Source organism: Synchiropus splendidus, chromosome 3 (genome assembly GCF_027744825.2).
Source record: "Synchiropus splendidus isolate RoL2022-P1 chromosome 3, RoL_Sspl_1.0, whole genome shotgun sequence".
NCBI lineage: Eukaryota > Metazoa > Chordata > Actinopteri > Syngnathiformes > Callionymidae > Synchiropus > Synchiropus splendidus.
In genome coordinates, this window is record NC_071336.1 from 26,763,262 (window position 1) to 27,228,580 (window position 465,319).

The window sequence follows — 465,319 nt, forward strand, 5'->3', positions numbered from 1 at the left end:
AGATCACAAAGACGCCGAGCACAGAGGAAGCCTGTTCACTCTCCGCTGCATCCTCCTTGTTTATGTCCAGGAGATGTGGCAGCCAGGAGGGAATCCTCCACTGCCGTGTAATCTGGGCTTCATGCTTAGACGCAGCACATGAAGGACGGGCTTATCTCTGGAGGTCTTGCTGTGAAGCAGCTTCTGGGAGGAGAAAGAGGATCTATTCTACTAAATAGATCTTTTGTGGAAACATGCCTTTCCTTCGATGTGTTGGCGCGCCGATGTTGCAGCGCGATAAAACTCTGTGGCTCTTGATATGAGTTTGTTTCACTTTTTAAGTCAGAGCTGGGACTCAGAAGAACCAGGTGGATTTTCTTAGCCACCTCTAAATGGCCTGGCTGTTAGAGAGTGAGCAGATTGTCAGTTTAATTCTAATGAGAGTACATACTTGGGAATATAGATTTAGTTTCATGCTGTAATTCCCTTCACAGGACTGAAGGTGCGCACCTTATTGTAGATAGATGGAGCAGGTAGTGGAGGACACCCTGCACTGGAAACCAAATAACTGGAAACAGGAGGCTAAATAGAACATGATGTGTGGCACCATCTCTGTGGTTCACCACTGACTAAAAACGAAAGACATTGAATCCGATTCCAGCTGTTTTATTTTGGGAAGTTTCCGCACCATTTGTTGACGTGTGATCTCTCTTTGCTCAAAAAGGAGTCTGTCAGATGGCGCAGTCGGAACACGGCGATCTTCAATTGCTTTAAATCAAAACAGCGTTTAATTTGGAGCCACGTGGTTAAAGCTTTTACAGGCCACTTAAATGAGTGGGCGGGACGAATTTGGGCCCCAGGCCTTGAGTTTGTGACATGTGATCTACTTTCACGGCAGCAAATCTAACTCCATTAGGTGCGAGTCTGTGAACGATCCTCGCTGTTCTCTCTTCAAAGTCAGAGCGAATTAAGCCCAGAACCCAACTGTTCCCCTGATAATGTTGTTAGCCACATCATAGCCCTCCTTCACAGACACCTCACTCGCAGCATGAAGACGCCACAGCTAAAGAGCTGGACGGCCTAAAGTTGAGTGGCTTGGTGAGTGGTGAAACGTCCTGTGACAGAGACAAGCAGGGACAGTTTTGTTGACATCACTCGCATTGGTGTATACTTGTAGCAGTGTAAATACTCTGGCAACTCTCTCGACCTCCACCACCTCCCTTAACAAAAAGTAGCATACTTGAAGTTTATTTTATTTATTAAGTATGCTTGAGTATGTAAGTACACCAAGTGTACTACTGACCACATACTTCTAGTTTTCCACAAGTAAACCAATTTAATACTTACATTAAATTGGAACCTTTTAAGTTTACAAAAGTACTCTTAAAAGTATGCTCCAAACCATATATTCTAGTAGTGTTAGAAAGTATACTAGCCTTATGCTTCTTCAAACTAAATTGGAACATTTTTAGTTTACTTAAGTATACGTTCAAGTATTCAATAAGTATACAAGAGGGACACCACTATTGTACTCAGCATATTCTTCACATCCATATTTCAAATAATCTATGTATATTTTATGGTCACACTAATGATCTCTGTACATCATGTCCACAATCCCAAGGAGTACAGATGATAATGTGCATATCACCCTAGTGCATCAGCAACTATTGACTAAAGCGCACAATACATGCCACCTATGGTTGATGGCAGAGGGTCACACTCACAGTGACCAACAAATATTTAGTCCGTTTCAGGAGGGTTTCCTTAGCCACCTCTAAATGGCCTGTCAAATGAGAACAAAACAACAGAGCAAAAGTATGTTTTCTGCCCCCGTCATCCACTCCCATGATCCTTTGCACAGTTTGTTTCTGGGTCGCCTCAATAATATACTTAAAAAAGCAGTATATTTGAAGTTTACTTTATTAAGTATACTTGGGTATATGTATAAATATACTTCACTGTACTACTGTTAAGTATTTCAAATGTAGTATGTCAAAAGTAAACTCATGTATACTTCCTTAGTCTTAATATAAAAGTAGTACTTGAACAACTCCCTTTTGCGAATGGCTGATTTTGTCCTAACATAGTGCACATATAAAGGCATTTTCCATCTGCAGCTGGAGACGCTGTGAAGACTACATGATCTCTTAATGCCTGCGTGGGTGTCCTCCTACATTCTAAAAACGCTGTTAAATGTTTGAATCTGAACTGGCCAGAGGTTGTAATGGGTGGAATTCATCAGTGATGTATGTGCAGAGCTTTTTCTTTGCCGGCTTGTGCAACATTTAAAGGTTTTTCTCTCTCTCTTTTTTTTGCCTCTGCAGCAAACCAGTGTGATGTGGAGAACCAGATTAATCTTGATGCTTAGACGTTCGTCTTTAACTGTTTATCCTGGAAAGCCAGGGGTGCTTCAGCCGATTCTGATGTCATCAGGCAAATGACAGGAGACATCTTGTTCAAACCACTTAAGATCCTTTTCTTTATCCGGAGAAGCTGCGTCTGAACAACCGTTCCCTTATAGCTGACCGAGCTCATCCATCTCTGAGAGGGATGCGCCCGGCACAGTTGCTGTTGTTTCTATCTGAGGTCTTCTCTTCTCTTGGTGACCTTAAAGGTTTTGCCTCCACATTGTTGAAGTCATATGCCATGCATTTGATGTGTGATGATAGCTATTAAATTGAACAATGCAGCTAATGGGTGCGAGTGAAAGGTGACAGACCGCTCTCTATCGAATGTTGGGCAGAACTGAAAACAATCTACACATTTTTTACATTTTGGGACATATTAAAGTCAAAGTTTAGGCCCAGATTTCTCTTGGTTGTAGCCACCAGTGCAATGTGTCGTCATTGCTTAAGCATTGTTTGCCTCCTCAAGTTGTATTTTTTAAATTAATAAATGTAGTTTTTGTAAGGTTTTGAGGGGTCGCTTCCATGATCAATATCATCTTTTGCTTTCAGTGTTTTGTATTCCATCAGCCTTGTCTCGACTTCACAAAGTTGGCATTCACTCTACAGATAATTATGATGCATAGTTACACTGCAAAGCGTCTAAGATCATCAGTCTCACTTTATCACCCAACACATTCTCTGGCTGCACTGGGTCATTGAGTTTGATGGCGAGTACACAGGGAGACTCCCACAGGTGAATGCGATATCCTTCAGGAGTCGAATTCTGGCACCAAGCATCTTAGTGGTTAGTTTCAAAATACACGACTTGTATTTGATCAACTCCATGTTGTAACACAAATCCCATAGCGTAACATGTTGACGTTGGAGAGGACGTTTGAGGGACTTTGAAGAGCACGTTGTTGTGTGAAGAATCCCATGACTTACCGAACTCCATCTTTCATTGACGGTACATGACACGCTGACCCATGGCGTCAGCATTTTTGTATGCAACACTGAAGGCGGCCTACGGCGTCAACATGGGTTGCAAAAGTCCACTTTTCCCAATATATATATACATATATGTATATGTATTTCACCATGGGAGTGAGGATGTGTGGCTCATGTGTGCTCTTGAAACACCTACCGACATCTGTTTTCCCATCTTGCATCGAACGCCCTTCATCTCTTGGATGTTCCTGGATTGAATGTGCGAAGTATCCACCCCGTTAAACAGTATTTGGTCAGCTCGAAATACATTGTGGATGAAAATTCTCACTCCTAACCTGGACCATATTGTCAATTGTCATTTGGACTTAAGCATCTGTTGCGACATGGTAGAGTGGTCAGCCTGTGACTGAAAGGTTGCTGGCTTTATCCCAGCTCCTGATGTGTTCCTGAGCAACACACTCAACCCCAGCTTGCTCCTGGTGGGTCAGATGGAGCGCTGCATTGCAGCCTACTACCAACAGTGTGTGAATGTGTGTGTGAATGGGTGACTTCGGCTTCGGTGGCAGGATAAGCATGGACAACACTATGCAAGTTTCTATTTACATAAGGAGAGTGGTTGGGGTAAGGGCTATGCCATGAGTATTGGTTGCCAAATGAGGTTTTATGAAACAGTGCCTTCAATTTCAGAGGCTACCTTTTCATGAAACCCTCTTTGTGGTGGCAGAATGCATTCTGGATGCACTGCTTCATGTCATTTGGCATCTATATACCTTGTGATCACGGTGCCCACAACTTTGGTACTGTGAGTCAAGCCCAGCGTCACATAAGGTACCACATATTCCAAGTAAGACTGCAAGCATTGTTGAAATATCAGCATACAATGTGTCACTCCTTCACTTTAGTGCATATGGTTGAAGATGATAAAACCACTCTTGGATGGCATTTTTGATTTGTGTTCAATTCTGACTTTGAATAGAGAAAAATGTCACTGGACTGTAATTCAACACGCAACTGTTATCAACCTGCTTCAGGTGAAGACACATGTTGCCACATGCCATTGTTGTTCCTTCCTTTCCTGGCAGTTGCGATGAGTAATGACAACTGTCATGAGTGTATGGCAGAAGAAATTAATTGCTTCAACTTAACGTGGGACTGACTCTCTCACTGTCTGCCTTGGAGCACACGCTGCTTCACGATGTTGTACGAGGACGGTGAGCTGAGTTACATCAGTGTTTGTCCTCATCTGTTTTATCGTGGCGCTTCACTGTACTCGTCTGAGCTTGTTTAAGTTTCACCTCTCTTCCCCAAGGACATCTCTCCAACCTGGCGTAACCTCCCTGTCACGTCACCCCACGCCCGCAGAATGGAATATTCCCTCTCCGACGCAGTTTAAGTTACTATTTGATTCCCTCGTACACCATCCACAAATCCCAGCTCAGGGGCGGATCCCGACACGACAAAGAGCCCAGCCACTATCTATATTTTAACTGGCTCTCGCTGGAGGAACTCTCTGGATTGCGGCCAAAACAATTCATTCACACAGTGTTCCTCACACGCCCATGTTATTTCATTCCTTTATTTTGGAAACTTAACAGAGAGGCTACATTCATCACCGCTGGAAGTGGTGCAAATATTTTCTTGTCCTTGTTAAGAAGCGCTACTGAATGCATCTCATGAATAATTTTAGCTGCCGCTTTCACTGGGATAATAACTGTCGTTGTGAAATTAGTGGTTTATATTTAGACCGGTTTTGTCCACCTATAGAATGTGTTCATTCTCCAGCAAAAGTTTGGGAGTTCAAAACTTCAACATGGCATCCGTCTTAACGGTTATTTGCTTTTTCTTTCAACGCCTGCCTGTTATAAACCTGCTTATTGTTCGGATTTTCTAAATCAAGTTTCTCAGTGTTTGTTTTGCTGACTTCATCCGTGAGTCACACACTGTCTAGCCCTGGTTGCAAAAAAAAAAAGACAAATAAAGGAGTGCGTGGGAGAGTTTGCTTCTCACCACACCTGAGCAAAAGTCACATGACTACCAGACATGGGTGTGTCGCCCACCGATGGACAATTTGTCAAACAGTGAAAGACAAATGATGTAAACTGTCTTTTTTAAAAAGTCACAAAGGGAACGTTAGTTCATCCCTGCTGCTCGTCTGCATGCATCAGTGCACATCATGCACGGCACACGAGGGTGTGACTGTCTATCCAAATATCACGAGATATGATCTCATGAGATAAAATGTAGCCAGTCAGGGCCCCGATATTTAATCTGGAGAGGCAGATTAATGAGTCCAAGATGTTCTCAAGCAAAGGTTCTCGAAGGCTCTCAAATTTCCCAACGACTTCCAACTGGACTGGTGCCAATTTAAAAAAAAAAAAAGATTGGTGTGTAGGTGGATCAAACGTAATATTAGACCTTCAGCATATTCTGACTACAACCACTCCCTTTTGTTGAGATGGGAAGTTGCTATGGTGTGCTAGTTCCACAGGGCTCCAATAATCTCACCACCACACAAGACACTATCACAAACCAGCTGGTTTTGTTTTGTTTTGTTTTTTTACATCATATTCAAGCACTGCACGTACACTCTTCCTGGGGTCATCGGCAGAATATCCACTCATTACTTTGCTTTTTTTTTGCAAAACATTTTACTACATTAAATCCTATATAGCTATACATATCAAATTGGAGCTGTTCGTGAGGGAGCTCAGTTTTCCGAGTCATCAAACAACAAGAAGGACTAAATAAGGCCAGTTTATCGCAGAAAAAAAGCTGTTTATATTTGCATGTGTTGAGGTTTTATTTTGGTACTCTATATGTCTGAAGAAAGATAAGAATGATGCGTTTTTTTTTAATATGACAAGCATGCAGCAACTCATTTAGGGGTGCGACGCACTACATCTTTAACAATGAAGTCATTTGTGTGTGATGATCATGTTTCATCTCCTTATTGGATGACAGGAACCAGCCCTCATGATCCCAGTAGAAGAAACAGGTCTGACTTGTTAACCACAGCAGCTGTGGAGAAGCTCTGTGCTACATCTGCAGATGAGTCCTGTGTGTTAGCCTTATCTTTAGCCAATATCTCTGACACCGGAAAGTACAGAATCTAATGTAATACAACTTTACTCGCTCGCAGAGGCTTCGACATGTTCCACCAGTCAGAGGAGACCCACACATTAGTGGGTGATAACTGCTTTTCCAAATACTCAAAGTTTAAAACTTGTTTTAAACTTGCCCTTTTTTTGCATGAAGCCGCTTGTAGGTTGCTGTGGGAACTTGTAGGGGAACAGACTACAAATAGAAAAAGGTTGGGAAACACCCAGAGTTTTGACAGCTGGTACAGATAGTGACTGCAGCATTCAACACGTTCAGCAGTTTGATGCCAAGCACAATTACTGTCTTTTGTTCGTGTTAGAGCCAGTTCATCTTCTGACCCTGTTGAGTTTGATGCACCGTAAACAGCCTCTCCTTTGACTTTTTTGTTGAAGCTTGTTTATAGGGTTAAATATAACTTTGGAGACAGGCAGAAGCAATAAGAAGAAGATGATGAAGATGAAGAAGAAATTGATAGATTCACAACAATTCCATTCGTATCATGGTGTGAGGTTGCTGAAGCCATTCAAGGTCGATGTTGGTTCATCTTGAACGGTACTTTTTGAAATGGCTCAGTGACTTGAAATCAATTCAGCAGCATCTAAGCCAAAATAATGATATGGATTCTGCTTGTTTCTTCTAAATATAAATTAATTCTGGACACGAACAAGCACTCAAATACATTCACATTTCATTTGAAAACAACACCTGAATTTACCACTAAAATACATAAACACGTTGAATTTAGTTCAATATGTACAAATGTAGCTTGCACCTTTGTTTTTTAATCATAATGCAATAATTCTACCCTGAAAGAAAAAACAAACTGAACTTCAGCTATTGTTTTTTTGCAAGTAAATATAAACCATTGGAATATCCAAAATGTTTTTGGACAAGCTGGAATTCTCATTTCAATCATGGGAGTGAGTGGTGACTGTTCTCACACAACTTTATCAGCAACTCCACATCACAGTCGCCCACTGTCTGGATGTCAGTGTCCTCCTTTTACGCCCCAGGTCCTCACACTCAGCAGTCTGTATCACTGTAAAGTCCCGTGTCTGAAGGTGAACTGTCCCATCAACAGTATGGTGGACACTAGTCACCCAAAGTTTTAAACACAGTCCTAGTCCCAGGCCAAGCAAAATACATATGTTTTTGTAACTCTCCAAAACAGGTGGCGACATCACTCTGCCTTTTGATCATTGGAGGGTTATTTTAAGCAAAAGCCACTCTGTGGTTAGTGACAATCACCGAAATTGTTCACCTTCAGCTCTGACTCTGCCTCACAACACATCTTTTTTTTTTAGACTCGAAAATATGCTTTCATCTAATTCACTTCCACCTGCATCAAGTCAGAATCAGAATCAGAATCAAATTTATTGCCATGGTCAGTGGGGAGCCCACTAACTGGAAAGTGCTTTGGAATAACGTGCAGTCAAAAAGTAAATAAATAATAAAATAAAATAAAATAAAATAAAATAAAATAAAATAAAATAAATAAAATAACAACAAGGCTGTTCTCGAATTCAACAGTCTGATGGCCGAGGGGAAGAAGCTGTTCCTGTGACGGGAGGTTCTGATCTGGATGGACCGTAGCCTCCTGCCAGAGAGAAGAGGAACAGTCCATGTCCAGGGTGAGAAGGGTCGGCTCTGATCCGACCTGGTGTAGTATAGAACTTAATTCCGACATGTAGAATTACTGTGGTCCAGAATGTCCATGTCTTCGCCGAAGAGTTGACGCGACTTGCGGCTCAGAATTGCCATGCGACTGCGGGAAAATAAACAAGCTGTGAAAGAGAAAGTAGCGCTCTCATAAATCCCCCTGTCACTGCCCTTGTTTAGACTTGCATACCACTATTGTTTAAGGACAGAGATTTGATCAAAACGGAGGCGTAAACCTCCAGTGTTGATGAGATTTTAGCAGAACGTGACCTTTCGGAGAAGCCAACAATAAGTTGGATGGCTCATTTAAACAGACTTCATTTCAAAGAAGCCCTGGGTTGCACCAGTGAACGCGGCTCACCATGGGAGGATGAGGATCTCATTATTCTGAGATGCACAGAGTTGCAAACGGCTGAAGCAGTGAGTTCTGTTGCAGAGGGGGATGGAGAGGGGGGGAAAAAAAAAAAAAACAGGCGCACAAGAAAGATTTTAAATGATCAAAATTCCAGTCACCCGGCATTAAGACTTACGCCGTGTGTTTTACTCGCAGCAGACGTAGCGCTGCATCTCTGCCAGCTGCCAAGCATGTTGCATCATGAAAACACTGAAGCCTCAGAGGGAAGTGTAGAACAGCAGGAGGCATCTGAGCAGCATCAAACCCTGCGTCCCACTGTTCGCTATAGTGTACTCTGATTTCTTGCACAATGAGCTACACATGCACGTCACTGCGCCGCAGGTCCTCTGCCTCAAAGCTCCCAGGCATTAATGAGGTATACCGGCAGCCAAGAATGCTAATAATATCACAGGTTATAGCGTATAAATCACAGCAACGCTGGTGTGCATACCACCGCCTTGCAAGCGGGGATGCTAATTCTCCCCTGCATCGACCGTTGTATTGCAAATGCTCCTGAGTAAGGGTTAAAATAACCGACCGCTCCATCTTCAGCGCGAGTGTACACAAGAAACCGGTGGATGCCAATCCATGAGGTTTCATTTTCTGAGTGTGTGGATGAAACAGTGGCGGGGATGAGCGTATGCACGGCCCGTATACTGGAGGGTTAGCTCATGAAGCTGACCATGAAAGTGCTGACACTGCATTCTCTGACTGGCTTTGATGTCACTGCTCATGCTATATGTGTAGAGTTAAAAGGACCAGAGTTGTCAACAAGAGCTGTGAGGCAGTTCCTTTTTAAAATCTTGTGCTTCATATCGAAAGAAAGAGATGGAACAGCCTGCGCTTGCTTTATCCTTGTTGTAAATAGGTTCTTTTTTAAATTATTTTCATTTTTAGGGTGACACCAACATCATTCCTAGCCAACTGTCATCCCTGGAGCTGTGGTTCCACCGGGACATGCTTGGAAAACCGGACTAGGGCACCATTTTAGAAGCATCTGCAAAGCATTTCTACTTCAATTTGAAATCAGACCTCATTGCCCAATTTCCATTCATGGCTCACCTTGCGTAGAAAACGTAAATCTTGTTAGTATGATTGACAAAGCTCAACTACCACTCATCATGTTGTGGTAGTTTGTTTGTTGTACTTTGGCTACTTGTCATGAGTCACTTCCTGTCTTCTCTAATTTTCTACTTCCTGCCAAGAATCTGAGGTGTGGAGTCAGTCTCAACCTTACTCAACCTTTGTTGATCATTGATTTTAGACCAGACAGCAAAGCGTCATCTGCTGCCTCCCGTTGCTAATCCTTACGCTGTGGGCGGGGCATCATGTGAAGAGACAGAGGTTGGGGTTAGTGTGAAGCCATGGGGTGTTGTTCCTTTCCATCTAAATAGAGACAAGCGCCGTTTGGCATACAGAGCATGTCCAGGGACCATGCCTACTTTATAGCTTTGCATGGAACGTCACGCGGGAAGGCGGATTCCTATACATCAAAATGCAGTGAGGAAGACTGACTTTGGTGTAAAGATTGGACGCACGAGTCCACTTCAAAACAATCACAGTTTGATTCCTTGGGAATCAAGGTATAGTGCCCAGTTCTGTTCATTCGTCCGTTTGGGTTTCTCTAGCCATTACGCTTTATACCTTGGACTTCTGAGACTTGACTCCGTCCTTGGATGCATATTTCCTTGCTGATCTTGCCTTTGTTGATTTTGTTGTGGAGGTTATTTATTTGAATGCTGTGACAGCTCTTTATCGATAACTTGTTTGCATAAAAGACAAATTGATTGAACCATGCCTTCCGTAAACATCCTTTTTTGTCCCTGTCAGGAAAGTCCATAGGTGTAGTATTAGTAGTATTAATCTGAAACTCCTATCACGTTCATGCTGTCCTGAGCAGTTATTGTTAGGTGGCAATAGTAAAGAATATCAAAGCAAAAAAAGAGTTCTACTTTCTTTTCGGGCATCTCGTATTAGGGGTTACCACAGCAGACCTTGTCCTCTCTAGTCACCCCCAATGTAGAGCGTCTTCAACATGGAACTGTATTTACAGCTTCTCAAGGTCTGTGCTTCAACGTTGTAATAGTTTTCCCCCCTCATCTGTTGTACTTCTACTAACTTGAATAGGTTTTAAGCGATGATGACTAGTATTAGCGCATTCAGAGCAAAAATGCCGCCGTGAGACCCAAACTACTGACGTCTCTTTTCCATTCATCCTATCAGGATTTTAACATATTGTCAGGAACTTCTCATTTTGAATATGTATATGCTCACTTTCCTGGAAGCAGGTTGGAAGTGCTACGAGAAAGGCAAGTCTCCAAACTCAGTGAGAGGAGTATCTTGTTGTAGGAAGTTTAGATTGGCTGCTAAAATATGATAACAGAGGCAGAGCGGCGAGTAAATAGTCTGGAATTGAATCGGGTAATTACGCTAATTCGGATATTGCTCCTCCATAAGCACAATGTGTCAGCCTTCCAGATATCCTGCTTTCTGGGAAATTAGAGCAGAAATCACACCCAATGACTCATCCTCGCAGCTATTGACTGATTTAGTGTGACCTCCTCTGTCTGGAGTCGCTGCGGGATTGTGCACTTAAATGATTTAACATTTTACGGACTGACATCACAGCTATTCGATTGAGCCGTAAATGTCAGAACCGCGCGTCTGCGTGTTCTCTGTATGAGACTTTTTTAGCATCTTGAATGATGACACCAGTCGGCGCGGCGTCTATATACGTCCTGCTATTTACACAGATCCAGTTACCTCAGTCTCGAAAGTTACGTAACCGAGCAGACGAACAGAAGATTCCGCGGTTTGATCCGGTGTCAGTTAAGAGCAAATAATTCTGTAGCCACAGCCTGGGATTACATATGTTGCTGGGTATACCAGAATGTAAAGATATTTGATCCTTAGTGGGTTTATCTGGCTCTTTGATTATCTTCTGTGGTTCAGGGTGGAAGGATTCGTGTCTCTGATGTTCTGCTGCATTAACATATCACCTGCCAGAAGCCAAGAGGCTTCTTTCTTATATACACATACACGTGGATGAAATGAGAATTAGACTTCTTTTACGTGTTCCAGAGCTTGTATATTCAGTCGCCTTTTATTTGACTGGAGGTATATCAAAGAAAAGACAAGTCATAATGGCCAGAATCAAGAGGCACGTCTCCAGGATTCTCTTTTCACTGTATTTACTCCCATACAAAAAGAGAGTTTTCTTTTTTTCAAGTGCCAAACGGAAGCCAAAGGTTTTACTCTTCAGGCTGGTCAACATCCAACACCGATCGCTGGTGAGGTCTTGGCGTTCAGAAGGCCAGCTCTGCCAGAGTGCTCATTCACATCGCATCACAAAACACTGCAGTCAAATCATGAAAACAATAAGTCTAGAATTGTGTTGACTTGTGGCAACAAAGTGCAGTACAGAGTTCTACTGAGCAAACATTAGCTTTGCATTTTTCCTTATAGCAATCTCCTCCAAAGTTATGTGGAATAATAGCTCAGTTCACAGACCACACTTCATATACTTATACTTATGCACTGTTTTTTTGTGTTTTTTTTTTAAATAGAAATCTGGAACGGTTTATAATGGGACAAGGAACAGATGATGGGTTGTGTTCCTGAGTTCCATATGGATTCAGGGAAGTTTTAATGTATGGTTTCAAGCAGTTGCTGGTGCACCCTGTTACTGTTCACAAAAAGAAAAAGAAACTTGCCTTTATAAACCCAGTATACAATCGAGTGTCATTTCAATCTGAACTGAAAAGGCAAAATATGTTGTTTTTCAATTTCAACTCTTTCAATTCAAAGTCTTAAAGACAAACAATGCATTTGCCTTAACAGTTTCACCAAAGTTGAGCTATTTAAATAACTCTCATCAAGTTTATTTATGTATTTATTTATTTTTTTAGATGAAATTTCACATGGTCAAATGTATTCACATGTTATATCCAGAACTCTTTGCTAACAGACAGCTAAACTGAAAGTAGTAGGCGTTCTGACAGCCTTCCAAGCTTCACACCAACTCTGTTGCTGCTGTTTTCATCATGCATTTCTGGATATCAGGTAGGACCAACCAAGTCCCAGGTTCAAGTCTGGCTTGAGGCAACTTTGGAGGGTGAACACTGGTCCTTCCCTCCCACAGTCAAACCATGGATATGTTTATAACTTCTATGTGCATATTTAGCCGCCAGTCAAGAGTGTCCTCTAGGTGCAAAAGGGTTGTTTACGCACTGCTCCTGGTTGTGTATATGTTTACCACTTATTCTACCTCATCGGCTGAATACTACTCATGATACTGACTTGAGTACTTCATACTTCACATTATATTTTCTGACTGAACAGGTGAGCCAGTGAGATCTGCATAGAGAGTATGCAAAACAAGTCGACTCCTATATTAAAAATGGAAAGCGGAGCTCATGAGCTGGAGGGAAAAGTGCTGATCTTGATGGCAAATTCCAGTTACAATTATTAAAGTCATAAAAAGTCCTGCCGCCACATTAAGGAAAGCCGGCTCATTCCTCAAGTAAATTCTCAATCTTTTGTATCTGAAGGATATTATTTTATGTCCACACCCTCTTGGACTTATCTGATGGTTTGATTCGTCACCCTTTCATAACTTTCCTCCCACGCGCTCAATATTGTTTCCTTCAGTTGCTGGAGCAGCCGTGCAACTCGAGCAGATGACCTGCACCACCGGGAAGAAATGTGACCTTTCTTTAAAAGAAACAATTAGCCACATATCTGGATTACATAAGATGATGGCAGCTTTTCGTATGAGCATGCAAAATGCCTCGGTGGGCAAACATGAGGATGGATAAGGAGGAGACTGATAAGATAAAGGAGAAGGTGTGGGCGTGATAAGAAAGACCTTTGATTTACGACACGTTCCCAGAGGCAGAAATTAGATAAATGAGGGAGATAGTTTTACTGACACGGAGATGAAATTCAAAAGAATGCGTCATGGCAAACGTTAGCGTTGATGTTGACTTCTTTAAGCATTGTTTCGGTCAAACAGTTGAGACTTTGTTGTATTAAAAGCTCATGGCATGGACCGATTTTCTGGCTCCTCAGTGAGTTCCTTGTTTTAAAAAAGTGAATAGACCATTGTGGAGATAAAAAGTTCTTTTTTTTTTTTGTGCTCAATAAAGTCGACGTTTCACATTTCCAGAAAAAGAATGGGTGATATGCTGCTTTTTGAAGTGGTCTGTCAGGTTTCACACTTCCTCCAAGCTCAGCATTGTCAAGACAGATTGGTCAGCGATATCAAAGAAAGGTGTCAAAGTTATCTCACTCAGGATGCCTCGGGATTCAGAAGAGTTCTACTCCTAGACTAAGTTCTGTGGTTTACGACTCGTTTCGTGGCTATCACTTATACCGATCAATTTTATGTGGTGTTATCTGATCGGCACGGCACCATCGGCTCCTCTCTGAAGTCACCGGCAATGCAGCATGATAATTATCAACCGAACGCTTTCTGCTTCTGCTGATGGCATGTTTTTATATGAAGCGCTCGATTTAAAATGCACATTTTAAAGCGGTAGAAGCAAACATGCAAATGTTCAGGCGTTCAGTGCACTAGTTGTCAGTAAGTTGTTTATTAGTGAATATTAAATACATTTTTACAATGGAACAGTCAACTTTTCTGGGACCTGATGCCCACAAAAATGTTGCCCCAAGATACCTGTATTATCTTTATGCATTCATTTAAAAATATTGCCATTTTCTGTGGATGTTTTTTGCCCATAATTTTATTGATTCACCTACATTTGTACAATATTTTATGTCCGGTTCATTTATTTTAGTGTTGTTACTTCCCAAACCCTCTAACCCAAAAATGAATTTTATCTTCTATTACGCTGTCACGCCGATCATATTGTAGACTTGTTTTCCTTTCAGATGACGTTATTCTGTTGATAAATACTACCCTCAGTGAACCTATCAGAGTTCCGTTGTTCAGTTTACTTGGCAACACACCTGAGCAGGCTGCCAGTAACTGAGTAAACAAGATATTTCCAAAGTTATTACCCAAGAATGATGTGACTTTTGCCCATGGTATTGATCAGCGAACATGTGCGGGTGAATCTAAAACCCAACCACACTTCAAGGCATGAGTAAAGTATGTGAAAGTAAAGCCAAACTTAGTGGCAGCAGGGGAACACGATCGCAGAAAAAGACCAGAAAACACTCCCTTTTACCGCAGCAGAGGTTATTAACTGATTCCATGTGATATTGCTGTGTGAAGTGCAATTCAAATCCTGATCATCAAGTCCCTGATACCAACACGAGTCCTCTGGCCCGATAAGGAGGAAATATTTTCCATATAAAACACAAAGATGAAATGAAAGGAAGCAAGAGGCAGCGACATTAACTCGGAGATGTCCCTTCGCCGGCACCGGGGAATACAGGCTGGTATCAAACCTCGCCTGAGGCTATAACCTTTGTTCTCTGATATCAAACTCATACAACAGTGCTGTGAAGGATCCAAATCTAAGAGCAACATTGATATTCAGCCAAAATAGCAGCATTGGCCTTTGAAATAATGTTTCCTATGCAAGACCATCTCTTTTCATTCCAAATGCACTGTATTAGAACACACTATATCGCAGAGGAAAACAGTGGGGAATTCAATCGATGTTCACTTTGAAATCCAACCCAGTGAATTTTCTGCTATGCCTCAACACACCAGGCATGGTGGTGATCCGGCATCAGTGTGTGCGTGTGCGTGTGTGTGTGTGTGTGTGCATATTGCATGGCGAACGTAGAGCATGCTGTGTGTTGCAGTACGTCCTGGCAGATTCTTCCCTGGAGGACATGTGGATGAACCGACGAGAGAGTGAAGTAGAATTGGGAAGGGAGAGAAGAGGGAGGGCGGCTGACAGAAAGATTATTCAAATGATGGTCTTCTGCATTCATTTGACTTTTTTCTCTCACAGCTACACGCTAAAAACCTGACATTTAGTAGCAGCAAGAGAGCGAGAGGCGAGACAATTCCTCAGGATTTTCTGCCATGGAAGGACCTCGAGTCCTCTGGCGGAATTACACGCACCCCGGTCCTTTTTGACACTTGGGCTCTGGTGTTTATGAATCAAATATTTGATTTGGAAGGACTCCTGTGCTGCCTACTGCCAACTGTCAGAGCAACAATAGAAAGGTCACGGTGAATCCGGCTTATCAGTGTAGCTGCGCCGCCTGTCCACTTGCAGCCCGCTGGGCTCGGTCGCTGCTCCTGCTGCTTCACTGCTGAGAGAAAGAAAGTGGAGAATAGGGGGACACGGGAGAAGCATGAAGGAGGGAAAAAGATGGGGAGAGAGTGAAGGTATGAGCGGGGGGGGGGATGGGACGGGAGCATCCGACAAAGCAGTTGCCTGGACACATTGTGCTTTGATGGTTCGACTTTCATTTTTACTGCTGCTTTGCTTTGCTGTGGCGGAGCTGTATTAAAGTCTTCAATCTTGCGCTGGTATTACAGGATGCGCTGCAGATTGTGATAAACAGCGCAGCGCCTTCCTGTGTACTTCCTCTCTGAACATCTGTTGGAACATCACATGGTGACAAAAGCAATGTAATTATAACGTAGCACCAAAACCTACATACCACACGGATCACAGACGGGGTCTTTGCAGTAGGTGTCACTTTGGCAGAAGAACACTCGAGCTGGAAGGGAGTTCTGCATTTCTCCGTTTGCTCAGTGTTCATCATGTTGCGGAGACATCTGGTCGCAGTCACGTTATTGGCACTTGCGGGGACGAATATAGCCCGCATTTCACGGCGATAAGTGGACTCCAAGTGGGGAAAACATTTGAATGAAATACCAACAAGCATATTTTCTCTCCGCTTTGAATCCTGATGGGCAGGCTTCACACTCAATAACTCTTCTAAGAGGCCAATCCGGACTTAAGTTGACAAGCACTTATTATGGTCAGAGTCTGGGAGCTCACCAAAATGATGAAAGCCTGTGCAATGCCCTCATAGGTGGAGTAAAGCTGTCAAAATCAGCTCGGGTTTTACATGTTGCACCACGGAATTACCGCCTTCCACATTGGAGTGGGCCGGACTGTCGCTGTCAACACACCTCGACATCTGGTAATATTAGGTGTCAGGATTGTTATACGAGTCAAATTGTACCCCGGTGTGGTTATTACCTGATAACTAGCACATTCTGTGTTTATCACCCCTCACACAGTATCGCACATTACACTGAATCATAGGGAAGCAACAGTAACATTCCCGTGTCGGTGATCTGTTTTATCTAGGACAGGTGGCAATCGTTCACGCTTTACGATTCAATTTTTCATACAGAGATAATTTTTTTTCCTTTTAAATCCAACGGGGGGCAGCAACATTTTACGATTAATACTTCTTTCTCATTAGGACGTTTAAAAGTCCACGGACAGCCTTGTGTTTTTAAACTGGTGTTCAGATGTCACTCAGTACAGCTGCAGTATCAAGTCAGGTCCTGCGTACAATGTCTTCTCCACTGAACCTTGTTTAAGGTGGCAGCTGTACTGTACATAAGTGGATAAAGATGCTGCTTGTCATATCTTTTTGAGGAAAGTGCAAGTTTTTCATCTACTATTCTTGCTTTTGTTCGCATCATTCCATAATGCATGTCTTCAAGCTAGCTGAGTTGATCCCAACAGATGTTTCCCCGCACCAACTCTTCATTTGAATTACGAGTTGAACCACACATTAATCCGTTGAGAACCATGAGTTCTTACAGATATATAGAAAGAGCCAGCCAATGAAGAGCAAGCTTTAAATGAAGGAGAGAAAATCATGTAATGGTGGGAGGTGAGCTGCTTGCCAGAGGTCTGCGCTCTCTGGGTGCTTTGTTTGGCAAATAATTTTGACATCTTTATGGACCCTCAAGAGTCATGTACCGATGGCTTGACTTAAGACTACTATTGATCCCAGGGGAGCAACTCTGTTCACCCTGAGAAAACAAGAAGGGGACAAGGGTTGATACTGGTAAACTTCTCCGTACCCTTCAATTGGTGCCTTTATCCAACCTGTTTTTGAATTTGTCCAGTCCATTTCACCACAATCACAGGGAGTGTATCCAATTGTTGCAAACAGACAACTCAATCCTGTCGACCACAGATGTGAAGGGAGTTGTTTATTTCTCTTTCCAGTCCCGTGGAGAATTGGCACTGGTACTGGCTGCCTCGAGCCTTCAGTTTTCACTCCATGTTTCGACCGAACAGAAAGACAACTTACAAAAACGTCTTCTGACCAACACTTGAAGCATCATTGGCAAATGATTTTGCTGACATGAAAACTGTCAAATGCTTGGTGCGAGTAGCCCGTCACAATCCATTCAGGCTCAGCAAACCTCAGCTCCATCTCTGGTTTCAGCAAATCCAAGTAAGAAGATTCATACTCAGAATTTAATGTGGATCAATATAGTGTATACTAAGTTTTAAAATACCAATATTTGTATGATTGTTATTAAAAAAAAAAAACGTTATGTTACATTTAAGTGGCAGATAAATCAGAGAGACACCACTGTGTCATTCGGCCCCAGGTGCGTGAAGCAACTAACTTCCTGTCTTGTGACTCCATATATGGTCGTGTAAGGTGTACAGCCTTTTGCACAACGCTACAATAGATTACACAACCCAGGCCTGACAGGTTTGACTGAGAGTGGATGTGGCAATCGAGGACACTAATTCCATACATCGCTCCAACGAGACGGGAAGAGGGTGTGGTCTTGCGTTTACAGTCCCAGGTAGGTGATAAGCCCATTCCCAGACTCCAAATCCTTCACAGTTCGTAGGTCACTATGTTAATGCGGAAGCTTATCTGCAGACAATATTTACCTTGGTGCTGTCACCAAGGTAAACAGTGTCTTAGAGATCATCCGGTAATGTATTGCATCAACGCAGATGGTTATGGACTGTTATGGCGGCAGTTATTGCTCCGTAACATCTCTGGACAAATTGTTTGCCAGGAAAACATTCACGATGATTAATCCAGTCACATATTGAGCTTGGTGGACGATAAGGCAGAGCTGGAATGAAGGTTCGGTGGCTGCAGGTCGAGCGTGACGACGGTCGACTGGCGGAGGAGCAGATAGAGGAGATGAGAGAGAAAGTAGGACTTGCGGGACCCCTGATACACATGAGACTTCCTACTTATCAGCTGTGAGCGCCGTGTGCAAACAGAGGCCTTTCAGGGCGACCAGGCACACAATAGCTTTGTTTGCTGTGCAATAGAAACCAGTTGTTCACTGCTGAGTCAATATTTACTGCCTAATGGAATGTGTGCTCTCGCTACTAGTCCCGCTCAACAACACCAGAGAGAAAGGGGGACAAAATGCCTCCCATTTCTGCCTTTCACCTGCTATCAGGTTCCATCCCTGGTCTTTATCCCACCCACTCTTCATTTCCACAACATTTTGCTTACACTCGGTTTCACCACTTAGCTAATTTCATGGCTCGCACCTTCAAAAAGAACGCACGGCCTTTTAACTGCCCTTTAGCGCCACTCTGATGCTTTCAAACCAAAGAAAGTGCAGAATAAGGTGTTTATGTTGTGCGCCTCATTATTGAGGATGATATGCTAACTGCTAGCAAGCAACAGAAATTGAAATTGTATTGTTATAAGTCAATAAAGGCACCTGTGACCTCGAAGGAATATGGCGACATTGGTCGAGGCAATGTAAAATATTGGCAGCGAGGAGGAGAGGGGGAGACAAAAATGTGTGTTTTCTGGCTTCCAGGTCTCCGACAGCCAACATTCTACCAAGGCCACGGCTCCAACAGCAAGAGAGAGAGAGAGAGAGGGAGAGAGAGATAGCTTTGCGATGAGATCACTGCGCTGACAGAATGATTCCTTTGTGCCCGAGACTGTTGGTAGGCAGTGAATGTATTATGTGTGGTATTTAAACTGCGGCTGCTGATACACTGCGCCTAATCGGGGACAGTTTTATGAAAGGTTCACAGGGTCCAGCGCGAACCCTCCTGACTTGGCGCTGCTCGGCATCTGCCGTGCATACGAATCGAACCTCCTGCCCAGGTGTGCGGGGATAACACCACTCCTCCTCCCTTTAAAGGTTTTCCAGCAGCCATGTGGACAATCCATTCCGTTCAGTCATGCTTCAGTATCGTTTCCTTACAGCCCAAGGATTACTGAGGACAGGACAGTTATGGAGTGACGGCGGTGCGGGGGGTTTCCATAGTGACACCGAGGCAATGAAAAGATTGGGCCAGCCAAGTGTATAGTGCGCGTTTGTGCGCTCGTGTGTGTGTGTGTGTGATCAAGGTTGAGACACAGTGGAACCATTCATGATCTACTACTTGGCCTCCATTGGCCTTCACTCCTAAATCAGCTGGCAGAGCTCGACTCGGCTTTGTGTTTGCACCCAACCCAGAATAACACAGCAGTTAAGGGGCAATTATCATTCAAACATCGCTGCCATTTCTTGCCTCCCTGTTATTAGGCCCTTTTCATCTCCGTCCAACAAGCTCCCCGAGTGTCGAGGCCCTATTTTAATATCGTTGTCATAAAGAGGAGAAATTGATGGCTGTGAGTTGCGTTTGCTAATGGTTTTTACGCTGGCCGAGGGACAAACAATTAGGCGGAGACGTATTCGCTGTCGCTAATTATCCTTTGCGAGCGCAGATTAAATGTTTTCATATGTTTGGCTCCCAACGAGCCGAATCCCCCTCCGTATACGGGCATCTGCATCTGTCCACATTCAGAACCACTATCTCTAAACTGCTCTTGGTATCGGCTGGCATGGCGCAGGGGGCGGGAGCCATCAATATTGCTTAACCAGGGCAGTTAGTGCCTTCTCTAATCGCCTTTTACTCTCATTTTCCCGTGAACTTGACCCCGGCGCCGGCCGCCCACCGATTGTGCTTCTGTGCGGTCAAAGTGCATTTAACAGTCATTTGTCAATAAGGTTGGGCCAAAACGTGTGTGGCTTGGCTAAAGATCCCCTCGCTTCCCCGCAGCTTGAATGGCAAGGGAAAGCATTCTCCGAAAGATCGTGCGAGACTAGACCTAATGGAATGTTAGCGCTTTCACGCCACAATATTGACGTCCGCGTTAACCACCTCAGCACCGACGGCATCAAATTATCGCTGAATTTATTATGAATCTGCTGCTCTACCTTGAAGAGCAATTTAAAGATAAGCTGATTCTCATTTGTCCTGGATATAATGAATTATATCTCTTAACCAGGCTACTTAGTATGCATTTAAATTCTGCAAATCATCAAGTAAAATGAACATTATTAGCTTACATTGTGGCAGATTACATCTCTTTCACAAGGTCCTGCACGGTGGAATTGATAATTAAGTAATGAAATGAGATTGTGTGATCTAATATCATTCCATGTTTCCATATTAGCTCAGCAGTCCTTTATTAGGTTAGTGGCTGCGTGGATCTTTCTGTCTCTTGAAAGAATTGAGTTACAATGGTGATTTATTAGCATGGAACTTTATGCTAATGGGCTCGAGCAGCTACGGCGAATGACGACGTCGACGCCTCTTCTTCTCTCTGATCGTGGCTTTGCTTTGAAAGGAGATCTGAATCCCTTTCAGGTTGAAGGAACTGCCACGTCTAACTGAGGTGATGGAAACAGCAGCAATTCGCTGGTGTTCATGTTGCCTTGTTTAGCACGCAAACTGACTGTTTGGCACCAAACAAAAGCAACGCTATAGTTATAGGGGTGCAGTTTCAATCAAAAACACACCTCTGTCGTGTAACTGGTGTTACTAGTTCGCCATACTTAACATGTCTTACAATCACGTGACCAGTTTTACCATCACATGGCAGTACATAACCACAATTCCATCTATTCATAGTTGATAAGAAGCTGGGATGCAGTGCAACTGCCATGAAATAGGTACCTTGATTTTCCCTTTCCCAGGAAGCTTGGCGCTTTTGAGGAATACAGCGACACACCTAGGTTTACTTTCAGATCCCTCTGTGGCCCCAGTTGGGCCCCTGTGCGTCATGCACAAACGTCTTGCCAGGGAGGTTTTGAGGATGGCTGACTCCACTCCAGTGGTAACTCTTAACTTGAATGGCCCAGACTCACATTTGGCCCCCTGCATTTATGATGATGTCATCCGGAATGTACAATCCGTCCCTCGCTTCAAGAAATCTCCGATGCTCCCGACTTCTTCTAGCAGTACCACACTTCCTCTCTCTGAATTCTGTCAGGGAGATCAACAACTCAAGGACAATGATGTGTGATGATGAAGTGGTGATGGCTGAATGTCTCAATATTTTACATATTTTTATAACAGAAGGGTGAATTTTACCAATATTTCATTAACATTTGTGAAATTGATGCTGAATTGTCAACATACTCCAAATGTCATATACCACTGGACCTTAACAGATTAAATAATAGAGTCATTAATATTGTGTTTTATGTCATTTGTTTTGTTATTTGTTATTCCTATTGCCAATTTAAAGAACTGACAAAACACTTCTCTGATGTTTAGATGACTCACTGAATGTCATGCTTTTGAAATAAATCCAACAGGAAAGGCAATTTGTTTTAAAGTAGCTGATTCAAAAACATTTAAGAAACATCAGACGCACTGGGCAAAAAAAAGGCATTAAAAATTGATGATTCAAATTCATATATTTTTCTTTATACGCACTCATACAATTCGTCCCTCACTTCTGAACTAGAAAACTCCCCCGGCTGGTTGCTGGGATTCATTCCTAATATCATGTGGGTCTGTGGTTGTGCATCAAATTCTGCTGCTCCGTTGATGTCCGGATGAAGATCATCACTCCACTGAAACCTTTTCTGTCCATACACATCATAAACAGAGACTGTCCTGTCATTTTTTTGCAAGCGCAAGTCAAGGCTGTTATTGTTGTGATGTGACAACTTTCGAGGAGCGAGCCGCGACAGATGGGATAGTGATGTTAGCGTTTCAGTTACGTTACTGATCAGCTGTCCGATATCGGACATAGTGACTCAGGATCCAGTGAACAATGCATCTACACAGAACCTGTGTGGATATGGCCGACTCTGTCTCCATAAGGACAGGAACCAATTTGTTACGCCACTGACTTATCTGGACGTGTCTTGTGAAGTCTGATAACCTTGACATGGTCAATGGAGAAATTTTGATTTGGCAGTCGCTGACGTTGCAGTTGGCCACTCTGTTATTCGCCCCAATAGTTGCTATCACCAAACAAAGGGCACCGCAGCAGCCGGTTGCACAGCCTCTGTTTTTTTGTTGGGTGGACGGCTGCTGGCTTCGCATGACGGTCAGGGAAACAGTGTTCATCAGGCAGGAGATCAGAATGGAAACAAAAAAAAAAACTGCATCCGAGTCTAGTCTCTTTGCCCTTGAGAACAAGTGAATTATCAAGTCACTGATAGGTGAAACTTAAGTGCCACTCGAGTGACAGATTTGAGTCCCCATCTCTGTTAACACTGGCACTGGGTCAACCATACTACAAGCAAAGGAACCACACACTGGCTAGATAAAGAGCAATATGGTTGAACACATAAGTCCACAAACTACAAGTGCATGATGGTGAAACTAAGGGATCCCAGTATATTTATGGGTCCAGAAGGACCTCTTTCCTCCTGCTCTACCTGGTTTCCTTCTGGTCCACGAAATTAGAAACCCAACAGACCCTGTATCAGCCTATGACACCGTCCCAGGCTGACAGCAGGTGAGGTTTAACAATGCCCCAAAAAAAAGGATGGTTTTCAGAGACGGACCCTCAGGTTCGTCACTGACCTGATTCTGTTAGCTGTTTGAAGGTGATGTAACATTAAATTGGCTGTTGGTGTATGAAAATAAGAACGAGAACAAAGCCTGTTTAATCGAATCCTTCAAATAATATTAGCCAAATGCTTCGTTTTCAGAGCAGACTGGCAAAACCATGTCCTGAGTTACTCCTTGTTCGACTAAAGAAAATGTGAACCAAAGAGCGTGCACCTAACAATGTTGCTCCAGTTTGCCCTTGTGGTTCAGCGATGACAGCCCGTTCCCATCCAGCCTCGAACTCCCCAAGGATTTTGAGTGAATTTATTCACCCTGTGCTTCTTATCCGTGACCTTGCAATCATTTCCTACAAGTACGACTTGGTGCGGTAAAAATCCCAGACTGACAGCATTTCAAATATCCGTTCGTCATCTTCACTAGAGAACGCTAGACTTCCATTTCCGCAGCCTACAAAGTTTACTGAAACCGAAGCATCCAGAGATGCTCCTGAGCCACCGAGGCAGAGTCTGTTTGATGGCACCAAGAGCGTGTGATAAACTGCTGACCTGTCCATGTGTCTTCAAAGAATGACCCTGAAAAAGCCGCTTTCTCACAGTTGTAATTTCGACCCCAGTAACTGTTTCCAGACTGAACAAGATAAGGTGGGTCAGATATCCAACACCCAACACCCGATCAAAGCCATAAAAAGCCAGACTACCTGATGTTACAATGATTATTGACAGGTTCTCTGGTGATGTGATGTGAGACTGTTGGAGCTGACACAATGATGCTTGCAAGATAAAATGTGTAACCATGATTATTGATCATGTTGTGCCAGGAGTTGCACACTCAAAGGCCAAGCGCACACAGTGGCTTGTCAAAAACAGCCAAACACAGAGGAGAGAAGTGCTGATACAACCATGAATAAGGTAGATATAACTGCTGTACTAGTTTTGTGGTTGTTTATTAAAAAACACAAAACTTCGTTCATGTCTTTTTGCATTTCCCATCTGACGTTGCCACTGCTAGTCAGCCTCCTCCACCATAACCTATCTTGATCATCCTTCCTAGTCATGTCTTTCCCTCCATTTTTCCATGCATTCAATCCGTCACAGGAACAACTTCTTCCCCTCGGCCGTCAGACTGTTGAATTTGTGTTTTTCTGTGTCAGTTTAAAGCAGTTCACATCTATACATATCATTAACAAATTTTTAAGTGACAAATACTGTAGAAGGTATCGGATCGTAACTCTTTAAGGCTGCAGCATCAGTATTGGATACGAAAAAGTGGTGTCATACCGCCAGTCGTCCCAAACCAACACAAGCTGATACACTTGTTTTCTTATCTTTTCCTTCATAGTCAACCCCAATGAAACCCAGGGCATCTTCAGCTCTGCCACTTCTCCATCTACTTGTGTCAGAGCCACTGTCTTTCAACCCAATAACACAGCAAATCTGACTCGTGCCCTTTGAAGCTTCCCTTTGACACTAGCTCACGGTGATGGTTCGTGAGGCTTCATGATCCTTATGACAATGTCTGCATAACAATTATTTTTAAACTAAGAGTGCCACCTACTGAGCATTGAAAACGGATAAAGTGTTTCATGAAGTCTTGTCAGCCCATCACTACCACTGGTACCCGTCTGTCACAGATCACCCCTGACAGTCGTCTCCACCCCTTCCATCCTGCCTGCACTCTGCTGTCTCAATCTCTGTCCGTTACACATTCACCGGTAATCACTATATTGGTGGCAAACATCATGATCCATGGAGACTCGAGCCACATCTGTCAGTCTGTCCATCACTAAAGCAAACAAGCAGGCGCTGAGAGCTGTTGAATCCCTCCGTCATCCATCGCAAACATCTCCGATGCTCCCGACTTCCTCTGCAAGTACCACACTTCCTCTCTCAAATTCTGTCAGGGAGATCAACAACTCAAGGATGATGATGTGTGGGTCTTTGGGACCAAGACAGAGTTCTGATGGCTGAATGTCTCAATATTTTCACATATTTCACACATATAACTACATTCTGCATGACAACAGAAGGGTGAATTTTACCAATACTTCATTGACATTTGTGAAATTGATGCTGAATTGTCAACACTGGATGTTAACAGAATAAATAGTAGAGTCATTAATATTGTGTTTAATGTCATTTCTTTTGAACCAAACAAATTTGTGTTATTCCTATTGCCAATTAAAGAACTGACAAAACGCTTCTCTGATGTTAAGATGACTCACAGACCGTGATGCTTTTGAAATAAATCCAACAGGAAAGGCAATTTGTTTTAATGTAGCTGATTCGAAAACATTTAAGAAACATCAGACGCAATGGGCAAAAAAAAGGCATTAAAAATTGATGATTCAAAAATTCAGAGATTTTTCTTTATACGCACTTATTTTACTGCTGTGCTGGTTTGTTTCCGGCCTGATGTGAGGAGACACAATGTCATAAAAAAAAAAGCTTCAGCTCCATTGCCTCATAGCAGGTTAAATGGAGCGGAGGGCGATGAGCAATTCTCCCACAATCCCTCTCCTTGACGCTGCCTCAGGTTGCCTCCCCCCCCTCTCCTCGCACCATCTACCCCCACCCTTCTAAACTCATCGCTTCCTGGTGTTTTCGGCTTAAAGCTCTTCCCTGTGGGGTCCCAACAGGCTGGAATAAAACACAAGTGGATGCGGCAAGTTGCCATGGAAACTTAATAAGCCAGCAGTTGTAGTGAGAGAGGGAGTCTACTCCAGTACCCAGTGAAGCGTGTGTCTGAAGGAAATAAATTGAAAGCTGTGGAGGGGAAGAAGGCAAAGTGAAAAGAGGCAAGGGGGACTGTGTGTTATTGTGAGGTAACCTTTTAAGTCGGAATTAAATATTTTGTCTGCCATGTGGTTGGCGCTGCACCGCCTCCCCGCACTATTCTCCAGCGCGCCTGAAGGGGGCTGCAGGTTAAACGGCTGTCTGCGTTGTCACGAGGAGGCTCTCGCCGCCGTCTGCTGTGTGTCACCACCGGTGGCCAAGGGACGTCTCGCTTCTCTTTGGTCCCCCCCCCCCCACCTCGCCCTCCACCCCCCTCATTTTAACCTCGACGACAACTGTCATTGCTTTGGCTGCCGGGCCGTCGCGTCTCAGGGGCGACATTGATGTGCCTTCGGCTGTAAAAGCTCAAACGCCCGATTGCGAGCATCTGAATCTTTCATTAACAACCAATCTATCATTAATTATCAGCTCTTGGCATTTATGGAGAGGAGCAGAGATTGATGGTGGAGGGGTGGGAGGGGCGGGGGGGTGGTCTTTCTGTTTATTGAGCACATCTATAATGAGCCACAACAAGGAGGATCCGTCTTAACTTGTATTTATAAGACGTGGGGAGTCCTGCCTCGGCACTCACCTGAGGTGTTCTTCATCTGTCAAGCTCGCCCGACAGCATTAGTGCTCACCGTGGTGGGAAAACAGCTTTATCTTCATTCGCCGCGTCTCTCCGGGTCCGTCTCCATGTTTTTTTGGACAGCTCAATGATCATCTCTCTTTAACTCCACAGGCTTCGCCTCTGCTCTCAGAGCCTTTAAAAGAAGGAAATTAATTCCCCTCTGAGGTGGAAAGCCCTTAACCATGGACGTGTTTGTGTGCGCGGTCCCCGTCGGTTTTAAAGGTGAAGTCATGTGTTTGCTTTTGATTCAGGGGCAGCCGACAGCTCTGTTGGCCCGAAAGCCTTCTATTATCTGGCTTTACATAAGATTAGCTGTCAGCTACCTGCTGCACTAAAACAAACAAACAGGATGAGTCCAATTATAACGGCTGTGTCCTCCGCATCCTTAAATTACGGCGGCACTTAATAACACCGCCGCCTGTGACGGACTGTAAATCAGAGACGATCCTTGGCTGAAATGTTCCTCCAGCTAGAGAACTATAGCTTTCACCTCTCTTAAGCGACCTTTGTTTATTCACAAGGTAATTCTCGTCCTCTCCTCCCTGCTTTTAAAGCTTTTAGGCGGTGCAGCCAGAGAACGGCAGCATTGTTTCTAATCTTTAGTCCAGTCAATAAGGCAGCATGTTGGTTGTCTAAAAGCTACAGATTGTGCCGCTTTTATTGACTCTTCGGTCGGCCGATTCAGGCTTCAGCCAGAGGAGACACAAACAACTTCACCAGGAGAAATACAACAGCAGAATAAGGCTTCTTTAAATAAGGGCATGTGATACAAAGCCATTTTCTTTAACGCTTTCACCGCATACATACACTGGAATGTCTAACGTGAAGTGTCTACCGTTGTCAATACTCACTCCGGCCAGCTGGTGGCAGTATGAGAAGAACTGTTGTTTGACAGCGACTTATTCAACGCCAGTGGTGATGCAGTCCCAACTGGTGTTGTTCAGTGAAAATATTTCTCCGTCGAAAGCTGTGACTGAAGACCTCAGTGTGATGTTGCCTTTTGTTTTGTTGTTTCCTTCTAAAATCTTGATTATTTAATAGCTGTTTCCACCAGTAATATCATTTCCTGTGTCTCAGGCTGGAGGTGGCAAGAGTACGGTTCGCTTGGATTCAAACCTTGGATTTCCGAGCCAAATGGACCGGAGACAAAGAAATCCATCCGAACACATTGGCTGCTTTGACCCTTCTCCTGTTATAGCATTTCGAACTGTTGCAGTACATTATGGGACTGATCAGTATTGGGGGTAACTACATAGAGAATGATCGGAAAGTATGCATCAGAGTGGCAGCTCCTGTGGAGAAATGTGGAGGCATATTTGGAGAGGAGACTCAGATGTGGAGAGGTAAAACAGTGGACATGTTGGATGAAGACCGTTGGAGATGAAAATCACAGGTAAAAGAAGAAGAGCAAGGTAATTCCGAATAAACAGATGAAGACAGGACAATAATGATGGTTTAAGATGGGAGAGACTTGCAGTGGCAACCTCTGATGGGAAATGAAGGAAGATCTTCAACAACATGACGACGAGGATTAAGTCAGACCAGGTGAAGATAATGTTCTGGCGAAAGGTGAAGCCACTGTCACCACACATATCAATCCCAAGATCACCTATCATTACGAGCTTAGTGTTGTGACTGGAAGATCACCAGAGTTCTCCACACACTGTCTGGACTGTCCTTCAAGATACGGAGAGAGAGGCTCAGTCACACTGGAGAGGCTTAGTGCCAAAGTGCCGCTCCTCCACCCGCCAGGATGCCTCCCAAGTGAAGTGATCCAGACATGTCCCACTGGGAGGAGGCCCTGGGGCACACCCAGGACACACGAGTGAGATTATGTCTCTCGGTTGTCCTGGAAACGAGTCTGTAGTGCCCCAGAAGAGCAGGAGGAGGCTTCTCAGGAGAGTTTATTCTGCTGCCAGCAAGACTCAATATCCTTCGGATCTTCATATGTCAGACAAATTAAACTGTCCCCAACACAACCAGATCCTTTGTCTCTTTATATATACATTACAGTCTAAGGCATCTAAAAATCCCATCCAACAAGACAGAAAGGCAACAAGAAGATAACAATGTGAGCTGATGACACACACACTACAGACACAAGACGGTTGACGAAATAAACATGTCGGACACGAAACAAAGAAGAGTTTTGACAGTTGCATAATAAAAGCATCAAGCTGACAATAAAAGCGGAGTTTGCGCTGCAGATGTATTCTGAGAAGGCTCAATAAAAAAATAGAACTTTTTTCTTCATTTTTCCAAATCCTTTCTCACAAATGTTTCCCCAAACAGCAACATTTTCAGGATATCATCTATTGCAGTATATTCCTCACATATTGTAAAACAAAGTGTAATATGTGTAATATGTTTGTGTCAAATCCCAGCTGGTGCAGTCTCCAAAGTTCTGTAACTGTTTTGAGCTTTTTAGATGATGTTGATTGTCCGCTTCCACTCACTGTGATATTTATTTATTTATTTGTCATTTCAGCATCTCTGAAAAATAAACAACTATATTAGTGTCAAAAACAGAAAAAAAAAACAGTTGAGATGCTCAAGATAATGTAGAGACATCACCTGGCATCATGTTTCACATCAAGCAGTTTGTCTTCAAAATAATGGCATCAGTCAGCTTTGCCTGATTTTCTTCAAGAATTTTAATCTAAAATGCAGCCAGTAGTTACAGAGCAACTACAAAGAGAACAATCCATGTATGTTTTGTTCTTCCTTTCATTTTTTTTTGTTTTTTTTTTCAAAAAATTTAAGAATTTAAATTGTTTTTGGGGGGGGTCAGGGTCGCGTTTTCCATTTTGAAACATCTCCAAACAAAAATAATAATATAATAAATAAATAAAGAACATAATAAAAAATAACCTTTTTCTTTTTTGGAAATAAAAAAATAAAAAAGTACTGCAAGATTTGGTTTGTTTCTTTTAATAATTCAATCTTGTCCTATTTGAGGGCTGGAAATGTGACGGTAGAAAAGGCACTTACACTTGAGCCATACTGTGATTCCATAAATGATCTTTGTAAAGGCTGAAATCCCAGACCGACATCAGCGCTACACTTCAATGTGTGTAATTCCGCTCTTTCAAATAGTACGTAGATGGAATGAAACGTGTACAGATGAAGCTGTAATCTTTCAGAATTTCTCTTCCCTTTTTTTTCTGTGACATTTGTGACAAGTGTGTCGCTGATGACTGACGTTTTATATTTGTTTCCAACCGAGAACCAAATCCTCTGAAGTTCCACATGACTTAAAAATGCATATGACTTCACTGGAACAAAGGACAAAGAAAATCACCTTTTATTCCCAGTTAATTCTTCTTTGTCTATTCATTTCACTAGGCAATCACGCCTTTTCATAAATAAGCAAATGCAATCTATTGCCTTGGAAAATACTTGCCCACGCCAGAGTCCTTGGTTTGGCCGCGATGCTTCATCAGTCAGCTTCACCCTGCCCACAGAAGGACATTAAAACAAACCCTGTGATCAGACCTTGAGTGACAGACAAAGGAGCAGCGCAGTTATGAAAATACAGCAGGGAGAAGGTAACAGACGTCAGACCCCCGGAAAGATTCTATCAGACTGAGCTATCCCAGCAGTCTGCTTGATATTAAATGACAATAACAAGATCAGGTCTGCTGCACCCTGTCTCAACCCTGTCAACCCCGGGACACTCTGGCAAGAAACAGGAATCTTACACTGGAGCTGATGAAAGTGAGACACATCAGGTGAAATTCACCTCTGCTGGCGGTTTCAAAGGGGCCAAAGTCACGGTTGGAGGAGCCGGGACGGGACATTTACAAGCCTCCAGACAGGAACATGTGTATATTATTCCTCTCATGTCACAGTGGAGAGTGAAACTCAGCAGGTTTCATTAAAACTCCGGTTGGCCGAGCAATTGTACAAGCGGCTAGTTCATCCGCGGACTCCAGGAAGTGAAGAATAGCAGGTTATCTGAGGCGGTTGACAGAAAATGACCTTGGTGTGGTGTCACCCGCCGAGGTTATTATATGCTGTTGCATCACTGTGGCGCTCACAAAGGGAGAGACTGAGCTGCAGCTTTCTCTTTCAGAAATGAAAGGAGTAAACAGATTAAAAGGTTGAAGAGACGCTCGGGAAACTGCCAGTCAGAGCAACAAGCAACAACATTTTGACAATGAATATTCAGCTACAAACAAGTTCAATTCATTTTCAATTAAAGCAACTTTTAAAAACACAGCCTGTCGAGTTATTTTAAACACGTGCAATTGCTCAAAATAAACCTAAAGTGCAACAAAAAGTAGGCCGATATACTCCTGTGTTATGAGCGAAAGACAGTGATGCAGATTTCCTGGCATGAACTACTCAAGTCTTGGTCTGAAAATTTGGATTCACTCTCAAAATGTATATGGATTATAGAAAAAAATGTCACTTCACTTGAAGGAGATTATGCTGAGCATCACAGTGATACTCCATTGCTACAGTGAGCTCATCATTTCTCACATCCGAAGCTTCCTGTTTGGAAGTGAAACAGTTAATTCAGATCCTCCGACATTGCCAAGCCTGCGAACGATCTGTTTATGTGCTCATCATTCAACCGCAAAGTCTCCTTTCTGCAGAGCGACCTCCTGAAACGAAAGAAATCCGGTACCTTATTATGAGCACAAACCACTGATTTCTATGAGATGAAGCTTCCACTCATCTCAAGAAACCAACCACCATACTAAATCTGAACGGCAGCGTTGTTCGGAATGTTCTGTCTGTTGAATTGTATTTTTTTTTTCCCTGTGAATCATCATTTTAAATGCTAAAAAGCAGATGAAACCACCCCAAGCAGACAACGGTGCTGCTCAAAAACAGCAATGGTGTGCTACTGTACATCTCATTGTCAGTTTTACAATCATCCATGTGTCTGCAGGAAAAGGCTGCAGGACTGTCATGCATTTCATTTCCCACGAAAGCTTTTACATGAATATTTTACAAGTGCTTCCCCAGGACAACTCGAAAAAAATAGTTCTCCCATATCTTTCTAGCTTTCTGTCCAGGTTCTCGGTTACATCTTGAGATCACTCAGTTATTGCCGATCACAGAAGATGGTTGAATGATCTTTGAGCTCTAAGTGTCTACATGGTTGCCTTTTTTTTCTGTTTTGATTTCTATGTTTGTAAAGCAATTTACTGTTGCTTTTGGAGTAGTTTTTTTTAGGATTTGTTTTTCAGTGCAATACATTTAACCAGAATTATTTCATTTTTGGTTGTGTGGTTCTGTGGGGTGGGAGGATCATGTAGCATTTGGACCACACAGTAAAAGCTTTGTTCCCAAAACATGTTGGAAACTTACACAAATTGCACAGAAAAAAAGAAATAATTAATCCTAAGAAAATTATTGCCTTGAAAGTATTTTTTTTCAAAGTGAAATTTATGTAATTTAGTTATGAATGCCTTTTACACAAAAAATAAGAACATATTTGTATATTTTATTTCATTTTATTTGTCTTAATATGACGCATTTCTGTATTTTCAGCTCTGCTCCTGCATCGAGACTTTCCTCCAAAATGATCCAATGACTTGACGTGATGTGAGTCTGCAGGAAGCAACAACTCCCACTGCGGAATATTCTTCTGATATCCGGGGCAGGATAAGTGATGAGCTCTCAGCAGTGAGGCACAATAGCAGAATTAGGATTCATGTAACATGGCTTAACAGGTACTCTTCCAAATGACTCCATGGAGGCCTCCGGGCGACAGTCAGCTGAACCCCTTGCGGTGCTAATATGCACTCGGTGTCGCGGCGCTCTGAAGCAGATGGTTATGATATGGATTAAACTGACAGCAAGTCAATAAGAGCCAGATTCTGGGTTTGCACCGGATTAGTCATCTCTACTGATCACAGATCCTGATGCAGACCACATCAAGATGTGAGTATCAGTTGTGACTCTCTGTCAAAAGTTCTTCTCAACTTTATTCACAAGAACTCAATAAATGCCATGCAGATCATTATTGTAAAACCCAATTCGTGTGACGCATTTTAGTGGCGCAAAAGAGAACAAAGCAGAACATTGTCATTTGTCTTTACTAGCGAAGCTTGATGTAAACAATAGCATTGACAGCAATGCATTGATGCTGTAGAAACGGCTTGATGAAGAGAAGCAATTAAGTTGTTTGTGAGCTGTTGGAATGGTCCACCCTCCTCTCTTTACTCAGAGCTGATTATTAACCCTCAGAGCTTTGTCCAGAACTCTGGCATGACACGTCTTTTGTTGGTGTAGGATTGGTGGAAAAACAACTTATGACAATATTTTCCATCCGTTTACATCTCCCACAATTCCGGCTGAAAGTTGTTCAAAGCGGATGATCATCGGAGACAAAGTTGAAAAGTGGAGGAAATGGTCCAACAATCAATCCACAGATCAATCTGCCTGTAGAATCGCTGTTTTCTGGGCGCCAAACACATTCTCGCTCAAAATATCGACTGCTGTCAGGTGGACTTTTGCATCTGAGAATGACGCCTTTGCACGTTGTCACACTATGCTTTCAATTGAGTCATATGTTTCGTCTTCCACTGTAGCGACGCATCGCATGAAAAAAATCCAGTGATTGGCATTAAGAGTAGAGGGTGACCTTTATATCGGTTTGGCCGATATAACAGCCGTTTTGGGCAATTTTTCATTTATTAGTCCACACCGGTATCAGCCTCCATCATATTGGAACGTTAAGAATACAGTCATTTGCTCATTCGTGCCTTAGGCAAAGTGAAATCTACTGTCGTTTTTAATGTTTTGGTTGATTCATGTTTTCATCAGTGATAGGTTCATTTCTGCTTTTCTCCCTTAACCTGTTGGATAAGTCACTGACTGCGTTACATGTTCTTAGTAAGGGTTACTGAACCATTTTTGCATGTTAGTCAACATATTTGTGTTCAACTGAAGCGATAAAACTATTCTGTATAAGTATGTAAACTGCTGAGTTTTCTCTCGTTGAAGGTTAGCACACAAATTTCATCTCTAATGTGTGATTTTCTTTTCAAATGCGTCCAGAATATCGGCCTAATATCGGTTATCGGTATTCCAAAGGCACCAGATATCAGTATCAGCCCCCTAAAAAAGGCATATTGGTCGACCCTCAATTAGTATCACACCATTTGGTGGCGCTCTTTAGAGTTTTATTTCATGTTACAGGGATATTGTACCTAGCATAATCCAGTGGGTGCTCGTCGGCTCTGTGAGTGAACCATACCCAAGGTTGGTGGAGTGGTTGGAGTCCCATACGTGTCATCCAACCTACTCTGGAAATCACAAGCTTTTGGTTGCTTTTCAACAGAACTTCAATGAATTAGATGGTAATTATATAGTCATTATGTTAAAGTTGACATGCAAATGAGTTGGGCCCATCCGTGCTAGCCATAGCACTAGCAAGGCAGGCGCGCCTCTCTCTGTGGGTGAGCAGAGGATGCTGGTTCCTCCCTCGCATGGAGCATCCTGCGCAAATCTTGTTTATTGCTCTCATGCCATATGCTCCGCGTCGACTTGCTTTTACTCTGATCTATGCCCATAAACCCACCTCACACACCAGCTCCAGATACAATTAACCAATTCTTCATCCAACCAGAGCAAACCAATTAAACACCATCCAATCACATTTTTGTGACAAGCGGACGCCTTTCATCCCAGCAGGACTCCAGACGGCTCCTTGCAGCCCACCTGCCCCGAGCGCCGTCTCAGAGATGGTCTGGAATAACTAATTAGGCAGAGCCACTGCTGCACATCCAGCTTGGGACACTCACGCCAAAGTGATGCGGAGGAAAACACGCCGCTTGATCTTGTCACGGAGCTCTGCTGCTTTATTTTTCACTTGTCAGCATTTTGCCGTCTGATCCCTTATCACCGCGGCTGCAAGAGAGAAACAGTTTAGGTTTGTTAAACAGACTTCCAGTGCAGTTTGCGGGCGCCTGCTGCGCTGCTTCGCACCGCATGCTTTTCAACAACAGCCCCACCGCGGGAGGAGGGGGTGCGGTTTGGGACAACAGGAAGTGTTTTATTTCTTTTTTGTAAATGCCGGCCTCAACTCTGCTCATCTGTTTAAATCAGCTGTCATGTTGTTGAGAGAGTATTTGGGAGGTGATCGACAGAGCGCAGACACAGCTTTGAGCTGCAGGAAGTGCACTTCAAACAACATGTCTCGGCAGCGAGGTGCTTTGGTTCCACTTTTGTTGAAAGAATTCCATTTTTAGCTCAGCTTTTTTTTTTTTTTTTTTTTTTTTTTATAAATGCAAAACAGGTGAGATCGGTGGCGTATAACGTAAAATAATCCCAAAAGCTTAACTCTTATGAAAACTCGTCAGTTGTGATGCGTCTGCAGCAGGAAGAGCGCGAGAGTACTCTCACAGCTGGAAAACAATAACACTACAAATAATGTATGAGGGGCCAGCAGAGGGGGAGCGCGCCGCAGCCAACACAAATAGGAATTATTCATTATACATTCACTCTTCGCCGCATGTGTGTGAGTGAGTGGGCAAGTTAATGTGCTCTGGGTTTTCCTCGAGTCCAGCAGGGCACCTCACCTTTGGTGCTGCAGTGAAACACTTTACCTTTGTCTTCCCTTTAAAAAAAAAAGCACTCACAGCCTGACATAAGAAATAAATAACAATATCAGAGTCTAACCTGCTGTGACGGAAACAGATATTCCACCACCGAGTCAAAAACTTGACATCACACTGAAGACCTCTCCAGTCAAGGCGGACCATTAGCGATCAAAAGGCCAATTACGAATATCTACAATGCACTCAGAGGGACTAAACGGCGGACTTCGATTAGAGGTTGACCTCACCGCGATTTGCCTGCGCAGCTAAGCACCAAATAATAGATAGCAGATCTTTAACATAATTACGGAGCTAATGGATGGCGATGCGACGCTGTCAAAAATTGATATGCGGGACTGCGCAGCGTTGAGAAAGGGACGGCGGCGAACATTTATCTCCATGTCATGGAGGCTGAAAGAGAGAGGACAGATGGGGCTGTGACATGCGGGGATATGGCCGCCGCCGCCGCCGCCCTCCGTAAGATCATCTCCCATCAAGCAATTCTCTTGCAAAGTGCCATTTGGAATAATTGCTGTGAAAGTATCCCCCCCGATCTTTTTATACTCAATCACATCGCCGCTTCTGTGTTGACAGACCCGGATCCCGTTTTAGCTGAACTAGCCACAATGTTGACCAACTCCTTGCCGGGTGACCTCCAGTAAACACGGTCAGCAGTTGACGGTCAAGATGGTCTGGTCCGCCCTTTAGATGGGGGAAAAATTGCCACGGTGAATATTTGATCCAGTGTTTGCCCTTTGCTGGCCACACAACGCAGAATAATGGTTTTCTTTTAGCGGAGCGGGACAAAGCCTTGGGTTGCCCCAACCCAGTAAGTGGCCAGTCCAAATTACTCTATCAATTATTAATTCTTCATAAAGGTCGCCCCCTCCTTGCTCCATTAGCGCCGCCTTTCTGAGCATGCCAATGTCATGAGTGTGAACAAGCCCTTCTGGTCAGAGACACAGGAAGACGCCCTGAACTTTCTGAGGACAAAACCTTCTTGTTGCAGTCAGAAAGTATGAGTAGAACAGATCAATGGTGATCTGTTCTGGGGGAAAAAGATCCTTTCTGATGTGTCTCCGTTGTCATTTGTCTTAATCTTATCAAGTGCAACTCATCAGCTCCTTTCCTGTTTAATGTGCTTTTGGAATTCTCTGAACACCAGTTGGTTCTTCAGACTTGTACATCTCCAACCCTAAGGGTTCTGCCTCTACAATCGCCTCTGTTTCCATCCATCTGTCCTCCACTCATGGACTGCCTCCGTTTTTAACGTCCTTGAAAAGCCACTGACAAAATGTTGAAGTCATGTTTTCAGATATTGTCAGATGCTTGGACACCATCCAGCTGAATTTGCTTTCCTCCCACTCTACATGCTCATCCATCCCTAGATTAAAGAGAGGAAGAGCTTTGAGAGGGATTCCGAAACATTCCTCCACCAGACAGGTTGAAGTATATTCATCTGTTTTCATGATCATTTGATGGTGTGAAATGGAATATCAGTTTTTAGAGGATTGAATTTTCATATGACTGATGTTGCTTGAAAAGGGAGTGTGTTGAAAATGGTTGGACATATGAACCAACTGATTCCAGTCACTGTCTCCAATTTTCCTCCCAGAACTTCAAACCTTGCTCCTGACAAATTCCATCTTGAAGGGGTGTGGTCAGGAAGAGTGGCTCAACCGCAGCACAGTGAAAAATGTCAGGCTATATGTGGAGTTTTTTTGTTGTGTATTATCGTGATACACCAGGAGCCAAAGTCAGTTTGAAATAGCCACAGAAATTAGCATGACAAAAATGGTGGATGACTTATTTGTCTGTGTTTTGAATTTCACTGGCTGACAAAGTATCTTAACTGACTGTTTGGATTATATGGTTTCACGCTGCTAAATATCTACATTTTCTACCAAACAGAATGTGTACATTCTCCCTTTGGATTGGTGTCCTCCATGCCATAAAAACCCGACTTGAAACGGAAGATGAACAAACTAACCCAGAAACAACACTTGTTTGAGTCTCCAGTGAAGAAACGTGTTCTTGATTTTATCTCTAAACACAACAGCAGTTCCCAAAAAAAAAAAAACAGTTCTACAGTACATTGGCTTCTGATTTCATTCTTTCAGTGATGACCTTGAGTTCACGGTCACGATAAATAAAAACCAAGTCGAAAAAAGTGAACCGCGGCTTCTGGATGCGCTCCACAGAGGTGATTCTCCAATTGTCTTCCCTCTCTGCTCATGTTTTAAGGACACTGTGAACTTCACGCCATGTTTTTAATGCAGTTTCCCTCCTTTTTTTGGCCTTTGCTATCTTATTGCTATCCCATGACTGAAGGCGTCCTCGCCAGAGTCTTGCTAACATTAGTCCCAAACGGCGGCGCAGCTCCTTCAGTGTGACGCTCTAATGCGATGGCGTCCGAGCAGAACCGTCCATCACGCTCTTCCAGCTGATCAATCATCTTGTACCATGTTCGGCAGCCGGCCCTGTGAGGTTGCATGTCAACACTCATGGAACTGTGGCTAATGTTGACTGCCGCGTCTGTTTTGACCTTTAGCTAATGGTGCTGCCACTGCTTAGCAAAGGTCACTCTCCGCGTTTTAACTTATTGCGGCTCAGTGGATTGTTCAATTCCGTTGACCAAGTGGAACAAACCTTCCTGGACAATCTAAAAATGGTGAATCAGGCTGATCCAGGAATAGCAGCGGATGTGTTGTTTATAATCAGTTTGCCGGGGGTTTTAATAGCGTGACCTTTCTTCAGAGCCTTTAGCGTGCGTGCGCGGGGTCAAGGTCAGCTCAATTTAAAGCTCTTACCTATTGCGTGAGGAGAGAGGCTCTGCCATGGTTTTAGTCCAGGCTTGCACACAGACATTTTAATTTTGTTGTTGCTGTTTTGTTGCTGAAATACACAACATCAATGTGTCTTTTGTGATGACATTATGTTATGGATGTCAGCTGCTTTGCATAAGTCTTAATGGTGGCATTCTGGTGACTGCATACTATATATATATATATATATATATATATATATATATATATATATATATATATATATATATATAGTATGCAGTCACCAGAATATAGATAGAATATATATATATATATATATATATATATATATATATATATATATATATATATATATATTCTTTACTTTTCAATACATTGCATTGTTAAATAACATACAATCATGAAATAATTTACAGTTTTTGTTTTTTTCCTTATATTACATACATATATTATATACATTTTTTGTGTATTTTTTCTCTGACACACCTGTACTTTTACTGTATAAGCATGGCATTCTCCTATTTATTTATTTTACTTTATTTTTTAATTATTATTATTATTATTATTATTGTTTTTTTATATTTAAATATGGGTTGAATTTTTTCCTTTTCATGATTCTCCTCATCTCATTCTGGTTGGCCACATGTTAGCTTTTCGCAATACTTCTGCAGAGTGGCGACAATATACAGTATGTCAGAGGTGGCCAGGATATATATTGTGACCATTGAGAAGGGCTGTCAAACCCAAAGAAAGGAGGGTAAGACAAAATTGAAAACATGAATCTTGTGATGACATAAAGCGTGATTATGAAATTACACTTTAAAAATGCACAGAAAACGTTGGCTTGGTTGGTGACATTCCATTTAAAGACCCTCAATGTGTCTCATACATTTCAAAATGTACTTTCAATTCTGATGTATTTTAAGGGACAACAAATACTCGGAACGGAAAAGACGAACGATTAAAAGAAATAACCAAACCAGAAACAATGTGCATGGCTAAAATGTCAGAGACAATGTCTGAATTATGGTTTTACTCTGACTCCAGGAGGGCCACATAAATACAGTCAAAGGGCCACATTTGGCCCCCGGGCCTCACTTTGCCCTGGTCTGCTGTGTGTGATCTCTTCGGCTGACTCCCAAGGAAGGCTAATGGGTGAGATTCAACAGATACTTGAACCACCTCAATGAGTTTTCTTTTTTTTTTTTCTCTCTATCAGTGCAGGCGCGGTAAGTTGGATGAAAACACTCTTATCTTCGAGAGACACCAGCCATCCAATTAAGGAAACACATTTTAATGACTTGCATCCGTGATCTTGTCCTCGGAGCCATCACCCAGAGTTCATGACTGTTGGAGTGCACCACATCGAGGGCGAGGGAGAGTCTCCATGGTCCCCTCAGGTGTCCCAGGCAGACCGTGGCGCCGCATCAGTGCAACATCGCTCGAGCAGCTGGTGCACTGTTAACAACTCAAATCCTTCACTTTTACACAGCGATTATTTTTCTTTAATTAAAAAGCCAAGCCTTTACTCGTCTCCAAATTGCCAAGCCAGTCGACATAAAATTATATTATTAGTCATATTAGCATTAGGTGCATAATTGAATGTGATTATCAGTAATTATTCACATAAATTACATTTAGGCCTCTGATCACCCAAGGAGAGCGAATCTCAGGGAAGTGTGCGTCGGCTGTTTTTGCTGCTTTATAAATGCACCGTCCCCATTTGAAAAACAACCCCTCAAAACAAATTAGTCATTCATTTTGTTTTCTCACATTTCCCTTCAGCAGCAGAGTTTTTTTTGTTTTGTTTTGTTTTGTTTTGTTTTTGAAGCGAACTTGACAGTGGAATATATTATGACACCGCAGTGTCATGACACTGATGCTGAGCAGCAGAATTTTGGGCAATTATGAAAAACGGTGAAGGCGTTGAGACTTGACAGCTCCAATATAAAATGTTATTATTATTATTATTATCGATGTGGTGTAAAACAGAAGGAAGACATTTTTGAGGACTCATCAAAATATTGTCATTTTTTTCAAACTCAAACTTTTAACTTTGCACTGTAGCCTTTGACTGATGTGCGCTGTCTTGAAGATTTGAATCAGCGCTGAAACCTTTAAAGCTTTAATTTGGACTCATTCATTGCTGGAAAAAGAGAATATATGATCCAAATCAAAGATTGTAGACTTTTTTGCGGGATTCTTTTTTTTTTTAATGGGCTTTATTTGATATTAGAGCTTTGAATTCAACACTGTTTTACAACAGTAAGTTGTATACTAAGGTCACTGTGTGACCCAAACGGCTACCACGATAGTGACCAGAATCATTGTCAAAAAATCCAAAATAAAATCATGCTAGATAAAAGAACCTGAAATAGTTTGATATTAAAAATAGATTAAAAGAATTTATAAGAAAATATGCTTTCAAAATACATGTTCTGGCCTGCCTCAAAAAATCCTAAATAAAATCATGCTAGATAAAAGAACTTGAAATAGTTTGATACCAAAAATAGATTAAAGGAATTTATAAGTAAATATGCTTTCAAACAACATGTTCTGACCTTCCTCAAAAAATCCTAAATAAAATCATGCGAGATAAAAGAACCTGAAATAATCTGATAGTAAAAATAGATTAAAAGGATGTATAAGAAAATTGGCTTTCAAAACACATGTTCTCATTGCCTCATGAGGAGGCATCTATTCTGAGCCTTGAGTTTAGGGAGTGCACTCTCTGAGTATGTCTGACCTAAACATGCTTTTAGAAGTCGTCTTGCTGCTCTGTGCTATACATTTCTGATGAAAATACCACTTTATCTGACAACTGCTTATCTTCGGCGTCTCTGCCGAGTTATTTAGGAAACAATTGGCACTGAGGAATCTGAATGCGGATCGTCATGGCAACGTGGAAAACATGTCTCAAATAGATTCTTTTGGTCGGCGAACAAGTGGAATTCTTTAAAAGATGGAAGGAGTGCTGCTGCATATGTCTGTGAGCAAGAGCATTCAAGTGTTGCCGCGTGTGTATGTGTGCGTGATGATGCGTGTGTGTAACTGAAAAAAAAAAAAAAAAAAGTGGGCTTCTTTCTTTCAGCTCACAAAGCTGGAAAAGTATGTGATGACAGAGACTGTTGAACACACTCCATCACTTTTGTGGGCGCACACACACACACACACATAGTGGTGCCCTATCATTCTGGCTGTGCAGCACAGTTTCTTAGCTAATGTGGACGTTTTGTGGTATTTTGTTTTGACAGAGTTTATTACAGTTATTATTGAAATGCTTTCCAAATGAGTTGGTTTTACACATGAATTGAAATGATCTCCCAAGGAGCTCATTTTTCCCCCCCTCTCTCTCTCTTCTCTGCCTTATTTGCTTAGTCTGATGAAATTCTCCCGTAGCCTTTGTAACCGTTCCTAATTTAGACCAAAAGAAAACAAGAATAAAGTGGCGTGTTTATATTTAGACACGGTGAGCTGTCGAGTGTCTGTGATGGGTGGGCTAAGAGTCTCGCTTTACATAAAAGCCCTGAGAATCCAGTGAGTGGCACGCTGCGGCGCAAGAACCATTTTTAATAATCCAATTCCCCCGTGGCTCCGGTAAGAGAAATGTGTATCTTGTGCGCGGGCCTGTGTGTTCATGTTTCTGCTGGTTCCTGTTCTCATTAGGATCTACAGCACATCGGCCGGCTTCAATGTTGTTTCCTGTATAGCCCATTACTGCTGCCTGCCCCGGGGTTGGGAGTTGAAGCCCGAGACAAACAGCAAACCTTGTGCTGCAAAATGCACCCGGGAGATTAGCGCGGCAAGGAAACCGGGGTGTGTAAGAGGGGTGAACTTAAGGTTGAGTCAACCTGGGGCCACACTTGTGAGGAGATGACTTCTCGCCAGGCTGCTAGAGGGTAAAGAGGAGGGCGGGGAAGCTTGATGTCATTTAGTTTAAATAATACACTGCTTTATGTTTTTGTCAAAGCCTTCTCTCGGGAGAGACGGGAAAAATATCGCTGCTATTGTCCTTGTCATTTCTTGCCTTGAGAGCAACAAAAAGTTCATTACTTTTTGTTTTAAAAGCACAGCTGACTTGTGCGTTCTTCACTTTGTCTGCACCCATTTAATGAGTGAAGTCCACGGTCCATATTCTCTGGAGCATTCGTGTATTACTGTTTGTTAATCCCATGATTAAATATAGAATGGATATAGTGTTGGAGATTTGCCTGATATCCAGTACAGCTGACTCACTGTTGCAGAAAATGCACAGACTGATGAGCTCCCAAGTGAGTATCCACTTTACTGTTGCAAAGGCTCTTCGCTTTGATGATCTTCGTGTCCAATACAGTTTATTGAAATTGAAAGTTCCCCAACCAAACTCATGAAAAGAGCGCTATTAATGACCTGAGATGGGATTAAAATATTGTATGACTTTTCATTTCAATTTCAAACTTTTCATGTCAAAAGCAACAAAACTAGGCCTGTCAATAGACTTTTATATTTTTTTTTTTCCTCCACATCGCATTAAAGATGAGTTCACTCGCGATTAATGGCAAACACACTAGCACGCATTTTGAAAGGAAGATTTTATGTAACTCAAATGAAGATTTTAACAACACAAGAGTGGCCAATGATCACAATATTATACTTTCAGCAGGCCTTTTCTGAGCCTCTGAGGTGAGTTAAATCAGCTTCATTGCGATTGAGATTTTAAAAATAAACAAAACTACATCAAAGTGCATGCAGTTTATCAGTGAAGGATGTTTGCTAGATACTTTCTAGCTCAGCTAAGTGTTTAGAAGGTTTACATTGACAGAAACTAGTTCAGTTTAACACTGCATGACTAAGGGCCATGGAGAATATTCTCAGGGCCAAAACTTGGACATCCCTGAACAGCAGGACTTGACAGACCAACCTGATCCCATTTGCATGACGTGAAAAAGTGTAAAGAGGTTTCTGAAGAGGTTTCTAAATATAACTATTACACCTTTGGCTGAGATTTGGCTGAAGTATTTTAGATTTTGCAACTAATTCAGTTGGAAAATGTGTAAATAAGAACGATAACATTCTGCATTAAATGAATTTAAAAGTTGTGATGAAGGCAAATTCATTTTATTTTTGTGAAACATGGTACTGCAGGGCAATTTTGCTTGTTGATTCACTCATTTTATTGCTTGGCAATGAAGTGCGCACCAACGGCTGAAGGGAAGACTTCTGACACGATTATGAAACAAACTCTACTTAACTGTAGTCGGTGTGAAAGACAGTATGAATATTTCGCATCACATTGAAATCCACTCGGTTTGCTGTGCAGCTTCGTGAACTGGAGGAATTTGTTCATAAATATATTCTTTAATGAAATGAATGATGATGTTTTGATGAGCGACCAACCCAAAAAGATGACCTGACCAAAGGCACATGTCTGTTTTACTTCCTCTGGTCAGATCGACACAGTAAAACCAGCAGTCGTTCAAGTGAGATTTGAACCTGTATGTTCCTGAGGTTCACTTACAACCTCTGTTCCTCAGCAACTTCCTGTTTCGTGTCATGTGATGAACCTGCATCCTCAGTTTTCTCATATTTTCCACATCATGACTTCAGAAAGAAACAAAGAGTATGGCCAGAAGTGGGAGACATAACAGTGACTGTTTATGAACCCAATGGCATCTGCCCATAGCCTTGCTTGCTGCTGCTACAGCCAATGACAGTCACAGCTTCCAAGTGGTTTTTCCCCCAACTCTCTCTTTTAAAAATGAACTCATAAATCACCATGTTAACCCTCAGAAACTGATTTATCTCCTCTGACTTTTGCCAACATGCCACAAAACACAAAGCTACCTGGTGCTCTGGAGGAAACAGCATGTGTTCTGCTTGTTGTTTGGAGCATATTGGATTAAAAACAAAGCTTCTGAGATGTTTCCGCCGACCAAATACGAAATGAGCAATGTGTCGGATTCAGTTTTTTTCTGAAGAGACTGTGACATGGATTGATGACTTTGCTTTATGGGGTTTGTTTACCAATGATAGGGGTGCAGGGGTAGGTGTTTTATTTGTGCAAAAGAAAGGCAATGATGGACTTGACCATAAATCAAAGAAAAATAGGAAAATTCTGCCTTACAAAAACGTGCCTTTAGGCAATGTTGTGATTTACATTTGTCCAGTAAGAGTGGTGTTATTGCTTGGTTTTTGATGTTGAAATTCCTTGGCTGTGTTCGATGTTGTGGTTTTTGGAGTATCGGAAACTCTGCGTCTGTTTGTGCCTTTCCCTCGTACTTGTCAAGACCAGATGCTTCAGTTTCTGAACCTTTAGGGAGTCAAGTTTGAGCAGTCACTCATGATCATTTCAAGGGTTTCATCTGTGCATCGCTTTCTTCTGTTCCGTTTAAGTCTTTTATATATTATCTTCTGAAGCAGATTTTATTGGACAAAACAGTCCACCAGAGCTTTTGATACAACTTACAATTCAACTTCACACTAAAATCTTTTGTGTTTTATTGTATTAAAATGAATGACTTGCAATACATGCATTATTGATCATCGTCATAGAGAGCGAAGAAACGTAGATAGAAACAATTCAATCCAAAATGGCGGCTGTTTTGGTCTGCAGTGATGAAGAGTTTTATTGTTTGATTTCTTCTAAAAATGATTTAAGCTTGAGCCTATTCAGCGAATAAATGTAGCATTTATGTTTCGCATCGGTTGATCGAAGATGTTCTAAACGCTCATAAAATGGAGGAGCGCATTCTTAGCTTCATTAACAGCTACGGTCATCATCATCAACGCTGCCGCTGACTTTAGTAACGCTTCATTTTGTCGCGGCGGATTCAGCGTGTTTCTGACTCACGAGCTTTAGTTCCGCACAAGTTCCTTCCTCACTTTCTCTGTTGTGATGACGGGAGAAGGCCAGTGCGTCCGTCGACGCGACTCCCCAAAATACGACCGTCTCTTGTTGTGCCAACTGCTCTTCGGCTGGTGTCACTCATGTGTTTTCCAATTACCGCGGCCCGCCCGCCGCCATGATTGTCTGATTGGCAGCGTTATTTCCGCCGCAATTATTATGATTCTGATTATGTCAATCATTTCAAATATCACTCGCCTGTTTGCTCTTTCATGTCAGTGCCAGGACTCTTTTCTACAGTAGAAAAACGTGTAAAAAATTCATGCCCTTCACGCCTCCAGTGCTATTACCTGTGAGTTCATTCTAAATGACTAAAAGCCTGTATATGGTCCCCGTAATGATCATTTTTCGCTCTCTGCCGGTCATAATTGCGAGGCTCCTTCTATTTTAGTGCAAGCTCAGGGCTTCTGGTTTTATCTCGCCACTCTTTGTATTATTCATAACATCCTCATGTCTTTGACTTTTCCGACAGCGCCCTCCATTTAAAGCACAATTATTACCATTACCTCTTCCACGCGCCGCCCACATAACATGACGATAGAAGCCATTTTCTTCATTATCAGCGCCACCGTCATCATCTATTTACTGCATGATTTAATTAGCGAGGCATCAGATAAAAGGTCACAGCTGTAATCAGTCCTTAGAGAAGATGTTTTTTTCCCCCATCGCACCTTTTCAACATGTCTGGCGTTGCATTTACGAAGAGTTAATGATGTTGCTGTTTGCGTATAGAAACACAAGTGTCTGTTTTTGTCACCGTCCATTCACTTGTGATAGAATTCACAGGTGGGAAAATTCCGCTTCATCTTGAACAGCTCACTAGGTTATCCGTGTGAAGATATTCCTTCCTTGGGCCATTTGGCTTCATCTGAGGCATCATGAGATGTTGTCGCACCGGTTTTACACTCTCATTTGCTGGCGGATAGATCCCTATTATCCTAACATCTATCCATTTGCTAGTTTAAGAACGGGTCGTGGGGGCATCAGTCCATGCAAAGTGACCCAGATTTCTCCTTTGTGCTGGCTTTGGAGAACACCGAGACGTTCCTAAAAAAAAACAAAGAACTCGCTGGTAGCTCATCGCGGTACATTTAAACAGTCTCACCACTATGCAAATATGTTGGTGAATAATACCCCCAGAGCCACAAGCCAAAATGTAAGACCATTTGGAAGAGTAGTGACACCGTATAGGTGGATAAAAGAGGCCATCATGAAAACTACAGAAGAAATTGTACTTTGTTTTTCACTCATTTCTACTTAAATATCAAAAATATGGTGATTTTTTTTGTCTGTCTGTTAAGTTGAATAATAAATATAAAAACAATCTAATAAAACTATATTTCTTGACTTTCAAAAACAGTTCTTTTTATTTTTTCCTCCTTGTTTCATATTCTGTAGTCACAAAACTGGAGTGGAGGACGACTGCATGTAATCTGACCCTTAGAAAAATTATACTGCCCCCCACTGGTCCAGTGAATCATGAAATTGTTCTGCAATTCATATTGATGAAAAAAAAAACATGCTGTTAATTTCAAATAGTTTCTGACGACACATGTATTTTTAGGTTAAATTGTCGATTATAACTCATTGGTTTTATAAAAGTGTGCATACTTATACAAGTAAATATGTTCAAATCCCGATGGAACTTTACATCACATCACATAGATGTGCTTGACTGTTCTGCTTTATTTTTTATTTATTTATTTGTTTTATACATGAAAGGAATTCTCATTTGCAGGAAATGGTCCATCAGGGTCTTTTGTGCAGAGTAATTAAACATATTTAGTGATAGAAAAGAAAAGAAAAAAAAAAAAAAAAAAAAAAAAAAATATATATATATATATATATATATATATATAAATATATATATATATATATATATATATATATATATATATATATATATTTATATATATATATATATGTGTATATATATATATATATATATATATATATATATATATATATATATATATATATATATATATATATATATATATATATATATATATGATACTCAACTTAAAACAAAACATATTTTGAGAATGGATGTGTGATGTGCAATGAATCCACCAATTTAAAATAAATGGATCATAAACTCCATCTGTCTAGCAGGAGAGATTAATATTTAAGATCCTAATTTATTCTCAAATAATTCACTGATAATTGGGCAAAGGTTCATGATGCTCATTTGCAGATTTTTTTTTTTTTTTTTTTTTTTTTTTTTGGTCAAGCCCTAAATATTTTATCATCTTGAGAATTTAAGAACCACAGCGTATGGAAGTGAAAATTGCAATAGAAGCAAACTCTATTTCTTTCAAAGGGAATTTTATACCACCACACGGATCAAACCAGGTCAATTGATTTGGAGCCTTTCATGAAAAACCAGCGCCGACTTCCAAAAACAGCTGTTAAAGTTGGGTGGGTTTTTACACTCCCCTTAAAGGCTACGCACATTCAGCGGCCTGCGCACAACTGAAACCAAACACTCTGTTGAAATAAAGCCCTTCACACATTACACGTTCGCGTCTGTGTTAAGCTCTCTGGATGTGACCTCATCCAACCACAACTTCCTCCCAACATTCCATGCATCTAACAATCCTGAAGGGATGTTTGAGTTCTGGTCCAGTTCCTGTTCACACTGAGTTTATTTGGACTGGGAGCTGTAATTACAGGTGTCATGTTCCTGCTTGGACTCTCAGTTGCTTCCTGTTTTATTTTGGAGCCTTTTCCCATGCGTGTTGATTTGACTTCCTGTCTTTGTCTCGGTTTCCCGCCATCTTTGCTCACACCTGTGCTGTGTTTGTAATTACGGCGTTGTGTACACGCAGACCCTCCCAGGTCCCTCCCTGGATTCAGATTTGTTCTTTAGTGCCCAGTCTTAGTCTTCCTCCTCGTGAGTGTTTTTTTCCGACGCCATTGTTGTACGTCTAGTTTACGAGGCTGCCTTCAGTGCAGTCAGCGGCTCAACGTGTAAATCATAGAAACCCTGAGCTCATGCTAAAACAAGTGAATACATGTCTCAAATAATCCCCTAGTGCTTCTGAGCAAGTGCATATTACACTATAACATCTGCTCCCTCATTTCCTTAATGCATATTGTTTGGAGTAACTAGCCAACATTAGCCTCCTCGAAAACCGGTTTCCTTCATTGTAAGACTTCAGATTATGTTGTATGAATGAGTGAGATCTTTGTGGTCTGTGTCCCGGGTTTCCCTGCAGAATACTTTGCTTTTAGACCTGGTGTTCTGCACTGTACAAGGAGGACTGCATGAAGAACAACCGAGTACATGAAGTACAAAGGTACCATTTGCCGTTGCCTGTTGAAGCTGCTTCACTTTCTTAACTCCAGATGACCAGGCCAAGTTTGGCGACTTGAAATGCAGGTTCTCTACTCACTCAAACAGTACACACATACAGAGATATTCTTGGCAACAGGTCAAGTTTTTTTCCTTCTCTTTACATAGTTATTTTCATTTTCTGTATGCAAATAAGACATATTTATTTGGCTTATTTGTCAAGCTGACCTCTTACTGTGAGGCCACCTTCACACTGGATCTGAAATAACTGCCTTTATTTTTGTGTACTTTAATAGTCCTCTGATCTCTATAGTAGTAGGTACAAACTATTTCTTTCTGTTCTGCAGCTCAACATGTACAATGCGTCTGAGATTATAATCTGTTTACCCATTCATCCACCCAACCTACTTCCTCAAACTCAGGCAGCTGGCACTAAGAGGCCCAGTGGCCCTTCATCTCCCCAGGAACCTCCTCTTCCAAGACTTTGTCTTTCGATCATGTCTGTCCTGTGGTCTCCCTGCAGTTCAGGCTTTTAGCTAGGAGGACATCTGGGCGTCGCAAACATGGGCGCAAAACATAATAAAATGGAAGCCCGATTCTCGACCGTAGCTTGTGCCGTCAGATGCCGCAATATACCAGCGTATTCTGGCGGCCAGGCTACGGTCGAGAATCGGGTGTCCATTTTTTCATGTTTTGCAGACGCCCAGACGCCCTCCTAGCCAAAAGCTTCTCACCAGGACACCATATATGAGGCATCTTAAAAAGATGCCAGAGCTACATCCACTGGCTTCTCTCCATGTGGTGGAGCAGCAGCTGTCCCTCCTGAATTGACCGGTAAATTTAGAGCCCTGCTTTTGGCTCATGAAGAGTCTTGTGAGGACACTGTAGATCAGGCTTTTAGCTATGAGGGTGTCTGCAAAACATGAAAAAATGGAAGCCCGTTTCTCGACCGCGGTTTTGCCGCCAGATGCCACCATATTCCAGCGTAATCTGGCTGCCAAGATACAGTCAAGAATTGAATTGGAGTCGATTTTTTCATGTTTTGCAGACGCCCGGACGCCCTCCTAGCTAAAAGCCTGCTGTAGATCTTTAACGCACTCATGAACAAGACCCCAAGAACTCCTCCACCTGGGGATGATCCCTCCTCCAGTACCTAGACAATACCTCCCACACTTTTCTGCCTGAAGACCATATGCCTCGGAATTAGAGGAGCTGATGCAACTGATCTCATGACGATCAAACAGCTCGAGTTGAAATGAATGAAACAGACTGCAGAATCTAATCCATTCTTTCTATGGCAAGAGAAGCCATGTTCAGCTCCTCGAACAGAAGGACTTCACTCGCTATGTTAATGAGTGAGATGTTCTGGCACATGTGCTCACAGAACATACGAATCCCTTCCTCAGGCAACGTCTGTTTTTTTCTTGTACAAGATGAGATCAAAACGGACAAGTCACTTATCCTCTGCAGTTCTTCCTTAGTCATCATCACTCACATTTATTATTGTTTTTCATAAAGAATTTGAAAGTTCTTTATCTTACAATTCAGTTTATAGAAGTGAACCCTCACAACAGCCTGGGCATCAAGGTCATTCATGCTTTGATGTACATTGCAGGTAATACACTGTAAGTTATACGTTGTATTTGGCACCGACTGAAACTTGTGACCCACTTTTCGCTCGGTGGATGATCATACAAAACGTGTTTGTTAAATTGAACTCTGTGTTATAGTTTAGCTGTCAGCTTTCACACAAGCCCAAACAAGTCGCACCAGAGTCGAAAGTAACAGTTTAGGTGTGAAAGCACCCGGAGTCCTTTTCGGGGGTGGATGACATGTATCCTTGATGATAGTTTAAAAACAATATTTTACAGTCCACAGGTTACAAGATCGTGTTTTGGAACGTCTCGCACTTTTGACGCCTCGAACCTTAAGGCTGGTGTTGTCAGCCTAATATACTTATTTGAAGGCGAATGCAACTGACAGACTCACCGGTGGTGACCTATATGTGAATGAAAGCCGACAGACTGCTCTCCCTCTCACACCCCCTCCGATGCACGCGTACGCTCCTAATCACCTTAAACATCGTCTGATCTCCCTTGAACTCGCATACTGTACGCTCGCCTGATCAAAGAGCAAAACAGCAGACATCAGTATATGTGTGTGCGTGCGCGGGTGTGAGTCCATCTCCAGCAGCTGCTCCGTCAGCATACTCCCAGTCTGAAGGAGAGGTAGAGGAGGGCGCACAGCGTGGCTGAAGAACTCATCAACAACCCCCGGCACTCTCCGAGGTGTGTGGGATGAGGTGTTGCGGAGTCAGCCTCTCAACTAAGAAACCCCTTCAATGCATCACACCGCCGTCTGCAGTCACCCCGCCAATATAATTAACATTAACCGGGGTTAGCTTCTACAGTGTGGGAGCTTGTTACTGGAAACTAGACTTTGATTTGTTGTGAATGCAAAGCACACGGTGAAAAAAAAAAAAAAAAAAAAAGCTCTTGGGGTATTTTGTCTCTGGCTATAGGCTTAATGAGTTTTCGAGTGTGTGCTGCTTTGGTGTGCAAGTGGGTGCGTCAGCGTTTATGCAAGTTTGTTTATTTTGCACTTGTCAAAGCAGGCAACGGCTCTCGAAGCGCAACACACTCGTGCGATGGCTGGAGGCGATGGCTCTAAATACACTCTCAGAGGCTAATTCTGCGCTAACAAGTTAGCCACGCCACATGCTCGTCCTTGCCCGGAGCCCGGCGGGCCGAAGCAAAGCAATTAGCTACTGTCTCTGGGACTCTGTCATCCATCCTGAAGAGTCATTCTCATTTTTCCTCTGCCTCTTCCCCGAGGCTTTGGAACCAAGAAACACCGCGAGAAGTGTTATGAGGCATTAATACGGCTGTGTGGCTGACATGAAAGACGTCGAGACATGAACCCTAAGCCGCCTTGTCAATTAGCTAAAATAGCTATTTAGCGACAAATCTCATCACGAATCCCTGTCAGCTGCGGTTTTAATTGCGGCATTAGCATGCTCAAGCGTATTCTTTGTCAACTGGGTCTTTGCGCCACCGCGGCAAGTTTGGGGAAAGCTGCAAACGTGAAGGCGTCAAGCCTGGCTAAGTGAACTGGTTTGACACGGCGCGGGTTTTCGCCGCAGTTCCACTCAGGGAGCAGCTAATTGGATGGTAATTAATGGAATGCTTGGCCGATAAATACCTTTGTGAGCTGCTTGTCAAGGACACGGAGGTGACTCGGAAAAGTTGGAGGGAGCCAGAGCAGACAGACGGAGAGAAAGGGACGGACACCTTTTCTTCATTGTGACAGCTAATCCTCGTCCCTTCATCCCTCGCTTCAATTCCTAAATGAAACTACTCCTCCTCTTTCACTCCCTGCCCCCCTCCACCCACCCCTTATCAGGCCCCCTGCCTATTCCTCCGTGCCCTAACTTCACTTGTTTCCATGGAAACGCTGGATAAAAAGAGTTACTTCGAGATTAAATCAAAGATTCTCAAGTGCCGAAAATATTACAAGCTCTTTAGAATCATGTTCCTGGAGTTCAGGATGATCCTGTATTTTCAGTGCCCCTCTCTTCGCCGAGAGAAAGACAGCGGCGCTCTTTTCAGGCGCGGACGAGCGAACCTGCCTGTCTCAGAGGAACGCTGAACGCTTTCTCAGTCCACACTACTTTCTTCCTCTTCCTTTTTATCACTGCATGCCACATCAGTTTCATTGTGCGCGACCTTCCGAAGCACTATTTGCTAGGAATAAATGATATTCAACATCGCCATCGTGGGTGTGAGGCGAAGCTATTGTCTCCCATCAAAATCTTTTCGTCAGTGCGCCGTGATGTTGACAGACTCCAAACAAGAGCTCACTTCAGCCTAAACCAACACTAGCTTGTTGCTTCAGAGCCACATTTACAAGCCAGAAGGCAAATAAGAGACGCCACTGACCAAATGTGCATCTTTCTAAAAACAGCAGTGTCTGATTCTCAGTGAGCAAATGCTGGTGCCGGTGAATTCGTTCCACAACATCTTCAGAATAAAGTGAGTGTTGGGCTTCAATTGAGGCTGAGGAAAAAGCCCATCATGCTGATGACAATCTAGTTATCTGGTTTGTAAAAGCACAAACCTTCGTGTTAAGCCTCATTAGTCATGTGTTTCAATATGTGGTATATATAGGGACATTTTCTAAGAAGCATGTTTTGCAACAGTTGTGTGTCGGAGGCCAGGAAATTCACACATTTCTTCATGGAATAGCACGTGTCCAGACAAGCCTGGATCATGAAGGGTCTACTCATGTGATTTCAGTCCCGGACTTTTCCAGCTTGTCTCAGTAGGTTTGACACGTTTGCGAAAATAATTTTTTGACAGTAATATACACTGTCTACCACTGAATTATAGAAAAAAAAAACAACCAAAATCGTATCACTGTTTTGAATGTCTGTTCTTATATGTGTTTTTCATTCATTTGAATTTGACTTTTTAGACCTATGTCATAGGGCCTGACGTGAATGATAACCAAGTGATCAAAATGTTTAAGTGTCGACCAGATCTGGGCTTTCATCACAGTGGATCAATAGACGTCGCAATTTGCAAGTGTGCTTCAGAACCTCGTCCTCTCTGGTTTGTGCTTCATTTGTAACTCACACAATGTCTATTATCTGTCTATTATCACTCTGCCTTTTGTGTTTTGTCGCTTCATATTGTACCTCTAACATCATTAGAGCGCAGTCTGGCCAACTAGATTAAACTTGAGATCTTCAATTTACACTATTAAAAAGAGTGAATTGGAACTCTAGAGCTGCCGAGCTTCAAACTGAATCACCTTCATCACCTCCACCTTCATCGCCTTCTGTTTGATACTGCCTAGCTACTTGAGATTTCCCTTTTGGTCTCCATATGAAGAGTCCTCTCCAGGGGCTGCTACTATCTCCCGGGCACAAACCATCTTTTGTCACTGGGTTTTAAAGTCCACGATATTGACCAGAATAAATGTTAATGTGTATAAGTATTGATGTGTGGTATGAGAACAGACCATGCAGTTTCTGCCCTCTACTGTCTGGGATGGTGCGCCCCCTGTGTTCAGCAGTGCCAGTAACGGTTTGACTCCTGAATCTGATCAATGATGTTACTGCTTCTGTCTTAGTACTCCATGCCCATACTTTCTGGCCATCACAAATATAGTATATATATTATAAAAATATAACCAGACATCTTTGTGTTTCAACTTTCCATTACGGTTTTTGGAAGAAACAAAGCCCAGATCTAGTTTTTGTTTGTGGGTGTGAAGGAATCTGAAGCTATTATTGCCGTATTGTTTACAGTTATTTAAACAGTTTTGCTGGTGCTGCGACTTGTACTCAGGTGTGACTTATATATAAAATATATACAATTTATCTAAATGTTATTTCAGACTGACCGACATGACCGAGGAGTAAACATTACATAATGTCTGTGATGCACATCGATAATCTTGATTCGGTCCCACCACCTATTGAGGTTGTTCTTCAAGCTGAAATCACATGAGATGACATGTGAGTAAGTGCCACAACAGAAAAACAGAACATGTATCATCGGAAAGGACAAGCTGATGGTGTTTTGTGTGTTTTTATGGGGAAAAAAATCCAAGGAGAAACACCATAATAAAGCAATTGGCAGGAACCACAGCTTGCGGAACTGAAGTTTGCATGTGGCAATGAATGAGACGGTCACAGTGGCTGTAAATGAATATTTTTTTTATTTACCTCTAATGATTAAAAGCAAGTATTTCTACTGTGTTCAGTGTGAAAAATGTCTAAATTCTCCCTTTGCTTCCTTGTTTGTCAGTCAGCTGGCTTCTTGGCTATATTCCGTTTCTGTCACAGTTCTGACTTCTGACGGATCATTCGTGGTGTTACTGCTTCATACAACAGATTGGGTGAAATAAATTCCCCCAAAAAATGAGAATTATATGCTTTTCTTCTTCATGATGCATTTTTTGACTGGAGCCACTTAAAATCTGAAAAATATGGTGCTATTGTTCCACTACAGTTTCCAAAGGTTTCATCCTCCGGGCCCATCACCTTCCTTCTCTCGCTCTCTTGTTTGTTCTTGACGATGACATCTCTCCATAAACATGCCCAACTATTTAAAGCAGTAGCACTCTAGTTGTACCTTTAGTACAATGTAATGAAGTCAAAATATTCTTCACACGAATACTGTAGCTCATCCAAATAGAACTTATAGAAGCGTCACTCTGTCAAGGACACTATTTCACTTGTGTGGGTGCTTTATTGACTGTACATGTGGCTCTTAACACTGAAAATGAGCACTAAAAATGTCCGGTCTTAGATACGTGCCTTGAGCATGAGCAGAATATCTGTGAGCTGCAAAGAATGTGTGGTATCTTTCTCTGCTAGTATCTGCTTCATGACAGACATGCTGGACATGTCCCCATGAGGAATTCCAGATGCATGCAACATCCCATGCAAACTCAGGGCTTTCTAAGTGACCCTGGACTGCTGCATGATGAACTGCCTGAAGCCCACAGGCTCTCAGCAGCAGCAGCTTCATGCCTATGTAAGGACACTTTCGAGAGCCGAAGCAGACGAGTTCAAGTGCTGACACCGTTCAAAAACTCTCCAGGTGAAAAATGGGAGGAGGCAGTGATAGAACGCTCGGAATCTCTGACTCTTCGGAATAAAAAGAAGAGCTCACATCTATCAACTCAAAGCAGCAAAGTCTGATTAATAACCTGAACAAGTGCCACCCATTTGAAGATGAAATTCTTTATGATCCAGCACTCGGGACATGAGCAAGTGGCCTTCAAATCCTGACTTATATGGCAACGAGTCAAATGTGACAACACTCGAGGCGATTCAATCTTTGTGAACGAGGAGGGACAAGCATGAGGGATTTCACAGCAGGGCCCACGCAGGAAGTCTGTGATCCTGAGATTATCTCCAGCATGCAAAGGCCGACTGGAACCGTTTAAATAAGACACATTGAGGTGACTCAATATTTTTCTCCTTATTCGAATATGGTTCAAGATTAAGTAAGACGGATCATGGTTCATACATCAACCACTTCATCTCCTTTTTGGGCAGATGATAAAAGAGTCACACACGGAACACTACTGCACGATAGTGATACTAGTAATGCTGATAATCAAAGTAAGAATTTAACATGACTCACAAAGCCCACAGCTTTCCATTCAAAGCACAGCATCCATTTAACCTTGCGCATGTCGCGTGCTCCTAAAGGAGACCATTGTTTCCTATTCAGCGTTTTAATTAAATACACCATTGACACACCTCGAATTTTAGACTGTGAGAAATACATTTCTGTTGTTTAGTCAACCCTTTTAGTGTGCTTTTGTACATATCAGAACCTTCGCCAAAAGAAGGCGTTTTATAACCTCAATGTGACAGTCAAAAAAATAATCAAATCAAGAGCCGACAGAGAAAAATGTTTTTGTATTGATCTTACAAAGATGTGTGAAACAAACAGTCCAAGTGGCAAAAAACATTTGGCTTCTAAATTAAAGTGGTTTGTTTTCCTGGTTTAGAGACAGTTCCCTTTTTTTTTAATCTATTTCCATCGCATCCCTTCCTTTATCTCAATTATCTTCACTTCACATGTTGATTTTTGGAAATGTTTTCACTATTTGTGATCAGACAAAACAGATTTAACACAAATGAGCTGAGCTTTTGGTGTCAGTTTGACCAAATACAAGCAGCTGATGCTGTGCTTCATGACACATACAGAATGATATCTACACATTTCCCAGCCACAGTTGCGTCGCAGGGACAGCAGGTGGAGCAAAGAGGCCCAGACTTCCCCGGACTGAGATATTCTCAGGTGAACTGAGTGACATAGTCTATTCAACTATCCACATGCCGAAAAGTAGTTCATCTCGGAGGCGCCGAAAGAAACTGTCAACTGGCTTCCTTGAGGTGGAAAAGCAATGGTTCTGTTTTGAGTCTCCCTTTGATGTCTGCACTCCTCTCCGTAACTCTATCCCCGGATTTCCACCAGGTATGGTGCGGAAGAAATGGCGAGTCGATGCGGAACTGCAGAAATTGAGTTTTGAATTTCCACCAGGAACAAGGGAGTGGAGTAGTTGTTGTCCACTTGGTCACCTGAGAATCATGATCACACGAGATCCAGCGGTACTCCGCGGATTGAAAGAGCCGAGTTTATGACATGAAGAATGGGCCAACGCTCAACCTCCAAAATGGATGACTCATCATCCACGTCACAAAAGAAGTGCTCCGTCGACTGCTTTGGAGTCACATTTGCTGGTTATGTTTACCCTGCACTTAACGTTTTCACCTTGTGAAAATTTCCTGGATTCACATCGCTTTTCACTGACTGATTTCCTGTCTGAATGATTCTCTCCATTGCGGCGCTGTATAGACCTCTGCAAAACTAGAACTGTCTCGGAATTGAAGCAGAGCTTTTGAAGCTTTTTGAAAAACATTGAAACTGCTTCAGGACCAGCCTGCAGCACAGATCCGCCAAGGAATGAAGAGCTTTGCCTTTTAGCTCAGCTCATTTTCCAACACATACCAACACAAGGTCCTCAACATTGAGGACGCTGCACCAATCCAGTCTGTTTTTCTTTCAACCGTGAAGAAAACCTCACTATACTTGCACTCCTCTTCCAGTGGAAGGACCTACACAAACAACCCATGTGGACAAGACATTCCACCGTGGTCCAATGGAGAACCATGATATCTGATATAGCAGTAACTGTTGAATGGTAGATGTACTTTACTGATCCCAAAATGGTCCTAAAAGGTCCTGTATTCAATGACTATTTTAAATACAGTGATGATTTATGTCATTATGCCTTACAGTTTCAGTATTTTGGAAGTCATGTCTTAAAGCTCTCATTCAGTATTTGCTTCATGTTAAGATATCACGTTTATTGGTGTTGCTCTGGGTGGAGAACCCCATTTGTCCTTCGTTTGTGCGGATAAAACTGTCTCCCTTATTAAACATTATGTGATGAAATAACGGTGCAACACAAGGCTGAGTCATATTTATTGTCGGGCTAATTCCCACTTTGGTGCGGGACACCAGACATGAGGACACTCTGGACAGGATGTGGGTCTGACATGGGGCACACGAGGATAGACTGCCACTTGTCTTCGCGCCTTTTAAAAGCTAAAGGGAGATAAAAAAAAATACAGATATCAGGGGCGAAGGACTGGCACTGAAGCACGTTGCATCAGAGCTGGTTACTAATAATAGTAATAATACTAGCTAATAATACTGGGGCACACCTGAAGGCTCTCACAAATGATAAGTATATTGGCATAACATCAATTTGACACAAGGTTACTAATGTAACACTGTGTGTTGAGCATGAATGGAATAATGTGGATTGTTGTCGCAGAAAGATTGAGTTTATTTACAGATGTATTTCAAACGCTCGATTGAATAAGTATGGGGTGACCTCTAGAATGAGTGCAGTGCGTCCCCTCGCCACCTCGCCATGGAAACGGGCGTCATCATGCCTGGTGCAGATGAGTGACAGAGATCCACAGTGACACCGATGGCACGGAAAGCTTTTACCAGCAGCAGACTGTGAGCAGCAGAGTGTGTCTCTCCTTCACACATGGCCGAGTCCTGAAGGGGATGAAAGTTACCTGACTGGCGGCAGGCGTGTCCACGTGCACGGGGGCACACATGTGCGTCAACACACACACACACATATATACAGGCGTTTAAAAAAAAAAAAAAAAAAGGCCCATCCCGGAGGAGAGGCTGCAGTCTGGACATCGGACTTTACAGGAGAAAACATGCTCCATCAGGCCACGCGGGGACCATCTGAGCAAAAGCAATCTACTTCGCTGGCCGTCAAACTTGTCAGACGACCCTGCTGGAATTTTCCTTCCCTGAACAATAAGTTTAATGGTCCTACCATTCTATCTCCTAGCGCTGGGTCTCTTATAACTTCTATGTGCCATGGAGTTATATGAATTACACTGAAAGAAACGCTCATTGTTTTGAGCGTCAGTTCGCCACAGAGCTTTCGAACAGACAAACATTTTAAAAGGGAGCCAAGGTCGTTTTTAAAAGCTTTTTCATGTCTGCTTCTTTCTCTTATAATGTGTTTCACATTAGCCCATCTGGCCGGCTTCACACTTGCTCCTCTGACCTCCGTCTTGCTTCCAATCAGGAAAGGTGAGCGAGGGGAAGGCCCTGTTGCATGAATGAGCACAATTAAGCACTTGACAGACCCAGGAAGCTTCCTGCGTCTGCGCTTCCTCCGCTAATGTCTTCTTGTATTCAGCTGGAAATCACCGACTGGATTTATATCAGAGCTCTTCTCTGTGCCGCTTGGGGGCAAATGCTACCATTTGACAGCCCCATTCAGCCCACAAACACAATGGGAAAATATAAATGGCGTCAAAATAAGTGTTCACGTTCACATTTTCTTTCTTTTTCTCTATTTACTTGATTTGTATTTTATAGATCATATTTTTTTCATCATTATATGGGTTTTATTTGCTCTGTTTTCCATGTTGTCGCAGGAGGTTTCATTTTATTGAGCTTTCACATTATCTCCTGATAAACTGCGATATTCTTACATTTCTTATAATATTGCTTTTCCTTCAACGCGTTCACCATGTCACCAAGTCACTCATATTCAGCCTTCACTCGGTTGTGTGGCATCACTTATTTTCTTCTAGATAAAATAGCTCTCATTCAAGACTGTTTTATTTTTAAATCCCGCAAGCGATGAGTACTCCCATCAAAATGTTTTGACTGAGCCAGCAGCCACATTGTTGCTATAAATAATGGTTTTCTGTGTGAAAATATCTGGAGGTGGAGATCGCCGACATGTGCACACCTCTTAATCATACTTTGGGGACGGCATAAATATGAGCCAAAAGGGGGAGTAGATTTTGCCGGGGTGAAAGCTCCCACCCGATATTTTGGTAATTCACTCAGTTTTGTCGTTCAAATTGGACAATACTTTAATCTGGGTGGAGTATTACAAACTTTACAAACATCACTTTTCTAACAGCAAGACTAGTGAGCAGCGAACAAAGTCTTGTAAAGCAGTAGCTTCACGCAAGAGTCCAGTGGACGGAGCAGGCGTCTCACTTGTCTTGGGCTTTGAATTTGTAAACGGCAATATTTTGCTCTCTGCACTGGTAAACGTACAGAAATGCCAATATGTCGAGTCATGATCAGTGAGTCTCTTTTCAATGCACGCAATAGCAATAGCTTGATTCAATTCTCGCCTAATGTGTATCCATGCAGTTGAATCATTCCGAGAGTCATGTCACTTAATAATCTATTGGTTGCGTTGAGCACACATTCACTCCATTGCCTTGTCAGTCACTTCTGGGTGATAGAGTCGCTGAAAACAAATGACTCGGAAAGTCTGTGACCGGCACGTTCACAATGCTAAAGGCCCCATTGATGCTCAGCGCTGCATATGGATCCAGGTCCAGACGGAGCCTTCTGTCTGTGTGCCACAAGTCTCCATAAATCTTATGGATGGATATAGATAGGGACCAAATGGAGAAGTACCACCAGAAACTGTGGGGGCAGTGTTGCTGTTACGACCCGATACGTAGCTCTAATGAGACACAAAGAAGACAAATTCTCTCTCTCCTCCAAACGCGATATATTTAACGGCCTGTTGCCTCTCTTTTTGTCTTTTGTACAAGGTACATTATAAATACTTCCTCCACAGTCACCGTTTTGTTTTGGAGTTTGTTGTTGTCTAACTTTTATTAATTATTAAAGTAATACTAGAGGCGATATTCTGAAGTAAAAACAGAAAACACACTTGTTTTTTTAAGGAGTAATTATTCCACACAACTCGACCTTCATAGCAGACATTATTTCCACATATATATTCACAATCTTCAGAAAATAGTTGAACTCTTAGTTTTAGACACATTATTTCTGAGTGTAAAACTGTGTCCAGAAACACTTAATAAACAAACCATGAGGTGAAAACTAGAAGACAAGCAGCCGCTCACCCTCGTGTCTTCAATTCCCCTGCAACTTGCTGGCGTCTCCGCTGTTTGGTAGGTTTGAAGGATGAACACAATAGGCGGACTCCCATCCTCCTCCAGTTATGGCGATACCTGACAATTATAAATCAGACAGGTAGAGACAGATATGATGGTTCTTTAGCACGAGAGATACAAAGCTGACTAAATAAATAACAAATCATTCCAGTACAAGTAACATCCGACTTACAACCGGGATCTCCAACCAATAGGTCGTAAGTCAGATTGGACGGGATGCCATTCAAAATAGCCGACATGTGGGTTATAGCTACTACTGTAGTGGTAGATCACTGTGTGAGAGTGAGATGCTGCCGTAACTGTTGTACGAGTTTCCGGGCTGCTACGTGCTGCGGTGCCAGACATTGAATAAAAAAATAAATAAATAAGCATCTGCTGGCCGTGTTCGTAAGTACGGGTGGACGCAAGTCGAGCAGGTCATAAGTCGGATGTTACTTGTATTAGTTTACTAAAGAACACTACATGCGATACATGCGATAATACAGTTTTCTCAGCTGTTGGAGCAAATAACAATGGAGAACTGTTGACGCCACTGGTGTACCTCTATTCCTAATTGCTCTTTTACAGTCTTCATAATATTTGCTTTACAAGGATGTCATGCATGCAGGTGATCAATGACCGGCGATATGGGCCACTTCGGCATATGAGCCTGTTTGCGTTAATATCACAATAAAGATTGATTTTCCTGCCCGGCTAACAGGGGAGATGATTTCTGTCCTTTTTTTGTGGGTTGTTTTATGGTGCAGTTGCTGACCTCACACAACACATTGGTGCTAACTTGATTTACGACGTATACACAAACCAAATTAAACCTAATGAATTGTCTCGCTCCTGAGCGAATTCCACGCCAATTCTTTTTACTGTCTTTGTCTGACTTTACCGGTTTACCGTGGCCGGGGTGGCGATCGATGCTGACGCGGTTAATGAGCCGACGGCGGGAGAATATGAAGAGGCGATCAGCTGCTGCTTCAAGAGGGATTTATTGTGTGTGTTCTCACGCCGGGCTTTAAGATTAACCTCGGGCTCAGCACTGAGGCAAGAACCTTGAGTCTGTGGTCTCGCACATCTGTCTCTCTGATCAGCCTCCTCGACTGACTAGGGGAAATAAATTTTACCTTCAGCACGCATCTGCATCAAACTGGCAAATTGAGCCGCGACGGAGGTCAGCGTTCCGTAAATATCCTCAGCCTTGTTAACGTGTCACAGCTTTTAAATGGGTCGACAAACAGCCCACCTGGGACTCCACAGAGGAAGGAGGGGATTTAAAAAAAAAAAAAGAAGAGGGGAAAAAAAAACACGGAGCACAGCATGGCGTTATTTTTACAAGTCTTTACGACTCAATTTAGCGGGTGGGAAATAAAACAAGCAGGGTGTCAGCGCTCCAGGGGCTGAGATGAGTTAGCAGGGCTTCACCGCAGCTGCATGGGGCCAGAATCACACCACGCCGCGTGAGATGAGACGCCATCATCAAGCACTGCCTTCCACTGACACGACTTTGAAAAACACTTTAGAAGACCAAGGTCATGTCGAACTGCTAAGACGGCAAGTTTCACATGAAATTATAGTGCCGATCAAACAGAGCAGCGATGAGACATTTTATCGGTGCCCAGCAAGGCAACACGACGTGATGCATTTCAGCGTGAAGTCTTGAGCCATCTTGGGCTGAATGGGATGTATATTAATGGTCTTTCTATTTTGGGAGAGAAGGGACTGATGCTCAGGGTTCCTCATGCTGGGCCTGAACCACATGACCCTTACTTGATACAGGGCTGCATCGCGAACCCCTTATTAAACACAGGACCTCTAATTGTATTTAATACATACAAACCATGTTCTGACACCATGACACCGGTTCATCACTATTCAGAGACTCACCGCGACATGCTGACCACAGCAAACTTGGGAACGTCTTGCAAGAGGAGCAGTTTTGGCTGCAAAAAGCGGGGGAGGGGATGTTACTATTTATGAAGTCATAATCGTACGGCTGTGTATATTGCAGATATAAACTAATAAATGTGTGGAGGGTAGAGCTCAGAGGTCAACACAAGGACGATATGCAGTGCATTTGAAGGCATCTCTGTTGTTCGCTGCTTGATAAGGTCATTGAGAGCTCTACATCATTTTTGAAATCACAGTTTTGTCCAAAATGAGACTGTGAAGGCTGATAGCAGCTCTGCTGCTGTTCATCGCCACTGTGAGCAAGTTGGCCAGGTAACTACAGAAACACATGAGGCACTTATGGCATCATAGCACATTTTTCCCCCCATTTGCTGTATGGATTTATGGGACACGTTATGATTTGTTTCCACCCCAGGCAAACACTATGATGCAGGTATTTTTATTGCAGATTTGTCACGTCTTGTGTTCTACTTCCTTTGTATGAGGTGGTCAAACCAGTTCTGAGACTCAGTGTTGATTCAAAATGTTCAAAATATTGGCGTATCACAATGACAGAAAACTTTTAATGCGAACTTGACCCACTCATTCTTTTAGGAGAGAATAATTTAGCTTTTATGTATTTAAGATGTATATTAGCTTCAACTCTGTGCATGTATATATATATATATATATATATATATATATATATATATATTTTTTTTTTTTTTTTTTTTTTTCCTCTCTCTTTCTTTCAGCTTCTCCCTTCAGGGGTCACAGATCATCTTCCTCCATCTCGCCCACAGTGGATCACATATATATAAATAAATAAAATAAATCACAGTTTAATGGTATAAGAATATTTGCCACAAGCAGCCACATTTTTCAATTTGAATGAATTTGGTATATTACTGAATCAAATGATGGGCCCATACATACATTAAAACAACAAAATATTGTTTATTTTGCATCAGTTTGATAACAGCTCAATAAATCACGATGGTGGCTATATTCAAGTTTTTATATCACCTTATTTAAAGTAAAGCTCTTTTAATGTCTTGATAATATTTGTATAAGAATTTCAATTTTATAAGAATTTCAAATACATTCAGAGTAGTAGAAACCCTAGCCATTGTATAGTGAAAAACATCCCTGAACAAAAGCAAACAGACGCTTTTTTGTTTGCTTTTGTTCAGGGATTCCTCCATGTTTGTTGTTGTTGTTATAATTCTAGCTGCCAGAGAGAGAGAGAGAGACTCTCCGTGACATGCTGACCACAGCAAACTTGGGATATATATATATATATATATTCATCACTTTGAAAGGTAGTGAAGAAGACATGAAAGTGGATCTGGTTTTAAGGGCTGCATTGTCCAGAGTGGTGGACAGAGGGTTGGCAAAGAAGTCATACAGGGTGGAACAGCTGCCGATGACTGATGGGACTGATCTGTGACAAAAGAGCAGCACCAAGAGAGCAAAGGAAGCTTTTTAGGAAAGTACTGGGCAGTGCATTGAGATTTGGTTTAGAGACTGACACAAAGACAGGGAGCAGCGTTAGTAGTGGCGGTGATGAAGACAGATTGAAAGGTTTGGAGACAAAGTGAGGAAGGGCAGATGGTTTGAACATGTGGAGAGGAGAGGCAGTGGACCTGTTGGGCAAGAATGATGGCGATGGAGAGACCTGGAAGAAGAAGACAATCTACAAGCTTCTTCAGATAAATGATGAGGATAGGTATATAAGTAGCATCACAAATGACGCATGAATGAAAGCTAACAGTCTTCTCTCCCCGTCCTCAATCTAACCGTGAGAGGAGAACATCTGATTCCATGGAATACTGGAAGATCGGCAGTCTGAACTTCACCATGAACGTGCTGATGCATTTGGAGTCTTGAAAGTTTTGGGTTTTAATGCAAATCCCCAGGTCAACACGGAGCTCCTTCCCCAAGATTGTTTAATCCTTCATCCGTGACTTGTCGGGCAGCCAGTGAATGAAGAGTCCACAAATAGCCTGACAGTAATGTGCGCTGCAGGTCATCATCGTAATTTTGCTCCGTTTAATGAGAGTGAAAGTCTGAACCGTTCGCTTTCTGAACTCTCCGCACAGCTTCTCCTTTTTACAAAGTGCAGTCGAAACTTTAAAACTCCTCAAAGACTGCACGTGGAGGTTGTTCCATTCAGAGCCAGAGAGACCTGAACTCCACCTGCGCAAGTCGCTCCTTTTGTCTGCGAAAATTAACAGCAGGCGGAATCCACCAGCAGGCTCTATTTTTGCAAATGATTGACAGCTCTTTCTTTTTCGGTTAGCATTCAGGTGGCGCTGCTGATATTCTCCTCATGCTGTTAATATTGAGCGCTGATATTGGCTTTCTGCAGCAACGCTCTGATAGTGGCGCGTCTTAATGGCTCTGTCTCAGAAAAGGGCCTCCTCGCCTTCCATTGCTTTCTCTCTTTTTTTTTCTTCCTCCCTGTTATTTCAGACCAATTGGGAGCGCGCGGGAAAGGAAGGGAGGGTCGGGTCGGTAATTAAAATTCTGTTCAGCATGACAACGCTGTTTCATGGCTCATTTTTTTTTTCGCAACACGTGCCACGAATGCGGGATGAGAGCGGAGACTTTAACAGGTAAATACTCCGGAGCCGCAGCGGAGGGGGCTGCAGATGTGAGCTTATCAACAACACATATGTTCAGTTCGGCTGTTTGAACGCTTTAAAACGCTTTCATTCACTTGCTGACAAGTGTGTTTTTCGGCGCCCGGGTGTGTGTGTGTATGTGTGTGTGTGTTTGACATGCGAGCACACTTGCGATGCTTTCATACGCTGATTCTGTGATGTGTTTACTCATTGAACAGTGGTGGCAGCAACACAGAGCCTCCTGGGATCCCGTCCATAGGGCTTGTCAACTACTGTCACTCATTCGTCATCCCCCCTCTCTCTCTCCCTCTCTCTCTGTGTATACCATACTCCCTTGCTCCGACCTCCTCCCCCCCTGCAAAACAAAGACAACCTCAGCAGCTGCAATGGGACCATCACTCCACCAGTATTTAACCTCATCTCCAGCTTCTCTCTCTCTCTCTCCCCTCGTCCTCCTTCATCAAAGCCTTTCTGGCTATTTTGTTTCGCAGCACTACAGAGAGTTATTGCTCATGACAACGATCACGGTCGTTTATTTTCCCTCCGCAGAGCCGGCCTCTGCACGCACGCCGGGCTAGTATTACCCTATGATATTCAAGCGCTCTCTATTAAATATGCATGAACCCTGGAGATGAAAATTAATTTTGGGAATGTTCTATCCCCCCTTCCCGCTATCGCTCTCTCCTCCTCTTCCCTCGCTTTGAATGTTCAAATATGCCTTCATCTGCCTTTTGTGTCAAGCCGCGAATTCATTATTTCATTTTGCCGCCGATGGTGTAACACAACACAACGTGCGCAGCAATATTGATCTTGCTAAAGCAAGAGGAGGACAATGAAAACAACCGCAACAACCCCATCCGAAAACACAAGTTTCGCACATTAGCTAAGTTTTTGCGCAACTTTGCCTTGAGCTCTTGCTATTCATGAATATTTACAGGCATAAAATAAGAAGAAAAAAAAAGTAATTATTCATGTATGAAAGCGATGTGAATCCACAGGAGAGGACACTGCAGTTCTTCTGGTCTTATTCTGCAACATGATCTTGGCGGCTCATCTCTTATTCCACTCATGATACATGGCACTGCGACCTCCAGACTCCAGACTGGAGCGAGCATGTGGGTGCTGATGCACTGCTGTCCATGCTGCTGCACAGATAAATCACAGCATCCCTCGATAAATACAGAGGAAACATCAAACACACTGCAGACCAAACCAGCGTGGCTGAGCAGGTTGTGTAGGAGGTGAAGCCGACAGAAGGATAAAACAAGAGCCGCTTCAAGTGATAGACAACAGCAGCGAGGAGGAGAACTTTTCTTTTGGCCACATTAAAACTCGGATCCAGACAGACATGCGAGAACTCTATCGCCCCAAATTGAATTTTCAGTTCACAACATACTTATTCGATCTTAAAGAATAATGAATACAGTTATGATATACACCATTAAATCATTTTAGGCTATTCACCTACAAGTACGTACTTTTCATCCAGAATTGCTGGCTGCTATATAAGTGAAATCTCTCTCCTGCAGACTGTTTTCCCATCAGGCTCCCCTGCACTTGAATAACCTTCTCCCTGATGTCCAGACTGAAACTCAAAACATGACTTTAAACACTGACTTTTGCTTCGCTTGGTGACTTAAATGTCATGGATTCGAGCTGATATTTTATTACTGACGTTCTTTAAGCTGCACTTTTATCGTCTTTCCATTTTGACATTGCATGCTGCAGGATGGAGTCAGGAACAAATCTAACTATTTGATTTTTTATCTCTAGATAAAATGGAAGCGAACAGCGCGGCGAATTTCCACACTGACCTTTTCGTGGTTACAAACTATTTTCTGATTTTGCTCTCATACCATGGGTCATTTTATTAGACCCAGTTAATGATGAATTCATTTTAAATATGACTTAACCTCAGAGATGTAGTGACAACAGAATGTCCCATTTGAGCCAAATGGTCAAGTCAAGTCAAAAATGTATGCCTCCTTTTTATGTCGAGGGCTGAAGCCTGCTCCAACCCATCCTCACTCCAATGGCGTGTAGACATTGGGAAAGTGGACTTCTGTGTCCTAAAATGACAAAGGCAGTCTTCAGCGTCGCATGCTGACACATGCATGGGGGGTGTAGCATGTGTGGAGGTGGACACAAGGATCATCGCATGCATCGTGTCCCATATATACATTCTTTCGTGATGGTACAGAACGTCACTCTGACTAGAACGCACAGCTGTTTCATGGGCTGTAAGTGGCATTTGACACTCTGTTATGCATAGAATGAAAGGAACGCCATCCCATGGCTTACCTGACCCCGACCTCCATCTTTTTTTTTTTTATGTGTTGTGCTGCCAGTGCACCAACATGCAGTGCTGAAAGCTGCCTTTGTGGTCATTATAGGACGCAAAATGTCAATATATTACACCATGGGAGTGCGGCTCTGTTGCCTGCTCATCCTCTGCTATTCCAAATACTTCTTCTTGGTTCATTTGTTTCCATTAGTCTCTGTGCCACCGAAGGGTGCACCCTATACGGACGCAGTCATCCCATTGAATGGGTGGTTTTCAGAGTACGCTCATTCATATGGACCATCTCAGGATGAGGAGGCTGTTCAAAGCTGTCTGACTGTTTTTCATGCCATCATATCAAGTTCATCTCACTGGTTATGACTTTGGATAGTTGGTTATATATGCTACCTCATTCGGCCATAAGATTCAGTCAACGTGGCCAAAGTGTTTGTGCTACATCATCATATTTGACCAGACACCACCAATCCGACAATGTATGTTGTATGACATTCCCTAGCTTGTTATTAGGGGACCAGGCTTTTAGCTAGGAGGGCGTCTGGGCATCTGCAAAACATGAAAAAATGGCGCCCTATTCTTGACCATAGCTTGGCCACCAGATTACACCGATACATGGCATCATCTTTTGCAGATGCCCAGAAGCCCCCCGAGCTAAAAGCCCGTATGCGACCCATAATTCATTGCAGCCAAACAGAACTCAGCCCTCCCTCATTGAATGGTGTGGTCGCTGCCGATTCTACAAACCAGGAGGCACAGCAGGAGCCAACTGCCTCATTTGAATGGGTGATGTGTAAAAACTCCCATTGAATGGGGTGTTTTTGTCTGTATCAGGTGCAGTGATGCACCTCAGTATAACCTTTGGACTTGTCACTTAGCAAGTACACCAAGGTATCAGTGATGGAATAATCGTGCTCCAGTTTTGAGTTGCAGTTTATTTTAGTCTTTTAAAAAGACGTGTTGCTTCCTCAGGGAAATACAATGAACTGCCGTTGGTCGTAATGTTTTGGCTTATTGATATGCAAGGCTGCAGTGATTCCATGTAAACCATCAGTAACCACACTAGCGGCGATGTGGTCGATGCTCAGGGCTGGAAGGCTCTGTGGCCGTTCAGTCTTCTTCATGGAGCTCCAGCCTGGTGTCTTTGGCTCGGTCATAGCTCCCTCTGCTGAGATGCACGACACTGAAACAACCCAAACCACAATAAGAAAGCTGCGTGTCTAAAACATCATGCTTCACTTTAGCTTCACAACTCTCACCCTCAACAATGCTCAAAACACATAACTGTCACCTTATTCTTGTGGGACAAATTCAGTTTTCGGGTGTTTCCCTCATCTGTCTGACGCAGGTTTGGATAATAAATCTGTTTTCCTTCGCCTCTGGCCACTCAAGTTGAGCCCCTAAATGTTTTATGATAACTCGTGATAGGTCATAACATTTCTGCCACAATATGATTTTGATATATGGAGAATATATTTAGGGGCTCACTTCCTTCCTTTCCATCCTGTATGATGGAGATGCTCACAGAGTGTTTGCTGTCCACTGGTGTCATAGGAGCTGCCATAACATGACCATCCCATGCCTGAACTATAAGGCAGCTCAAAGCAGAGTTAAGTCTGGCTCAGCTGTTGAGGTCGCGCCGCCACACGGATGCTGTAGATTACCCCTGTTCTCTACTAAAAGCACAGACACTGAGCAAATCATCCTCAGCAGACCACTCTTAATTGCTCCCCGGTGTAGGTCATGGGGCCATTTTTGGCTCCGGAGGAAATGGAAGAAGGTCAGCATGGGCTCCCCTTTCGCTACACTACTGCACAGCCAGATGAATGACACATTCTAATGCGCTGTATGGACTCAACTGTCTCATTACCAACCAATGTGACTGTGGGTTTACGCTGCACTTGCTGCTCTGCATGATGCAACTGCACTGCTGCTCCAAAGCCTTTGTGGTTCTAGTTATCTCAATAGACATAGGTTTCACCACTGAGCCACACACCTACCTGCACAATATTTGCCAAGGGAGCGTTGGTCGCAGATGACTTGGACTACATAGACATACAAATTCATAGCCTTCTAGGATACTATTTTGAAGTCAGTGGGGCAGTCATTATATGTGGTTTTGGTATCTTCTAGCACAGTGGTTCTCAACCTATTCTCCTTGTAAAATACTATTTTCAACCAAGAACACCTGGAAAAAAAAGCATTTTTGGTTGGAAAAATGAGGCGAAGACTATTGTTTTAACACTGATTTTTTTTCTTTTTGTAACTTTGACACACCAATACATTGTGTTATCTTGCTTACGTTTTTCTTATAATAATTATGAGCTACTAACACATGTATTACATTAAAATCACATGCTAAACTTAATCATAAACAAACAATTGTGCAAGTCTAACTTGTGTCCTGAGCCACTTCAGAGGAGGCCATTGTGATTGTGGAGGCACGAGTTGTCAACATCACATGAACAAGGGCGACAATATTTTGGACTGTTCATAAACCATTCATAAGAAAACTAGGACATAGAGAACCAGAACTTAGCTAGGCTTATATGAATTGCAAACCTATTCATGCAAGTCCACGAAACTTGTAATAGCTAGGGATACGAAGCCGTGTCACTCAGAATGTTCATCTGTTTTCCGAAAATTGAGGATTTGGTTCAAACGATTCACCACCTTAAAATCCATAAAAACCTGAGTGGAATTGATCTGCACAGCTGTTCACTGGGGGGTTTTTTTCAGCTGTTTTGCTGAAAGTTGATCTTCAAGGGACGTGAATCTTTGACCCACATGTGAGAGAACAAGAAAGCTGAAAGGCTTGTTTCACCGTTTTTATTGCACCGCTACAACTGCTCAGGTTTCTGGGGCGACCATGGGGTTCGTGCATGGAGCAAACCGGTCACAGAAGTGAGAGATTACCTCTAATTTCCCAAATGTTTATATATGACATTTGATCAGATGAGCATTGCTGCTGCTTGGTTTCATGTCAGATTGAAAATTGCGTGTTCATTTCCACGCAGTGAGCAGCAGTTGGTGTAGGTGACATGACGGGTGTGTGTTGGAGTGTGACAGCACCGTGTGTGTCCTGGCAAAGCTGCTGGCTGATCAGAGCCAGTTGCTTTCCGGCCTTGTGGCCTGAGTTCACTCACCCTGAGCTCATCTGCATAACTGCATCTTTCATGAGATACAGTCAATGTCCAATCCATACTGTATAACCAGCCTGCGTGTGCGTCGGTGCAGTTCTGCGTGTGTGTGTGTGACAGATCACAGTGCTGTGTATTCAGTCTCTCACACAGTGCCTTGAATCTGAATTAGGAGGAATCCGTTCCAAGATATTGTCGCGTCACCAGCTCTGCACCGCTCTCATCTCTGCCTCACCTTCATCACCTCCGTCATCTTCATCACCTCAGCACGTCCCCGCAGAGGCGCCTCAGATCAGTATTTGCAAAGAAGGATGTGGCTTGTGCTGGTTGGTAGACGACCCCTGCAGTTCTTATCAGTTAAAGTGGTTTTTGATTAGTGTTAATGGCTGCAGCCAAATAGCCTCCATGATACTCCGGCAAGTATCTACAGGCTGCGGTGTTTCCTGCTCAAGGGCAAGCAAGTCATCTATCATGTTGAAAAACCTCCATCCAGACGAAATTTCAACACACTCCAGTAGCTTCTTTTGTATAAATAGGAGAGCATGTGACTACTGCGTCTCGCCTTCTGCTCATATCAAGATACCAGCTTGGGTTTATAACTGCAAACTATCATCCACCACTCAGTTATATAACTCAGATATATATCAATGCAACCGCCGATTTCAGGTCAGGTCGAGGGGGCAGCAGCCCAACTAAAGAGCCCCAGATTTTATACCTGAATCCTTCTGGAGGATTGCTGAGATAATCCCAGGTCAACTGAGAGACATAAGCTCTCCAGCATCTCCTCAGTCTCCCTTCCAGGCGTCCTTCCAGTCGGGCAGAATAACTCAGTTGGGACTTCATGACCAAAATAGTGGTGCTGGAAAAAATATTTTTCCTATTTGTTTTTAAGCTACTTTCAAACTAGCATGGTGTAACCCAGAAATGACACAATAAAAGAGGTTAACAATAATAACAATAATAGATAAAAGAAGTTACGTTTTCCACATTTTTTTTTGGTTTGCATCAGCAAAGTTTTGATATTCCAATAGCACTTGAATGTACCACTTAATCCACATTGTTAACAGCAGCAAATCAGAGGCGGCGCAAGCCACGGTCGGAAGGAAAGAGCAGCCACACAGTTCTCTCGGCCATTTGCTATCGCAACCTGAGATGCGAGAGGAGCTCTTGCTAACACAAGGAAAAAAAAACATACCTGTTCAATACAGAGAAAAGGAGACGTACAGTACCTGGGCTTTTAGGTAGGAGGGTGTCAGGGCGTCTGCAAAACATGAAAAAATGGACGCCCAATTCTTGACCGTAGCTTGCCAGTGAAGCTACGGTGGAGAGTCGGGCGTCCATTTTTTCATGTTTTGCAGACGCCCTGACGCCCTCCTAGCTAAAAGCCTGACTGTTCCTATAGGAGAATCCAGAAACCAAGCTAGCAAAGGAGGGTTTCGCCGGCTAACCACATCTCCCTCTGGGAGCTGCTGAGAGGTCGCCGTGCTTCAGTTGAACATTGAAAACAACGCTTGTTTTTTACCGGATTAATAGATCGGGACAGGATTGATCAGCACAAAGGAAAACACCGGTGTCATCATTTTTTTGGGCGCACACTATTTTGTGCTAATTTATGTCCTTATTTTGTCCATTTGTGACATTTTGTATATTTCTCAAACATAAGAGTGACTACTGGATGGTCATCTGACTCATGGTTGTTCACTCCAGTGTCTCCTCTTGAATCTAGCATCTTTCCATTCTAGTTTTACTAAGTTGTTTTAGCGTAATTCACTTTTAGATCTGTGAAATTAGCTTCAAATGGGGTTTGAGAAATCTGATGTTATGATATTGAAGTGGTGTGTACTACTGTGACTAGCGTGGATGGTTTTGGTGGTCCATATGTGGCCCTAGCTTCAATGCACAGACCTTGCAAAAGACAATGGTACTTCATACACAAACTCAAATCATTTCAGCTCCAACCAAAACCATTTTTCAGCGTTTTGTTTGGATGCTCTTCTTTGCAACAACACGGCGGGACTCAGCACCCGCTCCACAAAAAGGCGCCTGGCGTCTGGTGCAACAGACAGTCTTGCATGTTAATGCTGAGTTAATATTATTCTTATGAACTGCGAGTGACTTCGCATGTTAGTGAGCGCTCTGTCAAATTAACGCCACTTCCATTAATGCCGCCGTCCATTCCGTGTCAGGAGGGCGCTCACGCCAGACTTCTGGGCCGGGCGGCAACATCTGCCACGCTACACATGTGGCTCACGCCACAGCGTCGCCCCCCCCACACACACACACACACACATGCGCGCAGCGCGGAGAGAATGAACGTCCTGACTCATTCATCACGCAGCCCCCAAAAAGTACAGACGACTCCAGTGATGAAAATCTGTCCTGAGAAATGTCAGGAAGATATTAACTCCAATGCATCAAAGCGAAGCTGCAGACTCGGCGCTGATGCCGGCTGCCTTTAAAACAAGGATGTGAACGCGGCCACGAGACCATTTGTCACACAGGAAGGAGTAAATAAAGACACAAGTCACTTGACTTCCTCAGATTAACATCCGAAATGATGCAGAGCAAATTTCATTAGCGCGCAAATGCCATTCTTTACATCTGTCTGATGTCAATGAAGTGTAGGCGAGCATGAGGGGTGTTGGGGGGGCAGGAGGAAATTGCCTTTTCATGTAGATTTCACTAATCGCTTCCCTAACAAAATACTGCCGACTTGTACTAATAAGTAAGTTAAGGCTCAGTGGACAGATAGAGTGAGGCAGCGCGCAGGCTAATGGAATTGAGAGCTTTCCATGCCTCCATGGGTGTCTTAATTGTCAAAAGGAGATTCTCAGATGAGCCTAAATTGGAGAGCGACTCACTGGACTTGTTTAAAGCCAGAGCTCCTCTCGTGTGCGCCAGCTGCATCAAATCCCTCATCCAAGCATGTCTGCTAACACTTCGTGTTTATATGGCAACCAGCAGCAGCAAGGGACCACAGTCCATCCAAAATCTGTAACCGCTGAAGGAAGTCGTGCCCAACCCTCCGTTCAGCTGAATCTGAGTTTAACGTTGAGACGACCAGGAGAAGGATTGGGCCGATGCTTTGAAATGATGGCTTCAAATCGGCTGAGGCAAACATCTGCTGCAAACGTCTTCATTTATGGACCCATCATTTCCTCTGTCTGATGAGTCAAAGAAAGCAACGCATCTGAACAAACATTCACACATTGATTATTTTTATGAAGAGCTTCAATGCTGTGTTTGAATTGGACATCAAACCCCGGAAGCCTCCAGTGCTGCTATTCTTATTCAACTCAAATGATTTTGAATATTTTTATCAGGAATTTTGGGTTGCACCAAATGGATTTTTGAGCATCTCCAGATGTCACCTTCATGGCACTGAACCTCTCACCTGCAGAGCATGTTCACCCTCCCTGCTCATGTTCATCTATAAATATGACTATAATGTTGACTCCTGAGTCTGAGATATGCAAGACTGTTGTGGTCTTAATCTAATCCAGTAATGTCAGTTACGGTATCCAAGTGTTGACTGAAGATGCTGCATCAGCCTTTTAAGTGCTGATCGACATGAAACAGTGTCCTCATTCCCACTAGATGGCGCTCTCTGCTGTAAAATCATTGGACTTGAGCAAACATTTCAATGAAACCTCACATGTTTAAACCAAGAGCGCCACCTGCTGAACTGAAAATGAGGACACTGTTTCATGAAGCCTCAAAAGCCCATCACTATACTAAACAGTCATGTCCCTTTAAACGTTTGCTTTAATGTGATGGTAAATGAGGGACGCCTTTAACGTCCAAACAAAAGATGCTAACCTTGGATTGCAGGCTTTGTAGTGCCATTTTTTGGGGGAGTTTGTTGAGTGAGTTTGACCAATATTTGACTGTCAAGAAGGAAACATCTTAACAACGCTCTCTTAAACGTCTTGTGCAACCTCAGGAATTGACATTAGCCTGATGGACGCTAGTTCAAAAACCAGAGCAAGCAGGGAAGGAGATGGACGTGAAGAATGTTTTCCCTTCCATCTAAGGAAAAGTTTCACCAATTTCAGTTTAACTAGGAAAAATACCCAGGAAATTTAAGGTTAAGTTACATTAGAGAACATTTATTTGTGGGTTTAAGCGAGGCACTGTTCTCTATTTACAATGACCTGAGTAAAGAAGGGTAGAGAGTACAATGAAAAATTCTCATCTGTTCATCTCCATTTTACATACCGAATGTAATTTTGATCAAATAGAAAGCTTTTGCTCATTTTGAGGATTTTAACCCTCAAATTTATTTCTTTTTTTTGGCTAGTGCTGTGGCCAAAGAGCGTCAGTATTCCATATCTGAAGAAACCAATCCCAGGTCAAGCAAGGCGTTGGTTTGAGTTAACGAAGCTTCGCAAAGCAGTGGCTTCCTCTTCAGCATTTAGCAGGTGGCACTTTCAAGTTTCAATAAAGTGGACGTTGTCAGAATGCAGAGCAGAGAGAGGCACCTAGTGGGCTCGGAAATGGGTACGATGCTTCATGAAGCTCCACAGAGAAGACACATTTCGAGCCAACCTTGCTCTTTGGTGAAAACAGAACGTCTCTATTTTGAAGGAACAATGTCTTTCGGGTACGTTGTCTTGTGTTTGCAGGTTGTTATGCGTTACGACGCTCTTATTTTAAGCATCCAACCACTTGAACGGTTCTCCTCAAAAGACCTGTCACGAGTCACAAAGTCATGTTAGCCTGAAGGTCATTGGTTGAAAACCAGACTTTCTGGTTGAGCTATTTTATCTCCAGACCAAAAGTGGCATCTAATTTTGGAGGCGGTTGAGTCTCGGAATGAAATGTAAGCTAAGGACCATAACAAAGAACCAGTGATACAAAATCAATAAGCATGATGGCACGGCTGCATCTGAGGTAGCTGCAGATCCTTTTTGTCATGAAGCAAACTGAATACCTCGATGGAAGTTAGTCATATTAATCGCTTACTGTTCAGGTTTCCTCTCGCAGCACGCACCTTTTGTGGCATTAACATTGGCTAAAATGGCCAAGTGAAGGCAGCAAAAAAAAAAAAAAAACAGTGGATGTGTGGGAGCCTTCGACTCTTTCTCTCTGCACCTTATTTTAACATTTCGGCTCCAGGAGTTCGACCACTGCGCTTCATTAGTAAAGAAACTCGGCTGCGGGGGGGATGGAGAATGTGCTTTTAATCTAGAAAGGTCAATGTGCGCCGGCTATTTTGGAGATTCACTGCCGGCTTTCTAATTGGGGGCCTTGTCTTGCAGACAATGTGGAATTAAATGAAGACAAAGTTAGCGGGCGGGCGGCGGGGGCTTTGATGAGAGTCGCCGAAGTGAGGACCCTTCATTTGCAACCTTTAATTCCAGTCCAATGAGATCAGCGGAGAATGTTGGGGGTGCGGTGGCGGAAATGCTAATCAGTATTGATTATCAATCTGCATATGACCCTTCGTCTCCCGGCGCATTCTTAAACCAAGCCAGATCATGGGCCCGGCTGAGTCCATGTTGCCCGTCCACCTGGGTCAGAGCCAGTGATGGCGCCTCCTCGTGCAGCGGTGTAGGCGTGAAGCCGAATGAAAGACTGGGGTTTAAGTTAAGGACAATTATTCCAGGAGGGTCTTTGGGGAGGAGCGGTGATTCAGGTCGCTTCTCCTTCAAATGACGGCTCACACCACGCTGAATATGGATGTAATTACCGGCAGCTAAGGAATAAAAATGGGAGTCTTTAGGTGAAAAAGCAGCCCAATTACACGTATGCACAATTAATACACCCGTGGGAAATTGAATTTTTCTTTTTGAAATGATAAGATTAATTCCTAATTGTGGCCACACACTCGCTCAGACGGCTAATCTGCTTTAGTAATAAGGCAGGAATTGTCAAGAACAAAACTGGACAGCAAGTGATGGAGGGAATCCATGTCACTGTGGACTCGATGAACCCACGCAGGCAGACTGCCGCGGTGCTCTGGCGCCATCTGCCGGGCGCCAGGTTAGGAAGTCGTTTCTGGATGTACTTCTGATGGACCGCTGCTGGATATATATCTCCCTTTACTCCAGACACAGCCAGTGACTCATCATTTGGAGGGCTGCAAATAAAGACAGAAACCGAGTGATGCTCATACTTCAAGTTTAATTCGGTGGAAACACTTGGTGACAGACAGCTACTTGTTACAGCAGCGACTACAGTTATGCATTTTACTTATGTTCACAAGCAAAAAAAAAAGGTTAAAAAGATAAATATTTGAGTGTAGTTCTCTCGACTGGCAGCAGGAGGACTCTATTGCATCGCAAATGTGCTGAACTGACTCACAGCAGGTCCAGTGTCTAATCTGACTGGAGACAAAAGTGCAAAGTTTGGACCACATGAGGACACGCAGATACACAGCAGGAGTGCGAATACAAACGGTGTGTGTGTTGATATTAGGTGCACTGCTGAGGCTGGGTTACAGCACTGGCGTCCGTCAAGACAAACCAAACAGGAGTGGCGTTGAAGGTAAAGACAGGTCGTGTCCTCGCGGCTCTAGCACAACACCTTCGTTCTGACTCACACAAACACACATGAACAAACACGTCACACGTGGGTCGACATGTAGCTCCGTTGTCTACATGGCTGCAGAAGCGTCTTCTTTGGGCCGGTTGCGCATGACGTGCTCGAGTTGGCCCGAGTCGGAGACGTCGTAGCTGGTCTTATATTTGGCGAGGATCTTCATGAGGGGGCGGAGCTTCAGCCACCACTGCTCCTGTGGGATGCGGTGACTGCGGACACAAGGAGTGAGACGGGATGGTTATAAAACAGCTAACCACCCAGAGTTAAACTGTATGACACTAAAATGAAAGTGCAATTGAGTAGACGTGGGAAGCAGCGTGTCCACTACGATGATCGGTCCTTTCTGTTCCCACTTCCCTCACTTCCCTTCAGCATAAGAGTGTAGTTTCTGTTTCTGACAGGTTATTTTGAATTCCTGCAGGCGTTTCATGATGCACTCATTTGACTCTCGGCTCTCTGAGCATGATGGAAGTGTCTGTGATCTTCATCATTAAAATAGAATCAATTTACAACCTTCCTATTCAACAACAAATTCTGTTGCTTTTAATAATTAAAAAAATGTTTTAAAGACAAGGTATAATTTAAAAAGTTTTCTCCTTTTAAAACCATGAGCAAGAGCTGCAATACAATGCAATACAATACAAGATCTATGTAGTGAGGCATAATGACCGGGTCAGTTCTTTTGTCCTTACATCACATTTTTGCATATTATTCAATAGAATTGATCATTTTTTAAATGGCTTAGTTCACCTTTCATCTTCAGGTTATCCTATTGTTTAAATATAGCATGTTATTTTTTGATAATGGAGAAAAAACAACAGTGATTCTTACATAAAATCGGTCTCTGACTTGAGCTGGACGACGGGCTGGAAGACCAGGACTCTGCGGCGCATCCCCAGCAAGCAGCAAGAATCCTCAGCGTTTGCAAAGACACGTCCTGTGGGCCAAAATCACAGCGGTCAGATTCTGGAACCTTCTTTGGCCAGACTGCTGCTGACTGTCGAAGAGATGCTGATGAAGGTGACGTTCACTGTGCTAGCTAGCAAGTGGCTAACGTGATGGTGGGAAAGGTGGTTCTGGAATGAGGGGGAAACAGCGAAGCAACACCGAGACATGTGAGGCAAAGCAGAAGATGAAACCTCCTGAGGTGAGAGAGCACTGTGCTCCACATGTTCGACAGGATGAAACTCTACAGTGGGGATCTAAACACAAAGATGGAGATGGTCATGGAGCCAGCATGAAATGAAATATAGATTTACCTTCTTCTTACGATGTCCATGTGTTAAGGAAACACAGCATAAAAAAAGACAGAGAGGTATTTGAACTTCAAGCAAACTTTTTTAATCAAAACTTTTAAGGACTACTGCTGGTATTTCTATTTATTTTCACTGTTTTATCCGACAATATGTTGGATAACTCGACTGCCAACTGATGACACATCATCTACTGTAGTATATGAGTGAATACATATATCATTAGCAAGTTTACATGATGGCGTGAGCGATCAATATATAATTTCCTTTTCCAGAGTGAGAATGCATCAGCGGCTCCAGCGACTCCATGACAGTTGTGGGTAATGTCCACGCCTCAGTGGGGAGGGAGGGTCCACTACCACCAGCGTTTCACTGACCAACAGCTAAAGGATGATGCTTACCTTGTCTGAAGGTCTCCACCAGTTTCCTGGACACCCAGTGCATAGCTTTGGCTGAGATCTTGGTCCCGAAGTTGCGGTCAAATGGAGACGGCGCTCCTCCCTTTTAACAAGAAAACCTGACTTGAGCATGATTTCCAGTGAAATCCACAGACACACATGCCTTTATCTCGGCTCCTGAATTAACGCAGCGAATTGTGTTCATTAAGTTCCAGCAGGACGCCAAACCCCTAAAACCGCCGTATATTTATAACTTGCTCGCTTGCCTAGAAAAACAATTTCCCCCTGGAGGACGATCAAAGTTTTGCTTTGATCAAGTTTTATCCGAGCTAATCTCCAGACACACAATTCCCTAAACACAACAAAGCAGTGTAGAATGAGGCTAAATATTAACACAAATTACTGTCCCGCCTGGAAAGTAAAAAAAAAAAGAACTGTGAATCTAATTTGGCAGGCGAAGATATTGGGTTTTTATTTAGCATGTGCACCTGCTGCATGTGTCCCAGGACGTTCTTCCTGCAGTCAAACACCCCCTTCCCTTCCTCAGTGTAGAGCTGGTAGATGAAGTCTGTGGTGTAGTTGTCGTTGCAGTTTTCGTTCCTGCACACAGCGTGGAAAAGATCACAGCAGGAGTCTCCTCCCTCCTCATCTGAGGATGGCGCACATTATTCATGTCGTGTAACAAACAGAGCAGGACGGCTGTTGTTTAACGGCCCAGGCAGAAAAGACATCAACCGCTTCCTTCGATTCGGGTCAATAATTGAAAAGCCTGAGGTGATTGTCCGTCACGGAAAGTTTTCCTAGTGGAGTAAAGCTCCACTTGTTCACATGCTAGTTTAACGTCAGCTAACTTTTAATCCTGTGACGTGCCCAACTGAGGGCGAGGGTGTAATTGTTCTGAGCCGGCTCTTGGGCCATCCATTTCATTTGCTCTGTTCATGCACATGGACCACTTGTAGTTGAAATAAACATCTGGTCTGAATCAAAATGCTGAGGACACAACATGATGTAGTGAACATGCCAGTCCTGTGAGTGTTGCTGTAGCTCCCGCAAGCCACACTGCTGCATTCGGAACCGTCACACACCGTGTTCTGACAGTTTTATTTTGGGGGTTCGGTCGTGGGTGTGTGAGATGGTGAGTGAGAATGATGTTTGAAGCTTCATTTCAGCTTTACTAGCAGTGCAGCAACTAGGGTGAATCAAGACAGCAAGAGCGCTTGATACATGACTGAATTCAACTTTATTTAGTCAGAGGACGACGAAAGATGTTTTTACATCTGTTCCGTGGAACCCAACTTAAAAAATGATGGCTCCAGGTATGACTTTTTTTAGTCAATAATTCTTAATATATTTGTTTTTGGACAAAAGTACATCACTTGCAGCCAAAATCCAACCAAGAATAAACTGGACATTCAAAAGGAGTGTGTGTGTGTGTGAAGTGTTACCTGAGCACGAGGCCTCTCTGAATGCTGGTCTTCATTTTCTCAGTCAAATGTTCAACATTAGCCTGCAGAAGCAAGAAGAGCAGGTTTTGTTTGGATTTAAAAATCACAGACGATGAATGCCATCTAGTGGGCGTATCTAAACATAGACGCACGGAGAGTAGCGCGGAGCAGGGAGTCAAGAAAGAGATGATGAATGACCTGCAGGTCCCGGATGTCGAACGGCTCCTCGTAGATGTAAGCTGCGTCAGCGCCGCTGGCCAGGCCGGCCACGGTGGCCAGGTAGCCGCAGTAGCCCCCCATGGTCTCGATGATGAACACGCGCCTCTTCGTCCCGCTGGCAGACTGCTTGATGCGATCGCAAGTCTGACAGACGCAGGGAAGGAGAGGACGTCAGAATGTCGACATGTCAAACTGGGATCTGAGTTTTTGAAACTAGGTGTGAGTCAAAGTCAAACCCTACTAGGTGGCAGCTGAGAATTCTCTACAGCCTTGAAGTGAATAGATATTTGAGGGAGAAAAAGACAAGTAGAACATGTGTGGCACACAGAACAACTACACCACCACCTCAACGCCACCACACTTTCAAGGCCGACATGCTCCACAAGCTATTTTCATGCTAAAATGTGTTTGGACAGAGTCCAGATTCAGGCAAATCCGATAATCTATTCAAATATGACTGTAATATACAGAAAATAATATACATGGAGTTATATTTGAACATCTGCTCCAACATACAGCATATACCTCTTTGCAATTTATGCACATGAATATTACTTGAGCTGCATTTTCATTTCATTTTCTGAATGCGAACCAAACTCCATTTGGGAATCGTGTATAGAAGAAGAAGGGCTTCACTCAGTGGTCCTCTGTATATGGTGTGTTTGTCTGGAGAGTTTAACTATCTTACCTCCACAATGGCATTGAGGGCAGTGTCTGCCCCGATACTTAGATCAGTGCCAGGCACATTGTTACTTATGGTGGCAGGCAGCATACACATCGGGATGCAAAACTCCTCATAGGTAGCGCGAGCCTCATACAGCTGCAGCAGACTCTCAAGCGCCTGAATCGTCAGTATACGGAAACACGTTAGAGAGGCAGAAAAGCCAACCACTGAGAGAGAGAGAGAGAGGGACGGGTAAAGTCTCTCTCAGTGTGCTGGAGCGTTTCCTGCCATTCTGGCTCTTTCCGTGTGATAGCAGCTATGGCTTCCCTTTGGCACAAAGGACAATGCAGAGATGGAAGAGACAGCTGAGAGCAGCGGGGGAGTGAGAGGCCAGAGCAGGAGTCTGACTGAGAGAGACCCAGAAAAGAGGGAGACAGACAAGTGAAGACAGAGCGAGGAGGGATGAAAACAGTCCGAGAGAAGGGATTCTGTGAGCGTGAATAACCTTCAGATGGATGCGCACTCATCCGCTTGCAGTGATATGGAGTGTTAATTCCCAAGGTAGGGACTGTAAAACTAGTGTGGTGTTCAGAAAAGTAGTCTAGTCTGCTACTTTGGTGCGTGTTGCGAGTGAACGGGGAATCACATCGGCATGCCGCGTCTCATCCGGAGAGCATGAAGTAACAGGAGGAGAGAAGAGCAGGCAGAGCAAATATGGCAGTACGACACTTGTGCATCATGCCTCTGTTGTCACTGACTTACCTGAGGAAGGAGGGAAGTGAAGGAAGAGACTTTACTCTGGAACTTTGTTTAACAGCCAAGACGTCAGACCCTAAAACTCTAGTTTTGACTAGCTGGCGTGTCGATAGAATCAGTATGTATAAATTATGAGGATTTATTGTGCCAAATCTGTGTAAAAGAGGGATTAAGAACTTCAGTAATCCGGCTGGTAAACACAGTGAGGCCAGTCTCCCCTCGGACATGCCTGTGCAGGGATGCATGCAGGTGTGCACTTCTACATTAGGACCGCAGGAACGGACTATCCAGCTGGCCAGCCCCATCACTTACAGTAGTGATGGCATTCAGAGCTGTGTCAGCGCCAATGCTGAGGTCTGAGCCCGGCACATTGTTGGAAACGGTGGCTGGCACCATGATCATAGGCACACAGAACTCGTCATATTTCCCACGCGCCGTTAACAACTCCAGCAGTGACAGGAAGGCCTGCAGGTCAGAGCCCAGGGCTTTAGTGTCTGATGGGGTCCAAGGTGCTAGAAAGGAGGTGCTACTTGACCACAGGGGCGGAAAAGACAAAGGTTGCCAAGGGAGAGGGAAGGAGCCAGGTCTATCACAGCGGGCAGCAGCGAGAACAGACAGGATCCACTCCAAGTACACTTCCTCTCACACAGGCACAGGTCATTTACTTTCACAGATGAATAAAGCTGGTGAGCTTCTACACAGGGTTGCGTGAAATGAGCACAAATAAATAGCTTATATCATTATATTAGCATTACCTCAATTCTACTACTGCCGTCAATATTTATTTCTCTTTTTTTTTCATGGCAGTAAAACAATTTCAAGCAAAAGTGAACAGGAGAGCTATGAGCGTGACAATGTAAGGAATCATGGGAAATGGGAGAAGTCTAACTTCATTGACATTGTGCTTAGTGATACACCAGCAGACACTGATTATGAATTTCTAAGATCCAGATTTAGCAACTGTGCGCTGTTGTAAAGCAGGTTCATTAGAGTCACATGACCAGGCAGATGAGCTCGGATACGTACCTCGAATCCACCGATAATCAGCAGAGCATTAATGTTGTGCTTTCGCATCTGCTCAGCGATTTTGTCAACATGCTTAGCAGGAAGCGTTCTGAGGAAAACAAAATGACTCCTGGTTAAAACCCTCATACATTTGCAGCTGACAGACGCATACAGGTCATTTCAGCAAAACAGAATCTGACAATATTTAGCATGATTTGTTCAATCTGTGTTATTAAAGCACCATAGATTTACCTTTTAGTGCCTAGCAGGGATCCACCTTGACCCGTCCATCCTCCGACGTCAGCCCATTTGATCTCCTTAATCTTGAAGAAGGCAAGAAACAACTGTTTGCAGTCTGACTATCCAAGGTCTAATAGTATTTCATACTGATCCAGAGGAGTGAGGATACCCATCATGTGACTTTTAACATCATTTTTTTTCCTCCAAGGGCAAGAGTCTGATCTGCCATTGACTAGGGCTGTGAATTGATGCAGGTGTGTTAGGATACGATATGTATCCTGATACAGGAGTGATGATCCAATACATAGCGACACAGTGAGATACTGTAATTTCACCAATATATCTTCATAAAAGCCATCATCTAAAAGGGGGATATCAGATAATGCAGTCCAATATTATGTGCATGAAAACAAGTAACAGGTAGACTCAGTTACATTTCACACTCCAACAGAGGAATGAATCGCTAATAGAAATAAATGAAGTGTAAAGAAAGTCAGCACTAGCATTAAACACATACAGCAGCACATAAGTCTATCTCTGTATTTCAATATTGATATAGCTGACATAAAATATCAAGACAATATCATCCAATCAAATACTGCGTCATTTCAGCAAAAAATATTGATCAAATATCACAATATTTGAGTGTATCAATATTTTTACACTCCTACAACTGACAAACCTCAGGTTCTATTACAAATAAAACAATATGTGGGGAGCAGAAAATGGAAATGTTCCGTTTACAACTCTAATCAATTTGCTAAAATACGAGTAGGAATGACGTGGTACCGACTCCTGACTGCAGACAGACGTGGCTCTTAAAAAGAGTGTTGACGGGTCCCTGGGTGCTTAAGCACAGAGAGCCATTACTCCCGCCGGTCTAATCTCCTTAGGGTCAGTTGGTGCCGTCTGATTTCTTCTGGCTACGACACAATGGCTGTTTAACTAACCAATAATACTCGAGGACACTTTAACAGAGACAAATGGGCCATTTGTTCACTATAAACTGCGCTTGGAATGAGACGCTTTTAAATTGAGATAAACTGAGGTACCTTTTAGTCAGGAGTTCAAATGAGGATAGTGCTTTTGAAAACCCGTTTTTCCACTTCAGATTAGAGAGAAAATACCGCTCTAGGGTTACAGGTAGGGTTCCACTGAAAGCTTCTCACATCATTTTCTTTTACTGTTATCTTGCCGCTTGAAGTTCTGCCCGAGGTTCATCAACTGAATTGACTCATGACTAAGCATAGCAACAAACATGTTGCCAGAGAGGGGACTCGCTTGCTGACACGTGGCTTGTCACGCAGAATCAATACTTTGATGTGGTTAGATGGTGCTTACATTAAAGTACAGACTGGATGCACAACAATAGATAACGGCAATAGTGTGATCGCGTACTCACTTCTACATTCAGAGTCATAATACTCAACAGGATAAAGCAGCCTTACTTTTGGCGACTAGTTTTAAGAGTAGTTTTATTCAATGTCGCCCTCTGTTGGTTAGTTACTTTAGTACAATGTGATTTGCAAAATGCCGGAAGAAAACAACAGGCCTTAAAGGACCAAAAATGTGACTTGCTCGTCGTCATCCTACTCTGTTAATGGTGGCTATGAATGAAGATGAATCCCACTGCACTTGAAATGAGAAGAACTCCGTCCGGAAATAGCACTGTCAGGCGATTTATCTTTTAATTTTCCATGACTTTATCTTCCCAGCGCTAATGACATGACATCTAAAATGTTGGAGTCGCACTAAATGATGGCGACATTAACTCACCTGCCCTTTGTAGAATCCCTCAAACCCGTCGCTGACTGCAAACATCTTGTGTCCCTCCGAAATGCCAACCCTGACAGCTGAGCGCACGGCGGCGTTCATTCCTGCAGCAGGCGCGCCGACGTTTAACACCGCCACGTTGAAGTTGCTCTGGTCAAGAAAATGAACCAAAGGGTGATTCAAAATTGGAATCTTTGTGACAGCAATGTTTGAAGCAGCTGGTGAAAAGTCACGGTGAGCTACACTGGGGTACATGCAGGGTCTGCACTGGGCATTATCAAAGACCCAGCAGGGGTCAGATGAGTGTCTCTCAGCATGATGCCTGCTATATTGGCTGAACAGACCTAAACAGCCAGCAGAGCGAACCTGGGAGGGTTTATTTTGAAGTAATTACGCCTCAAAAAGAAAACCCGCATCCAAATACAACAAGGTGTGTGTCCAGCATGTATTTGAAATGCTGGTGCTTGCTGCATGTTGAATGTGTTCCCTGCAGCTGGTTGCTAAGAAACTAAGAACATGGACTTATAAGGATGAGTGGGAGACTTCTTTGGAAGGGCCGAGTGCTTCTTCAAAGAAAGAGTTGCAGCCAACGCTGAAACATTCTCTTTTAATTGGCTTCATCACTCACTCAAACACTGAGCTCACGGTCCTTAAGAAAATTCGACTAAAAAGGAAACTTGCGCCCGCTCGACGTGTATTACTCTCGTTGCTTCAAGCCGTGCAGTCACTGCAGATAGTTTCTCTCTCTCTCTGAAGAGAGCCAAGGACAGGAACATTCTGAATTTCGCATTCAGAGCCAGCATTTAATAAAAAGTTTTCAGGGATTTGCAAACACAATACTTGCGGCGCAGCTGATCCACAGGGAGATTCCTTGAAAGAGGCAAGAGATAACTGAACCCAAAAGATAAACAGATGACAACCATATATGGTGTCTTTCCAAGCCTCGGTAAGGTAATGAAAAGGAGCCAATGGTGTTTCGACAAGGTTGCGACGGAACAACACGACAGCAGGAGCTGAGTCAGGAAGTGCTGGCAGATTCGCAACACCATGTTATGAAATATTAAGCACTTCTGCAGCTCAGGAGAGTTTATTCGAGGCTGCCCTAAAAATGAACCGCAGCTGTGGATCTGTTGCACATGCTGCGTCAGAGTGAGATGACAAAGCTCTTACGGTCGGCAGCTCCGATTCTGGTTTGCGATGAGCCAGCAGTTTGTAGGTCTTCAGGTTGTTTTGGAAACTCCTGGAATGGAGCAAAATAAAAGCAGAGGCTCAGTAGAATTCAGTATTTTTAAATATTGTCACTTTATACAGGGGAACATTTATTACCCAAAAAGACTACTTATTCATATGTGTATTGGCAGCATATTATTCACTGTAAAAATAATTCATTTATTGATGGCTAATATGTGTCCCCCAATCTAAAGTGCTATCACAAATATTAGTTATTATATATAGTTAAATTGTAACAATGTTTTTACCTGCCCCGAAGCTTGACAGCCTCCTCAAATCGTTTCTCATCCATCGCCTTTTGAACTTCTTGGGTCTGAAAGAAAGAAGAAAATCTGGATAAAATTCAAATACACTTTAAAGGCTTATGTAATATTGCTCTCAAATTTATACTAGCACACCAAAACCAGATTATGACTGGTTTATGCCTTCAATTATGGTTGTTGGTTAGTTTGTTCATTTGTAAACATCCTAACTCCAAAACAGACATGATCGCCTCCTTAATAGTGAGTACAAGCCGAATGCCTAACTTTAGAAACACAAAATCAAATTGAACCACTGAAATACTTCAATTTCTCTTCAATGTCTCTTAGGGGTCAAGACCCAGATCAACCAACGTTTTGAAGGTTTTCTCATTCGTCATTCTATAGTGCCATCTGCTGTCCGATTGAGTACATTGCACTCAGGTATCATTTTCTTCTGGTTGCCACAGCAAGCCATTAAAGGTTTCTATAAAACCTGTGCCTTTGACATAATCGTTTCTAAAACATTCTGGATTGGAAGAGGAAAAAACTCAGAAAACCATTTCACGCTGTTCGTGGAGTAAAAACAAGTGGGTGACTGACACGTGTTACCAACGAGATGGACAGAGTGAACTCATGTTGGAATAAAATTCCTCCTCCGCTGTTCATCATTGGAGCAATAACACAGCAAATGCTACAAAAAAGTAGCTTTCATCACCATTATTCCGCAAGAGGCCATCACTAAGTGACAGATTCAGATGATCATTAACTAGACTCTGTGATTCCAACGATTTAACTCCCATAAACATTATGGCGTCCCTGGAGTCAAATCGAGAGTGTTGTTTGTAGTGAAGATGGAATCTTTCTCAATCACATCACAAGTGGATTAACAAGACTCTTTTTCCGAACCCGTCGTACAGGCGTTTGTGTGGCCAAGTGGCAGTTCTGGCAAGTGTCCAGCCAAGTCCGAAACTCACCATCTGCACGCACTCCATCAGAGGAAGACGAACAGATTGGTTCCCGCAGAGGGAGACCACACAGGCTGGAGTGTTTGCTGTTGTCTCCAGCAGGGCGAGCACGGCCTCCACGCCCATACGGCTCGCCTGCGCAATCACAAACATGCATATACTTGTTTACTTTCCAATCATGGACTGTCTTACACTTCTCCACCAGCTCAACTGACTAATCCTACTTTCACTGCCTCTCTATGTCCTCTGTGGCTGACTAGCTGAGAAGGAGACAAGTCAGTTTCCTAACTAAGTGGGAACACTTTCACTGAGATATTGAGTTTATGGGCAGATTTAATATCATTTGTTAGCCAGCCACGTGATCCATTCATGTAAAGACGTCTTCATTTCGGCTAAATCTGAATCACCTGCTATCAGGAGTTGCACAACACAACTGACCTTGGTTATTGTTTTATACGACGTCTTCACAGACAATATTAGCCTTTGATCAAGTCATAATGACTTTATTTTTTTACTAGTTCCCAGATTATTCAGCAGAACAGTAAAAACTGAGAGAACAACCACAACCTGACATCTTATCAGTGATGGACAGTGATGAGGCTACACAAAGCTGTGGCCTCATTTTCAGGCCACTCGATGGTGCCCCAGATTTACAAACAATGGGAGGTTTGGTTGTTTGAGACCAATTATTCTACAGCAGAGAGTGTTATCTTGTTGCCTCTGAATATGAGGAGAACTGTTTCATGAAACATCATCAGTCCATCATAACATATCAAGTATATCTTGTTGTTTCTTATCCTGTATAATATTTGGTAGCCTAAACTACCTTTGTCCATATTCCTTTCATCTCAGTAGTTCTGAACAAATTATTAGGGTAATAATTTAGAGAATATAAAAGTATATTCTATAATGCATTATCACATTCATATGACATCATAATGCATTCATAAGGATTTATAGAAGATGTCATGAACGTTCACGATCATGTACAACAAGTTATAACAGTGTTTATTGAGTATTATAAGGGCAAGGGTTTTGACTATTCATAACAACATTAAGTTAAGACCGCAACTTATAAACACGGTCATAAGGTACCACACATGATTATGAACATTTATCATGATGTCTTATTGATGTACTAATAATACATTATAGAAGAGTGCTTAAAGTACTGTAAAGTGTTACCAAGTGATGGGCGTATGAGGCTTCATGAAACAGTGTCCTATAACATCCTATAGCTACAGTCTAAAATGTTCCTATTTCATTAAATATCTTGTGTGAGAAATGAATGATAAAAAAATGTGACCTATAATAAGTTTGACATTTGTGCAACTAAACAGAAAGGGAAAGAAGAACATTGTATTCCAACACACCAAGATGCGGTCGAAGGCCGAGGGCGTCCCTCCTCTTTGCACATGACCCAGGATTGTCACTCGTGTGTCGAAGCCCAGACATTTGACAACAAGCTAGGAAGAAAGGCACAGGTCTTAACAGATGCAAGTGAAGTTCGAACAATTAAAGGAATGGAAAGATTATACCGTATGTGTAACAGTTATCAAATGTTGGGATGAATATACGAAACATGACATTGAATAGAAAAAGCTGAATAGAAGGGGAAACATCAAAGCACAAGCAAGCCATCTAATTTTTCAGTCATGTTAGCAGGGAGTGGGGTTTGAGGGCGGATGGATGGTCGGGTCTCTAAGCTTCAAGTTGAAAAAGACACCAAAGTAAAGCGATACACGATGCTTCAAAAGAAAAAAAAAATACGTAAAGCTTGACATTTTTGCCCTTGAAAAGGAGACAGGAAGTGCAGGGGTACACGATACTGGGCGTCTACGTTGCACTGGGAAAGTAGGCAACACCAAATGTACTTCACCAAAAAGAAAATGACAGGCATTCAAATTGACAAATGCCTACTGTGAGTTTTAGTATGGTCTAAATGCAGTCTTAGTAGTCTTGGTGGAAGCAGTCTTACCAAAATAGAGTGTGTCTGACAGAGCATTCCAGAAACACAGCAAGCCACACCAGGGCAGCAGTACAGGAGTCCAAGTAGTTTAAAAGGTGGCGCTTGCCACGCTGTACTTACATCCTTAACATAGTCAGTGGTAATGGACTTGTTGTTACGATCAATCGCACCCTCTGCTACTATTATGATATTCAGCCTTTTCATCCCTGCTCGGTTCTATAAGGGGGCGGGGTGGAGACACAGCATGACAGAAAAACTTAGACTCTGGCTATGACATGGGCTTTCAGAAGCACGGGGGTCTGACAGCGATGACAGTCTAGAAGAGAAACTTCATTTAATGACATGGAGAAAATAAAAAATAAAAAACATCACTTTCTGTTAGGACCATTACCTTTTTGTCCATCCTTATGCTGGCAGACTTGTCAACAAGTGTTAATGTTTTCATGTTAATTCCCATCATTACCAAAGGGAAAAAGAGAATATTGCTGTTGAGTATGTGACTGCTTTCCATCAGTCAGGACTCCATGCTTCTGGCTCCCCCTTTCTTCACGCACAAGTACTCACATCCTTGACATAACTAGAGGTTATCGGCTTCCCGTGCCGGTCAATGGCTCCTTCTGCAACTATGATAATGTTCAGCCGTGTGCCCCTGGAGCGGGTCTGAATCATAGAACAATAACATTTTCCAAAGAAGAACAAAAATAGGCGGGATAAAAAATAAAATAAAAAAAAACAATCCAGCAACACGTTTTGGAATCTGGACACATTTTACCTGGTTCTAACTTCTAACTTCCATACCTGATATTTCCAGGAAACCATACTGATGAAACAGAAATATCATTTGCTGAAGTATGATTTGAGGCAACTCCTCTATAACTTAAATAAATGCATCCATTTCTGCTCATTCATAGAGGATTTTTGGTTCAACAGACAACATGAAAGTCACCAGTTTATAGTCGTAAACAGCAGGTTTTTTTAGCAGTCTTCCGAAATAAATCCAAATAGCATCAGAGTAGACTTTGCTCATGATCATGTTCAATTGCCAGGTGCAAAGATGGCGTTACCGCAGACAGTTTTTGACACATCTTGTCCTCCCAGCCGTCCTCAGGGGGCATCTCAGGTATCAGTACCCAGTCCGCACCACAAGCCAGGGCACTGACTAAGGCCAGGTAGCTGGCGAAACACAAAGACAAGGAGAACAATGTCTTCACTGGGATGTCACAGAAGTTCTCCGACGTGTGTTCCAGCTCCACTTATCTTACCCACAGTGTCTGCCCATGACCTCCAAAACGAACGTCCTCTGGTGGCTGAATGAATGGAGAAAATTAACGGTTGAGTGTATTTAAATTGCTAAGGCTTCGCTGCATTTAAATGTTTGACTCTTTATTGTTTCTTTTGATGTTTATTTGGATGAAATAATAAATTATCATTCACTGTGAATAAATTCTCTACAATTGTGTTTCATAAATAATAAAATGTACTTATGTACCAAATGAGTAAATTTGAGTAATATCCATTAATTGGCATATAAATGTATATAATTTAAGGACCTCCATCATTGAAAACCACACACTGGTGAGTAAAATGATTGTTTGGATTTGGCATATCGGACTAGATCAAGGTTGCGACACAGTACATTTCCTTTCACATTTCTATCCTCCTCACCTTTGTGCAGTTGTCATGATGGCATCCACGACCTCAATGATTCTATGTAGCGCAGAGTCAGTACCGATTGTCATGTCAGTTCCACAAAAGTCATTGTCGATGGAGCCAACCATCCCCACGATGTGAAGGGCTGAATACTTCTGGACAGAGTCGGCTTCAATAGAACCTGGAAACATTCAGGTCATGCTTACACTTCAGCTCGGGATAAACCATGTCCACAAAACAGACTTTTTCTCAGCTTGTTGTCATAATACAGAAGACAGGTGTGTGCCAATACAGAGCCCTGGAACTAGGCAGAGGGAGTTGTTCATAAAAATACATTTTTAAAATTCCATTTAATATTGAGAGATCAATGAAAATGATGATTAATGTCAGCGTCACACCTGCTTGTGTCACAAGCTGTAATTCCCACTACCTTGCTCCACAAGTTCAGCCAGCAGTCCGCTCCACTCCTCTCTGAAAAGGTTGGCACCTGTCAAGCTGCCGTCTCCACCAATTACACAAAGGTTGGTGATGCCTCGCTGCACAAGGTTCAGCGCGGCCTTCAGGCGGCCCTCGTGAGAGCGGAATTCTTTGCAGCGGGCGCTACCTATAACAGTTCCACCCTTTCGTGAATGACAGAAATTCCATGTTAGAAACATCTCTTAAACACAAAGCGATATAAAGAATAAAGAAGTGTGGAGAAACAGGATAAACAAGCGATTTGCTTGTCCACCTGGATGACTCACCACTTGCAGCATGCTGGAAACACTTTCCCATGTGGCTTCCTTTATGTTATCTCCACCGTCCACCATACCCTGATACCCCTAAATGAGCGAGAGATAAATCAGTGATCGCATGCAGTACATGCATTTTCCTGTAAAATGTGGTTTTAAATACGCTCTGCCTCCAGTTTGTTTGTTTTCAAAGAAATCATTTTCAATACTAATTTGCTTCTTGTGACAAGTTCGTGAGTGGAATGATTCCACATACACGTAAAACCTGGATGGGAGGGGTGGTCGAAATGAGGGATCTGCAGGAAGCATGCAATCTGTTACGTAACAACACTAAGCGAAGAGGATCATCATATACACAGATGTGCTGGCAGCAGTCCCCCGAGCAGGAATGACGCTGCAGTTAAGACTTCCGTAAAAATAACTATGCATGAATACAGAGCAGGAGAGCGATGATAATATTCCACTGACGTAATATTCCTGGGCTGCAGCATCTCATAGCTTGGCCTACTACTTCTACACAGAAATAATATATGGATATAATATGATATGAAATATATGATATGAAAACTCTGGAACCATAACCCAGAAAAAATGTCTCAATGGATTCTTATTTCAACCAGTAGCAATTCAACTTACAGTAACCTGAGGGTGGAAAAAACAGTATTATGTATTACTGTCACATATTTTGCAATGAAACCCAGACGTCTGACCCGAACTTGTTAACAATGCTGTCCTCACTGAAGGTACCACATTGCATCTGTGTTGACAAATGATAAAACTGACTTCCTGTAGGACAGGAAATGAAAGGAAGGAAAGCACGGGAACTGTTTTCCCAGCCAAGTTTGCTTGGCAGTCAGTAGAGCACACGTTTCTATTCTATTTAAGGGAAAATAGGTTTGAAAATTCTGACATGTTATGGCATAGAATGGCCACACTGAATGTCGAAACTTAGTCAGGGACAAGGCAAAGGACCAAAGATTGACCATTTGCCTATGTTAAAAAAGTAATTTCATATGAATATTTTGATCAAGAAAATAAAAATAAATATAATAATCACAAATGCATTATTATCAGCAAAACAGTGTTTTAAATGATCTAGTTTCAAAAGAGATGCTCAGATTTACCTTGGCGGACTTCCAGGAAAGAACGAGACAGCATCTGACTGGTAAGAAAATAGCGTGGATTTTTTTTGGAAAGCCAACTGCAGTTACATGAGGCAGTATTTCAGGGTATGGAAAATACCATAGAAATGGTTTCTAAATAGTTTCTGCTGTGAAACAATGGCGCGCAGGAATAGAACACAGGAGTTAAATTACTAGGTGAGCTATTACACCTCTGGCGGTCTCACTCTTAATATCACTCAGAACAGGATATTGCTCCATGAGGAGTCAATATCGGTGATGGCTGATCATAACGTCCTGTTGATTTACAAGGATAGCTGTTTGCTAGAGTTAATATGATTGTTATCATTGTCATTTGCTGTGAATGGTTTCATATTTAATTTTCTGAAAGGCTACAGTTGGCCTGAATACCAACCCCAATAAAAGAAAAAAAACCCACACATTTCAAGATCAACCTTGAATCATCCAACTTTAAATTATGCAACTATTACTTGCAAATACAGTTTACACAAAACAGTCAGCCTCGTTGTGGACACCCAGTAACTCACCTCATGAATAAAATAAACTTTAGCTCCAACGTATAATCCCATTCGGACCACAGCCCGCACAGCAGCATTCATACCTGAAATAAGAAAAAAATGAAAACAATATAAACAAGTCAGCTGGATGGAAGATTTGGATAAAATGCAGTTGATGTTTAACAGACAAGATTTACAAATATTATAGGTCCAAGTATTATATGACTGGGCTGGATTTACAGTCACTTTCCCATCATTGTTTATTTATTTATATTTACATACTTGCTTGTAGGCGTCACGTGATCTTGTACAGTACTTGCAAAAATTGTTTGTAATAAAAATAAATGAATAAATAAGCATTGGTGTTTTAGGGAATGAAACTATCCTATTAATCTATGTAGAAAGAGTTCCCATATTGATTGGTTAGTCCAGAAAATAAATACATAATTCCCAAGCCCTTTTGAGCTGCATGTGTGAGGGTGTAATTCGAAAAATAAAAAAGAAAGAAAAAAGCATAGCACATATTCTCAGGGGTTTCTTACTTGACAACATGCGTATGATTGTATAAGCAGAGGCCACTCTTTTCTCATGACTATTTTCAGTCGGTTACTTAGTGGTGAGACCCAGTGAACTCCTCTACTGAGTAATATACTGCTGCGCGACTTGCATGTCAAAGTCAGGTTAGGTACACAGTTCCTCCAGAAACTTGGCTCGCTGGTATAAGAAAGGAGAAAGTCACATTTAGCTCCACAAACACCACACATCTTGAAGTAGCCAGGCAGCGTGGTTACCAGGCAACAGATAGAACCAAAGAAGAGAGGGTGACTTTCCTGAGAACGTTGAGTCAGAGAACAGACCAGGAGCAACCATTAACATTGCTGCATGGAACAACAGCCTGTGAGCTCTCAGTCTGGTTACATAACACCCGTGAAACAAAGCGTCTCATTGACTTCTATTCAGTGATGAATTCAGATTTTGAACAATTCCATGAAGTATCTTTCATCTCTGCCGCCGCAGTGATCCAGTTTGCATGACTGACATTTTGACATGCGGCGGGTGAAAGGGCTCGGACAAGTGTTCACAATGCCCCTGGACGCTCTTGTCATGCATGTCTCACTCTGATTGGTTGAAGCAGTCTGGCGAGCGAGGGGAGTTGCCCGATGCTTTGTTTATGTGTGTGTTTGTTGGTATGCCAGCAGTAAATTCTTCCGCCCAAGAGTAAGCCAACTCTCCTGAGGACGGTATAGCTGTTAATAAAGCCACGTGTCGAAGATGGACTTCATTCATCATGTACCAGGGAAACGCAGACATTTACTGTGCAGACAAGGTGTTGAAAAGGTGTTGAAACATCAGTCCTCATAAACCCTTTGAACAGGAAAATGTAACTTCTGGGTGTGAAATTTTGGGCCTGCTATGTCGCTAATGCATATTTCATATCTCATATGACATCTCCATGGTGACAGAAACAACGCTCTGTTACCTGAATTCCAAGCGTATTACCATGTAACCCGAGAAATGTGTGCACTTAACCTTTTTTTTATTTATGGCACCACTTTAGACCAAAGTAAACACCAGCAAAAAAGGGCATGTTTAAAGTCAACAAATGGGTTGAAATGTGGACGATCCACAGTTTTGAGGTTCATGAACTGCACAAGCGCCTGGTAGTTGTTGAGACAAGTTGTATCGTTTTATCAGGGGAGCTATGCATACTACTCATTTAACAAATGATTGTGTGCTGATACTACACACGAAGGAAGATGAAAACATGTATGAGCCTTAATATCGGCAGCAGAGCCTGTTTCTACATGTTTATGTCAGAGACACTCACTGTTGACTGTTGCCAAAATGTACATGTGCTGCTTTCAATAGCTGTGCCAAGCATCCAAGTCGGTTTTTGTAACTTCAAAGTTCACACACTAGTACAAATATCTTGATTATGCTGTTGAGTTTTTGTGTCATGACCTAACATTCATCCATTTTACATTGCATATCAAGGTCAGGCATCCGGGTTGCATCCTAAAAACATGCACTAGCGCCTCAACTAGCTTCTCTACATGTGGAGGGGCATTGGATCAAGAGACTCCCCCAGATGCCTGTGCTCCTCACCCGAAGGGTGACGTCTCAAGGGAAACCCTGCGGAGAAAACTCTGCTGCTTGTATCCGCAATCTTGGTCTTTTGGTCACAACCATCACTGCGAGCAGGAATGTAAATCAACAGCTTGGGTCAGCACTAGTTTTCCGCCGACGACTCATAATGTCGGTTTGTTTTTTCTTCCATTTACAGTAAAAAAAAAGGCATCTGCGGCAACTGATAATGCACACACAAAAAAATAAATAAAACATTCTGAAGTTTGCTCACAGCATTTCAGTTGAACGCTGACTCAAGTCATTTTAACAAAAGTTATTCATGCTTTTAGATACAGCATGTGAAGTGCTCAAATGTTTTGAAAGTCTTTGATAAACTAAAAGGGAAAAAAATAGTGCTGTGAACATAGAATATATATATACACTGCCTGGCCAAAGAAAAGTCACCACCAAAAAAAGGGTCATACACGCTAATATTTCATATATATATATATATATATATATATATATATATATATATATATATATATATATATATATATATATATACTTCTCTATGATGTCACTGAAAAAGTAGCACGCTGTGAGAAAATGTTTAGTTTACATTTTTATGTATATATGACACCTCAAACATCAGCAGTGAGTTGACTGTAAATGAAATATATTAATAACAATAAACCTAGTCGGCGGTGGAGATGCCTTGAAGGGTATTTCCCAAAATACATGCTATTTCTATTTTTTGTCTTCCTACAATAGGCGATTGTATGTCATGCGTTTACATGACTGTAGAAGGACAAAACTCTACGGGCTGTCCGATCAAGTCTTCCTGTCAAGGAAATTAAAGAAGTCTCACTTCGATGTTATCAATAATGCAACAGGACAGCAATCAGCAAAGAGCCCTGGCACACATGGAACCGACTATTTGAATGACACCTGTCCGCAAACCTCGCATGTCTCAGCTACACACGGGATTCTCTGTTTTCAATAGCGCAGATTAGAAGGTGATGGTGACACGGTGAGGATTTCCTCCAGTGCGCAGACTCAGTGCGACTAATGCAGGGATGTATGCTGCTCATCACGTACACACAGATGACACACACACACACATTCCTCCACTGACACACACACTGCATAGGCGACCAACAAGATGATGCTTGAAACCTGGTTGAAACCCCGCGTGACGGTGTGAACCTGCTTGCTCGTTAGCATGCTAACAACCGGTGTCATACCACAACAATGCACCGGCCTATAGTTTAGTCGCACATTCTACGGCGACATATGTACATCACAGCGGTGACTATTTTACTGCTCAACACTGTGGGGGAATAGACACGTCAGAGAGGTCAGTTCAACCACGTTGTTATCCGTTTTCGAGATTCGACCTTGGGAGTTCTCAGTTTCCTGTCAAGGCAGAAATGTCAGCAAACTAGTGGCTAAGATGAGCAATGCTAACTGGCGAGCTTCCAGCCCGGACCCAACGTTCCACACGATGTGTCTGTTCTGTTTTTATAAAGCGTCGGTTTAGGCACTCGCAGAAATAAAGCATCATGTAGTGGGAGTTGTGTATTTCCGCCCTCTATGGGCCCGTCCAGCACCGCTACAATCCGCCGAACTGCCCCTTTTACCTTGAGCATCTCCGCCGCTGGTCAGCACGGCGATGGCTTTCCCCGCCCCGGACAGGTTCTCAAAGAAGATCTTCTTTGACTCCGGCGTCGCCATTTTCACCTGGTGTCCAAGTCACAAGTGAAGTCACAGGTGATGAGTGAAATCAGACGGATGAAGGGCAGCAGCTTCGCTCTCGCCAGTCTGTGTTCCGCATTTATCTGCCGAATGGCAGCGACGGACCGGGAGTGCGATCGACGCCTGGAACAGCCAATCAGGTCTCGTCTTATGTAGCGTTTCTAGATTTCAGCCAATTGAAACGTAAGGTGATGGCGCTGCTGGGCGGGCTATAAATAGCCGGTATGTCCTGCTGTGCAGAAAGATGCTGCAGTAGTTAGTCTCCTCGTCGTCTACCACCAACTTTCAGATAACTTATCAGATCTAACCTCGATTTGTGTGTCACACTTTAACAAAACATTGTATTCACCAGATAAATATATTTAGAACTACCATAGATAGCAAAGTAGAACAGCCTGTCCCCAAACGTAAGACTGAAACGGATGAAAGAATAAATGTATAAAATTCTAAAATAAAATTCTTCTGTAATGCGATGTAAGAAGAATTATTGACTAAATTGCAAGCAATGTAACATTTATGAAGCCATACAACAGAGTTTTATTGCCTAACACATGCAGATTGACACCTCTTTAGTATTTGTTACGTCATTTATAGCAATGCAGTCAATGGAACAGCAGGTGGCACCAGTGTTTCTGGAACCCAGTTTGAAAACACGCAGCAACAAAGCAAGAATGGGAAACAGAATGTGAAATCAAATCATATTTAATACTATTATGGGTGATTGAATATTATTGTTACATGTAATATATATATATATATATATATATATATATATATATATATATATATATATATATATATATATATATATATATATATATATATATATGATTGATGAACAACAGCTATATCCACAGAAAAATGTATTATTTTGAAAAATAATTTATTATATCTATTTGTGTCACAAGTGCGTGGGATGGACGGCAGAAAGTGAAATTAGGTATTGAGTGCTCCCTTACAGTCCCCAAAGCATCTGCCCTTCTGCATTACATTCAAATTCTTACCACCCTAAATCATGTTTTATAAGCTTCATCTTGGATATATTTGCTTCCATTTCAACCATATTTTAACAAACCTTCCTGGAAAATGAATATAGTATATTCTACTATTATGCCCGATTATTTATTTTTTTTACCACAAATTTGGACAATTGTCGTATTCTATAATGTCAAACCAAATAGTTTGGTAAAATATTAAATCCCTGCCAATTATGGTTATTAATTATTTAAGAGGAGAAAAGAAACGTATTCAAAACACAATTAAATAAATGACTCCGTATCAGCAGCGTCAATAAACATGTTCACAAGCATGTTCTTTGCTCGTTGTCGTCATCTAGTGGCCAAACCGAACCTTGCGTAATTCTTTCCAAAGCCCTGCAGGCTGCTGTGGGTGGGAAATGGAAATGAAATGCTGAATCATTCATGGTTTTTAACTTACTGGAGCGATTTTTTTTACTACCCGTCTTTTTCTCCAGACCGGATTGTTTCAATCACATTAGCAAACCTTCTCTCCTTGAGGCGTTTTGCTCCCAGATGGGCGGACTCCATGGGGTTGCTGAGGAGATGGCTGACTCTGCAGGAATCTGGAATCTCAAGTTTTATTCTCAGTTGTTTATTCTCAATGCAGAACTTTGTAAGGACTACCAAGTTCTTGTGAGAAAGAGGCTCACCATCTAAGGCTGACATGCGACTTCATGTTTGATCTCTGATGTCAGAAGAAGCACCTTGTTACGCCAAACATGCAGCATCTCCGATTGATGCCAAGAGAGAGTGCCACGTATCTGTGGTTGGGGCCCGAGTCTTGGGCGTACTGAAGCGAAGAGAAGAGTGCAGCAAGGTGAACCCTGGTGTTGACTGGCTGGGGTGATGTGTGACTGAAGAGAAGCAGCTCGATACAAAGGGAGGCTCTGCAGAAGCGTAGTGAGACCAGCCATGATGCATGGTCAGGAGATGGAAATAAGGATATGGGATGTAGAGTCAGAAGTGGCAGCTTCCTCTGTAGCCATGCCGTGTTCAGGGCAATTTACAGCAACCGTCCAAGAATGACCCTTAAATGAAGGACAATAACAACCAGGTGATAATCAGGGCATGGTTGGAAATGAACTGCCAGGCAGAGGTCTGCACTCTCTGAGTGCTATTCTTGTTATTTTAATTAAATGGAACCATTTAATCACAAGAAATGAACCTCATTTCCTGCGAGATGAGGTTGTAATGGCTCTATTTTATACAGCACATTAATCATCAGCATCACTTGTCGCGACAGGCGCAGAACAATCACATCAACGGCGCATTTGTCTGAGAAAACTCAGAAGTGTTTACTGCGATGTGTGTTTTCATGCATGTGACGGCTCAAAATGAGTTTGAAATGTATAAACCCGGGGCAACGGGAGACTTCGATGTGTTGCCATTAGTGGCGAATTCTAGGCCTCTCAGTTTTCATTTGAAAGACAATGAGCGTGATGCAAAGATGACGCAGCACTTGTTACATGTGTGTTGCTTTCACAGCATTATAACATGTTCCAGCATATTATAATATTAGCCAATATGAAGTATTACATTATATAAAGTCAGTTTTTTATTCACATTGCACATATTTTGTGGTGTTGCTTAACATTTAAGACAAAATATTATTTGCTTTACATCTCCTAAACATGTTTTATTTTGTCTATTATTATTACATTTTACATTTATACAACGTTACATTCATGAACGAAACCAGCGCAGCTTCAGTACCCGCTTATAACCAGCAGAGGTCACTGTCCCTCATACCTCATATCCCATCAGCCGTTTTTCCCTGAAGGATTTTTCCCCAAATTGCATTTCCTGTTTGCTATTTCGCATCACAGGGCTCGTGTGTTATTGCATTTCCCACTTGTTACCTTTAGCACTCCGGGGAAATCATTTCCCAATTTGAGGCAGAGTCCCCAATTGTCACATTGATTGTTTGTTTATTGGTTCTATGTTGTCATTCAGATACCTCAATGCTGTCGGCATCATTTGTATGAGGTCGTGACCTGAGTCTCTTCGGTCCCAAGTTGTCTGAATCTATTGAGAAGCTTGATAGCAATGGCCAGTATTACCAGTGAATACTACTGCTAATAATAATAATAATAATAATAATAATGTAATAATAATATTATTACCAAGTTCTTTTAAACCAAAAATCATTGGTAATGTTCTTCATCTTAAAAATCCTGTGTGGAATGAGTTCAGACAGCACATCTAGCACATCAGCTAGCTTCACAGAGCGTCTATAACTCACAGAGCACAGAACTTACAGCGGAAAACGTTTCACGTGAAAGACAATTTAGTACGTGTAAGTTTGAGGCTTATCATGTGACCAACTTTTCACATCACCACCAATATCGAATCACTGCTGAATAACGCTATTTCCAACCAACCTTGAAAGTTTTATTGAAACATGACTGTCCATTTTGCAGTTAATATCTTTACAAACAAAGGAATGATAAGCACAATATGATTCACAACAGCAACTACACAAAGAGAACACAAAATAACACAAACTCCTATAGTTATTGATATTGAAAGTGTAAAGGTTGCTCTTTTTCTACACACTATTCACGACTGTGTATCGATTTTTGCACTGTACTTGCATCTGATCATTCCACTTCCTTCCCTCCATCGGGATCACGTGACGGCGCACGCCGAGACATAATGATGTGTACAACTCGCACAGCCGTGCACATTACCCTCCACGAGGAGAATATTAGTACGCCTGTCATGTCTGCTGACGGGATGCATCATTTGAGTTGAAACATGAGCGTCGTCACATGTGAGGAGGCTCTTCTCCGTTGCCATTTTGCAGTTGCTTTTCATTTAAAAAGAGAAGTTGTAATCCACATGTTTCAAATACACATTAGTATTGTGATTAGTTTCCTCCGGAGACTGATGAAATTGCAGTGTACGACCTGAAATTACCTTGTATAAATGTTAATAGAGGTCAACTTTGCTTTTTTTGGTGGCAAAACAAATCCTATGGTAATGAAATGAATACTAACAAATGAGTGAGCTGCCAATCTGTTGCGCTGAATTCATAGGCCTCAGGTTGCTGTTTAACCAAAGGAAAAAAGATGAACGTTTGGCGTGGCCGACGTCAAATCCCTCTCTGCTTTATTTCTTGATGGAGCTAAGCACCCTATTGTCCTGCAGCTCTGTGGATTTGCAGTGAAAAAAGCTTGAACGGAAAAAAACGGCCTCCTGTGACGGCGTCCCCCAGCTCTCCAGCGCCATCTTTTCCCATCGAATCTTGCACCATTAACTCCATTTTTCCCCATCGTATCATCCATCTAGGTCACTTTAATGTCGGCCTCGTAATTATTTAGATGATTATGTGTTGCAAGCCATTTAGCATGCTCAATGACACATGTTTAATTTATTTGCCGGTGGAGCTTCTTATAGGAAGGAGCGCCGTGGCGCGGCTGCAAGTCAAGCAAATCGTCGGCAAAATTGTTTGATGAATTGCTGCTACGCTCGTATGATATTCCATGCCACATCGAGGAGCTAATGTGATACAAATAAGGAGTTCTTTGTGTTGCTTTGCAAAGCAACGTTTGCTCGGGCTAATGGTGTGTGTCTTGGTTGACCGGTGGAGCCACATAAAGGGGCTGGACCATTGAGCAAGCTATTAGATGATAATGGTTGAAGCAGTCTGATGCCGAATATAGCTCGGCTTCTTTTGCAGATATGTGACACGACAGTGGCAAACAAGCCTGAAAACTTTCCAACTGCCGACTGGAGTCATTGTCATTTTAATTCAGCATTGGTTTCCTTCAGCACAACTGGGTTTGATTCTACAATATTTTCATATTTCCCAGGTTTTAGCCAGTGGATGGTGATGCAATGACAGGATTAATCCGCTAGAGAGCAGTATAAGCTCACTATAAGTCGTGTGAGACGGTTTTATTCAAAGGTTGTTTTTTTATTAGATTATTTTCCTTGTTTGTGGATAAATGGTCATTATTTATATATAAAAGTAATTAGTAAAAACTTTTGCGACGTATTACAATAATAAAATAAAAGCAAATACTTTGGGGTCGTTGTAAAAAACAAACAAAATACATTAAATGTCTGTAATTTATCTGAAATAATCTTTTTAAAAACATTGAAAGTTTCTTTAACTATTTAGTGACTGATTTCTATAAATATTTTATTGAAACTGTGTTTTACAGTGTGCAATTACCTTAAAAATACTGTAAATAATAATGATAATAATACTAATAATAATAGTTTCATTAAATGACGAAAGTAGTTAATATTCTTTTGCCCAAGGGAACTTTACATACGAGTTTTCCCTTAAATGGCCCAAGTAAATAATTAATATATACGTAATAATACATATAACTATGTGTTTCACGTTTCCTGCTCACTCATTATATTATTCTATTGAGGACATGAGTTTCTCCTTATCACTCTGTGAGGGCCAGTCTTTATTTTTTCTATCTTGTTTCCAAAAGCTGTTATTTCCTGGCTTTTTAACTTAACCCCCAAAATCACAGCTATTTTCCCTCACTTGTGCACGGGGATGCTCTCAGTCCAAATTTAAGGATATGCGGCGCACAGCTTGCTACATGCCGAGCGCAGCACTCTGCAGCTGGGTCTTGACGTGTGCTGAAGTCTGTCACGGCGCTTCAGAACTGCTCTGTCATCTCCAGCATCTGCTCTGACTTCTTGGCGTTGGAGAAGTTTCTGCAATAATCACAGAGTTGTCAGACAAAATCCCTTAAGACTCTTCATTTCAGAGACACGTTTGGTTTAGAAGTAAACAAGACAGAATTAGTGATAAGTGTTGAACACACATACAGAGAAAGCCAGTCGGCAATGTTCTATTTCAGTTATGTAATATTACGTTTTGATGGTAGTGGTACACTTAAATTTTTGAAGTTTGACGGCACCCTCCTTATTTAAGGGGCTGAATTTTGGGGAGTGGGGAGACGAATCAGCCAACAGATCAGTAGTGGTCCAACAGTTCAGTGTTCTGAGGATAAAGGCTCAAAATGTTGGCATTGAAGTTCATCCATTTCATGCAGGTTTTTCAACACCACTATCACCGTCTGGCACCCTGCTGCAACTATCGCAAACAGAGAAAAGCAAATAGCTTTCTTTTCTAGAACAGCTGGCTCTGGAGGAATTTGGTGGCTTCTTTTTCGTGTGCGTTAAACACCTTTTAGGGCCACGTATAAGCCCACTTCATTTTTGTTTTTGACTTAGTCCTTTCGGTTTTCTTTTCCTTTCCTTCTTCTGCCGCTTATCGGGGGTCGGGTTGTGGAGGCAACATTCGGAGCAAGGAAGCCCAAACTTCCCGATCCACACAAACCTCCTCCAGCTCCTCCCGGCGTTCCCAGGCCAGACCGGAGACATAATCTCTCCAGCGAGTCCTGGGTCTTCCCCGGGGTCTCCTCCCGCTAGGACGTGCCCGGAACACCTCCCCAGGGAGGCGTCCAGGGGGCATCCGGATCAGATGCCCGAGCCACCTCAGCTGGTTCCTCTCGATGTGGAGGAGCAGCGGCTCCACCCCGAGCTCCTCCCGGATGACCGAACTCCTCACCCCATCTTTAAGGGTGCGCCCAGCCACCCTGCGGAGGAAACTCATCTCAGCCACTTGTATCCGCGATCTCATCCTTTCGGTCATTTCCCAAAGCTCGTGACCATAGGTGGGAACGTAGATCGATCGGTAAATCGATCGACTCAGCTCCCTCTTCAGCACAACGGTCCGATACAGCGACCGCATCACTGCTGCCGCTGCACCAACCCGTCTATCAATCTCATGCTCCCCTTTTCCCTCACTCGAGAACAAGACCCCGAGATACTTAAACTCCACCACTTGGGGCAAGAACTCTCCACCGACCTGGAGAGAGCAAACCACCTTATTCCGGTCCAGAACCATGGCCTCAGACTTGAAGGTGCTGAGCCTCATCCCTTCGGTTTCCAGTTATTTTAAGCAACTAAACTCCACAGCTGCTGATTTCTGAGTGCAATCATGCCTGGTTTAAATTGAGAGCAAAAAAAGTACGAACACAAACATTTCGCTCATAATTTCTAGCCTTTCACACAGCTGAACATTTGTCTCCTGGACGCAGTGCACATTTTTTCAAATTGCTTAGACATCTTTTGTTTGAACAAAGGTTAATATCTTCAAAAAAAAAAAAAAGCAATATGAATCCTCACTTATGGAAAGTGGCACACACAGCCATCTGTCTGGGTCAAACTGACCCAGAAAACACCACAAGCGTTTCCCCAGCGGGAGCTTTGTTTCATGGTTAAACAAATAAAGGCTAATGAAAAACGACTGCTGCTGCTACTAACAGAACAGCACCAACTCTGAGCAGACGGCAACCAACTAAGGCAAAGTTCAGCGCTGACTGTTGACTGAAGCGAAGGTCTAAATCCTGCAGTTCCTTCACCACAGCTCCGTCGAGAGTCTTCCTCATCACCGTTCATTAATGAATTAACGATGATTGAAGGTTCCTCGCGCTGACTTCTCCTGAAGACACAAGCCTCTCAATCAGCAGCGACACCCGCAATCAAAACCTGATTATGACACCATCCTGTTAACCCCTCAAACACCCCTCCGCTTGTGTCAGCAAATCAGCTGACAGCGTCTCTGAACAAGCTCAGAGTTACATTTTAAATGTAACTTCCCGCGGCATGAATATAGATACTTATTTATTTATTTATTTATTATGTTGGTGCTAATCTTCTTCTTTGTGTTTTAAAAAAGTACATTTATATATTTTATATTTCATTTTCTGCTGTTTTGATTGAACCTTTTAAGTTGTGGTGAAGGTCAAGTACAAATTCATCAGAGTGTAAAACATTAATGGTGTCATGTAGAGGATGGCAGGTAGCTCCATAGGTCATATGCTAGGTTTAAAAATAAAGTGAGGTGTCATAGAAATGGCTTCTCAAATCCAAATTGAGAGTGCCATCTAGTGGGCTGTGCAAATGGGGACACTGTTTCATGAAGCCTCATAGGGCATCACTAACTGCAAACTGCTGCTTTAAATTATTATTATTATTATTATTATTATTATTATTATTATTATTATTATTATTATTATTATTATTATTATTATTATTATTATTATTATTATTATTATTATTATTATCATTATTATTATTATTATTATTATTATGTGGTTAAATCAAATAGCTTAGAGATAACATAGCACCAAAGCTCCAGTAGTTCTGTTGCATTCAAGGTCATCGATGGAGATGGGAATTGTAACATTAGAACATTTTAACAGCGGCTTGCTTCGTTTCTTTTATATTTGTGACCAGTTTGGTCGAACGTAGTCTGTCAATGAGTGTAGAGTGCATATGTCCTCATGCTTCTTGTAACGTTTACATCAATAGTGTACATGTTTTGATTTCTGAAATCCGTGCTGAACACATCACCTCCTGGTTCATATCATGACACAAGCTACTGAACAAGCTCACATTTATTTTTACAGATTCAAAACATTTTATGAGTCAACTCATCATTTAAAGAGTCCAAACTTATGACCTTGACTTAGCTCCATACTGCACATCATATTGCTAAAGGGATGTTTCACATTGAAACTGCTTTATAGTCGCTTTTATTTCATTACTTCAGTTAAGAACCCAAGTTTGATTCCATGTCAAACACAATTGCCTTATGCTCAGGCTTAGATCTGTCTGGCATGACCCCCGCTTGTAACTACATAATTACATGGTACTTAATTCAACCTCACCGTTCTCAAAATAAAGCCCTAACATTGGGTCCAATCTATGTTCATTAAAACAACGTCCATACCAAGAAACCATCCTACCAAACTGAGGAACAAAGATGACCCCATTTCATTTCCTTTACACTTCATAAGAATGATTTGATAAATGTTCCAAGGACACATTTCATTCATTTGCACGTCAAACATCCGTCAAGTTTCCCAAAAATGTGCAGAGATGAAACTGTGAGGAAAAAAACTCTAGCTGGCAACAAAGTGCTGGAGCGATCTGATTTGAGGGGAGGAGGAAGAAACCAAACATACAAGACTTGTTTTGTACTTAGGAAAGCGGCAAAATTCACTCAGGAGTTGAGTGATCAGATAGAAGCGTCGACACAAAACTAAATCTAACTCCTGATTCTCTCAATGCTTCTGCTCTCGGCTCTGTGTTCACATCACCAAACACGAGATATGTCCTATAATAGATACGAGCAGTCAACCACAGAAACTGGAATGAGCAGGAATTTCAAGAAGCCGGGAAAACGGGTCAGAAGAATATTTCACCTTTGAAGAAACACGTTTGTTTGCGTCGACCTTCTGTCAAAAAGATTTTGATGGTGATCAAAATTTGAGAACTGAACAAGGATTTTTCACCTTCACTTTCGATTATGATTAAGGGTCACGATTGAAAGAACAGATTTTTGGAAACAAGTGAAATAAGTTTCCCTTGTGCTGACGTCTCACCGCCCAGAGTTGTCGCCTTTACTTCAGAACCAGTTAAGGAAAACTGTGATTCACACCGTCATCTGGTTAGTGAGCAACCAAGAGTTTAACTGTTGTCCATTAAATGTAATGATTCAAGCGGAGCGGGACCCAGGAGACCAGAGTAGCAAACAATAGTATTTGATCAAAACTAAGACTTCATAATAATCAAACAAAAAGTCGCAGAATCCAAACAGAAAGTGGCACCAAACCGGCGATCAAAAGAAAGTAGAAAGTCAAAAAAACTAAGGCCGTGTCCGAACCGGGAGAAGTACACAAACAAAAATAAGTCCAACCAAAAGTGTCACCAAACGACAAATCTGAAAATACAAAAACACGATAGTCGTCAGAACAAACTTACGAGGGTTAAAAGACAAAAGAGGAAATAGGAAACACGCAGAGATCGGAAACAAACAAAGATTAGAAACAACACAACAAACTCAGGCATCAGGGAAAAAAACCAAGGGATCAGAAAACACAAGAGCAAGCGGACGGGGAATAGGATACGTGGAAGCCAATTGTCAAAGAATAAGTATATTCGATCTCCATTGATGGAACCATGGTGCTTTAAAAAGGGGCGGATGATGATCTGTAGATCAGTTCCAGCTGTGTGCCATATCCAAGGCGAAGCTCCAATAAAACAGGGAAGAGGAAGGAGGCGAAAACAGAAGTGGTGAAAAACAAAAGCGAATCATGGCAATCATTTTATTTATCCATTTTCTTCTACTTGTAGAGATCTCAGGATGTTGGAGTTGCAGCCAATAGCGGGACATTCAGGACAGGTCTCCAGTCAGTCATAGGGCACCGGACTGTGGGAGTAATCCGGAGTGCTTGAAGGGGGAATGTAGCAGTCCAGTCGTTTGGGTTTTATGATCTCTTAAACAAAAGGACAGTTCCCCTTCTAGCGTTCGCAATGATTGTGACCTAAAATCTCGCTGCTTGAAGGTGGCCCAGAGTCTCCAACAGGTCATTGTAATTTCCCTGCGGAAAGAGATTACAGAGAAATACTGATTACCTGACAGAAGGAAATGAGAGCAGGGCCGGCGTCAGTGGGCCTTTTTTTTTTCCGAATGTGAATTGACAGGGCGGAGGTGGGTGGTTAAGTTCAATCCACTATCGCTGATGAGCAGGCTGATTTCTATTAACCCGCAGCCCCACGGATCAAACACGGCTCGGTCCCGGTGCGGAGACGGAAAGAGAGCGAGAGGAGAGGGAGCGAGGGGGCTTCCGTGGCACCAAACTTTTATGACAGTGAAAGTCTGCTTAATGGCCCGAAAGATTCTTCCCATTCTGCGAGGAGGAAAAATTGCTGCCTCCAGTTAAGGCTCTCGGTGGACTAGAAATTAGAAAATTCCAGGCAGAGTGATCAATCATTGAGTGAGTTGCGTCCCTGCATGAATTTGCTGAGATGGGTTTTGTGTAATTGAACACCAAACGTGGTGCATGGAGTTATCAAAGGAGCATCGCTTCTTGTCTCATTAGTTAAAAGCACGCCTGGCGGAGCATATACTCGCCGTCCCCGTTAGACTTGAGAGCTGGAGACAAAACTCTGCGGTGCTTGTGTTGATGGTGATTCACGCGCCGTGGTGTCCACCCAGACACAAAGCCTACCAGCGACACAGACAAGTCCACAATGAATGTTAAACGTAATTGGCGTGCATCTGTCATCTTTCCTTTAGCTGACATCCGAATCCAAGCTGAGAGCGTCAGCAGGGCGAGAGCAGCGAGTCCCGGCAGCGGACCTCACAGGGTCATGGGTGCAATATTGATGTTGATAAATAGTGACAGACAAGATGTAGTTTGTCAACATAAACACTCAATCAGTTCACACTGTTGGAATTGTTTCACGTGACAAGACAAGCACAGTATTTTATCTAGTTAGCATCTACATAGAAAAAAATGAATCAAATGACTGTTTAACTCAATGAGTGCTTAAAAGCCCATTTATGCTGCCTTTACCCGCAGGTTTCAAACAACCATCCATGCATTCTTTACGTTGTCAGTCCCTAAAAGTCAAAAGTTTATGACAACATACTTCAAAACACCCATGGCGGCTGTGGAAGACGTATGGATAATGTATCCCTCGCTCTAAAGACGCAACACAGGCAGCGTTGTAGGAGGTAGGGGTCAGTGAATCCGTTAAATGTATCGTAAGGGGAGGATGGTCCCTATTGTCATGTCTTCTTCGTGTCTCATTCAAGCTACGTATCAGATAGTAACAGCAACACTGCCCCCATGGTTTCTGATGGTACTGCTCCATTTGGTCCATATCCATAGGCTTTGTGGAAATGTGCAGAAATACGGATGAAATGAACGCAAAGCACGGACAGAAGGCTCTGTCTGTAATCGGATCTGTACGTAACGTTGAGCATAAATAGGTCTTCATGGTACTAGTTGGGGTCCTCATGTTCCAAAGCATGGGGTCTGCAGACCCGATCGCCCGGACAATGATGTAATACGTCCCATACTACATGGTAAACTTTCAACAACCATCCTCATCAATTTCCATGAGTATAAAGGCTCAAAATAGTATTACAAGTAACATCCGACTTACGACCTGCTCGACTTACGTCCACCCGTTCTTACGACTACCTGGTACCGGAGCATGTAGCAGCCCGGTAACGCGTACGACAGTTATGGCAGCACAGCATCCCAGCATCTCACTCTCACACAGTGATCTACCACTACAGTAGTACCTATAACCCACATGTTGGCTGTTTTGAATGGCATTCGATTTACGTCCAATCTGACTCACAACCGGTTAGTCAGACCCAATCCTGATTGTAAGTCGGATGTGAGTATTATTTGGTGCCGATGGAGTGAGAATGTGTTGGGGGACAGAGGGCGGACCTGATGCAGTCTGGTGGCCTATATATGCTGAACACTGCTGCTCACAGAACGTCTTTACATAGCAGGGCTTGCAGCTCCAGTGCCACATCTTTAACAGTTGAATTACACACCAGCATGAATTAAGTTACATAAAAATTGAGTAGTGCTGCGGAGGTCCTTGGCGCCGAGTGTCATGCAGACACCGGTGCCGGCCATCCTCTCTCCAGCTGCCGACAACTGAAGTAGGAAATAGACTCAACGCTCTGCTTCTTCCTCACTCATGCGTCACGCATCGCTAATGACTTGCAAGGCCGAGCACAGAAGCCAGCCGTCCGTCACACGAGCCTGGATTACTTCAACCTTGAGAGGCGTCCGTGTCCTTCCGATTCCTTTTCTTCATTACTTGTCAGATTTTGAACTCACTAATGATCAGTTTATGAACCACCAGAGATGAGCTGAGAAAGTTTAGTCAATATTTGTTTTCAGTATTTCTGTGAAATCCACCTTCTAAGCCTGATAAATGGCCCCTCAAGAGTAGTTAGTGACTAATGTTCAGATGGTTTTGGTAAAGGACAGAGTATTAATGTTCGGGAATACGCCTGGTGATGAAACTGCTCTCTGTGATGGAATGTGTGGGCTGGATTTTTTTTTTTTTTATAAATTGTCTGCAGCGGGTGGAGATGAGAGGTGAGGAAGACACAGAGGAAGTAATGGCCAGAGAGCAAGGAGGTGTCTGGGTTGGCTGCAGGATCACAGCGTGTGTGTGTGTGTGCACTGGGAGCTGCAGTGGCGGCTGCACGCTGATCACTCATGATGGCACCTTAGAGGCCGTCCTGTAAGGAAGAAAAATGAAAACTATTAAAGGCTCGCTGGGCTATGTTGGCTTTGGTGTGTCAGCAATTATTAGCTCGGGACAGCAGTCTTTGGGATATCGAAGAGGAGGGAAGGACACCGTGATCCTGTTTTATACTCACAACTATGCAGCACAGCTTTCTGCACCGTTAGGTTTTCCTGCAGACAAGGATTCTCTCCCAAATTTACAAAAAAACATCCTCACAGAGGACAGATGAGGTCAAGACTTAACTATGGACTCCTCGCTTTAATTCTATTATCATTTATCCATTCATTTCAACAGCTTTTACAATGGCAAGTTGCAGAGTAGAAAGAATATTTCTGCACACAACTTTTCTTCACACAATGTTCTTGCATTCTTATCATTCAATGATTTCAATAGTACTGTACTCACAAGGAATGGGCTTATGAGGCTTCGTGAAACATTGTACTCATTTTCAGAGCATCCTAGGTGGCGCTCTTGGTTTAAAAAATGATGTGAGGTTTCATTGAAATGGTTGCTCAAATCCAAATATTTTAGAGAGCTAGTGGGCACAGAAAATGAAGGCACGGTTTCATGAAGCTTCAATAGCCCATCGCTATTTGCAACAGTCCCTGTTGTAATGTCTTATTACCATCAAAGGTTACCAAGCAAGTCCGCCTCCTCCACCTGAACCTATTTTGATCATCCTCCCTGGTCACATTTAAGACAACCTTGGCTGTCTTCCCCTGCTTCCATATCTCTTAGCTCACCCAAACTGTCTGTCCTGTAACTTTTCACTAACATTGTCCAATGACAAGCGAGGAGTCTTCAACATTGCCACTTCTTCCTGTTCTTCCTGTCTTTGTTTCGACTGTCTCTGAGCATATGGCAAGTCTCACGACCTCTGTACCCCTTGCTGATGTCAGTTGTCTCCACCTGTTCCACCACGCTGGTGTAGGTATTAGTATGAATGGGATATTGACTTGTAAGTGACTAGTAACAGACAGTATCTGGATGGTTGTGCGATGTCATCATCAGTTCCGTTTTTGAACATTCTGTTTTTGATTTTGTTTATTTTTATTTCCTTGTCAGTCTATTTGTGTCTTTTTGGGGAAGGGTACCTGAACGTGATGCAGCATGTCAGACAGTACCATAACATGTTTGTTTTTACCCATGTTTCGTGGCACAGATGGTTTGAAAAAATGAGTCCCTGAAGTGATACGCTGTCACTGATCTACTGTTGGTTGTGAACGAACATTTGCGCTGTGGTAGCTCCTCACAGCGTGACACTCTGTTAACAGTCTGTTTGCAATGTCGAAAAGACCAGTCTCATCCAATCCACAATGGTAAAAACAATCATTGCTAAAAGCAAAAAAAATGACCTGCATGGGTTTCGCATTTTATATCAGTATGATGTGGATAGGTGGCTAGTCAAACTTGTCATTTTTATCTCTTCTTTAACACATATTTCGTAATATCCTGTTTATAGAGTGACTTTGGCATCATCTCAGTTACACTGACTATTTGGAAGGTCTTTGTTGGCCAACATGTCAATTTAATATTTCAGTCCTTCCAGTCAGTCGCTCTTGAATAATGTAGAATGACACAGTTATTGATCAAATTGTCTTTTAATGACTCAAAATAACTGTCACCATGTGCAACATTCAAGTTCCCTCTTTCTTGATCGTGTGGAAATGGCCACCCAACCATGACCGGTAATGCATCACCTCCCTATTTCTGTCTCAATTAAAACAATATTATTATTATTTTTTTTTTTTCAGTCCCTGACCCCTGAGTTCAACATGTCTACTGAACTCTGCCAGACACATTTATCACCACAGTCGAGAAAAATAACTTCTTGTTGCACATGTGATTCTGGGTCAAAGGATCAATGTGACAGGGAAATAAGGATGCAGAGGTTGGAGGCCTCCAGCCAAACTGGAGGAGCGGTTCATGGGCTAGATCCCAGTAGCCAAACTCCAACTGGAACGAAGGGCGCTCTTGCTGGGGTCGTGTAGTTCAGACCCTGTGAGGAATGTGCATTAGTCAAAGGCAGAGGCCTTTGTTGACCTGCGACACTCCACATTCTGAAAATGGATGAAAGGAAAGAAAACATTTAAGCGAAATAACATCTCTTTAAAGTCATCTTAGCTTTCAAGCGGATTCATATAGCCTCACAAACTAACAGCTGAGTTAAGGTTTAAGATTAAAAAAAAAAAAAAGTGACTCTACCATTTTTTATCATGAATAACACTTGTGCATTATCAACTAGCTGCTCATGAGACTGATGTTATGGTTTGGTATTCATCAGGTTTTCATTCATTCATTGGTTTTCATTTATGATCCTCAACAAAGTTATTTAAATTATACAGGTCATTTCATAATTGACTGTGTGAGTGCAGAGGTCAGGATGCTAAAAGTCAAGTTCACGCGAGAGGTCATCATCAGTCAGTGATTTATATGAAAATGCAGCGTATATTTATTTTCCATTGTCAATAACTTTATTAAAAAAAACAACCCCGGGCTCAAACGCATTATAAATCACATAAATGAAGGTCACAGCGCCTATTAATGCGCAGCCTGCTGGACATATTCACATATTGCATTATCCAACTCCTACCTGCTCCTGAATTTGGTGTCCTTGCGTCGGCCGCTCCTGCTGGAAGAGTGATCCTCGAAGGACCAGCCCTCATTACTCATTACAGTGTTTGTGGGCGCCGGGGACCTCCTGCGACACGTACAAATGACTTGCTTGTAGAGTTTGCCTCTGGCAGAGCTGTTGCCGGACCTGACCAGATGGACTGTGATCGACTCATGCGGCGCAGTACACAGGCAGCATGTCTGCGGCCCATGGCCCCGCTTATTTTGTGAACAGCGGTAGGAAACATGTTAAAAAAAAAACTAAGTGGAGTATTTTGCTTGCATAAGCGTTTATGATCTGGAAGCTTCAGAAAGCTGCTCACTGTGGGCACTTAAAAAGGTATAGATCTGCCCGTCAAACCGAGTCGTAGGCTCAACAAAATATATGTAGCGATAAGTTTATGACTAGCACTTGTTAGCATTAGCTACAAGTCAAAATGAGACTGCTTTATCAGCCTGGCTATTAATGATTGGAAGCTATTTGACTGGCAGAGTTTTATTTTGAAGAACAAAGAAAACATCTTTGATGTATTTCTGCTCCATTTCTAACATTTGATCAAATTTTTGTTTGTATTTTAAAATATAGACACACTACACTTATTCCATTTACTCCGAAAGTCGGAGTTGGGAATGACATCAGTTCAGATTGTTCAGGTTATCTGCTTATAGTCGGAAGACAAACCATTGCAACCATTCTCACGCTTGCTTCAGAAAATATGGCACATGAAGACAATGACTAACAGAGGAGAGAAAAATATTTGTTTCTTTAGGTGTAATTCAATTTTTACCAAACAAAGGGCATACAACGGGATGGCTCGCACAAAACACGTACGATAAAATAGAGTATTACAGGAGCGACCACCAACTGCTAACACTCCGGGAAGCCATCTTTAAAAGTGAACTTGGGGGCAGTGAGGGTTCATTGGCTTTCCACCTGGAAAACTATTTGGAATTTCTGAGTACAGAGCACAACTTGAAATCTATTATGCTTGAATTTGGCATCAAAAGTTCTCAGTTGCTCGTATAAAAGAAGGGCGTCTATCATCTGCATATACATCAGTCGCCTATGCCAACTGGAGGCATGCGCCCAAATTTTAGCTTAAAGAAATATGAAAATGAAGTGTATGTGTTGTAGGTAGTGTGATGTTGTTCTCTGACTTACTATTATTTATTTAATTATTTATCTTTATTAAAAATGCACTCGTCTATTGCTCAAATGTGGGTTGAACGTCGGCATTGCAGCTCTGCTTCCAGCCAGATTGAGACAATTTGGGTTCACTTGGTCGTGTGATTTTGTGGTTTTAGGACATAATTCATTTTGCAGGGACCTTGCAGGGTGTCATGTGCAACTCGCATTATTTCATCTTTGCGTTATGCTGCTTGGGAAATAAGCCAATTGAAACATAACAGTATAGATCCCGAAGTTACTATGGACCCAGTGTAGATTTTGAATTTTGAATATGTGGTGAGGGTGCATCGTTCAAGTGCGCGATCCTCCAAAACTGGACTGCAAATACACCGAATCAACTTTAAAACACAACTGGTTTTCTACTCCCTCACCTGCTATTCCACCTCAACTAATCCGTACGAGGAAATACTCATGGAAACGTTTGTGACGGTAATCCATGCCGAAGAGGGAAGGTGATGCAAGAGGTCAGCGAATGTAAACGTTGCCGTTATATGGATAGTGTTAATCCCTCAAGCACTGCGACGGGGCATGCATCAATCACAGCCGTGTGTGTGTAGAGGTGAGCCAACAGGCATTAACCTTGAACCAGAAGTCAAAGTCTGGCTGTTGCTGCAGCTCCCCAAGGCCACATGCCGACCACTACAGAGTCCACGAGCTGGAATGAAAGCTGGAACTTGGTCGGAGTTGATGCGCTGACCTGCGCTGCAGAGGCTGAAGTGTGAGGAACAAGAGGAAAGAAGAAGAAATCTCTTTTGACAGTCTAGGCTGAGGGTAGCTGTCAAGGGTTTGACTGTTTGGACATGCATCATTGTAGCCAGGGCTTCACCTGCAGCCATCCTTGATGTGTTCTCAGTCTCCTTAACATACAACTTATTTGAACAGCTTACATGTTTATCTTCAATGGTAATTGAATTCGGCTAGGAAAAGTATGTACGGCCATTGGATTGAAAACCTTTCTTAATCCTTTCAGTTCTATCATGCTGCCAGCAAGTCATTCATTATCCTCTGCTTATTTTCTTAACTGAGTCTCTTTCCTAACTTCCAATTTCTGAACAATTTAGAGGCATCTTCAATGTCATCTTTTACCTCTGTATGTTTTTGGACTGAGGCAGGAAACCAATGTGCTGGAAGCAAAGCCAGACAGGCACAGGGAGAACAACAATTGGCGTCTTTTACAATTCAAGCCAAGAAACCTCATAAAACTCAGGTGCAACTCCAATTTCTTTGTGATGCACTGCATCATGGGGTGAGCAAACAAAGCTATGAAGCAGCAGGGAAGGTGAAAGTTGACTTCTTTTAAAACTGCAGCACATTGAATTCTGAATTCTGATTCAAAGGAACAAATGAAATACAGTTTCAGAGTGTGATTTGTGACTGATTTTTTTTAGGTCGACATAAAACCTCATAAGGATTTTTCCCATTTTTTGCTCATACAACTAGCATCCGACTTACGACTGGGATCAGATTTGACCAACGGGTGGTAAGTCGGATTGGACATAAGTCAAATGCCATTCAAAATAGCTAACACAAGGGTTATAGCTACTACTGTAGTGGTAGATCATTGTGTGAGAGTGAGATGCTGGGACACTGTGCTGCCGTAACTATTGTACGCGGTGCCAGACATTGAATAAAAAAAATTAATAAATAAAATAAAAGCATCTGCTGGCCGTGGTCGTAAGTACAGGTCGACCTAAGTCGCAAATTAAAAAATGACATTGTTTGGAAACAGGCCAACATGTTCAGAGGGGGCAAAAATGTTCGGAAAGTGAAAAGAAGGTTTCACTGCTGGAACCAACCCATCCTCACTACCATGGCGTAGTATACTGACGTTGGGAAAGTGAAGTTTTGTGTCATATACGGACGACAAAGGCAGCCTGCGTTGCATGTTGATGCATACACATAGGCGTTTCAATGGATAAAAAAAACGTTTTCAGGCAGTGGGTGTGGTTCACGCGTTGCATGTGCGTGGGAGCGAGGGAGGGCGTGACACTAGCAGTTGCTATTTATAACCCATTACTTAGCACTCGGTATGAGTCACCGTGACTAAAAAACAAACTAAATAGCAATTGACACATTGTTACACATAGAATGAAAGGAGTGCCATTCCATACCGAACCCTGACATCCATCTCTTTTCACGTGTCGTGCTGCCGCGGAAGGCAGAGCATATGTTCCATGTAAACATGCAACGCTGAAGGCTGCCTTCTTTGTCAGCTTTCCCAACGTCACTATATTATGGGAGTTAGGAAGTGTTTCCGGAACCCGAAAAGTTGGTTTGAGCTCACCAGCTGTGATAAGTCAGGTTTCCAAAACACACACGGTTATCACACACCAGATGTCTTCTATGTCTCTTCACAATCAAAAGTGGTTGCACTTATGATTGTCGATTGAAAACAACAGGCCTTCAGAACACCAGTGCAACTTGTCATTTAGTGCCCTCCAACTTAAGCTACGCTTAAACTTGCATGAATGCGGGCTAGTTTAAGCATCAAGGTCCTGAGAATCCAGAAGAGCATCGGCAGCAGAACCAGAAACCGGTGTGAAAAGCCTCATCGATGTTTCCTAGGATAAAACTGATCACTAACTTTATAGAAAATATCAAGTGGGATTTACATTAATGACTTCTTTGAAGTGTTATTCCGCACTTATTCTTATTTTTTTTTACCTCATGGTCTCATGTTTTCTCGTCACCAGACTGAGGTTGGAGGCGTCACAACATTAAAAGCAGTCAGTGTTTAAAGATAAAGGAACATTTCAGTGATCATGGCTGAGCTAACATTGTTTGACCGTTTCGTCCTGCAGATTACACTTTTTCTACGGTGAGGAAGTTTTGCCTGCGGCCCATTTTACAAAAAGACTAAAGTGACTTTTACGGCTCGGATCTAATCATGCTTCCGCGGCAAGCAGCATCAGATAGACTCCCACGCGTTATCAACGCAGGCAGGCAGAGCAATCGTTTCAAGAATCTACAACCCGGACGGAGGGTGAGGCGCGATTCGTGTACGTGATGTGGCTGCCACAACAATTAGAGGGAAAAGACTAGTGAGCCTCGAAGGCATTCACGATTAGGAAACTGGTGAAAATACAGATGAGACTATAATAATATTTCAAGAGCAGATCGAGACGATAAATCTCTTTGATTCTTTCAAGCGGTGATTTCCTGCTAAAATATATAAATTGCTCTCATAGGGAAAAGCTGTATTTTATCAGATATGAGTCACAGTTCTTCTTCTTTAGTTAACTGGCAAAAAAATGAGCAGCTTCTGAAAGGGAACCGATTCAGACCTGAAGATGAGTGTCTTTCTTGTTTCTTTGCCTTGAACTTCCACACCAGAGCACAGTGGCCTGTGGCCAGAAGAGAAGAGGGTAGCAAACCCCTTCTCTTTAGATGCCCTTCTGAAGATCCAGCTGGCTGCATGTCCTTGTGGAGCATCAAAAAGGAAATGCATGTTACAAAAGAAAGCTTGAACTAGACCAGGCGACAAAGATACAGGACTGAATTCCGCCAAGAAGTCGACTGATGGAGCCATGAAGAGAGGAAAGGGGGAAGAGTTATTTCTTCTCGACTACTGAACAACTGAACCATCAGACTTAACTTAAAGCAGAATAGCCGCCGTTGAGTCAGCCAAGCTTTCTGTTTGGCCCATGAACAGAAGTACAGCAGTACTTCTTCCTCCACTTTTCACTGTTGAGTCATACGTCAATAATGCTTCAGAATACAAGAGACATTTTTTTAAACTCATTTAATGCTGTTCGCCATCAAAATTCAGCTACAGTTTCATGAGTTTAATACAGTATTTTGCCCATGTCCACGGGCCTCTTGAAACCATGACATCTCTCACAGCTTGCGGTGTCTTACACTGTGGCGACGAAGCAGATGCGACCTTCTCCTTACGCCCCTCTGCAGCCCACCCAAAAATACCACAATGGATATTCTGAAGAAAAATACACTATATATGAAAATACACACAAAGAGCTCTTTTCCAAAATAAGAAAATCAATTTAAAAGTTTTCAGATTTATTTTTATTTTATTCTTTTATGCTACCATTCAAACTATGAATTCCAGCGATTTGAAAATAAACCTTGATGAACGTATTAATACCTTCACGCCTGAATAAAATTGCATTTCTTTTATCTTTTTTGACTTTAACAAATAACTTTATTTGTGTTTTGGTGTTTATCTTGAATGTAAAATATGTGCCTATATAAGTTCATTTCCTCACATAAGGTTGTTGTTAAATGAACGAAATGATGAAGTGAGTATCCACACACGTCCTACATTTTCAGAGAATCTAGTGGTATTTAATAGGATCAATTATTATTGAATAAATGAATGGAACTTTATTGATATGACATGTATAGGTTGTTGTGCTCATAGAAGATAACATGATGTTTAAAAATGCACACGTACATACGCTCATGAAACACACACAGAAACATGAGGACACATAGGTGTCATTGCGAGTCCATGTCAGAAACCTGGCGCAGGTCAATCGAGGTCTGTAGCTCTGACCCCACCACCAGATGGGGCCTGAGACACAATGGCAGGATGTCGCTTGTCCATATCTGCATGGTTTCATATTTTTCAGGTAAACAAATACTTTTGTTTAAAGGTTAGAAGTGGTAATTGACCCACATGGGATATTGAGAAATTGCAAATAACTGACAGACGCTTTGGTTTCAAAACTCAAATGTCAAATAAGCCATTATGAAGGAGGCTGAGTTGACTATGGATGATATGCTAATCTGTCCAAAAGTCAAGTGATTTCAGTTTGGATGAGTTACACCAACCTGAGTGTCTTACCTTCACATGCACAATAAGCGTTGCTCAAATGTGTCACACACAGCAGAGAATATTGCGTCCGAAATCGGAGACATCTAATAAGCTGCTGGGAAACGATTTTCCAGGTGGAAATTCTAAACGGCGTGGCGCTACGAATCAGCTTGGAAACGTCTGCCGCATGTAATTAAAGGCCCCGATGAATTCCAATAATCAAATTGGCCATCTTCAGAGAAAAGTATTACAGGAGGATGATTAGTGTCGCGGGTTCGACTAATCACTCCCTCACAGACAGAGCCATCTGTGAGGCTGTTGCTGTCGCACACATGGAAGCCATCACATCATGCACACTCTAAACATGGCCGTCTGTGAGTGGACTCACACAGAGGCCGAGGCACAGTCACTCCTATTGATGTCAACCTTTTGCTCCCAGTTATCGTCGCCACACAGGCAGGCTTCATATTGAATCAGAGGACGAGGGTTAAATAAAACTGGAAAGCTTTCACTTTCAATCTCATCCGGCTTCCAACTTGCATGCGCCGGCCGCAAGATTCAGAAGATAGAGCAGCTTTGGATGTCGACGGGAGCAGATACCAGCATTTCTTCTCAACCTCGGGGAGCAGCGTTTGCAACCAGTCTGTAACAAGTTTGTTTATGAGAAAGCTCTGACTTCAGCCACCAGGATTCCTCACCATGCAAACAAAATATAGATCTGTAGAGCTTCAGCTCGATTCAATATCCTTATGAGCATCGCATAGTGCTTTCTTAAGTCTTGTCCAAATTAACTGACATGATGAATAGGGATGTTGAAACATGCCACTTCAAGATGAACATTCACTTAACAGTGCTAAGCTAGTAAGTACGACTCACACTAGCGATAGTGAAGTCTTTCCGAACTTTGATGGTTCTGATGATGTGGTTGCTTCCAGTTATTCTGTTTATGACAATGCAAATTAAAACAATAGCCTTAATGCACTTCAAGTCTGTGATGATTTACATACCGTATTTTCCTTTTTTCTCACAGTCTGAACCCTGCAGCTTATACAACAATGCAATGCAAATATATGGATTTTTATTGCGGATGCTCCAATCACCGATTATGAAAGGCTGATCTCTGCGTGATCTGTGAAAGGAGATCACTGTTGGCATTGCCGATCACAAAATCCGATCACATGTGACACTCTGATGAAGCACCGCCTGTGGTTTGTGATGCGTCCACTCCTCCGTCCCTCCCTGCCGACTCGCCTTGCTTGGCAACAGCGTGTCTACTGCGGAGGATTTTTTCAGTCTGTCATGTAAACTTTGCATCCTGCAGCACATGCACATTAAAAGGCGTCATCGCCACAAATTAAATATGACATTTAAAACACCAGCACTTGACGGAGAACAGAGAGTTTCCATGCTCATGAAGGTAACACTGCAGGAACCAGCAGTCACTCGCAGACACTCGCCAGTCTGTGCATGACATTCGGAATGCTATTTATTTCACCGAGCCAGATGACCTGCCTTTCTTGGGTGTCACTTTAAGACGGAATCAACCGAGACCGAATTCGCTGCTGTTTTGTGTGTGTCAGATGCAGCGTTCTTCAGCTCGCAAACGCCCAGAGTGGGAACTTTCATATAAGAGGTTGAAGACAGCTGCTTCCGCTGAGTGCTCTCCCTGTCTCTCGGAGCATCCCTCATTTTTACAGTTTAAAGAGCGTCATGCTGGCAATAGTGTTGAGCCTCATTCCCACATCAAACTGATAACATCACGGCCGTTTCATTTACCTTTAAAGCGCTCAAATTGCGCTGTTTTCGCCCGCGTGTCTGCAGCTCTGCCAACACAGACGATCTACTGGAGGGTGAAAACAGCGCTTTTTGAACACTTTAAATCTAAATAAGATGTGAGGAGTTCAGTTCAGAACATTGCAGAGATTGTTTCATGAGTCAGTCTGCTGGACCCCGTTTAAAAACTCGAACTAGATGATCACAAGAAGTGACCCTCGTGCATTTTCTGTGGCGCAGACAGCACCAGTGCACCCGCGGCCTATTGACCAGTGTGGCTTATGTATGAAAAAGATCTATTTTCCTTCTTAAATTTCGTGGGTGCGGCTAATTTTCTGGTGCGCTCTATAGTCCGGAAAATACAGTATTTCTGAGTGACAGACACACCTCTTCTGACCCGCCTTTTCAATTTTATTTATAAATTCCAAACCTTTGGCAGCAGCATGTGAAGCCACTCCATGTGCTATAATGTGATAAACTGATGATTTAACCAATGACGTTCACAGCAGTGGAATATTCACCACGTCTGATTCCCCCACACTCAAAGCAGGCGTGTCCATAGAGCAGCAGGACCAGAGTCAAATTAATAACTGACGCTAAAATCGGGTCACGTTTTTATGAAACCGAATGTGTTTATTGATTAATAAACCATCATTGGATTTCATTCCGCAGATATATTGTCTCTGCGGGCCGCCGCGCTCTCCGCTGCTGAAGCAGCTTTTTATCCTCCTCAGGACAAATGTGTTTCAGCTGAGCTGATCCAATTCCCTCGCCATTGTTTTTATGTACTTCTGTTTAGCACTCCCCGGGCCCCACTGACTACCTGTCTGTTTAGACGCCTATAAACATAAATCAGACTTGTTAGGGACTTTTTCATAAATTTTACTCAGCAGGCGAAAAAGCTGCTCCAAATAGCATCAGGGTGTTTTATTCTTTGCCTTCTCTGGCGGCGCAAAGATTATTGGCATCGTTAAAGCTTAAATGAAAAGCTGTGGTAGTAAACCAGAGGTGGCACAATTACAGATCCATATACAGAACGGAGCCAAGTTATGGGCTGAAGGAGTCGTCAATTATGTTTTTCCTGATTCTGCGTTGCTAAGAACTCGGGAACGGTTAGTCAAAACTGCCCACGGTTCCATTGAACTATGAAGTATTTCCCCTGCTGTGTGTCCCATTTTTGATTTTCTATTCTAATAGAATAAATCATTAAATATCCAGACTGGTGAAACCCTTGTTGAGGACAACGTGGTAGCTAAGAGCTGAGCCTAGATGACCAACCGTCATGTCAACAGTAGATTGAAACACAATTTAGTGAAACATTCGTAATTTGTTTTACCAGTATCTTTGAATTAAATTGTCAACATGGATGAAAATTGCAACGTCCTCAAAAAAAAACTCCAAACGAATTTGAAATCGGGCAATTGCCCAAACCCTTTTGGCGACTTTTTTTGCAGCTGCATCCTCCTGCAGAGAAAAACTTAATCTAACTGTCGAGTTGCAGTGATTTGTCCAGGTTTACATGCAGCTGAGAGAGAACCGAATTATTGAGAAATGTAACCTCCAAGACTACAGGTGGCGCAGTGAGTCCTTCCAGTTCATCTGAAGTTGACCTGACAGTATAACGCAGTGCTAATGGTTAGTGAGAAGCAGGCTGTTAGCTAGGAGGGCGTCTGGGCATCTGCAAAAGATGAAAAAATGGACATCCAATTGACCATATCTTGGCCGCCAGATTACGCTGGTATATGGCGGCATAACTACGGTCGAGAATTTTTTCAGACGCCCACCTAGCTAAAAGCCTTGTGAGAAGCCGATCAGAGGCAGCAATATTGGACACAACAAACCGGACGAAAAAGAGGTCCTGAATTAGCACATCAGAGCGGCAGCTCAACGGAGTCACCATCCTGGAGCCGCTGCCATTGTTCATTGTCAGAATTAAGTAGCTTCCTTTCATGAGTTGCAATATTGACAGAAATATGTTTGTTTAGGTATAGAATTAAATATTCAGAGAGGTTAATGTTGGCGCCTTTTCTGTCTGTTTTCTTTGTATTGCATGAATGATTGAATGTGTATATGCATAATTTTGACTGAGAAACCATGAAACAGGACTTTTAATGTCAACATCGATTGACGTGTGACAGCCCCAACATGATTGGCAACTTTGCCAATGGTTGTTACTTGAATACTCGATAGTCGGGCATGACCTGCAAGCGTCAGTCCAATCTTCTTATGGAACTAACTCTCAAAAGTTGACTTAAGAGGCGGTAGTTAGACACAAATTTACACAACAGCAGATCGGCGTCATCGCAGGTCACAACATAGTTGGCATAAGATTTGTCATGTATTCACCACAGACATCAAAACAAATATCTGAGGACCAATTCAGAGCTGAGTTCACATACACGTCTCTTTTGTAAATTATGTTCCTAGATCATCTTCACTTCCTCCGGAGAAGCTGACACTTCTGTGGCACCACAGGGTAGTGCCATGCGGTTACATCCAGGAATCACTTGAGCAAAACTTGCATTATACAGGTAGCATAGTCAGACTAAGAGAAATTCAGTCATAGTCGGAGGAAGCTGTTGACAATCGTTTTAAAAGTCCAAACCAAGGCAGTTGTTTAGTTCTCTGGGTCGCAATGTAACCGTGGTTATTAAACAGCGCCTTTTGCAGTCAGAGAGCGGAAGTGCGACCAGCTGCCTATAAATCCCAGATGTGCAAAACCAGTATGCAAATGAGGCAACAGCATTATTTAGATTCTTCTACATAGCATCATGTAGGACAGCCAATAGCCACTTTCATTATTGAGGCAGCACAGCTACCACTTGCCTCAGGTTATAGCAACTGATGGGCAAACAGGTTCTTAAATTGAAGGACTCAAATGATGATGCTGTGTTGAATTATCTTGGGCTTGTCTACAATGGATTTTAATTACACTGTAACATTTTCTCACCCCTCTGCTGGCACAAGTGCCTCAGAGCGATGAAACCAAGGGGTGAATCTAATGGTCAACTGAAAAAAAAAACCCAAATGAAGCAGCATAAAGCAACCTTCGGCATAGGTGAGCTAACTTAGACGTGATTTTTGTGGCGTTCTGTCGAGTCATCTGGTCATGAGAAAACATTTTTGTTTTTTTCTATAGTAGCGGCAGCAAGGGCCGTCGTCCGTGACAGAGTTTGATACGCAATTTATCCAGTAAAGTCAAAATCATTGGCAGTAAATATATATAAAAATATAAATATATATAAATATGTAAAGCTAATTTCGACCACTTGAGCTGTAAAGGTCGTTTTGGCCCTGCCGACTGACCCCAGCCTTTTCTCTTCCGCCGCCCCCCAGCAGGCATCAATATTCCTATATTGTGAGCGTCTTTGATTTCCGTCTCAATTTCATTTGTTAGTCATCATAACTCTCCATTTTCCCCCCAGGCTGGTTACTTGGCTCTGAGGTTTGACCTTTGTGGTCCAGCGGCAGAGAATCGTTGCCACCTCCGACGCTCCCATTTGTCCCTTCACTGCACTTCACTGCGAAAGATAATTACGCTTCAAATGAAGCTTTGTGTGTCGGTTCCTCTTTCAAGCTCTCGCTTGCTCTCTCGCTCTTGTCTGGCAGAGCTAGGGGGGAGGGTCACTGGTTCTGCGCTCACCTCTTATTTACAAGATTCATGTTTAGCTAATGTAAAATCAATGGCTTGGCTCCCAAGAGACGCCAGGGCTCTGCTAACAATCGTTAAGAGCTACTTAACAGCATCAGCCGGGGCTTTAGAGGGCTGTAAAACCAGAGGAACGGCCTTGAGGGGGCACCTGCGCATTCATCTGTATGTTACACCCCTTAACGTCATCAATATGTGACCCGTCGGATGAATCAGAGACCCAGCATAAGCGTTAAATCCTCAAACACCTGGCTCCACAGAGGAATCTGAAGGCCGTCTTCTTGTTTCGCGATGAAGAGCGATCACTTTAAAAGCGCAGTGGGTGTGAGAGCTGTGGATGAGGCGTGGAGGAGTGTGTCAACCTGAGAGTCAGACATGCCAGCGATCATCACAGCCAAGGTTGAACAGAGCAAGAGGAGAGGAAACCAGAGCCAGGCAAGCTGAGGGACGGAGGAGGCAGGATCAGCAGGTGCGGCCTGAGAGCTGTGTCTGGAAAGGGAGTTCTGGGTGACTGGCGACAGCATGGGACAGCATTGAGTGGCAGGCATCGCGAGGAATGTCTCCCAGTGGAAAACAATTTGACTGTCCCTGGGTATGTTGGGGCAGGATGCCGACAGTGGCTCAGTCATGACGCAGACAGCGGCACGGTCAAGATGCCACAGAGTTCACACTCCCCGTCAATAACACTTCTTAAAGATAGACACAAATTGCAAAAGTCCTCATGCCCCATTCACCAGTTGCTGTAATCCAAATGAAAAATAGGTGCTTGCAAACTGAAGTACAACCTCTAAGGTGCTATTGTCCTGTTTCTGGTGATACCACTGTACTCCACATTTTACGTATTGGTACAGAAGAAAATATTTTAATATGATAATTTCATTCAGAATTGCACTAACACATTTTTGTTTTTGAAATAGATGGCTTGAATCATTGGCTCCGAACTCAGAAACATCAAAGTTCGTGTGATATTTTTTCCTCTTGTAAACTGGCCATTAATACTTTTAATACTTTTAAATTTTTTAATACTTCACTTTAAATGTGACATGAAATAAAATTTCAAGAGCAAAACCTCATGGAACTGCACCCTGTGGCTTAACCTTAATCCTAACCACTTTGTTATTCGGCACGCTTCCTACAGCGTCAGGAAAGGCCAAAGGAAGGTGAATCATGTGATTCAATTGAAAGTCTATAATGCATCAACATGCGACACAAAAGTCTTAGTACTTGAAGGGAGTTAAAATGTGACGCCTCAAGAGTGAGAGTATGTAGCACAAACACACATGGGGCCAAAATATTCAACAAAACAAAAGGAGAAGCTGCCCCAACTCACTCTACATGAAGAACCTAAATCAATGTCTTTTCCTTCTAGATTTATTTTTTACATTTTGTTTTCCCTCTCATTGCTAGCATTCATTATTTCTGATCCGTAGCTTACTTTAAACTTTTATTTTTTTATATGTCAGGACTCCAGCATGAACATTTATGTGCATTGACTGTGCCACAAAAAATGACTCGGCGGGCCAGATGTGGCCCCCGTTCCTCGAGTTTGACACGTGCTACTTACAGGACTGATGGCTGGTCAGTCTATTTAAAAGCGTATTATGTTCTCCAGTGTGAGAAAGGGCACTTAACCGAACGAATAACAGAATAGACTAGCAGCGATGGTCACAGTGAAATTACGTCTCTTCATCATGCAAAACTCTCTTGACATAGCAATATAATATCCTCCAGACCTGTGGAGGCACCGCTACCTTATTTCCTGCTTCCTTGCACTTTGAATAGATCAGCACTTAGAAATATGCCTCAGTGACTCTGCTCGTGGATGTGTATCATTTGGCCCTACAATTCACTTTTCCCCATCAGTAAGCACTATCTGTCGCGTCCCCCTGTGAACCCTGACAAAGACCTGGCCATCTGTCAGTGTCGCTCGCCGAAAAGTGGCTGCGATTAATTGAAAAACAATTCCGGGGCCAAGTGGGAGGGTCAGAGCAATATGCGTCGTGGCCTCGCCGGGTCACCCCCTCATTTCCTCGCTGTTGAGCCGCTTCTTTCTGACATTAGCCGGAGAGACATCCCAGCACATTGTGCCTGTTCAGTTTAACATCTTTCCTGCTTTTGGCAGCAGGGATTATCAGGGGGACAGATCCAGGAGACTCCATCCGTCTCTGTCCGTGTCAGCGGAACATGGTGCTAATCAATGCTGAGGGGCAGAACATGGAGTTGATCCCGTAGGACAAGAGGCTTCGACTACGACAAAACTGTTTGTGAGTTATGACCACAGCAATGAACTGCTGAGAGTGATGGACAGTGAAGCACAGCAGAGAGAATAAACTCGCCACGGGAGAGCCAACAGTCCATCTGAGCACCCAGCATGACATGATACCTGTGCACAGCTGCTTGCCAACTTAGTTCTTTCAATCCCTGCTGGATGAGTAAATGTGGTGGTTTCACATCGGTTACTTTCACATGTGTTTCAAACGTGTTTTTCTGGGTCAACTCCAACTTTGTACTTCACCAATTTGAAATGCTTTGTAATGGTCCACTATAGCAAATCACATTATCCCAATCCCAACAATATATAAAACATTAGGGGTTGTGAAATGTGTTTATTTATTTTTTTATATATATATTTTTCCAAAACTGTTGACTGTTTTTTGTATCTTCTTATGTCATTGTTTTCTTTATTTTATTAGGCAACTATTGTTCAAAGTATGGAAATCATTCAACATTCAAAGTTTTTAATCATACAAAAAATGTTCTTCTTCCTCTTGTGATTATTATTGTTACCAATATAGCATCTATATTTACTGAAACTAAAACTAACTAAATTTTACATCTTAATATTAAAATGAATTCCAAATCAAGATCATCCTGGCAGGTATTTCTATCAAAAGAAAAATAGGTAAAATGCAATGCAAGTTTTGGGGTTTTTCGTTTTGGACTTTTCAGCATTTTGAGTGAAATCCCCGCTCATGTGATGAGCTTTCGCTCGTCTGCAGCTTCAGCAGATCGAAGCGTCCTCTTCCCCTCTCATGCTTTCAGGGTTGACTGCACCGCATCTCGGCCTCAGTGGCCAAGTGAAGTGACCCTGTCTATATGCAGACTTACAGCCCGACACTGCCGTTTACAGCCGTCCACTCCATTTCACTGACACCAGATTGCAAGCCGGCGCATCAAAGCGCTGGAGCGTCTCCATCACTGCCAGCCCGGAGTTGGTCATCTTTATGTCGCCTGGTAGACACCAGCATCCATCATGCAGTGATGGATGGCTGCTGCTGCTAAACCAAGGCAAAGAGGAAGAATCTGCAACTTCTGAACGATAACGCTTCACATGGCAGCAAAAGCCTTTAAATTCCGTTGAATCACGAATGATAGTTAGATCCATATGACAATGGCTGAGACAGCACTAGTTATCACACTTTCTGATGAAACTTTATTGACAAAACGCATTTTGCAGATGATCTGGAAGATGTGCAGATGTCATTTGGTATATATTGCATGGCGTGTGGCCATGATCAAAGGATGTGCCGTATATAGAACTCCTGCAGAGTCTCATGTTGACTCTCTGCTCCACTGAATTAAACAGATGTCATGGCGACGATCATTGATGGAGTGATAAATGAAATACATAAAACAAGCTAAGGTCATGATGACGTGAAACACTGAGCTAGCTAACTTGATAACGTGTTGGTTGTGGACCTCGAACTGTCGACTTTGTTGCGGGAGGGGAAATGCATAGTTGCCTTTATCTTCTCTACTAGTACGTAAATAGCAAAAAACATATTTGGACATTGGCGTCTCTCAGATCAGCAACCACTGCTATTAGCTTTACCACCATGTCACTTTGGCTATTTGTTGGCGAACTTACCCGTCACTGGAAAATCTGGGCTGTAATTGGTTGAAACGTCGCAACATTGTTCAGTCCCTTGAAATGCACAGATGTTGTGTGACCTTTGTCGCATATATCTTGTTTGATGTGAACATACTGAAAAGAGTGTGACCATGGTTTTTAAATCCAGTTCTGTTTGGATTTCTCTTACTTGAGGTGAAGTAAAATGAAAGATTCCCAAGGATATTGTGTGAAGGTCCGGGAAATTTCCTCCAGTTTTCCACTGTGAATCGACCATTTGTCAGAAACGGGTCAGAGTGAAACTAAATTCCTGCCTGTGCTGGCCAGGTATCACAGAGTCTGGGTTGTGAATGAGAGAAGCATGTGTCAGATCTACAGACTGCTCTCCACTCATGTCTGACCTGTGCACCTTGACACAGCTATGATCTTTGTTTTCGGGACCAAAAGAAGGTGGATCCAATTGGCCGTGATCAGCTGCCCAAGTGGATTCCTGCACTCTTCATCAGACAAAGGGTGAAGTGCTGGGCTGTATGGACAAGGCAGAAAGTAAAGGTACACTACAGTGTATAGTGCACAGTAGCAAAGTATAAAGTGACCACATTCGCATTTGAAGATGGAATGTGTTGGTATTTCCCCAAAATTGAGGATTAAAAACTGTTTCCTCAAATAGAGTTTCCAACAATTCTTGTACAATGAGTTGGATAAACCATAGAAACATGCTTGAAATACCTCTTAACAAGTGATTGTTCACAGGTCATTGTTAACAAGTCAATCTTCATTGGCACAAATTCTTTAAGTTTAAGTTTGTTGTGCTGCGCCAAACCCTTGATCACAAGGTTGAAGTCGACTGCATCTCTTGCAACTATTGGTGAGGCTTGGCTCATCTGAGGTTCAAAAAGTATCACCCGACGATACTGTAAATGGCTGACTATATCTGTAACTGTTTCACAAAGTATCTCTTTCTAAATGAGAACCATGCTTCACAGCTCATGTTGAAGATGTCACAGAACAAAACCAAAATAGGAAATCTGGCAAAGTCAGGAACATCTCCATTCATGGTGAGTGTGGAGACTTTGTGAAGCGTATTCTTTTGCCTTTGACTTCAACTTAAAAAATATAACTCACAGTACTGCACTGAAAACCCCTTTGATTGCTTGTCATGTTTTTTTTTCCCTCACAATATTCCTGCTAACATGTAATTTACATTAAAATGATTCATTTGAAGATTTTCTGACAACCAGTGGTTATGTCAGAGAACTTGGAAATAAAAAAATAGAGGAGCTCAATTAACCCCAGATGAACAAAACCTCTATCTCCTGAACTGCGTGCGTGTCCTTGCTCCGCGTGATTTGATTTTCTGCGCAGGCAAACACATGCAAATCACATTTCACTTTTAAGTTGTTCATTTTCTAAGCAGGTTGATTACGTTAATGGATATGTCAGTTATGAGAGCAGGTTTGCATCTGGCAGTGAAATCGCTGAAGGCAGATGACACTTTAAATAGACCCGTCGAGGTAGTGGTGGGAAAGTAGAGTGGAAATGTAAATTTGTAGGCTCAAAGAAGAGATGCATATTTCATCACTTTAGAGGCTGCATATTTACACTGCTTTTCTCATCGTTGTTCTTATTCATCATTGTTGTATGGTGCTGTAGTGGGAACAGACAACAACATAGACGTGTCTTAACATTTTTGAGATAGATGGCGCTCTTGGTTAAGAAATGATTCAAGGTTTCAGTGAATTAGTTGTTCAAGTCCAAACATTTTGGAGCAGACAGTGCCATCTGGTGGCCTCTGGAAATTGAGACGCTGCATCATGAAACCTCATCAACCCCTCAATGCTTTGTCATGAAACTACATATACCCATCACTGTGTGGCACTACACTGTACTTCTGAGTTTCAAATGGTTAAAAGTATTGATGGGTTAGTGATGGACTTATGAGGCTTCATGAAACACTGTCCTATTCTGACTTCAGCAGGTGGCGCTCTTGGTTTAACAATGATGTGAGAATCATGAAGCATCTCTTTCACAGAGCAGGAGGCCATGCTCTCAGTTTAGAATCAAGGTTTTTTTTTTTATGTTTAATGTTTTAATGTTTTTAATGCAAAGACTGGCCTCAGTGATGAAGAAGTTTCTGTAAAAAGAGAAAAATCTGGGTTTCTTTGCTTGGGCTGCTGCCCAGGCGACTTGACTCTGGACAAAAATAACTGCTTCCAAAGAAATGATAAAGTGATACATATGTATATATATATATATATATATATATATATATATATATATATATATATATATATATATATATATATATATATATATATATATATATATATATATATATATATATGTTTTTTTTGTTTTGGTTTTTTTCAATCTCAAAACTTTGGTGAATAATTTTAGATCAGTTCATGTCATTTTTTTTTTTGTACTACAACAACTTGTTTGAACATTTAGATTATATGAGTTGCATTTAGCTGAATATTAATATTATGTATTTGTTACATTTCAAGACATGTCTTTATTTGTTTACCTATTTTAGTATCCAGAAAGTTAATAGCGGCAATCCAACTAAAGCGTGGCGGTCGAGACAGAATTACTAAGTAGGAAGGATAAAACATGGCGCGACCCGGTTGTTCACTCTGCCATCCAGGCCTTTGTTTTTCTCAGCGTGTGGATCAGTGCGAACCATCTGTCAACCTTTTTCTCCAAAGAGCCAATGATTTGGGCTCGCCTGAGTGAACATCCAGCAAAGCAATATTTCACGTGTTAGCGTTGAAAAAAAAAGACCCGTCTCGGGGGATTTTTGCTTACTGGAGTGATGTGGTGGTGCCGTACATCAGGAGTGATGTTAGCGCTTTGGGCTCGGTTCTGGAGCTGCATCGGGTCCAAGTTCAACACAACGTTGAGCCAGAGATTTGATGTAGAGCTAACTGTGAATGATGGGGTCGTCACAAGTTGTTTAGTTAATATCAAATATGGATGAAGGTGAAAGGAATAAAAATTAAATCATGTTATGCAAAGCAGCATTTTTAGCTGCCGCCCTTGGCCATATGTTCACCATGATCACTGTTTATCAGGCCCTCGAGGTCAGTGACATGCTGAATTCTTTGTTTTAAGTTTTTAAAGGTGCTCATTTTGAAAAGCTGTTGATGTGAATTCAAGTATTTTATTGAACTGGGGGTGTTTTTTCTTCAACATTTGAGAGCAACATTTATATTACAGATTTTTTAAATGAAATTTGGTAATTTATCACTGTACATCATAACAATGTACCACATCTGTTTTTAATCATCATTTTTCAAACTCGGTTCTTTATAAAATGCTAGTTTCTTTACAACATTTGTTAAACTGAATCAAGTATAGTCACATATTTGAATTTACTGAAGCGCTAATGCTTGTGTGGCACATACACCATGCTTGTCTATGTTTCCTCCCACTGTTGAAACATACAAGCTGAATTGAGGAATTGTCTGTATGACTTTGTGAGTAGTTTTATGTCAATACATACCCTGTGACGGACTGGCTACCTTTCCAGGGTGTCCTTCACCCTGGTAACAGGGAAAGAGGAAATGCTGAATAGATGAATGGGCTAATGGTCTGAATGGTTTACTCCTCTCCTGTAAATAAATACATTAAAAGGAGCAAATATTATTGAGAGAGTAAACTTTAAGTAAACAAAAATTAAAGGACAGCGGGAAAAAAAAACAATTTTCAGGTAACACAATCTTGAGGTCCAACCCCATCACTGCACCCATCACACGCATCAAAACTTCATAAGTGAGACATATCTGTTTTATGGGAATAAAACACTATGAAATCTGAAATTGTTTTCATGCGACCATCGATTGTATTAAGCAAAAAACATTCCCAGCTAATTGTTGCCAACAAGCAGAACAACAATGTTCATTAACAAGATTTAAAATAATACTGCAATAATACCAATAATAAAAAAACAACATTTCTATTTCTTACTCGACTGACTGCTTTGTAACGTTTATTTTAGCTCAGTATAATAATCAGCCAATTTGAGCTCTAAGTTCCTAAATTACTCACCAGTCTATTTGTATCCTTTCAGCTTATGGCTCATCACTTTGTAAAGTGTTCTGCGCGGCACTAATACGTTCTGACGTCGGCATTTTCTCTACTTCATTACTTCTTTCAAATGATCACTGGCCGCCTTAATTACATGATCGTTGAATTATGGCCTCGACCTTGAGAGGAAGTTGAGCTCTGACAAATGATGCCGCTGGCTTGGACACTAATGGCAGGGTAAAGACCACACTTATTGTTTTTGGTGGCTGCTGCTGTTCGGTGGGTGCTGGGTGAAGACTGAGCAGGACGGCGTGACATAATGTCAGCGACACATGGCTTCATGTTTCTCCTTTGGGACGTGCACTATCCCTTTAAGGCTTGAACGTCTGACCACAACTGTGAAGCTTTAAACTAGTGAGCAGTTTATTTAGTACTCATTACCTGGAGTTAAATATGTGCCGCCTTTTCTTTAGAAATACTGTCAGCCTTCATTAAACTAGTGATTCTTCTTCTCTTGTGTTTCAAATAATCATGAAACACCTCTAAAAGTGAAGTTATCGTGTCAGTAAACGCAGTCATCGATAGACAAGGTGTACATTGCAACAGTGACACATGGCTATTCTGCACAAAAAAAACAACACAACAAATAATCCAAGAAAAAAATGGGGATATGAAATACAATTGCTATTAAAATAAAAAAATTAAAAAATTGAAAATAGACCAAAAATAACTGCAGAATGTAACCAGACCTTACCTGCACCATTGTTGTGATATAACAATATTAAAGCTACTCCAAAAGGTTAAGAACATCTATCCACATTTTCAGGGAAAAAGAAAAGTATACGCAAATTCTCCAGTGTCATGATATATTAATGGGCCTACTGATGAGTATGAGGTCATCTTAATAAATAAATAAAACCTGGACTTCGTTTTACTAATAACTACATAGACTAATAATGGAACTCAACACTACAATTTTTATTTTTATTTTTATTTTTATTTTTATTTTTATTTTTATTTTTATTTTTATTTTTATTTTTATTTTTATTTTTATTTTTATTTTTATTTTTATGCTTGATATATTTGAGATTTGCATAAGATTTAATAAATAAATGTACAAAAAAGAACAAAGAAAAGAGTAGTATATATACAGTATAATAGTATAAAGATAGGGAATCAGAAGTATGTCTGCTTGCTGTGATGCCATTTTGGACCTTGGATGGTTGGGTTCAACAACCCTAAATTTGTGGCCAGTAAAGAGAAATAGAAAACTGTCTTCAAGTTATTTTCTCCGCCAATCTCGAGAACATGATTCTCAGAAGAATACAACAGTGGTTGACTCTGTGTTCTAATGGTACTATATGGACAGGGTAGTACAATACAATACAAGTATAATACAATATCACAATGGGTTGCAGTCTGAAAAAAAGACAAAAAAAACATTTTTATTAAGTGTCCATGATTCTTTATAACAACGACTCGAAAGCTGTGTTCAAAAAGCAGGTAAATTAAAAATATCTGCAGAAAAAAAAGCAAGAATAATGAGATGCTTTCTGAGGCGCAAATGAAGCTGAGAATTCTTTATCTAATTTATGCATCGAGTGATTTTACTGGCATGAGGCTAATGGCATTCATTAACCTTTGCAACAGTGGAATGTTTGATTGGAATATGGCATTTCCTCCTTCAAAGATGCCTTTCCTTCCCTTTGCAAATGCTTCAAATAAGTCACTAAATAGAATTTGACTTCAAAGGTCCAGTTTATGGACGGCAGTAATGGCACTCTGTTGCTCTGGCCGGCGGACGACGGACACGCGTCGTTCACACCAGCAAACAGCATGAGTTGAGTGTGAGGCAGGTCGCCGGCACTGGAGCGGCTTCTGCTGACAGACAGCTGTTGGAATATCGGGTCTTGATTAGAAACAATGCATCTGCAGATATAATTGTGTCTTATCATTCGCTGGCATCGCTGACTAATTATAGACTGTAATTAATGAGCTGCGATTATGAGACTAATTATGAGTTTCTCCTCAAAAGTTTGAACGGTGTAAAGGAAATCAATTCGACCTGACTTTTAGAGAGAATCCTCGGGATTTCTTTTGGCTCCGAAGGGCGTCTTGAAATACATAGTGAGATGATATTTGAATGTGTGATCTGTGGAATTTATATGCACATTGAGGGTTAAAGTGCACCTGGAAGACACCTGGGAATGTTTTTGTCTTTGTTCTTGTGGGGTAGAAAACCACCACCAGACGGGTCAGTTCTTTTCTCTGGCTGGGGAAGATCTTCTGTCGTGGCTCGCACTGTCGGCTCTGTCAAGGAGCAACAAAAGGATCTAATCCCAATATGAGTTTTCATGGACTCAAGCCATTGAAAAAGTGAGACCCAGACAGAAAAACTATTGAATCAATATGAGAAGACGTAGAGGTGGAGGGTCTTTGTTTAATGTATTATACTGTTGTATAAATCTTTCCGAGCTCCATGGGGATTAACAAGGTGTTCCACAGAGACTTGGGTGCTGCTCAGACAGCGGCGGTAATGATAGACTGCACTGCTGTGAGGGCCAGATGAACTTTCAGCGACGATGCCAGCTTCGACGCTGTGTGAACCCTCTGCTGGAAACGATACTGGCACCACAGAATTTGGAACGTCAACTAGGCCTTTTCTTTTGAGTAATTACGAATGAGAGAAAATGGTCCTGTAACACCACATTTACAGTTTGCACTGGTCTTTTTGGCTAAGGATCTCATCCCAAAGATTTCCACTCAGTTACCGAAATTGTCTTCATAGAAAGTTGGATGAGGTGAATGTTGTATGTAGATCATGCGTCTAACTGTCCACATGCCAAGACGCCAAAAAATCCGTACAAGTACATCTGAGCCAACATGAACTCATCCATTCATTCAAATAAATTTCCTACCTACTTACTACTTCAGCTATTAGAACCATTCTAAAGGACATATTTGACAGATGGAGTTTTGTTGATATTGGTATTTTTTCAAATATAAAATAAATACAAAAATTGAGTAAATCCAGTAGTCATATATGTCAACATTTATTTACGTGTACTTTGGGTTCCAACTGGCTCATACAGGGGTTGGACAAAATAATGAAACACCTTAAATGAAACACCTTTTCTTAGCTATATACCATAAATATCACACATCCCTGGAATGAAGTTGTCTTAACCCCATCTTCTTTCTTCTAAGTGCTCACATGCTAAATGCTAAACTGTTGAGAAAATAGGAAAAACTGTAGATCGTGAATAAAATTTGAATAAAATAATGTAATAAAACATCTAAATATCATCAATTTTTTTTCATAAATATACTCTAAAGAAAATAATGAAGGTGTAAATGAAAGTATTGTCATAAAATGTTCTAATTAAAAAACTGCTTTAAAAACAGTGTTTATTGTTGGGGTCACCATTACTTTCTTAATATGTTTTTTTTGTTTCAAGAACTTCTTCATAGCTGGTGACTATCACAGATTTGCAGTTGTCAAGTCAATTCAATGACACATTACTAGTATTTTAAAACTAGAGATCTGAAACAAAAACCATCTCGCGGCCAGAGTCACTGGTCTAGACCATTGTTTATCATGAGCATTTGTTGACTTACAGTCCTTTAAATAACCAAGTGAAATACGGTAGGTGCTGACCACTGCAAGGCCCAACAATCCCCATTAAGAGCTAAATGAAGGAGTTGTGTAGTGTCATGGTCATCTGTCGCTCTGCACGTCGTAGTAATGGTGGCTGCTTGGTAAGTTGGAATTTTTTTTTGAGCACGTCGCAGGTGTTCCCTCGTGGCTTTAAAGTTCTCCAAAACGTCCGTCCCCACGTAACGATTTCGATTCCAGACAGTTGACTGGCCACGTCACTCCCTGATTTGGCTCTGATAATACGCTTAGACACAGTGGCTGGTCACATTCACTCGACCTTGCTGCACCCGCGAACACGGCAGCCAAAACAAACCTCTTTGCTTATCTCGTCCATTTCCTCAGACGCCGCGCTGCGACTCCTTTTCACTTTGATCTCCAGCAAAGCCACGGAACAATGGCGCCCCGGACGCAATTACCCAACGTGCCACTAGTAAACATGGACTCTCAATATTGTCATTTTTTTGTCGCTTCAATTGCGTTTGCCAACTAAACAGACAATTTCAGCACATAATGAGTCGCTCATTAGAGATTCTGAAATTCTCCGGCTGCTGATTCGGTGTCATTTCAGCATCCGAATTGGGATAATTCCGTGTGTCACGTGACAAGTTAATTACTCAGTAATTGCCTTAACTAGGTGTTAAAGAAAAGTCCAAGGCAAATATCAGCTCACATTTTTTTTTTTACAGAGCAGTGTCGACACACAACAGTCCCAGACAGTTTCACTTGACACGCATTTAATAAAAGGAGTGGGCAAATTCAAATCCGGCCACGTTAGGTTGCACGTGCGGCGGATAACAATGAGTGGCGACTCCAAATCATAAATGTTATCGTGTAAGGACAAACCTGTTGATAATGTTTAGGTTTAATTCACAAACGTGGACTGACAGGCAACAGCACATTGGAACAAAAACATCAGAAGGTCTCTCAAGGATGTGTTATTGATGCCCAGAGCTTCCTGTGGAGCCCACTATTGGTTCATCTCATAGCGTGTAATTTCTCTATGATTGAAAGCAAACAGCAGAGATGAACAAATGTTACAGCGTGAGGTATCAGAGTGGGAGCCGCACCAGACCCATGCTGATCTAGAACAAGGCTAGAAGGTGCCTCCGTGCTGCTTTTTATCTCCCCTGTTGCCTTGGCTGTAATTTCTCTTCTTCAATCGCTATGGAAACTCTGAGGTTTTTCTTCGGAAGCATGGCTGCAGGCCCTTAACCCTCAAATCTGCTGATTTTGAGAGAAAGGCTGAGACAATAACAGCATGATTGTTCCCTCCTTCATAACTGTGAAGAGATTTACCAGACCATTCTCAGGTCTACGTGGAAATATAAATTAGATTTCCACTGTTTTGTTGTGTTTTTGCTGCCAAAACCATAGTTGTTCTTTCTTGAAAAACACAGAATCAGCGTTACATCTAATTTCACTGTTATAGTGAACATTCTTCCCTCTTCAGTCTTTTCCATTTGTCACTGGTCTGAGCACTTCAAGAGTATTTTTTTTTTTGTTATTTGAAACATGTCAACGATTAAATCCACTCCAGCTGTTGCACCAGACCTGATAGAGTTGGATGCTCCACCTGAAATTATCTGTCATTTGGGAATCAAAAATGATAAATGATTATAACACTATTAAAACACATGATGGTCATTGTTCTCTTGGATATTTTCACTCTCAAAAGTAACTCCAGAAGGCCTCCGGTTCAGAGCACTCAAAGTCCTGAGTCTTGTGGCTCCTCATGCACGCAGACTCCAAGCGGACACAGCAGCTTCTCAATGTTCCTGTTGATGCTTTACTCTGTTGTCCTTGCTGGTGAGGCTCCGTCGATACAGGGTTAGGGTTCTGTACCCCTCGTCGTACACATTCGTCATCACCGGGCTGTGGCTGTGAGTGCTGACCTCGGCTCACTGGTGCTGACAGGAGCTGTCCATGGTCCTACCTTGGTGCCTTCTGTCCAGACGCAACCTCTTACTGGCTCACATGCTAACATGTTGGATAATGCTTGCACTGCTCATACCACAGTGATGCGGGACACAAATGGATATTGTTCAAAAAGGTGGCACTTTGTCCAAGGTTTCGTCTGCTCTATGGAGTAGCAAACAAGGGAGGATCGTGCCTCCCGGCTGTGCTGTCTAGAGAGATTCTACTGACAATCCTATACTCCTTGTTGCCTAGGAGGACAGAGGGTGGTGAGCCATTCAGGATCTGAATTACGTTCCTTTTATCTCCGAAGAACAATGCAGCCAGATGGGGAGTAGATCCTTACTCGTCTGGATCATTGCTTGCCCCAGGTTGTTCCTCAGGCTCATGATGGATCGGGCAGTGTTGTGAGACTCAGTGGTCCCCCAGGCCTTCACCAAGTGTACTCGGAGCTGGGACCCTGCCGTTATGGGACGACTGGTTGGTTCTCAAAGAATTCCATGATACCACACCAGCTGCTTGTGTAGACTTGAGTCCTTGGTAGAACGGTTCGTCTCACATCCAGTCAAAAACCAGGGTGCCTTACAGCTACCCAGAGTGTCCAAATTTGATGCCCACTGATTCATTTGGAAAGGATGCTCAAGTGGAGGTAGTTGCCTTTCATTAGGGGCAAGTCTTCGCTGCCGCCTACTGGGTTGCAATGTGTCAATGTTTCTCAGTGCCAAGGCAAAGCCTTGAGGAACACATAGCCTTACCTTGCACGCAATTGTAGAACCACTGAGACTGTATATATAACTACGGGTTTTTATTTCTGTGAAATATTTATTTAAACATTATTCTCAAACACCTCTCTCATAAGTCTTTATGTTTTCAGACATTTTTACATGACAGTGTTTGAGGTTCACCCAGAGGTCCGAGTCATTTTTCTGTCCTTCTTCCATGGACATCATGCAGAGCTGTGTGTTTGCAATGTCACTGGACTGTTGTGACCGATCTGTCGCACTGGTGTTGATGCTAACAATAACTTCAACAGAATCGCCTGTCACCGGCCTGGATTTTGCCCTCGGACCTGTCTAGCCTACTTTCACAAGTCCAAAGTCCGTCTGTCACAATGTGTTACCATGAATGATGCCTTCTCCTCTTTTATAACTGCATTATTAAGTTTTCTATCTTTAACTCACTGGGGGGGGAAAAGCATGTCGTTGATGTTCACTGGCTAATCTTCACTCATTTATGCAGTTTAATCTCTATTTATCTCAACTGTAAATAAGCTTAAATACCCCCTAATGGAGTAATTTGCACGGGCGCTCCCAGAAGCCATCGACAGGACTCTCTCTACTGGCAAATGTCTGGCATTTAGCAAATCGATAGCATGAGTTGCGCGGAGGAGCTGCCTCTCCATTCTTCTCAGTAACAAAAGAGCAAGTGCATTAGATACCGGGATTGATGAGTTGTTGGGTGTTGCAGTCAATGAGATTTGAGTTTAAAATTAAAAGGCTCATTGAGTGAGAATTGTTTTCTGGCCATCAGTCATGTCAGAGAGGATCTTTTCCCACGCTGATTAATTGGGAACTAAAAGGGTAAGAAGGAGGAGGATGGACTGGGGGTGAAATCCAGTTGTTGTCAAATCCCGGTGTACTTATCTTGCCCAGTTGTGATTCAATGACACCAGCTGTCGCCTTGACTAAGTGTTATTGCTGCACTCCATAATTTCATCTCGAAAACGGCCGAGGGAGTGGATCTTCCTTATAGTAATTGAGTATTGATTCGAAAATAAACAGCGGCTGGACTCCCAACCGACTCGCAGACACATCCTCCGAATGGAATCGACAATAAATGGGCTCCCAGTTTGGGGGAAAGTTATGGATCAGGATGATACAGTCAAGCGTGCCTTTCCCCTCACGATCCCTCTTCCAATATATATTGGATTTCAGATAACCCATTTATGTGCCCTGTCATCTAAAACCTATAGTTTGGAGCAGGCAGGCGATGCGTTAAGGGCAGCAGGGCCTCTGCTGCTCACTTTTATTCAGCCAAGATGAAAAAAGCTAGGGAAACTTTCTGTCTTGAGTATGTTTGAAGAGGTCAGTGACAAACATGATGGAATATAAACAAACCTGAAAGACAGATGAACTACATTGAAACTCAAAACAATCTAAATACACTCATTATTCAGGAGGCTACAATACTTGTGCTTGTGCTCACAAGTTCTGTCCAAACATGAGATGGCGGAAAGCTTTTATTCCACTACACTTGAAGCTGTAAAGAAAAAAAAAGTTTAAGCTTAAAAAAAGTAAATTTCAGTGATAATGACAAGTGAGTGATAATGAATGTTGTGCACCAAAATTACGACGAAATAATTGCCGCAAGAAATTTATGGCAGCCTTCGTTTATTCTTTATCAGTGAGTTGAAATCAACTGAAAAACAACGTGGGGATGGCAACGCCACAAAGTACACAAAACAAGACAGTACGGCTGATTCTGAGTCCCAAAGGCTTCTTTCTTTTCACTTTTTTCAGGCAAACCCTTTACAAAACCTCATCCTCTTCCCCTCCGAACCCTGAATGGCGACGGGCCTGTATATAGTTGTCTGCAAAAGCAGATAATTGCAGACTAAAGGGCTGCACATTGATTTTAATAATGAAAGCAAAATAAGACATAATCCCTCCACCTGGTCCTGGATCGACCCCTTGGCCTCCTGGCCATGCCTGCCTTTTGGCTTAGCTCTCTCACACACAGCAGCACAGAAGAGAGAGACTGCAATACCGCACATACGGCAGCGATTTGTCGACCAATCTCTCTCTCTCTCCTCTATATATATATATATATATATATATATATATATATATATATATATATATATATATATATATATATATATATATATATGCAACTGTCATCCCCACAGATGTTTGACGGTGTCACAAACATTCAACATGTTTGCCCAATAGGTAAGTCATGGCCTTCCACATGATAATAGCTCCAGTAGATTTTTATAAAATAAGAGGATAAACTCTTCGGTCTGGTAGAGGACGAACGCCTGCTATCTGAAAGGCTGAGAGCTTGCGAATCAACATCACAGGAGTAATCCAGCACTCGTGTCAGACGGAGCCATTAACCTCGGCATAATCACTGTTGAACTCCCATCACACTCCATGCAAACAGCCGACCCCTCCGGAGCCCCCCCACTCGCCGCTAATGACATACAAATGCACGATTCGTTTTCATTAACCGCCACTTCACTTTTGATTCAGGAGGAAACGGCTGAGTTGTGTCGGTGGGAGGAGTAACACGCTGCTCTGCCAAGTGACCTGGTGTAGACCTGAGCGCCGGGGAGATGAACCGCAAGATATTGGCTCACTTGTTTCAGCGGCCGCCCTCCGCGCGTCGGAGGCGCCGCCACCCTGCTATTGTTCTGTCATTCACACCTGCTTAATGGCGCCTGCTTATCATTCGCATGCGCAACGCTTCAATTGTTGCCGCCGTGACCCGCACCCGCAGCTTTATCAAACTTATCTATATTTATCTTGTCCATTATTGATTGCTTTTCCCCAACACACGTCATTATTAATTTGACGTGCTGCGTCAGGCTCACTGTTAATCATATTTAAACAGATATGGGGGAGATAAAAATCAATTTTCCATTATCCTTGAGGATTCTCATATCCACGCGGGCCCAGCGGAGGCGACTTGAGAGATATTCCATGCATGACTGAGCAGATACAGAAGCATGCAGGGAAAATAATCATCTCGTTTTGCTTAAATGGAGGAAGAAGTGGAAAGATGGTGGGGCTTGTTTTTCTTTACAAGGTTAAATAGTTTGAATTATCCTTTTAGAAAATGACTGACAAGCATGATAGAGAGCAGCTTCTGAATAGGATTTTGGGGTTCACTGTCGTCAAAATTGGTGAGAACGTTTTATGTAGCTGGGTGAACAAGACCCCAGGTCTTTTCTCTTACACTGCTTTGCAAAGGGGTGACAACATGGTCCCATAAGGGCATTGCCTTGGAGCAACGCTGATCAGATGGGCTAGCGAACAATATCTGAGTTGTGATGGCAGCCATAACCGTTTTGGCCATTTATCGAAAACAACAATAATTTACCACAAGTGAAACAAAACTGCGGACGAATTAGTATCTGCAAGCATTTCTTGCACTTAGTAAAAAGGATCATGAGTTGCGCATCTGCCGAGTCGGCGTATGGGACACGTTCTAGAAGTCTGAATTTGTGAATAAATACCAAAACTTTCCTTGCCTTGTTGGTCAGTTGGAACCCATGTATACAATGATTAAGAATTCGTTTTGTTTTTTATTAGTTTGTTTTTATACAAAGCTCTGTGGCCCACTGACATATGCATGGACGAGGCAGAGCTCTCCTGCATCACCGCAAAAAGCATAGGCTTCAGTTTAGGTGGCTCATGGGGCATGTGTCGCCCCCACTTTTTGCCAAGTTTAAATTTGTCCCCACCACTCACAAATCCTGTAAGCCATCGTAGCCCCAGTTTTTTCCAGCAGTGTAGAAAATTACGATACTGCTGAATGAGTCCGCAATAAAAGAAAAGCTCCCATGAACCGACGTGTATTATTTCAGCCTGATCAGCTCAAGCACGTAATGCAAGTAACTTGATCTACGGTGGCCTGAGGTGGAGAAAAAGTCTCACTAAAGAGGCATTTGTGAAGATGGATAAATATGAGTGTAATTTATATTTCACTTAAAACATGTAATAAGCCTTTGTTGTGGTACTTTTATAGTAGCCTAATCTAAAATAAAGTGACAATCCGTCTCTTCTCAAAATAAAGTGACGCCCTTCGTGGATAGTAATAGCTACGCGAAGGTTTTTGGGTTTTTTTTTCTTATTTCTTTTTTTCCCCAATTTTGTTTCATCCTTTATTCGGCATAAAGTTTCTTGCTCGGGTCATTGAGCCGACTAGCTCACCTCTTATCTGCATGAACTAAGTGCTTCTAAATATGAACTGTGCAGAGAAACTCAGGAGTCAAATGTGCAGAAGAATGTAATCCAGACTTCCGCCATATCATTTATAGTGTTGCAAAAGTGCAATCACAATCAGCAGTCACAATCCACATTGTGTTGATTCCTTATTTGCATTGCTACTGCTGACCTACAGTCAGCACTTACACCTGTATAAATAGCACCTTATCAGAAAATCCAGACACATATTGAACCTGTTTTAGAACCTCTGCAGCGCAGTATGTATTCACATGAATTAAACAAAGAGTAAAACTTCACTATAGATGTTGGACATCAGCTCACCCTTTCTGTTTAACATGAGGGAAGCACATTCGAAGTTGAGCTCCTCTTTCTTGCTGCAAAGCAGGACAGACGAGAGGAAGCCTGGAGAGCTATTACGCAGTGAAGGTAATGGTGCGAGTCGTGGGAGGATACAAATAGCTGAGAAAGGGCACTTCGCCCAGATAATGGGGTTGAAAGATTCTGGTATGGGGAGATTCATGTGCAGACATGGTTCCTTTGATGCAGTGACATTGGGAAGGCCCAAAAAAGCCCCCCACCTCCTTTTTTTAAAATATATAAGACTGTGGTGCCACTGCCATCGAATAGGATCTGGGGGTTTTTGGAGGTAGGTTTAGCATAGCCAGACTTGAGAGGCAGAGGCAGTAATTGGTGACTGCAGTTGGGCTGGATTTTTGAGTTAGACTTGACTTGACTTAGTAGGTTTAAACATTCTCAATCCAAAGTTCTCACATATTGACTACGGTGAAGTGAAACAACATGCAATGTAGAAGGCTGGTGAGAATTGGATGAGAACTTATCAGTTTAAAAGAAAAGCAGTCAGTGCTGCTATTCTATTTACATTTTCATTATATGATAAACTGTTCTTTTGCTCACTCTTTACTTCCACATCAACCATGAAAGTATTTACTGTTACTGTCAGAGAAGAATCTCCTTAGACAGGATAATACGACTGGCCCACTGACAGCTGTGTCCTCTTCCAAAAATGAACACAGATTCCCTAAGACCATCGCCTCCTCCGGCTCAGATCAATAAGGCTGTGATAAGGTAGGACACCTTGAATGTGCTGCGGGGCAAGAGGACGGACCCTGACATATCATGATTCTGGCTTTAATTACATGGCACAACCAGAATCCATGCATGAATGTGGCTTTAAGTGAGTGTTCCGAATGAATGGAGCCCATCTACCACCAAATCTTCACTGGAGGACATTCGATTGTGACAAAACTTGGTGATATTTTTCATTTTCTTTGCAATTTAGATATCTGAACTCCACAACACTCCTCAGCTGAATCCTCGTTTTTTGCAGAATAAGCATAACTTGCTGCTGTGTGATGAGACGGCTGAAGAAGATCGCGTCTAGAGTATGGTACGTAGTCCATTGAACACATCTCAAATGTTATTCTTGTGATGTAGATATGTGGTTCTCTTCAACCAGAGTCATGGAATACCTCTTTTTGATTCAGGAACCATAGAAGAAGACTTCCAGGTGGTCAGTCCAATTTCCAGCTGTAAGGAGAGGTTGGCAGATGTGAAGCACTCATTGCAGGTGCTCTATGTGAACCTTCCGGGCCCTAACATTAATGTCACTGGCTCTTCAGGCCGTTTTTGGTTTCAACAGCTTGTATCGCACCTGCCTTTTTTTTTTTTTAGACTGAAGTGAATTGGGAGCCATTGGGATGGTCTGACTGAAGAGTTCATCAATGGTGTTCATGCTCTTCCAATCCTGATATGACTGAAGTTATTCAGCGATTCTTTGGTGGTTTTCACATTAGTGTTCTTCCTCTTGGTTTTTGGAATCTCGCTCTTGCTCCTACCATGAGGATGATGTTGGAGATGGAGCAACTGGGTTGAAGAAGAAGTGGAGGTCAATGAACATAGTACAGGAGGACATGAAGAAGATAGGAGTAAGGAGGAGTCATGTAATAGGTTATGGCAGAGGGAAGTGACACGCGGGGACAACTCCAGGAATTGCCGAAAAATAAGGAAGAAAAATCTCCCAGAGTCCCCATTGGCGCCACAATTCACTTGTTAATCACAGAGGCCTTTCTAACAGAACCTTGATCATCAAACCAAATCTTCACTTTCAAGCCTGTGAGGACAGACTGACTCATCCTGCAGGCGCATTGCTTCATTTGAAGAGAGATGACAAAGATTCACTTTTGATCAGGGTTTGTCATTTTTAAAAGCAATGTCTTTGAGGGCCTGGTCCGTCTTGTCTGATCTGCTGTCGACATCTCAGAAAAAATCAACTGAGTCAGTGTGAATCAGCTCAGCAAATCTTATATTTGGCAACTGAAACAGAACCAAACTGAGACTCATGAGGCTGAGTTGTAGCCTTCCAATAGGTGGTGCTGCCTTGAGAAGAACTCACTTTCATGAGGTCTAATTTGCCAACAAAATAATAGGCAAATGACACTATATTCAAAAGTAGACAAGTGCATGCTTTCCATAAAATCATACAAATCTCTGTCTGCTGTGATAAATGAAGTGTTTTTCAATAAGCAACTTGTGCTTCAACTTTCAAGGCCACAGAAATCCCAAAATAGCTCTAATCTGAGTCGAAAGTGAAGAGGAACAGACAGACAGAGAAGTTTTCTCAGATGAAGGTTGTTGAGCTGATAAGTGGCAGATAGAGGTTTTACACTTGGCCGGAGCATGTCGGTAATAGCTCCAGGAGCAGCAGTGTATTGACTTGAGTTGAGGAGAGAAGGATGAGGCGGCGACGCCCAGATCTGGAAGAGCGCTCGTCTGCGGGGACCAGTATCTGCCAGGGAACAGATGTCCCAGTCCAGACTCACTTTTTACAGTGGCTACACTGAGCTGACTTCATCTTTTTCAGCACATATATATATAAGGGAAGTTAGTCTAAGTAGATCAGGAAATTAAAAAAAAAAAAAAAAAATGAGGTTCAGCATTTCGGTTGGGAAGGTGGAATGGCAACCCATTTCTGGTTGCTATGAATTACATTTGCCTTTCATTTGTGATGGTAATTTTCAGTTTTAGGCCACATGTTTCGCAGATTTTCTTTGCAATGGAAGAATTGTAGAGAAGCATTTTCAACTGCATATGTTCTGAGAAACAAGTCCCGTTCTTCACAAGTCCTTCATCATATCTGTTTCTGTTTAAAATAAAAAAAAAACAAGAATCCAACCAATCTGAGGTCTCGAGTGGCTGTCATGTTGACCCAGAGCATGTCTTTGTCTTTATCACAATCTTTTACAAAGTCACTGAGTGAGTACTTTATACATGTGGGATATGCTTTTAACAACATTAAATACTCAATTCTTCTTTAATATTTATGCATATTATAATTATTATACACTGAGAAAGAGCGCCACCCCATGGCAAACCCTAACCCAAACCTCTGTATTTCATTTACGCAACACCATTGCTAGAAACTTCCATATTCTGGAACTCTATATATACAATACAGTGGTACCTTGGTTCTCGACCACAATCCATTCCAGAGGGCCGTTCAAGAAGAATTTTTTTATAATGGAAAAAGAAATAATGCGTTCGAAGCCTTAAAATAGGCTTTTGTAGGAGTGAATGTAGAGTGTCTGCTGCAGGCGCGCTGTTCCTCTATTTGTGTGGCCGCTGCATGTGGGAGGGGTTGCCGAGTGAGTGACGTCTCTCCAAAAGTGAAGAGGTGCCCGGTGCGTGTCCAGCTCTGAATGTGCGCTTCTGTGCAGTTTGGCTGTGACAAAGTCATAAACCAAGTCACGCTCTGTCCCAGACTCGCCTCATCCCTGTCCCAGCTCCAGCCCACAACAGGACATCAAACCCTGGAGTGAGCGCTCCAGCCTCAGAGGTGTGGAGAGCGAGCACCTCCCCTGTGACACTCTACCACGGTCCAGTGTGGAGACAGGAAAGGTTTTACACCTCAGTATGAAGAAGAAACGGTCAGTAAATGTAGCTAACGGGACACGTCTGCACACAAAGGCAGCGTTATACACAATAACAGAGCGTGTCGTGGGTCAACTCATCGGTCCGCGCACATGTTTTTTCCGGCTTTTTTGGGGGGCGTTCGAGTCCTGGATTTTCATTTGAAATCTGAAGCAAAAAAATCTCGAAATTTTTTGTTTGATTTGTTCAAAGTCCGGGACGTTCGAAAACCGAGGTACCACTGTAGCACCAGTGTTGCTGCAATGGAATATTACAATTAAATAAATCACACATTAATTTCATACGTCAACCTCAGTCCACTGTTGTAATACAGCGACGTTGGGAAGACAGACTTTTGCCTCCAAAACTGGCAACCAAGGCAGCTTCCCTGTCGTATGTTGGCGCTGTGCAAACCGTTTGCCTTCCTGTAGCGTTCCAGGCTGGGGGCGTCATGGTCACATGTTCGAAGGCTCTCTTTACTATAAATCAATGGATGTCAGTTGCTATTTACAACCTCTTACGTGAACCCCAGAAATTATGGACGGAAAGATGGAGATGAAAAAGTTTCCCGGTTTGACTCTCTCATGTGTGAAGTACCCAATCTATGCCTTTTAACCCACTCAGCTGTTTTCAGAGATCACAACACTAACTCTCTTGATCTACGTATCTTAAACATATTATCTTTATTATTTAAACTAATCCCATAAATACATCACATCAGTAGAAGAGGCAAAAGCTATTACCACAGTATTTCAGGTCACACAAACACAAGTTCATTGCAAAAATCTTTCCACGCTTGTTTTCTGTCCCTCTAAGTATCAACATTCCACTCAGCACATTTTGCTGCCTTTAGCTTCACCCAAAAGTGCAGCCGTTTGCACTTTTCTAAGCTTTATCCCCACCTCGTCATTCTAACATCAGCGACTAACTTGGTCCGTCCTTCCCTCTCTCTAAGCTTAATCTGTCGGCCCAGTAAATTGGCACGTGTCAGAGCCATTTATTTATTTATTAGTTTGCATGTCTGCTTTTGATTTATGAGGCCCACTATGGTTGAAAGTGTGAGCCAAGCAGATGGGAATAACGTGGCACAGGTCCCTAGATCATAGCACCTGCAACACTAATGTAAGGAGAGTTTTATTCTGAGGCCTGAAGAGTAATGTGTGGACGAGAGCGCCGAGGTGATATTTGGGTATCTGCAGGCTGCGAGGTGCAGTGCCAGATTGCACCACAGGGCCTCGGGACAGTGGCGGGGAGGAACGTCCTGATGTGTCAGCTAACATCTTATCACATCTGGCTCGCAGCGCAGCGGAGGTCTCTGGACACATGGGTTTATATAATAGACAAGGCAAACAGGGATGAAGTCTGTGACACGGTGGGGGTTACATGTGTGATATTTTATTGTCAGGTGATTCTCGGTGCAAACAAGACTCTGGAGACATTTGCAGGCAAGAAGTAGATCATGCAGCGATGTTTCAAGGTGTAGCATTTTTTTTCTGTCTGTCTTCTATTTTTATGAAGTGTATGCTTTTGTTTTGTATATGAATGAGCAGACTTGGATAAAGCTGATTCCCACTCATGTTGCCATTTTCACCCCACGTTATTGTCCACATTTTGTCTGAGATGTTCTCCATTATTACACGGTTTATTGCAGTTGAAATCTCCTTGACATTGTGTGCTGTCTAGTTCAAACTAGTTGATTTGGACAGCTGGTGGCAGCAGTGTTTCAGAGCTCAGACAGGGATTGACTAATACTTCAAGGGATTCCTACATCCAAAATGTCCAACATTTTAATTTTAATTTTAATTTAAATTTTTTTAATGTTCTGTTGGAATATAATATTGTTGAAATTCTCGCTGACTGAAGGCCCAGTCTCGTATTAGAAACTGGCAATGGAGAATACCAAAAGGTATGGAGGCACCAAAAGGGACTTAGATTGAAAGGAAAAGCTGCAGACCTGTTCTACTATTATCTTCTATTGTCTGCAACTCCCCATCATCATCATTAGTTCAAGACACTTTTCAAATGAAGCCAGGGGTCATTTGGGGTCATTACCTCTGCCGATAACGTTACACGACGGTCGCCATTCAGATCTTGTCTATATGATCGGAAAATACATCATTCGGATGGAATTTCCTGGAAGCTATAATAATGGGACAATAAACAGATAGTTACATTTTGAGTTTGTTCCAGTCATGTTGATCCAAAAACAATTAGATTTATTAGGACAGGACTGGACGGTCACGATAGAGATCTGCACTCTCTGAGCACTCTTCTAGTTGGTGATGGAAACCAATACAATGGAGTAACCCACACAATCGCTATGAATTTGGCTATAGATATAAAGAAAAGCATTTTGTTTCTCCATAGTTTCACAGGTAGATGTTTCTTCTTGGGCAGAAATGTGGCCAAAATGTGTTGACAGAACACAACACATTTCGCTGTTGTTCCATTATGATCGCCTGTATTGAATTCAGTTCACCCTTTCTTTGCCTTTTGTTCTCCACACAAAGAGACAAATGAAAAGGACTGTGTAATGATCGTCACAAAACACCAAATGAGTTACGATGGGACGTTAAACACGTTTGTGGGGCTCTGACTCACACGTGACAAACGGACATCCAGGCTCGCCGAAGCAACAATGCGGTCAATGGCGTGATTCAGCTGGAGGGAGGAAGTGATCAGGCTCCAGTCTGAGGGAGTTCTGGCGCCTCGCGGGGGCCAAGCATCAGCCGTTTGTGTCAGCGATGATTCTGAAAGTGCCACTCTGTGGGATGACTTTCAAGTGATTGAGGGGGCAATGAGATTTGTGTTTATTCAGGAGCCAGGTGCAGATAACAGGCCCAGTCATGATTGGAGCTGATTACAAGTCGCTTCTGCGCGGCGCAGCCCGCTGCTTCACACTTTAATCAAGAACAAAAAGTTCACCGCTGCACTTTCACATTTGTTTATGCTAAATATAGAAACATCGCTCTCGGAACTCGGTGCTGCGGCGCTCTAAAATAGCTCGAGTGCATTGTTTTGTTTATGGTATGTTCTAAAGATAATACCAGCCATTTCCCAGCCACAACTCTAAAGATATTGATCTGACAAAGATCACTTTTTTTAGAACGTATTTAATTTATCTGAGGCGTTTGTGGACATATAACCACTTTGGAAGGACAAACTGTGGCCCACGGTCCAAATAAAGCCCTGTTTACAGATCAACATGTTTCACCAATAGATGGCACCGTCCAGACGCACTGACCATGTTGTGTTGTGGCTCTTAGCTCACTTTTTCCCTCAGTTCATGAAATTCAGTACTGCTTGTATTAATATAGAAGAAATTATTATTTATGTATTTATTTTCTTGTTGTTATTATTATGCATCCACCGCTCATTGAGATTTTCCGTTTATATTTACGGAAGAAAATTTTCATCACGTTCGTATGAACATGAAAAACCATAACAAGATGACAAATTCATTAAAAAAAATAAAAAAAGAAGAAGAAAATCCTGCTCTTGTCTATGCAGACTCAGGCTGGCATACAAACCCACCCAGTTTAGACTCCATTGAATCAAACCCAGTGCATGTGGCATCTCCTGTGGAGTGATCATAAATTCAGCCGGAGTTCGGGGCTCCCCTGCATCACCGTTGAGAGAGGAGTGAAGGGAAGGGAGGGAGCGCGAGAGCGCTAAACTAAATGGTTCACTTTCGCTTCCAGAGAATGACACGAGTGCTGAGGACATTAATTTAGTTCTGCTCGCTTTATCTCTCACTTAAAATACTCATAAATAAACATGTTGCTTTTGATAATTGTGATGTTGCAATTTGTAAGCAGCAGATTCACCCATCACAAGAGGGACGCGCCGACACATGCTGGCTCTCAAACACACTCAGTAAAATAATAGCCATTCAAGCGACACAGAGTTAATCGGAAGATGAACTGATCATCTTGGCAGAGTGAGTGATTCAGCGCAGAGAAGGACAAACCTGTGACATAAAGGAGGATGAATAATGAAGCGGGAGGACGACCGAGGGAGACTAAAAATGTTCATCTGCGGCTGCAGCTGTAACAAGAAAAGTGACACCAAAACCTTTACGACAAATGTTATGCTCCTAATGAAGCTTCGTGTTGTGACTAAACCAGGCCAGGGGAGATTTATCTAAACAAAAAAGTGATACGCAAGGCGCCTTCAGTGTTGGCCAAATTTACATAAGGTATTTGAGGAACAGCGGAGACAAATCGATGGAATGTTTTTCGTTTTTTTATAAAGTCGGAATATGCCTGCAAGTGCTACACCCCCAGGTAGCTTTACTGAAATTATTTCAATGACAATATTTCAATGTTACTTTTTGTAATCTTCACTTTTACAATATGGTAACATGGCTGCTGTGCTAAATAGGGTGCTGCTCCTACTTTATATTCATTTTCCATAAGTTTCTAAAAGTTTTGCTGGTCCTGCAACTTATACTGAATATATAGGAAAATATATAATTTCACACTTTAATGTTATGTCACACTGACTGACATGACCAAGGAACACACATGACGTTATGTCTGTGATGTGCCCGAATAATTTTTGATTCCGTTCCATCACCAATCGGGATTGTCCGGATAAGTTGCATGATCACACCTGATTAACCGTCACAGCAACAGGAAAACATTGAAGTGGTCAAGCTTATGATGTTTTTTTGGGTGTTTTTAAATGGAGACAAATTCCAAAAGAAGCATCATTAACAATAACAAAATGACAGGAACTCTATGTGTTGCGGAACTATAGCTTGTGTGTGTTGTGTGTGTAGCCCGGACAGTCAATAAATGTTTGAAACAGTTTGTTTCGGCAACAATGAATACAAATGTTTTTTTTTGTTTATAAATGTCCGCTGAAAATGTGACATATTAGCCAGTGACTCATGTTTCTTTCTTCGTCATGAGCCATTTCATGACAATTTGTACTTGCCTTATAGATATATAATATAATGTAATATAATATAGATATATTATAGAAATATAGAAAAGTATGATATATGGTGTTTTCTAGCATATTTCTTGCTCAAAAACTGTAATATTTGAGCGATACATGTTCTTATATGCTAGTATATCTAAAATGGTGGCGATGATGTTCACCAGTTTTGTATGGAACCATCATGCTCTCATAGCTACGTGGTGGATTACACCTGTGCTATCATGATAATGGTAGAAGTACAACGCATGCAGATTGAGGTTCGGTGCTAATTTAATAGCATCTGCAAAAGGTTAAGGCTAAGTTGCAATAGGGATTGTTGCCCTGGTATCACTGTTTTGCTTATGCTACAGTCGCGGCGTCCATACAGGTGTTGCATGGCATCAACTTGCTGGAAAGTAAATGAAGAAATAAAGTTGATGTAGCACTAGCATAACCCTGACGTGACCTGCAATGCAACACAAATTGTCACTAAGAAACCTTGTGAATTTGGCTGAACCAAAAAGAGTCACTTATTTGAAATTTTGTTGTTAAGTGTGACAGAATTTCATGTTCTTATTGTGAGGAGGTGAAACAAAACGCTTGCTTTAGCCAATGGGCTAACTATGTTGACTTTCTCTGGAACAACACAAACAGGTTTGTCAGCGTTGAAACTGAGCGTATCGATTTTAAAATAACGGACGCATCTACATTCCATAGCTGACGATGTCGAACGAATTACCATTTTATGAGTCGCTCACTAGAAGCGAAAGCTAGCATTATGAAGCGATGTTGGACTTTTTTATTCATGTTTATTTCTTTACTGTAATGGCTGAGATTTTAAAAACATATTTCTTCTTTTTAACCGTTATATGTCGGCAAATGCTTTTGGTTCAAAGGGTAACCCCCATTGAACACCAGCAAATGTAGCCAACCTGTGTCACCGCACTACTCCACCACCACATTCATGCGTTTGCTGTCGTCATATGGATCGATGAACACTTTCCCCATTGACCTCGTGGACTGCACTACAGTAACTATGTCTTAGTGTGTACAGTTTACACGCGGATCTATCACCGCACTAAGGGGCGGTGACAGCCACAGCTGGGATGCTGCGCCAATGTGCATGGCGTAAGCACCAAGGCTATGATTAGGGCCATTATGTCTCGCCCGCCTCTTCTGCATGGTGAGCGCTTCCATGCAGGTAGTCAATACAGACACCCGTAATCATGGGGAACCATTCCCGCTGGTGTGAAAGGTGCGAGAAGCCGTGCGCGGCTTGCTGTTTAACAGAAGGCCTGCTTCGGCCTTGCTCAATTTATTGACTGCTGCAAGAAATCAACAGTGGCAAGCAGCTTAGCGTCGCTCTCACTCTCCTCATAATCGACTCCTTTCAAAGAGGCTTTTTATTCTTCGAGCTGTTCAGGTGACAAATGGATGTAATGTCTGCCAGCCTGCCTCTGAATTTATTCCACTTTTTATCCTCCCTTCTTGCTGTCGTCTCCTCACCGCTGATGCTCGCTGATATATCTTGACGCTCTGAAGTATCCAGAGTAAATTCACTCTGCCTCTATTGCTGTTTGTACCCGTCAGGCTGCCAGCAGCGATCTGTGTATGCACACCATCAACAGACACTGTCACCTTTGAATAAGTGGAGCAGACAAGAAAGGAACAGGGACAAGTCTAATACACAGAGAGTGGAAAAAAATGTTTTATTGAATGAACTGTAAAGGTATCATTGCTGTTGTTATGTTACTACACTGCAGAGGCATGAGAACAGCCCTTCGCTTTTACTGGGAATTGGGTTTTCATCAGTTAAAAAATGGAAAAGCAGAAGTGGTAACTACACATTTACCGGATCAAAAGAAAGCGTCGTTTGTTCTTTTTGTTTAGTTGACAGCGACATTATCTTTAAAGATCCAACCAGTCATTTACACACGACCAAAACCTGCTCTGTTATGCGTTTAATATATATTATTATAACAAATGACACCTGCCCAAGCCAGTACATTTTCTTTACCCCTTTTGAGGAAAAATCATATTGTGGGCCTCATTTACAAACAAAAACAAAAAAAAAAATACATTTATGAATAGCAGTAGAATAACAGCAACAAAACTGGAACATGAATGAGCAAATTTATATACTATTTACATAACCATCACCTCAATTTTATGGGTAATTTGTTTTTCCTTCTTTGGATAAAGCAGTGTAAAGTAGTGCAATGCTCTATTGCAATACAACTACAATTATATCTGCCAAAAACAATGTGCAAAGAAGCTAAATCTGTCTAAAACTGTGTATGAATATAGGTTAAGAATCTATCTTCATAACTACTGGTTTTCATACACAATAATGAAATGCAAAGGAATTCACCTAACACGATGATGCGTTCATGTTTGATCCAAAAGTTGGAATGTCACGCTGACTTCTTCCTCAGACTGTTTGTTGAGCATGATCTCTGTCTCTATGTGCTCTACTGTGGGCTCCAGTCTGTCGAGTGTAGATCAGCCAGTTCCCCATCACCCACTCACAGAGTGTAAAGTGAGGTTCACACATAACAATAATCGAGCAGTTTTTGATTCAATTTTGCTCCTTCTTGACATCAGGTGGTCAACGCCCAATGTCACTGGACACTCTTATAAGTCGTACCAGAGGATCCTCGTGTTTGGGGTGCGTTCAGAGTCCTGATATTCATGTTCACTATAAATGTGTGTGGTGAGAGCGGATCAACCTCGAACTCAAGTGTCACGTGGAATAGAATGTAAGTGGTCCACCGGAGAAACACAAAGATACTTTGTGTTCTTCTTTTCCTCCCGTTTTGGTTACTACATAATATAAACAAGATATATTAAGCTGCTTCTGTTTCAACTGAAGTTCGCCCATTAAACTATACAGTCCGTCTTTGCTCTGTCTCCAGGTTTTTTTCCACAGACTTTTCTTTACACCCATGATAATACTCTGTCCGTCATCATCTTGTCTTCTTCCATGTTGTTTTTTTTTCCTGGTTTCAGCAATCTTCATGTGTACCATGAAATTAACAGAGACATAACGGTAAACTACAGTCTTTATGTGTTGGTTCTCTCACAGAAAAAAAGACCATCTAATCCGAGACTGGAGAATGTGGAGACCAAGACTAGACAAAGGCTTTTTGAGAATGAGACTTAAACCAAGGCAGTAAAATTTCAGTCCCTCCATTACATCCATGGGTTTTAGAATGTTAACTTCACATCCCCCCTCATGAAAAGTCTTGTCTCAATGTCGATCAGAGAAGGTTCCAGGGGAAGGTTTAACCACTATTTTATAGAAGAAACCAGCCTCACTTGGCTTGCTAATAGATGCTACCAGAATAAAGCATCACTGAACTTTGGGATGCTTTACTTTAAAATGTGCATCATTTACTGGAGTTTTAATAAACAGTAATGGAGTCGTGTGAGTCACAGCGATGCATCATCTCTGAAACCACAGATGGTAAACTGATGCAGATGATTGTTCTTATAAATCAGGTGGTGATTCATGTTTTCTGGACTCAGCCCATAAGAAATGCATCTCTTCCGGCTGACATCATCTTATTACATCCCAACAAATACATATTTTTTTTTTATTTGAGCAAAACACCATCAAACACTGAAATTGTTATCCAGTTAAAATAAATAAATAAACAAACTGGCGATGATTGTAATTTCATGTAGCGAGGCACAGCATTAATATCGGGGAGGCTTTACTGGAGTCGTAAATAAAGATCAGCGCCTCCGAAGTCCAATGTTGTTAATCTATCACCTTCATGCCAAAAGATGAGCTGCTCCCTGCTGGAGTATAATTCACCAGTTGTGCATCTACGGCGGTGGATGATCCATACAGTCCAGGAAAAGGTTATTTATCGCTTTCATAATTAAATTTGTTATCTTGCTGAAGGAGCCGCCATGAAGGGATTAATCAAAGTCTAACTGGGTTCAGAGCCGGAGGCGTCCGAGTAGCAGGTGTGACCTCGAACACCGCTGCGATCTGACACGATGCTCGAGAATGAAACTAAATATGTCTCAGGCCTTGAGGCTATAACCTATGGAGTTTGGACACAGATTTGAACTCGTGGTGAGGCGAGGGGGGAGCAGGAGGCATGATCTTTTGCTTGTGGTGTGGACTTGGTTACAACAAGCGGGGATGAAGTCCTGTCTGGGCTTTTATCCACCGCTGTCATAATGCTGAGGGATGCCATGATGATCCACATCTGTCTGCCTAGTGGAGATCAGCCACTTTGAGAAACTTAAGTTTGGATTCTATTTGTTTGTAGTCAGTGTCTATCCACCCACCCATCCATGCATTCATTCATCCATCCATCTATCCATCCATCCATCCATCCACCCATCTATCCAGCATCCATCCATCCACCCACCCACCCATCCATCCATCCATCCATCTATCATCCATCCATCCATCCATCCATCTATCCATCCATCCATCCACCCATTTATCCACCATCCATCCATCCATCCGTCCATCCATCCACCCACCCATCCATCCATTCATCCATCATCTATCCATCCACCATCCACCCATCTATCCACCATCCATCCATCCATCCACCAATTTATCCACCATCCATCCACCCACCCGTTCATCCATCCATCCATTCATCCATCCATCTATCCATCCATCCATCCACCCATCCATCCATCTATCCATCCATCCATCCACCCATCTATCCACCATCCATCCATCTATCCATCTATCCATCCACCCACCCATCCATCCATTCATCCATCATCTATCCATCCATCCATCCACCCATCTATCCACCATCCATCCATCCATCCATCCATCCACCAATTTATCCACCATCCATCCACCCACCCGTTCATCCATCCATCCATCCATTTATCCACGATCCATCCATCCATCCATCCACCCACCCATCCATCCATCCATCCACCCATGATCCATCCATCATCCGTCCACCCGTCTATCCATTCATCTATCCACCATCCATCCATCATGCATCCATCCATCCATCCATCCACCCATGATCCATCCATCATCCATCCACTCATCTATCCACCATCCATCCATCCATCAATCCATCCACCCACCCACCCGTTCATCCATCCATCCATTTATCCACCATCCATCCATCCACCCACCCACCCATCCATCATCCATCCACTCATCTATCCACCATCCATCATCCATCAATCCATCCACCCACCCACCCGTTCATCCATCCATCCATTTATCCACCATTCATCCATCCACCCATTCATCCATCCATCCATCCATCCATTTATCCACCATCCATCCATCCATCCATCCACCCAGTCATCCACCCATCCATCCATCCATCCACCCACCGACCCGTTCATCCATCCATCCATCCATCCATTTATCCACCATTCATCCATCCACCCATCCATCCATCCATCCATCCATTTATCCACCATCCATCCATCCACCCAGTCATCCACCCACCCATCCATCCATCCACCCATCCATCCATCCATCCATCCACCCATCTATCCCTCAACATCCACCCACTGTCCATCCATCCATCCATCCACCCATTTATCCACATCCATCCACCCACCCGTTCATCCATCCATCCATCCACCCATTTATCCACCATCCATTCATCCATCCATCCACCCATCCACCCATCCATCATCCATCCATCCATCCACCCATCCATCCATTACGTTACTTGGCCTCCAGGCCTTACATTTGAGGGTCAGTGGATTTCCAATGGTTTTCAAAAAGGGGAATAGCCTTTTCAACCTCCTCAGACATGCATTCATGTGACCTACCAGCTACAGCGGCAATTCTCCTCCATGTGCCTGGCATATGACTGGAAGGAAATACATATTCATACGAGGCTCTTACAGTTATGACCCACCGTTTGTGGCCTACATTTGGTGCAATATGAAATATAAATTGAACAATGACTGACAAAGTAGAAACAGAAAGAGACAAGGATTTGACTTGCCACTACTTTGAATGCCTCATCTCTGGATGTTTTAAATAAATGACCAGTGTGTCTAAATAAATTACTTAAAGCTAAATTTGGAATCAGACAAAAATGGGACATGACAATTACGCAGGTAAAATGTTAACACTTTGATTTACAAAATGTTTCCTCTACAAATGAATGAAGTGGAGGAAATGCTCTGGAATATTCACTTAACTCCTTGCAGACCATTGTCTATTGAATTTAGCTGAAATAAAGCATATTGTTTTTCACCTTTGCTGGATGAGCCGTGCTTCAATTGACATTTCCATTTATTGATTTCATGCCAGATGCCGCTTTTCGAGGAACACAAAGAAAAGGACGACCAATGTTGTCATCAAGGAGCCGTTGAAACACAAATAAGTGTCTTTATTCAAATGGGTCTGATAATATGTTAGGAGGCCGAGCCGGAAGCCTTGCTCAGATCTCGTGGTGCCACATTAGTGTCACGGTGACGCTTAAAGCCTGTGGTCCCACGCTGACAGTGTGGAAAGGGGATGGACTGACTGTAGGACAACAGAAAGTCAATATCTGTGTGGAGCACAAAATGAACATCAAGCTTAATCCTTTGTCCACAGCACCAATTCACTCCATCTCACCGCTTCACCCGAGTTCAATTTCCCTTGCTCTGGCAGCCTGCGGCTGGAGGCAGGTTTGTGCGAGGCTTATTAGACACATGCGAGTGTTTGTGATCACAAGCTGTGTGGATTTGCGAGAGCTACACCTAAACGTGCTTTTGAAGGCGCTGAAATTGGCAGAAGCGGTTGAGGAAAGTGACAAGAGCCGGTGATGGTCTGATGATCGTCGCACTCCTCTTGACAAATGCGATTAAAAAGAACTGTTATGTAAAGTCGGGATTAGCCAGCTTTTGACAATCTTCCATAAAATGGGACGGATTGAGTCCTCGAGCCGTGTTTATGTTCGTGGAAAAGGTGAAGTTCATGATGAGGTGGTCTTTCATCCTTACATCCTCAGAGGGTAGAAATATTTAAGAAAAGAAACCTTTCAACTTCGGAATGGAGTACAAGCTACTCGAACAAAACTGCAACTTTCCTGTGAGTGTAACTGACAAAAGTGTTTCACACCAGTCTTGAGTAAAGAAAAACGGAAAAGATAGAGGTGATGGTGGTTCAATGAATATGTGATTCTTTAGTTGTTAAGCAAGAAAGATACTGAGAAGACCTTGACCTTGTTTGTATACTTCCACATTGCATCTCTACGTCATTCTTCAACTAAATGTTATTTTTTCACAGAGAAGTCTTCAAACCCAGCTGTATACCATGTAAGGACTTTCCAAACAATTTTTTCATCTGTTGAGGACTCCACACAAGATAAAAATCTGGTCGCCCAAAGCTAAAAACACAACCCTCAACGTGGAAATGGGTATGATAATGGTGGTTTTACACTTGAATTTATGAAAAAAATCCAGCAAGACAAATCCTGATAACTCAGTGACTAGTTCCACTGCTCACAGAAGTCCGGAGTGACACCCTGGATAGATGCAGTCATCCCTTTGAATGGGTGGTTTTCAAACTACATACTACCCATTCTATGAGTGCCTCCTAGTTGGTCTGGGGTTAGGATCGGTATTTTAAATAAGGTACACATGCTACCTGATTTAGCCTTTAGCTTCACTCAGGGTGGCCAAATAGTTTTGATACATTGACCAGGTAGTAGCCATGACTGTATGTCTGGGGACTATATGATATTCTGGAGGTGCGTTACTAAGGACAAAATGTGTTTTTCAAGCCATGGTATGTTGTGTTGGCTGCCTACTAGAGGGTGTAGTTGGAGCCCATTTGAATGGGTGATGTGTACTTTTTTGGGTACTTTTTTTCCTTTTTTCAAAAAAACCTGCACCAGCTCGCCACACACATATTGAGATGCTTGTTCGTGAATATTACACAACTCTCACGTTCATCATGGTGGGAAAGGGGCCACAGTGGGACAAGAGCAGCCAGATTATCCAAGTGTGTGATACCTTAAACCACCCTGGGCAAAGTGCGGCCCGGAGGCCACATGCGGCCCTTTGCCTGTGTTTTTGCAGCCCTCGTGAGGTCAGACTAAAACTATACAACAGATAAATTGTCATTTTCTGTGATTTAAAAAAAAATCCTGTTTCCGTTTTAGCCAGTACTGGTGGAACAGTAAATACAACACATTCATGACTACATTTTTGTTTCTTCTTTTCGTTTGTCATTTTAGTATTTTCCTCAAAATTCGTTGAATGAAAATTCAAAATATATTTTGAAATAAATTGCCTTTTTATCTTTGATGTTTGGTCTATAGTTTTATAACATTTTCGATTCCAATAAGTTGCATGTCATTTATTTTTATAAGTTTCATGGTGTAATGACACTTTGTAATATTCTTGGGTGCATCGATTTTTTCTGTCACTTTTCGTAGTCATCGGCGTCTTTCTTTTGACATGATGGCCTGTTACAACAGTCACAGTTTATAATGTGGTCCTTTAGGAAATTGAACTGCCCACCTCTGCCTTAAGAGCATGTGCGGCAAGAGAAGTGTGTGTCCAGGATGACACCTCCCGAATATGTTGCTACACACTTTCCTAAAATATATTTTCATTTTTAAATGACGCTTTAAATTTCTGTTTTAAAAACACTTTTTACACAGATGTCATCACATCACAGCAGCGATGCCTGTGCTATGGCAGTAAAGCTGTTTCCATGTTCCTGGATTGAATTGAACAGATTGATTCCTTAAGTGGAATGATAGGGTCACTGGGTCGCTCAAGTCGTCCAGTCACCATGGAGAACTGAGAACAACGTCAAGTGTGATCAGAACGGTTGGGTTCATTATGGTGTAAAATGACTCACAGAACGTGATGATGAAGATCATATTTCTGTTTATATAATTCACCACGTCTGATCCCTCCCTATTTATAGGTTCTATGGACCCTATGAGTAATCTTGCATTTCAACAAATCCTTTAAACATTTAACAGCACTGCGTGATTTTCAATGCAACAGTTCTCTCTCAGATTACATCATTACGCACTGACTCAACTGCTGGATGAGAGACCCCTGCTGGTCTGACCAAGGGTCTCCACCGCGACCGGATGCGTGTGTTGCAACACCGGAGGCTGCCGTGTCGGTCCAGTTTCCATCCCTCTCACCACCTCGTCTGGCCCGCAGGCTGCCTGCCTCAGATGGTTAATTATCTCTTGTCTGAGCTGTGATCACCTCCCCCGGGGTTTGGCACCACACCGCTGTATCAGAGGAAGCCTATCGAACATCCTCTTGGCCCAACAGGGCGTCCCACCAGCCGGCTAATAACGATTCATGCAGCTGCCAATCTGGCTGAGCTGCTGCATCGATATTCGTGTCAGGAGAAGAACATCAATTAAGACACAGAGGTGTGGATGTTAGCGCGAACACCAACAGATCACAGAGTCTGGAGAAAAGAAACTTGAGTGTGAAGACCAACGAGACACTTTTTTTTTATACACAACAACCCTGTTATTCTTTTTCAGTTTCATATGTTCTTAAGAATGATTCTGTGATTGAATCAATAGAATGTATTTATAAACAGACACCAGTAGATGATTCAAAACTTATTTGCATTTTAATTGATTCCCAAAAATTTTTGCAAAATTTTGGTGACCTTTGTGATGGTCCTGTTTCTTTCAGAGAGCACCACGACATTCATGTATTTAGCACAGGAATGGTGACAGATTTTATTCTCGTAGTCCAATTCTTTTTTTAACATAGAGTCCAGTCTATTGAACACTGAAGCTACCACTTCTTCACGAAGCTTTCAAAATCTGGCAGTCGATGATACTCATATGTTGAACTCAACAAAGCGCCAGTCAATGAAGGTCTGGACCAGACATAGGGAGCACTTGTACACAACTTTGCAGGGTCGCCCCTTTTTAAATACATGCTTAGAATGACATTTATAGTAAAAGATTAGTGATTGAAAATGTAAAAATTTATATGAGGTAGTGAATTTCAAGAAAACCTTTTGCCTGAGACAAAATTGGTGTGATAAGATGGACGGCAATTTCCAGACTATAAGCTTCCACTTTTTTCTCAGCATATACAACATCGTTGCTAATACATGGATTTTTGCAGGCTAAAGAGTGTCATGCTGCCAAAACATTGAGCCATGTCACATCAAACTGATGAAATCACAGGTGTTTCATTGACCTTAAAGCGCTCAAAATGCACTGTTTTTGACAGCGTGTCTGCAGCTCCGCCAACAGAGCTGATCTCCCGAAGGACCTGAGACGAGAAGCAGCAGCTGAGACCAGCTGTGGTGCCAGAACTTCGGACACGCGAGCGCAAACAACACATTTTTAGCGCTTTAATGTCAATAAAAGATGTGATGAGTTCATGATTCAGGTTCAGTTTGTTTCAGTCAATCTCTGTTTGAGTCAGTCTGGATGCTGGACCCCTTTTTCTCAACTAGCTTAGATGCGATCCCATGCGTTTTTAAACAGAGTGCACCACTGACCTTTCTACGGCGCAAACAGCACCACTGCAACTTATGGTTGAAGTGAGGTGTATATGTATACCGGTTGGGTGCAGATAATAATCTGGTGTACGCTATAGTCATGTACGTTTTTTGGTTGCAAAGAAATCATGTTTTTGTGAGAATTCAGGTTTTGGTGGAAGAGGCTGGATGAGAGGTAATAACATTTATTAATTATCAGTTTCAAACAACGGCATTTCTGAGGTCACTCCGAAACCAAAAGCAGGATGTAGGTACAATTGATGAAACCACCGCCAGCATAAGAACCAATGGTGTCTGTTACTATAGGCTCTGTTTCCCCTGCTAAAATTCCTTAGATGTGTCATTCATAACCAGGTGCTAAAGGAAACACACATCAAACATCAACATTGAGGAAAAAAAAATCGGAAGAACTAAGAAAAGGCTTGGCAGCATTAGTGAATAGTGTCAATGAAAAGGAGCAAAAATATCGTTTGCTTCACCTGAATGAAAATGATTGTGTTTGTAACAAAAAATCACTTTATAACAAAAGTATTTTAGATAAACGTCAAACTCCCTTGAGTTGCTCTATAGGAAACAGCTGCAGTTAGAGCAGCGGCCTGATGAGCGCGAGCGTGTCTTAATCATGCCAAACAGCGGGGTTCGCCCGCGAGCTCTGCGGTGTTAATGGCGGCAGCACCGGCGGCGAGGAGTGTGACAGGAGGTGCCGCCTTCACACCCGAGGCCCGACAGTGAAGGCCGGGGTTATTATCTGCAATTACCCTGATTACCGAGCCCTTCATTTCAATGACTAAGGTGAAATTCATTTATTCCTGACATGAACAACCGCCGCAACCGAGGAGCTTGTTAAGCAGCCGGCGAGTAAAGTCGCGATTGAATCTGCCAGGGGAAGAATCAGGCTAACAAATGAAGAATCGTCTGTTTCTGATGAAAGAAGTTCACGGCGGTTCCTTTTAGTCTTCGTGAGCAATTTCATTAGAACACAGCGAAGCTTCGTCGTGTTTCATAAAGGCACATTCATCGTCCTAGTTATGCCATCTGTGAAAGTCAAATTCCCAAATAGCTAGTTATGGCTAATGCTCCCTGCGTGCTCAGACAAATATTGCTGCTCGGGAACACCATATCTCGTGATCAATCATATCACCTCTGTGAACCTGCGCTGCAATTTATTAAGCGCTGAACAAATGGGCCGGAGCAGGCGAGCGGCTGTTCCCGGCGTCGGGGAATGCAAATCTAAGTAGAGTAACAAATTAGTTGGACTTCTCGCTCCTTTATTTATTTATTTATTTATTTTACCTGCGTTCCAGAATGGCTGCTGAAAAATGCAGCATACCCCAAACAAGACTCTGAACTCACTCAAATGTCGGACATTACTAAAGCAAAGTCATTACTCGGCTTTCAACTGGAAGGTTCTAAAACGTTATAATGTAATTGTGATTCAACTCGGACATCAACTGTCAAACCTCCTTCAGTCTATCAAAATACAAAAGATTTGTTTTGAATTTAATGAATTGCAATGACGGTGAATAAAGGTTGCCCGGTGGATAAACGTGGGTTTAAAACTGAAGATTTAGCTGATTATTTTCATGGAGGGTGACATGTTTTACATTTGTGGGTCAGACTGTGTTTTTCTACTTCAGGTGTTCAGGCTGTTTCTGCCTGTCCTATTGTCGCATGACTGTACGACTGAATCTCCACATTTACGTTCCTCGCTCACATAACTGAACATAACAACCTCAAGGTTCCCTCTGTGCCCCACCATACTGAGGTGTTTAGGCTTGCGATGGTAGATGAGGTTTCATGACACAGTACTGAAGATTTGATGAGGTTTCATGAAACAGTGTCCTAATTTCAAGAGGCCACCAGATGGCACTGTCTGCTGTAAAATGCCATTTAGTGGCCTCTGAAAATTAGGACACTGTTTCATCAACCCTTTAGCACTGTTTCATGATACCTCATCTTGCGATCACTAGTTCCAGCGATGTAGCACAAAGTAGAACCCATGGACAGGTCAAGGAAATGCTGCAGAACTGGAGTGTTTCTGAGCCACTCTGGGAAAACCTCATTATTCCTCTGGAAGTAAGGATGAGCATATGAGACTGCATGAAACAGCGTCCTAATTTTCAGAGCCCACCAGATGGCACTCCTTGCTCTAAAAACTTTGATTTGATCGAATAATTCACTGAAATTATTTTTAAACCGTTCATCACTGTTTCATGTAGCCTCACCAGCCCAGATAAGGTGAGGAGCCTGCCGCTCTTTGCGTTGGCTGCTGCCCCTTGACACAACTTTGGACATGTCTATTTTGTGAGTATAAATAAATAAAATTTAATTTTATTTAATTTTTAAATTTTCTTGTTTGGCTATCGCAAGTTTTGATAGTGTATCCCTTAAACATGTTTGCCTACTTTAATTGACATCCACTGCATGTTTGTCCTCCAAGTTTTATATTTGTCACAGTAACATCGACTGAAAATGAGTAGTAGGTTTTCAGACATTTTGCATTTCATGCTACTCAAGACTTCAACAAGAGAAAAAACAACATTTGAGCAGCATGGAATTATGGGTAATGATATTAACAGAAATGTGTTGATAAGAGGATAAATGTTCAAGCTTCAAGCAGAAGTGAAGGAGGAGGATTTTAATATTTTGATACGAACCACAAGGAAATATTATGCTAAAATTAGCCAACGTGGAGTGTGTTTAAAGTGTTTTTCCGGTCAAAATTCCAAGCTTGAAGTTTTGTGTATAAGTATAGAGCTTCCTACGTACATTATGTACACTACTACTCCACCAGCTTTCCAAAAAATGTGAACAATTTCTCTTTTTTAAATGAGGATGCTTCCCCTGCTTTCATGCAAATAACCTGTGTCAACTTTATTTAGCCACAATAAACTGCACTATTATTGCCTGGGATGCAATTTTGGACATAATCTAGGAACAAAGGAGGGTGTGTGTTCGTCAGCTGTGTGTGTCCGTGTGTGTGACCAATAAGAAAATAGCCCGTCTTATTTCTTCCCCACTCCTCATCCTGGGTGGAAATGGCATCACAAGTCTCTTTCAACATGAATAGCGGCTTCATGCCGGAGCTCCGACCGGGTCGTGAACTTCTCGCTATCTTTGGCAAACAGATGTCCTTCTGAAAATGGCAAAATGTTTGAAATCTCCACACACGCCTTGCTGTGTGTCATATGAGAAGAGCACAATATTATCCACCCCTCCCTCCCGGCATTAACAGTCCCCAAACCTCCTCTTTTATCTGCTTATTTAAAATTCATAATGTGCGACTCAGTGATTACTTTTACAAATACTGTCTTTGACCTCCTGTCGCTTAATTATCATAAAGCGTCCGCCTCTTTTATGCCTCTATAATTGCATTCCTAATTTTCTGTAGGTGAGGAAGAGATAGGTCTGCGAGAGCCATCGTCATATTGTTGTGGGTCTGTGGCGGTGTTACGTTGAAAACGTGGGAATTTAAGAGGAAGGAATCAGAAATCTCAAACATCAACGCCAATATACAATACAATGGGAACGTTGAAGATGATTTAAGCTTGCGAACCTCAGTGTGTTTCACTTCACTGGTTCGGTCCGGGGTCCAGCTGCTATTCCTTTTCATTCGCCAGGGTAGCACCAAGGGTCCTGAGATTGGCCTTCATACTTGCTTGCTGCTTTGACCTTGCTCTTCTAGCGCAGTGATAAACTCTGCATTCGTTTTTCCAAAGAACATTGGGTGGTTCTTATGTTGGTGATGATTCATAAAAAGGTCTGTTAATGTTTGTTTGGGGGTTGGAAATCAGAATTTGAGACATAAAATTAAAATGATTCAGTTGAGGATTATCAGATGGTTGCTAAACGGTTGTTTGTTATTTAAAAATCTGCTTGTTTTTGTGTTTACTTAAACTTTGTCATCGTCTACATCAACACATTTTTTTTCCACGATTTCATCGTTGTCATTTCTGCAGGTGCAGCTTTGGACAAGTGAGCTGCCAGCAGTTCTCATCCACACAGGGTGGTGTCTCTTCCAAACAAGGACAAAACCCTGCTGCTTCTGAGGCCTTACCACCTGGTGCACAGTTTTGTTTTTTTTCCATCACTCGCTCAACTGATTCCATAAGACGAATGATGCGTTTGAGAAGCAATAACATCCAAAGCATATACTTAAAACCACAGCTGTGGTCTGTGGCTTATTTATCGGCATCACTTCACAGATCAGTATCCTCTTGTTGTCATAACTTACATATTCACACAACAATCTGAACGCATGTTGCAGTATTATTCATTTGGCTTCTCTTCTGTCCCACTGGAGAGCTACCAGCTCTGAATGCAGTTTCAAACCGAGACAGTCCCAAACTTCCCTCCATTTCAGAAAGGTACCTCTGACGGAAGTGTAGGCTCATTTCTTGTCCTATTTGTGGCCTTTCTGTTCAGGTTCAGTCTTCTTCCACATTGACTGCTCCCAACGCTGAAATTGTTGTTTTTCTGAAGCTGGTTACAAACTGAGGTTATTCTAAAGAACGTTGTCGACAATATCTGTTATGTTGGGTTGTTGTAGTAAACAAATGTTTGCGTGAAGAGTGTATTAATGGCCCCACTTGTGTTTTTCTTTTTTTTTCCTTTAAGTTACGTAGAGAACAGATACAAAATGTGTGAGTAATTTTGCATTAATTGCATGTTAACTCATCTCTGGTGCGATGAATTAAGATTAAAATCTTAATCTGTTGACAGCCATGTCTTAAATCTTAGAAGAATATTGAATATTTTTGTTTAATAATGTGCCTAAGAAGTTAACAGCATAGAAGAACTTGTCAAGAAAAAAAATTCTCAGGTTGTTCTTGATCGGAATCGTGATAAAAGTGAACACAGCAACCTCACCTTTGCTCAGTCAACTTCTGTTTTTCCTTCATGACAAAGAGTTTGAAATACCAAAGAGTCCAGTACATTTCCATATATACCAGTCTTGGGTTTCATATGGGCTGAAAGCTGGGGTGAGTTCTAATTTGCTTAAAGCTACAGGTCAGTGAGGCAGCAAACTTTGAACGGCTTATCTCAACAATCGCTGTCAAATGAATATATTGAACTCTCTGGTTCCCCCGACAATCCGGTTCTTCTTAAACAGTCCATCTTCCAGTGGCCATCAGTAAATCCCATGTGACCTTGTCAAGGTTGCAAAGATAACAGCGCCCAGATAAGAAATAAACATTTTATAATCAAATATTGATTTTTGTCCATTCTTGTTCTTCTCTTCAGATTGACTGCTGGACAGCAAATCTCATATTTCTCTGAGACTCTGCAGCAGCAGCAGCAGCAGCAGCAGAGGGGTTGTCAACAGCTCAAACACTAAATCATTGTTTCCAATTGAAAAATAATGATTACTAATAGCATTGCTTGTGATAATTAAGTCTGAGTCTTATCCTGAAGCGCATTGTGTTCTCAACCGACCCGATCAATGCTCTGTCCTGGAGATGCATATTGATCAGTATAGCTTTTACATATATGAATGAATCAAGCGGCATTGGTTTCCCATGAAGGCTTTTAATGCAGCCAAACATCAGTTGCCAACTTCGATAAGATCTGGTGTGAATACATTATGCATTCAAGCTGCAGGGAACAATTGACCCTGTCTCGTGCTTGTTTTTTCTGATGGACTGAAATCATTTGTTTACATGCGTCCTGGCTAGGTCTGGTACTTTTTTATTTTTATTTTGTTGAAACAATTAATGGCATATGGAAAAAAATTAATGCAAATAACTTAAACATGCTTTGGATGGGAACAATTTCAGCTGCACCACAGCATAAACATCCAGACAAGATGACATTACACTGGTGGTGGGCTACACTTGTTCTAAGTCCATGGTTGGAGCACTGCCACCCTGATGCCGACGCTTGTGTGTACAGATACTAGAATTTGATATATCACCTTGAACTTTGAAGTATTTTCTTGATACAAATTTTACTAATCTAATATTTATTTTTTGAACCATGAATCAGCCTTTTGTATTGGACATTATTTCACTGTAATATTTCCAAGCCTGTTGATTCAATATGTTTGGATCTCTTAAAACATGGTGAATTATTGGGGTGAAAACAGGTCATTATGGCATCAGCCCATCAAAGCGTGTGGGGCAGAGGTATATACCATAATTTCCAGGACTATAGAGAGCACCGAATTATGATTAAATTTAAGAAGGAAAATAGATCTTGTTCATAAATAAGCCGCACCGCTCTATGAGCCACAGGTTAAGTGGTGCTGTCTGCGCTGTGGACAGGTCAGTGATGCACCGGCTTAAAAACGCTTTTCAAAACTAGTTTTGAAAATGGGGTCCAGCATCAAGAGTGACAAAATAGCAGAAACAAGCTGTGTAATACGGAGCGTCTTGATTTATCCACGCCGCTCTCACAATAGACACGGTGCAGCTCTCCAGCCGGGATCAAGTCAGTGGCCAAAACCCGACTCGCTTGTGTTCACGTCATACTTTTGAGCCGAACACACTTTGTCTTGAGACAACGTCTCACAACTTTTATTCACATTAAAGCCCTCAAAATGCGTTGTTTTCACTCGCGTGCCCAAAGTTCCGACACCACTGCCGGTCTCAGCGGCTTCTTCTCGATTCCAGACCTCCAGGAGATTGACTCTGTTGACGGAGCAGTGGACATGTGGGCATTTTGAGTGCTTTAAGTGCTTTAAATAAAAAGCCACTGATTTCATTGATTTCATGGCCTCTGATTTAATCTGATTCCAGCGTGTAAGCGTGCCTTATATTAGCTGCACTGTTGTATAAGCCACATGGCTCAGGCCGCGAGAAAAAACTAGTGGCTTATAGTCCGGAAATTACAGTAATCTGATTGGATGGTTTGTTGAATAGTTGGACTGACTCATTATATTCACTTTTAAACTGATGGACAAAGGTGTCTGTTCCAGGTTTATACAATAATTGTATGTCTGTATTTATCTTTAAAAAATATATCTATCTTAAAAAAACAGAATTTCTCTTCTGAGATTAATAAAGTATTTACAGTATCTATCTATCTATCTAATTGAGACATAGTGGAATTTTTGTGGAATTAAATTCTCTCAAACCCATGATATGAGTGACAGACATCCGAATTTCACTTAAACTTTTGTTGGGACATGATTTTGGTTTAACCTTAACTTCTTCAGTCAAATCACATCTTTCTTCAATGGTGACAAACGTATTCCATAAAGTCTCCATCATGTTTTTTTTTTTTTCCCAGTGAGTGTCACTACTTTTGAAACAAAGACAACAAAAGGATCTTGTGCCACACATTTCAACGTCCTGTTTTGTGTTTGTTAGCAAGTTGTGTCGGTCCTCGCTCAGTATTTTGAATGTTGTGCTAAACTAAAAGAATAACTCTTCTTAAGGTCAATGGATCAACGCGTGAACATCTGCAGCCTAATTCCATTTCTCTACGTGAACAAAAAATAATAAAACAAAAACAGGGCCACAACGCATCTGTGGTGCTTTTCTTACTGCGTGAAGGATTAAATAAAATGCGTTTCAGAAAGTAGATACTTTCACAGCAACACACTCGCACTCTTGGGTGAGCAGCATTTGACATTACACTGAGCAACATATGATTATGCAAAACAGCAAAGTAAAAGTACAAGCATAACATTTTGCTGGATGAAGGTGGGAAAAATCCGTCTTATTCATCTATGATTTTTGGCATTTCCCATTAGGGGTTGCCACAGCAAGCCTCCACCTCAGCCCATCTTGATTCTCCTCCCTGGTCACACCTATCCTTTTCATATGCATGTTTACTCCATCCATCATTGGTTATTTTCCTCTTCTCCCCTTAAGGATCTAAGAGTGTCAAACATTCTTCGTCCAACATGGCTGTTGTCTCTCATCTCATCAGATGCGTCATTGTTATAATATTTTTCTTTATTTTATTTATCCAGTTTGTGATGTCTTATTGACTAATACTATTTATATGAATTTAATCTGTCACTCAGAAGCACCTTTTTTTTTTTTTTTTTTTTTTTTTTTTTTTTAACAAGAGCTCAAAATACATGTGGTACTTTTAGGTCGAGTAGTCACTCTGAAGTTTATGTCATACCATTTTTTTTCATCATAAACAGTAAGTGAATATCGGTCATCTGCAGCCACTCTCACCTGGTCTGTCTCTTCTGGAGTCTGACTACAAGCAAACTTTGTGTTACTATGATATTTCTCTCAGGATTTTCAAGTTAAAAACTTCACCATTGTGGACAGAAGCAAAATTATAGTGGCGCCTCACTGATATGATGTAATGTTTACTCTTGAATCTTTTTGGTCAATGTGAGATAACACTTAGGAACATGTGAAATTATATATTGTAATATATACAAGTTGCACCTGAGCATATGTTGCAGGATCAGTGGAAAAAAAGCTGCAACTTGTAGTCCGAAACAAACGGTAATAATCAAAAGTCTAAGTGCGCGATCTAAGAACTAGACCATGAGCAAAGTGTGCTGCTATCAAACTGGCAAAGGTTAATGTTGAAGGGGAAGGAAGTATAAATCGTAAATGTCAAGAAGGAATCTGGGGAATTTATTTTTAAAAAAATGGTGCAGGTAAAAATGAGAGACAGGAAAGCAAGTGACAAAAGACATAAAACCACAATATTCCGTGTTGTGCAGCAGTAGTGATAGAGGTGGACAGTTTATATGTTTGGAACCAAACCATTGTATTGTGTGAATAAACACGGCACTCGTGGTGTTTAAGCCACTTTTTCCCCACTTGGTCAGTGTTTTAATGTTGGCCCTTCAGTGGGGTAAGGGTTTGGTTCCAGAGTTCAAGAGGCAGAGGTAGTGGTGGACTGTCCCTCCACCAGGCCCTGGGTCTTTTGGGAGTCTGTGGGTAGACCATGAGGAAAGATTAAGAATAACTTTCTATTGATATAAGTTGTGTTTAACGTTCATAATAAGGTAAAAGTACCCCCCTACTGTTCCATCCGGCTCCCCCGCCACTTGGTTTGAGCGGTTCATATCCATATCAGTTCCAAGTGCAAATTGTGTCTGAAAGTGTTCATTTAAAGTGACACAACTAAGTAACAAGAATAATAAATGGTTCACCAGACGCCTTAATAGACATGAATATCATGAGCTGTCAAAGTAGAAGGGAAGTGCGGAGAGGAGCAGCTCTGGGTGGTTCAATGACACGAGCAGACCCTGCGGTGAGCAGCGTGGCATCCCTGGATAGACGCGGCGCTTGTCGAAACAAGACTGTAATCAGGCTGCAGGACAGCGTCTAATTACTCGCGTCGCTCTGTCTATTAGAGATCGCATCAGTGCACATGAATCCCAAGCTTCATGGTGACCCGTCTCTGTCAGGGCCGCTGCAGACGGCTGCATCACACCAATACGAATACATGCTTGTAACAGCTCTATATCACTGTATGTAACTGAATTCAAATGACTGTCAGAGTGAGAGTCCACTTCACAATGTTTATAGCTCAGACTGAAGTTTATAATTCACATTTACTGATCCGGTTGTAGTGATCTGGTTTCAACAGAAGCATTTTTGGTGTAACATTTTAGAATTTCAACTATTGTTGTGAATGTTTGCTGATGACTTTGCTTTGCCTTCCTTCTCTTCCAGAGTCGTGCTGTGCACTTGCTGCATATTTTAGGGAACCATCACGCTTATAAATAAAAGAACACTGTCATTGCCAAATAATTCATTTTGCTTCACAGACTTACACAGATGACAAGTTGGTTGATGCGTTATTGGGAACAACAGATTGAACAGCACCACTTTCTCTTTATTCCCAACCTGAAATGGCGCAGATGTGTTCATGCGCCGCTCCACAAATCCTTCGGTTCATGGTAATAAACTGATGAGGTAGGGAAGAAGCCGAAATGTCACCCAAAAATAGCTGCGATGTGGACTCTCCAAACCCAATAATCCTTTGTCGAAGGACTCCTCTGGGCATGGATTGCTGTTCTCTCTTCTGAGATGAAAGTGTGTTTGTTCATGTATGAAGCTTTAAATCTCTTATTTATATTTAAAAATAATGTTTTTTTCACAACATATGTTGAAGTCCCATGTTGCAGAGAAAGTAGGTCAACGTTTCACGGGACCATTATTGAAAAAAGCTGAGCATGTTTGTGATCACAAAATAGTAGGTGCAAGTAAACAGCTCTTAATAATGATAATAACAATGAGAAAAGTTTGGACAACACTGGTTTGCATGATCTACATAAGTTTTGGACCCTAAAGCCCATTGGGAATGTGCTGTACAATGTGTCCTCCCAGAAACCTCCACAGGCTGTCCAGAGGATTTACCAATACATTCCCCGGCCAGATGAGAAACGCACATTTCCTATCTTCATTGTGACATATCACCCGAGAATGACAGGCAGAGTCATGTGTACAAGAAGCCTGTTCAACATCATGACTGAGTCTCATAACCAAATTGCTCACTGGTTTACTCCAGAGTGCATGCATAAAAGAGCGCTGGAACAGAGATCCCACAATGACTGTGAGGATTCAACATACAACCTAAAACAGGAGCAACCTGTTGGAAACCATGCATGGTGCGCTTGATCCTGACAATATCATGTTTCGAAGTTGCATTAGTTGAAGTTCAATAAAGTACTGATATAAAATAAAATGCGGGTAGGTGAAGAAGCTGTTCCTGTGACGGGAGATTCTGGTCTGGATGGACCGTAGCCTCCTGCCAGAGGGAAGAGGAACAAACAGTCCATGTCCAGGGTGAGAAGGGTCGGCTCTGATCCGACCTACACATCTCTGGGTCCTGGAGACATGCAGGACCTGAAGACTTGGCAGGCTGCAACCGATCACCTTCTCAGCAGAATGTACGATGCGCTGCAGTCTGCTCTTGTCCATGGAGGTGGTGGTGTTGTACCAGGAGGAGGTGAGGATGGACTGAATGATGGCCGTGTCGAACTGCAACTCCATCGGCAGTCGTAGTTTTCGTAGCTGCCTCATGAAGAACATTCTCTGCTGGGCCTTCCTGATGAGGGACCTGATGGTCAGCTCCCATTTGAGGTCTTCAGTGATGGTGGTTCCCAGGAAGCAGAAAGAGTCTACTATATGAATGGATAAATCAGCCAACAAGAGGGGACAGAGAAACTGTTACTCTCCTGAAGTCTATGATCATCTCCAATGTCTTCTGGGCGTTGAGCCGTACTATATTTTCTCCTTCAAGAAAATGCCCCAAACTGCATTTTCATTGAAGCAAATGTACCACTGAGCTGCCTTGAAGGTTTGCACATCTGTTAACAGTGAGCAAATCATCCCGTTGATGGAGCCATCATAGTGATGGAACTTTTGCGTTTGCATAAACATATATGTCAAAGGTTACAGCGAAGATAAGTGAACAGTAAGATTCTCGTTCGACTGGATTAGGTACGGTTTGGTCACCTGTCCAAAACTGAGCTGTCATTTCCAAATATGGTACCTGCCCCTTTAAAGCTGCCATCTGAGTGCTCTGGTTCCATATCAACATCAATATCTCGTTGAGCATTAAAATATTAGCAGCAGCCTTTGTAACATTTCCATGAAGGCTGTTATCATGAATAAATACACACACACACGTCCGTTCCATATCCGAGATTGATTTACCTTTGTGTCCCAGGCCTGTCGTTATCACGGGCCTCTCAGACAGGCCTGCTATGATAGCTCAGGGAAAGTGGGACGGAGGTGGCAGCAGGCGCATGATGGAGAAGAGCTCCTTATCACCGATGGAGAGATCAATCATCCCTGCACTGGGAGAAAAGGAGGGAAACCGGCAGGAGTGGAGAGCTTTTTCTTGCTTCGGTAAACTGTGGTGCTGTTATGGTTAGGTTTCCAAGCTTTGAATTTATGACCGATAAAAGACAAACGCTCACGTTTCTTTCAGCTTTTCCCAAAATTTGCTTCGGCCTCGACATCTCTCACAACTCAGGTCTTTCTATAGCCTTCAAAAGGTTAAGCAAAATTAATCATGTTTTGGAGTCAGTGCTTTAGGATGGTAATTCTAACTGCAATCCCCATGATGCACCTGCTGTGCATTGAGCTGCTGGTACAAACGGAGCCTCAGGTTTTACAGATTTCCCTGTACAGCATGTTACTTCACATGTACCGCTGTACTGTTCAACTGTTCAGTTTCAAAGGCAAATCCTGACCTGACTTGACTCACGTCTCCCTTACAGCACGACATGAAAGGACAGTGCGTTCGAGAGTCCGACTGCTCTTTGTTTCACGCTACTTCAGGCAAAAGTGGCTTCATTCAGGAAAATGGTCATTTCCTGATCGACTTTCTCATTATACTCCAAACACTGGTATTTAAAGTTGACGCGGGAGTAATATCGATCCTGCCATCTCTGGGTGGCTGCTTTTAGACATAATTGCAGAGATTCATTGCAGGGAGGAAATTGGATGTGTATTGATGGAATCTTTTTAACCGGTTTGGCTGAGGTTATTTATTTATTTTTGTATAACAATGACGATTATCTGGCTTCCTCCCACTACACTGTTCTGCCCGAGCCATCTTCACCAACAAAGGAAGCTTCCTTCTCATTGAGCATCTTTGCTACTGTATATTCCACGTTTACTACCGCTGTGTTTTACATTTTGAATATATATATAATGTTACATAATTTTAATGAAAAACATTGTTACATCGTTGTTAGTACCACAGTGAATAATAAACAGGCATTTTTCCCACAAAAAAAACCCAAATGATCTATATCTATATCTATATCTATATCTATATATATATATATATATATATATATATATATATATATATATATATATATATATATATATATATATATATATATAGATATATATATATATATATATATATATATATATATATATATATATATATATATATATATATAATATATATATAGATATAGATATAGATATAGATATAGATATAGATATAGATCATTTGGGTTTTTTTTGTGGGAAAAATGCCTGTTTATTATTCACTGTGGTACTAACAACGATGTAACAATGTTTTTCATTCGTCCTTCAGAAGTCTCCACGATATTAACTTTTCTTAAAATATATTTATCCAAATCCTAAAAGTTGCTGCGTGTTCAGCTGATGAATGGGCATTTCATTGGAGAACTTGAAGCAAGAGCGTGTTTATGAAAAGCTGGTCCGCGGCAGATTGTCGAAGGACTGTTTGCATGTTTGTTTAAAAGTCCAAAGAGAAAAATAATGCTTTTGCTAATTTGTGAAAGTGATGTAGAACCCATTAAGAAGATGAAGCACAACCGACCAGCATTATTGTCCAGTGATGTTTCTCGGTGTTGGCGCCGGCCAGCGGTCGGTGCATCCACAAACCTTACTGTGCTGCGGGAGCCAAATGTGGACGGACACGAAGCCCGAGGGGTGATTTATTTAACTTTGAGAGGGTCGTTGCTTTGTGTTCAACTGGCTGAGAGCGAGAGAGTGGCGGCTCAAATGTCTGCCTTTCCTGTGTGGGGAGCTGCCAACACAGCCCGGCGGTGCACGTGTGTAGCGAGCGATAACCCCACTAGGGACTAAACAACAGTGCTCAACACCAGACTAAGCCAGTTTCATAGAAAAACAGCATGTTTTCAAATAATAATAATAATAATAAAACACTGCTGAAGTTTGTATAACTCGAATATCATCCACTGTATGCAGATAAACAAAGGAGCGATGGACTTGAAAACTTGAGATAGTGCTTGATGTAATTTCAGAATTCCATAAGAGAACGGTAAATCCTCTCAGGATCTTAGACCAGTGAGAAGAGGAACCAATTTAAGAAGTACAAGACAGGAAAAACGCGGGGAAAAAAAAGGTGTGCAGAGCCTCTCGTCTTCTCAGCAGGATGTCACCCAACCCATACAAGAAAAGAAGAAATAGGAATGCTTCCTTCATTGCACATCCGTCCCTCCTAATCCAGCCTAAGCACTTAGCCAAAGAGGTACGGTGAAGATCACTGGGGTCTGTGGGGATCAAAGCCATTTCAGCGAAAATAAGAGAAGGAAAAGCTGATGTAACAAGAAGCGGTAGATTAGTATTAAAGACTTGACAGATGCAAAAAATATATATAAAAAAATAAATAGGCCTGGGTGATAATCTTCAGTATAAATCACAGCACTTCAGGATGGAAGTTGAGCAGTACACCACCTGCATGTAAGTGCCCTTCAATGAAGGAATCTTTCAGCAGGGTGAAAAGAGACGTTTTGGAAAGATAACAAGGGCTCGCCATTTCTTCTACGCGGATAAAGCCTCCTGTCCATAATTTAGAGTAAGGCACTCGCCTGACTCATATTTCTCTGCACGCAGGGGTAATGTATTTTGACAAGCATTGCTGGCTGATAGCTGTTCACGTTAATAATGAATATGTACTAGTGTGGATGAAACTGTTGGACTGATGGAGGTGATGTAGATTGAAAACTATAATAAATCCTAACGTTGATAGGGGGCCTACTGCTTATTTTCATTTCATTTTGTTCTCACAGACCTGACGTCTTGCTTTGTGTCTTTTAAAACTCAGTGTTCATTGAGTAATGCCTGCCTTGCTGAAAAGTAAAATGGGCAGAGCGACAAAGGCTACAAAAATGGCAGATTCTGCTCATTCCTTATCCCACCATCCACTGGAAATTTGGAGCGACTCCCTGAATATTACATTTGCAACCAATCGAAAAGAGCATTTCGAGAAGCTTTGACTAAAACTGACACCCGCCATCTCACTAAGACGTTTTCCTCCACCCCTGTAACTACATTTGTCTTCACCTTTAATTGTGGGCAGTCATTTAAGTTCATAGACTTTCTGCTCCTAAACAAGACGTAGTTATACAAAGAAGAACAGATACGATGAACCAATGACGCCGGAACCAGAACACGGGCCGGGAAACACACACGAGGGCTGGGGAAAAACCTGGAACAGAAAAGAGGCGAATTATATTCAAGCTTGACTAATGGGGAGAACACAAATGACCTCGGAAATCAACTCGCAAGCCCCAATCGACAGAAAACACTCTTTGGTGGAAAACACACACAAGGAAATAACAATATCTATCTGACAGGTGAGATTTTTTATGCACTCACACACGGATCGACCGGAGAATAATCGTGGAACACAAACGAAGCGAGAAGAATGAAAACTAAGGAGGCGGCTGAAAAGGGAATCAAGTGCGCACACAATTTAGAATATGCAGAAATGCTAAACGAGAGAGAGGAGTCATGGGAGAGTTTACCGTAGGAACGCGAAGTAACCATCTGGCGACACAAGCTGGCATCGAGGTGTTGATATCCGTAGAAGCCTGACTGCCAAATGCACACTAGCTATGTCTCATAAAAAGCTGGGGATAAACAAGGAAACGAAAACGAGAACACAACGGGAATCACAAAAATAAAAGCATGAAAAACACGGAGATGACAATGACCTTTTATTGTGTTCCACTATTTTACAAAGTGATTGTTTTCTTGCTTCTTTATAGTGTTCTAGGCAGGAGTGTGGATCGCGCGTTGCAAAGCAGGGAGGGCGAGAGACGGAGAGGCATACTGAAGCTCTCTTCACTGAAGCATATTGGATTAGATATGTTGCTATTTATAACCCCTTACGTGGCCCTCCTCCTTAGTGACTGTACCAAAGGTCTCCGTGACTAAATCAAATGCTGTTTGATGAGTTTCAAATAGCAATTGACACGTTACTCATAGAATGAAAGGAGCACCATCCCATGGGTTGCCTAACCCCAACCTCTGTCTTTTTTATTGTGCCAATGCATCAACATGCAACGCTGAAGGCATTACAGGATGCAAAGGGCAACTTTCCCAAAGTCAATTTATTACGCCATGGGAGTGAGGATGTGTCGGATCAAGCTGGCTTCATCTTTACTCTTAGACGCAAGAGTCTGCTTGAAAATGATCACTATTTTATGGCTTGGGTGAATGTGTTGATAAGGCAGTAGTTGTCATTCCATGAAGTCAGTTAGGACAGCGATGGCTTTATTTCAGGCCATTCATCCCAAGATCTGTAGTGCCTGTGATGTTAATAGGACTGTAGTCTGTGCAGATTTAACTCCTGTTTTTTTTTTTTATTGACGTGTAATTCCTGCCAACTAGACTGGCAAATTCATTTAGTTTGTCACCTATGAACGTAGAGGTTCTGTTTTGGAGGTAGGATGCCTGTGCTGGCGTCCACGAAAAAGAAACAAAAATGTTGAAGTCGAAGAGCTGCCGCCCCTTAAAACATGACATGGGTCGACGGCCCCCTCGCAACAGTTCAAGGTCATACAGTGGTCTGGTCCCCTTGGAAATTGAAAATAATTGGAGAAGTTTCAGGTTGCTAACGCAGCCAAACCGATCCAAAGTCTTGCTAATTTACACACTGTTGACAGTTTTCTCTCAGAGTTACACATTGACCTCAATGCGTTAGGAGCTGTGGTCAGCCCGGGTGTTCAATCATATCTAGAGGTGAATCAAAACAGAATCTATCACCACAACATCCATTACCTTCACACAAAACCAGAGAAGTGAGGAAAGAGAGACGGGCGACAGGAAAGGACATTAATTCAGAAGTGCCTGCCACATCATGGCAAGGTTGTTTGTCTTCCGTTTAGCGAACCTGCGCTCCATCCGACTGGACAGCCTTCGGTGCTGGAAGCTGATAGTAAAGGGCATGCGGATACTGCTGCTGATAAGACAGATCATTATCTACAGTAACAGCTTATGATGGTCAGAATCAATGGCAGGAAAGAGAGGCGGTCGCCCGCGGGAACGATTAAATGTCTCGTAGCTTATGATAAAGTCTCCCTCATCACATGTTGTTTTTGAACGCTTTTCAAGAGCTTTTCTCCAGGCCTGGTGAAGAAGTGTCTCATTCAGTATTCAAGTCCAGAGATTTTTCTTTATCTCGATCTGTGCTGTGAATGTCCATGTGAGGAAATGAAATAAAAAATAATTTTAAAAAAACTTGTCTGTTAATTAAATAAATATAGCTTCTTGAATTTTCATCCCTGTTGGGATTAGAAAGCAATGAGTTAGTTTTGTGAATGACTGTTTAAAGTTTGGAAGTTATCCGCGGTTTCCTCCTGTTGTCAGCGTCAGACATCCCAGCTATAGCCGCTCCCAAGTGTCGTGACTCGCGAGATTACGGTGGTAAACACATATGGCGACCGAGATGGGCAAAATACGATTGTGAAAGGTTTGAGAATCTGCGAATTTGGATCATTTTCGGCCGAATTACCGGCGGATACACAATTTAATGTAAACCAGTCAGATCACACGACAAGATGGGCATTATACAGGCACTAATAATACATTTAGGGCGTCCAGCTGAGGAAACAGGGCGTCCGGTTTTGAGCGCCGGAGGGCGTCCATTTTTTCATGTTTTGCAGTTTAGGGCATCAGCGGACGCCCAAGACGCCCTCGAGCTAGAAGCCTGATCTGAACTCTACATGGTTATCTTCACACCATAATAATGTTCTTTCTGACGTGCAGGACAATTCCCAGCATCTCTCTAGAGGGCATCATGGCTGGCTTCTCTGACTGCTAGGATACAGTGGTTCTACTGTAAGCCTCCCATAGATAGCCACACTTCCTATCATCTCTAGTGGAGAGGCCATTTCTTTAGTTGTTTCGGTCACTTCCTAAAGATCATGGCCTCAAATGAGTGTAGTTGATCAATGATCAACTTATCAAAAGACAAAAGAGAAAAATAAATGCCAGAGTGGTGTTCCAGTTGTGTGGAGGGCAATGTCTGGTGAACAAAATGAACTGACTGGTGCCAGAGTAAACGTAAGAGATTTCACCACTCTGGCGTGGGGACATTTCGGATTTAGACACACCTCTGTGGAGATGGGAATATTGTACCTCAGAAATGACTCTCTTAAGACGATCCACCAGCATAATGTCAGGGACGTAACGGCCCAGCATCAACAGCAATTTTCTGCTGCGACCAATAGTCTTTGAAGACACAGGCGCAGCTTCAAAGATGGAGGAGTCTGAAAAGTGTATGAAATTGGTCTGAGGTGGGAAATTGTGGGATATTATCCAACATGAAACAAAAGGGCAGATCCAGCGACTCCATCCTGCTTTGACTGACAGCGCCGGGCCTCTCAAAACTGCCTCATTATGCCATGATGTGGATGATGGCGCTAATTTGTCAGCCCCAACGCTCGTTACGGAGTCACCTTAAAGTAAGATTGCATTAAACAACTTTTTGACTTTGGTTTTCTTCTCTGTGGCTTTGAGGAGGAAGTGCTGTGGGCTTGAATGTAGATTCAGACTTCAGGTAAAGGTCATATTTCCCTCTGAAGGCTACACTTGCTTAATTTAATTCCATTATTGCGAAAATGAAGCGAGATGTTTCAGCAATTATCAGCTGGAAACTAAACATCATAAATCATTTCTGCTACTCGTGGCGCTGATATCAGCTTTTATTTTGCGGTTTACTGTTTTCAATCCTGCGCCTGTTCCTTTAGGTGACATTTGTCGAGTCATGTAAGCTGCCTCACGCTCGCTGTGCTGTTAAGTCGACAGAGCGATGCTCAAGAGTTTCGGATTCTATCTGGTTGACACATCCTGTCCACTTGTCCAATTTCCATGTGTAAGCATAACTGAAGGGGCTAAAGGGCTCAGAGATCCACTGCATGCTGACGGCTCGTATTCTCAGTAAGGACCTTAGAAAGACAGGGAAATAAACCGGGACTGAATTATTTTCCTAATCTGACAACAAATGAATAAAATCACTTTTAACAAGCTCGGAGTCGCACTGGGTGTCAAATGGCACGCAATGCAAGAGCGGAAAGTCTTGTCCAGATAATATCACTCTGAAGTGAGGAACTATTGTTTCCTGCTGAAGTCATACTTTTGTGGCATGAAAAAACTGAGGAGGACTCATCAGGGCATTGACCGGTGCAGTCGTCCTGTACAATGATCCACCACGGCTCTGTTCGATTCAGGGAGAAAGTTTCAATGACCCTCAGTGGCTTCTCATCCTCCATGCCGTCGGAGCATCAGTCTTCATCCCAGTGGACAGGTAGTCAGTGTTGAGCCGGAGCGGCCGGCTCGGTGGGAACACAGGAGTGACTCATTAAAAGTGATTTTCTTGTCCAGTGCAGCCTGATCACTTCCAGCCCTGTTATCCCTGTTATCCCTCTGACTGGGCGGCTCTGATCTCAGGGCCTGGAACATCGGCAACGTCAACCTGGGTGACGGTGCTAATGAGAACTGGACCAGGAGGACGTTCACACCGTCGAGATGGGAACTCTGCTGGGAGCAATCCTCAGATTACAGTACAACAGTAATTGGTAGCTTTTGTTTTGGAATTGAATCTCCTTTTTGGGAACTATTACTCAATTATTCTATCTATGAGTCAGACAATTCATCTTTGTTTTTTGTTTGTTCCACCATCACAGTATTAATGCAGTGGTCCTCCTTGTCCGATCACAGTGTGAAATGGCCCCATGACCATGAACTGAAGTATGAAAAGAAAATGTCAATGACCAAAAAAAAAAAAAAAGAAGTTTCAAAAATAGTATTGCGACATCTCGCAATACTAGTTTGAAGTAACGGCGTAACTACTTCCTGATCAAACCACCATACCGATGTCTAGTCAGCATCCGTGGGAAAGTTGCATTGAATTTTATTTCGAAATTGGACTAAAATATGAGGACATACAGGCCGTGCTTCGTCGCAAGCATGGTTTTGAAATCAGAATCAGGTCATCCCCCACGACTCCTCTACTTCTCACAGCAGAATCAATACATTTGAACAGCGTGAGATCTTGCAAAAGTATTGTAGCCAGTAGTAAACAAAAACAGTTGTTTCGTAGTTTAGTTTCTTCTTTTTCACTTTTATTTCACTCAAATGCTATGTAGTGGTGTCCAGAAAACAAAAAATGCTACTCCTCGCTCTCCTCAACAACTCCCAAAAAACAGAACTCTCTCTCACTCCCAGCACAGCATCTTGCTCCACTCACTTGTCTCCATTGGACTATTAAAGGAACAGTAGCATACACCCAGAACGTCACAGTATTGCGAGATCTCGCAAAAATTTTGCGAGATCTTGCAAAACTTCTATTTTTTTGTTTTGTTTTTTTTTTGTCATGTCCCCTTCGGGGCTCCGTACATTTCAGTAGTCACTGATACCTAGTGTTTACAGCATTGTGTTACTTGTTACTTTTTTATTTTTATGTTGTTATTTGAACAGTCACAAGTTTCAGTGCTGTACAAACTGAAATTGAACAAAACTGTCATAAACTGATGTTTAAAATGTGTGCAATGCTGTAAATCGGAATCGGTATAAGGAGCAGCATGCACAAGGTAGTGGATGAGTGCGAGATACGAGGCATGTGGAGACGTACGGAAGCTCTCTTCACTGAATCATCACGTGTCACGCTGCCAGTGCGTCAACATGCAACGCTGAAGGCCTTTGTTGCCAGTATAGGATGCAAAAGTCAACTTTCCCTACGTCAATATACAGTATGACGCCCTGGGAGTGAGGATGTGTAGGCTAGAAAAAGGTGCATTGACTTTGGGAAAGGGTTCAGACTGGAGTTGCTGCTTCTTCTGCAGGAAATGTAGTCATCTTGTTTCAGATATTTAGTTTGGTAAACTGCAATCTCATATTGACATCATTCCTAAACGTTCCATGGAGTTTAAACTTCTCTCCAGGAGGATGTTTTCTTTATCTTGCTACAACCTTCTGTCCTACTTGCTTTTAAGTCAGGAAATAACCCATGTTTACCTTTTTATTTTTGCTACCTGTGAGGAAACTTCGGGGCTTGTCTTTACTTTTCCTTCACTCCCAGGCGAACCAAGTCACACAGTCCTGTGTCCTCAATGTTGCCTGTGTACAAAGCGGGAGCGCAGCACAAGTCACATCCCTGGGGGGAAACTGTGGGTGAAAAAGAAGCGAACCACAGAGGTGGGGAGGGATTAAAGCACGGAGTAATGATGTGTGGGTAAGTGGAGAATGATCTGAACTGAAAACAGAGAGCAGACATATGCATGAACACACCGAGTCTGGTTTCTTCATAGAGCCCAAATGCTGCCGGTGTCTATATGTAGATCACACAGACATGACGCTCCGGGATAACAAGGCCATGTCAGAATCACTTTCAGCAACAAACTGCAATCCAGGCGAAACAGGAACTCGGAAAGGAGTGGAGAGATGATCAGAGGCGTTTATTCTTGTCTGCTCTTGTTTCATTTACAAAAGAGGCACCGGGGGAACAAATGCAGGAGGAATATTGTGCAGAGGAAATCAAACTTGAGCTGAAACCTATCAGAGTGAGGAGCTGCCAAAGTAAGTACTTACTTACAGGTCTGAGGAAATGTAACCACTTCAAACGCAGCTTCCGCCTGGCTTAAATGTCGAACAAGTACAAAACTCGCCGGGACGGCTTTGCACTTTGATTAAAGCAAAGTGAGCACTCGCTGTAATCCTTGAATCCTTTTTAGTCTCGCCGGGATTTAGGCGAGAATGATTTCCTCTCAGCGGCGAGATTTGCAGCTTGCTTGTGCTTTGTTTGGGATGACATTTGAAAATCACTCTTCATGTGTCACGGGTGGTATTTCCAGGTATAACAAAGATCTTAAACCAGCGAACATGGCAACTTTCCCAAGTCATTCAAGTCAATTTATGACTCATTGGTGAGGTATAGCTTTGGCCTGGACTCAAAAGGTATTAGTTTTTGTCATCATTTGAGAGGCACTCTGGCATTTTTGCCAGTCGGCGTGAACCCAAAGTAAGGTTTAGAACCAATCATCCGCTTAACATTATTGCCTTTCTGTAGCTTTTATCAAAACCTCAATCAATCAAAACACTTGACAAAAAATCGGATACCTGTAATACCTGTCAACTTTTTCGTCACCCTTATCTTCATAAGAGTCCTACCTTGCACCGTCTCCATTAGTTTGGTTGGTTTCTTAGCTGTGGAGAAGTGACGTGCTGATGTTGTCACTTTCAGAAGCCACTAGATGCCAATTGCTGCTCTAAAATCTTTGGTTAAAGACTGAACTACTAGTGATGGGTAGATAAGGCATCATGAAACAGTATTGGTGGGTTAATGAAACAGTGTCGTAATTTTTAGAGACCACTAGATGGTGAATTTGTTGTTTAAGTCCAAATATTTTACACCAGACAGTGCCATCTGGTGGTCCCTGAAAATCATGACACTGTTTCATGAAACCTCATCAACAGTCACTTGTGCGGCTGCTTGGTAGTTCTACTACATCATGCAACAATGAGTTTGACTCAAGATGAATGAGGAGCTGCGATTGGAGTATACGATAGGAAACCTTACGGAGTGCCGTAACATGTTCGTCAGGAAATGCCAACAAGTTCTCATTCCCAAAACCACACCATGGCTGTACCCAAACCGCAACCTCTGTTATATTGCAATGTGCCGTCAGTCTACCTGTATGCTGTTGAAGGTGGAACATGTGACTAAGCTGAAACCATAATGTGTCAACATGCAACAAAAACAGATAAAGGATTAAGATGTCTACTCACAAAGAGTCGCCATTTTACATCTAAGGAGTGGTAAAATGTTGAATGCGTCGGTGGGAAAACCTTTGATTCGATTGACATCCAAAGTGGAAATGCTGACTTCAGAACCTGATGATCTGCTTTTATTTTGGTTTGCTTTCGAGCTTTACCTTTGGCACCCAGCTGGAACTAAGTCTGAATCACCTGCTTGAGGTGACAGCCCTTATATTGCACCTGGTTCCAGTCTCGTATGCCAGACCGTCACGTTTTTCAGATCCTGGTCATTCTCTGTGGCTACTAGGTCTGTGAAGTTTTTGCTTTCGTATTTTTGCCTTGGGGCCTGATCTTGCAGTTGCAGAAGCTAGTTGTGTTTTTTCCAGCGGGCGTTGTCCTGACATCCATGTGTGCTTGTGACTTCCAGGTATCTGGTTGCTTGCTTGTTTTCCTCCCTGGTTTGATGGACTTTTGGGATTTTGAACTATTGAGACTTTTGTACTCCTTACGCCAAGTGATTGTGTCTTTAATTTGTGTTACTGCATTAAATTATTTAACTGTTCCCTGCCGTGTTGTTGTGCCCTCAGCATTTTTCTGGCTTTTGGCTTCCACCCTGCTAGATAAACTATCACACGGCGTCAGTAACGGACACAAGAGACCTAGTTGGAACAAACTGTAAGGGCACTTTTTCCTGGAGCCTCATCAGCCCATCTCTACTATGGAGTTACCCACACTCCTTAGCGCATGTAGCGGTAAGATGAAGCATTTTGTTATCATTTGAAATTTGTTTTGCTACATGTTGACAGGGTGATGGCCCTATTTTTCCAGGGAATCACTTGTGTTTCTGTGGATGGGAATCTTTTCTTGTCGACACAAAGCCACATTCATACTAAGCCTAAACATGTAGCCCCCAAGAAGTGGATGGAGTTGTCCTTTTAGTTCAGCGGGTGAAGTCCAAATTAAGTCTGCTTGAGTCGAAGTTGAGTTGCTTGACCCGCTGATATTTCTGAATCAAGTCATACAGGCACAAGTCAGTGCCAAGAGATGTGACGCCAGTCCACCCAAAGTGATGTGACTTGGTTCCACACCATGGCAACCATCTGCAATGGAAATAATGGCCTTTTTGAGGGAAACGGTTTGCACATATTTCGCACTAAATAATAAATGCAACAAAGTCAGATTTTCATGTTGATCTTATAAGACTTTATGAAGAGGAAAACTTCTAAATTTATGTTGCTAAGATGTTAAACTCAAAGGACGGAAAGTGTGAACGTCATGACAACAGACAGATCATTTAAATGTCTCTGGTCACTGGTTCATCATTCAGTGGAGGCATTGCTTCACTGTTGACCTGTTTTTTAGAGACACAGCTCAGGTTGAGTCCAGGGGACTGCATGACAGCGCTACTCATCCCCCGGGCTGCGGGCTCTTGTGGGATCTCGTGTTTGTTAGCTGTTCACATTCTAATTAATCACATCGCTCTGGTTGCTCGGCTAAATGGCAGATGTTTAGAATGAAGTCAAGCTGACTTAAAACGTCACTCAACCACCCATCCCGCACACATTCACGCAGCTCCATTCAGCCATTATAAATCACCCTGGTGAGATATGCTTGTCCAAGTCTGAACCTTCTGAGCTTGCTGTTTGTCCTCTTGTCATGTTGGCGCTGTGGAGTAATTGGTACTGTCTGGAGTTTATCAGAAGCCCTTGTGCCTGCTCTGCCTCAGTGACGCTTGTTTTCCACTAAAGAGTTGCAATTCCTGAGCATTATTTTTAATACCCCAGTTGTTCATGTCTGTTGTTGAAGACAAATGAGCGACTAAACTTTCTACCTTCATTCGTCCAGGTCACAAACTCTTGATGAAAATAGGCTTTTGTAAGCTCTAACATGAGAAGCGAGAATCAGCTATCAGTTCATCTCCATTTCTGGATGAATAGTTGGCGAATTTCTGCATGACTTTATTATTATTTTGTGGCGAGAGAAATCCTTGATCCCTTCGTGTCCGTGAACCTGCATTCAGTCCAATACGTGCTGAATAATTGCTACTCTAGGCAGTGTGACTGAAGTGATGTAACAGCTTACTTAAATAGTTTTGAAATAGCATTTTTATTTAAGTATTAAATGGAAAGTAAAGTCACAATTTATGTTCTATCTGCTTAAAGCACTCGTGCTTAGAGCTCAGAGTGTTTTTATTGATAACATTTGCAATCTTTGTATTTTGCCGTCTCAAGTACCCTGACAAACAACTGCAATACACAATACTTCCGTTGTCAAAATGCATGCTAACCAACTTGTACATCATTATAAACTCTGAATGTGACTATTCAGAAGTGATTTAGTTTTGGTCATTTTCTGCAGGCTGGGTCGCTGCTGAAGCTCTCTTCCTAGACAGGGAGTCAAACTTCACCAATCACAGCATCAGGTAGTCAGGATGGTGGCAGTTCTGAGGGTCGTGGTGTGTTGTGCATTAGCGCTAACAGAAGCAGCTAATAAACTGCAACAACTACACTGGATCAACAGAAGATGTGCACAACATGTGCTACCACTATGGTGAAGCTTCACGGCTCACACACCTCGTCGGTCTGATCAGACTCAACACCTTCCCACTTGGTAAATAATTCATCATTCATTTCTCAACAATTGCTCCACTGTGTTGAAGTTACCCTGCGAAGTACGTCACCACAATGCAAGTGCAATGCACTTTCACACAATATGACTGCAGAGTGTGGAGTGGAAGCTTCCACATCCAAGCTGAGGTGTCAAAGTCTTTCCTGCGCCAGAAAGTGGCTTAATAAAAGCCATTTCTCTTGGAAGAAATGTGAAACTGCGCAGCGCTCTGCACACTTCCTCCAGATTGGATAAGGGATGAATAATTTAGGGACCAATGATTAATCCACTGGCAAAACGCCCAGCTAAAACACCGCGTCAGTGAAGGTAACTTTCGCCCTCAAGAAAGACGAATGTGGCGCTTCGTTGCATGATTTCCGACTGGAATTTCATCTGAGGATATAAATCTTTCCGTCAGGGTGGAGGTGAAATAAGTAGATCTTTGAAAGCAAAGCAAAAATAGCATTAAAAAAATAATAATCGTCGGTCTAAAAAAACGCAAGCTTCTTCCTAATAGTCGACGGCACTAAAAGGCGATAACGTATTGCTTTACATGGTGAAAAACACAACTGGAATCAATTTCACAATTAGCTTGTTCAGTGACTTTAATTAAAAAGCAACAGTCGCCTTTGAAGAAATCGATGGCAGCTAAAGAGGCAAAATAAAGAATTCCCCTGGCAGGTTAGCATCCCCCCGCTCCGTCGATTCAAAGACACGACGCTCGCGGGGCCCCTTCTCTTTGTACATCGCTGCATTTCATTTCTGTAACTATCTCAGCAGTGTTTCCAGACTATTTTGATATGAACTCCCACAAGACACAGGCTGCGTTTTCACACGTGTAGCTGAGCAAACCAGTTTCCAAGTCAAAACATTTTCAACATTTATTAGCTGATTTGCATGAGAAACTATTGGCGTGTGGCCTAGTTTGCTATTACTAAAAGCATCATTGCTGAAATGATGTTTTGTTTGTGACGCCACATTACAATGCTTTAGAGCTCAACTGCGAAAGTGGATTGGTATTTACCATGTATTGTACCCAGTTGAGCACTCGGGTTTCCTCCCACTGCTGCAATGTGCCCACAGGTTTATACATCCATCTAGCACTGTTAATATTGTCAATATTTTCTAAGGCAGGATTTGAACCCTCACATTCAGTTTCAGTGCCAGATCCCAGGACATCACCTCATTGAAACCAGAACTTTTGACCAGCGTCATAAATTGCAGGCGTCTTCTGTCCGTTTAAAGAGAAGCAGCCATGATGGTAATCATGATGAAGTGAGGATTTATTTCCTGGCTGCGGCTTCACTTTGATCTGGATTTACCTAATGAATTGTAAAGTGAGTGTAATTTACATGAAGGAGAGGAGGCTTTTGTTCCGGCTACATTCTCCGACACCGGCAGTGAACGCAATTTTTCTTCCTCCCCGAGTCTAACATGCTCCATTTTCACTGCAGATTACAGCGACAGTCTGGTGTTTGTCCTGGATTGTGTCTGACAGGCCTTTGGTTCACACACTTATTGATCTGCCAGCTCTCATTTCCATCGACAGCGCTTTTATCCCGCACACTTGAGGAACGAACACTCTCGTGGTTCAAGCACTCGCTTTATTTCAGCTGCTCGTGACTCTAATGGGGCGTTTGCTGCTCACCTGGAGGTGCGAGGAGGAGGCCTGAGATGTTTCCAGACAAATAGCGCCACATGGGACTCAGCACTTTTCATTATAATGTGATGGAAGTCAATGAAGGTGTGAAATGTATTCACAAAAGGGCCGTGCTGAAAACAGGATACGACATTCATGACTGGCAAAACTGTAACATCAAACATATCTTGAATTTTATGGGGATATTGTTTTATCATTTTCTTAGAGTCTACTGTCGAGGCTACAACCTGGCCCATCAGCTCACACAGTCTCATGGTTCTAGGGCTTCTCAGAACAATAACTCTGTGACGGTAGGAATTTTAACAGTTCCTGAAAACAGAAAATATGAGCGCTCCAATGATATATGATATCCACATGCAAATTGATGGTTAAAAGTAAATAAATAAATGCTAAACGCACACAGCTGCAGCAATGTGTTTACTGAGGAGGAGCGAGACAAACAAAGCAGCACTGGTTCGCGGTGTAATTTTTTGTTTATCATGTCAGAAAAGTAGTTGTATCTTTATGTGAAGGCAAGTGTGCAAGTGTTATTTCACTCATTCCACAGTCAGTCCTACCCGCGCTAGCTAAACGCACGTGCTCTCATCTATAAGCAAAAAAATTGGACATGACAGTGCTGCAGTGAGTCTATCGTGAATATGTCAGTGATATAGCATCTCAGTTTGCTTGTCGTTTCAGAGGAATATACAACAGCAAGCAGCTTCAATTCCTCCCACGATTTCCCAGCATCGGTCGCCACATCACGGTTTTCTCCCTCTTCTCCTTTTATTTTAGTCTCTCTGACTTCACCATTTGCCCAAATGTTTTCAAACAGGTATATGAATAAATTAATGTACAGTGGTAACCCCGGTTTTCAAACGTCCCGGAATTCGGAAAAAAATTTTGCTTCGCATTTTGAACGAAAATCCAGAACTCGAACGTCCTGCAAAAAAGCCGGAAAGAAACATAACATGCTCAGACAGATCAGCTGACCCACGACGCGCTCTGTTATTGTGTATAACGCAGCCTCTGTATGCAGACGTGTCCCGTTAGCTACATTTACTGACTGTTCATATTCTTCATATTGAGGTGTAAAACCTTTCCTGTCTCCACACTGGACCGTGGTAGAGTGTCACAGGGGAGGTGCTCGCTCTCCACACCTCCGAGGCTGGAGCGCTCACTCCAGGGTTTCATGTCCTGTTGGAGCTGGGACAGGGATGAGGCGAGTCTGGGACAGAGCGTTACTTGGTTTATGACTTTGTCACAGCCAAACTGCACAGATGCGCACATTCAGAGCTGGACACGCACCGGGCACCTCTTCACTTCTGGAGAGACGTCACTCACTCGGCAACCCCTCCCACATGCAGCGGCCACACACATAGAGGAACAGCGCACCTGCAGCAGACACTCTACATTCACTCCTACAAAAGACTATTTTAAGGCTTGGAACGCATCATTTCTTTTTCCATTCATTGTAATGGGATAAATCGATTCAGATTTAGAACAAATCGCTTCTGGAACGGCTGCCTGGAACGGATTGTGGTCGAGAACCGAGGTACCACTGTACATAAAAAATAGAAAAACAAATCCATGTGGAAGAAATATATCACTAAATATGCATAAACACCCATGAATTCAACATCATATGGTCTAATGTTTGGAAGAATGAAAATAATTTAGGAGAGAATTCAACAAACATCCGGAGAAGAATGTAAAATTACAATCTTGCCAGATTGTTGCTCAACTTCTTATTCAACTTCCTATTTTGTCTGCGCGGCCTGGTGTTTCATTTGGCAAGGTTTTCACAAGCTGCTCTACGTTTGTGACAGAAGGTGGTGGGGATTGTGTGAAACAAAGTCATCTGGAGGATCACTCACACATATGCTGTTAACTTTAACTCATTTGTAGTGAAATACTGGTGTGACGATTTGCCCTCTGCGCAAACTGTGAGCTTCACGTGTTAAATGTGAATATAGAAAGCCTTCCACGAGCAGAACATCAAAGTTTCTTGGTTTTTGAGGCTGATCCTTCCACTTTAGCGTTGGATTTTCATCTTGCTTAGTTCACTCTCAGGAAAGAGATTGGTCTTTATTTGGCTGGTTGAGAGTCAAAGTGAAATCAGAAATGTCAACTTTTGTCCTCCACATTCCTCATGTAGACGGGTTGGATTTCTCCACAGTGCACTAAACAATGGCAGATTTCTTTGTCGTAACCGTACTCTGGGGGGCGTTTTGACTATGGCCTCATCAGAGTCCCACAGAGTCTGGTTGGAGCAAAGATTGATTGCAACCCTGTCACGCAGCGCCCTCATTGGATGGCAGAAGCGCGTGCGGATCAGTGGAGCCCGGCAATCAGTAGCCTCACAACTGTTAAGCAAATTGCTCAGCTGGTTCAGAAACTGTTCCATAATTACTGTTTTTTCTTCTCAGTTTTTCACGATTTCTTCTGACTTCTCCGAGTCACTGTTGCCCTTCAGAAATCCGGTCTCTTATATGCCATTGAAAATGTAATTTTATCAATGAGAAAAGTTCAACTGAGCAGCTTTTTTTTCTGTTTACTGACAGCAAATGAGATTGCAGTGGTTTGAGGACACGCATGTGACTTGACAGGATAAAGCCTTCAAACGCTACCTCTGACCTCCGGGGCTGTCCATCATCCAAATTACAATCCTCCGCTATATGACTTAATCGCATGACAAAAATGGGTTTTGAGGATTTGGAGAACATATGCTGCCATTCTGTCCACACGTGAACAAAAGCAGGGGAATTCATTAAAGTGATGGTCCGCAAATATCATAGGAACGTCACCGCCGACCTGATCTCTCCATTGTCCTGTGAGTTATTAGAGCCAGAGGCAGTCAAGTTGTTACTGCTCAGACCCGTTGTAGCCAAGCTACCAGTTCAGCCCACATTGTGAGATTAACGCACTCAACTTCGCTGTGAATGTGAAGCAACACGAGCAAAGCAGCGATGTCGCTATTCCGAGCTTCCTGCCACTCACACAAGTGTGACTCTGTAATACTTCAAACGCCTGTGAGACTTAAAGTCATTCTGGATGTTGGCTTTAAAGTGCTAATGGGCTGGATATTAGAGATGTAGTCAAGCGTGTGTGTGTGTGTGTGTGGCCCATGGAGGACAACTTTCAACTCTGCGTTAGGCGCGTGTGTGTGTGTGTGTGTGTGTGTGTGTGTGTGTGTGTGTGTGAAGGCTGGCAGTGATGGTGTTTCACAGAGCAGAGGAAGTTTCAAGGATTACTGTCGGGGCGGAAAAGAGGCAATTAATCTCTGTCTTCAAAACTGGCTACAGCCGAGCATTCGAGGCCTTCAGGATCTCACAGAAAATGATAAGCTTCTGTTTACTAATTTCTCCATGTGCTTTCAATTGATGGTGGCATCTTTGTTGGTGAGGAAACTGCAAGAAATCATTTGTACATTACTGCAATTATACAGCGGGTGTAATGACTTCAGTTAGTTAAGTGACACCTGACTTATAGATGTTCCATTCTCAGACAAAAATGTTTCAGACAAGCTTGCATACATGGTGAGAGAACTGTGTCGAGCTGACTGAATTTTTGGTTATAATTTGGGGAGTGTTATTATTATTATTAATATTGAAATATATAAAAAAAAAATTGAGTTGAGCATTTATTTAGGGTTCCAAATTAGATTAGAATACTGCATTCATTTACAGCTGTATTATTTCATTCATTTTCATTATTTGTATCATACATAACCTCCTGTTTTGTCCACATTTTGTACCATTAACCATTGAAGTTCTGTTGGTTTTTGTCAAGGTTACGTCCAGTAACCTTTAGCCAAGCCAACTGTACGATAGGTAAACACTATGGTGCACTATGGTATCACATGTAAATAAATAAGAAATCACAGAATCGTGATCATGATGGTGCCATTATCAGAATCTAATGATGGTGGTTAACCAGGGTTCTTTCAAACATTTCAGGGATGCGCTCACGAAATATTGATACATCATTTAGTCCACTTCTGCAGACATTAATACTACACAGAGGGAGCTCTTTAAATATCTTCAAATGAGGCATTTTCTACAAACCCTCCTGAAACAGAACATCCATTTAAAATCATAAGAATTGGAGAATCTTATAAATCTCTTCAAAAACTAAGCCTTGAAATGCTCATTGTTTGTTTTTAATTGAGATATTTAGACAACCTGAAAACAGCTCTGCCTTGTTACAACTGCACACAAGAATTGTAACTACACTGAGTAGTAACTTTTTTAAAAGATGAATTTACTAAACAGAGATCCACAAGGTGCAACATCTGCTATGACAACAATATTCAATGGAACAAAAGGCATTTGTGTGCGACTGCAGAAAAACAACTTCAGCTTGGCACAGCTGCTTTAGCTGAGAATTTTTCACGTACTCTAACTTGCTACAGTTTTGCAATAGGTAATTCAACTACTGTTCTGGTCATTTTAAATTTACTGAAGCTATAAGCTACAAGATTGCACAGTTACACAGTAAAAGAACAACATACAATACTAACTGACTCTCATCATGAAAAATGGTCCTTGAACCATGAATATTGAAGTTTCAAATCAGTTCAAGCCAGTTTTACTCTCCACTATTATGCATTGAACATGACGCAACTGGCACTACAGTGGCCTCAGGAGGACTTTAGGCAAATCTCACAACATAATATATATATAATATATCATATAAAGTTACAAAGAGGAAACCGCTGGTGCTCAAATGGAACAGACATGGACAAGCCTTTCCATGGCTACAGTTTATCTGACCACAAACAAATATTTTTGCATGGTATTTTAGTTCACACTCTTCATAGGCAGCCTGTAAAATGGCTATAACAAGTAAAAGCAGTCGCTACAGCAACTTTTCAAGCTGGGTAGAAATGTAGTTTGAGCAGCATGTAGTTTTACTGGCTTCTCCTGACAGCATTTGTGCTGGAACTGCCGCTTAAAAATGTTTTAGATTATCGTGTCTCATTTTTTAGAATAGTTTCCTCCCCTCAACCCTGAGAATGAGAATGTTAGGTGACATTTTTGAACGTCGAATCTGCAATCACCCGTGTCAACACTGGAGAATAATTCAATTAAACAATGCAGTACATTAAAAACAACGATGAAACTGATGCAACTGATGGTTAGCTGGTTTTTTAATTACCACCGGCTCCTGACAGGTTTCCGCTATCTGTTTGAACAGAATGTTTGATCAGAACTAAGCTCCGCTGACATTTGTTTTATTTGTTTTTTTAGCGGCGTCCTTGTCCCTCCCTCTGTTGTCAGGTCGCTGACGCCCCAAATACCTGCAGCTAGAGAACAGCAAACACCGACAGGGGTGATGATGCGCTGCGTCCACACCAGGGATTCATTTTGCTACTTTCCATGATTTGTTCCTGAAATGTGTCGACAGAGAGGTCACGGGAGTTTGGGCGCTTCCCAGCTCTGTGGCAGACTCGCACAACAGAACCTCAACCTAGCCGAGCGTCGCACCCCTGCAGCCCCACAGATGCAGGAATCAGCTTGATCAAACCTGGCACTACTAGCTTCCCTTCCTTCAGGGACCTCCACAACTGTTTTCCTCCATCTGTCTGTGCGCATCTCAGTCCCCCTGAAAACACAAACTTAGAGAAGCAAACAAGTAGATATCACATTCTATGCTTCTTAAAAGTACAAATACCATTCCCAAAGTTCAGCTTCAGCTCATGCGTGTCCTTTTTCTTTCCTTCTGTTACACTAGAAATATGACATTTTGACTCACTTATCACATTCAGATTAGACCTGGAAAACTCAGTCATCACCCATTCGTTTTTAATTAAACACCTATGTTGCTTTCACTTCAGATTCTCAGCTCTCTTTAATCTTATTCATAGACTCGGTGTGGTGAGTTGTGTTGGTGTTTTGGTTACAAATTCACATTTTCTTCAGCAGCATGGTGTCTCGCCAGTGCTCTTGTATTGGGTTGTGAATGAATTTGTAGATTTTCTGGTTAATAGGGTCAGAGTGCAGTGTGAAGGTTTGAGGTGAGCATCTGCACCTTGAGGTTGGATGTGACGCTTCAGGTGACGTTATCGATCTGCACATGTTGACGTGTTGTTTGCAAGTGAAAGTAAAACAATGCTATATATATATATATATATATATATATATATATATATATATATATATATATATATATATATATATATATATATATTTAGACCTGTTTCATTAAAACTGTAATAAATTAGGAATACAGAAAAAATACAGAATTCAGAACTGTTTTTTATTTCAGATTTGTTCTTCATGATCTAATACAAGCATATAAATAAATACGGAACTGTTTTCTGTTTGAGTCTTCTTGTTTCCTGTAAAAGGAAGTGTCAGAACCATTGACGCAGTGTTTTGTTGACAGTTTAAATCAGACCTGGGCAAAGTGCGGCCCGGAGGCCATATGTGGCCCTTTGCCTGTGGTTTTTGCGGACCTCATCAGGTCAGATTTTTTGTCTCGTTTCTTTCTTAGCATTACTATTTCAACAGTAATTATAATATACACGGGACTAAAATTTATTTTCATCTGCCATTTTAGTGAGTATTTTTTGTTCCTCAAAATACATTGAAAGAAAATTGAAAATATATTTTGAGATTAATTTTTGTTTAAATATTTGTGCTATAGTTTTATTATTATTTATATTAACATTAAATTGCATATTAAATGGAATATCTTTATTGTTTTGAAGTCATATTTGCACTTCTTAATATCCTTGCTTCCATTGGATCTTTAATGGTTCACTTTGTCCTCGATTTTTTTCCGTCACATTTCTTCGTCATTTTGGCATGGCGGCCCCTCACAACGGTCTCAGTTTATAATATGGCCCTTTAGGAAATTTAACTGCCCCCCTCTGGTTTAAATGCACTTAATCTGGAGAAAATATAAAGGATCATAGTGGAGTAGTTCTATGTACCCACAAAATTATTTGCTCAAGCAAAGTGCAGAACACTGTACTGAAGTACAGCACCATGGACGAACAAACCAATGTCAATAGTCATCCAGAAAGACTGTTTAACTCCTGATGAAGAGGAGCACAGAAGGAGAGGGAACCATATGAGACAAATATACTCTGCAACAGAGGGAGTGAAATCCACTCACAAAGGAAATGAAAAACATAATCATGACGCTTTTCAAGAAAATGTATCTGACACAGACACTGCAAGATCTGAAGAAAAAAGTTCAATGATCAGAGAAATGACTAACAATAATACACACAACCCATTCTCGCTCTCATGGCGTAATATATTGATATCGTGAAAGTGGACTTCTGCACCTATGCTAACAGCATAGACAGCCTTCATCATTGAGCCATAGACATTCAATGGACATTACCTTCTCATGAAGCTGTGGATCGCATGCCGCACACGGGCAGGCAGGAGTCATGGGAGACAAGGCGACATTCTGAAACTCTCTTAACTGAATTACATTGGATGTCAGTTTCCATGGGAGTGAGGATGTGCTGCACCAATCCGACTTTTATGCTAAACTGTTTGACAGAAACCGACAGAACGAAAACTGGCTGTAACACAAAAATGGCTGAGGATAACACACAACACACACGACAAAGACCTCACGCAGTTGCACACATATACTGTTAGATGGGTGAATAAGGGGACGAAATCAATCTGCTCCTTTTCAGTCTCTGTATAATCTAACTATAGAATATTGACTGAGTTGTATCCAAGTCAAGATAATGAGCTATGTTATACAATGCTTATACAAATGCCGTGTAACTTGTCATGCAAGGCATTTACACTGTATTAGAGGAGACTGATTTAAGCATTCATTCATTCATAAGATGTCGGGCTTTATGCGAAATACAGTCCCAAAACATGTTGAAAGTGCTGAACACTTCCTTCCTTCTCTTCTCCACTGAGTATATTATTACAATAACAAGAGTTTTCTGACGTCGCCTATATAGGGAAGGAGCCGTGTGGAGTAATAGCAAATGATTCTATAAAGCCACGTTGTCGATGAAAAGTGAGCATCGTACGTATAGGGTCTAATTCCTTGTCAAGAATTTAATTTCACCTGACTTCTACAGGAAAAAAATGTCTGAATCAGTGTTGCTATTTTAAGGATCTTTACAAAACTGATCAAATGTACTTTTTCCTTTCATTTTCTCCTCTCCTTTCTCCTTTCCTGTCTTTCAGTGATAAGCCTCGCTCGCTGCCGAACACAAAAGCCCTATTCTACAAAACCACAGAGCTGATAATGTTTCCTGACATTAAGGGCAACGATGTTACTTTCTTTTCAGGGGGACATTTTCATTGGCACACGGGCACACAAAGAGCCTGTGATATTCAATGGCTCTCCAAATTACGGAATCCAACACACACCAGCCCTGCTTTTAATCTGCACAGATTCCTCATGTATTATGGTAATATTATTTCTGCAGTCGCATACGGTGGACACACTCAAACATGGGGGCGTCTATAGAGCCATTACAAGAAGACACGACGAAAACGCACAAAGTCACTCCACTTGTTTTTTCTTCTTTTAATATATAATTGTATTCATATCCTCCTAGACGCTGACCCGGGTAAAAAAAGGAGCTTTACAGTGCTGTCAGTGCAACGTCTTTATCTTCACGCTCCAAATGTTGGGGTCAGCCAAGACGGGCGCCCGGCCGACACCTCTCCCCAAGACTTAATGTGATTAATGGGTGTCAGTTAAGAAGGGCGGGGTGAGGTTAGGAAACAAAGATAGTTGTTGAGGAAGGTAAAAGGGTGCAGCGCTGGCACTTCGCTGCGGTAAAATGAAAGGTTTGATGTCAGCTTAAAAGTTAGACAATAACTTTGTTTTAAGAAGCTCGGTGTGTTAAAATTTCAACTCATATTTACACTAAATTAGATAGTGTCTACATGTTAATTCATCCCAGCACAGCGTGACTGTAAGTGTTTTTAATGCCAACGAACGAAGGAAATTTACAAAGATCCCTGTGTGTGCATCCTAATTAGCACAGACCATTTGTAATTTCATAAAACAGGACGAGCCACAGGTGGTAAGTGAAAGGCCAAAATAGCAAGCACTGTAAAGAGAAGTGCAAATTGTCGTGGACACACCTGGATGGCAACATAAGAAGTTTGGAGAGCTACAAAAGAAAGATGTTGGGATAAAGAACCGTCTCACGCTGCACAACGCAGCGGCCAGGACCTTGGAGAGCGCCGGCATTGTCCGGCGGCTGAGTCATGAAAAGTACTGACACACATATGATACTTTCACACACGTTTGTAAGTGCCATTTCAACTTCTTAGCAGTTTGGGATCCCCAAACCACATATTTATTGCACAAACTCAGACATGCACAAACACATAACACTTTCACACACAAACCAGTGTATGTACCACCATTTCTAGGCTATATGCCTTTTTTCTCGTGGTCTGAACCTTGCGGCTAAAAAATGACATGGCTAATGTATGGATTTGGTACGCCTACAGAGCCGATCCCCTGGAGGACCAGAGAGGAGAAGAAGCGGCTGTGGTTCATGATTCAAGTTCAGAAGATTGCCCAGTTTGTTTCATGACTCAGTCTCGATGCTGGGCCAAGTTTTCAAAACTAGTTTAGAATTTTAGATGCATTTTTAAGTCGGGTGCACCACTGACCTTTGAACAAGACCTATTTTCCTTCTTAAATTTAGTGGTTGTGGCCAATATTCCAGTGAGCTCAATAGTCCAGGTTTTACAGTAGTCTTCAGCGAACAGGCAAACCGTGTTCAGCATAGCTTCAATGTTAAAGTATCACGTGGGAGATTTGTTAAAAATGATTTTGTTTGTTTACTGTAGTTGCCAAAACTCAAACCCAACTTTACAATGATGTTTTCGAACATATTTCGAACAATGTGCCAACATACCCAAAATAAAAATGGTGCCACTGAAGAGTAGCATCACACCACCACAGATAAAATAACAAACTTATTTATTACAGAATTTAAACACACAAGAACCAAACATATTTATAGAGAATGAAAACATTTCCTCACTTACGCAATTTGGTTGTGTCCTAATTCTGATTTGTCTTTGAATAAATTCATTTATGTTATTCTAAGTTATGTTTTTGATCTTGTTCAACACACTACAGCGGAAACAGCTGTTAGGAAGGTGTATAAATATGACATGCCAAAAGTGACTACAAATATAAATTGTGACAACATGAACAGGCACATGTCATGTGGCACTCGTGAGGGAAACATATACCGTGTTCTTGCAATGTCACGGTTTAACATGCAAGTTTGTTCGGATGTCTTGAATTAATTATTGAGAGGACCACTTTAACTCAAACCACATCTCAGCGCATCTGCATCCACTCAGCACCTCAGTCCAACACGCAGCACTCACCACAGGAGACAGAAAAGCGTCCGTGGATTAAAGTCTGCTGAGCAAACCGGCTGTGCCAACGAGATGAAGGTGCATGCGAGTCTCCTCTCCCAGTCAGGCGATAAGACCACAGCCACCTAATCCTCGCCACCTCCCATGCACCCTTTAGAGAGGGGGAAAAATACATCAATACCCACCCGGAGTGATGAGGTGCCTCCATATCCCCCACGTTCACCTGGTCTGCTCAGGTGATAAGCAGATTGCTCTCAACCACAACATTTACTTCAAGCAAGAAATTATATGCTTTAAATGCAAGTTGGAATAAAAGAAGTTACATTTGACATAAAGAAAATCTGCAAGGCCATAAAGATTTAAGTTGTTGACTGAGGAATATTAATGCGATCTTGGAATGGAATTTGACCCAGAGATAGTTAGCGTTTACAAAATGACTCAAGACTTTATCAAATCGTTTGACAGTTTTTGTGGATGCAGATATTCTGTTGTAAAGGTTGTACGGTTGTTAAAGGTGAAATAAATAATCCAGTCATTCATAATAATTAGAAACAAATGGACACAGATTAATTTTTTTTATTCACAGTAGCATGAAACTGAAGATGCATTAAATCTAAATGCCTTATAATATAAGGGACAATGGGACACATGGGTCCCATATAATGCTAGTTTTGTTTTTGTTTTGTTTTTTTCAGTTTGCAGAAGAATTGAAATACTGTAACGTGAAGTAAGTGCCAAATGTCACTCTTGTAAATTGTTGGTTGCTAATCCATTTTGCACTAGTTCCATTTCTCTGTAATTTGTACTTGATAAATATCAAAAACCCCAAATACTCATCTTCCCGTGCCAGGATATCAACAAGCATTTGGAAGTGATCTAGTCTTTGGTGCACTTTAAATTTGTATTGAATTTCATTTTTGCACAAATCTAATGTAGCTCTTGTGGGCCTCATACAATTACTTGCCGGGCCTCATATGGCCCGTCGGCCCTGAGTTAAACACATACTTTACATTGATATTAGAGTGATGAGGAGCACTTCAGTTAACTTTGCTGCAGTAGATATGAATCAGTGTTTCCTTTCAGTGAGTTTGCCTCCAATGTGTTTCCTTCCACGCCCCCTTCGATTAGTCAAAGGTGGAAACAACATACGGTACGATACATCACCATCATCAGTGCGACGTGTGAGACTCAATGTCAAAGCGATCTCAATTATGAATCAGTTAGATTCGGTTTGAATGATTTTACCTCATATACCGCCAGATTACTGCAGTATATGGCAGCCAAGCTACGGTCAAGAATCGGGCGTCCATTTTTTCATGTTTTGCAGACACCCAGATGCCCCCCTTGCTAAAAGCCTGTGTGGCGAGGTTAGCCAGATTGATCGGACAAGCTCTACTTTGTGAAACTTGTGTATTACTCCAAGTGAGAAATACTGTGGCACCAAATACACAAAATAGCAGTAACGTTTCGTGTTGTGAAACAGTTTTAGCTTGTCTTTCATGCATCATTGTTGGTGTCTATACTGTGAGTTTCCACATTTAAAAAACATTTAAAATAACACCACACGGATTACTGAATTTTTGTTCATTCGTTCTTTATTCTATATTGAAAAATATATACGTTCAACCTGAAAAATCATTAAGTCATGCAGCTGTCCACAGACATAGTTGCTCTCCTCAGCACTTCTTCCAAACTTTTTCCAAATTAAACTCGATCAAAAACAAACCATAATTACTTCATCTCTCAGAAGCCATCGAATATTTAAATACGTGAAATCAAAAGTGCAGAAACGTCTGTGGAGCAGCATGTTGATTGGCCTCCTTATCTTAGATTGCAGGTGTCTGATTTGATGGTGGGGAAAAAAAAGAAGATGCCAAGTGTTTACTGTAATCTGAACCTCAATCTAACCCCTTTAATCCACAGATATGACATCAAACTAATGCAGATTCATTCCCCGCAGTAAACACACTGGGAAACAGTCAACAAACCTGCGGAGTGTTTTTCACTGCTCATGGGTTTGTAACACCTGACATGTAACAACCACATGTTCCTGTTTCCTCTCACGCACACACGTCTTCAGGACCCATTTCCATTTCACATCAAACAAGATTTCAACGGCAAACATGTCTGGTTGTTGTGCGGCCAGTTGTTTAGAAGCAATATTCTAACCTTGTTCTATTGAATCTGGTTGGATAAAGTTTGTGATCTTTTGTAGTTAGCCCTCTCACGGTACTTTGCACTGTACTCCGCCTTATTTCCATACCACCGATTCGTAAGTCATCAATAATAGGGTTTCTATCTGTTCTTAGCCGAATTTTCTCAAATAGCAAAACGCTACAAATTCAGGAAAAAGGCTATAAATTTGCAAAAAGAAAATTATGACTATTGTAACAACTTATGTGAATAAACAATGGCTGGACCGGATACCACGTTACACGTGCCACTGGATATCACGTCACGTGTTGTGGTCCAACATATGGCACATGATCATGAAGTGAGATATGTCGAAGAAACCGAAATTAGGAAACGGAAATCAGGGATCTGTCCATGGTCAGCTGAGTGCATTGTTTGTTTTGTGGCAGAGAGACTCTTTCTGATTAAAAATATAAGTTATAACAAATGGAAACAGGCATAAAATAGCATTTTCATTTTGCATATTTTCACTTAATTCGCTAAGAAAAAGTTGAAATATTCAGACGGAAACCTGACTACTGTTTACCAACTCTGAGCGGGTCTATTCTGTTTGGACTAAATGTGGAGGGTGAGGTGAGATTTTGGGTGTCTGTGCTCAGTGATGCCCCTGCACTGTCCAGAGTATCATGACTTCCTACCCAAATCTGACCTTCTCTGTTAGATGATGAATAATACAGGTCTTGTTGTTGTATGTTAAGCATCATCAAGAGCCCACCACTGATGATGGGCTGATGAGGCTTCGTGAAACGGGGCCCTCAGTTTCAGAACTCAGAAGGTGGCACTCTCAGTTTAAAAACAGAGTACGGTTTATTTAAAGCAGTTGTTGAAATCCAAAGATTTTAGAGCAGGGAGAGCCACATAGTGGACTCTGCATTAAGTGAAAATGACGATGCTGTTTCACGAAGTGTCATAAGCTCATCACTAGCCACATTTAAGATCAACTCTTTTTCCGAAAATTCGGATGAGTTTTGTTGGAGGCTGTAAAATCTCCACCTGTTATCATTGGTGCTTTTGTCTGATGTGAACGGACACTGTGTAAAAACACCAACAGGATGCTTCGATCTTGGCAACAATGTGTGATACAGATCTGCATCAGCACTAACAGAAGCTTCACAGAAAAATGTATGGCGAGAAATTTCCTCTCGGTGATGCGGCGGCTCCACCGCAGGGTAAACACTGTCGACACGCAAGCAGAGAATTTCAGCGTGAAAAAGCCAGTTACTTACAAAGTTACAGACTTTGAATTCTGATGACTTAATCACCTCTTCCGGCGGATTTGCCTCCCAGTCGGCAGACAGGAGGATAACTGCGGCTCCTGCTTGACGTGAGGACGCATGAGGGTTAAACATGGAGTCAACACGTTCTCCAGGAATGTTTCTAAGCTGCAAAATCCATTTCCTCTTTGACTGTCATGCAGCCTTTCATGCCGGTTAAAACTCAGCGACACCTTTTCGACCTGAAATGTGGGGAAATAACGTTAACTCCAACATTAGCAGCGGCTTTTGTTTATTTACTGCGGCACACGCGGTTCAGAGCCGTGAATACACAGATCATTACGTCTGTCAGCAATATTTATATATATTTTTTTCGACTGGATTATGTTTAGAAATCCGGAAAAACGTAAAAAAGATTTTCTGCTGATTCCTATAAATTGTGATCGGTTCTGAACAAAAACGGTGCTGTAAACAAAAGCATCTTTGTTGGAAGCAATAAATGTCACTCAGCGTGCTGCTGCACTTTTAGGCCGTAAAATCGCGTCAATCAAAGTGATTTCCAGCTTTTTGTGGCCTCTTAGTTCAATATAAAAAGCTGACCTTGCTTTGTGTGAGCATGTGTATGTGTGTGTGTGGCTGTATAAGACCTCCGGCCCACCCTGCCTGTGCTCTATTATCAGTACTACAGCCCCCCCACTAGCACACCTTCATTACTGCCCCAGATAGTGGCATCGGCAACTTGTCACTCGTATTGATTTCTCTTAAACTGCAATTTACATGGATATTTGTGGGTGTCCTGAGGGCAGATGACGGCCAGGCGGTCGGCCCCGGCAACCTTGCTCTCCTCTTATTATTTTCCCCTCCTCTGCCCTCGGGCCTCAGAGAAACATTTCCACTCAATGACAAAGGCTCAAAGTGACTTTTTAAAAACAGAAACGCAGTCAATTTTAAGTTGTGACTATTTTAATTGTCACAGTTTCAAAACACTGCGGTATCTAACAACGTAGTCAAACCTCTGCTATGTCCAACTCTTCTTCCTGGAGAAGTGATGGAAAATATTTCCAAACTTCTACTTTTGCTAAACTCAGCTATGCGACTGCTGACAAGCTGAAAAAGAGAATCCACATCATCCTCTTTTTTAATATCTGCCTCAGTGTTTCAGAGTCTATTGTAGAGTTCTTTTAATGCTTAATAAAGCTCTTGATGTTTTCTTTTGCTTTTAAGATATCAGCCCTCTCAGACTCCACCCTCGTCTGGTGGTAGAGTTTAATCTCTCCCACTGAAGAAAAACTGTAGGAGAAGCTTCTTGTAGCCGCTGTGGTGAATCCAAGAGGGCTGTATTGAAACACAAGGATGAAGATACATTCTTTCGGATTCGAGTCCAGTTTCTGTGAGCACAAGGTCTTCCACTTTATGACCTGGTTTTAACCACACTTCTGCTTTTATTCCTACTTGTTAGAGTAAAACAGGTTTCTTTATATGAATTAAATTACAGAAAAAAACTAAAAAAATTAATTGACACAAACCGTTTCTTTGGCACATTTTTCTGTTCACTCTGTCCTTGAATCAGTATTTTCTTGCACATTGTTTCTAAGCTCTTTTCTATTACTTTTTGTACTTTATAATATTATTGATTTTTCATTTTATTGTGATATGTTGTGTACAGAGCATGTGACAAACATAATTTCCCTTGGGATTAATGAGGTTTTCTGGTTCTGATTCTGATTCTGATTCAAATAATTTTTCTTTCACATTGAATATTTTTACCGCACCACATCATACAATATGATGTCATAACTAAAACATCTATGATTTAAGAGATCAGATAGACAGAAACATGAAGTTTAAAATAAAATCCCCAGGATGAGAAAAAATGCTGTTCTGTGCAAATGATACAGCAAAGAGTTCGCTCATCACTAGAGAACTTCCACCCTCACGTGTACATATTTAACTACGTCAGATCATTCTGATATCAAATATGTGAAATATGAAACATAATTCAAATGTGAATAATTCCCATTAATTTATTAGAAAACCTCTTATCAGTTAGAAACACCCATAATGTAATATCCATAATCCATAATGTCACATCCATATTTTTTTGTCCAGAATTATGACTTTATGACTGCCGAAATGTGACTTAGTCAATATGTAAATATGTTTTCTTTCCTCCATTCGAGCAGAACTGGGGCAGATCAGTGTGTCTGACAGCAGACTCCATAGTCTTGGCGCTGCCCTGTCTGAGCTGGTATGCCCCCAGCGCTGAGAAGTCCCTAGTCTTGTAGTATCATGAAACAGTATTGCAGGGTTGATGAAACAGTGTCCGAATCTTCACAGGGCATTAAATGGCGCCCTTGGTTAAGAAATGATGTCAGGTGTCATTGAATTAGTTGTTGTTTTTAAAGCAAACAGTGCCATCTGATGGCCTCTGAAAATCAGGACACTGTTTCATGAAACATCATTTACCTGTCACGAGTGCATACACATGAGTGGGGTGGTTTCATTCCATGATTTTATTTAGGTCAGCGGTCCAATTTTGGGAGCCACCACCATCATCTTATAATGACCCAACTCAACAAACAACTTTATTTATTTAAGCATAAAGAAGAAATGGGTAGTTAGAAGCACACATGACACAATATAGCAGTTTAATGCGCTAGAATTCAAAATATCAAATTTCATGGATGAATTAAATTATTTTCTTGTTGCCATCGCTTTGTTGTTTTTTGAATTCCAACATTTATATCCTGTCTGAGAGAGAGAGAGAGAGGAGGGAATCAAACACAGTTGAAGTCCTGTCTCTCTGCAGCCTGTCAGTGTGTCCCACGGTACAATAGCGCCTCCCTCCAAAGCTCACTTGACCTTCCACTGGAGCGAAAAAAACAACAACCTCCAGCCAGCACCAAATACTTCCTGAAAGCTGGTTTCAGACAGGAAAGACTAAATGTCACCGTGTTCAAAGTTTGTCACCACACACAGGTCTGCAAGGTCGACACGGTCACCCGCTCTGCTTCTGTTGTGTGAGATAGGAATCAAAGTATTTCTCCTGAAGTTTCTTCCTAAATGGACACCTGACGGTCCAGGTCAGTGTTGATGCACATTTCCCATGTTCATCCAGTCATATCAGCAGGATGAACTGATTTAGAAGACGCCTTGTTGGACTCACCGAACCAGCAGAGTTTCTTTTTTTTTTTTGGCTTCAAAAAAAGACAAACAAACTTTGCTTTGATTTTCTTGAGTCTTAGGCATGTGGAGCTGACCTGCAGTTATTTCATAAGTATATCTGGTGATGAGATGATGTAGAGAACTTGAATCCAAACAGAATGACAAACTGTGGAAACCACCTCAGCTCGACTCATCGACGTTTGGGACAACGATTCTAAGTCACTGTGTAATGCGAAAGAGCCCTCAATGGTTAGATTCGACAGTGGTTCCTTTATTGTCAGAACAGACACCAAACAGTCCATATTCAAAACTAAATTTCAATGCAGTGGCACAGAAAGCAATGGGATGCGGATGTATGAAAATATTAATAATGAAATAAAGCAACAGCTGCATCAAGAAGAAACACAAAATAAATAAATCTGTCCATGAACACTTGGTTTATGTATCAAACTCAAGGCTTGTGGGCCAAATCAGGCCCGGCCATTCATTTAGTGATGCCTGTACTGTAATATCATTGTCACTGCTTAACAGTTTTCTAGCAAGCAGAGGTTAGTAGAGGCGACAGTTCACCCTGAAACTTCTTGAAAGATGGATAAAACAGAGGTATGCTTGTACTCAGAGTTGGAAAACTATGATGTCGAGTTCTGGATGAACATGTCAGACGACAATTTTCAGATGAAACATTTATGCTAAAAATCTGACTCTATATATAACAATGTATAAAAATGTTATACTGTTCACAGCTCAAGTTTCAGCCACTTGCGTGACCGAGTTTAAACATACAGCTTACAGTAATTCACGGATGCACGCTTCTTTATAGTCAAATTTTAGCATCCTTTTAGTCCCCTATTGTGTCCTTCAAGTGCTCTGATGCTCTCGAACTGGCTAAATGGCATCTGAACTCAACTCCAAATGCATTGCATTGAATGAAAAGAATGAGAGAGTCCGTTTTAGGAAACCGTAACACATGCTTCTACCAAAATTGGTAGAAAATAAGTAGTCCGGGCTGACCTCTGACCTCGCTGGTGGACAGCACCAATGACCTCCATGAAACAGCGCAGTGAGTAACTAGTCACAGGAGGAAAAAAGAGTGACCAGGGAGAGTGAGCCGGTGATGTCACTCCTCCCAGACAAGCAGGAGTGGAGTCTAATTAGAATCCTCGGCGGCTAACAGACACACGTCCTGCATGATTGAGTCCAAAGTGGCTGACGCCGAAAAACGTGCTGGTGGATCTGCGGGAGCTCAATCTCGCAGTGACTCTCAGAGCAACAAGACGTTCTCTCCCCAGCTTTGGAGGGAGGCAGGACTTGAAATTAACGCCTACGTCAAAACTCGAGGACGTTATCAGAGAGACGGGGAGGCACGGGCGACGCAGAGCCAGAGTCGAGCCGCCGGGTCCAAGTTGCCACACGAGCCGCGCAGATGGCGTCGGTGCTCGGGAACAACAGCCGCGCGTCCGGAGCCCAAAGCGGACAGCTAAAATGTAAGCTGAAGAGGAGACGGAGGAGACGCTGCAAGAGAAAAGGTACAACTTTAGCAGACTTCTTTCATTCCGGTGGCGTTTTTTATTCCTCCCGCTGAGTGCCAGAGGTCGAGCGCACCTTGGCGGGGCTTCGAAGCGCTCAGGCGGGCGCGACTGCGCTGCCTCAGCCGACGCTCCCGACTCCTCCGCTGCGTTTGGAGTCAGAGAAAAATAAAGGAAATGTTATTTAACATAACTATTTGGCGTTGTGATAACTAAAGAAGGCATTTGGTGGTCACTGAACGGACAGCCTTTGGTATTTATAAATCGTTTTTTTCCCCACCTCAAAGTTTATTCTTCATTTAAATTGAAACAATCCTCGTTAAAAAATAGCAAATACACGAGTTTATCCGTGACAACGAGGTGGTATGATTTATTATGTTTGGGTTTATTAAAATACAAATTTTAAAAACTTTTTTTTCGCCCCACTTAAAACCAGCGATTTAGCAACTCCATATTAAATATAAACAATGTATGGATTGCAAATTTAATGGTGCTGCATTTTTATTTTTTGAGGAGGATGTGAATTGATACTAAACCACTTTCAGATGAATACACTTCAAAATTAAGTTGCTGGATTTTGATTTTTAAATCAAACCTTCTTTACAACTTTATTATTATTATTTTTTTGTGGTCGCTGCTTATGCATTCTGAAATGCTACTGTTTCAGAACTTCACTATTTATATAACAGCAGTCGAACTGGTGATGAAAGCAACTCCAAATCTCACTTGATCTTTTCTTACACCGACTCAGCTGAAACAAAACAACAACAAGGCAATTACAAATCCAGTCCATCAAAATATTCACTCAAGTTTGATATTTAAAAAATGGTATTTACTTGATAAATTGCCAAATCATTTCTCAGCAGCCACGTGCTGTTTCTGCTCTGAAAACAAATACAAAAATGACATTTAAGAGACTGGGAATGTCACTGAATGTTTTGTACTTCTAAATAAATCATCTTTAGAGGATTTATGTTGTGGCATTTTGGCTAATTCACAGAAAGATACTGAAAACAGTGTTTGGCACATCATCAGAAAGAACACTTTAATTATTGCCGCCGCCGCCGCCGTCAGAGTTTCAAATGACACGTTCACTTCTGCGTTTTTCACTTCTGAACGATCCCACTTGTGGGTTTTTTGTGGCTGGAACAGTAGCGCCTTCGCCCCGTCGCACGATGGCTGGCAGCACGTTGACACGTCCGACTGCAATTGAATGCATAACAAGCTTTCATAAACACTTTGCACTTGTCATCAAGTCTCAAACAGACAACCGCTCCTCATTTCCATAACCTCTTGATTTTTAATAGCCCAAGTAATTGAGACAAGGGAGACAATACATAAAATATTGTGCTGAGGCAAATGTATTTACATAATGGAAATGACAGAATTGGTTCCACAACATTAAGCTTTGCATATGAGTTTCACACAAGGCATGCACATTAGCTCGCGGCCCTTTGCGCTGGGCAGCTAATTTATCAGCAGTGTTGATTCATTTTGATAACACGGGACATTAGGGGCCAGGCTCTAGGGTCGGCTTTTTGATGCAGGCTGTGTTGGGCTCGTGGAAGGCTGCAGTAGGTGTCTTGTGTTGCCTCTCATTTGCTTTGTTTTTGAGGTTGAAATATCAACAAAATCCCATTTTCTTCTCATCAAATTGTATTGTTTTCTTGTGTCAGAGAGACACACACACTTTGGCAGGTGATATCATTAGAAGACGCTCGGATTTTTGATGCCGGAATTGAGAGCTGGTCTCCGCGGCGGGGAGGGTTGTCACCATGCAGAATTGGCGTAACACACCTCCAGCCTTCTTTTTTTGTTACTTCTCCTACATATCTGAGCTGTTGAAATCGTTCAGCAATTTCCTCGCGCGTTTTTCTGAAGCAAATTCTCGATTTCATTGTGCGATTGTGCGGACTTGAGCGCCCTCTCTCGGCCACCTGTCTTGGTCGTGTGCATGTGACTGCAGCCTTCTTGTGTCATGACGTATGTCGGCGCTTAATTAGCAGCGGGGTGACGTTTTACTGCTTTGTCCCTGAGTGATATTACCATGTCACCAAATTAAAACCGGACATCTGGACCAACGACAGTCGGCCGGTGCGCATAAATTTCTGCGACTCGTTCGATTAAACTTGTGTCGCTGAGGTATTCGCAGAAGGCTCGGCTTGACTTTTCACTGCTTTTTGAATGAACTCAAATAAGCAGTGCAGAGATTTATACACCGACATCATCATTTTTACAAGCACACTTATCACCCAGTGCTCTCAGCGTACGGCGCAGTATATCAGCGCATCATCACAAGTGCCCCGGGGGAAGGCGGAAGACACACAGTATCACATCATTTATGGAGTAATTACTTTCACGATCTTGTTCGTGGACGGCGAGGGGGTGGGGTGGTGTGCGGCAGAAGGATGAGGGTCATCATGCGTCAGTCTGTCAGCAGAGACGTGGGGTCAGCACCACACAAAAGCAGGGAGCTCATCATTGTCCTTCAGCCAAAAGCCCACACGTGGAAGCCAAGAGAAATTTTTATTTTGGAATGTAACATTAAAAAAATGTTTTTTTGCATGTTAAGATGGGTGATTTGTTTATTGAGGATGCATGTTGCTCATACAAAAGTAGTTAAACAGTTCAATAATAAAATATATATATATATCTGATCTAAGATAAGTACTGAAAAAGCTGGATAAAATAACTTAAATAAAAATAACGCAATTTTGTAAATTTGTGAAAAGGGTTGACAGTATTGACCCTTGAACTTCAATGCACGTGTAAAGAATCATGATTTAAATTGCTGTCATTTTCTTTTATTTCTCATTTGTCATTGCGTTCGCCGATAAAGTTAGGACCACTAATAAGTATTTTAAAAAATACTTGCATTTTCTGAGCAAGTGAAGTTCTATATGACAGACTGTGGTATCTGCAACTGATAAACATCAGCACTAGCTACTGACCACTGCAGCCAGGTCTGCACATCATAGGCGATGGCTTTGACCAGCCTGACCAGTGTATGGGTCGATTATTTTACCTGACAAGAAGCCTGTAGAAGGAATGTGCGTCCTGAAAGGTGTGAAAAAAATATTTACAGTGAACAAAACGCCAATATTGTTGAAGCTGCTTGATTTATGAGATGCAGCTGAATAGTTTCACACCTTGTCCTCCGTTTCTCCTATTATTCATGTGTGTCCTAAAGCTCCTTCAAAGGGAGTTTCCAAGGTCGAAAGGGGATGAAATAACCAAACTGACCCTGACCATTTTTGAGGTTTTCATGCCACTGATGGGGCGCACATTTTTTTAACCTCTTATGAGCAGCAAATAAAGGCAAGGATATTGAACAATCCTCATAGCTGGAGGTCATTAACACCTTCTCTGTCAGTGTTTTTTGAGGATGTTTTAATGAGATTTTTTTTTTCTCCACTAGTGGGAATCACATCTGAAAATGTTACATGTAACAACAATAATAACGGAAAGGGATTTTAAGTAATAGAGTTCCTCTGGTTGATGTAAGGTCAAGGCTGACTGAAGAGTTAAACACTGGCTTTCTACACAGTGATGTGTATGGCATTGTACTTTGTTTATGAGTGCAGGTGTTGATATGAATGAGACGATGACAAACAGTAATGGTGAGGGGAGGTTTTCCCTCTCATCTTGCCCAGTAGTTTCATGATTGCACGTCTGTATTCCTGATTCACACTTGTGTGTCTAGAGAGATGAAAAACTCCCCATTGTCCGTTCATGTAGTTTCTGTCTTTGGCAGATCTTTTTTTTCCTCATGAGCTGCCTTGTAGGAGGACAATGTTTCCACTCACTTTCATGATGGAGGTTGAATGAATCGATGAAACGGCGGGATAGAGGCGGGAAGAAAATGTGTGCAGAGTAGAAGGAAACTGTTGCTGCATTGGTACAAACAGTCCAAATATGTGGATTGGGCTGATGGAGCTCATTGTGCTGCGCTGGCCCGGGGACGAGGATGTCGCTTTGTCCCTGTGGATTTCTGTTTTTCCTTTTAGATCGGCGTTACAGCACCTGCACAATAACAGAACAGTGTATGAACATATGCAGCGGAGGAGATGCAACTATATCTGCTCGGGTTCATGTTGCATTGAAGTGTCATTTTAGTACTAAATTAATGTTGCACTTTAATGCTAAACTCCTCAGAATGAGACCATGTATATCACGTCTTTCTTTTCTGCTTCAAAGCGGTGATTTTGACGGCGATAGCAGAATATTTGCGGTTGTGTCCACACATTATCTGAACAGTGATTTACAGACTTTTTTTTTCCTCCGATGACATTTTCCCATAAGAGTTGGCTTAAAGCTTGTAAACCAAATATTTATTTCACTGTAGTTTAAATCTTGTTTTATGGCTCCATTATAGCAAATTATATTGCTTTATAGCTTGTCTTGAAAATTATTATTATAGGACTGTTTTTATTGATTCAGGACTTTGAGTTAATGTTCTAAATGTGCTATTTTCATGCGTTATTTCAACATATTTGCTTTTAAACTGTCCATAAATGACTTATAATTGTTTTTCTTTCTTAAACTTGTTGCCCATGAGAGTTCAGATACTAACAGCTTCGGACTCATTTGGTAGCTTTGGGTCTTAATCAGTGCATTTTCATCGGACACCCTGGATTCCAATTCAATTGTCAGAGAGGCACTTGATTTTATTTTATTATTATTCTTTTTTCATGTAACTGCTGTCGTGGAAAGAAAAATGATACCCCATGCATTCTACTTTGTGCACTTGGCAGAAGAATTTTATTTATTTCTCTGTTCATTTGATGACAATGTTGACACAATGAAGCTTTCATCATCATTTATCATTTATATTTGTCTCTGTCAATATAATGTAGTCACCCTTTTTTATCCAAGATTTTTCATGATAATGTCTGAGATTGTGCTGAATTTTGAGGGTGTTTGAAGACTTTTTTCCACCACTGTAAGTAAAAACATTTTTAGAAATATTGAATACTGTCTCCTTTTACATACTGCAGTATGTAGTATGATTTTTTTAATACTCTAACATACATATATAGTTGACACCATCTCAGTTATTGTCTCATAAGAGATACTTCTCCTGCAGCGTAACGCAGTATTCTCCACCTATACCTGTCTTCATCACCAGCCGTATCCAAAATTTCTGCCCTCCTACATGGTCTCCAAACTATCTATTGGGATATACGTATAAACAAAAGCTTTGTAAAAATAATGTGAGTTTAACAATATGAGAAAGGTTGCATGCAGAGAGTATTTTATTTCTGTGTCAAGGCTGCAGCATCATTAGATGTGTTACATTCCTCCACTATCGTGGTGTTATGGAGCTCTCTTGTCACTCACATGCCTCGGTTTCCATCGATTTTTCAATTTCTGTATCAGTTCAAATTGCCGTTTACGACCCACATTCGAGTTGGGAGGACATGAAACGGTCACCAGTGATGCGCTACAGACAGTAGCCTCGGTGCCAGGAGCTGAAAATGTTGCTCACCTCTATAGCAGAGGAAAACTGGCCCCTATCCAGTTCTCATGTCGGACACGGACCTGTAACCGCCTGCTTCAAGTCCCGAAGGGCCGCCTCAGAAACTGTTCCCCCATGTACTGCTTTTGGTTTTAAACCTCTGTTACATTTGTTTGTGTTTGTGCTGATAAATGCATTTAAGCTGCGGGCGAAAAACACTGCTGGCATTTATCAGGTTAATGAAGGTCAGCGTGGATGGAACAGTGCGGCGCGGCTTGCGTGGCTGCCAGAATTTACAGTCGCTGATTAAAGGTAGCGGCACTAGAAGGCAGCAGTTTAGGACATGCTGTCCTCTGAGTGAGGGAGTGTTTCGCTGAAGGCGGTGAGCGGGGTTGGGACTGGCTGTGGTCTCCGGAGGACGGCTAATGAAACGACCACCGAATAAAAAAGAACAACTTTAGCGTAATTAGCTGTTATCTCATTTGCCCCCCTGCTGACTTGGCTCTGGAATAGTCCCCTGGTCAGGGTCCCCTCCAAGTTCTATAAGAGTTAACTCCGCTTTAAGGTCACGACGAATAAATCCCGCGATATTTTGTCAACAATTAAGGCGCTGAAATGTCGAGGCTTGTCGTAGCAATGTTGTTCTTTGACAACCAAACACTGTGCGTGTGTTCCTGTCCGGTGACGGGCGTGTGAGATGATGCCGTCGCCTCAACGTAGCAGTGATGTTTCTGTTCCTGCTGGTGTGTCGGAGGCGCTCGCAGCTAACTGTCAGCCCCCATCAATGTACATGCGGCACGGCGAGTCAGCAGCATGATCACTTTCTATCAGCGTGTGTGTGTGCGAGTCCGCCGGCCACGCCACCGGCGCCAAAAAAAGATGGAAGTCGAAATGTGATTTGACATTTGATCGTATGAAGGAAAATATGCTTTTGTCTTTCTTGGCTTACTTGTCTAATTTTGAGATTTTCCCCTGAGTTTTGTCTGTAAGGATCTGTCACATGTGGGCGCCAGAGAGAGAACAGAAGGTGGCATATCACAGCAACATACTGACAAACCAACGGAACGTATGTTTGCATTATTCATGTGTGAATGGTGTGATATGCAATAGACACACTAATGTATGTGAGATGAGTACGGCATTGTAAAGAAAAAGTAGCTACTACTAGAGTGGTTTGTCACCATCTATATCTTTAATCTTCTGTGGATATTTACAAGCTTGCACAACCAAAGTAAAGACAAAGGCAATCAAAAAAAAGTCTGGATCTTGTCAAGTTAACACAGAAACTATTGCGCTGACTCGGATCAAATTGAGCTCTTAAAATTGTAAATATTGACATCATAGTGAGCAAACAAAACCAATGATGGACGTGGAGGAGGAAAACTCTCTCTCTCTCTCTCTCTCGCTATATATATATATATATATATATATATATATATATATATATATATATATATATATATATATATATATGCGCAGTGGCACTCAAAGTGCTAAGACTCAGTAGTCACAGAAGCTGAAACTGTTTGACAGTAGATGAGGTCTCTCTACAAGGATACAAGCAAAGCGTTCACATCCAACCTAGAAATGTGCTTGCTCAGTGAAAGCACTTTTCACATCTTGCAGGCAAAACATTTGTCCGTTTAATGATCCTAATTAGCTCTAACTGTTTCGTCGTCCCTGAGTCATCATACCCCGAGTCTGTAGCACGGGATTGTCTCGCTCTCTCCCCTCATCTGCTCTCGCTGTCCTCCTGCTTTGTTTCTCTGCATCCCTTTAGTTGCTAGCTCTCTCTGCTCCCAAGCTCTTCTTCATTGGTTTGCAGCCACTGGTGGGATATCGCTGAGTGTTGCACAAATATACGTGCTATGTCTCTAATGTTAAATCTGAAGTGTAGAACTGAGGTGACATTCGCCTCAGTTGTGTTTTCTTCTGTTGTGTCTGAGCTGAAGTCTGGCATGACACAAGCTCTCAATCACGTAAACAATAAGACCCAGAATTATGTATTTATTTTAATAATATGCTATTTCTATTTATCCATGATGTGTAATTTTATTACTCTTTACAAATTCACATCGCAGTGTAAAAATGAAAAACTGAGCAGGTATTTCTCTGGAAAATCGCACTGCATGTTGTGATGCTGCAGCCCCACCTGCACAGCAGACCTGCAGCTGCAGACATTAGCGCTATCCAGCCATGGTGGCGGTCATTTGGCAGGCAATTCTTCTCCGTACAGTAAAATGACAACCGAATTGCAGTTTGCAACGTGTGCACCCACAGACTCAGATGCCGCATTTAGACAAGACACTTTAAATCGGCCAAAATCGAGCACTACCAAGAGGCTAACAAAGGAATGCTAACCGGAGATAACTGTAGGCGAAACCAATGCTCATGGAGTTTATTTTGGATGAGAAGATGAGTTCTGTTGTTGAAGACCGGATGTGTACTGTCAGTTGCTAATAGTACATCTGGAGCTGTGATACTTTTGAGGTGAGTGGAGTTGACAAAAAGAGGAGCAGTCTGTCAGGTGATACGGCAACTTTCCAGTATTTAGCAAGTGAAGTTTACCTTGTGGATTTGATCTGTATATTCAAAAGGGAATACACTGTTTTTATTTCATATCAAGCACTTTGCCATTTGTATTGTTCATTTGCTTTAAAAGTTTTTGATAGATTTTGATTGATTGATGTTCAGTATTACTGTGATTTAGTAAGTTCGTGTAATTAGTCCGGCCAAAAAAAATGGTGACCAGTGCACCCCGAATAAATTGTATCGGAATGAAGTTGAATCGGGACTCAAGGATGTCGTCCTATCTCGCGGTAATTTCGTCAGACAAAGATGGCACCAATGTTACAATTACACTGACTAAAACTGTGTGGATTTGCGTTGTGGTTGACGAATAAAAACAAGACTAAAATATTTTCCAAGAAATACAAAATAAACAAAAACTCGCTCCTCATTTACTACACATGAAGAAATGCGAAACGTTTATCTCGGCAGCGGTATCCTCCAGTTATGTATCCTCTTGCTGCGCCCCTGTGCCTTCAAACCAAACTGCATGCAGGAGGACTATTGAAAACGCTGGAGCATTTTAGGACTGCAGTAGTTCTGCCCCAAGTTTTATTTATTTTATTTAAACCTGATGATGCTCAACTACAAAAATGTTGACTGAAATACAGTGAGTTTTCGATGGACTAAAACTGGACAATTTTAAAATATGTGGTTTGTCAGTGAAGATACAAAAAGACAATCCAGAGCCATGAATGAACCTTGTGACCTTGTGGTCCTGACATATTTTCTGTCAAAGGTGGATCATTTGAAACGCTGACCTTCAGCTGACGCGCCATCGAAAGTCATTGACTGCTGAATTAAATTTCCATCTCATGCACCCTGGCTATTAAATAAAAGGCTACATTCAGTTATTTGATTACAAACAGAAACATAAAAGTCAATAGGGGACATTCAACTTTTTCTGCTTTCATTGGTGAAGTGTTCAGGGACACTGTGTACTGAGCTGTTTCATGTAACCCCAATGGCTGAGAGGTGAAGGCCTGCTGATGAAGTATAATAACCAAGAAACAGTCAGCCAGTAGTTTCTCAATAAGTGACGTCTATTCAGTCAAAGAAAATGTGTCACAGTTGGGAGCCAAACCAGAGTCGGGAAAAGAAGCTGATTCTTATTGGTGCAGCGCCAAGAGGTTCAGGTCGAAATCAAAGTGAAAAATACACAAACCCAAAATGTTTGACTGAAGGACCATCAGTACAAAGTGTCTCCGCTGGGTGACTGGACCCGCACAACAGCAGCGCAGTCCATGCTGACGTGGCAAAGCTAACGGTGATACTCTGCCTCATATGGAATAATGAAATTGGATGAAGCAGCTTAGGCGTCCCTTCTTCCGCCATCACACTGGGTGCCTATTTGAGATAACGTTAATGAAGGAGACTTTAGCTAAGAACAGACGCGACTTATTGCCGAGGGGGGGGCGGCGGCGACTGGCAGTGTGGAGGGATGAGCTGCAAACTGCATTTATTACCATTAATAAGCTGGGATTGCTTTACAAGAGGGGCCCTCTCCAGTGTTTTCTCCAGAGGTCAGGGAGAAACCTACACCTTCGCAAGGCAGTGATGGGGAAACCAGGGGACCACAGCGGAACTTTCATGTACTGCATCATCATGATCGCTGCTGTCCATCCATTTAATATATAATATTCAGGTCTATTAGAGTTTGCAGCGTCAGCAGACACATTTCTTCTCTTGGCAGCACGGACAGTGTTCTCCAGCTCTGGTAGTTTTGACCCCTAATGTCAGATACAGTGTTAGAAGCGAAATAATATTGAGTTGTAAATTACAGTGGAGCTCAGAGGTGGGCCATGAAATTTCCTCAGGGGAGACATTATACTGCAACTATTGTGAAGGGCTGGGCGGCCAGAAACAGAAGGAACGACTAATATGAAACAGAGATCCGAAAACTTTGAAATGCTCTCTGAGTGAGCATGAGTTATAAATGAAATCATTTAAACGTTGAAATTCAGTTAGGATTGAAAATTATTACTGTGTTGAAACAGACATAAACATATCCAAAAAATAAATAAATAATACAAAACTAGCTATAGACAGTACATTCCATAACAACCCCCCAAAAAGAAACTCATTGCAGGCTGTATGACCAAGAATGATGACTCCGCTTTGCCCCGGAGAGCCAGTTGAATGACAAAAGTACAAAAGTGATGGAGCGGGTCCAGAGAGAAGGAGGGTGAAGGTGGATCAGGTTGGCTGCTAGCTTGGGCAACTAACCGGGCTCAGAAGGGCTAGTGAACCCCTCCAGTGCATATCAGTTTTGTGTGAATATCACTGTAAATGGATCATGGGCAAAATGTGAAAGTAGGTTTTTCAATGGTTATTTTTTTTAGTATTGGAAATACAAGCATTATTTCAGGTGGAGAAAGTACATCATCTACTAGCAAAACATGGGGAAAGACAAAAACACAAAAGGGGGAGAAAACTAACTTAGTGTGAGATCAAAATAATAGCTTCAATGTGACTTCATGGTGGCCACATTAATGCAGGTAAATAGCCTCACTGTGGTAGGTCCCATCCCTAGCTATTATACAACAGTCGATGATCAGTTGCTGAAGTGAATCTGAATATAATGCCGAATATATCTATTTTTGTTGGCTATTCATTGAGTCCATGGTTCAGCGACATTGGGGTACCCTACGCTATGGGATCTTATCCCTTACTCTAGGAACATCCCAGCATAGGGGAAGTTTTAGCTGTTTAGCACAGTTGCTGTCAGTTGAACGGGACTTAAGGTCGACCTTAAAAGCACTTTTAGGTGGAATGTGATGGAAGTACAACAGGCTGCCCCTAACGCTCCCACAACGGAGACACCCGTGCAACCCTGGAAAAAAAAAAAATCCTAGAGAGAACTGTGGATTCTGTCGTGACCTGAGAAAGTTCAAATTCAATTTGAATTATGGCTTCTCTCAATCATGAAATCCAGAAAATTGTGATCATGACGACAAGACTACAATAATGACTACATGACTACAATAAACATCATTGTGGAGGACTGCTATCTTTAAGGAGCCGACCCCCACGAGAAAAAAAGAGGCGTTTATATTTTGTCATTTTATTTAGATGCATTTTTGCCATTTTGCAGTTCAATAAAAAGCACATTGTATAAGTAGTATTATGGTGATGGACGCTTGAGCCGTGCCATGCAGTGGTCGCAGGGCTCAGTGTTCTTCAGCACTCGTGTGTGTGTGTGTGTGTGTGTGTAGCTGAGGGGTCATGAGCAGTGCTCCTCATACTAGAAATGATCTGATGGCATTTAATTCACAGCAAATGATGAACACCAGTTCCCCCAGCGTGTAATGGCTCAGTGTTTGTGTTGGAAGTGCTTAATGGCAGATTAGCCCATTGATAATGATGAGCACATCCATAATAACTGCCTCTTTACTTGATGATTCTACTCACATGTGAGCTTTAAATAACCGTTTTCCCTCGCCTTCGCCAGCACTACACTAAATCCTCTCTCATCCTCGGATTCCAGCAACCTTTCAGGGCTCCTACTCGCAGACTGGCAGGCTTATCTTGCAAATCCTTTAAAAGGTATTTTAAAAAATATCTTTGCCTGCATTTACTTGTGTCTGGCGTGGAGGATATCACCGCTGAGTTTCTCGTCTGTGGCCGAGTATGCATGAGCTGGAGTCGCCACGAGGCAAATCTGTAAGGTAAACTCGGTCCTGTTTTCTTAATAGCCTCAGCTGGTGTGCTTATTTTTGCTTTGCGGGGACACAGTTTTTGATTTGTGGTGAAGTAGCGAAGCTTAGTAAATGTGTTTGCATTGACAGGGAAACTGAGCGCTTTAATCACTCATCCATTCAGAGCTCAGCGTGTATTTGGTCCTGAGCAAATATGGCCTGAATATACATCGATTAAGAGCCGGTGGAATTGTTTGTTCATGCGTGGCGCTTTGGCTAGTCAGCTTTAATGGGTTGGCGCCTGATAATTCTGGTCTATCCGCAACCCCCCCCCCTGTCCGACCCTTCCTCGACATCCTCCCTGCCAACACCGGGTCTGTGGGGCTCAAGCTGGTGAAGGGTGTGTGGGACCCGAGGCTACCAGTGTTGTCTTGCGTAAAGGACAGAGACTAGGTTGCTGCGCACATCAACCTAAAACGCATTCTAAAATTAGGTACAAGGTCATGGGATATGGTTTCTGCATTTTTGGTTGAGAAAGAAAATGAAGGCATCACATGGCCTCACATAAAAATAACTGTAATGACCACAGATCAGTAGACGCCTCATTGGATATGTGGGTCACCTCAGAAGTTTGTTTCCCATAACTGAAAAGGAAGTTCAGACTCGTAATTTTTGGAAGCATGTGTTCATTCAAACTTTAGCTAAACAGAAAACCACTGACAGAAAACTTGTTGCACTGTGAACTGAAGTTTGTTTTGTAATACCAGAACATAGAAGAGGAGTCAGCATCGATCTTCATATTCCGAGTCACATGTTCAACACCACTATACAGAGTGAGATTGAGACTTGAAATGATGATTCAAACCTGAAGAGAGAAGAAACTGACTTTTGTTTTCTCTTGCACCGAAATGAAGAGGCATTGGAGAGCAGGCTGGTTACTCCTCGCTGATTCAGTGCTGCTGGTTAACAAGTCGATAAATGTAATGTAATCGTGGAAGCTTTTGTGGCATTGCTGAATGATATAGATCCATTACTGCTTTTCATCCCACTTTTTTTTTTTTTTTTTTACCAAAGCCCAAAAAAAAAAGATGTTTATTCTTGTGTGTAGAAATATACATTTCTGTTGATGTACATTCATCAGTCAGTTGAAAACGTGCCCCTGCAATGCTTCAAGGTTACCGTACTTGACACAGTCTTTTGAGTCGATCAGTCAGGTTCTCAGTGAGACTGATGTTTTTTGCACAATCGAACGTCCCTGGTGATGAGTGCGTAGTTAATGTACACTCTCAAGTGTGTTTTGTATTCTGTCTCACAAGTCTTTCATGGGGTCAGTAGAGTCCATAAGCAGAGGTGTCTGAGACATTCATTTGACGTAACACATTACATACGTGGGAATATCTCAAGAACGGCGACTTTCAAGACTCTTAACCGTCATCGTCATGTTCTACCAGGAATCTTACTTTTTTTAAACCCAGACTTGGCTGGTGAAGTGGCATGCTGAACGCAGCTGAGCTGGAACTCACTTTTTGTTGCTCTTCTCTCTCCATGGTGACAATATAACTGGACCCAAGGACCCCACTTTTGGTATCAATCCATTCATCTTAGCCGATGAACGTGCGTTAACTACACTGTTATTGTGCTGGTAATTTGACATCATCAAGTGGCGGCCCAGATATGCAGATTTACACTCAAGGTCAATATGTTTCGATATATGAATCATAAATGTTTAGTAAAATTGTCTCTACAATGTAAATTTGAAATGAAAACATTTAAGAAGGTGTCGCGCCGTTGTTGCCTTGCTAACCACACACAAGTCCTTGCACGTGTCCCTCACTCACTTCAAATTAAATGTGACTCATACATATTTTTTAGGGGATTCGGACTGAAATGCTGACTCATGAACACAGTGACGTACCCAGCCATTTCAACTGTGTCTGTGATAATTGCTGGAAAGTGTATCAAAGTAGGGATGACCTTTGAACTTTGCTAGTGGGGATTTTGGAGGTTTGTTTATTTATAGCTAAAAAGAAGCTTTTAAATAGCGATATACTGAAGATACAGAACACGTTTGACTCATGTTTTTACTTATTTATTATTTATTTTGTATTATTTTTATTTTATTATTATTTATTTGATGTTTTTTTTTTTCTTTTTCAGATTATTATTATTTTTGAATTTCACTAAAAAGCAATGCTTGAAACTTCAAACTTCCGAATTAAGAACACATTTTTGTTATTTGTTCTCTAGATCACAGACGACCGGTATTCATGTAGCGGAAAGAGGAATTGGAAACAGAGTGTAATGAAAATGACCCTCATAATTGCCAAGATAATCCTCCTGCTGACGGGGAAGATTTGAATGCGAGTGAGCCATCAGTCATACAAGCAATAGAAGTGAGAAGAATAACGTCCTTCATAAGTGCAGAGAAGAAAAGGGAAAAATGTTCCCGCAGGAGGAGGAGGATGTGCATGTTTGAACGCACACAAAGACATGACAGTAGAAGAGTGACCTCTAGTCTGCGCGGCGACCCCTCTGTGATGCAGCTATTATCTTGTTGGCATCTGATGCAGGAGGATTCCTTCCAACTGTCAGCTTCATCCGAGACATCAAACACCTGGACTCAAGAAAGAGGAATGGAGCATCAGAGAGAGGCAGCAGAGAGGAACTAGACGATTCTTCAGACGGTGACAGTGGAGCATTAGCACTATCCAGACAGGGCCTTTTTAATGAATGAAGTTTTCCTGTGATCATAATTATGCTGCTTATTTTACCCAAAAATCAAAGAGCAGCAGAGAACTTGATCTCAACATGGGGTCGGCGAAATTCACTCTCATAAATGGTTTATCGAGAGTTAATGGCGAGTTTCAAAACGCTTGTTACGTGCAATTTGAAACCACCAATCAACGCGCTTTTGAATATCGAGACAAGCTGGGAATGACTCAGCACTTTTATGTCAGCGCTTTTGAGGATGGATGAAAGGTATTCATGTGTTTTCAATCCAGAATATTTGCCAAACTACGAACGTGACCTTTGTTCCTCATCAAAATGGAAGGTAAAACAAAACTGAAAGTCAAGGTTGTGCTTGGAAACAAGCTCATTTCCTGACCCTCAAAGCCGTGATTTTTGTTCGCTCCTTGGTTCAGCATCCTGGTGTCTGCTCCGGTGTTAACGTCTAAAAAAAAAAGAAAACCAGAATAGAATTATAGTGATAAAGGAAGTGTTCTTATGCATCATCATGCCTGGTCTCTGATCCAAATGACTTTTTTTGGCTTGAATGTGTTTTTGTGTGTGCTGGAAAGTGACAGAAAAATACATTTTCTCTTTGTTTACTGACTTGGAAATTCGATTGAAGGCAGAAGTGACCTGTGGGTCATTTGGGAAGCTGTGCTACCTTGTGCCAAAGCAAATCCTCAAGTGAAAACGCCCAGAGCGAGCGAAAGAATTATCAGCAGACCAGGAACATGCCCAAACATTTTGAAATGTCTTTCATTTGTTAACACAAACTACAGAAGATGTATTAAATCTGCATAGTTATGGAGAGAAGGAGTAATTTGCAACAAGCTGTGCGTCTTGAAATGAAGTAATATTACAACAAATATTACAAACAAGAGTGCAGCATCCTTTTGGTCACTTTTTCCACATGGCTCAGTGTGAAGAAAGGTGTGGGACAAATGGCTCTTGAGTTTTACTACCACCCAATAACTTAGGATGTGCCGGGTAAAACAGTGATTTTACAGTACTGTACAGTCCTGGGTGACGAAAAAGATGTACTGTTGTGTTCGCAAATTTGAGTGTCGTAATTTCCGGACTATAAGCCGCGACTTTTTTCTTGTGTTCTAAACCCTGTGACTTATACGACGACGCTCCAAATGCAGGGATGCTGCCAAAATATTGAGCCTTGTCACATCAAACCGATGAAATCACATGCGTTTTATTTAACTTATAGCACTTAAAATGTGCTGTTTTCCCCCGCCTGTCGGCAGCTCCACCAACATAGCCGATGTTCAGGAGGATTGGAGACGAGAAGCAGCAGCTGAGACGGAACTTTCGGACACACTGGCGAAAACAGCACATTTTGAGCGCTTTTAAAGCTGTGATGAATTCATGATGCGAGTTCAGAACATTGCCAAGTTTGTTTCATGAGTCAGTGGCGATGCTGCAGCCCGTTTTCAAAACTTGTTTCGAAGCGATCCTCATGCATTTTTAAGCCGTATGCACCACTGACCTTTCTACGGTGCAGGCTTATGTAGGAACAATATCTATTTTCCTTCTTAAATTTGGTAGGTGCGGCTAATATAAAATATTCCGCACCAACTCACAGTATTCAGATTCTGAAATAAAATGATTGAGGAATTGTTATAATAACAGGAAGACTTCATGTAAGACATGCACACTCTTGTGGGCTGTGATTTGTGTCATTTGCACTGTTACAGGGACCATTGTGAAACAAGAGAGGAACCAGTAAAGTGCCCATCCACCCCAGCATTCACATTGAATCTATGGATTTAACCAAAAGTTGCAAACCACATGTTTTCTTTGCTCTTGAAGCTGCTGAGAGACCTGTCAATATGCCAGGTGATAAATATAAACCCTCCCTCTGATCCCTCTTGGTGGTTCCCTTCCAAAACATGAAGCCCACACAGTGTAAAAAGTGCCATCCTCACGCTCCATCAGAGAGCTTCACTCTTCATATAAGCCGCTGGAATTAACTCTGAAAGATAACATCCTCACCTTATCCTGTAGGGATACAGCAGCCTCTTGACTAAAGGGTTTGATTGCCATCTTGTCTCATGACCAAACCTCCACAATATATGGTTGATCTAAAGTCTGATGCAAAGCATACTATCCTCCTTTTTTTTCTTTTCCCCAGCGTCAAAACAAATACACTCAGACGGCTCCTCCAATCCAAGCCATTTGCATTTTCTGGCACACTTTCCGTCCAATTTGGGCTCATAATATCTTCTCTAAATAATGGTTCATTAGCAAACAATAACTCTTATTCACCCTCATAGGAAATTGCTTCAGTCGCATCATAATTAACCAGACTGCTGCCTCGCACAAACATCATCCGTCGAGGGGAGAGGTAGAACAGCTCTGATGTAAAATCGGTTGAACAACAGTGTTTGCTGTGTCGCAGGATCCGGATGTCTCTGAAGATAAATCAGCGGAACATCATGATCTTTTGTCACAGTTACTTCCCTTTTACAACTGTTGTCTCAGTCGTGTAAATATTGCATGGTAATATGACAAGAAGAAATATTGCAGTGCGACATGGAATTGGCTGGGAAGAGAGGAGAGACTCCACAGCTTGCAAGTTCATTATGAGGCAATTGGGAGCTAGGGTTAATTCAATGTCTGTATTGATATTTATTTATCAACAATTTACTCTTTTTATAATGTACTGGAGCCATTTTGAGGGCCAGCCAAATAAAATAAATAAATAAAATAAAATAATGAATAAAAAATAAAAATTAAAAAGTTATAGAAATATAGAAAATGTAAAAAGTCCAACAAAAAAATGGACAAAATATAATCATATATTCTTTAATATACTCAGTATAAATAATGTATATTATAATATAAATATATATGAGAACATTGCTACTTTAGTAGTACATGTCTGGACATTGATTTGAAATTGGACATTGGACTTTTGTTTTCAACATAACATGTTCTAGATTTTTGTTCATATTATTTTTTGTATTTTACAATACTTTTTCAAGTATTGTTTAATGTATTCTCAGTATTCAGCAATGAGACTAAAGACAGAAGCTAGATAATAGAGATAATAAAATCTGTTTGCTATTTTTTGAGTAGGTCTGTATTATTATTATTATTATTATTATTATTTAGTTATTTATTTATTTTCATTAGCCACAAATGTTTAGAAAAATTAGCTGAGTAACCTCCAGTGAAGTAATCCATTCTACAGTAGTTCCTCTAGTTAAATGGAAAGTGGGTATAAGCAGGGACCAGATCGGTGTGTGGGCAGTCTGTCATCTCTGTGACTTCAGGGCTATCTAAATAACAGCGGCCAGGCTCGTTCATCATCACATTCATGCTCACCGAGGTGAGGGATGGATACTCCATCTGTCCAGCAGGTCATGAGTTATCACACACCAGGGGCGGCCGGTTCACTCCGGGGTCAAAGGAACATTTATCTTCCGGCTTTGGTTTCAGGCGCTCATGCTTTGTGTGTATGAAATGTATTGGATTCATATGCGATGTACTCCCTATAATGTATGTTTTTCTTGCATTTAGTAGCAGAATGCTGTTATATGCAATAGCTTTGTCACCAGAATGGGATTGTTCCTTTGAGGGACAGTGATGATCTGACAACTAGGTCAACAATTTGGTTCAATATTTATGAGGCTTCAACATCCCTTTGAAAATAGCTCTAGCCTAAAGTTAGCTCTGTTGTCAGTGGTCCAACACAGAAAACTCATGATATGAAAATAAGCTTCAGATTTCAACAATTTCCCAGAGATCCTGAATCATATTATGTACATTATGGAGCACAAAAGAATGAATCGCTGGACTTTGTGAGGTCCACGAAAGATGACCAGACACTAAGGTTCACCTTATAACTGCATCCATTATGTCCAACATGAGGTGGCGCATGTAGAACAGAGATATGTGAAACCTAGTCCCAGAATCCCAACTTCTCTGTCCTCGATAAAAAGATGAATGCAAACCTTTTTATAGATATTACATTTGTCAGTGTTTCCCTTTGCTTTTTTCCTCTCAGACTTCATGATAGTGACACATGCAAGAGTGTTAAATGAGGCCTGGGTCTCTTTGTTCGACTGGAGAATGCATTATCATTAGTCTGGCTACAATAAAGAGCCAGCCAAGCCTGAATGGCAAATAGATTAATTGTCTTTCATTCCCACTCATTAGACTCCTGTAATGAAGACTGGTTTGCTCCAAGCACCTTTTTTTTTTTTCACCCCCCTTATAAGTGATACTTAAACGCAGCCCTGAATATTACCTACTCAGACAGTGTTATGAGAGAGAAGGTTGAAACCCAGATGATGCTGGATCATGGGATTCAAAAACTAGACTCCCTTAACTTGTGGTAACGTGCTGGTCAAGTCAATGATCTTTTGCTTTCCCAACCAACCACTTGGCAGTGTAGGTTAGGGACTAATACTGACTGAAATTGTTGCATTGACTTAACTTGTGCAGGTGAAGTAGGTGAATCGTACAGGAGAAGTTAACATCCACAGAACCAAGACCTTTGGAACTACGACATTGGATTGTCACAATACTATAATTCTAACTTGATATTGATACTATATGAATATAAACAGTAGTTGACGCCATGTTCAATACTGCTGGAATCAAAGGTTGTAAATACTTAGACACTAAAAAGTTGTTTTTTTAATCAATATTAAAAATATAACTGCTACTTAAATAAAAAAAAATAATGAAATAAAAAAATATTGATATTTCTATATTTTTTATCTTAATATTTATTTATATTTTAAAAGCTTGAGATCATTTGTTTTAACTGACTGTAATGTTTTAGGTTTGATCGCAGGTCAGAATGAATGGGGCGTTGCTGACGTGCACCAGTGCACCATAACATCACCACCATGACAAATCTCTATCACAGCGTTTACCACAATGTCTGGTGGTACTGTATTTGTTTCACACTGAGTTTCCTCTGGATGTCTGCCTGGACTCCCCCTGAGAGATCAGTGCTGTGTTCAATACATTTTTGATGCTTTAGTTAACAATAATTTGTAGTGAGCGAACCCACAAGTGGGGTCTTAAGCAATTAACATTAAGGATAAAAGATGAAATATTCAAGCGAGAAGAGTCATAACTCATGTAGGAGTCAGAATGCATGAAAAAGAACCAGCTTGTGATGTGGAGTCCTGAGAGAGGAACTGCTGAGTTCCATCCTCGTGCTGCAGAAGAATTGATGTATTTGGGTAAAGATGCTTATTGATGATCCGTGCATTGCTCATGGGTATATAAGGAAGTGTCCATTAGGTTAACTGACTCCTCAGTTAGCCGCTCTGCCTCATTTTCCTGGCTGCCGTCCTCCACACCTGCTTGTCGCCTCGCTCTCTTGCCAAGATGGTAATCGGATCCTTATTGGCTGAACTGTAGTGATGTCCATTATCGCGCGCTAGGCAGGTGCTGAGACGTATCGCGCCTTGATCACCACCAAGACTTTTTTACTGAGCGCACATCAAGCAATCCATTTTTCAATTTGGTTTCCCACCTGAGATAAATTAACAGATGTTGATTGATTTCCTTTCGTCTGCAACTGTGAGCCTTGTTTACACCTGACAGCCGGGATGTTATCCGCGGCGCCTGTTGCAGACGACGGCACGGTGTAATTATGGTTTTATTTGAATTATGGCGAGCGACTGTGTACGTAGTAAGTAACACAAGGCTACACTGTTGCTGGGACTCATCCCAGCTTCCACCTCTGCTTCAGAATTCTGAAAATGTGCTTGCTTCACAACTCCTTTGGGGTCTAGAGGTTAACACAATTCATCTTACAGGTCCCATATTATTTGCGGTGCTGTTTATAAAGAGGCTTTTTGGTGGTCTTCCACACTGGTGGACTGATTTCACAATGGTAAAAATAATAGCAGCCTAGTTGTGGCAGAGTCTTGTAAGTTAGTATGTGTTCAAGTGATATTTTATGCTACGCCCTTGAATGTATCGTTGGATTGTTTTCTCTGCATTCTCTCTATGCTACATCATTGTTCCTTAGTCCCATATGAATTACATTTTTTACAATAACAGTTGAGTTATTGACCCACAGCAGTTTAAATGGGGGAGATTAACTGCAATAAAATCTCTTTGACTCATTTTCTAGCTCAATAAATACTGTGACCCACTCTCTTGCTCTCTGTCAGTGAATGCATTACATTACTGCTGATCTGTGTTCTGAGCTGATTTTCACCGTTGTCAATTCAGTATTGGAAAAAAAAGTCCTCCTTTAAGCTTAAAAACATAGTTTTTAATCACCATAATAATTCAGAACTTATTGCCTTTGGGTGTGACCTGAACAACTATGTTTAGGGTTAATGATAAGTGTACTACATGTTCACAAGCGATACATACAATCACATACTGTCTAAATAAATCGCAACTTATTTGTTTTCCCAAAACCGTGCGCCAGCTAATGTCACGTATGAGCGAGGGGTTAATGATCTTCTGATGCCGTTTGAATTTTCAAGCTCGGAAAAAAAGCTGCATTGTAAGAATAACAAAGATCATTCTCTACAGGCAAAATCTCAAAATACTTACGACTAATGCTGAGTTACCTCCTCCTGATCTACAAGTCCCTAAATGCACAGTTCGAGATGAAGCCAGACTGACATTTATTATTATTCAAAAGTTTCAACATGATCCACTTTTGTCCCCAGTGAGGGTCTTATTTTTCGTTAAGGCCTCTCTGTTGTTGAGCTTGACCCTTTTGCTTTACAAACTGGATTCTTATCATTTGCATTTCACAGCTCCTGCAGAACCGCACCTCAAGGATGTGGTAAATGGACCGACTCTCTTCTCTCCATTCATTATTTCGGTCACACCAATGTAACAAAACTTTGTTAGCAAACTTACGCTTGAGCTTTTTTTTCCCCTCCTACCTCACACCTTTCCTCGTCACACTCCTCCGCTCAATAATATGTCTAAATATTCAAGTAAAGCTGGTGTAGCTGAGCACCATCACCCCCTAATGATGGGAGTCAAGTGGCGCGCGGCAGATATGCCCTCACTGGTGCGCTGTCACAAGCCATTTAATTGAGCTTGAGAAAATGGGAGCCAGCGTTGCTCGAAACCCGTCTTTCCCTCCTCCACCTCCGCACACCCTTTCAAGTCGTTATGTGCAATATGCAATTTTTATTGTCATTGTCTCAGTGAGCATGATAGTTCCCACATGATGCTGCGGTTTTATCTCCCCGTTGTCTGATTTTGGGTTGTTAGCGATGATGACTGTGATGTTTTTTTATTTAAAGGTTAGACGTGTAGCCCAGGATACTGACACAAATAGTAGTTTTCATGAATGAATGCTCTTGTTATGAAGAGACCGGAGATGTTATTTTGTCTCCCTCTGAGCCCTATTTTTAAGATTGGTGACTTTTTTAATTCCATCGTATTGAGTTGTGAATGTTCCGAGAACATTTTATTATCAGAATGGTGACTTAATTTGCTTGCAAAAAAACTTTTTAAAAATGCAATTCACAGTTATGGCAAGGTCATTGCTGGCTCCAAATGTTACTCCGACAACTTCCCCCCCAGCTTCATCCTATTCAGGTTGTCTAATGTCAAATGTCACCGACATTTGTGTGTCACTGCTGTTTGATTCTGAACCTGCTGCCTCCTCTCCTCTTTGCCAGAGGTCTGAAATATTTGTGCATGAAGAAACAAAAAGATTGGAGACTAGAGACAGGTCCAAAAACAAACCTAACCTTATTCAAAGCTGTGTGCAATGTAATTTCACTGAGGTCGTCTTGGAAGAACCTTTGACTGACCACACTAAAGGTCTTGGTTCACCTGAAGGTAGAATCAGCTTTGACAGGATCTGATGGCTGACAAAACTGGGGATACAGCAGACATGAGTGTGACTATGGAAATTCAGAAAAGTATTGTTGAATTTCCCGACTGTGGGAGTAGTGAAGGACATCTATTCTAATCTAAGTTCTGTGTTTCTTGGGGGCTGCAATGTGAAAACAAAATGCTTAGACTCATTAAATCGCTTGATCATGGAATCTGATACGATGATTCAGGGTGAACAGTTCAATAAACTCAAATTTGTACACTTTCATTCCACCAAATCAGAATTTAACATTATTAGTAAAAGTAAAAATGCTGTACAATGTTCAAATCAAGGAATTCAGTTAAAAAAAAAAAGTTTCAAGATGTACTTTTGCTGGGACTACACCTTGTAGTACATGTAGACATGTAAGTACACTGCAAAATTTGCCTGTCACTATGTCAACATGCACTTAAGGTTCTTGATGCACTTTATATTGTTGTTCCATTTTGTTTTGACTATATTTTATTTATTTATTTTTTGACATTTTATTATATATTTTAATTTTCAATATTTTATTTTTATTATATTAAAATCTCTTGTGGACCACCTAAGATGATTTGATGGACCAGATTCGGCCCCCAAGCCTTGAGTTTAAGGCATGTGCCAGTTCTGTACTATTGTTTTAGTAATTGTTTTAGTAATTAATCACTAACTCTTCTACTGTTATTATTTTACAAGCATGTATGTCTAAATTGTAGTGGAACTTTAGATCAGTCACCTTAAAGCTGCTTGCAGTTTCAAAGAGGTTGGTGGCATCAATTGTTGTGATAGATTCATCATGCATCTCAAGGCCCATAATGCACTGCGACGGTTGAAGTGAATGTAACGGTTAACATGATAAAACCAAAGGTTAAAATCCGAGATGTCTTCCTTATTAAACTGTTCAATTCTTTTATTTCTTTATTTGTTAATATGCTCTCTTTTTGTATTTTAACTATAGATCTCATTCTGATTTAGTTTGATGGAACTTTGATTTCACAATGGTAATTCAAGTGAAATGTAGTCACCATTCAGAAGCTTGAAAAGACGACAAAACACTTCTAATGTTTCAAGTCTTGCTGTTTAGTTTGTTATTGCTATTTAGTCACAGTTTTTGAAGACAGTCTCATTTGTTTGAAGACAGCTCCTCATATAAATTCTGTCTTGAAAAGCTGTTCTCTCCAAAATAAAACTGCTTCATAATAACACAACTCCTGCTCCAGGACAGCTGCCAACACGGCAAGTTTTAGTGTCTCTAATCTTCTCACTGTTTAGACTTCACCCTTTCTTTGGGCGTTCAGCCATCCATGTGAGTGGGATCCCCACACCGGTGCTCTGTGTTCAGGGCTTCACAGAAATCAGTTCACTTAGTGTCCACTGGGAGGTTAGAGGTAAGTGGAGCAGCACTAGGGTCGTAGATGTCAATTGCACGCAGAGACACTGGGACCAGATGACATTTGGAAATGAGGTGGAATCCCAAGGAAGTAGAAGTGGGAACCATATTCACGGTCAAGTTTGACACGACAACAAAAAAAAAAGTGAAAAACCTTTGATAAAAACACACAACTATGAGTGTGATGAATGAGCAGAAGAGGGAGCAGACTCTCTTTCTGTGACAGTGTATCATCAGTTCCATTTCTTTAGGTCCAGTGAGTGCAATTACGGAGAACAATGGTGCTAGCTAGCTGTGCTAAACACTGCCTTGCTGACACTGGAGGAGGCACGAGTCAGCTCAAGATGTGACGCCCTCTTTGTTTGTCCCTCATCAATGTGGAGGATGTTGGGTTGATTATGTTTAGCCGATTCCAACACCTGCAACTTGTGCAGGATCAAACAGAGGGAGGAAACGTGTATGTTCTGAGAGATGAGAGCGTCTTCTCAATAGTGTCTCTATGCAGGAATCTCAGCTTGAAGATGACAAGAGCGATCTCCCGCCGTCTGTGTGCATGGTGGCTGCCCTCCGAGTGGGTGTTCTGGATCTGTGCCTTAGGTCCCAGGGAAGCTGCGGTTCTGACAGTGTATCAGAGTGAACCGACGACTAAGTATAGTAATTACTGAATCCCAGTGGTGTGCGTTGTTGACAGTTGGGATCACTGCTGTTTGTAGTTTCACAACTTTCTCTTGAAAACTGATTAGCAAACTCAGTTTGAGTCATTTGAGTCTGCTACACTGTCGCAAATTCTGAGGAGGGGCTGTTGCTCTTTGGGCTGAACGTCGGGTGTCTGTGTGTGTACAGTGGCACGATCAACATTTCTGCTAATGTGAACGATAGAGCAAGGTTTTATGGCTGTGTCTTACTGTCAGGCAGCAGTGGATCATACTCAGGTGTTCTGTGGCGTGCAGTACGACTACCCTCTACCCTTCCTGATGTAAATGCCCGAAGGCTTCAATGGCAACCAGTGTTTTAATTACCATATTCAAGAGGATATAGCTGTGAAGTTCATGTGCGAACCTGACACCGGTTTGCCCTTCTCCCGCTATTGAAGTGAGCTGTTATATCAGTAAACACCTTGCCGTTCTTGTCAGCAACACGCTCGGCTTCCTAAAGAGGGGTTACGTCTCCTCTTCACAGCTTCACAAAACAAGGACGGCAACATATGCTGTATTTTTAATTCAACAAGGGCGTTTTGGAAGCGTTGTAGCATGCCATACAGCAGCCGCTCGATATGCCGTTCCCTAGACGCTGACAGAGAAATCAAATGTAAAAATGGAGCACCAGAGCGAGTGAGCAGCGAAACAGAGCATCTGTTAGACTATTTGTTTAGCCCTTATCTTTGACACGGTTATCGTGCGGTAACGTCAGTGACAGAAGAGGAAAGAATACAGAGCAGATGAGTGATAGGAAAAGACAATGATGGAACACGGCGCTGTTGGTTGAATTTAGGGGGAAAGAAGTTGGCAGGAAAAGTGGGCCAGCCCAACAGCTGTGGCGTTGAGGGACACCAAGGTTGCTGTCACTTTATCTTATTGTCAAAACCAAGTGAAATAGAGAGTCACTGGAGATGTCATGGTGTTCGCAGGGAGAAGATGCAACTGTGAGGGTGAAGTCAAGACCTCACAGCACCAGCTTTTGGTATCACCTGATGTTGCACTTCAAAGGACGGGACATTCATCTGAGCTGTAGTAGCAGTATTAGCATCACACCTGCTGCACCTTTACATGTGTCTGCTTAACAACAACAATCGCAACTGGCAATCCCTGCTAAGGGTGTTTTCTCACTATCCAGTAATACTAGTCTGTATTCTGTCGTCTGCCTCTAAAAGATGGACTGAGGCTGATTTCCAATTCCTTCCTTAATCCTCACCCTCAATTCTGTAACCCTCAACTTCATTCCTCAAAACCAATGGTTAAGAAAGATTTTGTTCCTCAGAAATGGGACACTCTTTAATGTAGGTACATCCTCAGCCTGTTGGGGGCTGCATTATGCCAAAGCGGCGTTCTGTCTGTCAATTCAGAAGAAGAAGAAGAAAACGAAGCGGGAGGAGGAAGAAGCATTTACTCTATGCATTTTTTTTGTCTTTTTTTTCCATTAACAAAGAAAATACTTAGATTTGCAGTTTGGTCTCTTTGTTTTCGACGGCAAGTTTGATACTAGGCAAAGGATTCTGGGTCTTCCTCAATTCCGAGGGGGGTCGCCGAGTTCCTCACGACTGAGGAAGCTATGTTCCTCGAGCTTGCTCAGTTTCACCTCCTAAGAATTGAGACTGTCCTTACTCACGACAACATGCATTTTTGAGGATTGAGGTTGAGGATTATGGAAGGGAATTGGAACGCACCCCGAGTCATCCACTGACATTTTCAGGTGTTAGAGCATTGTGAAGTGGCTGATTCATGGCAGACCCAGTTAACGTATGAATGCCTTCCTTGGTTCCACAAGCAGTGACAAATAAGCCAGACTTTATGGCGTGACGACGCCTGTTTTATCTAAAACCATCACCCTTTTTGAAGCAAGAGAGGTGCTCTGCTCTCACCCACCGAGTCAAAGAGCGACTTGCCCTCCTCAAATTAAAAAACAACACAGGAGACGAAAATAGAAAAGCATTGGTTTTCAGTCCACTGCTGGTAAAGGGCGTGTGAACAAGCAGGTTGCAATTTTGAACCTGGCTTTATTCTTGCATCGTTTATTTAAGCCCAAAATGGGCCCTGATGGAGCCATCAGCCCCCACTTGCCGGCTAATGGTTTAATTATGTCCATCTGGAGGAGGCTGGGAAGGGGAGGCTCGTGGTCCTCTCCAGTCATCTCCCAGGTAATTTGTCTTCTCTTGCACCCACTGACTGGTGCGAGGAGATGCACTGGAGCGTTGTGATGATCAGCCTTCTGCCTACCACTGCTCTCGTGCCGCCAGTTTTGCAGTGCTCAAAAGATGATGTTCTCCAAGACCTCGACTCATCACGAAAACTGGGGTTCAACATCATTGCAAGAAATGAACTGGGGTAATCATCCAAGACGTGTGTTGACCAGACTAGATCACCTTGGAAACAAATCAGCTGTTGTTTTCATTCCTCTCTTGTTCTTACATCTACAGTGTGACTGTTGTGAAATTGACTTTTTCTACCTCAGTTTGGCGCAGAAGTCTGACTTCCTTGGCTTTTCACACAACAGGCTTTTTATGGAACAAGATTTTTCCGCCTCTCATGCCGTAGGTAGCGCTGAAAAAGGTTGGGGCAAAGGTTAAGCCATTGGACTGCGCTCCTTAAGGTTCCAATCTTACAACAGCACTGTCTGGCCTCTGATGGTGTATATAGTGGCACACAGAGCCACAAAACTTAAACTTGCCTTCCACAACCTCTGTTGTCATCCTAAACACTACAGCAGTGGTCCCCAACCTTTTTATCACCGTGGACCACTCTACGTTTTACCATTTGAATGTGGCCCGGGGGGTATGAAGTTGCCACTTTGAACCGTCAGATAAGGAGTCTGCATGTTTGTGTGCTTGGCACGTGGGAATCATCAACCATGATAAATCCATATTTCTAGTACGACTCCTGCTCTGGCTGTTTAGTACTCTTTTTGCCAACTTGTGGGTTGCATTTTGGCTCTCAAGTAACCGAGGCTTAACCATGAGAATCTGGTCATTTTTCAAAATAAATCATGCATCATGGAATGCTGACTTGGGCATCACAATTGGACATAAAAGTCCATTTGATAGCCATCTATATGAGGCCTTTGGAATGGCAACATGTTGGCATGTCAGCATTGGATTCTCACATGTTGACAGTACTTTCCTTTTAACATCAGAATTACAAATAATTTAAGCCACATATTGAAATGCTGCAGGCGGTACAGCGACTCATACCAGAAACTTAAGTCAGTACATGTATAAATATTTCACATGACCCCTGAACAATCTTTCAATAGCAACTGTAATTGTCGGATTTTGTTGCACATTTAAACAGAACAATATCTGATGGTTTCGTATTGAAAAATGTGTTTCCTGGCTTGATAAATCTTAGTGAAGAGAGATTCTGTGGAGCTTGACTGGACTCCCTCCCGTATCATGTCATGTTGCTTTGTGGATCAGGAGTTTTAAGAATCCATTTCATGGCTGATTTGTACTCAACGATGTTGTCTTGTCTAAGAACTACGCCAAGTTAAAGGGCTTTGTTGGTTTGAGTCACGAACATCATTAGTTATTCTGAGTATTGTAACATGCAGACTAAGCTCTATTCCCCTGCCAGGAAATTGACATTGAATTACTTGTTGAAGAATTGGGTCAGTAAGCGTCTGCAGCAACAGCATGCTTTGTGTGTATCCTGTCTATCCTTCTCTCTCACCGTTTTTGTTTTCTTATCAAACAAAAAACAAATATGACGGGTAAAAATAGCCTTCTTTCTAAAATGTGCTGGCTGTGTTGAAGGTCCATTGTTCAAAGTGTTTCTTTTGGAAGGCAGATTTAAACCAAATATTATTACTGAGAACAATCTGGCAGAGAATACATGCTTTATTCAAAAATCACTTTCAACAACGGAGAGCACACAGTTAACATTGTGATATTGTCATGGTAAACAAGAAACCGAAGTAAAAATCTGTGACTTCACCGGGAGAGATTCTCTGTCTTGTGTTCAAATGGCTTTCTGTTTGTAATGAACTGTTAGATGTGTGATGCTAAAGCTTGCCAGTAGGCTCCATTACAACCAAACCACGTTGAAGACAGCTCCCAGAGTATTGCTGTGCTGGCTTTCATACTTCCATTGTGATACTGACAGGATGTAAGTTTGCCCTGTGACGTTTCTAAATGGCACACGTTTTGAGTTTTCCTGAGACTCGAGTTGAGCAGGACACTTCTCCATTTTAATACCAACTTTGAATGGATGTCACCAAAGTACATAATAAAATACAAAGTCCCCTGCTGGGGAGGATTCAGAAAAGTATGTCTTTCAAAAGGAATATGTGTCTCATTTATCACTGAGATGTGTTGTGATGCCCTGTTATTTGTGATGGGCAGTCTTTTTTAGTCTATCGGTTTCTATCCCTGCTGGTTTCAGTGCCCATTTTGGTTGTTGCAAGTTTACAATGGATATTGCTGGGGTCTAGTTCAGGACTGAAGGTCAGATGGAGCGCATCGCACATCTTGGTGCAGCATCTCGTATTAGTCTGCCAAAGCTGTCAATTTACAGGCCAGTCTACGCTCCTTATCTCACCAATGGTGGGTCGTGATGAGAAGAACAAGGACACAAGCGCATAAAATGTTTGAGGAGCTCACTCAACTGGAAGAAACTCAAACATCAACTGCTGCAAAGATAGTTCAAGTGGCTGTGGCTGGTGTTTAGGATGTGTCATGGATGTGTTCCTGGTGGGGTATTCAGGCCCATATCAGTCAGTGAAGGCTTCAGTATGATACCAGAAGAAGGGGCTTCTGATCGCATGAAAGTCTGGGCCTGTTTGCTTTGTTCCTAAGTAAAACGCCTTAGGAACATTTTAACTACTGTAGTTCCGTAGGCATGTCATGTTTATTTTAACGTATGTGGTTCGCCAATGTCCTTTCCTTTAGTGTTGTAGTTCTCTTTCTCTGTAGACTGTAGAGTTCTTAGCTCACATCTCTGTTTATTTTTCTGTGAAGCACTGGGACCTCTAAATTGTGAATGCAATTGTTAAAAAAAGAGTAGGACAGACAGACGGATGGATGAAAGGAAAGGTGTGTGTGATTGTGTTGGGCATTCGGGGTGGGGTCATGCTAAGATGGCAAGCAGGGAAACGCTATCGAGTTCAATTATGGCGAGCAGTGAAGCGCTGCTCAGAACCAGATGAGCCGGCCACAGTGGAAAAGTCAATGGCTGATAGCTGATAATCCCAAGATGAACCAGGACAAACCAGCCCCAGATGGTGCGCGCCGATGGTGCCGACCACTGGCTGAGCTCCTGTCACGTGGTGTGGTTTTACACAGTCATTTTAAGGTGCAAAATTCTTTTAGAAAGCCAGAATAATTAGATTTGTTCTCAGTGGCTATGATTCAGCGTAAGCAACTAGTGAACCCTGCGACACATTCCGCTTCAGAACAAATTCTGTGTCACACAGCCTTTGGCTCCAAACATTAAAATGTGTTCATTGATGTTTTTATTTACCCGACATGAATCACAAAGCTATACTTCTGAGGACAGACAAGTGCCAGACATCAGTGGGAAAAAAAATGTCGAGGATAAAACCCATTTCAACCCTATTCAAAGAGGCAAACCCCAGATGAAGCGGGAAAAGCCTTGCTGTCAAGTGCCGAAGCACGTGCCAAACTCCAGAGTTAGCGAGGCTAGAATAGGCGTGTGAGGGGACCTTGTTGTGGAGACTGAATGTTTTCAACCAACAGCTTGGAACGGGCTTTAAAACAATGTCAGGAATCACCCTGACGATATGAGCACATCTGTCGCATTTGCCCGCTGCAGCACATCAACCCCACCTACAGATCAGAGGTTACATTTCCGGGAACTTCCTGTGTACATGGGAAATGTGTTTGTGCATGTAGGTGCGTGAGAATGGGAATTATCATCGTGGTGAGCCGAGGCGCCTCATCAGAACACAGATGCGCCCCGATTAAGGGTGAGCGCGGCAATGACAGAACTGCATTAGTGTGATGTATGTGTTGTTAGCCAGCAAGCAGCTAATTCCAAATTTAACACCTGATTCACACAATGCAGTCACACCTGAGTGCAAGCCAAGATTTACTACCCTTGTCACACCACTGATGGCTTTTATGAGTAATTTTTCAGAGTCCCCGCTTCATTCTTTCTCACTGAGACTGATAATGAATTATGATTTTAGGTCAGGAGTCGGCTAACATGCTAAATTATACTCATTTCCCCACTTGGTTTCAGGGAGAGAGTGACTGTGCTGGTGGGAGTCATTCGTATTAGTACATTAGAATCCCCCCCCGAAAAAAGTTCAGAATAGATCAGTCTGTCCACCCTCTTAGTTTTATTGCGACAGACAAACTCAAGGCCTGGGGGCCAAATCTGGCCTGGCAGTTAATTTTATGTGGTCCACGGTAACTGGAAGGCAATTGGAAAATTTTTTTTCCATCATATCATATGATTCATTATTGGAAAGTAAATGTGGGAATGTTTTGAGATCCTTTTTCCTCTTGAAGACTCTTCAGTGTTTATAAGTATGAGTGTCTGATGACGAATGAAAAGTCTCACTTCGAATTACTCAATGGAATACCGGGCGGGACAAGTAGCGCATTATTCCGTTCACATATGTCACAGTCATTCTTAACACTTTGTATGTGCTGCATCTGTGAGTGTTTACCTGGGGTACAGAAATCACGCTCCATTAATTAACAGACACAAACTTGTTTCTCTCAATCTCTCACTTGTGCAAAGACAGAGCTGTACTTCCTGCGTACTGCTGTGCATGTTGGTAGCCATGTAAACCCACTGAAGTTGTAATTAAGATCTGTGGCATTGTGGCGGTACGGCGGTGAAGTGCTGCATTATTGCCCTGGAAGCTGGATGAGATTTCAGTTTGATAACATCTAATTTTTTTTCCAGATGGTTTGCTGTTGTTGTTGTTTGCATGGTCCAATGGAACCCTCCTATTGAAAGTGAATGGTGAACAAGCTGTGAGAAGGATCCAAGTCCAAGACCTTGGGCAGGTTTGGCATGCGGCTCTTCAAATGAGCCGCCGAACTGGCAGCGATTTTAGTCATGTTGCTATTGATATGATTGTTTGTACAGGAAATAAGACGAAAAAGTAAGAGCTAGTCCGACAAAATGTCAAAAATATTGTTCAAAGACTTCGACTTGCGTTTAACTTTAGAACATAAACATTAAACCTTGCCGGGGGGCGGGGGAATCGCGGTGAATCGCAGTATTAAGATCAGATCCACGATCAACACGATTTACATGACTTAGTTTCACATTTCACTTTGTCATTCCCTTAACCAAAACCATGGCTTGTTTTTGACCAAGGAAAAAAAAACACAAAGCTAAAAGTTCTTAAATTCTTTCGCATCCATTTGTTGTGTAAAGTGTGATCGTATGTATTGCAGTGTTTTTCTAGCAATACTCATCAGTTCCTTGTACTTATTTTTCAGTTATCAAACTGTTATTAGGAACCTCTGCTTAACACATATAAATAACCAGCAAGCTAGTCAAATATATCAGTTTATTTTCATCCATTTCACCAAATATCTTTGATGATTTTCATTGAGGCAACAGTTTCCACATTCACCACCAGTGAGAAGAGGAGCGCTGCTCTCTCCACTCGCTCGGCGGTTAGCTCCCCAAAAGTCATGCGAGTTGTCACCCTGGATTACAGCACCCTCCCACACCTCCCTCTGGTACAATTACTGACTGTCAGGTTGCGTATTGACCTCGCACTGGAGAGCCAGACCCAGCAGCCCGCTGCACATTCACAAAGCGCACACACAGTCCTTGGGAGGCTGGTGCTGACGCCACGGTTCTCTGCTGTGATAGAGGGAGAGAAGCAGAATGCCAACGGCAGCAAAGGTAGACGGAAAATCAGGGGGCTCATATGAAATAGCTTTTGTCAGAGAGCTCTGACTTGGCTTTGTTTGTCCTTTGAGTGCCACTCTGTGGGTGAGCCAGGGGGGGGTTAATGCTGATTTCAGCTCTGTTATGAGCCTGAAACAGCAGATCATTCTTTTGGTGATGAAAGTTTTGAAGATTATATTAATTCAGGTAATGAATTAAAGGAAAGTCTCTGGGGTTTCCTTCTGGTTCCATTGAATAGATGGAGCAATTTTACTAGAAGTAGCGTTGTGATCTGCGAAACAGAGAAACTAGATTGGTGTCTTTCAGAAAACATTTTGCACGAATGTGAGAATCGGTTACACGTACAGTAGCATCAATTTGAAAGTGTGTCACTGGAGTTTTGTTGCTGTCTGCTGTCATCTGTGTGCCTGGTCAGTGAGTGGTGCTGACAGCTAAATGTCCTTGACAGTTCACTCAAGAGTTTGGGGATGAACCTCACCATTGTCGTTTTTATTACTCCCTCAGACACACACACACATGCATACTTCCCATTTATGCACACACTGGCTGTGTCTCTATTTAGCCTCGACTCTCTCAACAATAGTGTACACCATTGGGACCTTGTGGCCTTCGCTGTCTGCCGTGTCCTGACCCTGTCTATGTCCGGTGTCAGCTCTCCCATGCCGTCCTGCCAGGAGCCGTGGCTCCCTCAGAAAAGCCCCACCGGACAAACAATCGTTGCCAGTGCTCCTAACCGTGCCAGACTCTGGCTTGCCACCTTCTTCAGAACGCGGAGCCAATAATCTGAATCCGTCTTCTTTTATGAAGCGAGTAAGAAGTGGCCTGGGAGATTGAGACTTTGCCTGGAGCATTGATTGAAACAACCAGGGGCTGTGCTTGCTTGCCGCTGAGTTTATTTGAGGTTGCTTGGCAGCTCAGATCTGTCTCTCCACTGGTGGATTGTAACATGCTGCCTTGTCTCACAATGACAGCAGCGTCATATGCAGACTCTGGAGAAGTCAGTAGATCTGTCGAGTGGTGCGTAGGTCCTGTCACTCAAAACAAAGAACCTTTTTTTTTCTCACTCATATATTTTTTTGTGCCGGACATGTCACTATAAGCTGCTAAACTGTGTGATGGGACCAAAACTTGTACATTGATCAGTGTGAGGTAATCCAAGAAAAGGCTACAAATGCTGCATATCTTGATGTTAAACAAATAACATTTGTTTCCTGTTGGGACATGGTTCACTCTAGATGAACCCAAACACAAGACAATGGGTGTCCGGAACATTTGTTGAGCTTGTGTGTTGGATTCATCACATGGCTATACAGTGGCACAAAGTAATGGTCGCCATGAAACATGGTTTTTCAGCTGGTTATTGACCTCACCACAGAGGTTATGTTTATCAGTCCCTGTTTTTTTTTTAAGAAAAATTACTTCAGTGGAATTTTCAGGAAGCTGTTGATAATATGACGGATGGTGGTGAGCTCTTGTTCCTAGTGGATTTATTAATGGACTTATTAATTTATTGTTGGGCTTCTCATTGCCGCTGCTAACACTCACCAAAAATTGAAAATATGACTCTGTAAACTGCAGCATGCAGTCAAGCAGTGAATCCAAGGTTCTATCCCAGATTTTTTCTCAGCATGATGTTGACATAGTGGAAGACAAAACACGATTTACTTGACTTAGTTCCACATTTCACTTTGTCATTCCCTAAACTAAACCTATGGCTTGTTTCAGACGAGTGTCACACTTGAAACATATTGACAGGAATAACATGTATCTCAGTGTAGAGGATCAAAGTCTCCCTTACGCTCTGGGTTGAACCCTTAATCACATTTCATGTGAAAACGTTCTCATATTGACACTTGTCAAGTGACCTGCGATGCGAAGCTGGCGCATTACGCCTTCTGTTGAATCAAATGCTTCACCCCCTGCAGCATTTCCTTTTTGCTGTACACAGCGCCTTACCGGACTGCGCAACATGCTTGAAAAGGAGGGAAACGGTTGAGACATGGTGTGTCGCTCCATAACTTGCTAAATGTCACTTGGTATATATCGTGCCTAATTCTTTAGTCATTATTGTGACATACAAATGACAAACATCAGAAAATATCACTGGAGAATAAACATTTACTTTAGTTGAAACGCAGATGACGTCAACAAGTGCAGAAGGCTGACAAAAAAGTCTGCCTTGCAACCGTCAATATGCCACGTCTTTGGAGTGTTGTATATGTGACTGAGGTGAAAATAGGTGTTGTTCGTGTTTTTTGATCGCAGGAGCTTTGAAAAGGACTTCTGCGGACATCTCTTGTGGTCTAGTGCTGAGTTTTTCTTGTTTTTTTTTATGTTTGATTATATGGTGTTTTCATATGAAGTAGTGAAATTGACTCCTCTGCGGAGGTATGCCCCGCCTCAGTGCTTTTCCGGAAATGTGATTTGTATTCATTGTGTGACCAAAGTTGGACTGAACGAAAATTATTTCTCTTTTTTTTTCTATGTGTGGATGGAATTTTTATCACCGGGAGGCGATCTATAAAGCTCCCCATCACACTTCTGAACACAAAATCCAGACTTGGGCTGTGCAATTTTTAATCTCAGTACTTTCTCACTGACTTTTCAGTTTTGCCTGTTTTATCTGTGCCGTGATCCAGAACCTTCCAGAAAGTTCCCTCCTGTCTCACCATTACTGAAGCATATGCATGTACACACCATCGCTGATCGGTTTTCTTCATTGACTTAAACTGGTCATTGGGTTGGTCCAGTCTATGTCAGGTAGAAATAGATGCTTATCTGGCATACGTGCTGGCGATAGTATGAATATTCAGTCGGATGTTTAGTGTCAAACACTACTTCATTTTTACAATATTCCTCATGATCTCTTCAGTTCAACCCGTTGCACCAAATAGATACGCGATGTTCGGGATGTGTGAGTGTTGAATTCAACCGTGAAGTACTTCCAACTTAGGTCTGCGTTGAAATCTCAACTACAACTTACATCTCAGTTTGCAATTTAACACGCATCTAGTCCAATGAGTGACTATCTCCCTCATCACAGTGTCAAGATCTGTTGCTGTAAATATCTAAACAAGGATTTATGACTGTGCCTCATAATATCTCCCTCACACATTCTGATGAAGACAAATGTGGTTTGACAACAATAAATGTTCGATGGCGTCTGATAGAGCGCTATTTCAAAGAGAAAGACGGGGTGGATAGGAGATGTGGGGAAACAGAAACTACCCCCAGAGAGAGGCGCCACAATAATTAGCATAGTGGAAGCGAGTAGCGCAATGCGGGAGAGATAATCATAGCTCCTTAATGTCTGCTGAATGCTATTAATCAGCAGCATTACCCAGAGTGCCCTGGCTTTTCTTCAGTTATCTCAGAGTGAGGGTGATGAGTCTCCCTCCTGATCCAGAGCCATGTCACTGTGTCTATGTGGGCCGTGTTAATTCACTCTTTTCTTTTGGTGCATATTTCATTTTCTCTCATTTCCTCTCTATCCTGGCTATCTGTGTACCACTAACATGAACTCAGTGGTCCCAGCGGTCCACGGTATCTTCCCTAATTTGTTTAAGTAGCGAGTGTTACAGCATGTGTCTCTGGATGAGTGTAATGGGCTCCCAGCTGCTTGGAGAGTCCTGACCAGAGGGGGATTTAAAGTGATCTGGCAAAGAACTAGCGAGGAAACAATTTGTTTCGCGGCAACCGTCCTTTCCGCGCATGCATTGTTTACTCTGACTTCATTGCCATTTCCCAGAGTGCTTTTCAGCACCCTCGTAGGATTTGTCTGAACAGGTTCCGTTTCATTGAGCAGTCTGCTTTCGCCGATTCCGTATCTTCCTGTTTTCAACTTGAAACAAAAAAAATAATAATCTTGTCAAGCAGTGTTGTGAACATGCAACCTGTCTTGTCGCAGCAGCAGGTTTTTGTCCGCCGAGGCCACTGTCACCATGAAGTCTGACACACTCCTTTATGAGGGAACAGAGTTCTAAAAGGTGTCAACCAATGACAACACCAGTCTGTTTGATCAAGTGACGGGAATCAGAACAGTTAACGTTGATGTTTAATAACTGTCTCTGCTGCGCAAATATCTGGTGATTTATGCCTCTGCCTCCTACCAGCTGACTCACAAGGATTTAACATCTAACTCTAGCTCCAGACTTCGCCCAAGCAGCTCATGTGCACCCGTATAGTAATTTCCACCCAAAGCTATTGCCATATGTTTGTTGTGTTTGTGTTGTGTTTGAAAAATCACTGAAGTTAAGATTTTGGCTCGGATTTCTTGTATCACAGCCTCCAGATCCTTTAGGTGTGTCTTATTGACTCAGGCGACAGCTACACTCAATAAATAATATCAGTGTAACTGGTGTCTAAATACACGTAACATCCGACTCGCGTCCACCCGTACTCACAACCACGGCCAGCAGATGCTTATTTTTATACAACAGTTACGGCAGCACAGTATCCCAGCATCTCACTGTCACACAGCGATCTACCACTACAGTAGTAGCTATAACCCTCGCGTTGGCTGTTTTGAACTTGCGTCTAATCCGACTTAAGACGGGTTGGTTGGAACTGATCCCAGTCGTAAGTCGGATGTTACGTGTAATAGATACGAGTTTTGTTTGTGACTAATCAAAATATATGATGCCTTTCTTTCTTTTTTTTATCTGGAATAGCTCTGAGTTGATCACCATTTTCTTTCTTTTAATAAATAGAGGATATAATCAGGCACAAAAAAGTTTATCAATCAATATACTATTCTGAATTTCATGGCAAGCATTCAATTCAGTCAATTTGTTTCGTACCGATTTAATCCATCTGCTCCCCTCATTCATCGCTACGAACAGTGCTCACAGCGAAGAAATGTTTATTGTTGGAAACCATTTATTTAATGTGTTTCCTCTCCCGTCCTCTGCTCTCACGCCCTGCATCTATGTTTGTTGTGAAAAATCGTGAGGGAATCAGCCACAGCTAATGATAACAGACTGACGTGCAGGTGAGTGGCGATAGATTGGGACACAAGTGCGTGAAAGGAAATCAGATACTAACATCTCAGAGGTACGTACATAATAGGAAGTCAAAAAGAATGCCTTCTCGCCTCAGCTGTTGTGAATCGTCCTTTTGTCAGCGGCGGCCTGGTCTGCGCTGCCATTGTTGGCTTTTTTTTGAAGAAGGAATTGGATTTTTTTTTTTCCTGTCTTGTGTCAGCAGGCAGACTTGCCTCATTCACCAATGGCCAGACTTAATTAGGACATTTCTGAGTGATTTATTCTCAAAGTGACACTGGCTGTACCTCTCACCGAGCCAGTCGGCAGGACAATGCCTTCCACTCATTGCAAGTAATGTGTGGAATAAGGAAATTAATTCATGCTGTCCATTAAATTTCTCAGGTCCTTTAAAATTTTACGGCAATTTTTCTGCAAGCGAGTTGTTTTGATGGCAAAACGATTGTCATTCCAATGCCATCACGTATTGACTGTTGTCAAAATTCTGCGTTGCATGGTGAACAATTGACATTTCATTGGGATCAAATGTTAGCCTCTTAGTCCCAGAGTTGGATGTCATGTAAAACCCATTTTATATTCTTGAACACTGTTTATTTAGATGTCATGTTTTCTACACTCTGAAGTTTAGCTGTTTCCCATCCACCAATACTCCAATACTGTAGGTCATAAATCTTTCCCGGAGTGGTCTGAAGTGTGTGCACTGCTGTTCCCCCATGCAAACTGACTTCAACAAATGACATGTTGCCCTTTACATCAGGACTGCACAAACTAGGCGCTATGCAAACAGGAACACACACACTCACACGAATATCCTCGTCGAGGTAAAAAGGTCAATATTTTAATAGCTTCCCTCCCTTTGGTAATCGCCTTTTCAGTTGGCTGTGCAAACTAAATGAAAAGATGTCAGCCCACATGTAGCGCTAACCTATGCCTCTCCGTTTCAATAAGTGACGTGCCATTAGCCTTAGCCCGCTATGAGCCCTGTGAAATTGGGTAATCCCTGGACTCACATTGCTGCCCATCAATGAGCGCAGCAGGAGGAGATTAGCTCTTATTTTATCACCGTTGTCTCAACAGGACCCTTCGCCTACATATGGCTCAGCTGCTGTGTAGCCGTATTGCACAGCATCTCTGTCTATCAGTTTACTCCTTATAACACTGGTTGCCAAATTGCTTGAAATGAATGTGATGGCTTATATTTTTGTAAATAAACCACTGTTGGCACACATGCATTTATTTTATAGAATGCGGTGAAATAAGAAAATGTCAAGTTAACATAAAAATAATAAGGATAACCATGTGGAACTGTGGGAGTGTATGGTTAGTGTCGGGTAACATGGTGATCGGGGATAAAACATAAATGTAAAAATGACAAAATGTGATCATTAACCTGGGGAGTTGAATAATTTGACAGTTCAATCTACTTTAGTTTTAAAGGGGCCCAAATGTGTTTCAGTTGAATTTCAGATAGTGAAAGAGCTCTGTTTAACAATGAGAAGGACTACAAAAATGGCAGATTCTCACGACTCCATTTCAACTTAGCAAAAATGCTACACGTGAAGCACTTAGAGCAGCTCTAACAAGTTAAACAGACTCTCTTTGGTTGAACGTTTGTGGCACTTCATTTCAACACGTGAGGTCAAACAGTGACGTGACATGACAGTAGCTCCCGACTGAGACGCTGTATTTAAGTATGCTGTCTTTCTGTAGAGATGTTCTATATTTGTCTTCATTCTTGTTGAGGACAACACAAGGTCTATGTTTTATTAACTCCAAATGTATTTTGTTGCTGTGTCCAGGAAGACTTCTGTCGTACATAGGTGACTGTCAGCACAAGTTTTTTTTATAAGAACTGAGGTATAATTTCTATCCACATAGGTCCTTCATTCGATTCCCATGTTGGATTAACATAAATCCTCTTTGATCAGGCATGATTGTATAGATGTTACATATTGTGATGGGGATTAAGCTATAAATGCAAGCGCTCCTTAAATCGTCTGCACACTTGCGCACAGTGTTTATGTTTTTGAACAGCTAGTTTGCTATTGTTCTTCCCCCCAGATGAAATCAAAATTAGAGAGACACGTCTTCTTTCCTCGTTGAAATGTCTCCTCCCTGGACAAAAACAAACCAAGACAAATTTCTTGAATCAAGTCTCAAGACATGAAAGAAAAGCCAAGTTACACCGAGTGAAAGGACTAAAGGGCACAGCTGTTTCCACTGTCTTGAGTGGTTTAAGAGTGCACCCTCGCACCAATAATTAGCATAAATCCATGAGGACAGTTTCTGAAAATCCACAAGTGTGTCCTTCAGGGAAGAGAGAGGAGTAACAGCAAGCTCTGTAGTCAATGTTGTTTTCACACTAGCCGGCGCACGTCGCATCCTAATCCTTTCCCCTGGAAGTCAGGCAGCGTTAAACTAGCCGAAATGAGTGCCATGCAGTGAGTAAATGGAGGGAGACGGTCGTCCACAATGGCCCCGGAAAGTGGCAGCTCTTGTAAACGGGAGGATTAGGAGGACAGAAATCCTCTCCTTGTGCAGGCGTGCCCACAGAGACAAAGCCCCGTGTTTACACCCGCTACTCTCTACCTGCTCCCGTTTGCCACGTGACAGAGGCAGCAGAGTTCAAACCTGCATTTTACTCAGAGATTTTGTTGCCCTAACCAGCTGTATTAGAGCAAAAAAAAAAAATTCTAGCAACAAAATCTCCACTGACTGGAAATGAATTGTTCAGTTGATTAAAATGACTCTCTTAAAAGGAGTATTTACAAAAGAAACTGTCCAATATATTAAAATGTATGACATAGTCCATGTCAAGCACTTTTGCCCATTCATGCAACCAGCAGTGGCCAACATTTTCATTCCACACCTGACCCACTCGACAAATGGAAATCAGGCTCTTCACAGAACATGGTCAAGCACGGTTGGATTGAACAGAGGAGCCTGCCCCCTCCACTGCCCTTACCCCCTTCTGTTCAGCCTCTCTGCCCTTTTGCTCTTCATCTAGTTTTCACTCCGTCCCATCAACCTTTTTTTTTTTAAGTCATTGTCTATCTAAGTTCCTCCAAAAGGTGTTAAGAAGTCTCACGCTGAACACGTGTTGAACGACATTATTCTTCTTATGTCTCTTTCTATGTCTGAAATTGAAAATTACAGACATGCAGCAAAGTGTTAGTTTCAATCAAAGCCAGTTTTGCGACTTTGAATGTGGCGCCTCATCAGTGATGCTTCTTTAGAGATTGCCTTCCAAGAGCTCCAAAGCATAGTGGCGCAAACCTCCAACACATGTTCATTAATAACCAGTCTTTGGTGTGAATATGGGAGCTAATCAGATAAACCCCGCTTTATGAGGCAATCAGGAACGATACGTGCGTGTTTGTGTGTATAGTGTGTGCGCACCCGTTATCAGGCTCCCAGGTAATTATAGCAGACATCTGCCATGGCATCCTGCATCAGTCCCACGTCAACAAGCTGCAGACACACACGTATACACTTGAAGCTGTGCATCAAAGTGCTATCATTATTAGCCTCGTGCTGTTATTTTGTCTTTTTTGTTTGTTTAAATCAGCCTGTAAAGATGGTGTCTGCGGTGTTCCTTTTGTCTTGGCGCAACGGCGTCCTGATGGCTTCCCTCGCAACTGCCACCTTAATAGGGGTCAGCTCCTCCAAGTCTGAGACCATGGATAGGTTGTAATGTTCACACTCGGTTGGGAATCAGTTTCAAACAGATGCAATATCTTATCTTCTACTTTGGCATCTTCAGTGTATTCAACGATATATCGGTCTGTCAGATGTAGAAGGAGCAGACCCAAAGGATAAAAGGTTGACCAGCTAATCTTTGCACCTTTGGACCTTTGCAACCTTGCCAATGGCCAAGCGTGCAGTGAGTGACAGAAAACCCCACTTGCTGATGGACACATTGAGGTACCACGCAAGGTGGCATGGGCATCCAGAGTGAGGTGTTCTGGGCATCATCTACTGTTCCAGGCCACAAATTAGGTAAGGTAAGGTAACTTTATTGTCAAACATGCTACAGTACGAGACATATAGCATGGATGAAATATCTGTTCTCACAGACCTGGACACGACATACAATCACAGACGAACATAAAGATCACAGACACCACATAAAGATCACAGACAGCAGGATACATGCAACAAAATCGTAACATCAGTCCATCAACCACCGGGAGGAGCACCTAGCTCATGGCAAATTGTTTGTCAGTATACCTTGGTTGTTGACCTGAGAAGGAAGGGTAAGAAGTCTATGATAAAAGATTTGCAATATCTTAGAGCAGCTTTCAAACTTAGTAGCTCAAGTAGGCATAATTCTGAAAGCATGTAACAGGCCATACCAAATTCATATGTGTCAATAGGGACTTCTGACCTTCAGCAAGTCACGTATTTCATTATTTGAGGCTAATTTTAGCATCATGCGTCTCAGTGGTCTGATTCAAAGTATTCTTATTGTACTCCCTCTCCGCTGTCTACTTATCTAGCCGTCTATCATTGGACCCACTTCATCCTGTGACAAAACTCTTCCAGGTATTCCAGTTTTTCCACAGTCATTTTTAAAACAAAACAGCTCGCAACATAGTGATATCCGTTGGTAATAACATCGACAAGCAAGGGGCAATTCCGACCCATCATTGTGATTTTATTTTGAGCTGTCTATTGTTAATAAAATGTCTTGCAAGCAGTGTAAAATGCTTTTGGCTAAAGCCTATTGGTGGAAAAAAAAATTCAACCACAATTTTCGGAACAACACTAGGTATCTGATAAGTGGAGGTGGATGATTTTCTTTCACAGAGCTTCTTTAAAAAGACAGACTCTACTTGATGAGTGAGAACACACCGTGGTCTCTCTGGTCTATTGTCTCTCCAGTGTTGTTTTCGCCAGACTTGCCGGGGTGTCATGGCTGCATGCATCATGGATCTCCTAACAAATTACATGGAGTAGCCACTTCGCTTCCCTTCTCACTCAGCTGTCAAGTGGAGCTACTGAGGCATTCTCCCTCCTCTCCTCTTCACTGCCATCCATCCCTCCATCTTACCATCCCGCCGTCCTCGTCTTGGCATGTGCCTTCGTCTCCTCATCCCCTGTCATTTCCCACCTGCACCAAGTGCTCTCTTCCCATCATTTAACTGTGCATGCATTCATCAGCATCCCTTCACATAGGTCCACTGCCTGGTTCTGTTCACTCCCTGGCTCTGAATGCATGCACTGTGAGCCAATATATCATTCCTATTTGGAAATAACATGAAAAAACCTCAATATTTGCAGAGCTCTGACTCTTCTATTTACTCCACAATACCGCTCCTTTCCATTTGGTTCAGCGACAGCAATTCATCAATTCAGAATGAATAAAATCGATACAAAGGACTTCAGCTGCTTTCGTGCAGAGGACTATTTTGCTTCGATAAACACACTTTTATGTGTTGAAGCTGAGTAAACTTGGCCTCATCACACTCACAGCTGCATCTTAAAAACTGAACTGATTGATTTCTTGATTAGAGGAAAGTCTCTGGAGGTTAGAAGATAAGTTGGGGAGACATCATTGTGTATTGAAAATCTGCCAAAACTGAGGGCTACTGCCTCTGCTGGAAAAGATTGAGCTGATAAGAAAACAGACTGGGGCTTGGACGGAGTAAAAAACAGTGTTCACTAACAATCTTTGGGGCAAATTGTGCCGCTGTCCTGATGCTGGTGGATGCCTTCATGGACATTAGTTTGGGTTTCCTGCAGATAGTTTGTTGTTGGAAGGTGTGTGCACAGTCATAGACTTGTGTCCTACCAGTTTTATTTGGGGGTTAGATTGTAGGTTTATGAGTTGGTGAGTGAAAATAACAGTGTGCTTTAGATATGAGCTCATATGTTGCCGTTGTGCTGAAGTGATGATTGAGGGATGGATGTCTGGGGAACAGGGGGTCGAAGTGCAGTCACCTCAACTGCATCACATTGCGGGAAACTCTGCATTAGCAGCTATGCTATTTCAATTTGTATAGCAGCAATCTGCTGCCCGTTTACATGAAACAAGGCGCTGTTTTGGCTCTTAAAATGTCTCAAATGAACCAAAAGCGGGTGGCCAAATGAAAAAGTGGCAGGCGTTGAGAAAATCAACAAAAAAAGTCGAGATTCTTGAGATCTTATCAGGATGTTTTCTGGTGGGAGGTTGCGGTGTCCTGTTTGGATGGAGGTCCTGGGACATGCTGGAGAGATTACATCTCCACGTTGGCCAAGGAATGCCTTGGTATCCCCCCAGAACAGCATTCTGAATGCATCACAAGGAGGCTTGTTGAGCTGGTTGGCGTCCAGGGTTTGAACGAGCTGGTGGTCATCCAGTAAGGACTGGAATCAAGCCTTGAAAAGATGGTCTCCACTGGCTAATGCCTCTTTTTTCATAGCTCTGTGTACGACACATCAGTGCAAACAACATTTTTGTAATGGTCCCCCTTGACTTTTTTAGTATTCAAATTAACAAATGTCTTTGCAAATCTTTACTGATCAACAATAATGTCCGCAATAATAAGCTTCAGGATTCTTGTCAACGTACGTAGGGGGTCCTCAATGTCAGGTCTTTGACGCTGAGTGTGATTATAGGTCTGACCTGACAGTGGTGGCCTGCGCTCTGTTTCCCACTGCATTTTGAGTCGGACAGAACTGTAGATCCATTCCTCCTCTCTAAGGGGTTGATAACAGACATGCCTCAGGCTTTGACCCGTACGTCACATCACTCATGACTGATGTCCCCTTTAACCTTCTGCAACCTTCATAGCGGTGAAATTGAACCCTCTGTGTCCTCGGCCTGCACTTGACATGAGAGGTGACCATTCCCCTGCTTACCCCTTTAATGAAGCTCCTCTTCAAATATGCATTGTTTTTGACAAGAGGAAGTGTTCTCTTGCTGTGTGCGGGCGGCGGGTCACCGAGCCACATCAAATCTACCTTTAAGTTCCTGCTGCTGCAGTGACAAATTTCCTCCTCATTGTTTCCACCTCGTCGTGATCAACAAGCAAAATCTAATCTAATGCAAAATCTATCAGGATGATCCGTCGAAGGAGCCATACTAAATTCTCATTAGATTTACATTTAGTTATTGAAGCATGTCTCTCATTGAACTTCTTGATGATATTGTCTAGATACCATGATCACTATTTTATTTGAACTCGTGTGTGATCTATAAGGCAAACTGCCTCTTGAGTTGTCGGGTGACAAAGACGTGGACACCTGGGGGGGATCCCCAAGAGTGTCCGCCTGCAGGAATCCTCACTTGAACTTCCATTACTGAGGATCATCTGCCATGGGCACAGAGTTGAGTGACAGTAGCTTCATTCGTGCTTTAAATTTCCATTCTACAAAAGGTTGTTATGACACATTTGTGTCAATCATGCATCGAGGGGCTGGGAGCAAGCTTGAAAAAGTTGCCTGAAATTCACCATTAACTCAGACATTGCGTATGGAGAGTACTCGGTCTTTCGCTCATCCGGGCTGGAGTTGCTTCCAGTCAAGACGACCACTTGCAGCTCTCCTCAGGAGACACACACCCATCAACACATGCATTCCCACTTGACATTTCACTCCCAATTTAACAATATGTTCAATGCGAGCTTAACTCACACGATACATTACAGTTGAAAGGTTTATTTTATGCCCTTAACTTTCACTAATAAACTGAGGTGTGACGGGGGGTGGAGGATCACAATCTGGACGAGGCTGCCTTGGTGTGGAAACCCGTGGAAAGAGGAAGAATTTGAAATATGCTTCATTTATAGGCACTTTCTAAAGCCAGATCAATCAGGGTGGAGGTGTTAGAGTATTTCTTTCTCCTCACGCCAAGCCACGTTGCATCTATTTTTGGAGCGCAATCACGGAAAACAATACTTTTCTGGCACGGAGGACTCTCAAAACGTGCGTTGTTGCGGCTGCTTGCATCACAGGGTTAATTAACTCCGTTCCAAACGCCGCCTAATTAATCATGAAATACTGTAAAACACATAAAAGATGCATCAGGAACGGAATCCGACAAAGTGCTCACCGGGGACCGTTTGGATTATTTCTTTTTTTTTTTTTACCGTGTGCATAAATAGAATGCAGCTCCCAGCACCTGTTCAGGCGAGAGTGAGATTTCTTCAGCGACTCTTCTCAAGCACTGCTGCAAACTTTCAAACAAGGAGGCTACATGCACGGAGCGGCCGGCCGAGAGTCTCACTCCTGTCCCAAAATGGCTGCGCGGGTTCAGTACTGAGCTGCAGCTGCAGGTAGTAATTACTGATTAGACTGTGGAAAGTGGGGACGGATGCACTGTATAATCAGCGACTGTGTGAGCCCCTCACAATGGTTTGTAATTAACAAGATAATTGGCCAGAGATGGCAAGATTTCTCCAGTTCTGCCTTATTTGCATGTCATTTTGAGTTGCTTCATGACTTCTTCTCCCATCTGCAAAGGTTCAGTCACTAATGATACTGCGTCTGACTTTTGGGATCCAACTGAGGACATTCCACTCGGGACCAGAGCTCACACCTGTGAAGTTTTAATGCTGATGTCGGATCATTTGTGCTCGTCGCTAGTGCGCTTCCAGTGGAACAACTGTGTTTAGTTCACGTGTGTCAACAACGTGTTACCATCATTTATCCGCAGTCATCTTCTCATCATCTCTGGTGTGAGGAAACCTGGGGTTGGCTCTGTTTATTTTGCAAGGGTTTTCTTTGGGGAACTCCCACCATTCAAAAACTTTGATCTGTCATTTTTAGCCGTCTAACTTCGATTAAAGTATTTCACAGGGAAAACGAGTAATAGCGCAAAGAACTGATGTGGACATTTGGTTCCCGGCTAACATCTGTTGAAGTATTCCTTACTCTTGCTCGTCCCTACTTGTGTTGTGTTGTACGAGAAGTTTTCTGAACATTATCACCACCTGCTGTCCCAATGATTTAATTCCATTGAAGTTCAATGCCAAAAAGGTGTCAAATTGTATCAATAAAATGAAGATATTATTGCAATAATATTGGATATTAGCTGGTGGGTGGAGGACTGCAATGCCTGAGAGCTTTTTTCGCAATACATTCTCAATCCTAAGGCGTTACATATTGACCTTCAAGTGGACTTTTGTATCGCAGGTTGACACTGAATTTAGCAGGGATGGGTAGACAAGGTTTCATGACAAAGTATTGCCGTGTTGAGGTTTCATGAAACAGAAACCTTTAGAGAACGCCCTTGGTTGAGAAATTGTCTGTGGTTTCATTGAAATATTTGTCCAAGTCCAAACATTTACAGAGCAGACAGTGCCGTCTTGTGGCCTCTGAATAGCAGGACACTGTTTCATGAAACCCCATCAACCTTTAAATACTATGTCATGAAACCTCATCTACCCACCACTACTGCTGTACGTTGTTTGTGCTTGAACAACTAATAAAACGAAACGTCACATCAAATCTAAACCTGGAGCGCCATCTATTGGACACAGTGTCGTCAACCCTGCAATGCTGTTTCATGATACCTCATTTACCCATCACTAGAACCCAGCCATCTGCATTGCATGTTGACACAATAGGCTTTGAATTGAATCAGGTTGCTACTCTCCTGTGGCACTTCCTGATGCCATTGCCACAGTGTGACTGGGATGCCGCGTCTTGAGGTTCTACTCTTCGAAGACAAGTTTATTTTGCTTGGTCTGCATGATACCATGTGATCATGAGCACTGTGAGTCAATCTTATGGGCACATAGCATCAGGAAATGCCAGGGGAAATATTTGGCTCAACTGAAATGCCTATTCGCCAACATTTAACGCTGAAGGCCGTCTTTGGCTTCAATTCAGTCAAAGTTCGATATTTGTAGCAGCAACAGCTGTGCGGACGTAAGCAAGGGAACACCCTCCTTGTTGAAGCTCGAGCATTTTGTCTTCAGGCCATGAGCCAAACAGATAAAGTGGCTCTCGGCGATGCCCACCTTTGTCTGTACAGCTGGCCATGCAAGCAATAATCCAATCATCTTCCTCACAAGAGGCGCGAACTGCTCCTAATGGCTGTGTTTAAGAGCACCACAATAAGGATTCCTTCATCCTCTACCAAAGCACTTGCAGACTCTTCCTACATCACAGCTTCTTTAGCCCCAGAGGACGTCTCTTCATATGTATTCATTAGCGCAATTCTCACAATACCTCCCGTAATGAGTGCTCAGTCGGCTGTCTTTGGAACACCACATCACACTCTCGCATGGAAAGATGTTTATCTCTTCTTTTCCAATTATATTTCTCCAGATTAAGGTGTCTTGGTGGCACTGGTTTCCTTGACAACGCCATCGTTATTTCGCCCTTCTTTCAAGTACCCTTAATCTGGGCGGATATGAAAACTCTTTGTGCGGCGTGTGTGTTTTCTTTCCTCAAATTGCCACTTCTCCCGCCTGTCCAGCCTCTTCAGCCCACATCATGTGGCTCCTTTTTGATGGACTTCAATGGAAAGTATGGCTGACACATGAATATCCCCTCGCCACCTTTGTTGTCCCCTGACCGGTGTCCTGGTGCGCGGGATTAACCCAGCATGAACAAACACTGTTTATTCGATTTCTGCCTCTCAGAACCAGAGCCAGAGTGGCGTCGGTGGGGAACAGAACTCACCTCAGTAAATTGATGAAGCATAAAGGTTGTTAATAATGTATAAGGTTTTCAAAATTCAATCTCGAAAATGTGTGCCGTTGGACAGAGAGGAAAAAAACACGACACGCAGCAGAGTGTATATTTGACAGGTGACATGATTCTTTTTCATGTAATTGATTTGCCTTGCCATTTGTTTCCCGCCTTTTTTCCATCTTTTGTGCAGCGCAGGAGGCAGCGAGGTGATAGATGAACCTGGTAGACTTCATTTTTTCCCCTCCAGACTGCTCAGTGGCCTCCAGTGCAATGAACAGTGGTGCTTTGCTGAGCAGGTTATGGCAGAATAGTAATGTTCCGCACTTATTAAACCCGTGTCTGCCACAATGTGTGCTGCGGCAGTCCGGGAGCGAGACGGCAGGAATGAGTTGCATATTTGACAACTTGCCTTCACCAGGAATGTAAAGTTTTATTAATTTTCTCCAGGAAGGTTTCATCATACATATGTAGGAGGTGTGTGGCTGCTCTGCTGTGTTCCCTGTGTGCTTTTTCAGGTGTGAAATACATATTTGAGGCTCTTTAAATTGTTGAAATGTTAATTATATATATTAATTATTGTTGTCTTCAACACCTTTATTTCATTACTTTTCTTTTATTGTCTTTAGTTTTTGCTTTCCGTACTACTGCAATTCACTATAACTGTGTTATCAATAATATATCATGCTTGTCTTATCAGTACAATTACTATGGATGCAATGTTATTTTTTGTTTTTTTGCCATCTATATGGTGAACAACATCCCTTAGTATGTTTTTCTTGTACATGGGTGATGGTCACAAGTTTCACTGCAGTACTAACACAAACAAGATTTTCATAAACTGACATTTGAAAATGACCCACTGCCATGAAGTGGCATTGGTTTCATGGTATCAGTGGCCATTTTTTTGAGTGAGTACTTTGAGTGTTCAACCTCGGTATCGGACATCCATATAAATAACTTTTATTATTATTTTTTTTACTACATATCCTGTCCAAAAGTCCAACAACAACACACATTTCTTGACATATTTATTCCACATTTTATTTTAATGACCAAAATACATATATTTGGTTTTTGTCATCAGTCCAATTTTACAAAAAACTTTTATTTGAGAAAATATTTTAAACTCCTTTAGGTGTGTGTTAAAATGGAAAACAGCCCATATTCCTAACTGAGGAATTGAGGAATTAACGTGAATTCCATAAACGCCTCTGATCTATCGAGGCTGGGCGCCAGCTCCCGCGTGACCCCGTAACACAGGGAATAAATGAATTAGCCAATTGAATAGATACTAATTAGGTTAATTTGTGTTTAAAATTGAATTTGTTAATTTACCCATTGTCGCTTTTTTTCTGGTTTCCCTGTTCAACTGCTTCCATTTCAAAATGACATATTTTTTCCTCTGTCTTCCCGCTGCCTCTCCTGCTGTCGTCTAAACCAGGTAAGAACCTTCCGCCTCTTCCTATTGAGTGTCAGTCCGGTTGCCTCCGTGTTCATTACCTCTGTGATCCGTCACTGACCTCTCAATAACAGGGACTCGTGATAAACCTCTGCTCGGGTCTGAACTGCAGGTCAGCAACATCCGTCACATGTATGGTGATGTGTTTGTCAGCTGCTCAGAGCCATAGAGCTATAAAGCATGCCGTGTGTATGATGGACACCTAACTGTACTTTCTGACTCGAGCAGTACTCAAGGTTGTTGAGTCATCGAGCAACGCGTGTGTGGGTGACATACACCTCCTTTCTATCGAAAAGTTCTCGCCCACTAGAGCCTCACTTGGTTAGCTAACAGTCGCTGTCCTCGTGGCCGCACCTGAACATGCTCCCACTGTCTGTCATTGATTTCATCTGTGTCTACCTTGCATGTGCTTTTCTTTCCTGCTTTAGCTGTCATTGAAATTTCACTGCGATACGAGACTAGGAACAGCTTGCGGGGCGGGAGCGCAGTAATTACCTCAGTTATGTCAGGCAGTGCTGGGGAACGTAGCCCGAGGAGGAGAAAGGCCAACGTGCAGCATTGGCCCCCTGAAATTAATGGAGAATTGGAAATGAATCAATAGCTAATGAAAATGTGTGTTCACTCTATTACTGCTTTTATGACGGCTGTAGCCTCGGGCAGGACGCTTTGTCAGCCGACTACACAGAGAGCGGCGACGGCGGCGCCCATCTGTGTCTTCCTCCTCCGCCGTCTCATCATATTCATTTGCCTTTTTCGCTCGTTCCTCTGCGTTTCTATTTATCTGAACTCATTTCTGCTTCCAGACTATTGTTTATCACAAAACAAGTGAGGTATGAAACGGGATCCATTTTATATTTGGGAAGAAATAAATTGTTGGCTCGTATTCAGAGAAGCATCTGTCCATTAAACTTAACTGAATGTTAAGCCTCGCCCACTAGTTACTGTTGCTATGCTTGCGGTGCGAGGCACACAGTAGGATAACAATGATGAAATTCCTGGTAATTTGCAAAGGAAAACGACACAGACGAGAATAAAAGCTTCTCGCCTGGCGTCCAGCTGGTTCGAGAAAATGTGGGTCAGTGTCGAAACCGCGGAAGCAGGTTCATCTTGGAGAGGATGTGAAAATGATTTTAGATAGTGTTACAGCAGGGTTTCACCCTGCTGTGTGTGTTATTCTCAGCCTTCCTCCCAGATGTGTGTGTCGACACTGTAACTGGAGCCTATGAACATTGCTTCTGAGTACAGTGGAACTTTATTGTTTTGTATAAAAGATTGATCCTTACCAGTGTCGCCGAGTCACGTTAGGTGTGACCTTACTTTCACTATTAAATCAATGAAACAGCTTCTTGTGTTCCAAAGACAGCTTCTTGTATCAAGAATTGCAAACCCATTCTCACTCCATGGTTTAATTTACTGAGGTTGGGAAGTGTGTCCTATGGTTTTGCCAAAGTTCCACATCAAACATAAGGGTTCAATGGAATGAAAATGGTTTCCTTCCCTGTGTAACAATCCAGTTGGGGGGACTGAAAACTCCCTATCCTCAGAATTTCCCAGAGTTAGGGCTGGAGAGAACTGTGCTATATATATAACTGCTTATGCGGCTGTTCGCTTTACTGATGGTGCCCAACTGTGACGGAAACACATGGTTGTTTGAGGCTCCATATGAACCAAGTGACACATTATTGCAAGTAGTGTGTAAGGAGCGCCGTAAGTGTCAGGGATTCCACCCGGATCTCTCTGAAACCGTGACTCCAACTCCAACCTCCGTCTTACTATTATGTGACACGCTGACAACAGGATATGCCACTGAAGGTGGAACGTGCTTCAAGCATAATGCGTATAGTATTTTATGCCATGTGACTCAGGATGCATTGGAGTTAAAAAAAAAAAAAATCCCTGCAACTCAAAATCACTTGCGTGAAAAGTGTTACAAGAGTTAACAATGACAACACATTTTGTTGTTTAAGTCGCATGAAAGTTGATTTATTTTGGTGTGAACTGAATACCGTACGTGACAAAGTCAGTTTTTCAATTTTGTTTGCTTTGTTCTGAGCAGAGATGTGAATGATAAAACCTTCCTTTATGAACATTTAACTACACAATACCACCACTCTGACCACGAATGGAAATGAGTTGTAGTATGTTTTGTTATCACAGACAGTTATATGTTGTTTAATGTAATGGTATTGGAGTCTCAGTGTTGTAGTCTTCCTTAGTCTTGCCCAGAAATTCAATGTAGCGTTGAGTGATATGTTGCAAGTGAAGTTAGTCAGTGGCAAAGCTTAAGACAATGTTGATCTGAACCACTCAACATGTTGTTTACTGACCTCCATCTGAAACAATAAAATGAACACTCTGTTCGCGGTTTAAAGTTCAAGGATAAAAAAAACTTTGCTAAGTTTTAGAGCCAGCTGTTCTATTGGCAAATGACTTTGATATGTATTAAAGTTCTGCAGCTCTTGAACAATGCAGTCGTTCAGTTAATATTCTGTCAGAGTGAAGAGGTCATCCGAAGCGGCAGAGAGCACATCTCTTACCGGGAAGGACAATGAGTCTGTCTGAAGAGAATGAGAGATACATGGCCGAAGTCGTGGACCGTTTTATGTCACTTATCCAGGTTGTACAGAGCCTCAAAGCTCAGTGCACATTAGTTGACTGCTCCCCCAGGAGTCACACATCATTTCTCTTCCCTGACGTGGAACATGCAGCAGTGCCCCGGGGCGCCTGACAGCGCATGACATCGCCTCACTGTGTGTCTGCCTGTGTGTCTTTGTGTACGCTGCGGAGGGACCCGTGGCCCTCGCCCATCATCACCTCCTGCAGACTGCGAACCATCAGGGACCCTCTCAATCTACAGCAGTCTCTGCTCTGAGCGAACATGAAGCGCGACCGTGTAGATTTATGTTCACGTCCCTCAGCAATCATCACATTTAGCAAGCATCTGTACGAGCACACACTTGTTTCCTTGCTATCCAGCGGAACGATTCTTGTGTATTATTGATGTGGCGGGGCGTGTGAGCTTTGGAGCCCCGCACAGCTAATTCATCACAATAAAAGTCACTTGCACATTACTGCCCTTGTTTCATTTAAATCCGATTGAAAGCAATAACGTCATTGACAAGAGGCGGGAAGTCAATTTCTTGTTGTTGTTTCATTGTTGCTGTGGGACACCTAGCTTTGGTTTGTGTATAGAGTTTCAAAGCAAAGATAATCTGGGATGATGCCAATTGATATAGTGCAGATTATTTAGGAGTTGAGGCTTAAAATAGTAGCTTCAGAAATTTCAAACTGAAAAAAAGTGATGAGAATTCATGAGTTTTATCCTTGAGAATACATGTGTTTGTTGGCATTCATCTGTCTGTAACAAAGTTCAGAACAGATTCAAAATATATTTTCAGAAACTGTCAAGATTTTTGAATATGAGATGGTTATCTGTAGTTTTATCACAGCTTTGAAAGACACATCAGAAATGCGAGATCCATCCACCTATTCTTATTTTCAAGAAGAACCATTAGTGGAAACACTAGAAATTCTGGAAAAAAAGGCAGTAAAATTATGGCAGCAGACGATAAAGTGAGATATGTTTGGGGGTATGATGTAACGCAAATTAGGAAACGGAAATCTGTAATCTGTCCATGATCAGTTGTTGACAGTCTGCCGAGTGTGTTTGTTTTGTGGCAGAGGGACAGTCTTTGATGATGTCATCTCATCTTTCCTCTCAATAATCGCAAAATAGCAAATAGAAACAGGCATAAAGTTGCATGTTCTTTTGTGCTTTTTCACTAAATTTGCTAAAAAAAACATTGAAATGGATGGATGAAATGGATGGAAACCTGACTTATCACTTAACTAACTTGTAACCACTGCTGCTCACACACTCTGCTCCTTTCAGGAATAAAATCAAGATTGGTTACATGTTCTGTAATATCACTGGTTTTTCACACAGATACATGTCATTGGTGGCCTTGTGGTTAAGGCAGGGTTCTTTTGTGCCACGAGCCAACACAATTCTTGAAGACTGGAAGTTGTTTCATTGGGTTGTTTGCTGTGCTTTCATCCAGCCATGTGCAGATATGATGATAAAAATAGTTAGCATACATTAGATTACCTGTATTCTTTCCACAATGGGGAAAGATGGTTACAACAGCAAACATTAAAGACAGAAAAAGCACAAACACAAGCAACAGAAAAAAAAGACTCTAGAAAATGATCATAACAACATTGAACACTTGCAAGACAATTGACAGTAACAGACGCTTATGTTGATACGTTGTATGTCTATTGTAGCTGGTCCCAGGTTTACCTTTCCCATCAGAAAAATAGGATTTCTGTGCTTTGTCTTGTTCGCAGTTTGAAACAAAAGCTATTAAAATGGTACGGCATGTGCTGAAACACAAACAGACCGTTCCTGGTAGATGTAACCGTTTTTGTGTGGATGAACCAACAAATCTTTTCCATATTATTTCTGTTTAATGCTCCTTGTGGCAGACAATATTCAGTCTGTGAAAGAGTCTCAGCTGACACATTAGCATGCCAGAGACCACCGGAGTGAAGAGACCTCGAGGGTCAAGAGTCACTCAAGTGATAATATTAGCCGTTCTCTGATGTTTCTGCTAAGGCGTGGAGGCGAGACACAAATTATCATGACACACAACCTGCGATCATCCTCGGAGGCAGATTATGAGCTGGCTGGTGAGTGAGCGGTCTTCACTTGAGGAGTCCTCCTGGACCCAGCACAGAGCATTAATCCTGTTTCTATACAAATAAGACGATAGACCAGCACCGTGGTTTACAAGGGAGGGGGCTTTCAATGTCTGGTTTTGTCTATAGCAGGGTTCTCAAACTTGTGGCCCACGGGCCATTTGCGGCCCTCGGGAAGCAGTTTTAGTCCCACCCGTGGGAGCCCAGCTTTAGCAGGGAGGTGGCCATGAAAGGACACCCCTTCCTTGTCCAAAGTGAGATGTATAGAAAACAATGTCCATTCCAATGGATGACATTTAGGTTTTACCTTGGGATTCTCTTCTTAAATTTAGGATGCAGTTATCCAACTATTATACATAAAAGTTTCATCCTAACATTTTTGTTCATGGCTCCACTCTTCCCTTCTTCATCTTCCTGGATAGCAAGCACCTTCACTGCGGTGGAAAACCACGAGATGGACATTTGTGGTGATGACTTGTTACTGTTCTTATCAGCTTTTTGATCTTGAACAGAATTTGCTGCTGGTGGTCTTTTTTTTAAAGGAGCCATTTCAATAGATCCTCGATCACCTGGATCTACCAAAAAGCAATGAATGCAGATAAATCACAACACTGGATGAAGCGAAATGACCAATGAAGAGAAAAAAAAACCTCACTCAGCCTCACCTCGACTCTGCCTCTGGTGCCCCCCAGTCTATCGAGTTTGAGATCCCTGGTCTGAGAAAGGCAGAATAAAGTCATCGTTTGGACAGAAAAAAATGGCATCAGAAGGGATTAAAGCTCACAAAAAAGTTTGCTTTAGTCAGCAGATGGTATTGCTGGGTGTCAGTCAGAAATGTTGAACATAATATCACCATATTTCCAAAAGAAGAAATGGACACAGACTTCTTCTCCTCTTGTCCAAGCTCCATGCTTCTCCACTTATGTAACTGTGACATGTTGAATTTCCCCACCATGAGACAAATAAAGGACGTCTCATCTTATCTAATCGAATGAATTCTCTTTTCAATTCACCAAACACTTTGTCCTGATGTTCACAGGCCAATGTAAAGAGACATGTAAATGAATTAGCAAGGATTTGTAATCTACCAATTTGGTGGTGGTGTCCCAGAGCACCACGATGACCTTCCCTCAAACACCCTCTTTTAAACCAATCTGAAGTGGGCTTGTTTGAAGACACTCGTCCCTTTCATCACATTCTGCAGTCTAAATGCTTTTGTAATTTTCCTGCAGACATGGCTCGATAGAAAGAGATGTTCCGACTTACTGGCTGGTGTTTATCAGAGAAGGAATGCTCCCCGGTGAGCGCAGCGCTTGGCATCTCTTTTCCAAAGGCAGCCTCGCTCTCTCATGGGCACGCGAACATGCATTCATCAGTAATGATCAGTTGGGATTTCCCTCCTTTGTCTGCCTCAATGACGGACGCCCGCAAGGACAAATCAATATAACCGGCTCAGTGCCGACACCCAGGTGACCATTCTCATCTAACGTTTCCTCTTTGATTTGGATGAACGCCTCCAATGTGCTACTCAGGGCCACTTTCCCTCTCATCTCGCCACCCTCCCCGCCCCCCACACACACACATAGCTCCCGCTACCCCAAAACGTCTGAGCAAACAGCCGTTTCCCTGAAGTTGCTCTGTCAGGCGTCGTGTTTGAAGTGTGTAAGGCAAGTCTTTGAATAAAACCGTTCAATGTATAAGTAAAAGGAGGCCGACGCACCGCGGCGAATGATCATATTACCATTCAGGCCTCGGGGTTGTTTCGCTTTATGAGAGCGCAATATTCTTCTTCTAATCACTTTAGCTCAATAGCAATTTTGTTTTAATTTATTTTACAGTTTCTAAAGGCAAATGAAACTGATTTGCCTCAACTGCTGTTGGATCCAATTACTGTAAACCGCTTTAGCAGGCAGAAAATGAAAAAGCAAGTGTGTTACTGTGGAACAGAACATGAACGTGGAGTTGAAAATAATCTGTCCATCTTCAGCAGTTAAAGATTAATTAATGCTCAGCCTCGGGGTTGGTCAAATATGGGCTTTCTGGGAATCTTGCATGGGATTGTCTGTCTTTTTAGCAATTAGCCGTTTTTTTTTAGGGGCGGGGCGGAGTTTGGGGGGCGTCTAGTTAATCCTCTCCATCGAGTTCTACTTTGTGTTAAGGAGGGTTATTAGATCATTACCACACACGTCGAACAAAAGATTCAACTGGCTCAAGGGAATGTGTTTTTGATCATGTACTTGTAATGAATGACTGAATGAGCGAAAACGGGAAACGTAGGGCGAGAATAAGTCATTGGACATGCTGAAGGAGGCCGCAAGGGCCGCAGCGTTCAAAGAGACTCATAATGCTGGTGGATGGCGCCTAAATGAAAGTGACGTGAGGACGTTAATGAGACAGCTTCACATTACGCGTGACTCCTGCCTGAGGGACACATTATTGCAGGCGTAATGAGGGGAGATATTGTACACAGACACTTTCGCAGCAGAACGATGAGACCACCAGTCTTGCCGCCGAAGTTTAACGCTCATTGCTGCGGCCTGGGTGAAGGGTCAAGCGCCCACTAATGGTGAAAATGAATCTGTAAGGAGCTCATTTCGGTGAATTGTTATGTGAAGACATTGGAGTGTTTTTATGTGTCATCAGTTGCATTCTTTCTAGAGCCATTTCCTCAGATTATTTTCAGTGTTTCACAGACAATGACTGTGTAACATAGACTGCACACATACTCCATCAAATAGCGCCTTCTGAAGGGGACTTTTGCGTCCCAGATTGACACAGAAATCAGTGTTTTACGTTGCTTGTTGATGCATTCATTTCCCCTCGCACAGCATTTCCTGACAGTGTAGGCAACACATCACATAACGTAAGTTGTGGGGTAAGGATTAAGACATGAGGTGGCAGCCCTTAGGCCATATCCTTACAAGGTTCTCCAAGAAACAGTCAAAATTAATATCGATAACCCTCCATGCCTCCGAGCCCTTTTCAACATCACGCAAGGCTGCTGGAGGGGAAACATTTGACTCCCAATGAAATGACTTTGGATCAGTGAGATTGTGGTCTTGTGACACCTCAGGAATGAGAATGTGTTGACTTGTTGGTTTTGTCCATCATGTCATGAGGATCAACAGCTGAGTCCAAAGTTCTCTGCTGGAAGGGCTACAAGTCTTCAGGTAAGCTGGTGTATGCCTCAAATGGGAGATGGAATTGAGTCACATGTATTGGATCAGTGAGTGAAATACAGTCGACGGCAGCACAGTGGCAACCTGTGGTCACGGACCTCATGCGACTGTAACGCCATATATTTGCCCTTCTTGAAGGTGGTTTTGGGCCATTTATCCATTTGTCTTCAAAAGCCACATGAAACAAATGGAATTTCCGTGGTGCTCTGTCACGACAAAGTATTTGCTTGCTGTATTGTGCAAGCGAGTTTTGGAGCGCTACTGCCACCTACGGTCCAAATCAGTGTATTAGAATTAAACAGTTAATGACACCAATGAGATTGCTAAAAGACCGTTAAATTCCCAAAAATGGAACAAATCTAGGGCAATATTTGTAAGTAAAAATCCCACTATGGGTGGTGATGAGCAGCTTGGCGGAGGTCTGCACTCGCCAAGTTATTTTCTAACTTTTTAATATGCTGATTTATTCAGATGTCACAGGAGTTTATCCACATTGGAAGCATGAATATTTGTTGCAAAGTCTTTGACAGTCTGAAGGAGCAGTGTGTTCTGTTGACCACTTCCACCAATTTTTATCTGCTCTGTTCTCGCCTCTTTCAAATTGAAGGACATCATGATACTAAATGCGATGTTTCCGCTTTTGTTTGGTCGCTAGTGTTCCTTGCTCCATATTAGTGTGCCTTGGCACTGGTCATCCTGTCCAGCTGGATGCGATGAACACCAAACATGGACTGACTGAGCTTTGAAAGGCCATAAATGAGGCTACAAAACAGATATCCACTACTAAGTTAAAAAAAAATGTGGATTGGCAAAAACGTGCTTATTTAACATAGCCGTGAACCTCAAGACTGCTTCATATTCCCTGCACAATGGATCTTTAATTTATTTCTATAGATGAGATCTGAAAAGAAGAACCTGTGTGCCAGAGTTTCTGTGTCACCGTTCTGATAAAAGACTATGTTTCAGATCTGCACTCCTTCTGTCACATATTCAGGTCACATTCATTAAATAAACAAATCCCAGACAAAAGAATTCCAATTTCTTGAAAGGAAACCTGACGCACCCCGACACCAGACAAAACATCGTTCTTCAATTTGATGTCGCAACTTTTTACTTCATCCGTCCAACTGCTCATATACTAACGCAGAACTTCTCACACGGCTCGCTGCATCAGCTACACTCCCTGCAGTTGGAAATGTCAGTGACATTGTGTTTGCACTTTAACTGCAGATTAAGCATGTCGACATCGCAACTCTCGCTATGTCTCGCAAGAATGAGAGATAATTAATGTTGTCAGTGCCAACGTGAAGAATAACAGTGTGAAACAGCTTGACCTTTTAGAGTAAAACTTTGAATTTTCAATGAGTCTAGTTGTAAACGTGTTCAAATGTTGCACGGACATAATGAAGCGGAGGAAGGCCTTGCAAACGTCCTCGACCTTAAAAGTGCGCCAAGTGCAAGGCCTGCCCTGATTCTCAGGACGTTACGTTGAGGAGCACCAGTGAGAAAACAAGCTTCTTCGATTTTGAGATTCGCTGGCATCTCATTTAGGATCGAGGAGTACCCAGACTACCCAGAATGCTTTGCATATTTTCAACCAATAAAAAAATGGCGGTGGCCGGTGAATAAAGCACGCTTCAAATGTAAGCATTTCCTTTGTTAAACCATGGTTTCATCTTAGCCCATTTTGTTTATTATTTTCCGCATTGTTGCATGACTTTATTTTTATTTTACGATCTTTTGTCAATCTTCTAAAGTGACAGCCTGAACGCCGCTTTTGTGCAATGCTGCCCTCCACAGTCTGAGGTTATATCTGCATTTAATTGTCACACATAGCTCTTAACACTTGCTTTTAAGGGTTAAGATTGAGGGTTCAGTTCGAGGATTGAGCCTGAGGCTTAAGGATTAAGGGAGGAATTGGAATTCACTGTTACTCACGCTGCGTTTTCCGTATTAGTAGTAGTCTTTGCCTCCGCTGTAGAGGTTGTAGGATGTTGTGTCACTTGGTATATAAAGCGCTTCAAATGACACTTCAGCCCCCCCGTATGTGTCATGTATCATGTGGACGTCGTCGCTAAAGGACACAAAAGTACACTTGAATATAGTTCAGTGAGCTGAATCTACCAAAGAAAAAATGCAGTATCAACCACATGTGCTGTAAAGTCTTGGATAACTACAGTAACAGCTCTGATGACTCATCTTCCCTTGTCAGCAGACGGCTGCAGTACCACTTGCTTTGTTGGAGATATGTATGTTTGCAAGTTTATTTGAACCTTCAGGTTTTTATTTACAAACATATCCCTACATATAATTGTAGTCTATTTCTGTGTGATGAGGAAATGATCCCTCATGAATTATGCCAGCCTTTAATATAATCGCAGCCCAGAAATGTTAGTCATCGCTTAGAAGAATTTTCTTAAGGGTTCAGAGAATGCTGTATTTAGAACTGGCAAAACACTCGGTTTTAAAGCTCTGTGACAGCAGCCAAGCATTATAAATAAGTACAGATGGACTGTTGGGAAACCTTCTCTTTTCAATGACAGACGTCCTCACTGTGCACTAGCTGTAGACATGGTGCTTTAAAGCTCAGGCGTTCCAAGGGTGTCAAGCTCGATCACACAGCGGGCCAAAACTTTTACCTCAGTCCGAGAAGCGGGCCAAAAGAAAGAAAAAAAATGTTTTTCAAACTACCTATGACAGGCCCTTCTTTAACACAATTCTGCTTGGAACACCAATCTTTCAATTTTTGGTTGCTCAGCCTGGAATTATCACTGTTTACTTCACCAGAATTTCTGCCTCAAAACACAAAAGACTCACACACATGCCCCACTTTCCATCAAAGGCCCTTCCTTTGCATATATATATTTTTTTTTTTTCAGTTTTAGGAAGTGTATTTGTTGACGTCAGTCCTTAGCTTTGCTCAAACACTGTCTTCTTTGGTCACCATATCTACATTAGTTGGCAGTAGACCCAACTATCCTGTGTGCCTCATTCAGATTTGTCTTTTTTTTTAACCTTGAGATAATTATTTTGAATGTCATTCGGACGAACGCGCCTCTGAGTTGACACCGCTGATGAGACTACTATTAGAGAATCAGCATGAGTGATAAGTACAGTCCCCTCCTTAATTTATGCATTGCTACTTGTCACTGCCTCTCAGCTCCAAAGATTTTATTTTCCACCATGAAGGAGCAAGAGTGGAGCATATAAGAAGAGGGAGCAGAAAAATATTACACTAAAAATGTGACTGTAATGCAGACCGCGACTGCAAGCATGGATTTTCTACTTCCTCTCTGACCAAATCCCACCATTTCAGGAGATTAACCTCGGCATGCGATAAATGTTCGACTTCTTCTCCCCCCCTCCCCCTCCAACCCCCACCTTCAATTTCCTCGGAGCTAGAAACTCCAGAATCCACCACGGCATGTAAGATAAAAAATGATCACCTAATTCAGTCAAGCACAAAATACAATTCTGGAGAGAAGAAGGAAAATCGGGCCGGAGAGAGCGGGAGAGTGTCAGAAGTGCATTTCCTCACATTTACCATTCAGTTTCCCTCAGTCAATTATTATTAAATGAAGCACTTATTCAAACAGACCTGTGAATAGCAAATAGGTTGTGGCGCTGTGATTGTGGCATTTCTTCCCTTTCTATCCGGTGGGATTAATGCTATTGTTCAGAGCTCTCTGCGCGCTGTAATGCTCTTCACAAGGCAGCTTTGCTCAAACGCTGTTGATTGCTGAAGGTGCCCTCTGCAGATTGCCGCTGCCACTCCGCTATTTAAATAGAGTTGTTAATAAAATGGAGCAATGATTGCATTCGTTTTGTGTTTGGCTGATGGACGCCACAGTATTAAAGGGGATATTTAGTCCTCAGTTGTCAATAAAATCTTAACGCGACAGTGTGTAAACCCAACGGCAGAAGGTACTCATCTGGTAACAGGATGCTCATGAATAATGATTAGTTTATCATTTTGGGAATTCCACGACGCCGTGAGTACATTTGTACAATTGGACGGAACAGTAATCAAATACTTCAGACTTGAATGTACAGGTACACAGAGACATGGACCTAAATTACGAGTCATTGTTGAAAATATCTGCTCTGTTTTATAAAAGTCCTCTCAGGCTCCAAATGGACTTAGAGGACCTGGATGTTTTCACACATGGCGTCTCTAGACTCCTAAAAACACCTGGCTAACTATTAGTTTTCCATTGTTGCTCCTGAATGTACGATGTGACTGTCACAGTATTGTGAAGGAACGTATAGTACAAGGGGTCTCACTTAACTTATCTAAGTCCAGATTTTCTAAAGACATAAAAAATAAATAACTATATAAAAAATATGAAAGTTGTCCCTTTATATTGCATTAATTTCCGTATTCCGAACTTGCCACCTATAGCATTCAGTCGGTACTTTGCAAACTTAGATGAATTATGGCTACAAACAATGTGGAAAAGGACAGATATATGGATATGGATCCCGGAAAGTTGTCGATGTGTATAAAAAACATTTTGCATTAAGCATTTTGGGGCCTAAAACTTCATGTGTATAAAGGGGAGGGAACAACTTTCTGCTAAAGAGTTCATTGCACCTCATTAACACATAACACTGCACTGATTTGTAGTGTGAGAGAAAGCTCATGCATGGCATTGTCTGTGGGTGCTTTGGAGTTCAAGCACCTGTTTGCGCCTGAAAACCTCTCTTGTTTATTTCGCAAGCTCCCAAACAGCATTCAAGTTTACCATTATTACTATTATTCTGTCAAGGTTCTCAGGGCTTCACTGGTGCTTTCCTCCACGCACGCTCCACTTGGGTGAATAAGCATCCAAGGAACTTTGTAACTGGCAGAAAATTGTAGAAGTGTGGGAGTTAGGGGTTTAAGAAAATTTCAATAGGCTCAAATATTGCGACACTTGATTCTGCAACATTTGCTGAAATATCACAGTACTTCATTGTCTGACATTGTTTTGATATTTTAAGTTGTCTGTATCGATATTCACTACATATAAACTATGCTGATGCATTTGTGATGTGTTGTCCTTTTGAGTTATATTGCTGATTAAGGAAGCTGTTAATTCCTCTATTGGACTGTGAATTTAACTGAAAGTCTAACTGGACTGACATCATAGCAATAAGCCTGTTTTCATGCACATAATATATATAATATTGCTGAACTTACAGGATATATTGCATTGTATCGTACTGCCGCTCTTGTAGCAGGCCAATGCACTGCCCTAGTGGGAGTGATATATTTACCTTCACTGTTTTTTGTGATCTGATATTTTTTTCTGATTCTGACAGCTTCTGGAACAATTTTGCTTTGAGGTTTTAGGTCCCGCTCAAGCTGGGCATATGCCCTCCGAGCTTGTTGTGTGATTGGAAAATGAAGCATCGAGAGTATTGTGTATTCTGTTCTGAAAAACTATTTCAGCGCAGCCATGGTCACTGAGCAGCTATGTTTGTAGATGATTTTCCTGGTTATCGTAGAATTCACGGTACCCTTGGCTTACCTATGTCCTCACCCACTTTTTTCCCAACCAATGACCACTAACTCATTATCAGTGTTTTAAGGCAGCCTTGGCTTAGGGAGTTGATGGAAGGTTAGAGGTTCAAATCGCGGGGTGTCTCCCACTCCCTGTCATAGTATCCTTGGTTCTTACCTGCCTTGCCTTGTGTGAATGTCCATGAAGGCTCATAGAGGTGGTTGCTCGTGCACTGTGGGGCCTAATGGCAGCCATACTTCTGTCTGTCTGCCCCTGGACACTTGTGGCTACATGAATGTATAATGCCGATTGTGAAATGGTTTGGGTGTTATGAAGACCATGGTATAAATGTACACCATTATTGTCATGGAATCATTCAGGTGCCCAACATGAAAACGACTGTGCTAATCAGAAATATGTAAATGGTATTAATAGCTTGAAACTCTTACGGAGGCGGGGAAAGGCACTTTTCTCCTGACTTTTCTTGGCCAAAATACTTCCCACACGTTTGAATAATGCATATGGACAAGTGTAATTAAGGTCCACCGACTCACCTCAACCGGGAAAACAGGCTTTCCTTAACAAAGCAAGCAGAAAGAACCCAGCGTTGACACTGCTACCTACGGTCTGTTGTGGAGGAGTTGAGTGATGGCGAGTGGGCCGATTATAACGGTGATTAGAGCCAGTGGGTCAGGAGGGCCTGTTGAATTGTCATTAATAGCCATTAGAATTGATATGGAGCTGAAGAAGCGGCGCTCGTGTTGTCTGGAGCTGCAGGTAGAAGCACTTGGGTAAAGATTTGGGGAAGCTCATAAGACACTCCATCCTGTTGGCAGAGTTGGTCTGTCTGCAGATTGTTGAGCGTCTGCCACGGCGGCGCAGGCCTGCATGCTTCTGATAAAAGCCGTGGGATATTACAGCGCCAGACACTAACACGTCCATTAGTCAGCAATGACTGACTGGGCCAGTTATAATGTCAAGGGGCGAAGATGTCTCGCTGGACTAATGACCTCGCCCTGTCAACCGCTGCCATGGAATCCCTGAACTTACTGACCAGTTGCAGGCAGCCAAAAGACTCAAACGTTGGATCTGGATTGGCATCTGTTCTTGTCAGGATGGCTATTTTAGACTCTTTAGAGTGTTGTTGTTTAGACCTGCTGAGATTGCAATTTTGTTGGCACCTGAGAAGAAACAAAAGGCGTGAGGCAACATTGTTCATAGTTCAAAAATATGATGGTTGGGGAAAAGTACACTCTGTTTTCTTTCTTTTTTTTTTTTTGTTGCTAATAAATGGAAGCGTGCCATTACTCTCTCTCATGAATCTGATGATACAACAATGAATTTTGGGACAGTGCAAATAATGTCTTGACTATAGTGTTGCTGTTACTACAAGTAACATCCAACCAACCGGTCGTAAGTCGGATTGGACGTAAGTGGAATGCCATTCAAAATAGCCGACGTGAGGGTTATAGCTACTACTGTAGTGGTAGATCACTGTGTGAGAGTGAGATGCTGGGATACTGTGCTGCCGTAACTGTCGTATGCGATGCTGGGCTGCTACGTGCTGCGGTGCCAGACATTGAATAACAAAAAAAAAAGCGTCTGCTGGCCGTGGTTGTAAGTACAGGATGGACGTAAGTCGAGCAGGTCGTAAGTCGGATGTTACTTGTATTGCTTTTACATCCTATGTAATGATGACTCTTGATCCATTGATGGCGTGACATCATCTACGAACAACAGGCCAGCAAGGTTCATTATTTTGTGCATATAAATCTGACATGAAATGTCTTTTCCAGCATTAATTTAAGTGTCATTTAATAATGAAACAATAGCATTCACATCAATGTTAGTTTACCAACACATTCTTACACCAAAGACATCAAATAGTTCAAAGTCTAAAGCGCAGAGCAACATGAGGTGCTGTACTGTATATACACCATGTAGCATCTAATAACATTGAGCACTCCCACGCACGTCCTAACTCCTGCTTTTGGAACATCATGCTGGGGGAACATTATGCTCTATTGAAACGTCAATGCGTAAATATGCTACTCTGAAGGCAAATTTCGATGTCAACATAGAACACATGGTCTCTATATATCACCTTAGGAGTGAGAATGTGTTGGATCCACAATGTCTCTGCTAGAGTGAATTCCCGACAACACAGTACATATTGGTCTTATTCATCCATCATGACATAGAGAGAGAAGGGGCTGAGGTCGGGGGAACACCCTGGGGAATTACATGGCTCTCCTCCTTACTGACAGTCACCTTAACTGAAACGCATGGCTGTTTTAGGGCCTTTATATAGCAACTGACACTAGGACTGGTCAATTGATCAAATGTATTATTATGATAATGTCTTCCTCCAATTATGAAAACGTGATAATTGTCATGAAACTATTATTTAGCAGAACACCTGACTCCCCAGCTTCTGTCATTCTGTCCCATTGCACCCAAACGCTACACCACGCCATGACACTGGCCTGGTGAAGCTGCACTGTAAAGAACAGTGAGGCCGCTACACAGAGTTACCACCCCGCAAGAGGCTCTACCTGTCAGCGAGAGAGCTCGATCCTCTGTTTACACGCCGCCAATATTAGCTACTGTTAGCTACAGACTCGGTGGTCTGTACAACGGCAGCACGGTATTCAGTACCTACGAGGAGCAGACGCTCATCCAGCGTTCTGAGCCACAGCAGTGATAGCTGCTTGTTGGAGATATTTCAAAAACCAATGATTATTTGGAAGTGGATAAATGCGTAAGAACAATCGTTCACGCTCAGCCTGAGACAGGGGTGATAAAATCAAGCGCTTATTGTCATTCATCACGCTGCAGGGACCCAGGAAAAGCACTGAAATATAGAATAAAAATGCTTGGAAGGTGAAATACATCTTACATCAGAACCACAGAAAATTTTTTTTGCAGCCCAGTCAAGTGCCTGCTCGTCTCCACTGTCCTCTAAACCCAGTCAATGCAGATTGGAGTTTCTAGAGAGAAGCATTTAACTTACATGATGAAGGTTAAATATAACTGTTAAATTATTATTTATATTTTATGCAATGTTTTATTGTAGTTGATTGTTCAATAAAGTTTGTTCAATGACAGCAAAAGCTTAAATTGTTGAATTGAATCGTGAAGATGATTTGAGTCAAAATAATCGCGATTGTCATTTGTGCCATAATCGTCGTGTAGTGTTCCATGTAGAACAAACCGAGCGCCATCCTATTCCTTACTTACTAAGATTAGCTAAAACGCCTTTTTTTAAATGTGTCATGCAGTCTGCGCCGTCAGTATAGGACACAAAAGTTCACAATCCCAACGTCAATATATTGCGCCATGGGAGTGAGGATGTTTCGGCTGTGACCAAGGGATTTTCCACAGGGTGTCTTTACCACCACTTTTGTGTCATCAGAACCAGCATCTTCATAGTTGGCTGAGGTTCATTCGCCGTCAGATGCTATTAAGCCAAACAAGTTTCATTAACAGAGGAAGGACAAGCACTTCTGTGCTCTCTCTGACATCGAGGGAGAGAATCGACGAATACATGAGCGCATATTCAAATTAGCCCTCCAAGAAAGGCTAGTCGGCATTTTATTATTTATTTTTTGTAATCACATTCACCAAAGAAGGAAGGAAAATCATGTGGAGGAAAAAATGGCATCCTCGCAGTGTCCTGCCTAAAAGTACGACGTTCCATTTTCAGTACAAAACCCCCACGTCCTGGTAGCTAAAAGCTGGCTCCAAATATTACATGGAATGTTTGGATAAAAAAGTGAAGAAAAAAGAGAGTAAAAGCTGAAGTTGGTCTGAACCCACCGCATGATTCAAAGACTGAATAAGTATTCGCAAAAGTCCATATCAATCATGTCATGCAGGGGGTCAATGCCGAGTGATCAGTTCAGAGAGTCAAACAAAACACCGGGGGGCACGAAGCTCAGACTCCAAGTCTCAAGCAACACTGTCCAACTATGCCAGAATATCAGTCCAACACCAAAAGTACAAAGTCAGACTCGAGAAGTGAGATCAGAGGACAGATACACTGGCAGCCAATGAAGTAATATGCTTGAAAACTAGGCTGGTAGCGATAAGATCATTTGAATTAGGAGGGGTATAATACCAGGTAACATGTTGTGGTGTGGCGAGTGTTGCGTGAACCAGGTGAGGGGTGTGGAATGATGAGTCTAATTAAAGATAAGCGGAACATGGTAACAGGCTTTGCTCCATTGACTAGTGGAGTCAGAGCTTCCCTGCCATGAAAGAATAGCACAGGTGCAATTTCGAGGCGGAACTCTGATTGCTAGAAATAGGACCAAGAGTTAACATGATTCCATTACTTCCTGCTGTTTCTCCAGCTTTGTGAAGCAAAGGCGTCGTCCTGCCGTCTCTCTCTGACACTTGTTTTATTCATGTGGCGCTGGCTTTACTTGGCAAGTCCTCAGTTGTAGATTTAAGAAGACAAACAGGGCTGCAAATCCACCAGAACAAAATGACATTTTGCTCCGCTGCCTGCCTAATCGTAAAGAAAACAGTAGCGGATCAGCGCTTAAACCTTGTGTCTTCTAGCAGACATCATGCTCCGTATCGCACGGGAATCCTTTGAAGTGGTTGTTGTCTTCAAGTAGAGCCCTGAAGGACTCACCCTGGCTCACGCTGACTCCTAAAACACACATAGCATCTTGGTGACGGCGAGAGCCATCGCACAGGATTCACATAAAGGAGTGTTCTCTACTGCATCCCAGGTGCACATCATAAACAAGAAATCAGACTCAACGTCGGCACTGTTAATAAGAAGCACTATTCTGATGTCACGGTCTTATCGATTATCTTGCGCTTCAGACACTCTTTACAATAATATGTAATCCTTGCAACATAGGAAAGATATGAGAAGTGTGCCCTTTTATCACAACTTAACAACACATATTGAGCCACGAAACACCACAAGCATATTAGAATTTTATTATAATACGAGCCTACCCAGTTATTTGTGGTTGAGTCACAATTGAATGGTTGCCATGTGCCTACGCTCTGATCCATATTTAGCTTTGAGGAGCGCAAACATTGGAAACCTTCAAAGATCTTGGACGGCAATCCACGTTGGCAGTGTGGTGGCTTAAACAATGTGTTGTCTTATACTTATGTTATGTATACAGTTGTTCGATTCTAAAACAATGACTATTTATTTGGAATGGGAGAGAAACGGAACAGTCGATCAGTTTATATTCCAGTTCAAATAATGCCCAGGGTAGGTTATTGACCAGAATGTTTGAGGTAAGATCTCATGTTAATACCCTTGTTTCTGCATCACTCCACACCCGGCGCTAACTGGCAGCGTTTCAGAGGCGAACATTTCTGGATTCTTCAGGTCACATCGGCGTTTTGAAATCTAGTGATAGCTGGTGCACAATGGGCATATAATGGTAATAATAAATGCAGGACAGGAATCTCGGCCGTACCTAGCCTTGTCTCACATCTGCAATGATGTCAAGTGCCAACCAAGATCGTCTGCTCTGCGTTCATTTCGTCCATATATCTGCATGTTTCCACAAAGCTTACGGACAAGGACCAAACGGTGCAGTACCCCCAGAAACTGTGGGGACAGCGTTACTGTTACGACCCGATATGTAGTACTCTTATCATCGGCATAAATTTTCCAGTTGTGATACATTTAACAGCCTCACCGACCACCTCCTCCGACAACACTTCCTCCGTTTTCCTCTTTTGTGCACATTACTTTACATACGTTACTTCTTCCACAGTCACCATGTTTGTTTTGGAGTTTGCGACCTTTCCCCCCGGATATATTGGTGAACAAATACCAACATAAATACGGTATGGAAGTATGTGATCATACATATACAATATTGTACGTATCGGGAGCATAAATGGGAGGCAAGGAGTCTTCCTCAACTGTCAGAGGTAAGTGTGCTGTCATCCTGGGTAGGTAGAGGTGTTTTACTACGGGCGGCACTAGGAGGTTCAGCTCTGTTTTCACTGCCATGCCCCTGTACGATGTCTCGCTTCTGCAGTGTCAGTACCGTCACCTCTGGCATACACACCCTAGCAACACAACATCACCTCAGTCACGCATGAAGCATCCATCAGCCGCGTTGACACTCCGATCAGTAGCCAGCTGTTTCTGCATCAGTGTGTATTTTCCCTTTATGTCCGTCTCAGGGTTGTTTTGACAGCCGGCGCTTGCATGCCTTCAAACTTTGTGTCTCTATTCAGTCACCCAAAACTCACGCCAACCTTCCATCCATCCGCTCATCACTGGCGTTTAATAAGACGCAGTAACGAATCAAGGTTCACTGGCTGTGTGCAGACAAACCAAGATTTAATTAGGCCCGAGACCGACACGGTTGCCCCAGCTTGTTGGCTTCACATTATAATGACACATTTACATTTAACCATCTCACCCATTCCTAATTAGTCAGTTGGGTTTTCTGAATTTATCCGAGAGTAGCTCAAAGTTCAACAAACAGATGTGCTGCCAAATATGAATCATTCTGAGCAGCTCATTATTGTTTTACTGTCAACAGTCCCATTTATTATTTGCTTAATTCATACAATTGAGTCAGTGTGCTGTGCATCCAGAGCCGGGCGACTCTGAATGCTCATCTTTGTGTTCCGACTGGCTCACTCCAGACAGTCTGAATCAATGGCTGCAACTGTTGCCCTGTGAGAAGCAGTTGACTGAAGAATGGCTCTTCCGCCCACTGAGGCATGCTGGGATCCATACAAATGGATTCACAAGCTTCACTTGCCTCATAATATCATAGTCTCGTTGGGGGGTGCTGGGCGGTTCAGCTTAAAAGATGATGTGTCACCGCCACATAAACAGTGTGTTGTGTATGAGTGACTTTTTTTTTTCATGAAGGGTGCTCTTTAATAACATTATAAGCAGAAAGAATGGATATGTATACAACATGTTTAAGATCATGTTCCGCAGTGTTCTTTTTAAAATCAAAAACATGTGCAAGTACCATCTGACTTACGACCTGCTCGACTTACGTCCACCCGTACGTACGACCACAGCCAGCAGATGCTTTTTAAAATGTTTTTATTCAGTGTCTGGAACCGCAGCACGTAGCAGCCCAGCAAAGCGTACGACAGTTCTATCTATCACTACAGTACTACAGTACACTACAGTACCTATAACCCTCGCGTCGGCTATTTTGAATGGCATTAGACTTACGTTCCGATTTACAACCGGTTGGTCGGAACCGTTCCCGGTTGTAAGTCGGATGTTACTTGTATCTGTTTAAGTCAGACGTTCATGAGAACTGAGACACAGAATGTAAAGACACTGAAGATTGGGCTCCATGCTGTATAAAAGTAGGCTAGTTGTTTTCAGGGCAGCAGAAATGGGAGAATTGACTCTTCTATCTCAGGTTAATTTGATCTAGTGATGGGTCCAGTTGGTTACCTTGCTAGCTGGCTAAACAATCTTGTTTTTGTTTTTTTTTCCCTTTTATATATTTTTGATTTTTTTAAGGGTACATGTGAGGAGAGGTATTGTTCTGGGCACTTGAGTACTTTAATTGTGTGGCAAATGTTGCGACATACTCGAGAGTCACCGCCGATTTGGCCAACTCAGAAGTTGGTCCAGTTAACACTTGTTGCAGAAGCTGAATTGTGCAACAACTGGTAACTTAGCGAAGGTAAGTTAGCGAAAATGAGTTGCACAACAGGTCCTAAGTGTGTGTTCTTCAGGGTTACTAGTATGTTGCACTTTGCTCTGAGTGATGGAGTGTTTTATCATGTGAGCACTGTAGTAGAGTGTGTGTATCTCAGGAGTGGATGTGTTGAATCCTGTGTGAATAATAAACTAAATTCCTGATTTCATTTTTACGCCACAAAAACAAACCAAAAAGCTGATAAATGACTCCTTTAGGACGCGGAAACGTGTTGAAAATGAAGGATTCTGAATTATGGCGACCCCAAGGTTTACCCTCAACTTAAGCCAACACTTTCAATGAACATCAATATTTAAATGAACATAATAAATGGGGAATATTTCACGTCTCCAGATGATTAATGACTTTCTCACCATTGCTCTGCATTAATTGTGCGGCACTTGTGTTAGTGTCAGACTCACAGTGGTGGATGGATGACGACCAGCACGACTCTGTCACCCCCACTGAGTTTCTTTGTTTGGAAGTATATTACTTATTCTTTTCCTGCCCCCTTTTTTGAGTCTCTGTTTACAACCCTGCTGCGTCTGTAGTTCCTTGTGTCAGTTTTTCTCCCTGTCTGGCAGTGGCTCGCATCTTTCATCGGATCTTCCCACCACCTGCAGCAGCAGCATGTGACAGGTTGCTGGAGAAAAAGTGCGGCTAAGAAAAACAAATCAGTTGTATTATTTAACTCTCTGGATGCTGCATGTGTAAAGATAACACAGTTTTACATGCAGGATTGTGCCACTGTAGGAGACTCAGCCATACCACCACTGTCTCTCCAACATGCCACTCAAACCGTGCGGTATGGTTTTGCACTGCAGCGCAATGTATTTCATTCTGATTCCAGCTGAGAACTTTGTCACAAAAAATGAGGACAAATCTAGGAATTTCTTTTCAACTCTTCAAATGTTGGCGCGTCCTGAAAGATGAACATTAAGCTAACTATGAGATCACTTGTTAACAATAACTCTGTGTGCTGAGTTGGGTTCTTAAAAGTAGGTCGGTGTATTTGCACTTCATTTGCATTCACTTTCCTTGACTTGTGTGTGATGTTGTAGCTGCGGCTATCGCACACGTTTTAAGCAAATACATGCAAGAGATGAGGGGAGGGCGACTCGTATAATTTAAAAATCTATTCCAATATTAGAAATGTTTCTTCTGTATACACCCATCATCCTTCCATTTTCATAGTCAGCAGTTAAATGTGTTTTTTTTCCTGAGTTTATGAAGAAAATATGGATTATTAATCAAGACAGGTTCAAGTGCTGACGCTTGAAAACATACCTGGATCACAGAGTCTAGTCGCAGCCGTGATATGTCTGCCTTCATGGCGACAGGGAGTTGATACAGGCCTTTGGGCTGAATTACCACTTTTGCGGAACACAAGCAACTTCAGCGTCACTCTATAAACATTAGTTCTACATCACTGATTTCCATTTGGGAAAGGCCACACCAGTCTGCATCCTTGTTGTTTTCCCCACTGATGAAATGAAGTTCAAATTTGTCATTTACACTTAGACTTGGTCCAACTCTTTTGGTTATGAAAGACCCAACTACACACAGCAGCGAGGAGAGTTTTCACAGTTGTAGTTTAAAAAGTATTATTTAGACAGAAAATATGTGGAGTATTTTAGTGCCACCAGGATATTGAATGGTTGAATTTCAAATATTGATTCATTTTTTTTTTTTTTATGAAATGTATTTAGTTTTGTAACATTGAAATCTTTTTTTAAATAGTTGAATCCAGTCATGTTTTTATTGAATAATTGAGTAATTTCTATATTGAAAGGTTGACTTTTTTTTGGATAATTGAATTGAATAATTCAAGTATTTTCAAAATGAATGAAAATAATTTTACACATAGAGTTTTATATTTTAATTCCAATTATTCAGAAAATAATTTTGTTAAATCAATATTTTTTTATTCATAGCCTTTTAAATTCAATATAAATGCTGGCATAGTATTTCTCAGTACTGAGATCAGTAGACTCTGAGAATCTGAGTCAGTGTTGGTTTTGTCAGATCAAGCTGCCCAGATACTTTTTTCTAACATGCTTGTCATATCAGGAATCAACAGATGCACTGCCACCTCAGCAAAACCTGCTTCCCGCTTTGACTCCGTTATGTCACAACAACGGCACCTTATGTTGACCTCACTGGAAATATTTACATAACATCTCCGCCACATCTTTCGCTGGCCTCCACTAGGCTACAAAACATTCTGGAGCACTCCCTGCATCACACAGCCAGAGTTGAACCCCAAAACAAAAGTGGCAGTCTGTGATGCTATGAACACAAGAGGGATCTATGAGAGACGTGAAATTGTCCATCTCAACACTTTTTTAACTGTTATATTTAAACATTCTGTGTTAACGTTGGAAATAAACTCCAGTTATGCCGAGAACAGAACTGACCAGTTACTGTAGTAACTGTTGACTTCCATCATCAGCTGGGCAAGACAGACTGTAGAATGAAAATGTGTTTATCCTGATTTTTATCATTGTCACCAGAATGCCAAAATGTATAATGATACATAACACCCATCCAAAATTGCAGTATAGTGGCTTACTGTGTAAAATTCCCTTAAACTTTGGTCTGTGCCAAATCCTGGTTGGTAAAAACCCGCCTTCATTTTCACTATATGATTTTTTCATATACAGTACAGTTGCACAGCCCAAACAACAGTTGGAACAGGTGTGGTCAAGATGTGTGCCGACACTGAACTGAGGGGGGCAGGAGGGGTCACTGAGAGAGATGGAAGAGATGGAAAGTTACAGAAAGAGATACAGAAAAAAGTCACGTCATGTCAAGTCAGCACACAGTTCAAGTGTATACTGTGTAGCGCTGACTGTGGAAAGGCATAGTATTGACAATGCAAAGTATGATAAAATATTGAGCCCAAACAACAGATCTAAAACCTGTTGTAAATCATGTTCATTAATTTAGTCACAAATTGAATTGAAGTTTGAATTTATTAGTGATTATTAAATGTATTATTTCATTTGAGAAAAGGCAATACTTTATATTTTTATTTAATATCAAAATAAAATACTTAAAATACATGTCAACTGCAATGATTTTTTTTTTTTTTTTGAAGGAAATTAGTACAAGAGGACTTGCATGCAAAAAGATGGTGCAATGAAACTGATACGGTTTAAAATTCAAGTGTTCAAAGTCATATCGCCTGGGGCAAATTAAATATATCGAAGCTTCTTCTTTGTCGTCCTCCTTAGTCGCACCTGTGCTCTTGGTTGTTTTCCTCATTTCAATATTCTTCACCCAACATGCCTCTCCTCTCAGCCAAACCATCAGACCTCCCTAGTGTTGACACCAATTTGTCCTCATGAATGTCCATCTGATCTACTCGTTTCTGTGTGTGTTTCTTCACCATCCATTGTAGCGGGCCTCACTACTGTTTACTACTGTCCCAGTACTGTCCAACCAAGCTTCCCTTTTGCTCTCACCGCTACTTGTTGGTCACACATCTTGCCTCACTCCACCCTGTCTGCACTCTGCTCTCCGCCTGGATCTCTCGCCTTAATTCTGGAGGAAACCTTTGGTCTTCAAAGGTTAAGGAAAGATTATTACAGAAGCCACCTTTTTGATGTCACAGAATGGTCCACATTGTTCGGCTGAAAACTGGTCTGTCACAGCCATATAGACATTATATTCCTCTGTCTTTTGTGTGACAACATACTGACAGCAGGTTAAGCTTAATGCGACGGATCTTGGACGACAGCAAAGACAGATATGGGAGAACGAGCGCCAGTAAGCGTTTGACAGCTATATAGGTATGTTCCTCTGCAACTTGACGTTTTAAATATGTGACACGAGATAAAGCCCATTATTTCAAAGAGAGTCACATTGTTTGTCCCAGACGTGCAGGGCTACCTGAAGCCAGAGAATGACATTTCGCTGTTTTCTGCCGTTATCAATGTGCCAAACGCTGATAAGAGAATATGCATTAGGATGCAGACACACAAGGTAATGATAACCTATGCCAATCCTAATAGACTGTCAGGAATCATGATTGAAATCTCCCGCTTGCGCTTGCTGGGTTTGAAGAAAGAGAACAGCCATGAGCGCTCCGGTGACGCCTCCCCCCCTCCGTCTGGGTTGCTTGTTTGTTTATGGAGGAGGGTTGAAACAACGTGGGGTTCGCCATCATCAAGCTCGGGCGGTTGTCATGGCAACACCTTTCTGTTTATTATGCCTCATGCACACGTTTCATTCCCTTTTATCTGAATCTCAAATCGCACCGGGGTTGCCCATCAAACAAAACCTGAGTCTTTACAGATGTGCGAGTTCTGTGATGTGACAATTTGTCCAAATTTAGGAGTAAGATTGTCATTCTCCTCACACCTATGAGTGATGATCCCGTAGCTCCACGTGCTGCAAAGTCACTTGCAGAATCTGAAGCTACTGTTGTGTCATGTGCAATGCAAACGCACAACGGTCTTTACAGTTTTGAAACCAATTTCCAATTTGCATTTAAGATCAGACATCCAGAAGGGGCTGTTTTCTAAGACATAGACATTATGTGGGACACATATGACCCTGAAAATAAAGTATTGACTGTACATCCCTATTGATATTTTTATTGTGACCCCAGTGTCATTTTCAGAGGAAATTCGTCTTCACCACCCTGTCATGGATTAAACACACTCTATTTCAATCTTAATGTCATGCAAATGTTTGATATTAGTCACATATAATTGGTTTCTCTTCTTGAATTTGTGATTTTCAGTATTTACATTCTGTGTACCAGATTTACAAAGGTATAAACTGTAATGGGGTTAGGGTCAGCCTATAAAACGGCTGTGCCTTTTAGTCAAAGTGACTTTCGGTACTGTCAGGAAGGAGGAGAGCCGCAAAAGGGGTTATTAATAGCAACTGAAATACATTCCTTTAGTTCACTGAAACACCTATTGTTTGCGTAGCCTTACCATGCAATGCTGAAGGCTGCATTTGTCTTCAGCAAAGGACACAAATGGCAACTTTCCCAACGTCAGTACATCAGGCCGCGGGACTGAGGATGGGTTGACCTGCCTGGGTTGAGTGATGTCATCTTCTGTCTGAAGGACCAGTGTCTTGGTAATAGCCAGAACATAAAGGGCATCATTGGTGGAGTGGTTCTAGTTCAGGTAGTTGCGATTGACCGCGACCCGAGGAAACCTCCATTGCCCCATCAAGAGGCAGCGGTGCTCATCACTCACCTTTACCGTCCATGTTAATGAAACAACTGTTTATGATTGAGACCTGGATCTAGCAGTGTTGCAAATGCAAAAATATCAACAATGATGTTCTGATGATTAAATTTAGCCACAGTAAATCAATATGTTCTTTGTTTTTCATCTTTTTATTGCGACCCATGGAGCTCATAAAAATGCTTTTATTATTATTATTCCATCACTCATATTGGCTTCTGTTGTTTCTCTCCTCTCTTTGCTGCCGTTGCTGCTGACGCTGTGAAGCAGGTAAGATGATTATTAGCTTTCTTAGTGAGTGTGTCGGGGTGTGAGTGTGTGTGGCAGAAATGGGTTTAAAGCCGGGTCACAGAGTGTCTCTGCCTCTGCTGATATTGCTCCTGCTGCGCAAAAGTGAAAGAATTATGACACGGTTGTACACACACGGACGCTCACACACATATACATGGGATGCAGCAGATATAAGCCACGGTGGAGAACATCTAATGAGGTAACTACAGTAAAATAACTGATTGACACTTGGTCTTATTATGAATATAGACTGTGCATACAATTCTTAGCTTCAATTTAAATATTTTTATTGAAGTCTTTCCGCTCTAAATTCAGCTACCTGGTTGGTCATTTATCATCAAACTGTAAGACGTTGCTTCATGGTCAGCATGAGGTGTCAACACAGTTTTCATTGTGTTACGTAGCTATGTTTGTACTGTAGCCATTAGCACAGTTTGTGAGCCAAACTCTGTGTTTGACAGTTTTAAAAGATGAAATATCTAGCATGGAAAATACACATACCTGTAGTTCATCAGAAGCCTTTCGAGCAGTGATGTGCCCAGTAAAAGGAAAGTCAACATTTTTTTTTTTGTTTATTTTCTGCAGGGAAAGTGTTTCTTTTCGATTAGTTCTCCTTTTGTTTCGGCGATGTCTGAAGGTTGAGTAGGACCTTAATTAAAATTTCAGCGCCTGAGGCAGCACTTGCACGCCACTCTGGCGGGAACCAATGAGAAGCAGATACAGATCATTGGCCACTCGGGTCAAGTCATGTGATTAGGAGGAAAATATCAACCACAGTCACCCTTTTGACTTGGCAATCAACTGTTTTTCCCGCCGACAGAAGGGAATTTATTTATGAGCGTTGTTTCAAATGACCTTTAATTTCGGAAATATAAAGAGGTTGCGCCGTCGCGTTTCTTTGACGTGCCGTTGTTTGTTGAGGAGAGTGTGTTGATGAAATGTTTGTCCTTGTGTTCATTATCGAAGCAAACAAACAACTCGGAAATGCACACACAATCGTTTACGTAAGACTCTTACTGTTTTAGAACTTCTACTCATTATGTGCAGGTGTTTTAAGGAGTTTGTTTGGACATGTCACGGCTCTTCTGTTTGTTCAATTCATTTTTTTAAAATACATGTTGGTTATTTGAGAAGAGAGGAGGTCATTGCTGCAGCTAGTGATGGGCTGAGGCTTCATGAAGCAGCGCCCTCAGTTTCAGAATTCAGAAGGTGGCGCTCTCAGTTTAAAAACGTTGTAAAGTTTAATTGGCAATGGTTGTTCAAATCCAAAGATTTTAGAGCAGAGAGTGCCATCTAGTGGGCTCTACACTGTTTCATGAAGCTTCACCAGCCCATCCCTGGGTGTGGCTGAGCTGGAGTTAGGTGAGCTTGTTGTGGCCACTGTATCATGAGGACATGCATCTAATTCGGTTAAGACCACTCTTTAGTTTAACTCGCGAGTAAGAGTGCTAATCCTGTCCGTGTATAAGTGCCATTACAAACATCTTTTTTTGATGATTATTGTGATCATGTGACCTAAAAGCCATGTTTCTGCCTTTGTGTCATAGATTTGCTTGTGTCACATTTCTCAGCCACTCAAATTTGAGTACCGGTATTTGCAAGAATTCCACACTACGGTCAAGATACAATAGTAGCATCTATATTGTAATGAGTAAATAAAGGATATTTATATCTCTACACTGTGATATTCATACAATAAATAAATACACTGGACTGGACAAATTGATTAAAATATTTTTTTATTCGAGACAACTATTGCATTTTATTTATTTTAATACCTGAATACATTGATCTTTTTTTAAAATGCAGTCCAATATATTTACACTACACGTGTAGTGCAGTCCAATAAATTACTGTGACATCAAACTATTGCTGCAAAGAACTCATTATTCTTGTACGACTGAAAGGATCCGAAGTTGCAGTTGCAGCACACACTGTCATTGGAAACATGAGGAACAAAGTGCTTCTGATTGCAGCGCAATAATCCGAAAGCCATATCTTACTTGCAACTCTGCTGAAGTATAAATTGAAATCAAATAAAACAGTGAGAGATTAAATATCTTTATTATATCAGAGGACGAAGTCTCACTACATACATCTCATTACATTTTAAATGAATTACATGGCCAGCATTTCACACTCAAGTTACGTGGGCCTAAAAATACGACCCGATATTTTTAATTTTGGACTCACCTTTTTTAGTAATAAAACTTCTGCCTCTTTTTCATCTATAGATGCATGAATGTAAACAACAGGACTTGACTGAACCTCTTCTCTTGTTGTTTAGCTTGTGAGGATTCCATCCGGAGTATGTTTAACTATCCATTTAATTCAATGAGCAGAGGCCAAGTGGATGAATTGGCCTGTAATTCATCACCACTCTTTCATCCCGGGTATCGGTGTAATGCTCTTCACTATTTCAGCTGTATTGTCTAAAGCTCCTCTCAATACAGACATAATGGTATAAGAGGATGGAAGAAAAAAAATATTCAGAGTGTGTGGAGGGAGGAGGGGTCTGGCTCCGGCCTGGAGGAGACTGCTATTAGCTGTTAATTCTGAAACAAATTATGCAATTAGCTTTGGCATCAGGATGTAGGCCATGAGAGAGGACAGCGTAACCTTCATTAAATCTGTTCTGCAGCTCGCTGGCCATCGAGAGCAGCCTGTTTAGTGAGAGTTTTTTTTTTTTTTTTTTTCACCCCAGCTAAACGCTGACCGTATCCATAAGTGCCACTTAAGCTTCCCTCTTTTTTTTTCAACCCGTGTTGAGAAACACTGGAGTCCTGAAAATAAAGAGGTTATTTGTCTGTGCATGTGAGATAATACAGTCCATAGCGGTGTCATATTCCCTGTCTGAACTGAAGGTGTTTATTTCAGAGTGTTTTGTCAATATGTTAGTGTGGTTCTGGAGGGAATCAACAGCCAAGCCACGAGTTTTTCCCGACATATTTGTTGCCATTTATAGGTTTCAAAACAGAGCAGACGGTGTAAACATGTCTTGGGTTTTTGCCACAGCGTGACCACTTTCACACGCCTCCAGTATCTAGTGGTGTCTCGCCATCTATGGTGCCATCCGCCTCACATTTGCGTATAATGAGTAAAATATTGTCTATACCTGCTGAGGGTCACCTGTAACTTATCAAAATTTAAATGTTATCAAATATTGCACCGGCTTGTTTATGTGAAGCACGTGGAGTTTTCTATTTTTCCTGTGTATTTTTGTTCCTTCCAAATGAAGAGAAAGGCTGGTGTGCTCCTGGTGTAATAAGCCCAAACAGCCAAAAAGAGCAGTCATCGATTGATTTTCAGTTCTTTGTTTTTCTTCCAGACAGTCCATGTTGACTCAAATTGCTAATGTAACTCAGAGGGTGCCCAATTACTGGATCGTAGTCTCTCCTTTACCTGAAGAATCAGAGTTGATACCTTCTCTTTGAACAGGAAACAGTTGGATACTGGGATATCTTGTGATATGTTCTGGGCAATGACAGATTTTCTGGATCCATGTTTGATATTCAGAGGTTTGCCTTTTAAAAGGGTCTAAATAATTTTTAAATGAAACATCATATAAGTCCTGTTCGGAGCCAAGGTTTGCTGGGAGCCCGCCATGTTTGGTCAAAATGTCAGCAGGTGGTGAAACAGTGTCTGGAGTGGACATACTGAAACAGTCTGGTAGAAGACTGCCAGGCTTGGCACAGCAACCTGCTGTAGCAGCCACATAGTTTGAAATGATCCGATTTTCTCAGCAAATGATCCTGTTCTGGCATCGATTGCTAAAGAAAACCTCATTTGAAAATACAACTCAAGTCCTTGTTAACAATAGCAGTTGAATTGGAAACTTGTGATTCATTCATGCTTCGTGTCGTGAGCTTATGAGGCTTCATGAAGCCTCATTTTCAGAGCTCAGTAGGTAGCGCTTTTGGTTTAAAAATGATTTGAGGTTTCAATGAAGTGGTTGTTGTTGTTTTGGAGGAGACAGTGCCATCTAGTGTGCATATTTTTGTAGAGGACGCTGTTTCATGGAGCATCAGAAGCCCATCACTAGTTTCTTGTGGCAGCGAATTTCATGACTGTGTTAACAATATGGCAACGTGGGAAACTCCAGAGTCTGTGTGACTGGTGCTCAGCTGAACATGGTTGGACGGCAATACAGCTGGCATGAATTTATGGGTGTATTGACACACACATAAAACAATTAAAAGTCTACCTTTGGTATGGTATTGTCTGACTCAAGTAGTTGAGCGAAGCAAAAGAGAGGATTTTATTTTTGGAAAGACTTGTCTTATCATTCAAAAATGGAGGCCACGTGGGTGAGGCAGCTGGAACGCTGAACAGCCCAGTGATCAGAATCGAGACAACGTGTGAACAAAATGAGATGAATAAGCAACTCAGCTGACCAGCTGTCGGACTCTGTCTCAATATGTTTCTTAGCATGACGGGATTTTTTTTTTTTCATTTTATATATCATATTTGTACGCTTGATCTAATAGCCTTAAATGTCTGACTGTTCTATTCAATGATCATTTGATAATTGTAGTACTCAGCTCCGTTTAAAGCTCTGATTCTCCTATTATACCCCACTGCTCAATTAAAACTGCTTTTCCACTTGTTAAATCGTGTCACTAAACCTTTCCCACAATTCCTACATGCAGTCCTCTCTCACATAATTGTATTACAGATCGCATTACATCCCGCTTTAATTCACAGCCTGTGGCTTTCAAATGGTAAAACAAAGCCTCTAGTGTATGAGGGCTTCACTGGTTCGTCTCATTCTCCAGTCTCACTTGTTAAGTGCTGCCTTAGTGGAACACCACTGGAGGAGCGCGGCTGTCAAACGCTGTGATATGTCCCTAGGTGTGTTTCTTGGTTTCTAATAGCTGGAGTGGCAAGTTATGTAAGTTCTATCTTAGTTCATATGAAATTCTTATGGTTCGGCACTTTCGTCGGGAAGAAGAGTTCTGTCTTGGTCGATGGGAGTAATATGCGGCGCTTAAAGTTTCAAAGCTTTTTTCAACAATCACATCCACTTCTGATTTTACGACATTAAGTATAGAGCTTTTAAAAGGCTTAAAATTTATTCTAAAATCCAGAGCCTTAACCAACCTCAGTGCCACTTTCTCAGTGAAATTGGAGCAGCATCTCGTACTATGTGGAGTCTGGGGAATGGTAGGAGGTTTTTTTTTTTTTTTAATGTGTGATTCCAACCAAATACTTTAAATATTTCAAGCTGTGTTTAATACCCCTTAAATACTTTAAATACTACCCCCTCACCAGATGCTGGTTTCCAGCCACCAAAAGTGACTCCCTCTCCCTTGTGTTCAAAAAGTGGGTAAATCCACAGTAGTATGTGGAAAGTCAACGTCAAGGATTTTACTTAGGATAGTGTTCCGTGTTAACATAAAACAAAATCAAAGCATATTATTCCAGGCACAGTACTGTAAAAACCAACACATTCTCACTCCCAAGGCATCAAATAGTGATTCCTTTCACATGGACTTTTGCGTCAGCCCTCCATGTTTCAGGTTGACTGTTGATTTGAATAAGATTGTGAGCTCTCATCAGTACTTCAAGTAGATGCTGCTTGGTATACATAGCATTTTGGTGGCTGAACGCCTCCAAAAAAAGTACCAGACTCACACTACAAAGTGACATAAATGATTATTCTCAACAAAAGGAGGACCTTTCTTTAGTGTGTCGGAAGGCAAGACGCATTCCTGTTGGATGTCAACATCAAGTCGCAATAGTCCACATGAAAAGAGTCGCTATTTGACAACTCAAACGCTGACTCAACTCAAACGCGTGGGCCATTTGTCCCGCCCCACTGTGTCTCCTCAAGGAATCAGAAGAAGCTGGTGAAGCATGGCTGCAGGGGAGGGTCTAAAGAAAGACACATGGAAGTCAAGATACATATTGTTTGAACCATTTTTTCAGGAACGTCGCCCAGCACTACTAATAACCAACTCCGTCCTTGCTGTCAGAAATGTGTATTTCACCAACACATCCTCATGTGGTGCATGATACTGACGTTGGAAAAGTGCCCTTTTGCGCCCTATACTGACAAAGCCGCCAGTATATGGAGCATTGCATGCAAAGGCAATGGGAGGAGGGGGTCTGTGCAAGGCGGGTAGCGCTGAGAGGAACATGCAAAAGCTCTCTTCACTGAATCCAGTTGGATATGAGTTGCTATTTTTAAGACCTTCGGTGGCTCTTCTCCTTAGTGGGGGTACTAAAAGTCATTGTGACTAAAACGCTCAGGACGTTGACGGCCTTTAAATAGCACGTTGTTGCGTAAAGAATTGACATAGCACCATCCAATGGCTAAGCCTAAATCCAACCATCATCTTTTTTTTTTTTTTTTACGTGTCGTGCTGCTAATGCCTCAACGTGCAACGTCATTGACACCTTTGTCGTCGGTATAGGACGCGAAAGGCCACTTTCCCAGGAGTGTTTCAACGTCACATCTGGCCACTTTTACCTCCCTGCTCCCTGTGTTTCACGAACCACAGAGTGAGGGGGCAACAAGAGACAGGGAAGTAGAGTATGTAACATGGTGTTAACAATTGCTCAGTGAGTTCCTCCACTTCCCATTACACACACGCTGCACCTTTTAACCTTGTTAGCAGGCCACGGCACAGCGCCGCCCCGCAATGCTTGTTCCGTAATTAAAGGTGGCTCAGGTGCCAGATTCATGGAGATTTCAGGCCCATAATTAAAATTGAAATTTAATTCTGGTTATCTGGCAGAGGTGAGGGAGAAATATTGAAAAGGGGAGAGGGGGCCCGTTTGGGTGCGCAGCTAGCCATGTATCAGTGGGAGATACTTCACACAGGCTGTTCAAACATGGACTTAAAACAGGCTTATCTCCCAAAAGGTTAATGAGGAGTGGCTGGCTGCGCTACAACAGAAGTCTCATCTTCCGCTGCACAGCAGCAAGTCAGTCGCACACACACACACACATACACACTGGATAAGCTGCAGGCATCACAAGCCCACAGCCTCAAAGATAGAATTCTCATTTTCCAATAACATCCTCGGACGACTTAATTACTTTTCCTTTTGATGCGATTCACAGGAATAAGCGAAGCCAAGATGGAATCTCTCTTTTCTCCTGCTGTGTGTTTCTCCATCCTCATTGATAGCTGATAATTGTGTTGGGGCACTGGAGATGGCGGGGCCCATCTGTGAAGTCCACTGGCACCAGTGGTGACGGGGACCACTGAGGTCTGATTTTGGATTGGTCATCGTGATGTTGAGGAGGACTTCTGGAAGCTCTGTAGGTAGAGCAGAAGGATGGCGAAAACCTGACAAGAACAAGATGACAAGGTGAAGATGTGTTGGTCAGAATAATCCCAAATCATCTGCCTAAAGAGGAGAAGATTGTGTGAGGAAATGACACCCTCACTGGTCGGGACTAGTTATGGTCTCATGACGCTTCATGAAACTGCATCCTCCCTTCTAAACTCCACCATATGGCGCCGCTCTCTCTCATAAAATTCACATGCACAACAACCAATCTAATGAAGCCTCACACAATCACCAACTGAGCCCTGAAAATGAGAAACATGAGAGCCTCTAACTTACATTTCTGTACAGGATATCACCTCGCCAGGATTTGCACCAGCAGCTGTGACAAACCATTATCGTGGTCCTTTTTTTAAATCTTAATCCTGATTTAAATGGAAGATTTGTATACATCCTAAAGATTTGTGTTAGCAAGTGATGGGCTTCATGAAACCATGTCCTCATTTTCAGAGCTCACTAGATGGCGCTCTATGTTCTAACATAGGTTCTCTTGAGGTTTCTGCTTCTCATGACTGTCATATTCTGAGGATACTTAGTTCCTGTTTTTTGGACATCGTTGTGGCCATGTGTATTACATACACCATAGTAAAGCTATTTAAATAATGTTTATTTAATAACTATATTTATTAAATAATAATTATATGTAATTATAATTAATAAACTACTTAAAACTTTACTGTTATTAGATTTGTATGTATGAATGTAAATAACATAAAATGGAAATCGACGTGCAATATTTTTTTTACACAATTAAAATACATGCTAGAAGCCTCTCACAGGTCAGAAAGATGAGAAACAGTCCAGTAATAGTCTTGTTCTTCTAAGTAGTTGGTGAAGAGATCTTTTTTTTTTTTTTTTTATCTATTGTACCGATGAGAGAACCTGGCTCACATAACATTCCGGCAATGCTCATTCTTTGTCACTTGCTTACTCACTAGCTCACTCTGGAAATTGTTGTTCCCCTTTGAGCGGAGAGAAATAGTCCATGCCCCAATGACAGTTACTCTCTGAACTCAGCCTTTTATTCCCCAACACAGCACACTATTGTTGAGCGCTGAATAAAAAGGAGCTCAGTGGTACTGAATGCAGTTTACAATTCATGGTCTGCAGATGTATGTTGTTGTCACGAAGGTAAAGCTGCACTCGCTGTGAGGTGCGGCATCTGGATGTCGGCCTTGTCTTGCTCCGACTGTGAGCAGCTGGTTCCTCGGGCTTATCAGCACCGACTTGTGATCAGGTGTGTCAGAGACGGAGTGTGGAAGAATACAATGTGTTTAGCTGGGGTTCCTGGAAAGTCAGACTAGTATTCTACAGAGAATAAAATACAGTTTGCTTACTGTGGGGAAATGCTTGGCTCATAGTGAATACTGAAGGTTCAGCTGGTTCCTTGGGGATATGAGTTTAGAAATAATCTTACCTAACCGCCCGACTTGGGTTTTGTACTGACCTTAACCAAACATAAAGAGAATAGTCACATATATGCAGCTGCTTTAGTAGAGCAACAGTCAGTGTGACAATACTTTTCAGGATCATTTTACATCAATAAAGATCAAAAGTTTATCTTAAAACTGATCAGGTCAGCCTATTTTGTTCCCAGTCTATTCATCAGATTGGCAGCCTTCTACACACCTCCTTTATAGTTTAATAGCAAATGTCTGTCATTGAGGAAATTGAATGGCAAACATCGTCCTCAACTAGTGACCACAGCATTTGCTGCAGATGAGAAGACTAAATTTTGACGATACGGCACCTCTCCTACCTGCTGAAGATGAATATGGACCTTCACTCTCACCTCACGAAATAATCCAGTCCTTGAAGAACCACGGTTCCTGCTGATGTCCAATTTGAAATGGCTGGGTGCGGGATTAGGGTGGGAGAGAACGCAGACAGCCTTTAGCGGTGGCATTTTTGTCATTTATTACTGCCTCCTCCCAAGGCCACATGTTTTTCTTGTTCCCTTTCCGCTCCAGGCCTCAGATAAAAGAAAAGACAAAACACCTTTCATGATTCACCAACGTCACACTCCTTCAGAAGAAGACTGTTCCTGTTGTACCAGGACAAACTTCACCTACAATCTAATTTTAAACGCCTTCACTTGAAGTATACCAAATATACTGTTCGTAATTGAAAGGCTCGATACAAGGATTTTACAGAGCCAACGAAAACTTTGCGAGCACTGATACTACAATTAGTGACCCATTACTGATGGTAGTCGTTTTATTTTTTTACTGAATGCAGTATTTTACAATGGCGTGTGACACAAGCTGCCTGTTGGAGATCTGGGGTATTACAGTGCTTTTCTAGTTATTGACCGAAAGAATGAGATACACGGATACAAGTGGCTGAAATGTTTTCTCTGACGGGCGTCTCCTTTAGAGATAGGGTGAGGAGTCCTGGCACTCGGGAGAGACTCGGAGTGGAGCTGCTGCTTCTTAGAGTTAAGAGGAGCCAGTTGAGGTGGTTCAACTGACTCCTCATGAGGATGCCCTCTGGGCACTTCCCTTTAGAGGTGTTTCAGGCATGGCTGAGGGGAGACCTAGTGGTCAACCCAGGACCAGGTGGAGGGAATATATCTCTAGACTGGACTGGGAGCGTTTCGGGGTCCTATAGTTGGAGCTGGTGGGTGTAGCCCATGAGAAGGGCGTTTGGCATGGCCTTCTGAAGCTGCTGCCCCCGCGACCTGACAATGGATAAGCGGATGAGGATGGATGGATGGACGGATGGATGGATGGATGGATGGATGGATGAATGGGTGGATGGATGGATGGATGATGGATGGATGGATGGATGGATGGATGGGTGGATGGATGGATGGATGGATGGACGGATGGATGGATGGATGGGTGGATGGATGGATGGATGGATGGATGATGGATGGATGGATGGATGGATGGATGGATGGATGGATGGAAGGCTTTGACAGTATCCTGCCATGCCCTAATATGTGACCCTATGCCGCGGTACTGGGTTCACTGAGAGCATGTAGCTCGATGCCACCTCAGTCACCCAGACAGGACACATGTAAAACAAATCCCTTAACACACAGGCAATGACTTAGCGAACGTAATGAGGATTCCTAATTACTTCTGGGAAGTTAACAAGTGTCAAATTGCTCCTTTTCTAGTTTCCTTGACATGGATTAAGAGCAAGGCTATTAAATCCAGCCTCACACTGCCACTGATGGGAAACACAGTCAGTCATATCTGCTGTAGCTCTGTCTCACGCTCCGGTCAGACACACTTGGCTCGAAGTGAGTTGAGCTTTGTATTTTTCGGCGGAGACTGGGAAGGCCTCGGGCAGGATCTGAAGTCTGTTACGGAAAGTGAATGGGGAATAAGAACCGGAGCAAAAAGTGTTTCATTGTTATAAGCATAAGTCGCTGAGATACAGAGGAGTCAGTGTGATCTTATAAGAGAGTTGATGCTTTTATTTTTCCCCATTTTTATGGCTTTGTTTCGCTCTCTTTTGGTCTGGGTTCCTCAGACTGATGAATGAATTGTCATCATTAACACATCAAAAAGGCGCAGCATGTATTTCAAAGTCGTTTAATAAGTGATACTCTTTAATGGCACGCTGGAACAGTAATTAATTTCAAAAACATCCCATTTATTTGTTCTGGAAGGGGATGCTGCTGCCAAAGAGGGATAAATCCTGTCGCCGCCGCTCAAATTAATTTACGTGTTGCGTCTCCCCGCGTCCTTTGAGAATTTAATTATCTCTGCAAACAGGCTTTGGATGTGTGAAATGTATGTTCCATCAACAGAGTTGTACTGACGCCAGAATGGCAAAGAGCCGTGTTGTTTAAGTGAAACTCTTCTGTCAAAGTCCCTCAGAAGAACCAGCCATTATATCTGGATGACTAATCGTCATCATTATTACATAGAAACTGTCAGTAATTCCACCAGAAATACAGGTTTTATCTCCAATAAACGTCCACAGGAAGAGTAGGTTCCGTCTTGGGAATCATAAATACAAATGTAAATAACAGGAGGCCAGCAGGAGTTGTGGGGGATTTTCTGTCGAAATGGGCCGGCTAAATGGTGGGGGGGCCACATAGATCAGCCGGCGTCAGGAGTACAGACACCTACTGCTTCTTATCTCCACATGCAGGCCCACACTCTCAGATTGATAGGCAGATAGTCGTCCTGACAGGGAGATGAACAGCCGAGCAGGTAAGAAGGTTTACCCAGCGTGTGAGTTCTATTCAGGCAGCAGGAAATTCTAAATAAAAAAGAAATATTTTAAATCCAGATAGGTGAACATACATGCCTAAACAGATACAGGTTTGTTTCTCCTTCTTCTCCCAAAATGCAATGTTTATGTCTGTAAAAAAAATGGGACATGAACCAGGCGTATAAATTAGTCAGAACAGAGCCTTATACCGCCACAGGCCACGATTTCAACACCCCAGCATCCGTGAGACAATCTACAATATTTTTTTTTTCAACTCTTGCTTCAATATTCCACAGTTTGTCCTCTGGTAATTGTTTTTGAAATTATCGTAATACTGTTGTGTAATTTTCCTTTTAATACAACTTTTTTCATTTTCTTTTTTTCTGCTGAACGCATTATTTTTTAAATTCTTTTATTGTTTTTTGTTTTCTTTTTAATCGTCATTGCCACTTTTTTGTTCTTGCAAATAATTATTTTTCTCACTTCTTATTTGACTTGTCCTTCTCATGCTTTATTACCTCCACCAAGAAAGATTGGATTTTGCCATCGTCTTTCTGCTTCCGCAGTAATACGAAAGGTTCTGAACTTATTGGGATGAGATATTCTGGCAATGAATCAGTTCTGGCAGTGTTCAGTAGTTCCAACTGGTTCTAGGAAGCTTTCAGAATTGTATTAGGGTTTCTAGATTATGGACATGGTAGAGTCTTGAGCTGAACTGACCCACACAGTGGGCTTATGGTTGAGATCCATTTTACATGGTGAGGGAACAGAATTCTTGAATCATGGAAGGTATTTCATAGATTGGGTACGTGCTCTTGTAGTGTTAAGTCACAGAGGACGGTTTCCAACCATGTGTTGCGTTAAGGCGTGAGTTAAACATCATTTTCGGTGGATAGACTTGCCTCCCCCACAGGAGTCTGGGACCTTATAAAGGTGAATTTGCTTTCTGCATTATGTTGGAATCACAGCTTCCTCTGGATTCAGCGCATTTGTTTTCTCGAGCGAAGGACTACTGAAGAACAAAACTGTTTCACCCAAAAATAATTTATTCCCTGACAGAGGAGTCTAATGTATACGCAGAGCAACTTTGCATAGCTTAGCCTTAGCTCAAGTGGTAGAGAGTGACAAAGACTATGTCTGGCCATGACCCTTTCATTTTCTTTCTCTCTTCATGCACACAGTATCGCATTGCTTTCCAAGTCTGCGGATGACAACAAACTTTATTAGTACCTTTATAGTTTCAATATAAATGTGAGTGATACAGTATTTTAAGACTTTTTTATGATTAATTTGGTGACAAATATTATAAAGCAGACTCTTGCAAATCGTAAACTTACCCAAAGTTATCGATGCTCATCCTTGATTCTCATGAATCATTATCTTTCATTGGTCTGACATGTTTATTCACACAATTCATCGTACACAAGTGAATATATGAGGATGGATATATATGATTAACCATTCATATTCCATTAATTATTAGACACCAAATGACAAAAACAGAAGAGATTTCTTGCAAATAATATACAGAAACACGTTCAAACAATCTGTGAAAACTTTTGGAGGTATCTCAAAAATGGCATGAGTAGTTTAGTTTAAGTCATTGTCAAGAAAAGCTTGGCCAATATGATCATAACAAGACCAATAGGCAACTGGTGTTGGGGATCCATGTTCCTGCCGTTGCATCTCCTGGCATGAGACATCAAGAGAATCGAGCTCCTGCTTGCACTTTGTCGAAAATTTTAGAAACATTGCCCTTGTTTTTTTTTTTTTTTTAAACTGTCTGGAACCCAAGCACTGTATACTCTTTACAAAAAGTATGGTGCTCTTTCTGCAAACTTGACACTTGAGTCGAGACCAGAGTGGAGTGCTCTCCTCCATGCGACCGCAATCTCCGCGCGAGTGTAAACAGACAGAAGCTTGTATTAACGTCAGAGAGCATTTAGAGCACACGGCCATGTTGGCTACCACTGCCAGACTCTATTTGTTTCCACCTATCAGAGTCTACTAGAGCAACGCTAAGCTTTTGTTCCGTTTCAAGGACTTGTCTGTTTTGGGTCATGCACCAGAAGCCTAATTCCTCTCCTCGCCAGACAGCAGATAACATTTCTGATCCTGTTATTTACTGGCTGGAACCATGTTTGACATTCCCCATGAGCTTTATTTTCTCTTCGGAATCAGGTTGGACCGTTTTGTTCACTAGAGGGGATCACCTTTTTATTCCAGGTGGAAGAATGACATGTCAGCAAGCATTTAAAGTGTTGGTTCACTGATTGATTTGACAGTAGCATTCTGCCCTTTTCACTGTGTTCCAGCACTGTCCAGATGCTATTGTATTACGGCGCATCACCAGTGACTAACTATTGTTGTTTTATCAACTTGACAACCATCCAAATGTGATGCCTTGTATTGCAGGAGAAAAAAACCTATATTTCAGGTATTTGTCTGGTATTTTTCTGTTTTCACCCCGGACTAAATCGAGTTCACCACTGCTTTAACATTGTCAAAATACCAAGCCGATTGGCTAAAACAAGCACATAATTTTCTTGTATGATCATAACTAAAGAGCATAAATCTGAACGTCAGCGTTCTTAACAAAAGCTCAGGCTGGGATCAGTAACAACTATATTCCCTGTGATAAGCCTTCATGATAAAGTATTGTCAGATAACGACAAGTGTTTTTTTCAGGCACATTTGTTCATATTTTTTTCTGTTAAATTGAGTTAAAGTCACTCATGGAGTTCTCTCTAATTGGTAGCAGCTGGTGTTACCTGCTGCTGACAACATTTGTCATTTTAATTGGTGAAGGCAGCGACCGCGAAGCTGCAACCTGAATCTTTCCTCTGCTGCTTTGTGCTAATGGCGATAAGATTCTGAGTTTGCACAGTGCGACCAAATATTGTTCCACATTTGCACGCCGAGTGTGTTCATTACGCAGCAACTGACAATGAAAGTTTGAAATTGTTGGTTTAATACAAATATAATGTTTGTGATTTCAGCATGAAGTCTCTGTAACGTATCGGCGGGAATCATGGACGATGGGCAAATGTGATGGAAGTGGACCACATTAGTTTCTGTTGTTGGATGATACTGTAGGACAGCCATGTTGAATTGACATGAAGCAAAATGAACTCTGTGGCGCTCATGAGCACATTTTTTTTTGCTGTTTTTCCTGCCTAACTTGATGGAGAAAATCATCAAAGAACTGAAGTTGGTATTTTTCCTCTCCTCCATACACTCTTTGTTTTCCAAATTCACATGAAGGAAAATGCATCCTCACCTTCCTAAGATTTTTGCAAAACCGTTTCCAGAAATAGCACTCACGCTTCAAAAATTGGACTTGAGTGGCAACTCCAGTCTCCCTTTGTGGAGTCAGGTGTACACTCCAAACGTTAGAGGAGTGGTGAATGCATCACAAATGAAGCCTCCGGTGTGCCGATTTACATTCCCCCATCTCTGTAATGACCCCTGTCTTAAACACGTTTGCTCATCATTCATTCAGTCACAGCTGAGAGGAGGAGGCAGAGCTGGGTGGTGGATCGTATCCTTGCCAGCACTGAACGGTGAAGCATTTTTAAGTAGTTTTGGTACAACTTTCCCCATGAAATGATGCTTCCCGAATAGTTTTTAACTTTATCTTGAGATGTGAGTTAAAATTGGTGGAGCATTAAAAGGATTAAAAGTGATTTTCAAATTGCTTTCAATGATTCACATTTTCTTTTTACACCATGCAAGTCCATGGATGTGGATACATTAAAGCATATCTTGCATAGCGTGCGCGTTGCTTGTCTGTTCGCCTGCTGTCAGTGGAGTCTCAGATCTGGGGACTATATTGGATTCTTGTTTGACGCCATTAAAAGGCAACCTGTGGCGGGTTGACAGACTCATGTGACGCCGGCACCAAATCCAGCATACAGGAAAAACCTTTTACTGCATCCGAATGACAATATTGCTACTCTCCATTATTAAGTGCAGTCCTCTCTCATTGGTGATATAGATCTCTCACTATACTGTATGTACTGAAGGATCTATCTATCTATCTATCTCTATATATATATATATATATATATATATATATATATATATATATATATATATATATATATAGATCCTTCAGTACACACATGAGATTGAGATTGAGTCGGAACATGACTAGGAGTGTGACTAAAATTTTACCCCATACAAACAAAATTCTATGACAGAGGGATTAGTTTAATGTTGCTGCAATGAATCATCGGTTCCTTAATAACTCGACTCAGGAATATCGTATTGTCGTAAAATATGCATTGCTGGATAGGTGGTGTCTGGTCAAATATAATGATGTATGAGAAACTTTTCGGACACGCTGACTTGGTATCAAGTCAGCATGTGGAACCTTGTTGTGTTTTCAACGTCTCTGTCACTATTGTTTTGGTTTCTACTGTGGCAGTGTCAGAAGCACAAGCGAGTCAGAGTGTGCAGAGATGTTTGTAGCCTCATGTTTCATGCTTAATTTTCCTCCGTCTCTCGGAGGATCGTAGTTAAGTTTGGGAGCATTTGCCCGATATTACATAACAGGAAGTTCTGTATGTATTAATTGCATATTGTTTAAGAGACTTGTTCATGCATTTATAAAAGAAAACAGTAACAAAATATACACTTTGTCTTCCCTAGTGCATACGCACTCTGGGATTTTGCATAATTTAAAGTGGTAACTTATTCATAAAGTTCTGTGAGCTTCCTGTAGTTTTGTTGATCACCAAGTCACAATGTTCCACCAACTAAAATAACTATTCCGCCATCCTCACTGCGCTCTCTCATTGAAGCCTCCCATTTCCACAGGAGCCTTTTCAGTTACCGCTCCCACATGTCCCTCTTAACAGCACTTCACTCTGGTCCTCATACAATTACCTATAAATTGGATAATATTTTAAGGGTCCTGTGACTGGATTGGGCTAAATACAAGCCCAGGAAATAGAAGAGGCCTTTTATTTTTCGTAACGCAGATGGATATCTCCGACATATTGAGTGCTCTGAAAAGTCCCCTCGCTGTCACCATCTCCTCGTCTTCGTTCTTGCAACATTAATGTCATTCTTAAGTAGCAAAGGAAGGAGCCTGTTTTTCCTCCACCTGAAAAATTGATTCCGTGCATCCATCCAGCCCTTTATATTTACCCTGGAGACTAGCTTTTTACCCCTTGTACACCTTCCTGCTCTTCTTATCGTTGTTTCTCTCATATTGTTTTTTTCTCTGTTTGGATTCAATAAGCCATCCATTACTACGCATCTGTGGACAGTTTATCTTCAACCAGTGTGACTAATCTCACGTCTGTTCTTGACTACTGTATCCTTGCGCAGGTTTTATTTCGCTACTGACATAAAAGGTTGTTTTTTTTTTTTTTTGTCCACCTGCCACCCACGCCCCCGTCACTTTCTTTTCGTCTCACATTCCCTGCAACGGTCAGATGAATGCAGTCCCTCCTGGCTAACCATCCAGTCCCACAAGAATCTTCTGACTAGCCATGTTCTTCAAACATCATGCTGCAACCAAAGCATGGCAGGATGACAGATAGTCCCTTCAATATATAGTGACAAACAAATTAGTGCAAAGATGCTTCTCGCTGCATACCAGATGTGATGGGCTCTGTGGTACGGAACAGCCGATGAAAAACTGTCCACATCCCATCTGTGCTTCGCCGGAACCATTCGTGCAGCAATTTGTGCCCAACAAAGTAGTGCAAACAGCCCACCTGATTATATGTGTCATGATGTGAGGTAGCTGTTGAGGGAGATCACGTGTAAGCTCGTTTTGCTGGTCGGCAATATTTACCAGCCGAGGCGAGGACGATGGTACACATGTGAGACATTTAAAGATGGCAAATCTGTTTTTGATTGAGTAAAAAGTTGCATCACTGGCGCTGAGATTGCCTTTGTTTAAATTGTCAGTGTGTGAAACTTCGTGAAACCTTTTTTTTCTTTGCATTAGGAAAGGGTTCCAGTTTAATACAGTAGAATGTATCTGTATCAACTTTTCCAAACCTGCCGATGATTTGGTTTAACAATCTCTTGTTTATGGCAAACATTAAGCACTTGTGTCTTTGTAGGTCACAATATCAAGTTTGTAGACTGTAGTAGTCTGTAGACTACTAGTAAATTCAATTGTGAACCAAACATACAGTGTTTAAAGCAGGGTTCTCCCTGGGATCTTCACCCAGGCATCGTGGGTGGGAACACAGGAGTGCATATACTTCATGGCCCTCCTTAAGGTCCTACCTTAAAAGGCGGGTCCTTAGTGACTGACGATGAGGGAGCATTGATATTGGAGTCATACGTCACAATGCAAAAAAAACTGACCCTGTAAAGGGTTGTGAATAAAAAAAATGGACTGATGTATCTTCCAGCAAAGACGTAAGTTGCTGCATTTCAACATTTACTGTAACAAAAAAAAAAAATGGTGATGTCATAGTACTAAATGACACATTGATTTGAGGGGCATTTTCGCTGTTTATGAGTCGAGATGTTCTCGCTGTCCCTCAGGTAGTATGTTTGTTCTCATTCTGACCAACATAAAAGTTCATATCGAGGATGAGTCTTTGAAAAAGACTCCTTGACTGAGCTTGAGTGGTTTTCTGCTAAACCTGCAGTCGAGGTCGAGTCGCTGTGAAATGTGGCTGCATAGGTAGAGTAGACTCCTGCGGCCACTGTCTTGAACTCAAACCTATTCCACTCAGTCTCTGTAGTGCGGTCCTTAGGAAAAGCTCCACTGTCTCACACTCCAAAAGGCACATCTTCATCTTTCAACATGGTAGTTATCCAGTTATCCATGGCTAAAGTTGCTCTGTGAAGACCATCAGGCATGACATATCGAATCCCATAATCCTCTGCAGGCTACATGAATGTTAATTACACAAAAGAATTACATATTGTAATTACAGTATCTAATGAATTATGTACTTCATGGATTACATAAATAGCTTTATCAGAACTGTAGGCAAAGTATATATGAGACCATAAAAAACTTGTTCAGGCCTGGTATTTGGCAAATGTGAAATATCTTGCATGGCAGAGTGCCAACTGATGGATTGTATGACCATATTTAATATAGTTGCTTTTGACCAGACAGACCTTGGACTTTGAAAATGTGAGTGGGAGTCTGTGAGTTAAGATTACGAATGCAGACGTGCTGTTTTGTTGGAAGTAAGTTGGAAATCTAGCCATATACTGTTTGGGAAGTTACAGTGGCTTTGCTTGTGTTCGGTTTTCCCTCTTCACCAAGAGTGTATTCTACTGGTGATGGACCGGAGATTACACAGCAATGTACTCTAGTCCTTCACCACTAGAATATGTTGGTCTCTAATGAAGTGGGAATCCCTTTTTATTTCTTCAGTATTTTAAGGAGTATGTCTCCCTCCAGGTTCCAGACTTGTGTCTTGTGGTGTCACACCTTCATTTTAGCGTCTACACGCCTCAGGATTGGAGATGTGTTGTTTAAACACCCACTTAAATGTCATCATTCTAATCCACCTGTCCCTTTGCCCTTTAAATACTGACGTTTCAGTTGTGCTAGATCTACCTTCATAAAGTTGAAAAGAAGAGTAATGAAGCCTCTCATGGCAGAGAGTGGCAGCAGCAGTGTGTCAGGAGGACGCGTTGCTCTCTGACAGAAAGCTGGATAACAGCGGGAGAGAGATGAGCGGAAACACACTGAGAGGCAGCGACGTTCCTGACCTGCTTACTGTTATTACGCCGCTGACTTATCTTCCTTGCTCTGCCATGTAAATACATTCCAGTTCTTGTTATCAAACGAGCGAAGCGACAAACCCCATCCAGGTTTGAGTTCTCGGCTTGTAAATGAGTCATTCTCATGGATGACAGCACGCATTAATATTCTGTTTAGCAGGGAAGCAAGTGCGCATTAAATCTGCTATTTATCTGCTGGTAATCGTGGTCTGTGCCCAACTTCGGAAGAAATGTCATATCTGTTTGCTCTTAATTGCCTAAAGGTATTCAGAGAAAGAAGATGTTTTACATATTTTTATTGCGGCGCCATCCGCTATTCTTCCGGGCCATGTGCCGCTTATACCAAAAATGAAATGCTTCTGAGCTTCTGACTTCTCTCCGGAAAGCTTTGTTATCCTTCAAAACCAACCGCATTGTTCAGACAGCGCTTATAGTCGTGCAAAAAGCTTTTGCAGTCAAACTCAACACGACCCAGAGGCGGCATATTTTTTATTGAAGGTGCAGCACGCCGAAAATTAAAGAAACATGCTGTGAAAAGTCTTTTTCTGGTTCAAAAATATACTTGTGTACTGAACAGGCAAGCGGGATGACATTAAAAAGCTTTTATCAGGGAACTGTTCTCAATTCTCACTGAGAAAAAAGTACTTTGAGAGAGACGTGATGGAGATGAGGCAGACTAGACCTTTGTAGCTTTGCACGGCTGAGTTCACTGAGGTTTTTTTTTTTTTATTTTTGTAACAGATTATTGGGACTTAATATCTCAAAAGACCACCAGGAGCTACGACCATCTTACTGTGCCTTTTCTCTTAACCCTCACATCACTGGAATGTTCACCAGCTATTACATACAAGATACAGTCGGAATACTTCTACTTACGATTGGTCGTGTCCAATAGTTTTGTAACCCAGAAAGTGGAAGATCTGCGTGTGAAATTCAGAGTTGTAGAGTTGCAAGGGTGAAAATTGCTAATAGGATCAAAGCAGAAACCTTGGGAGAACCAGTCTAATTAAATGTGGTCTGGAAGTCGACTGTATAAACTTTGCACTGCAACCAACACATTCTTACTTCTAAGGCGTATCATATCGCTAAGTTGACGTCCAAGGGTGACACAGAAGTCGGCCTGTTGATACATTAGCGTTTCAATGTCATCAAGTCTTTACCCATCCTGTGGCATTGCCTGAGTCAGTGGGCTGTACTTCACCTGAACGGTAGTTTGAGTAATATCAGTGTTCGAGCACCTTGAGTTTCTGACGTGGAATACAATTTCATGTCACTTGCTGTATACAGTACCTCATGTAGGGCTGGGTATCGTTCTTTTGTGGCACTGACCAAAATATTTTGGTACTAGCGAGTATCAAGCATTCGAGCCATTCCACACGCTTGCAAGGATGGACACGTGGAGTTGCTCTTGAGCGAAACGGACCAGTGTGCGACTAATGCAAAGACTAAACTATGGTCAGGAGTAGAAATTGCAAAAAGGATAACAGTATGACATCTGCAAAAAACATATTCCTCAATGTAAGTTTATTTTAAATCAATCAGCAAAGCAGGTACCACAAGGAGATCAATAATAGTACAGGAACTTCAACCGGACCACAGTAGCTTATAGAGGACACATAGCAAATCCCATACTACGATGGATTCATGAACCTATTGAGATAAATATTTCTAAAAGTTGCTTCAAGTTCTTTAATATCCACCACCTTCACTTGTAATTTTACTTCTCTATAAAGCTAAAGCAGTGTCAAGTTACTTCACATATCTGAAGATTACATTCTACAAATATTTTCAATATATTCATATATACATTTATATCAAAAAATATGTCTTGTTCAGTAACCGGTATCAAAGTGAAGTATTTGTACTGGTATTGACAGTTTTGGATCGATACCCAGCCATAATCTTGTGACATGATGCTCACCCAATGCACTATGCATACCATCACCAGTAACATCACTAGTTACATACCTACGGTCCAGTGATGGTCCGCGCCTCTTCATCCTTGCCCCAACCATTCTTCAAGAAACATCTCAGAAACATTTGATTCAATTCTGTTCATCGACATGCTGCTGACTTCTGTGTCAACAAGGGCCAGAAAGGTTAGCCTCACAGCAACAGTTGGTTAAATAAACAAGTGTTCTCGCCTGAAGTTCCTCAAACTCCGAACATTCTGTAGACGGAGTTACACATTCAAATGCAGATTCACCTCATCGTGTGTTTGATGCGTCATCACAGCATAACAGACAGTGGAACGCTCAGCGACTGACAGTCCAGCATGTGACATGCTTTACCGACGGTTGCTAAGTGGTGGTGAGACATGAAGCTGCCTCTCATTTAGAGGCTTTAGTGCTTCTCAGTCTGGGTCTTGCAGGGAAATTAAGAAGACAAGCAGCGGAGAGAGGGTGGGAGAATGATTTCCCCGAGCGCCTGTTTCAATAGTGTCTCCCTTCACTCAGCTGACCCACTCGTTACGCCGAGCCACGGGGAAATCTGATTGGGCTCATTACCCTCTCCTCAGAACCGATACTGAGAAGGAGAAAGATTCTCATTGTGAATGAACACCGTCGGTATCAGAGTGTGTGTGGCCACCTGCCCAGACTCTCCCTATCTGACCCGTCTCCCCCCGCGAATTTGCACAGTGGAGACAAATGAGTGGCGTCTTCTCTGCCTGTGTCACGCCGCAGTGAGAGACGCACGTAGTGAGCTGAGACTCGATTGGTGGGCATTGTCGCGTTTCTTCACGCTGCCGGTGTATGTGAAGGGAGGTGGAGAAGAGATACCGTGAAGGGCGCGTGAGGTTGCCGAGTCCACATCAGTGGGATTTTCTTCTCTTTGAAGTGAGCTTTTAGGAAAAGATTCTACTATTCTTTCTTCAAAGTCACCTGATTTCCAAATGAATACAATTATCTATCTATCTATCTATCTATCTATCTATCTATCTATCTATAGATATATATATATATATATATATATATATATATATATATATGTATATGTATTTAGCATGTAGCCATATAAATGTGAACCATTAAAGTTGATGCTGAGAATTGAATTCACAGTGAAAAGTACCAGTATAAATTTGCTTTTCAAATAAAGCCTGAAAACATCTGCTCACTTTCTCGGCCACAAACAACTAATTTGTGCTAATGATTGTTGCGTAACAATTGTGAGGCTGCTAGCTAAGTAGCGGCTGCCATGGCGTAGGAGAACGAAGCAGATGGGTTCTTGGTTTTACTGGTGGAGGCAGAGTCCTTTGTGTTTTATTTTTGTCTTAATGTCAGCAAACAATTCCGGAGATAGAGACGAGGAAGGCAACCACTAAGGGTTGTGGATGTGGTAAATGAGGACACAAAGAGGATCGGTGGGGAGCATGATGGAGCTGTTCAATGCATGCGTGTTGTTTAGGATGTGGTTTCTTTCAATCTGACATCCTCGACTGGACAGGTCTGCGGAACATCAATTTGTGGAGTAAATGCTCAAGTCAAACAACAGACAGTTGTCCAAAGAGGTCAGATTAAATACAGTGACTGATGATGGTCAATTTCTGTGCATGTGGAAAGATAACTGTCTGTCTGTCTGACTGTTGGATGGATTGATGGATTTCCCATCAAGTCCATATAAAAATTAACCTCCACTCTACCGCTCTGTACTTGTATAAAAAAACAAAACAAAAAAAAAAACACTTGCCTCGAGCGCACTTCCGAACCGAAAGCAATTCTGTGTGAGGATGCACCAAACATTCGGTGACCGAATATATTTGGCCGAATAGTGAAAATAAAATCTAAATCTATATATATATATATATATATATATATATATATATATATATATATATATATATATATATATATATATATATATATATATATATATATATAATTGACTGTAGTCTGGTGTGAGACCTCTGCTGTACTGGTCGGTGAGCATAGAAAACCTCGTACACAATATGTACTTTTCAACACTAGCTCAAATAGGAACACTCAAAAGGCACTTTTACTGTACTTTCCAGTTTCCAGTTGTTTTAGTGACATTTTACTTCTTGTACCACCTGAGCTTCTGATCGGCTCCAGCTTTTTAACATGCAAAACTGCAGCTAACTTACTTGTTAATGTAGCAAGTTTCTTTATACAAATACGAACCGCTCAACTTCTGTTGATAACAGCTGTGAGTGCTGCTCCGAAGGCTCATGAATATCACAACATTCTGTACCATTTGAAGGACGCCCACTGAGCGCCACCTTTAAATATGACATCAGCTCACCCCATGGATGTCCAGAACCCTGCACCTGGACCAGAATGTTTCCCTCTCATGCCTTTCCACTTATATCAGTACCCGCTGTAAGTATTTTGACCTTTCGGACTTCACCTTTTTTTATTTTTAATCGTAAAAGCTTGTTTTCTATTACTGATATCGTAATTGCAGCTAATGCGTGACTCTGTGCTGCATGCTAATTCCCAAGGTTGAACATATGCCGGTGCTTGTGCGTTTAAATCAATCTCGCTGCATAAAAACCCCCGACACTCTCTCGATGAAAACCCGCACAGCTGACTCATGAGTGAGGCCAGCGCGCACTTGTGTCTGCACTTACTGAACCCATCAAAAGACGATCAGAGGGTGCATTTGGCGGATGACCTCAAATCCGCAGCGGCCAACGGTTGATTCAGCACCAGCTACTGAAAACATGATATTTTCTGCTCAATTGCTTCTTTCAAGAAATGTTTCCGCTGAGCCACGGCCAACTGAAAGAGAGAATACCTGATTTTTTTTTTTTTTTTAGCCACAGGCTCCAGACTTCTGAACCATCATGATAATGAAAAGACCCCTGATGCATGAAAGAATCCGTACATTCCGCAGCCGTGACCTGTGAGGTCCGAATGGAGGCTTTCATGATGCGACTGACTGGGGTTCTATGGTGTAAATACATGTGTGATAAAAACAATAAAACAATCAGTCACAAGTTTCATAGAAATAAAGGTACACACTGAACATCTTGATAACAGCCAGGGGAAGCTGTTTTTCTGCATCTTTTTTTTTTGTCAATTATATGTTCTTGTTTGCACAAACCAACCTGGCTATCCAACTGTCACAACAGTTTACAGCAGAGTGTTCTATGGTGAGAGTGAATCGTCTCCCCAAATAGAGGAGTTGAAGCGTGACAGATCACCAGTGATCGTCGGAAATAGAGAGGCACAGATCCGACTTTTGTGGTCCCGATACCGATACCTGGCCTTTTGGCATCGCCCGATACCAGTCTGGTACCATTGTTAAAGCACTGAAAAACGATTTCATGTGACAATATGCCGTGGTGTTTCCTAAGATGCTTTATTAGCTTTATTATTGCTTTATTATTTGTTGGTGGTGTTGAACCTTGTGAGGTCACTCCCTTGTTGTCAGTACAAAGGGGGTGAAATGTTTCTACACAGCTGAGCATCTGCAATGTTATTATTCTGACAGGGCCATGTGTGACGTCAATACTAAACCTAGATTTCAAATGCTAACATTGGCTACCAGGACGGATCGGGCCGTTTTCACCAATGGCCGATCCAACTTGAAGAGGCTGGGTCTGGTCGATACCCGATACCAGGATCAGATCCCTACTCTGGAGCATCTGTATTTTAGATAACAGTAGCTGCTCATTTGTTTCTTATATAGATATAAGACATCAAAAAATGATTAACACACGCATCTGCAACAATGTGTTCAGAGGCGGAAAGAGACACAGACTGAGTGGTGTTGCAACGCTGTGCAACACCACTTTCTTATATCAGAACATGAGTCAGAAAGTGATTTAGCGGAGGGGTTCTTTTTCTTCAAGAGCCAGTTATAAGGTATAAGAAGTGAGAAGTACCACCCCTGGACACACCTGGATATTGCACTTATTGGGGGAAAAATCAGTTCTGACTGCCAGATATTGAAAGTATTTTGATAAAAAGGACAAAAACACTCCAAACATGAAAAGCATACATCAAAGGGTAATTAAAATCTAAAATTTCAAAATAGTGTTTAACCCTGTTCACAACACTTTACTTTTTTGTTCTTCTAATCACCATAATTTTCAGACTATAAGCCGCTACTTTTTTCTCATGGTGTGAACCTTGCGGCTTTTCAACAATGCTGCTAAAATATGGAATTTTACAAGCTAAAGAGCCTCATGCTGCCCAACTATTGGGTCTTGTCACTTCAAACCGATGAAATCACAGGCCTTTTATTTACCTTTGAACTTCAGACACGTGGGCGAAAACAGCACATTTTGAGCGCTTTAATGTATAATAATAATAAATAATAAAAGATTTGAGGGATTCATGATCAAAGTTCAGAACATTGCTGTGCTTGTTTCATGAGTCAGTCCCATTTTCTATGCCTTTCTACGGCCTAGACAGCACCACTTCACCCGCGGCTTATAGACCGCTGCGGCTCATGTATGAACAATATCTATTGTCCTTCATAAAGTTACTGGGTGTGACTAATATTCATGTGCACTATGTAGGATGGAATTCACAGTGCTATTTACGGCACTGATATCAGACTTATTACCGTGCGTGTCAACCTGTATGTGTCAAAAACATGAGCTGTTATTCTAATCGTGAAAGAGTTAGACATGGAGCCCTAGCTTTGTTTGTCACATAAAAATCATAACTGATCAACCATTTAAAATACTTTATTTTATATAGCACTATTAGCATGGCCAGTTTAAATGTTCTTTACTGAAATGTCAAGCTTTATATAATCACTTGTATAAGTCATTTTAAATCACAGTATGTTTTTGTTTCTGTGAAAATGCCTGTTCTTTTTGTTTACTTGGTGATACTTCCGAATAAAGGTTACAATGAAAAGCGTGGCGTATGAGTTTTGCAACACTACCCGCCTCTTGCGCTTGCGTTGTTGTACGCCTGTGATAACTGATTCGAGAGCACCTACCGCCACAGCGGCTTAAACCATATCTGAGTGCCCAGTGGGCCTCTTGACTTGGCAGACGCTGCCGAGTGGGTGGCGTGGATCTTCAGCCAAACAGGATTATCAAATAAATATACATGTTCTGCGTTCCAGTGAGAGTGTTAAAGCCCCTGAGTGTTCAGTGCAGGCTTCACTGTGTTCGCCAATTTCACGCCGATGTTCGGCCCGTCACCCTAGGAGGAACTCGACGGGCACCAATATTCACCTTGTTGCGCCTGACTGGCTATTAAGCACATCTGATTCCCCTCTTTTGTAAGTATTAAGCACTGGCCATGTTCTCACTGTAAATAGGACCTCGGGGGGCCTAAAAACAATATGGACTGATTTGAAAATGGTCTGGATAATGGCCCTGCTGGCAGAGGGAGTCATTCCGGGCTAAATTGCTGCTTGTGTTGGGCTTGGGTCTATAATTAGGTCAGAATGCAAATGTTGGTATTGTGATGTGGGTCCAGGAGGACGTGCGGCGCTGCAGCCTCAGTGCTCAGAGTGTATCCGTGTGTGTCAGAGTGACTCATGGAGCCCCTCTAGCGCTGGAGAGCTGAGAGCGCCGCGGGGCTGAGCTTGTTCACAACCTTATCAAAACACCTTTATTGCTCCGTAATGTGGCCACCAATTTATGCAGACTCCTGACCGAGTCTTCCTCACAGAGATGGCCTGCTTTGCTTTATCCGCTCTGTCAGCTTCCTTTCCTTACCTGAACCGTTCCCTTTTATCGATCATTAGCTGATGTTCGGAACAAAGAGGGGGTGTAATTAAGGAGCCTGACGGGTCTGTCAATTCAGCTCAGTGCTGCATGAAGAGCACCGGACCAAGCAATGGGCCTAATAGGGCTTCATACAGTAAACAACACGCACACCTGGACAGCAGCTCACTCGGGACACACTGTCAGCCAGTGAGCTAAACAGAAATCACCAATAGTTTTCACCGGCATCCTTGTGTGTACGCGGACTTGTGTGCTCCGTTCGCCCGCCCCGCGACGTCCATTCATGTCTTTCCGTCCTCATGTTTGGGCAGGCACCGATCAGCAGCCGTGATCGATAAAAGCATCAAAACACCTCCAGCTCTGCCCTTTTGTTGACTCCGTGTGTCTCTTGTCTCTTGCAGAGAAAGTCAGTATGCTGTCGGCATTGATCGCTCCCTTCAAGTACATCAGCCCCGGGAGCAGCAGCACAGAGGACGAGGACAGTTTAAGTAAGACACAGCTTCTGATCCGTCTCTCTAACATGGTATTGATCACAGTCGTGATTTCTCACAGCTGTCGCACATTTTTGATTCCCAATAACGCTGTTTGATTTTGTTTTTTTAGATGAAGTTTTTGCCTTGGACTTACAGACATCATTACAATAGTAGTGTTGGTCATATCAAATCACGATACGATCCTGAAAGATTACTTATATTGATGGAAAAAAACAGCCAATCAGGAAGCTATACAAAACAATTGAAGCAGTGGGGAAAGTTTTGCATTGACTGAATTGGAGACGATAAAAACACTAGTATTTAATCATGATAAGTAAACCTTGAATCTGCCACCATCCTCACACGGTCTGTCAATTCGTATTGTCTATGCACAATTTGAATTCCATGAGCAACAAACGTCAGTGTAAATATTTCTTTTGGGATTTTTTTCTATTTAAAAAATGCCGAAAACCGTCACATTCATCTCCAGCTCCATGTTGCATCTTGTGTTATCCGTTTGTTTTGATGTTTCCACTTTGTTTTAATATGTTTGATCACGTGAGATTTCATCTCAGCAATTCATTTTTCTGAGGCAAGGTCTTAGTGAGGCTGGGCACCAGACTGCATAAAGGAGGGGTCTTGTGGTTTTCGACACATCTCATTGGCCGTTTTTTTCCATCTTCAGCATATAACTAAAGTCACAGATATAACGAACTTTGATGTAAAGTAGTTTTGTATTTCCATTCAAATGTCAGTTGCTGGTAAAGCCACTGTCAACAGGAGCCACTTGAACAGCCTACTGTTAAGTACAAAATCAAGAAGTTGGTAAGTGGTACTTCGTACCTACCTACCATACCTACTTACTTATATAGTGTCTTCCATTGGTGGGCTGTAGAAGTACATCGTGAGGGCCACAAATGGCCCACTGGCCTCAAATTTGACACTCGTAGCATTAGCCAATCAGAGCCCAGATTTTTGGAGGTTCATCAAAATGGGTTCTCCCCAGGATTTAGCCTCAGCATAGAAGGTGTGTGAGCTGAGGGTCTGGGGTTGAGGAGAACAACAAAGTGCATTTCCAATGGTCTTCCTTAGTGGTCTACCTTAAAAGGTGACCGTTGACAGATGGTGATGGAGCACTCACATTCCGAGTCACATTTCACTACATACTGACAACAACAGTGTCAGTGGGGTGATTTCACACAGGGGTGACCATCTCAGTGTAGGGGGTCATATTCCAGCATAGGGGCAAAACCACTAGGGAGAACGATGATCAAGAAGAATCGAGAGGCTGATCGCGGCTTTTAAGGGCGACAATTTTGCCACTCTGATCCGCCATGTTGACCACTAACTTTAGACCCGCCCCCCAGCTGACTGACCTACTTATTTAAACTTAAGGGAAGTAGGGAAGTCGCTTTGGTTGCTGGGAACCAGTGACGACTCTAATGCCAGCAGGAGTGAACGGGAAGCGTTAGGACAGTTGTGAGCGCTGCCATGACGTATGGTTTGGAATTTAATTGTAATTGTAGTTTCTTAAGTTAAATATTTAAAGTCTTGCTTCTTGCTTCTAGCCCACGATGATGTAAGCATCTTTACCAACCACTCACTTTTTTGTTTATTCGTAGTGTGACATTCTTCTACACCACCTCTCCATTTCTAGATGTGAAGTCATACAGGGATAGAAGTATGGAAACGTCTTGCTCATCTTTTCTCACTGCGTGTGCGTCTCGTCCAATCGGCCCCCGCGTTCTAAATAGGATTGATGTTCTGCATTTGCCACAGGCAACGATGGTTTCTCACTTCATGACACAGATTCCAAACCAATTTGGAAGCAGATTACAGAATGATTTGGCAGATATTGTCCCCATTTAGAGGGGATTTGTATTTGTGTTCAAAAAAAGAAAAAAACACTTAAATGTGATGGAGCCCTGTGGTATGAAGTGGTCTCGGCGAAAAGAGATGATTTGATCATTATTATTTCATTGTGTATCAAGTGGTTCAATCGGGATATAGAGACTATCTTGATTCATTTTGTTCTGCCGAGATAAACGGGATGTCTCTGGGTAATGGCTACTTCTGCCGCTGTGGGAGTCCAGGCTTTTCAGATATGATAATATGATATTTTTTTCTGTTGCTATTTCAGGTACCAGTAGCGCAGAGGTGAAAGAAAATCGTAACATTGGTAATCTGGAGGAGCGGTGCATCGGACCTGTTGACTGCCAGTCATTATTCTGCTCTGACTCGACAAGGAGCGGGAGTTCTGGTCTGAAAAGGAAACGGCCGCTCGAGGAAGACAACAACGGCCATCTTTGCCAACTGCGCCTCATCTATAAGAAGCTATCTTGGTCCGAAGCACCCAAAAACGCTTTGGTGCAGCTGAATGAGCTGCGGCCGGGCCTGCAGTACCGTATGGTGTCACAGACAGGTCCAGTCCATGCTCCTGTTTTTTCCATTGCAGTAGAGGTTAATGGGCTCACCTTCGAGGGCACAGGTCCCACGAAAAAGAAAGCCAAGATGAGGGCGGCGGAGCTCGCTCTTAAGTCCTTCATCCAGTTCCCAAATGCTCCTCAGGCTCATGTCGCCATGGGAAACATAGCAAACCCATCGGCCGACTTCACCTCCGATCAGGCCGACTTTCCCGACACACTCTTCAAGGAGTTTGAAGCCTCGCCGTGCTCTGATGGCCTAACTCTCTGCGACTCAGCAGCAGAGAGCGAACTGTTATCCAGCGAGCTTCTCAGACACGGACGCTTACTTCGCCATACACTAGACCTGATGGTGCAGGCTCAGCACAGACTGGGTGGGATTGTTCCAGAGCCTGAAGCGGCGAAGAGCCCGGTCGCTTTGCTCAACGAGCTCCGCCCTGGCCTTCGCTACGCTTGCCTCTCCGAGCGGATCGAAGGCCGGCGACTGAGGAGTTTTGTAATGTCGGTGAGAGTGGATGGTCGGGTGTTCGAGGGCTGCGGTCGCAGCAAGAAGTTGGCAAAGACTCAGGCGGCCCAATGTGCTCTTCAAGCCCTCTTCAACATCTCGACGGCCCCTGATGGGAGGACGGGTCTCAGAACCAGCAGGAAGAGTTGTCCTCATTTACCCCAGGTGAGAGACCATACATCTTATTCCTCTACAGCAACTTCTTTTTCCAGATGTCAGTTCACTTCCTACAGTGGCCTGTAATGACCACACCAGCAGGCGTGCAGGGTCCAGCTAGCACGTAATTAAGTAGCCTCAGAGATCGGATATCTGGGAGGGGAAAGTTGCAGGGAGGTAACTGGCAGTAACGCCTTCAAACTACCTGAACAATGGCATTGAAACTTTCACTTGGGTGTATTTTTTTCACTGCTGTGATGCTGAACACCTCCTGCATCTGGTCACTGATGTTTTGAATCCCTTAAGAGCCACTTTTGAATACAGTCTGCCACAGTGTCCATGACCAGCTATACGTGTTTACTGTAGTTGAAATGAAATGGTGTTCATAGTTAATGAACAAGTACAAGTCATGAAACACAATTAGGTCTGTTTCAGCACAATTACTGGGAAATGAAGCTTTTTTGTGATGATTGAATTGTAAGTTTCATCCCTAAATTAGTTTTCCTTTGCATTAATATGTATTTGTGGAGTTGTAATAGGTAGAGATGGGTTTCCTCATGTGTAGCATCACAGGGACGGCAAACATTCATTTCATCTGTTGCCCAAAGGAGAGAGAAAAGCTAAGCGCAAATTGTCAAACAATCCACCAAACGCAATCCCGTTCTCATTTACCCAAAATATGTAACAAGCAATCAAAGCTGGCAAACTAGTTTGGGAGGAAGTTGAGCAAATTGGAGAGCCTCAAGACACTGCAGCGAGCGCTGTCTTTTGTTGTCAGCTTTGTTTCTTCTCTGAATTTCAGTGTCAAAACTGGAACTGAAAATGTTGCAACATTTGAAAAAAATGTCGGGTCAAGATAGTCTTGGAATTTGATTTGTTTTAGTGATTTAATTGTATCCTGTGTTTTGCAATGTTCTGAATGGAGCTGAAACCTTCCAGATGAACCTCCAGAAAGTCGCCAACAGTGTCTCTTCGCTATAGTATAGTATTTAGAAAAATTCATCTTAACACATTTGGAATGAGTCAAGTTATACTAACATTCTATGGTATATATATATATATATATATATATATATATATATATATATATATATATTCTCACAATGAGACTATAATTTAAGATACTGTATAACTTTTGCATTTGTGAGAGCTCTACTACACACCCAACTAAAATGAGAGTGAGGACTTTCAAAAGATTCGAAGTGATGCTCCACCCTTGTTATAAAACAAAACACGTGTGGCATTATCCTCGATAAAAGCATTTTCTAATTCACACCTGTACATCTATTACTGTTACGATTATTATTAACAGTCAAAACAATAATAATACAGATTGAATGAATGTTTATTGACTTTGCTTGTCTGCGGTCTGAAGTTACATATAAACTTGAAAAAAAAAAAAGATATTTTTCTCTGCCCTGCTGCAGTTCTGATAACATTTCTTGGTATCAAACTGGAATATTTTCTCATTTAAAGTTTAAAGTTCAAGACAATGGCAAGTATTTCTAAGGCGTCTCAGAACAAACCTTGAAACACTGAGCTGAAAAAATGAAAGAAGAAAGTCAGTTATGTTCATAAATACACTGCACGCATCCTCAGTGTCCTTCACCCAAAGTTGACTTCTATTGACATGAGCCATATTGTGTTGTTGCACATCCCACTGGGTTTCTGTCATATTAACACTCTCTCCCTTCCTTGAAGAAATACTCTGGCGAGTGTCCTTCCCCAGAGCATGACAGCAACCCAGCTATCCTGCACGTTTGCCTGGGAGAAACTTTTTCTCTTTCTCTCCACTGCCACGCCGTCTAAAGGGATTTTAAGAGGATTTGCTGCACCCGTTTAGTTCCAGAAAGCACTCGCTTGTGGAATTTCTTGAAAGTCTGGCTGCGAGACTCGAAGGCGTTTTATTTTCAGTGGTGTGGGAGAAGTGTGTGCGGATGCTCGCGAGCATGGGCACGAACACACACTGTAGGTTTCTGTGGTGCCGCTTGTTGACTAAAATCCCAGAATCTTACTCATTCTTTCTATTCTCACTTGAGTCCATCTTCATGCCAAGTCTTGACTGCAAGAGCGGTGTTTGACTACGCTGCAGATGTGATGTGTAATATGTGGGTGGTTGCCAGCTGTAGCTGGGGGGTAATGGAGGCGTGATGGTACTCTGCCAAATTATGTTTGCCACTGCGGTCTGTTCTGCTTCCTCAGAGCTCCCGCTGGCTGTACCTGTTGCTCAGTGGAGAACAGTGATCGGTTTACTTCCCAGTGTACCGCAGCTGAGATCTGACTCTTCTTTTCTGTTCAATACCAGAAGGCAATCCCCCTCAAGTGAGTGGGCACCAGGTTATAAGGATCAGTATTTGAATAATGAGTTATATAAACAGCACTTCTATGATCAGCGCTTTCAAATATAATCCAAAAGGAAAAGGTTATTGTGATGTTGAAGAAGAAGTAGAAGCGCACATCATATTCAGAAAAGGTGAAGGAGAACTGATTACATTTGTTTTGAAGGTACAGACACCGCTGGCGCTATTCCTTCTCCTCTTGATTTCAAGCCTGGAAAAAAAAAAAGATGTACGGCCCCAACAAGTCAGGGTCAGCTTTTCACAGATGTAGCTGGGGGCCGCGGGAAGACTGGCTTTTGTAAAGATAAAATGGAAGGCCGAGGTCACTACATTGAAGCTTCAATTGGAGTCGTACGGTGTTAACACTGCCAATCATAGTTTTAGTTAGAGGTGAAAGAGAGAGTTCAGCCTCGACATCAGAAGGACTGGAGTTGCTATATAGTAGCGTGAGGATGAGTTGGTTTCGTTTTGGAGGTCATTTTGTATTGGTGAGAACTGGGTGTGGAGTTCATGCTTGACCATTGGGTTTATGTGAAAGTGGGCTTCCTCCTACTGACCAACTGGGTTGTGTTCTGGCTCGTGAATGAACAGTCACATTTTCTTTCAATTCTTTCATATTTTTTCTTCTCTGTAATGATTGAAAAGAAAAGAAAATCCATCAGTTTTGTGCAGCTGGACCTCTTACATTTCAACTCATAGCGCAGGGTGAAGATGGAGCTGATGTCATCATCAGCCAGAAAACCAGCATTTTCCACCTGCTACACTTAGGTTGGTTAAGGTAAGTTGAGCGAAGTGTTGCAAATATGGCAGTAATTCGTGGAAGGTTTCGTTGAATCCAACTGGTTGGATTACACGGAAAGGATAGAGCCGACTGCGTTGAGGTTTTGTTGTGGTTGTGCTGTGTCTCCAACCATGCTCCATCAATATACAGTGGATGCTCCCTCCATCTCGTCATATTGTCCACCAATATGCTTACAAATGCCTGGCAAAAGACTTGTTCACATCCATTTTTCACCACTGAACAGGTGAGTTGTTTACTTGCTCTGTGAGAGTCGCGTTCAGGTTTGAATGTATGGCCTTGAATGAAAGACTGGTCTTGAGTACTAGTACACTAGATTTATGTTTAGTATGGGATGTTCTGTGTAGCATAAGTATCACTCCACAACCTACCTGGTAGCTAGGTGCAGGAGAATATTGACACTTGACTGTAACACAAACATTCTCCAGTTCTTTTGAGAAGAAATTGCCGAGTCAGCAGAGCAGTGAGAGGGTACACTAGCAGACCCTGGGTTTTCCCCTTCTGCCATTTGGCCATATTCAGAACAGCTCTCTGGCCACAGCTGATAGACTGTAACAGTGGCCACATGCTTCGAGTTTAATGATGTTTCTTTTCTTTTTGTGAACTCAATATCCTCTGAATAGCTGCAGGGAATTTCATTACTACTCTAATAAACCTTCAGTGGGAGGAGAGTTGCTTTTTTTCCAATCGAAGGTCAAATATAAATGTCACCGGACCAAACAAAACATTCATTTGTCAATTCTTCTCTCTGACTCACAGCTGAAGCTCTCATTCTCTCTCTCTCTCAGTCTCCACGTCCTCATGGATTCCAGCGTTTTGAAGGAAAAGCAGCCTCTTTTTGTTGTGTGAACTGCCTGGCGTTTTCTGTTTGAAGCCATTATTCAAATTCTCCTCTGGTCATTAACAAAGAACGCCAAGTGTCCCTCTTGTGCTCAGAGGAGTTATTTGTGATCAGAATGAGGCACTTTGCGTTTTGGTACAAACTGTTAAACAATCTCTACATGAGGTGTCGGTTGTTTTTTTTTTTTCCATTTTATTACGGACCCTTCAAAGACGACTCGGAAAACGTTTGTCATACCTGGAAATCAGGTTTTTAACCATTATTTCACCCACAACATAAGAACGTTTTCTGAGTGCCAGGGCTCAGAATCATTCATCAAGCCACAGGGCATGAATATTTAGCAGTGTGTGTGAGTGATCCTGGTCAAGATGTCCACTCTTTCTCTGATCCCTGATGGTCGTAAACCTTATCTCTTCTTAAGAAATCCTCCTGTTTTGAACGGCATTTCATTGCCACTGGCTATTGCAGAACCCTGTGTGAGGCCGATGGCTTGACAGTCTGTTTTGATGGATAGAATGTGTATTTTGTATTATTGCTAATGCTTTTGCAATGACTCAATCGACTATTGAAGCTTTTGTTTCCTGACAGTGACTTGAACACAACCTGTCTCTGTAGTTCCCTCCATCTATTTACAAGTAGTGAGACATGTTTATTCATTAATCTGTCGGGATTGTGAACTTTTTGTTTAGCTTCTTGACTGTGATGTTGGTGTATTTCCAGCGAGCGATATGAAGTGAAGGTGAAACCGAGACTATATTGCATTTTTCACTTCATCTCTGGTTTATATATTTGAGTCCCTGATGCTCTGAGAGGAGAGAGGTATGTGAAGCAGATTCATTATCTGTGTTGAGAGAACCACCAAGCACAAATACATTCTCATCTGCCCTTTTCGTCTTCTGATCTTGGCATTAAGTCTTCAAGGACTTTTTTTCCTTTCAATTTTCAGCTTTATTTATCATGCCAAGAATTGTAGTAGCATTTTACAATCGCGTGATCTTAGATTCTTGCGGTAGTCCACTTTATTCACGATTCATACTGCATCAAATTGAATTCCTGTAGCTATAGCTATGTCTAGCAGCACAGTAGTCACTGTACGAGGGCTTTGTCCATATCATTCTGCCCTAGTACGATATTTCAACAGCTTTTATACATCATGTTCTGTAACTGCAGTTTAAGAATATTAGTTTTTGGTCAGTATTAATACTAATACTAATCCTGTTTTTGAGTGAACCTTTGGTAAAAAACTAGTCAGCCTTAACAAGGCTATTAAGGGTTATAAATATTGTCTATTGTCTGACTCTAAAGTACCTTTGGTTTATCTGATGGACTAGAAACCTGCGATGTGTGAAATGCTATTCCCATCAAGCCATGTATTGTTTAATGGAAGTAGTATTAAAGTGATTTTGTTTTCGGCTTGGCCGAGATGCGAGGTACTGTATATTGATGAAAGTGGCATGTAGGATTAATGCTTGACTGCTTTTTACGACACACTTCATCACATATGCAACTTTTTAATGCTGCATATTTCATTGTTCTATTATGACATGAGGTTAAAGCAAGGCATTGTTGTACTCGATAAGCTGAAGAGCCCTCCTGAAACAGTGATCTCACTTTCAGAGGTCAGTAGGTGGCACTCTTGGTTTAAAAATGATTCATTGAAATATTGTTTAAATGTCTTTGGAGCAGAGAGTGCCATCTGCTGGGCTCTCAAAATGAGGACGCTGTATTATGAAGCCTCACCAGTCCATCACTTCTCTACGCCACGTTCCTGAATAAAGGTTTTGAAATGTGATGTAAAATAATTTGGCAGGTACCATGAACTCAAATGCATTATATTGTAGCGTGGTCCAAGAAGCATGCAGCTCAAGTAGCTTGACGACCATTTATTCCCACTTGAACCAGTGAACAGAGCGAGAGTCATTTGCATTACATTACCTAAATAACCCTTCAAATTACCTAACTACGACAACACTTTCCTATTGCTTTACCTAAATTAAACACTAATATTTACACCACAAGCTCACTACCCACAGTCCTTTGCGACACAGTTCACCAAGGTCGCTACAATATACTTTTTAAATTAAAAGCTGACATCAGTCATCATCATCACAGTCCTGCAGTGTTTATTCATGTTACTAGAATCATTTATGCAATAATAAACATGTTTGCTACACCATACACGCGGTGGTGTTCGTTCAAAGTCACTTGTGGTTGTTCTTTAATTCAACACAGGTCCCATTAAAGGAGGCACAGGGACGTAAGAAAGTCTTCCAGCGATCCTGACAACCATTTTAGCAAGTGGAATGATTACTCCGCTGCTCGGACCGTGTTTGGCCAATGAATCTCCCACAGCAGTCTCTAGCAGTGAGGAGGTTTGGTGCGGCCCAGGACGCATGTTGGAGGGCAGGCACCTCCACGGTTGGGCCAGCCGCAGGGGGGGCTCGGTTTTCTGCCGAAAAGGGAAGTATTTTCATCGCTGCCTTGAAATGATTCTGAAGCATTTCTGTATTTATAGTTTGGAGTGGTGTCATTAGTGGCCGCATCAGCTGGGATTAAATGTGACAAAGTGATTTGATTTAGTTATCTGTGAATGTGACGCGTCTCAAGCAGGGAGGGATACAGTCTGGTCAAGTGGAGTCATTTCTCAGCTTCCAGCGCGGCAAATTGAATATGATTCCAGACACGTGAAGGTGACCGCTGTCAGCCGCTCAGCCTCTGGCAGATTGTTTTCTTTGTCTAATCTCTCCCACTTCTAATCCGTCTCAATATAAACAGCTGTGACAGGCCGATCATTAATTAATATTGCCACAACAAATTAGTGACGGCGATCGCCCGGCCCAGCCCTGAGTCTGAGGGAGAGATGTAACAGTACGAGAGAGAGGGCGCCGCGTGAACGCCGCCTCGGAGAGCGGCTGATTAGCAGCTTTGGAGACGTGCTAGTCTCGCAGCTTCAGAGTGAAGACAGTGATGGCCACACTTACACAGGAACTGACAACAACTGTGCGCTGAGCATCAGCTGTGAATGACAACATCGCGGCTGCACAGGAACCACAGACGGTGCGACTCCTACATGGAAATCGTAATTACTATATAGTTATGGTTTTCATGTTAATAGAATAAATGAGTTCCATTACATCACACGTCTGCTGCAGTCCTGATCATGGTAGGCACAAGCCAGGTGCATATTTAACACTGAGTCTACTTCTGTCTGTGAAGCAGTTGAGTGCGACAGTAAAATACATTGTTTACCTCTGGTTAATGTCAATATCAAGTGTTTAGTTGGTGTGAGAACAACAAAGGTTGAGCTAATTTTACATGTTAGAATTAAAGGCGCAACATGCTAAAAAATTATTTCATTCATTATTCACAATGATTCCCAGTGATGAGGCTCCGTGAGATGCACAGGACGTTTCTTTAAACTTGTTTTTTTTTTTCCGTCCATCACTGTTAAATGGTTTTAAGGATTTGGGTGACATTTCCAGGAAACGTGAAATGATCCGTATCGACGATGGATCCAGGATTTTTTTATTAAAGGATTCGGTGGGAGAATGTGTTGGGGAGGACTGAGGCTGCTTGGTGGATGTTTGCGCTCTCAGAGTGCTTTTCTAGGTTTTTTTTTTTTTGTTTTTTTTCCCCATCAGTGGTTACCAAAACAAGTCATCTTCTTCCACCTAAAGAAATCTTGTCCCTTATCACAACTATCACCTTAAAATTTGACAGTAATTCACTTCTTCCATGAGCTTCAGTGGTCGTCCTCTTCTTCTTGTGGTATCTCCAGCTCTCCATCTCTCCTCCAAACCATCCAAGTCTAAACTAAGACATTATAAAATATGGTCATTCATGTTGATATTGTGGCCTGAATTGACTATATGCAGTATGAGTGTAAGAAAATATTGATAAATTGAAATATTTCAGTTCTCGATAGCACAATACTAAATTGCTTGGACGTGTTTGTAAGTTTACTGCAGCATCCGACCTCTGGTTAGCAGCAAGTAATTATTTTATACTATTATTATTATATATTGCGTGGGAATGTATGTTTCATGGTGCATAACTGCCGACTAAAAGGGCTGGTTGTGTGATGGCAAATAAAAGCCAGAAATGAAGCCATCAGACCAGGAAGTAAAACAAACTTATGCTTGGTGAACTGTACTGTGCTTGACAAATGTCTTGTGCAAATGTAGATGTTTACCATCAAATACTTCACTTAAAGTTTCATTTGCTCATACATTTTTTTTCTTAAAAATCCAGGCACAACTGCTGGGTGTGATGTCATCGTACACCGAGTGATAGCAAGGGAGTTTTTTCCCTGAAACACCCCTGTGCTTACGGTCCATTTATAGATAGTCTTGGATGACAATGGAGATTCTCTTACTGTGGATGATACAGAAGTGTTGATTTGGTTGAAAGACAACCACATAAGATATTGAGGGGTTTGTATGACTAAGGGGGATGTTCAAGAAAGGATGAGGTACAGGAGGATGACTTGCTGTGGCAAGCCCTGATGTTAAATGCCATAAGGAAACAAGAAGGTTGGTGGTTTGCTTCGAGCATCTGCTGGACGTGAAGCCTGAAGTGCCTTGGACATGAGCATGAGGTGTCCTCCTAGAAGGAGTTAATGGAGATGATGTGGGATGAAGGGTAGAAGTTAGAGTCCGGGTCAGCCAAGGAGCGGATCGCGCCATGAGAACAACCAGTTTAAAGTGAGTCTTTTGACCATGTTGTTGTTATGGAAAAAAAATAAAAAAATCAAATGTTTCAGATTATTTATCCTTTTGTTCATATTTCTCACCTGGCATTTGCAAAAAAAAAAAAAAAAAAAAAGATAATAACATAATAATGGTGTTGAAAAGTCAGGCTTTGCTCCCGGACGGTCTCAGTGGCCTTTTAAATCGTCACTTAGCTCCTCATTTGCTGTTTAAAGAGGAAGCAGCATTTGGCGCTTGTGACATTACCGAACAATAATGTTTCCTCATCTGGACGGAAAGGTTAGAATCCTCCTCCGCTGCCTAATATGTATGCAAAATATGACCTATGGAGCTACAGGCTGTTAAGTCTTAATGTACCACGTCAGCATGCAGCTATGAAGGAGCGTGGAACACACAGAGAGAGAGAAACGGCTCTGTCACGAGACGCCACCTCACGCTAAAACACCGCCGTTATCTCGCGCCGGCGCTCATGTCTGCACCTCTTTACCGTCGAGTCTCTGTCCTCACTTCCACTAAGTCTTCATTGTCAGTGACAGTCCTCCATCCCTCTTCCCCCTGCTGTCTCTCCCTCCTCCGTTCCCCTCCGCGGGCTGCATCTCCGAGCTGGAGTGGGGCTATAATCATTTCTGGAGAACCTCTCACACTTCATTAAAAGCATAATCAACTTCATTACAATTTCATAGGCGTTCAGGTACCAAATGGCTTCCAATAAATCACCACTATTGGTCCTGTGTGGCTGGCATGTGTGGGTTTATCTCGGGTTCTCAGGCAGGAGCGGGTAGACGAGGAGGGAGCTGAGGGAGGCGGAGGTCTGGATGTCTGACCTTTAAATGACCTTCCTGTCTGACGCAATGGACCCTTCCGTCGCAGAAACGCGCAATAAAGATGATGGGCCAGAAAATGCATATCACGTTGCCACGTTCTCCAGAGCGGTGTTTTTAACACCCCTATTTGTGGTGTTGTAATGAGGGCAATCCATTCTAATCTACCAGCCATCGTCCATGATGTTTCTGGCCGAATCCCAAAAGTTCAAAGAAAGCTTTTCCCCATCATCAAGGCAGCCTTTAAACACCTGGTTTTTAGATGCTTCTTCTCATTCTTGTTCAGTTTTGACGGCAAATTAGGTCAGTGGGACAAGATGACATCTGTTACATCGGAGTATTCCCAGTTCTTTGCCAGTGAATTGTGCAAAATCAAGGTCAAAATTCAATAAATTATCCTTTTAATGGAGCAACTGGAGCAGATCTTCTGTTCCATCTTTTCGATCAGCCAAGTACGGAAGGCTTTTCCCATGCTCCAGATCCATAGGTGTTGGCTTAGACTTGTAGGTGAAACAGTGTTGTCCTTTAAATATTACAATACATATTGCTGAACTTGAAGTATCGCAAGAAATCACAACTTTCAGTTAAATTTCGCAGTCCAACGGTGGACTGAACAGCTTACTGAATCAGCAAAATAACAAGAGAATGTCACTTTTTTACACAAGTTTCTATCTATTAAATATCAATGCATCCGACTTGAAATATGAGGACAATATCACACAATCAAGTATTGCAATATTTCATCAAAAATATCGATACAATATTAAGTATCGCAATATTTGAGCGTATTGATATTTTCTTACACCCTTATTTGGGGGAAATAAATGCAGGACTCCATCTGTGCTGCGGGAAGTTTTGCAGGTGTTAGCAAGAATTCAAATAGTTAAACCCTCCAAAAGAGAAAAAAAAAACTTGAATTTCTATTCCAGATCCACTAATTTATCATTCTGTTCCATTATCAGATTTTATATCCACTAAATTTTAGTATTAAATTATGAGGTTTCGTTTGTATGCCTTTGCTATGCCTCTTAAAATGACGCATCATCTTCAGTCCGCAAACAGGAACTGCGCTAACCCCTCCAGTAACTGTTCATTTCCCTGCTTCCAGGTCGGTGCGTTGTTTCGCAAGTGATTCATTAGCTGAAGATATCAGTGCCGTTCCTCTCACCAACGAATTAGCCTGAATATGTTAAAAAGAAAAATTAAACATGTTCCTTATTCTGTGGGAGTGTGCTGTGCCTCCCTGGGGGGGGACTAAATGGGTGAGGCTAAAATATGGTGTATGTGCTGCATGTCTGTAAGCGAGGGGGGGGATGATGGGAAAGAGGCAGGCGGCGATGGAGGTGAGGATGGATGAAGTGCAGGGGGGGATATGGAGGGGTCGGAGGGCCCTCAGTGGAACAAAAGACCTTCAGGATTAATTAGGCGTCAGATTGGTTGCAGGGCACCGAGGGGGGAGAGCAAGACAACGGGTGAGGGAGAATTTAGCATTCCGTGTAGCGTGTGTGTCCTCAGCACTCATTTTTCAGCTGCCTGCCCATGAGTATACAACAGCCAGCTAGTTAGAGCTCGCGCCTGCAACCATTGTCCACCTGGTTATAGATGGAGCTTCCTCTCCCACTTCATGTATTTTTATGTTCTCCCGGCAGGAGGTACGAGGATACGCAGGGGTCAGGTATATATCCCGTCATGTTTACACGACTGCCCTCGTGCCGGGGAATTGGTGACATGAAATCACCAGTAAAATATTTCACAGTATTAGCTGTGATTGTGTGCGCGTGAGGCGGGAGGGGAATAACAAACAAGGAAGCATCCCGGTAGCTCACTGAGGTGAATATTGCTGCTTAAATATTTATGATTCCTGCGCGTAAATTGTTTTGGATGAGGTTCATGGACTGCAACAGAGTATTATTTGTTACTGGAATGCAAACTTAAGTCGGATTCATCCACTTTTGGATGTGAGGAGGACGAATGATGTCCTTGTTGTTGCCTTCCTGATTTTAGACTTTAAGTTTAGACTTAGTTGAAGGTCACTAAATGTGTTAGGTTTTTTTTGGCTGAAATATTGAAAACAGTATGAGAAGTGAATAAGAGGAAGAGGCGTTGGTGGAGTCACAGATGGAAGCTAGTGCCTATAGGTCCATTTATGCCCCCTTTATGTGCAGACTATCCATGTTTCAGACGTTACTGTCACTGAGCACATGCCTTCATACATTCCTTGCATTGCTATTGCTGTTCACCAATTTATCCACCAGGGGGAGCAGACGAGAGTCAAAAGTTTATGACAACAGCAAACTCCAAAACAAACAGAAACTGTGGAAGAAGTATTGATATTGTACCTCTTGCACAAAAGAGGCAGCGTAATTGGAGGTGATGGTCTGTGAGGGCGTTAAATATATCGCAACAGAAAGAGTTTCCACCATTGTGATGTCTTCTTTGTGTCTCATTAGAGCTATGTATCGAGTTGTAACAGCAACACTGCCCCCCACGGTTTCCGGGGGTACTGCTCTGTTTGGTCTGTATCCGTGAGCTTTGTGGAAACGTGCAGACATACGGACGCAGAGCACAGACAGAAGGCTTTGTCCATAGCCAAATCCAACATAACCATGACCACAAATGGGCCTGCAGTCTGACTGTTCTGTGACTCAATAAACGTCAGTTGGAAAAGAGCTTGTAAGTTGAGTGAAAAGTCAGATCTACACAGGATTGTATCAATAATATATATATGACTGAAATGAATGTATTGGAACACATCAACGGCTTCATGAATAATCGCAGATTTATTCGGGTCACAGGCACAACCTGCACATTTAAGTTGCAGAATCAGGGCTGCCTGTTAATATGGTCTTGCTTGTCATTGTCACAAAGGGATGTTTCCATCTGACCTTTCATTGCACTTGTTCCGCTCCGATGCAGGAAGTGGGTTGATCTCTGCATACAGATCACAGACTGGGTCACTGTGAGTCAGAGCTTTGCCGGTGATCTCAGAGGAAATCGTTCCTCAGATCACGTAGGTGTTAGCCAGCGGGTGAGAACGTTGGTGTCCATCACCATGTTACATTTGGCATCAGTGAGTAGATGGAGAGCTGTGATAAACCACTCTGCTCAAAGTTCAAAATGTTATAACTGACATGCAGCATGTTTTCTTGTGATTTAGTTCAACTTGCTGGAGCCAAAAACCCTCTCTCATACTTTCAATGCACGTCCAGTGTTTCTCTACTGTAGTTCCTGCTTTTCTGTCAGCAAGTACATGCTGTAATTGATCCATTACTCCTGCCCTGCTCCAGGATTTCTCCCACTGTTTGCACTCTCCTGTGCGAAATGATGGGCTGATGAGGAAATGTTGTGTTGCACTTCACCTAACAACTTGAGAGGTAACTTTTTATGGGTGCTAAAAACAAAACGGCACCTTTACAGTGTGATGTGTGTGTCTAAGAAATGGATGAGGCTACATGTTAAACATCCCAAATATGGGGCCATTTCTCAATGGCCACATCAAAGGACATGGTATTCAAATCTAAGTGTGTACAACAATGTACATCATTTTTTCTGTCAAACTTGTATGCCAACTATTCAACTCTTCGTTCAGGCAGTCGTGACTGGTTTACTATCAAAAGAATGAATGAAGAATGAAGCCCCATTTGAGATTCTGAAGGCTGATTTTTGGGCAGGTACTGGGCTAGAGATGCCCCGTAGCAATGTTTACATCTGCTTTCCTTCTGTCTATGCTGCTTTTTGTTTACCTTGACAAAATGATATTTGTCAAACAAGTCTTCAGTATTCATATTTTGGAAACATTACTGAGGTTGTGAGAGATTTTTCCGAAACCTGCAAACCTTTTCATTGAGGCTGAGGCAGAAAAAAGGATATTTTATTTGGAAATGTGTACTTTGTTTACCATGCCAAAGTTTTTTGGAAATTCTGAACATTGAAAGAGAAAAAGCCACGTCTCAGCTACTTAGTGGAAAACATACTAAGTTTGAAGGTTATGACAAGATTTATTTCTTCAGTGCTGCCATTTAAATTTTGTTCAGGGATGGGCCCTGTAGTTGTGCTAGAGACAAAATCTTATGTGCGAGTTGAACTCCTTGACCCAGTGTGGGAACTTAAATTGCATTCAGAAGGCACCCATTCAACAGCACGTCTGACTGGCAGCGTGAGATTTACAAAAGAAGGTTTTAGAGGACAACATGCTCCCACATAAGCACACAATAAACCTTAAGTCTTCTTTGCCTTTTTCTCTCTTGGGTTGAATATTGACTCCCTTCCAGTTCATTGTTGAGCTCTCTGCCTTCTCTGCTGGCCTGGTGAAGGAGCTTAGAGAATATGTGTGTGTGTGTAAGTGTGTGTACACGTTGGAGTGAAAAGCCTTGAAAGAGAAGGTGACAAAGAACATGTGCATTTGTTCTGGTCTATCTGGCGTTCTGTTACTCGGCAAGCAGCACGTGATGGATTTTTTAGTAAATGTCAAAGGAGCCGAGGCCACAAGAATGATTTTCTGACTCGCTCCTCACGTGGCTGTTTGCATTCATTTCCACCACCGCAGGTGCCTATCCCCAGATGCCTTGTGTGACTTTAACAACGTCACTTTCTTTTTTCTTGACGTCGATTCATCATGGCAATATTGTCGTGGCGTTCATGCCAGTGTCGGCTTGCCTGGCTCAAGTCAATATCACTAGCTGGAGACGGAATTGTGAAATCCACTTCAGTGCCCTCTTCCGAAGACGACAAACCCAACGTGCTTCCTTTTCCGTATTGCATTATTCCGTCTGACCTGACCCTGCTCGATTCTATGAACGAAAATAATGTCCTTGTCTATCAGTCCCCCACCTCTCCAGGGAATCCCCCTCAATCCACCGCCTGTGGTCTACACTCCCTGAGTCAAGTGGCTCCACAAACACCCAGCCATGATCTCTACTAGCACACAGTGCTGTCAGTCACATTTCTCTTAGAATCAGTTTAACATATAGCACCAATTACATCTCAGCAACTATTGTGACCCATCTCTCTGTGCATCACACAAGAGCAATGCCAGTTCTACCTCTCAGAGGCAACATCATCCACCTGCACTGCAAACACACGGCAACTTTCACCACTCTCACTCTCTTCGCCCCTGTCCCCCGTGTCAACATTAGCTTTTCTGTGTGATCCCTCGTCCACTGTTAAGAATTCAGGAGCACCCAGAGCTATGAATCAAATGTCAGTTCTGGCACTGGAACCTTATCAGGATCCAGTGATGTATGGCTGGCTGGAGGGTCTCTGACACGCCACTCACTTGGCACGCTGGACAGCACAGTCACCAGCAGCATGAGAACTTGACTGGCCATTGAACAATTCTTCAGAGGTCCAGTCCAACTCACATTCTATTTGAGTCCCAGTATGGTAAGTTTCACACTAGTAAATTCAAACTCTGAGTCGGTTCGAACGTTTAACAAAAGTGAAGCAGCTCAACTGAAGCATCTATGCACAATGCTGTAAGAAAAATGATGTCCATTGCTAAAATTAATATGCATGCTGAAAACAACAACCCCAATACTAGTAAAAGTTGCTTTACTATCTTGAAAAAAATTGAAGTTGGTTTCATGTTTGTGATCCGGGAATGCAGCTGACTATTTTTGGACTACGTGGTATTGTAGTTAAACAATAATGTGAAAACCATGACACAAACAAGGCATGCTAGAAGCAGGCAACACATGGTCTGTATGATATAAATCCCATCATGCAATGCAGCAGTTGAAGCTATTCACGCAGTTGACCTAAGAATCAAAGGTCAAAGTCAGAGTTTGGAAATGCAGGAGAGTGGAGTAGTTTGGAGTTGGGGAGGTCATGTGGAGAGGCATGTTGAGAAAAGAATGTTGAAGATGGAGATCCAATAAGGTAACCTTGGCGATAGGTTAATATGGCGCAGCCTGGCTTGCTGCGGCTCCACCTAATGGCAAACACAGAAAAGTATACGTTTCAAATTCTTCATCCGCCCATATGAGTTGGTTACCGCACACATACAGTGCTATGTTGTGGAGCACCATGCAAGCAACCCCTCTCAATTTTTCTTGAATTATTCTCTGTGACTGTAAAGAAGGAACAGCAGGGACGATGTCAAAAGCACATCCTGTGGCAGGTGTTGCTTGACAGCATCTGAGGGCGGCAGTCATTTCTCCTCTCTGCGTCGCTAATCTGCAGACTGAGAGAAAAGCCTAACCTGTCGATCAACACGAGTTCTGAAGTGTGAGATTGCTTTGTTCGCTCCTTCGTATCGTCGAGAGCAGCTGAACCAGACGTGACATAGACGTCTCTATAAAGTTCTGCGGATTAAAATTAGTTGTATGTGTGTGCAGTTTTAAGTCAGCAGTTAGTAACTTGGGGCGGAAGGTTGCTATTCAGAGACCAAATATACAACTAAAGTATTTGAACAGACGCACATGGCCAGACTTTATTAAAAGTCTTCTGTTTTGAAATCAATGTCCAAACTTGGGTTTATTATTGCCTGGAATACAGTGACGCATAGTCTTTGTGGGAATTGTACTTTTGGAGCAGAACACAAGACAATATTAACTTCTTTTGGTTATTCTTTAGATGGCTTTACACTCAATTTTTGTATACAATATAAGGCTTTTTTTATTTCAGTTGAACATTTTACCTCTTTAATGTGCTCCCTCTCTCTCCTTCTGCAGTCTGTATTCATCCTGCACTCATCCCTCCACTTCTTCTCTCCGTCTCCCGAGGGTGGGTCATGTTATCTTTTCACACGCTGGCCTTTGGTGCATAATGTTTAAAGTCACTGGTGTGTGTTTTACACTCTGCCTGACATTATTAAGTTGTTTCAGGCATATCACCGCTTTTATCTCCAGCGTGGAGGTTAATCAGAGGGGATTTAAAACGAAGCGCTCCAACTGATGTCACCCTCAACCTTCTTTTTTTTCATCCTCTCTGCTCTCCAACTGTTTCATGTCCCTCTCTCTGCTTCCTGCATATTTATAAGCCACATTTGTGAGCGGGATGTGAGTGAGTGCTACTCATGATACATGGCAAGTTAGTGAGTTAATAATCATTCCAGTTTTTTTTCCCCAGACAGTATGTGTTGGATTAAAATTAAATGTTTTCTGAAGTCAGCTAAATCTGATCACGCTAAAATACTATGATGGTCAAATGCATGTACTGTATGCGCAAGTGTTGTCAGCAGGATTTGTTATTGTCTGCGTTTACCTCTCTGTTGTCTGCTGAAAAATGAGTTTCTGAAAACTACTGTCCCAATGCAGGTGCCCTATGAGCTCATTGCTATGAATAATATTTCAGATGGTATTGAATTATGTAAATGAACAGCATTAGATAGTATTATTTGCTTAAAAATAAATTCATAAATAAAAGTAAAAATAAATGAGCGGCTTGATGCTGGACTCTCTTGAGTGCTTTGCAAATTTGCAGTTTAACCTAGATGTTTATTTTATTTGATTTTATTTTATACATTTATTTTAGATATTTAAGTGAATCCGATCATTGTCAAAAAAATATTAAAATGATTGCTCAATATTTTTAATTAATGACAACAAAAACTATTCATTCATTCAAGGTCTCCATTTGCATGTGGTTCTCCGCTGCAGAAGAAGCTCAAACTACACTGGTCTAGTTCTCTGTAAACCTGAAGGGCTGATGAGGCTTCATGAAACAGTGTCCTCATTTTTCGAGGCCAGTCGGTGGTGCTCTGGGCTTAAAAAATGGTGTGAGATTTTACTGAAATCATTCAAATCCAAATGTTTTACGGCACAGAGCGCCATCTAGTGGGCTCTGAAAATAAGGGCACTGTTTCATGAAGCCTCACAAGCCTCTCCCTACCAAAATGTGTTCATCAGAATAAAATAACTTTCATGGCCTTGATGTTGAAGTTGCATTATCACGAGGAAGACAAAAATACTTGTCAATATATGGTGAGATATTCCGCCCGACTGCCTCATTTATTCTTTGGTCACAAAATAAATTAAATTCCATCCAGAGTTCAGCCTGTATGTGCAGTAGCGGTGAAGGTTATTGCCGCTCCTGGCGTCGTCCGTTGTGTCGCCGTCCGTCCAAACACGACCCACAGATGCTCCAGCGTCTGATAGTGACCGTGACGTTGTGACTCGCCGCTCTTGTTTGATCAGATGAGCAGAATTTAGATTGATAATGAGTTTGACAGTCGGCCACGCTCGACATCTGTGGCTTACAGTTACGATTCAGTGACTTTAGCTGGTTTTGGCTGGATCGGGTTAGGCGCTGATTTTCGTTAATGTTTGGGTTCGGGATCAACGGCAGTACCGGCAGATGTTACCAGTTTGGGTTTATAAAGTTAAGCGTCATGGGTTGGAACATGACCCCGATGCTTTGGAAGCGTCATGAATTCCAAGGTTTTTTTGCCTGTAAAAAAAAAGTAACAGAAATGTCTGGTTTGTGTTTTGAAATCTCTGAGTGAAACACTCCCATAACGCGTCAGCTCGACTTCAGCCTTAATTAATTCCTCCACCGCCTGTTTGGCTCAGATGTTTTTGTCCCTGTAATATTCCACAGAAGTCTTGGGCCACAGGGAGTCGCGAGGGGAATCAAGTGGAGAAAATGAAGCGCGGTACAGTCTGTTTCGTTCGCATCTTCACATGGAGGGTTTTGTGACAAGGCCACCTTCCCTGTGATCCTTACCACGAGCTCCAGGCCAACCTCCATGTATTCCATCTCTTGAAGGCTAATTGGGCCTCTCCGCTTCACTCGCGCTTTGCAGTTGGACACCTGTGGAGCGACTTCCCGCGACAAACCTTTTGCCCCTCCACATGGAGATGGAAGAAGCGCTAACAAAGCACGTCATTTGCACAGTTTCTCCCTCGATCTGTCGTTCACCCACCTTTGTTCTCGCGCTTGAAGATCAAGCTGGTGTTTGAAGGGGGAAAAGCTCTTATCGTGATGATGGAGGCCACATGGCGCAGGCAGATCTGAGTGACAAGGCCCTGCTGTTCAGGCACAAAGTTTAACACACAAACAGTGGAAGGAAAAGTGCTGCACGGGCTTCGGGGCCATCTGGACTTCACAGTGGAAAAAGGTTGGATGCAGTTTGAGGCGAAGTGCTGAAGCATTGTGGCCGGGTCTTTGACATATGTCACTGTGGCCCCGTTGTTCTGTCACCACAACAGAAGTGAGGAGGTCAGGCCAAATACACATCTCACTGCTACTACATTCTGGTTGTTTTTAGTGTGATGATGTGCAGTTCCAAAAAAGAAAAACAAATAAGATAAATACAGTGATTTCAGAATGTAGACATTAAAATGTCTTAACATTGAGAGACAAGTTCACAAATTAAGGGAGAAAGACCTGATGATCTCATCGCTGCTTTTTTGTAAATGATGAGGTGCTCTGCCAGGCTGGTATAAGTCTGAGACAGTGGTTTACAGGCGGTGAATCTCATGTCCTGTGTTAGGTTGGAGAGGAGATTCTCTTCTTCTTTCTCTTCTCTTCTTCTCTCTTCTTTCTCTTCGTTCCTTGAAGCAAGGATGGAGAGTGAGATCAACGGGTGGAGAGCAGGTCATGTAATAGTCCAGTACCATTTCTTATTTGACCTTGGATCACCTGAAGAGTTGGAGGTTTCTAAAGAGAAGGAATGGGACATTGGCTAAGCAGACAAAATGAATGGATGACAACCTCCTTAAAATACCACATGGGCTCACCAGTGAGAAGAAAACATGTTGCAGTCCTCCAGGGTAGCAGGTGCTTTGACTCAGTTTGTCTTGTACAAATAGCAATGTTACTGATCACATACTTACAAGAGTTCTTTACTTGTTATTGCTTTTCCCCAATGTATCCACCGGGGGAGCAGCCCACAGTCAAACCTTTAAGACAATGACAAACTCAAAACAAACATGGCGACCGTGAAGAAGTATTGATCATGCACAAAAGACGAAACAGAGCCAGCGTAGAAGGAGGCTGTTAAATATATCTGCGACTGGTGGACGGAGAATTCTGCCATTGTTGTGTCTTCTTTGTGTCTCATTGAGCTTCATATAGGGTAGTAACAGCAACACTGCTCCCCACGGTTTTTAGTGGTACTGCTCCGTTTGATCCATATCTGTAAGCTTTGTGAAGACGTGCAGGAATGCAGACGAAATCAACACTTTGCACGGACAGACGGCTCTGTTTGTAGCCATATCTGTACATAACGTAAAGCATAAATGGGCCTTTAGGCTCCCATCAAAAGTCAGACTAACATTGCTTTCTGTTCACGCTTTATTGACTGTTAAATGAGTTCCAGTTTTAGACAAAAGGCTTCAATGTTTTATTTGGAAAGCGACTGAAAGTATTGACGCGATTGAGTCTTTTTTATGTGGTAAATGTTGTAAATAGCCATAAACAAGGCTGTAATTCACCGTGTTGTGAGTTTGATTTTGCTCAAAACCTGTTGCAAACCTTTGGTCGTACATACTGTCGCGCATGTTACAGCAGTCACACATCTGCTTTTGTCCTCTTGCGATACCAATCTTCTAGACAAGAAAGATTTCCTAGCGAGCTCTGCACAGTATGTCACACGGAGAACAAACAAGAGGGAAATGTGTCTCGCCGTGAGGAGTCTGGCGTTTTGAGAATCTAAAAAGCCCCCAAAGGCAACGCTTCCGCCAAATGAATAGATATCCATTTATGAAAGCCTCATGCTTGGCGGCAGGCGAGGGATTGGGGGTGGCAGTAGTACGGTGGAGGGAGATATCTCAGCAGAGGGCAGAGACTATTAAAACTTGGGAGAATGAATTGTTAAATACCTCAATAAAGAAATATAAGACATGGCCCCATTTTTATGCTGCCTGGGCCTCTCTGCTAGCAGGTGATAAGGGGGCGAGGGCACGGGGTTGAAGCTTACGTGTGTCTGTGTGTGTGTAGTGAACATGCACAGGAGACCCACACACAGAGACACACAATCATCATGGGCGCCTTCCTGTTACACAGCTTTGCTCTCAGTGTTTCTCCAAATGAACGGCAGAGGATTGTGCGCTGACGTATGAACAACCTGAACTGCTGATGAATCCTGACTACTCAAAACCATAAATTATACAATTAAATCGTGGAGCTTCCCAGTGGTGTGCAGAGACTTCTAGGTCAGGCAGCTGTGCAGAAATTCTCCATGTTGACATTTACTGTTTCTGGCACAATATTGACCTCAGAGGGAAAGCTCACACTGCCTTGGAGATAGATAGACACACATGGATCTACCTGAGGCATGTGCCAAACTCTGAAGAGCATTTGGGGGGTGGTTGTTCACAAATCTAAGATTCAAATGGGTTTGTTTACATCCACACATTTCAACTTGTGTTGTCTAGTCCATAGGCGTCTTCACTTCTGTGCTTGTGTTAGTAAACACAGCGTAGAAAGAAATCAATGAAACAACTCCCATGATTCAAGAGCTGTGCTGACTCACGGCGAAAGGGCAGTAACCTGACTGGGACTTGAACCCGGGCAGCAGGGATGAATGCGCTAAACTTATACCACTTGACCCACCAGTCACATTTGCTCTGCTGGATTCCGTGTCTATGGCGGTGCGCACCTGACCTTCAGTAGCAACCCTAAAACAGTATTGTGCTGGAAGAACTCTGAGAGCACTGCTGGACCGAACAGGATCTTAACTGACTTTAAACTGAGGATGGAATAAATCCTCAAACTTTATTTTGTGTCTTAAACTGTTCTACTTGCTAAAACCAAGTTGGTTCTGTCTAGTTCAGTCGCTGACCAGTCACTGCTGCATCTCAAGTCTGTTCAAGTGAATTATGCCACAATAGACAAAATCCTCTGTAAATAAAAAATCCTTTGTGCCAGATCCCATTTAACATTTTGAATTTGACAAACCAAAGTTGTTGACAACATGTATTCATCCAAGGATGAGGATCAAGTTTCCTAAGATTTTCATTGGCATGTATGTGCTCACTGGCAGGTACTGTAAAGCAGTGTTTTTCAACCTTTTTCAATCATGGCACACTTCTTTCATTGAAAAAAATCCTGAGACGCACCTCCAAAGGAACCTGGGCCAGAGAGCAATTGAGCCTCGTCCAAAGTCCTGGAGAAAATTTGTGAGAAAATTGTAACTACAGACACGATGTGCCAAATGCTATTTGCAGAAACAAATTGCAGAGAATGTATTTGTTTAAAAATGTCTACAGAAAGGGCTGGACAAAATGGCAAAAATACGTCATGATATGATTTAATTTATTTGAAATAACTGTTTAGATTTTATCACAATCTCTTTTGCATGATTTTATTCTAGTTTGGGAGATTACCAGACACATCTTTATTTGCCTCATAATAACAATGAGTTTTTATCTCTTCATATTTTGGAGCGCTTCTATTTCAGAATCAGAATCAGAATCAGAATCAGATTTATTGCCATGGTCAGTGGGGAGCCACTGACTAGGAAAGTGTCTTGGAATAAAGTGCAACAAAAAACAAATAAAATAAAATAAATAGAATAACATAACAACAAGGCTGTTTAAACCAAACAACTTTTAAGCAAATTTTGATGGTTTAGGAGTGTCAATAAATGTTTGAATTTTTTGAATTTTTAGCCGTTAGCTCTGTTAGCTCTGTGGTGCAGAACGTCTTTGGCATCATGGGTCCGACAAGGATCGCTCAATCATTCTGTCGTGATGTTGTGTGGTCAAGTTAGAGGCGCATCAGGTTTACAAACAGCTGGAAGTTGCGCATTTGACCAGCTTCTTTGCTGTGAGCATGTGTGAAGAGGAGCACTGCGCACCATTGTGGTTCTGAGTGATGGATAGATAGGTTCTCAATAGGTTCACCTGACTCTGGTGTGGCGCGGCACACCGGTTCATTATTGGCCATGAGTGTGTTCCAAAACAGCTAGAACAGTTCTAATTGTCTTGAGTCAGTGGCAGGAGAGTGAGGCATGATAATATCTTATCTTTATCTTTTTGTGACAATGCGTCAGAACTTTTCAAGAACTCGCCCAGATGCAGATGTTGAGTCTTTATTTGAGCAAGTCTTCGTGCAGTTCAGTATATACATAGGTGCTCTGGTCATGCTTGAGTTCTAGAGCAAGGATGACTGGCTTTAATAGTGGGTTATACCTTTTAAAAGATGACATTGAACCAGTTTAACTGCAATAAAAATGGTCCGTAATGCAACATTGCCTCACCCACTTCTACAAGTTTTCCCACGTGTGGCCTCGACTAAAGTTTGGAAGTCCTCAGCTGACGCCACAGTTTGGACTAATACAGTCTGGCTCATTGAAACCAAGACTCCGAGCCCAGCGTTGCGTCTTTATTTAGGTGGAGTGAACCAGTCCCGGAACGTACTGTGCAGCTGCGATCAGTTTCTAAATAACTCCTGCTGCTTGTTTCTGTGGTGTGAAGAAGCCCAGAGGAATTGTTTGGTAAATTGCTCAGAACTAATGTTGGATAGACACCAGGTGGGGTGAATAGCACAACAGCCCGCAGTTCCTCTGCTCAGCAACTTACCTGAGACCGAGCATGGCCGACGCCAGTCTCCCGAAATAGAAGTCTGAAAGAGCATTAGCACTTTGAGAGGAAGTGAGCCAGTCAGTCAGTCATCATCACGCCGGGCCGCCTCGCGCTGTGTGGCAGGTCGTAGAGACGCCAGAGCGAGATCCTTGGCCCCATTTTTCTGCCACATTAGGTCCTCACTGAGGGGGGCACTTAACTCCCCACTGGAGAGTAGGAGTGTGACTGAGTCATCTGCAGACAGAAGTTTGCGTTTTTAAAGTAAACCATTGAAGAACAGACTTTTTCCTCTGAAATTAAATTGTATTAAAATGTAGATCCTGAGGCTGCCATATAGCCTCTGAAATCATTTTTGATTTTTTCAGATTCATCAGTAAAATGGCAGTTCAAAAAGTGGAATGACACAGATTTTTATTGAAGGCTTCAGTCACAAAACGTGGTGAGAAACCATGTCTATGACATAAAGAAATTGGTATCTTCTGAGGCTTGTTTGCCCCCAAAAGTAAAACTGTAGACTGTTACTAGTAGAGAGCAACAGGATGATTTAAGGTGTCATGAAGCTGTATAACAAGAGGAAATTACCAATAAATGCAGCTGGGGCGGTGAACTGACCAAGGTCACATTGTGGTCCAGCTCCGGAGAGAAACCAAGGAAACTGATTCAAGAGTTTTGTTTGATGGAGACTAGTTTGTTCAAGTTGGGCAATGACAACGGAGCCCTCTGGAAAATTACTAGGAATCAAGAGAAGATGCTCTTGAATTTGTAAATATCTGGGCTGAATTCATATCTGAAATGTCTCTCAGTGTAAGATGAAACGTTGCTGACATTATATGTGTATGTATCACAAACAATGTCATGCAAAAAAAAATCTAATCAGAAAGTGTGAGAGGAGATTAAAATAAACATGAATTGGTTCATAAAGATCAAGAACAAAAACTTCACATCCCTAATGTCAAACTGCTTTTATTTGTTTATTAATTTTTGTTGCCTCAATGAATTGATTAAAGTCAACATAATATGATATTTCAGAATGTTTCAGTCAGACGAAAAAAGAAAGAATGAAACAAAATATGCATAAACTGTAACAATTTGTAGAAGAAAAATAAAAATCTAAATAAATAATAATAATAATAACAAAATGTTGAACACTGACCCGATGCAGAAACATGTTTTTCAATGACAGAAAAGGAAAATAATAATTATAAAATACAATTTTAAAAGAAATAATTCTTCCATTCAGCCTTCCATATCCAAGTATCTCTGTAAAAGGATATCAAATTGAAAACACAGGAGGAGCCTTACAGATTTGTCTTCATGTCTCATTCAGAGCCGTGAACTACGACACTAAGAAAGGTAAATGACATTTTAATACACATCACTTAAAAGCCCTCTGTCAATTACGCACACCAAACCAGGAAGGCATTTTTCAGTAGAGTCAGTCAAGTCAGTGATGATATGTGAAAAGACATTACAGACTGAGAGAGACAAGGGTACAGAACTCTAAATGGATCATAGGTTTCTACATAACAAAGTGAAGAGTATGAGAGGAAAAAGAGGTGAAATCGAAGAGAAACGGCTGCTAAAAGCCAGGTGCTGTGCTCGGCTCTATTTCACATTTGCTCTTCTGGAGCAGCCACCTCCTCTCACCTCTGTAAAGTCATCTATGAGAACAGCTTCAGGATCGAGGGAGGGACTTGACTCCGCGTCTACAGCGTCAGCAGTCGCTGCCAAGCTAAGCACAGCGCCGCTAACATTAATTAGGTGTCACTTTCAGGTACAAGAAAGAGGGATTTTCTCTCTACTCAACATTTTTGTGACTTGTGGGTCCCGTCTGAGGGAAGTAAATTTGTAAACTTGTAAAAAAAAAAAAAGTGTAAACAAGTACTTGAAACCTTGCAGCACAGTTTGATCAGGGAAAGAACAAAAAGATGTGAATAAAAAATCATTTTCGACTAAAATGATATTGAAATAATTGAGGTTCTCAAGATTGTTTTGAGCAATTCAGAGTCTTTGTGAAAATGTTCCATTTATGCCGCCTGTGCTGGAAACAGGTTATTTATTCAGTGCGTCAGTGACCAATCCTCTGGGACATTTTTCCCCAGCCATGTATAACAGAGAATAAAATCAACAGCAGTGATGGACAGTGACAGTGGCGATGGAGAAACGGTGGGAGGAACGAATGTAACATATGAAGTGAGCTGTCAGTCAAGTGGAGGTCCATGATTTTGTCCGTGGATATGAAATTGAAATGCAGAGTAATTGCACTTGGAATTATTTTGCTCTTACAATGTTTTTTTTTTGTTGTTTTTTTTTTGTGAAGATGATAAACCTTTTCTTCTGAACCTCCTTTTCAGATACTTGCTGGTTCCATAGACTTTCCCATATACAGCCGCTCTGTTCAGAACAGCTGAACTGGAGTATTGTGAGGAGTATTGCAGTTTTTAAGGTTATCTTTCTTGTTTATCTCAATGTAATGAATCCCAAGCTGTATATTTACAACTTATAAGTACAGTTTTAAGTTGTTTTAAAGCCGCTTGAATATATTTTTCTCAATTGACAGTCAAACATTACTCATGTTGTACTTTTAATTTTTATTTATTTTTTTCCTTTTTTAGTGTTACTGATTGGATTCTTTCGATTCTTTTTTATATATGTATATTTAATATTAACTCTGAGTAATTGTATTAATTTGTATTTCCTTGTCTTTGAAGTAAAAATAAAAAAAAAACACTGGGATCAGATGCTCAAGAAAAAAAGAGTCAATCCTTTTTTCCATTTAAAGTTGACCTTAAGGTTGAACTCATCCGACTAACTGCATCTGCAGCGCAAACCAAAACGACCCAAACAATATAAACTGAAATGAAAACCGGTAAATTGAGTCTCCCAAGGTTGTATCTGGCTGAAATTAAGCAGGGGATTGTGTTTTTCAGGACTTTGCCGATTCAATATTCCACCTGGTGAGGGAGAAATACCGCTCGCTGGTGGGCGGCTGCAATCCTGCGCACGCTCGACACAAATCCCTGGCAGGCATCGTAATGACCCAAGGTATGGCAAATTTCATTCGCTTTTTTATTTCACTTTGAATTATTGAAGCGCTGCAATATGGAGAGGTAGGAAACTAAGGCAGGAGCGAGGAAGTGGTCAGTAGAATTTTAGATGGCGAGACAGATGATGGAGTAAGGTAGAGAGTTTCCACTCGGTGCTGGACCTCTTGTCTGTGTATATGGAGTATATCTTCCTGATGAATTATTGACCACTCGGAGTCTCTGAGGAGAATGAGACATGCGAGCGAGTGTCAGTCATCCCCAGTGCATGCTGGACACTCGTGCTTGAGCAACTCTGACAGTAGTTCCAGGTGCTACTGTGGGAATCTTAACTAGATGAGCCTAAAACTAATTCTCAAACCAAGGTGAGTCGCAAGGGGGCAAAGGCACACTTCTCGGCAGACTGGTTCATTTCTCTACTGTTTCCCTCCTGGCTCTGTTTTTTTTTACCAAGACAAAGTTATCTCACAAAATTATTGAGAAAGCCTGCTTTGCCAACAGCCCTTCAACGGTCCTAACGCATTTCATGAAGAAGGATACAGTAATAATAATGTTATAGTGAGGTCAATGAGGCTTGGTGTTTACATATTTATTATGTCTTGTTTCTTTATACATTAGGAAAATAAATAATGAAGTCTTTTCATTACAGTATAGAGGCTTTAAGACCCAAGAGGCGCTATTCACTTTTTCCATTAGTCCCTGTAAAGTCCCTTCATGTTCGACAGAGTCTGTATATAAACAATAGAGTGAAATTAATACGCAATTTGGGGTGTTTATATTCAATTTAAGGTGTAGAAAATGTAAAGTAATATATGCACCGCTCGCTATCCAGAGAAAGTACTTCATGCTCGAGCTGTTGAGTCTGTCATGAAAGATCACAAAGGCAGAGAGGAGTTGTGACTTCACTTCTTATATGTGTATTTTGTGTTCAATTTACGTCATTTTCAATACTCAACACTGGTCACCTGCTTTGGTGCTGTCCAAGGTGCTGAACTGATGTGCCCTGCCTGTTGTGTAGGGTTGTTACACTGGCTTTTCCCGCTTCCGTCTTTCTGAACGGTACCGGGAAACAGGGATCTAAATGGTCTCTGCGGAACTTCACTCCAGTTGCTGAACCAGGAAAATATATCACAGGCAATCCTGTGTTAGAATCTAAACAATGTGTGCTATTGAGTAGAAAATGTCAGAATTTATGAGGCCATCAACTACATTGGGCAAGAGGCTGGGGACACCTTGGACAGTTTGTAAGTCAATCATGACTCCAAACTCAAACTTTAAAATGGTATCAAAACCAAATCCTAAATTTTTGTCATTGAATTCAGTATAGATAAAATATTCTTCATATATTCTCTCCTTTACAACACCAGTGGTACCATGAATTTTATGGGTGTATTCCTGACACTCCTTCTGCAAGGGACAAGAGTATAAATCACATAGGTAATTTACAACATTTTGCAGGCCAGGCCACAAGAAGAAGATTTGGTGGGATGGATTTGGCCCCCAGGCCTTGCATTTGACAACTGCGTTTTATACCACACACCTTGGAATTCTTTAAGTTATAGACCTCAACTGAAAGTTTCGCTGTCACGTTATATTTGATAACCTGAAAAGTAGTTTTTGTGCTTGTGTGGCTTTACATTGCCAGGAAGATGAGTCTCTTCTCCTTAAAGCTATATAAATAAAATGTTTCATATATATATATATATATATATATATATATATATATATATATATATATATATATATATATATATATATATTACAAAAGAGTTTTGTTTCTTGGTGTGTTATGAGGCGTAGAATTTTCCACCATCAGAAATGATGGAGTCCAGACCCTCATGCACTCACTGGAGTGTTATCAGCGTATGCGGCCGGCTCAGGGGTCACGAGGAGGGATCGGTATCTCCGCAGCCTTCAGAGTCCGGCGGCTCATCAGTTCAGGCTTCAGTGAGACGGCCGCTCATCCTCACCTAATCCAATCCCTCCCTCCCCCTCCGCCTCCTCGTAATTGCTTCTGTTTGTTTATTAATAGCGTGCTATCTTCAAAAATCCAGAAGTATTGGGAGGCAGGCGGCGGTCGGTGACTGCGGCGAGGTGGTCAGTGTCCGTGCAGACCGACAACCGACTTGACAGGAACACTGGGGAGTCCTGTTCCCCTTCACACCCTCTCTCCCTTGATGTGTAGCACGCCCCGAGAATATTAATCAGGGTCTATCTCTCAACAGCTGACAGACAGTGAAGACCCCCCACCCCCACACCCCCTTTCACCTACTGCCGCCAGGGCCCCGTCGAGTCAGTTGAACCCCAACGTGAGCGAGATTAGCCTCGCTGCCGAGAGATGTGAGCCGAGTGGCAGAGTAAACCAGCAGCACACGCGGTCAAATAGTGTGGAAAATCTCATTTGAATCAATCTGAGATAGCAGTGGTGCTGGTAAACACGGCTCAGATGTGCACAGAGACATGGAAAATGCAATGTCCACGTGGAATACACCCCTCCCACTATTTCTTATTTAACTTGTTTGTTCGATTGGATAAGAGAAGATTCTTCTCAGGATTTTTTTGATAAAAGCAGTGGGAGTCTAAGCAGGAAAAATACTACAGGGACTCAAAGCAAGAGATGAGCACAATCGCTTTCAAACAAAATGATTCCAAATGACGGCTAGGCTCCCGCCTTTGTCTGCATATCCGTTCAGAAACAGGGATTTTTCCTCAACTGACACTAATTCAAATGTTCAGTCATCACAACTGGTTGGTGCAAAACAAAACTGGGAAGGTGTTGCAGAGGAAGAGATTTGAGAGCTTTGACAGACACTCACAAAGACGCCCTTATGTGTTCAGAGCTGTTGAAGCTAATAAAGATTCCGAGCGGTCGTTCTATACCCTTGCCAAGCCCGTTTTTTTTTTTTTTCCCTCCACTCATGTCTGCAAGTCCTTCAGATTTTTCAAGATTTTTTTTTTCGGTGATGCAGGCTGGGTGACATTCAACGTAATCGTCCAACATCTTGCGATAAGAGAACACATGAAAGATGGGATTTGTGCTGCTCAATCTTAATGGCACATCGCTGTGTTAACGCTATCATTGACCTTGGAGCTCATTCAGCTATAGAGAGAGAATAAAGCTTAAAAGTCAGCTTTATGCTGCTCCGCAATCATAGGAAGCTTGCGCTGAACGCTTTTCCTGGTTTAACACAAGCTAAAAGGAGTCGATGATGGTCCTCGGTGATTGTGTTTGACGCCTAATGGCTCTGACTCTTGCTACTTTTTGACACAAACTCTGTGTTGTTTTTCTTGCCTGAGATGACAGAGGCCAAACGCAGGGCATCTTTCACTCTTTCAGAGTTTAGATCCCTTGACAATAGTGTTGTTGAATGGTCTGGAATAGACTTGGGTCTCCCCATGGTACCGACCACCCTGTGCCCAAGACAGCAGGATGAGCTTCAAGTCTCCAGTGACACGTATGTGTCATTGTTGTTTCAGATTTACCTTTGTCTACATAAACTGCTCCTCACAAATGGGCCATCGTCATACGTGGCCCAGTTGACCGATATGCTTTTTTTAGGGCCGATATCTGGTGGCTTTGGAAAGCTATAAACAATAATAGACTGATATTTGTCAGAAAATGGTATTAAGAAAATTACACTGGAGGGATATTCATTTGTTGGCAAACCTTCCATGAGAAAAAATATGCATCATGCATTTTGATGCTTCATGGTTTTATTGCTCAAGTTGAACAGGAAAATGTTGACAGACCAACTTGACTTACTAAATCGTCTCAAGGTAGTGCATATTTTGTAATGGTGGTTTTATCCAAGGTTTTATAAAAGGCAGTAGATTCCATTCACACTTTGCCAAACACATGAATGAGCTGGCTATAGTCTGAACACAAGAGGGCGGAATCTAAAAAAATATCGGCAGGTACCGATATAATGGAGGCCGTTAACTATGTGTACCATTCAGTGAAAAATGACCAAAGAAACCGATATATCACTCAACCTCTACATCATAGTTAAAGGAATCTTCTTCTTTTATATTTTTGTTTGACAAATTTTAATAGGTGGACGAGCCAAGATGGCAGATGTGGTTAAAAAATAACGTGGACAAGTCACCAGCAGCTTTTTAAACTAATAAAAGTATCTCGTCTTGGTGCTTCACTTCAGACATGGAGCGACCAAAAGCCCTTTCCTGTCAGCGACCTGTGCTTTCAGGTCTTTGACAGCGTTAAACTTGGTGTGGTTGCCATAGCGATCGGGTCCAGGTCTCCATCAGTGCTCCAGCTGTTATTCTGAGTGGTGACATCTTTGAATCAACAGCAATCACAGACGTATTTGTTCGTGTGACAAGGGGCCCGAGGGCTGTGACTCCACTCCACCTTGTTCCCTTTGACCCTCCTTTGTATACTTGTGATGAAGCTGGTTTTTGAAACAGCAGGGATACTGTTGGGCACCTCCGTCTCTCCTCTGTCTCTCTCTGCCTCTTTCATTCATCCCTCCTCCTCTACTCTTCTCGCCTGCAAAGTGAAGGCAGCCTCGGTGCCAATTTCATGGCAGGGTAGCAAGCGGCGCCGCAGAAATTATCCACTGCAAAATTGATCTAAACAATCGCAAAGTGGAACGACAAGGAGACGCAGGAGAATGAAATTGGGAGAGTCTGTTACCTTTTTGAGGGAGCTTCATCACTGGGAAGGAATTGGGCTGCGCTGTGAATAAGGGAAGGTATTTAGCACATTCATTATGGACTCTTGCTCCAGATTATTTTCACTGTTGCCATACGAACACCAAAGTTTCACACTTTAGGGTAAATTGTTAAGAGTACACGAAGGTCCCGTTTCTAGAAATAAACTTTCCCGCTTTCCTTGACTGGAGACACACAAACCCACTCTGACACACACACACAGTCAACTTTCTCCTCCTTCCCTCTGCTCATCAGTGGAGGTGTCAGGACTCCGCCGCTGCACAGCCATCTGGGCCCAGGCTGATAAAAGCTCATGTGCCGCCCGGCGATGCCTGCAGGTCTGCCGGAAGCCCAGCTTTTAGAGGCGATGGTAGAGATCTCTGGCACCTCCTGGAGACTTACTGGTACATGCTGATCTGCCCCTCCCCTCCTGAATATCCCATCTGTAGCAGCTTTGTGTCAATAAGTTGATTTTGTCTCGACAAGAAAAATCATTTGAAATGGTTTTATTGTACAGGCTGTGAGGTTTCAACATGGACTGGGCAGAGGCAGGGTGTAGAACAAAGACCTACATATTTAAAAATCCCTATTTCAGCGATTAATAAAACTTAGTTATGTTGATATGATAATTTAAATGAAATAAAAACAAGTTCCAGCAGCAGAAGTACAATAGAAATGTTTTTAATTTAAGTATGTTAAGTGGTTTACTTTGAGGGGTGAATAGCTACAACAGCAAAAACAACAATAAGATTTTTTTTCTATTAAAAAAAGCTATTTGTTGCAATTTTCATGTTACAGAGTTGATCACTTGATAATAAAAGACAAAATATTCGAGGATCATATATTGCTAACTAGATGCTCGATGATGCTAAAAATGTTATAGTAAATATACATTTCCAACCACAGGTTCTGTTCTGTTACTCCATTCGCTTTCTTCACTGCAGGAAACCATTAAATAAATAGCATTTTATTTTTCTTTTTGAATCATTAAACACTGAGTACAACACAGTTAATCTCCTCATAAGACCACGGACGCTACAGTAAATGACAATAAAGACGTCTGTACCAGGGGAGTCTGAGGCTGCTTCACCACTCAGACAAGGCAAAGACTTGGTGAATCCACTGGAAATACCAAAAGGCGTCACGCACAGTTGAATATAATACATGTCGACTCATGACGGAGCCGCTGAACATGCCTAGTAACGTCCCTTGAGATGTTACTTGTTGCTCAGTCAAGCCTTTGTCCGAGTATGGTGAGATCACATTGTACTGCAAGTGCAGGTGAAAATAAATAGTTTTGGTACACATAACTTGACATCCATGTGTAAAGTATTGCAGAGCTGATAACAAGATTATTCTTTGTGTGTTTCGAAACAGACCTGGACCTGAAACACGCCCAGGTGGTGGCAGTATCCACGGGAACCAAGTGCATCAACGGGGAATATCTGAGTGATCAAGGGCAGGTGGTGAACGACTGTCACGCCGAAGTCACAGCGCGACGATCTCTGCTACGCTTCCTCTACTCTCAACTTGAACTCTTCTTGAGGTAGTAAATCTCTCGTCTGTCACTTTTGAATCTTGGAGATCTCGTTTTACTCTGTCAAGTATTTCCTCTGTACTGCTCTTGACTGGCATGTAAGTGCGCAAAACAGTACTTGACAGCTGAGGAAAGTGTTCTGAGCACTTCAGGTATGAAATCGCGGCAACTTCATTAGCAATTCAGCGTAAAATTGACTGAAGCTTAGAGGGAAAATATACATTATAATTATTTGTTGAATAATTACTCTCCATGAATGACACTTTTAAAATACTTCACAGATTTTAATCCAAGCCGTTGAAGGTGGAGGTACATGTATTCAACTGATCTGTTACGACTGGTTATGCTTGTTGCATTAACCAAAGCTAACTGGCTCCAACACGCTATGACGTCATGTCCCAGCTAGTCTGGACTGCAACTTTCCGAGTGTACACATTTCCGTAACATAGCACAATTGTGGGAGGAAATTAGAGCACATAGCATGTGTTCTTAAAGAGTCCGGTGCCGTTTTAGTCGACGCAAACTTTGTGCGTCCAAGAAGCTTCATGTAGTAACTGAGACGAGGTCTTCCCATCATGGCTTTTGTCTTTATGTCTTCGTAAATCAAAGCTAGTGCTCTTGAACACCTGACTGCACCCTGACTGGGCTTTATCACCGCTCAGCTCTGTAGACCTTTCAAGGTGCCTCACACCTTACGTTTTACACCCTGTATTAAAATTAATAGCTGCTCTCATCGTGGCAGCAGTGTGGCTTTGATCACCACGGAATTTCCAACGATGAACAAGACAAGCCGAATCTGTGTGGCCGTCGACGCTTATCTGGGTCGAAGCTGCTTTACTCAAGCTAAACTAAAGGTAGAACACTTCACAAAGGCTTCATTCCAGCTTGTGTTTATGAGTGCAGCAAACCTGCAAGGACAATTCAACAGATGATTGGATTTAGATTTAGATGGTTTAATGTCATATTTGCATGTTTGAGCTTTTGCCTCACAACAATGGCTGAGGAGATCATTTGTAAATGAATAATGGAACAACGTTTGTTGTTATGCGGATCAGACATTTTACTCAACACTGGAAGAGCGACTGGGAGGAAGGCATTGAGAAGACCCCGACTCACTAGAGGGATTACGTAACTCAGTTGTCCTGGAAATGTCTCAGTAGTTTCTTGAAAGAAGCTGAGGAGGTGTCTCCCGGTGGGCGAGTCGGGGCTTCTTTTCTTAGACTGTTGCCCGTGCTAGCTAACCTATGATACGAGGAAGAAAATGGAAGGATCGATTCAAAGTGGCTATATGAAAGAATCATTTGGTGGAAAAATAGATCCCAAAGACGATATATTCAACTGGCAAACTGTGTCTACTAGAGTTACTGCTTTCAGATATGACATACAAATGAATCAGAATCAGCTTTGTTGCCATGGTCAGTGAGGATTCCACCAACCAGGAAAGTGCTTTGGAATAACGTGCAGTCATGAACAAAAGCATAATGATAATAATATAATAAAAATAAACAATAACTGAAGTAACCAATCGATAAATAACTCACAAACAACAAGGGCTGATCACAAATTCATCAATCTGACGGCTGAGGGGAAGAAGCTGTTCCTGTGACGGGAGGTTCTGGTCTGGATGGACCGCAGCCTCCTGCCAGAGGGAAGAGGAACAAACAGTCCATGTAAAGGATGAGAAGGGTCGGCTCTGATCCCAGCTGCACGTCTCTGGGTCCTGGAGACACACAGGTCCTGAAGAGGTGGCAGGCTGCAACCGATCACCTTCTCAGCAGAACGCACAATGCGCTGCAGTCTGCTCTTGTCCCTGGAGGTGGCACTGTTGTACCAGACGGTGATAGAGGAGGTGAGGATGGACTGGATGATGGCCGTGTAGAACTCCACCAGCAACTTCGTCGGCAGTCGTAGTTTTCGTAGCTGCCACAAGAAGAACATTCTCTGCTGGGCCTTCTTGAGGGAGGGGAATGAGTGTGAGGTCATCAAACCCTGACAGAACAAGTCATGATGTCGGGAAAACAAACTATATGGAAATCAATTTTTGACAAATACCAAGCGTTATGCCACTAAGATGACAACAAAATCAGGCATGGAGACACTGCTGGACGCAAGAACCATTTCAAGAACCATCGATCAGAGCAGATGTTTTACTAATGACCATCAACTAATGAAACTTCCAACCATTAACACGAGCAATAATATTGTTTAATATATATATATTAGCATTATCCACCATTAGCTTACTATCGTGCGTCGTCTTCTTTGTGCCCTCTGGTTGTCCACATTATTCTTTGCTCTGAAGAACTGTCCTATCTTCGCTCCATAATTCTGTAAAGCTACAGTCGTTGAAGCCTTTTTTTTATTGCCTTTCTACGGGCTCAAGTCTAAGAACAGAAACTCATCCATTGGGATCGTGAGAACGTGAGCAAAGATATCCTCAGACGTCATGACTATATGCTACATGTCCCCACCTTTATCCCAGCCACTTACAGGCAGTCACGCCTTTGTCTGGGAGAAAAAAAGTCACTCCACTCCGTTGTGTTCTGCACCGTACAGTTCCGTACATTCTGGGTCTTGTAACTGACTTCTACACCCTGAAGCTGGATACTGAGGTTTTTTTTTTCTCTTGACTCAGTCAGACATGTCATGAAAGTTTGTATCCAATGAATGGAAGGCATCATCACTCCTGCTCCCTGACAAGGTATATGTGGTTGAAAATAAATGAGAGAAAGCAAGAGTGCTGTTTTGCCTCAGGTGTGAAACATTTTGTTTGTGTAAAGCAGAGATAAATTGTCTCTCGGTGGTGGTAGCGGCTGCCATGAAGGGCCTGCTGCTAATGGTGCCTCTCCTACACCGGTGAAAAACATACGCACAGGAAAAGTTGAAGAATTTTTTATGAATATTTTTCCACCAGAAATCACAGCCAAAATAAACAGGCATTTTGATCGACAAATATGGACTATATATTTCATTGATTGAAAATGCCAACCTCCATTTTGGTCTTGATATTGAGAAATACATGAAACTAATGTGAGCAATAATTCATTTATTATTAGTATTATTAGCATTATTATTATTTTTATTAGTAGTAGTAGTAGTAGTATCATTATTATGTTGACTGGGGCCTGGATAGGATCATGTTTCATACGCTAGAATTTTTACATTTTTTTTAAGCTCATAAAAATTTAAGTCCAAAAGTCTCCCTGAGCTTTTTTTTTTTTTTCCAACGATTGTTTGCACCCATCGCTTTCTCCAGCTGACCTCGGTGATGGCTCTGATTTAAGCAGCAGCAGGTTTGCCCCTGGAGATATTTGCTCTGATGAGTAATGTCCACTCATCCAGCTGACAGCGAGAGAATGAACTGTGGTCCGATGGAGCAGCAGCGTCCATCTCTCTCTGTCTCCGCCTCACTTCATCATTCCTAAAGAGAAGTGGAAATCTATTTACTCTGCGGTGACGAATTGAGGCAGCGTTCTCATCTGTCCCCCTCCCTCACCTCCCCCCTTTCTTTCATTCTTGTTGTTTTCTTTCACAGCAAAAGGCCTGAAGACTGGGAGGAGTCGATATTCGTGCAGCACAGGGAGTTTGGCTTCAGGTTACGAGACAACATTCACTTCCACATGTACATCAGCACATCGCCGTGTGGAGACGGAAGACTCAACTCGCCCTACGAAATCACCTCAGATCGTGAGTTTCTCGGTTAAACAAAACGCAAGCAGTCCGCTTTATTAAACCCAAATTTTGTCTCACTGTCTGCATCATTTTGAGCCCACCTTCTTCCAACTCAAATGCGGCCTCTTCCAGTTTGAGTGAGGAGATTAAAAATGATTCCCTCAGACCTCCATTCGTGTCCTGTGATTGATTCTCAGCGATGATACACTTTAACTAGATTTTCAGCTGTTCAGTGGCTGTTATGAGAGAGTTACTGCTGCAGAAGCAATTGAGTTTGTGGGTTTTTAGACACGCAAAATGAGATTATTTTCTTCAATTTGACACCACATTAGAGCGATATCAATGTTAATCTGCTGCTAATGAATCACTTAATACATTTTGTTGTGAGTAATATGTAAGTAATAATACACTGGGAAGGATTTTACTGGTTGGTTGATATTTGAATGTGTATTTGAGGGAGTGCTATGTTACTGATGCTTGCGTGCGGTGCGTAAACAGGTGGGGAAATGGATCAGAAAAGGTTACGTCACAGCAGTGAGCAGAGGATGAGAAGTGTTTCATGGCTCAGATCGAGATACCTCCAGGTCTCCTGACAGAAGTCACTGTCATTCAAAGCCCATATTTATTGAGTAGACATCATCCTTCATTGAGATTTAATGAGGCTTCATTTTCCTATCACAGCAGAGCAATACACTTAGATCAGGAGCTCATTCACACAGGGAGCCTGAAGCTCAGTCCATGTCGCTGGCCAATCCAAAATAGTTCATTTTAGCTATGTTTATTTGCTTCGTGTACATGCTGTTAATGCTCCTCCTTCACTAGGCATTCCTCCACGTGTGGCCCTTTTTACAAGCTCTTGTGAGCCACATTTGGCCTGCAGGCCTTGAGTTTGACATGTGGGAATTGAGTACTCTGAGTAATTATTCATGTACTACCTACTGATGGAGGGAAAATTCAATGGTCTAGTTGTGAAGAGTCCTCACTGGTCCTTCTATGTCCAAGATAAATGCCAACACAACCACGTCTACTGGACGTAGAACAGCCTCAATTATCAATTACTCTACTCTAATACTACTACTCTACTGAACACTGCAGGTCATAAATAAAGGAAGTATGTGTGTGTGTTTGCCAGTACACAGTAGCAGACATCTCATGAAGAAGCACCGCAGCCACCTTCGGACCAAGATCGAGTCCGGCGAGGGGACGATACCAGTGAGGAGCAGGGGCCAGGTCCAGACCTGGGATGGTGTCCTGCAGGGGGAGCAGCTCATCACCATGTCCTGCACCGACAAACTCACCAGGTCAGTCACCTTATTTTCTCTGTTCCGTGTCCTGTTTCACCACCTTTTGTGCGCTCATGCTGACCTCTATTGAACTGCTGGTTGCTATTGCACTGAAGGCATTGAAGCAGGGGACTGTGGTCTCATGAACCGAGGACGCTTGCCGTTCCTCTCTTGCTTGTGAGCCCAATGCTTCAAGATTGGATCTAATTTCTTCCTTGGAAATAACCCTCCTGACAACCATGGTCTCAGACTTAAAGGAGTGGGTCACATGACCCACCAAACAAGAATGTTGTTCCTTAAATGTTATGTATGGTCTCGTAGTCTGTGTTATTCCTCCGAATGTATCCCATGTCTGAGCACATCTGGAGCTCTGGCCGCACGGCGCGGTTGGTCCCCGCGGTCGGCGAGCAGACGCTTTATCTTTATTAGTCGATAATCTTTCTTATGAGAACTGAGCTTGTTCAAATCAGGCGTTTCAGTCAGGTGGAGATTTGTCTGATATTACCTGCGCGTGTGTTTTGTTGTCAGCTGCAACTATTGATTTCCCATATGTAGCCAGCGCGGCTAATCCCCTTCTAATGAAATAGAGCATTAATCACATCATTGTTTTAACCTCCACATCGGCAGAGGCTGAGGCCCAGAGATAACGCGTCCACTCGCCTGTTTGTGTGCTTTTACTGGCAGAGGCGGGTGGAGTGGCGAGCGCTGGTGTGAATCCACGTTCAGGCATGGAGTGTCTTGTCGCTCACACTCTTTGGGAATATGTTTATATATAATCACCCTAAGATGTCACACACACGTACGTTTACGTACGTGTGTGTGACATCACTGTCTTAAGTGATTTTTATTTTTATTTTTATTTTTATTTTTATTTTTATTTTTATTTTTATTTTTATTTTTAGCTTGACTTTTAAGTGAAATTACCCTTGAGGTTCATGTGTTACTGTTATCTATATAATAATTCTCTAGTTGTCTACCTGAATAGGGGGTTCATTGGGCCCACAGCCTGTTGTTCTAGTTTCCTTTGAGTAAGGCTCCTCACTCACTACTTTAGTGTCCTCAGTTAAGTGCGTGCACTTATTTCAAGATAAATAAGTGCACGTATATGACATAATCATCATCATGTTGTTATATATTATATATTATATTTTGTTTTATATAGGACTTTTTTATTTACTTTACAATTTTGAGTGTTTGTTGCACAAAATGTAAGTGAGATTTTGAGGTTAGTACTTTGAAGTAATTGAAGTCATACCTTCATTTATATATATATATATATATATATATATATATATGGCCCATATTTTCTTTTCTCTTGTCTTTTTTAAGATATTAACCATTTAAATAAATTTTGTATTGAAAGTCTTCCCCAAGTTTTACCAACCCAATATCCTGTGTGTTTTTGGCCTCCACATGAGTCATAATAAATGTTATAAATGTTAGTAAATTGTCGTCATGGTCCTTGGCAAAGGTTTGATAGGGACTGTTCTTATTATCAGACCTCACTAGGTGGCGCCCACACTTCATACAGTAAATCATTTGAGGCTTCATTACTATAGCTGTTCAAAGAGTAGAGCAGCAGGTGTCAACCAGTGGGTTCTGGAAGCGAGGCTTCGCGAAGCTTCGTCAGCCCATCGTAAATGGACCTAAGGACTCACTCACTCACTCGGCAAGTTAACAACTGTAATGATGCGGCACTGGGAGTGGAGCTTTTCCTCAGTGGTGAGGTCAGTGGCTGAGCTTTTGCATCATGACTGTCCACTCACATTTGGCCTGTTCTCCCACTCACAAGAGCGTGGCTTCATGTCTATGGGCGACAGAAGGACGTGTGATGAAACACCTCATCAGGAAGTGAACCCCAGATAAATCCTAGCGTGCGCTGGTCCAGGCACACACAGACAGAGGCAGTGAGAGGTGAACCCTTCTCCTGCTGTCGCTGCCGTTAATTCGACCAATTTGATTCAGTTGGCCGGGGCTGAGGGTGGTGTGATTAAATCTCGCCAGGTCACCAACTGAGGTGAAAGCAATTACTTTCCAAAAAAACGGAGTGACAGAGGAGACAGAGGGGACACCCTTGCTCTTCCAGCTCTCCCCCCGAAACCGTCCTCACGTCCTCCCCCGCCAGGCGGACGTCAAAAACACACTCTTTGTTTGGTTGTTTCTTTGTATCACTGCACATGAGCCGCGTCCGAGTCCTAAGTGAGCGGGTCACTGAGGGTCGCTTCATCTAGGTGAGAGTGGAGAGTGCTACTTGGAGGACTCACACACAGGGCTGTAATCTTCATGATCCCTCGATGCTCTTTTCGCCCTCTGCCACTCTCATTTTGCGGCCTCCCATTACTTTTTATTTCCCACTTCTTTTTGCTGCTGCGCTTTATTATAGTTTGTTCAGCCATGACCACCAGGGACCGAGAGGTTTAGGGACATATTTTTTTGTCTGATTTTGTCTTTATGGAATGTTTATTCATGTATTTTATTATTCTTTCATTGTGGGGTTTTCAAACATTTTACTCTTCCCCTCACTCTCAAACTAGACCCTCATATCCCCGACCCCAGAGGTGAGAATAAGCTAGGATCAGAGTCTGTTAAATGTTGGAACAGCTGTGAGGGGCCACATCTGGATTCAGATTTAAAATAAATAAACAGTAAATTAAGTTGTCATTCGAGCATTATTGTAAAACAAAAAACATTTTGGGTGATAAATTGATAGAAAATGTAAAAATTCAAATAAATAAATATGTTGGAGCTACATTTTGTTGTTGGTACTTTAGTAGAAAATATCTTGGAACTGACTGAAGGAAAACAAAAATGATCAGAATGGATTTATTTTGAAAAAAAATGGTATAAAATAGACATGAGAAATTAGAAAAAAAAGAAAGACAATATAATTTAATGGCCTACTCTTTACAAAACAGTGTCTTCACTTTCAGAGCCCACTAGATGGCACTCTCTGCTTCAAAATGTTCGGAATCAAGCAAACCATTTCAATGACACCTCACGTCATTTTTACACCTAGAGCGCCACCTGCTGAACTGTGAAAATGAGAACACCGTTTCATGAAACCTCATAAGTGCATCACGACTGAAGGACACAAAATAGGAAAGAAAAAGAAAATTAAGTCAAATAAATTTGGGGAAATAGTAACATAGACATGAAATGAATCCTGTGTGATAAAGTTACTGTAAATTAGTAGGCAATAACCCAAAATCCTGAGCAGCAGGACCATTTGAATGATGGACACCAAACCTCAAAGAGCATCAAACAATGTAAGACCTCTGTAGTTTTGCAGTTTGACCTCATGGGGGCTGAAAAAAATCTGGCACATCGGGTCACATTTGGCCCAGTTTAAGCCTTTTCTCACCCGTAACTGGATAAAGATAGAGGCTAACATTAGTTTATCAGTAAGTTTTGATTTTATTTCCTCCATAGATTTTCACCATAAAAAGATCTGTTGTAGTCCAGTAATGCTGTTGATTGAATGAGAAAATGGGTAAGTAACGATAATAAAACGAAAGTCTAGTATCACTGGTTTAATGCCTGTAAATTCCCCAGGAGCCACTTGAGTTGTTCTTGCTCATTTTTCCATAATCACATTAACCTGAGTTGCGGACTCACAGACGGTCGCTGGCGAGCAGCTCGGTGTGGAACGGTTCCCCACAGACCGGTCCGTAAAGCTCACCAAAGTGTTAAAGCCGGTAAGAAGTGTTGACGCCAGAGCGAGCCGCTTCCTCTGCTAATATTTGATTTGAAGATGACAGCTGGTTTTAATTGAGGGGCCTAAATGGCGCTCACATAACGATGATGTTCCCATTCCCATCGCAGTTTTATGCAGATGAACACATTACTTTAATGGTCGGCATATATCAGGGAGGGGAAGGAGGGGCGGAGTGACGAGAGGTCTCACTCTCGCACCAGATGGCTGTCTTTTCTTGCATGAGATTAGAAGATGGTCCTCATCCATGGTGTTGCTTTTGGGTGGAATTAATACTGCAGGCTGAAATGTTTCTGTTTCCACTGCACTTCAGGGTAGTGAGGATCTGACTCTGGTGGTGCCACCAAGGAGGCTGCTTTTCTCTTTTTAGGACGTGACCCAGGTGACGTTTGTGGGCAAAATACATAATATACCTCTTCTAGTTTTGACGCTAAAATATATCTACTTAAGGAAGAAGACAGTACTAATACAAGCCATTAACTGACTGCATAGATGAACAAGATCCACATGTGACACCAGTGCTGCTGGTTGCCCCATTTTTATCTGTAGTTTTGTTCCTTGTGGTGGAGCAGAAGCTCAGAAGAGGATTCCTCTGTTTCCTGTGATGGGTCACCACATATATAAATTATTTGAATTATCTGAGGTGTTCTGTGGATACCAAAAAAACTCCAGTAGAATTTCCGACAGGGGTCTCATAAGTGGGTCAACCACCGCCGCTGTCTTGTGACCTCACTGGCGGTACCAAACACCGGTGCCCTGCAGACTGAAGCGGTGGAAGCGGCTGGAATATCAGTGAATAATGAGGGATTTGTCAACAGTTTTTGAGGAAGTAGAGCAGGTTCATGTGAACAAAGAACTACTGCGAGAGGATGAAGTGTCTGAACGGATCAGGGATGGACGGACAACAACACAGTAATGTAAATGTAGTGTAAAACTCTCTTAAGAAGGGTCAATAGAACAAAACATATAATGTGTTTGGGTAAACAGTGGGACTTAGTCTTTTACCGGCCAGTATTGACACCTACTCACCCGAGTTTTTGACAACTTCTCTCTGCTGTTTTGATAGGTTGGTATGTTATGTAGAGCATTTGCTGTTGGTTTCAAAATGCATTAAAACGTTCATGGCAAAACAATCCTCCACACCAATGTTTGTGTCCTCATTCTTTAAACTTGCTTCACTTATTTCTAGTAATGCTGTTTGGATTTAGAAGAACAGGCTTCCATACTCACTGGCACGATCAGAACATGCAGCTGCCTTGCAACAGTTCAGCATTCCTCCTCTGATACTGAAGCTGAAGGGCTTTTTTACATCCATTCTGATGTTGCAGAGGAGCTACCTCCGGTGACATCACGATGGCTTGTTTTCGGTTCTCACTTCTCGCTTTCCGTTCTCTCTTTGATTCACTTAGAAGGAGCTTTACACCTATTTAGCGCTCCACCGTTCCAAACTGCATATTCATGCACAGTACCTGAGGCGCGTTGGTGACATCTCCAGTAAGATTTGAGAATATCCCGTTTGATGGTGTGTTTGATCTCAGCTGACCTCAATAACAGGTCAGGGAAGAATATAAGTGAGTGCCGACTCTCTGCCTCTTCATCTCCATGAAGGGCAGCAATGATAATAAACATGCTAATTATCACTTTCTCTCGGTAAATTAACATCTGCTGCTTAAATAGAGAGAGTCCAACTGTAGGTGGCTGGCGACCAGCTGGCTCCAGCATCGAGCCTGAGTGTGTCTGGCAGGACGAGCCCCTCAGTGATTGTGTGACACTGGTGCGTCCGCCGCACCCCCTCCCACCCATGATGGCGCTGCTGGTGTGCAATTGTCGGGAGTCCGCCCGCAGCCCTGCGCAGTGCATTAACCTCGGTGGCACTGATGAATGCACACATGCTAATGTGTTGCCGGCTGTAATGAATGCTGATGCACTGACCTTTGCCAGTGTTGTTGTTGCTGGTGATGATGGTTTGTGCTGCTGGAAAATGAAGAGAAGTGTGTTTGTGTGTGGGGCGGGTGGGGGGTGTCACGTCCCTCACCAAGATAATGATCAAATTGTCTCTACCTGTCATTGACGCTCTCACATTGCTCCCTCCCTCCGCTTGCATTTATTTATTTTTCTACATGCCCAGCCGCTGGACTGTCAGAACTGGCAAACATTTAATTTAATTTAATGTAATTTAGGATTTATTTCTCTTTATTCATTTATTTATTTGTTAATATTGTCTAATCCATATGGCTATGGTTGTAATTTTTTAATAAACATAGAAATGTAATTTAATTTAATTTAATTTTTTTCATTTGTGATATATTTCTCTTTATTTTTTCATTTATTTATTATTATTGTTACCTGATCCATATGGGCATCCACATTTTTTAATAATCTTTCATCAATTTAAACCTTTAATTTTATTCTTTCCCATGAAAATATCAGTTTGATTTTATTTTTTAATATATACGTATATTTATATATATATATATAAAATTTGTTTTTTGTTTTGTTTTTTTCTTTTGGGGAAAATGGGAATTTTTTTTTCAGTCAAATAATTGCCAGCATTTTTCACCTGAACCTTGTGACTGTCGTCCCATCTCAGGTGGAACATTCTTGGGCTCCAGGGGGCGCTGCTGAGCCACTTCATGGAGCCGGTGTACCTCCACAGCCTGACGGTGGGCAGCCTTCGACACACGGGTCATCTGGGCCGGGTCCTAAACCAGAGGCAGGAACGTCTCGGCCCACTTCCTGCAACGTACAGACGCAACCAGCCGCTGCTCAGTGGTACGACACACACACACACTGATGAAAACTTCAATGTATGTATCGATACTTGTTATACAAGTAAAAAATAACCAGATCCCACATGACGACTCCTCTACACTGTCACGCAAGACAACTGGAGCCTGAGATCCTACAATGAGCCATGATTTGAGTGGTGTCACGGCAGCCATTGCTGCTCATCAAGCCACGTAGGACACTTTTCATGAAAGATGAGGACAAAGACTCACAATCAGAGATGGTCTTCATGAGAGTAAATGCTGCTATTGTGAGATCACAAATGTCATTGTGGAACTTTGCATCAGTGTGGCTATTCTTGTGGTGGGACGCTGAAGATTCCTCAACCCTCATTTGCAACAGCACTGGTAATGTTAGGGCCAACTGCCGCCTTCTCTGTGTTTTCAACGCTTGTTTTTCTGCAAACTTGATTTTTTTTTTTTTTTTTTGCACATGGAGCTGGTGTTGAGCTCGAGACCAGGTTCTATATGTGACCCACCAAGTCATCAATGTGGCCTGTGACTGTCATTCGTTGAAGCCACATGATTGATGCAAGAAATGTTTCTCGTATGATCCAAAACTTGGATTGTCTTAAAGGTTGTGGCCTCTTGTGTGATTGAATTTGACACTCCGATTTGTTTTTGAAGAGGCAAACATATCAATTTTCTAAACAAGACTCAGGACTGAGAGTCCATTTTCCAACCAGCTTGTCTTTACTTACAATTCCTCATTATTATTGCAGAGGGTCACCAGAGGCTCCTGGTGGTCTGCACGGACCCTGACCTTGGACTGTGTCAGAAAGAATCACATGAATCCCAATTTCTTAAAGCTAACCATGAGAGTTGACCATTGTTCTTCAACTCACATGCCTGTTTCAAAATTGTCTGAGTAGCATCCACTCTGCATCGACCGTTAGCTATAATGCTACCTTAGCATGTCGCTGTGCTCGCAGGTTTATTGTGTTATTTGACTACTTGGCACGGTGGCGTGGCACATCTTACGGACGTCTTAGCCACCCTTTGAATGCTACTGGTGATGGTCCTGTCTCTTCCGATTCATCCATCGTAGTGGTTAGCTTTGCTGATGGTGACGTTCTATGACAAGGGGCAAGTTGAATTACCTACTAAAAGGCTGATGACTTAGTACAACTCAAATATATGTTAAATATAGCGCACTTATCACTTCGCTTAAGTGTCTCGCCATCAACTACGGCAACATGTATCAATATTTTGTAGCTCAAAAAGGTTTTACTACTGAGATCAGAAATAGCCTCCACTGTAGTGACTAAAATAAATAAACCCTTACATGACTACAGTGGCAAAACAGATATTTTTTCAAATGACATTTCGGGTTGCCTGATGATCGCAAAGTTTCTGACAAGCTAGCACTGATGCAACTGATGAACTTTGAGTCTTCCTTTTGGCCATTAGCTAATACAACTCTTGAGCTATGGACGTTGTTTTGTTGATGTGCTATATGGGTGTTCATTAGTCCTTGGTGGAGGTGTGCACTCTCTGAGTGCGTCACCAGTCAATGTTATTTTAGCATTAAACCTTTGTTAAACCATTGTTTCTGATTTGGTGGCTTCCTGGTGGCGCTAAAACTCTACTGAATGTGTGGGACTGTGTGGCCCCTCTCCGAACTGTCACTTATTCCCACCCGCAGCAGCCTCTGTTGGAGGAAGGAAGTTGAATGAAGGAGGAGAGGGAAGGACGTGGGACAGACAGCAGAGACGGCCCTACACCAAATCAATACAATCACAGTCCTTATCGGACAGACATTCATTCGGAGGGGAGCTGTGATGGAGGGAGAGGGAGACAAAGAGTGAAGGAAAAAAAAAACTTGCTCTCCTCCGCCGTCCTTTGATTGGCTGCGATGAGCGCCGCAGCTATTGTGCTTCTTGGATTATTTAAACAAGACAACCCCGGAGGAAATTCCAGGGGATCGCAGGGACGCTCTTATCACCCACAACCAAAGCGGCTCCACCTGGACCCCGAGGGCCCGAAGCATCGGCGCTCTGACTCGTCCTTCACTCTCATCGTGCTCTTCACTGGCAGCCTGAAACGCTGACACGACTTTGTCATGGAAAAGAATCGGCTGGAGATAAAACAGAAAATTATTAGCCGTCGTTCGGGTATCAGGCGCGGCAGATGCTTCTTTTGATGCCGTACGGGTCAACTTTGTTTGAGGTTCAGTCGCATTATCTCGACGCTCAGATAAAACCTGGCTTTTGAATGTGTTGGAAGAGACTGAATTAAACTCAGAGGTCACTTGAGAATGAGGTGTTTTTCTGCTCCAAGACAGTGTAACCGGCAACATTACTGTATAAACAGTGGCGTTGAAAAGTGTTTGGAGTGGAGTACAACTGATATATCTATTTATTTGTCAATCATTGACTAGAAAACTCTGAAAACCAACCTAAATTCTTGACAGTTTCAATGTGTCAGTTCTCAGCATTTTCGGTATCAACTTCAACAACAGAACACCGCATGGATGCAGATGAACTCGCAGCGTAGCTTGGACTTTCACCGTCCTGTGAACACGACGTGATTCCCAGTGAACGCGTTGCTTTGAGAGCGTCAAGTCTGTTGGGGACCGGTCTTTGCCATCTGAAACTGACAGATTTGCTCGGACGACCTTGATCCGGTTAATGCTCTCTAAAGTTAGAGCCTTTCACCTTCACTTTCTGTCTCCCTCAATCTCCATCTTTTCCCTCCACTGGTCCCATTATGTGCTTTGCTAGCGAGGCTAATTATTTCTGCGGGGAGAGAAGCTAGAAGAAGAAAGGAAGGCTTCGTCTTTATGACAAGGAGAGATACAGGAGACTTGTCTGGCTACTCTGCTCAGCACTTGTTAAAGGATCAAGAACGACTCGTGCAGGTTACCCAATGTTGGCTTATTTGGTTGGAGCTATCGATGGGCAGATGAGGTATCATGAAACAGTATTGCATGGTTGCTGGAACAGTGTCCTAATGTTCAGAAACCTCTAGATGGTGCTCTTGGCCTTCCTCTCCACCTTCTGTCTGTCAGTACCAACCTCAACATCTTCCTACTGTACTGGCTCTCTCTCTCCTCTGTACATGTCCAAACCATCTCCATCTAGTCTCTCTGACTTGGTCCCCTAAACACCTTCTTTCCTTCCTTTCCACCTTCATCCTGTAACTTCACCTGTCCACTTGGGTCCCTCTCATTCACACACATGTATTCCGTCTTACTGTGGCTAACCTTCATTCCTCTCCTTTCTAAAGCAAACCTCCACCTCTCTTATCTTCCACTTGCTCCCTGCTAAATAAGGACCTAATGATGATGCATAGCTGGCTAATATGCTCCTTTATTCATGAGTAATGTATCTGTAGTGTTGCCTTCTTTGATGTGTTGCAGGTGAGGAGACTCGCATGCCACATTTCACACATATTTCACACAAACTTGTGATTTTATTTTACTACTCCTGCTCATCATTTTTATCGCATCACTCAAACTGTCAATCAGTTGCCGAGTATGTGTGTGTGTGACTTATAGTGTGGTCTTTCATGCAGTTCAACGCAGCAGCCAACCTGAGGCTCATAAGTTGTGGAAGGAGGCTGTCATTGTTAGCTGCTGCGAAAGTGTCAGAGTAATCCGAGGACTGTTTTTGTTGCATTGAAGGGTTGAGTTGCGCCGACTTCCAGCAGACGGGGAAGCCCACATGTGTGAGCGTCAACTGGACGCTGGGGGACGCACAGCTGGAGGTGGTCAACACGGCCACGGGGCGACGACGAGACTCCGGGATGCCATCACGTCTCTGCAAGCACGCGCTGTTCGCCCGCTGGAACAGACTCTACCGGAAGGTGAGATGAACTGTGTTTGCAGATGGGCTCGGCCAAAGAGTTGCACTGATGTTGTCTCACGTTATGTGGCCCGATTTAAAACCTGCATATCGTCCACTGTTTATTCTGGTATTTCCCATTATTATTGGTATTTTCCCATCATCCTCCTTGGCCTCTTTGTGTCTTTATTTGAGCCCCCCGTCTTCTCCTTCTCCTCCATTGTGAACATTCTTTGTCCAAGGCATCTGACCTCCCTAACTTTCAACTATATATTCAATACATATTCCTTGTCTAAATCTGCTTCTCATCTTTGACCTTTAAAGCGTTTATTACTCTCTTTGAATATTAAAACCCCCCTGGACCACTGACTACGGAAGAAGTTCATTACATTTTTGCCCTGCTACAAACATAAACAACACTAAAAAAGTGTAAATAGATTGACTTTTATATTAAATTATATATTCTTTCGAACTACATCTTATTTTTTCTCTACCTTCTGTGTCATGCTACTGATCATTGCTTCATTCTGGAGCCTGTCAATATCATTTCTCTGTCGCAGAAAAGGGGAGTTTGAATATTCATGTCCGTCTAGTTCCAAATGTTTCGCTTAAATGTCTCCCAATTAATTCAACATCATCGGAAATAAAGACGCTAATCCTCTGAAATGTGAAGAAATAGCACATTAATTAAATCTCGAAGCTCCATCTTTTGTTTGCGGAGGAACAACTTCATTAAGATCGACCTCAACAGTAATCAATGTTTGCAGCTGTTGTGTGTTTTTCCGCGTATGAATTCATAATCTGCGGCGACTGTGGCAGTAAAAGCCACTCTGCTAAACCAAAGTGTGGCGCGCCGGAGATGATACTGAAATACCAGTGTGGCTGCAGGTGAGCGCTCTGCGAGGATTTAGAGGAATTTCTTGGTTCAATTTGTCGCCGTGGCAACGACTGCTTATCAAAAACCCGGCAGCTCGGATCTTCGCAGAGCCGCTCCGAAACTTTACGTAACGCACACTGCCTGCATCGGCAAATGGCAGCCGTTACAGCATAATGACGATGAAAGGACAATTATTTGGAGAAGGGCTGGAGGAGGCCCCCGCCCTCACTGCTCCCCGCACTCCATACATGAGGGCCACGCAAGAGCAGTCGCACTAATCTGCCCAAGAAACTTCTGTTTTCCTCTCCTCTTGTCTCGGCGACGATCTTCATTGTTTCCCCCCCGCGACAATAAGGAAGCACAAAAAAGCTCAGAGAATGTTCAATTGCTTGTGAAATTTAAATGGGGAGATTACACAGCTGTTGAAACCCGCCACCCCTCACCTCCGCACCCGCCAACCCCACCCAAATGCATTTGTGCCGCCTCATTCATTTTGTTTTGCTGGCTCTTTCTCCTTCCCCGCCCGCGCTGAGAAACCTTTAGCCTCCCAGCTTCCTCCTCCTCCTCATCGTCCTCATCGTCTCCTCACTCTTCTGCGTCTCTCCGCTCCTCCGCAGCTGGGCGTCCTCGTCTCCTGCTCGGCCGACCGCCAGCTCATGTACTGCCAGGCCAAGATGGCGGCGCGTTCCTACCAGACAGTGAAGCAGCAGTGGTTCAGAGCTCTGCAGGAGACGGGTCTGGGCACCTGGGTGAAGAAGCCCCCGGAGCAGGAGCAGTTCCTGATGTCCGGCTGAACACGTGTGTGTCTGTGCGTGTGTGTGTGAGTGAGTGTGGACTCGATCTTTTCACATCAACATGGCTACGTTTACATGGGCAGCTCTCACTTCAGATTCCAGTCATGGCAGCCTTGCTCAACAGCAAACTTTTTTATTTAAGTGCTGTGTGATACGGAAGATTCCTGGCTTTATCTATCAATAACTAGCTGAATAGGTAGTTAACCTTTTTCTTCAATTTATTTTCTGTTCCGCAGGAACTCAAACTACTTCACTGTCATTTAAATCAGGCTTTGGCTTTGAATGAATCTCTTTTTATTTTTGTCCCTCATATTTGTTTATTATTAATAGAGCTGGGACTCCTTTTGAGTTATATTGTAGAAACAAAGTGACATATCTAAAGCTGATGAATTAAAATCATTATATTGTTCATTTATTGATATAAAGAGATCAACTACTTATGGTACGTACAAACTCCATGTAAGTCAAGTTCATGTTTTTGCATTTTGTTTATTCTACATTTTTAAGTACTTTTTCTTTTTTCTTCTTTCTTTTTTTTGCTTTACCTGAAATTGTAACAATTTTATTAATATTTGTCCTTTCACAATTGCATTTTTAAGTTTTTCTTTTTCTTGATTTTAACCAAAAAATTATGAGTACTTATGAGCAAATTGTGGCTTATCACAGTTGAATATTTGGCACCAGAATTCTCAGTTGAATCTGTAAGATGAAACATCAGGTGCAGAGACCCACATTTTTTTGTCACTTTTTTTCTACTTGTACTTACATTCACCATAATGTCTCCTTCATCGTGTTCCCTGTGAAAGAAGAAAGTCTTTATCAATCCGCAGCCATTGTTTCAATGTATTCCACAATGAATGAACTGAAATTAATATTTTTTAGTCCCAGCCCTATTTTAACATTTTTGCTTGTCGTCCAAATCCCAGGTTTTTTGAACCTACATTGCTTCCACACATGGGATTTAGTTTTGTTGATGTTCTGGATTACCGTCAGGACTCGCCTCTCTGTGTGGACTAGCTTTCCCGTTTGGGTTCGACTATGCTTGTCTGAGTCCGTTCCGGGAAGCTGCTGCCCCCTGGTGTTCCCATGAGATCATTACGAATGACATTTCAAATGTAATTAAATACCTGAAATAAATATAGAATGATAATTTAAGATGAAAATAACTACATGGGTGACTTTTTAAGAGTCGGGTAGATGGCGCTGTCTGTCTGTACATTTTTGAAATAGTCATTCTAAGCCCTGGATTATTGCATCCACAGCGGCAGCTCTGTGAATAAAGATCTGTGAGACCAAAACAAAAGGGCTCATTCTGCTTTGGTTGCTAGGCTCATGCTGTCGTGTCAGTTTGGGTAAAAGTGGTCATCCTTCGCTCCGTCATGTCTTTCGCCGGGACGGAAGAGTAAAAGGCTTCTTCTTTCAGCAGTCCTCAGGTGAGCTGTCAGGAAAGGGTGAGGTCACCTTGAGCGAATGAAAGGCAGCCGCTATCTTGTCATCAGCTATTTCCGGGCCTCAAGGCTCCCACTGAGGGGTGAGCCACGGGGGAGAGTGAAGAGAGAGAGAGAGGGAGGACCACGTCCAATTACCTGCCCTGTCAGAGTGACGGCTGATAGAGGAAGAGAGGAGGACGGAGGAGCGTGAAAGGGACGGCCCTGACTCGCCCGCCTCACCCTCCTCGCCCGCCGTTCTATCTTTGTCCTCCTCTGACTCACCTTTTGACTTCCTTTGTCTCCGCGGTTCCCGCCGCCATCCCGACTGTCTCGGCCCGGGCCTGTCACTCACTCCCTCACTTCTGAGTGCAGTCGACTCTAACATGACACGACGACAGGTTAATACACCCGCGTCTCTCCGCTTCATCCCCGCGGCCTCGTCTCACTCGGGGGAGGAAGAGAAACTCAGCCATTACAGCTTGTCGGAAATACAGGTGATGGGAGCATGTGGTTGACCTCCGTGACCTTTCGGTTTCCTTTCTCGGACCTCACTTTTATTAGGAGCATATTTGCTGGATGGGTTTCATATCCGACCCAAAGTTGTTCTCCCGAATAAAGCGACACCTTTGTAAACCAACAGGAGCCTCTGTGCAGTCACAGAACTCTCTCTCTCTCTCGCTCGCCCCGTCCAAGGTCACAGCGGCCGCGACCTTTCAGAAGCTTGGAAACACTCATTAAGCTCTTAAACATGTCGGGTCACAGGTGAAGCTTGGGCTGCTTTTGTTGTTCAGCTCATTGTTGAGAATGATAACTTCCGTGTCAAGTGCAGCTCCTGCGCCTTTAGGTCACACCGCCACCTGCGGCCACATCTGAGTAGTGACAGTGACATCTGGTGGTGGTTTCCATTTCTTGTCTGACGCTCTGAAGTGCCAGTGACCTGAAGAGAGAAGTGCGCCGGCAGACTGAGGATGTTCCATGATATTTCAACATGGCCTCCATGTTTTAAACCAGGTTGGATCAGAAGAAATCAAAAGATATTTTGACCGAATTGGATATTTAATCATCATACTCCTTGAACTACTATTATGACTTGTGCAAGACAAGAATGTTTGTGTTTCGAAAGAAGTCCATACATTTTTATTTCAAAATAATGATTTCTTATTTCTAATTATTTCTTTATTTTCACCATCAAATTAAGCATCTTGGATTGTTAATGATAATCTAAATAGAGTAACACACACTATTCTGTGTTTCATGGTAGACGAACCAATAATAATAATAATAATAATAATAATATCTGTATTACGACTTTTTAATATTTGGAGATCAGTAACATTATTATTATTATTATTAGTCCTAGTTAAAGGCTCACATTCTTTGAAACATTTGCATAATTCTGTTACTTTTGTCCTTTTAATTTCTAGATAATATTGATAATATAAATAATGTTAATAATATTAACTAAAAAATAAAGTCATAAAAGTGAAAAACATGAATTATTTTGCCATCTACATAAATAAATAAACAGTTTCAATCATTTTCTACTTGTTTAATCAATTTCATTCTTTCACTTCACTTTTTCATTCTTTCAAGCTTTGATCCTATTTGAGTGCGAGGCGAGGGACACCCTGGACAGGTCACCGATAGAGAGGACCACATGCACTTTCATGTTCACATTCAATTAAAGGTTTGGATTCATATTCACCTGTTCACCTCACATGACTCCCTCTGATATTATATTATTTTTCGAGATGATATAAAGCCGCATGTCTGAATGGCAATACTGTATTTACGATTGTACATAAGAAAGATGTTGTTGGAGATCAAAAACTGTATAAGTCTATAAATAATTGCTGCTATAAGATCTGTACATGACACTTCTGTGACAAATGAAAAGTGAATGTTTGTACTGTAAATGTGAATAAATCCCCCAAGTCTTTAATGTAACCTGTTCCTCTTTGATTTTTTTTCCCCTGTTTATTCTGGTTCATGTTTGAAAGAAAATGTTTAATGTTGGGAGTGTGATTATTACTGGTTTTTAAGACCAAATATGAGGTTAAAATGACAATTTTTATCCCAGCATTTAGCATATAATACAATTTATTTATACTGTACTGTTTATTTATCGACATATTTTTCTGACTAGACGAGTTTTACATATTGATAATGTTATTCTTCTCAAGTAATTAGAAAATATTTCAATATTTTAAAATAATTTTCTTTTCAATTAAATTTTCATTCATCATTGTTCTTTGTTCTTTTTTGTTAATAATAACAAAATTAACAAAAAGTATAGTGAATAAATGACAAACTAGAATATTTAAATAATAACGTGAAAAATAGAAGAGAAAAAATATATATATATTACCGCTTGTATATAAAGACAGAATAATGGAGGAAAGGAGAGTCATTGGGTAATAATTTAAAACACTTTTTTTTTATTGATTTAAATAAAATTGTAGAAAAAAGTGAGATATTTAAAACTGATAAAATAAAATCTTTATATTGTTCATTTCACTTAATTTCTGAAAATAAATAGGTCACTGATTACAGTACATTCAAATGTACATTTTTTTAAATTATTTTAATTTTTTTTTTTCTTCTGCTTTACCTGAAAATGTTACAAAAAAAAAAAAAAAAAGAATTGTAGCCGCAGACAAGAAGCTCTCGCGAGGTTGTTTCAAGAAAGTCAGTAATATTTGAAGCTGACTTTTGCCATCAAACCCTCAGATTTTATATTGCACATCATGATGTAATAGCGTGAGACGGTGGCGGAGGTGTCCTCCTCATGATCACTCCTCTCTGCGTCCAGCCTGCTGAGGAGGCAGACAAATATTAGAGGGCCGGACATCGCTCTCCAGGGAAATCCGTGTGGAAATGGTTATCTCTTTAAGAGTGGTGGGGAGGCAGCTGTCATCACACCCCGAATCAGCCTGGAGGAAGGCCGAGGTGAGGGTTCGCCCTCCAGTACTCAGACAGCACACTCACTGTCAGATGCCCAATGAGAATCATAATTGACAATTTGCTCCGGTGGCCGGTGACAGTCAGCTGGTGTAATGTAATAAAGGAGGGAGCACGACTCCGGCACCCAGAGACACAGAGAGGACCTCGCGAATGGCAGCCACGGCTACATTCACAGGTGTGTAAATCAGTCCAGAAATAAGCAACGTACTAATGTGAGGAGGCAATATTTCAAAGGATCTCTGTGGTGGGCATCAATGAAAAATGAAGGTAATAATGTAGTAATAATGTGAGAACAAATACTTACGTTTTTTTTTTTTTTTTTCAAAAAATTGTAAAAATGAAAAATAAAACAGTAATTGGGATAAGATACTTAATGAAGATTACTTAAATAAAAACATAAATTTAATATTAGTATTTACTATAATAATAATAATAATAACAACAACAACAACAACAATAATAATAATATTAATAATAATAACAATAAATTTTTCAAAAAGCATTTCAGTGGCATAGTACAATAATCAAGTGGAAGACATGACCAGATCACATGAAATACTTGAATAAAAATGACGGAGTAAATGAAAATAATGTGGTAAAAATATTTAAATTATTTAAATAATTTTTTTTTTCAATAACATTGTAAAAGTAAAAAATAAAATAGTAATTGGAATAAGATACTCAATGAAAATTCATAAAAAAAGTAAGGACGTTAAAGTACAATAATAATAATAATATACAACTTTCAAAAAGCATTTCAAAATAAGTGGAAGGCATGACCATGAAATACTTGAATAAAAATGATGGAGAAAAGGAAAATAAACTGGTAAAAATACTTAATTCTAAACAACAGATTTGTTATATGTTTTTTTTTAATCAAGCAAAATAAAATTAAATAAAGTCAATGGAAAAGATCAAAGTTTATTAAAATTTCACAAAATAAATAAAAAAATGTATACATACATTTAAATAAAATCTGTTCGGAGCTGTGGCAAATCACTAATACGAACAAATGTTTAGCTGTTAGCTCAAAAAAGGCTGTTCAGGAACATTCTGTTCAGCTCTGATGGTGGTGATGATCATAGGGAAGCTCACATGCAGCGGCTAAATGTACAGTAACACCGTGCTCTGGAGTCGTAGTACACAATAATATACTGATTTTTTTTCTTTTTTTAGATTAGTCTGTTAGTGCTAATGTGCTAAAGGCATGCTAACAAGGTTGAACAGAAAACAGAAAAACAAATGTGATTGGATAAAAATAGCAAACATAGAAAACATTACTTTTAAGGTAAAAGGGGCTGTCAATTGGCCAGATCGCGCCCCTAGACCACCAATCATGATTGAAATGTGCCAAGATATGTTTCATTTTCTCACATAAAAGAGTAAAAGACAGCATGAACGTATTTCACAGACTTTATTGGACAGTGTCAGAGTTCATGTTCCTCCACAGTAAAATATTCCAAGTCGTTCACATAATGAGGTTTGGGTTGAATATGATCTGACGCATTGAACCACCCTCAAATCTGGCAGACAATAATTTAACACATCAATCTGAAATCATATTTTCTCCAACAATTCACACCGACGGTGACAATAGACTCATCCTTTCTTTCTTTCTTTCAGATTGAAATGACATTGATATGAGTTGGAGACCGAGTTCTGGAGCTTAAGCAGGGATAAAAAAAAAAAAAAAAAAAATCATCTGCGCTGTTCGACTCCATCGCATCACAGGGGACTGGAATGGAGCATCACTGCTCTGATGAAAGCAGAATTTAAATGTAATAAGGCATTTGGATGACGACTTTATCTAAATGCTACTGCAAAACTTCTATTATTGACAGCAACATTGCTTTCTACTACTCTTTTAATACAGGTATTTACAAAAACTACAGCAAAACTAGACACATTTTTTTTCGGGATTTACAGCACGGAGATAAATATTTCTTCAAGTAATAGTCACGTTTTTTTTTTTTTTCAGACCGATTTCTGAGAATTTGATTCAGAGCACCAGACGCACGGACGAAGACTCTTATTGCTCCTGTTGTTAGACTGAACATCGAGGCTACATCCACATGACTATGGTTTTTATTGAAAATGGTCGCGTTTGTGAAACAAAGTTGAACAATAATGAATAAAAAGATTGTGGTAAGGAGAAGAGGATGGTAAAATAATGAGGCACTTTATGAATCAAAACACTGAAGTGTGGACACATCCTGCAGGAGATGAAAGAAAATCCAGACAGATATAAATTCACAACTCCGTTTAGCGACTTTAGCAATGTTGTCGAGACGTGAACGTTGACTGGTGTTATTGCTGATGACGCTTGGCATCGGGACAGGAAGGCAGAAATAATCGAACTGAAGACACAAAATACTGAGTCACACCTTTCAGGACTAACACATAACACTGTGCAGGACACAAAAGAAAAACATAAATATGGAAGCTCTCTGTCTTCATTCAATATTCATGAACAAACACTGACGTTTGTCCATTTTATTGATTCTATTTTACTGTCCAAAAACTCAATGTTTTTGTAAAATAGAAGGCTTTTTTTTTTAAAGATAATTTTGGGGGTTTTCACATGAAGAAGTGAGTAATTTTGCAGGTATTATTTGAGATGTTTTCAGGTACTGGAGACACATCAAGAAAGCTTATGTGACGTTTTCCATACCTCTGTACAAACAAACAAAGTTATTTCAGGCTGAATTCGAAGTCACATTTTTGACCCTGATATATAAAGATTGACCACTGAGGCGAGCTCCGTTAAGACACTTCAATAGCCTGCACAGGTCCAACACAGAGGCCAGGACATCTTCAGAGCAGATTCTGTACAGGTAACACACGCGGGTTTATCTACATGCACGTCAGCGGTGACTAACAGCAGTGAGGTGGACAGCAGTGAGCGATATATATATATATACACATGTATTTGATATCACAGTCACCATGCGTAACAAATCACCACACACACACACGTGTTATCTGTGGCCGGGTTCGCACCAAGGTCGGCGAGAGCTGAAGTCAATTAACCATGTTTCACACCATCCACTGCGTTTGCTCGACAGCCGTGAAATATAACATGACTAGGACAGTTCACAGGCCAAACACACGCTGGCAAGAGCCAGGCCACAGATGACACAGTGTTGTGTGCACCGTACAGTATATACACACACATGACCATCAGCGTCTGAGGTGTCACTTCTCCTGCAGCAGAGCTGGGATGTTGATGTTCCAGCCGATGGCCTGGCGGTCGAAACCACAGGTGAACAGGTTGCAGGACGCGTTCTCTTCGTTCCAGGCGGTGCAGCACACCATGCGACGGTGGCCCTGCAGGCACACAAAACAGAAGTCGGAGAGTCAAAAGCGACACGGCAACAAAGCCACAAGAGAGGGAACTTTGGGACACGCGAGTGAAAACAGCGCAATCTGAGCGGTTTAATGTCAATAAAAGATGTTAGGAGTTCATGACTCCAGTTCAGAATGTTGCCCACTTTGTTTCATGAGTCAGTCTCCATGCTGGACTCTGTTATTAAAACTAGTTTAGAAGTGATCCTCATGCACCACTGACCATTTTTTTTTTTTTTTTTTTTTTTACACTTGAGGCGAAGCTACTCCTTATAGTATTTGTCATTTTAGTGAAATTAGTGAAAAGCCCCACTAAATTAGAGTACCCAAGTCCCACCCCAGTGAAGGGATTTATTCTTCACCAAATATTACATCTTTCTTTCCACCTCCACAGATATTTAAGCCTGAAGTAGAAGTGAAAAATAAGATTTCAAGCGAGGTCAACGTCAAAGATCTCTTCAAATGAGCCACAAAAACCGGAGCTGCTCTCTCCGCTCACAGTCCTTCAGTCAGCATGAGAACCCAGAGCCATGTGAGCAGCTGGTGCAGCGAAGTCGAGCAGGGAGACAAGACACGCTTCTGCTCAAAGCTGCTACGACAGCAGATCCATCCAGATGAAATATCCTGTTCACATCATCCTCACCATTCTGTTGCTGCGCGGCAGTCGGGCCAGTCTCACGCCGTTCATGTCAAACAGTCGGACCTGGCGATTGTCGTGCGGTAAGGCGATGATCCTCTGGTTGGCAGAGACGCTGATCCTGAAGGTCAGACAGAAGGTAAGGCAACAGACACTTCATCAATGACGTGGCTCGCTCAGGACAAACAGAGGTGGTGCATGTTCCGCCATTGCAACTGAGCAACGCTTGTGTCTCAGTACATTTGACGCAGAGCCGGTTCGGTCTCACTCTCACCTGTTCACTGCCGAGTCAGTTCGAATGGTTGCTATGGGTGACCGCATGTTCTTCAAGTCCCACACTTTAACCGTTCGATCGTCACTTCCCGACACAACGTTGTCGCCCACCGTGAACACAGCCGACGTCACCGTGCTGCCAGACACAAACAGAAGCAAACATCACGGTAGGGAACTCCACTATTTTAGCCCATTAAAACACTGTGAAGACAGGAGCGAAGAAACACAGGCCTTTGACAAACCAGGATTGAGTTATAGCATGACTAAATCCATGATTCTACTTAAATTTTTCTTTGTGTGGTTTGCTTCTAGAGGCCATTTTAGGTACTACTTTTCATTCATTTTTTTACATTTTATTTTTAATATAAGTGTAGAATTCAAATATTTAAAATAAATTCAACTTTTTGAATGCATTTCAATTTTGCTATTAATATTTCAGATCACAATTATTCCCACAGACTTTTGCATTTTCTAAAACAATGACCAGAGCAAGAAAGGCCTGTCAGGTTTGTTCACCAGCTTGTGAAGGCAGATGTGTTGATGCGGATTCAGCAGGAGTGAAATATGAAGTGGAATTTTTCTATTGATATAAAAAGGGTCAGTGTTTCAGACAGCAGAAAAACTCAACCCTCCTAACTCCATCTTTTTTTCTTCTATTCACCACCTCCAACATTTCTTCCTTCCACTCAACGGGCGAAGCTGTAATTTCCCATGAAGCTCACACAGCGGCCACACACGTCCGCTCACATGCAGCCTTCCCCTTTAATTCAAATTGACACAGCATTAACTTCCAATTAGGGCTGGAAACTTTGTCCTATTAGAGAAGCAGCAGAAACTACTGTACCGGGAGCAGTGCCCACTGACCGCTGCGAGCAAAACCCCGGGGAAAACCCGAGGTGAAGCGCGTGTTAAAGAGAGGGTCGGCGAGTTTAACACGGTGAGGAGAAGCGAGGAAGTGGTTTAAGTCCAACTCTTTAACAACAGCACCACAGGAGCCTTGACAGCAGGGATGAAGAGGCAGAGGCCATCCAGCAGACCACATCTGTCTGCGTCAACAAACAGCAACAGGAAGACTTAAAGCACAGCAACATGTCTCTGAAGGGGCAACATTAATTATGATGCTGCACAATAGCACTTTCAGCTGATCCATATTTCACACAGAACTTGCATCATTCCTCTGCACTCTTGAACTGTTGGACCAAACAGTGTGGGCCGTTCAACTCGCAGTGGGGCCACATTATACTCCGTCACAGTCACCAGGGGTCAGAAACAAAAGTGAAGAAAGAAAGTGTGCATTTTTAAATGTGATTATTTGTTTTTGATGAGGACAACCAATAATATTTTTTACTAAAAATATTTACTATTATGATATGTATTACATTATCTGATGTGATATTAATAAAAAAATAAATGTGGGGAAAAAACAAAACATTAAAAAATATTTGCAGAGTCGGGTCTATTGCCTACACAACACAGACGAACACTAATCAGCAGGTGACATTGATCTGATTTTCATTTCCATTTTACAGTCTTCTGTAAAACTTCAATTTTAAACATGAACAACCAGGGGCCAAAATAGACATCAGTAAAACCTGAAATGATCTTCTGTACCATCAAGGTCATGTATCATAACTTTCGCCACCATGAATTAAGTTGATGAAAGACTCATCCATCCTCAAATAAAACAGTAATAATTTTGAGAGTAAAAAAAATGTGGTCCAAGTCATGACACTGTGTGAAAGGTCATGTGACAGACCTGTCAGGATCATAGCAAGTGTCTTTTCCAGTCAAACAACTCCCTCCACAACTCGCGTCCACACCCTCTCAAGCACATCCACTTCTATCAGCAGGAATCTAACGTCTTCAAAAGCCGCCGTTGGCAGAAGAGACAAAGGTGACACGGCGCGGCGTTTGTCGCGCTTGTCCACTGACACTTCCCATTTGCTCCCGGCTGTTTGGTTAGCTCACTCGCAGTTGTCATTACGCTGCAATTACAGCCATGTGGCAGCGTCCGGTGGACTTTTTGCTGCCGCGTCCGGCTGTCGGGGAGGATTTGCTGTAATTGCCATTGAAGAGGTTGAACCCTGAAGCCGCCACTATCCTCGGCATATTAAGCCATTCTGATGCCGCTTGAAGTGGAGGCACATGAAAGTGCTGCCATTAGATTTAAAAAGTATAAAGGCACTTGGTTAAATCTGTGCTTCAGAAATATCCCATGTTGATTCAGGGGGCAACTACGTCACCATTCATCCAGTGAGACTTGTGTTTTAATAACTTTTAAACACAGAATCTTCCAACTCTACAACTGTGGAAGGTAAGTTCACAACTATACTGAACTAGTTTGGAGTTGATCTGATGCTGCAGCTTGAGCCTGTGCTCTCCTGCCTGAAGCACAAACACATGTACGTGCATCATCTCCTTATCAGAGACACGCTGACTACGTGTGTTTTGAGGCTTTGAGTTTCAACAATACTTGTGTGTTGGATTGTCAAAAAATGAAAAACAACCGTAACTACCTTTTCATTCTCATTTGTATTAGTACAACATGTAAGGAATGTATTTCAGAGGTCATTTGGGGTGAAAATGACGGCGGTAAGACAATGAAAGAGGGAGGGCCGGTAGCTGTGAAACACCAGCGTTTAATCTCATTACTGCAATTGTCCATGGGAGAGAATTAGAGTGGGATCCACAGGAATTATACTTGTTGGGGACAGATGTAATGAGCTTCACATAATCCCTCTTCAACTCGCAATCAAGAGTTGCCAGAAAGTGCGAGCAAATCAGCGGCTCACATTTAGACGCGCTCATTAAAACCTGTCCCAGCTCCGCCGAGTGCTGCCGCCCAAAGATACAGACAACTGACAGTCACCTTCTCTGAGTCGAGCGGCTGCTGTTGGACGTCGACGGCATGAGAGCCGCATTACGCCGAGCGGTGGATTAATGTGAAAAGGGACCGATAAGGGAACAGAAAGGAGGACGGAAGAGAAAGGGAGGAGGGTGGGAGGAGTCAACGGAAAGACAAGGCCTTGTCTACAGAATGAGAGTCATGAGGAGGATTTGTCTACAGTAATATGTTAGGAATATGAGCTTGGCAAATATGTGAATTACGCAGAAAATGTTAAGAAAGCGTACCACAGCACCGCCGTGTGGCTGACCATTGCCACTACATGAAGAGGAAGCATTGTAAAAAAAATCTTCTTACTCTTAACACATTACCAGAGTTTTTCTGCAACGTACGCAAAACAAAGCTAAAAGAAATTAACTCTGGTAAACAAGGCTGATGAGCTTTTGCACTTGAGTAGCAGAGATTTCCAATGCGGAAGCCCAGTCTGGGAGTCCATGTCATTCATGCAGCTGAAATCTCCTGCCTGTTAGCTGCTCTGGTGCACATACATACAAGGAGTTTAGGCTCTGCCAACATGCCCTGGTAACACGGGTGGGTGACTAAATTTGTACAGACTATAAGAGAAATATTAATCTGTCAATAAAATACCTAAACTTTCAAAGCACCATGAGTCAGTTAGAACCCAAAATACATGAAAAAACAACAGGTGTCTTGGCGCACCGGCATCCACTGACGTCACATGTGGGAAAGAGAATGAGAGAGGAGTTCACGCTTATGTTTTCAGGATTTCTCCTTTTACTGAGTTCCTTTTCGCCCATACACTGACCTGAAGTTGTCATTTCTAATACATTATGAACAGTAAGGATGATAACACAAAGGGCGCTAGGATCGCAACAGAATAATATCACAATCGGCAGATAATCCAAATAAAATATCAGGCTCAGAAGGGAAAACGTGGGTTGGTGCATACCTAGCTGAAATGCATGTAGCGATGGGCGAACAGAACCTGAACTATGACCAGCATGTTGAGAGGCAACATTAATAATGACATCATCAAGTAACTTGGATCAATAAATCACTATTGATGGTCAGATTTGCCCCAGACATGTTCAGTAAAACACACAAGTGAAGTTGCTGCACTTACTCGGTGTGGCCTTGAAAGACGTTGACAGAGTGGATGGACGGATCCCTGAAGTCCCACAAACGGAAGGTTGTATCTCTGGACGAGGTGACCACGAGGCGCTGTGTGGGGTGGGTGCAGCAGTGGGTCAACTCCTGGTCATGTCCTGGACATGACAAACAAGTCCACACATTGTAGATATTATATAATATGTAGATATTGTATTAACAATCAAGGTGACCTCTGGCACAATCGATAGCCATTTTCAAACATCTTAAAAGTTAAAAAAATACAAAATAAAATCAAAGTAAATACGGCGGGTGCATGTGTTTTCCCACCTGTGAGTGTGTGCACCAGTTCTGACGTCTCCACCTCATACAGGTTGGCGGCACGATCCCATGACGCCGTCACCACTTGTCGGCCGCCGACCAGCCAATCGGCCGCAATAACAACACCCTGGTGGCTTTTAAGTGTTGCTGTGGCAACTCGGACAGTGGGGACCTCGCAGGGACCGTCGCAGTCGACCTCACCTTCCTCTCGATCTGATGAGTCCTGGTCGTCATCACACGGAGCCTGAAAACAACAGGGATGTCAAAATTAGTTTCAATATTTCAGTAGTGAGGGTTGAAAGTTGGCAGGAAAGTTTCAAGAGATAAGTTTGGGTTTTTTTTCACTAAGTTGCAAATGAAAGGAAGAAAATAAAAGCCATTCCACGATATTCATGCTTGAGGAGTTGACTAAAGAAACTTACACTGACATCTGGTGGTGGCTGAGGGGCAGGCAGCTGCACCATGTAGCGCCAGATGTGAGCCGTCTGGTCCCCAGAGGCTGGCACGAAGAGAAACTCAAAGTCAAATGCACTGAGAATTGACTGGCAGACATGATGAATTAGACATAATTTAGCATGTATCGCACTGTGCTTTGATCATATTTTCTTGAATCAAAGTTACACATTTCACAAACAACAAGTCTGTTATTTTTAGCTCTACACTGCAAGTGAAAGTGAGTCATCACACAGGAATAAGTACCTGTGAGGGCCATCTGCTCGGTGGGGTGGAACTTGATGGAGTTGACTGTTGACAGGTAAACAAAGCGGATTCTTTTAGTGTCGGCCCCCAATTAGGCCGGCGTTGACAGCCGCATGACAACACAAATCACGTGACTCTGGATGGAAACAATACCTGATCCAGCATGACCTGCGTATCTCAGCAGACACTTTCCGGTCTCGATGCTCCACAGGAGAGCCGAGTGATCTGGGAGGAACCAGAGCGCAGGTTTGGAGATGCAGCTGGGTGTGTTGAGGCGTTTATTTCGAGGTTCAAAAGTGTACCTGCAGAGGCCGTTCCCAGGACCACTGGCTGAGTCCGTGTGATGCTGAGGTCCCAGATTCCATCTCGGTGGCCCACATACTCTTTCAGGAGCTGGCACAGAGCTCGGGAGCCTGTGGTGGCTTTAAAGCTAGAGACAATCTAAGGAGGGAGGTGGGGGAATCAGACGCCTTTTCCATCGCTGATGTGGATTTAGAGCCACAGCTTACATCTTACAATACAACAGCTGTGTGGGTAGGTTTGTCTCGGCCAATCTAGTAACAGGCCCCCCTCCCCAGGCATCTCCACACCCAGTGTACCACCCATTTCCGGGGGCAGGCAGGGTGGTGCCTGCAAGTGCGTCACAGGTACTTGTGAGACTTTGAGGCTTCTGAAACCACCCGAGACAAACCAACCCCGGAGGACACTCGGCGCGTCCCGAACTCATGTTCAAGCAGTAAAGATCTGTAACTAAACATATCAGAAGTGACAGTCGCAAAACAGGTCATGACGCTTGGCAGTTCAGCCACAGCCAACATAGTTCATGCTGCTGCAAGCGAACACCCGCCAGCAGTTTGAAGCTTCCGCTATTGGTAGTTGTTAGATGCGGCAGCGAGGAATCTCCATCACTCGTGTGAGAGAGTGTTAATGTTCCGTCAGGTGTCACAGAGCAGACCTAACACCGTCATTAAAACAACCTCAGCAAACACCAGCATGAAAGGCTCGCCGCCCCCCGTCCCCTTCTGATCAAAGAATGCATTAGTGTCCAGACGCTTGTTCCTGGCTAAATTAGTTTGGGTTTCTTTTCCTCAACCAGTTAAGGCCGCTAAATGGTCACAGTGGGAAGCCTGAATGTTTCTGACCACTCGGAATGATTCATGAACTCTTTAAAATGACTATCGGACGACGGTATTGCATGATAAATCATGTATTAACAGCGATAAGAATTAAGTAAAAATAAACAATTTTGACATAATAATTTCAAATTATGATCATCATTATACCATACACTGTTTGGCTTTTCTGTTCTTTGAAGGAGAATGTTTGCACCACGTACATGTGTAGGGAAGTTGTAAAGTGTGTCAACTGAATTTCCTTTTTTTTTTTTTAGGGACTCACATTAATTCGGAGCAGAATATGAATACTAGTGATGGGAGTTTCACCTCTTTTGCGTCTGAAAACAGAATAGTTTATTATGAAAGCATGATTGGAATGAATATATATAATAAAATAATATGAATGAGTCAGTGATCAGGCTAAAACTCTCAGCAAAAATGAACTAATACATCAAAATAAAACTAACTTCTCCGTTGACTTTTCTCTGGATTCTAAAAGCCAACAGTGTGCTGAGCTTGAGATTTCCATACAGTTAATTCCATAATTCCATTCCTATGTGGCCTCGATAGAAACGTTTGTTTCAGTGATGATGTACTCATCTTGACAAGTGTCCCAGTGAGTCTTCATATTTTTAAGGGAAATACACATTTGATGAATACAAAAATTCATCTGACCAGATCTTTCACGGTATAAAATGTTTACTAAGGAAAGACAAAAAGTCAGCTTTATTTTGGGATGCAGCAATACCAGTTTTTTCTTTTAAACAAGTGGTGTACGAGTATTTCCGCCACTACACGTTTGTTACTTGGAGTTTTTTTTTTATATATATATTGTTATTTGAATGATTCCACAGAACGTTTGACTTGTACTAGGGAGACGGTCACTCGTCCTACTCCAGTACAAACACAAATTATAAAGTTGACACAAATTGGACGAAAGAAAACAGAATCCATGTGCGGATCAGAAACAACAGCAACATCTGAACAAATTTCCCAACGATTTAAAATAATAACAAAATTATAGCTCATGCTTCAGAGAACTGTCCCACTGTGACTGTTTAGGGTCTTCAGAGACGGCAACAGGTTAGCTGTTAAATGTACAGAAGCTAAACTGCAGGTTAAATTAGAAGTCCTCCCTTGAACCTCTTTGAAATCTTTTCTAACTGTTATGATCACAGCAAGACGGTAACTTTTTTTTTATTTTAAAGTTTTATAGGGTGTGTAATGTCACTTTTAAATGGCTGTACTAAAATCCCTCAATAATGTCACTATTCTAGAACTAAGAAAACTAAAAACTAAACTTAAAAAAAAGAGAAATCTTACATACGTTATCCAAATGCTTTGTTGGTTTTGCTTGTTTCTGCACTCTTCAATATGAAGCCAACTCCAAAATATACCCCAAACTGCCCCGTGCAAACTGACATCCTGACCAGCACTGAGGAGTCAAGGTAAGACTTCAGTAAAAAAAAAAAAAAAAAAAAAAAGACAAGCTAAGCCACAAAAAGGTCACTCGGTAATTTACCCATGAATCTCCTCCCCACACTGTCGCCACACTGAAGCAGCGGGGTCCACCTATTTTGTTGTGCAGGGTGTATAATCGCTACATTGGCAAGAGATTCACAAGTTAAAAAAATATATAAAAAGGGTTCATAACAACTAAGTACTGTGAATGGCCTTAATCCCCTCCCTTCTTACTCTGGCCTGAATCAGCAGATTCCTCCATTATTAACGCAGTCACATGTTGCATGAGTGTGGTACCTTGCTGGTGGAAGCCTTGTAGGTGGTCTTCAACTTCTGAGAGAGCTGGCTGGTGCTGTGACTCGCTGTGGGACACACGCAACAAAGTATGACTGGCTGAAGCAACAAGTCCAAAACACTCTCAGATGCGCAAAACCAGTGTTTCATGTACATAATTTGTGTTGAATATATTTCATGTGGATCAGACAGCAGGTGGCAGTATTGTAGCTCTTTCGTCCATGTCCATGACTCCAAACAAAACATCACATTGACATTACTTGAAGTTGGCCATGCAGTTTCCAATCACCTCTGGAAGTCTGAAAGTTAGTGAGGTAATAAGGGAGTTATTGCTAAATATTAAGTTCAATTCATAAAGTTTAATACAAAGCTAGTAGTTTTAATGATACATGCTAAACCTTGTTATTTATGTAGTTGCATTAAAATTAAACCAGGTAGACAAACCAGGTATAAAAACAACAACAACACAGGTTTATTTCATCTCTACATCTTTCCTGTACATTTCCTGAACTTGAGAAAACATTTCTATTTTTCCATGCATTTTGCAAGTCAAGGAATAATCAGGGTCGCGGGCAAGTTAATATTCCAAGCGTAAAGTCAAATTAACAAATAAAATAACTCTGAAAATCCAACAATCCAAAGCGGTGGTCTGGATACCTGCATTTTAAAAATTAAACTCTCATCTATGACTGTTTAAATTTTAAAATAGTTGGTATTCTTTGAGTTGTAAAAGCACCTGAACACACCAGCTGATGCTGCAAAGACTATCAGACGTGATTGTAAAGTCAGAGGCGAAAAAGTGTTGCCAAACTCAATCTGCTGATGAAATTCTTCATCATTACGTTATGAACCTCACCCATGAACCTCAGAAAGAAGTTTAATTCACAAAGTTTTTAAAAAGTATAATCCACATGGAACACATATTCATCACAAAAAATGTAAATTAATGTAAATGAACTAAAAATATATTTCCTGTACACCAGTTATTTATAAACCAAACAAAAAAGAACGGCACCTTTTGTTTTCATTGCCCCCTTGCTGGGGTCTCCACCTTCAATAGTCTGTCCATCCCCAGCAAGACGTTCATTCAGAGAGTCGATTTCCCGGCGCACTGTAATGTTAGCACAGTGTCAAGGCTTTGAAAGACAAACACCAGCGGGGCAGATAAATCTGTCGGGTAAGTCAATCAACACCAACTCATCAATAACACACATTCCTGCCGCTGAGCCTTTGCTCCTTACAAGTACGAAAACAAACTTCAGCTGTATGTTTTTATACTTACGTTCAATGTTTTCAATGTAGAGATTTTCAAACTCGCGCTCTATCTGTCCAAAAAGATCCAGCAGGTTACTCCGTAAGGAGAGCGGCAGCTTGGAGTCCTGGATTAACATGTGAAAATAAAAGTGTGCACTCAGTTGGCTTCTCAGAGCGAGTGCTGATTTGTTACTATGTTACGCTTAAAAGTGAAGGCCTCGAGTCCTACACAAATGGAACATAGCAAACACATCTACTGTCAAACACAACCTGTGAGACACGGATTCTCGCAGCATATGTGTAAACACACACATCATAATTCACACTGCTGCTGTCTAACCATCTAGGAACTAACTTCTGAATCACCTTACCTCCATTCTGCTCCCTGGAACTGACCAGCTATCAGCCGACCACCAGTCTACCCCAGACTAGCAAGCGAGGAAAAACAAAAGGTTCAAAAGGCTGCGTCTGACAGCTGCTTTAGAAAGCTGCAGCCCATCAGAGAATCAAGGAAACTCGACGCTCGTGTCACTAATTCTTCCGGCAAAAGATTAAGATCAACCACTTTGCCACTGCCAAACATGTTGTCATTGCCACGGGGAAGAAAATGTATCAGAAAGCAACAGCCAGCCATTGTGCATTTAAAGCTGCTTAGTTTGGGTCCATAAAACTCTGCACCATGCTCGGCTCGTAATGAAGCCTTTGGACTGCAGGAGGAAACACAGTGTGTTTTTATAAAGCCAATGTGAGAGAGAGCTGAGAGGGGCAGTGGACCGGTAACATTAACGGAGCCAGTCTGTCTTGGCAGTTCATAAAAAGGTGGACTGAAAAGACTAATCAGACCTCGACAAGAGGAGCGTATTAAAACTTGATGAACAGTGGAGCTGCAGTTGAATCGGCTTGGAAGTGGAGCAAATGGGAATTAGTCGAATCAAAATAATCAGATGAGAGACCATCACACTATATCACGTTCAGCTCCGATTATTCAGAATTTGCTAAATGGTTGCGGCGACTCCTCAGACTGTAGAGGGCATCTTCTATTTCCAGCCACATGTCTTGCTCCAGCCACTCCCATTCAGATTTGAATATACTGAAATAAATCTGTGCTCAACACCTCATAAATCCGAGTGAACCTCATAAATACACCAAAACAATTTTTGCTTACTTATTCCATTTCCCTGGGACTATTATGAAAGATTAGACCATATTTCTGTATTTCACTGAAACCATTCGAAACCATTACGATCTACACTCACAAGCATTCCCGTCGATTTCCGCAAAGATGGATGGCACATTTCCTCAGCGACTCCTCACGAGAAAATCCTCTGTAACGCTGCCATTCAAACACGGTTTTGAGGAGCGCAGCTTTCTGCGCTGAAACTATGTAGTCACATTCTCACTGGGGGCAAAATACCATGTAGAAAACAATGAAGGATGTTGCAATACCAGGTCAAAATTAATGCTGCTCAACCGGCTGGGACTGTACCCTAAAGACTACCAAACCCACACAAGCAACCAAAACAGGAAAATACAACTAAGTCTATATTTGAGAGATTAAACTGTAAAGTACACGAGTCCATGTATCTCTAGCGCCACGCATTACAAAACCATTTGCGGTGACATGCAAGAGTGACTTCTAACATCCCTCACCTGTCCATCCAGCATGTCTCCCCTTCCGATGCCCTGCGGCCGCTCCTCCGTACTGTTTGTGCGCCTGATGGACAGACTGTGAGCCTTGCGCTTCGGTTTGGGATGACGGGTGGCTGAAGCAGAGCCACTGCTGCTTCCACCCTCCACAGGCATCCCGCCTTCGAGCTGGGTGGCCCTGCCCCCTCTACTCACCTCCTACCTGGGAAGCACAGGACATGATCCCTATGTGATATGACCACCTGAGTGAAAGTTAAAGCAACTTAGGCAGTGGATTTACATGTGTTATTTTATAGCTATCAGAAAATATAAGTCAAAAATGATTCCACAAAATCTACTTCATCTTACAAGACCATAGTGAAATATTTACTCTATAGGCGTTTCCTCATGAAAAAAAAAGGTCATCAGAGTTTACAAGTGACAAAGAGAAGGACTCTGTTGTTACAATGTCGTGTCAATATATGCTTGTTAACATAAGAACATCTGTTTGGCATAAACACATTGGAAGTATTTGTACTTGGTTCCAACATGCTGCTTCAATGTCTGTCTGAGCGGCCTAACTTCATTACTTATTGGTGTTTGTTTTACAGTTTGCTTAGTGCAGTATAGTTGGTGTTTCTGTCAAAGGTTACAACTGTCATTTACACTTCATAAATAAACAGCATGTTCCATGTGATCTAACAATCTTTTTGAACTACTCAGTTGAATTCTCTAGTTGGAATTTCCTTATACCATACCATGTCAATATGTCTTGCTTTTCTATAATGTTTTCTATCTCATTGGATCAGTTCGTCTAGCTTGTTACTGTATTCAAGTAGGAGAATTGTGTGTACTAGAAAAGACCTGAGGTAAACTTCTGCACTACGAAGCTGCTGTAGAAATAAAATGACACTACCTCGTTTCATTTGAAAGTTGAAATGATAATATATTTCGTGTTTAGGAATATGAATACCTATTGAATGATGAATGTAATCTAATGGATTTAGAAGTGCAGGACAGCGTCGTTAGAAGTCCTTCCTGTACTGTTTGGGTTTCCATTGTGCCGAAATTTTCACGGTGAGTAGTACAAACAAAAATGATGACGACGCACCGAGCTCGACGATCAGTTCATTTGCACATATTACAAACTACCAACAGACAGTGGAAGAAGGAAGCTGCGGACGCTGAGCTGTACCTTCTACTAGAAGAGGGTGGCTAAAGTTAGCATCCAAGCACGATGAAAGCGCACTTTTATTTTAATATTTGCTTCACTTGCGGTCCACACAGAACGGTGAGCTGCAACTATTAACCATTGCATGTGAATTTAATGCGAAGACAAGTCTCCACGGTCATTTTGACACATCACGCATTGTCGTTGCAGTCAACTTCCGCCTACGTAACCATGTTTGGGCTTCACTAACCAATCACCTACTACGTTACAGACACGGCTACCAATAGGACGCAGTGTCGTCATGCGCACTGACTGGAGCCCATGGTGGATGTGTAATAACGCCTAAAAAGTATCGCCACGGAAGGACTCGAACAGCCCGAAACGCAACAGGCTGTCTAGCTAAAACGTGGATAACAACCTGGTGGGTAAGTGCCGGCGCTTTATTGGCGCCCGTCAGCCGAATGCAAAGCAAACAATGCGTACTTGTATCTGGTTGAAAGGCCTGGGAGGTGCGGGCCGAGACGAGCTGTCGTCCGATGGCGTGTTGACGAGGACAGCTGGATGCCAAACCTGGAGTGGATTCTCTGGATTTGAACGTTGCACCGTGTAGCCCACTTTCTGGTGAAGCTTAACTTCCGCGGTTGAGTCGACATTTTCTTTCTCTCGAGTATTGACGTTTAACAAAGACGGAAGAGTGGCTGCATCAGAATTGTTTTCATTTTTCAACCTTTCACATTGAATCTAGACTTGGTGATGGACGAGTGGTGGATGACAGTTCGCCGTAGCTACCGCCCATATACACGCACAACTACTGTGGAAGGAAACCAGAGTTCCCAGATAAGAAGTCCACACATAATCCTGTCAGTGTAGAGTTTTGGTTTCCGACAAACTCATGTTGTTCCAAGTGCAAAAACCTGATTCAATAAATATTTGTTGAACTCGTTTGGAGACTTTGACGCATTATAAATATACAATTCTCTCAGTATTCGAATGAACGCTATCGCCTTACTGGTTGGTCCGAAATCCTCAACGGGTTTTACCACCTCCACAGCCTCAGACCTCATGATTGGATTCTCCCCGGTGTCAGGCGATGGTACGGGCTGTGTGGGCGGTGCTTCGGCTGGTGTCCAGTGAAGTAGCCCCGGTGAAGAAAGCGAACCTGCCGGGGTTCAGGCGACTGTTCACGGTCTCGTGTCGATCAGCTGCGGCTACTGGCCGCTGGTACTTTTCCAGGTGAGTCGTGTGCTGCTCTCCAGCCGCAACTTAAGCTGAGAAAAGCCTCTTTAAGCGGCTTGGTTAGCGAGCTACAGATAGCGCTGACTGTTTATGTGTCGTTGGAGACAACTTTTATTTAAAGCACAGATTAATACATTTATTGGTTCTGTTATGGAACCTGAAGTGACCTACTTGCTTACTTGTGTATGAGCTTATATTGTACAAGCAGATGATGACCACAACAAGTCTTGCTTACAATCTGTGCACGTGATTGTCAAGTTTGTTTATACTGAAGAAACACAACACTGACGTCGTGCTGTCTCCTGTGCGTCACAGTCCCGTCCAACATCCACGCTCTGCAGCCAGAATGCCGGAGATAACTGAGCACCTGGACGAGAAGCAGGTCCAGCTCCTGTCGGAGATGTGCATCCTCATTGATGAGAACGACCAGAAGATCGGAGCGGACACGAAGAAAAACTGCCATCTGAACTCTAACATCGACAAAGGTACCGGTCAAACAAGCTTAACTTTCGACAACGTTTTACTAGTCTGCTGGTTGGTTTGCCCAGGTTTGTTACACCGAGCTTTCAGCGTCTTCATCTTCAACAGCGAGGAGAAGCTGCTCCTTCAGCAGAGGTCAGACGCCAAAATCACATTTCCAGGTGCGTTCAGTTTCGCAGAGTTGTTGTTGGCAAAGTGTAACTTTGATTATGTGTGTGTGTGGCCCAGGTTGTTTCACAAACACATGCTGCAGCCACCCCCTACACACAGACCGTGAGCTGGAGGAGAAGGACTCCATTGGAGTGAGAAGGGCTGCTCAGAGGCGGCTACAGGCTGAACTGGGGATCCCCATGGCTCAGGTATCTATACTAGGGCAGGTAAAAGAACGATCACGAGAAACTTTTCTATAATCCAATCCTGTTTGTCCAGGTGACTCCTGACGAGATGACGTACCTAACAAGGATCCACTACAAAGCACAGTCAGACGGCATTTGGGGAGAACATGAGATCGACTACATCCTCTTCATGCAGAAGGTAGAATTAGTTGCCTAGAGAAGGCTCTCTTTTTATCATCCACATAACAGTGGCTGACATGCATCATCTTTTTGGAGGATGTGGAGTTGAGTCCCGACCCCAATGAGATCAAAAGCCACTGCTACGTGACCAAAGAGGAGCTGCGAGACATGCTGGACAAAGCCAAACGGCAGGAGCTCAAGATCACTCCCTGGTTCAGCCTCATCGCAGAGACTTTCCTCTTCCAGTGGTGGGACAACCTGCAGAACCTGAAGCAGTTTGTGGATCATGACAAAATCCACCGCATGTAGGACTCTTCGCAAAGCTCTAGCTGCCAACCTGGCATCCAGATGTAAGCAGCTTACCTTCCAGGCAGTCTAGATACATTGGGCGTCCACGCAGCAAGCATGACGTTCACAGCTCACTGTCTGTGTGGCTTAGCTAAGTGTTAGCATGGTGAAATTCGCCCACTCAAGTGTGAAGGTGGAACTGTCACATTTGCCCTGCTGAACATATTGTACAGCTTTGTAAATCATCTTGAACTAAACTCAAGTGCCTGACTTCACATCGCGAATAACGTTTCAGGCTCACCCCGATAGTGACTACAGGAGTCACTGGAAACGCATAATAATATATAATTGTCAGTCCTGTGATGGCAAGTCTTTAGTGAAGCCTGCGACAGACAGGAGACCCAGTCAGGATCAGTCTATGCTGAATAATGAATAAATGAATGCTACACTGACTGCAGTCTGTCCATAAAACGTTTTAGAAAAGTTAGATTTTGATGGTGAGAGGATGCCACTGTTGTTGCGTAAACAGGAGCCATTATATTACATTTAAATTGAAAATAAACAGAGTGAACATATTTTGCAGCGACATTCATTACCACTCTTATTGCACTGATGTGGTGAATCACCTACAGCTGCTCTCCCTGTCTCTGGACTCATGTTTTATTTTAATATTAGACCCCCCCATCATGTGTTATTTTAAATCTCACTTGACTCACCCTTCTTTTCACTCGTTCCCCTCTGTCCTTGTGATTGCCTAATGTCTGACCACCTTCTGTGAGCTTGGTTCCCCATACGTTTCACTTGACAAGACACTTAGGCTGTAACTTCGACTGCCTTAAAATACATACTGCATTGCTGCTCAATATTCTCAGGATTTTCTAAGCTTGATGTAAGGTGGAAAAATAAAAATATCCATGATAAAAAGCCAACATTTAAAAGTGCTTGAGAAGTATTTTATTTCTTGGCCATAACACTTTTACTCACACGGCACCTGTGATGTGATTATTATTATTATTATACATCTGAATCAGAACAGACAATAAAACAGTAACAACAACAACATGACAACAACAAACAGGTAAATATGGCATCATGATTATACCTTCTGGTAAACAGAGATGATGTACACGTTTAAGTAAAATGTGAGGGTCACTAAAAGTATATATAAAAATAAATTCCAGCGAATACTCTTGGCACAAATTTTGGCAAATGAAGAATGGCTGAATAATTATCTAGTAGGTAATTGTTAAACTTATTCATGTAGCTCACAAGTTGATATTAAAGTTAGTTATGGCAAACAAAAGAGATTTGCTTTTCTACTGTACACAAAAAGGAATGCTTCATTAGTATAACACTTTTTCAGCATTACAAGTGATACATGGTGCCCTTACTTTTCTTAGAATGTAATATTCAACATGTATGGAGTGGCGATACTGTTAAACCGGATATCATGTTTCTGTAAACACACCTGCTCTGCAGGCAGGAATCCTCTTGGCATCCTTGTGTGCTTGTTTTAAACCGCTGCTGCAGGATTAGAGTTGGGTGGTTTCAGCTTCATTGTGTTGCAGAACTCCATCAGCTGACCCGGGACTTCAGCCAACACGCTCTTCGCCAGCGCCTCTTTTGGAGACTGTGAAACACACAGAGTTGAAGTTAACTTAGTGAAGGTGGATGGAGGGGAGTCATATGGATGAGGAGCTCATGCAGGTTCAGTTCACAGCGGATCCTCCTCCATCTCACCCTGTCCACTGCTTCCTCTTCTCTCAAACCTACAAACCTCGTGTCCTCCTTCACCACCTCCATAAATCTCCTCTTTGGCCTTCCTCTCCACCTTCTACCTGGCAGTTCCAACCTCAACACCTTCCTACCAATGTACTGGCTCTCTCTCCTCTATACATGTCCAAACCATCTCTAGCCTCTCTTAGTCTCCTAAACACCTGACATGTGCTGTCCCTCTGATATACTGCTTCCTGATCCTATCCATCCTGCTCACTCCCAGAGAGAAGCTCAGCATCTTCATCTCTGCTACCTCCAGATCTGCCTCCTGTCTTTTCCTCAGTGCCACTGTTTCCAAACCACACCAACATTGCTGGCCTGACCACAGTTGTGTACACTTTCCCTTTCATCCTTGCCGACACCCTTTTGTCATACATCACACTTGACACTTTTCTCCAATTACTCCATCCTACCTGCACCTGCTTCTTCACGTCTTTGTCACACTCTCCATCGCCCTGGACAGTTGAGCCTAAGTACTTAAAATCCCCCACCTTCTTTATCTCTGGATTCTGTAACTTCACCTGTCCACTTGGGTCCCTCTCATTCACATACATGTATTCAGTCTCACTGCGGCTAACCTTCATTCCTCTCCTTTCTAAGGCAAACCTCCACCTCTCTAGCTTATCTTCCACTTGCATGCGGGTTCAGGACTCTAGAAGGAAAATCTCCCTGTACTTGGGCTCAACTGTGTCGTTCACTATGAGATCAGTTGTAGTTGCTGCTGTTCATGAGGAGTATGCATCAGCCACTGAGCAGATAACATTAGCCTAGTGAGTGATGAGGCAGCTCCAACTGGACAGGGCATGTGTCAAGTCTCCACAACCCCGGCAGTATGATGCTATTACAGCATTATGATGTGCAGATGTTCGTGACTACAACTCTGGCAAAGTCACATAGCAACAAATAAGGAATGAAAATTAAAATTAGTTTTCGTCTCTGACTTTGAACGGCCCAGAAAAAAAACACTTATTGTTGGTCACGTATTAACAGAACACTGCATTTTTTTCAACTAAAACACAACAAGCCTAGTTCAATGACCTGTCTGCTTTTAAGAATCACATTTACTGAGCTACAACTTCCCTTGACTCACTTCAAGCGAAGTCTACCCGGTTCAGGGAATAAGAGGTGTTATGGTAGTTTGTGACATCAACAGCTGTTAAAGACTTTACACACAACACACACAAAAAAGGTGGAGGGAACAGGCAGGACATGAAGTGATCGGGTAAAAGCAAGCAAAAGCTGGTCTGGTTTTAGAACTGACTCTGTGGGGGTACTCCTATGAAGGATTGGGGTCACGAGGAGGCTTCAGTTTGAATAAATTGAAGAAGGAGGCCACTTGTTGAGGTAACTCGGCCAAAACACTTTGTGCAAGAGCCTGGCTGGGTGCCTGCGAAGACATAAATACACACGGCACATATATAAGCTAATTCACAAGCTCTGGTGAGGAGGAGGGGGTCCAAGGAAGGAGGGGGTCTAATGGAGAAAGAAAATTGCTGCACTGATGCATGCAGGTATCAGTGCGATAAATTTGTTTAGCACAAAAACATAAAGAAGAAAGCAGCACTCGCATTCATCTTTTTAAAACAACACAGGCTTAAACCTTACGTTTTGGAACTGCCTGAACGGGACGAACTGAACTATGTCCCTCATGGCGGACTCCCCAGTCTGCGAGCGGAGACGGCCGTCGTCGCCGTCCAGGAACTCCATTGCTGTGAAGTCTGCTCCACCAACTCCCACGATGATGATGGACATGGGCAAGCGCGAGGCGTTGACGATGGCGCTGCGTGTGTCGTCCATGTCGGTGATCACTCCGTCAGTGATGATCAGCAAGACAAAGTATTGCTGGAGAACAAGACCAAACCATGGTCACATGGTGACAATTTATCCTGACACATCTGCCCACACCTTTGTGAATTTTCAACCAAAGAATCATCTTTTTAACATGCAAAAGTTATGCAAAAGTGATTTCATTTACAAAACATGAAGCCAGGTTGTGCTAAAAAGACAGGTATCAGTTCACTCCTTGTTTTATCTAACTCCTTCAACCACCTTTGGCACAGACTGATAATGCAACCATACAGGCTGAACTTCAGTCACCTTCTTGTTGAGTTGAGGCTTTGACAAGTTCTGGACTAGTGACATAGTTGCGTGCAGTAAAACATGCATGACTAACGCTCACCGAAGCCGTGGTCTGCTGCAGGGCTTGCTTTGCAAAACAAGCTACATGATTGATGATCGGAGAGAAGTTGGTGGGACCGTAGAGTTTGACTTGAGGAAGACAAACCCTGTAGGCCTCCACGATCCCCTCAACACCTGCATGTACCAAACAAATCAACAAATCACTACATTATTAACACATCCATGGCTCATGAATGAGCGATCACACCTACCGGCACAGAAAGGATTTGACATGTTGAAATTCAGAGGGAACTCGTGGGAGACCTGTTGGTGGCATCACACAACATTCAGAGTTGAATGATGGGAAAGGTGTGTTTAATGAGAAACATGTGGTTACCTGCCATGTTGGCGGAATCTGAGCTCCAAAGCCAAAAGCAGGAAACATCTTGTCACTGGTAAGAAAAACAGATAGATTTAGGTATATTACAAATAAAGCTGTCATTTGGTCAATTTCAATAGCACAATCATGAACAGTCTACCAGTAAAAGCTTTAGAATCAGGATGACTTACAGCAAGTTGCAACACCTCATAAATGTTGGCTTGTCATGTAACATGCAGCTGAATATTGTGTGCCATTGACCAAAATTTGAGGTATGTTTTGATTATTTCCTTTTAAAAATGTATACATTTTTAAATCATGCTTCGATATTAATTTTTATCAAATTGTTTTCATATTTTTTATCAAATATTTTTCAACTTTTCACGTTAAAAAATGTTATTGATGTCTTAACATCTTTTTTAAATTATACAATTATATAATATATAATTATATATAATAAAATTATATCCAGATGTTGTTCATATTATTATTATTATTATTAGTAGTAGTAGTAGTAGTAGTAGTATGTATTCATTTTTAAATACCTCCACAGACATTGTTCTGACCTCTTTATACTATACTCTTCTAATATAATACCTGTCATAGTCCTGGATGACATTCCCCACAGACCAGATAGCAGACAGGTACTCGTTTACTCCATGAGGACTGATGTAATGTAGAGAGGAGGGAGACCTGGGGTCCCCGTTGGAGCCGGTGAAGTCAACAGCAACCTACAAAGAGATCCAAGAGGGACTCAGACAAAGATACTAACAGGTGTCATTTTTATCAAAACAAACTCACGGTGAAATTCAGTTGACAACCTCCCATAATATAATCCAGAAACGTGTACTCCTTCACCACCTAGAGGAAGAGCAGTCAGAGGTCACTAAACTATTACAAGAGAAAAACAAACATTTGAGATTAAAATACCTGGCACAGTTTCACACTAACAACCCCAGAGTTCTTGTAGCCTTTTTTCTTCTGTTTCTTTTTGCTGTTGATGCATTCAAATTCAGCCTGGAAAGGAAGCATATGAGTCTTTGTGGCTCGGTGGCAAAACTGCTGAAGTGGAAGCTCATCAAAGCAAAAAAAAAAAACGTATACCGGAGATGTTCGTGACGCCCCCTGCAGGCGTGTCATCGTTGTCTCAAAGATACCAATGAGATCATGTGAGCCGTCATTGTCGTAGTCGTGGCATTCAACCTGCGCACGTAAGAAACACAGTGAGATACACTAAATGGGAGGGAGAGAGAATTGAATCAGAAGTATTGGTTCACTCAAAACACACCTGAAATGATTTCCAGTTGACTACTGTATAAAATCCTCATCCCATTTGAGTAAACCAATATGTAGTGGAAATGGTCATGCAAAGCAAACAGAGGTAACTCTTCAACACACTGCAGAAGCAAGTGAAGAAATGAAATTTTGCAGACAGATGTGTGTGTATGTGACAAAGAGACTGTTTGGATCTACGAAGTTTTGAGACACTGCAAAGATGGAGTCCCGCTCAACAACCTCATTCAAACACATCCGAAAGTGACATGAGATGACCAAAAACAAACACTGGAGTTTCCGGTTTCACTCACTTTCTGGGTTGGCTTTCATCCTGACTGCTTCGGGAGCTAGAACAATAGAAACCACTAAACTTGTGATCATTACACTAAAACTGATGTTGTGCTCACGTCTTGAACACTCCATTCCATCACCATGTTTTAACTGATCTGCTCTGTATTTTTTTGTAGCTCGCCGTTATGACATAACGTGAAACCTAAATCTTCTATACATAGATGGTTCAATGAGCAGGGGAGTTGAGCCACTGCTTTTTGGAATAGTGAGGAGCTGTGTGGGTGAACTCAGGTATCGGGGACAGATTGAAGAGGTGCAGTAAAGACTTGATCATGGGAAAGTCCATACTACACCAACATCAGGGGTGAGGAATGAAACACAGTAGAGAGCCGCATTACATACGGTGACTCACAAAAGCGAGAAGGACAGATGGAAAACAGTCCTAAATTTAGCTTTAATTTCCTTATAATTAATAATAATAATAAAATAACCACATGACTGTTAATTGCTATAGGGCAATAAGATTTGGGTGGAAAAATAAATGAATAAAGACCTAAAACAAAAGAATCTTAGAATTAAAATGATGAAAAAGGTACAACCTCATGAAAGCAACACGAACCCGGGCAAACTTTACCCTAGCCTGGGCTATATGAAAGGCAAGCATGTACGAGTGAACTTCAAAGTCATACAGTTAAGACTAATGAAAGTTTGATTCATCTAGACCTGATGACTTTACTGTTAAGAGATCATTGAAGTGATACTTAAATTGCAATCAGAAATTTGCAAGCGTCTAGCTGCAACTGAATAAGAGCCAAAAATAAATAAACAAGTGCTCAGTGATCAATATTTTCAAATGAAAGAGGAAGGAAAGTTGATACTTTTATAGGTTGGTCCATGTTGCCTCCACACAGAGACTGCAGTGGGATTCTGAAAGGTCTCCATGTTGGATTCAAGTTGTTCTTCACCACCTGCACAAATAATGGTTAAAATTAAACAGCCACAAGTCAATAGAAGTGGAGAAGTGAGGAAAAGACGACACAGACAAGAGAAAGTTCACAAGCAGATTGATCAGACGATTGACTGAAAGAGTCGTAGCCAAACTGACGGTTTGATTCCCCTCTGTTCCAATAATGTCTGCTTTGAAGAAATGAACTAACACTATGTTAGGTCAAACTTGGCATTATGTCATGTGTGCTAATACACATCGCAGCATAATTATTATTAATAAAGCATAATTATCAGCATTAATGTCTGTTGAATAACATGTTGACACATGGGGAGTGACACTAAGGATGTGTTGACACTGCTGTGAACTGTATGCAGGACATCTAATCTAATTAGACATGGGAGGAGGTCAGCATGCGAGGCACGAACAGATGCAGCAAAAACATTGCTACAATACATGCTGGATACAGATGCTCTTATCTCAGTGGGAAATACAATACATATGGAAGAAATGTTAATTTGTACATATATAAAAATCACCCTTTTTTGCCATTCAAATTGCTCACCTCTGTCCTGTGAGCTAGCTGCCATCCAGTTGGCGTCTGCTTGTAAAACTCCAGGAAAGGATCGGACTTTCCAAAGAAATCCTGGAGAGGAGTCAACATATCATCATTAATACATGCTTGCTGATAACTCAATAACAAACCATATACTTTGTTATCCAGTTTTCTCGCTTCCACTTCAAAGTTTGCAACCCTGTTGTCTTTGATTTCTTCTGCACTTATCTGCAGCAGGATAAAAGAGTAGGTTAACACTAAATATAATTGTAATTACCATGACATTTATGACTATTTTATCACTTACAGTGATAGTTCCTTTCCCTGCTGGTGTTTTGTTCTTCTTGACAAGTGGTCTTGTCAGTTTTTTACTGGACACCACCTGAATGAAGTCAAGAAGGAAAGGTGAGCTCATGTTGGCACAAACGTCAGTAACATAGGATTCAAGAGGTTTATTTGTCACACATACAGTTATACGAGGTACAATGCATGGTGAAATTCTTTGTGTCCCTGCATCCGATAAAAAGGAAGTGTGCAATACAAGATGCCATACACAGCAAGGCACTCAGATTTCACCCACGAAGCAGTTGTTTACCAAGGGTGATGTGAACTGTCAAATGCAGTGTTCTGTTACACATTGTTGTACAAATGCACGAATGGAACACAAAGATCAGCTGCGAAATCTAGGAATATTTTGACGTTGAAAAAAGCTTTAAAAAAAAAGGTATACCTGGCCTAAGGTGGTCTCCAGTTCCCCAAGGAAGTCATCATCACTCAGGTCGATGGTCTTGTTGTCTATGTCGTAAATGCCAAACTTGAGCTTTTGCACAATCTCAAAGTAGTAATCGATGATAAACTTCTTGGCAAACTTTGGGGAGAGACAATTCTGGACTTTCTCAGTACGTGCCACCTGTGGGAAAAGGCTGAATTACAACACACATCTGAGACAATTCAGAGTAAAGCTAGGATAACTCTTTACATGGAACATGGTCATCTCATCACAATACAATTAATGAACAACTAGATTCTTCTTATGAAATATAAACTACGATTACACAATAGGCAGATCAGTAATTGTGTTACAATCTTTCTCGTACATATTCAGTAGTAGCTACCGTATGCTAATCTACTTTAGAGTCAACTGGACACTGAAGCTCATGCCAGGCATCTTTCCATCAGCTAGTTAATGATTGACACAAATTATAGAGTCCAATGGAAACAGTGACAAAGTCACACCTGGAAACATACAAGCAACCCACTCTTTAGCAATGCACCTGTCCTCACAGGACGTTGTGTAAACTTCATCACTTCCTAGTTTTGTTAAGCTTGGAGGGATTGCTAAACTTTGATTTTGTGAAGCGAATCAAGTTTGAGATCAGATCAAAGGCCTTGTAAAACCATTTGTCCGTTTCCTCTCACCTCATACCACTTGGAGTCCGAGCTGCTCATCAACAAAACACAGAGAGGGTCTGATTTGGAACCAATATCCCGGTCCAGAAGGTTGTCACAGGACACGGTCAGTTCCACCTTGGTAACACACTGAGCTGCCATAGTTGATGATTGCCTATAAGCCAAGAGAGAGTGAACTATAAATGGTCTATAATGTAAAGAGACAAGCTACTGAAACACACACAGCAAACTTTAGAGCCATTTTTTCAGTCCACAGAAGTCAATAAATAATTCTCATGAGATTTACTGACTGTCAGGGGTTGCACAAAAAGAGTTTGCGACTTATGTTTATGATGGAAAGAAAAAAGACTTTTGGAAAGCAGAGAACAGGGGGTGTGCATTAATTTAATAGTCATTACGTCATGACTTATGCAGCAGCATGATCTAAATTCAAGTCAACAGCTCAAGCATCAAGTGCTACAAGATCTTCTTGGCATCATAATTACAATATTATAATACACTGATACCGTGACTTAATATCTGTGTTGAGTTTCAGTTCAGTAACAGTATTTCTTATTATTTGATGGGAAGGACAGACAAACGCCCCAGAGTTAGAATGTTCTGACAATTATTTCACTTAAAAGGTTAGAGAAGCACAGCAAATGCAAGTGAGGTTTTGAGGTCGCTCTATTTCAGTGGTGCATTGTGGTCACTTGCATGTAGGGACCAAGATGAGCCGCTTCCGGAGGAAAGATACAGATAGTCAGATACAGCATGTCACAGCCTTCCATAGGCCATTAACAAAAGTGGGGGTCAACAAAATATGTTCAGTTTCAATGTCTTAGCCATAAGTCACTGAGAACGAGTGAGAACAAGTACATACAAAACATAGAAGTCATAGAAGTAAGCGCCATTCAGACCATTTGAGCGTCGCTCTATGGCTAATTCTTCTCGACGGATTACATTTTCAATTACAAGTCCATCACAAGTTTTCGATTTATTATGTTGCCCAACATGATGTTTCCAAACGTAAAACCCACACTGTACGACCCTTGTGCCTTAAACCTAGAATAGAATTGAATGAGGAGTATTTAAATGACTTGTGACGTTTTACACATCAATTATAGGCTACTTTTAAGTTAGCCACATGCTAGCTGTTAGCGCAGTGACGTTATCGCAATACACACACACACACACATACATACACACGCACGCACACACTCACACACAGTGGCCGCCCCGGAGGGCGTGGTGCAAGTGCAGAGTGGAAAATGTCACATTAGACAGAATGTGGCGTTCAGAAATGGAACTACGGGGAAGGAAAGTCTATTATGGACGGACAATGCGCTAACCTAGCAACGCCATGCCAAAGATATAACGGCTCGTTTACAACGACAACGTCATGACGACGCAATGATGAAAAAAAAGTGACACTACTTACCGCTAAGTACCGAGTACAGCTGTTTATTGTGGTCTTCAAAGCAGAGAGCGTGTTAATTCCCGGCAGCACTGCGACGTCAACCCGACGACTACTAGCAGATTTTTGCCCAAAAGCCTCTCACCAGATTTGCACCCGCCCACATCGTAGCCCCGCCTGAGCAACCGGCCGTCGCCATGTCAACTGTCAACCATCTGTTTTCGGTTTGTATTTAAATTTCGGTAATCATCGCTGTGAATTGTAGTCATTCATTTTTATAATTGTAATAAAACATATTGATACTGTTCTAAAACAGGAAATTGTTTCTGTTTAATCGCCCCTTTAATTATTAAAGGCTAATTTAAAGGCTATTTTAAAATGATTTCCTTCATCATCGACTCAGCTTTGTTTTCCAACTTTTAAGTGAGTCACATAGGACTGTAGACATGAGTTGCCCCTTGAACAGGCCATCTGTGGAGACTCTGTGTTGAACTCCTGTTTCTTCCCACTCAAGTTTGGATTCAAATTTGGCTGAAGCAGACAAAAATCAGGACGTATGCTAGTGCCACATCTGCAACATACCAACATACAGTAAGTGGCTGAAAACTCTGTTTAAGACAGGCCTTCAGAGACCTGTAGTTTAGTGGTCTCTAACCCGCCATCTTTTCCTATTCAATTCAGTAAATCTATTTATGTATCAACTGGATGGAATAGAAATAACAGCAAGAAATTTAGTCCACCATATTTTGACCAACCAGTCTAGAATCCTTCAATAAACAAATCCATTGAACAAGACCAGAACCATATGCTTCCAAAAATATTTATTGTTACACCTTTCAACACAGAATTCCTGTTTACTTTATCTCATCATCAAATCTCTACATACATATAATATAGTGTACAATGCCCAAATATAGAAGCAGAGTCAACAAAAACAGGCCATTCCAGTCTCATTAAAGGACACTGATTTTTACTGTTCGTGCAGTTTCTTATTCAAAATAGATTTCAAGATAAACTTAAATAAGAGAAAAAAGTGCAACAAAACAATATTGTAGATATTTCTATTCATTGAAAGTCGTAGTAACTTGATCTTAAGACACGTTTCGTCAGAGTTAACAGTCATTTAGTCGGATAAACGGAACTCATGCACATGCTGAAGCACCATACAGAACACTGGATAAAAACACGAAAAAAAATAGTTTCTTGTATCAAAAGTACAATAGATATTATATGCAATTCCAGATAGCAAATACATAAAATAATACCATAATACTATTCATAAAAGCAAATCTCTATCGTGATCAGAGTGTAAAAAGTGAGTTGACATATTAGTAATGGCTTAGTATTAATGTGTTGTCTTTGTGTTAATACTATTTTCACAAATAGACAGGCTGAGGATACACAGTTATTGCAGGAAAAGAACAAATATTTTACTAGTCCGTAAGTTGTTGGGCAGAACGGTCGGCAGTCTTGCTTGGTCATAGAGGGGCAACTGGTGGCTGTGGTGGTACGTCAGCAGCAGGTGCTCCAGCCTTCGGCGGTTTCAACCCCTTCGAGTTAAAGAAACTCACCACCTGACCCGGAACTTCAGCCAACACACTCTGAGCGAGTAGTTCCTGAGGACCCTGGGTGGAGCAAGTACACAGAGGAGAGGTGATTTACATAAGTTTCATTTTTCATGGATAAAAACAGAGGTCGAGCAACATGGGAAAAGAGGCAGCCTCCTATACTTTTGTGCAAACTTTAAGTTTAGAACTACCCCTAATCTAATACATTTAAATACTTCAGTTGCAGATTGACAAAAATAGTTTCCTTAAGTTATTTTGTTTCATAAAAGTCAATGGTGATTCTGAAACTAAGGCTGAGACTTGTTTTTATGAATCACACCTAAGTAAAATGAAGTGGCAAATATATATGATGATATATGTGATGCTAACTAGACCATTATATATATATATATATATATATATATATATATATATATATATATATATATATATATATATATATGATTGTGCACCTTCTTCTGGGAAAACAGGCAATTAAATCGAGTGGATGATCTGAGCAATGACAACTGGGACAAGGACAGAAAAAGGAGGACGATTCTATGAGCCTACATTTCTAAGACGGAGTTGTGTCACTGGGGGGCTTCAGGCCAAATAAATTGAAGAATGACGACACTTGGTCGGGCAACTCTGCCAGTACACTTTGGGCCAGTGCAGCAGGGGGTGCCTGAAATTAGACGTGCAGATATTAACACTTAATTGGCGATTTAAAAATAGAGATTTATGATGAACTTGAAAATGTTGAGCCTGACGTGGCCAGACTTCATTCAACAGGCACCACAGGCGAATGTCATTGCTGACCTAAGCGTGACATGATTGCAAGCTGAATGACATGATTTGAGAAAATGGGCCTCTAGTTTGTGGTGGTGGTGGTGGTGTTGTAGTACTCCAGATCAGTCTTGGTCTTGAGACCAGTCTCAAGGACACATTTTTAGGGTCTTGGACTCATCGTGGCCTGAAATGCATTTTTACTCAGTCTTGTCTCATGACCAGACTGAGCGGTAGGAGAGTAAGAAAATACTGATACACTCAAATGTTGCGATATTTGATTGCGAGATATTTTATCCATACTATTGCTTTTTGACTGTGTGATGTTGTGTTGATTTTTTAAGTCAATATTTCATCCATAGATACTTGGATGCGATGCTCCATTTGTGACATGTTTAAGATTTTCTTTTTGTACTGTATGCTGGACTTATTTTATTGCTCCTCTTTGACTGATAAATTTAATTGAAAGTCTAACTGACTGACGTCATAACAAACGTTTTCATGCACATCATATTGTACTGCATAATCTGATTTTCCCCCTTAAAATCGTATTTTTTTGATAATATATAAACAGTATCGCAACATATACCGCAATGTATCGTGTCACCACTCCTGTATCGGAATACATATCGCATCGCAAGACAACTGCCAATAAACAGCCGTACTGGGCGGAATAAGCCACATGAAATGAAATTCAAGGAAATGCAAAGATGTTGACCACCTGAACAATGGAGAGGTGCCTTTGGAAAGCATTAGTAGCCCTGAATACTCGCCCTTTACCAGCAGCAACATAAAACTCGAAGTGCTTTTCGTAATGAGACAACATGACTTACATTTTGGAATTGCCTGAACGGTACAAACTGCACAATGTCCCGCATGGCAGGCACACCCGTGGATGAGCGAAGAAGGCCGTCATCTGCATCCAGAAACTCCATGGCGCTGAAGTCTGCGCCGCCCACTCCCACGATGATGATGGACATGGGCAGATTGGAGGCGCTGACAATGGCGTTCCGAGTCTGATCCATGTCAGTGATCACTCCGTCTGTGATGATGAGAAGGACGAAATATTGCTGCAAAATAAAGCAAAAAATAAGATCAGTATAGTAAGCGCTACAGATGCAGGTCAGCTAGCTTTTCAGAAACTCACAGAGGCAGTTTGCTGCTGCAAGGCTTGTCTGCCGAAATGGGAAACGTGATTGATGATCGGAGAAAAGTTTGTTGGGCCGTAGAGCTTGACCTGGGGCAGACATTGCTGGTAGGCTTGGATAACACCTTCAATGCCTAAACACACAGACAAACACATATTTTTACAAGCCCATTAACCTTTGGTATAGACAACCAAGACTTGTATGCATCTCAACAGAACCACTTGCATACAGATATACCTGCACAGAACGGATTTGCTGGGTTGAAGTTGACAGGAAACTCATGGCTGACCTAAAACAAACAAAAAGCTTGATAATTCAAGTTCAATATTCACTGCTTAGCTTAGGAGAACAGTGTCAGGTGCTTACCTGCCATGTCGGAGGGATCTGGGCTCCGAACCCAAATACCGGAAACATCTTGTCACTTAAACACAAAATTACTAACTTACAAAAGGAACATTAAATCTAAGAAAGTTCCAGTTCACACGGAGAGCTTCCAGACCTGTCATAGTCCTGGATGACATTCCCAACCGCCCAGATCGCGGACAGGTATTCATTGAATCCATGAGGGTTGATGTAGTGGAGAGACTGGGGGCTGCTGGGGTGGCCGTTGGAGCCGGTGAAGTCAATAGCAATCTGATGCACAGACAATTGTGATGTTACTTCCAGTCAATTCTTAATGAAATGAAATAAAATGGACTCAAACCCTGGCACTCACAGTGAAGTTTATCTGACAGCCACCGAAAATGTAGTCCAGGAAGGTATACTCCTTGATAATCTGTCAACAGATGAAGGTCAAAGGTTAAAACAGGTGGGGGCATTATTAATGGATAAACACTTGTTAATGAATGAATGAATGAAAAGGTCATAAAAATATAAGTAACATGAAGTAATAAAAAAGCCCAATAAAATGTTAGAAGCTATGACATTGGAAGCCAGCTGAAGTGAACACGCACCTGGCATTGTTTAATGCTGATAACACCTGAATTCTTGTATCCTCTCTTCTTCTGTTTCTTCTTACTGTTGATGCATTCAAACTCCGCCTGTTGGTAAATGGCAAATCTCAGGTCATAAACACAACATGGAGCTTGATTGCATTACATCTCTCTGAAGATAGTTTCATGAGATCACAACAAGCTATATCTCAGTCTTGTTCAACAAAATATTAAACTTTGACATCAGTATCCTAAAAGACCATAGCTTGAAAATGGTATGGGATAAAGGCATTGTGCATATGAAAAGAAGGGATGGAAGTAACTTCACCCAATAATTTGAATATTTTCATGTACATGGTGGCGGCCATAGTGAATTTCATCATTTACAGATGTTTATCTGATCCTCTGATGACACTCTTCCTCATTATTCATCTGGGCATCATCATCATTATTGTTTACAGCGGTTCCGTGATCACTGTTTTGCCCACAAATGTTGTTCGGATTGAAGTTACCGGTGTCGTCATCTGCATGTGCTAAGTAGTAACTCCATCAGGATTCATATGCAGTCTGGCTTGTTTAAATATAGGATTTTTGCTTGAACTATGAGGGTGACTATTCATTTTAAACAGCTCAATTGAGATATAGGTTAAAAATGGACGTTACGTTTGTCTTTGAAAGTTATTCATTTAACTTTATGACTTAGGTTTAGAGATTGTGGTCGGCTGGTCATGTGCTGATGACTGAGCTAGATACCATGACATTGACAGCAATAGAAACCAACCAGGGACGAATCAAGATCTGTAAGACTATGGGCTAGCTAACTGAATTTATTCCCAGATTCATATACAAGTGACATCCGATCGGTTCCCACCAACCGGTCGTAAGTCAGATTAGACATAAGATTTGCTTCCACAATTACACTTCCCACACACATCAAGTACATACCTTTGGGCACAGTAAGCAAAAAAGCTGTAAACGCTTTTTCTTAATGGAGAGAAACCTAAAAAGTAAAGCCTCACTTACAGCATAGGTTGTGCATGACTGTTGAATTTGGCAGAGCGTAGCTTGGAAGCTTCCGATGAGTTCATGAGAGCCGCTGTTGTTGTAGTCATAACAATCCACCTGGAAATACACAAGACATGTGAATAGGATAAACTCATTGCCAAGTCTGGTGACAGGACACACAGAAACATGCTTTGGATGTGGAGCTGATGAGGCTAGTCGGAGAGTAAAACACACACACGCTGCTCAGAATCTGGACACAGACCATTTTGCACCACATTCTGAGCACCGCTGGGGTGGAGACTAACAAGACATGACTATTATGAAACGTCATTAAAGCAGGTGTGTGGAGGTTCACACTACAGCCACTCAATAATCAGCACTACTTGTAACTCAAACATCTACATCTATGAGGGATTATTTTCATCATCAGTTTTTGGTTGTGGAAGTGACCTTCATATAAAAAGCCCCACCCACCATGAATACAACTGAAGGGTATTGGGCTAGTTTTGTTTACTCACACACGCGACATTAGTCATTGCATTTGTGTTTAGTTTGTGGTGAGCAAACACTTCACTAAGGTCAAAGGGATAGAATGGATGGACAATTTCTTGAGGCAGTCGCGAAGCATTTGGTTTACGAATATGTTTAACACTTTAGGCACCAGCAGCATTTACCTACGTCCTAAACTTTGAAGATTGTCCTCTTTTAGAATACACCTTCATCTCTAACTTTTCCATTTACAGCCTTTAGCAAGAGCGATATCAAAGTGGAATATTTTACTGAAAAAACTCTGGCGCCCAAAGGGTTAACTTCATTTCTTTAAAGAAAGAAGTATATAAACTATATTTATTGGAACACAAAAGATTTTGTCCAGTATGACACTAACAAGTACAGTATACACAAGGGATCAGGTAGTTCAGGTAGATCATTACCATCGATTGTTTAAATATTCAGTGACAAGTGAACAAATTACAGCATTTGTGGTCAAATTCTGACAAGATTCCAAGACGTACAAAGCACATGACAAATGAAGATGAGGACGATTGTGCATCAACTGGACTCCACGTCTGTTGTTACATAATGTTGTGAAGGTCAGCTCATACAGTGAGTCAATTGTTCCAGCTCCATCTAACGTTTAGAATATGAGACCAACTAGAGCACCTGCTAACTTGAGATGTAGATGCCTGCAGGATTTGTTCACGTATCCTTTGTTTGGCACTTATGAGGAACACACATGAGGAGGGGCTGTAAACTTACTTGCACAGTTGCCTCAGAATCATTTCTTCCTGACAAGAATGCTTTTAAAAGGGAACATGAAAACAAAAATAATGCTAACACACCTTCTCTTGTTGGCATTACACACACGTTTTGGACAAATTCATAAAATTAAAAAAAAAAAAAAACATTCTCATGTGCACTCAATTCAGTTTCCTAATGATAAATGAGACAATAAGATGAGCAGGAAGCTGGTCTTAGAATAGATTGCATTACGCTCCCTCAGCATTTTAGTCATGTCTATCTTAAGTAGCAAAGCATTCAGATGAAAACTTTAATAGTATTAGCAAGAAGTGTATTATGATTGATATTGTATATTTACTGCACGAGACCATAATCCACACCCACCTTTATTGATTTCTCCACATCTCCTCCGCAAAGAGCCAGAATTGGGATTTTGAACGGCTTCCATACTGGATTGAGGTTACATTTCACCACCTGTGCAGCAATTGACATCAATCACGCAATGAATGAGTGAATGCAGAAAACAAAGGATCCTGGCCCTGTTTCATATCACCCACACTAACTGAGCATTTTAATAGAAACAGTTACTACAGTTCTAATAAAAAATGGTTGATTATAAAATAAATGTTATCAACATCAAACTTTTTATATGTTTTGGACAAGGAGTGACCTAAATATATTATTTAAAAGACAATATTCTTTTTCAGTTTCGGACATTATTTCAAAAACATCATGACTCCTGCAGCATGGACTGTGCATCTGCATTAATGGCCTGAGTGTCTTTATGTTGTCAAATATTTCACCATAAAAAATACCTTTAATAACTAGGTAACAGTGGGTAGGCATATCAGGATAATAATTCAAAAAACTGAAACCCTATGAAAATGAACTGGATAATTTTGATGCTCTCATCCCCTAACGGCAGCCTGTGTGTGAACGGGCCCCCTTGTTCCCCCACAGAGATTGTAAGACTGACAAGAGGGTTAACTCATCCATCCGTAGCAGAGTGAACCCTCATGTCAGCCAAGCCAGTCTCTGAGGAGAAACTGGCAGCTAACAGTTCAGCAAGTGACCACAACATTTGTGAGGAGTAATGCAGAAATTGAGTTTAAAAGAATGACTGCAAAGCCCCCCAAGTTACAATTGGACTCAATATAATTTTTGCTAGCAGAAACTATGAATCCTTTGTATCGTTTTATTTGATATAGTTAACCTTTTCTGACATTTGAAAGGCGGTACTGGCATCATCATGTACATTAGAAGATAATGTTGACAGTGATATTGGCATTAATACAGTGTATCAACCAACACAATTTATCACCATGACAGGCCTGTAAGTGTGTGCTTGTTAGTGTGTACCTCAGTCCTGTGGGCCAACTTCCATCCACTTTCTGTCTGCTTGTAAAATTCCAGGAAAGGATCAGACTTTCCAAAAAAATCCTAAAAAGATAAAAAAAAAAAAAGGAACACTGGTTCATTGAATTGGCGGCAAACCTGAATTGCATCAGTCTTGAGGGCCGGACATATTTTAATACTGTGGCATGAGCTACATCCATGCAGCTTGTCTGGTGGCGTGTCAACGTTTACTTTACAGACTTGACGGTTGATTTAGTGCTTGGAATGTCACGCAACACTTCATTCATTCAACAGATTACATGAAATGATTTACACAGTGACTCTGGATGTTTTCAATTGCAATAGCAACATATATGTATATGTATATGTCACATGCTAAAGCAACCAAGTTCACTTTAGCATGTGTTGTTTTGACTTCACAGAGCTATATTATTTAAAAACACAGGGAGAACAAAATGAATTCTTTAAATTCCTCATCAAGGCTACAAAGTTGTAAAACTGAAAAATATTTCTTTGTAAGAGGCATGTTTGTTGAAGATACCTTTTTGTCCAGTTTTCGCGCTGACATCTCGAATTTAACCACCCTGTTGTCTGTTTGTTCCTCTGCGCTGATCTGTAACATTGTGAGAGAAAGAATACTTAAATGCAGAACACTAAAAGAGTGTAAGTAAGTGAAAAAGGGGTTGGATAAATTGATACTGTGTATATGTTATGGGGGGGAAAAACTCACAGTGATGGTTCCTCTTCCTGCTGGTCTTCTGTCTTTCATCACAAGAGGTTTTGTGATTCTTTGTGAGGATACAATCTGTAGACAAAAAACGTTTATTTTGTCTTTTAATCAATGTGTTTAGTTCAACTTTCTGTAATCCTTAGACCCTATTTGCATTTGACATTTGCATGACTTACATTTCTTTGCATTGTATTGCATCGTCACTTATGGAACATTACATCTGGTGTAGGCATCATTTCACCTCACATTTTGAAAAGCAACGATGTGAAGAACAGTTCATATAATTCCCGCCCCACATTCAGGTTGTATGTAAAAATTTGTGACCCACCGCCGCGACTTATAACAGTGTTGCCATGCTTCCAGAATAATGAACTCTTTTTACAGATGAAATCTCACAAGATCAAACATATTACAATCAAGTGGGCATGGAGGTGGACATGATAATGGTGGGTTCTTGGGGTTTTTTTCGGGTTTCAAAAACACTCCAATAACAGTCTATTTCTGGCTCTAAACCTGACCAGCAGTGTTTATTTGCTCTGTAATCACTTTATATATTATCGCGGGATCCTTTTTCCTCTTCATTATGAAGACAATTGTCTTGATATTTTCTTTCTGCCATTTGTAATGAAGCTGTTTCCATGCCAGCTGCTTGTCCACACTGGAACTCGTAGTTAGTACAGCTCATGCTTGGCAACGGTCGGCCATGCAAATGTGACAGTTGAAAAGCACAATACCCCAAATAATTAAGTCTCTCTCAGGACGACTGAATGCTCACTCTGGGTTGGAGCCCTGCTGTGCGCTACTGGGAGGAGTATTTCAGCAAAGTGTCGAGTAGATGGCAATCGATAACAAAAATCCAAACCTGTCCCAGTGTGCACTCCAGTTCACCCAGGAAGTCAGCGCTTTGCAAGCTGCAGGTAACACTGTCGTCGATGTCGTACACCTCGAACCTCAACTTCTGGACCATCTCGAAGTAGTAGTCAATGATAAAGGTTTTGGAAAACTTGGGGTTTAGACAGTTTTGTAGGACTTCTGTCCTACCGACCTAAAATAAAAATGAAAATAACATTTTAAGCAACTACAGCCCAACTTTACAGAGAGTCCTGACCCACTGACCTCCCACCAGCTGGAGCCCGAGCTGTTCATGTAAAGCACGCACAGGGGGTCCGACTTCGAGAAGACATCCATGTCCAGTAGATTTTCACAAGAGACGCTCAACGACACCTTGGTCACACAGTCATTGACCTTTGGTCCAGTGTTCCCTACTGCCGCCATCCTAGACAGAGGTCGTGAGAGCTGATAAACAAACTCAAGAAACATTGTTAGGTTTACACACAGCTTGTTTTTATCTGGCAGAGACACTCCACTCCTAAAATATCAACTAATACTTCACTTTCAACCACAAAGATCACAGATGTCCGCGCACTAAATTAAGCCATGAGACCAGCTAAGTGTTACTCACATTAAGTCAAGAGGGGGGAAAAATTGATATGGGATTCGATCTATTCAACAGAGTCTGAAGTTCACTTCGTTTCTTCTGAACTGGGAATGTGTGGTATGTCAAATCCTAATAGCTTGTGATGTTGCGCGACAACTTTTTTTCCCGTCCGAGTGGGATTTCCCAGCCAACCAAGAGCTACCTTGCGTGGATGTTGCACACTTCCGGAGGAACAAACGGACAAAACTTAATGGATGTTGTGCGCCTGACGTCACATGTAAAAGACTGTTTTGGGGAAGAAAAAAAAACCTCGGGAGATCACAAGCTGACAAAATAACACTAACAATCTTATATATACTTCAAACCGGTGTTTTGAGCAAAAATAAGTGACAGTATTTTGATAAACTATGAGTGGTTTTAATTACACATATTGACTGACGGGCGAGACCAAGCTAACGGTAGCACCGCGACAGCTATCAGACAACAGACATTATACAGCAAAGAGGCTTTGCACAGCGAACATTTAAGAAGTACTCAAATGTTAAGTGAAAGCTAAACGGAATGGAAAGACTTGTACTTGACAACAGACAGTGCCTTCTTTCTTCCCTCATTCCTCACTGACGTGACAGTGGCGTTACGTCAGTTACCAGCATAAACAATACCCCCGCCAGGTTTTAACTGAAGAGTATAGTAATATAAAAAAGTGAATTTGGTTTTTCTTACTTTATTTCGTGCCCCACCTTTGAGCAAAGATTTTGGTTGTGTCCGCAGTGAAGAGGAGGCGCAGCAGACTCGGGGTGGGCGGTGCCTGGTGCGCTCGTTTGCTGACAGAGGACATGCCGACTACGCGGTGCAATTGAGTCAGAAGTCTCACTTAAATCTCCTCTATATATTAGTATATAGTGAGAGAATATAACATATAGAGAGACGAAGCTCTGAAATAAAAGAAGAACAAGATGGGAATATCTTTTTTGTTGTATTTTGGTTTTGTCAAGTTCTTAATAATAATAAAACATGCGTTTGCCATATCTTGCTTTTCTGTTTTTGTGAGGATATTTTGCTTAACATTATCGATTTTACTTGGATGTTTTAAAAGAGTTCATAGTCTTCTTCAAACAAATCAAAATGCTACACATCCTTTTCCTAGCCTATCCCATTTTGAATACATATTAGTGGTTTAATATGCTTAAGGGAATTAAACGGTGGGTCCAAAAACATACTAACAACTAAAATGACGGTAGAGAACAACCAAATATAACTTTTGGTTGACAAAAATACATTTCTCTTAACCACTGCTAGCAGTTTTGTGTCTTTGCGAACCCACAGTACCTTTCCCACCATCTAATAAAGGCACTAAGAATTGAAATTGAAGTGAACTCACTTTCTGTACAGTGCAGCTAATACGCCCGCTTCCCTATTACTCACAAGCAAGACAGACAGGTATTTAAACGTCCTCACTTCATGGGAAGTTTCATTGGTTTGGAGGTTAGAATTACGCTCCAGATACCAAAGTCATTCCAAGGTTTTGATGCCGTTATTACACAGGTGGTGTTGCTATCTGTGTTTTAAACGAAAATATTGCACCACTGAGGAGTCGACATCTATTTCAGATCCATTTATTCCATGCCACATTTATCAATACTTTAAGTCACATCAAGGTTATAAGACGAGCTGTTGGAGCCAGGTCACACTCATTCATGCGTTCATAAGACCAAGACACCAGTTGCAGATGAGGCAGACAAGCAGGAAATACTGATTTCTAAAAGTTCTCCGTCTACGACGGCTCTGGGTTGTTGGATATGTTTGGTGGCCTCAGCTTGTAGGAGTTGAAGAAGGAGGTCACTTGGTCAGGAAGCTCGGCGAGGACACTCTGAGTGAGGGTCATGTGATTCCCCTGCAAGGACAAGGATCAGTGTCATAAACAAGGCAAGAGATAACATTTTCAAACTTGTTTGTCTTCAAATAAAACTGTAAAATGTAGCGTGGTAAACATGGCGTAGTACAGATTAGAGATTTTTTTTTCCAAGACTAAATGAGACCACAGCATCTGTGATTTTACATTACTCACACATGCGTAAAAGTCATGAGTTAAAATGTAAGCAAAGAAAGCAGGTGTGGGAAAATGTGATTTCCCAGTGGCCACATTATATATTGTGACTAATGTGAGGGGCCGCCAAGCCATAAGACAGAAAAGGACAGAAGAAAAGGACTCTCTAGAGTAACTTAGATTTTGTTAGTTGTAATAACTATGGCATTCTATACTTATATGTTAATAATATGTTAGATTTTTAATTATTCCATTATTAATTGTAACTATTGGAAGAGTGGATATCTTGGTAACTTTGGGTAAAACAAGTAAATATTATTATTTATGATAATTCACTGTCATAATTAATACATGCATCATATTTACGATTATTTATTACAATAGATTATATTGTCATAAATGTGCTTATTTATAATTTAATTGTCATTTATAATTCATCATGAATAAATATAACACATTATACATTTATTATATTAATTTAAATAATAAATGTTTGGGTTTTTTTCCCCCGAAATTGGACTCAGGTTTGCTGGACTTGACTACAACATCATAAAATTAACCAAGCCAGTCTGCATGCAGTTTTCTTCTCTCCGCCTGTACCTGGATCTTGTATTCTCACAGCTGCTTGTCTCAAAGATAAGATAATATATCTTATCATCATGGGCTTAGTACGTATCCTGACATTTTTATTTCATTTTATTTGTTTTATTGAGGGCTGTTTCTCAGGACCCATGTTTCAAGAGCTTTAGCACTGATACGGAGAATCAGTGACGCAATTGTTCTATGGTAGACAAAGATTCTAACCCTAATTAAAAATTCCAAAATTATAGTAAAGACAATATATTTTTATTTTCATCATTCCACACAAAAATTCACAGAAGCAGCTCTTTTCATGAAGGTATCTTGTGTCTGCTTAGTCACAGTGAGAGAGAGGGATTTCATTTCTGATATTTGGAGGCTGGTGGCGGCTCTCGGTTCTTTTGACAGGTAAGATTGAAAGTACCTACTTCCGGTTTGAAAATTACTCTACAATATGTATAATGATTGTGGAGTTTCTCCCTGTGCTGGTGTGGGTTTCCTGTGGGTTCAGTTTCCCCCCCACACCAGCACAAGACAGGTTAACTCGGGACTCTGGGGGGATGTGTGTGGCTACAACTGCCAAAGACTTCGACTAGCATTCGTCCTGCTGCACTATTTACTGTATTTATGTAGCAGTAACACACCAGAGCAACTTCATGGGCCACGAGTGTGTTTCGCTTACATTAAACATCCTGAAGGGCACAAACTGGACAATGTCTCGCGCGGCGGTGTCGCCCCTCGGTGAACGCAGCAACCGCTCATCGCTGTCCAGGAACTCCATGGCCTCGAAATCGGCCCCTCCCACGCCCACGATGATGATCGACATGGGCAGATGAGAGGCTTCCACAATGGCTGTGCGGGTCTCGTCCATGTCAGTGATGGCTCCGTCTGTGAGGATGAGCAGCACGTAGTATTGCTGCCGAAGAGCAAAATGAGGCAACGCCTTGTAAAAGTAGTGCTAAGATTATGATTAAGGAGATTGTGATTTTGCAAGGACAAGTCAGGTGATCAAGCGGAGGAAACTTTTAAGCCTTTTAAACTCATCCTCCTGCTGCGGTAAAAGTTTTCAGACGACGAGTCTGAACAAGGTTTAGTCGTGGATGGTGGAAATGATGATGGAGCAGCAGCATCTTTGGCCTTCATGAGTCAATCGCGGAGTTCCTCCGTCAATCAAAAAAGGTTTACCGTGTCACATTCACAGCGAGAGGGTAACATGAGACTTACTGAGGCCGTGTTCTGGCGCAAAGCTTGTCTGGCAAAGCACGCCACGTGCCTGATGATTGGTGCAAAGTTGGTGGGGCCCCAGAGCTTCAGTTGAGGTAAACACGCCTGATAAGCAGCAACCACACCCTCGATGCCTGAAGACACAGCGTGAAACCCAAGTGATTAGCAACACTTCACAAGTCACATGACTGGGAGACTCTTACCATCGCAGAATGGATTCGATGGGTTAAAATTGATGGGGAACTCATGGGAAACCTGTAGGTATGACAGATTATGACAAGAGATTTAGAACTGTAATACTCTAAATATCTTGAAAAACATTCAATTTAGATTTTATTTTAATTCTAAGAAAGTTAATGGAAGGTTGGTTGCCTCCTGTCACGGAGTTGGTCAAGGAGGTAACTCTGGGTTTTAAGAGTATAGGAGGACCAGCAGTGCGGGTCTCTGCTAGAATGTAATCCAAATGTGACTCCATATAATAGGACCAAATATATTTTTGAGTCGCTACAATGAGTGTGCCTGTCATCACGACTGCATCACAGATAGAAGCCAAAGACAGAAACAGTAAAACCAAATAACAGTTGGACTGAAATTCAACATAATAACAGTTGTCTTTACACAGGAAAACGATGAATTGTAAAGCAAACAAGTTAAATAAAAACAAACAAGTACACTAATTAAATTACACAGAGGACTGTTGACATGGCATAATTCAAGTACTTCGAGCCTTCACAAATATAATGAGAAAATCTGAGTAATTTAGAACAGCGACATCAGCTGGTTTTCTTTGGAAATACAGGTCATGTCCTACTCAAAAATAAACATGCTTTCAAATGTAAACAGGGGTTTTAAGGTGTTCACTGAATCCCCCTCACAGCGTCCTAAATAAATCACACTGAGAAATGTGAACAAACAGAATTTCAATAGGGTGATGACAGTTTGTATATGTAAATCAGTAGTCGGAGGACGGCCTTTTCTGGAGTAATTCAACTCAATGCACAGGGAAAGAAACTGTGTGGTCCGGGAAAATGTTCCTCATTTTGGATATCATTTAGGAAAAGTATGACACATGTGGAGTGTTTTAAATTAAAATAATTTTGGAGAACATCAGGCTTCTCAACACTCACCACATGCAGCCAAAAACAGTGAAAGTCTTGATTCAGTGCTTCAAGCTTACCTGCCAGGTTGGGGGCACCTGCGCCCCAAATCCAAAGACAGGAAACTTCTTGTTACTACATGGAGAGAATAGATGAAGTCATGAATGTCAGCCATGGTATTTATTTGAGCTGAATACTGGAAATAAAAAAGGATCTCTATTAAATAATCCATTCTTAGATGATATTAACACTCTAAAATAAAAAAATAAGTATTGTTCTATGAGATATTTATGTTTTTTTCCCCTTTCTGTTTTTTCCCCATTGTTCCATGTCCATTTATGAAAAAGAAGAGAAGGAAAAAAGATAAATGTATCCACTCATTATTTTATAGTGCATTATTATCTCTTTTATATTTATTTATATAAAAAGGAAATGAACTACAACACGTTTCTTTGGACCATACCATATCAATATATTTGAAGAAATAGAGCTAAAATAAAAGAAACCCATGATTGTGTTCATGGCTTTCCCTTCTCTAAATGATGTCTATTCAAGGGTGAGTCGATTAAAGAAGTGGGCAGTAACCATCTGAAGACACACAGTATCTTTTCAGGTACGTGCAGACTTCTACCTGTCGTAGTCTTGAATGACGTGACCCACCGCCCAGATGGCTGTCAGATACTCATTATAGCCCTCTGGGTTGATATAGTGGAGGGACTGCGGCAGGCTGGGATCCAAGTTCGAGCCTGTGAAATCTATTGCAATCTACAAGGAGGAAAGAGAAGCACTGCTGTACTCATGCATCACGCTGGAAAACAAGGCTGAGGAATGGGCTGAGAGGATGATTAAATTAAGCTGGGGACGCACTGCACTCTCTCTCTCTATCGACTTTAATCCTGTTCCATGAGCAACACTTTACTTCTTCCAGTTATTCTGTATATAAAAGTAAGAATAGAAGAATAGGTATCAGAGAAGAAAAACTAGTTTCAGAATGTTAACGCCAGTTCTATGAGTACACGAGGAGCCCTCTAAGAGACTTCGCTATTGGTTTATCACTTTGAGGCACCACTAGATCCGCTACAGTGAATTGAACTTAGCGCGATTTAACTCTCACCATCTGGTGTCAAACCTCAGGATGTATTTAGTCACGTCTTCTTTATCTCCAGGCCATTTTCAGGGACATTTGTATATGTTAGCTCAAAGTGTTCCCAGACAAATGGTGAACAGACATCACCGATACATGAACGTGACATGAACAGTGACTGTAAAGTTAGTTGCGTCACTGTCTCCACACCGACCAGACTAAGCCTGTGTGTGTCTGAAAATATGAAGCACTCGCCCTGATTCGTCCACCCCCATGAAGGGGCCACAGAAAGACCCATTGTTTAAGGCAGATGATGTCAAAACTGAAGGTCGCCTGCTGCTCACATAAACATACATGAACATTCCATCCATCTGTGTGAAAGGGAAAGACCTGCAAACGCACGTCAGAAATATGGGACATTTGTATGGTCACCTAACTGGCTCTAGATTTTGGAATTCATCATGAAATCCACACGCTCACTAAGCCCAGCCCATCTCTGACCTGCAGTCTTCTACCCAAGGTTTCAGTGTCTGATCTATTCAATATCTTGGACTCCACCACAGTGACAGACAGAAGGAGCGAAGTCAATCTAACTATAGAAGTGCAGCCAAACTTACAGAGAAGTTGATCTGACATCCTCCCATGATGTAATCCAGAAAGGTGAACTCCCTCTCGATCTGAGGGAGAAATGACTCTGTTACAAATTATATTTCATTGAATAAGACATAAGCATATGTTTATGTATAGACACATAAATTGAAAATTGCAGCAACATGAAATACATGATGATATTACTAATTTCATTTAAAATGAAAAAAATTCCTTAATTTCCTTAATTTCCTGGAAAGACCGGTCACACTCAAATATCCAAATCAATACCTGGCAGCGCTTGATGCAAATGACACCAGAGTTTTTATAACCTTTCTTCTTCACCTTCTTTGAGTTAATGCATTCAAATTCAACCTGAAACGGCAAAACACAAGAAGTTAAGAACAACACAGTGTATTGACAGTCTCACACCAGTCTCACCGGGGAGGTGTGTGTTGCACCTTGCAACTCAGCCAACGTGGTTTGAAAGCTCCCGATGAGTTTGTGGGAGCCGTTGACATGATAATCAAAGCAGTCAACCTGAAGACGAACGTGTGTGTTTCATAAAATGTGACAACAAAAATAAAAATAACACCACACTTGCTGTTAGAAATGTTAGGTACAAAAAAAATGTGCTCAAAAAGTAACATGTTTTTAGTGACACATGACACAAAATAAATATTTACCACAAATCGAAACAAAGATAAATATGCACACCTTTATGCAATGGCATCAAAACCGTGCATGGAGTTGCAAAGTGCCCTCTGGCTGTTAAGTTTGGTGGCAGGGTGAGATGGAGCCAAGATGCCTTCAAACAGTAAGTCATCATTAGTATCAATACAATGTTAAATAAGCAGCAAAACAAGCAAACACCAACATAGAACATGCTGGACATTGGATTGTCTTTAGTGACGTTAAGCAAACTAAAAGGAAACTAAAGGGTTAATGGGAAATTAAATTCATCTTCTGAGCTAAAATATATACGTAGAAATTGTGTTATTATAGCTTGAAACATTTCTCTTTGAATACAGCTGCTGGGAAAAGCAGTTTATAAACAAACAAGCAGCTACATTATTAAGACAACAACTAAAGTAAACAGTCTAAACTGTTTTCTCCAAAACACTCATTTTACTTTTAATAGTTTCAGATGAATCTGACTGAATCTTGAGAACTTCAGCATAAAACATTCCAACAAAAAAAGTGTTAATGGGCTCTGCATTTGCACAAAAAACAAAAGAACCATGACCTTAATAGCCCTTTCCACATCTCCTCCACAAAGAGAACGGAGAGAGACGCGGAACGGTCTCCACGTCGGGTTTAAGTTGTTCTTTATCACCTGCAGACAGAACAGTATTACCACTCACCTCCAACTCATCCAATATAGAAGTCTTTTACTGTGATCACCTCGGTCCTGTGAGCCAGCAGCCATCCTGTCTCCGTTTGCTTGTAGAGTTCAATAAACGGGTCAGTCCACCACAAATACTAGAAACAAATGTTTCATGATTAAGGGAATGTTAAAAACAGAAAATACTGAAAAGTTAAAGCATAAATAAATAAAAATAGATACCATCTTTTCTAGCCTTCGGGCAGACACCTCAAAATTAGCCACTCGGGTGTCAGTTATTTCTTCCGCACATATCTGAAAAATAATATCTTATCGCTTTAATCTTCCCATATCCTGAGTAACACCTGTTTCACTTACTGTGATCGTTCCGTGACCTGCAGGTCTTCCACTTTTTAAGACTAACGGTCGAGTCATCCTTTTGCTGGAGACAATCTGGCCACAAACATCAGGGAAAAATACATAGATAAATCCAAATTATTGTTTGGTACTCACTAACAGGAAAAATGAAATAGAATGCAAAGGGAAACAATGTTATTCAATGAAATACTGAACACTGGTTATGCCAGGGAAGCTAGGGGGCAGAGTTGAGTGAGACAGAGGAGCCGGATCAGAGAGTGCAGGCAGGTATGGTGAAGCACAGGAGGTCAACAGGTACGGACGGGTCACAGTAGGGCTGCCTGAGAATGACTTACTGTGGGCAATACTGGAAGCTGTGGGGTTGTTGTAGGATGTGTGAGGAGTAAAATGGATGGGGGTCTGAGATAATGTCAGCAGAATCAAGAGGTTCTTCACTGAGAACACTGAGCATGGCGGCCGGCTGAGGTGGGGGTGGTGATGCTGAGGTGATGAAACCACACTCACCTGTCCGAGGGTACATTCAAGCTCACCAAGGAAGTCATCATCCCCAAGGTCGTAGGTGTTGTTATCGATGTCGTAGACACAAAACCTGAGTCTCTGCACCATTTCGAAATAGTAGTCCACAACAAACTTCTTGGAGAACTTTGGATTCAAGCAGTTTAAAATCATCTCAGTGCGCCCGAACTGATAGAGAAACAAAACCGTAGATGTAACGTTGACGTTATACGGTACAAACCAAAAGCCAGTTGAGGACACTGACCTCGTACCACTGGGAGCCAGTGGAGTTGATGTACAGCGCACATAGCGGGTCCGACTTAGAAAAGATGTCCATGTCCAGCAGATTCTCACAAGAGATGGTCAGTTCCACCTTGGTAGCCAGATGAGTGGGTCCCAGCGTGGGAGGGCCGCACGAAGCCATGGCAGCTTCTTGGAAAAGAAGCTGTAATGTGAATGTAAGAGAAGTGAGACAACTCAACATGCTGTAGGACTAAGAAGAGCTGGGTTACCTCCCACTTCAGACTCAAACTTGCTGAATATATTCAACGTAGCTTAACACTCCCAAACATTAATAAAGACCGTAAACAGACACATGTTAATGTGTTACACCGTATCCCTCATCTCATCTGGTCACTGAAAAGCTTTTCTAACCGTACAGTTGCCGCTACTTGACCAGCCTTGACCGTGATAGAATCAGGAGTTGACAGTTTATATTCTAATGTTAAACAAAGTCTACTGTTGTAACTAAGGATTTAAAAAAAATAAAAACTTCACCTTCATCACAATCCCCAGTTGGTGTTGCTATTATTATTCTAAACTATAGTCAAATGGACACTTTCACACTCAGAGAGTAAAGAACACAGTTTTGTTTTGTTTTTTTATAACATATGACACATTAAACGAAAGGGTGAGGCCAAAGAGATGTTTGTACGCACATAGCAACATTGGCATCTCAGTTGCAAGACTCTCGTCAAAACAACCGCATCGATAACGCAACGTACAATTCCGTGGAGGAGACGTGACATGAGAATTGTCAACAGGTAAATACTCATGTCAGATGAACGTCTAGACCAACTGTTGAATTATTACCTTTTGGTTTCCCTGCGGATACGAGGCGAAGCTGCGCTTGGTGACTGAACTGCGGGGCTACTGACAGCGGCAGCTGGCCAGCACAACACCGCCAGTGGGCACCGTCTGATGACGTATGTCTTCACCAACGTCAACTCAAATGTCATTTTCTAGTGCTTTACGTCATACCCATAGTCATATTTACGTTACACCGGGAAAATCAAAATGTTATAGGTAAGCGATCCTGTTAAAATGAATGTAAAACTTACAAACGTGATCCACATAACAACATTCACCAGTATTTGGCCTGAAGTGTTCGTATCACAAACCTCCTTCCACTCCCTGTTGACTCCAGGGTGTATTTATCCGGTCCAAGTTTCATTCTAGACGAGCGGAGATTAGTTTAAAATAAACATTTTTATGAACTGACATCGTGCGCCGATTGGGGTAATTTAAGTGCGGAACCAATGGAGGCGGAAAGGTTTCTCGTCGACTGCGCAAGTGTGGGACTTCTTCAGGGTGCGTTCACTGACCTCTCTTTACGAGATGTGTAGTCGTGATAAATAAATTCACTTGTTCCGACAGTGGCTCATATTTTCCAGAAAGCTAATCACGGAGACGCTAAATGAATATTTAGCATCGCAACGTCTTATGGGCGTTGCTCCTGAACGCCTCATCGTTGTAAATATTTGCGCTCCAGTCCCCAATAAAGCCGACCTCCAGCGACTCTGACAACTTTTTTGACAGAATGGCTGGACTCATTCTGACGAGAAGTATCAGCCGCGTTTCGCTGCCTTTTTCTGGACCTGTCCGAATGAAAGGGGCCAGTAGATGCTCCTGGACGACGGTGAGCAGAAGCAGATCTGCTCAGATAGTAAGTTCCATTCATTTCCCGCGACGTGAACCGATGCTGTCACTGAGTGTTTCAGTGTTTTGGACCGATTTAAGGAATATCCTCGTCATCACTGCGATTTTTAAATCGATGAAGTGAAGCTGACAGATCCTGACCCTGTAATGAACTTTCACCGACATTTAGCATGAATGCAGTTTGGTTTTTACAACGACCGTGAATAAATACAAACACCAAAGTAGCAAATTCCTCTTAAATCAACACCGCCATTATGTGTCTAGTCTTTGTTTGATCACTTGTTTTCCTGTGTGCTAGAATTAAATCAGACAATACCAATGTTTACAACAGAATTAAACGAATAATTGGAACTTATCGATTAACTATAGAACTATAGAATTATAGAAGATTGTTGATTACAGCCATTTTGCAAGCCTGAAAGTCTTGTTGTCAAACAGGTTTTTAAGAATGATTTCCAGATTCCATAGATGATGCCGCACACTGAGATCACGTTTCTACATTCACTCATTTTAGGGGGTTAATAGAACTGTGTTGCGCACAGTCACTGTTCAACAAGAGCAAATGGATTACCAAATCCAAAGTTATGTTGTAAATAAAAGCAGTTAAATAACAACAAATGGTTAAAATAAGCTGTTCTTGGACGTAGAAACGGCTGGCGATAATGGTTGGCTGAGAAGCTGAGTGTTATTCCAGTGACTGGCTGGTAAAAGAGCCCCGTTGTGAATATTGTGATTAGTCCTGGATGAATTTAAGATTAATCTTTTTTATAGTCATTGAGAACAAATATGTAAACTCTTAAGTCCTCCCCCAACATCTGGTTAAAGTAAGACGAATCGTCCAGGAAGATGATGTGTATCATTCTGAGATTTAAAAAAAAAAGGCTATAAAGTCGATAGTTTCAGTCTAAAACTTGGATGTTCTTGTCTACATCCAGCATACACAGCATGCTCCTGTGCAAACAAGCTTTTATTGAATTACCTATTTAAATAAGTGTTGCTGTGCTACTTATTCTGCCCAAGGTGTGTGTCAACATGTTGGTTTAATTTAATACAGGTGACCTGGCTAATGTGTTTGGTTTGTTGTCCAAACTAAACACTAAAAGCGTTTTTCAAAAAGCTGTTTACTTCATTTGAGTTTCATTTTTCTGTCGCCACCAAATGTCACTGTTTCTGTTTCCAACGGTGTATTTGCTCAAACATCTGTTGCATGTTTGTTTCAGAGCAGACGAGTGACTCTGCTGCTGGGCTTTCCCTCCGTCTCCTGTTTGGCCTTTGGAGCTTATCACCAAGTTCAGAGTTCACCTGTGCTTCATGCCTTAGAAAAAGGTCAACTAAAACTATGTGAACTGCTCAAGTACGCCATACCCAAGTCCTTAGTTGCTACCCGACTGACTTTTTTGTGTTTTGTGACCGCGCAGATGATATTTTGGAACAAGCAGACTACCTCTTCAGCTGTGCAGAGACGGAAAAACTCTACCAGCTGCTTTTGCAATGTAAAAACAGGTGCGTTTTAAGACGTTTTATTCATTTAAATGTGAAGGAAGCCAGTAGTCGGTATGTGCTTGTTATGCATTGTGACCACCTGAGGGCGACAAAGTCTGTCATTCATCTGTTCGCTATCCATCCTCACATCTCGTCCTCCTCTTGTCTCTGGTATCTCCGCGTCTGGTGTGTGTTTCTACAGCGACAATGTGGAGTTCCTGTGGAGGTTGGCCCGCGCGTGCCGGGACCTCGCCATGCTGCCCGACACGGAGGCCGCGCGGAAGAAAGAGCTTGTATACGAGGGTTTTCAATACGCAAAGAAGGCGCTGGAGATGGATGACAAGTGTTGGGCGGCGCACAAAGTAAGTCAGCTTCACACACGGGACGCTCCAGAGACGGTGCAAGCTCTATGAAAACCTTCCTCACTGAAAGATGACCAAGTCTGCTTCCTCCAGTGGTACGGGGTGTGTCTCAGTGATATAGGAGAATATGAAGGAATCAAGGTGAAGTTAGGAAACGCCTACATCATCAAGGAGCATCTGGAGGTGAGCGCGACCTTCTTTTCTTTCTGGATCACTCAGCTAATGTTGGACCAATCTCTTGTTCCAGCGTGCCGTAGAACTAAACCCCAAGGATGCGACCTCCCTCTACATACTGGGTTACTGGTGAGTCTCCATCGTCCTGCTCGGGTCAGAACCGCCGCCGTGAAATGCAACACATCTGCGGCGGCTGGTGAATGTAAACAAACTCAACGTAGCTGCGACTCTCTCGGAGGTGGATCTGCTTCAGAGTTCCCCCCCCCAAAATTGGTTCTTCTGACTGTGATAACTTAACCCAGGATGAAGACGCTTTACAAGGCGAGGGTGTCGATAGAGCTGTGTGTCTTTGATGCGCCGAGATGTTTGAATGGAAACCACATGGCACAAAGGAGCTAGACTACTTTCAAGCTGCGAACGTTGTTTTTTGAAGCTATTAAAACCACATGATCAAACCTCAACTTCACACGGTTGAAATGGTCGTCCACCAGGTGCTTTGTCTTCGCGGGGCTGCCGTGGTATCAGCGCAAGGTGGCGGCCGTCATTTTCGCCTCGCCCCCGGAATCCACATACGAAGAGGTGACTATCCCTCAATGTCTTGTGAGAACCTGTGCTCACATCTGGATGTAGGAACTCTGAACATGACCCCCCCCTCCTCTCTCTTCCCTTTCAGGCGTTGGACTTCTTCCTGCAAGCTGAAGAAGGTAAGACTAAAGTCTTGAGAGAGGATCAGTGTACTGGCAGCTGGTCTAAGCCTGACAAATCCACGTTAACCATTACGTGCTGAACAAACCTTTCTTTGTTCCTCGTCCAAGTCGATCCCAACTTCTACAGCAAAAACCTCCTCATGCTGGGGAAGACGTACCTGGCCATGAAGGACATGACGAAGGCTCTGCACTGGCTGACCAAAGCTAGAGAATATCCTGCTCACTCTCATGAGGACAAGGAGGTGCCTGAACACGAGCATGCGTGTGGCTCGTGGACAAGGTCTAACATCGCTTCTGCTCTTCAGGTCCATAAAGAGGCAGGGGAACTGTTGAAGAACTTCAAGTGAGAAGCCGTGTCGAACCTCAGATATCGGGCATCAGCACATCCAGAATGTGACGTTGCACTGTCAGAATTTTCCGGACACTGAGTCAGACCTCAGATGGAACTCATGCATCCTAACACAGTTCAAATAAACCTCAAGAAAAGTACGCTGTCTGACCTGTTTTTTTTAGCAGCCCGAGGGGAAGTTCTAACCAAGTCCTGAAGTCCTCCACAGCAGGATCAGCGCCAGACACATCACTGGTCTATTTCTTTGGAAGGGAGAAGAAAACAGCGATATATAAACACTGCTACAGTTACAAGCCTTGAAAACCCTTGTTGTGCACGCATCACACTTCATCCACATGAGACCTTCTCACAGATGAGATGAGCCACTGTGATGTTCATCTTTTGTCTTTACAACTTGAGATTCTGTTGGAAAGAGAGTTGGTCCACATGCTGGGCAGCATCCAAAATATATATTTTTATTCTGAAACAACAGTTGAGTCAGGTCTGGATTTGTGGTGGAAAACTCAAAGTGAAAAATGTGGTAGTTTTTAATACAACAGTATTTGCTGTACTGTTTTAGTCACTGAAAATGTACATTTTACTTTACTGTTTTCACTCTGCGGTTACCCTTAGTTCAGATTCAGGAATTTAACTGGCAATAAAGCAGAAGCGATTTCTACCTGCCACTGAACCAGGACACGTTATGTGAATTTAGCAAAGACTAAAACAACAAAAAAAGAGAAGGAAACCTAACAGATGGCGCAGTTGTTGGTGCAGGCTTCAACCAAAATGTGACCATGGATTAAATATGAAGGACAAATGAAATAACTTGACAACGCTTGAATACATATCAGACGGGACCTTGAAGATCAGATGTTCCACTGCAGCCACACTTCTGGCTAATTCTGACCTTGAGCTGGTGTCCGATGAGGATTTCAGTTGTTTGGCAGCATCCCGACATCAGGTCACAGCAATAGATGGAAACAAAGGAGCAGCTCACATGCCTCACTCCTGCTGTGAGTCAACCCGACTCTCTCATCATTATTAATATGGATCGACAGCCCAACATGGGTTCTGGACCTCATTGAAGTTTTACAATAAAAGGTCCATAAACGTGGAATTTAACATGAGAAGAGCGGAGAGTGTAGTTGTGGCTCAGCTGCGGAGGGCGAAGACTCCCTCGGCATGGAGGAATTTACACAACCTTTACGGTCATTACTGCACTGCCGTCCCAGCACCATCTCTAGCATCGACGCTTGTTCAAGCTTGACTGTTGCAGCACCTCACTATTAACACTGCCGTTTTGACTGAGCAGCGACTCGGCCATCACACAGTCTGGGTTCTCACACTGAGCTGCTGATGGTTATTCCTCTCTCTCGAGGCTAGTGAGCATGTGTTTGTGTATGTACCTTGTCTAGCTATACTTGTGGGGACCATTTCTTGGAACCACACCTACTTGTGAGGACATTTTTGCTTTGCGTGAACCTTTTTGGCGACAAGTGGACCCCACAAAACAGGAATACAAACGTGTGTGTGTGTACATGATTTAGCTATATTTGTAAGGACCAAATATTTGGAAACACACCTACTTGTGGAGACAATTTACATGAGGGGACATCATTGCCGTCCCCACAAGACCAAACCTCAATTTGAGGATGAAAACTTCAAAATAAATGTGTCATGATAATTGAGTTTGAGTCCTGGTTAAGGTTAGCTGTTCGTTTTGGACGATAAAGTTTAGGTTGAGGAGGCTGGGGAAAGGGTTATGGCAATAACCTCACAAAGTCCCCACAAGGATAGCAATAGAAACGCGCATGTGTTGCACTTGTGTTCATTGGCGTCGTACTATGGTTACACAAGCACTCATTTGTTGCATACAATTTCTGCTGCTTATTCCTGGTGTGCCAGGGTTGTGGGGTGCTGGGTGGCCAGTTGGACTGTGGGACAGCACTGTGGTGCCCAGAGGCGGAAAGTGAATATATATAAAAGTAAATAATACAAACGCCCAGACTTGAACCACCACATTACATTGTAGTGTACACTACTATATCTTCCTATCATCCACTCAGTTTGAGAACCACAGTAATTTAACATTAAATCTCAGCAGACCTGAAGTTGAACCATTGGAACGTGGATCACATGAACAGGGGACGGCAAGAGGTCGCAGCGGGGGGATTATTCATCTCTTTATTCGTATCTCATAAATCCATCTCTCTTCATTTAAAATGGCTGAAAGCAGATTAAAAAGGAATCTTCTATACACGTCTCGGTGAAAGGGGCATTCTGTACAGTGTAGCTCATGATTACAGTGTGTATCTACACGCGATATGTTACAGGTTTCACCGAGGGCGGAGCCGGAGCCGCAGGTCACCCCTAGGCCTCCCAGCTGTCCGATATGAACAAAAGGCATCACAGATTTCATGGAGCAACAGCTCTGTGTAATGAATTATATTTTTCTCTTGCATTAGCTCTATACAATGAATATTCACATACACAGTTGATTTTCTCAAGATTACAGAAGGAAGCACGGAAGTTCTGCGGTTAAACCCACACGTCGGCTTCTTTTGCTACATTGAGTGTTTCGCCTGCGTCCAGCGGGATGTGAGACACTGAGGCACGGCGAAACCTTCGCTAATGTAAAGAGACAAACAAATATTCAGTGGTCAAAGAAAGTTTAAACTAGTTAAAGGGTAAAAGGTGAAAAGAAGATGGATGGCAGAACATTCACTTAAAAGGCTTTCTGAATGAAGCAATGATTCCAATTGGGGTGCACCACTTCATCACCAAACATGATGCAGGGCAGATCTTGATCTCGGATAAAACAAGAGTGGAGTTCCCTCTGGGTTTGAGTCACAGTGATCTAGTAAGGTGTGGTAGCAGCGGTCTTGTGTTCCTGGGAGGCAGCCATGCAAGCACACAGTTGAATCATTACTAAGGAGGACAGACAGAGAAGGGGCTTGGGGGTTCTCAGGCACCAGACTCCAAAACAACACGCACCTATCACAAGCTCTATAGAACTAGAGCCTTAAATATAATCGTGCTTCAACTACGAAATCCTGTCCAAAAAAAAAAACACTTTTTGAAAGCCATTCCGCGATGAGAGGAAAGCAAAGACTGTTTTTAAACAGATCTGTTTGCATATTTTACGTCGGGGCATCGTATATCAGGGACACTAGATGGTGCTGCAGATCCCGATTTGGTTAAAAATAGCTTATATACATTGGTGGTTTTACTTTGTGCAATTTTTTTTGTTAGTTTTGTTGAATGTGGCTGAAGACTCAGCGATGTGAGGAGGGTGGAGGTGGAGGAGGAGGAGGGGAGGGGGGATTCCCCTACTCTTGGCCGAACCCTTCAGTCTCCTCGATGGCGAAGAGGAGCTTCTCTTTCAGCTGCTCGAAGCTTTTGTACGGCGGCAAGTCCAAACGGTTGAAGCTGAGGTGAGGAAGAGAGAAGGCATGAGAATGATATCAAGATAAACACTTCTGCTGTTCAGGAAGGGAATGAGCTGGTTCAGTTCATGAACCTACCAAGGGACTAAACAAGAGTTGTGCATCATTTCTTAGGTTAATTGTCTCTTTTCTTCGGGGTGACAATAAATCTGTGTGACAGCGCTCAGACCTGAGGACCAGTCCGGCTTCCTCCCTGGATACCAAACCACTTGAAAGCCGATCACATTAAATTGCCATTTAAATTTACTTCAAGCCAAGTATGTAAATTCCTTGTCGCCACATGAAATGACCCTGAGGACCAGCTTTTGAGTTTGACCAATGGGATTCAAGCCACTTCAGGACCGACAGTATAGAAGCCAATTCAAAAGCACTTTTCCATGGATTCCACACTTGCAACACCCTCATGGGTTAGTTTAGTTTGCAGCCTCACCTACAGAGTAGACCCTGCAGCTGCAGACATTAGAGCCATCCAACACGTGCGCTCAGGTAAACCATGACTCAAACCACTGCATTGAATTTGTGCGCAACAAAGAGGGTAAGAAGCAAAACCTACCCGCAGCTATCCACACAGCTAACCAATGCTAATGGACTTTATTGCTTTGGATGAGCAGCCCAATTCTGTTGTGGTAGACCGGAGATTTCAGCAATAGCGCACCTGAACCTCAGATACTCCAGGTGTACTGGACATGTAGTCAATGAAAAGAAAAGCGGCCTGTCAGGTTATAAGGCAACAATCTGGCATTTAACAATTGATGAGTGACGTTTGCACTGTGGGTTTGATATGGTCATTGAAAACTAAACAAGTTATTTTATATTAAGCATTTAGTTATTTATTTTGCTTTAAAAGTTGCCATGTTTGTATACAGTGTTGTTCAGTATTATTGCTATTTAATAGGTTGTGTAATTAAAATGAACAGTGACTTTTGTGTGCGATTTAGTTGTGAAAAGAAAAGAAAAAAATATCAGCAACAATGATATCAGCCTGTTGGAACATATAAAAAGAAAAAACATTGGCAACTGGTATCCGCAAAAAAATAAAAAATAAAATAAAAACTGGTGCACCCCTAGGTAGAACCTCCTGAAAACCACCAGAGCACGCAGGCGCGAGGGTGGAAGCCAGTTCAACCACCCCTGTAAACCAAAATAAGATGTTCATCTTGGATAAAGATGATTCACCACAACAAGACAATACACCCATCAGTATTGTCTCTCCTTGTTAAGCACTCACTGCACATCAGCAACGTTGACAGTTGTGTCCGACTAAATTCAGACAGAAGAGTTTACTGTCTGGATTGAACGTGGCTGATTTGACAGCAGCTTCTCAGTAAAACCAAAGTCTGTGTTTTATCAGCACAAGCAGCAGGTCACTGCAGACTGAAAACATGAAAACTTAATCTTGGGAAAACGGTGCAAATAAGGAATATATATCATTTCCGAAACCAGCAGCGTTCAATTCGCCTGCACTCTGCCGCTCTATCAGCCGGTTTCATCTTCTATAATGAACCAATTCCAGCTGACTTTCAATTGTAATTTGTTCTCGGCTCAAAAATAAATGCAGTTTGATGTCGAGGTGAGTCCAAATGAGTCTTTATGAAGGACTGGCTCATTGAAGCATAATGTCTCCTCTGCCTTTTTTAAATCCTTACTGAACACAGCCGAGATGTTCATCAGAATGACTTGATCATCCGGCTTCTTTTCACCAAGTCTAAGACATGAAGAGAAAGTGGAGCAGTTTCAATACTCTCAATAATATAGAGTGAGTCAGCGTCCTCCTGTATGTCCTGCACTCATTCAGCTCCACCTCTGCTACGCATAACAGCGGACACCAACACAAAGTGGCGAGGTCGCAGCCTGGAGTTCTAACTCTGAGTCAGAGTTGGTTTTGTTTAGAACGCAGGCCCTCTGTCCAGATGAGTTTTCAGATCCGGTCACCGGACTAGCATAACATGAACAATCAAGATAGGTCAGCATATCACATTGTTATGATCTTTACTAAACTTGAGTCATCAGATTTACTCCAGAGCGATAGTATGCTCCACCCATTAATGGGAATTCATTGTTGATGTCGGACACAGGAGTCCTGTAATCTGGAGGACAAAGTTGAGGAAAAGCTGCTCTGCTGATGAACTGCTGGTTTTATGCTGATGGAACTTCGGTGAACATCAACCAGCTGCAGTCAGTTGTAGCCACTTTCACATTGCAGGACCCTTTTTTTTAGGAGCCATTCAATTCCACTCAATAGTGATGGGTCAAATGATACAGATCCACCGATGCTCTATGACACATGCGTAAAGAGGCCATCACTGGAAACTCGAAAAAGTGGAGCGTCAACATGTCTTGTGTAACAACACATACTGAAAACCTAATTTTTGTTCCTTTCATGATGGTTGTAGCTCTACTAGACAATACTGACCACCTGCCTCACACATTTAGCCCGTGAGAAAATCTCTTCATCCCTGCGTGTCTAACTGTGTCAACTCTCTGTATTGTGTTAGTAAAACTCGGGATGGAATTCAAAATTAAATCAAGGATATCGACTATCCATTCACCATCTTCAGTATAATCCCAGCTGCCACTCACAAAGGATGTAGAGACAAGAGGGAGAAACCTCCCTCAAGTTCTGGAGGAAGACCGCGGTGTTCAAGGAGACAGCCTCTCCAACGTGTCCTGGGTCATCCTCCCAGTTAGATGTGCCAGTAGAACCCGACCAGGGAGGAGCGGTGGTTCATCACAGAGTTTTATGTGGCATTTAATGTTTACATATAATAATTTAATAAATATATTTCAGATTTCCAATCTGCAATCCATTGTGTCACCTAACATCAGATGAGGTTGCCCAAAAACTGATGTGATGACCCGAGCCTGACTAGTACTTCTGCTCGATGTGGTCTACAATACTATGTTACCTCTAAATTCAAATTGTTACACCTTTATTGGTTAATATTGAACAGGGAGAGTAAATCATGGACCAAGTCATTTCTGTTCTGCTGTGCTTTGGTTCCCATGAAACTCAGTACCAAGTATCAAGTTCTGCATTCAAGCATCTGGTCTCTCGAGAAACAGAGGGATATTATTATTGTTCTCCTGGAAAATGTTTTGGTCTCCCAAGATTTGATTTGTGAGAGCTAATTTTGAGCAACTTCATTCTCAGACAGAACACACACACATATTTATCTTAGCAGTCAGTTAACCGAGAAGCAGAAAAAGACATGCATCTCCATTCCACCTCAATCTGAATTATTTTCACACAACAATAAAGAGGATTATGTCGAAGCCGACTCACCATGTGTGGCTCCTCGGAAGCCACGTGTCCTTTCCCACCTTTTCTATGCAGAACTTCTGAGGCCCGTTACTTCCTGTGGTTAAAGAAAAATGCAAATCTATGACTCACAAGAGCTGGAAATGAAGAGCTTGTCTTTTACTGACCCATGAGCTCAGCAAAGCCGCCGAGAGGAAGCCTGCAGGTTCCCGTCACAAACTGCATCAGCCGCAGTCTCACCTCATTGTCCACCTCTTTCACAAGCTGCAATCATAAATGCAGATTACTAGTTTGGCATCAAATATCACCCTCAATCTAAACAGCTGTTTTGCAGTCAACAAACAGTTTTGTTCACGACCTTCTGCTGAGGTCACAAGGCTAATAAAACAAGGTGATTGTGTCGCACCTGCCAAAACCACATGATCTGTTTGCTGTTCCTGGTATAATGACGATAGACAGTGTTCCTTTGCCAGTCCTGCAGGTCCACCTCCTGCATGCCACACAACATCACCTAGAGGCATAGACACAAGTGAATAAGTACTTGATCACAAGTTACATCCAGCTCGCACTATAAAACCAAAAAGACAGACACACAAGCAGCTCAAATGGCGGTATTTTGATGACAAAGACGATAAATATTGGACTTTTTTTACAATCTTCCTGCTGCCCACTGTGAGACCAGAGAGAATCGTGTTTTTAATATTAGAATAAAGGTTGAGTGACGGCTGTGTTTTGTTACAGTATACAAAGATGGACACAAATGTTAATTTCAGGATCATACATGCTGCATGGAACTGAAGAAAGTTGAAGCTCTGAATTTAATTTAAAGATCAAGGATTTATATATAAGTACAGCATGGTTTCTAACCCCAATAGACCTCAGACGAAGAAAATATTCCTGTATTCATTTATTTTGATCTACTGATCAACTGCCAGATTGAGTGTGTAATGTAACCACATGCGGAAATCATTAAATACACCAGGCCACCTCTGCAAGTTGTGATGCAGAGTGGTCCTGAGTCTTCCCTCAATCCTGCTGAAGGCTAACAGCACTGAAATAACCTTCCTGTAAGAGGAATGGCCGTGTACTTATGAGCAGTCTCTGCAACATACTCTGCACAAGTAAAGCACACATCAAGCTCCTTATCCTTCGTCCCAAAACTACCTTGACATTCACAGCTCATTGAAATCATAAAATCATTTCCATCCGATTAATACAGTAAATAAATGTTATTTTCTATCCGCCAGCCTGAGTGAGACAAACAAAGCATTTTCAACAGTGGTAGCCCAAATACTGAAGGAAAGAAAACAACTAAATGTGAGGAAAAAAAACAGCCCAAGTTTCAGTCAATAGTAATTAACCTGAATAATGGGAATATTTTGGAGATATAACATGTCGTGGCAGATTTTACTAGGTCATTACTAAATGGATCCACAGCCCCAGTGTGTGCATCAAAGGCAAGGATACTACTTGCAGGGAGTTGCAATGAAATACTCGAACAACAACAATTGGAATACACCTTATATACCGGCTCACCTCCAGCTCTTTTTCATCAAAATACTGAAGCCACTGAAGCGGAACTACTTCATTGAAGCCATCCAGAAAAGCTTTGGTTTGACCTTCGACTCCTCTGGAGAATCTCCACTCTGCCATCAGACTGTGAGCCAACAAACAAAGTTCAAGTTATGATCAATGAATGACGATCACTTTGAAGCGAGTTTCTTTCGAACCTGATATACTCTTCTTTATTCTCTTCAGTGACGAGGACATCAGCACCAGCAGGCTTGAGATCATGGGAGGATATCTTCCCCAATATCTCCATGTCTACAGAGAAGTACATCTCCAGACCACATTCTTCAATGTTGTTGTCTCTGAGGAGAGACCAGGTAGCTGTTAGGAAGGCTGGTCGACATGCCATCATATTTATTGCTTACAATGAAGTCTGTCGGCTTGTGTTTACAAAACAGACATATTTTCAATTACTTTACAATTAATTTACTTCACAGTCATTTGAGAAACTAAAAAAAAAACGTTACCGGATCCATATGAGTGAGTTATAGAACTCTGGGTCGATGGACTCAAGATCTTTGAGAATGAGCTTTTTGTTCAGCATGCGTTTGTAGAAAGGCAGAGAGAATCCTGTGTCGATGAATTTGCCGTGGAAAAGTGCCTGCAGAGGGATTGTCAGGAAAAAGTGGCATCACTGGGTCAAGGCAACGATTCAGTCCTAGAGATCGATAAATAAAAAGCCTCAAACCGATCGGTCACACTTACCATTGCAATGAATCTGCCAATGAAGCAAAAGTAAGAGAGGTGGTCTGGGTTGATGGCTGACGCCGGGTTGATCTGCAGACAGTAGTTGCTTTTGCCAGCATATTCAAACAGACAGTACATGGGGTTCAGAACCTCATGGGACAACAAGAAGAACCACTCCCTGTAAGGAAAGAAATACAGTTTAGAATCACAACAGTTCATCATCATCTTGATGTTTTTATGTTTTCATTACCGGGCCAAGCCTCCGTAATCAAGGCCCTCCTCTCCTCTGAAGATGACATACAGTCTTCTCCTCAAGTCATAAGGCTTCAGTGCCATAATCTATGTGCATAACAAAATTATCCATTAAGCAGAGGCCAATATGCAGTCACCTATGAAGACAAAACACTGATACATTTGCAGTCTTTCCCCAGATTCTTCTCTCACAGTGTCACTGCCATTTAATGTTGTGCAAAACCTGGAGTAGAAGTGTATTTCAATCCCACAACAAAGAAACAACAACTGTTTCTATCTCGGCTTGTTCTGAGGGATGAAAGAGTAAAGTTCTTTTCTGCCCATTTTTTATGCATTTTCTTATCCCAGAGGTGTAGATTACTAGATACAGTAACAGTAAGAGCACAACTGCTGATCACCCTGATAATGAGAGGTCTTTACCTGCTGAAAAGAGTCTTCAAACAAAGTCTGGCGAGAAACGGTGATCTTGACATGGCTCGGGAGAGCATTGGACTATGGTCAAGAGAGATGGAGTAAATTAGAAATGTAGTTTTGGCAGTCACAGTTGGAAGTGTACCCAAAACCCTGAGACGAGTTATGAAAAAAGGGTTATATTTTAGCAGGTCACATTCACAATCTACTGTCTATGTTGCTTAAACAGTAATGAAGACAACATGGAACAATATGCAGATGTTTGGCTGCGACTCCTGGTGTCACATGTCTAGTTGATCGAGAGCAAAGCAATTTGTCACGTACAACTTCTGTCAGTAAAAAAAAAAACTAAACAGATTTTACTCAGGGTTAAATGAAGTCACATACCTGACACAAGTAGCGGAAATGGGCAAGTTTCCACCTGAAGCTGCGCTCATAAGCAATCTGAGGCCCTTTGGTGCTGAGACAGAAAGAGGGACAGTTGCAAAAAAACCTGCTATCCAGATGGATGAGAAGCCACTCCATAAAAGCTAGCATTTTTTGTCATCAAGTGTTTAACACACTGTCCCTAAACATGGTGTCTGTTCCCATTTGGAATTTCAGTCTGACGAACAATAAAGTTAATCACATCCTACCAACAGTATATTCTGAAACTTAACTTTTTTAGTTTCAGCTCCACACTATCAACTAGTAATAAGAAAAGGACATCTGGTTCAAGTAACTTTTTATGTTGAAATGCGTTCTGTGTCTAATCATAGCCATACTTGAAGTCAGAAAAACCTAATGTAATGTGTAGCATATGACAGTGAAAAATATTCAAAGGTGTGTCATTACACTGAGGACTTTCCAGTGCGGGGATCACTGAAAGTGGTGGTTCTGGTGTTGTGATCCACAAAGTATCGAACACCTTCCCTGGTGTAGCGAATTTCCCAACCTTCTGGCAGGGGGTCCTCATTCTGTAGCCTGAAAAAAAAGGTTTAATTTAGTATCCTGATTCAAATTATTTAAACATTTGCAAATCAAATGCAATGATTATTGTCATGATGGATTAGTGAGTCAGTTTTGGTCCAGCTCAAAAACATCAGTCACTCCTGAATATCCTCCAGTGAAACCACAATCATAATACTGGAATACTGAGCCTACTGAAGCCTTGGCTACAAGGTAACTTTGAGCACAGTATGGTGAAATTCTGAGTTGCATAACTTGTAAATGATTTGCTCATTTTAATAGGCAAGAAAAGTGACCATGTTACATTATTTTAAAATATTTTACTGTGATAGCTGGAGTTAAAGTTCAACAATTCCAGTGAAGTGAAAAACAGAGAAACCTATTCCCGTCCGTGCATGAAATCCATTTCACAAATCAGTGGACGTGAAATTGATTCGATTGCGTCTTGTGCTCACCCTTGGGTTCGAGGGTCTTCCCACTGTGTTGTCTTGGTATTGTGGTTGACAAAGTACACCCTGTCATTGGAGTCCACTCGTCTTTCTAATGGGGAGTGAGCGATAAATCAAGAAGTGTAACAGACAGGTGGCCCCATAAAGACAAACACACTGTACTTCGCAAATGACACTAATCTGGTAAGAGCAACTGAAATTCATTGAAGTTCATTCCCACCACGTTTAAAACAAAAAAAAAAAGTTGTGTTTAGCTGCAGTGGAAAAAAATGAACTATATTATTTATTTATTAGTGTCAAAATACTCCAAACATTTACGTTATAAATGATAATGAAATTGATTTTTACTAAAATCAGGTGTATTGAAATTATCAAAGGTAAGAAACACAGAGCTCAAAGAACACACCTCAGGCACAGAGCGAGCAGCTCTTGCAGCCTGGAGCACAAACACATCCTGTGTCACCCGCAGGGACAGAGGGGGCAGGTAGACTGGTGCTTTGGTCATGTTACGTGAACAGGTCCAGTGACACAAAACTCAGGCCGGAAACGACAGACATGTTTACATGACGCATTTGTATTCAGATAAGTGAATTATTCCAATTGAAGTGGTGTGTCAAACCACACATGCTGACAAGAGGAGCACACTCTGCGTCTGAGGCGCATTCATGCAACTTAACATGTCTTCCCGTGGGGAGCTTTGGTATTGCTTTCTGGTTGCAATTCATGACGTCATGTGAAATAGGCATCAATATTTATATTTTGTGAATCACATAAACGTTTGGACACAAATTTGACACAAATAATATGTAAGTGAGTAATGAGTGTCTTACTAATTTCATTTTACCCACAGCAGCTGAACGCATTTATTTTTTAAATCAACATGGCGGGAATGGGCTTCCATCTAAACTGAAGTCCCATGTTGAAAAGCAATAATGTAAACTCACCCCAACCAGGAGGCAGTGGACCAAGAGGGTCATTCTCTGCAGACATCATAGATGCCTGAAAATGAGTGAGAGCACAATGATATATATTTAAAATAAATCAATAATTGTCTTTATAAAAACAGTCCGACCCCAAAATAAAAATATGTAACAGTATGCTTAGAGGAAAGCATGAGTCCTCATTTATAAAGAAATTGTGGCTGCGTGTCATGGAACTGTTGTATGAATCCAATGATGTACCCCCATATCTTAACCAGGTGCAAAAAGTATTTCAGCCAGAAGTGAACAAATAGCGATAAGATCATTTTGAGACTGACTCATGGTGGATTCCTTTGAAGTTGCTCCAAACATTGCATTGCATAGAGCTTTGGAAATCAACAAAGAATGTGGGACAGAGTGGCAGAAAACAATGATGTTGAATATATTCGGGTTTTTTTTACACCTTCAACCATAAAGGGACATTACAAAAATAAACAGATGACTCTCCAATTATGAAACCCCTCGCACATGGTTATTGAGAATTGACCATTTCTCCCAATAGAAAATAATTGTTGACACACAAGAAGATTCTTTCTTCAAGTTACAATCATTAGATTAGATGGCCTTTATTAGTCCCACGCTGGGGAAATTAGGATTAAAAAAACGACTTCCTCTTCACTTTGGCTTGCACCAAATGTGAGTGCTTGCTTGACATACACTTGGCATTTCAAAATTGCAATCTTAATAAATCTGACACCCAATAGAATCTGATCCATTTTTTTCCACGGGCGTCAAGGAGAGATGAAAGATTTGACCAAACGGTTGGAAATTAACTTTTCAGAATGACATTTAAGGCAGCTCAGTTAAAAGGCACATGTTTATACGGTTCATGACAGAGACACAGAGAGAGAGAGAACAAATTATGCCTTACAGAGTAGAGGTATCGCTGGTTAAACTGGTGCATAGCTCCCTGCAGCTGGCTGCGTTGGCTCTGCCACTGCTCAAAGTTGCGGACAGACTCCATTGTGGGACGCTGCCATGTTGTGGTACGAGTGTTGTGGTCCACATAATAGATTCTGCCTCTGTCATCCACTCGTCGCTCCCACCTGGCAGCGGAAGAAGAAAGGTAAATCTTCATGGAGCGACCCATTCACAACAGCTTCCAAGAAATGTTTCAATGGAGAACGAACCTTACGATGGCAATACAATACCCATGCACAAGAATGTTCACACCAGGAACTAACATTTGAAAATAGTGACCAGGACAAACTTGCATCAGGAGGTTAAAACCTTGACCACATTGTTGGTGTGAAGCCATGTTGTGACAGATTAACTAGGCTGTTGGTAAATACAAATGTTTCTAAACTTGGGCTACCCTTTGTTATGATGCATCAGGAGATAAAAGAATGTTTTTATGAAAGACATAAGAATTAAAACATAGTGAGGATTTAAAGCATCAAATAGAATCCAAATTCTCATTCATTTTAATGAAGTTTTGTCATCATGTTTGCTTTAATCCAAAACAAGGTTTCGTATCACACCATTAAGTAATAGACTAATAAGCAAAACATGTCTTTAAAGAGGTTCTTTCTTATAAATTTTGTGATTAAAGCAATATTGGACCTGAACAGCGGAACACTCCAACAGGTCCAACAGGTGTCAAAGACTGAACAAACTTGAACAAACTTGAATTCACATGCGGATCAATGTTTATGATGTGGACATCAGACGGACTCGTCCCCTCATCATATGATCATCTTATAATGGTTCATTTCAGGAATACTGAAGTGCAAGGATTACATTTTTTGCCGACCATATTAAAGAGAACAGATCTAGATCTTATTAGATCATTGAGCTTCGGAATTTGAGAATGATAGAAATTTTAGTATTAAAATTGATGGGGGTCAAATTATTCATGTACATGAATCATTTAAGATTAATATTCATCAATGTGATTTTTATTGGAAGGTATTTTCTTTTATTAATCTTTTATTCATCTCTGTTGAGAGACAAAAATACTGCTGAGCATTATTCATAAACACAATATTATTGAGAAAGAAAAAAAAAAGAAGAATATCAACTGCAGAAAAAAGTAAGTTGAGTTGCTTTTATAACTCACATCGGAGTTGTACTCTTGCTCTGACCCCATAAGGGTTGCGTGTAGCGCATAGGCCGCCCACTTATGCAGTAGTAGGATGAGCAACAAAGATCTGCTCACCCAGGAGGCAGTGGCTGTGGTCTCTCCCATGTAGTAGTTCTGGTATTGTGGTCTACATAGTAAGTTCTCCCGTGTGGGTCTTTCCTCTGCTCCCACCTTAAGTGATGAAATTCACACAATATATGACAAAAATCTGAATCTGAACCATATAAACAGGCAAATTAAAAAAAAGTTATTTACCCTGGTGGTAGAGGGTCAGGTGCTCCAGAATTTGGAGCTTGCTGTCTGGGCTTAGTCCCATCAGTGGCTGCAGTTGTACTGCTCCCACTGCTACCACCTGCAGAAACAGATGCATTTCCTTCTCCCACTGCTGGCGATGAAGAGGATGATGATGATGGCGCGGTCGTGGTGGTCGAAACACTGGGGGCTGAGGAGGTTAACGTAGAAGAAGCAGCAGCAGATGTAGAGGTGACAGGAGGCTCTGAGGAGGTCGGCCCTGCTGGTGGTAAAGTGCAGTCCGCGTGGTCTTCTGTACTAGGCACCACATCCCCAACATCCGAAACTGGCGGCAAACCAGAGTCACAGGACTCACCATTGACTGCATTGGATAAAGGAGAAAATAACAACATTGTAGATACTTAAAAAAAAAAAACAGTACATCTTCAGACCACCATGAGGCCAGTGCAGGTAGGAAATCTGTGGAAAGTGAATTGAGCATGAACTGTAAACTTTAAGACGCCTTATAAGACGAAACCCATCTTAGGGCCTGACGCCAAAATATATCAACAAAGTATTCTCCCTTGATAAGAAAACGGCTTGCAGTATCAACACCGCGCAGCATGTTAACTGCAGCTGAAAGAAGACAGATCAAGCAAGAAAGTGGGTGGGGGAAAGAAAGTAATGAGTCAGATTACTGCCTGTTCAATAAAAGCTTAGATAGACCTGCAATGCAGACCCAGCTTACCATTGGCAGATGGATGAATGAATGAGTGAACCTGTGACTGCGGAGATTTTAACCTAAAATTTGACCAGTATTGGTCCTCCCACTTTGATTCTGACAGAGAATCAATCCACTTAGAATGAACTAGCGACATCACAGCATGTCAGAGGACAGTAAAATGAAACGATTAACAGGAAACACAGTGTTAGATGAGATTAAAAAAAAGGTAGCATTTAAATAAATTCCAGCGGAGAATATGCATCCATATAGTCTTTGCAATATTGCTTGAGGCATTATGTTTAAGCCGAGTCATGAAAAATATTCTCTCTCAACTGATCCTCCTTCCCGTCTCTGGGGAAGTGGAACGCAGTTGCTGATGAAAGCAGAAAATCACAGTACTGTACTCGATTAAAATTTATCTCCTGCTCTCTGGTTTTGTTATTCAGCCATGAAGAACACAAACCAAGTTGCCTGAGTTCACCCCCGGAAAAGAGATGCATAGCTAATTGACACAAGACAGTCAATCACAAGTTCAGTAGAAAAATTATGCAACTATTGGAAATTCTCTGACATGCCATCTGGCCTCAAAGTAGGTCATAGCTGAGGAAGTGCAAAACTTAAAAGCATTTTCTCCGCTTACTGACCAAGAGATGGACGTGAACCTTCAATATGGAATCTACTTGGGTTGCAAAACATACACGCATGGATACACGGGGGTGAATGGGAAGCAAACAGGTGGGACATACCAATCCTGCCCTCGGAATCGCTGTCTGATGGCTGGTGGATCGGGGTAGAGTTTGATGTTGCATCCCCATTTACTATGTGACCAAGGGCGGGGCTACAGGAACTGGAAGGCACCTGACTGTTCAAGCCATTTGTAGAAGAGCAGGAACCCAAACTGGGTCCTGAGTCCACACCATTCACGGTGCTGTTGGACGAAGAAGAAACAACTTTTAATCAACTAAACCGCCATTCTTCACACTTCTAAATCAATAACTAATACATATTTCACCAAATTCAGTGGTTTGATTACGTATGCAATACTCAACTTCGCAGAATAGATTCAACATTGTCAGCACATACAAGTGCATTTCTTTACATTTTTGTCCAGAAAGGCTCAGAACACAGGGCAGGTAGAACTAGAGGCTTCATGCTGAGCTGAGAAGTACTCTTTTATAAGACGAGCTTGTGTTGATGTCTCACAAAATCACCGATCAAGTTGGAACAGTTAAAGGCCAGGTTCTTGGCATCTGACCTTTGGATATCGATTAAACATACATGTGTGATCAGAAGAAATAAAAAGTATCTAAGTATGAGCAAATACTTAGACAGTAAACCCATCAATCATTTAATTCATATAAATATTAGCTACTAAAGCATTTCAAATTTTGGTAAAATGGTAAAGCAAAAATCAGGACATCCCTGAATTTTAGATTTCCCCTTTAAGAGATAAAAAAAAAGAAAGAAAGAAACTAACCGCACTGCAGAAGAGAGAGGCTGAACCCCCTCCCACCTGAATATGGCACTTCATTGGTAGATTAACTCTTAAAGTCTTCCATACAGGAAAATTTAAACATTGATTTGAAAACTCAAAACTATAAAATGAAGATCCAGCAAATTGTGTGCAAAATATTTTATGAAAAAAAGGAATTTACCCATTGGCAGCCCTTAAAGAGGATGAAGAGGAGTCCCCATTTTCATGGATGGCATGACCATTTTGATGGTTCTCTGCAAACCATTGACAGAAAAAGTGATCAGAGAATATAATAATGGGAGTAAGCCAACTAGTGACAATTAAACATAGAAATCCTTGGCTCACTCGTTCCATTCGTAGCATTGCCATTAGTAAGAAGGGGCAGCTCCTCCTGGTTAGAGAGGGTCGGCGAGAAAGTCAGCAAGACCGTCAACTCCCCAGTGGGCACACAGGCTCCTTTCTGCTCCACACTTAGCTTAAGCACCTCCTCGACATTCTCCACTGTAGAGATAAAAGAAGATCAAAAATCTGATGCAACGGGTCAATGTTTTAAGACGTTGCTTTCGCACTGAAGGAACAGTTTTAATTCTTAGAACAATTTTACTTTTGGAGAGTTGGAATGAGGAAATGTGTTGTTAAATATGTAAATGCAGCTCATTTCTTTCTTTTCTCGCCACAGCAAATCCTAGGGTCTCAAATATACTGAATAGTTGAACTGCAGAGTGTGGCTTGATGGACATATGGCAATAAATTCATTACAATCCAATCCCCATAAGTCCTACTCAAGGCTGTATTACTTCTTTAACCCTTAACATTTTTTACACTTTGTTCAAGACTTGTCTTGCTCATGTTCATAATAAAAATCCACCTGTATTCACATGTTCACGATTTGGGATGCAACCAAAGCTACGGTGAGCAGAAATGTATTTTCATACGCTTCCTTCCAGAGAAAATGACAAGGAGTAAAGAATTAATTCATTTACAACTTTAATTGAAGAGCAGAAAGCCTTGCTGGCAGTGAGATTAGAACTAAATTTGAACCATACACAACACATCAAAACAAGATGACTTCAAGTTTTCATGTATAAAGCAATAATGAAGCAATAAAACCAGTTGGCTACTCTTGACTGTTTACTTCACTGAGCCTCTGGCAGAGATGATCAGGACAAACATGGACATTAACGTTACTGCAGTGGTAGGTAAAGGCCATGTCATCTCCCTCTTCACAATGATCATTAATCCATACCATCTGAACTATACCGTATCTCTAAATTATTTATTTTATTACCTTTTTTTTTCAAAACAACAAGCTCAACTCTTCCAAAATCTAAAACAATAAATGCCAGACAGTAAATTCCCCTAAGTTCAGCAAAACAAAAGAAGGTTTAAATATACTGAATCTAAAGCTCTTTTATTGGACCGCTCAACTTAAAATCCTGACAGATTGTTATTTAATGGCCTCATTTAGAATTTAATGCCTTCCTTGGCAGCTCAAATCGCTACATCATATACACTCAACCAAAAACAACACATTTTGTTTACATTTGTTTTGATATGGAGGGATGTCAGAAAACATTTGAATTTGTACCCTGTTATTTCTCTTTCTACCACAGCTTCAAATCGTGATTTAGATTCTGTCAGCTCTTTTGAGCAACATGAGCAAATGGCCCTGCTGTGACCCCAATCTCTGCAGGGTTTGATTTCTGAAATACATATATATTACTCGCTGAGCTGCTCTGACTCCTTTTATGAATCGTTGAGGTCCACATAGGAGAAAGACCTACATAACGAAAAAAATTGAGAGATTATACTTCACGCCCACCCGCCTCTGTAAAATGTTTCCTATTAGCTTAAATCTATGCGGTAAATGCAAAATTCATAGGAGGACATGTATTCACGCTTTTGTTTGCAAAGTTTCATTCAATGACTTTGGACAGCCAATCAATTGATGGAGATTGTTGGCATTTCCATGTGTGTCCTGCCGCAATGGTGAGCTGAACAGAGCCCCACTGTTGACATCTGGGTCTCGTAAATGTAATCTTTCCCCCTTGAAAGGTTGACATGTGACATTAACCATAAATGGGAGAAATGTCAGAAATTGCGGCAACCTATGAAGCAATTTAGATCTTGATCGATTTCATTTTTATTTTTTATACACAGAATTGTAGACCAGCAAATGGTTTGTTGAAGGGATAGAGAGGGCTGGGTCAGTTTATGTACATTTTGCTTTTTGTTTTGTTTTGAATTTCAATTTTTATTTTGTATTTCTGTGTTTCTACATGTGAAAACTTAATAAAAAGATCAATCGAAAAATACATTTCATATCGATTGATCGTGAATAACAATGTGAAATGCAAAAACTATCTTTAAATGAGTCTTGAATAAAACCGACTCAGTGTCTCAGTAACTAATGATGCTATTATTGAGAGTGTCATGTAATAAAACAAGTTTCAAACTCTAGAATGAAAGTCTTCCAGACTCCCTCCACACTACTTTGGGTGTTGGTTTTTACACGTTGTGGAAGCTTGAAGTGTGTTCCTATGGTTCTTAGAATGGTTCCGTTTTGTTCCTGCTGTGTAAAAGTGTACCTCAATAATTTTAATTAATGTGTTAATTATTCTAAGAGCCACAATAGTTCCTGAAGAGCGATAGCAGCGAATGTAACTGGGCCATACACTTGCTGTTATGCTGTTCTAAGGCTTGTTTCAGATCCAGCGTGGCTTTGCCCAACAGAGCATCTGCTTTCAGCGTGTTGTGACTCCATACTTTGAAATCCACCCTTGACTGTGGTGTTACATTCCTGCAGGGAAAAACACATCACAAAACATATATTTATAAAACCCAACAAACAACACATGACACAAGCAGTCAGCCAAAAGACATAAAATGACCAGCAAGACTTGAATCTGCAGAGGTGTCTTTCAAGAGACAATTCAGTTGAAAGCAAAAAATGACTTAACTGCAAGAACAAAAAAAGGCCTCACAACAACATCGGCTGCTCAGTGATAATTGCTTGTGTCTCTGTAAAACTATTTCCCACGCCAGTGAAGCCTGATATCCAGAGTTTTAAGACAATTGCTGCTTACAGGCTGAGCGTTGTGTTCCATTTGGGGTTGGAGGAGCTGTGAGATTTCTCTGTGCGCTGCGAATTCCCCTCTGCTGTCACCTCCACATAAATGGCAGCACCAAACAAGCTCTTCTTCCTCTTGAGTTTGGCACAGATGACTAAAGAGAAAGAAAAGTCAAAATGCGAAATGGACAGTGTAATGGGTGCTTGAGAGTTAGAGGTTCTTTGACACTATAGTGAGCTACATCTTAACTCACCACAAGCATTTAGAGGAGAGGTTCCTCTGTGGTTATGGCTAGACTCTGCTCTCAGTGAGGCAGTGGCCATGACATGCACCACAGTGAGAAGCCTTGAAAACCACACAAAGGAAGATACAGATCAGCAACCATACAGTTTCATCCATTTACATCATATGGCACACTTCCGTTGTCTAAAATAATGACACTCTGAAAGCTACTGATACACAAACGCTGAATTGGGATACAATACTAAAGTCCCATTGGTATCAATATCACACTCAGCAGCAGGCTGCGAGGCTGGGGGATATAAAACCATGATTAATTGAACCTTCAACATGTGCTGGGTGCTGGTCACTTCTGAATGAGACTGATGCCAGTCCAAAATATTACATGTGCACTCTCTTGTATCTATATGGATCAGACCAACCTATGACCTTGGGTTCGGTAAATGCACGATTATCCCAATCTGGATACGGTTTATTCTACAAATATTTGTAAGTTTTAAAAAGTAGATTATTTATTCATCATGAATTCAAAAGTTGTTTGTGAGCAATAAGGAGCAAGAACACAATGTCATATCTGTAAACAGACAGTGAACCAAGCACAAGTGCATCTCCTACTCAAGACAGCAGCAGAACAAAAACACAAGTTTAATACTCTTGACAAACTTGTATTTTTAAACACCTACAATTGTCAAATGTGTGCCAGATTCTAGTATCTGATGCTTACACTGGGCTGCAAACCATTGCTCCACAGTGCAGTTTCGCTCAGCGCATCGCAGACTGCATTCATAATATATACATTGTACATTACATACTTGGCTGGAAATGCAAGACAAAGTGTAGCAAGACAAATGTTTCACAGCAGACACGAGAGTTGGAAGCCATGTGCTAACACGTTAGCGCGTGGAAAATATTGATACTTGTAGATACTGGAAAACGTGAGTGACTTATGTTCGCCTGTAAAACTGCAGTGAAAGTAGTTGCATATTGGTCACTTAATCCAGCACCTCTGTGAAGACATCCGTGATAATACAGGCTCTCACTGAAACAATGTAACCCCTGAGTACTGTCTTTGAATCCTTGAATCTCCTTGCACATACACATTACACATACACATAAAATGCTTTGTATACTGAATAATTCTCTTTATACATACACAACCAATACACGGTCACATCTTTGACAAAATGTCTGCGGAAAACCATGATGTAGATTTTTTTCAAAATAATATATCAGAATTACAATATCAATATTATATAATCATTTTTTTTTATGAATCAGGACAAAATGAAATCATCCCAGCACCAGCTGATACCCTTAATTTTGAAGTAGTATTGATCAGCCGATTCCATATTTGGAAACCAATACTATCGACTAATGCTATGCACCTTATGCTATTGGCAAAACAGCACACATCGATCTGTGAATCCCCCCCGCCAAAAAAGGTTGTATTACTCTCTTACTATTGGTGTGTGCAGTTGGAACCCGTGGTTCAGCCCACTCCGTGTCCCATGATTTCCCTGAAACAAAAAGTTCAACAAAAAAATATTATATATATACATATATATATGTATGTATCTCAGTTATACAGAAAGTTACCTTTCAGCAGTAAGCATTGACAAAAACCATACGTAGAGAATATATTTCAGGAGTATACTTGACTATACTCTTATACTGCAGCGCACAAGTCGTGACATTTGTTTCAGTTAGCACCAACATATATTTTACAAAAGGGGTGTAATTAATTAGTTTACAGAACTCCAGCCAGTATAATAAACTAGACCTTCAATATAATAGAAGTGCATTAAACAAGTAATATGCTATCTTGGTTTCATTAGAAGCGCAGGTGTGTCCCTGTCCGAATGGATGTGCTCCGGAGGCCACTCAATGCCATATATGCACTTTAGTGGTGTTTATCGCCTCACGTTGACATCAGGGACATCAATGTTTTGTATACTAACATGAATCATAGCATGGGAATGTAAGCTGGGTGAATAGCTACCCACCAAAACTACATACATCTGAGCTCTCTCAGTCTGTGATACAAAAACAAAACGGTTCACTAGGAAACTATAAACATTGCCCTTAACACTTAAGAAACATTTTGATTTAACACATTCTTTGTTGTAGATAGACACACACTCCAGCAATATAGTAAACAGAGGTGAACAGCCAGTAACTGGTAAGGTTCATTATTCAACAGTTGGAGTTTTAGACAGAATGCCGTGTGTGTAAACATGTCGTAGAATGAAAATACTAACATGAATGAAAGATACTAGAATGAAAGTACTAACATGCCTCAAATACAGAATACAATTAATGCATCAGAGTGAGAATGTCATGTTTTATACAGCAAATAAGTAGTAGATACGACAGTTCAATGCAAGTATCTACACTTATCTGCTTTTGTCACCAGAAATTACATACAATGTCTGTACAAAACCATATTGCCACAGATTATTCTGCTCAAAGCTATTGGACAAAGATTTGACACAGAGGTGAAGAATATTGGATATTTTCAACTTATATGCTAACTTTTTACATTCCCTGTGAATGAAATTGCCAACAGCAGTCAACAAAAATGGAAGTAATGAATCATAGCAATGTCTGTGTAATGCTTGTGTGCACCACTCAGAAACTGGTGTCAACATTTTACGTTTGCTGGCTGAAACCGTTTAAAATAACCCTTTATTCGTCTCTCTCTGCGCAATGGCCGCCAATAACAACTAAATGGAGCTTCAAATGTTCATGTTCGGTATGTTTACAGGTTGTGCATCTAACTTCAGTGTTTGACGTGTATATTGTGAAATGTTTCCCCACTTTGGATGTTTAGGGGTCATAATTGTCGTGGAGCATCAGTCATTTCTGGTACAATACACTTTCCCACCAAGTGAGTCCGCATGAGTGCAAATGATGATCAGCTAAATCCTGATTCATCCATAATGCATGCCACACCTCCCAAAATAAGCGACCTTTTTCATTTCAAGACAAAAGTCCTTCTCTTTCTCCTATCTTTCTTCCCTTTTGCTGTTTTTTTCTCCTTTGGTTGTGGGTTGCATGTGTTTTTGTTTACATTTGGCCAATATTTGCATATACAAATGACACTTATGAATGTCCACATATCGGCAAATATGTTTGAGGAAAAAAAATGAATAAACCACCATCTTAACTGTCCTTACTTCTAGTTAGGACATACTTCTACCACTTCAAGCTGGAAGCTAATGATAATAATGAACGGGAGGAGCTGCATGTTAATGATTTGCCGTTTATGATCTGATTATGTTGCCAAATTCCAAAATAATCAGTGACTCGCCCAATATAAAAAAACAATTTGCGGCAGCTCTGATATATAGACTGCACGTCCCCTGATAGTTAACAAGTTTTAACTAAAGCAGAAAACGGTTTCCTGTCTGAATTATGGGTTTATGCATGTATCAGTGTAGTATATAAGTATAGTACACAGTGTGTACTATAAAATGTTTTCTTCTACAGATGCTTATGAGAAAACCTTTGATGGAGTAGCTGTGTGGTCTTCAACATCTCACGGATTAGCAGGCAAAAAAAATTAAAACCCTGCTTAATCTGTAACTGAGTTCCAGTCTTTAACATTACAAGATAGACCTATGGGATGGACACAATGCTGGTCTGTCCTGGAGAAAGCTATACAACTGTGTCTAACATTCGTTTGAGCAGTGACAGCAGTGGTACCGAGGTAAACAAGTTGAAATGTATGTTCTTATGAGACAGCTCTTCCTGTCATCTATGTCTCTTGGGCCAAGAGACCGAGACAACATTAAATAACGACTGTCAAGTCAAGATAAAGCGAGCTCAGGCGTTTTCAGTCGTAAACTATCTTGTATGTTGATTCGAACGCCTTATACGAACGCGACCAGCGTATACTGCTGTCTGCACAAGCGGTGCTAATCGCTAGTTAGCTCCTCGCAAAAGAGGGTAGTACGACTATAGTAACTATTGACTAGGGTCAGTTTCCACGAATCACAGTTAACCAATAGAGGTATAACTGTCCAATACATGTTAAAATACATATGCGCTCGGTAAATAGACGCAGACTTGCAAGCAAATGGGCACCACTTTAGCTAGCTAGCTTCAAAACTTAACGTAGAATACGTTTTTGTCGCTGTAAAATGGAGGCAAAACTTGTCATTTCTGACGTTCGGTGGACAAATCTGCATTACCTGTCTGTCGTGAGCTCCTTCCCTGTGGTCTGTGACCCCCGAAGTTCTCCGGGTGCCCGTTGGCAAGTATGCTTACTGTATAAAGGCCTTCACACTGCTACGGAATCGCCATCCAAGACGACTCCACACAGAGGCGCGCCCCCCTCCCCACCTCCAAATGCGCTGTGCAATGTAACCACGCTTGACCAAAATAATCTCAATTAACTAAGTTGTCTGGCGGCATTATAACTAAATCAGAAAAAAATAATCAAAGTAAACAACAATAATGGAACCACAAAAGTATTAAACTTTAACTATTAAATTGAAAAAGCTTGACATCGCACAGTGAGCATTTCAGATAAAACAACGTTTAAAAGTTATATGGCATTGTTGCAATGTTAAAAGTCACAGTGTAATTGAAGGAAGAATTAGTGTGGGGAAATTTTGTGCGACTGGTAGGGAGGAGGGTGTGTTTGCAAAAATATGAAATATGTGAACATAAACAACATTTTACAGACATTCAAAGTTTATTTTTTCATTTTTCACACAAATAGCAACGTGAGATTTATCAGATTTTCTTCTCAAGTGCTGTCAGACATACAGGAGGCCGAGGCTGCTGTCAGGGAGGCTAGCGGAGTATAGTATTTTTATTTTTGACTGCTTCAGCTAAAGGAAGCATCCAATTGATGACATCATCAGCACATGCCAGAACAGTGGCGACACCTTGAGAACCCATAGTCGGGTGTGCGGTAAATCTGTGTGTTGTACTCGTGCAGTGCAAACTATTTTTTTATTAAATATTTTAAAAGACCGGTCAATCGAGAGGCGGAGCCATGGATTGCTGGAGGGGTGACCCTGGAGGCGGTAGGGGAAGCATCACTCAACCCGCCTACCAGCAACAACCTCAAGTGTGTCATCGCTGTGGAGATCCAACCCACTGGGTGAGAGACTGTCCACACCCTCCTGTGTTACAACAAAGTTTTGGAGGAGTGGCAATGAGAGGCGCCAGACCCGGACCTAGGGGAGGGGGAGCCCCCAGAGGTCGAGGTGGTCGAGGACCAGCGCCCTGGAATCAACAACCTTATCTACCGCAGCAGCAGAGTTCAGCTTCTGTCAAAGTGGAGGGGCAGACTGTCAACATGTTAATGGACACTGGAACCACACTGTCCATCATCAAGCCTTCAAATCCCAGCAAAGAAACACTCTGGAAATCACATGATGCTGATGGGACTCAGATGAACTGCAGCCTCAATGACTCAAGAGCAAGAAGGGGAAGGTGGTGTGTACTCGACCTTCCTGCTGTGGAAGCCCTGGAACGATTCAGTGGCCTCATTAAGACCTCCGATTGACCCCCTCCACCTCACTCTGTTTTATGGCCGAAATCAAGATTTGATCTACCAAGAAGCATTTGAATCAGTTAAAGGGGGAAGAATGGCAACTCTCAAGTACCTGCATTTATGTAGGGAAACAGGGAGTAGCTGTAGCTGCCAAACTGACATTGTCACAAGGTGAGTGGTTCATGATGTCCGAAACATCTAATCCACACATCTTTCTTGAACCAGTTCACGGGCATGTGCTCAGAGAGCTGGGACCCATGGTGAAGCAGTGTGAGGCAGCGGAAGACTGACAGAGTGGGCAAGTACCAAACGTGTTGTTTTGACCTTCGCCAAACGCTTTTTGTATCCAGGTTAAAACAGTAGATTCAGGTGTTCTGGCCACACTAACTAGGTTTCACGGACGAGCCTGATTCGCTGTGGTCACAAAGACCGGACGTGGGCCATTGTGTCGATTGTGAACCGGTAACGTTTGAAATTACACCTGCTGTGTTTGTTAATGTTCCACAATATTCACGTAAACAGGAGGCGGCTGAGGGCATCGGCAACACTCTGGATGGATGATGGGAGTCAGGAGTGCTGGAGGTTTTCTCGTTGGCGTGGAACACACTTATTTTACCGGTAAAGAAAGCAGACTGCGTTAATTATCGTATGGCACATGACCTCCGAGAATTGAATAAGGTGCTCTCTTGGTACAGTATCTCGACGATCTGCACATTGCGACAGAATTGTTCTGGTATTTGTTTGGAGGCTACCAGGATGATTTTGCTCAGATGTGTTAGTATCTGATGATGTTGTAAACGGTGTACTCAACCAAAAGAAAGGTGATGATATATTTGGATTCTGTGTATGTTGTGAGTTGTTGATTTGGCATTTTGGAGACGCAGTGGTTTTGTAACAGCGACTGGGGATCCAGTTGCATATGGGGATCTCATTCATAGGTTGGACACGAGGCTGTCAACCCTGCGCAGTGGTGGTGGTTAAATGCCCAGGACACATGAAGGTGAACACATAGGTTGCCAGGGGTAACCAGGAGATGCAGCGGCAAGGAGGCTGCAGGCTGTCAGGTTTCTCCTCAATGAGGTAAGCAAGTTGAGGACTTGTTACCTGAAATCACTTTACAAGTTATTCAACAGCTACAGGCGAGTGCTCTGGACAGTGAGAAGCAAGATTGGAACGCCGCTGGGGCGTGGTGGAACACTGATCAGGGGCTGTGGTTCAGACCAGGGAAGGGACCAAGAAGAGTGGTCCTTCCTGATGATTTGTCAAAGTTTCAGCATTGGTCCAACGATGAAGAGGGTGATGCAGCAGACGGAGTCAGGGAGGACTCCGGGTGAAGTGGTGGTCATGGACTACACGGACATGATCACACCGGTGTAGATAAAGAGGTATATGTTGGTGACGGTGGAGACTTTTTCAGGACGGCCTGAGGTGTATCCGTGTGCAAGGGAGGATTTGTTGTCTGTCATCAGAGCGCTGGTTAATCATTCTACTCTAACCCATGGGTTTCCCAGACTAATTAGACCTGACATTGGCTCCCACTTTACAGCATCTAATCTAGCTATGGTGGAGCAAATGCTGGGACTTACACATAAACCTGGTTCTGTATATCATCCACAACAGTGTTTGGCCAAGACATGTGCACAAACAGGGCTGAATTGGCTACAAGCCCTGCCTATAGTTCTTTTGGCAATCAGACAGTACATTAACCGCTGGACAGGGTTCACACCTTTTGAACTCCTGACTGGTCGTCTGAAGCTCGGTCCAGCCTCGGTGTTGCTCCAGCCGGAAGTGGACCCACCAGCCGGCTATAAGCCTCACTGGGAGCAACTTTCTTCATGTTTTTGTGCGCAGGACGATGCAACTTTTGCCGCCGAACCAGACGGACCCCCGCCATCTTCATCCATTTATCTTCATGTGTTGCAGAGAAAGTGGTCCGAACTACTTGGACTGGAGCTTTTGAAGTCATGGTTCAAGCTAAATGTATTGTCACTAGTTTTTGTTTTCTTTGCTCATTTCATATTTTGCAGGAAAATATAAAAAGGGGGACAATAAGATGATGGTGATGGACAAAGAAGGACGGCTAGTGACTTTTGGGGATCTGGTGATCTCCTTGGGAGTAATGTCATGGCTGTGCTGGCTAACAATAGGGGACAAGGAACCCAACCTGGTAGGATCTGGCAATGAGACCCTAATCATGAATAGGAACAAAAGATCAGCAGAGCCATGAGAGGTTTGAAAGCCATGTCCATCAAACGAAGATCAATGTCAGGAGTGGATGACCTGCTACATAATCTGCTGACAGGCTGGTTTGGCAAATGGAAGGGATTGATGATAACATTGTTGATAACAATGATGATAGACGTGAACTGCTTTACTTTGTGATGGTGTGGATGTTCTATTGTAACTTGTATGCAAGCTGTGTTTTTGAAAATGATTAATAGGGCATTTAAGGAGGACGATGGCAAAGGAGTCTATGTGATGCTATGTGTTCCAGGAGACGATGAGAAACATCTGGAGGAAGACAAGCTGTATCTTTGGTCTGAAATGTTTCGAAACATTTACTCTTATATTTGATTTTGATTTGCTTACATATACATGTATATCTGCATTTATTTTATTTTTTGTTAGATTCTGGGGAGAAAATTTGCATAATACTTTGGATGTTTTGTTGATCTCTTTTAGAAGAGATCAAAAGGGGGATTGTGGGAATCATGATATTTTACTTATGATCATATTTATCAAGTATCTGCTATTGAATCAAATGTTTTATAATGCTTTGTCTAATGAAAAACTGAATCCAACAGACGCAGTGATAATGGGTAAGGTGACCTCAGTTTGATCCAGTATGAGAGGTGTGTGTTTGATAAGGATAGTGTGGGAAAGATGCCTGGATGGAAGAGTGAGTCATGAAAGACAGGAACCACCGGGTATGAGGACCACTGAGGAACCCAGGAGACATCTAACCCAGAACCGGTCCAAACAGCTTGAGTTGAGCCTGAGTTTGTGGGGACAAACATCCACCTTCCCCCAAGTGAAGGAATGTGGAAGATAAGGAACCTCTGGCACAGCGATGGGTGAGGAGGATGAATTATGGACCCAGGCAGAGCCAGGCAGAGATGGGACCTGCCAGTCCACCAGCAGAAGCAAGCCAATCAGAGGAGAGGACCGGATTATCTGTTTACAGCTTTCCACCCAAAAAAGGCCAGGAAATGGGCAACAACAAGAGGATTCATCAACGTCGCTCCAAACCAAGAGACCAGGACCAGTGGAGACTACACCCCAAGATGAACTGAAATGTGTCATAAAAGGGTCAGGGCCAGAGATAGTCTTTGTCACTCTACACCACTGGAGCTAAGGCTAAGTCAGGTGTAGTTGTGGACCCAGAGCTCTGTTAGGGTAATTAGACTCCTCTGTCAGGGAATAAATTCTTTTGGATTTTAAGTTGTGGGTTTTTGGTAGTCATTCTCACGAGTAAACGAACACGCGGAAGATACATTAAAGGTGTAGATTCCTACAAAACACGTGCGGTGGCGCTGGATGATTTGCCCAAATGAGACTTTGTGGCACACCACAGGTGAATGTGCTGAGGGGAATGTACCCCCATAGAAGAATCGATTAAAAATATACTGCGCTCAATAACATCTAAAGTCTCTTATAAAAAGTGTGTGGCAAGGATATTAGGGATGCACGTGGTGGGCTTCATATGGGGGATTGTGTCAGTAAGGTAAGTCACTGAAATAGCTGGGTGCCGAACTAGATGGAGATCTTGTTGGTGATGGAGGAAAGTCGGTCAGAGGGGAGTCATTTGTCCTCTAATCCTGATGGTCCTGTCAATAAATAAGGTCAGGAATTTGTGACAAAGTTCTGTGGACCCATTTTTGAATAATGGAGTGGCAGGTGTCAGTTTGGCGAAAAAGAAGAAATGGAATGGTAAATTCTTCTGGCTTCACAGATTCTTCAAGGCCACTTGGACCGTTTTTTGGCAACAGTCTTAGATTGCCTGATCATTTATCCAGGATTGGGGGCTTAATTTCTGTTTTTCAGTTCTGTAGGGACAACAGCCTCTGTGTTCCTCTGTGTTCGGACTTGCAAGTGAAGTAGATAAAACAGCTGTGGATAACGTTTCATAGAATTTCCAGGCTGACTCAGAGTAAAACACGCAGACTCAGGTGGTTGAGTTCGGATTACTGTCTGTAGGAATCGCTGCAATATGTATATATCGCGTGTATAAGATGTGTATGTTTTCAGACACCTTGTCAATGCCACTCACGTTGAAGAGAAATAGAATAAAACTGACAACTGAAAAAAAATGAAAACAATGTTTTGGATTATTTATATTGGAAAAGTCATAGTCAGAAGCTGAAAAGAACATGAGATGATCTTGGACCCTAAATGGATTCTGGTAAGAGAAACACACATGGAAGATCATATTCTGAGGATACCTGTTGTTAGTAGCTAAAACATCAATGTACAGAGAACAGGGAAAGTCATCAACCACTACACAGGGCAACAGAGACTGAAAACTTGGAAAAGCTGACAGCAAGCCTGCAAATAAAAACGGACAAGAAAGAAGGCCTGAATCAAGCTACAAGGCCATCACAGGAAGATGGTTCATTGACTGATATGAGGGTTAGGGTTAGGGTTTATTTAATGTCATTAGATTAGATTTCCTAGCCTTTTTCAAAATAAAATATGATACATTTTCGATGTACAGCGAACCTATCGTTCGAGTATTTTTATATTCTTTTTGTATGTTTTTTTTATATTGTATTATTTTTTTTCCTCCTCTATCAGTATATTCATATTTAAAAAATTATCCTTGCTTTTATTTTCTCTTGCGGGTGCATCCTTGCGTCCTTTGTAATTCATGTTTAAAAATGCAAAATAAAAAGTTTTGAAAAAGCATCTGCAGAAAAATCTGTAGAAAATTCCAAATACATCAAAAAAGTTGTGCTGAAAAATAGCATAGCTAACAACTCATGCAGATTAGACACGTGTGCTGCAATAGAAATTTTGTTTTATTAAGCGCATCATTCATAAATTATTAAGTACAAAGCTCACATATATACATACAAATCTGCTTAATTTAATGACCAATGGACCAAAAAAAAATAAAAACTCTTTCTGTGATAAAAGAAACCTGTAGGAATGAGCTAAGTGACTACCAACTGTGAAAACCTAATTATAATTCAGATAAGTGTTTTTGCTTAAATCTAGACAATAATCAAACCATAAAATACAAAAACAGAATAAGAACTATTTATGTGGCATTATTGACATAAATTATGATTTAAGGATGTTTGAAATAACCAGATTTTTTGTTTATTGCTGCTCGCAGAAGAATCTCCTGAACATTCCATATTTTTGGAGGAAAAAAATCAACACTAAAATACGTAAATCAAAGTTTAAAGCCAGCGATGACCAGAGAAGATCAGCTAAATCATCAGCAGCTGCAGGGTTCCAGATAAGAAGGACATTAGCGGACCCTGTCACTGTCATCAAGTCTTAATAAAGTCTCAGCACAGAAGACAGACAGAGAGTTCGCTGAGGAGAACCAAACCTCGCATGGTCTTATTTAAACCGCTAACTACCAGACACATCTGGTCACCTCTTTCCTGATGTCCCAGATACAATTAATGGTAGCAGGCCTCGGCGGGAGATGAGAAAGGCTTAATCTCCACTTGATAAGACGAGTCCAAAAACAAGAATTCTTGAACTGAGTGAAGTGGTCACTTTCAACAAAATATATTCCCATGAAGATTAACCCGAAAACTCCACTGCAAAGGCTCCATGAAGCCAAGGCGAACCACGCGCCTCCACCAGCCTGTTACTTTATGTGCTACCATAAGAACTGATGGCTGGGATATTACGAGGTAATAAATATTGTATTATTCTCCATTCCTGTTGGACCGTACGTTGGAAGCTACAGTGTGAAACTGAATCACACATCATCCCGCGTGATAACTGAAGACATCCATCAGCTTCCATTAGGCTTGTTTGGAGCACCATATGGGATGGATTTATAGATCATTTTGAAAACAATCTGTGTCTAAAACTGGCACCACATCAGTGCAATGAAGCAAACAAAAAGCTAGAAGTGCTGCAAATGTTCCGCAGAGAACAGACCGTCATCTGTCAAACAGGGATACATACTGAGTGGATCCGGGCTGCAGATGATCCTTATCAGCATCCATCATTATTTCCTAACCAACCACTAGCATCACAGCTGGAGCCAAAACGTGCACTTCATTTAGGAAATGACATTTCTCAGTCCAACCTTTGAATCACAGCGCTTGAAGCTTGAGGCACATTTTCAAATGCACACATGATGAGCTGTAGAATGAACTTCAGGAACTACTCCTGTTTTCGGACACACATATTAACATTTAACACCCAGTGGATCTGGGATATGGCCCCTCGCTTTGAAAAATGGGATCTAAATTTTTCTCAACTCTGCAGCCAGATTTTATCAGCGGATTTAGGTGTGACACATGCAGCAGATGTATAGTTGCAGGGAAAGTTGCTGTCCCTCTTTCACAACAAGCCTGGCTGAGGCCAAGCCAGTCATGCAGTGTGGCTCAGAAACACTTATGATCCCTGGGTGATCAGGCAGTGGAAAAATTAGAACATGAGTTGAGTGATTTATATGAGTGAGTTTTGAAAATATAGTGTTTGATAAGGTGTGTCTCTCATTGAAAAAAAAAAACAACTCTATAAGTTACAAATAGATTTCCATGAATTTTTCAGAAAACTTTCATAAGAAAAGAATGGTTAAATTTTTTACTAGTGTTCTGTAAGTCCATCGAGATAAGTGGACTATAGCAGTGATTCTTAACTTAAGTGTCCCTTAGAGGGCCACTAATAGCTTTTTTGTATTACACCTTTGGGCCATGAGACGCTCAGTTTTATTACATTAGTATGGTGTAGTAGTGTGTCACTGAATTGACTTGACAGCTACAAATCTGTGATAGTTATCAACTATGGAAAAGTACTCTAAAAACAAAAAAAAAACGATAAAGAAAGTGATGGCACCCCCAACAGTAAAAACTGTTCATGAAAGCACCTGTTCAAGCAGTTTTGAAAATTATTTAGAACATTTTATGGCAATACTTTCAATTACACTTCACACTTTGGAGTTTATTGGAGTTATTGTTTTTATTTTATGATATTTTGACATGGTTTTATTCTATTTATTTTATTCATACAGTTTGCATCAAGTCTATTCTTTCTTTCTTTAGTAAATGCGATGAATATGTCTTGCACCTGGTTCTGCTGCTGGTTTGACTTTTCGATGACAAATAAATATCTTTGCGATGATCACATGGTTTCATGTCATTTCACAAGGTTTTGGTTTGTTTACATGTAAGCAGATGAAATATGGCTGTTGATCACAAATGAATTCAAGAATGATGAACGAGTTCTAGTGAATGGGCCCCAGGTCCATTTGTTCTGGGAAAGGTGGGCGCCAGGATCAAAAAGATTAAAAACCCCTGGACTAAAGCTCTCATTCATTCGTACTACTTCAGGTCATGTTTCATGGGTCTCATCGTCCATACTTCACCGCTGCTGGCCTCTTCTTCGCTTCATGTCCAGCGAGTCTTACATAGAGCACCTTTATGAAGTTACTGCCACCTGATGTCCGATTGAGTACATTGCACTCTGATTTTTTTTAACACTAATTGAACTGACATCAGCTGTACAGTATTGTATTTAAGGATAATACTTAATAATACCGAACTGAAGATATTGTAATTGAAATGCTGAAGTATAGTTTTTTGTTTGTCAAGATTCAGTTAAAGAACTCTAATGCCATTTACAACATAAAAATAAATCGAACAAACATGCTCAGAAATATATGTAAAAATGTCATGTGTAAATAAAAATAGACTCAACCGAATATTCCTCAGAACATATTGTAGTTCAAGTATAAATGTAACAGCTAATGGGACAGCAGTTGATTAAATTCTGCTGATCTTCCCTTGAAGGCTTGAAGGTCTCGTCTTTTATGGCTTCTAACTGCAGCCACACGCGCGCTGTTCTGTTCAGCACAAGCATTCAACAGAACTTCATAAAACACGGCTCACAGCTCATTTACTATAATAAATTAACTTTCACGCAGCTGTAGTGACAAAATGTGTTGTTGCTATTCATTCAACATTGCTATGAGGTTGCGCAAGGCTGGACTCCCTATCAAGCCTTTGTGCCATCAGCCAGAACATTTTTGAATCTTGAAAGTTGTTTTATATACGCAAATGTGTATATAAGTACCAAATAATATATAGTTAGTCATGTGAATTTGGCCTTGTTGCATTCAAAGTGCTCATAAATGCTACATAACCATATGGAAGCAATATCACTTGAAAGCACAACTTGGAATTCTTCTGTAAGAACCAAATTAGAACATTCTGCCTTTGCATTTATATGTATATATATATATATATATATATATATATATATATATATATATATATATATATATATATATATATATATATATATATATATATATATATATATATATATATATATATATATATATAAAAGAACGCAAGCTGGAGTCATTCTGTGATTTTTCATCATATCTCTGGAAGACTTCAGGGCACAGTGGTGTGAAGGAAAAAATATTTATGTTTTTGACTGTGGTCTGTCTTCGGTGGTCATGAGACAATGAGAAAACATTCTATATGACAATCGCATATCATCAAACTGTTTTGACTTTTAAAAGTACATCTGTTTGGGATGCTGATCATTTGGTTCCTTTGAAAGGTCCTGTTGAATTTATGCAAAAACTTGCATTCAATTCTTGTAGACACGGATCAACCGGTTTCAAGAGACGTCAGGAATATGGACCTGAGAGAGCAGAAGCTGGGTTGAACCCAGACTCAATAGAACATCTGGCCCATCTGTGCTGGTTTTGAGGCATGCATGGGTGAACAACAGGATCGATGGACTTTAGGGCACTTTGAAACACTTACATATAAAATAATAACCTCAGACATTTCTTAAATTGTTTAGCCTGAGCAACAAAATCAATGTCTGGAACAAATTATTCAGATACAGAGCAGAAACTGAACTGCTATTCACGTGTGTGTGAGCTTGTATAGCTACACCCATGGGGACCGATTCTTGGAAACACACCTCTTTGTGGGGACCGTTTGCTCTTTGCGAGGACCTTTTGGCAGACGCTACAAGGTTCAAGGCTCAATTTGAGGATGAAGGTTCCAAAATAACGGGGTCATTATCGTTGAATTTAAGTTTGGTTCAGTGTCCTGGTTAAGGTTACCCATTTATTTTGGAAGGTTAGGTTGAGGTTGAGTGGATGGGGAAACCATGAAAGTCAATGAAATGTCCCCACAAAAACAACACTGTGTGCGTATGTGTGTGGGGGTGACTGTTGATACTCCCTCATGGGGACCAATTCTTGACAAAATACTATCCTTGTGGGGACCTTATGTCTCGGTGGGGACCTTTTGCCGGTCCCCACAGGTCCAAGCCTCAATTTAAGGATGAAATCTTCAAAATAATGAGGTTTCAGTTTGGTCCTGGTTAAGGTAAGCCAAATCTTTTGAAGGGTTAAGTTAAGGGTTAGAGGCTGGGGAAAACATCATGGCAATGAGAAACCTCACAATGTCTGCACAGGGATAGCATTACGAAGTGTGTGTTTGTTCTTGTCCTTCTAGCTTTGTGAGAACCTTTATGCGTTTTTTTATCACACAGCGAGGGCATTTTTGGTCCTCACTTTGTCACGTCTAATTACTGAGGGTTAAATCTAAAAAAATACATTGGTTATTTTGTAGTTTTAACCCTCTTTTCTTTTCGATGGTTAGGCTTAGGGGGAGAGGCTGGGGAAAGCATGATATTAATGTATGTCAATGACGGTCCTCACTAAGATAGGAAGACAAACATGCATGCGTGTGTTTCAAAGTGACACCGCAGGTCAGCTGACTAGGAAGGATTTGTGTGCAAATCTCTAATACCCAGTTATGATGTGAGAAACAGCAAGTGTAGAATTATAATGAATGGAAACTGACACCATGTGCCTTGCAAAACCATATTCATAGTCATTGGAGTGCAACACAGTTGAGAACTGCTTGAGTGTTTGATAACTGTTGGTTAAGCATGGCTAGTTATTTGTAATGTCTGACACCCTTTTTCTGTATTTATGTAATTCTAAAAACTGTCGTACACCTTAGATTCCTCACCAGTGTTCCCAGCCTTGCTTCCTTTCCACATGATTTCCTACCTTACTTCCCTTCATCATAGCAGCTAACTCTCCACACTATTTAGTCACTCAAATATAAGTCTACATTTTTGTAACAACTCAAAAGGCCATTCATTACAGCTGGTCAGGCAACATGCTACACTGTAGCACTCAAAAATGGAAAACAAGGATGCAAGAATCTTCATCTCAGCTATAGTCTCCAGACACTCTCATTGCAAAAATATTTTAGGAGTCTTGCCCAGTTTGCGTTTTGTGAATAATGGCTGTAGATTGTTTTGCTGATCCGGAGGTCTTTGCACCTGCTGTTCTCGAGGTGGAAGAACAATGTAGATTAAAGAAAACAGATGGCTCTTTATGCTCCAATCGTACAGTACATGATGCTGTCCTGGAGGAAAACTAGACAAATGTGAAATTATTCAGTATATAAACATTACTGTAGAAATGAAAAGCTGCTGTAGTGAGAAAATGAATGGTCTTCATAAATGAATAAACTACACTCCATGGGTGTAACTTCAACTGCCACAGCATCTGCTGATATTGCTCTTGCCAAGCAGGAATGTGCAAATATGTAATATTGGCGGCATGAAACTACAATGTTGGAGAGGTTCCACGCAGCTCTAGGTAATCCAAGCACAACGCATGTTCACTTTCATGCACATGATGAGGATTTAGGCGTAGCAGCGCGTGTTACTGCGGATACGATCGAAATTACCTCTTTTTTCAAACCTTGTGGAGAGAACCTCCAAAGTCTGCAGTTGCAAGGAAGGTTTTCATTCTTCTCAGTAGTGAAATACATCCATAAACCCCTTCAACATTGAACAAAATTATTAAGAAAGCCATTGAAACCAGAGAGAAAGGCACTGGGACAGCGCATACCTCCACTAAGGCATTCACATTCACCCAAATTGTGATTCTTGATATCATTGCCAGGCAGTTATTTTAGAAATAGAATCTTTGTTAAATATATTCCAACTGTAGGACTGGTTGTAGTAAAAGTGATATGTCAACAAATAAACTGTGAGAAGCAGAGAAGGATGAATGAGAAAACTGTAGATAAATCCACATTTGTTCAACATGGACACAAGACAGTTGCTTACTTCAGTGACTCGATTGTGTATTGCGGATTAACAAGTCAGTATTAGAGAGGATTGACTCCGCCAGGAGTCATGTTATTTTCTGACCTTCTCTGTTGCCATATCACTGTGGGTAGGAGTTCAGTAGAACAAAGCTGATTGGGATATCATTCAATTGCCTTTGTAAAAGAGACTTTATGGACACTATATATTGCGAAGGAAAAAATGCAGCCGTGAGGGGGGGCAAGCCAGTCTTGCAGAGGGTTGTGTCAGAAAGGGCATCCGATGTAAAAACGTGCCAAACTAAAGATGCGGATCAGACGTCATACTGGATTGGTCGAGGCCCGGGTCGACAACGACCGCCATCAGTGCTGTAAACCGGCAGGGTGCTGATGGAAATTGGACTACAGTAGGTGGAAGACACAAAATGAGAGGGGAGAAACAATAGACAGAGGGAGAAGAGGAAAGACAAGAGAATAGGATTGAGAGTAGGGACTCTGAATGTGGGGACTATGACATGGAAAGCTAGAGAGTTGGCTGATATGATGCAGCGGAGGAAGGTGGACATTCTATCTGTTCAGGAGACCAAGTGGAAAGGTAGCAAGGCTAGAAGCTTAAGAGCAGCGCTTAAACTCTTTTATCATGGTGTAGATAGGAAGAAGAATGGAGTGGGAATCATCTTGAAGGAGGAGTTTGTCAGGAATGTTCTACAAGTGAAAAGAGTATCGGACAGAGTGATCAGTCTCAAGCTAGAAATTGAAGGGGTCATCTTCAGTGTTGTTAGTGCTTATGCCCCACGGGTGGGGTGTGACCTTGAGGAGAAGGAGACCTTCTGGAGTGAATTAGATGAACTGCAGGAGAGTATTCCCAAAGGTGAGACAGTGGTCATTGGGGCAAACTTCAATGGACATGTTGGTGCAGGCAACAGAGGTGACGAGGAAGTGATTGGAAAGTTTGGTATCCAGGATAGGAACACTGAAGGTCAGATGGTTGTAGACTTTTCAAAAAGGATGGAAATAGCTGTGGTCAATACTTTCTTCCAGATGAGAGAGGAGCATAGGGGGACTTACAGAAGCGGAGGTAAGAGCACACAAGTGGATTACATCTTGTATGGAAGATGTCACTTGAAGGAGATTAGTGATTGTAAAGTAGTAGTGGGTGAGAGCATGACCAGACAACATAGGATGGTGGAGTGCATGACCACGGTGGTGAGGAAGGTGAAGAGGGCAAAGGCAGAGAAGAAGACAAAAGCGGTGGAAGCTGAAAGAGGAAGAGCCTTGTGTTGCCTTCAGGGAGGGATTGAAGCAGGCTTTGGGTGGCCAAGACAGACTTCCAGATGGCTGGACAACTACAGCTGAGGTGATCAGGGAGACAGGTAGGAGAGTTCTTAGTGTGTCATCTGGAAGAATAGTGGATAAGGAGACTTGGTGGTGGAGTGTGTACAAAGGAAGAAGTTAGGAAAGAAAAAGTGGTACGTTGAGAGAACAGAAGTGAGTAGACAGGAGTACAGGGAGGCCCAGCAAAAGACAAAGGTAGAGGTGTCAATGGCCAAACACAGGGCCTACGAGGACTTGTATGCGAGGTTGGACAGTAAGCAGGGTGAGAGGGATTTGTACAGGATTGCAAGGCAGTGAGATAGAGATGGGAAGGACGTACAGCAGGTTAGGGTGATCAAGAATAGAGAGGGGGATGTTTTGACTGATAACAGAAGTGTGTTGGGGAGATGGAAAGAATACTTTGCAGAGCTGGTGAATGAAGAAAATGAGAGAAAATAGTGGCCATTGTAGATCAGGATGTAGCAAAGATGAATAAAGGTGAAGCGAGAAGGGCATTGAAGAGGATGAAATGGCCAAGACCACACTGAAGCATTTTAAGTCGTGCTCTTTATAAAATAAACACGTCTATGGCAGTTCATTTCAGTTCTAAAACTGATGTGTCAAAACAAGTGTTGCAAGCGTCTCATCTCATGAAACAAAATAAAAAACAATAGCGCTGAATTCCTTCTGTGATTGAAGAGAAAGTAAATCCAACAAATATAATAATCATCAAACAAACAAGATTGTTTTGTTATTCGTTTTCAAGAGATTTTATTTAACACCCTGGGCCCAATATGTCACGTCAAATTTGCAATACACCAACACACGGAAACCATTTGAGCTCTCTTTCAAAGGAAAATGTCAAAACAAACAAATCAGAAAACCCCTGACAAAAAAAAGGATCATGGGAAAGCCATGCTGCGAGTGGCGTTGTACTCGAACATACATTTCTTCAGATCTATCTTGCACAATAGAAACATGTCAATGGCGCACTATAAACCAGACCAAACATGTGGCACTTCTCTAATATTGATCCAACATTGGGCTCAGCGTGAAACTATGAACTCAACCATGTCAAAATGTCAGTCTATATTTTTGTATTTTCAAAACAGCACAGATAATCTGTATTTCAAGTTGGTTGATGGTCTTCGTCCCTGATCCATAGGCTTCCCCCAAATCACTTCCAGCTCCAGTTACCGTATATAACACAATATACAATGGAATCATAAAATAAATCAACATTCATGCATCCATGATGACAAAATGAGAATTTAACAATGAAATTGCATTAGAACACCCTCCTAACGCAACTGCCACCTACTGTCCGATTGATCACACCAGACTCAGAATAGACTTAGTCCATTCAGTCTGAATGAAAAGCTAGTTCCTCATTGAGCGTAGTTCACTGACTAATATGTCTTCATGTCTATTCAGACCATCTCTTTTCAACATGTACATGACTGCCCTTGGTGAGGAGATTCAGAGGAAACACCCAGCTCTATGTTTCCTGATGACCTCGGTCTGATTCAGTGTTTTTTTTTAGTTATATTTTAGACTCAAAAAATGGATAGTAGGATATTTTCATGAGCTCTAACTGGACAAAACAGAGGTGTTCATCATCACCTCTGAGGCCCAGGAAGATAGATTCCTTTTTAAATTAAAATTACCAATACTACTTTTCTGTAAAACAAAAAATATCGTAGGAAGATTGAACAGTGATTTTACTTTAGAGCTTCACATCATTTAATTTACCATCCTTAACTCCTATATAACGCTCCTGCAGGACCTCTCACTTGGACCACTGATTTTAAATCCTTTGCACTGGCTTCCTGTATGCCTCATTTTAAAGCCCCTTTATTGGTTTATAAATCTTTTAATGGTCTGACTATTTTTGTAATATGCTTTCACCATATGAGCCCTCTTGAAGCCCTGGGTGCTAGTCGTTTCTTCATTGGTCCCAGGAGGAGAACAAAAACATTTACTGAAGCCTCTTATAGTTACGACACTACAGCCCATATCAGCGGTAAAACTGAAGACTTCTTTTTTGTTTCAATTTAGGATGAAAGTGGTCCCTCAACCTTCATCATACATGGAATGTGTCCCTTCCCTCTCCAAACTCAGATCCATGTGCGAACGTGGGAAGGCTCCAGTGCTTCAGGTGACAGTCACAATGCCTGCTATAAGACACCATAAGACACCAGCCTAACACTTCTTTCCTTCATAAGTCAGTGCTACATTAGACGCTCACAGTGACTGCATTTGCAGCTGTGGTGGGTCCGACAGGGAAACAAAGAACCAACAGCTACATGTGTTTACCAGACTGCTGATCTGGCTCTTCGCAGTCAGCTGACAGCGAGATACATCTATTCCAGTTTTATTGCGCGTCTCCCCCCCTAGGAAAATACTTTCTCTGGCCATATTGTTCATGCTCATTAAAAGTATCACATTTTTTTTGTTGCGCTTGAGTCTCTCGCCATGTCAACGCCTTGCCAAACAAATGTTTAGTTTTAGTTGGTGGTTTTACTGTGTTTTCCATTTCATTGATGGTCAGGTGCAGTGGCGTCAATTCAGGGAAAGCTAATATATTAACTACAGTATCAGTCGACATACATGCCAAGCAAATAGTCATCACAAAAGTCTGCTATGTGGCTTATCTGTGTGACCAGGACAACTTGATCCTTTTCAAATGTAGCGTCACTTATGTCCGTTTAGCAAAGCTATGGACACATAATTAACTCGGATGTCAGCCGTGTTAACAGCCTGTATCCCGCCTTCAATATCTGGTCCTCCACCCTCTGCCACTGGGGAAACATTGGATCCATCACCTGCTTTTTTGTGGATAAAAAGTGAATCCAAAATTATCTGCTTTTATTTTTAAGTAGCTCTGGGGAAGACAGCATTTGGTTAGGTACCACATTTCAAGGTATGGAGGAGGGTATACAGTACAAGTGTTGGGAAAGATGATCTGATTTTCATTTTAAGATTCATTTATATGTATTGAAGAACAGACAATCAATTCAATACATATTGACAGAGTAACTCCATAAGATTGATTAAAAAAAAATCCCAAAAAACTCAAGTTAGTTTGTACTTATAGGTATTATAGCAAGGCTGTTGCTGTATACCCAGGTGATGCCTCAGGTCAGGTGTTGTTTGGTGCCCCAACTGGGAGCCTGACTGGACATGCTCTGGAGGTGAAACCAGAAAGGCAACATGCTTTCCAAAACGACCATTGTCAGACACGACACTGAAGTCTGTACGGTGTTCAGTTGTGAGGCACTGTGGCAAAATTAAAGTAGTATTTCCTTATATTTTTTGGTAGCACATTCATGAATGAGGGAAAGATGGAGTGCAAGATTGACAGTGTAGAGCAGCATCCACAGTCATGAGGACTCTGTATGGCGTGGGGAAGAAAGAGCTGAACCAAAGGGCAAAGCTCTAGATCGACCACACAATGTACATTCCTACTCTCACTTGAGGCCATGCGTTGTTTTGGCTGTGGGCACACTCCACCTTGCTGCAGACCAAACACAACTCACCTCGCACCTAAGCCTGAAACCTCCAACCGCCTCATCCAGTTGCATCCGTGAAGGTCAATCTGCTGGGGACAGTGCGGGGTCTGAAGTATGTGTTGTTGAAACTGTTAAAACGGAGCCTGAATTTTTGAAACACAAGTTTCACAAGTTTCTTGTCAACCACGCGTCTCTGCCTGACTTTTGTTTGTGTCTTCTGGATTTAAAATGATCATATCACATCTTGCACTGACCTTAGTAACATCTGTTGGAGGGGTGTTTAAAAGCTGAAGCCAGAATGTGATGCAAAATGACTAAAAGTAAAAGAACAATACTCATAATAAGAAAAACACCAGATTAGTCACAAGCCATTGAGGATGAAGATTAATGACAGTATTTTTGAACTGGTAAGCGAAAAAGTGTTTCAACCTCTTGTTCCTTTTCCAGAAAAACTGCTTGTACCATCCGAAAAGGCTTTTTTTTTCATTCAGTGTTATGTTAACACATTTTCTGAATTAAATTGCAGGATATGAACGTAATATTCACAAATTCAGTCCATAGATAGAAGCCAGGAGGATACACCAATACGCATGACAAGAATACAAGTTGACACATGTGCAGGGAAAGTTATCATTTTAGTGCACACACGGGAAGGAACCTTCACTTTTGCATGAAGATTTGCAGTGTGACAGTCAAGGACGAGTCAGTAACCATGCGACTGGTGACGCATTAACCACCTAGTTCGAACAAACTACTTTAGATTGCGCACACAATACGCACACGTACTGTCCAGGTAATAATCTTTACAAACAAACAAACTGTACCTGCAATCTGCACTTCACTACTTCACTCTCTTCTTCACTACCATCATTCACATGAATATGTGTGAGCTCTTCTTCCAGTTTGTGTTCTATGTCTACACGTTCACAGTTTTGTCTATCTTTGTATAGCGCTGCTCTGCACGATTCTTAATCTCACTTAAGGTTTCACTTGCAGGTCTTGGCATCGCTCAGATTTTTCTTGTTAAAAGGAATGCGGTCGGCTTCACTCCTTCACCTGCTGGTGGTTCCACATATGATCCCAACTCGTGCTAAATTGTTCCACCCGTCAAGTTTTGACCTTATTTCCTTGCACGAACATCACCTCTGCTTCAACTTGCTCCTCACGATCAGATCATTTGACTTGTCAAATTGCATGGACACGACGTGCAAGTCAATCGGCCGTTGACTGAACCCTGCCACTCATACACATGATCATTGAAACAGACAGGAACATGTCTGCTACCGTGTCTCCTTATTTGATGTCAAATAAGTCAGGGAGTGAGAGGCTCCTTCTATTGTTGGAACAGCTGCTCTTATTTTAGTCGACCTGAGGAAGTAGACGGTGTCTATAAGTGAGGGCCCTCGGGAGGAGCGAGGTGCTTCCCAGACTGGGAATAATGAAGGCTATCATTGAAGTGCAAATGTCTAAAGCGCCAGGACAAGATTTGAATCTTGAGAGGCTAGCATGCCCCTACGGCCACAAATGTTTCGATGATGATGGCAGAAGTCTGTGAACCAGACTGAGGTTAGTCATCACTCATAGGCTCCGTGCAGCTGCCAGAGGAAAGGTTCACGTGTAGTTCAGACCAGAATGTTCCCGACAAGGTGAGGCTTTTCTGTTGGCTGAGAGTAAACCTCTCTCAGTGGCACACGTTTGGGCTACTTAGTGCAATAGTGCCATAATAGTTAGGAGATGTGTGCATTTTGTAGTTGGTCGAAAGGTGACGATAAACCACAGTATGATTATAAGGGATTTTTTTTTATTCTCTGCATGGCGGATATAGATTAGATTAGATTTATTTGTTCCACAGTAGACAAATTCAATGTGTCACAGCAGCAACAGTCAATGACAAAACCAAAAGAAGCCAAAGACCATTATAAAGATACACTACAAACACCAAAGACGTTCACAAAGCGTCAGTACAGATAGAAACACAAAGCTACAATAAAACACAGTGCAGTCACAAACTATCAAACAACGAAAGACAAAATAAATACATAAATAAAAAATTGAACCTTTCCGCTGCATGAATTGTCATTGTACAGATACAGATACATTAATAAAACATTTCGGTTGGTGAAATGAAATTCCCAAAAGTGAAGACGTGTATCAGCTGGATCCTCCCGCATTCCATCCAGCTCACGTGAGTTAAACAAAATCATTATTGCACGTGAGACGGTCATGTTTTGTTATTATAACTATTAACCCCGCCACCGATCTCTGACTGCTTTTCGAACCTCCCGTCTCCTCCCAACAGCTGCCTCTCATTACCTGCACGTCCCCATATTAAGCAACATTTTTTCCCCCACTGAATCATTTTGCCGCCTGCCTGTGTCGTCCTCTTGAGTTTCACATTTTTTCACATTATCATGCATTGCAAGATGTGCAAAAGGAAATAAACACTGACATTACACATGAGATGGATCGTCCAGTTGGTACCTGCCGATGGGGGGCTCCAGTGGGTTTTCCAAATTCTGTTTCTCATCTGCTGTTTGGTTATTGAGTTCACAGCAGCATGATACATATGGAAAAGTGGGCAGCTGTAGAACCAATGAGACACGACATGTTTGACAATTCTCTTCATGGATAAATGGAATACAACACAAAGTAAAGACCTGAATGTCAGCATCAATCTGTTATCTTCTTTTTTATGCCTAGACTGGCAGCAATTTTAGCAACAACTTGAAGTAGGTTGGGAAAAAATATGAGATTTACATGAGGTACCATTAAAGCCTGAGAACTTCATGTCTCAACTATTGTTTTCCGTGTAAATCTGCTTATTGGCTTGACAGTACACGCAAAACAGAAAATCTCATTTAGAAAGGATTAATGAAACACAAAGATTTAAAACAGGTGCAAAGGGTTGTAGTGACTCCTTTTTAAACCAGACACAGCATATTTCAAGAGTTCGGGGACACACGCACATGAAGCTAACTTAATTATCCGTCCCTTAAACTGCTTCCTGTCAATTATTTAATCAAGTTATTATTTTTGTTTTTTGGTTAGTCATAATTAATGTCTTAAAGTCTCAGATTTAGGTAAAAGACTTTTTTTTCATGCACCACTTGACTGGCACTGGTAAGTAAGTTGTGTTTAGTATCCAGGTAACCCAAAACAACAACAAAAACACTGAGTGAAGTATTAAAACTACTCTTTTATATATATATATATATATATATATATATATATATATATATATATATATATATATATATATATATATTAGGGCTGTCAATAGATTAAAAAAAATTAACTAATTAATCTCATTTTCCTTAATTAATTCATCGCGATTAATCGCGATTAAAGTTTGAACGTCTGTGTATTCAGGCAAACACAAAACTATTAAGATATGTAGATTGAAAGAGATTAGTAAACCAGTCAAGTAATTTGTAATTTTTTTATTTAGTTTTCTTTTATTAGGGCAAATACAAATCACAAGGGCTGTTAGCTTACAAACCAATGCTATGGCCAAAAAACATCAAAATAAAATTGAATAAATAAATAAATAAAACTAAAGAAAACCAAGAACAGACAAATCTGCTTCTTCTATGAAATGACGCAGCTTACCCATCACAACACATCCACTGGTATCTCAAACAATGAACAACTATATTGCCACAAAAAGGCCATAAAGTGACCTAACAGTATATCAAGTGCTCAAAATGAACTTAAACATTCACATTGTTATTGGTATAGTGCAAAAACACTTTAACTTTAACACTTTAAACTAGGAAAATCTCTTTTGCTTTCTTCACTGAATTAGGCTTAACTTTGCTTTTCTTGCAGCCAGTTACTGAGACACACAAGCTTATTTACATCTTCTGGAGTCAATGCTGCTCTTTTCTTTTGGACAGTGTGGCCTGACAGTGAAACCTGCTGTCCGTGTGCAGTCTGTTGTGCTCTTAAATCACGAGCATTTGATGGGCTGTGTTTGAAATGTCCAACTATTTTCCGACTTTTAGCGAGGACGTTTTCAAAACCGCAGTCTTTTAGGGCGACGGTGACTGTCCGTTGCAAAATGTGAGCAGCGCAGGGTAGATCAGCATCCTCCACAATGTTAACTGGTCGACAATCGCGGCAACCCAAACCGCCAAAGCATTCGTGATTTTTTCTTTCACAGGTTTGGAGATTGACCGACTGTACTCGGGGAGCGTTGTCCGGCGGCTGGCAGAAGATGCGGTGCTTTCCGTTGGGTGTTTCGCTTTCGAATGATATCGTAGCGTGGACGTACTACGGTGGTAGCGGAACTCAGACTTACAAATTGAGCACACAACTTTAGAGCGGTCTGTTGTTCCGTCACTCAGCGTTTTGAAAAAAAAAAAAAACGTTCCATCCAATAATCCTCTTCCAACGTTCTCCATCGCATCCAATCTGGTGTTAGCGGCAGTAGATTACACGCAAAACCAAGACCCGGATGTCCAAAAGTTTCCGGCTTCGGTGTCAGGAGTCGCGCATGCGCAGTGACATAAATTATGTTAACGCCGTCAAATTATTTTAATTAGTTAATCACAGTCACATTAATCTCGTAGATTAACGCGTTAACGTCGACAGCCCTAATATATATATATATATATATATATATATATATATATATATATATATATATAGAGAGAGAGAGAGAGAGAGAGAGAGAGAGAGAGATTTTTTGTCGTGCTACATTT

The 465,319-nt window shown here is 41.9% G+C and overlaps 9 protein-coding genes across 35 annotated transcripts; 3 read left to right on the plus strand and 6 right to left on the minus strand.

Annotated features, from left to right (window-relative positions):
- Positions 1 to 76,188: 76,188 nt before the first annotated feature.
- pfkpa (phosphofructokinase, platelet a) lies at positions 76,189 to 96,739 on the minus strand. 6 transcript variants are annotated; one of them, XM_053859248.1, is made up of 23 exons: positions 96,512 to 96,739; positions 92,832 to 92,905; positions 91,175 to 91,252; positions 90,862 to 91,051; positions 90,447 to 90,612; positions 90,044 to 90,088; positions 89,846 to 89,954; positions 88,902 to 88,997; positions 88,186 to 88,278; positions 86,822 to 86,947; positions 85,854 to 85,918; positions 85,546 to 85,615; positions 84,379 to 84,525; positions 82,615 to 82,685; positions 82,384 to 82,471; positions 81,670 to 81,822; positions 80,626 to 80,778; positions 79,917 to 80,081; positions 79,719 to 79,780; positions 78,762 to 78,873; positions 78,277 to 78,376; positions 77,454 to 77,559; positions 76,189 to 76,831 (listed from the first exon to the last, which is right to left on the minus strand). In XM_053859248.1, the coding sequence occupies exons 1-23, from the start codon at positions 96,603 to 96,605 to the stop codon at positions 76,678 to 76,680; spliced, it is 2,517 nt and encodes an 838-aa protein (XP_053715223.1). In that variant the 5' UTR covers positions 96,606 to 96,739; the 3' UTR covers positions 76,189 to 76,677. The 6 variants fall into 6 exon arrangements, with proteins under 6 accessions (XP_053715223.1, XP_053715219.1, XP_053715218.1 ...); XM_053859244.1 differs by lacking the exon at positions 81,670 to 81,822; XM_053859243.1 differs by lacking the exon at positions 80,626 to 80,778.
- A 109,469-nt stretch (positions 96,740 to 206,208) lies between these two features.
- adarb2 (adenosine deaminase RNA specific B2 (inactive)) lies at positions 206,209 to 365,295 on the plus strand. 4 transcript variants are annotated; one of them, XM_053858334.1, is made up of 10 exons: positions 206,209 to 206,610; positions 309,646 to 309,732; positions 311,858 to 312,810; positions 338,710 to 338,824; positions 344,872 to 345,040; positions 348,567 to 348,718; positions 349,836 to 350,004; positions 356,289 to 356,470; positions 360,110 to 360,291; positions 361,764 to 365,295. In XM_053858334.1, exons 1-10 carry the CDS (start codon positions 206,508 to 206,510, stop codon positions 361,938 to 361,940), a joined length of 2,289 nt encoding a protein of 762 aa, XP_053714309.1. In that variant the 5' UTR covers positions 206,209 to 206,507; the 3' UTR covers positions 361,941 to 365,295. The 4 variants fall into 4 exon arrangements, with proteins under 4 accessions (XP_053714309.1, XP_053714308.1, XP_053714310.1 ...); XM_053858333.1 differs by having other exon boundaries at positions 206,209 to 206,609; positions 309,642 to 309,732; XM_053858335.1 differs by lacking the exon at positions 206,209 to 206,610 and adding an exon at positions 280,552 to 280,688 and having other exon boundaries at positions 309,642 to 309,732.
- A 2,436-nt stretch (positions 365,296 to 367,731) lies between these two features.
- Positions 367,732 to 383,536, minus strand: LOC128755240 (WD repeat-containing protein 37-like). Of its 5 annotated transcripts, none has more exons than XM_053858419.1 (14): positions 383,513 to 383,536; positions 381,357 to 381,555; positions 379,735 to 379,831; positions 379,468 to 379,563; positions 378,456 to 378,520; positions 375,885 to 376,023; positions 375,736 to 375,807; positions 375,583 to 375,627; positions 375,306 to 375,382; positions 374,893 to 375,127; positions 374,579 to 374,720; positions 370,591 to 370,725; positions 370,323 to 370,437; positions 367,732 to 369,661 (listed from the first exon to the last, which is right to left on the minus strand). In XM_053858419.1, exons 2-14 carry the CDS (start codon positions 381,507 to 381,509, stop codon positions 369,530 to 369,532), a joined length of 1,503 nt encoding a protein of 500 aa, XP_053714394.1. In that variant the 5' UTR covers positions 381,510 to 381,555; positions 383,513 to 383,536; the 3' UTR covers positions 367,732 to 369,529. The 5 variants fall into 5 exon arrangements, with proteins under 5 accessions (XP_053714394.1, XP_053714392.1, XP_053714391.1 ...); XM_053858417.1 differs by lacking the exon at positions 383,513 to 383,536 and adding an exon at positions 382,922 to 383,486; XM_053858416.1 differs by lacking the exon at positions 383,513 to 383,536 and adding an exon at positions 382,987 to 383,485.
- On the plus strand, positions 382,785 to 386,318 carry idi1 (isopentenyl-diphosphate delta isomerase 1). 8 transcript variants are annotated; one of them, XM_053858425.1, is made up of 8 exons: positions 382,791 to 382,928; positions 383,004 to 383,124; positions 383,555 to 383,736; positions 384,055 to 384,224; positions 384,288 to 384,380; positions 384,448 to 384,578; positions 384,649 to 384,753; positions 384,831 to 386,311. In XM_053858425.1, exons 3-8 carry the CDS (start codon positions 383,594 to 383,596, stop codon positions 385,041 to 385,043), a joined length of 855 nt encoding a protein of 284 aa, XP_053714400.1. In that variant the 5' UTR covers positions 382,791 to 382,928; positions 383,004 to 383,124; positions 383,555 to 383,593; the 3' UTR covers positions 385,044 to 386,311. The 8 variants fall into 8 exon arrangements, with proteins under 8 accessions (XP_053714404.1, XP_053714396.1, XP_053714400.1 ...); XM_053858422.1 differs by having other exon boundaries at positions 383,004 to 383,143; positions 383,249 to 383,736; positions 384,831 to 386,310; XM_053858423.1 differs by having other exon boundaries at positions 383,249 to 383,736; positions 384,831 to 386,310.
- Positions 385,954 to 395,357, minus strand: LOC128755239 (copine-3-like). 4 transcript variants are annotated; one of them, XM_053858413.1, is made up of 17 exons: positions 395,194 to 395,357; positions 393,783 to 393,927; positions 393,094 to 393,273; positions 392,671 to 392,745; positions 392,520 to 392,591; positions 392,373 to 392,453; positions 391,740 to 391,829; positions 390,400 to 390,498; positions 390,226 to 390,312; positions 390,097 to 390,156; positions 389,893 to 390,026; positions 389,314 to 389,368; positions 389,189 to 389,240; positions 388,978 to 389,111; positions 388,404 to 388,640; positions 388,060 to 388,185; positions 385,954 to 386,652 (listed from the first exon to the last, which is right to left on the minus strand). In XM_053858413.1, the coding sequence occupies exons 2-16, from the start codon at positions 393,912 to 393,914 to the stop codon at positions 388,075 to 388,077; spliced, it is 1,599 nt and encodes a 532-aa protein (XP_053714388.1). In that variant the 5' UTR covers positions 393,915 to 393,927; positions 395,194 to 395,357; the 3' UTR covers positions 385,954 to 386,652; positions 388,060 to 388,074. The 4 variants fall into 4 exon arrangements, with proteins under 4 accessions (XP_053714388.1, XP_053714387.1, XP_053714389.1 ...); XM_053858412.1 differs by lacking the exon at positions 388,060 to 388,185; XM_053858414.1 differs by lacking the exons at positions 388,060 to 388,185; positions 392,373 to 392,453; positions 392,520 to 392,591; ... (2 more) ...; positions 393,783 to 393,927; positions 395,194 to 395,357 and adding an exon at positions 390,882 to 390,917 and having other exon boundaries at positions 391,740 to 391,813.
- A 629-nt stretch (positions 395,358 to 395,986) lies between these two features.
- LOC128756345 (copine-3-like) lies at positions 395,987 to 406,148 on the minus strand. Of its 2 annotated transcripts, XM_053860783.1 has the most exons (17): positions 406,074 to 406,148; positions 405,029 to 405,188; positions 404,775 to 404,957; positions 403,913 to 403,987; positions 403,724 to 403,795; positions 403,186 to 403,266; positions 402,211 to 402,300; positions 400,606 to 400,704; positions 399,604 to 399,690; positions 399,366 to 399,425; positions 399,150 to 399,283; positions 399,017 to 399,071; positions 398,888 to 398,939; positions 398,650 to 398,783; positions 398,336 to 398,572; positions 397,287 to 397,401; positions 396,645 to 396,794 (listed from the first exon to the last, which is right to left on the minus strand). In XM_053860783.1, exons 2-16 carry the CDS (start codon positions 405,185 to 405,187, stop codon positions 397,291 to 397,293), a joined length of 1,629 nt encoding a protein of 542 aa, XP_053716758.1. In that variant the 5' UTR covers position 405,188; positions 406,074 to 406,148; the 3' UTR covers positions 396,645 to 396,794; positions 397,287 to 397,290. The 2 variants fall into 2 exon arrangements, with proteins under 2 accessions (XP_053716757.1, XP_053716758.1); XM_053860782.1 differs by lacking the exon at positions 397,287 to 397,401 and having other exon boundaries at positions 395,987 to 396,794.
- Positions 406,149 to 406,937: 789 nt separating this feature from the next.
- On the minus strand, positions 406,938 to 416,293 carry LOC128756346 (copine-3-like). 3 transcript variants are annotated; one of them, XM_053860785.1, is made up of 17 exons: positions 415,567 to 416,292; positions 415,259 to 415,481; positions 414,432 to 414,611; positions 414,176 to 414,355; positions 413,672 to 413,746; positions 413,537 to 413,608; positions 413,374 to 413,451; positions 413,216 to 413,305; positions 412,411 to 412,509; positions 412,261 to 412,344; positions 411,999 to 412,058; positions 410,929 to 411,062; positions 410,378 to 410,432; positions 409,404 to 409,455; positions 409,201 to 409,334; positions 408,659 to 408,892; positions 406,938 to 407,244 (listed from the first exon to the last, which is right to left on the minus strand). In XM_053860785.1, exons 3-17 carry the CDS (start codon positions 414,588 to 414,590, stop codon positions 407,125 to 407,127), a joined length of 1,626 nt encoding a protein of 541 aa, XP_053716760.1. In that variant the 5' UTR covers positions 414,591 to 414,611; positions 415,259 to 415,481; positions 415,567 to 416,292; the 3' UTR covers positions 406,938 to 407,124. The 3 variants fall into 3 exon arrangements, with proteins under 3 accessions (XP_053716760.1, XP_053716761.1, XP_053716759.1); XM_053860786.1 differs by lacking the exon at positions 415,259 to 415,481 and having other exon boundaries at positions 415,567 to 416,293; XM_053860784.1 differs by having other exon boundaries at positions 415,259 to 416,292.
- On the plus strand, positions 415,149 to 419,430 carry rmdn1 (regulator of microtubule dynamics 1). Its single transcript, XM_053860787.1, has 12 exons — positions 415,149 to 415,209; positions 415,284 to 415,371; positions 415,985 to 416,111; positions 417,325 to 417,430; positions 417,523 to 417,607; positions 417,789 to 417,948; positions 418,042 to 418,131; positions 418,196 to 418,251; positions 418,614 to 418,701; positions 418,796 to 418,826; positions 418,938 to 419,071; positions 419,135 to 419,430. Exons 2-12 carry the CDS (start codon positions 415,367 to 415,369, stop codon positions 419,174 to 419,176), a joined length of 924 nt encoding a protein of 307 aa, XP_053716762.1. The 5' UTR covers positions 415,149 to 415,209; positions 415,284 to 415,366; the 3' UTR covers positions 419,177 to 419,430.
- Positions 419,431 to 421,332: 1,902 nt separating this feature from the next.
- On the minus strand, positions 421,333 to 443,341 carry LOC128756344 (NEDD4-like E3 ubiquitin-protein ligase WWP1). 2 transcript variants are annotated; one of them, XM_053860779.1, is made up of 25 exons: positions 443,178 to 443,341; positions 440,445 to 440,501; positions 438,998 to 439,089; positions 438,760 to 438,898; positions 438,349 to 438,473; positions 436,019 to 436,174; positions 435,855 to 435,927; positions 434,946 to 435,127; positions 433,500 to 433,857; positions 433,320 to 433,415; positions 432,033 to 432,207; positions 431,126 to 431,180; positions 430,188 to 430,272; positions 429,619 to 429,747; positions 429,172 to 429,244; positions 428,794 to 428,865; positions 428,372 to 428,460; positions 428,140 to 428,299; positions 427,902 to 428,035; positions 427,596 to 427,736; positions 427,402 to 427,522; positions 426,272 to 426,376; positions 426,033 to 426,129; positions 425,890 to 425,962; positions 421,333 to 422,589 (listed from the first exon to the last, which is right to left on the minus strand). In XM_053860779.1, exons 3-25 carry the CDS (start codon positions 439,065 to 439,067, stop codon positions 422,490 to 422,492), a joined length of 2,808 nt encoding a protein of 935 aa, XP_053716754.1. In that variant the 5' UTR covers positions 439,068 to 439,089; positions 440,445 to 440,501; positions 443,178 to 443,341; the 3' UTR covers positions 421,333 to 422,489. The 2 variants fall into 2 exon arrangements, with proteins under 2 accessions (XP_053716754.1, XP_053716756.1); XM_053860781.1 differs by lacking the exons at positions 433,320 to 433,415; positions 433,500 to 433,857; positions 434,946 to 435,127; ... (5 more) ...; positions 440,445 to 440,501; positions 443,178 to 443,341 and adding an exon at positions 432,292 to 432,461.
- Positions 443,342 to 465,319: the final 21,978 nt, after the last annotated feature.

What these genes read in the sequence shown, in the direction of transcription:
- pfkpa (XM_053859248.1), bottom strand. Translation starts at nt 96,605, where the DNA reads ATGGCGACGCCGGAGTCAAAGAAGATCTTCTTTGAGAACCTGTCCGGG. An exon ending in CAGAATCGGAGCTGCCGACC is followed by an intron (nt 84,526 to 85,545) that starts GTAAGAGCTTTG and finishes TTTCTTGACCAG; the next exon opens with AGCAACTTCAACGTGGCGGT. An exon ending in TCCTGGGACACATGCAGCAG is followed by an intron (nt 78,377 to 78,761) that starts GTGCACATGCTA and finishes TCTTGTTAAAAG; the next exon opens with GGAGGAGCGCCGTCTCCATT.
- adarb2 (XM_053858333.1), top strand. Translation starts at nt 206,508, where the DNA reads ATGGCGTCGGTGCTCGGGAACAACAGCCGCGCGTCCGGAGCCCAAAGC. An exon ending in CTACGAAATCACCTCAGATC is followed by an intron (nt 348,719 to 349,835) that starts GTGAGTTTCTCG and finishes TGTGTTTGCCAG; the next exon opens with TACACAGTAGCAGACATCTC. An exon ending in GGAACAGACTCTACCGGAAG is followed by an intron (nt 360,292 to 361,763) that starts GTGAGATGAACT and finishes GCTCCTCCGCAG; the next exon opens with CTGGGCGTCCTCGTCTCCTG.
- LOC128755240 (XM_053858419.1), bottom strand. Translation starts at nt 381,509, where the DNA reads ATGCCTGTGGAGGGTGGAAGCAGCAGTGGCTCTGCTTCAGCCACCCGT. An exon ending in ACAAGGCTTCCACCAGCAAG is followed by an intron (nt 376,024 to 378,455) that starts GTACCACACTCA and finishes CTCCCTCCTTAG; the next exon opens with ATTGTCTCTAGCTTTAAAGC. An exon ending in CCTGGGAACGGCCTCTGCAG is followed by an intron (nt 375,808 to 375,884) that starts GTACACTTTTGA and finishes GGTTCCTCCCAG; the next exon opens with ATCACTCGGCTCTCCTGTGG.
- idi1 (XM_053858421.1), top strand. Translation starts at nt 383,594, where the DNA reads ATGGTACGGGCTGTGTGGGCGGTGCTTCGGCTGGTGTCCAGTGAAGTA. An exon ending in GAACTCTAACATCGACAAAG is followed by an intron (nt 384,225 to 384,287) that starts GTACCGGTCAAA and finishes TGGTTTGCCCAG; the next exon opens with GTTTGTTACACCGAGCTTTC. An exon ending in CGCCAAAATCACATTTCCAG is followed by an intron (nt 384,381 to 384,447) that starts GTGCGTTCAGTT and finishes TGTGTGGCCCAG; the next exon opens with GTTGTTTCACAAACACATGC.
- LOC128755239 (XM_053858412.1), bottom strand. Translation starts at nt 393,914, where the DNA reads ATGGCAGCTCAGTGTGTTACCAAGGTGGAACTGACCGTGTCCTGTGAC. An exon ending in CGGACTCCAAGTGGTATGAG is followed by an intron (nt 393,274 to 393,782) that starts GTGAGAGGAAAC and finishes CTTTTCCCACAG; the next exon opens with GTGGCACGTACTGAGAAAGT. An exon ending in GTCAAATCCTTTCTGTGCCG is followed by an intron (nt 389,112 to 389,188) that starts GTAGGTGTGATC and finishes TGGTACATGCAG; the next exon opens with GTGTTGAGGGGATCGTGGAG.
- LOC128756345 (XM_053860782.1), bottom strand. Translation starts at nt 405,187, where the DNA reads ATGGCGGCAGTAGGGAACACTGGACCAAAGGTCAATGACTGTGTGACC. An exon ending in AGTCATGCACAACCTATGCT is followed by an intron (nt 399,691 to 400,605) that starts GTAAGTGAGGCT and finishes ATTTACCAACAG; the next exon opens with GCGGAGTTTGAATGCATCAA. An exon ending in CGTTCAGGCAATTCCAAAAT is followed by an intron (nt 396,795 to 398,335) that starts GTAAGTCATGTT and finishes TGCTCCACCCAG; the next exon opens with GGTCCTCAGGAACTACTCGC.
- LOC128756346 (XM_053860786.1), bottom strand. Translation starts at nt 414,590, where the DNA reads ATGGCTTCGTGCGGCCCTCCCACGCTGGGACCCACTCATCTGGCTACC. An exon ending in GTCATTCAAGACTACGACAG is followed by an intron (nt 410,433 to 410,928) that starts GTAGAAGTCTGC and finishes CTCTCCATGTAG; the next exon opens with TAACAAGAAGTTTCCTGTCT. An exon ending in ATCGAATCCATTCTGCGATG is followed by an intron (nt 409,335 to 409,403) that starts GTAAGAGTCTCC and finishes CTGTGTCTTCAG; the next exon opens with GCATCGAGGGTGTGGTTGCT.
- rmdn1 (XM_053860787.1), top strand. An exon ending in CGGAATCCACATACGAAGAG is followed by an intron (nt 418,702 to 418,795) that starts GTGACTATCCCT and finishes CTTCCCTTTCAG; the next exon opens with GCGTTGGACTTCTTCCTGCA. An exon ending in ACTCTCATGAGGACAAGGAG is followed by an intron (nt 419,072 to 419,134) that starts GTGCCTGAACAC and finishes TCTGCTCTTCAG; the next exon opens with GTCCATAAAGAGGCAGGGGA.
- LOC128756344 (XM_053860779.1), bottom strand. Translation starts at nt 439,067, where the DNA reads ATGGCCACTGCCTCACTGAGAGCAGAGTCTAGCCATAACCACAGAGGA. An exon ending in GAAGACCCTCGAACCCAAGG is followed by an intron (nt 429,748 to 430,187) that starts GTGAGCACAAGA and finishes CTTTTTTTTCAG; the next exon opens with GCTACAGAATGAGGACCCCC. An exon ending in CGGCTTTGCTGAGCTCATGG is followed by an intron (nt 425,963 to 426,032) that starts GTCAGTAAAAGA and finishes CTTTAACCACAG; the next exon opens with GAAGTAACGGGCCTCAGAAG.